The sequence below is a fragment of the Bicyclus anynana genome, chromosome 13, assembly GCF_947172395.1.
Source record: "Bicyclus anynana chromosome 13, ilBicAnyn1.1, whole genome shotgun sequence".
NCBI classification, from domain to species: domain Eukaryota; kingdom Metazoa; phylum Arthropoda; class Insecta; order Lepidoptera; family Nymphalidae; genus Bicyclus; species Bicyclus anynana.
The window spans coordinates 13,149,748-13,554,720 of NC_069095.1; the positions used below are offsets into that span (position 1 = coordinate 13,149,748).

The 404,973-nt window shown below is 37.2% G+C and overlaps 15 protein-coding genes across 24 annotated transcripts; 8 read left to right on the top strand and 7 right to left on the bottom strand.

Moving 5' to 3' along the window:
• Positions 1-48,906: 48,906 nt before the first annotated feature.
• On the bottom strand, positions 48,907-71,844 carry LOC112044521 (WD and tetratricopeptide repeats protein 1). Its single transcript, XM_024080401.2, has 13 exons — positions 71,383-71,844; positions 70,736-70,847; positions 68,608-68,786; positions 67,816-68,017; positions 66,574-66,703; positions 65,565-65,674; positions 65,079-65,276; positions 64,095-64,222; positions 62,998-63,242; positions 62,408-62,561; positions 61,372-61,540; positions 59,390-59,547; positions 48,907-58,264 (listed from the first exon to the last, which is right to left on the bottom strand). The coding sequence occupies exons 1-13, from the start codon at positions 71,577-71,579 to the stop codon at positions 58,261-58,263; spliced, it is 1,986 nt and encodes a 661-aa protein (XP_023936169.1). The 5' UTR covers positions 71,580-71,844; the 3' UTR covers positions 48,907-58,260.
• Positions 71,845-72,085: 241 nt separating this feature from the next.
• Positions 72,086-74,784, top strand: LOC112044515 (coiled-coil domain-containing protein 130 homolog). Its single transcript, XM_024080391.2, has 4 exons — positions 72,086-72,263; positions 72,384-72,713; positions 72,921-73,181; positions 74,056-74,784. The coding sequence occupies exons 2-4, from the start codon at positions 72,402-72,404 to the stop codon at positions 74,683-74,685; spliced, it is 1,203 nt and encodes a 400-aa protein (XP_023936159.1). The 5' UTR covers positions 72,086-72,263; positions 72,384-72,401; the 3' UTR covers positions 74,686-74,784.
• Positions 74,785-75,552: 768 nt separating this feature from the next.
• LOC112044523 (intermembrane lipid transfer protein VPS13A-like) lies at positions 75,553-118,127 on the bottom strand. The gene is made up of 54 exons (XM_024080403.2): positions 117,835-118,127; positions 114,985-115,150; positions 114,131-114,531; positions 113,219-113,430; positions 112,271-112,445; positions 111,671-111,944; positions 111,004-111,247; positions 110,516-110,646; positions 110,122-110,322; positions 109,535-109,743; positions 109,241-109,385; positions 108,764-108,900; positions 108,293-108,562; positions 107,905-108,083; positions 107,323-107,552; positions 106,999-107,141; positions 106,395-106,529; positions 106,110-106,281; positions 105,777-105,923; positions 105,309-105,434; positions 104,917-104,983; positions 104,647-104,804; positions 103,592-103,799; positions 103,338-103,449; positions 102,694-102,912; positions 102,021-102,214; positions 101,488-101,616; positions 100,663-101,025; positions 100,262-100,536; positions 99,931-100,104; positions 99,507-99,835; positions 99,187-99,364; positions 98,875-99,088; positions 98,628-98,738; positions 98,347-98,434; positions 97,581-97,725; positions 96,969-97,103; positions 95,106-95,308; positions 94,680-94,816; positions 93,413-93,655; positions 92,307-92,470; positions 91,030-91,239; positions 90,141-90,413; positions 86,745-86,876; positions 86,121-86,263; positions 84,502-85,725; positions 84,015-84,207; positions 83,123-83,267; positions 82,504-82,617; positions 82,004-82,027; positions 81,599-81,744; positions 81,094-81,239; positions 80,327-80,450; positions 75,553-79,967 (listed from the first exon to the last, which is right to left on the bottom strand). The coding sequence occupies exons 2-54, from the start codon at positions 115,123-115,125 to the stop codon at positions 79,830-79,832; spliced, it is 10,530 nt and encodes a 3,509-aa protein (XP_023936171.1). The 5' UTR covers positions 115,126-115,150; positions 117,835-118,127; the 3' UTR covers positions 75,553-79,829.
• LOC128198637 (uncharacterized) lies at positions 87,665-89,514 on the top strand. Its single transcript, XM_052884966.1, has 2 exons — positions 87,665-88,569; positions 89,082-89,514. Exons 1-2 carry the CDS (start codon positions 87,706-87,708, stop codon positions 89,358-89,360), a joined length of 1,143 nt encoding a protein of 380 aa, XP_052740926.1. The 5' UTR covers positions 87,665-87,705; the 3' UTR covers positions 89,361-89,514.
• A 1,222-nt stretch (positions 118,128-119,349) lies between the features above and the next one.
• On the top strand, positions 119,350-126,696 carry LOC112044527 (uncharacterized). Of its 2 annotated transcripts, none has more exons than XM_024080405.2 (5): positions 119,350-119,576; positions 120,482-120,547; positions 120,917-120,991; positions 125,564-125,797; positions 126,507-126,696. In XM_024080405.2, the coding sequence occupies exons 1-5, from the start codon at positions 119,538-119,540 to the stop codon at positions 126,657-126,659; spliced, it is 567 nt and encodes a 188-aa protein (XP_023936173.1). In that variant the 5' UTR covers positions 119,350-119,537; the 3' UTR covers positions 126,660-126,696. The 2 variants fall into 2 exon arrangements, with proteins under 2 accessions (XP_023936173.1, XP_052740927.1); XM_052884967.1 differs by lacking the exon at positions 119,350-119,576 and adding an exon at positions 119,795-119,966.
• A 349-nt stretch (positions 126,697-127,045) lies between these two features.
• Positions 127,046-129,510, bottom strand: LOC112044474 (transmembrane protein 183). The gene is made up of 4 exons (XM_024080340.2): positions 129,210-129,510; positions 128,330-128,808; positions 127,735-127,947; positions 127,046-127,394 (listed from the first exon to the last, which is right to left on the bottom strand). The coding sequence occupies exons 1-4, from the start codon at positions 129,247-129,249 to the stop codon at positions 127,095-127,097; spliced, it is 1,032 nt and encodes a 343-aa protein (XP_023936108.1). The 5' UTR covers positions 129,250-129,510; the 3' UTR covers positions 127,046-127,094.
• A 4,265-nt stretch (positions 129,511-133,775) lies between these two features.
• LOC112044486 (liprin-alpha-1) lies at positions 133,776-312,555 on the top strand. 6 transcript variants are annotated; one of them, XM_052885083.1, is made up of 25 exons: positions 133,776-134,335; positions 279,394-279,495; positions 281,778-281,942; positions 282,167-282,241; positions 282,772-282,879; positions 284,289-284,360; positions 286,332-286,499; positions 286,932-287,051; positions 287,524-287,649; positions 288,755-288,924; positions 289,590-289,746; positions 290,260-290,397; positions 291,393-291,494; positions 292,296-292,457; positions 292,970-293,068; positions 293,823-293,897; positions 295,489-295,646; positions 297,138-297,339; positions 297,829-297,971; positions 298,354-298,556; positions 299,252-299,410; positions 300,154-300,268; positions 300,501-300,657; positions 301,187-301,303; positions 301,686-312,555. In XM_052885083.1, the coding sequence occupies exons 1-25, from the start codon at positions 134,087-134,089 to the stop codon at positions 301,779-301,781; spliced, it is 3,438 nt and encodes a 1,145-aa protein (XP_052741043.1). In that variant the 5' UTR covers positions 133,776-134,086; the 3' UTR covers positions 301,782-312,555. The 6 variants fall into 6 exon arrangements, with proteins under 6 accessions (XP_052741043.1, XP_052741044.1, XP_052741045.1 ...); XM_052885084.1 differs by having other exon boundaries at positions 292,296-292,448; XM_052885085.1 differs by having other exon boundaries at positions 291,411-291,494.
• Positions 137,666-140,039, top strand: LOC128198673 (uncharacterized). Its single transcript, XM_052885090.1, has 2 exons — positions 137,666-138,156; positions 139,221-140,039. The coding sequence occupies exons 1-2, from the start codon at positions 137,982-137,984 to the stop codon at positions 139,862-139,864; spliced, it is 819 nt and encodes a 272-aa protein (XP_052741050.1). The 5' UTR covers positions 137,666-137,981; the 3' UTR covers positions 139,865-140,039.
• On the bottom strand, positions 138,162-140,307 carry LOC128198672 (uncharacterized). Its single transcript, XM_052885089.1, has 2 exons — positions 140,033-140,307; positions 138,162-139,181 (listed from the first exon to the last, which is right to left on the bottom strand). The coding sequence occupies exons 1-2, from the start codon at positions 140,305-140,307 to the stop codon at positions 138,296-138,298; spliced, it is 1,161 nt and encodes a 386-aa protein (XP_052741049.1). The 3' UTR covers positions 138,162-138,295.
• A 1,027-nt stretch (positions 312,556-313,582) lies between the features above and the next one.
• LOC112044487 (ribosome biogenesis protein BMS1 homolog) lies at positions 313,583-318,292 on the bottom strand. Its single transcript, XM_024080356.2, has 2 exons — positions 317,291-318,292; positions 313,583-316,141 (listed from the first exon to the last, which is right to left on the bottom strand). Exons 1-2 carry the CDS (start codon positions 318,192-318,194, stop codon positions 313,626-313,628), a joined length of 3,420 nt encoding a protein of 1,139 aa, XP_023936124.1. The 5' UTR covers positions 318,195-318,292; the 3' UTR covers positions 313,583-313,625.
• A 373-nt stretch (positions 318,293-318,665) lies between these two features.
• On the top strand, positions 318,666-355,876 carry LOC112044520 (protein Aster-B). Its single transcript, XM_024080400.2, has 17 exons — positions 318,666-318,882; positions 320,031-320,150; positions 335,245-335,317; positions 335,483-335,581; positions 336,902-337,052; positions 338,381-338,538; positions 339,006-339,158; positions 341,222-341,338; positions 344,654-344,750; positions 345,713-345,824; positions 346,638-346,797; positions 347,165-347,272; positions 348,105-348,294; positions 348,843-348,971; positions 349,547-349,754; positions 350,795-350,924; positions 351,685-355,876. Exons 1-17 carry the CDS (start codon positions 318,839-318,841, stop codon positions 351,772-351,774), a joined length of 2,139 nt encoding a protein of 712 aa, XP_023936168.1. The 5' UTR covers positions 318,666-318,838; the 3' UTR covers positions 351,775-355,876.
• Positions 355,877-358,548: 2,672 nt separating this feature from the next.
• On the bottom strand, positions 358,549-363,961 carry LOC112044489 (ubiquitin-40S ribosomal protein S27a). Its single transcript, XM_024080358.2, has 4 exons — positions 363,822-363,961; positions 362,019-362,151; positions 361,130-361,325; positions 358,549-358,771 (listed from the first exon to the last, which is right to left on the bottom strand). The coding sequence occupies exons 2-4, from the start codon at positions 362,141-362,143 to the stop codon at positions 358,625-358,627; spliced, it is 468 nt and encodes a 155-aa protein (XP_023936126.1). The 5' UTR covers positions 362,144-362,151; positions 363,822-363,961; the 3' UTR covers positions 358,549-358,624.
• Positions 362,586-363,961, bottom strand: LOC112044488 (ribosome biogenesis protein NSA2 homolog). Its single transcript, XM_024080357.2, has 2 exons — positions 363,822-363,961; positions 362,586-363,439 (listed from the first exon to the last, which is right to left on the bottom strand). Exon 2 carries the CDS (start codon positions 363,417-363,419, stop codon positions 362,640-362,642), a length of 780 nt encoding a protein of 259 aa, XP_023936125.1. The 5' UTR covers positions 363,420-363,439; positions 363,822-363,961; the 3' UTR covers positions 362,586-362,639.
• Positions 363,962-364,298: 337 nt separating this feature from the next.
• Positions 364,299-376,155, top strand: LOC112044490 (E3 ubiquitin-protein ligase Mdm2). Of its 2 annotated transcripts, none has more exons than XM_024080361.2 (5): positions 364,299-364,489; positions 366,152-366,223; positions 370,620-370,747; positions 371,019-371,207; positions 371,974-376,155. In XM_024080361.2, exons 1-5 carry the CDS (start codon positions 364,459-364,461, stop codon positions 372,715-372,717), a joined length of 1,164 nt encoding a protein of 387 aa, XP_023936129.1. In that variant the 5' UTR covers positions 364,299-364,458; the 3' UTR covers positions 372,718-376,155. The 2 variants fall into 2 exon arrangements, with proteins under 2 accessions (XP_023936129.1, XP_023936128.1); XM_024080360.2 differs by lacking the exon at positions 364,299-364,489 and adding an exon at positions 364,514-364,656.
• Positions 376,156-378,042: 1,887 nt separating this feature from the next.
• Positions 378,043-403,688, top strand: LOC112044491 (thymosin beta). Of its 3 annotated transcripts, none has more exons than XM_024080364.2 (5): positions 378,043-378,193; positions 399,334-399,491; positions 400,866-400,979; positions 401,628-401,741; positions 402,713-403,688. In XM_024080364.2, the coding sequence occupies exons 2-5, from the start codon at positions 399,347-399,349 to the stop codon at positions 402,850-402,852; spliced, it is 513 nt and encodes a 170-aa protein (XP_023936132.1). In that variant the 5' UTR covers positions 378,043-378,193; positions 399,334-399,346; the 3' UTR covers positions 402,853-403,688. The 3 variants fall into 3 exon arrangements, with proteins under 3 accessions (XP_023936132.1, XP_052741052.1, XP_023936133.1); XM_024080365.2 differs by having other exon boundaries at positions 378,046-378,196; positions 399,336-399,491; XM_052885092.1 differs by lacking the exon at positions 401,628-401,741 and having other exon boundaries at positions 378,045-378,196; positions 399,336-399,491.
• The last annotated feature ends 1,285 nt before the right edge of the window (positions 403,689-404,973 follow it).

A 404,973-nucleotide genomic window follows, 5' to 3' on the forward strand; every position in this document is an offset into this window, starting at 1 on the left:
ACAAAAACATACATTTTTAGCTTCCTTACATTCATTGTGTCATTTTCATAAGCATAAACGCACAAATAACAAAAATATATATGAAGAGTCATGAAGGGAAAATTTTAAAGAAATAAAATCAATGACTATGCGTAGTCAGATATATTTGAAAATTTAGTGTATGTACATTAAATGAATATTGACTATAGTGGATATGACCTCCGCCTCCGATGGAGAGTGTAGGTGTAGGTTCGAATCCGGTCCGGGGCATGCATCTCCTTTCATTTGATATCCATATCATGGGGTTGGATGTCAAACAGCCAGTCCCTACCTTAGTAGTTTCAGTATCAAACCGAAAAGCTTTTATTTAGCTTCGAATCGAAGGTCGATACTACAAAATAAGGTGCGGTATTTTAATTTTTTTTATATATTAATTTTTTTATGTAAGTAGATACATAATATTTTTTTAAATGTTTTAAAATGTACCTAAAGAATCTACAAAAGTTTTAGAAGAAAGAAAAAAATGAAGACTTTATTGTCTTCACAATAATTATAGAACCACCTCGAGAGCAGAAATAACCTTAAAACAAAAAAAAATCTAAATTTATACCTACTCAGTTGTCCTGATTACGAATCTGTCTTGAGTTGAATATGTTGAAAAAACATAGGTACTGAAAAAGTCGGTAAGTAGGTGTATTTAAAAAAAAAGCGAAACCGTAATAAAACGATTTATCATGACAAACATTTGGCCAAGAAACGCTCAATAGCTTCATAGCGTCTATTTTACAAAAAATAATTTTAATAGCACTTCAAAATTATAATTATTGGATAATTATAATTTAGAAGTACCATTAACACATTTAAGTCATTATTTCGTATCCATTACGAAGCAAAAATGTTCTGCCATAAATGAAGTGGTGCTTCAATGGGATTTTCACACGATTCGTTGCAACCGGTCGGGCGGCGTGCAAATAGAAAAATGGCCGACCACAAGTTCTTTAACCTAATAAGAATTCTAATCTATCTGCGACTGCAGGGTTCTGCTTAGCTACCTACCTATGTACTTACTTAGCTACGTACCTACTATTTAAAATGTACGTTAAATGTTAACACACTTTTGCGTTATTTAATTAGATGCCTAATTAACGCGAAAGTGTGTTTTGTTTTACAATGGCATAACTACGAGTATTCAAACGTCAGCGGTACAGAATGAAATAATTAAATCTTTTCCTGATGAGAAAGAATACAATAAGCAACTTAAGCTAACTTATCCTAATAACTATACAAATCATGCCCACGTGGAATGGTGGCAAGAATACTGGCTGCATTTCCGCGCTGGACAGCCAGGCTGATCCTTTATGCAAAAAATGAGCCAGCCCTTCTGTCACCAGTCGAGGTAACTAAATAATAATAATAATAATAATAAAATAATAAAGCCTTTATTTCCAATAATATACAAGTAATTTCAAAAACATTATTCATCGATATAAATCTAATATTATTCTTTTAAACAAACATGTCAATTCTAAATAAATTTTTTATAGATGTTTTATGTCAGAAAAATTCTTCGTCATTGTTAGTAAGTATTTATTTAGTCCAATTTAGTCAAAGAAAATTAGTTCTATAAGTTTACGTCACTGCTTGCAACTAGCCGCTGTGAAATGATTCGGTAAAATTTTTTGGCTCTACGACATGGTTCGGGTCTCCACAGCAAAAGGTACAAATATGTAACTCTCTGTCATACTTGAAACTTGAGACTTTTCTGATGAATTTTAAAAACAAAGCCTTTAAGTGTAAATCGAATGGCAGCGGTAACCCATTCTACTTAACGCTTTTTTAACCCCCGACGCAAAAAGATGGGTGTTATAAGTTTGACGTGTCTGTCTGTCTGTGGCTCCATAGCTCCCGGGCGGATAGTGCAATTCCAATTAAGTTTTCTTAGTATGAAAGGTGACTTACGGGCGATTGTTCTTAGATATGTTTGATGAAAATCGGTTGAGCCGTTTAAAAGTTGTGGGAGTTGAAAGTGAACCGAAGAAGAATAACCGAATGTCTGCAAATATACTCGAGTGGGGTCTCAAATGACGGCGCACTGAAAAAGAATATTGATGACTTGTTCGAAAGTGTAATTAATAATTTCATGATCATCGGTGGTTTTGAAAAATTTCAATTTTTATGATTATTTAAAGCTTTACCGCGCGCATTGGTGGAATTAAAGTGAGCAACCTCTGCTATGCTGATGATACTACGATTCTGGCTGCAGATGAAGCTGTGCATTACTGGAGAGAATGGAGCGAATCATTGGAACTATCTATTAACAAACAGAAGACCAAAATTATGATAATAGATAGAACAAATTCGTTACAGCTCCCTGGCGCACTCAATCTACAGCTAGTTCAAGAATTTGTTTACCTAAGTTCCACAGTCACAAATAACGGCCTGTGAACCGGATGTATAATTTTAGGCTTAGGTTGGAATTTTTTTTATAGACATCATACTCGTAGATTCAATAAAATCTCTTTTAAAAATAGTTGAACCGACTTCAAAATCACATACGTAAACTAAAAAGCGAAAAATAACATACTGAAATAGAAAAACCAAGTTACCTAATGTCTATACGTAAATCTTTCTTATTAAGCCTGACTGGTTTTATTTAGTTTAAATTCTAAATATAAAAATAAACAACTATGTTATTCATCGTAGAGTTAAACCAATTAGGGCTTTTTATAATACTTTATCTGTTCGAGTATGCACCTATTAATCAATTAAACGTAGTTTTTATGAATAGCCATTTATAGCAGGGATCTCTAGAAACTAGCTGAGTATGCGACAGGAACATAAGATGAGAAACAAGATGTGCAGAAATACTGCATCTATAAAGACAGTGATCCGCATACAGCGGAGATTTCAACGAACAAGGTCTATAGGTACATTATTACTAATATTATGAAGAGGTAATGTTTGTGTCCGTATTCTTAAAGACTACTGAACGGATCTTCATGCGGTTTTCTCCAATAGATGGAGTGATATAGGAAACAAGTTTTGCAACAGTTTATACAAGTTGATTAAACTTAGTTCAGTTCAATGCAACCAAAACGCAGGCATGTCTATTGACGACAAAACGGAATCCTTTTTTATTTACACCTACATTCAGAAATGTATCCTTGCCTATCACTGACCACATCGATCTCCTGGGTGTCGATATTTCAGCTAACATCAACTTCGGACGGTCCATAGAATCTAAAGCCAAAACCGCGGCCAACAACTTGGAATACTTCGTAAAGTTAAGCAGTACTTTTCTCACAGTAATTACTTACTCTATATCAGGCCCAAGTCCGGTCATGCATGGAGTACTGCAGCCATCTTTTTGTCGGCTCAGTTTTTTTTTAAATTCTCTCAGATAGTTCATAATAGTTGCACTACATTGAAAAATTGTATTTTAGGGCTCCACTTGGTCGTGGACCCTGAGCACGGGTCCCATACGCTCTATCCCTATAGTTTTATAGCTTAGCTAACGTTGTAGCATATTTCATAGTGTGCGCAATCCCATGTATGGATGCCATCGATGTTTACAAATAAGGCGTCGTCTAGGTTTACTGAACTCATATTTCTTTTTGGTCTTTTAACTCTTTCCCCCCCAACCCCCCTCTGATCCGCTGTCGTCACCATAAACTGATACAATACGTCGATTAGTTTAATAAAATACATTATTCTGCCAATCGTTTCTTTATGCGACAATAATTTTAAACAAAAATAGACTTTAATAAGGTTACATAAGGTCAAAAATTCCATCATATTCGTATATTCTAAAATGTAGATAGATTCTGGAATGCAGTGGAGGTTCTTTTGGTAGAGACATAGGTATAAACCATTAATAATGATGCTCTAAAGGGTAGCTAGATATTATAATAATGCAATTATTTATATCTTGCCGATAGCCATAGACGGAGATAATAAATGAAAAAGCCAGCTAATTAAGTGCTTCGTTATTTCGTTGTTGCTGCGAAGTTAACGCACGTTGAACCTAAGTTCGAATCCTGGGTCAGACTAAGAAAATATTAGGATTTTCTTCAGGTAGGTGAAGTGCCGGATTAAGGTAACTTGATGCCCTAAGCATTAAGCAATCTTCCTCCCTATCCATTAGTGAACTACAAAGAATTATTACAAAACATGTTAAAACTTACTACCCACTGAACGTTAGTTAATTAAAATTTTGAAATTGCTCAACTTTTGTGTGCTCGTTTTTTTTCTCGGTTGTCTCTGGTATGACTGTAACCTTAACAGTATGTCCCAAGCAATTACTTAAATAGTATAAACTACAAAGATACAAAATTCTACATTCTAATGGGTATCAAACTTCGGATCCCTTTGTGATAACCACAGCATTAAAAATTGCGCCTGTAGAGTAGTAAGAAAGCTCATAGAAGCACTTGGCTTCGCTAAGCTTTGACGAATACTGCTACTTTGGCTTCAGCCAGAGAGGTACTAAATACTCGAATTATTATTATAGGAACTTACTAAAAATAAGCTGTTATAGCCCCGTGGATATGACCTCTGCCTACAATACGTAGAGCGTAGAAATTTATAACAAATGTAATGTGGATGAAGATTTAAAAAGTTGTTGTATTGTTAGTCAATAACAATTTTTTCTGTTGTTGTAGAAGTCGCCAATCAGTCAATGCCTATTAAATATGCATACTAAGTTAAAAAAACGTTAGAATTTTTTCACAATATTAGCATTATTCCGTGTTTACCAACGTATTCTATGGATCGTAAAGTTCAAGCATCAATTAATCGAATTAGACACTAAATGTCAGCGTTCCAGCCTTCCCTGACCCTCCCTGACCTTTGCCATGGCGTGCATGGCTACACTGCAAAGAGCAAGCCACAAAAAATACCTACTTTACACCGCGACAGCCGGGCAGATGGTATCGGCTGGGTTAGGTCTTTCTAAATAGTTAATTCTTGTTCACTTTTATCGCAAACAACACAACTTTGTAATTGCTAATTCAAAGTAAAGAGGTAATCTGAAATGTTATTAGAATTAAAAAAATATATAACATAATGTTATCTATATTTTTTTATTTGCCTACATAATAAAATATGTCATATATTGTTTGTTTCACTTAATGATGAATTATTATAAAATGTCGTTGGTTTTACTCTATATTTTGAAAATATAAACATCGATGTTTTTATAACAATGTTGCATCCCTAATCAAGGAACATTGTGATTTCCTCGATGCTAAAACACAATCCAGCTTTGACTGTATAGTTATTATCTTTCCGTTTGTCTGTAATCTCTGAAATGTCTGAACGGATTTAAATGAGACCTTAACTGAAATATAGAGGTTATTATGCAACATAGTAGACGCTACTTTCACAAGAAAAATCCATGGCTCCACATTTGAGAAAAACTGAATTTCACGCAGACGAAGTCGCGGGCATCTGCTAGTACTAAACTTACTTGAAATAAACGAAATCAAATTCAGATTGGATATATTTTTTAATCGTATTCAAGAGATACGATTAAGTTAAGTAGGTAGTTGATAATTCGGTAGTTCGGTAGTTTATTTACATGAAGCTCCTGAAGTTTAGAGCTCAGTTAAATGATAATTACAGCAATGCACTGAGTTCGAGCTAATTCTCGTAGCATGAGCTTTAAGACCGATGTCAATGTAACCCGTTTGGTTTATCGCGCACCCAAGCTTTTTGCTAAACTAACGTTTAAAAATATACACGCAAAACCCTTTTTAACGCCCCACACGTTTAAGTTCATTTCTAACAGTGGTAGGTACTAATGTGAACCGAAGATAAGGGAAAATTAATAGAGGGGCTGATTTATGTTTTTTTTTTATGAAAGCTCGATCAATGCGCTCTGATCTCTGTTCTGATTTCTTCCACGTATGAATTTGTATCCTAATTCTGATTGAATTGTCTGATTGAGTTTCGTGATTTGTTGATTTATGTAACTTCGGTGCATTTATTAAGAACCAAAGCACAGAATACATGTAGAACAAGATATCATCTTCATGTATTCTGTTATTCCAGTTAGTTGTCGTGAATGTTGGCTTTTATTGTGATAGTCCGCAATTAAACACGATCCTCCTCTCTCACTCGTAATTGTTGGCTTTTGTGATAGTTCACAATTATTTATTTATTTTACGCTCTTCCATCTTCCTTGTCCAGCCATATTAAGGTTGTCGGGTAATCGAAATAGGGAGTATTTTTTACTGCCCAACTTAAACTTAGAATTTCTTTTTGTAGATAATGTCACTGAGAGAATATAAGTGGCTGTTCGTATTAACGACAAAAAATATCAGCTGACACTTTTTTCTATTCCGCTAAGCATTCCGTGTGTGAAGTCTGCCAATCCGCCAGCGTGGTGGACTATTTGACCTCCAATTCTGAGAGGAGATTCGAGGTCAGCAGTGAGCCGAATATGGGTTGATAACGATCTCTCTCTTTGAAATGTCCCGTTTCATCAAATTCTGAAAAACGAAGAAAAAATTTAAAATCATAACGCCAATCAGTCAAATAATGGCAAACGACTTGTTTTGCTATAATGAATAAATGTTTCGTCTATCTTTTTCACTTATGACTGTGTATTTAACTGGTAAGAGTAGAAACGGGTTGAGTAAGCGCGCGTTAGCTTCAAGTTGCTTAGGTTATCCTATGGGATGTGAGGGGAAACGTGTAGCGAAACGCTGTCTATAAACGCACAGACTGTTGTTGGTACCATCCAACAAGAGGTAGCATCTAACTTTTAAAAGTTGTTGTAATGTACATTTTTAAATAAAAGTATTGAACTCAAGAGATCGTAGTTGTAATATATTTTCTCTGAACTTATCCATCTGTGTGATTTGGTTATCAAAACTACGTCGTTCCTCTAAATGCAATTTGTGAAACCAACTTCCTGATGCGATGTTGTAATGATACAGTATCTTATCTGGCTTACTTGCTTTTAATACGAGTGGCTTTTTTAATTTATGTAAGATATGCTTTTAAACTTCTTTTAATTTTATATTAATTAATTTAAATATAATGGTAAAAATCAAACTAAATACCTACACCTTTAAAATGAAGCCGTGATAGCCCAGTGGATGTGACTTCTGCCTCCGATTCCGGAGTTCGGGTTCAAATTCGGTTCGGGTCATGCACGTGTCTCAAACGGTGCGGTGAAGGAAAAACATCGTGAGGAAACCTGCATACCAGAGAACTTTCTTAAAATCAAAAAATCATTTATTTCAAGTAGGCTCAGTTTACAAGCACTTTTGACACGTCAGTTGACTATTGGAACCAACTGGAAGCTGATCCAACGGCCTCCAAGCATCTTTATCATTAAGGAACTCATCAATGTTGTAGTACCCTCGACTAAGTAAATGTTTTTTAACACATTGCTTAAAGCTATGCATTGGCAGGTCCATCACAGTCTTGGGGATCTTATTATAGAAGAGTACACCCAAACCTACAAAAGATTTTTTTACTCTTTGGAGACGATATGCAGAAATAACTAACACGGGCATACCATGTCTAGTAAGACGTGGGTTTAGATCTCCTTTTCGTTTGTACAAATTAATATTTTGTCTTACATATACTATACTGTTATATATATATTGACAGGCTACTGTTAGTATACCTATTTCTTTAAACTTTTGACGAAGGGACTCGCGTGATTTTAATTGATATATTGCTCGAATATAATTAATTCTCTGCGTATGTAAAGTCTGCCAATACGCATTGGGCCAGCGTGGTGGTCTATTGGCCTAACCTTTCTTATCTTGAGAGGAGACTCGAGCTCAGCAGTGAGCCGAATATGGATTGATAATGATGATGATGAAATACACTTTTACCATACCACATTTTTTAGGTATATATATTAAGTCAGCGTCTTGAAGCAAATCATCCGACATGAACCCGAGCTGACGGGATCGGGTGGTGTGTGGCGCGCGTGAGCGTGGCAAGGAGTTGTGGAGTGCAACGTCCCGTCCACGGTGCACGGAACCGGTTTCTAATCGTCGTATTTCTGCCTCCGATCGACCGGAGAAAAACTTAGAATAAGTGCATTGCGAGTAGGCTAGCTCCGACTAGTTTTATCATAAAATTCCAAAACAAGTAAATAAACACGTACCCGCACATAGGACGAAGCAAACAACATGAATTACTTATTAGCTCTTTTTTTTTTATTCTTTACAAGTTAGCCCTTGACTACAATCTCACCTGATGGTAAGTGATGATGCAGTCTAAGATGGAAGCGGGCTAACTTGTTAGGAGGAGGGTGAAAATCCACACCCCTTTCGGTTTCTACACGGCATCGTACCGGAACGCTAAATCGCTTGGCGGTACGTCTTTGCCGGTAGGGTGATAACTAGCCACGGCCGAAACCTCCCACCAGCCAGACCTGGACAAATTAAGAAAATCTCAATTTGCCCAGCCGGGGATCGAACCCAGGACCTCCGTCTTGTAAATCCACCGCGCATACCACTGCGCCACGGAGGCCGTCAAAAGGCTCTTGTTGAAAAGTGAACCAGATAGGGTTGCGATAGCCTATAGGTACCTCATTTTATGAAGGCTTAAGTCAGTCAGCTCAACCAACTCCATCAAGCTACATGTACATAACTCAAGCATAGCATCGAATTACTTCCCCTGCTCAATACATAGAGATAACCAAAATAATAGGGTACTTGGCTCATATCATGTCAATGATAAGCGGTAATTATTGAAGTAGAATTATCAAGATTTTTTTAGATATAAGTAAGTTGTCGGGCGGTAAAGGTAGGCCTGGGCTATGATCATTGACTATAAAGCTGTTAAAAATAATACAGTTTATTTCGCCGCTTTGGTACACCGGCAAACATTTTTCCTTAGAAGAGTGATGAAAATTTTTCTTCAACAAACATACTTTCTGTTTTAGAACGTCACTATAACAAATCCCTTACAAACGGAGCGTTTGACAAAACTATTAGTTAACAAATAGTTTTACATTTAGTAACATCGTGACGTCACAAAATGGATACACAGCTTTTCTTACGTTTGGATAATTTGAAAAACACATGATTTTTAAATTAAGTTTTTTAAGAAGACTTTTACTAATATCGATATATTTCGGACCCTTATTCCATGTACCTAATATGCGAAATTAATATTGTTCAAATCAAATCATATGACCAATATTCCCGTTCCCCCTGGAAACCACCGGGCGGGGATCGAACCCGGTACCTCTTGGCGTGAGTCCGGTCATTTACCGTGGAGCTATTGAGCCTTCAACATGAGAACTAATGTCCTCAATCACTAGTCACTTAGCTTCGCGGCATCCCTTCAAAAAACGCAACGCGGTTTCATCCACTTAATTTCCATTCTTGGGTAAAATCGGCAATAAATGTTATGACTCTCACAAATATTGGCTTTCTATTGGTAAAACAATTTTGAAAATCGGTTCAGTAGATACAGAGATAACCCCTAAAACCTCACAAACGTCTTTATAATATTAGTCATAGGCGTATATAGCGGGTTCTATCTATATTTGAAATGCTGTGATGAACGCCGAAATACCAATAATTTTACAGAAAATATCATTTAAAATATCAAATAATAACAATTACAACATACCTATAATAAAGAAAAACCTATAAGTAATAAATATTATGAAAAATATATTAAGACCTTTTCTGATACCTACCATAGATACAAAAAAAAAATAAGTCGAGCCGTTTCAGAGGTCTGCGTCCACAAATATCGCTATTAAATTAGTTACTCTAATTAATGTAAGATTATTATTATCTAACTCTCCGCCAAGTATAAATGAAGAGGTACAATACAATAATCCTGATCTCTCGCTACTCGTACGTGGGAGGCTGAGACGGCAGTGCGCTGGTCAGTTGAGCACTTTCGCCGAATGCGACGCGCCGGCATTTCTCCTCAAGGCCAGGCAAACCTGTCCGCCATTTGACGCGCCGCCCTTTCACGATGCTCGCTCCTTCACTAGTAGTGACAATTCATTTGTTAAATACTAGAATCGTTTTCATAGAATCCGACTTATCAACAAATCATTTCATCATTATTATCAACCCTTATTCAACTCACTGCTGAGCTTGAGTTTACTCTCAGAATGAGAGGAGTTAGGCCAATAGTCCACCACGCTGGCCTAATGCGGATTGGCAGACTTCACGCAGAGATTTAAGAAAATTCTCTGGTATGCAGGTTTCCTCACGATGTTTTTCCTTTACCGTTTGAGACATAATTTTATTTTATTACTAGCCTCTTTTTCGTAAAACTCGTCTTTAATTTTTAGTGACAAAACATTTATTAAATACTAGAATCGTTTTCATAGAAATCGTCTTACGTTTATAGTGTCCAATCATTTGTTAAATACTAGAATCGTTTTCATAGAACCCGTCTTACGTTTATAGTGTCCAATCATTTGTTAATTTGTTAAATACTAGAATCGTTTTCATAGACCTCGTCTTCCGTTCATAGAAACAAATCATTTGTTAAATACATTAATCGTTTTCATAAAACTCGTCTTACGGTTATAGTGTCCAATCATTTGTTAAATACTAGAATCGTTTTCATAGAAATCGTCTTATGTCATGATAGCATGATAAGCTACAAATTCCCTATTATGTAAGAAGAGTGGTCTTTCCTGTCTTCCGGCCTGTTGCTGAATTTCTTGGAATGATAAATTACCCAATATTTTAATCTGTCTGTCACTTTGTCATTGTTTACGCTTTTACAGGTTGTATCAAAATTAACCGTTTTAAAGTCTTAATAACCCCAAAATAAGCCGAAGTAAAACACAAGAGGTCTAAGGTTCGATCCTCAACCCTTGAATTACTAACTCCTACTTGAGGGAATTATTACATACCCAACCAATTATATACTTTCCAACCATATCCTTGTACTGGTACCGAATCGTAAATCTGTGATATCCTTTATGTTAAAAAACGGTTAATTGTAAAAAATAAAAACAGTATTTTTAACGCTGCTCCCAAATTTTCTTTTTTTTTACCTGGTAAGCAGACAAAAATCAAATCGGTAAGCCGTGGTGAATCACAGACACCAGTTTTCACCATGCTCGAGAAAAGTATGCTCGTGAAAAGTTTTTGAGCATAGGTACAGGCACTTTTCAGTATAGGTACTACCTTTGAGCATGAGTGTACAAATGTATTCTTTATATTAATTAGATACATTCAAATCAAAAGTTTCTTGAACTTCTTGCATTATTTTGAATACTAAAGTTGGATACAGACCTAAACTTTATTACAGCGGAGGAGATATAATATCTAAATTGCGCGGCCCATCAATAATAACAGTATCAATATCAATTGCTATAATTTCATTTCCACCGAGCGGCGCCTATTGCCCACAATCATGAACCGATGTGACATTTTCATAGAGCAAGTGTCGCGAATAAATCAAAAGCTGTCCGCATAAAGCCTACAATCACAATCTACCTGAACCTACCTGTTTCAGACTCACTAAGAACCTTTGCCGTCAATGTACCAAACAGAAACCTTTTAGTGGAATAACGTCATAACTCCGCAACCTTTGAACGGAAAACTGCACTTAATATCATTAAGAATAAAGTTAGTATTGCAATGAATGTGGATTTAGATTTATGTCGTTGTTATTTTATGTAGTGGACTGGTCAATAACAGTGGTGTAGGAGCAAAAACGTTCGCAGACAGGGACGGCATTCTTCCAGCTTCGTTTCCCCGGGGAACATTAGAGACTGCTCCTAAACGGATGGTTAGAATTACTCCGGGTTTTGCGCTGTGCTGTATGGAGGGGGGACTTTTTGCTGACATTGCACTTGTTTGTATTTTATTGTATTAGTGTATCTTGGAAAAGCTCAAAACTGAAATCTTAATGGATTCTTGATGCCAAAATGTATTTTCAGAATCAATACTTCTTCTAATCTTCTAATTTTATATGAAAAACATTTACATTTTGATTTGATTTTGTGTCTTTTTCTTAGTATTTTAGGAGGTATGTGTTAGTGCCAGACCAGACAGACTGGAAAATAGGTATTGTCTTTCTACTTACGGACGAGAATGTGCGTACATGTAATAGTAAAGACAGTACTTTTTTCTTGTGAGTGGGAGTGTTAAATCCTCCTTAGACCCACCAAGCTCCTCCAATGCGGGTTGGTGGACTTAGGGTAGTAATGTTTATTTTAACGACCAGTATCAAATGTTAACCGGGACCCATGGCTTAACGTGCTCTTCGAGGCACGGGCACCATTGACTTCCCGACTCTGGCCTGAGAATACTGAATTTCCTAGAAGAAAAAAAGTATTTCATTACCCGACTCAGGACTCGAACCCAGGACCTACGAGGTCTACCTACTGGACCAACGAGTTCAAAATTATTTTTCTCCCGATTAATCGCTAAACTTGCTAGAATACAATGCGTAGTGTTATCTAAGCATTGCTTCCTGCAGCAATTTATTCCACGCTTACAAGTAACTAGCTCCCGAGGAAGCCGGACTGCGATAAAGCATCAGTTTAATAAATGCGTTTACTTCTACCGACGATACGATACTACATAGTAGTTTGTTACGGATTAATCTTTAACGCGATTCTTTGATCTATTTAAAGGCCTTAATATAAAAAACCCTGCCCACTTTGCACTGCACACAAAAGCCCCATTTCCACAGAAAATATTTGTGTGATGAAAATGGATGTTTTCCAGCATCTGAGTGGTGAGTGTTATAAGTTCTCATGTATAACTGGAAGTCGCCCGCGACTTCGTCCACGTGAAATAAAACTTTTCACAAATCCTGCGGGAACCATGGAATTTTTCGGGATAAAAAGTAGTCTATATGTTGCTCCAATACTCCTCTAGGTTCTAGTGAACGTTCCGTTATTATCGGTTCAGCAGTTCCAAAGATTAATCCGGACACAAAGACAGACAATAAATTTAAAAGAGCCTGTCTGGTGTCATGTAAATAAATATTAGCGCTTGAGAAAACTTTTCAGTTATGTGCATTTTAAGAAATTAAATATCACGTGAGAGCCGTGATAGCCCAGTAGATATGACCTCTGCCTTCGATTCCGGAGGGTGTGGGTGCGAATCCGGTCCGGGCATGCACCTCCAACTTTTCAGTTGTGTGCATTTTAAGAAATTAAATATCACGTGTCTCAAACGGTGAAGGAAAAACGTCGTGAGGAAACCTGCGTACCTGAGAATTTTCTTAATTCTCTGCGTGTGTGAAGTCTGCCAATCCACATTGGGCCAGCGTGGTGGACTATTGGCCTAACACAGCTCATTCTGACAGGAGACTCGAACTCAGCAGTGAGTTGAATATGGGTTGATACCGATACATTTACTAGCCATCGCCTCGCGTCGTCCCCGTGAAAATACGGAGATAAAATATAGCCTATGACACTCAAAAATAACACTTTCTAGAGGTTAAAGAATTTTCAAAATTGTTTCAGTAGATCCAGAGATTACCCCTACAATACCACAAATTTTACCTCTATAATATTAGTATAGATTATTTCATTTTTATTTATCAAAGTTAATAGTAATTCAAGTATCAGTTGTTTCCCACCACAAGAGCGAGTAGGCGGAGTGTATAGGTCCATCGCATTTCAATGCATCCTATAAATTGACAAGCGCCTTATAAGGACCTCTCCTTAAGTGTCCATTCCACCCTCAGTTTACATCCTGCGATGGGCTGAAGCGAATTGTCGAGGACTTCCATCATAGTTCTAATCACAGATTCTACTTAGCTACATCTACAGCTCGTGCGGATTAACTTGACACCTGGCCCGAATGATGTTTGTACTGTGTGTATTTGTATGGCTGTGTTTAATAGCCAGTTATCCACCATTACCAGGTGAGATTGTAGTCCTTGACTACAATCTCACCTGGTAAGTGATGATGCAATCTAAGATGAAATCAGGATAACTTTGTAGTAGGTGGATGAAAATCCACACGCCTTTCGGTTTCTACACGACATCATACCGGAACGCCAAATGCAAAGCAACCAAAGTCCTAAAGTCTTTGCAATGACTTACAAACGCATCGGTCTTGCGCTTCCCAACAGCTCCTTGCGTCACTTTTTATGTCGTCAGTCCACTTAGTGGGGGGTCGACCACCATTGCTCTTTTCAGTGCCGGTCGCCATCCCAGCACTGCCCCAGAGCAGATAATTCGCCCATTATCACTTTAGCTTTGCGAATCGCTTCATTAAGTATATGTATGTATAACTTTGGCCTTTTTACGGTCCTCCTCATTTTTTATTCAATCACCTACTCATAGCATAGTTTTCTTCAGCATCTCCCGCTGAGTGATGATTTTTCTTAGGAGATCTGCGATGTCAGTAACAAATTGTAACTAGTGTTCGGTTTTATGTTGCACAACAAGACCATAATTTGCATAGAACTTTTTGCGATGCACTCAATTCTTGCTGCGAGTTGCATGCATTATCGATAATCTAGCGATGCCACTTACATTGTATCGACACTGGAAGTAATAAACGCTGCGTTTAAGCCGCCGGTCTGGCGATCGACGCTTACGCTATCTAGCTAAAATACAACACTAGAGAATAACGGCGTATCTGTAAGTTTGGTGTTATTAGAGCTTTAGAAAAGCCTTGACGCCCGTAACCTTAGGTCGGAGGCTCATAGTTAATGATCCCGTGTGGTTTCGTTAGAAACGCAATAAAAAAACTACAGAAATTACGAATGGACGCCCGTGATTTCGTCCGAACGGCATTTATGATTATAGAACCTATTTTTTTCAATATGTCTGATTTGCTTCAAGCTTACTTTCTTGCTACGAGTATGTTACTAACTGTAAGTTTTTCTTACTACTGTAATTTGGTCACCTTCACAGCAATAAAGAGAATTCTACATCGTCACAGTAGCGTTCGCAGTCAAGGGTTCAAGTCATTATCATATATATGTATGCAAGTGAACTGTTGGACATGGCTTTCCGAGAGCGTGTCGCACATCCAACGCTATGATCCTTCGCCTCAACCAGCACCTTCCCTTTTATAAGGTCATCGGACTATCAAACTGGAGGGCCCTTCAGTGCTTTTGCTGGTACGTGTTCTCCAGAACACATCTCTCCAGCGGCTATCAGTTTTCCGACAAATATGGCCCAATGAAACGTAATAGCCTAGTGGATATGACATATGCCTCCGATATCGAAGGGTGTGGGTTTAAATCCGGCCCTAGGCATGCCCCTCCAACTTTTCAGATATGTGCATTTTAAGAAATTACATATCTCGTGTCTTAAATGGTGAAGGAAAAACATCGTGAGGAAACCTGCACACCAGAGAACTTTTTTAATTCTCTGCGTGCGTGAAGTCTGCTAATCCGCATTAGGCCAGCGTGGTAGACTATTGGCCTAACCTCTGTCATTCTGAGAGGAGACTCGAGTTCAGCAGTGAGCCGAATCGGCTGATAATGAGGATGATGATGATGGCCCGATCACTGCCACTTCTGACTGCTAACTTGACATTGAACAAAAATAAATAAATGAAAGTTTATAAAACGCGTAGTTTTCGTTTGGAGTTTTTCTCTCCCAGTGCAAGTCGCAGACACGGCGGTTGGCATTTGTAAGTATGCGAGGGGTCCGGTTATGTGCAGCTCTCGTTAGAAGTTATTACTGGCCACTTTTTGCTCGCGCTGCAGATTGCGAGTTTAATTACCGCTGAACGTGAGAAACTACCCCGGGGTGACGGGTTATATGTTAGATGAGTGTACCTACATATGATTATTATTCTGCTAACCATACATACCCATGCATGCCCACACTAGAATGGATCTATGCCCGCCATAGGATTCTGGGTTCATCATTTTGAACCCATATTCAACTCACTGCTGAGCTCAAATCTCCTCCTCAGGTTAGGCCAATAGTCCACCACGCTGGCCCAATGCGTATCGGCAGACTTCACACACGCAGAGAATCAAGAAAGTTCGGGTATTCACGTTTCAAAAAAAGCCTTTATCTTTAAGGATGAGTTTAAGATAAAGGCTTTTTTTCAATGGTGTAGTAACCTCGACTAAGTAAATGTTTTAACATATTGCTTAAAGTTATGCATTGGCAGGTCCATCACAGTCTTGGGAATCTTGTTATAGAAAGCTTGAAAACATATACATATAATCATGGCGTCACTTCCCCGGAAGAACTCTGAAAACTAAAAAAAAACTGTGTTTTCTTATAGTTATTTACACGATACTAAAACACAAGTCTTTCTCTCTGTTTGTTCAGGCTTATCTTTTGAACGGCAAGACCTCGTATCTTCTACCACTACTATTAGGCTATTAAGCAACAAGCTACTTTATATCCCGGAAAATTCATGGTTCCCGCGGGATTTGTGAAACAGAATTTCAAAGGAAAAGACGAAGTTGCTTGCGTTCGCTAGTACTAAATACAAATGAAGAATGTTTCAAGCCGTCAGTGTCTATGCGCGCATACATAAACACTGCGGGTACATAATTTTACAGATTTTATTTCACTGTCGCGTAATTATGGCGAGCTATTTACATAGAACAGAGCTCGGATGAACTTGGCTCGGCGGTCGGCCGGCGCTCACACCGAAATGTAACTAATAAATAAATAAATAAGCCATATTCCATATTTACATTTACATTTCTAAATTACATTTTAAAAGTTGTTAGTAGTTTGTTAGCAAGTTTTCTTAAATTATGTTAGTAATATTAGTTAGTATGTTCTTATTAAATATGGACCCCTGAAAGGGTAAAGGCCTCCTACTAATTCATATTAAATCCATAGACCGAGAGCATGTGATAACCAGATATTTTATGAAGGCTGAAAGTTTGTAAGCCCATGTACTTATGAAGTTTGGGCCGTGGTGGCTTTGGAAATTAACCAGTTTCAGAGGTGCTAACATTCGACCAGTCAAGATGAATATAGACAAAATCCCGTCGGTTCTATATGTTGTCAATGATCATAACTATTAACTTGGTAAATTATATAGATGATAAGTTATCAGATTGATCAGCCTATTTTAACAGCTCACAGTCAAGTCTCCCTCCATAAAGGAGAAAGGATATGGAGCTTAGACCCACTGCCATTACCAGTGACGTGCACTAGGATTTTAACTGTAGAAGGCACTATATGTATACAAATTGTATAAAATAGTAAAATCCTTCTTCAATATAAGTTTATAATGAGCCCACATGGTGGACAGTGTATGTTTGCATCTATGGAGTGCAAATTCTATAACGAAACAAATTCTTTTTCAAAATAATATTTGCCATATCTTTTAATTCCGTAATTAACCGTTCTCTTCCAAGTAGTCGGAAGAGACTGTAGTGGTATAGGACTGTGTACAATAATAGACCAGTGGGCGGGGATCTAACCGGGTGATGAGTCCGGCCCCTTTAACATTGAGCTATCGAGGCTAATAACTATTAAGGTGCTGATAGACTTGAGCATTCACTCATAATGAGCATTCGTGCAAATTCGTTACATCACTGATAATTACGAGAACATATTAGCGAGCATTCTATCGAGCGTTCTGGCGAGCATTCTAGCGAACTGATTTGCTTGGAGCTTTTTGCTGACATCTTCATGAAGAATATCTTTGACGAGCATCGAATAGAACGTTCGCTAAAATACTCATGATATTCGTAGCAATATTTGGCTCTATGCTAAGCTCCGCTCGGCAGTTCGACAAATATAAAAACGGCGAATGCTTGATGTTCTGTTACAAGTGAATGCTCAAGTCTATCAGCAATTTTAAATGTTAATGATAACGCTGATACGTTAACTTTGAGCTAAATGTTATTTAATGAATTTTAATTTATGTTACAAACATGAATCGAAGGATCGTTCGTCGCGGTGGTTACAGCAGCCGCTTCCCCAGTGCATTCAGGGCTGCCACGCCTACAGTATCCGGACTGCTCCCATGGTCCAGTGGTTAGCGTATGTGGCTTCGGCTTATGAAGTATTGGGTTCAAGTCCTGGGTTGGGCTATGAAATATGTAGGCTTTGTTACTTTCAAGAAAAGTTTTCCAGTAAATATTCAAAGCCCAAAGAAGTTGATGGTGTTACACCCCCCTGCATAGGAGAGCATGTTAAGCCGTCGGTTCTCATCATTATCAGCAGATTGTGATCATTAGAGTCACTAAGGCCAACAACTCGCATTGGAGTAGCGTAATGGGTCTAACTTCCATATCCCCTCTTTTATAATTAGGGTAGCTTGGCACTGTATTGTTACAATAGTCTAATCGGGATTATAATTATCTATATCTATATTATTATAGATTAAGGGTTTTAAATCAATATATTTTTGCGTCATGTATTATTGGAGTTAAAGTAAAGGAAAACCTTGAAACATTTTTGATGAAACCTAAGCAAACAAATACGCCACAGCAAGCTCTTACGAAAATACGATGATATCGAATAGTTTTTGGCGGTTTCTCATAAGTTTTTTTAATCTCTCTATTTAACAGTTCAAGCCGTTATAGAAATCAAACATGACCAACTAAGAGCAATTCATTGTATATACCCATCTTAAGCATAAAGCAATTCCTATGAAATTGTTTAATTTGTTTTCTGGGTTTCTTTCAGCTATACTTTTACTAGAGCAAACGAATTGCAAAATTAATGAGTGAGAAAGTTTTTGACTTTAAACGAGACTTACGAACAGAAAATATTATTTCTATATAATTCCTTTCTGAAAGGTGGCAGCCCTGCTCGTGGCGCGTACGCAGCCGCACACAGGCGCGCGGTTACGTGAGCACACATAACGCGCACGCACACACGCGCGGCCGGCCAACGTCCCTAACGCGGCGCGCCCGATGTTATGTTTTATTTATACTTTCTTAGCGCTCGGGATGCGGGGTGAACGTTGCTACTGATAATTTCTACTACTACTTTTTATCCAACTGCTTATGTTATAGTAATAATTGACGCTTTTATTTCTACTAGCTACTACTTTTTATCCAACTGCTACTTACTCGTACTTATGTTATAGTAATAATTGATGCCTTTATGCTATGAAGTGGAAAATCATCGCCCTTAAACAGAGCTAAATTTCGCTGCGTGCCGGATGTATTGTATTGTTGTGAAGAGACAAATAATTAGTCGATCTATTGATTGAATGCGACATTTAGTCAATCAATAGTGCGGCATTGAAAATATCGCTCTCTAATTTTGTTCCATAGCAATGAACGAAAGAACAATAATTTTCAATGTTGACGCAGTCCACGATTTGTGTTTTTCTCTTTACGAGATAGGTATGTCGCTAACGCGTAATAGGCAAACTGGAAATGCAAGTAACACTTCCTACAAGTACTCCCGTTGGTTTAAGTTTCGTGTGCCTTTAATCACACTGGCCACCATTCGCTGCAGACCAAGAATAAATAAGGAGATCTGCAGAAGAATCAAAGAAATCGGCATAGCTCAACAAGTCACGAAACTAAGTGACAATGAGCACATACTTGGAAGAGCCGATAGACGTTGGGGTCCTAAGGTACTGGAATGGTTACCCCGCACCGGAAACCGCACTGTGTTTGACCTCCTACTGTATCGATGACATCAAGCGAGTCGTACAAGATAAGTTACAAGAGGATTATGTCCAGCAGTGGACATCCATGATGAAGAAGATAGTGAATTTTTTTATAACAAGAAAAGAAGTTGGTATAACTATTTATATTTTTTTTACGAATTTTATTGTATTATCAAGACCCAGTTCCAGCTGTTACCTATTGTCTTTATCGATTATTATTCCTGTCGGAATTTCGCACCTGTGTAATTCCAACTAGAAAGCATTCGTGGAATAAGATACTCATATCGAAAACTCATGTACAATATTCTCCCTCCAACCTACCACTGCATTAGGAGCGTGTCTGTGTCACGTCGCAGCGCGCCTGTGTGCGCGGCTGTACGTGTGTGCGGGCGCAGGTAACAGGGATCGTCTGCGGACGGCGGGAAAGGCGGCATCCATTTTGAATTATGAAAAATGTATTAGAAATTTTTGCTCTAAGAAGATTCTTAGTGGACAAAAGTTCACTTATTAAAAAAATACTTTTATTGCAAGTCGAAGTCTGGATTGTTTGTTGTGATTAAAATATTGTTTACTAATTTAGAACTATATTATTTTGGATGAACATGGATTGATCGTGAACAGAGAATACAATGACATTTATACTCTCTGTTTTAATCAACAAATCAATCTGATACATAATAGTTTGAATAAATGTTCCAATTACAATGAAATTTTGTTTAGGACTAAGTATTTTGCAAGTTTTCAAAAAAAACATGCTAACAAACAATGCGCACATTATTAATGCTCACGACGTTGGTCGCGAGGAATGCTTTCACGTAAAAACATAGCCAAAAATCTCGCAGTAAGAATTTAATTACGGGAAAAAAAAGAAAGGGGTGCGCGCGCGGCGGCTTGCTGACGTAATTTCTCTGGCGATCGCCGCGCGCCTGCGCAGTGGAGCCCGAGACCTCGCGCGTCCCGCACGCCGCGCTCAACCCTTCCTCACCCATTTGTCACCCCTACTTACACAACCTTTGCCTACAAAACTACATTTATAAAAAAAACATTCACATACTATATATATACATATACTATACTCTGAGATTTGATGGCTGCACAAAAAAAATTAAATTTGAAAATCGAATACGATTTTTTCGCTCCAGAGACAATGCAGAACTTTTTAGTAAAGCCCATCCCACATTACAGTGTGCATCACATTAACATCGGCGGTGCACGTGTGGTGACGTCACGGACGACCTACCCGGAGGCTATTCGTAAGTTTTTTTTTAATAATATTTTTAATTAATTAATTAGCTGTTTTAAAAAAGTTTCAATTAGGTGTTTAATTATTTTTTTTTTGGTTAATTTTTCTAACATTTCACATTATGTTTATATATTATACTTAGTACTTATCAATGTATAACGTTTTCTTTTTTACAAATACCATAGTCATTTTACACAGGTTTTAGACCTATTTTTTGCATGGGAACCGCGTGTCGAATGGTTAGTCCATTGAACGTCTGGTCTAATTTGTAAATGTATTCTAAGCTACGTCATCTGCAAATGTATTATTCTTTTTTTAATAAGGAAAACTAAAAACTATATATTATTATATCTATAGGTAGTAAAAATTAGGTATTTTATATTTACATTTTTCAAAATTTTTAGTGACTACTGACTGATTGATTCATTCGTTCATTCATAGCTAAATGTTTTATTTTATTTCTATAATTTTTTTCACTTTTCTGGTGCCAATAGCTTACGTTTTTATAATTAACGGAACGTAACACGAAACACGATTTAAATTGCTTCGATTGATCTTAATTTGAAAAGTTACACGACCCAGTTTGTATGAATGGCCAATTGGAGAGCAAATTATTTTGGTACAGCAAGAATCACATATATTTTCTAAAGACTAAAAACATACAACATGATAACGTAATTCTCATTAAAACTTAATTAATTGAATAAACATGCATCTAACTACAAAGACTAACCCGTCAATCCGCATTGGAGCAGGGTGGTGGGTGGAACTACATATCCCCTCTCCTGTAAGGAGGGAGGCCTGGGACTTTAGTGTGCAGTTAAAATAGGCTGACAATGCAGTATCCACTACCACCACGCTTATTTCTAAATATAAGCACTATTACTGTGTTTTTCTTGGAGGGGTGAAAATGCTGCTAAAATTACAACCGCATGAGGTTTAACCTTTCAGGAGCAGGGTAAAGTGTAGGACGTAGGAAATAATCTTAGCGAAAGATTTCAGATCAAATGATTTTCCATATTATCCATTTTCTTGACTCAGTGACCAAATCCGTATCAGTAATAAAAATAGAATAAAATATTCACAATCATGATAATTATTAAAAATATTTTTTAGTTTAATGAATGGGCGATACAATAAAGAAAATAATATCGGTATTGGCTATAATAAATATCTGTTTTCAAAAATAACGCTCATTTATTTCAAACATCACCAACATCAGTGCACTGCAAACTGAAATTTCGAAAAAAGAATCCTAAGACAGGCTGGCGTTCTAAATATAAAAAACTTCAACGCGCTCGATTGACACTAAACATCTTTCCACGCGGCCTCGATGTTTCCAATTTCGAAATTTGTTTTTTTTCTCTGGGTTCTAGTCCTTTCGAACTGGACAGTTGTATTTTTGTTTTGTAAAAATTATGGATGTAATACAGGTAGATAGCGCCTTTTCTAAAATTACGTTGTTATGAAAAATTTATTACAAGTATGACTCAATTCACCTACATCTTAAGTTGATGGATGGATTATATCTATAGAGGCGGCTCGTTGTATAGATAGGATGTATTCCTTACGGGTCAGCCAAGTGTTGCTTTGCCTTTCCTCTTGCCACCCAGTGGACCATCAGCTTTATCCGTTAGTTAATACTGTAAAAATATTAATTATCTCGTTATGACACTAACCTAAGTTAATAGACCCATAGTATTGATAATTGATATAATAATAATCGATAAGTGTCATCGATATTTTTATATCTTTTCAATCTTACTTGAAGATTTACTTGAGATTGCTCGTTTCAAATGTTTGTAATTCAGTTTTGTTTAATTGGTGTCACTCTATACTATGTCCTAGCGACAGAGTGAGTTATCTTTTTATTCTTATTTTCGCCATTTTTTAATATTTTTTCTGCTATTACTAAGTAGCAGTTATAGTCGTAGATGAAAAAAATGCCATACTTAGATATTTATCGATATATTTTACTGCGCATCTCTAAGCTACAGTAAAGTTAATATATGCAACCTCCTTTCTAACAGTTGAAGCGTTCTATTTAAAAATCCCGCCAATTCGCTCGCCATTGCCATTGGCCACGTCACCAACCTAACCTAGGCCAACATAGACGCGTCGGAAACACAGGTCAATACACTCGGTCACGGCCGCGCACTTTCACGGAGAAATATTCTTGTTTAGACTGCAGCGGCGGCGGCGCCGTTGGAATTTTAACCTATGTATTCTCAAACTTGATTTGTGGAGAAATGGTCATTCAGTTTTAGTGTTTCTATAAAACAAAATAGTATTTCTCCGATGGATTCTCAAACCTAACTTGTAGAGTAGTTCATCTTGTTTCTGACGGAGTTTTCGGACCTAATCTATTCTCGAACTTGATGTGTAGAGAAAAATGGTCATTCAGTCATTGGTATTTCGTGATTACAATTAAAATAGTATTTTTAATACTTACATTGATTTCTTGGTAAGATTGATTGATAGACAAGTGATAACGTAGATTAAAATGACACCTTTAAATCTGTAAAAATTTAAATAATATTTTTACAGTGGTTTAAATTGCATTAATGTTGCATACCTATTTATATTCCTTTGCGTAGGTACAAAGACTGAGTAAAAGTCGTGTTTTCAAAAGGAATACAACGTACAAAATAACAAATACAAGCACCATTTTTACTCTGATAAACTCAAGTCTAAAACTATAAATTTTATTTTACTAAGAAAATAGACAGACATACATTGCACGATACTGAAGTACATAACGTTGCTCGTTTTGGTACAAAATACAACTGATAATAATAAATGCCTACCTACGTCTGATAAACAACGTATTCGAAACAAAATTTATAAATAGCCTCTGAATCCTGAACACGAGCGTATCGGTTTACCATTTCTCAAGTCGTACCAGTTTTTAACTTGTTTAGTTTCTTACTGTATATTTAAATTTATGACACTATAAAATTGTAGACTTATTTCATCTTCTAACTCACTGACACACAGATTTACTTTGGTAAATTTCTTCAATCACATTATACTACACTAGACTTACGTACTGCTATGTTCATTCCATTGAATGAGCATTTTTCTACTGCGCCTTTAGGTTTCTGCAAAGCTTTCTGGGAAACGGATAATTTTCTGGTCCAGTGGCTAAGTGTAACATTTTGTGTGATTTGTAGAGCAATAGCAATGATTTAACACCAAAAAAACTGACTTTCGGGCGCATTGTAAAAAATAAATGATCATGATTTTTAGTTTACATTTTTAGTAAAATTAGTAATATTTATTGAACGAGCATAACAAAAGTTATTTTTTGACTCAAAAGAAAAGCTTCTATATAAAAATATTTTAGTTTTTGCAAGATATTTATTAGGGCTTTAATAGTAACACTTTGAAATAGTGAATACACGCATAGAGAAGCTTTAAAACCTGCGTCTAAGACTGGTGGATAGGTCAAGCATTGAAGCATAAGTTCCTAGCAAGTTTGTCCTGAAGGGCGATTGATGATCTGATATATTATACACGTAACTGCTTATTCTGTCAACTAGCACTATTTATAAAGTCGCTTTCCCTACATAGAAAATTCACAAGACTAAATTGTAAGTCATTATAATAAACTACAGCATCAACCGACCTGCCTATATAAATGTTACCCACTATTAAATCTACTGCGAAAACTCAGTAAAAGCCATTAGCAACGATGCAATTAATGTTATAACTCATTATAGTTGCACCGTGTTACCGTGGGTCACTGATCGCGTCAAGTTTTCCCGACAACCTCCGACCAGAAACGACGCCATCCGAACGTCACAACTTTATCTACGTGTGTACACGTCAAATAGACAATAGAAATTTAGACTCTATTATTTTGTTGTTAGAGTTCGAAATTTGAAATTTTAGTTGAAGTAGAACAAGTAAATTTTCCATAGAAATTGTTTTGTGGCTAAAATGAACCTTTTTCTCTTGTGATAGAGCTTACAAACTGCAACAAATTTTACGTTAGTAACGATGACTAACTTCCATTCATTATTTTGTAGGTATGTTTCCACGTTTTGGTTAGGGCTGCCATCGTCTTATATACTGCATAAACACTATTATGTTATAAACACTATTATGTTGTTAACCTACGATTCAATTGATTTTTATTATTTAACCAACTCGCTATTTAGATTTTTGGTATTTTTTATTTCAAAATTCAAAATTCATTTATTTCAAGCAGGCTCAGCACTTTTCAATAGTCAGTTGACTATTTGTAAATATTCTACCACCGCTTTGGAAGGCGGATTCTGCTGAGAAGAACCGGCAAGAAACAGTTGCTCTTTTAAAAAAAATCTTACAGTATTATAATTTACAATAACGACAACATTACATTTTTTTATAGTTTTACTTCCTGTGTGAAGGTGGAAGCTGATCCAATGACCTCTAACTCCATTTATTTCTCTGCCATAGTTTTTTAACAACACCAGCTTTTACCAGTTTTAGTGTAGATTTTTTGTTTGATTGCTTCTTTTTTGTTCCTCTGACAACGTGATTATTTGTGTTGCACCCCTAAAGACAATTTCTAAACTTTCATTTAAATTTTTATCAAACTATGTGAATGTTTATTTACACACTCATTTATAATATATTTGGAGTCTATTTTTCAGGCTGCCTACATCACTTCTCATCTCAATAAACTATATTTTTTTGGGTCCTCTACTGCACTTTAAGAATCTGAACAACCACAGCTACAAAGATCCGTCATTTCCCAAGTGGTTAACCACGAGTTAAAGTTAAATTGAATTTAATGGTTCTCTAAAGTAGGAAGCGACGTCTGTGGTAGCAACCCTAGTTTTGTTTATTACGCGGTAGGTATATGAGCGTAAATCAAACTTTCATGTTTATAGCGCACCAACGTCTACGTTGAGGCAGGTTATGACCGAATACAGTTATATCTTCGTATCTGAACATTTGTAGGGTCTCTATTTTTTAAATTATTGTCATTTGTTTTGCTTTATCGTAGCCTACCTATGAGTTTATAGCTATCTGTTTGTATATAGTGTCAAAGATGAAAAGTAAGTTGCTATAATTTCCATTTGAGTCTGTCTAACTATCAACTACACAACACGCTATGTAGTGTGTTGTGTAGTTATAATAAGGACACGTCCTGCAATGCGCTGCACCCGTAAAGCAGAGGCAAATGTGTAAAGACTCATTTGCTTTTAATTACACTAGCAACCATACCATAGAGACAACATAATGCTACTTGGTGGCTGAAATAAGCAAAACCGTATTTCCACAAACTATGTCCCAAAAAACTACCGCTGTTAGGTAGGTACAACAACAAAATCATGAAATAACTTTAATACCTACCTTTTAATCTCATGAGAAAATAATTTCATTTAACAATCATGTAATAGTGCACTTAAATCAATTACACGTTGACTCCGTCTATGCTTTTCTCAAGTCTTTGATAATTTTGTGTTTTTTTTTAACTTTGTCTATGCTATCACTTGGACTCTAGGAAAAAAATATTCACATCTATCTCGATTAAAAACAAAAGTTTAACAAAAGTGAAACCGAATTTCAATAATGAATAATAGCCAAAAGCATCAGCCGTAGAACAAAAAAGTGCCCTTAGAAAGGGCGCGCTGGGTTACAGGGCAATTTGTAGCGAGGGATCTACCTGAGGTCAACTCTACTGACCGACAGACAGGTTTTTGTACGAGTTAGGGGTTACATCAGCTGTTACGGTTTTCGATAATAATAATTTATCACACGAGCTTTTTTATTAACACACGACGGTATTTGTTATATGTGTATATTTATTTAGCTGATGTCTGCAACTATTCAGGACTTTATTTATCAACTAGCGCACAGAATATGGCCTATAGTACTTGGCGATAGCGTAGCTTCCTATCAGTAAAAGAATTTTTCTAATCGGTCCAATAGTTTTAGAGCCTATTCAGAACATACAAAGAAATAGTAAAATGTTTCCTCTTTTTAATATTAGTACTTATAGAAAGAGAAAAACTACAAAAAAAATGTTTTTTAGTTTTTCTTAATATGTAACATAACCGATGTCTTATTACAGATATCTATCTCTATATCATTTTTCATCCAACTCCTTTCAATAGTGTTTGCGTGCGTTTTAGCTATCAGGCGACGAGTAGTGGGGTTTTAGTTGGTTTTAGTCCAACATAACCTTCTTGCCTCCCTGTGGCGAGAAGGTATCCATGACGATTTCCTCACGTAAATGAAATAACATAAAATTGAAAATTTTGAAATCTCCGAATGTCATGAAATTATTAATTACACTCTCGATCAAGTCTCTTTTTCAGTGCGCTTTCATTTGAGACCCCACTCGAGTATATTTGCAGACATTCGGTTATTCTTCCCCACTTTCACCCCCACAACTTTCAAACGGGTCATCCGATTTTCATCAAACATGTCTAAAAACACTCGCCCATAAGTCACCTTTCTTAAAAAAAAACTAAATTGAAATCGCTTCATCCGTTCGGAAGCTATGGTGCCACAGACAGACTGACAGACACAGAGACAGATAGACAGACACGTCAAACTTATAACACCCCTTTGCGTCGGGGGTTAAAAAAGGTACATCTCTGTTCGAAGTGTATCTATTTTGTAGTAGGTCAAATAAAAAAGTTGTTTTGGACAATTAAAGTTAAACCGACCACCGCAGTACATCCGCCATGTGCGAGCGCCCACAACCCCTAAAACATCGTGTTTATGGGTTTTTTTACCGCCCGGGGTGTAAACGACATATAGGGCGTCCATCTTCTGACGTCAAAACTTTGTTCTCAACGGTTAGATTCTTTCTTTTTGATATGAAACCGTGTTATCCCTATATGGCTAATACTAATCCATTCAAATATGATGTTATTAATGATGAGTTATGTGCTTTTCATATAAAAGGCATACAATTATCCACTTTAAATTGCCCAAATAGGTTCGACATTAGTCGGGCATAATCCAACAAATTCATATTAATTATTATTATCTATACCTATATTTTATTACTAGCGGACGCCAGTGACTTCGACTTTCGTACGCCTAAAAGTCGGTAGCAACAAAAATGAAGGATTTTCATACAAGCTTACGAGAGCTGTTAAACCTCCTTAATCAAACATTAGCTGGTAACTCTCTCTGCTAAATTTTGTAGCATAAAAAATTAAGGATGTTGTTCAAACTCGCGAGAGCCTTTAAGCCTCCTTAATCCGGCCCGGTAAAATTGGTTTGTAACGAACATTTTCTAACTCCACCTCGATGCAAAATTTCAATACTATTTATGAAATGAAGGACTTTCATACAAAATTGCGAGAACCTTTAGACTTCTTTAGTCCGGCCCTATCGCAAAATCCGTTTTAGTAGGTAGGTACTTATTAACTATAAACTACCTCCCTGCTTAATTTCATCTTTGTATATCTAGCGGTTTTCAAGAATTCGTGATGAATGAGAATACATTTATACGAGTATATGAAAAACACTCACTTTAATTTGAATTATGTGCACTTGACCTTTATCGCTACTATTATACATCACAACTAATAATGTCATAAAGGCCCTCATAGCGCGTCGCGGCTATTCTAGTGCACAAGCTTATCGTTGCTATGTTCACATTAACTAAAATAATGAGATGGAAAAACACATAGCAACGTAGAGTATCCTTTACGATAAACATTCCACACAAGTTGCAGTTTTTCTGTTTTTCTTTTTCGTCTTTAATAAAAAGCTCATTAACGGGACTCATATTTGTAATGTCACTGTGTAGAAATTATACCGTTTGGTTTCGTATGAAATAAATATCAATGCGCTTTTTTATTACCATTTTAATTGAATGTTATTATTATTGTTTATTTTTTTTTAATTATTATTCATAAGAAAGCCGTTGACTACTATCTCGCCTGATGGTAAATGAGTTTGGCTGTTCTTTTAGCTGGGCACGTTATCAATGAATGTGTTGTTTATTACAAATGTGTGTAAATTTCTCACGACATATCCCTTGATAGCCAGAAGTTAGAAATTCCTAGCGAAAAAATAATTATAGGTCTATTTGTAGTAAATACATTTCGATAGTCAACGTATAGATTAGATTTAAAAATAATTAGCTATTTAATTAGCTAATGTAATATAAATTTTTAAATACCAATCAATTAGGTGCCTATGGCATGAACAGAACTGTATGCTAGGTATACTGTGACATCTATACAGTTTACGGGCGCAAAGGCCATATTAGTTTTATTATTGGAACGTCTATTTTTAGAGCGAGATATAACGAGTAGAGCGGGACAAAAAATAAAAATAAATAAACGAAACTGGTCCGATAGGGGTCGTAGAGACGTGACTGCGTCTGGGGTGGTTTTTACTGCACGATACGACGGCAAGGATCCACGACACGACACGATTGTTAAATATCTGAAAGATGTGATAAACCTTAACTTTAGTAGTTGCAAGGTGCTTAATGATACTGTCTGTCTGACTATGTTTCAGTTTGAAGCAATAAAATTCATACTCAAGTAAAAGTAAATGTCATACTAGCTGAAGCCGCGCGGTTTCACCCGTGTGGTGTTTCCCCTTCTCGTAGGAATACGGTGATAATATATAGGTAAAGCCTATAGCCTTCCTCGATAAATGGGCTGTCTAACACTGAAATAATTTTTCAAATCGGACCAGTAGTTCTTGAGATTAGCGCGTTTAAGCAAACAAACATACTCTTTAGCTTTATAATGTTAGTATAGATGAGGCTTACTACCAATCAGACTTACGGTTGAATGGGACAGTGTTTATACGACGAATTTTCAAGCAAGTGCAAGCAAGCATAATATATAACCTTGCGAGATTTTATAATACTGATTTCAGTTTTCCACAGATAAGTAGCGATGATTCTGTAACGACGTTATTGTAACTTGAAAGTGTACGTTTCTATATCTCTAGATAGATAGAGAGAAAACGGAGGCCACAAATAAAAAGATTAACAGGAAGAACTAAAAAAGATCTGTGAAAGAAGACTTGTAAAGAATGGGAAAATTAGCTTTGTGAGAAAAAACGTGAAGAAAATAAACGGAGAAAAGTGGTTAAGGCCAAAACCCACAAAGATTTGTAGTGAAGCGCCGAAGGAAGTAACTTCCTTGTAGAAAAAGATGTAGAAACGAATTTAAAACTCACACCTTTCAGTGATAGTGTTAGTTTTTCTGTCACTCGACAGAATGAGAGTAACTCTATTTTTTATAAGAAAGCTACTGTTGCGCCTATTTGTTGTGTGAATTTGAAGTATTCCTCGTCTTCATAAAGGGGTAATCGTGTCGTACCCGTCACGTGTTTAAAGCTAAATATGACTGCGCGTAAGTCATTGTTTCTGTCTCTCATTGTACTCGCCTTTTTTAAACTTTGTTTTTTTCTTTTGTAACTATTTTAAAAATTGTAGCGACGGATACTTGGTGTTGTGTTCGGTGCACTGAGGATATTTTTTTTAAATTGTTCCACGCCTGGGGCATTGTGTTCTGTGTTGTAATTGCTTACGGAGAATCGATACTTTGAAATACTTAAATAGTACAACTTCTCTTAACCTTCTTTTTATTCAATAACTAGCGGATGCCCGCGACTTCGTTCGCGTGAAACTCGATGTAAACTTTCAAATACCTCTACCCTACCCTACCCCTACCCTACCCTACCCCCACCCTACCCCTACCCTACCCTACCCTACCCTACCCTAACCTAACCTACCCTACCCCTACCCTACCTCTACCCTCACCTACCCTACCCCTACCCTACCCCTACCCTACCCCTACCCTACCCGTACCCTACCCTACCTCTACCTTACGTTGAAATTTTTCCTGAATTTTCTTTGCTATAAACCTCACGGAGCCTGAGACCTTTCCAACGAATGCAAAACCGTGGAAATCGGTTCGTGCGTTCTGAAGTTATAGCGTCAGGAAGGAAAACCCGACTTATTTTTATATAGTAGATTAGGTAGGATGCTTTTAAATGGTCTAAGGTAGGATGTGGATTCCAACCACGGTCATGAGGTCTCAGGGTTGATTCCATATAAATAATAATCCTCATCAATGTCAACGGTTCTAGCCCAGATTTGAGTCTCAGAGAGATGTTTCGTCTTCTACATTCTTCTAGTCTTCGAACTCGACTCTAGAGCTTTTTTAAATAAAGAATATTTGCAATATGTTTTAAGCATGCCTAATATTGTCATTCCCCTCCAACTAGTCAGGAAAGACTGTACTAGGAGTGGGTACGACAATAGACCAGCGATCGGGGATCGAACCACCAACCCACAGTGATAAGTTCGACCGCTCTTACCGTTGAGCTATTGAGGCTTTTTTGCACTAATGACTGGTGCAAAACAGCTAGTGGGAGGCTTTGGCCGTGGCTAGTTACCACCCTACCGACAAAAACGTATCGCCAAGCGATTTAGCGTTCCGGTACGATGTCGTGTAGAAACCGAAAGGGGGTGTGGATTTTCAAGTTACCCCGCTGCCATCTTATGCATCATCACTTACCATCAGGTGAGAATGTTGTCAAGGGCTAACTTGTAAACAATAAAAAAATGAAACTTTCTGTGACCGAGCCGGGGAAGTATTCTTCTTTTTTTTAATCTATAAGTTCTCTAATCTGTCGTGGGATGCTGACGGATCAAGATTGTGGGGTTCGGATGTCCTCACCAAAAGCCGATGTCCAGCAGTGGACGTCAGTGGCGTGCACAGGGTTTTTAACTCGGGTATGCAGTAATGGTGTAAATTGTACAATATGGCAAATTCCTTCTCCAATAGGTACAGGTACGTAATGAATCCTCGGGGTATGCATTGCGTTTATGCATCTATGAAGTGCACGCCACTGGTGGATATCAATGATAATGTCGGGCACAGCTGGCCTATTCACTAAGTTTAAGTTACCATAGTGGATTTACACGAAAACGAATAGCATTCCAAGACATTTTAGCGTGTATCGATATGAGATTAGGGGTAAAAACGAATGTCGTTTACTGGCTACTGACAAACCAGCGCATATTGTTTACTATGGGCTATATGGAATACAAAAATGTGTTATTGATATAGGATAGCGCAAAGGATCAGCCTGTCCAGCGCGGAAATTTTCCAGTCAAGCCAGGCCTGGCCAAGGAAGCCAGATTTTGCCACCATTCCCTGTGGTCATGATTAAAGTCAAAGTCAAAATCCATTTATTTCAAATAGGCTTAGTTTAGCTTTAGCTCTTTCGAAACGTCAGGTAATAATATTAAACTTAAGATAATGGTGATAATAATTATTCGAAAATATAAAATTAAAGTTACGAGGGTTCCAAAGGCGCCTTGGTCCGAGAAGAGCCCACAACAAACTCAGCCAGGTTTATCCTTTTTTAGCTTATCACCATTTAACAATAGGTATATAAGTAGCCTGTCATTTACGTAATCATTGACACTATACGACTTTTCTATAAGCTTACGTTTAATATTTGTATTATTATATTGATGTGTAGAGTTATTATGATAAGTTCCTTATTCTTTCTCGAAGGTTATAAAAATGATTTCAGGTGTTTCTCTGTCAACTTATTATCAAAAACATATTTTGTGTACAGTAAAAGGCCCGCATATGAGTCGACCAGCGCTGGCCCAATTAACGCGTTGGTGTCAAATTCCTCGGGGTGCGGGGCGGGCGGTGAAGGGCTCGCGTCTACTTCCTTTCCTTTCCCTTAATTAGTAGGGTCGTGTACTTACATAAAAAGGTATTAAACTGCCGATCTGCTGAGGCTTGAAGCCCGTGTAGTGTTTATATATCTGGCGCAGTTGGTAGAGCTAGTTCTCAATTCGGTCCTGGATTCCAATCCCAGCTCGGCTCAGTTTAGGATTTATTGTTTTTGAAATTGTCTCTAATCTGATCTGGTGACATCGGCCGAGGTTAGTTACCACCCTAAAAGACGTACCGCCAAACAATTTCGCGTTCCGGTACGATGCCGCGTAGGTACGGCGTAAAAACCGCCAATGAATCTTTATGTACCTTAGAGAATTTACATTAATTTACAGAGAAACTAAATAAAAATAAATCTTATTACCTACTTATTTTAACAATCAGCTCGAAGCGAATATTTTTTTCGTTCTACCTACATTACGATGTTCAGTCACATATAAGTATGTCGGCGAGTGAGTTGTTGTGGTTTACATGTCGTGAAGGGGCCCCTCAATCCAACTGCCATCAGTTGCAAGTCTGAGATCCGCTCGTGCTTGACTAGCTGCCCTATGATAGATAACCCTGGTTTACATGTGATAGTATCAGCGTTGTATTTGATCAACATTGTAGTTAGAGGGTAGAACTGTAGTAAGTTAAATGATAGATTTGGTGATGATTGATAGTGTTACTTTGTGTATCTGCCATCCTTGACACGAAGCTTAGAACCTGGTCTTAGACTACGGCTTCTCCGTTATCGAAGTACCATTTAGTCTGCTCTGTCGACAAGTACATAATATTATGTACAGGTATACGAAATCGTTACCACAGTGTAAGTGTTGCTGGTAATACCACTGAATATTTTTTTTTTCGTATAAATATGTTTTCAATTTTCGATTTGGCATTCTCTTAGGTATTCTAAGTAAATCCTCTTCCATCTAAGTCTCATCGTTACTTATCATCAGGTGAAAGATTAAAACTTTGCTATGAAATAAAAAATAGAATTTGATTTGGTAAAATCTCACTTAAGTTCTGTCATCGAATAAAAGAGATTATTAACCCGACTGTTAACACAACAGGCGACTAACTAGTGAAGCAGTTTAATCAGTTTCATCACGCTTTGTCGGATGCCCTCGCCGCCTTCATTACCATAGAATGAGCTTTCACCATACTTTCCCAGGCATTCGAAATAGTACCTACCGTCTCGAGGCGCCATCTTCCCGCTATCTCGGGTATTTGCCTCACGTTCGGTCTAGTCGAGCTTTTCACCGACAAAGCTTTTTCTAGCATCTGTGTTGAAAAATTTGGGGAATATAAAATACCCCTAAAATCCAACTTAGTTCATGCATCAATAACAACTCATAATCAGCTCACTGTGAGGCCGTTGTGTCAGCTTCCAGGTGGAAGCTGACCCAACGGCCAATTTCTTATAGTTTTACTTCCTGTGTGAAGGTTCACACAGGAAGTAAAACTTTAAGAAATTGTAATTGTTATCAATTGTAAATTATAATACTGTATGACTTTTTCATTTCAAAAGAGCAACTGTTGAGTTTCTTGCCGGTATCTTCTCAACAGAACCTGCCTTCCGAACCGGTGGTAGAATCTTTACAAATGGTCAACTGACGTGTCAAAAGTGCTTGTAAACTGAGCCTACTTGAAATAAATGATTTTTGATTGTAATTTTTTTGATTCTGTTGAGAACTAGTCTCCTCTCGGAATGAGAGGCTTTATGAGGATTGGCAGATTTAACACATGTAGAAATAAGAAAATTCTCTGGTATGCAGGTTTCCTCACGATGTTTTTCCTTCACCGTTTGAGACACGTAGTATTTAATTTCTTAAAATGTACATAACTGGAAAGTTGGAGGTGCATGCCCCGGACCAGATTCAAACTTTCGAATCGAAGGCAGTGTTCATATCCACTAGACTATCACGTCTCTCATTAATGTTTTTAAAATAAATAAATATTTGATCTCATTAAATATTATGTCTATGTATGTCTATTATATCTAGGGCACTGCTAAGTGCTAACCGTGGGAGCAATGCGGTAGGTAACGTACAGCTATGCAGTCGTACCATGACTTGATACGTGCTTACTAAGCTGAAAATGGACAAGTCGACATGTATACATATTATATTTTGCGAATTCAAAGTTAAAACATTATACATACCATAGGCCAACGAAAAAATACGCGTTATTTGAATTTTCTAGCGGATTACATAATAATAATAAGTAATGCACATCTATACTAATATTATGAAGCTGAAGAGTTTGTTTGTTTGTTTGATTGGACGCGCTAATCTCAGGAACTACTGGTCAGATTTGAAAAATTCTTTCAGTGTTAGATAGCTCATTTATCGAGAAAGGCTATAGGCTATATATTATTCTTGTATTCCCACGGGAACAGGAACCACGCGGATGAAACCGCGCGGCGTCAGCTAATCAGTTTATATGATGACTGAACTGCATTGAGTGAGTAATAGCAAAAAATATGTTTGCGAAGTATCTAACATAAGTTAAATTATGTTCTCATGTTAGTGGTTAAGCCATTATATGAGAATAAATATCATCTAAACATAAACCTTTTCTTATAAAAAGAATCTTAATACTCGTAGCAGCCTGAATTTGGGAAGTTGTAGGTACACCGGAGCACGTAAAGTCGAGTATTCTCCCGTGCCTCGGAGAGCACGTAAAGGTGGTTCTGCGCCTGATCTCTCACCGGTCGTGCCGTCCCATCGGACTATCAGAGTGAAGGAACTGCACGTGTGCTTGTGCACACACTTGTGTACTAAGCTTATGCATCAAGCTGATCAAACGCAGGTTGGCGGACGAAAGGACCTCGTGATCGGAAGCCACATCTGCTAACTTAAGCATAAGTTAGTTATTTCTGCATATCGTCTCCAAAGAGTAAAAAAATCTTTTGTAGGTTTGGGTGTACTCTTCTATAATAAGATCCCCAAGACTGTGATGGACCTGCCAATGCATAGCTTTAAGCAATGTGTTAAAAAACATTTACTTAGTCCAAAGTACTACAACATTGATGAGTTCCTTAATGATAAAGATGCTTGGAGGCCGTTGGATCAGCTTCCACCTTCACACAGGAAGTAAAACTATAAGAAATGTAAACAGTAATTGTTATCAATTGTAAATTATAATACTGTATGACTTTTTCAAAAGAGCAACTGTTGAGTTTCTTGCCGGTATCTTCTCAGCAGAACCTGCCTTCCGAACCGGTGGTAGAATCTTTACAAATAGTCAACTGACGTGTCAAAAGTGCTTGTAAACTGAGCCTACTTGAAATAAATGATTTTTGATTTGATTTGATTTAAGGCGAGATCTTGCCATATTATATCCCAACTATAAATTGAATAGTTTTATAAGTATAAGTACATTTAAGTATTAATTTAGTACAAAGTTTTCTTATTATATCGCTGGCCAGTAAAATTAACAAATAAAATAATTAGTCTCTCGGAATGTTTTAATCGGCGCTTAGATGCCAGCAAAGCTGCTCTCCTCAATCAAACGACAAAGGTTTAAACGAAAACTAACCTCCGCGCGCGGGCGACACTTTGAAAATGCCGCCGACAAAAACCGGCATACCGAACCGAACCAACAATATTTGTCCCGAAGAATCCGAGCACTTGTCAAAAAACAAACATCCCCGTACAAAGACGTTGGAGAGGAGACAAAATAGAAAAACAAAAGGTCTGGAGCGAGTTCGGAATAAGAATGAGAGCCGAGTGACGTTACGAAGATAATATACGAGTAAATGTATTAGACACTATTTAACAGAGAGTACAAGGGTTGAATTTAATGATAACCCTTGTTTAGTTATTCAACCATTATATAGAAGACTGTCTTTGGTAGGTAGGTTTTTAGCCTATCCGTTGCCACTTAATAAACCAAAGGCTTTAACTTTCATCAACTTCTTTACTTTAGTTTCAAAATAACCTATTGAGATTTACCCTGAGATACCCTGTGCCTCTAAATCAGGCAGTCAATGCATGAAAAGCTAATACGTAATGAGTAAATTACGACGAGACAGGCCCGATATGAGGAAAAGCAAGATTAGCTCAAAGAATTTAATATATCTACCTACTTGAAATGTCGATTTATTTTGTTCTTCTATCATGTCTGCTGTAATTTAATACTACGAGTATGTACAGTGCTTTATTAAAAAAATATTTTGGATTCTAGTTTTTGATAGGAATATGGTTTGCCTAGTGAGAGCCTAGTGGATATGACCTCTGCCTTCGTTTCGGAGGCCGTAGGTTCGAATCCGATATGAGGCATGCACCTCCAACTTTTCAGTTATGTTTATTTTAAGAAAAAGTCTTGGGAAAACCTGCATACCAGAGAATTTTCTTAATTCTCTGCATGTGTGAAGCCTGCCAATCCGCATTTGGCCAGCATGGTGGACTAAAGTCTGACCTAACGGAAAGCCAAACCTCTCTCATTCTGAGACAAGACTTGTGTTCAACATTGAACCGAATGATGATGTTGATGATGATTTGCCTGAATAAGTAATCTCATCTCGTAGTTATTTCAGGGCAGATTCCAACTGTCGCAAAATTTAAATGAGTGTTTAATTTGTATATTTTGTAGGTAGGGTATAACGGGTATGAAAAATACTTATTAAGTAGGTAGGTACCTACCTAATAAGTATTTTTTGACATTGAAATTTTGTTTAGTTTGTGTCGTAAACTTGTGTAGAGCAGGAAGTGATGCGGCATTGAAAGAGACATCTTTGGCCCATTGATAGTCATAGACACAATGTAAGAATATGAATGTGATGATACCATAGCCTTTACAGTTTACCATAGTCAGTGGCGGATTAATGTACCTTGATGCCTAAGCAATGTTCCCCTGTGGGCTAAATAAACTGCACAGAATAAATTAAAAAATGTTAAAAGAAAGTGTGGGTAAAATAAGTATAAATCAAAGTCAATTTAAAAAGCGTAGATTGTGTGCTCGTTTTTTTCCTCGGTCATCTCAAGTGCCATACGCAAATTGATTAAATAGCTTTTAGGCTAATACATGACTGACCATAGATAGTCACACTAAAATGGGTCATCGTTGAAAGGACAATAATCGGGACAACCTAATTTTAAGCAGAAAACCATAGCTTTATTACAGACCAACATTTGCTCTATTATGCCTATTTACACTTGAGGCATAGGTCTCAAACCTCATGTTAAACAATATATGTTATGTAAATACCGCCCTGCACCCAACTAAACGCATTGCCTTTATGTGTCTGTAATTTTACCAGCAGCCATAACCTTTATACCAGAACACAACCCACAACTTCAACGCAACCTATTTTGATAGATTCAAGAGGATAGCTTATACGTATACTTTAATAAATATTGTTGTATAGGCTCTCACACAGACGACGTCGCAGACGTATAGTAGTTAAAATTGCCCACCGACTGATCGCGTGGGCTTTATAGACAACCCTATCGATCCAGTTGAGCAAACGCAGCGATCGACGCGCGCCGCTGCGTCCGCGCCTGCCATTGGCGCGCGGAGCGGCGGCGCGGGAGCGAGACAGCCGCACTTTCCCCGCACGCCGGAGCGAGACGCACATGCTGCAGGCGGCGGATGCGAGGGATCCGAGCGTTGACTCCTTCCAAGGCCACGGCAAGTAACTTTTTTGTAGTGTCATCGTAATATGTGAAGTGAAATGACCTTGGCCACTTTCTTTCGAGGTCAGCGTTTCGGTCAGCGTGAATTCGGGGACTTGACTCACTTACGCAATGCGCGGTTTCATTACGAACGTCGATAAAGTAAGGTTTAATACTTATTTATCTATCAATTATAAAATTGCTTAGATTGTAACTCTAGGTACCAACACAGAAGATTAATCAATCCGAATTCTTATTAAAAATATTTCAACCCTTATCTTTTAGGACATATTTTTACAACTGTTCTGTTGTAAAAATCTGTCCTTTTTCATTAATGTTTTTGTGATCAACAAAAAGGTTTTCTAATTTTCTGGATGATGTCACAAAAATTGCTCATATTCTCAATACGTGCCTTAAATTTTATTTCAAGATAAGTAATTGTTATCAATTTGTGTAACTTTAGTAACTATGATTTGATCAATCTAACTATTCTCAAAAGTACACCCTTATTGTTAGGTTTCGGGTACCCTTAGGTTTCTCTAATTTTCATTGTGTATGACTCGGCTTTCCTTTGGTACGTCAAAATACCAATTACGAGTAAATACATCAAAATATTAAGAAATACCAAATTATGAATAAGAAATAACCTGCCTACCAACACGCACTGTATTACTAACGACTAAAAACAAAAAAAAGCAATTACATCTGATGTAAGTTAACAAAAACACATAAGTCTTTCAAAAAGGCGTTTATTAACATAGTTTGTGTCAATATTAGCCCTTTATTATTAAAAAAAAAAACTCTACATTACGTTCCTAATAAACAAAAACTGTTAAATGTTTACATAACATTGTCGTAGCGTCTAACTGACATTTTCCATATATGGAAGTGGGTCAGGAAGCTCAACAACAACAAAAGGTGAAAGAATCCACCCCTATTTAATACCTACATGAATAATAAATGTTTTCTTTAGAGGGCAGGTGACACCCTTTACCTAATAAAAAACACAGGTGTTAATGCATTTTAATTACCTTGTACAGGGGTAAATTACATTAATGCATTTGTTTTTCATTTCATTTATCGACATTATACAATGTCACTGAAAAAGAAGTCATAAATTTTTAAATAAACGCCTACACAAAAAATATCTCTAATAATAAAGCCTAGGCCACTTTAGGCCACATCTACTTACCATTAGGGGAGACAACGATTGAGCGTCAATATAATTTTATATTTTTATCTTTACCATATAGGTAGTGTTGCTAGGTGTTCGGATAAAGCCGGACATAGTTTGGCTTTTCTATTCCTTGTCCGGCCGAAATAAACGGTGTCCGGCTTGTCCGGTAGTACACTATAATCTACGAGTGCATTTCTTAGTTAGTACTTTTTGGCTGGTGGAAGGCTTCGACCGTGGCTAGTTACCACATGACGTACCGCCAAGCGATTTAGCGTTCCGGTACGATGTCGTGTAGAATCCGAAAGGGGTGAGGACTTTTATCTTCCTCCTAACAAGTTATCACGCTTTCATCTTAGTTTGCATCATCACTTATAATCAGGTGAAATTGTAGTCAAGGGCCAACATGTAAAAAATTAAAAAAAAACCTTAACTTACTAACGATATGAGCATAAATCACCAGCTAAACATGAATAACTACTGAAAGATAGAGTGTGTATACCAAAATCGCCTTAAAGCCTACCCCAATACCAAACCTATCCATAGATAACAAAATTAAAGTAACCCTCAAAAAAAAAAGATAACACTCAAATATTATCACTAGATGATGCACGTAGCCTCGCCTTAGCACGGGATCAATGACTTTTTATCTTTCCATTTTATTCCTTGAAACTTAATTTGATAATTTATTTTTGGGTTCCGACTGATTAAAAGGTTTTTAGCCGCGCGTTTATGGGCATTTAATTTTATTTATTTAAATGAATTTCGGAGGTTTTGATTTTGAATACATTTGATTCAGTTTCATTGGGGCACAAAATAATATTTGTGACTTAATATCACAGAAATTACCAGGCTAGTGGTCTTATCTTGTATATGCCGTTGGAATATCTGGATAAATTAGGTTAGTGCTACTTTAGACAACAATCTATCTTAGTGCCCACAAAGATTTATTTTGTTTATAACCTTTCCCACTGCCACTGGCAGAGATTTATTATACAGGGTGTGGCGTAAATAATGGATAACCCTGTACCTGCCGAAGAGACTCCTAATGGGCTATAGGAATATAGATTTTTTTTTATTTATTGAAGTTTCGTTTTGAGAAAAATGGCTTAAGTCATGTTTTTATAAAAATGGGTACTTTCACTTACTAATTTTGCTACAGTAATCTCAAATTTTGGAATTTTCTTTTTCTGTTTTTTTTATAATATAGCTTAAGAGTTGTGCTACTGTTATTGATAAGGAATTTCTAATTCGTTACTCTAGTTTTGGCAAAAATTAACATGAAAGTTCAAAAAAGCCTTATTGATTATTCAGTTTGTTAATTTTGTACATCATATGGTTTAAAAAATCTCTATTAGAGCTGATTTGCCCATTATCTTAAAAACATGCTTGCTTAATGCAGATTCCGAAACGGTATAATACTTATTACATATCGCGATATTTACGAAAAAAATTGGCAATAGTCAAGAACATGTCCTTGTTTTATTTTTATTAAGTAAATTATTAAGCTATCACAAACAAATTATCTATTGCAATTTAAGTTGACTAGGTTTACCAGTGGGTGTGTGGGTTGTTTTAAAAAATAAATAAAAAACATAAAACGATTTTTTTTTATTGAAAAAGCTAAAACACAAAAGTTTACATTTTAAACTAAATGTTCAAAATGGCCGCCATTTGCGGCAATGCAGGCCCTGCAACGACGGATGAATGACCTTTTCAGGCGTCGTACAAAGCCAGATCTCTTTATTTCGTCAGCAGCTTGAAAAATCCGGACCTTTAATTGTTCCAGGGATGTTATCTCCGTCTTGTAGACCTTTTCTTTTAAACATCCCCAGTAAAAAAAGTCGAGAGGATTCAGATCAGGAGATCTTGGCGGCCACAAAAACCACTGCCAGATAACCACTGGTTACAAAATGATGGTTGCCCTGCTCACTACGCACGCATTGTCCGGGATCACCTGAATGATGAATACAATGAGAGATGGATTGGTCGTTTAGGACCCATTTTGTGGCCGCCAAGATCTCCTGATCTGAATCCTCTCGACTTTTTTTACTGGGGATGTTTAAAAGAAAAGGTCTACAAGACGGAGATAACATCCCTGGAACAATTAAAGGTCCGGATTTTTCAAGCTGCTGACGAAATAAAGAGATCTGGCTTTGTACGACGCCTGAAAAGGTCATTCATCCGTCGTTGCAGGGCCTGCATTGCCGCAAATGGCGGCCATTTTGAACATTTAGTTTAAAATGTAAACTTTTGTGTTTTAGCTTTTTCAATAAAAAAAAATCGTTTTATGTTTTTTATTTATTTTTTAAAACAACCCACACACCCACTGGTAAACCTAGTCAACTTAAATTGCAATAGATAATTTGTTTGTGATAGCTTAATAATTTACTTAATAAAAATAAAACAAGGACATGTTCTTGACTATTGCCAATTTTTTTCGTAAATATCGCGATATGTAATAAGTATTATACCGTTTCGGAATCTGCATTAAGCAAGCATGTTTTTAAGATAATGGGCAAATCAGCTCTAATAGAGATTTTTTAAACCATATGATGTACAAAATTAACAAACTGAATAATCAATAAGGCTTTTTTGAACTTTCATGTTAATTTTTGCCAAAACTAGAGTAACGAATTAGAAATTCCTTATCAATAACAGTAGCACAACTCTTAAGCTATATTATAAAAAAAACAGAAAAAGAAAATTCCAAAATTTGAGATTACTGTAGCAAAATTAGTAAGTGAAAGTACCCATTTTTATAAAAACATGACTTAAGCCATTTTTCTCAAAACGAAACTTCAATAAATAAAAAAAAATCTATATTCGAATAGCCCATTTGGAGGCTCTTCGGCAGGTACAGGGTTATCCATTATTTACGCCACACCCTGTATATACTGAGATGTGTGAGAGTGGATATAACCTCTGCCTCCGATTCCAGAGGGTGTGGGTTCGAATCCAGTCCGGGGCATACACTCCAACTTTTCAGTTGTGCGCATTTTAAGAAATTAAATATCACGTGTCTCAAACGGTGAAGGAAAAACATCGTGAGGAAACCTGCACACCAGAGAATTTTCTTAATTCTCTGCGTGTGTGAAGTCTGCCAATCCGCATTGGGCTTGCGTGGTGGACTATTGGCCTAACCACTCTCATTCTGTGAGGAGACTCGAGCTCAGCAGTGAGCCGAATATGGGTTGATAATGATGAGTGTTTCCTTATACTAAAGCTACTAAATAAAAATGAAAAAAATTCAACAGTCGTCGCCGCCTGGGGTCACGAATTTGTTAATTACGCTCTCGATCAAGTCATCAATATTCTCTTTCAGTACGCTTTCATTTGAGACCCCACTCAAGTATATTTGCAGACATTCATCCCCACTTTTAAACCTCTTTTAAATGGCTCAACCGATTTTCATTAAACATGTCTAAGAACAATCGCACATAATTCATATTTTATACAAAAAAAATCATCCATCAATCATCATCAATCATCATCAATCAGCTTCATCCGTCCGGGAGCTATGGTGCCACAGACAAACTGACAGACAGATAGACACGTCAAACTAATAGCACCTTTCTTTTTGCGTAGGTGGTTAAAATGGAAAATTATTCCAACACAGGTACGAATTCGTACATTTTGCTTCTATGGAGTGCACACCAGTGATGTTCCTCATAAAGCTACTCGTAGATACTCTAACAAATACCTATTACAATTTCAAGGAAATATATGATATGAGTAAGTCAACGGAATGCGGACAATAGCTGTAACGGCTGTTTTATAAATATCAGGAGTCGCAGTACATAATATAGGATGTCACTTGCATATTTATTTAAAATCGTGGATGTTTTCCATAATATTGAAATAGAAAAATGTATTATGACTAAGGACCCAATATGGATCAGAAACTAGTTGGATATATTCCGACAGTAATCAGTTTAGCAGTTTTTGCTTCGGTTTTTTTATTTTCATTTTCGCGTCAAAAAGTATCATCAATTATTGCAATCGCTATTAAGAATTTCTTAAATAAGTAGAAGAAAAACTGCATATTTGCGTAGCTCAATTTTAGATTTGAACCCAGGACTCCAAGATCTTACCCGAGGATTACTTAGTCTACTCCAGTGAACCGAGACAGTTACTAGTTAATTGTTAATGTTTTCGACCGTTAATTCCAACAATAAATTAAAGTACCCTACTTTAAAGTGAAGCACAAAGTAGGGCGAACCGGCATCGGCCCGCATCCCGACCCCACAGGTGTCCCGGGTTCGATTATCGGCCGGAAGTCGGGATACCATACTGTTACGTTCGATTCCACTAAAACCGGGCTTCGTTTTCAAGAACCAAATATATAACTTCAGTAGCTCAACAGAGGGTAAGGAAAAAGCCCATGGATATAATTTAAATGGAATATAATCTGGAAATTCGATTTTCAAATTTTAAGTTATCTTAAAGTTTTGAGGTTTTTAAACATTCTGAGAGGAATTGCAATTGCAACTATAATAATTTAAAGCCTTCATAATAATCAGTTGGACTTCACCACATTGTGCTTTCTGTAAATTTACGCGAGTTACATATTTGTTTTTTATTCTTTACTTACCTTGACTACAATCTCACCTGATGGTAAGTGATGATGCAATCGAAGATGGAAGCGGGCTAACTAGTTAGAAGGATGATGAAAATCCACACTCATTTCGGTTTCTATTGTCATTATTGGTGTTACTACGATGTCGTATCGGACGCTAAGCGATTTAGCGTCGATACGACATCGTATCGGACGCTAAATCGCTTGGCGTCGCTAAATCGGGATATAGAACTTTGACCCACCGCGCAGCTTTGTATATATTAAACTTATGTGACATCTCGACAAAGGTTTTCATCATTTTCCTACTTATACGTAGGGCTGCCACTGAAAATTTGTGAAACAGTTTTTCATCTCACAACCCATAGCTATGATAATTACAAATATGTATACATCGATGTATAATTTGTACCTTAGTTAATTATGTCAGTTATGTATGTATGAATTAAAATTTATATTTATTGACGTCAACCGTGACAACAGTCAAGCCTCAAAACATGACGTCACAAAACTCTGTAACAGGGGTGGCATTTAAAAATTTGAATCTACTTACCATAATAATATAAACGCGCAAAGAAACGGGCGGTGCCTAGCTTATAATGCTGACGGTACAAAATAAGTTACTCATAATGAATCGACAGAATAACATGTGGGTGCGCCTACGCAGCTTGCATATCACTGTATTTTGAACTTTATTACTCTGACAATAGAGTCTACATTCATCATTTGAACGGTCATAACTTATTTGATGGATATTGTTTTTTTATTGTAATCTGATAGGATTGTAACGTTCATAATAAGATAGTAATGGGAACGTAAGTCGATACTGACTAAAGAATAAGCTGAAACGTTAATGTGGTTACTACCTGAGGTTTCAATGAGAAATACCTAGATATTTTATACCTGTATGTATTATCTCGTTTATTTTACCTGGCATCTCACAATACATTCACATAGATATCTATTGCATGTCTTATTAATTTATTATCACAGAATAGAGAATGTTACAGAATGAGTCTTTACAAGTTGCGCGGTGAATCCATAAAGAAACAACTGTCATCCGCATATACAAACTCTTTTCATAATTTGTATTTCAAGATTTAACACTAACTACAATTATGTAAATTAATAACATAATAGACTAAAAATAATTTAAATGTAAAAACATAAGACGCCATTATTCTTGAATATTATTGAAAATTACTGATGCGAGTATTTGTGTCATACTGACTGTTTTGAGTTTGTATTTGGAACGGCTGCATCACTGCCGTGTTCCGTGGGCTCTTTCTGCCTATTATTCTTTAATCTGTTTTTATTATAAAACACGGCTAAAACTCACGTGATGACGTACAAGTTTGGATCGTGCCGCGTTGCAAGCACACGATTAAGGACCCCATAGGGGTTCGAAACTTGTCGGGCATACTCCAACATTGTATCATTTGAGTTTTAGCCGTGTTTTAGTTAAAATTACATGTTTTGTCTAAGAATTAACAGAAAATGTTTCTTTTTCTGGCATTTTTGCGTGCGACACTTCAGAATCACATAGATGTCAGGTAAAAATACCTAATTTAGGTAAGTACCTAATTTAATAATTTATCAGAACCGATGGTAGTTGCTAGTTGCTCTGTTATCTATGGGCTCGGGCAAGGGACTGCTGATCTAAGTCTAGAATGTCTATGTTAACCGGGTTCGCCAAAAATCATTCATTCATTATCTTTATCAGAAGTCCTTGGCTTCTTGTAATGACTTCCAATTAATACCACGAGGACCATTTGGACCAATGGGTTCACCTATGAGAGATCGACCAACACTGGGTTTTCCGGTGCGGGGTCACCGTTTTAGTACCTTAGGACCCCAATGGCTCTTTATGTGCAGCAGTTGACATTTCAGCTTTGCAGCTCGAACTGTGGTTACAATGTTAACCATTCTATTGCGGATCTCTTTTCTGATTCGATCACGCAGAGGTACCGAGCATATCTCGCTCGATCGACCTCCGAGTGTCTCTGAGCCTTTAGTACAGGCTCATAGTAACAACCAATAACGTAATATGTAGCGACCAATTAGGTAGGTCGTAATATAGGTACCTACGTAATTTTAGGACTCCATTTCCTATTGGAAACCAGAAACAACGTATAGACTCGTAAATGAAGCCAAGACTAATAGCATGGTATCATAAAATCTAAAGTATGGGGATCCATACTTGCTTAACTAATTTTTAATTAAGGCACTAATTAAAAACAACTTAATAACCGGCGCTTTTAGATTAAATTAGCGGGAATGTTAAAATCTGTACTATACAAAAACCATCTAACTTTTATTGAAATATCAACCTTATAATGTATGTCATAGTGTTGAAATTAATTTGTACAACAGTTTCAAAGATGGCGTCGTTTCAGTCAACCGTTGTTTATTTTTCAAATACTGGCCGTCGTGCAGCGGCGCGGCTTTGGGGTTGAATCGGGATAAATAAAAAGGGACGAAACCTTTACGCATTCCATTTTGAAATAAAAACGAAGAGCACGTTTCTTTGAGAGCTCTAAATATAGGTACATACACCAGCTAAATATATAAGTTATATAAGTAATCACTTACATACATTTCAACTTTGCGCAGATAGCGTTATTAGACGATTTTATTTACTTAAAGACGATGCTATCGACTTTCTTTGCCTCTAGAGCTTTCACAAGTAGTAGGTAAATGCGTTTGGTAAGTCCTCAGACCAATTATAGAAGGACCTGTATCACACTCATAGTCACGAACAAAATTGTCTGTAATTTTCTGAGGAAAACGAGCTAAGATTTTGTATATGTCTTATACTAAACTAGATGTTTATGCCGGTTTTTTACACAATTCAAGTACACAAAAAGGTATTTTTACGGAGCTCTTTAACCGACGAACATGATTACAACTATTTAACATCGATTCTATAGAGACAGTTTTATAATCGCATTAGATCGTTGATCATATACTTTAACAGAAAAGTAATGTCTAGCGAGGCAGGTCCTATACAATAATTGGTCTGAGGGTAAGTCCGACAATTACCAATTATACTCGTAAATTATGCTACCGCGGACTTTCATCTCTTTGTCGCCACAAGTGCAATGTGATGTCATGGCCAGACCTTCGCTATTTAATAAAAGCTGTAACTTTGTCACCCCATCATGTTCTAATGTAGATTGGCGATGTTTAATTTGGTAACGGTTATCTACTATGACATAACAGATGGTAATGATCATGTCCGAGGCATGGGGTAGGTATAATAGCAACTTTCCAACTTCGGGCAGCCATTGAAAATTTCTTGGTAGAAAATCTCAATATTTCATAGCAGACCCGAGAACTCGAGCCCAAAAGCTGTATAACTGAATGCAATTCAACACACAACTTTTCTGTTTTCAGATAGGTACCACAAGCTGTTACATCATCAAGAACTGAAAATGTACACAAGTAATAAGAATAGGAAAGAAGATCTTCACCCAGCGAAACTTTGAATATAACGAGCGAGAGACGACACGGCGATCTCCGGAACGTATCTGGGCCTGGTAACTCCACCACCGTTGGCGTTACTTTGCCAACGGGGGCAGAGTTCCCGCTCCTAGACGCGATGTTCTCCTGGTACCAGATACTACGCTTGAAGACAAAATGGCGGACTTGTTTACTATTACATACTTGATTTTATTTGTAACACATTGGCTCGTAAAGTAACGCTTATTTCACCAATTTCAATATCGTAATGTATCTCATTACGCACGCATGTATGTCGTAATGTAAAGTAAAATGCACATGTGCCGTAATTACATATGTTTTCTGTACCGTAATGTAATATAAAACCTTTATCATCCGTCTAAAATCGAACGGTAGTTACTTTTTTAAATCTTGGCAGAATTTTTATGTCAGAAAAGTGCTCAACATTTTATGAATAAAATGAAGTTTGTGAGATAAAATGTAATAAATAATCTAAATAATTTTGATAATAAATGAATAAATGTCAACTATTTATTTGTATCAGAAACACAAAAATGTTAATTTACCTTATTAGTAGGTAATACTGCATTTGTTGCATTTGTCTAAAAAAAAAACGCTGGTCTGCGCACCAGAAAGAAGTGAAGTGTGTTTCCTCGTAAATGTGTTACAAAACGTCGTATGACGTGCGCTTTGATAATTACAGCCTCTGCTTCCTTACTGTAGCTCTCGCCTTCGGCTCGAGCTGCAATATCGCCTCGGATGTATTTTTCAACTTAGCGCACTTATATCATAATGTACTATTAATAAATACCTAGCTATTAATTTCACGTCCCCCCCCTCTATATGACCTGGTAGATCATAAAGTCCTGGCTTCGATTCCTCGAGAGAGATCCTCCTCCGATTTAGGTTATGCTATCAACACCTATGTTCTAAGTAATTTGTTCATGATTTGTACGAATTTCATATGCCCATTATTTTAAAGCAAAACTTTTGTTACTTTTTTATTACTTTCCTTTTTGTGTACCAAATACATAGTATGTAAACAAATGAAATAAAACACAAAATATACTAACAAATCTTTAATTTAACAACATCTATGAGTTAAAAAAAATATCCAAGAACTCCTTTATACATCATGGGAATATTAGCAAAGCGCTTACACACCCCGTCCTACCGAGTCATTGCACACGACGTAGCAGCTTACTGTGAGCCAGCCTTACGCCAGCTACACACAATCAAGTAAAACGTCCACTTAGCTCGCTTACTGAAAAAATATTCAAGCTATTGATACCAAGTACCTAAAGGCATACTTTACAAGCCATATTGCCCACGTCCCGGCGCTGCTACAGGGGTGATGGCAAACTTGACTTGGCTGGTTTTACTGTGCACGGTATATGGCCAACCCTCCAACCCACCACGCTTTACTAAAGCGGATTAGCGGGCTAAAGAGATACTTGTAAACTCGTTGACAATAAGCTAGCACTACAGTGTGCAGCTATTAACATTAGCAAGTCATAGTGACGTAGTTTTACCGACGACGCAAAGAAATGTTAATAACAAATTAACAAGTCATAGATATGGTAGTTTCTGATGGATAGATAAGCGTCGAGTGCTAAAACATAAGGTAAAAACTCTGTGATTGTCAGAGATTCGTTGTTACAAAAGCCGATTTTTTTTAAGTCAACCCATACTCGTTAGATCATGCTCGTATAGTTTTTGACAGAGGGCCTCTAGCGAGGCAGGTCCTATAGAAGGTAATTGATCTGAGCTTAAAGCTTATCGTCAAGTGTTTTTCAAAGGGTTGCCACAAAACAGAGAGAGTGGCGAGTAGCTTCCGAGGACAACGCCATGTTATGCCGAAGATATATAAAAAAAACTCGTAAGTTTTATATTAGGACCGTTGGGGGGCTGGACTCTCCGTGGCGCAGCGTTGTGCGCAATTTCGCCCTTGACTACAATCTCACCTGAAGGTAAGTGATGATGCAATCTAGGACTGAAGCGGGCTAACTTGTTAGTAGGATTGAAAATTCACACCCCTTTCGGTTTCTACACGGCATCGTTCCAGAACGCTAAATCGCTTGGAGATACGTCTTTGCCGGTAACTAGCCACGGCGGAAGCCTCCCACCAACCAGAACTGGACCAATTAAGAAAACCTCAATCGGCCCAGCTGGGGATCGAGCCAAGGACCTCCGTGTAAATCCACCGACCACTGCGTCAAGGAGGCCGTCAAAACCTCAACGAAATCAGAAATTGTAGCTGATTTTTGCCTTCATTGTCTTGATATGAATGACAACTTCAATACGTGTAGAAAACTAAAAAGCGAATACCGGCTCACAGTCAGCGGCTGACTTTACGGCAGATGTGAATGCACCCTTAAGCCGGATTTACATTTGTCTGACGTGTCGTGTCGTGACGCATCAGAACAGAATCGGTATCATACATTTTATATGCCAACGTTTTAAATATGACATGTCCTGGTAGCTTCTGAGGGCCTAGTAATTTCTAAGGAATTGAAACAGCGCCATCTAGTGGCACTACTGCACATCTGTTTCAAGTCCATATAAATACGCGTTTACGTTAACGCGGTAGTAACAGTATGGAAAACATTGAAAACTCCCACTAGGCACACTGATATGCCGCATACAAAGTGTATGAAACCGATTCTGTTCTAATCAACACAACACGACACGTCAGACAAATGTAAATCCGGCTTTACCTATCCTAACGTACAGTACAGCCGAGCGCACAAGGTCATATATCACAAAAACAATATTATTTATAATTGTTCTCACTAAAAGTGGTAGATACACACATCATTGTCATCAATAACAGTCTATCTTCAATACTCCACTAAAGGCCATTCCTCTATATGATAGGATTTTATATTTAACAGAGGATTTTTTTTTATTCATCATCCTCATCATCACATCATCATGGTCGAACACTGCGCTTTCTAGTGCGGGGTCGCACTTTTGGACCCTAATCCATCGGCGCTTCGAATTATATGCCCCGCCCATTGCCACTTCAGATTTGCAACTCGTTGAGCACTTTTTTTTATTAAAAAAGAATATTTGCCATATTTTCTAAATATGACAATCTGGAAAGACTGTACCAAGAATGGGTACGACAATAGACCCACGGGGCGGGGATCGAACCACCACCCCTCCGTTGATGAGTTCGAACGCTATTACCGTTGAGCTATTGAGGATTCGAAGCTTTGAGCTTACCCTTGCTTAACCAAAGCATTTAGAGAAAGAGACAATGTTCCCGACCGAAGGTTTTTGACCACAGTGGCTAATTTCATGTACGCAGGAGACATTATAGTGTACAAGCGTGTGCGCAAGCACAGGTGCACTCTCTATTCCCTCACTCTCATAGTCATGGGTAGCAGACCGACATGACCAGTGAGAGTTCAGGCGCAGTACTCTACGGCTCTACGTGCTTGTTGACTATCATTTTTAGCACTCTGTAACTCATAACTGAATGAACCAAACGAAAACAGCAAAATAATAATTGTCACTTTGACAAAGAGCTGAAAATCTTTGAATTTATTAATCAATACTTTACAAGATGTCGATCGTCTATCGAAAAGAAATAGATTTTTTTTACTCCAACCCAAAAACATATAACGAACACTGTTATTATTTTACTACTTATAATGGAAATATTAATGGTTTTTACTTACAACGATTTCGGTAGTAAATAAAGCTGTCACGGTTAAAGAGCATTTTGGCACCGAAAACTCTATTTCTCTCTTCTTCTAAGAAAAAATACATGATATTTTTTCTTATTAACTATATACTAAAATGTGACATGACATGTACTGTATGAGGCACATTCCTTATTTTTACTTCATCACATACACAACACACTATATTCAATATTCCTCAATGTCATTTTAAGGAACTGTAGAATTTAAATTACAGGAATAACTATACGCAAACGCAAATACGTGACGAAGCAATCCAAGTATTAATGACATAAATAAACTGACAGAGACAAAAACTAAATGTCAGAATGTAACAACATCCAATAAAAAAGGCACAACTCATGTAAATGAAAAAAAAGAGAAACCAAATGTAATAATTTCTATACATAAATCGTACCACCAGACAGAATAACAGTTACCCGTTTTTGGTTTGTTAATTACGATTTAATTTGTAATATACATATTTAATTTTCTTCGTCAAGTCCGCCATATTGTTTTTCTCATGACGTCTTTGACAAGCGAAATCATGTTTATAATCTTACGCCCATACTTAGGACCAAAAAATGCATTTAACTATAATCTATACCACACGTTGCTGTACAAATTAAGCGCTCGGCCGTACGTTTTCATAATATAAAATATACGCATACATCTACATATAATGACGTAATATGTTTTACTATCATAGCAGTTTAAATGGTTTACAAGCTAAGATTTTTATTATCATATCGTTATGATTAGTTTTTTTTTGTATTTATTTTATATCCATTTATTTAAGGTCTCAGACTCAATTCTGCACTCACTTAAAATGACCTAAAACAATGTATAAGACTAAAGGATAAAAAGTTTACTTAGATCTCTTTCAAACCTGCCAATGATCGAATAACTGTAAATTTTGTTTTAGGTCACTTTAATTCTAAACGTGCCAACTATACGCTATACAATATATTAAAATACCTATTTTACTTTCTCACTTGTTTTATTTTAATTTTAATTTAATTCTGTTAACATTAATATGGTTTTTGTTTGGTGAATAAATAAATTTCTACTTTGACTGTACTAACTGCAGGTTTTAAAAGTCCCTTTACACTAGCGCTGGCTTTACTGTATAAGTCGCGTAATTTTTTCTCAAACCGGCATTCTGTAAAGTTACAGCGATGTGACATCGCTCATTTCCATGGCGTTCTTAAAGACATTTTTATATTTGCCATCCCATAGAAATAAAATTCAAATTCTACTAAAACTCGTTATAAGCGAATATTACATCGACGAGTATAAAGTAGCTTAACTACACTCCTGTGTTTGTGGTTTTGCTAATTTGTACACAGTCGATAAAAAAAAACATACAGCGAACGTTTTTACCAATGTACCGCGAGTGCAGAGACTTTAAAAACTTCGAATATTGGATTGTAAATAATTAAAAGGAGATGGTTGCATGCATCCGTCCTAGTGAAGGGTAGATATGGTGTGAAATGAAAGCTAACATTGTTAATGACCATTTGTAACAGTGGCTGATTTGGTATTTATTAACAACCTATTAAAATAAACAACAAATCAACTCAGAAATGTCATCTACCTACTGTATGATTAATATATATATATAGCCTCAATAGCTCAACGGTAAGAGCGGTCTGACTCATCACCGAAGGGTGGTGGTTCGTTCCTCGCTCCGTTGGTCTATTGTCGTACCCACTCCTAGCAGTCTTTCCCGACTAGTTGGAGGGCAATGGGAATATTGGTCATATTATAAAAGATATGACAAATATTCTTTTTAAAAAAAAAAAAAAAAATATCACCCTTCGTGGATATCATAATGATATACAGATGACATTTGTTACATAAAATCTCAATGTCGTAAACGTCAAAGTTAGTGAATTAGCCTGCAGGCCTAGATGCGCATCACGTCGATTATGTCGAGACGATATAAAGACAACTGTCCACTACTAAAGCTCACTTCGATGGGATGAAAGAGAGAGCGATATTTTAAATTGGCCGCTATTGGTCGGTTTTTCCCTCTTCTCGAAATACGAGTGTCTTGATGCGCATCTTAAGCTTGTCTGACGGTCTCGGCAAGCATTGGTAACCAATACTGTACTACGAGCTTTGGCAAACAAGAAAAGGATAAATAAACTATAGCAAAACATAACACAGCCTGTCTCAACTCAACTCAAGACGAAAAAACACAAAATTCCACACAGGCAATTTGGAAGACTGCATTAAACAATCTCCTTTTAAATATATTGCTGCAAGAATTATCAACGGGAAAACGTTACTTTTTTTAATATAATAATTATTATTTGTCTATTAATATTACAAAAATGTTCCATTAATGTACTTTTAGGGTCAACTTAGACCGAGTCACTCCTCCACGCAGTGTTGACCCTAAGAGCCGGTGCATATTTGACAAAGCGCAGTAAACTTTTAATAACATCCGTGACGACTAAATGACATATTGTCGACCAATAGCGCTAAACTGAAAATATCGTTTTCTTCTTTTGCGATGGGACGAAAGAGAGAGCGATATTTAAGGTTTAGCCGCTATTGATCGACTATTTCTATTTCACTTCAAGATAAGTCGTGGCACATATTGTAAGCCTACAGAAGTTGAAATATTAAACAAATATTATTACAACTAATTTCGCCTGAAGAGACATGAGCATAGTTGATAATTAATTTTCGACTTTATTTCAACGCAAGCAATGTTAATAATGATTTGATAGTAGCAGTAACAAAACCTCGTCAAATATACGCCGGCATTAATATACTAATTACCATATAATAATATTTACATTTATAAAACATTTAAAAGAAACTAAACAAAAACAAACATCTGACAATAAGAATATTAAGACTGCCAGTACTATTGCATAACAACTAAAATATATTATATATTTATATTATAGCCAAACTGCTTAACTCATCAGTCCTCGTCCGGCAAGGAGCACCGTACAGGGACGCGGGGTATGTTCTATGACGTCAGAGAGGAGGGGGAGCCACCGGCGACATCATCAATGAGTAAATTATTGGCAAAACTCATCTATCGCTTCCGACACTGATCCACATCATACGTATCGGACGCACCGCATAAAACGGATTTCAGTATTCTTTGTATTGAAATTCATACAAGTACGTCCATGGATCCGCATCGTACGGATCGCATCGAACGGATTTTGTCTACCGTAAAATTAATTAAAAATCCGTATGATACGATGCGTCCTTACGTCACTTCGAGTCCGAGAGCTGGTAGACATTTTTGGGTAAGTATTTGAGTCAACTTAGAATTTGTGGAGTCCACAAACTTCAAGTCGTTCAGCGTGCTATGAAGAGAGCTATGAGGGTTCTATGTTTGTCTTTTTGTGTGATCCGGAACGGTCAGTACGGAACGGTAGAGCGGTCTGGCGCAACTTAAAGGCCTATGTCCAGCAGTGGATGCCTAATAGCCGATGATGATTTGAGTCAAGTTGAGAACTTGTCTTGTACCTCTCCTACTATGCTACTGTAACACGGAACTGGCGACCCAGTAGGATTTTTTTGCAAATATCCCATTACTCCCCAGACAGGTAGATTAGACGGTTTAGTGAGTTTAAAGCCTTAATCGTGCGTCTGCCGCCCGCTCCTCTGTCGCTCCTCTCTGTCGTCATATCCGCTGTAGGTACCGCGCAGACAAGGACAGCTATAGCTTGGCAACTTCGTTCGTAACACTCCCGATGGACCGCGCGGGCCGGGGGGCGTGTAGCCATGAATGAGCCCACGACTGATACACGTCATTTCCCCGCACGCACGATTTCACACCCACGCTGTCTTTGCCCCCGTCACCCGCATATCATGCGAGTGTCATCAACGAACTTGCCAGACTATACTCATATGAAGTTTGTTTATAAACACTTCGTTTATTTAAACACCCTATTGTCTTAAGTAATAAAAAAACACATTAAAATAAAAATGTTAAAAACAGCTTAGAGTCTATTCAGACATATCACAGTCAGGGTGTCCATGTGAAATTTGTCAGGGATGTGCTGTGACGTTAAGTTTTTCACACTGGTAAGCATTATGCAGTAACAAATTGTTGATCCAACTTTCTACTGCTTTTTTCCCAAACAGTTTTAGAGTTTGCATAATGAATGACTGAAATCGCCCGGAAAATTAAAAAATATATATTCATCAACAAAGTACATAGTGGGTTTCACCCCTGACGTCTGAATAGATTTTAAAACTAGGAATCATGCTGTACTATGTCTGGCTTATATAAACCTAACGTGGGCTGTTAGACAACAAAAAAGTATATTCATTCTATTGATGAAAAGAGATTATAATCGATTTACAATGTTTTCGTTAAATTTAAACAGAAAAGATCCCGCCACATATATTGTAATGAAGGTGTACTTATTTGTATGTGTAAAGATCTTTCATGTTGCCCAGACATGGTATAGCATGAATCCACCTTTACATGACCCTAAATAGCTATTAGTACAGTATCAAACTACCTTTATCTCAAGTTTATCTAAATGAGCATGAGCAATATAAATCGACCCATAACTTTTATAGACAAACTTAATAACAGAGTCCTCGACTGCGCGATACAGAGACGTCAGAAGGAAGCGAGAGGTGCAAGCGATAACACGCATGAATGTTAGGCTTGCTAAAGTTATAAAAAAAATCGTCATTCAAATTGTAATTTTTTTTATTAAAAATCTAATAGTATTTTTTTGCAGAAAATGTAAATTATGATATTTAAAATCAACTTGTAGCATTGTCAGTCAATTTTCAGGGGGTATATTGTTATACTCATAGGATGTGCCCAAGGGGCTTGGAAGGAAAGGGCCCCATAGGCCCCATATTCATAGATACATAGACTCGCTATGCGTTTATGTCATATCCACAAAGTTTGTACTGTATGCACAAAGTAGTACAGTGGTCATTACTCTTGTTCCTGTGTCCAAGGACTATTACCTGTTTAATTATTGAATAAGTTAAACAACTTAATAATGTATTATAGAAAAACTCGCAAATATAGAGAATGCCCATTAACCATTTAGACCAAACAAAACATAGACAAAATAGAAAAAAATATACAGGGTGCTCGAGAGTATTTCCCATAATTTCAAGGTGTTCAAACCAAAAAATAAAAACTTTATGTTTTCATACAAAGTAATTCAAATAATTCCGACTATCCATGTAACACACTCCTTTATCAATACTTGCATTTTACAATACGTCAAACTTGGATACGTCATAATTATAAGGATGCGTCTAAGGGATACATTTTAAGATCTATTTACAAAAGAAATATTATTTACCCCGAAAATATTAATTTTAGAATAGAAGAAAATATTAATTTTTGAACATTTCTAATTAACGCTCAACGGTAAGAGCGGTTGGATTCATCGCCGAGGGGTGGTGGTTCAATCCTCACCCCGTTGGTCTATTGTCGTACCCACTCCTGGCACAGTCTTTCCCGACTAGTTGGAGGGGAATGGAAATATTGGTCATATTATAATAAAATATGAAAAATATTCTTAAAAAAAAAAACTAAAATTCGCTAAAGAATATAACCCCAGAAATATGGGAAATACTCCCGAGCACCCTGTATAGGTAAATTAATTATTATCATTATTTAAAGTACTTGGCTTTAGAAGTAGCCTTAATTAATTAACTTTCCGGTCCTCTCTCAGTCCCCGCACAATCGAGGACTCAGTTTTATAGTATCCCTATAACATACAATTCAGTACTAAAGAAACACAAATAACAAGTGAAACATCTTCGGGACTATATTCATATTTTCGTAAATAATAATAAATATATGTCTCAATAATATATTAATGAGATATGGAGGGAAGACACGTAAAAAGAAATAATCAACTTGGCACCATATTTCAAAATATTCTACCTGTATTCGTAAATATTGCAAAGTATAAGTAAATATACTTACAACGTAGGTTCCACCAATCAAATTCAAAATTCATTTATTTTAAGCATTCATATATATTCGCACGAGCGTTTTTTTAACGGGCGTTAAAAAAGCGTTCAACTATAGTATGAAGTTTATTGAAGGTCTAATTTCAACGCACAAAATTGCAAGTGCAACACAGCTCAGAAAAAAAGCGTCGCGTTTTTAAAACGCTGTCGTGTGAACATATACTTGGGAATCATCGATCTCCTATTAAAAAGTGGATGCACAATCAGCGACCAAAAAACGTCCCCACTCAATGAGTGCCAAACACAACTTCATGGCACTCAAGTCAAGTAGTCGCATTTACAAATTCAACCTTAAACTCAATCCTTATGGTCGAATTTGCTCTGATTTTAGGATTTTATTGAATATTGGACTATATTTAAAGGCCTATAGGTATTTTTTTTACAAATAATTCTAAAACTGTCAAAGCAAAATTGACCAGTTTTCAAGTGAAATTTTCTACATTTGTTGATTATGTGTCCTTTTGTTATAAGTCGTCAATGTTGGGAATGCATTTGTTCTATTTGAACGCTTTTTTTAACGTCCGTTAAATAAGCGCCCGTACGAATGGTGACTTAGTTTATAAGCACTTTTAAAACTTTATGTTGTTATAAGTAAAGGTGAAAACTTTAGCTTTAATTGTATTTTAAATAGTGCTTCGATTGTATTCAGCACGGTACATGTTTGTATAAAACTCAAGGAGCGTTACCAAAGCAGAAACATGTTTATAAATGAATCCGTCTGTGAGTGGTTGGTTGCTAAGCAACGGCTTTTTGGTAACTGGTTTTTAAGACACACGCATCCCATAACTAAATAATTAAAAAAAATTAAAAATGTTTCTATTTTGCTGACACTCTTTTAGTTAACACTTAACACATACAATGTACGCGAATGTCTGTCACCTTATCCAAATCAAAACTGTCTTTCAAAAAGAAAGAAAAGTTCAGTTTTAAAACCCGACCAAGGACTGAACTCAGCAATTCGTGATCCGAGCCCACATAGTCCAAAAAATGGTTCAAGGAGTCAGTTTCTTCTAAGATACCATCATCATCCTTAACGACCCATATTCGGCTCACTGTTGAGCACGAGTCTCCTCTCAGAATGAGAGTAATAGTCCACCACGCTGGCCCAATACGTAGACTTCACAAACGTAGAAAATTAAGAAAATTCCCAGGTAATTCTTTTAAGATAATATACTATTGTATTTACAAATACAGATTAAAATTAACCATAAATATTAATATACAAGTTGAACGAAAATCACGCGCGACACAGACGGCGAAACAACCAATAATAACCGTAATGATATCGCTCGATAGGATATTTATTATATTTACAAATGACTTAATGGAAATCCGTATAGAGATCTGCAGCCAGAGTTTACCTGAAACATTCACAAAAGAAGTTCAGTTGACGTGAGATATGACGAGAAGAACATATCGTCGACCAATAGCGGCCAAATTCAAAATATCGCTCAGTTATTATATACACTTTTTATAAGTATAATACATAGGTACTCATAGCTTAATTTAACTTTTCTTTTCGTAATATTTCTAAACCCTATTCCAATGGAAAAACACTAGGAAGTCCTACTTGATCTGGTATATGCACAGGCAATCAACTACTAAGTTCGTAGTTATTTATTTATATATTTTATTAATTTCTTTTACACTTTTTTTTATTAATTTCTTTTAAATTTTTTTTTCTTACGTCCCATCTAAAAAAAAAAACGGTCACAAGTCCGGGAATCCAAGGTCAATCTTTGCCACTCGAGGGTTTATTGGCAACATTCTTAGTGGGAATTGTTAGACCTGACAAACTTTTAAATAATCATGTTTTGCTCTTTAAATCTGCTTCTGATGTCAACTCGTTTGGAACATATCACACTAATATTATAAAGGCGAGAGTTTGAGTGTAAGTGTGTTTGTTCCTCTTTTACACTGTGGCTACTGAAGCGATTTGGCTGAAATTTGGAATGGAGATAGATTTTAATCTGGATTAAAACATAGGCTACTTTTCATCTCGGAAAAATCCATGGTTCCCGCGGGATTTGTGAAAAACTGAATTCCACGCGGACGAAGTCAATTGGTAGAATCAGAAGTGGATTACAAAAAAAAAATAAGAAAACCAATGTCGAACAAAGTTTATGATTCACAACATTTGTCAGGAGAACTTAATTAACAAATGGCAGAGAATGACCTTGAGTGGAGTCACGCACTTGTGAACGTTGTGTGTAGGGTTAAAGGATCCTTTTGGCTGTAAAAACACTCCCCTTTTCCACTCAAGTCACTCTCCCCACCTATCCCAAGTAACCCATAAAGAATTACACAACAAGAAATGTGGACGGCTCGAACGCCACGATCATACTGAAGGCGACCGTAAGGCGAGCGCCTTATATCACAAGTCTTTCCCGCCCGATCGATACCCCTCTCTAACTCCCTACTCCTTACGAAAACAGGTCTACTATTTCCAACAATATAGTATACGCATATATAAAAGGCAATCTCACGTGGCTCGACAGGCGGGCGAGTGCAGCTCGCGGTCGCCGCTGCCGGCGAAACTGATGTTGAGCAGCATCGCCTCGAACGGGTCGCTGCGCATGCGCTGCTGGTTGGCCGCCGCCGCCGCGCCCGCCTCCTGCACCACGCGGGACTCGCTGCCGCCGTCCTGCGGACCGCACCGACCTCAGCGTGAGCCAGGGCATGAGCCACGTCACCAAGAACCGCATGAGCATGAGCAACGTTCACGCGCGAACATGAGTCACGCGAGCATAAGCTACGTGAACATGTCCCACGTGAACATTTATTTATTATCTAACAAGGTACAACCCAATTCGCTAGCTTAGCACTATATTGTGATAATTTTAAAAATTAATTATATTTACAAACTAATACTACTACCAACTAATATTATACTAAAAACTAGTACTACTTGCTATAGCAAATAAATCACTCAGCAATCCGAAAATATGTCTATTTTCTCAGCTATTAACCTAACCTATCCATCCGGCTGTTTACTTATATCGAAAAAAGTTCGCTACAAGGTTTTACGACATTTCTAATTATGCTAATTCATCTTTTTTTTTAACCTCATGTGGAGCCCAGATGGCAGAGTTAGTTTCTAACTGACATTGGGCACGTGAACAAGAATTGCATGAGCACTAACTGGCCACAAACAAACTATTTTATAAGGATAAAGAAATGTGCCAAGTGGCAATGTACCACGGGACTGAACCACGTGACCATGATTAAGGAGATTTTGAGTCACGGAACCATGAGTAAACAAGCTATTAAAAAAACAATTATTCAGTGCCACCGTGTTTTTCTGTACACTGGAAATTATTAGAACCACACCAGAAAGTATGAACCACGTGATCATGGGTCAATGTGATCATGAACCACCTGAACATAGCTTGCTAAATTCAATTTATACAATAAAACAAATTCAGTTTTACACACAAATATGTTTGTCTGTACACTACATACAAAGCCAAACAGACTTCCAAAAGTCTTCCAAAATAAATTATAACAGAACATGAGACACATTTACAATTGGGCTGACTGGGACAATAATAAATAATGTAACATTACAAGCCTTTACTGCTACACCCATATGCCCAACATCTTGACGAGCGATTGAGAGCGGTGCAAAGAAATAAACATAATTTAACACAAATATTAAAAAAATAAACTAATTAAAAAGCATTTGATGTGTGTATAAAGTTACTTAATAAATACAAAACTATTTGTACTCGTAACATTATTGGTCCATATAAAATTAATGAAAAACCCTAATTTAATATTTTTGTAGGCAAAATATAAGGCACAAGCTGCTGGCGCGCGGTATCACCCGCGTGGTGCTTCCCGTTCCCGATATTCCCCAAGAATATGGGGATAATATATAGCCTATAGCCTTCCTTGATAAATGGGCTATCTAACACTGAAATATTTTTTCTAATCAGACCAGTAGTTCCTGAGATTACCGCGTTCAACCAAACAAACAAACAAACTCTACAGCTTTATAATATTAGTATAGATAAAGGTTAAATACACATATTTTAAAAACATGCATTACTTGCCACTATTTAAACATTGAATCAAATCGACTTCCAAAGGGGAATGCCCATCCCCAGCCCAGGCTTACCCTAACCGCCTGGCAGTTTACTTATGTCTAAAAAAATCTTGATAATTCTACTTTAAATAATGAAATACAGGGGTACACCTGGGTTCCCTGGGCCGACGTAGTATGGGCCGGTGGGCATTCCCCTTCGCTGCTGAGAAATGAAGAAATGAAAACCCAATATTTAACTACCTATAAGCTGCAACTGTTACTCTTGACCTCGCCCTATTATACTCGTGGTTTTAAAATGAGTGTGACGTATTTAGATGACATAACTGTATGAGGTAGTTTACGACAGAGGCTGTGTGGCGGAGTCTTAACCAACTTGGCTCTAAAGACTCACGGCGCCAGGCACCTGATGATGTCCCTCACCTCGGGCCTGGGGCTCCAGAGACGCACGACGGCCTCGATGCCGCTAGTGGCCAGCAGGAACATGGTGGGGTGCAGCTGCACGCAGTTGACGATGGACTCGTCGCCGCGCAGGCACCTGATGATGTTGCCAGACTTCCGGCACCAGATGAACAGGCTTCCGTCATCAGAACTGCAGTACACATCAATCAATGAAATACATAAAATCTTTTTAAGTCCTTCCAACATAGCAATAATTAGATCTTAGTTGTACTATTCTGTAACGATGTGTTGTATAACTCACAAGTCCGAGTTTCGAATTCACCTCTTTCTTTCTCATTCCATAGTATCGACAGAGAAAGATAGAGGTGAATTGGAAACTCGCACAAGTGAGTTGTAAAAACGGTTACAGAATAGCCTTACAGGTTCTAATTAAGGTATGCTTTTTGTTTTAGTCTATTTTAAAACTTGCTGGAATGGGTTTCTTATAATTGGGAATTTTGCCCACTTAGGAAAAGTGGGATTATTGAACTTGACTCTTAATTTGCACAGTTCCTCTTTAAAAAGGAGACGGTCCTTTTCTGGTCCACTCTAGTACCCCTTATTATTAAAATTTAAAAATACAAGAATTTTATTAAAGTCTAGATAAGTGAATAAATCTAACTAAATAAAAAGAAATAAATAAAATTAAAACCCAACTTTTTGAGTTATATCAAGATGGCGCCCTTAAAGTAACTACGGTATGACAATTGATAGCAAACGTCAAATCGACTACTGCATTGAAAACGTCATCAATCCGCCATTATTACCCATATTAGTGTTGCATTTCGTGGGAGAGAATGAATATTATTTTGAAAGAATTAAAGTAAATTCGTAGATTTGTATAATCAAAGATAGTTTTAAAAAATATTTTCTTTTATTTCCGCCAGGGTACAATGATTGTTCATGGGCTCCATACAATTTTGGACCATTAATATTTTATGAGGGACCGATCTTTGCTCGTCGATAATTGGCGATACTTGCGAGGTAATGTCTGACACTTAACACCACAAAGGCTCACCCGGCGGCCACGTAGTTGGCGTCGGGCCCGAGGAAGCTGGCCTCCTTGATGTCGGTGGTGGTGTTGCAGTGGCCCAGGAAGCGGTGGCTGTAGTCCAGCGCCGTGACGCGCGCCTGCCGCTCCAGCGCGCTGCCCGACTGCCCGTCGTCGTCAACTGGAATACAGATCATTCCATTCTATTATATACCCGTTTCTTCCAAAGGTTTTAAAAAAATCCGCTAGGGGCAGCACCGAAGGGAGGTACAAATCGACAAATGGACTGTCAAATTATATACCAAGTACCAAATCAGTTTTACTAATGATATCAATTTGTGCGGAGTGGGAAGTTAAAATGGCTTGATACCAACTGCTTAGTCTATGAATTTAATAGAAAAATTAATCAATTTTCTGTTTATTTTAGGGAAAATTGATTAGTGTTTCTATTAATTTTTTTTTTAAAAAAAAGGTGGTATAAAATAAGCCCACAAAAATTTCAAAATATTTTTCCGAAAACTTTCAAGTAGCAAATTTTTGTCAACCAAGGTTTTTGTCACTGTCCCTGTATCTTGACAACTTATTGCACCAATGTTACAAACTGTTACAAAGTTCACCTTCGTCAGGTTGTGTCTCCATAGTCTCCAAGGCCACGTTGATGTCCTTCTGCAGTAGGAACACGGCGTGACTCTCCGCGTGTTTGGGGAACTTGTCCTTGAAGTACAGCAGGCACTCGTGCGCCTCGCGCGCCCTCTTCAGGTCCATCAGACCCTTGGCCAGCCTGAAGTGGGACTTGACGTGGCCTGCGTCCAGTTTTATTGCCTTGTAACAGTCCTTAATGGCTGCGTACGTATCGCCCGCCCTACAAAAAAAACTTATATTGCGACAAAAAAGGGTAGAAGTTAATAAAAATAGAACTAATAAACTTGCTGTATGCACAATACCATATTTACTGTCATTACAGAGGAACCAATTATTATTGATAGTTTTATCAGATTATCAGACTCATAGTAATATCTAGCCCACCCAGTCTGAGCCCACCATGGACGCCGCGGACGGATCCGAAAGGAGGACGAAGGCGAAACGCGTGCCGCCACAGCTAACACCTCAGCTGGCTAGCTAATCTTCGGACCCCTGGATAACCACCATCCGTCATGAGCCCAGCCAGGTGCTATTTAAGACCCAGTCCCACTGAAGAGCCCCCGCTATATTCTCTGACGCCCGCAAGGGCCTGGGGGAAGCACTGCAATATCTTTTGCACGCTGCAAGTCTTTGGAGAGCTTCCTGATAGCGGCTATTTTTGGGGTTTTCTTTATATTTTGTGAAGTCTTCGTTGGTATTTATTGAGGTCATTAGCTTGGTATTCCATGGATTTCCATATCCCGTGGTAGGTGCTTCCTGTCCGGTAGATGTCCCATCCCATATGTGGGAATGTTGCGCCGTTTCCGTCCGGGCACAGACTCTGATCGCCTGGCTGTGTGTTGTGTGTGGCTGAAGTGCCTTCCCGAGATCTGCTCTAAACAGCAACTCTCCCCACTACCAGAAATGACTTCATCCTCACCGCTGGCTGATGGACGCTCGCCGAAACCTCCGACGGGTTCGACCTCGCTAAGCGGTGCAGTAGGAACCACTAGTGAGGGGTGCCGAGAACGTCGCCAGAGAGAAAAGGACTCCGCTTGGAGACACCGTACAAGACATATATCTAATTACTCACCAACTTCGCCGCATGAGCGCCGCGGCCCTGTTGGAGTACAAGATGGCGGCGTGCGGGCACTCCGCGATGGCGCTGTTGTACAGCTCCACGGCCGACGAGTAGTTGCTGTTGTTCACCAGCTCGTTGGCCTGCACATTTCTTTTCTTAATTTTTTTTCATTTCATCATCGCGATGGACATCTACTGCTGGACTCTAGCGAAGGGTTATCACGAAGCCAGGAATTTAGTAACTTAGGACATAATTTATTTTATTAAAATGAAATAAATCATAATAAAGTTACTCTTTGTACGTGGGCAACTGAGCGTTTACCCGTTATCTCCCAAAGCCACCACAGTACAATATCCGTAGTTGCCTACCGTACTTACGTATGATAGGAACATGTGCTTTCTTCTCAGACCAAGGACTAGTGTCGCACCCAAATTCACAATCAAAATTGTCTGCTATTTTTTGAAGAAAACAGGCTTAGATCAGGTATATATTTTATACTAAACTAGAACTTATTTTTAACGGAGCTCATTAACAATTTGAGAGAAAAGCAAGACAGGGCGGCGATTCTCTAACAATGTTTGGCACAAATTCGAGTTTCTAAATCATATCTATATATCTCTGTTTAACACGATATTATAGAAAGAGAAAGATAGAAGTGCATTTGAAGCTCACACTAGCGAAATATACAAATCATCGTTTCAGAATAGCTCTCCTGGTCCGTATGTAATTAGTCTCGAGGCGTTCTTGCATGAAACTTTTAGCTTATGATGCGTGCTACGTCACGCTCAGACAACATATTTTTAATTATTTAAAATTTCGCTACTATTGTATAATAATATGTCTTTTTCTCTTTACGAGATAATGTCGTTGACGCATGTTAGGCTGGGGAATTTTAAGGCTTACCCTGAGGAATTTTTCAGGCTCATTCTTTAGGGCTATTCTTTTGTGAAAGATGAATACATGCACAGATAATACGATCCAGTCGCCTTTACTCACCATGTCCTTGATATGCCTCACTCTATCGGGCAGCGGCGGCTGTTGGTCGACGGTGCCGTTTGAGCCGGAACAGCCCGCTGTGGTGCCGTTCTTGGGGGAATGTTTGGTTTCCCCCTCGCGGTAGCCGTGGTTGTGTTGGATTATGAAGCTCTCGACTAGCACCGGCCGCCTGGCGTTGTTTATGTCGAACAAATACACCTACGAGAAATTGTATTGCATCGCCAATTTTTTTTAATACTAAACGGTTTTCAAATTATCTCTGGATTAAGGAAGTATCCAGGACGATAGGTGTTACTTAAATATCAACCTCTTAATATTCTATTGCACATAAATATTGAGACTATATGTTGCGAGTTCCTCGATTACAGGTGGTATTATTTTGAGGTAGAGGAAACACACACACAAAATCACTAACGCGACTGGCAGCGTGACGGTGTCCACACCTGTTTTCAAATTATACTATTTTAACCAAATATAAAATTGTACCTGTTCAGAGCCCAAATTGACTAGTAACTCGTTCCCGTCGTGGCTGAACGCTACGTAAGTGGTTGCTTTCTTTGGGAAGGTGTGCTCGTTTGGTTCCATGGACAAGTGACCTAAAAATATTTCATTATATTTTTTTCCAAGCTTCTTCAGACAAAGCAACAAACTCAGACAAAGAAAAACAGATTATGCTAAAAGGCACGTAAGTTATCAATTCTAACTTCTAATTACATCACAGTTAGGGTCTCAAGCTCCGAAAAGCACAGAGTTGGTTTGAAAGACCAACAGGGTTATTACGTAACTCGGTGTACCATTCAAATAATAAGTCACTATATGGTTTTTCATTGTATTTTCGTACGTAGTTATTTCACGAAATGATCTTGACTACGTCATTTTACATCAAATGACAGTGATCGTTTTGTTTTACGATCATATAACATAATTATTTCAACAAAAACATGTAAATAACGGTTTTTTGTTGAAATATTCTTACTACTTGCAACTGCCACTTCTATATTACTGCCAAGATACTTATGTCATTTCGTTGAAAATATAATATTAAACTAAAGCCATATTCGAGGAGTACTGTTTACTAACAAAAAAATTAGAAATGAGGGTAGAAAATGCATGTAATTTCATAACTTTTTTATTTTAATTTATGTATTGTTTTTTATAAAATATTATTCAAAATATGTTAACTATATCTAATAGTTTTAAGCTTATTAATCAAATTTATTTTCATTAATTTAAGAACAACTTAATTATAATTATTATTAGGTGAGAAATTACTAGCGATTTATACCCTCATTTTTAATTTGTTTGTTGGTAAACAGTACTTTTGGAGTATGGCTTTAGTATAGATTATTGCATAAACGAAAATGTGATGAAAAACGATGTAGTGACTCATTATTTCAATGGTACACTGATATACATAATAACCCTGATGTGCACGTCCATCGACTTATGATGATGATAAGTTTAAAATACGACGAACTGACGGTTGTGCACTCACCGGGCGCGTAGTACTGCACGGCCGCGCGCGGGATGTTGTTGTCGCGGTCGCCGTGGCCGGCGCGCGAGCAGCGCAGGTTCTGGCGCTCCCACAGCAGCCGCGACGTGGGCGTCGTCAGCTGCATCTCTTCCTGGGAATACGACACTGATGATACTACACAGCTATGGTTGTTAACCAACAATTAAAGCATAGATCATCTACTAGCCTTACAGAAAGCAGAATGTTCATTGTCTTTCTACTAGATTGAAAAAAATAATCATATTTTTACGAGATAATACATAACAATTTTAATTTTTATATATTTACTAAAATGTTGTTAGTCATGATAGTTTATATTTTATGGTTTCATGACGTCACATAAACGATAAACCTTATCCAAACAGTGTTTGTCATAATTATAAGTTATCAATTAGTTTGACGTTTATTTCTTCAGTACATCAAGTAATATTGTGACATCATAAAAAGGACGACAGCATATTTTAAATAAAATTTTCTATGATAAGAAATACTTGGCTTTTCCTTGGCTAGTCCTTGTACTGTACGAAATTAATATTGTTTACATTAAATTTGATATAAGTAAACTACCCTATCCTATTGTTAACATTTATATTATTTTCAAAGGTCAATCAGTTCCAAGAGGATGGTTTATTTCAGGAGTTTTCCCAGTTGACCTGGACCAACCCATAAATGTATACTATATTGTATATACAGTGTAAGCTTCATATAACGTCCCTTAAGCGTCGACATCACATGGCTTTTGTTGGTTTAGCTTACTTTCCATACAATTATATCTATATAGCGTTACACCCACTCTCTATCACGTCAACAATTTAAAAAAAAAATACCTTTTTTTGTTAGTTGTTGCCAAAATTGGTGTCCATCTATAGACGTTCTTTTGTAGTTTTATATCCTACCCCGTAAAATACTAATAAACTCGACTGTCGGCAATATGCAATAAAAAAACATTTCTAAGAAATTAGTTTTGTTGTTTACAAATTGGAATTGCATGTGTACACTGTTGTTGACCATGACTAATAAGTAGAAGTCATGGACTTAATACATTATCATATTATTAGTTGCTCACAAACTTTCAAATAGTAAACATCATCAGTAAAAGAAAATCACTGTGTATTGACGAAAAAGATTTACTCCTACATTTTTCTTCTTTCCATATACCACTCTCTATAAAACGTACAGTCGCTTTAGTGTCGTTATATAGCGTTTACACTGTATATAGTATACCTGTAGCTTAGCCAGTTTGATCATCCTGGTGTCGTACAGTCGCACGTAGAAGTCGTTGGCGCCGACGGCCAGCTGGTAGGGGCGGCGAGGGTTGACGGCCAGACACTTAGCCTCCGCGTAGCGCCCCATGTGGTTGAGCAGGTTCACCAGCACGTTGGACGAGTCCGAGTTGCAGTGGTGCGGTGCGCGCAGGTCGTGCTGCCTGTGGACAATGTTCATTTGTAACCCCCCACGCAAAAATGTGTTATAAGTTTGACATGTCTGCCTGTCTGTCTGTGGAACCGTAGCTGCAGAATGGTGAAGCAATTACAATTTTTTTTTTTTGGTATTAAAGGTAAGTGTTTTTGGGCGTCATTGATGAAAACCTGTTGAGTCCTTCTGTGAAATCTCAACTGTTTCGTTCCAACACAATGTTTTTTTTTTTTATTTTTGACAAGTTAGCCCTTGACTACAATCTCACCTGATGGTAAGTGATGATGCAGTCGAAGATGGAAGCGGGCTAACTTGTTAGGAGGAGGATGAAAATCCACACTCCTTTGGTTTCTACACGACATCGTACTGGAACGCTAAATCGCTTGGCGGTACGTCTTTGCCGGTAGGGTGGTAACTAGCCACGGCCGAAGCCTCCCACCCACTTATTAAGAAAATCTCAATCTGCCCAGCTGGATCGAACCCAGGACCTCCTTTTTGTAAATTCACTGTGCATACCACTGCGCCACGGAGGCCGTCATGTCGTTGCATCAGACAAGAGTCGACGATAGTCTCTCTCACATTACCTACTGCAATACTTACAGAACGAGTCCGTCTTCGCCCGCCGACCACACCAGATGCGGCTTGTCGGGCGCGACGGCGAGCCGCTTGACGCGGCCGCAGTGGCACGAGCACTCCAGCAAGGACGCGCCGCCCGTCACGGCGCTCGCACGCACCGACCCGTCCGCCGCGCACGTCGCCACCAGGTCGTCTGACAGGAACTGCCACAATTTTTCAATGACAAAACAATCTGATGGACAACCTGATTTTTAATGGAATACTGCCTACATTAACAAAGCATCACCTTTCATGGGCACTCAATGACAAATTCTACAGCCCTGTCCACTACTGTACAGGCCTACCATGTAACAACAACATATCTTGTGAAGAAAAATCACTTTTTCTCATCTTAAGCTATGATGTGGTGCATATCTTAGGCTTACTGGGCCCTGAAGAAAACATGCTAAGAATAAAATTCAAAGTCAACTTATAGCACAAGTATAAAGTAAAGTTCTTGAAAATACAGTGCAACCTCGATATAACAAATCGGAGGGGAACAAGAAAATATTCGTAATATCAAGTAATTCGTTGAACTGAGGTTTGTTATGTTGAGGTTAGATTGGTCTAAAATTCGTTATAAAGAGGTAAAAGAATAGTTTTATTCACCTCAATATTACGTACTTATCTTGTTATAGCGAACAACATCTACTAATAAATGATAACACATTTTTATCAAATTACTATAATGTATTTGCTATGTATTTAAAAACAATAATAATTTTTTTTTCTTACATTAATAATCAAAAAGAATTAACAAGTGGTTATACATAGTAGCTTAATCTAAATTTTTTTCATTTATTAGAAAAAAAGTCATTGATAGTTGTCTGTTTACCACCGGTATGAGTTATGACATCCAAAGCGCAATCTAATTTCGTGATGGATTTCACTACATCGTCACTCAAACCTCCCTTTTTGAGAAATACAGATTTTATTGTATTCAAAGCATTATAAGCATCTTTTATTGTGAAGTTATGCTCATCAATTTCACCCTCTTCTTCCTCGTCTTCATCCGCTTCTGCATCAGTAACTGGCAACACAGATGTGACGATGTCAGCAACTTTACAAGTTACTTTACAAACAAAAGCGTTTCGAAACATGTCGAGACATGAATCACATTATAAGATTAAGAGTTATATTATTGGTAGAAACTTTATATAAAGGTTTTGGGTTGGCAAAATTCGTTAATTAGAGGTATGAATACTTTTTCTTGATAGTTGAAAATTCGTTATAAAGAGGTTGTACACAAAGAATGTTCGCAATGTAAAGGTATATTTTATATTGACTCTTATGGGCAATTCAAGGGGATTACGAAAAATTTGTTAAATCGAGGAAGTCGTTATATTGAGGTACGTTATATTAAGGTTGCACTGTATTAAGTGATTTTAATAAATTAATAAAGTCACCTTCATACATCAAGGGTTATAAAATAAATCTAATAAAATAAATGTCAGGCACATTTGTTTACATTTATATAATCATAAATATTGATAATAATTAATTGATGAGTCAGCAAAAGATAATAATGCTTATCATTGTTTGCTGACTCATCAATTTGCTTGGTAAGTTCGTTTGTAACACTTCCAATGGTCCACACGGGGCGGGAGGGGGCTTGACATTATACCCTCCTTCCCTCTGCCCCACGCTCACGACTTCACACCCGCACAGTCCTTTCTCCCTGTCACCGGCATATCATAAGAGTGTAATCAATGAACCTGCACTATAAAGCTGGGTACAGATTGGTGCAATGCAACATGTAATGTAACATTCTGCCTCACATTGCATGTTCCCTGCTGCCTTAGCGAGAAACGCATTACATTACTACAAATCATTTGAGAACATCTGTTCCTGCATTTCATTAACAATCACTAGCCCTTGTCACAAGTGTTCTTGTCTTTGCCACCATCACTCTAATTTGACATTACATTTTGAGGGTTCTATAAAACTTCTCTTATTCTGTATTCCTCTATCAATAAAAGTTTCATCATCACTCCAATCTAATTATAGCACAAATTAAAATAAGGCAACAAAAGATTGTTTTTTTTCATCAGTTGAATATCTTCAACTGTAGTGGCTCTGAACTACTGAGTCTCAGTTTGTCAAGATATCTTACCTTAACCGAGAATATGTTTCCAGTATGGCCTGTAGTCATGTTATAAAGTTGTCTGTGTTTATAGGGGTCCCACAGTATGACATGGAGATCGTCAGATGCTGATGCTAAAATGCTGAATAGAAAATCATTGATTATTTGACTTATAATATGATTACTTGAGACTTATGACTTGATTACTTGAGAGTTTTAAAAGCAAGGGTCCCACAAGACTATCGTCATTTACACTCATTCCTAGCAGTTTTTACCAAAAATTTTGTGGCAAATAGTAATTGGTCAGGAATAACAATATGAGAAATGTGTTTGTTTGTTTGTCTGTCAGACTAGCCAATGCCCCACTGTTTCACCCACATAGTTCTTGTTCCTATAAAATATGTACTTGTACTGAAAAATAATTTTCAAACCTTTTTCTACTTTGTTTTGGTTTCTCATTTGTGCAATAAACAAACAACAAAATATTATGAATATATTCAGTTATAATATCCGACCAGAGGGACTAGTATGTACTGTACCGTTAATGGAACAACACGTTCCAACAAAACCTGGACATGAAATACTACAACAACTGAATATTTATGACAGTTGTTTTATAAAATAGAAGATAGCCCATGGGCAACTCGTAGTTTTAAAAAAAATGTGCGTTTACTTACGATCCGTTGCGATTCCATTCTAAGCAATTAACACAGCCCATATGTCCATGCAACTCTTTTTCTAAACCTAATCTATCGATCATACTCCTCGTCACAGTTAGACGATTTTGAAACTTCCTATTGATGCCTCCACGCTCCCTGGCCGCGGTCAGGCCCACGGTTCCCAGCGACCAGGCAGCTTCCTCTCTCCTACCCATGTTTAATAAATATCCTACAATATGTCTGATACCCCAAGTAAATCAGACAAAATCGCGAACTATGCACCTCGATCTATTTATAGTGAACAACATTTCACAGCACATCACAGTTACATATAACACTACGGTGTTAACAATAACAATATTTTCAATGGATTTTGTCAAGTATTATGATTACAGCAAACAAAAGTAATGAGATCGAATCGAAAATTTTCTTTCGAAAAATTATGCGAAGCTGTCAAATCGTCAAATAAACTTCGGTCAGTGTTGCTAGATTTAATTTGTATTGTTCCTAAAACAACCAAAACTTTACAATAAACCATTGCTTTTTTAATATTAAATTAAATGTAATGCTACTCATACACCTAAAATAAAAATATCAAATGGTAAGGAAATTTAAGAGTCATTTCATGTCGTTTAATTTCAAAAATCTTTTTGTTTTTGATCAAAAATTATTTCTCCAAAGTCCAAAGTCTTGATCATAGCCAAAAATTATGACATTGACAATTGACATTTGCCTGATGACATTTCGTAAATTTGTAATTTCGTGTATGTTTTGGTTAATATTATTAATTTAAATACGATTTGAGGTCCATAGATTATATATTTTATGGTCCGGAGGAACTACTTTTTATAGGAAACGATTATAATTAGTTTATTTGTGTTTGTGTTCTACTTTACAAGGTACCTAATATAATGTACTTTAATTCTCTTTTTAGGTTACAGCTCTGAAATGTATCATATAACAACCCTTTTTTTTTATGAAAAATGAGTTATTTGCTTAAATATCCTTTTGTTTTTCAGTACCACAAGGTTGTAATCATGGGTGAAAGAAAGGGGCAAAATCTTTACTACCCCCCTGACTACGACCCTACAGTTGGGGGGTTGAACAAGTTTCGCGGTACTCACGCCCTAAGAGAACGAGCTAGGAAGCTCCACATGGGGATCCTCATCATAAGATTTGAAATGCCATACAATATCTGGTGTGACGGTTGCAAGAATCATATTGGAATGGGCGTGAGGTACAATGCTGAGAAAACTAAAATTGGGATGTACTACACTACCCCAGTGTACCAGTTCAGAATGAAATGTCACTTGTGTGATAACCACTTTGAAATCAAGACTGATCCAGCTGTAAGTAGTTTTTTATTCAACAACAAGTTAGCTCTTGACTGCAAATCTCACCTGATCCTATGTGACAATGCAGTCCAAGATTTCCTATATAAGAGAGAATATTATTTTGTAATTTTGAAAATGAGTTGTATCAATCATTACAATTGCACTAACTTTATAAAATCCTAACTCTACCTAATAATTCATTTACTGTTCACAATTTTTCAGAACCTAGATTATGTCATAGTGTCTGGTGCAAGACGTCAAGAGAACAGATGGGACCCGACAGAGAATGGCCAGATTGTTCCGGAAACCAAAGAAACACAGAAACGTCTATTTGACGATGCTATGTTCAAATTGGAGCACAAGGCAGGGGATGAGGATAGCAGTAAAAAGGACAAGCCACGGATCAACAAACTGGTTGTCCGGAATGAGACAGTGTGGAAAGATGACTATGAGGCAAACTGTCACTTGAGAAGGACTTTTAGAGTAAGTTCAATTGCACTTTACTACTAAAGAATAGTGTCTTTCAGTGTGTGGGCTTGCAACCCCTGGAGAGATTGTAAAGCCTTACCTTCAACCATTATTGATGCTGAGTGCTCGTCGGCTATATAATGTAAAAAAAAAAACAAATTTACTGAGAAGGATGGCCTTTTGTTAAATTTCAAAACTACCTGTTTGACATAGGGGTTGCCAGAACTTTTAACCTGTAATGGGGTTACAAAATCAATAAGATTGAAGATCTCTGCTATAGAGAGTAGTAGTAACTTTTAACATGAATAAAATTACCATAAAAATGAATTGCATTGTTAAATAAAGTGCAGTAAAACATAAATTCATCCAAACTGAGTCTGGAACTACTCGAGGAATTATCATGCACTTTCCACAAGTAGCTTATGTGAACAATCAATCTAATTGATAAAAACAATTATGTAATGTAAGTTTTGTTTCATATTTTTTTTATTGGTACTAAAATAAGATAATAAGACTTCAAAGATATAGCGAAATGTTAAATGTAATGTTGTTCACTTTATATACCTGCAAAGACATACAGCCAAGTGATTTAGAGTTACGGTACCATGCCAAGTAGAAACCAACAGGAGTGTGGAATTTTCATCCTCCTAACAAGTTAGCCTGCTTCCATCGTAGACTGCATCATCACTTAACATCAGGTGAGATTGTAGTCAAAGACTAACTTGTAGAGAATAAAAAAAATATCACTGCACTTTTTACACTATTAGTTAAAAAAAATCACAAATATTATTTTTAGGTTGTTTGCTCTTAAGACTTTCATATTCAGTGTGTTGGTACATTTGTAGTGTTTTACAATAATGCACATTAAATAGTGTATTTTTTTTTACAGAAAAGAAGAAAAGAGCTTGAACAATCTGCAGTCAATGATGGTTTGCTTCTGGCAAAATCTTCTCTTGACATTCATCTCTTGCCTGAAACAGAGGAGGACAGAAATATGGCTTCTCTTCTCTCCCTAAGACCATCACAGAGTATAGAAGAGTCACAGACCATCACCAGAAACAAAATACTTAACACACCAGCTTTGCCAAGTTCCAGTGGACTACTAACCAGCTTTGGGGGGCTGAAAAAAGAGGAATCACTAAGTAAAAGTTTACCTTTAACAAGAAATGCTTTAGGAATTATGGTTAAAAAGAATAAAGTTCAAAATGTAAATATAGAACAGGAAACAGGTCATGTATCAATAAAGGCAGCAGATAAAGTGAAAAATGGTTTAGAAATCAAACACTGTGTAAGTGAAAATAAAAATGAAAGTAATTATAAGAAACAGAATGAATGTACAAATGTGATTGAAGAGAAAGAAGATAATCAAAATGAAGATAAAATTGAAGTGAATGATAGAGAAGTGATTGAAAATAATAAAAGTGAAGAAGTGTTTGGAGAAACTAAAACAGACATTGAACAATGTAATAAAGTTTCTTTAGTTGGCGACTATAGTTCTAGTGGGGAAAATTCTGATTAAGAACATTTTATTATTGTAAATATTTATTACCCTGTATTAATTAAAAATACTATATTGTTAATTTATAAATTTAATAAAACTGTTTATTCTGTTGAAAAAGTGTTTTTTGTGGTATTGTAAAAGATTAGTGGAAATAAATCCAAAACTATAGTATTTAAATAAAAGCATGATATATTTGGATAGATATCTTTGGATAAGAAAATATTAAAGAATCCTGATAACCTTACCAGCTAAGAAGCTTGTGTGCTGCTTAAGTAACTGGAGGTCCAAGGTTCGATTTCCAGCTTGAATAAAATTTGCTGCTAATGCAGATTCGAATCTGCATTAATAATTCTATATTGGGATAAGCTTTTCTTTTTTACATAAAATTATAATGGCTACTTGTCTATATGTAATGTAGATTTATAAAAAAAACTCTTCTCTAGAAATCTCTAAAATTGAAGTAGCTAACCCAACAAACATTGTTTTGCCTTATAAAAATTGGGTGGACCACCCTTATAATTTAGGGTTTATTATTTATGAAAAAACAAAAATGCACACAAAGTTTCTTAAATATCAGTCTATCCGTTTCAGAGGATTTTGGTAACAAACAGCATGACAAGAGAATTCTATTAGATTTGTAATGGTTTAATATAAAAATAAGTCGGGTTTTCCTTCCTGACGCTATAACTCCAGAAAGCACGAACCGATTTCCACGGTTTTGCATTCGTTGGAAAGGTCTCGGGCTCCGTAAGGTTTATAGCAAAGAAAATTCAGGAAAAATTTCAACGTAGGGTAGGGGTAAGATAGAGGTAGTTGAAAGTTTACATCGAGTTTCACGCGAACGAAGTCGCGGGCGTCCGCTAGTGGTTTAAATAAAACAAATAGTACGAGAATGAAACATTATAATTGCACTGTTTCAAACAATATAATATAATACAATAACATTTATTAATATTCAATAATAATATTTATATGATTCATAGTAATTTTAGCGACATCATTGAAATGCAAATAATTTATAAAATATCATATATTACTATAAATTCCTTGATACAGATTCGCTGGCATATTTTTGTGTATAGTTCTGACTGTTAAGTATATGAATAATAGGCTTTGCTTGGCATGATATGATCCTGCTTCCTGCATGAAACGATTTTAATAAGTATACCTTAGTAGGTACCTAGGTAGCATATAAGCATGTTAGTTACGACCCAAATTATTAAGTTCGCTCGCTAGCAAATGGTCTTAATTATACGACTAGTGTGGTGTAAATACCAAACTACGATCATTTTATGAGTTGGGAAACTCGAGGTACTTTTTAAATAGCAACCACAAGTAATGTGGTTGGTAGTGGCGTAACTACTTTCTGTGGCCTGTGACATTCATTGGATGGGCCTCAGAAAAATCGTTACATTGCATTTTTTGATATTAGATCCACAAACTCTCGGACCGAGGGCCTGTGACATTTGGCAGCCCTGTTTTTCTGTAGTTACGCCACTGGTGTTTGGTAACAAAAATATACTCGTGAAGTTATGAAAATATGCTCTATGTGACTACAATCTAAAGCGCTGCCTAACTGTGATCATTCGCGTTGTGTTTACTGTTTTTGTTGTGTGTAAAAGGAAACCAAACTAACAGGATTAAAAGCAGTGTTGGTTATTTTTTTATGTAGAAATTTAATATGTGAATTTAGTGTAAATCACCTATAACCATTGATGTAAGTTGACATCAATAACAATAACCAATTTGATAACAGTGTGTCCACATTTATGCAATGGCGTAACTATACGGTGGTGGGTCAGGCAAAGGGCCTCCCAGCTCTAAAAAAAAGCCGAGGCCGTTAGCTGACAAAGTCATCAATGGGGCACCTATGTATGGGGCCGGTTTAAAAGGGGAATGCCGTATGCCATATGCGCAGTAGTTTAGTGTGTAAATACACTTCTGCGCGTAACTCCTCAATTTGCGAGTCGTCATTTGATCGACAAAACGTGGCCGACGTTACAAAGTCCGTTGAGGTGTTACAAATGTGGACGAAAATTAAGAATGTTGTTTTATAATCTAACTGAGAACAAATTTTTGTACGTTGAAAATCCAATAGGTGTGTGATTATCTTACAAGTAACAGACTAAATGTATAATGTATTTTTTTTTAAATTTTTGCAAATTTTGTCGCATTTATAAAAATGGAAAAGTATTTTATATAATAGGTAACATGCGAATTACATATAAAATAGAATATTATGAGATGTAGGCCAAATAAATTTATAAAATGCGTATTTCTAGTACATATTATTTAGTAAATAAAATGTAGGTACGTGTATATTATATTACTGCTAACTCGGTTGCGCACCATTGGAACATTTTCAAAATTGTATTGCACATCTGTCAATTTACCTTAGAGACTGTTAACAGTCGAATAAGCGTTAGAAGGGGCTTGTTACCGCTAGTAGTAGTAGGTATATATTTTATAAATTAAAGTAATTACTATAGCTAGGCGATGGTAATAACATTCATAATGTAAATAGAATTTTGTTTTACATTTACTAAACTAATCGTCTAGAAAAATCGGAATAAATTTAAATTTCAATGTAACTTAGGTACATTTTTAAGAAATTTCATCTTCATGATTTTTTACTAGGGACCGGTAAGAGTAAGCGAATCGCCTTTTGCAATTTTGACTATTATTATCACACATTAAACAATTATGTTATGAAGTTGGATTATAGAACATAAGCTAAAAACCAAAATCTACCACTGTGTGTTGGAATGATAAAATTAAGAGGTAAAAATTTGTAAAACACATTAAAATAACAAGAGAACACAATGTGACATAGCGACATTTTAACTTAAATGGAATGACTAGAAAAAATAGGAATACCCACAAATTCACACATATAATTAGTGTTTTTTTCCACAGTGGGACAGAACGTACACCATTTTCAACGTTATAAATGATATTTTTTTTGTTTGTATTTCATATGCCTGCCTGCCCTTCTGTGAAAAAGAACACAATATAGTATTATATACCTAGTTGGTGTCACGCGGAAAAATGAACTGAATTTCAAATTGCGCAAATGAAAAATAAATGCGACTAAGTCGCATGTTAAACAGTAATTAGAAGAACCGTCAGCGATCTTTTCCCGTGACACGACTTATATCTAATATCAATTAATAATACCCACGTAGCAGATTTTCGCGTTCTCTCCTAACATCATTATCAACCGATAGTCGGCTCACTGCTGAGTTCGAGTCTCCTCTCAGAATGAGAGAGGTTGGGTCAATAGTCCACCAATTGCTGGTCCAATGCGGATTGGCAGACTTCACAGACGCAGAGAATTAAGAATCGTAGGTTCTAAGTACCTACTAGTAGGTATTAATTTTAGTAATTAGTGTATTCTAATTTATAAGTACCTACAGAAGGTTTCAGTTACAGAAGGTTCTTTTGATAGTTGTCTAAATACGTAGTTGGTTCTAAATCTGGAAACTGAAATTGCGAATTTCTGCTACTTGGATATGTATTATAGATAATAATTATATGTATTCATAGACACGAATTAACTTTTAATTACAACAATAAGTACACAAACATGTAGATCTGTCTCAAGTTCATCAATTACATATATTTATTTCACAAATTAAAGTAATTGTAACAATTGAATCAAGTGGCGTAACTACATTACTAAAATAATACTTCGCAGATACGACAATTCTACCGACCCCCTAAATAGAAATCGCATTAATATGACTCAAGGTATTATATTTATGCACGGATTACCTATGTTTATATGTGCCGGTTGCATAAAGAACATTACCTACGTGCGTATATACGCGGTATTATTACAATTGTTGTTTACGCCACTGATTGCATCTTTATGATTAATTCAACAAAATAAACGAAACATCGCGCTTTGAATGTTACACGGTGAACAATAACTCCGGGCTGAGAATATTTTACTGAAAATTTCTTTGAATAAAGAAAAGCTCAGTACTTCAGAGCTCGACTTGGGACTCGAACCCAGGACCTCGTGATCCGAAGCCACAGCCTAACCACTGCATCAACGAGGCATTTAAGCTCACTTGAACTAGCGGACGCCCGCGACTTCGTCCGCGTCAAACTCGGTGTGAGGAAACCCTTCACCTTCATATAACAAGTAGTCCACTAATAATAATAAAACTCAAAATATGATCATTTTTATATTTTTAAAAAACTTTAGGAATAGAATTTTGAAAAATCTTGAATCACAATATTTTTTTTTTGGTAGTACAAAAATTAATGACTTTAATACGAACTTTCAACCCCTGTTTCACCCCCTTCTGATTTTATTTTCGCGACAAAAACCTTCAACTTTTTAGTAGTCTCAAACTCGTTCCAAGTTTCATTTGAATTGTTTCAGTAGTTTCAGCGTGATGCCCGTTCACCAAAATGCGCGCAAATGTTAAACAATCTATAATTTTCTTGTGCTTTGTTTTCGGGATATCTTTTAATACTGAATTACTGATATAGATATATAAATATAGTGATGAAAATACTGGCGTATATTTTTTTTAGTGCAATGACTATTTTTATAATATAAAATGTAAAGTAAAAGAGATGTGCAGTAGGTAGATATAGGTAACGAATTTAAGCCATGAACACATCGGAAACGAAAATACTTATTTACCTATTCACATAAATTAATTAACATTATAACTTATAAAAATCAATTAAAAAAGACGATGATCAAAATGGAGGGGAGGTGAAAAGATTAAACTCCGCTTGGATGGTCCCCGGCCTTCAAAATAGGACATATATGGGGACAACCCTACTCGTGGACGTATAACATGTGGAAAGTATGTTTTGGTTAGATGACCACTTGGTCTGTTAATTAAAAAAAAAGAATATTTGGCATTTTTTTTAAATATGACCAATATTCCCATTCCTCTCCAACAAGAGGGAAAGTCGGGAAAGGCTGTATTAGGAGTGGGTACGACAATAGACCAACGGGTCGGAGATCGATCCAGCAACCCTCGGTTTAGAGTCCGACCGCATTACCGTTGAGCTATTGAGGCTCTAAATTAATTACCTGTTCAAGTGCGTAATCAGCTCAGAAGGAAATAAAGATCTTAATTAATATAACTTGCCAGTATTTCCACCACCAAAATACTTCGATACCCTCATTTACTCTACTTGTCGACACATCGCTTGTCCTCCATGGCGTGGATGAGCGCGCACTGTATCTTGCCCTGCAGCCACGTCAGCACTTCTGGCTCGGGCACTTCTATCACCTTCTCGTCCGTCGAGAAGTAGCTCACCATTTCATCCTAGGAATATTTCATCATCATCATCTTCAATACATCAAGTACGATAGTCTCTTCAAGCTGGTCTATGACCACTGTTGGTCATAGACCAGCTTTTGTATCTTTTGTAGAGTCTATTAAAACACAACGGTCTTAAGCCGTCTATGACCACATCCCTAACCGTCCACAAATAATCAAAACTAATCTAAATTTTTTAAGAAATTAAATATCACGTTTCTCAAACGGTGAAGGAAAAACATCGTGAGAAAATCTGCTTGCCAGAGAATTTTTTTAATTCCCCAAAACCCCATGAGCTATTAAGCTACAAGTACAAGATGCTTACCCAATTAACAGGCTGATGAAGACAAGTTCATCTTTATTACCTGTTTTATACTCAACACGAGTTTTCCGTCCCTGGCCACCGGCTCTCCGAGCAAGTCATCCAGCTTCACCGCCCACTCGATGTGCCAGCCCTTGGTGCCGCCCGCCCGCACCAGGAATATGTGTCTGTAATAACAATACGAAATTTTGTCAATAGATTCTGCCTCAGGAGAGGTAGTAGACCACCTCTGCTCCTCTCGTCTCACAGATCTACCAAGACCTGAGTAGATAAACGGAAAGATTCTCTAAGGGCGGGTCGTCTGAGACTCGGACCTCGGTTTAGAGGTCAATTTTGGAAGGGTATGTTAAGCGCATAGTACGTAGGTACCATTAGAGAAAAGAGATTTGTTGCTGTTGTTGGTGTAAGTTCAAAAAAAACACGCAACGCCTTTTTCTCACAGCCGACGGTCGTCCACTGCCTGTCGTAGTCCTTATCCAGAATAACCTTGTACCCAAGCTACCCTACAGGGAAAAGAAGGACATTTAAGCATAGGTCCTTCCAAACCACGGTCTTATGCAGCCCCTGCTCTCTGCAACTTGCTTATAATGACAATTAGTAATGAACTGGTGAGTCAACTTTCTTTCTTACTCACGATCACATTCTTTTAAGAATATTTGCCATATATTTTTAAATATGACCAATTCCTCTCCACTAGTTGGAAAAGACTGTGTTAGACTGTTAGGAGTGAGTAGATCGAACCACCGTCTCTCGGCGGTGAGTCCAGTCCAGACCTCTGAGCTATTGAGACTGAAGCAAGTAGTGACTCACTGCGTGGACACCAGCAGCGTGGCGAGCGAGGCGCGGGCGAGGTGCGCGTGCGCCACGTAGCCGTCCCCGTCGGCGTAGTGGCCGCGCGCCAGCTGGCCCAGCAGCGCCGCGCCGCGCGCCGCCGCCGCGCTGTACGGCCGCAGGCCCTGCAATACCAGCACGCGGTTAAGCCTTCGCGACGCAGTGGATTTACAAGACGGACGTCCTGGGTTAGATCCCCGGCTGGGCCGATTGATGTTTTTTTCTTAATTGGTCTGGCTGGTGGGAGGCTTCGACTGTGGCTAGTTACCAGTCCGGTAAAGACGTACCGCCAAGCGATGACGCGTTCCGGTCGTGTAGAAACCGAAATGGGTGTGGATTTTCATCCAACTTAAGTTAGCCCGCTTCCATCTTAGATTGCATCATTACTTATCATCAGGTGAGATTGTAGTCAAGGGCTTGTAGGTACACTAAGTACCTCCACAGGCCCGCAGCGCCCGCAGCACACTAGCAACACGCCAAGTACCTCCACAGCCGAGCAGTGCCGGGGCAGCCGCCGCCGCGCCACCAGGCGGCCGCCGGAGCGCTGCACGCAGGCCCGCAGCGCGGCCTCGGCGCCGTCCACGCCCACCTGCCGGCACAGCGCCGCGCGCGCCGCCTCGCGACACACATCTGCGTGCACACACACGTTCACAAACCCTTCAGTAAGTAATAACTGATTTATTTTGATGTGCTACAAAAAATAAAATGAATGAAAATGATTGCAAAAAGTAAGCTGACATCGTAATGCGATTGACTAATAACCATGCTCTATGTATATCTAAAGATATCGACGGTACCACTAAAAACACTGTGATATAGATAGGTGTGCCACCAAATCAATAGTTTAATAAGTAAATAGAAAATAAAAAATCATGCTCAAAACACTTACATTTCACGACAACAAAGTCTTCATCTACGTATCCACACGTGCAGACGGAGAGAAATGAGAAAAGATTTGTGTGAAAATGAGATATTGTGAGAATCACATGCTGATACGGTTACACAAACTAAGTAAACCAAAAATCTTTTAAATATCGTGTGTGCTAAAATCTTGAGAAAACTAACTTCACAAAACTTTACTGAATACCATAAAATAAATTAATAAAAATAAATCGTTTTGAATTTAAATTACCTATCTGCATGCATTCAACTGAAGATAGGAACTTCAGAGAAACAAAATACAGTTACACACAGAATTACTAATAAATAACTATTTCTATCACATTCATTATGTGCATATTTTGAATAACAGAAAACCCATGCTTACAAACAAATTATCACAAACGGAGTATGTCAAAAATGATAGCCTAGAAAGAATTGTGATTCGCATTGTCACTCTTCTTGTGTAACTTAGCCGTAGGCAAGTTAAAGGTACGCAGAATTACTTACCAAAAGTAGGCCTAGCTATAAGACCGGTGACTGCTAGAGACACACTCGCCGGGTTGTTTCTATTAGCATCTATGATTGCTTCCGGTAAATCGTCCACGATTTTTCCTTCATCACCTAAACATTAAAAAAAAGACAAATCAAAACAGACCAAATTATAAAATGTATTAAACATTGGAGTACCTATATCGAACTTTCTATCAATATTAATGTCTCAAAATAGTTCAATTCTTAAAAATACATTGTGAATGCCTTAGAAGCTTCTGCTTAGTAAATATAGGTTCCTTTAACAAGAAGGATTAAAATGGTAACTCGTATCATAAGAAATATTAACTATCTAAAAATGTACTATCATTTCCAGGATGACTTTCTGACGTCGCACACTAAGTATTTATTTATTTGAATGTTGTAAAGAACAATAATTCTTGCAAATAAATTATTATTATATTATTAGCCTCGACAAAATGAACACTTATTATGGACAGAGACAACTTTGCAAAACCAATTTGGTATATTCAGTGCAAAACAATAGTTTCCATAGGTATACATTTTCGTACGCAACAACCTTTAATGCTAACTGGTACTAGAATACCAAAAGAGGTTTTAGAAATGGGCTACTTACCAGATCGTCGCTTGGGCGGACGTAGTTTAGGCGCATCTTCAAACACATTGGGTGCGGTGTAATCGCTCGTGCACCCCAACAGCTTGGCTGCGCCGTTGAATAGTGCTAAGGCTGCATCCGAGACTCGGCGCGAACATGCCGTTGCCTGTTCCAGATAGTTCAATGATCTAATCAATAAGAATTATAAGCCAACGGATAATCTATAGTAATATACAAAGTTGAACTGAATATAAGGAACTATACTAGTTTCCGATTAGAGCCGTGATAGCCCAATGGATATGACCTCTGCCTCCGATTCCGGAGGGTGTGGGTTCGAATCCGGTCCGGGCATGCACCTCCAACTTTTCAGTTGTGTGCATTTTAAGAAATTAAATATCACGTGTCTCAATCATTGAAGGAAAACATCGTGAGGAAACCTGCATACCAGAGAATTATCTTAATTCTCTGCGTGTGTGAAGTCTGCCAATCCGCATTGGGCCAGTGTGGTGGATTAATGGCCTTGCCCCTCTCATTCTGAGAGGACACTCGAGCTCAGCAGTGAGCCGAATATGGGTTGATGATGATACTAGTTTCAATAGAAAAAATATTTCGTTGTTGGATAGCCCTTCAATTGAGGAACATCACATTACACCAAATAGGAGAGGCATCAATGAAAAATGTTGCTTAAACGGGGATTATTCCTTTTGAAATCTTCCATTGCGAGGTCTACGTGTACAATCAAAATTCAATAATCATGTGTGACGGAATAGTTACAGGTTAGACCCTTCTAAAATTTTCTTAAGAATAAAGTTAAACGCCAATGACACGTTCTTTATAATCTTCTGTCGCTTTGATGAAGATAAAGTTGCGCGAATTCAGTAAGAAAGAAGATCTTAAACACCGATTCACTCACCGAACACGGCTCATAATAATCCTTCAGCTCTTTAGAGAAATCCCCGATGTAGCTGTACGGGTTGCCGAGAATGTTCAGCCCGAGGACGAACACGTAAAACTGTTGCACCAACTGCAGTCGATAATGCCGACTTGCCACATCTAGTAGACTCGACATGGTTATAGGGGCATTTCTGAGCTCTAGGTAGCTCATTCTGAAATTAAATATGTCTATTCACACTCTTCTAATAACATTGTATACAAGAAACGCAGTGAACTTAATTTCAATAAAACAATGAAGAGTGCATCAAAAATCAATAAAAGTTTCATTATGATTGTTACATAAGGCTACACTAATGTAATGCCCGTTTCTAATATGTAAGTACTTGACAATATCATTTTTAAATTACCTACAGTTAAATTTAGTCTAATAATTAACCAAAAACCATGCTAAACATTATTAAGTAAAACTCAACAAAACAGATACTAAATATAAACTATGAACGTACCTGATAACAACATCTTTCATATCGCAAAGCGAAGATCCCCACGAATTGAACAAATACTCCAACAGATCACTGTTAAAAAGCTTCGGTCGATTCTCTTTCACATTTTCATACCGCATCTTAGTCGGGCTATCAATGTTCTCGTTAGAGTACCCTCGTGATGACAAACTCAGTAGGAGCTTGATTGGAGATAGGTGAACGAACTCAAAAACAACATCTCTTTGTGCGCAGGTTTGGTTTCTCATCGCTATTACTGGTAAGGGCATGTGGACTAAAGCCAAATCCGCTCGCAACCTAACCGCGGGTTTCTCTTCAACCTTCCAATGATTCAATATATCAAAAACGTGATTTACAAAACCTCTATCTAAATTCACACAATACTCTTGTATCAAAACCTTGAGGTATTTATAAACGTCTTGGTTTAAATTAGGTCTATACTGTTTTAATAAAACTATTTCAATACAAGGTTTAGGATCTCTAGACTTCAAATGAGGTGGCAAGGGAGCTGGGTAGAGAACACTCGGGAACACAGCTTCGTGTAATTGATTGTCTATTTGCATTCTCTGTAATTTCAAATGGCAGTACGTAAAGGTGTCGGATTTTCGGAACTGTAACCACACGCCTGGATTATACGACCTTCGCAGTTCCGAGAAAAATGGTTTCGTCATTTGCATTTTTTCCAAGTCTATATGCAAGTACTCTTTCAACTGACACTTCTTCTGATCCGTCTGGTATTTGTCTTCTATCCACGCTGTCACGTCTGTAGCTAATTGTTTCCATTTATTACCAACATTGACCTCCCATTTTGGGAGAGAATCAGTTACACTTATGTATGACAATTCTTTGACTCCATTTCCAGTTTGCACGCAAACTGATAATCCAACACTAGCGAGAGACATGTAGATTTCATAATTGCTTCGTTCAGAGTTTATTCTCATTTTGTATTGATAGGCTATTCGTTCATCTTGAGCTAACGCAAACACTCTTTGGTACCCATCCATAAACGATATCCAGTATACTATGACTTTGTCTTTTCTCATCTTTTTACTTTTGAGGGGAGTTTCCGGCAATTCCGCACTATCTGATTCGTCACTGCTCGACGTAGTCGGCTCGGGAGACTTCGGAGTGAGACGCTTGAGGGTGGAGGAAAGTTTTGAGGTTACGCTGTTGGTCGCTATTAGAGTTGAATGCTTTACGGAATGGAAACTAACTTTTTCTTCACCAAATCTAAAACAGAAAATAAACCATCACCTTCGAACTATTTCCACTTAGGCACTTTACATTGCATTGTACTGTGTGACCAAGTTTAGGCTGATTTTACTGCAGTGAATACAGTAGTAGGTACCTATAGATAGAACTTTTTGTGACAGAGAAAAGTAGGTCCTATTGCTATGCTTATTTCTGCTGCCAAGTATCATGTCTATATTCCGGTCTGAAGAGGATGATAATTAACAGACAAAATATCCAAAGAATGAGTCAGCACTGCGTAGAACTTGTTCCTTGCATGCTGTTACTTGTTACTATTTAAAAGCAATGGTTTTCCACTTACAGTCAGTTGTATCGTCTGCTTGAGTCGTATATTTTCAAGTGAAAATTAAAATTAAATGAAAGAAAATACTCACCCATCTTGTGAAAAGTCAGCAAGGAATCCTTTGCCCTTGTTATTGTAAAGGTTCCACAGTAATTTCCTCTCCTTCACAGGATCATCCCACGTGTATAGCATGGACTGGTAGGGACTGAGCAGCGCCACTTGACCCGAATCTGACTGGAGTTTGTTTACATAATCACGCCATTTAGGATTAAGTTACAATAGAGAAAACATAATGCTTCTGGGAAATATTGTGGAAAAAATAAAAGGCACTGTTAATCAGTGTTCAGAATTTAACAATGTCTTTTAGCATTTTATCTTTAGAATATGCCTAAAAACAACAATATGTAAAGCGTATGTATGTATTGATACACACGTGTGTTGTGTGTATGTATTACACATCATCTAGCCCCAAAGTAGCTTGTGACAAGGCCTATGCGTGTTAAAACAACACGCATAGGCCTTGTCACAGGGGGGGGGAGGGGTTTTTTATGCGTCACAACATTACTTAACTAACAGACTGTCTAACTTTGCGGCGCCGCAAAGCTCTCCATATGCATATGCATATCTCTTCAACGACACGAGGGTGTCACTGTCACTGAGAGTATTGTGAGAAAGTACATCCTCGATACTTCACAGTATAGTTGTTTAGTTGTACCTGATGTAACTTGAGGAAGAGGTCGTCGCACAGGTTGTCGATGCGAAGGGGCGCGTCCCCGGGCGCGTACGGCTTGAAGGTGATGGTGAAGGGGCGGTCCGTGCCTCCGGTGACGTCCACGCAGATCGCTGACTGGGAACAACATGACAATAGGATTAATAGTTTCACCTTTATTTAATTACACTTTATGTTATACTGGCGGACGCCCGCGACTTCGTTCGCCCTAAAACATTCTTAATCCGGCCCTCTCGCAAAATCCTTTCTTAGCGGACCTCTACCATTTATAAACTATCTTCCTGCCAAATTTCATCTTTGTACGTCAAGCGGCTTTATCTCATATAAATGCAACCTTTTGCATTTATATGAGATAAAGCATCATTAAAACAAACAATCAAACTGAAGTTTGAGTCGATACATAATACAAAAACTATCGCTAATCAGACGACACGATCTTACAAGGCCTCAACCTTCAACCCAAAAAAGAAAAGAATATAAATTCTGATAATGTAATATCTATTTACCTATTTATATTTTGCCATATATTGTAAATGACAAAACTATTAAATATAAACGTTAGTTACATATTTCCTAATTAACGTTATGTTTTATTTTATATTTTTATATAACCAGTAATTTTTTTGGTAAATTAAAGCAGTTAACCTACTTGGCCAATGTAAACAGTTTATACCTTAAGTAAGTATTTCAATGTAAACTCAACTAATTATAACAAAATATGCAAACATATTCATATTTTAAAAGTTATCAAACAAAACATTACAGATGAAAGTAAACCTAATGTAATGTATTACGAACGGGTTTACGTAATGTTTGCTGACGTCCGTTTCAGGCTCTAACTTAATTCACGCCGCTTTCCTTTCCAACTGAACTTATAAAGTGTTAAATTTTCACTTCCCCTCAGTTTATGTACAACTTCCGTCATATCACCTAGTACCAAACCACAATGTGGCGAAATTTCAGTTTAGTTTTAGTTCTATGTGCAGTGATTGAAATAAGTTGTTGGAGCGACAACTGCAATGGATGCAGAGCTGACTATACGAGAAATAAACGAGCGAAATATTACTCCTTTCCATCTTATAAATACAGTCGACCGACCTACTATAACAGAGGACCTCTGTATAGTTACACATCAAATGATATTGGACCAGCAGCTAAACCAAGACCGTACAAGGTTAGTAAACGACCTATTAACGAAGGTTTGGGAGATGAAGACTTCGATAACTTAATTAATTACCTATCCAATAAAGATTTAGACAAAATTATTAAATTCGCTGCTGAAAAAGAAGTGTACGCGGATAGATATAGAGATTCAGATAATTATGAATATAACGATGATTCCGCAAATAGTGGTTATGAAGAAGTTTATCCTAAAATGTATGTAAATGGTCCCAATGTACAGTTTGATAGTAATAGGTATAACAGTTTTGCATATAGCAATCCTGATGCAAACAACATACATTGGCAAGTTGATATGAATAATATAAAAGTCCATGCACCTGTAAATACTGAAGAATCGGAAGAAACTGAGCAACTTTCGTTATTGGATGAATATATCAAAAAAGAAATCAATGTAATGAGTAATCAAAATAATGTATTCACTGACAGTAGTACAGTAAAAGAAGAAGAATTACCAAAGCCATTAAACTTACGGGAAGACGATTACGACGTGTCGTTTACGAATAATGTACCTTCAATCGCTAAACCAGAGAGTGCGTATATTTTGGAAAACTTCGGCGATTTACCCTTAATGGAATATGAAAACTCGAAATTGGAAAAAGTAAATTCATACAGCGTGCCACATTACTCAGTAAGTACAAGACATCTTGCTAGATTTCACTCCCAAACCTTCACATACATAATTTGCACTTAAGTATTTATATATGAAATCAATATTATAAACACTAAACCTATTACCGGCTCGATGAAATCTTTCGCAGGTGAAAGTATTTCATTACATATTAGAATTTGTTTGACCCATTAGATTTTATATTGTTTTTACATTTTTAAGATAAATCTGTATAAGAAGTCTGGTTAAATACATAACAGCTTTATCAGCCAGTTACTGAACTCTAAACGATAATGAAACTGTTAATCTTATAAGTAATATAAAAAAAGAAATCGCTTCACACCTACTTTCTTACTTCACACTTACTATTTAACTTGTAATCTTTACATGATTTAGAAGGCATGAATTCCATTTGATACCCTGTACTATATGAAATTTAAAATATCTTTTACTCGAAGAATTCCAATATCTACGGTACAGTTAATATTACGCTAAATAAAACAATAACCCTCTACTAACTTCTATCTCCGCAGGTAATATCTCCAAGCGATCATCGACCGCGATTCCCATCATCATCACCTTCCCTGCCATCATCACAATCATCACCATTCTCATCATCAGTCCTATCACTCATAAACGCCCCTGAAGTGGAGCCAGCGCCTCCGGTGTCAGCGGCGAAGGAGCAAAGCGATGCTCATCTCAAAGCTATCAAGATCTGGACGCACAAATCAAAAGGAACCGCCTACACCCTACACGACGATGGCACTCTATCGCTTGAAATACCAGCAAGGCCTAGACATAAATACTCGTAAAGGAATATAGTCTTAGAGCGAAAACTGACTAGTACAGGCTTTAAAAAAATGTTCGTCTTACGCTCAGCAGATATTATTTATTTTTAGTTTAATAAATTAATTTACGCAATGTAATTATACTTATTATATAAACCTTATAATTAATGTACTTTCTTTTTTTTCTTTCTCGACGAATAAAAACCGTGACGCCACTTTCCTCCACTCCTATAGTATCTGTTACCCTGGTATAATTATTACAGCTTTTGTTAGGTACAATGATGATATCAGTTCACTGTTCTTTAATGTCAGCCACTGACGATCAAGTAATCTCATGCCTGCAGTGCTGACGGCTACACAACCGATAAAACTGATCGTGTATTGCAGGCAGGGCCGGCCCGTCCATACGGCGAGCGGATCAGTCGCTCCAGGCGCCAAATCCTAGAGAGCGCCGAAATGATAATCCTTCTCAACCTTAGACGGTACTGCGCCTGATATTCAATTGGTCACCCCAGTGTATGGTCGAGATCTTCGCGTTCCTTACTTTACACTCATAATTTGGTATAGGTATCTACATATTATTCGGAACAAACAGGAGAGGCGCCATAATTGGATTTCGCTCCATTTTACAATTTACTTCGGGCCAGCGCTGATTGCAGGCATGTGAGTGATCATCAGTGGCTGACATTTGCCGCTTATAAGTACTTTGTTCCAAAAATCGATAGGTTAGATAACTACATTTTGGTACGCGAAGGAAAGAAACATTGCCTGTGTTAGCTCATACTCAATAGACAGTAGACTTACCCCTTTATCCATCCTCAACACAGTGAAATGGTTCCTAGTGATGCTGAAGTGCTGCGACACGACAGTCGAGTCGCGGTACTTGCAGTGCATGGCCATAGAGTCGGTCTGCGGCCAGAAGGGCGTGCACTGCTGCGGCGCCAGGTCTATCCACAGGTCTGCTGCCTCGTTCTCCTCCATGAACCGCAGGTGGTTCTTCGTGTCGTTGTAGATGATGAAGTACGGCAGTAGGGTCACTATTTTGGTCAGTTGTGGGCACAGCTCGGACAGAGTCACCTGTACATTATGTGCTTGTCAATATATAGAACTCCCTCTCTGGTTTGAAGACGTCTTTGGCACGTCTCTGGGCCTGGGTAATACCTAACTCGGGACAGTTTACGATTTTAGAATTTCTAAATTGGCTCAGCTCTCGTCTGGGTGGTAGCTATTGGCCGTAGTTACCGCCCTACCGGCAAAAATAGAGGACTTATTGGTTGGTGAGTGGCTAGTATTAAGAGAACCCTTATTATCTTTTGCTGATATTTTACCTAATACCTAAAGTTTCGGAGTATATCGTCACTTTGCTTTAATTTATTGATGTCTCGAAAATGACCATATTGCAGGAGGCTATATTTTTTAACTTTCAAAAAAGTTTTCGTACTTAGATGTTTTTCAAGTATTATTATTCATCTTAAATTTACTTATCTTTAACTAACGGACGCCCGCGACTATGTCCATCCTTACAGCTAATTTTAGAATGAATCCGGCCCTATCGCAAAATTCGTTCTTAGTGGATACCTACTAACTATAAACTACCTCCCTGCCAAATTTTAGCTTTGTACATCAAGCGGTTTTCGAGATTTCGTGCTGAATGACCTTTCGCATTTATATATTAAGATATAGTCTCACATACATGCAACAGCATCCGATAGTTGAGTCGGCGCTCAGTGTGCGCGCACACTAGCAAGCCCGGCGCGTGCGCGTGCAGGCGTGCGGCGCGCGACCAGCCCGACTGGTGTGCGCGCACCCTAACTCGCTCGCCGCCGCCCGCGCCCGCGCCCGCGCCCCGCTCGCACCACAGCAGGGGCTCGTCTGTCAGCTCGTAGCAGGTATCCGACCGGCCCTGGCGAGGAAAAAATCAAATAGCTTACACCTTCCATTTATATAATTATAAGTATTTTCTAGGCATTCTAGCACTATAACTTGGCAAATTCGTTCGTAACACTCCCGATGCTCAACGCGCACGACTTCATACCCGCACGGTCCATCCCTCTGTCCCGCGCGCACGACTCAGACCCGCGCATTTTCCGGGATGAAAAGTAGCCTGTGTTAATTCACATTAAAATATATCTCTGTTCAGTAGCCGACAAACATTCATACCATCAAAATAAATAAGGTTTTCGCAAATCTCGGGAATCCATGTATTTTTCGTGATAAAACGTAGCCTATGTGTTAATCCAGAGTAAAATCTATTTCCATTCCAAATTTCAGCCAAATACTTCAGTAGTAGCACCGTTAAAGAGTAACAAACATCCAAACAAACATACATCCGTACAAACTTTCGCGTTTATAATATTAGTAGAATAAAAAATAGCCTTTGTGTTAATCCAGACTAAAATTTATCTCTACTCCAATTTTCAGGTGATTCGGTTCAGTAGCCGAGGCGTGAAAAGTAACAAACATTCATACCATCAGAATCATCACGTTTTCGCAAATCTCGGGATCCATGGATTTTTTCGGGATACAAAGGCTGTGTTAATCCAGAGTAAAATCTAGTTCCTCAGCCAAATAGCGGCGTTAAGCAGTAACAAACATCCAAACAAACATCCAAACAAAACATCCAAACAAACATACATCCATACAAACTTTCGCGTTTATAATATTAGTAGGATAAAAAGTAATCCAGACTATAATCTATCTCCACTTCAAATTTCAGGTGATTCGGTTTAGTAGCCGAGGCACGCCGAGGCTTGATAGTGTAACAAACATTCATATACCATCAAAATCATCACGTTTTCGCAAATCTCGGAACTCCGTAGATTTTTTCGTGATAAAAAGTAGCCTATGTGTTAATCCAGAGTAAAATCTATTTCTACTAGAAATTTCAACCAAATCGCTTGAGCAGTAGCGGCGTTAAACAGTAACAAACATCCATACAAACTTTCACGTTTATAATATTAGTGAGATTACTTTAATCTGCAGCGGCAGGCCCGTCTTGTTGATGAGCCAGCAGGGCGCGTACAGCAGCAGCTTCAGGCTGGGCCCGCGCTGCAGCCGCGCGCGCACCACCAGCCGCTTGTTGCCGCCTTCCGTCTCGCACTCCGTCGACATGCTTATCGTCTTTTCTGTCATATCTGCAAACAAAATATCAATAACATAAAATTTAAACTATTGAAAAACCCCCGAATGTCATGAAATCATTAATTCTAGATTAAGTCATCAATATTCTCTTTCAGTGCGCTTTGATTTGAGACCGCACTCGAATATATTTGCAGACATTCGGTTTCGGTCACATAACTTTTAAACGGCTCAACCGATTTTCATCAAACATGTCTAAGAACACTCGCCCGTAAGTCACCTTTCATACAAAAAGAACTAAATTGAAATCGCTTCATCCGTTCGGGAGCTATGGTGCCACAGACAGACTGACAGACTTATACCACCCCTCTTTTTTCGTCGGGGATTAATAAATCGCAGAGTAATGCTTGTTGGAACTTGTCAATCAGCTAATGCAATTACTTAATGCAACACATTCAGTCAATTGTTGAGCACGAGACTTCTCCCAGAATGAGAAGGGTAAGGCTAATAGTCTACCACGCTAGCCCAATATGGACTGGCAGACACTCGTGGAGAATTAAGAAAATTCTCATGTATGCAGGCAGGTTTCCTTGCAATCGTCCTTACCCATTTGAGGCTCGTGATATTTAATTACTTTTCTTTCGTATATTTAATTTAATTTCGTTTCTTTTACATAACTGAAAAGTTGGAAGTGCCTCGGACCGGGTTCGAACCTACGGCTCTCTGAATCAAAGTCCTAATATGTAGTTATCTCCATGGTAAGAGCCCCGAATCCTACTCTGACCGACAGTTACTTATTGTTCTTTTTGTCATGATTAATTTTGGGCCATGGAGATGCAATGCTAAATTTTTGTTTCCAAATTATTTCACCACACAAAACATGCAAAGGAAGAGATAAGAAAATATTCCTGTAAATTCCTGTAAAAATTTGGCAATAAAACCTAACAAAAAGTTCAAGACCACTAAAGGGTAAATTAAATTACACAATTTAAACTTACCTGGAGAGTAAGTAAACGTTCCCGTCCACGGCAATCCCAGGTAGTATATCTCTAGAGTGAGTTTGTGCGATTGATTCGGCCGCAGGATGTACACGTGCGCCCTCTCCCCTGCCTCCACTCTCACTTTGACGTGACCCCCGGACAGCTGGAGCGCGTGCGGGAGACGGTTGTGGACCCCCAGCGGAGGCAAGATCCGTAGAAGTAGGTTTGGTATAGAACGGGACACTTTCAGGGATTGGCAACCTGGAATTAAATTAGACCCGTAAGCCATCTAGCGATGTGTCCAAGACTTGGTCAATAACTATTGGCTTCATAAGCTCAAAGTCACTCAGCGCGCGTCGGAGCGAGTTAAGCTCAAAGTATTTCTGCCTAATCGAATCAAAAATTAAGAGATCCGCAGAAGAATCAAAGCTGAAATGGACCTCTGGGTGAGTCCTAAGGTGCTGGAATGCTGAGCCCGCACTGGAAAGCGCATTGTTGGTCGAGCTCCTAGACTAGACGGACCGTCGAAGATAAGGAAGAAAAATTTATAAAGCTATTTTTCTTCCTTAATAGAGATCTAAGTTCATCAGTGCACGTTCATCAGCTGATAATGACGATGATGAAGATGATGTCTTCAGACCTTAAATCTGTACGGAAGCGTGATATTTTACCATTCGTGAGAACGCAGGATTCAATTATATTACTGAGACGGGCAGCGTGACGTCAGGAATGTGTATTCAGCAATGAAAATCTTCGTATAGTCCCAACAAAGTGTATTATCACCAACAAAGATCGCGCTCGACTGACCACCAGACGACAAAATAATTACCGACTATGACTCGAACAGTTTTACAATTCAAAATGGTTTCTGTATCTTACAACTACTTTTTAATTAAACAGTTTTACGGCTTAGTCTAACATTATGAAATTAATATCATTATAATATTTAAATTAATTATAAAATGTAAATAGTTTACTTTAATCTGAGTTTAAATAATAAAGCTAAAGATAGAATCTTTAGGTTTAGTCAAATCAGTATCCTATAAACGAAAAACTGTAATCATGACATTGAAGAATTATTATCAGCAAATAACAGACAATGTTTATAATAACATATAGATAGTTTAGTATATTTATAGTTTGTTAGATGGAACTCGTAGGCCCTCGTAACACTTACACGCGTTAGATTATTAAAATTTGTCTTCTGAACCAAGCCTTTTGGCACTGTTTGTGAAGTAAGATAAAAAAAATGGTCAGGTTCTGTCTCGCAATCTTTCTCACTTACCTTCTACGGGAACTACTCTCATGGCGAAGACTCTGGGGTCATCGTCAGCCACGGCGGGGCACACGACGTCGCGAGCGCTGCCAACCTCATTGACGAGCTCCATCCACCAGATACCCTCAGTCGCTGTTTGATAGCTTCTAAAATAGAAGTAATTTATTAAAAACCAGGAGTATGATAACTGTGTAACGATCCTAGGGTATTTAGAAAGTTTATTTTTTGAAGATCTGCATGATTTGTTACATGGTTAGCTGGTTTGGCGACTGATAATGATGTTCTAAGATTTAGTACTTGGTTAGGGCAAAATTTATATTACCAGATATTTTATTTTACAAAAAATCTCGCCTGGAAGTTGGGGAAATTTTTAAAAGTTGATTGGAATCGTGCAGATTATTGGCAACAAACGATAATTTAAGAATCAATATTTACTCAAAGTTAGTAGGAAGTAAGTAAAGCTTGCAATGGTAGGCGACGTAAAGCGGAACATTGTAGGTGTCGTGCGGGGCCAGCACAGCCAGCCGCAGCAGTCCACAGAACGGGTTCCGCACAGCACCCACGGGCTCTTCTCCGGCTGCTTCCAGATCCGACTGGCGATACAGCAGCTCTAGGGCGTAGGATGTTTCGTTGCGGACCTGGTAAATGTTAATAAAAATCTCCATTTTTCACCAAGTTAACGAAATAACAACCAAGAGAATTAACCATGTATAATGCATAACAGGAATGACCGATTTTCGATGAAAGATTTTCCCTACCAAGACCTGACACACGACGACATATCTCAATATTAATTATAATTTCGACCAACAGCGGCACTACCGGATTTTTGCTCTCTTTTTCATTGCGTTAGGACGAAAAAGATAGGACAGGGGCAACTCTGTCGCTACGGTCGATATTTGTTTATGTTAAACTAGCGGACGCCCGCGACTTCGTCCGCGTAAATTTCGATGTCAACTTTACTACTACCCCTACCCTACCCTACCCCTACCTTACCCTACCCCTACCCTACCACTACCCCAACCCTACCCTACCCAACCCCTACATCTACCCTACCCTACCCAACCCCTACCCCCCACCCTACCCCTACCGTACCCCTACCTTACCTACACCCTACACCCATCCTACCCCTACCCTCCCCGTACCCTATCCCTTTCCTACCCCTATCCCACCCGTACCCCTATCTCACGCCTATCCTACCCCTACCCTACCACTTCCTTATCCTACCCGTACCTCTACCCTACCACTACCCTACATCTACCCCTACCCTACCACTACCCTAAACCCGGCCCTAAACCTACAATACCCCTACACTACCCCTACGCTTCCCTACCCGTACCCTACCCTACTCTGTAACTTCTCTATCTTACTCCTACCCTTAGCAAAATCGGTCCAGTCCTTCGAGAGTGGTGGTATGACCAAGAGAAATAGAGACTTCTATGCTAATAATATAAAGAGGTAAAGTTCGTGTGGTTGTAGGAGGTAATCTCTGGATCTACTGGACCGATTTGGAAAATTGTTTTACCAATAGAAAGCTACGCTATTTGCGAGTGTCATAGGCTATGTTTGATCCCCATATTCACACGGGAACGGGAACTACGTCAATGAAAGCGCCGGGCGTCATATAGCGGAATTTCTGCGTCTTTTAGAAATTTTGTATTATCTCCGAAACTATTTAAGTAATTAACATACTGTAAAGGGCAAATCTTATCTCCATAATATCCTTGTGATTATTAAATAATTTATTTTAATAAGGATTAAAGTTTAGTTGTATAAATAATGACGTAAACCTAAGTATATAAAATTAATAATTTTTAAAACACAAAAGGTACTATATCTGCTAATATATATAAGATAGATATATGGTGTCGTGGACTTTTTTGTAGAACTTTTAAAGATACATAAAGTCTCCATACATTAATTTCAATTTTACACAATAGTTAAGGCAGCGCATGCGAATAAGTCTGTTTAAGAGGATTTTCGGTCCGACCTGTATGACAAAAACTGTGATAACTCGGCTAATATATATAATACCAATATAAAATATAGCCTATAGCACTTCCCGATAATGTAGCATACTACTGGTGAAAGAATTTTTAAAATCGGAGCAGTAGTTCCGAAGATTACCCCATTTAAAAAATGTGACAAACTTACAAACTTACAAACTTTACCTCTTTATAATATTAGTATAGATAAACGGCCAGTCTGAATGTTTCTTCATTAAATCACCATCACGTTCTCTGCCGCCAACTTATTTAATAAATGGAATTTATCAATAATATGAGGATAATACTATACCTGTAAAGGGGACCTGACGGTAATTTTCTTGTTGTTATATTTGGAGGTCCTCTCCACCACGAGGTAGTAGCGCGTCCCATTCTTACTCGGATGCAAGACGTGTAGCTTGGACACTGATCTTTGAGGACACAGGATCTAATAACATAACAATAAATATATCAGTCGCTAACTGGGCTCGAGTCCCACAGTGCGCGGGGTTTCTCTGCGTAATCAAACCAGAAACCAAGACCGAAGTCACCGAGCCGATAGACGTTGGGGTACCAAGGTGTTGGAATGGCGCAACGGAAAACCCAGTATACTTAACTACCGGAATAGATAGACTGGCTACATCAAGCGAGTCCCAGGGAGTCGCTGGATGTAGACGACTCAGGTTAATGGTGTTTTGAAGTCCGTTCAAAAACACCCTTGTCCTGCAGTGGACGTCCATCGGCTGATGTGATGACGATGATGAATGATGAATCAATTAGATATCTAGAGCTTCACTAACAGACTTGACTTTTTAATAGTGCTAGTATAAAACCCCACTACAAATAAAATTAATTTTGATTTAAATCAATTTTATTTAAGTATCAAATGTTTTATGATCATAACATGGAAAGAAAAATGCCTTACGTTAAGTTGATCGAAATCATGCAGTCGGATGGACAAAGTCTGATCCGTCAATCGTCTTAGCAATTCAGTAGCAGCGGGGGGAGCTCCTGGAGACTCTCTCTCCGCTCCTGTGGGGGCGGCGCTCGCAGGGAATCCGCCCTCGAAACTAGAAAAACAAAAGCAAAAATCAGATCAAATATCCTGTTATGATGAAGTTTGGTTTGTTATGTCAGGAGGTTGACAGGACGAATGCGTTTGTGTGTGTAAACTGAAGGAGGTTCAGTCAAACAGAATTGCATTTTTTAAATTATAAGGCTAATTTTGAGGCGAGAGGAGTATGACTTCGGAACCTGGTAAAAAAACCGTTGCTAAGCAACCAATTATGAGGGAAATTATTTCAATATTATAAATATTTCTGTTTTGCTAATGTTCCTTCAGATTCACGTAATATTTTGCTATTACAAACAGAGATAAACCAACATGAAATAAAATATCTATTTCAAATTATTTCTAAACTAATAGTAGGTAATTAATAAATAAAACCATAATAATTATTTTCCTCTAATAATATTAAACAGCAATAACACTGGCATTTTCCTAGGTTGTGTAATTGTCTATAATAACTACAAGTCCACATCACTTTTGAAAAAAAAAACAGCTCCTGTCTTTTATTCTAGCTTTATTAGGTATTATTATTACCTTCAATACCTATTTCTATAGTATGGTTATGCACTGGTTAATGCACTGTAATTCTGAATAAATAATAATGTACCTAAATAATACTAACCAATCCCATTCGTCACTAATATCAGTCATCTCATGTTTAGATTCCTTTTCAATGTCATCTAGAAGATCAGCTCCTGAAGTATCGCAACCTATGAATTCAAAACCATGTCTTAAAACAGACTATAAATTATGAGTTCCAAATTTTGTGATATTTTATTACTTCAAAGTTCTCTGATGTTTATTTAAAAATAACAGCAAAGCTTTTAATGCTATTTGTGATTTTTAAAATACTAATGAAGATTGTGCTATGTAATATGTGGATATATGGACATAAAGATTTACCAGGTGTACTTGGTCGGCTGGAATGATCATAATCAGCAACGGCTAAAACACGATCATTGCCTGCCAGATCAGTTTCAGCACGAGTCCGCAGATGAACCGTCGATCCTGGACCTAATAACAATTTAATTACCTTATTATTTTTATAACAATTAAATTATATGACCGAGGTTATATCAAAAACATTAACCTTCATTTTATTTTACAAATAATGTCATCTAAATTAAGAATTACCATAATTTGTACATACCTATATCATTAATCAATTGCAATTCACTTTCAGCAGCAACTAAAGCAGTAACTGCGGCAGTTCGATCTAATATTGCATTTGAAAGCGCTTGCAACGCTCGTACTGCGGCTGGAGCTAATGTGATGTTTAACGGTGAACGAGCTTCAAGCGCTATATAGGTGCATAGTCGTGTTTCTTCAATCGAGGAATCAACACTGTCTTCTCTAACTGGTTCCTAAAAGAAATATCAAAACCCATTATTTAATAATAAACTGTTTTGAACGGCTGTAGTTTCTTTAAACTCATTATGTAGTTAGACGTTATTATATTTACCTGCACAGTAACAGTTTTACTATCAACTTTCTTTTTTTCTTCGCCATCGACATATGTTATAGCTTTCTCATCATCCTCATCTTCATTTTCTTCTTCTCGGTCACTCGCTTCTGCCTCACTTTGCTCTGGTGCTGAAGAGTCTTCATCGTTACTCAGATCATCGATACTTGAGTCGCTACTGAATTTTACAAAAACTTTTTTATAAACACTTAGTCATTGACTATTAAGTTATAATTTAAGTATAATAGGTAAAGATGAGTGATTCTTTAATTATAATATAAATATAATAGTTAAGTAAGCTAGAGTAACTTGAAACTTACTCGGTAAATAAATGTCCTAGTGCATTAGATAATTTGTCCTTTCCATTTTCATTATCTGAGTCAGAGTCCTCAACATCTAGTCCCTTTAGAAACGACATACTACATGCATTGAAGTCAACTTTATAACCCTTATTATCTTTACTGTTGGGGTTCTTTATGAAAACCATTTCGTTGTCAGTATCTGCTTCATCAGCTGATGTTTCAGATTCGAATTCGTTTTTCTTTTTAGTTTTCCGTGTTGGTTCTGATGGGACAGTATCACACATTGTATTCTGTTCTGAATTGTGGTTTTTAGTATCTAATTGTGATGACATTGGATATGCTTTTGCCTGAAAAGAAATTTGCAGATGTTAATAAACTAATTAGGCTTTTCTAATACAGACGTAAGGTTTATCTGGTCACTCACACATGTATTTATGCATACCTGAAACAGAGTAGCAGTGATTTCCCAAGGTCGTTGCATGTTGTCCTGTAATACTGGTTCCAGCAACGGTTCCCACGCGTCTAATCGTTCATTGTAGGCTCTTGCCTGCACACTGAGGGACCCACCTCCGTGAAGTTGCCGGGACCAGTCGTGTAGAGATATTTCAGTTGATAGCTGTAAAACATCAAGTCAAAGTTCAACGTCTACATTTTATGAGCAATTAATATCAGTTTTTTTTTCAAGAGGTTAGTTTTTTCTTTGCTGTCGATTTATTAGACCTTGTAGATCAAAATTTAAATATCTCACTTTAAAGTTCAGAAAATAAACTTACCTTAAGTATTAACACTGGTATTCTAACAGTATGTTCTATTTCGAAGGTTATGCGAACAACTGGTACAGTCACCACAAATGTCTCAGTTGGTTTAGTAATAGGATATTTCGGCTGAATATAGCTATCCTCAGCATGGAAGCCCATATACGGAGACAATTTCTTAGGCAACCAAAGATCTTCGTCTTGTTTCTCAGGTCGAGGGTTATAAGTTGCAAAATTGAACAAGTCTTTCTCGTCGGGAATTGTCAACTCAGTTGTAATTTCTTCTACGATATCTGAAATATACAAAAATTGATTATTAAAGAAAAACGTAGATGATTGGATTGTTCAATATTATCAAATAAAAGTTATTACAAAAGAAAAGTTTACATTACTAGTTGTAGTGCTATAACTTCACTCACCCATCACAGTGTGTACAGTAGTAGCAGCGATATGGACATCGATCTCCGAAACTGACAGACGAACCATAATACCTTCTTCTAAATTCTTGAAACTTTTAGAAAACTCTAAGTCACATGGCTTCAGAACTAATTGAGGGGGAAGATTTTTCAATTTCGACTGTAATTTAGACATTACTTGAAGCCCAGCTAAAGATATTACGAGGTTTTCTGTGTTCGAATGACTGGAGTAGTCAATGAGAAGTTCTGTACGAAGCAGTAACGCGTGACCTTCAGTTTTCATCAAATCAGTGAAGAACATGACTTCTGGCTGTCGACATTGCACCGATATTGAGAAGCTTGGCATGTCTTCTGATACTGAGGTTGCTGAAATGGAAGAACAACGTCTTAAAGGACAACAGGGATAACCAGGCACAATTTGTGAAAAATCGCATACAATAACCAAACAAAATTATTACGATAAATAAGTAAATTATTTTTACTGTGGAAGCAAAATTTACTATTCATTAAAAAAGCCGATTCTAATGCAAGAAATCGTAACAAAACATAATTTTATTAATGGAATCATTACGGCAACTATTATTTGATGACCAAGTAGAGCAGTGGTGACCATGCCTTTTGCTTTTGAGGTCATGGGTTCTATTGCCAATTAGGGAAAATATGACAAGACCCACAATAAAACCAGAGACCTTATTATTCTTGTCTATTTGTAAGACCTGTTAATAGTTTTCATACTTTGGAGACTGTTGTCTTTTAGGTAGCTGTGAAAGGAAAGGTGATCAATGTTTTTAATTTCAATCGATTACTTATACTTATAAGTAGGAATACCTGTAGAATAGTAGCCACTGGTCGAGTCACTGGAGCTAGGGAAACGTGCGGCTCTGTTATTATTGGAGCGTGATGGTCCATCGCCCACATATCCATGATTTATCACACCACCTTCTAATGTCTTCTCCCCTGTAGGTACGTAAAATGTCCACAAATTAAATCTCTAGCAAAAGATTTTTTTATCATCAACGACTCTTTTCTTATTTTAACTTGTTTATTATTAAGTCACTAGCGATACTGAAGATAGAGAAGTAAGAAGCAATCTATATCAAATGTGAGCAATCTGAGATACGAAAACTGAAAAGAATTCAAAATTTTCTACTGTTAGAAGTTAGGATCAAATTATTGAAACGGTAAAGAAAAGTAAAAGTATTGAAATTGACAGCAACAAATCAAGAAAATTATGTCAATAAAAATTATGGTACTTTGTTGCAAACAATTCCCGTGATAATTTGTAAACTTTTAATACTCTAATGACGAAGTGCAAAGTCCGGCTAAGGTATAATTTGATAATAAATTAAATATTCCGTCACCTGGCATTGCATCTAGCAAACTTTTAGCAAGACGCAGTAAAAAAGGTAAAGACAGGTTAAGTCTTGTCCTTTCCACTCTCACATCAAGAGTCACAGCGCGTGCGGACCGACGTAGAGAAGCTTCTAGAAGAGCTGGTCGGACTACAGAGAAGCCACCAGCTGCACGGCTGCCTCCGCCTTGTGATTCGAAAATTCTAGAATAAGAAGAAGAACAGATATAAGTAGGTACATAAATCTACAATCAACTTTAGTAGGTACCCAGTTAGGAAGTTAAAAATCCAAGTGGGTTTCGTCAGACTGGAGTAATAGTATCAACTGAAGTTTTAATTTTGAAGAATAATATTTTTGAATGTATCTTTTGAACTCCGAAGATAAATATTTTCACAGATCCAAAGGGATTGCAGACCTGAGAATTTTATATCAATTTCTACTTGATACCTTCAAGTATTCCTGAGATAATGGTCTTGGTAGACAGGGAAAAAGACGGACGACCAAGTAATTCTAAAAGGTTTTGATTTTTTTGTAGTAAGGGGAGTGTTAATCGATATTATAGGAGCTCATTAACCGTACACATAATGTTCGGATTTTTAATCGCTTCCATGCGGTACCCCACCCGCACGGTGAATCCATAGAATTATAGAATAATAGTCTCTCTAAAATTAATAAAAAATACCTTCTAATGACAATAGTAGTGTCAGGTCGTATGTCCTCAATCAGAAGACTCTGCAAGCTTGCCTTCACTTCAATACTGCTATCGGAGTAATAGTCGAAGTGAACGTTAGCTTCGCCTGCCGTCACTTTGGCGAGCCCGTGGTTCAAGTCTCGCACCGGTGAGCTCAACACTTCATCCATGTCTGAGAATAGTTTCAATTCAACTCCTTCTAGAGAGAACCTGGCAGAAAGATGGAAAAAATAAGTTAGCAAAATTTATAATCATTTCTTAAATCAATACTATAAATTTTAATTTCTTTTGGATAATATGATGAATTTTTTTTTTCTTATGCCAATTTTCTTTTTTTGATATATCTACTATTACGGTTCACTCTAATTAGTCTGAAAGATCAAATGAAGATGCTATGAGTTAATGAATACGACAATTAAGTGCGTGGTGTTCAAACTTAATCTCTTAACCGTAAATCTATTGAGGCATGGGAATTTATGTGATTTCATTAGCATGCATTGTAAGATTTTAGTGTTTTGTATAGTATGTATATTGCTGTTAATTGTTATTTAATTTTTACTTTTATTGCTGTTAATTGTTATTTAATTTTTATTTTTACTTCACTACGAAACAATAATTTAGTTCTACCCATTTACCTAAGAACAGATTCTTTTTTTACAGGTTCCCCTTGAGCAAAAAATGCTTGCAGTTTCTTTACTGTTGCCTCAGATGGTGCAATTTCTACTGGTGATCCGGGGGTGATGTTACCTGTAATTAGGAGTTCTAGTATCAAGCATCTACATATGTAAATTATTAATATCAGTTCGCTCAAAATAAATATTCACCACCACTTTTACATGCATACTCCATATTATGCAAATGTTACAACGTACGATCTCCGAATACTCACTAATGTAATGCCCTTCACTAAGGTTATCACTCCACACTGCCAGAACCGTGGCCAAGTCCTTCTGGCCAAGGTTCAAGGACACGGTGTCCATCACTATGTCCGCCTCACAGAGCAGCAAGTCTCGGTAAGCGCTCGTGTTTGCTACTTGTGTGTAACTAACGGCTCTTTTTAAGTCGCAATTCACCGAAATCGGCTCCAAGATTGGCTCCTGAAATTAATATTATATGTTATCATGTTTCATTAAAAAAACCGTAAATTCGTAATGTATTTTTTTGTATCTTAGGAAAATTGGCTTTACGTGTACCTAATAGTACGGTAACAGAACAACTGTTAAGGTAAACGTCATCAGCATAGCAGAAATTCATTGTTAAAATTTTTACTGATACAGCGGATGGCGCATCGGAACCCAACAAATCGTTGTTTGGCAACCATTCACAGGCAGATTATTTTTAAACATATTTCTTATTTACTGTCGCTTCTTAAGCTTCTCACACAAACCTTGCTAAAATAAAATAAAATATACATAACACCCTGCGGTCTTACCCGTAGTAATCCACCTACCCACGGCGTAGTCCCCATGGAATGCGGGGATTAAATATAGCCTATGACACTCTTAAATAACGTGACAAATCGAGTCATTAGACCCAGAGGTAGTGGTGTAGCGTGCCTTGGAGGGGTCCTGTATCAAAATTAGTTCGGAGGCCCAATAGATGAGTGGCAAATCCCGAAAAGTCTCTTGAGTTTTTGATTTACCGCCAACTCTTTCACCACAAAATAAAATTGGTACCAAAATGTTTAGTAGTAACATACTACTAAGATATAAATAATATTTTTATTAGATATTAGTAATATTTTATTGGGTTCTAGTGTGGGAACATTGAAATATTGTGGATTACATTGTACTAATTTTTGCTTTCACACGTAAAGGACACCTGTAGATCGGGAGCCCCCTAACATTGATAGATACGGCTGATACGGCGGTAGCTACACCCCTGTTCAGAGGTTAAAGCTCATAAACTCTCATTAGTATAGATTAGCCTAATGTTGATCATCACCTGAACTTCCAGGGTGCCAGCCAAGGTCATCACAGCGCGTGAGAGCGTAATGTTGACGTGCTTGATCAGCACATTGTCGATCACTGGGCTGAGCACCGGCGCGGTCGCCTCTATGCTGGCGTTGACAGTCTTGAAAAAGTTTTCAATCAACAAATCCCCTGTAAAACATAAATAGTTACAGATCATTTTATCCAGTTTAATAGAAACGAAAAACATTACTTAAAATGATTATTTCTAAACTCAGACAACAGAAGGAAATGAATATCTCACCCATGTTTAAAACTAATAAGTTTGGTGACGACGGTTTTTGAGGCAACAAGAAAACTGGAGCATGGACCTAAAAAAAATATTAAATTAACATTTTGTTTCAGGCGATGAGGTTATACAAATTCCAATTGCATGGGTCGTGGTTTTATTCACTGCCGCAAAATGCAAAAGTGACGAAATCAAGGTAAAACCAACGTACCTTATCTTCTTTTTCGTAAGGTAAGGTAACCTATGACATCTTAACGTTTTTTTTTTGCTTTAATTTTTTAAACCTACTATTTTTCGAATTAAATTAATCAAATCGGGAAGATAGCGAATGCGTCGCTATCTTCCCGATTTGATTGATTTAATTCAATGGGTTCACGAAATATAAAAACAAAAGAAATAAACAATACCTCGATAGCAAGATTAACTTTCAAAGGCGCGGTTCTAATAGAGGCAGCTCGCTCCTGCGCCGCGCGCTCTGCTGCCGCCGCCGCCTCCGTGGCCGCAGCACTCGGCACTAGTGGCTCTAGAAATTGCTGACAAGAAAGACAACAAATTAATATTGACTAGACAACCTATTGATCATCATTTGCCATCTTGTATAACAGAAGTTTGGCGATCAATACGCAGACTTTCCATATGGTAGCCGCTTCTTTAAGCTGCGGATAACCTAGCCCAGTCCACTCCCTATATCGTCCAACCATTGTCTTTGGTGTCCAGGTGCTTTTGAAAGTGGAAACTAAACTTCTTTAGGCACTTGAAGAGCACTCTCTTAAAACGTCCAAAGAATCCAAGCTTACTTTGCATTATGGTGAATCTGCCTTGTCCTACAAAATACAAAAAAGGCATTGTGCTTATAATATTAGTGCGATTATTACCTGCAGATGATAGAGAAGAGAACAGAAGAGCACGACATGTAGTCTGCCCACACAGATGCGCAGTTCCGCGTCCGAGCGCGTGCGAGCGCCGGTCGCCGAGCGAACGTACTTTATCTCTATCACTTTGTCTTCATCTGGCCACACCAACTGAAAAACATTTATCTTTAGATCATAGCTTCTCAACTTCATTATGTCGAGGGGGCACCCTCTAAGAATATTTCACATTATCATCCAATTTAATGTCAACAACTACAGAAATACTGTTGTTAAAAAAAAAACGTCTATGTAAACTTTGGGGCAAAAGACGATAATACAGTGTGTTCCTTTATTTACCTTGGGATACAAAGTGGCTTCAGCGAGATCGTCAACATGCAGCGATCCGAGGAACAGCTTGAAGATGAGGCGGTCGTTGGCTCGGAATACACAGTCGCTCTCCAGTGACGTCACTCGCACTTCCACAAACGGGTTTTCGACCTGGCAGAGACGAGCTGTCACTGAGGACAACCTGCAAAGAGCCGCCACTTTAGCAACTCACATTTCAATTTATCATCTCACGATCTCACAATTTCTGACTCTTACAAGGCTTCTTTACGAACCTACCATGTAATAAATCATTACCTGACAGAGTAGCTGAACTTGGTAGCGCCAGGGGGAACAGGGGGGTCTGCTTCAGGTCTCATCAAATACTCCCAAAGAGTTCGAGTCTTTGGAAGAACTATGTTGTTAATGTTGAGAGAGTGACGTTTCTGGATTCTATAAAGTAAAATATTAAATAAGATAAACGTTGTCTGTCCGAAAATAAAGAACATTGTAACAACAATGTCATTATTTGAGACAATGTCCGAATATCAGTATAAAGTAAAGTTAATTAGTCAGCTATAATTTTGTCTACTTTAGGAAGTCTGTTTGGCTTTGAATGTGTTGGTGAGATATATATAGACGCGTTTGACAGTAGTAATTTGATAGACAAATTCGGTGGAAAATTAAAGGAACGTTTTTTAACAAAATGAACCATCAGTTTATACACACAAACTCGAAAAATGGTTCATTTAAAATATACATCCAAAAAAGAAAGCCAAAAGAAATCCTCGGACAATACATGATAATAAAAATTATCTCCAGAAAATAAAGATTGATTAATTTAAGAGAGCCTCGGGCCTCCGCAAGATTGCTGGATAGACTTAGTTACATTAGAAGTGCTTAAACATTTGCAGCAACTTACTTGCGTTTGATATAATAGAGATACTTGAAGAGCGTGGTGAGTGCAGTTGCGTGGACCAGCAACGCCAGCGGCCCAACGTCAGCCACGAGGGCTTGCTCCACGTTGTGGAAGTGGGAACGGAATTCAGGACAATTCGCTCGTACCTAAAAGTCATCAATCAATCAATCGTCACCATCACAATCATTCACCGATTATTGCAGCTGTGAATGACAATGCTATGTTCATACAGTAAGCCTATGCTTATGCCTCTGATTCTGAGGTTGAGACGTTGGTGTAACAACTCCGTAAACATAATGCCTTTGCCATAGTGTATTCATTACTTACCTTTCTGTACAGTAAATTGAACAGTTCTCCTGAACTTGTAAGAAGTTCTAAATACTGTCCAGTGCTGCTGTGATGCTGTTTATCAGTCAGCAGCGCTTGCCCAATGGACAACTGGATGGCGGGCCCGAACTGCATCAGCGCTACGTCCAAGCACACCTTGCTGACGCTCATCATTACATAAGGCTTATCTATTTGTTCGCATGATCGGCTCAAATTTATCACTATTTCACCTGTTATCAAAATTATATAAAAAACATGAACATTTTTTAAGACCTCGTAAATATCTTATGAAGCAAATATCTCTTCTGAGAGATTCTTAGAAGCTACGCGCATTTTGAAATTGGTGACATTACATGTGCCTCGAAAAATCACATTATGCAATGGCATAATTCACGGTCATTATCAATAGCCTCTGACAGTGATTATTATGGAGGTATTCGGATAGAGTCATTACGAATTCAAACATTTCCATAAGCTATACTGCATTAGGGAAACGAGGTCCGTACTTATTTTCTCTCCCGTAATAAATGAGGCACAACCCTTTAGTGGGTCATTAAAATAAACTAATGATACTTGTCTCACCAATAATAAATCTCATAAGGGTCCCAATAGTGTTACTGGGCGAAACGTTGTCATCAAAGCCAGGAAGGTCCACAGATCGTGCATATTCCTCAACATCCTCATCGCTGAAGTCTGCGGCAGGCAATGATTCTTCAGCTGGTGATTTTGTACTCTCACCATCCATCATGGTTACTGCGGCTCTAAAATTTTCAATGGATAAATTGTTTATTTCATACTTTATTGATACTATAATAACCTAACCTATATTTAGTTGCCAGACAATAGGCTGATAGTGCCGATGTTTTTTAAAAAAATGAAAAACATAAAATACCGCGCAAGTAGGTAAAGAAATGCTGAAATTATTCCCAGGTACAGGTAAAATTTAACTAATTAATCTTTTTAAAAATACCTGTGTCTACTGAAGTACGCCGACACAATCTTCTGTCTCAATTTCACCAACTCCTTGTACCCTGGATCTGCTGTCACCTTGTCTAACTCGAAGGCTTCCAGCAGTTCGGGGTCCACCATCTCCTCGACGTAATCTCCAGAATCCATGAAAGACACGGGAACTGTATTGGGCGTCGGAACAGGCAGGTTGTCGAAAAAGTCGAGAAGATAGCCAATAATGCGATCCGAGAGATTAAATTTTAGACTTGATAGTGAAATGTTGAGCTTGTACCTAAATATAAAGAAAGAATATCCAATGTTACTTTGCAGAATTCTTGGCAACCAGATTGAAAAGCAAAACTTTTTGAAAAATCAAGAAGCATTAGCTAGATACTACAGATCAGCAAATTTTACAGTAGGTGCCAAGTTTGCAACCAGATTAACTTTTAGCATAATACATAAAGAAGACTTAATATATGAAACTGTGATTGACCTGGGAAGCAGTTTATAATCTTTCTTAATGCTTGTAGAGAATACGAGCTGAGTCTTCAATCGCGGAACTAAGTGCATCTCCGAGTCTCCGTGCTTTCTTGCTTCCCGCCATGTGTCACTCCACTCACAGAAGAGTACCTGTATTAAAACGACATTTTAGCATCTTAGTACCAACTACCTACTATAATCTTAACAAAGGGATCCTTTGATAATTGACATTAACATTTTTATAGGACTACCATTCTACAGATTTCAGCATAGCATTGATAAAATTTTTTACTTAAATTGCCACGAATATCGTGCGTAGTGCCACGGCGATCCTTCTGGCAATTTAGGTTACAGCTCACAGCACAATAAACCCTAAATAATAACAGAATGCATTTGTTGACTAATCAGGCGGTTGTTTCAATTAGGCTGTTTTGCCACACACGTTTCTCCCTGTTACTGAACTAAATTAGGCATTTTATATAAAACTCACTTGTATGGAACATTCAGCGTGGAATCTGTCGTAGAGTCTTTCTTCCAACTCCATACAAGTAGCATCTTCGAGGGTAAGGTTGGAAGGTTGCAGATCGGATTTAATTACTATTCTATTAATATCCAGTATCATCACACGACCGGGCCTAAAATATTTAAAAAAAAAATATTTAATTTACTTTCAGCGCAACAAATAAGGTTGTCATTATCATCCGATTATGTTTCTACAATCAACATAATTAATTTAGATATTAGGCCCTAAATATCAGCCTAAGGAAACTTATAATGTACGTACTTGTGAACACAACCGTGTTCGGGCAGAATGATGGCAGGTCCTTTCAGATCTACATTCAAATGGAATATCTTTCGACGGCTGATCGCGTGGGCCAACACCGACTTGCTCATGGCAGTGATATGGTCGGCTGCTATTGAGACTTCTTCTGCTAGCTCCTCTGCCGTCATTGAATGAGTTTGGAAAAAGTTTATTAGTTCTGTGAACGCATGCTGTAAATAAATTAAGTCTTCTCAGAAAAACACAATAAGTTAAGACTTATTAAATTACTTTAATATTTTACAAAAGCGTTAGGCAGGGTTGTGTTCTGTCTCCTATTCTGTTAAATATCTATGAAATGAGACGATCCATCAAAGATTGGAATGTTAGCATCAGCATTGGTGGAACAAAGTTAACCAATTTACGTTATGCTAATGATACAACTCTCTTAGCAGCATCGGAGGCAGAGATGATCTTTATTGGATAGAATGGCGTAAGTGGGTGACCACTCTACATACAGATCCAAAACAAAATTTAGTCGATCGCACTAGTTAAAAAATGCAGTTTCCCACAAATTAAAATATTTGAAGACAACTTTTTCACAAACTTACCTCCACGTAAACCATTTCAACAGGTTCGACATGGCACGTAACGCCCAAATCAGCATGACTGTTTGCCGGGTTCTTCTCAACATCTAACGCCAATACAGTGTTGCTGCCGACTGTTGAACCTTGAGCAGCTATTAGTAAAGGTACTAACTCCCCATCTGATGACATGCCTTCGACCACTATATTTTCTGTTCGTGCTGACACCTGGTTAAAAACATGGCCACAGATGTTGAGCATTAAGGGATGACTTTTGCTGATGAATCTACATCTGAATGTCATATATAATACCTAAGATATACAACGGAACACTGATATGTATTGTAGTGTTTAATGAAATAAAAGTATCAATGGTTTTTTTAATACGACTTTAAGTTAATTACGACTTTTACATAAGTACCTTGTAAGCTTTTGCTGATGGTCTCGTTTCAATCGACGCAAGAAACTGTGTTAGGCTTATCACCAACACTTCTTTACTCCTGTTCATCATAGTTAACGTGCAGTTTGCTAAAGTCAAATTGAGTTTGTGCTCTGTAAACAAAACTCAAATTAGAGCCAATTTTCCAAATCAACCTTAAAACATTTTTTCTTGTGAATCTGCAAAGCATAACCAACATATTTAACCCAATCAAGAACTATTCGTACGTTTGCCTTTGAGAACCCGAAGTTCATTTGCTCTTTGAACTTTTTACTCAGCCTATTGCCACATCTGCTTTGTGACTCGTTGCGCTTTCGGTAACTTCGGTTCATGTGGACTTTTACAGATCTCCTAATTTCAAATTCGATCACGAAAGATACTCTAAGCATATCTCGCTCCATCGCCTTTTCTAAGCCTTCTTAGAAGCAATAATTAATATATCAATTATTATTGTAAAAAATGCTACTTACCAATATATTGTTTCGATTTGTCCTGTCTAGGTGCACCTTCAGCATACCCAATGAGTTCGCAAACTTTTTTCTTCTCAGGACTTGATAGATGACTCCATAGACTCTTGCATCTCTCGCTCTTCACACAGAGCTCTACGCGAGACTTTGACTCATTGTCGGAATCGTGTTCTGAATCAGAAGTTGGCTTCCACCAGTCGAATTCCGTTTCCGCTACATCTATTCTCTCTGGCTCTTGTGCAAGGAGCTGCAATAATGAATATGATTTGGTGGGTGTCAGATCTAAACTAATAATGCTCACATGTTATTCCTTTTAATGTTTTAAAGCAACCTCATGAATAATTTGAAATATTTTTAAAAGTGACATCCTTATAAGAAAACGGCTGCGTTTGGTCCACTGGCTAGCCTCTGTGGTTTCGGAAGGAAAGGTCTTAGGTTCTTGTATTATGATGATGATGATGATGATGATCATGATGATGAGAAGTTCTCAGTAACAGTCGGAGAGTTGGTAATGTTATATCTCTATGCATCGGAGAGCACGTTAAGTCACCGGACCTGGTCATTATCATTCACATGTGATAGTCATAATTACCGTATAAAACATTAAGTCCTGCGAGTATGCCGGCTAACCTGCGTTGGTACAGTAAGCTAAAGCCCCCTCTAAACTTACTTCGAATTTCGCCTGCTCCCTCGCTATAACGACAGATATAATAGGAAGGCTGTCTTCGCATTTTTGTAGATCCAGCTTCAGTTCGATATCGTTCGGACTCCTCAACGTGCTTTTGTAAGTTTTCTTGTAAATGTTGTAGTTCTCCCGATGCTTCTGTATAGCCGCCCAGTTGTAAGGGCGCACGCGTTGCTCTATCACCACGTTGTACGCGTAGAGCCACCACTTCTTCACGTCTTTCGAAAGTGGAACTCCTGGATGAAGATGCCGATACTTTCTGGAAATCAATAAGTAACAAAACTCGGACTCGCGCAATATTTACCAGGCAATATTCCCAGAAAAAACTTCCGCGGTCTTGTACTCAAGTTGAAAAGGTACGTCGCAGCATTTTTCTCAAACTTTTTTTAATGTGGAACTAGTGGCGTAGTTTTTAAGTAGAGTAGACATTGTACATTAATATACTCATACAATGAGTACAATTTCCTAACGATTCATTTTTTTTTTAAGTTGGTACGACAATGATTAGTATGTATAACAATGATTCTAATGATCTAAAGTTAAATTGATAAAACCAGAATTGGTAAATGAAGCAGATCAATGTACCTATTGAGAGTAATCCTCTGAAAGGAAGTGAGTAGGTTGTCAATGGAGAGGTACTGTCTCCGCGACAGCTGCAGCGCACTGTCTTGCAGCACAGCGTCCAGCAGTAGCCGCGGCACTCGCGCCTCGCCCGACCGATTAATTATCACCTTCACTTTGCATGTAACAGGCTTCAGCACTGAAAGAAACAAGAAATTTAAATATTAATAAGTTCAGTTAGGCATTGAGGCATTGTTTCCGTAGGGTAGGACCGCCCAAAAGGAGATCAGCAAACGCCTGAGGGAGGAAACAGGCGACCCTCGGGCAGGCAGCTTTCTCGCGCAAATTGCATATCAGCGCAAGAATGCTGCCTGAGCTACCTAGGATGCCGTATTTAGTTTAAGTCCGGGAGATAAAGTATACCAGACTTAATTAAGTATTGAATAGAAACAAACTACTTTGTTTGAAACAAACTACAAGTTACTTTGCAGAAGTTCATTTATTGTTATCCGCGAAAAATCAGCGAATCCAAGCGAGATCCGACAGAAAATCCTATACGTACATTTCATTTTAAAACTCAGTAGTGTCGACTCCTTTTATTTTTTTTTGCCGTATAAAGTATTTCTAAATCAAGTACCCTTCAGAATTATTCCTTGATTTACCAGTATAGCCCTCGAGGAAGGCTGCTGCACTCACCCTTATCTGTCGGGTGAGGATGCGCAATGAGGAAATACGTAAGAAATCTACATAAATATAACAAACTCAGTCTTTAATCAATCTATTCCGGTAAGTCGCCTTTAGTGATATAGTAGTGAAATGACAGACTAAGACTGTATAAACTGAAGGTTCGTTTCGTTATAGAACGATCCATCATCCGTCATCAACAACTGACTACAATCAAAAGCTTCTCTGTATACCTTAACACAAAATCTAAAGCCTTACAAGTAAGTATATTAGATAATAATTACTTACAGAATTCGAAATCTTCGTGGTGCATAGAGAACTTGTCCAAGCCAGTCAGCATATAGTGCTTCCAATTGTAATATTGCATAGGTGTAATGTTAGCTATCTCCACATCGTCCAGTGCTGTGGCGGTGGGGTTCCAGTACAGAGACAGAGACTCGACGCGCATCATCTGATACACTGTTGAGGCGTTTGCAGGGGTCACTGACGCTTTCCATTTGCTAGAAAACATCACAAATCATGTGTTATGACAAACAATTGCGTATTCAATTTCCTAAATATAGCTTGGCAACTTCGTTCGTAACACTCCCAAATTCGCGAGTGTCGGTGGGCGTGTAGCGTTGAATGAAAAACCCTTGACTGATGCACCTCACTTCCCCGCACGCACGAATTCACACCCGCGCAGTCTTTCCCCCGTCGCCCGCATATCATGGGAGTGTCATCAACGAACTTGCTAGACTATAGTAAAGCAATCTTAAGTGGGAGATTCCTAATTAAAACAATTTTAATTTTAAGCCTTAAGGACAAGGAGATGATGAAGATGATGATGGTTCTTGACCCCGGTGCTGTTGCTTGGGGCGATGAAGTGGGCAACTGTGAGCAATGTCTGTCCGTATAACCAGCTTAAGGTTGCACATTTGGTTTTGTTTTTTAAACGACTTCAAAAAAAGAAGGAGGTTTTCAATTCGAGTGTAAGTTTTTTTGTATATGAAATAATTGGTGGTGTTTCAACTCCGCGCATCAAAGAGCATGTTAATACCTTTGTCCAGAATCTTTATCATAATATTATCCGATAGCTAGGTCATATAACCTAAGCTGGCAAACCCGCTTTGTTTCATCCAATCTTTTATAATAAAGAAGTATAGTAAAGTGAGCCGTTGTTGGCTAATTAAATTAATTCATTAACATAGTCATATTTACCTATTAGTAGTCTCTATAGACAAACTCTGCAAACATAAGCCACAAGCAAGCGGCCCGTCCTTAGAACTGATGGAGTCTTCGTATCTCACGTGAACATTCCTCACGTAGATCTGGAGATTGTTCACAATGGCCGTGAATAAGTTCCCAAAGAAATTTTGTGGTCCCTTCAGAACTTCACTCTCGGCCTCTAAATCCTGGAGGATTTTCCTCTTGGCCGCTCTGGTTAACCTTCTTTCCCTCTCTGGATCAAAGTTGCTGTTGGAGATAGCTGGTCCGACCAGTATGAGGACATCCTCAATGTGTACGATCACTGGCTGTGTGTAAAGACCCGACCAAGGAATTTGCAAATTGATTTTACCAATAGTTCCAATTTTCACATCGATGGGTAGGTCTAGCTCGTACTGAAAATTTTTAATAATTAGCTTACATTGTAAATGATAATCGATGATGAAATTCTTCAATTGCTCAACTAAAAGTCGTTAAGTTAATTTATTGTTAAAGTTTCACTATTGTGGCTACTCCTATAGGCTATAGCCTCCTTAAATTAGGATTCAGTTACTACACACATACAAACATCGTCTTTAGTGAAAAAGGAAATCTGATATTTATAAAAAAAATAATACAGAACAACTAGCTGATGCTGATCTACCCGCAAATGTTGATCTACATCTCTTCAAACAAAAATACTAGAATCACTATTAGAATATCGGGATAGTTATCGGGTAAAAAATACTTTTCGACCTATTTTCATATCCTACCTACGATCCTATGATCGATATGACACGTAACTTCGTACTGCTAGAAAAAGTTTCTAAAATAATGAACGATTGATATAGTTATTATTGGAAACTCACCAGAGCTTCAGGCTTTAGCTTAAGGTCAGCAAGGTTGACGTTCCCGGAGAAGATCCCCACGTTAAGGTTCTCCGTGTCCAAGTCCTGGACGTACTTCCCGAGCAGCCTGTTGAGGATCCCTGCCACTGCGCCTTCAAACATGGTGACGGTGACGCTTGCTTGAGACCTGATGACAATTTAACATCAACTTAAAGAAATAAAGAGCCGTAGAAAACACGGATTACTAGAAAATTATGGATTTCCTTAATGAATGGCAGCACCTCAATTTCAATATTTTATTTTTATTTAATTATCGAATCAGAAATGAGGAGATCCGCAGAAGAACCAAAGTCACCGACTTAGCTCAACGAAGCTGAAGAGGAAATGGACGGGGCACATAGTTCGAAGAACCGATGGACGTTGGAGCGAGTCGCAGGGATTCGCTCGATGAAGGCTGCTCAAGATCGTGATGTTAGGAAGTCCCTACAAAAAGCTTTATGTCCTGCAATCCATCAGCTGATATGATAATGATGATTATTATTTTTATTTAATAATAAAACCTATCATCTAGATTTAAAACTGAAAATAAAAAATAAGTACATTGTTTGGTAGGTTAGTGTATTGTTATGAAAATTCCGTAGGAAATAGTATAATAGGTAACAGCCACTTTTAGTTTGAATCTCTGAATGTTACGAATTCACTGGCCGCCGCCCGCGACTTCGTTGAAATCCACAAATCCCCTGAAAATAATAGTCTAAATGTGCTTAATATCTCTCAGTGTAACTGCCACTAAAATCGGTTCAGCCTTTAATTATACAAAAAACGTTATGTAACTTTGTAATATTATCTTATTTTTTTAGAAAGAAGAAAGCCGTAGAAAGAGTGCCTAAGTTTTATCTGTTTTTCTTTGTTTTTGAGGAGAAATTGATAGATATTTTAGTAATAAAAATACTTTACCTACCTAATTCCCAACCTATATAATATAACTTCTTCTCAAAAAATGTTTTCGTAAATTGTGTTTACGCAAATATTTATGAAACACCACAACATCAAACATGTCCGATATAAACAAAGTGTGGTGTGGTGTTGTTTCCTTTATTAAACGATTATCGCTCGCTATCGGCCAAGATAAAATGATTTATCTATCTACTCGTATGTTTACAAACCACGCAAGTACCTAGTAAGATAGATAGGTACATAACTATTTAATCAATGGGTACGCCTCGCATAAAGAGATCTTGACGTGTATAGAATGAAAAAACGTGATTGTGTCGCATCTCAAATTTGAAAAAAAGAAAATTATTAATAAAAAAATCTTTATTAAAACATTAAGAGCAAAGTTAAAAACAAAAAAAAACAAAAAGAGATTGAGATTTGGTCGCTAACTGTTGCTCTCGTAAGAAGGCTCAAAGTCACTCCGCGGGCTATGAGGAGGAATTGGGAGATCCGCAGAAGAACCAAAATCACTGACATAGCTCAGCGATTCGCGAAGCTATTACCACTTCAGCTTCGCGAATCGCTGAGCTATGTCAGTGATTTTGGGCAGAGCACACATTTCGAAGAGCCGATGGACCGAAGTCCCGAAGCACTGGAGTGGCGACTCCGCACCGGAAAGCGCAGTGTTGGTCTGTGAACTGATGACATCGAGCGGGGAGCCGCTAGGTGTTGGGTTCGAGACCGGTTCGTTTGGATGTCTATGCAAGTGGCCTACCATTAGTGGACGGTCATTGGCTGTTAATCTAAATAGGTATAAATATAACTCAAATGTGACTGACTGGCTGACATAGTGATCTATCAACGCACAGCCCAAACCACTGGACGGACCGACAGCTACCCCCAAGGGGATAAAATAGGGGATGAAAGTTTGTATGAAACTTTGTCAATTTTAAACCGATTTGGCTGAAATTTGGAATGGAAATAGATTTTACTTTGGATTAACACATAGGTACTTTTTATTCCGGAAAGATCCATGGTTCCCGAGCGATTTGTGAAAAACTAAATTTCACGCGTACAAAGTCGCGGGCATCCGCTGGTCTATACTATAATATTATAAAGAGGAAAGATTTGATTGTTTGTCTGCTCTGAAATTACAGAACCGATTTCAAAAATTCTTTCACTGTTGGGAAGCTACACTTTCCCCGGGTGCTGAAGGCTATATTTATCCCCGTATTTCTATGGGAACGGGAACTACGCGGGTGAAACCGCGTGTAGTTGATAATGATAAATGATGAAACACACGCAATCTTTTAACGCGTGATGCGAGAAGCCTTCGTTAAGTCGTAGATAAAAATATATAAAATTGTACAGACGATAAACTCATTACGCTGTCGTTATCCATTATACTTACCTCATTAAGTATCAAGAGCGGAAAATTAAAAAGTATTAAATATCCTGCAATTAAGATGAAAGGTCACAACGCAGGCGCAAAGTCAGTAATTGATGTTTCCATCACAAAGCGGCTAAAAATAGATCGACGATTGACGTTTCAAACGATTTGTTCGATTATTCATACTTTTTTTTTTCACAACTACCTTCTAAAGTGCTAATGCGGATAGAGTGAAATCATAAAAAAAGTTAACTTAAAATCGGAAAAGGCGAATTTAATAGACTTTTGTTATTCAGATTTCTAAGTAAATTGTTTATGCTTATTAAACGTAATCACAAGTGAGATAACACTTGTTGTTTACTTACTTAGTTAAAATATGTCTTCAAAAATAAATGTTTTTTTTTTCAAGTTATAACACATTTAGATAACAGTTAACTGTGATTGTTTTTCCACGTACGAATAAAAACACATAGGTAAATGTAGGTATTTAACACATCCATTTTTTATACAATTACAAGAATAATAAGTATAAAGGCAATGTTTACCTGAGTTACATGATTCCTTGGTATCGACGTGTGCACAATTTTCCCGAGTTTTCCCCAGTGACGTCAAAGGACACGCAGCGGGCTGGCTTTGACAGCTGACAGTGAGCGCGCATGGGCGGGAAATGCGCATGCGTAGTCGTGGAGGAAAAGCGATTACGACATTAGGGAAATATGTACATACTTGCGTGTAGACGAGTCAAGGATTTAATATACTAATGTAGGTAAAATGCCAAGTCGATAAGAAAACCGTTATGATGAAAGAAATATGTATAATCAGATCTAAACGTCTTAATACTATTATGATGTATTTACATGTATCTTAATTCTTAAAAAAAGAAATTCAACCCGCTACAGGCCATTTGACATTTGAGTGCCCAAGCAACCGGTGGTCAGGGTTCCAGAATGAGGAACGTCCTCACAATACGCGCCGCCGCCGTCTCAAGAATCACTGCCTTCTGTGTCCGACCCCTGATCCAGTCCTAGTTCACTAATTTTATTTTTCGACGCTTAAAACCTACATTGTTTCGACTACGGTGTTCAATAATGGGGGTTAATGGCAGGCGTACACAGATCCGCATCGCAATTAAGGAATTTAAATAGTCTTTGTATATTATAATGTCATACAAGTGCGTCCACTGCGCGATCTGTACGATGCGGACCGCATCGTACAGATCGCATTGCATGGATTTTATCTAGGTTCAGTAAAATTAAAAATCAGTTTGATGCGATGCGTCCGATACGTATGATGCGGATCTGTGTACGCCTACAGCTATTAACCCACATTATTGAACACGGAAGTCAAAACGATGAAGATTAGTATTAAGCGTCGAAAAATAATGTTAGTGATCTAGGACTGGATCGGCGGTCTGGAGGGGTCGGCGGACACAGAAGGCAGTGATTCTTGAGACGGCGCGTATTGTGAGGAGGTTCCTCATTCTGGAACCCTGACCACTGGTTGCTTGGGCACTCAAATGTCCTGTAGCGGGTTGAATTTCTTTTTTAAGAATTAAGATAAATACAGGTAAATGCATCTTATTTGTATTAAGACGTTTAGACCTGACTATACTATACATATTTCTTTCGTCGTAACAGTTTTCTTATAGATATGCGATGTGATCAGGAAATGTAAAAACTATATGTATATGTATACATAAAAAAAATGGAATTAAAGACTAAATTGTGCATGTTTGCTTTTTTTTGTAGCCTAATATTCGGATCACTTTTTGCGGTGATTTTGTAGGGACATAACCGATCTATAGTATAAAATTATCATTGACACACCAGATAAAATAACCATCATCATTATAAACCATCATGCATCCACTGCTGGACATAAGTATCTTTTAAGCAACGAAACCCCTCTCTATTTTTGGCTTTTGACATCCAATCGATGACAGCCACCTTCCGGAGGTCGTCGCTCCACGTAGTGGGGAGGCGACTCACACTTCCCCACAATGTTAACAAAATAACAAAATATGAATGTTGCTATGCAATTCATCAACAGATTATATACAGAGGCTGTTGGATACGACATTACGACAATCAACGAATACTGAACCCACGACCTTTGTTTTGCGATAGGCGAATATCATCATTAAATCATTTCATACAACGGCGACTAAAATTACGTAGACTCTATAAATAAAGAGGCGCTTACTATCTACTTGAAGAGTTACTTCACCAGTGTGTTTTAATCTTCAAAGATGGTGGGACTTGTTTTTGTGGCTTTGTCACTATTGGCGGTAAGTGACAACAGTTATAGTTGATTTTCTACTTTTGGAAGTAAGGTATGTAAATGTGTATAAATGTGTTGTGTGTTGGAAACGTCAACACAGCAGACACACATTGTTAAATTATTTAAAGTCATTCAAAGGGAGGCGTGTGACATCGAAACCAGTTTACCAAAAACCATTGCTCAGTAAGCAGTAACCGCTCACTGATAAACTATAGGTTATAAACATGCTTTCTTGCTCCATCAATTTTATATACAAACGGTGTTCCAAAATAGAATATCACGACTCTTACTTATTTTTGACATTTTTATTTTGTGATCTTTTTATAGACTTTAAGTTACCTGTGAAAACTGCATGAAAATCAGTTGAGTTATTCCAGCGATTAGTCCCACCGCACAGGTAAAAAGACAGGAATTGCAAATAATGATTTTGTGTTGGTTACTTTTCTTCTATTCGCCCAATTTCACTTTTCATTGTTATTACTAATTTTATAACTAGGCACAGCTATACAAAATTCATTAAATTCTTTACATCCGATCTTGATGAAACAAAATAGTCGTTTTTCCTCGTTTACCGACAATTTAGGAGTTTGCAGTTTGCTCATAACCAACTAGTGGGCACCCCCGACTTCCCTTTGACCTCCTTAATCCTAACCAGCGAGTCCTACATACCTACCCTCGGAAAAGACTCCGCGATACCTTCAGGAGGCATGCGTATATGCATTTTCAGCAAGAAAAAATATATATCCGTTCTTAGCGGATCTATCGCACTGCCAAATATCTTACAACGTTAGCGGTTTTCAAGATTTCGCTAATGAGTGAGCTTTCGCTTTTCTATCTATAATCTAAGTAGATTTAGATAGGTAAGCAACCTTTTTGTGTTATTAATTGTATGCAGCAATAAATCTTCCGCAGGTTAGCCAAGCCGATGTCGCTGTACCACCGCCACCGCCGGTGCTCTGTGGCGCTATGCCCATGTCAGTGAGTATAGTTTCAATTAACGGATGCCCCTTGTTACCGTTCCCGTGGGAATACGGGAATAAAATATAACCTACGGTACGGAAGCTGGGATTCCATTCGCGATGTCGGGAGTTCGACTTCGCACATACTTACCACGTGCTAAAGAATAAGAAGTTGTAAAAAACCCATCTTTATGTACTTAGCTTTGTGTTTAGAAAGCCATCGAGTAACTGAATAATCAAATGAACTTATTAATTGTAGCCTGAGAATGCGATACTTTTTACCCGTTTGTTCTTAATTTGGTATATTTCTCCGCAACCTGGCGAGGTGTTATATATATTTCGTAAGTTTATCATAAGTTGTATTTAAAGACAATGTTTATTCTGACAGGTATACCAGTGTCTCGGAACACCAAGGGTCGTGAAGCCAGGAGTCTCTGCCAAATGTGATAAGAATCTCGGCGAGGTAAACTTTTCAGATTGTTTTAACAAAATTTAGGTACCATAGTGTACCTATATCTTGTTAGTTGTTAACTGCTAAGGTAGCGGCCATAATACCTATGTATTCTATTACCTATTATATAAGATAAACTATGCGCAGTATGTAGCTGTTTCAAAATGCCTCATATAAATATAAGAGCATAAAACATACACTTTATCAAGTGTTAATCTTCCAAAGGTTAAAATATTTTAATTGGCATGTGATCGTCTATTGATTAGAACCCAGTAATCAACGTTATGTCCATAATAACACAAATACTTTTAAAGTCTCAGAGGTAACAGTTCTCGTATCACGGATTCCCTAAAATATAATTGATACACGAACACTTCGTGGTATATCAATACACGAACTCTTCGTGGTATATCGATACACGAACTCTTCGTGGTTTATCAAAACACAAACGCTGAGTACGTAGATAAGGTCGTTTTAATAATTACGCCTTCGTGAATCATATAAGACCACATTGACAGCGAGTGGCAACACAACATTCAGGTTTACCCTGGACGTCAGTATTACAGCTCCTCATTGCTGTTTCTGTAGTTCTAACAAACTCACAGAAGGTAATATAGTGCTTTGGGTGAGCGAGTGAGTCTGGGTGAGCAAGTGAGATTAGGTTGGCATCTTTTTTATAAAAGATGGTCATTGGCTCCAACTCCCGCACAACGACGGTGGTCCTCTCCCTGAATTTGGTGAGATTAGGTTTATTTAAGAACCAGGACCCACCCCTTTTCGTGAGGGTATAAGTTTATTGGTATATAAGCGTGAATGGGTGAGTTCCACATAGTGGAAAGATAACTGATTGTCAGACGACAAGTAGAGCAAAGCACACTGTAAACACCGTATAAATACAGGCCTAGCTTCCACTATCATCTTTATGTCAAGCAGAACAAGGCATCACTGTATAACTAGTGTAACAGGCCTAGCCTCTAGCTAGCAGTCTTAACTTTCAGAGTATCCATTACTCTCAAGAGAGTGTAATGCGTTCGAAAGAAATCTAAAAGATTTCACACCATAGGCCGCTCGGCCCTGTGTATAATTAATAAGCCATCAGAAGGTAATTAGTATGTAAAGTTTCACATATATGCTCTTAAGCATTAAGGAGTTCCTTCATGCGAAGACACTCCTGGTTGCATCATCATTTTGACTCATAAGTCAAATTTCACACCATAGGCCGCTCGGCCCTGTGTATAAATAATATGCCATTAGAACTCAATAACTATGTAAAGGTTCACATATATGCTCTTAAGCATCAAGGAGTTCCCTCATGAGAAGACACTCCTGGCAGCATCACCATTTTGCCATAAAAGTCCCTACTGGTCGCCCAAACAACCGACTTCGTACTATGCTTCCATCATACGATGGAAAAGCACGAGTAGAATACATCAAGCATTCAGCCAGCTGCTCTAGCTATTCATACTGAAAGCGTCACAGGCGTCAGCCCGCATGCTCCCAGTAAAGTAGTAAACACGCTCTCGGCGTCATCTGCTAAAAATAATTTAATGTTTCCAAATAATATTTTTCCCAGTGATTTATCATTAATCTCATGTGCTGAGCTTATTTTGATAAAAATCTTTTTTTTTTTTTTTTCATAAGTATGCATAATTTGTATTATACCTATATAGTATGTAAGTATGTAAGACTTAGAGTCGTCACAATCAACCCCCTAAATTCTATGAAGTCCTGCGGAATAGAATTTACTGCAGGAATTTTTATAAGTGATTATATTTATTATATAAAATTTTATTGTGCCTATTAATTATTTATATCTTAAATGTATTGAAAGGATTCCACAACCCCCTGACATTTAAATAGTTATTTTATTGATCACCGAAGAAATTCTATACCTTCGGAAAAATTTATTAAATCCGTCCACGGACGAATCACCTGGTTTGGAACTCCATCGGCAGACTCTACCGAACATAATTCCTCCAGGTACGTAAGTTGTCTATAGACTACTGCGAGCCCCGACATCGAACTGAATAAAAATTGGAACTTTGACTTCGGGATGCTCTAGCACCTTTCGTCACATTCCAAATGCTTGACGCCGCACCTTACGAATAAAGTGCAACTAGTAAAGTCACATTGATTTAGAGCCTTTCGACTCTCGAGGCTCTACGTTGAGATACATGATAAGTTGCTTTTTGGCGTTAGAGCCGTTTGATCGAATTCTAAAGATTTCACACCATCGGCCACTCGACCTAGTGTATCATATAAAAGCCATCAGTAGGGTAGCCTAATCTGCCTCACGGGGTATAGTACCACCTTTATTTATAATTCAAAATCATTTTATTATACTTCAGGTTCACATTACAACCCCCAGACCTCAAGGGTTTCTGACTTTAATCCGTTCCATAAACTAATTTGTTAAGAACTTTTTTACCTCTTCCGACTTTTCCATTTTCACGGACAACAATTGTAGGCTTACGCCAATTTAATAGCCGTTTTGACCTATCCTGGTCACGGCACCAATTGTAGCTGTTTCAAAATGCCTCATATAAATATAAGAGCATAAAACATACACTTTATCAAGTGTTAATCTTCCAAAGGTTAAAATATTTTAATTGGCATGTGATCGTCTATTGATTAGAACCCAGTAATCAACGTTATGTCCATAATAACACAAATACTTTTAAAGTCTCAGAGGTAACAGTTCTCGTATCACGGATTCCCTAAAATATAATTGATACACGAACTCTTCGTGGTATATCAATACACGAACTCTTCGTGGTATATCGATACACGAACTCTTCGTGGTTTATCAAAACACAAACGCTGAGTACGTAGATAAGGTCGTTTTAATAGTTACGCCTTCGTGAATCATATAAGACCACATTGACAGCGAGTGGCAACACAACATTCAGGTTTACCCTGGACGTCAGTATTACAGCTCCTCATTGCTGTTTCTGTAGTTCTAACAAACTCACAGAAGGTAATATAGTGCTTTGGGTGAGCGAGTGAGTCTGGGTGAGCAAGTGAGATTAGGTTGGCATCTTTTTTATAAAAGATGGTCATTGGCTCCAACTCCCGCACAACGACGGTGGTCCTCTCCCTGAATTTGGTGAGATTAGGTTTATTTAAGAACCAGGACCCACCCCTTTTCGTGAGGGTATAAGTTTATTGGTATATAAGCGTGAATGGGTGAGTTCCACATAGTGGAAAGATAACTGATTGTCAGACGACAAGTAGAGCAAAGCACACTGTAAACACCGTATAAATACAGGCCTAGCTTCCACTATCATCTTTATGTCAAGCAGAACAAGGCATCACTGTATAACTAGTGTAACAGGCCTAGCCTCTAGCTGGCAGTCTTAACTTTCAGAGTATCCATTACTCTCAAGAGAGTGTAATGCGTTCGAAAGAAATCTAAAAGATTTCACACCATAGGCCGCTCGGCCCTGTGTATAATTAATAAGCCATCAGAAGGTAATTAGTATGTAAAGTTTCACATATATGCTCTTAAGCATTAAGGAGTTCCTTCATGCGAAGACACTCCTGGTTGCATCATCATTTTGACTCATAAGTCAAATTTCACACCATAGGCCGCTCGGCCCTGTGTATAAATAATATGCCATTAGAACTCAATAACTATGTAAAGGTTCACATATATGCTCTTAAGCATCAAGGAGTTCCCTCATGAGAAGACACTCCTGGCAGCATCACCATTTTGCCATAAAAGTCCCTACTGGTCGCCCAAACAACCGACTTCGTACTATGCTTCCATCATACGATGGAAAAGCACGAGTAGAATACATCAAGCATTCAGCCAGCTGCTCTAGCTATTCATACTGAAAGCGTCACAGGCGTCAGCCCGCATGCTCCCAGTAAAGTAGTAAACACGCTCTCGGCGTCATCTGCTAAAAATAATTTAATGTTTCCAAATAATATTTTTCCCAGTGATTTATCATTAATCTCATGTGCTGAGCTTATTTTGATAAAAATCTTTTTTTTTTTTTTTTCATAAGTATGCATAATTTGTATTATACCTATATAGTATGTAAGTATGTAAGACTTAGAGTCGTCACAAGTACTTAACATATTTTCGGATGTTAGCGAAGGTAAGAGGTGCCACTAGTAACCATAGTACATAGGACATTGAAGCCGGTCTCGTTCACTAGGTCTTCTAGGTCGAGACTTATCCAGTTATCCTTAGTGTACATACTTGTACATATGTTTTCTGTGGTGTAAGTACACAAGGTTATCAAACAGGTCTAGTATGCGCCAAAATTCTAGTCCGTTCTGAAGTTGCAACGCGCCGAACTGCCCAGATATTAGGTTTACCTAACCACAGGATACATAATAGTACAAGGTACTTATAATAACGTTGGGATGTTTCTGTACGTATACTTTGTGCAACTACGAGTATAAGTACTTAGCCTCGTGTTCTGCGCCCAGCGGACTCGAAGTTTGGTGCATAAATACTTTCTATAACAATTATTACTTACAGTACTCGTATAGGTACCTACTATTTTATTCTAGGTCTGCATAGACTGATTTATGAGATGCGACTCCTACTAATTGAAACTAATTATTTTCTAGTGTGAAAAAATCACATGCATATTCAGAAACTCCGGTTGGATGGATGGCGACCAAGTAGACAAGCAGAAGTTGACGGCTTACTTCGAGCAGTTCGCAGCAGACAACCCTGACTGGCAGCCAGCTGTGGAGTACCTGAAGACGGCGTGCCTGCAGGGCGAGCTGCCCGCCCAGGGCATCCACCTCAACTGTCCAGCTTATGACGCTATGCAGTGCACCTTCGCCAGTTTTATAAAAGTGAGTTTCATTCAAAATTCTTCAGTGCCTGAAGACGAAAGTCTTCGAACAGTGCGTGTTGCTAGTGATGACATACGGATCTAAGACTTGGTCGCTAACTATTGGCCTTATTAGAAGACTCAAAGTCACTCAGCGGGCGATGGAGCGAGCTATGAGTTGATGCTTTGAGTTTTTCGTTTTTTTTTTAGTATTGCGATATGGGTATCAAATAGGCTACTCGCCTGCTGTACAGAACTAAGATTCTTTGCCTATAAGCAGTTTAGATGACTAGAAACTATAATCACTTTCTCATTTGTGTAATTAATCTCGTAATTGTAATATTTTTATAAAATAAAATTATATTGTTACCGCAAACGCCAATCATAACGCCAATCGTGACGTCATTCACTACAAGGCTTCGGTTTGTGATTGGCGCTTGCGGTGACGTGATGTATCACATCATTGCAAACGCCGATCACGCTGTTATCTCTATGAATGACGTCACTTGCTAATGTGCTGTGTTTCGGCGGCAAAAATTTTACGTAGATATTTTTTCATTTATATTAAATTTTTTACTGGTTATTATTGACGGGACAGAATAAAATACAGCTTATAATACTTATCCATATTCAGTTTAAACACTGTTTAGAAAAGAGGCAAGTAGCCTATTCAAGGGCTCACCAAGAGGATTTCAATATGGTATATTTTTTTATTATCGTTATTATTTCAGTACGCACAACCGTCTCAGTGGAACTCGTCGGCCCGGTGTGCAGGCGCGCGCCAGTTCGCGACTGCCTGCCCAGTGTGCCCGACTGACTGCTTCTCTCCTCAAATTCCCGTCGGCGCCTGTAACGCCTGTCTGGCTTTGCCCAGGTCACCCTAACTTCCTCTATGGTAATTAATAAAGAAGTTTTTTCTCATTAGTGGTCTTATTTATCATCTCTCTGACTCTCATACCCGTTGTTATTACTTGGTCTTAGCGAAGTTCACACTCCCTTGGGAATCTGGAGTTTCTTTGTTTGTTTGTTTGCTTGAACGCGCTAATCTCAGGAATTACTGGCACTAAATAAACGATTTGAAAAATTCTGTCAGTGTTAGATAACCTATATATTTAGGAAGGCTAAGGCTATTCTACTAATATTATACCTAAACGCGAAAGTTTGTATGAATGTTTGTTACTCATTAACGTCGCAACTAATTCTTCGTCTTCGTCGATTAACACCAACAAATATAAATATTGAATGTGTAAATAAAATAAAACAACAAAAGTAAATAAAAAATTATACTTGTAAGTGTAACGTTTATTCACGACATCTATTTACAAAGAAAAGAAATCCTTCTTCAAAACGGGCACAGATTCCTCTTCACGCATATAAGTCGGCAGTTTGATCTCGAAATGCGGGTACTTCGGGTCCCACCAGTCATAGACAAGCATGCTGACTATAGAGTTGATGCACACAGAGCACTCGGGCTGGCGCTCTATGTACACGTTGTTGTGGCTGCGGTTGAAGCCGAGGTACAGGCGGCGGTGGCGGCACGTCTGCGACAGCGTCACGCGCACGGACGTCAGCGTCAGGCCCAGCAGGGGGGGCACTTCGGAGTAGTTGAGGCACATCACCTGTGACACGTGATATTTAATTTCTGAGAGTTGCATGTTCCGGACCAGTTTAAAACCTACGTCTTCCGAATCGAAGTCAGACGCCATATCCACTGGGCTATCACGGCTAAATAGGAGAGGCAATATAGAGCTTAGCTATGGGTTAAATATTTTTAGTGTATTAGCTGGCTATTCTCAGAAGAACCTGCCTTCCGAACTAGATGGAGTCTTAGAAATAGTCAAACTTGATGTTTCAAAAGTGCTTTATGGTTAAGTCTACTTAATTTAAACAAAGACTTTAACTTTTGAAAACTATTTTGATTTTTCCAACATATGAAGACTATGAAAATATTCAAAATACCTCTAATATTTTGGAGCCCTCCTCCGGATTGGCGTCTATCCGGCCCAACTCTTTGATGAAATCGTCACATTGAACGCGCGCGGGGCTCAGTTTTTTCAGCTTGAAGTATAGCGAGCAGTAGTCCTTGCTGTACCACACGTTCACACACCTGCGGCCAACCAGGTCATATGGCCGACTACAACCATTTAACAGGTCGCCTGTCTCTCGTAACACCTACACAGGAAAAGATAATAATAAAATAAATTTATTGAGATTTAAAATGTTCCAAAAAGTTCACCAGTGTACCAAAGCGTTACATTTGAAGCTGTATTATTATTTTCTGTTATGAACAAGCAACAAACAAGAAAATGAAGAGACAAACCAATCATAAGTCTAAAAAATAATGTAGTAAAACTCAGACTGTATGGTCAACAATCTTTGCTTGTCTTCTTTGGGGACAAATAAAAAAGATGAAAATAAAAAGGTTTTCATCCTCCTTCAAACAAGTTAGTCAGCTTCCATCTCAGATTGCATGATCACTTACTATCGGGTGTGATTGTAGTCAAGGGCTAACTTGGAGAGAGTTAATAAAAAAACAATGCATAACATGAATTACCTTTTGAATAAACACATCATAAGTGTGGTACAAAGCTCTTATAACCCTCAGCTGCAAGCCATACAACTTGTAATCATTGTCAATTCTAAACTTTTCAGGCAACAGCTTGGGTTTGTTTTGACAGTATCTCTTGTACAGTGCCCGCCAGAAACTCTCTCTTTTAGTTATGGAGTAGGTAGCTCGGTTGATACCGGCAAAGTTACCTATTTCTTCTGGTTTGATATATGGAGATATTAAATACCACACTATCTCAGGGTACTCTATACCCGGCCGATCAGTAACATCTACCTCACATTTGGAATGATTTCTCTTTTTTTTATATTCTTTCACTCCCTCAGGATTTGGCTTTTGTATGATGGCTTCCAAGTCATCATCCTGAAGGTCTTCCCACGACTTCTCAGGTAATGGTTCAGCAACTGCTGATTTTTTTACACGGCCCACAGGTTTCGGGGCATTTGCACAATCATTTATTGTGAAATCTGTAACAAAAATAAACTGATGTTTATCAACTAATGACAATTTAGCAAAAATTTCATCACCATCACAGTAATGTAAACAAATTGTCTATAAATATATATATATATATACCAAAAAAAGGTATTTACTTTAATGCCATGATTGCCTATTTTACATTAGCACATTGTATTTAATGTACCTATTTGATTGTTGTTTAAAGCCAATTATTTGAGTATGTACTTCTGAATGTAAGTCTAATACCTACCTATACCGTAACAAATGGGAAAGTACACTTTTGATTGAGTTATAGCTACAATATCTATTACAAACAGGTATTGATCAGAGTAATGGCAGCTAACACATTTCGTAGGAATCAGTATGTTGACAAAGCATTGATGAGGTTAATATAAAATATAACTCTTACCTGAGTGAGTTCCCTGTTTTTTACTTTTTTTCTTCGGCATTTATCTACTTTGCTTATAGCAAACAAAACCAAATGCTCGGCAGGGAGCCGCATCAAATAAAGGTCTGTTTAATAATTTGAACGCTTAATCATTATAGCCTACAATTTTTAATTTTTCACATAACTATGGAAATCTATAATTGTGGAGAAAAAGGAAAATGTATAAATATTTCCAACAATAATTAATAGGTAGGTACAAGTACTTATTTTATTATTTTAACCAAAATTCCCAAATCAAATCAAAAATCAAAACTGTCAGATTACGTACGATGAGTGATGACACTTGACGTTGACAGACAACGCAGACGACAGACTGCTCACTGCACAAACCACAGATTGAGAAATACATAGATAATACACTAATGGGTAAATACTTGGCTGGCTGTCTATTCCATTTAGTTAATTACAGCACAGGAACAGAAATAGTTATTGGATGGCTGTTTTCGTTTGTTAAACACGGATACGATTTAGATACTACATCGAATACCTAGTTTGGCGAATAATTCGCCGAGCACCTTGCACCCGTAGGTATAAACTCGTGATTACTCGTATCGTCAGTATTGTCAACTCCATGGGGGTGAAACTTCCGCACAGTTGGCTTACGTAAAATATTTTGTATGAAGTGCTGTCTTCCAGCGCTCACGGTACAAAAACTTAAGCGAAGTTTTCTCAGGCACAATATAGATGGCACGCATGAAGCACATTATTTGATTAAAATCACTCCTGTTCAGTCTATGATAGTTTAAAAAAATATAGTTTCAAATATGACAGTTTAGCTGTCTTTGAATTTTTTCTGTTGTTGCTACAGTGATGTTTATGTTATGTCAATAAAAAGTCAGCACACAATCGGGATCAGAGTTTAATTTAAAACATGGTGACAGTGGTGAACGAAAAATATTAAAATAAGATGTAATCGGTACAAATAAGTGTTTATAATGGGTATTTCTTGTGGATTTGGTGTGCATAATTAACCATGGAACATGCTCGACCACCATCGGAATTATGCTCAAAAGGCGGCCCGGTGTGTCGCGAAACGGCGTAGCGAAAATGTCGCCAGCAATTTTACGAATTCTTAAAGGTGATCAGTGGTTATTTATAATCATAAACGTCAATATTCATAGTTGGTGCACTAATGTTATCAGGCTGCTGAAGTGCATTAAGATATTTTCATAATCACAAAAGAAAAAATAAATCGTTGAATAATAAGAATCTTCTTTTCTTTCTTTGATTAAAAATCCTTGAATATTTGAAGGATTATTGCAATTTGTTTTCCTTATTTCTATATATTTATAAAATTTGGCTATTTTAAATATTTGGGTACATTAGTATTATATACTGAAATAGGTGATTTTGTAAATATTATGTTTATGTTAATTTTTTTTCATTAATAATTCTTATATAAGAATTAAGGAAAACAAACAGCAATAGTCATACAACTAAAATATAGATTGTACTCGTAGAGAGAACGCCATCTATAGGTAGCCAATAAATCTAATTAGAATGCGCCATCTAGTGATCACGGTACATAACTTTTTTTAACCGAAATGAGAGTTGCGTATCTATCTCAATATATAATGTATCATCTATGGTCAACTCAGTGGAATTTCCACCAGATTTTCTTCTTCTTTAATATATGTAATGGCTTTCGGCTATACCAAGACAGCACGTTAAACTTTGGCTTGTCTTTGGTGGTTTGGACTTACCTTTTAGGAAAAAAAAAATTCAGTGACTAGTAGAGGTGAGTCGTACTCGCTAAAACGCGTACTGAGTATTACGAGTACGAGTACGCCGAGAGACGCGCTCCAAAGACTAGCTCCACGAGTATTTAGAAGTACGAGCCATTAGGACCTATAGAATAGATACGTACTCCTAAATACTCAGTAGCCAGCGATTTTACATCATATTATCTGATAGTAAGCGTACATTAATTTCAACCGAGTTTTACATAGTCATATGGACTAGTGGTATATACGCAAGTTACGATAAACTAAGAATCCTGAGTTCGATCCCGGGTAACAGAATGTCATTTTTGTCTTTTTATTTTGTTTTTCTCAATTGGTTTCTTCAACTATTTTTGGTTTTTGTAATCCACAAAAAAAAAATTGCAAAAAAAAATATTTCAGTCATTAATTTCAAAATTTCAATTTAATTTTATTATTTAGTTATTTCTTTTAATATTACCTCATGATACTGTCGGGTTACATTAACTTGTTACTTTAGCGGATAAATAATCATACTAAAACAATAAATGATCACATTATGTTTTTAAAATAAGGATTAAAATCAGGGACTCACTCACGCATACTTCAGTACGATGTTTGGAGTATTAAGTGTATAATGCGTTAATAATTCGGTCTTATGTTTGATAAGGTAAAGAAAATTTTTCATCGGCAATGGGACGTCACTCACACATTCTTAAACGAATGCGTCCGGGAACGCGTCTCGCGATGTTTTGACTGTTGGAGTATGAAGTGTTTATTGCGTTGAAAAACCGGTCTTACGTCTAGACAACAAAGTTTATTTTCTTTCGGCATTGATAGAGGTCTCTCACTCACACATTACTAATCGAACGCGTCTCTGAACACGTCCCGCATTGGTTGGACCGTTAGAGTATTTGCGAGTATTGGACTCGCACTCTGTTGACGTCTTGCGCTCCTCGGTACTCGGTACTTCTAAATACGCTTAATACGTGTTTATGTCCCTGCTCCGTACTCGTACGCCATACGTCTTCCAACAAACCTAGTGTTAATACCTGCTCCAGTATATACGCCTCACCTCTAGTGACTAGTGGAATTTTTACTGGCTATAATTTCATCAGGTACTGGTAAGATACTTAATTAAGTCACCACGATTTTATGGAGTTGAATGTATAATATTAATTAGCAAGCGCAGATTTTCTTTCATTGTTGCCACAGTAGGTACATACTGCTTAAAATTTTAAAAATGCAAAGGAAATTGCTGCAATAACTTTAAAATTAATAATACCACCGTAGTATGAAAAATTGGAACGAGGGAATTTATTCAGCAAAACAGAAATCGTAACGAAGCCGATTTTTACGAGAACAAAGGAATGCTTGAGAAAGTATTGTTTAATTTTCATATAATTACGTATTTATTTTCCGTACTGTCTGGGGGTATATTCGTCTGTATTCGGCGCACAGAACACTAATACTCGGCGAGTATTTAAATCAGCGTACCACAGATTAAATATATAAAAAGAATGAAAAAATAAATGTCATTTTAAATAAATAGACGTAGATATTAAAAATTATCAAACCTACATGATCAGTCAATCTAAATAACAAAATAACTTAGATATTTAAATACTGTGAATTTATATTAATTATAAAATTAATAATTTGTGAAACTATCTTACATGAAGTAAAGAAATACAATGCCCAGGAATTTCATTCATAATGAGTAGTAGTGACCTCTGGTGTAGTTTAGTACTATTAATGGCAAAGAGTTTATGTAAAAATATAGACAGGACTACATAATAATCTAATCCTCTGAAACTAGTTTTTTATTGGGAAAAACTTGCATTATGTGTAAAAATATTTGTTGTTGTTTATGTATGTCTTATTGTTTTCCTAAATAAAGTTTATCAAATTAGAAATGTCTCAAATTCCAAAAAATTGCAGTAGGATTTTTTTATCCATAGTACATTTTCTCATACATATAAAGTTCCTATGTAAATGGTATACGGTAGGTAAATATTATATAAAAAATCGAACATCCAAGGCTGAGCTAAGTGGGCCAGTTTATATCGGAAAAATCTCATCAAGCGAAAAAGCTTTGCAGAAGTAAGAAACAACGTTTCATATTATGTATCAATTTTTGTTACAAAACCGAATAATAAATTAGAGTTAGTGTAAGTAAAAGTCTTCACAAGTTTTAACTCTACAATGATTGAAAATTCTATAAACATTAAAATTCACTACCAATCAATGATATTTTATACTACTTAGGGGGCACTAACGCATCAAAACTGAGGCGGACAAATGTGGATAATTGACTTAATTTCATTTAGTCGCTTATTAAACAACGAACGTTATTTAAACAAATAATACCTATTATATCGTCGAGGTGTGTGTTCGAGAAGTGTAAAAACTTAATATCTATAATATTATTGTCAAAGGTAAAAACTATATTATAGATATAATGGGACGAAAGACAAAATTGTGCATGTGTGCGCTCAGTGGAGTCGATAATTCGGAGATTTGGATTAGTTTTTGCGGTGGTTTTGTAGGGACGTAATCTATCTATAGTACCTATAGAATTATCATTGCCACCAATTCGTATTTATTTTATTCGATTTCCAATTCCTATTTAGATTTTTATAGTTAATACTTATTAATTTGGAAATTTTTAGTTTTGATTTATTTATTCTTTTTTTCCGCAATTTTATCTTCCATACATTCTATTCTAATACTAAGTGAGATTTTTTGTAAAATTGATTTATTGTTATAATATTTCTGAGGTAAGTGTGTTAAGTCGGTTGTTTCTTCTACACCATACTCTTTGGGAATGTGACTGACGTTCAAAATTTCAAATCCAAGATGGCAGACATGCCGCTTGTACCGTGATAGTATGAAATCGTAGGAGTTTAAGTTTTAGGTGTGTCTTTCTTATTATCGAACTATAATGTCTCGCGTAATTTTGACTACAATCTCGTTCGAATATATCGACAATGTGAAGCGACGTCCTTACGTTCTGTGCGCTAGATTTAGGTAACGTTTGTGCCGAAACATATGTAAAACGGTGTGAAAAAAAAAATCATTTTGTGTTATTCGGTGTATCGTAATACGATAAGTATTCTGGTTTGGTGTTGAATTAAAATGTGGAATATGATGTGCGACGTAATGCCTACGATAGCCGAAGACAGTATAAGTCAACGGAGTTCGCAGTTTTCCGGGGAGGATGCGAATTTCGAGCAACTCATGGTGTCTATGTTGGACGAGCGAGACAAGCTGGTAGAGAGTCTGCGAGAGAACCAGGAGCGTCTCGGGGACACGGAGCAGCGCCTCAAGGAGGTGGAGAAGGAGCGCGACTCGCTGCACCGTCAGATCGCTGCCAACTTGCCTCAGGTCAGTGACATTTGTCTTCAGACATAGAGATACAACCAAATTCTTCATATAGTCCACTTCCTAAACCGGTAAGTGTAGACAAACGCACAAACGCACGTTGCGAACTTTAATTTAAATCAACATTTAGTCTCTTTTTGACTAAATTATCAAAAATAAGGTAGACTAAACTCAAGTTTGCAGTGTAACATTCCAAAACTGTAATAGGCCTAGCAAGATAACACTATCATTGTTAATTTACCGATTAAGATGACACTGAATGTTAAACAAGCATTTTTCTTATCAAGAAAAAGTGAAGGTTATTGCAGTGCAATTATATATAAGCTTAAGTTCTATGATCTTACTGTACAGCTTGGAATATGGATAAATTATGTGAACAGTGTAATGAACAGGTTTGATTGCTAATTAAACTGAATACTGAAAATATATTTATGGTTAAGGTAAAAGGTTTAAAGCACTGGGGCCATTTTTCTAGAAAAAAACAACTTACTTATATCCAAAATGTGGATAATATGTTCACATACATAAATCAGAAAGTTATATAGAAAGAGTGATGCTGTTATAGCATATTATATTACATATGCTCGGGTCTACTCTAGGAAAGTGATCTTTTTGTCTGGTGACACTGTAGTCACAAAATACACACACACACACACACAAAGTTACACAAATATAGTATTAATTGAAGAAAATGTTAGTATACCTTTCAGACCAAGGTAAAAGGTATATGATATAATGGAATACTGAAATAGGTAAATGGGGTTAAATCAAGTGTCTATGTTTTTAGGTATGGGTATGCTGAGAATTGTGTTTACACCTTGTTCCATGAACAAGTGCACAGTTAGGAACCCTGGATTTATTTAAGGTATACTCATACTCTAGGAAATTGTTTGAATAAACTTTCTTGTTCTGTAAGCTTAAGGCGCACACAACAAGATATCTTTAAAATAAATAATATTGATAAAATGACATTTGGTCAACCAATAGCATTGCATTAATAGTATCCCTCGCTCTTTTGTCCTATTGCAGAGAAAGAGAGTGTGTTAAATGTGTTTTTCTCTTTATAAGATAAATTGTCGACATATCTTAGGCCTACTGAATATTTTCTATATTAAACATTGTCCTAGAGCCAAAACACTACACTAAGCATGTTGGTGGGCTTATGATAATCATTTTTAGACTCTGTAACAAGAAAATGTCTGAGATCTACAGCGCAATATACTCTCTGAGGTATGGGGATATAATACCACCAATTTCCCAACTTGCGGAAGAAAGAACAAATATTTTAGGTCCTTACAGTGGTATGCACTTTATTGGTGTAAAATGAATGAATAGCACTGCTTTCCCAGAGGATTCATTGCTAACCTGGACCTGAAGTCATATGGCACGTCAGTTTTCTCTCTACAAACCATAATCGGCCCAGCTGGGTATCAAACTCAGGACCTCTGTCTTGTAAATCTACCGCACATACTTCTGCGCCACAGAGGCCATCCATTTACATTCATAATTCAGTAAAGCCATAAAGCAGAAAGCTGTTCTATTTTCACAATTAAAGATAGTTGTTACTAATTGTGCAATTTTGTAATTACTTTGTTCAACAAATTCTTAATATAGCCTACTTAGTTAAATGTTGTTTGAAAACAAAAAGGTAATTAAACAATATCTCAGAGACTAGGTCAAGGGAGCACTAAACCAACTGCTCATTCATTGGAACAGATGCATTGTATTAAGAATTAATAAAGTTACTCTCTCACTTATTCATTTTGTAAACTTGTGAAAAAAATTGTTGGCTATTCAATAATTAAAATGTTTAGCTTTGCAATTCAGTCTGTATATTATAGAGTTAAGATTAATATTTTGTTTGTTTTTTATGATTTTATGAGTAACATATGCTTATAGATGTATTCTATTGTAATCTCAGTATTCCCAAAGCACGGGTGAAACCACAGGGCAAGTTTTTAAGTATTGGTTCTATTATCAATACTGATAGTACAGAGAAGTATTTGACAGTAGAAAGTTGATAGCATGATTTGTGTATAAACTGAAGAAATATTCTTAAACTAGCAGTCACTAAGAATTTTCAGCTGCATAGTTCTAGTTCCTGTGGTAATACAGGGATAAAACGTAGTCTATGACAATTGTGAATAATGTGACTTTCATTGCTCTTACACTTGAGCCTCAATAGCTCAACGGTAAGAGTGGTCGGATTCATCACCGAGGGGTGCTGCTTCGATCCCAGGCCCCGTTGGTCTATTGTCGTACCCACGCCTAATATAGTTGGAGTTGGAGGGGAATGGGAATATTGGTCATATTAAAAAATACTTGAAACTACTTGAAATAAATGATTTTTGATTTGATTTTGATTTTGAAAAGATATTTTGTAATAAAAAAATCTGAATTGGTTCAGTAGATCCAGAGATTACCTCCTACAAAATTTACCAAATTTACCACAAAATTTAGCTCTTTATAATATAAGTATTGATGAAACATCATCACATCAAATCATCTTACCACTATATTACAGAGGCAAATTAAAAGAAAAGGATTTCCCAGAATAGATTGACTATAACATGGTGTAGATAAATGCCCCTATTCAGTTCTATCTTAACTGTAGCTTTGGCAGTATTGTACACAGTATAGGGATGTTTAGTGTTTATGAGGGCGAAAAAAGATTAATCCATAGTGTTTTTTTGCTCCACAAACACTTAAATGCAATAAAAAAAATATTTTTAGTTACAATTGTTTGTTAGCTGTTTGTAACAATGTTATGCTATAGCTGTTTTTTTTATAAAATACTGCCCATAGTATATTGATGTCTGGCATAATAGAACTATAATAAAAATAAAATCCTGAGATGAAACATTGAGAGAGAGAGAGAGACTGCAACATAAACTCATAAAATATCTGACTGATTTATGTATTTAAAAAATTGCTATTTTAGTGTGTATGCAAACATTAAGTTTGATGACACAAATGTAAATATTGTTAATACCAATGTGTTAAAACTTAACCAATACTTTCTGTTGGTTAAGTTTCAACACATTGACTTGCATGGTTGAATAACATTTACTACTAGCTCATAGCATTTCAGCTTTAAAAACAATGACATGAAAATTCAGGGGTTACAACACATCTAACTTCTCAATAAATTCATCAATTTTGGCCTGACGTAGGACTCAAACTCACAGGTCTGAATCCACATAATCACACATAGCCACTGGACTAATGAGGCGATAAAATAGAAAATTATTTCTACTAGAGAAAAAATATTTGCTATGCTGCGTGACCATTCAGCCTTAGGCTGTGTCCCCAGTAAGCAAACTGTCAGCGGCCAACTGAGTTAGCGGCGTATCGGTTTAGTACGCCCTTCCATATATTTCAAATGGCGTGTTCACAGTTTGCTAGTTTTGCGCTCACTGTACGCAGTTTGCAGCGTTACGCGCGCCGACTATCTTAGTGAGCGGCCGACTCCCACCAAAACCGGTTCCAGTCGGCGGCGGCGATTGGTTGTTCGCCGGGCGTAGTGACTCAGTTTGCCGCAAACTGATTATTCGGATAGTTGGAAAAAAGCTATCATCGTGTTAGGACGTGTTTTTTTGCATCGCACCTAACTAATCTCAACGCACACACACATCACTGAAAATCCAAGATGTCCTTTGATACGGAAAGGTTCATTAGTGAAATACAGAATAGACCATGCATATGGAACATGTCGAGTGAAGAATACAGCAACAGAGTATTAAAGCAGAGCAATTGGAATGAAGTCGCTGAAATTATATACGATGATTGGCAAAACTTAGAAGAAAACACTAAACAAAAAAGAAGTAAGTTCCATTCTAATGAATTTATTATTTATTCAACAATATACTTGTATCACTCACTACATAAAACAAAGTATCATAATTTACATAGTATTTACGGCTTTACACACTCCGTTACACTATTTCTTCCTGTAGCTACAACTTACAAATATTTCTCTTGCCAGGATAGCTTTCCTTCGTTAAGAAAATAGTTTTTAAAGTTTTCTCTTGTTGTTTTTCCAGAATTTGATACAGTAATAATTTGGCTCCTTGAACTTGTAAGAGTTGTTGAGGTACGTCGCGAAATATGTGCATATTGTGCTTGTTCTCTTGCTATGACAAAATTATGTAAAATACAAACGGCTTTTACGATAGCGATGGTTGTATTCACATTAGTAGCGATCGGTGTATGCAGAACTCTCCATTTGCTTGTTAGGATGCCGAATGCACATTCCACGCATCTCCTAGCTCGACTATGACGATAATTGTAAATTCCCTCTTCCTTATTTAAACTTTTATTAGGAAAAGGCCTCAAGATATGCTTTTGTAATCCAAATGCCTCATCTCCAAGAAACACGAAAGGTTGGGGCAATCCATTTGAATTAGGCAATTTAGTTGAGTTAGGAATCTTCAGAGACCCACACGCCAATTTTTTGCCAAAACCACTTTCTTTAAATATATTACTGTCAGCATTTCGTCCGCAAGCACCTACATCAATAGCTATAAAAGAACAGTTTGCATCTGCTACGGCTAACAGAACAATTGAGAAGAACTTCTTATAATTAAAATAGTTAGACCCACTTTTTGGTGGTTTTCTAATACGGATATGCTTGCCATCGATAGATCCTATACAATTAGGATAGTTGGTTTTTTTATAATATCGTTTTGCTATTTCTAGCCACAATTCTTCAGAAGGTTCCGGCATTTCCTGTGGCTGTAAAATATCCCATATAATGCATGCAGTTTCACTTATTATTTTCGATACCGTCGATTTTCCAACAAGAAACTCTTGTGCAATTTTTCTGTAACTTAGTCCACTTGACAAGAATCTGGAAAGAATATTGAACTACCGATTATTTCTGTTTCAGTAAAAGACCTACAAAAAAAATGGAAGGGTTTGCGCGACTATCACACCAGAGAAAAAAATAAGGATTCCTCAGTCAAAAGCGGAAGTGGCGCAACAAAAAAACGCAAGACACCATACTTGGACATGTTACAGTTTTTAAATGTTTCTAGAGCTAGCAACCAGACATCTGGCAATATTAGCGCCGAGACGTCTAGCGACAGTAGCGCTATTTTAGATGAAAATGATCACTGTGTTTCAAGAAGACCAAAAAAGATGACTGTGTTTCAAGAAGCCCTAATTAACTCGATGGAAAAAAAAAGAGAAAACGATCCAGATATGAACTTTCTACTAAATATTTTACCGGAAATGAAGACAATGTCCCCAACACAGAATTTTGAATTTCGGTTCGAAGTGATGAAAATTATTAAAAATATAAAATATAGTGTACATAATAATTATGACGGTGGTATGATGCTAACTGGATGGACGAATGCCTACCAGTACCCACATCAGTATCGCTATGCGAGTGGAAGCAGCAGTACACCAAATGTGCAAAACTACCCTCGAAACAGTCCATCACATAGCTCTACAGGTTCTTCAGCGGAAATAGAAGACATAGAAGCAATATTGCGAGGCGATTCAAACCACACTGAAGATGAGGAATGACAGGTTACCAACTTAATGTTACCATATATGTTCTTAATTCAATTTAAATAATACAGTAACTTTGAAAAGTGATTGTTAAATTAAAAACTATAAATGCGAAAGTGACTTTGTATTACAATAAAAATAACATATTTTTTTAAAATCCTAAAGCGTTAATTATTTACTTACCTCAAAGTTATAGTAAGCCGTTCTTCGGGACATAATGTATCTCTTGTGATATTATTTTTAGCTATGTACTGGGTTATAGATTTAAGCAATTCATCAAATGTATGAGAAGTCATATTGAAATAGTCGTAAAATTTTTCTGGATGTTTCCTTAGTTCTGGATAAAGAGTGTGAAATTGTCCAATGCTCAACCTTTTCTTGTATAATGGGTGAACCCAGTGCTTCCTTTTATCCTCTTTCAGCGCTTCTAAGATACCAATTACTTCAAAAATATCCATCGTGACCAACACAACCACTCCCTTCGTACAACAAAAGTAAAGTGATAATTAAGTCGGTCGGCTAAATAAGCGGCTAACTCTCTCAAGTTTGCTTGCGACGCACGAAAATTGATTTGAGTCTGCAGCTAACTCAAATTTCAGTTCGCTGCAAATTTGCGGCTCACTCAGTCGGCCGCTGACAGTTTGCTTACTGGGGACACAGCCTTAAATGCCTAAAGACAGTAACTTTCTAGGCAACATTCTTAGTGGATGTAAGGTTTGGGCCTTTGTTAATTGTTATGTGTCATAGTCAAAGACCAAATTCATTTATTAAATTAAGCTTATTTTACAAGCTCTTTTGAAATGTCAGGTTTTAAATTAAAGTTACGAGGGTTAAACTCCATATTTACCCATTATGCTTACCTATGTTTGGCAGTGGCGTGCACAAGGTTTTTGTAACAGGGTAGGCACTATATCATATATACATATTATATAAATAAACGTTCTGTCTGCTTTTTAGGTTTGTATTGACTAACCAGATCAGGCAGTGCATTTTTGGACTGATTATTATAAAATGACGAAGGTCTAGCCAATGTGAGATCTTTATTATATTAATTTTAAAATCGCTTTAATTAATAGATGCTACGTATCTATTGGATTTTTTTTTCCATCCATAAGGTCAGACATAAAATGATCAGAGAAAGAACCAGAGTCACAGATGCCTTAAAACATGCCTTGAAACAAAAATGGCAATGGGCAGGACATGTATCGCGGTTGAAAGACGACAGGTGGACACTTACCGTCACTGAATGGCAGGGTCCACTAGGCAAAAGGAGAGTTGGCAGACCTCAGAAGCGCTGGACAGATGACATTGCTCAAGTGGCTGGTAGGGATTGGATGAGGTCAGGACGGGACAGAGGAAAGTGGAAACTGCTGGAGGAGGCCTATACCCAAAACAATGGGATTCATGCAAACGTAATATAAAAAGAAAAAAGAAAAAAAAAATGTATTAAAAAAATTGTATTACTAATTTGTATGAAATAAATAAAGACTTTATTATTATTATTTATTACGTATCTATTGCATTCGGGAAACTCTCCTCGTGTAACTTGGCTTTAAGACGACCGTCTCTGAATGTCAGGAAACTTCTAAACATTGGTTTGACATTGCGGTGCCCATTCCCCACTGGCGAGTCGCCAATATCCGATACCTATTTTGTGTGCATTTTATCGCGAAGCTGAGATTTGTGGACCTTATGGTCGGCACTCGGCGCACACTGGCGGGCGACGCGGGTAAGCATAGAGGAGGTATGACAAGAAAATCCTCTGCAATATGGCGAATTTCCGCCGCACTATCGGAGCATCTGCCAGTATGCCGCCGCCTGCCCCCAGAGATTTAGAAGTGCCTCATTGGCCCAGTGGTTAACAGGTTGATAAGGTCCAGGTTACAAGCCAAGAGGTACTAAGCAAATATCGCTCTCTTTCGTCCCATCCCAATGAAAGTGAAGAAGAAGAAGAAACACTTTGTTGCATACAATATAAAATAAATAAAAAAATAAAAAAGAATAATGAAATCTAAAAAATAGCGTGCATAGGCGGCTTTATTGCTATATAAGCAATATCTAAACAGGCAACCCCTGATGACAGGACTTGCGGAGAAAGAGCTTGAGGGTGCAATATAAATAAATAAACATATTATGTACTGTAGAGAGATCAATTCTGTACATTGAATGGATGGTTTTAAAAAACCACAAAATATAATTTTGGAGTTGCGATCGTCCGCTAGTATGTTTTAGTAACGGATGATAGCAACTTCGTCCCCGTGAAAGTCTGTTTTTTTCACAAATCCTGCGGAAAACATGTATTTTTCGGGATAAAAAGTAGCCTATATGTTAGTCCATAACCTCCTCTATTTTCCATAGAGATTAGCCCGAACAAACATATAGACAGAAACAGACAAAAACCTTGATTATGTTTTAGTATCGTGTAAATAGCTATAAACACTTGAATAAACAGTTATTTTGAAATCACAGACAAACAATTCAAATTTATGTTTTTTTTTTACATTAATAAGATATGAAAACTCTGTTTAGTGAAGCTATGTACCCATTACCCGAAACCGCAGCGTGGCGTGGGTTACTAACTTACAACACCATCGGAAACCATTAAATATGAATTAGATGTAGGCCCCACGCGATAAATCAATGTTTTAGAGCCAATGCCGAATTTATGCCTCCAATAACTTCACGGTCGAGGCACGAACTCAAATCCGAGAGATCTTGGATTTGATTCCAGTTTGAACTATTGATATTTTTTTTTTTTGTGTAAGAACCGTTAGCTCCTTGAGGGGACCTCAGCGTCACGAGGGGTATTGGGTGAGCGCAGAGCATCGCGTGATGAGGCCCCGAAATGCAGAAGCAGTAGTCGTTATCAACCCATATTATTTCACTGCTGAGCTCGAGTCTCCTCTCAGAATGAGAGGGGTTAGGCCAATTATAGTCCACCACGCTGGCCCAATGCGGATTGGCAGACTTCACACACGCAGAAAACTAAGAAAATTCTCTAGTATGAAGGTTTCCTCACGATGTTTTCCTTCACCGTTTGAGACACGTGATATTTAATTTCTTAAAATTTACACAACTGAAAAGTCGGAGGTGCATGCCTCGGACCGAATTCGAACCCACCATCCTCCGGAATCGGAGGCAGAGGTCATATCCACTGGGCTATCACGTATCTCAGAAGCAGTATCGGAACGAATTTCTAAAGACGTCTCCTCTGAGACTCGGACTTTGGCTTAGAGAGCCGTTCTTGAAGGGTATTTTGGCCTAGGTGTATTTATACTATTGGCGTATCCACATTTACTCAAGTTATTCGTTTAGTTCGAGGGCAAAGATATGTTTAGATGCCAAAAAAGAATTTACCGACATCCCGTAAGTAATTTATCCATTGGCAAGTCTAAAATTGATTTGGAGATCTGTTTATAAAATAGTAGTAGCATTTATCCACTTTTTGAAATTGATATGATGATATTATAAGATTGAAAGGTTACTTACTCATCACGAAGTATCGAAAACCGCTTGACAACAATGAAAATTTAGCAGGGAGATAGTTTATAGTTAGTACACGTCTGTTAAGAAGGGATTTTGCGACTTGGGCCGGAATAAAGCGGTTTAAGGGCGGACGAAGTCGCGGGCGTCTGCTAGTTATATATAAGACAAGACAGGCAGATCTTACTGAAAAGAACTAACCAAAACCTCAGCTGTTGCTTTAAAAAATTCATTACTTATTATTTTTAGTAACACAGAATAGGAACACTAAATGGTCACGTACCAACTGTAGTACCCTAGTTAGCTGCGCAGTGCCGGATTTGGATATTTCCTCTCCGCTCTCGAGTCCTTGCTCGACGCGGGCTGACGACTTAGCACCGCCAGTTATGTTATAACTTGCAGAAGCCCGTGACTTCACTCGCGTCGTTCGAGCCTCAATTCAGATCCTCAGTTTCAGTTATAGTCCAAAGTTGTAATAATAATAATAATAGCCTTTATTCAGAAGTAGGTACATATTTTACAAATTATTTAATCAAAAGTGACACCAACAACTTTGTCTGTTAGCCCAACTTTGGCAAAGGCCTCCTCAATGTCCTAACGTTCCAAATAACGTTAAGTACTACTTGCTAATACTATTATTATTATACTAATACTATTATTACCAATTTACGTAAAATTACGATACTTAATTATGAATATTCATGAACAAAAATGCGATAAAAACGATATAGTGTTTCATCATGGACTAGTATACTCAATACTAATTTAAACTTCCAAAGCCAAGTCCAAGTCCAAACATCATAATTAGCTACCGTGCTCATCTATAGGTAATTAGGTAGGTAAGAGCAAACTGACTAACAAACTTTCAGCCTTCATAAACTAAGTTCTGGTCATCGTAGGCAGTGGTAAGCACTTCAAAGATTTGCATCTTTGAAGTGCTTACCTCTGCCTACGCATGCATACATGCACTCGCATTCATACACCTCGTAAAAAACACACGATTTGAAGAAGGAATTTTCTGTTTTGTAAAATATACACGTGTAATTTGCCTAGTCCAGCCGCTCAGAGATTGCGTCGCTGACAGGTCGTGGCCGAATGGGCGATGTAACATGAGAGAGAGACGAAAAACGAGGCAATTGTAATTTGACATATTTGTTCCATTTGCACGACCTGTCAGAAAACGCAATCTCTGAGCGGCCGGACTTTAATAACCTTGTGCAAGTTACTGATTGCAAACTCTCTGTTACTTATAAGATATAAAAAATGTTTACTAATATTTTATGTTACTTTAGAAATACTCAGTACAGAATTACAATGACGTCCTGGCCCTTAAACCAGTCCAGCCCGTGTCTTAAGGTCTAGTGGCTTCTCTTAGCTACATATTCATAGGTACAATGACATAAATGATGAATTAACATAAAATATACAACAAATTTTAAAAGTAGATTACAAATAGCCAATCAATAATAATAAAAAAAAAAACATTTTTTTGGATTAAATGTAATGTTAGTAACTTTGTGTGCATGCGTTAGTGTGTGTGTACCTACATGCAAGCGTGTAAGTGCGGGTGTGTGTAAGCGTGCGTGTCTGTGTGTGTGTGCGTTTGCGTGCGTGCGTGTTTGTGTGTAAGTGAGTGTGTATTTCGCGTGTGAGTGTGGGTCATAACTATGTCCTTACCTTTATTGTTAAAATGTATATACTCACTCGTGCTAGTTTTTCTTGTTATACAAGTTATCACTGTTGCCGCGGCTGCCTCTAATGGCCTAGTATGTCGTATCTTAGCTGTTCAAGTTCGCCTGTTAACTTTAACTTGGAGTTAGTTTCTGACGGCTTACATTATTGTAACACCCTTCCTAGCGCACACCCTTGAAGGGGTTGTTTTCTAAATTACTACTGTGTACCTACTTCTCATTCGGTTCATATTCACACACGATTATCACTTAATGATAAAGGAATGACGACTCTTAAAAACATGGGGGTAATATCACCAACTTCCCAATGTTTGCTTCTGAGAATATCTTATAAGTAAGACTGTACTTCATAACCCGACGACAATAGACCTAAGATACGAGATGAGAGATATCGACATGAGTCATGAGAGATAGCGACAAATACCGACCAATAGCGGCGCATCAGAGATATCACTCTCTTTCGTTGCGTTAGGAAGAAAGAAAAAGCGATATTTCAACCCCGGCTAAAACAAAAATAATAGCGGCTATTATTTTTGTATTTTATTTGTTTGTATTGCTATTGTAATTTTCTCCTCAACAAGACATGTCTGTGACGCTTGCTAGGGCTAAAGAACTCCATCCTTAGACCTCATATCCGAAGTTACTAACCTTAGTGAACTAACCATTAGTTAACCGAGGCAGTTATAATACATAATACGAGTACAAATGTACGACGAGGAAACTTACATTTCGCTCCAAAAAAAATTACCCTCCTTTCGAAGTTGGACAATCTAAATATATATAGCTCAAAGGTGACTGACTGACATAGTGATCTACCAATGCACAGCCCAAACCACTTGACGGATCGGGCTGAAAATTGGCAAGCAGGTAAATGTTATGATGTAGGCATCCGCTAAGAAAGGATTTTGATCAATTGTACCCTCAAGGGGATTGATTAAATAGGGGATACAAAATTTCATACAAACTTGTATGAAATTTTGTCAATTTTAAACCGATCGGGCTGAGACTTTGCATGCATGAAGCTACTATGACGTAGGCATCCCCTAAGAAAGGATTTTGATAAATTCCACCCCTAAGGCGATAATAATGAAAGTTGTATGGAAAGTCCTCCATTATTAGAGTTAACAGTTTTAAAAATTTGTTCTTAAATCTTAAAAAATACGAAATATAATGTGATTCAAGGATTTTTAAAATTCAACCCCTAAAGCGATGAAATAGGGGTGGAATGTTTACATTGATTTCCACTCGACCAAAGTCGCGAGCGTCCGCTAGTAATATTATAAAACGCACAGTCTGTGGCATAATGGAGCCGCCTGTATAACGCGCCCATTATCACTTTGTAGCTGAATCTATAATGCGAAACGAGATCCAGACGACCTTTCTTGCTTTGTAAATAAACAATTTGTATTTTCCTACATTTTCTCAAGCCTTTTACTTAAAGGTCTCGGTCTCTTGCCGTCAAAGCCTTTGGCGAGATTAATAGCTTCTGCTGATGTACGACTGTACTAATATAAACCCATTATGTACTAGCTTTTCCCTGTGGTTTCACCCGTGTAGATTGTGTTCCTATGGGAATACTCGTGTTATATCAAATTCAAAAAGTCTAGGTGTCTAATTTCTGATCGATTACTATAGAACGAAAGCAACCTCTTTTTATAATGACTGAAAGCTTAAAATAGAAGTTAAAACTAAGTACGTTTTAAAGTAACAAAGTTAAGGGTCTGGACCCAAGAAACCTTCCTTCACAGTCCAAACTCCATAATTTGCTACCGTACATGGCTGGTTTCCCCGATCCCCGCCCCGTTGGTCCATTGTCGTAGCACAGTCTTTCGCGAGTAGTTTGAGAGGAATAGGCATATTGGTCATTTTATAAAAATATGGCAAATATTCTTGTAAACGAAAAAAAAACAAATATTTTCGACTATCTATGAAACGCACGCCTCTAAAACTATCCATGCATTTTGAAATACGTAAAACTTGTCTACGTCATAATTATAAGGATGCGTATAAGGGACATATTTTAAGATCTATTTACAAAAGAAATATTATTTACCTCGAAAATATTAATTTTAGAACACATGTTCCTTGAACATTTTTAATTGATTGTCGTTAAAGAATATAACCCCAGAGTTATGAGAAATACTCCCCAGCACCCTGTATAGCTCTCTCTTCCTATCGCAACTAAAGAGTGCGATATCAGTTTGGTACTATTGGTCGACAATATGATATTTTATCTTGATAAAAAGTGGTCGTATGTTATGCCTTTAGGTGGTCACCAATCTTCAGTATGAAGATGGAACCCAATTATGATGATTGCTCAATCGCATACCGACCTCTACACGCGAGGAAAATGTTTTACAATATTTGTAATACTGCTCGCAAAGCGGTGTGCGTTGCGTAAATGTGTTTACTGTTTAGATATCGCAATGCGTTGTTGAATTTTAACTTAGGAATAAATAATTTAACTTTCGAGGTAATACGTAACTAATAGAGTTGAGTTAACAGAGTTGCATAGATAAAATGCATTCTTTTATTCTTATAGTTAAATTTATATATTCCAACGAACTAAAATGTGGTTAGTTTATATATTTAGTAGAAGTTGGTGCGAGAGGAAAACTAGCAATCATATTTAAAAGATATGGCGAATATTCTTTATAAAAGAGTAAATCGAGTAAATTTGTGTTTTTTTTACAGGTAAACCAATGATTGCAATGCTGCCGATCTTCTGAAAATGTAAGATATTCTGACGTTAAAATGACGTCAATTTACTCCTAGATGACTTATTAGGTACCTACTTATTAGTTAAAAAGTACAACAGTACTATGAAAGGCTTGGGTGATGAAACGTACTCAAAACCAGCTTTTGTTTTCATTTAATTATTAATAAAAATAATCCATTGTTAGTACCCATAATAATAAGATTGGACTTTAAGGATGATATAAATGATGTACTCAATGAATATTCCACTATATTAGTACCTACTCCATATTATATTTTGCTTATTTATTGATTTACTTTTCTTCTAAAATACTTTGTCAAACGAACAAATCAGACGTTTCGAAAGTTATTGTAAACTAATCCTATCTACTTAAAGTTAATAAATTTAAGTTAGGAGAAAAGAGGTTTGATGATGATTATTACGAATTTGCAAGATATTTTTTTAGAATTAAGAAAACTGAGTTAAATATGAAAAGGCAATAACAAGACATAAACTGAGACCTCCTGAGTCAGTTAAGTAAATCTTATTCGTAAGTTATCCGAGACTCCGTCTGTGAATCAATTAAACGGGTCACAGAGCGAGCTGCAGGCGCTGCTCAGATAAGTTTATACTCGTAATACCTAAGCCTATTTCATAACTGGGCCCAGAATAAAGCCGAGAACGTTGTAGGTAACCTAGGTAGTATAATACACGTTTTCGCTGTGTAAAGTCGTCTCAAACACGTGTAAAAATCAATTTAAATATATTCAGGAATTATTAATTTTATTTAGCTTTTGGCGGCTACACACTCCATCCGATTCGAATCCTTGAGAATACGCGGACGAAAGTAACAACATGTTACTCGCTGATAACGTAGCTTTCCGCCCGTAAAAGAGTTTTTTAAAATCAATTCAGTAGTTTCGTAGCCTATTCGTATCTTTTAAAATATACTTCGGGTAAGGGATACGTATCCAAACCGACGCAAGTCCGTCACTTTGATTTAAAATCGTTATTATTCACAGCCGGTGAGATTGCATGCGGGCTTTATTGGAGTTTGGCGGGCGTCTAAAAATAGTTGACGTGTCAAACGGCGGGGTCATCGGCAGGAGCGGGATAAAATCGCCCGGACGGCAATTAATCCCGGCGCGATCAGCAATCAATCAGCCGTCCGTACTGTATCTACTGCAGGCGTAACCGCCCATTATCACTTCACTACAGCTAGCATGCGACCAACGACATTTAGGTACATATATCGTGAAGAGAAATGCGCATTGGATTTACAAGAAGGAGGTACTGGATCACCGGCTGGGCGGATTGAGTTTTCTTAATTGATCCAGGTCTAGCTGAGTGGGATGCTTCGGCCGTGGCTAGTTGGCAAAGACGTACCGCCAAGCGATTTAGCGTTCCATAACCCAAAAAGGGGATGTCCATTTTCATTCTACTTCTTACAAGAAGCTCGCTTCCATCTTAGATTGCATCTTCACTTACAATCCTATATATAAGCCTCAATAGCTCAACGGTAAGAGCGGTCGGACTCACCACCGAGGGGTGGTGGCTCGATCCCCGCCCCGTTAGTCTATTGTCGTCTCTACTCCTACCACAGTCTTTCCCGACTAGTTGGAGGAAACGGGAATATTGGTCATATTATAAAAAATATGGCAAATATTCTTTAAAAAAAAAAAACAAAAACAAATCACGTGAGATATTAGTCAAGGGCTAACTTGTGAAGAATAAAAAAAAGGGAGTAGTACCTACCAGTCCCATCTCTTTCGTCTCAACGTAAATAAAGAGCGCGATATTTCGGGTTGTGTTGCTATTGGTTTACATTTGTCCGCCGTGAGCATAATTTCGACAGCGGGCATGCTTCCCGGCGGCTTTGTGCCGCCCGCCATTGTTCCGCCACAATACGAGGAAGCGCCATTGTCGGACCGCGATGGCGATGCTTATTTTTGTTGTATGTAAACACCGCAGATTAGCTACCGTATCGTTAAGCTTTGGAACTTAGTCACAGTAATAACACAAATGTAAGATAGTTAATTTCGTAAGTAAGTAATATTGTTAGTAATTTAAGAAAAGACAAAGTAATACGTTACAATGCGTGGGAACCTATCACTAATAGCAGGGTGCGGGGCAGTGCACTGCAAGACGTGTTCAGTAGCATGCAGTGCTGAGGTGTTTTTCTGTTGTAGGGTTCCCGGTCAGTGTTATAAACATCTGATAATGAGTTACATATGATAATATAGTCGTTAAATACACACACACACACACATACACGATAGATATATTCGTTGACTTGAAACTAAACTTAACTTATAATACTTATAGGTAAAGCACAGAGGTACAGGCGACCACTCGCGGTCATTGCAATAAATTAATGAATAAGTAGGTTGCCGCTCGCTTATTCATTCATTGAAATCGCTTCTTTAATCCCCACACCCCTGTGGAATCAATTCTGCTGTATACCGTGGAAGCAATCTGTACGATAGTTGTACTGTGTAACGATGAGCTGCTGAGCTCCGTACAAAAGGGCCGTTTACACAAAACCTGTAGCCCTGAAATATTCATAACCGCCGAGCGCGCCCCGCTGACGCTAATTTTATGTTTATTCGAATTAATGGGCTTGTCTAAGGGATGATGGAAGACGAACAGGTATCGACGTTTCGTATCGGCCGATCGCATTCGGGCGGTGTCTTCCAACGCAACTGATAAGGGTATGAGCGTTTAATATAGTCGCGGTTTTACAGTTCCATGCATTTCACATACTGTTGACTAAGTTTTACTGTAGGTAGTCTTGTAGCAGTCCTGTTTACTTGTTCGACTCCAGGGTCGGGCCATGAGCTTTGCATTCTTCATTGAAATTCCGAAAGTGGGTGAAGAAGTTTGTTGTGTCACACCCCATGGCTCTGAGAGGCCTTGATTATTATTTAATATCTGAATGAGTAAGTCGAACGAGCCTGCCAACTGGTATTAGAGCAGTGTGGCAGGCCAAAGTGATTATATAAGTCTCTGAATTTCCCTGAGAACTGGCGCTAAATTGCTGCCATATTCAGTGTTCCGGAAATCCAAATATACGACGTGGACTTCCGAGCGGCTGAGTTAAAAGGCTCAAGGAGAAATGGTAAGCGATCCCATTAACATTCCGCGACCTTCGACCGGCGCGGCACTCAAACACAACACCCGCCTTAGGGCCGGGCCACACGGCGCGGGCGGCAGCGGTTAACACGCCGATATACAGTCCCCCGCACGCACACAATCGTTGCCTGAAGTCGTGTCTAAGCGTAAATCGTACCCTGACAATATTATAGTATTATTTCTTTAAGAGGTTTAGAGCGTACGTTTAATTTTAAAATGGGCCGTTACGGGTTGAATAAGAAAAATAAAACGGCACTTTTTATCACATGTGCACGCTACGCGCAAAATCTGATACGCGTTATACATATACGATTTCGAATTTAGAATTCTAGCGAAACTTGTTTTCTTTTGTTAAAATTTTTATTGTAATGAATTAAAGCCAAAGGTCAGCATGAAGCAACTTGGTTTAAAAATTCTCGTGTCTTTATTAATACACTCTACTTTTAAAACCCCATATTGCGAAACTGTTTAAATTTGTTTTAATTTTTTAAGTGCGCTTGTTAGATTTTATGAAAAGCGCGTGTAAGCACGTAAGATGAAACGACAGTCTAATCTGAAACCGCACTTACCGCGACGCGTTGTGTGTAGCTACCCTGTTGCCGTTGTTGGCTTCCGGTGACGCTCGAAGGGCGACTCACAGAAACATCAAACGACGCTTGATTGGGAGCGGCCCATTCCGACAGAGATTGGGCACGCTTTGGCGTACTCATGAAATTAGATAAAAAAAAAATCTGATTGAGTATTTTGCTTTAGGCGCTACAATAGGTGCAACTTTACTGTCGTTTTTTTTTGTTCTTTTTCAATTTAGAGGAACGATGGGCGTAGAACCGGTCAAATGTCCAAGATCAGGCAAAGTGGGCGAGATTATGCCGGAAAGCGGACCCCACATAGTGGGGCCACGCTAGGATGAAGAAGATGGGCGTCAGTGATGGAAGGATGGAACACCCTCACATCTCGTCTACGAGTAATTCGTTCATTCCCATTACTTTGCTGCAGATTTTGCGCGAACAATTTAGATAATTAACCGACTTCAAAAAGGAGGAGGTTCTCAATTCGGTCGGTATTTTTTTTTATTTTTTTTTTTTTTTCAGCACAAATGACAAAAATTTATAGGAACAAAGTTGTAAACCAATTTCCTACAAAAATGTCCTTTTATTTATTTCACAGTTGTATGTTTTGCCCATTTAACTGAAAAAAACGACTAATGCTTAGGGGTCAGCAGGGTCATTATGTAACTCGGTACATAACCATTCAAATAATAAGTCACTACATCGTATTTTCGTAATTATGATCTTGGCTACGTCATTTTACATGAAATGGTAGTGATTTCTTCGTTTTACTATGATTTAACATAACATTTAACATAGTTCAATGAAATTACGTAAATATCGGTTTTTCGTTGAAATAATCTTACTTTTTGCTACTACCACTTCTATATTACTGCCACTTCACGTAAAATGGAGATACTTATGTTATTTCGTTGAAAATACAATGTTAGATGATTGCAAAACCGAAAATACAATGAAAAACGATGTAGTGATTGATTGTTTGAATGGTACACCGAGTTACATAATAACCCTGCAGGATCCCGAAAACTTGGCTTTAAGCTCTCCTAGGCTTCCCCGAGATGAAACAAAAAAATCTGCTATATAGTTTTCCGATGTTCGGCTAAAAAAAGGCAAGATTTCAATATACTATTTATATATTTTTGAAGTGAAGTAAGTATTTTCAATCTGTCTACGTCAGTGGTGGCAAGACAAACGCCGCAATGGGCAATATCCTGCAGTGTTCCTGGCGCTAAGAGAGCTCGTCTGGGAGCGTATCGACCGCTCTAAATATACGCGCCGCCACCTACACGAACCGCGCCGGCTCAGCGATGAGGAGGGAGGTCCTGGGTTCTGTCATTGGCTAGTTATAACCGACGGCATTGCTCGCATGTGAAATTTATTGTAGTCGTTTTGAGAATCAAAATAATTTAACTAACAAATTGCCGACTAGTCTGGTGTATTTAAAATTGCCTTGCCTTATAACAGAGAAGTGCTAGGATCCTTTGCTCGATCAAAATGACTTTTTCAGGTCATAAACAGTTACCATTTTAATATGATTGGCTACTTTTAAACAGAGATTCGTGGATTTCTGAACTAGCGCAACTTGATTAAATTACCACAATAATTATATCACTATTATTATTATATCACCATGGCTATTTAGCTAAGTTAATTGACGTCTTCTGTTAAACATATCCCCTTAGTAGAAACTTCCAAACATCAGGGTTTCGAGAAACCTGCATTCAACGCCTTGATATCGTCAGTCCACCTATTGGGAGGTAAATTAGTAATACTAAAAACATAAATAACATACTAATGACTATAAATTGTGTGTTAGATATTTATGTTTATACCAATTGTCTGAGCACGTGGAGGAGGTGGATGGGTTACCACCCACCTGATGTTAAGTGGGGCACCATATTCATCAAGTTGTGTACTCATCGTTACTAGCTCTTAATAACGGCGTATAAAGTAAACAGATAGGCGCGTAAGATCAAACGCGGCGCAGGCTCGAGCGGGCGCTCTGAATACGTTAGCATGATATTACGTGTCACACACATCCAGCCCGCCGCAAAAGGCTAAACGCTCATTGCCTTGTAGACTAAAGCCTGCGATGGCCAGATATACCAGACGACAACGACATTTTATGATGCCTCAAAGCCGATTTCGGGTACAGCGACGCTTCTGACTCCTCAAGTCTGGATAAGGAACTCTGATGGATAGTTCTCTGGTGTGCTTTCCAGTGACTAATGTACCCTATTGGTCTTAAAAGTACGACTACATAGGGTACAAGTTAGCACACCATCACAGTAAATGTGCGGGATTGCGACAGGTAGACGAAGCTTAAGATCATTTCGCTTCCGATCTAAGTCGAGTCGACGATGTTGTTCAAACTCCTTTGTCTTGTCTTTCATCATTTTTCTCCACTGTTAGTATCCATAAAACACTATATTAGGCCTAAGTATTAATGTGTGTATTGTGTAAGTATATTTATTTATTTATTTTATTCATACCTCTTTTTCTGAAGCTATGTGTCAGCCTATGTTCGAACCATAAGTGTGTTAGCCAAATATGCGGCTTTGGAAGGTAGCAGATTTCAAGGGTCCAGATACTCATTTGTTCTAATCTTTTGATATTATTATCCGCGGAATATTATGAAGAGTCCCTGTCTCCAGTCACCTGACTTTCAGCCTTCATAGAATAAGGTAGTTCTGACTATTGCAGGCACACTTTTTTTCCACAAACATAGTGATGCACCGTCCGACCATACAGACATTCGTAGATACTAGTTAGATGCAATTTGCACCTAATAGATTTTTAATGACTGCCTCCTAGTCCAGCGGAACAAGCCTATATGGCTTTTGGTCACGAGATCCGAGGTTCTGGTTCGTATCCTAAGTCGCGCTAGCCGCTGTGAATTACTAAGCTTTTCGTTCTTTGAAGGAATAATCAGTAGATTCAAATTTTTAGTCCGGAGTTGGGAAGTTGGCAGTGCCTCAGAGAGTACGTAGAGCCGACTCTCCCGGTTATTATCATTAACTTCTGATTGTGATCGTTAAAGAGTAACATTATCACACTAAGCTCGCCAATTCGCATTGAATCACCATGGTGGAGCTCTTTTGACGGCCCCTATGGCGCAGTGGTGTGCGCGGTGGATTTACAAGACAGAAGTCCTGGGTTTGATCTTCGGCCGGGCCGATTGAGGTTTTCTTAATTGTTCCAGGTTTGGCTGGCGGGAGGTTTCGACGGTGGATAGTAACCACCCTACCGGCAAAAACGTACCGCCAAGCGATTTAACGTTTCGATATGATGTGTAGAAACGAAAGGGGTGTAGATTATCGTTCTACTCCTAACAAGTTAGCCCGTTTCCATCTTAAGAATAGATTGCATCATCACTTGCCATCAGGTGACATTGTAGTGAAGGGCTAACTTAACCCTCCACTACAATCTCACCTGAAAGAATAAAAAATCTCACTTAAAAGAAGGCCTGGAGGTCTAATCTGTAACGATGTCTTGTATAACTCGCAAGTGCTAGTTTCGAATTCTCCTCTATTTTTCTCTTTCTATAGTATCGTGTTAGATAAAAAGAGATAACTCGCACTTGCGAGTTATGCAAAACATCTTACAGAATAGTCCTCCAGGTCTTAAATGCGCCGATAATGATGACTAGTCATTAATGGCCCTAAATGCCATGTGTAACATAGACACGAGTAAGATCAATGAAGCCCCCGCAGTTTGCCTGCGAGTGCTTTGAATACATTAACATGATATTACGTCATGAGCACGGCGCGAACTGCGAAAGGCTAAATGCTCATTGCCATAGACAAACATTGTGCTCTGGCTGTAGACAAACTATTAGCAGAATACATTGAGGGAGAACTTGAGTAATATGAATGTTAACTATCATACATGTGTTTTTTAAATTGAAATGAAAGAGAGGTTGACTCTGACTTGATTTTGTCTTTATCATCTCCATATCCATCTCATCCAATGTGACTGTTAAGTTGTATAACTATTAATTAAGCAACAGTAAAAAAAAGCTGGTTAGTAACAACTTTAATAACCTCGTTATTGATACAAGCTTGGGAGGAGGGTAGAGTAACAAAAGTTGTTACTAACCAGATATTTTTTCGTCCCCGCTTTCCTCATAAAATGAAGGATTCCGAATTCCTTTTGTGTTCCAGAGAGACCACTCTCTGACACGGTTTCTTCACGTTCTAAAAGATGTTTAATTTAATTTAATTTAGGGCTAATCTTTTGATCTACTCGTATTAAACCGATTTTGAAAGTTCTATAACTAATAGAATGCCATGTTATTTACGAGTGTGTTTTATCCCCGTATTCTCACGGAAACGGGAACTACAGTGGTGAAACTATTAGTTACTACTATTTATGAAATAACTGGACGTAATAACGTATACCACTGCGCCACGGAGATCGTCTTAATACCCTTGTGCTGTATTGAGCAGAACAGTATATGTATACGTGTATACATATACTGTTCTGCTAGACATATAGACTGTGAAGGTATTTGTGTAAATCTAATACATAGGTACCAGCTTGATCTTGATTCTTGAAGTTTGGTCAAAAGGAAAAATACTAAAGTCACAGTTAGTATACTCACCGCAAGTACATTTTTGTCAATGTATAGAGAAAATAGTTTACCAACGTCGATATCTAATTATTTTCCATAAATACTATTGAGAAGTTTAGTGTAGTCAGGCATTAGGGTGCTTTTCCACCAAAGGTGTGCTACGCTACGTTGCTATGGAAGCGTTTGATATCCACCAATCATATTCATTGGTGCACATAGCTTAGCACTGGTGGAAACGGATTCTACTAAGATATGTTTTTTATATAGAAGGACTAGCTGACGCTGGCTGGTTCCCGTTCTCGTAGGAAAACGGGGATAATATATAGCCTTTAGCCTTCCACGATAAATGGGCTATCTAATACTGAAAGAATTTTTCAAATCGGACCAGTAGTTCCTGAGCGCGTTCAATTTAACAAACAAACAAACTCTTCAGCTTTATAATTAGTAATGCTATGGATGCCTGCGATTGGCCGTCGCGAGTGGGTAGCTATCGCATCATCGCATCTTACTCGCGCAGCTACATTGTGGCGGCGCAGATTCACAGCTACATAGCTTAGTACTGGTGGAAACGGTCACATATTTTCGTAGCGTAGATTTCAGAATTACGCATAGCGGCATAGCACATCTCTGGTGGAAAAGCACCCTTAGTATTAGCGGTCGTGCGGTAGGTATGTCGTCCCAGCAGGTTGTTTGAACTCGCTCGCCTTGACAAGGTCGGGCTCCGACCGGTTCCCACCACGCCGCGCCACTCGCGCCTCGCGAGCGTCCATTTGATTCATTCATCGACTTTGTGTGGAGTTGACGGCGTGCGAACATTTTTTACGTAGTGGTGTATGATGTTGTGACGCGTTTAATCGGTCCCGGCTTCGCTTGCGAAGAACGTGAGAGTTAATGATTTTTAGGAAAACCCTTGTTTGTCTATCTTTCTTTGTCACTATTACTAAACATTTTTGAAACACCTCGACAGTCAACTTTAGCTCGAGGTAGAATGATCTGACTATAATGTATAGGTACTAATTACTAGCGGAAGCTCGCGACTTGGTCTACGTGGAAGTCGATGTAAACTTTATCAAACCCTATTTAATTTTCATTCCCTTCTATTTATATTTCGCTTGTTTTATATAAAATAAATAGTCCATTAAACATTTTACAAAAACATAAGTAAAAACATGAACGATTTAATTAAAAACTTTTTAACCCTTTAGGGGTAGAATTTAGAAAAATCTTGAATGACACTATTTTTAGTATTTTTCTGGTAGTACACACATACCAATTATTACAAATGTAACTTGAATAATGAAGGACCATACAAACTTTCGATCCGATATTTTCGCGGTAAAAAATATCCTATAACTTTCTTCATATTATGGTCTGAAATCGTGCCAAGTTTCATTTGAATTCATTCAGTAGTTACCGCGTGAATCCCGGTCAACAAAAATGCCTTCCAACTAAAATTTATAAAATGTCGTATGTACACAATTAGACCTGTTACTATTTTATATGTATTATGCATATTCGTATATGTATTTGGATCAATTAGGGTTCTTCACGCGTTGATCGATAATGTTATCCTATATAGTATATAAAATAAGGAAAAGTAACTTTAAAAAACCGTATTCCACGTAGACAAAGTCGCGGAGCGTCTACTAAGAATAAATAGATCTTAATCCACAATCACCATACAATTGAAATGCAAGGTAATATTACAAATGCGAAAGTTTGTATGGATGTTTGTTACTCTTTAACGCCGCTATTACTGAAGCGATTTAGCTGAAATTTGGGATGGAAATAGATTTTACTCTGGATTAACACATAGGCTAGATACTTTTTATTCTGGAAAAATCCACGATTCCCGCGGATTTGTAAAAAACTGAATTCCACGCGGACGAAGTCGCGGGCGTCCGCTAGTAAATTATAAATTACATCCTACATTTTCAGTTTATTTTGCAATCAATAGCCGACCTTTGATGAATCAAAAGGGCTTATTAAAGTATATTTGAATAGAGTTTTGAACACAATTCAAGTACTTTGCTACATAAATCTCTCCTTTTACCTAACCCGGCACCCGGACGGTATCTTTTACCATTGAGAGCACAATCTCTTCAATCTTAATATTTATTGAACCCGGTAAAGGTTCAACGAGTCACGGGCTTACCTTTATTTTCAAACTAGTAGACGCCGCGCGGATTCACCCGAGTGGTTCCCATTGCCGTAGGAATGCGGGGATAAAATATAGCCTGTTGCACTCGGGAATAATGCTCTTACGATTTTTGAAAGGCCCATCGGTTTCTCAAAGATCCCATCACCAGACCCTGACATGAAAAAAATGGGACGACCTCGAGAGTATACCCTTGCAAACAAAAAAAAAATATTGACTCGAATTGAGAACCTCCTCCTTTTTAACCGACTTCAAAAAGGAGGAGGTTCTCAATTCGGTCGGTATTTTTTTTTATGTACATACATACATCACCGGCTTAGCACCGCCTTCATACTGATAGCAGGTAGAACATATTATGATGTTGTTTTTCGCTTTTTAGTTTAGTGGGTACGTTTTTAAGTTTTGAAATCGGTTGTATTTTTTTTATAATTTTTTTTTTATTCGGTTCATAATATATAATAGTATATGTATATATACTTAAATTTATAATGTAAGCAAACACAAAACTGCATGTGTGCACTCAGTGGAGAAGCTAAACTCGGATCACTTTTTGCGGTAATTTTGTAAGCACGTAACACATCTATAGTATAAAATATGGTTGATGGCTGTAGTACTTTCCCAGAGGAATGCCAGCACGAAGCCGGGTCTAATCGCTAGTAAATACCAATCACATTCCCTTTGTCATGGACAGTTACTCGCAGTTACCTGGCACACCGTCAACTGCGAAACCTATCACAATATCCGATTTGTGGGCACAGTTATTGTTTGCATTAATTCAGCGTAGTTATTTCCGGGCCGAAATGCCCGGCGGGATGTTTGCGGTTTTCAGGGGGTCGGAAAACATTTTTCGTTTCTCATACTCGGAAAATAGTGTTGTTTTGATCTGATTATTGGGTGGAAAATGCTGTTTCCCTCCATAGAGAGGGAACTCATATAAATTATTTCCCACCTAACCGCTTTTTAGAGGTTAGGGATGTTCCTTTTTGTATTTTCTTATTTATTTTACATCGTTACACTCAAATATTTTTGGAAAGAGGGACTTGAGATGAATGCTTCCAAAACAAAAATAATGACAAATAGCCAAAAAATTCCTATAAACATATATGGCAACTACATAGAATATGTGGATAAATATATATACCTGGGTAAACAAGTATCTTTCAGCACAACAAATAACGAAGAAGAAGTGGAAAGAAGGTGTAAAATAACCTGGAACAAATTCTGGTCCTTGAAGGAAATTTTAAAAGGTAATTATACTACAGATATGAAAAAAATTGTAATTGACACTTGTCTTTTGCCCAGCTTATTGTATGGATGGATGGATATTATCAGACATGGGCTTTCACGCATACAGTGAAAACTAAGCTAAGAACAACACAGAGGTCGATTGAAAGAAGTATACTAAAACTAAGGAAAATTCAAAAAATAAGGGCAGAAATTATCCGACAAAAAACAAAAATCACTGACGCTGTGACACAGGCTCTAAAATTGAAATGGCAATGGGCTGGGCATATATCAAGAATTAAAGACAGTAGATGGACCATAAAAGTCACAAACTGGAAAGGTCCACCTGGAAAGAGAAGCGTCGGCAGACCAACTAAAAGGTGGGCTGATGACATCATTATCAAAACAGGGCGAGAATGGATGTCTCTCGCAAAAGATAGAGATTACTGGAAGAAGAAAGAGGAGGCCTTCACCCAAACGGGATCCACATCACAAGAAGATAACTAACCATACTAACATTAGAATTAATATATAGATATAATTATAATTTAAACTAACACACCTAACAAACGTTTGAAATGTAAATTGATGTGGAAATAAAAGGCTTTATTATTATTATTATTATTACACTCAAATACATTGAATTAACAAGGTAACTGTTTAGGATTACCGAATCCAGTAACGCATTCATAGTAAAATATCATTGGTAACTTGAGTTACGAAAATTCAATGACAGTTCATTAAAAATGAAGAGAATTCTTAATATAAGATGATCTCGGCGGATGGAAGAGCTCTCACAGTCAGTAAATACGTCGTATAGTAGGTACGAGTATTATCTCCCTCGTTCAATTGTCATTCAATTCTACGCAATTCTTTGCTTTTGATGTCGCCCTGGTATTTTGTGGATCAAGATCCTGCGTAGCCAGATACTCCTCATTTTATGAAACCTAAAATTTTGCTAGCCTAGAGGTATTATCATCATGTCTGCCGATGGACCTCCACTGCAGGACATAGGCCTTTTGTAGGGACTTCCAAACATCACGTTACTGAGCCGCCTGCATCCAGCGAATACGAACGACGAAAATACTGATATCGCGTTTATAAAATGGTGGGAATACTCAACTTACTGTATTAGATACTAGTCGACGCCACGCGATTAAAAAAAGTGACACTCACAAATAACGTGGTTTTCTAGTGGTAAAAGAATTTTCAAAAGCGGTACAGTAAATCCAGAGATTACCCCCTTTACACCACAAATTTTACCTCTGTATTATATTACGAAGTAGTATAGATTCATTGACGGTGGAATTTAGTTTATTCTGTTTCAAATTTTACGTTCTCCGTATATAGTCCGTATAACGTGTGCTGTTCATTTTCTTAGGGCCTTTCCTTTTCCCTTTTCGCGTATTATCCAAAGCGTTATATTTTCCTACAACGTACGGCTTCTTTGTCAAGGTTCGCGGGAGCGCCGTTGCCACGTTTTCCTCTCATTATCATAAAAGGCATTAGCCCGTCGATCCGAGGGAATTATTCAAACTTCCCCGCCCTTTCATGTGGTCTTCGAAAACGTGAGAGCGGGGCGAAAGGGCCACTTTGCGCTTCGACTTGCGAGATCGGATGAAGGTGTATTTTCAATCGGCTTACGTTTTGTAGAATACCATAATTACTATTGGTTGCTTTAAAGTTGTTTTGTGTTGTTTGTTGTTTAAGGAATGTTAACTTCGTTTATCGGCTTGTTTTTAAATATTTATGTTATAGCCTTACTAGCGGCTTCGTCCGCGTGGAATTCAGTTTTTCACAAATCCCGCTGGAACCATGGACCATGGAGAGTAAAATCTATTTCCATTCCAAATGTCAGCCAAATAGCTTCAATAGCGGCGTTAAAATTTATATTATTATTAAGAAGTCGGATGGCAGTTAGTACCACTTCTATCTTTTTTGATGTTGTCAAAGTTAATAAGATAAATATATTACTTACGGCTAGGTTCTGAAATTCCTTTCTGATGTCTGTGTTTACTGATTTTATTTGGCTATGATAAAATATAAAAAAAAAACATACCAATAAAATTGAGAACCTCCTGCTTTTTGAAGTCGGTCTCAAATTTAATTGACATTCCTCGTGTTCCACCTTAAACAATATCTACACTTGCTATCGTGGTCAAGCGCGAGCCTATTTTATGGGAAAAAAACCAATAAACAACACAAATATATCAATTTGTTTTGTTTATTGTTTTGAACGCATATACCTACAATAAATGTTATTAAATTGTGAATTAGCCCATCAACCCACAGTGTAACAGCGTTGTGGACTTACAAATTCCTCGATTGTATAGGAAAGAGCCGTATATTTAAAGATACCACCTTCGTATAAAGACAAGACATTTAAACGGCTCAACCGATTTTCATCAAACATATCTAAGAACACTCGCACATAAGTCACCTTTCACAAAAAAAAACTAATTTGAAATCGCTTCATCCGTTTGGGAGCTATGGTGCTACAGACAGACAGACACGTCAAACTTATAACATCCCTCTATTTGCGTCGGGGGCTAATTATAACTAAATGACAGGGTCGTAATAAGTTATAATTTTCCTGATTTTATTTTGGAAATAAATCTATTATTTTAAGCTTTTTCTTACCTAATTTGCCATCTTCCTATTCTACCACTCACATACACTGCAATCAATAAAGCGCCCCCAGCGGAAAATCTGGGAAACTCGTGGAAAGCCTTCCACTGAACGTTTCTCAATGTTACAATGTTCACGTAGTTTTAGCACCCTCCGCTAGATGGCGTTACTAGTCCCTAGAGCAGCAAACAGGAAACAGCTGCGTTTCTGTCATCTCGGCCTCTTGAAAAGTATCAAATTGTGCTTGTAACCTATAGATGAATATAGCGATAGTGTCCACCACTTTTAGGTAAGGAATTCGGGAGATATAAGACTGTCCTAACCTAAGATCATCATCAACCCATATTCGGCTCACTGCTGAAATCGAGTCTCCTCTCAGAATGAGAGGGTTTAGGCCAATAGTCCACCACGCTGGCCCAATGCGGATTGGCAGACTTCACACACGCAGAGAATTGAGAAAATTCTCTGGTATGCAGGTTTCCTCACGATGGTTTTCTTCACCGTACTAAACAATACTAAAATATAAATAGACTAAACTCTCGTATTTATTTATTATTTCGGAGTGTGCCTGACAATAATTCATTATTATAGTTTCGAACATACAGGGCCCTTTGTTATGAACTTGTTCATGCAACGGGGAATTAACCAAATTAACGATAATAATGACTCACGATAATTCAAATTCAAAATATTGTCAACATCTTTAAAGTGAAAGAAATTGACTGACACAAAACTTATCAACTGACTTGGACTATTAACTATATTTATTTTTTTTTAAATTCAGTAATAGTAATTTAAAATAGTTAAATTTGACTTAGCAACGTTTTAGTTCGCGTACCGTACCGTCGCCATAAAATGTGTATAATCAAACAGAAATAGTTCACATTAAACCAACCAGATCGCCTGGCGGCCGCGGCGGGCTATTTTTATGTGCGTACACGCATTTAGAGTTCATTCAGTTTGTTTCCGTTTAAATTTAGAAGCGTCTGTTCATTTAAATGCGGGCCGTGGGCGGGTGCGGACGTGCGACTCGTGGGGCTACGGCTATGTATTGTAAGCTGCGGCGTCAGCGGCGCGGCAGGCGTCAAGTACAAATGTATAGAAACCCCTTGACGCTTTACATATTGTGTATTTGCTGTAGTCTCAGTAACGATATAGCTGCAACTACTGACAACAAGAAGAATACTACAGCGTTACCGGGTGGTTTTAGCGATCGCAGAAGCTCAGCCAGAATTTAATGAATATCGTGAACTATCTAAAAGCATCTCCTGTAAGACAGAACTTAAAGTCCTGGTGGGTCCGACGTGCTTGTGAACTTAGTGATTGTGATATGTCAATCAGGACGCCGCCGTGGCCATAGTTGGAAACGTCTATTTGCGTTATAAATCGTGAACACGAAGTGGGAAACAATGGTAATAAAGTTTTACGAGAATAATTACCATTGTTTGGGTTGCTTATCAGTTTATTAAAGCGAATAGCAAATCTTTAAAATATCTTTTTTCTCTGTAACGTATGTACTACTTTTCAATGCGCGTAATTTCGCTGCCGCTTATGCTCTTACTGCTGTGGCCCGGCGGCACCAATTGATCTAGGCCTAAATAATTGTCGGAATTGCTATTATCTGATCTTTCCGTTATTGAAATTGATAGTAATTGGGCCGTTGTAATATACTCGTTGTAATTTATGGCTTGCAATAGACCGACTGCGGTGAGCAGACGTCCTAAATGTATGTAGAATCTTGTTTATAGTGATATAACTGTAATTTAACGTTTAAGTTGACTTTCATTTCTTCAGAATCTAGTCTAGCCGTGGTAATTATTTGTAATAACGAACATGATATTGCAGTGTCAATGGTACCTGTAGATACTTTGTTCGGAGAGCTGGTCTACATTGTTGGGTAGTATTTGAGGTTAGCTGAAAACCTTTTCTGTACCTCTTCTACCCTTGTACCTATCCAACACTAAGCTGGAGACCTGGCTAGAGTAGAGAGGCTTCTTCTTGGGAAAAAATATCTAGGTACTTCTAGTCATATGACGTGAAAACAGTATCTAATGTTTTATATTACTACACTATACGCAGAAATTGTACTAAATGGAATATTCCGTCTCCAATGCGGATTCATGACGAGTATAGGTTGTAGGCAGCACTGGCGAAGAATGGAATTTAGATGAAAGTAAGCCGTCCCAAAGAAAAAGAAATTCATATAGTATGTTATAAACTCCGTTTATCTCATACATCAAGATACAGTACAACAATGAGTATGCATGGATTTTTATGTGTAATGAATGACCTCTTCGCCGCTGGTAGGCAGTGCATTTTACATCTATAAAGTGCACGCCACTGTGTGAAAACAAATAATGAACTGTCCACCAGTCTAGTACTAGTACACGAGTGTGTAGTGGAAGTAAGTGCGCGGTTCCACGCTTAATATTGAATTTAGCGCTGAGCGGTAATTGGTTTAAGCGCTTTACTGGCGACCATTATCGTAAATTTGGTCGAGCAACACTAAGATGGTCCGAACGACCGCAATGCCGGATCAAAACTGGGTTTAAACACCCATTACTAGTGCTACCTAAACGTTTCTACCTATGTAATGTATTGAGATCATTGTTTGGTGTTTAAAAATGTATTTGGGATTCACAGATTTTGGGCTTACACTCTTGTTAATATAGAAAAATGCTGGCTCTTTTCAGTTGGTTACTGGAACTGGTGGAAAAGTCACTACTTACAGACTTGACTTTTCAAAAATGCATCTATAAAAGCCTTTTTGAAATAAATAATTAGGTTAAAAGAGTAAAAATAATTATTTGAATTGTAAAATTGTAGAATTGTGTAAAAGCTTGGTCTAATACCACTTGTGACATTATTCTAATGTTTAATTATTATTTATACAGTCTTTGACTGCGGCCTACAAAATAACATAAAAGTACCTAATATCTACATTTAATTAATATTAAAAAAATAATTTTACGTTAATCCTAGATATTGTTGTAATGTGATGTCAATGTAATTTGACATACACTGACAATACCATCATAATATATTGTCGTTTGAAAATGGTACAAAATTAAGGTCACGCCCGACCTACACCGCATCCGGCTAATGATTGTGTCAGTGTGGGCGCGGGCTTGTGCGAGGCGAAATCACAATAAATGATCAGAGGTATTGGTTTACTGAGAATGTTGTAAACCATGTCATATTATTGATATTTAAGTAATTCCCAATTAGAGTTAATCTTCGCTAAAACAATTTGGTACCTACCAAATATTTTACACAATAATTTAAAAAAAAATCGGTATTCTGTACTCTGTAAAGTCTGTTTACTGACGATAGTTGAACGTGACAACGTCGAAGTAAATAAATAAAATACTGTTCGTTTTTCTAAAATACTTTTTAACAATCTTCATATACCAGAATATAGGTACTTTATTTCTTGTAAAAAAAGTTGGCAACCCTAGAGTGAGGGAACGACGCATGACGTCATCTTTTTTCGAGTTTGCAGCCGGCTTCATCGAATTACAAGACGTCACGACAAAATACATATAAACTATCAATACTTTTTCAAATAAAATCGTTTCGAATTTAAAATTGTAAAACCTTTAAAAATATGCAATTAGAAACAGAACACCCAATCATCAAGATGCGCGCTAAAATATAACTATACTATACTACATAATGCTCTCATTCATTGCAACGATACAAAGAACATTTATAATATAACTTTCGCTGCGATGGCAAAAAAGAGAGAATGAAATGAGGTCTTAGCATCTGGAGCTGCTCAATCAGTTCAGGTCAGTGATAAGAGTTTCCACTACTTTAGTATTATTGTGTAACAACCACTCAAACCCACAAACATTTAGTAGGTTTATGTCGGAGGCGCTCACAGCGCTTGCACTGCGCCGTGTCTACTAATCCCCATTTATCGGCGCGCTCGTACAACAAGCATTTATTTGTAGCAAAGCTGCAGTGCAATAAATCCGCTCACTCATTTCAATATGTCGCCAGCGCGGCCGATTGCGTCGATAAATCAATTTGTTCGCGGCCGGGTTTTGGGTTTTATTGACTCGTTTGCTACACTATCACCCATCTAACGTCTAACTGCACCTGCCGCTTGGGATGTACGCCTAATACTGGGTTACTCATCTATTTTAACTATAGATGAAAATATAAGAGCAGAATTCGATTGTAAGTGCCTCGTTGGTCCAGTGCTTAGCCTATGTGAAAGCTTCGCATCACGACGTCCTCAGAAATATCAGTAAATATTCTCAGCCTGGGATTGGGTTCGGTGGTGTTATGCCCCCCAGTTTAGCACGTTATCGATTCCAGTCATTATCATTAACATAGTAATCCTGCAGGCCTATTGTGTATCTTGGTGTACCATTCAAATAATGAGTCATTGTTTCATTGTTTTTTTTTTTGAGGAATGTATCCTTATCATATTGGAGCAGCGTAGTGTCCTGTAGTGTCCTATAGAGTCCTATTGAAATATGCTGAATGATGATGGTTAATAAATTGATTACATTATATACTAGATTTGTCACTGCAAAGACTCCAAGAGAACAACCGTATATTATTTGTTATTGCAAAAGAAGACTTCGATAGAACAACGTTTATCATTATATGAAGGTAATGGAGTATGCCATCATACGGTCAGTGTATCGGACTAATGCTCGCAACTAATGGAGGTCGCGAAATGTGACGATTAATAGCACGCCGCGCTATCATTGGCGTATATTATGTGTCGCCCGCTAACGGCCCAGTGCGTGCACTAAATATCATATTAGTTGGGTTATGTCCAAATTATTGGGCCCATTTGTGGATCTCCAGCTACTGTCAAAGTGTTAACATTTATTTACGACATGGTTACTATCACTATCATCATCATCATCATCATATCAGCCGATGGACGTCCACTGCAGGACATAGGCCTTTTGTAGGGACTTCCAAACATCAGGATACTGCCGCCCGCATCCAGCGAATCCCTGCGACTAGCTTGATGTCGTCAGTCTACCTAGTGGGGGTCGACCAACTCTGTTCTTTCCGGTGCGAGGTCGCTATCCAGCACCTTGGGACCCAAACGTCCATCGGCTCTTCGATCTATCAGCCCCGCCCATTGCCACTTCAGCTTCGTGAGTCACTGAGCTTTAGAACTGAGGGCTGTCATAATTATGATCAGTATATTTAAATGTACTGAACCTCAAGTCTCATGTATGAGACGGGACTTTTGGACGTTACTGTCAGTGGCACTTTTACGTGGTGGATATTCAGACAACTCGTGCTAAAAGTTGTGCATCCACGTTTTTAATTCGCACAGAAAAAGTGTACATGGCCTTGCCAAAATCTGTGTTTTCTGCCACCAGCAATTTGAAAACCTTTAAGGCAAAGTGAATTAGCATCTTCTAGGCAAGTGCGCTCCAACTTAGGGCATCACTATTTTCCATAACGCGTCATTGTAACTACTCGCTATCTCTATTCTCTACCCTACTACTACTCTACTATCCATAACAAGTATTTTGCTACGTAAGCATGCTAGTATCTACCACAACACTACGCAACTAGTAGATCAAAAAGAATACTTTCTTCAAGAAAAAATGTGATTTTATACTCCTAAATCAACAAACGCTGGGTCCACAATGGTCGACGTTAACTGCATGAAGACTTATTAGGTTTATACCTACACTATATGGCTGGAGAGGTCGTCAATTGTCATAAAGTGTGCAGGTTGCGGAGTTTGCTTTACGGGACGTTTGTTTCGTTCCGGCCAACAACTTAGCCTAATTTATTACAGCTTCCGCCGTGGCGCCCGAGTTAGAGTTATCTAAGTGGAGTTTTTACTTAGTTTGGCAGGATGACGTCACAGAGATCAAGATTTTCTTTTATTTGCATTACAAAAAGTCCTGAACTTTAAGGAACGAATGGTAGACTACGTGACTTGTTTGGTTTTGCTTGATTCGGTAGTGAAACTATCGTGTCCCCAGATAACAGAAAAGTCTTAAAATCCGGAATGTTTTCTTGACTTGAACTCTAACGCCCGAAATTAATAATGTATCTCCAATCTAATATTTAAATCAATCCAGATTGTTGCCAATCGCCCGACCGATCTAATCTTCGTGCCAATATTAAAACTCTGCAATCGATCTGCAATCTAAATATTTTTTTCTGACGGATCGCAAGCGATCTTTTCCCTCCTTGTCGTTCCGTTCTTAGCACAGTGCTTAATTCAATAGTACTTTTTATTCAACGTTTTACAAAAAGTAACAAATCTTCAAATTAAAAACGGAGTACCTACTTGAGTTATGTTTTAAGCTAAATATGACTTTACTTTTCAAAACACGTAAAAAATTCATTTTATTATCAAATACGTACAAACACACTACACGAAGAACGCACTACTGAAAATGGAACGGAACGTTTTTGACAACTTGAACTGACGTTTTTTGTAGTTTGAGTACAGAAGTTCGTTTTGTTATTGTGCCAATTATTTTTAACCGACTTCAAAAAGGAGGAGGTTCTCAATTCAGTCGGTTGAATTAATACATCACCGGCTAAGCACCGCCTTCATACTGATCAGCAGGTAGAACATATTATGATGTTATTTTTCGCTTTTTAGTTTAGTACATGTTACTACATGTAATTTAAGTTAGAGCATGAAAAAAATAGGTCTAACATATAATTGAAAATTTTGAAAACCCCCGAAGGTAATGAAATTATTAATTACACTCTCGATCAAGTCATCAATATTCTCTTTCAGTGTTCTTCCATTTGAGACCCCACTCGAGTTTGCAGACATTCGGTTATTTTTCCCCACTTTCACCCCCATAACTTTTAAACGGCTCAACCGATTTTCATCAAACATGTCTAAGAACACTCGCCCATAAGTACTCGCCATACTATCAAAATTGAATTTGTTTCATTCGTTCGGGAGCTATGTTGCCACAGACAGACAAACAGACACGTCAAATCACGTCACTATCAATGAATAATGTAATGACCATTTAAATTTTATAAACTTTTTTTCAAAAATAATGCAACAATCCGAACAATTTCTCAGATTGCAATTTAAGATTGTTTACACCGATCTATGGATATGTCAAAATGGCCGGATAGGTTATTGACACGCAAAAATTTACATTTTCATACAGAGGCCATCTCTAATCTGTGATCCGTCCTCCCAATTAAGATTGCAAACTCTTTCCGAGGATAGCTTATTGGCATGCTTTATATAAGAAATGGATTGATATATCAATCTTAGACGGGAAAAAACGGATTAGGATTGATTATTAATTTCGGGCGTTAATCGATTGAAAGGCTGATAGGCCGAAGGCAGACTAAGCTAGGTTAGAATTCTTTCCTGAATTCCTTTAGAACATTCTTGAATTGAACGACAATAAATTTTAACCCTCAAAGAAAATGGTTCTGAGAATGAGACTACTTTTTTTTAAATAAGGTTTTTCAGAATTCAACTTTCGCAACCCCCTAAAGACTATGTGTCAAACGTCAATTTAGCACACTCGCCAAAGGCTTACAAATACGGGTCGTCCATAATCGAGTAGTCGACAGCTGAGGCTGGCCTCTGAGAGACCTTTTAGCACTCAGTTCGGAAAATCTAATTTAGTCGCAAGAGTCTATCTTAGACGCTTTAGATGGAATTGTAAAGCCACATCTAAACCCACAATTTCAGAAGTGGCATTTATAGTAATAAAATGAACACAAATCTACATAACATATTTTATAATTTTTTGTCATAAAAACGTAAACTTTTTTATAATTAAGATTATTCATGACTATTTGTGGGGACGCGTTGAAAACCCTTACCCTTCGAACTTTAAAGAATAGATGTTTTATAAAGTTTCTCCTTCTGTCCCCTCTCCTCTTCCCGGTTTAAAGTATGCCTCTGCCACTCCTCATGACTCTTGACTATCAAATTACACGAATAACGTTAACATTCTGAATAGTGTTTAGTGTATTACAGAGATTAGCGCTTTTAAGTAAACAAACACTAACTATTCCGGTTTATAATATTAGATGAATAGGCGTTTGTAACAAGCCGATGTGTCAGGGTAAATGGCGTTTGAAACAGCTTCATCCATATAAAAGATGATTGATGCTGATGGCCGAGGAAAGCCCTTCCGGAGCCGCTGCGAGACTCGGCTTTCCACCGCGTGCGCTTACACCACGCCTCCTAAAACTTAATAATGATTGATTGAAAACTGTGAAGCTCTCTGTGAAAGATTTTACGTGTGATATGAAATGTATAGCCTATTTGAATGTGCTACCGGACACTGGCTTCGCCTCATACTGTAGATGGTATTTGGAGGTTAGATGCTGCTACGATGTGGGTTGATGGGGGTTAGTTTGAATCCGTGACGAGCACTATCAGATGGTTATGATTATGACCGTGACAGACAGCTTAACGTGCTCCCTATAGCTTGTCAAGTTCGTTGATTACAGTCCCGTGATATGCAGGCGACGGGACTGCGCGGGTATGTAGATGTGCGCGCGGGGCATCGCTACCCCGTCCTGGCGCCCGCGGATCATCGGGAGTGTTGCGACCGAATATGCCAAGCTATAAGACACGGGGTTGTAACACCACGACTTCCAACTCCTGGCTGCTACTGTGAAGTTATTGCAACAAAGAGAAACTCAATATTTCATAAACCAGGGCACAAAATCAGTACTTAACGATCCGAAGTTAGGCTTACTAACTTCGGATTACAACATACAACAATTCTAATTATTACCAAAATATTTTTTAGAATAAAGACCCTAAGACTAATGTACCTACCACATGGAAAAACAAACATACAGTCAAATATAGCATCTATTCTTTTTTGGATGTCAGTTAAATATATCAACTTGGTAAAAGTTAAACACTCTCGAGGTGCCAAAAGCCTCGAGTTCTAAAATAAATATACAAATAATAAATTTTTCACTTTTGTTGCGAGTTGTGCCTTGAAAATCAAATCAATTGTAGCAAAACAATATAGTTTACTTGGTAATACATCTTGGTAAGCGTTTCATATAATGAGATCAAGTCAGGAGAGCCATTCCCCTCAATGGCATCATAAGGCCGGTGCGATCTCGACATTTGTCTCCCTTCGACGGTACGGCGCGTAGAGAAACTCATTACAAGCAGCATACTGAAGATGGCTACAGTATTTTACTTCGTCCGTCCAGTTGTTATCAAATCAGATTCATTTATCTGAAGTAGACTTCTAGTAATGCATTTTTATGGGGAAGATATTATAATATAAAAATTTTAATAAAAAAAATTCAACCGACTTCCAACTAAATAATTAACCTAAACTAAAAAGCAAAAAATAACATCTTACCTATGTGCTACCTTCTGATCAGTTTGAAGGCGGTGCCAAGCCAGTGATGTTTTAATTTAAGCCGTTTAAATTACAAAATTTCTGTGGTTCTTTCAGAAACGGCTTTAATTAAAACATGACACTGGATTGGCACCGCCTTCAAACTGACCTGAAGGTAGCACATAGGTAAGATGTTATTTTTTGCTTTTTAGTTTAGGTTAATTATTTAGTTGGAAGTCGGTTGAATTTTTTTTATTAAAATTTTTATTTTTTAATTTTTAGTGTTAGCACACCTACTGAGTGTGAACAAAAATTAATAAGCAATTAGTTGAAACGTTATTTTCTTTTGATAAGTATCTAAGTCCTACAATCCCAATTTTAAAAATACTACCCTAACTCATATACAAAATTTCACTCCCCCTTTATCCACACGTAATATGAATATTCAGAAAATCGTGAAAGGTGACTGTCCTCCGTCTTCATCACCAGACCCCCTATGCAGTCACATTCTCATCAATATAAAATTTATCAAGTCCAAACACAAGGTAGCTACTGTGAACCGTCGAGGAGTTCCCTTAACTCTCCTTCATCTTCGTCACCAGACCTCTCATACAGTCACAACCTATCCAGGTGGAAATTTCTCATCAATACAAAATTATCAAGTCAAAACACAAGGTAGCTACTGTAAACCGTTGAGGAGTTCCCTTAACTATCCTTCGTCTTCATCACTAGACCCCTAATACAGTCACAACCCATCTAGGTGGAAAGTTCTCATCAATACAAATTTATCAAGTCCAAACACAAGGTAGCCACTGTGAACCGTTGAGGAGTTCTCTTAACTGTCATTCGTCTTCATCATCAGACCCTTAATACAGTCACAACCCATCTAGGTGGAAAGTTCTCATCAATACAAATAAATGAAGCCCAAACAAAAGGTACCTGCTGTAAATCGTTGACGAGTTCCATCGTCTGTGTTTCGGCTCCATCATCAGACCAACTCCAGACCTTCATAAAAGTGTAGTGGTTTAAAATACCTTATGGAAACACTAACAAACGCACTAGCCGTCCCTACAATTTTCGAAAGTTCCCCTCGATTTCTCCAGGATGCCATCATTAGATCCTGACATGAAAAAAATGGGACCACCCTGGAATGAAACCCTTCAAAACAAAAAAAGAATTTTCAAAATCGGTCCACAAATGACGGAATTATCGCTGGACATACATAAAAAAAAAAAAAAAAAAAAAAAAACATACATACAGCCGAACGTAGAACCTCCTCCTTTTTTGAAGTCGGTTAAAAATATGTTTTATACTGGGACGATTGAGTGTCTGGACCTTAGAAACCGGCTACCTCCCAAATCCATCCCTTCCATCCATCCAAATTTCATAATTGCCGTTACTATAGTAGGGACGTAAACTGACTGAAATGTCAGCTTTTTTTAGAACTAAAAAGGTCTGGTTTAATTGTGGTCTAACGGAATGCCTAGCACTTACGTATTAATAAACATGGATTAAGAGTTAAACCATGATTTTCTTCAAAGTAAAGTAGATCTAATCACTGATGTCTAAAGATTTTTACTTTGAAGAATTTTGAACTTCAAATCATAATCCATGTTTATAAATGAAGCCGTTAGACTATAATTATAAAGACCTGTACGCCCTGACAGAGTTCCATGTATAAATATTATCATGTAGAGTAAGAAAAAATACATTATTACAGTTTGGAAAGTAAATGAAAAGATTTTACCATGTACTAAGTAAAAAACCAGCAAATAGTTTTTTTTTCTTTAAAGAATATTTGCCATATTTTTTATAATATGACTAATATTCCCATTCCCCCCCAACTAGTCAGGAAAGACTGTGCTAGGAGTGGGCACGACGGTGGTGGTTCGGTGGACGTTGGTAATAGACCAACGGGATGAGGATCGAACCACCACCCCTCGGTGATGAGTCCAACCGCTTTTACCGTTGAGCTATTGAGGCTTCAGTGAATAATGGTGAATAATCGCAGTTATATGTACAAGTATGTTTGTAAGTACATAATGTTCAGAGGGTCGGCCAAATTACGGCCTATTGATACAAAACATAACGTTCGCACGTAAAATTGAGTGTTGCGTGAATTGGGGTGAATCGTTACATCCACTTGTTTGGCCCATATAGTGTTAGTAGTTTGATGATTAGGCGCGGCAGGCTGTTATACTTATACATGACGTGAATGCTCCTGGCAGTAACCGCTAGATTATACATAGTTAAGTTTCGATTAAAAAATTTTGAGTTCTAAACTCAATTCAAATTCAAATTATTTATTTGCAATGTAATGAATAGATGTATATTTTATCTTTAAGTATTCATATTAAACTGCTTTTGAATTTTTGACGTGACAACGTCGTCGATGAAGCCGGCTGTACACTCGAAAAAAGATGACGTCATGCGTCGTTCCTCGCTCAAGATTTGCCAATTTTTTTTACAAGAAATAATGTATATTCTGGTCTATGAAGATTATTAAACAGTATTTTAGAAAAACGAACGAATTTTCTTTTGAAAAATGCAACCATTTTATCAGTATTTTCTTATGACGTTGTCACGTTCAACTATCGTCAGTAAACCGACTTTACAGACAACCGATTTTTAATTGTTATTTAACAAAGATTTGTAATGAATTTCTTTCTAAATTAATTTTCTTTGGTAAAGCGGATTATGTTAAAAAATGCAGCTTATTATTATATCTGTTATTCATCTTTTTGTGATTACAATGTTCTAACAGCTTGGCACAAGTGTCCTCTTTTCCTATAAGACAGGTAATCATCGTTTGCAAGCAAGCAATTTGACGGCCTCCGTGGCGCAGTGGTATGCGCGGTGGACTTACAAAACAGAGGTCCCCGCCTGGGCAGATTGAGATTTTTTTAATTGGTCTAGGTCTGGCTGTTGGGAGGTTTCGGCTGTGGCTAGTTACCTCCCTACCGGCAAAGACGTACCGCCAAGCGATTAAGCGTTCCGGTACGATGTTGTGTAGAAACCGAAAGGTGTGTGGATTTTCATCCTCCTCCTTATAAATTAGTCCGCTACCATCTTGGACTGCATCATCACCTACCACCAGGTGAGATTGTAGTCAAGGGCTAACTTGTAAAGAATAAAAATAAAATCAAATTTTAGAATCATTGGAGTAGCACACTGAGCCACCAAGTTATAAACCCTTCTTCTGTAACAGGTCCGGCCCTCGATCACACAGAAATACTCCGAGCATAGCTCGCTCCATCTTATGTTGAGTGAATCTGAGGCTTCTTATGAGGTCCATATTTAGCGACCTATTTTATATGTACTCGTATATCTTTAAAATTGTAAGTTCGGCCAATTCGAAGTCGACATACGCCTCGGATGTTGACAAACGCTTGTATAAAACACAAAAAGGTGTGTTTTGTAATTGAGGGAGTATGCATGCTACATTCAGCCGTTTGACGGCCGCTGTTTTATTGGTTTTTAGACGTACGATGTTAAGGCATCGCTGTCCTTACCACTTTTGCAATACAAGTAACAGTTTTTTTACATTTTAAACTCGATCTTATTTTTGACTATTAACATGTTTACATAATTCGTAATAGTAGAGTTTTTTTGAAAGAGCTTTATTTCAGTTGCCCGATTTAGTAGATATATTACTTACATGAAAGGGAGTTTTCGTTTTATTTCGTTCATTAATTAGCTTGTGCCGTACTAGTATTATACCTAATGTCTTTTTATGAAAGTCAGGTACATCAGAAATATCATACGTTATAAATTAAAAATATAAAATTTGCATATTTACATAGCACATAACATCTTATAGATGATATCCAGTAATATCATTTGATCAAACCGAATCAACCCGATTTCGGTCAAATCAAATGCCGCGATTAGACAAACTGACCGGCGCAGCCTTAACAGTTTCGCATCGTAAAATATAGGCCGTAAATTTCACGTCAGAATGGTAAAGAGAAAAAAATATGCGTCTTATTACCGTTTTATATTCCCCTATTGGCCTTCTTGATGATTATTGAAAACGTTTCGCTGAAAGATGGACTGATAAAACGCAGTGTCAGATGATTGAACGTATTGAGTTACGTGAAATCGTTTTCAATTCGTACTAATAAGAAGAACAATATTTTATATTAACATCTTCATCATAAACGTTGTTTAAAATATTATAAAACAAAATCTCTTCCAGCCTAGATCTTTATACTACGCAATCGATTTTAACGCGGTTTTCATCATTAATTAAAGGTGCTAGAGAAAATACCTATAACAGCGGTCGCCAGCGACTGCGTCCGCCCTTAGAACTCCTTTTATCTCTATCTCTTCTATCTGGTCTTTTCGCAAAATCCATTCTTAGCTAATGTTACTATAAACTACTCCCTGCTAAATTTCAACGATTCGATTTTCGAGATTTCGTGCTGACTTTCCCTTTTATAATTAAGATTATGATTTAACTTTGTTTTTGTGCGTACCAAGTCGTGTTATTCGCTGGTTACACAAAAAAAACAAGTTTTATTCCATCTTATTTAATTAACTCTGTTATGCGATACTAATCTTTATTTCTTTTAATTACATGCCTGGACCTACAAGGTTTCCACCTTCTATAATATTCATTATCGTAGAAGGTGGAGACTTCCTTGTAAGTTCAATGTAGTTTGACGAACTTTCAGCCTTCCTTAAATGTGGTATGTCTGGCTATCGCAGACTCTAGAGTTGTTTTGATCTAGATCTAGAACAAAACAACGTCAGTCCGATCATTTAATAAATCACACTAATATTACGAGTATAAAGGCGAAAGTTTGTGTGTGTGTGTGTGTGTTTGTGTGTGTGTGTGTGTGTGTGTATGTTTATTTCTCCTTTGCGCTGCGGCTACTGAAGCAATTTGGCTTAAATTTGGATTATAGGATTAACACTTGGGCTACTTTTCATCCAGGAAAAATCCATGGTTCCCGCGAGATTTGTGAAAAACAGACTTCAAGTCGTCGAAGTCGTGGGCTTCCGCTAGTAATCATAAATATACATATAGAGATAAAATTTCACTGCAATTAATATCACTCAAGCATGTTTAAACTCTAAGCTCCATATGAGCGGGGCACATTACCATGTTTCCGGCTGCAAAAGGAAAACCCCGCAAGCACTGAGAGTAGAATTTATGAGTTAGAAACGTCGACGATACTAAAGTTTAATTATGTATGCGGATATTTAAATGTAGCCCACTGTACTGGATTTCAAGAAAAATATAACTGGACCAGTCGAGAAGAAATCTTGCCAAATTGGCTGCGCCGGCCAAAACGCGCTGATTCAATACTGGAGGGTTCCGGCAAAATTGGTCGGAATTTAAACCGATAGAAAAAAGAAACACCTTATTTTACGGGTGACAGTGTATTTTATATACCAATGGTGTATTTCTGTTGCTGACTTTAAGGCGGAATTATATTTGTCTGACGTGTCGTGTCGTGACGCATCAGAACACAATCGGTATCATACATTTTGTGTGCGACACATCAGACGCCATCACGAAATGTCACACATACACATAAGTGTAAACGTTGCCATACACAATGTATGGTACCGATTTTGTTCTGATGCGTCACGACACGACACGTCAGACAAATGTAATTCCGCCTTTATTATATGACAAGTTAGCCCTTGATTGCAAAGTCACCTGATGTTAAGTGATGATGCAGTCTATGATTGAAGAGGGCTTACTTGGAAGAAGCACAAAATTATTCTACCCGTGCCTCCTACGGTTTCTACGCGACGTCGTACCGGAACGCTTGGTACGTCTTTGCCGGTAGGGTGGTAACTAGCCACGGCATAATGCCCAAGTGACAGTCGTAAGTTTGAAGCGGGTTTACTTTAAACAGGTACAATTTATTCTATCTTTACTGACGGTTTCTACGCGACATCGAACCGGAACGATTTCTTAGCGAGACGTCTTTGCCGGTAGGGTGGTAACTAGCCACGCCTACCATCAGACTAAGCCTGAGCCAATTTGGAAAATATATAAGTCTTAACTGATTCCCGTGCTTGGAATCGAACTCAGGATCTTTTGAGAACAAAGTACGCTAAGGATCTCAACAGCAGAAAGTGAGCCAGAGAGGTTTTCAAAGTAGCGAAGCATAGCCGGCAGTGACACGCGTCCATTAGTTGGTCATTTGGCCGACTCATCGTCTTGCTGGATAGGCGACACTCGGACTAAGTGCGAGTGGATGGAGCTGTCAAGTTGTACTTTCAATTAAGTTATCCACATTCTCTTTGCTTAACGAAGTTTACTTTGCGTGCGTTTTATTTCTATTGCATTAAATGCGTCGTTTCAATAATGTACTTTAACACTTTAAGTATCTTAGTTCATTCATTTAACTGTAAGCCGTTATTTTCTTTTGTAAAATATATATAAATGATGAAATGTGCCGTTTTAGAAATGATGGCAGTTACAAAGTGTAAAGTCGATGTAAAGTTACCTAAAGAAATTATGACATACTCATAGTATCATCAAATTTCTCCTTTTTCACGACAATGTTGTTTTGTTGTTGTTTGTTCAGTATCTGAATTGTTTTTTTAATTGAGGTATATAAATAAACTAATAGCATAACAGTAATTTATATAGATGCTGTGAAAGAATTCCTTTTTTGTTTCTCCTATAAAGGGTGCTATTTCCAAAATGTACAGTTGATTTCTCCAATTCGATTGGGCGCGCGAAACGTCCGGTTGTTTCGCCCGAGCAAATCATCCGTTCAACTAGATGTACGTAACCGGGTCGGGTCGGGTGGGCGGCCAATCAGAGCGATTGCCCGGGCGGCTATTCAATTATAAATGCGGGCGATCTTACGCGCCTTTGCCGGGGCGCAAGAAATTGACGCCCGTGTACATGAGTTATTAATAATATTGGCTTGTTGAGTCGTGAAAGATTAATAGGTTTCGCAAGCCTTCCGTTGGCGCTAACCAGCCCGAGTGCTACGGGCTTTCAGCCGCTCAATGCAAATCATCTACGTTAAGTACAGGGAGTGTATTTTTCATCGCTCTAATAGCCGACAAACGACTTTTTTTTTCTGATTTTGTTATGCTCCTTAAGAGATCTCAGCGGCGTCACCAGGGGGTTTGGGCGAGCGCAGAAGCATCGCCTGATGGGGCCCGAAGGCAGAAGCACAGTATATGGGCGGAACGACTCTCTAAGGACGTCTCCTCTGAGACTTGGACCTCGACAAAGGAAGGAGCCTGCAGTCATCTAATGTTGAGTGTTTGAAGCCTGTACTTTCGCCATCAAATTAATCCGTCCGACTGAAACATAAAGAATCACGGTGGTAATACTTCCCTGGTCGAACTTTGTCATGAAGAGCTACACCGATTAGAACGGGCATCTGCTGGGCTATTCTGTAACGATATTCTTATAACTCGCAAGTGCGAGTTTCGAATTCACCTCTATCTGTCTCTGTTTAACACGATACTATAGAATGATAAAGATAGCGGTGATTTCGAAATTCGCACTTGCGAGTTATAGAAAACATAGTTAGAGAATGGCCGTGCTGATACTAGATAAGAAGCCAGTGAACTCAAGTATCCAGACGTCCAATGTCTTGAATGGATTCACGATCTAGGACGTAACATATTGTATTCAGTCGGTGAAAGCCACGAAACAGCGCTGCAAATTGAAGCATAATTGTGGGTGTGAATATTACCAAACGGATGGTGAAAACTGTTTGAACCACTCGAACGTGTAAATTCGTTATGCGATGCACATGGTTCTATTAAGAGAGACTTAATTTGTGCGATATTATTATAGGACTTGTAAAAGCCAGACCATCCTCATTTTAAAAAAAGCTGAATGTTTGTACCCCCATGATATTGCCATAGTTGAGTACGGTATATAACTATGGAGTTTGTACCGTGTTGGTTTTAAAAATTAGCAAGTTTCAGGGGTTTAGGGACTCGCTGTCCAATTATAAAAGATTTTTTTTTAATTTTCTACAACACTTCCAAGAGTCGCCAGATAAACTATGCTAGTGACCCTCAGTTTGATATTTTAATGTTTTTCGAAGATTAACGGAAAACATTGTAGCATTAAGGTAGTCTTATAAAACCAATTAGTACTCGTAGATTGTATAAAATGTCTAGTATTTCAATTTATTCAATTATTTTGAATATATTCAGACTTACTGTGAGTTCACTCAGAGTAACACAATAATGAATTGTAATGATAAAAAAAATTGCATTGTCGCTTAATATTAGGTGATATTGCAAGTCAATTGCTATTATGTATTGTTGTTTTTGTAATCGTATGTTTCGAATTCGTTTCTATCTGTCTGTCTAACAAAATACTGTAGATACCAAGAGATACGAAGTTATATAAAAATTTTCCGTTGTAGAGGTTTAATTACAACGATTAGGCTATGTAATAGACTAATTAGCAAATTCACTTTCGGCCATATTTATAAACATTGATTAAAATTTAAACATCCAAACTACTTCCAAGTAAAGTTAACTTCAAATAGTAGTGGTCACAAGTATGTCAACTTTAGCTTGTTTGTTTGTTATCTATTATCACTATGACAGTTCGTCAGTACTGTCTCCCTGCTGTGCCGCAGATAAAAAAAAAAGTTGCCGAAATTCTAAAATAGAATTGTTTTAAATTTGAATTTTCACAAGATAACTCCGTCGTCCGTAACGTAATCCCTTGATCATTTCTTTTGTTTTAAAAACGTCCAGATTGCGAGCGAGCGGCCCTGTTCGTAGATCGTTAGAGGGAGAGCGCGGATTGCGAATGGGTTTTGTTTGTTCTGTCCTCGCATTGGGGTCGCGATGTAATTAGGAGTATCTCTTGAGATCGCGGATCGGGCCACACTCGGCTGAATGGGAACAAAGCGGACGTGATGTAATGTGCGACTGGCCTTTTGTTTTCTTTCCTATTCGCTACGACGGCTATATCGCATAGTGTTATTAGAAATCGGAGAGCAATCAGGGGAGCTAAATATTACTTAGTAAATTTGAGGAACCATTTTACATAAATTCAGATAGAAATTGAGGTTTTCATCCGAAGCGTATGTTTGTTTTTTATGTTTGTTACATCAAAATTTTGTCATTAATTAACCAATTTTGAAAAGTATATTTTTGTTTCAAAGAGTATATTTCCAGATTGGTCCTATTAAATATTCACGAAATCGGTTCAGTAATTTTGTGTTAAAATCAAAATAGGTGAATGAAATTGCCCATACTGTGGCATTTACGATCTTTACAAAACTGCCAATGAACTACATTCTGGTTTCCTAATCATCAGATGACAAAGCAGGAAACGATATGGTAATAAGTTCAAAGCTTTTATTTAGTTTCACTTCTCAGTTGTATCACGGAAAATTAAAATTTTTTTTTAACAAAAAAATTCAACAGACTTTAAAGATGAACTACCATTACCATAATTCCATTTTTAAAACTTCAACTATATATATATATCTGAAATAGGAGTTCAATATACGCATACGTCTAGCTAACTTAACAATAACTTTAACTTAATTGGTTACGTTAAGTGCTACACCTAGAGGCTATAGAAGTCTCACTTTGGTAATTTCTTTGAACTCCCCAGGAACTACACGAATGTAACTGCAGTGTCTCCTCCTAAGAGTAATTATGTACTTACCTAAGTGACTTTGCCAACAATTTACTAAGTAAAGACCTAAGTTGGATCGAATTCGCGATAGATCTCAATAGTTACAGAACAATCGTTTGTCTCTGAGAATACTCACCTTACCGTAGCTGACTGTACTTCGATGTATTTTTAATTATTTTATGTATTTATTTATTTTTAACCCCCGACGCAAAAAGAGGGGTGCTATAAGTTTAATGTGTTTGTCTGCGCCATAGCTTCTGAAAAAATGAAGCGATTTCAATTAATTTTCATTAAAGATGACTTATGTGCTAGTGTTCTTAGACATGTTTGATGAAAATCGGTTGGGCAGTTGTGAGGGGAAAGTGGGGAAGAACAACCGAACGTCTGCAAATATACTGGAGTTTTGGAGATGTTTTTTTTTAATTAAAGACTATTAGAAGTTGTTACGATAATAGTCCAGCGAGCGGAGATCGAAACCAGGACCTTTGGGTGTCGAGCCTGACACCTTTACCGTAGAGCGATTAAGGCTAATATACATATTGTATTAATTTAAATTACACTACAAAAGAGCAAAATCGACAAATATACCTATAGTTTGGCAACTTCGTTCGTAACATTCCCGAAGGTACCCGCGGGCCGGAGGGCGTGTAGCGATGAATGCAAAACCCATGACTGATGCACCTCACTTCCCTGCGCGTACGATTTCACACCCGCACATTCATTCCCCCCGTCGCCCGCATATCACGGGAGTGTCATCAACGAACTTGCCAGACTATAAAACAATTATACCCCGGAAATATGACAGTATTATTTCCATAGGGCAAACTTACTCTGTAAATATTTAAACACAATTTTTGACTGTGTGGATTGTTAGTATTATAACCATTTCAAAAGTTACTAAAATTGGATGTCGATCCGCCGTTTATCGTAATGATCGTTAAACTTCAGTGTCCAGTCATAACTTTTTATTGGGTGGACCAATTTCCAACATCCTTTTTTATTATAAGGTTGGCCTTCAAGCTGGATTATCTCGTATTTGCTAACAAAAATTAAAAAGTATTGCACATAATTGTTCATGCCACTTCGAGTTATTTATTTTGTGTTTGAACTACCAAACTTTGGCGAACATCCAATTATATATAGTAATTCTGCATTTTGCATAGCAATGAGCAATGGCTAAAGTCACTAAAAGAAAAGTTCTGTTCCTCTTCGGCTTTTTATTCATAAGTTTTCCAAAGTTTCAGTAATATTTTGTAAAAAGTTGAACAACTTCGCGCGAATCTTTTAACTTAACTACGCTATTGTATTATGTAACATAATTTGCTTATTGTTTAAATCATATTCTACAAAATATTCTTTTATAAAATTAAAAAGTAAAAAACGACACAAAAATATTATGTACTCGTAGTTAAGTACATAACACGAATTGTATATTATATAACACATAGATATTCATAAAATACATAAGTCACTACATAATACATGTAGTTAATATAATAGTACAGCTACATGACATACATATGACTATGTGCATGTCACATTAACATTATTGAATATTTAATTCGCTTCCAACAAAATATCCCTTCGGTGACGTCACACAGTCGGTCCTAACTTTGCGATCGGTGCGCTCCGCTTCGTACTCGTAGCTAGTGTCTACGGGCGAGCCGACAGCGATGGCTGCGCTACGACGCGCTACGCGAAAGCTACGCATTATCGTAGCAGTGTTCGTAGCTTCGTAACTTCGTAGCTAATTAAATGGCAAGCGCGAAATGCCCTGTTATTTATCACTTTCAGTTGTTTTAAATGATTAATTGTTCTTGTATATTTATAGTAAAGCGTCCGTAAACCTAAGTGTACGATATTGTGGAGCGTTGTTGTTGTTTATATACCTAGGGAAGTCACAGGTGTTTAGTGCATAATGTATACAATTGATAATGTTGACTTGACTATTGATTCTTTGAAACTTACACAGTGATTATAATGTCTGATTACGTAAGTTTTTGAAGTTAAAACCTTCGATTGAGTAGTCTGTATTTAATGTATATATATTTTTTAATTTAATAATAATTAAATAATTAAATCACACAGTTTAAAAGTCCTTACGAGTATATCGTCAAATTGCACTCGTATATACTCGTTATTAACTACAATTACGTTTAAACTACAATTAAAGTCAATGTGTGATTACTTATAGACATACTTAATTGTTAACTGTATTTTATATTATTAAATCTATCCACGTAACGCTTGCTGCGGTCTCATCTACTTCTAAATGAAGACGCACTTTTGAGACGGCACCACACTGCTGCTAGTTGCAAGAAAGTTATATATTAATATTTAAAAAAAAACAATGAACCATGAGGATGAGCATAAAATAAAAAGTGGATCTGAATTTTGTGTGGAGGATAAAACATGCTTATTGCATGGGTATAATATGAAATAGTGAACTATTTTCATCACTATCAAATGAAACTGAATCCGAATCTTGGCGTATACAATGAAACAGTGCAGCAAAAACATGCTAATAAAATAAAACAATAAATCATGAGAATGTCTATAAAATGGAATAAAAGAAATAATGAATTCGAATCTTGTGTGTACACTAAAACAGTGAATGCGAATCCTGCGTGTACTATGAAACAGTGAAGCCGAATCTTGCGTGTACAATGAAACAGTAAATCCGAATCTTGCGTGTACTGTGAAACAGTGCGTCAGAATCTTGCTTGTAGTCGTAAATGAAACAGTAAATCCGAATCTTTCGTGTACAATGAAACAGTAAATCCGAATATTGCGTGTACTGTGAAACAGTGAGTCAGAATCTTGCTTGTAGTCGTAAACGAAACAGTAAATCCGAATCTTTCGTGTACAATGAAACAGTGAATCTGAATCTTGCGTGTACTGTGAAACAGTGAATCAGAATCTTGCTTGTAGTTGTAAATGAAACAGTAAATTCAAATCTTGCGTGTACAATGAAACAGTGTAGCTATATCTGGTGTGTACTGTGAAATAGTAAATCCGAATCTCGCGTGTACAATGAAACAATGAATCCAAATCGTGCGTGTTCAATGAAACATTGAATGATGATTGTATGCATAAAATGACAATGGGCGAAGGCAGTGCCCCGGGGGTGTTCTTTGCTGCCAGCTCCAACGGCAACGGCTACCGTCTGTCGGCGCGCGGCGTGCACACGCTGCAGACGTTCCTGCGCGAGCATGGCGCTGACTGCATGCGTCAGTTTATGCAGGTCGGTGTAGCTCGTTACCATGTACCATGTCATCATCACGAGTCTCCTCTCAGAATGAGAGGGGTTAGGCTAATAGTCCACCACGCTGGTCCAATGCGTACTGGCAGACTTCACACATGTTGAGGCAGGTATGCAGGTTTCCTCACGATGTTTTTTCTTCACCGTTTGAAACACGTGATAATTTAATTTCTTAAAATGCTCATAACTGTAAAGGAGGTGCATGCCCCGGACCGGATTCGAACCTACGCCCTCCGAATATAAGGTAAAGGTCCTTATGGCTATTACGGCTGTACTGTACCCTTAATTCATGTAGCGTGTACGATGAAACATAATCGTTTCTCCTTTACTGAAAGTCTGGTTGTCACAGGCTCTCGCTCGAATGTCAAAAATATCTTGAATTTTGAAGATGGTTTATTGGTAAACTAGGGGACGCCCGCGACTTCGTCCGCGTGGAATTCAGTTTTTCACAAATCCCGCGGGAACCATTGATTTTTCCGGGATAAAAAGTAGACTATGTGTTATTCTAGAGTAAAATCTATTTCCATTCCAAATTTCAGCCTAATCGCTTCAGTAGCCGCAGCGTAAAAGAGGAACATACAAACTTACACACAAACTTTATAATATTAGTATTATAGGCCCGAGGAAGGAAAGTAGTACGGCAACATTGTAACGCAACAGCGGGACTTGGCGACGGATCGGGAGTCAAGTGCAAGGGTTGAGCGCTAAAAGGTGGTCGAGCACCGCTGTACTCGACTGTACATACATTTGTAATCGTTGCCCAACTTCGGAACCTAAATAGCTGAGTGGCGGAAACAGCTGGGCCCCGAAACGCTCCAGATCCGGCGCTTTGACTATTGTTGTACTCGTATGTACTCACGACGTAAGTCTTGCTTCCTTGGTCAGGAAACACAACGTTTACTTTATACCTAAGTGTTTTGAATTTAGAAACATATACCGGTACTTAGGGAAAGTTTGTTGTTCAAGCTTTCATATTACTCGCTTTATTAGTGTGACTGTGTGTTTTTGTTTCGGTATTTGAAGTTCCTTTCTAACCGACTTTCAAAACGGGGTAGAAGCTGTATAGTTTTTGTGATGTACATTTGTACTCCAAAGACATCCAGATGAAAAATTCAAAAAACCTATTTTAGGGTTAATACTCGTATTATTTGTGTGATTACCACTTAATTATAAAGAAGTTTTATATATTTTATGTTTATATTATTATTTTATGTCTTATAGCCATAAATATATACGGCTTTCATGTAGTTCCTGTAAAATTATTGGGATAAAATATGAAGATATGCTTATGGCGGCACTTACATATAATGTAAGTTTCTATTGGTAAAATAATTTACAAAATCGGTTATGTAGATAGAGAGATTACCCCATACAACCTGACAAACGCACCTCTTCATAATATTAACATAGATAATAATCATGAATACATAAAAAAAAATCATCAATCTTCTTAACATTTTTTCTCTTGATTTAGATGAAGTTATTTAATTTTGAATAAGTTCTTCCAGTACCAGTAGTTGACGTCCATTGGCTATTAATGGTGATGATAATGACTTCCAGTACCTACTTATTCTAACCTACGAGGTTAATACTTGCTACTTACTTACCTTACGGAGTTAAAATTAGTTAAAATTCATTGCGCAGGTAAAGTTGTTAGTCAAAGCGACCTTGACTTGATTGCATGCTCAGTCAAGGGCGAGGGGATCAAGGACTCGCAGAGATTCGGGTGCGGAAATTTTGAACCCCTTTGTTATACGAGACTTTGAAGAACCGGATGAGAAGGTTCTCTTGGAGCCTCTCGAGGGAAGGGACAAAGGCTGCTTTACAAAAAATAGCAATTTAATTACTCGTATCGCTATACTGTGTTGATTATTTTTATGTTCTTTAATTAATACGCAATTTCACCCGCATATACAGGAATAATGATGATTATACGAAAATCTAAGTGCAGAAGATTAAGAACTGAAAGAAAGAAAATCTTCACCTTAATTAGTTCTTTTCTAACCGTAATGAGGTAGGTAAAAGAGAATTATTCTAAAAAAGTTTCAAAAATTATTTAGTTCCTACTTATTAGGTTAATAAAAACTGTAAAAAGTTTTTCTGAGATGAATTGATGAATGATGAAAGCCTTTTTATGTATATTTGATAATGATAAATGGTTCAAAGAAACCCTCGGTTCTCTTAGAAACGTCCCCAGCTACAGCAAGCATAGTGAAGTTTATGTCGAAATGCTGAAACAAGCCCTCTTCCCACCCGCCGCACGTAACCGATGAATGGAGACCGCGGACCAAATCAAGCGACATTCACTCCTTTACCGCGCGGCCACGGCTCCGTCTCACAGGCGATAAAGCGGTATCTTACACGCTTGCCACACGAACATGTATTATTTAATAATCTCCGGAACAGGTGAGATCTAAGGTCACCTGAACTTTAAAATTTGGATAGAATTCTAACATTTATTAAGCAAAGACTAACGAACAGCAATTATTTTTCGTATAATAGATGTGCTGACCTAGTGGACATCTGTTCCATCTAAAATTGTCGAAGTAACGATTCCCTTAACAAATTACCAATTTTTAAATGATTTTACAAGGACGTTCTCGGGTTTTCCGAATTTTAAATTACTATTAGAAATATTCTAGATGTTATAATACATCTAGTTAAATTGAATTTAACTTTTATGAAGAGCTGATAAGTATCTACGGAGTTATGTACAAAGTTTTCAAAGAACAACAACAGCTAATCTTTCGCAGTCAGTGTACGGAAGTTTACTTTATTAATTTCAATGAGCACAAAGGATTGAAAGTGCATCCTCGTAAACAGATGGTTAATAAAGTTATTAATTAAATTGGTAGCATAATATACCAGATACCTGCTATGGAAAACCATTAAATGTCAAATAGATTGTGTGGCTGTCATTTTCTGAAAATGAATAGTTAGTGAATAAAAGTGTTGACCTGTGACCTCAAAATCATTGCGCAAAACGTGTTAATTAATTAGTGTACAAATATGTGTCTCAGCGACACTGCCGTGGCTCCACCGGCAGGATAACACAATTTTCCTATAGCGTCTGTTGTAACTTAATTTTGTACTTACTTAACTTTTTCTATTGCGGACCGTTTCTAAGAAAAATCTTCTATGTAAAATTATTGACCGGTTAAGTGCCAATTTCGGTGACCTCTCTGGCAAAGTTGGTTGGTTGGTAATTTGATTGCCAGTCATCATCATCATCATCATCATCATCATCATCATCATCATCAACAACATATCAACCGATAGGTATTCCAGGACATAGGGCTCTTGTAGGGACTTCCAAACATCACTATCCTGAGCCGCTTGCATCCAATGTATCCCTGCGACTCGCTTGTTGTCGTCAGTCCACCTTTTTTTTATTCTTTACAAGTTGGCCCTTGACTACAATCTCATCTGATGGTAAGTGATAATACAATCTAAGATGGAAGCGGGCTAACATGTTAGGGGGAGGATGAAAAACCACAGCCCTCTCAGTTTCTACACGACATCGTACCGGAACGCTATATCGCTTGGCGGTACATCTTTGCCGGTAGGACTATCCACGGTTGAAACCTCCCACCAGACCCAGACCAATTAAGAAAACCTCGATCGAACCCAGGACCTCCTTCTTGTAAATCCACTGCGCATAACACTGCGCTGCAGAGGCCGTCATCTGGTCGGAGGTCAACCAACACTGCGCTAACTAGTGCGCAGTTTCTTGATTGCCAGTAGCCAAATCATATTTATAACTCTGCGACTACAGACGAAACCTGTATCACAAAGAGATCTCATCATCATCATCATCATATCAGCCGATGGACGTCCACTGCAGGACATAGGCCTTTTGTAGGGACTTCCAAACATCACGATACTGAGCCAACTGCATCCAGCGAATCCCTGCGACTCGCTTGATGTCGTCAGTCCACCTGGTGGGGGGTCGGCCAACACTGCGCTTACATCTACTTCTAAAGAGATCTACTTGTAAGTAATCTTACTATGTAGTTATGTTTGTCAGTATAGAGGCGCGGTGTTTATCTTCACACGCGACAAGTATACGAGCATGTAGAGTGTGACGCGAGCACGGCGCATCAGCTGCGGTATACATAAGGATTAGACACTTGCTATGCTAAACGTTGAATAAATTTAGCACTGGCTTATTTGGTGAACGTATTCGCTAAGATACAATTTAGAGTCGTATCATTGGTGAATAATGTTATTGTCACATCTCTACATGTCTCCAAATGTGTAGGTAGTGACATAAGTTTAATTATCAAAACGGGGTAGAAGCTGTATAGTTTTTGTGATGTACATTTGTACTCCAAAGACATCCAGATGAAAAATTCAAAACACCTATTTTAGGGTTAATACTCGTATTATTTGTGTGATTACCACTTAATTATAAAGAAGTTTTAATTATTTTATGTTTATATTATTTTAAGTTTATAAATTTAGCAGCACTGGCTTATTTGGAGAACGTATTCGCTTAGATACAATTTAGAGTTACGTAGATCTCTACATGTCCCCAAATGTGTAGAGTGAGTTAATTATTACCATAGCATTACGACATAAATTTATTGACTATTTAAACTGATGTTTTAACATACAATTTATAGTTTAACATCTAGAATTACGATGGATATTAGTGCCTCGTTACTTTTATCAACGTCAGGTTATTTTGGATAATCCACTACAGGTAATTTAGAATTTAAATCTATTACCCTTGACTTCGCATCTATACTAATAAAGCTGAAGAGTTTGTTTGTTTGTTTGCTGGAATGCGCTAATCTGAGGAACTACTTTTCCAATTTGAAGTTTTATATATCCTATTTATCGAGAAAGGCTATAGGCTGTGTATTTTCCTCATATTCCTACGGGAAAGGGTTTTACGCGGGTGAAACCGCGCTGCGTCAGCTGGTTTATAATTAATTAGTGTTGGGGTCAGCGCCTTGTGTCTTCGGGTGAGAAGGAGATCTGACCGTGGTATGTTGTTGATAATAATTTAAACCAGCGTAAACTGTATTAATATCAAGTTTATTTAATATAAGATTGTACAAGTAAAACGCGACAATTTGATCGGTCGTTCAATGCCCTATGTCCTCTTCCAGTTGAAGATACTTCAACGGGGGGAGTATGTTCACGACAATTACTGGCTGCGCCTGCGCATACGGGCGAGCGGAGCGCGGGGCGCGGGACGAGGAACCAAGACCTGCGCGACGCACGACAGGGCACTGCGCATTGAACGACCGATCAAATTGTCGCGTTTTACTTGTACAATCTTATATTAAATAAACTTGATATTAATACAGTTTACGCTGGTTTAAATTATTATCAACAACATACCACGGTCAGATCTCCTTCTCACCCGAAGACACAAGGCGCTGACCCCAACATATGGTCCATCGAGCTAACAAAGGAACCCTTGCTTGGAACGGTCTGGAAGATTGTGTACACAAAGTGAAATCTGGTGATGAGAAATTGGCGATTCAGTGCAACGGACACATACGTGAGATTGTTCCATCCTTCTTCATCCATTTATCACTAGTCTATTATTGCTTTTTCATTTTACATTTACGTCATTCATTTTATTTAACAAGTATCATCTCTGCGCAGTCATATAGGTCTAAATATATATATATTTTTTAAAGCTTGCATAGATACTACTTATATATTCGTTCATGCATTACCGACGCTAATTTTATAGTTCAATTTACTCATAATAGATAGTTAAATAGGCATATCTTTACCGCGTCACGTAAAACAAAGTAGGTAGTTACGAGTATCGATGCAGTTCTTACATATTTTCTTAGCATGTTGCAAGTAGTCCCATACTATCTTTTTATTATTAATCTTATATACATAATACTTTATTTTCACAGTGCATTTTTAGCGTAATAATTAATTTGTTGTAGCTCATCACATGAAGTAAAGTATTAATGTAGTTATTATAACGTTTATAATCTTTCTATGAAGTTACTACCTATTTAATTATACTCATACGTTATACTTTATTTTCATAGTGTTCCTAGCGTAATAATAAATTTATTATAGCTCACCACGTGAAATAAAGTATTAATGCAGTTATTTTAATGTTTAATTAACTATATTTTATTTTCATAGTACATTTTGCGTAATAAATAATAATAGAATACTATTACAGCTGTTTGTGTTCTGTTTGTGTAGTTATTATTATTTTTCCTTATTTAATGGGATTTAAACATTATGCCGATTTCATAGCACATTTAAGCGTAATAATTATATTCTTACAGCTTTTACGTGAAATAAAGCATTAATGTAGGTAGTTATCATTATTTCTTCCTTATTTATTAGTATTCATACATCATACCTATTTTCATAGTACATTTAAGCGTAATAATATAATATTATTTCAGCTGTTTACGTGAAATGAAGTATTGTAACTAATACTTATTGATTTTTTTCTAAGGCATTTTTGCTTATAACCTAGGTAGGTACTTTATTTTCATAGTGCAATTTAAAGCGTAATTTAAATATTACATTATTACAGCTTATCACGTGAAGTAATGTGCTTATGTACCTAATTATTTATATATATTTTTTTAAGCATATTTGCATACCTATTGCTGTTCATTATTTTCATACATTAAATACTTACTTCACTGTGTAATTTAGACATAATAATTTATCACGGCTTTTTACATGAAGTAAGGTAATCCTTCGCGATAGACATTCACTATTCCATTCCGCTGACTTCACCGCTGCGCGGTGCGAGGTGCGCCAGACATTCTTTTTAAAGAGTAGCTATTTCATTTTCACTTGTCGCGAGGCTTAACGGCCCGCAATCCATATATGCACTGAATCACTGCTTATTTCTTATTTTCCGCAATCGGCATTAATAAATATTGAATATTGTTTTTTATACTGCTCAGTGCGCTTAGTGATTATCGAATATTTGTTGAAGGATTATATTAAAATTTTAACTTTATTAAAACAGGCATTTTTTTTTACAAAATTGCTATTGCTTTTTTCTTACGTTTAATTAAAATTATTTTACAGTACAATACAAGATGACCGATAGGCAACTGAAAAATTTAATTAAAAGGCGAGCCACCATAAAAGGAAAGGTTACGAATTTTGGAAACTTTTTAAATTCTTTAAAAGAAAATGAAAACGCCGGTTTAATTCAAAATGAAATTGAAATTCAGTTGCGATTAGATAGAATTGAGAAATTATATGATGACTTTGACAATTTTCAGAGTGAATTAGAAGAACTTTCCGAATCGCCCGAAGACGAGTACCAAGAACGTCAAACATTTGAGACGTTATACTATTCGCTTGTGGCTGCGGGAAGGGCTTTATTAACAAGTCATCGTAAGGAACCACTCGAATCATCGGCGATGGTACATTCTGATGCTTCAGATCCACACAAACGTAAGGTTGTAAAACTTCCTAAAATAGATTTACCATACTTTAATGGCGAATATCAATACTGGCTCGGCTTTAGAGATACTTTTAGTTCGTTAATCCATAATGATGATACTATTGAACCAATTAGTAAATTTCATTACTTACGTGCATCACTTAAAGGCAACGCTGCGTCATCGATTTCAGGGTTGGATTTTTGCGGTGATAATTACCAATCAGCATGGAAAATTCTATGCGATCGATATGACAATAAACGCCTTCTTGAAAATCATCATTTAAATGCGCTTTTTAAATTGGATTCTATTCAAAAGGAATCGAGTGTGGGTTTGCGTAATTTAGTTGACACTATTAATAAAAACTTAAGAGCTTTAGCGAATTTAGGTCATGCTGTTCAACATTGGGACATTTTAATAATTCACATAACAACCGGAAATTTAGATAGTGTGACTAAAAGAGAATGGGAGACACATAGGAATAAATTAAAAGATTCTCCTACTTTGGAAACATTTTTAAAATTCCTTTCAAATAGAGCTAATGTTTTAGAAACCTTAGATGCTACAAAGCAAGATAATAGTAAACATTCATTAAACAGTAATAAACCTAAAAGTTTTATTGTAGCATCAACTAGTAAACCTAGATCATGTCCTTTTTGCAAAAAAGATCACTATTTGTATAATTGTGAATCCTTTCGGGCACTGCCAGTTGAAACTCGTATTCAAAAGGTTAAAGACTTAAAGGTCTGCAAAGTTTGCCTACGCACAACTGGTCATCCAGAATTTAAATGTAGATTTCCAAAATGCAATTATTGCGCCAAAAGGCACAATACATTATTACATTCGCATGAAACTAATAATCCTGCTAACATAGAAAATGTAGCTTTATCAGCGAAAAAATTAAATGTACCACTTTTTACTCCTTCAACTGTTTTACTTTCTACAGCTTTAGTAATGGTCCTTGATAACAATGGTCATCCTCATGCTGCTAGAATTTTACTAGATAATGGAAGTACTTCTCATTTTATAACAAAAGAATTTTGTGCAAAGTTGAAACTTAATACACGCCTTGTCGATTCGAAGGTTACAGGCATAAATAGTCAAGCTTTAAACAGTTCACAGTCTTGCTCATTAGCGTTTGAGTCCTATGTTGGTAATTATAAAAAATGCATTGATTGTATAGTACTGCCAACTATCACTACTTTACAACCATCAGCTTATATCAATCTTCAAGATTTAGAAATACCCTCAGGAATTTGCTTAGCCGATCCGTCATTTCATATTCCATCTGCAATAGATATCTTGGTAGGAGCAGATGTATTTTGGAGCGTTATCGGAACAAATCGCATTTCTTTAGGCAAACATAAACCCACTCTGTTCGAAACTCAGCTAGGGTGGCTTGTTTCAGGTGCTATTAATGCACATAATAAAAATAACGTTTGCATGCTCAATAGAAATTTAGACTTTGATCTCTCGCGATTCTGGGAGTTAGATTCTATTTCTCCAAAACACCATTTGTCTCAAGAAGAAAGAGAATGCGAGGAACATTTCGTACAAACTACAAAACGTAAAGCTGATGGACGCTTCATAGTTTCCTTACCACTGAAAGATTCACCCGATGTATTAGGGGATTCCTATCAAATGGCAAAGATTAGGTTTCTTTCTTTAGAGCGTAGGCTTGACGCAAATCCAAACATGAGACAACTTTATGTAAATTTCATGGAAGAGTATCTCACTCTTGGGCACATGTCAGAACTAGAATCACATTCTTCAAAATCTGCATGTTATTTACCTCACCATGGTGTGTTAAGGGAATCGACTACTACTAAATTACGCGTGGTGTATGATGCGTCAGCTGTAACGACATCAGGGAAATCTCTTAATGATATCTTAAAGGTAGGGCCTACAATACAAGATGATTTGTTGTCAATATTGTTGCGTTTCCGACAGCATAAATATGTAGTAACGGCAGACATTGAGAAAATGTACCGTCAAACAGAAATCTCTAAGGAACATCGTAAGCTTCAACAAATTTTATGGAGGTTTGATTCATCTCAGCCTCTCAAAAGCTATCAGCTTAACACTGTTACCTATGGTACAGCTTCAGCGCCATATTTGGCTACTAGGTGTTTACTTCAGTTAAGTCATGAGGCGACAGATACAAATGTCAAGCGAGCTATTCGTCACGATTTTTATGTTGACGATTTTTTATCCGGACACACAACTATTCATGATACAATATCTTTATGTCGTGGAGTAATAAGTGCATTGTCATCAGCTCAATTAAATTTGCGTAAATGGTATTCCAATAATAAAGACATCTTGCTAGCTATTTCAGGTGACCACAAGGCAGAGGGATCTGTTGATCTTAGTGGCGATAATTTTTCTAAAACATTAGGTTTAATTTGGAATTTCAATCCTGACACACTTCTTTTTTCTATAAATATAACTTCACATAATGTCGTTAATAAACGTCAAATTTTATCCACAATTGCTCAAGTATTTGATCCACTAGGTCTGGTATCACCATGCATAGTGGAAGCAAAAATACTAATGCAGCAATTGTGGATACACAAATGTGATTGGGACGAACCAGTTCCATCACATATCAGAAAAGCATGGCTTAATTTCGCTGAATCACTTCCTTATTTAAATACCTTAAATATACCTAGATGCGTTACTTCAGACTCACCTACAGATGTACAACTACATATTTTTACAGATGCATCTGAAAAGGCTTATGCTACATGTGTATATGTAAGATGTTTAGACAGTAATGGTACAATAAGTACTCGTCTCTTAGCATCCAAAAGTAAGGTAGCTCCGTTAAAGACTACCTCAATTCCTCGATTAGAACTGCTAAGTGCTCTTCTTGGAGCTAGATTAGGTTTAAAAATATTAGGTGCTTTGACGCTTCGATTTAGTAAATGTATTTTGTGGTCAGATTCCACTATTGTTTTAAGTTGGCTTAACTCTTCTCCCAGTCAATTGAAACCATTTGTTCGTCATCGTGTTTCCGAGATACAGGAAGGTTTTTCTGATTACGAATGTCGGTACGTTCCAACTAAGGAAAACCCGGCTGATATAGCGTCACGAGGTGCGAAGGCTGAGGTATTAGGCAATTCTTCATTGTGGTGGTCGGGGCCATCATTTTTGCAGTCCGACATAGTTCATTGGCCAGTAAAGCCCAAAGCCGAGACGTCTGAATTACCGGAAACAATTATAGTAAAATCTTTTCACATTACTGATGAGCAAAACATCTTATCCGATTTAGTTAAAAAGATTTCTTCATTTCCAAAGTTACAGCGTATTGTTGCTTTTGCATTTAGATTTATAAATAACTGTCGTAAATTAACCAAAAGGATCAGCGGCAGTATGACCTTGAACGAACTTGATAAAGCCAACGAACTTCTATTAAGGGTCGCTCAAGAAGAGTCATTTTCAGAGGAAAGAAAGTTACGTATTTCTAATAAAACTCTGCCATATAAAAATAAACTTCTACCTCTTTCACCATTCATAGATGAAAATAAACTGATTCGCGTAGGTGGTAGACTCGCCAACACGAAATATGATTTTAACACAAAACATCCGATTCTTCTAAGCGGCAAACATCCTTTATGTAGACTTATTTTCGAAAGTACACATAAAAAATATTTACATGCAGGTCCACGACTTCTCTTAGCAACAGTTCGGCATAAATATTGGCCTTTAGGAGGCACAAATTTGGCGAAGCTTATAGTTCGCTCTTGCGTTAAATGTTCTAGATTCCAAGGAAATATCATTCAGCCCATCATGGGTAACTTACCAAAACAACGAGCGGAACTAGAACATCCTTTCATAGAAAGTGGCGTGGATTATGCCGGGCCAGTAATGATAGCCAATCGCAAAGGTCGAGGAAGCAAACTTATCAAATCTTACATTTGTGTGTTTATCTGCTTAGCCACAAAAGCCGTGCATTTAGAGCTTGTTTCTGACATGACAAAGGAGGCTTATTTGGCTTCTCTAAATAGATTTTGCTCGCGTAAAGGAAAGCCTAGAACTCTGTATTCAGATCGGGGAACTACGTTTGTTGGAACATTTAATGAGCTTTCTAAGGTCTTAAGTCAAATTTCTCCCATAGACATGGTTGAAGAAGGTATAAAATTTTCATTTATTCCGGCATACACTCCTCATTTTGGTGGCTTGTGGGAGTCTGCGGTCAAATCTGTTAAATATCATCTACGACGCGTTCTAGGTTTGACACATTTAGACTACGAAGAGATGAATACATTGTTAATCCAAATAGAAGCAATTTTAAACTCTCGTCCAATTACTCCCTTATCCGATGATCCGTCCGATCTCTGTCCACTCACTCCAGCTCATTTTCTCATTGGGCGACCTCTTACGTTCGTACCACAAACACCAATCACTTGCAGCAGAATATCGTCCCTTGCCAGATTTGAACGCATTCAACTACTGAAGCAGCATTTCTGGAATAGGTTTTCCCACGAGTACATTACAATACTTCAACAAAAAACGAAGTGGGCAAAATCACAAGGAGAATTAAAAGAAGGAGCACTGGTGGTGATAAAAGACAAAGGCTGCCCACCTCTCCTGTGGCTGCTTGGGAGAGTACTGCGTGTATTTCCCGGACGAGACGGCGTAGCAAGGGTGGCCGAAATCAAGACAAAAAAGGGCATTATGAAACGAGCGTTCAACACCCTATGTCCTCTTCCAGTTGAAGATACTTCAACGGGGGGAGTATGTTCACGACAATTACTGGCTGCGCCTGCGCATACGGGCGAGCGGAGCGCGGGGCGCGGGACGAGGAACCAAGACCTGCGCGACGCACGACAGGGCACTGCGCATTGAACGACCGATCAAATTGTCGCGTTTTACTTGTACAATCTTATATTAAATAAACTTGATATTAATACAGTTTACGCTGGTTTAAATTATTATCAACAACATACCACGGTCAGATCTCCTTCTCACCCGAAGACACAAGGCGCTGACCCCAACATATGGTCCATCGAGCTAACAAAGGAACCCTTGCTTGGAACGGTCTGGAAGATTGTGTACACAAAGTGAAATCTGGTGATGAGAAATTGGCGATTCAGTGCAACGGACACATACGTGAGATTGTTCCATCCTTCTTCATCCATTTATCACTAGTCTATTATTGCTTTTTCATTTTACATTTACGTCATTCATTTTATTTAACAAGTATCATCTCTGCGCAGTCATATAGGTCTAAATATATATATATTTTTTAAAGCTTGCATAGATACTACTTATATATTCGTTCATGCATTACCGACGCTAATTTTATAGTTCAATTTACTCATAATAGATAGTTAAATAGGCATATCTTTACCGCGTCACGCAAAACAAAGTAGGTAGTTACGAGTATCGATGCAGTTCTTACATATTTTCTTAGCATGTTGCAAGTAGTCCCATACTATCTTTTTATTATTAATCTTATATACATAATACTTTATTTTCACAGTGCATTTTTAGCGTAATAATTAATTTGTTGTAGCTCATCACATGAAGTAAAGTATTAATGTAGTTATTATAACGTTTATAATCTTTCTATGAAGTTACTACCTATTTAATTATACTCATACGTTATACTTTATTTTCATAGTGTTCCTAGCGTAATAATAAATTTATTATAGCTCACCACGTGAAATAAAGTATTAATGCAGTTATTTTAATGTTTAATTAACTATATTTTATTTTCATAGTACATTTTGCGTAATAAATAATAATAGAATACTATTACAGCTGTTTGTGTTCTGTTTGTGTAGTTATTATTATTTTTCCTTATTTAATGGGATTTAAACATTATGCCGATTTCATAGCACATTTAAGCGTAATAATTATATTCTTACAGCTTTTACGTGAAATAAAGCATTAATGTAGGTAGTTATCATTATTTCTTCCTTATTTATTAGTATTCATACATCATACCTATTTTCATAGTACATTTAAGCGTAATAATATAATATTATTTCAGCTGTTTACGTGAAATGAAGTATTGTAACTAATACTTATTGATTTTTTTCTAAGGCATTTTTGCTTATAACCTAGGTAGGTACTTTATTTTCATAGTGCAATTTAAAGCGTAATTTAAATATTACATTATTACAGCTTATCACGTGAAGTAATGTGCTTATGTACCTAATTATTTATATATATTTTTTTAAGCATATTTGCATACCTATTGCTGTTCATTATTTTCATACATTAAATACTTACTTCACTGTGTAATTTAGACATAATAATTTATCACGGCTTTTTACATGAAGTAAGGTAATCCTTCGCGATAGACATTCACTATTCCATTCCGCTGACTTCACCGCTGCGCGGTGCGAGGTGCGCCAGACATTCTTTTTAAAGAGTAGCTATTTCATTTTCACTTGTCGCGAGGCTTAACGGCCCGCAATCCATATATGCACTGAATCACTGCTTATTTCTTATTTTCCGCAATCGGCATTAATAAATATTGAATATTGTTTTTTATACTGCTCAGTGCGCTTAGTGATTATCGAATATTTGTTGAAGGATTATATTAAAATTTTAACTTTATTAAAACAGGCATTTTTTTTTTACAAAATTGCTATTGCTTTTTTCTTACGTTTAATTAAAATTATTTTACAGTACAATACAAGATGACCGATAGGCAACTGAAAAATTTAATTAAAAGGCGAGCCACCATAAAAGGAAAGGTTACGAATTTTGGAAACTTTTTAAATTCTTTAAAAGAAAATGAAAACGCCGATTTAATTCAAAATGAAATTGAAATTCAGTTGCGATTAGATAGAATTGAGAAATTATATGATGACTTTGACAATTTTCAGAGTGAATTAGAAGAACTTTCCGAATCGCCCGAAGACGAGTACCAAGAACGTCAAACATTTGAGACGTTATACTATTCGCTTGTGGCTGCGGGAAGGGCTTTATTAACAAGTCATCGTAAGGAACCACTCGAATCATCGGCGATGGTACATTCTGATGCTTCAGATCCACACAAACGTAAGGTTGTAAAACTTCCTAAAATAGATTTACCATACTTTAATGGCGAATATCAATACTGGCTCGGCTTTAGAGATACTTTTAGTTCGTTAATCCATAATGATGATACTATTGAACCAATTAGTAAATTTCATTACTTACGTGCATCACTTAAAGGCAACGCTGCGTCATCGATTTCAGGGTTGGATTTTTGCGGTGATAATTACAAGCTTTAAATTATTATCAACAACATACCACGGTCAGATCTCCTTCTCACCCGAAGACACAAGGCGCTGACCCCAACAATTAGAAATTAAATGATGCAATTATTAAAATGCGCATTTTTTTGTAGCCGCAAATAGTACAGTAAAAGTTATTTACAGTATTGTCCCAGTAAGCTGGTAATTAGCGGTGAATGAAGGGCGATTGAGCGTTGCTAATGAGGATTCTGCGCGCGGCTCTGTTGCTTGCATTTAGCTGCACGCTGTATCATCGTCACCCTATTTTAACTTCTCTCTTCTTACAGGAGGGCCAGTCGGCGTATTATACGACTAAATGATATCGTGTAATGAAATAGACAAATGTCAACCAATAGCGGCGCAACATGGAAATATCGCTCTCTTTTGTTGCGTTGGGACAAAAGATATGAGACTGGGACTACGCCGCCATTGGTCGACATTTTTTCTAGTTCTCTTCACGAGATAGGTTGTTGGTTGTATGCTAGGCCTACAGAACTAAGACTCTCCGCGCTGTTTTAATGCGGGTTGGCGGATTTCGAAAATTATTTGTAATAGTTACAAAAAAATCATTGATTTTGTAACTATTACAATCAGATTTTAATGATGATGCCCAGCCTGGCCTATTCATTATTTTGGTCTTTATTATCAACCTATTAAAATAAACATCAAATCAATTGACAAAATGTCATTTACCTACTGTGTGATATCCACCAGTAAGCACCGGATGACATTTTTACATAGAATCTCAATTACATATATGCCAACAAGAATACGTCCAAGATAATGAATAAGCCTGCTGGACCAAGACCTCATTCGCACGAGAACTTTTTAACGGACAGCATTTTTAAAACATGATATTTTTAACGTCCGTTAAAAAAGCTCTCGTGCGAATGAGGGCTAACGTATTTTCCGAGACACCAAAGCCATAACACACCCAACAATTTAACTCCGGGCTACTACTAAGAATTTCTTGATTAAAAAAAAAGCTTAATATTCCAATATTCCTTAAGCCTGACCTCAGGATCCGAAACCACATAGGCTGACGTTTCGAAACTAAACGCTAAGCCTATTTAAAATTATCGAATTCGAATTGAAGTACAACGAGGAAGTCTGGCGTATATAAAATTTTAACCCGTTATCTTATTAAAAGTTAATTTCATTTATGGTAAAATTATCCGACGCTTGGCTCTATTCTGCCTCATTAACGATTGTTCTTTTTTGTTGCAGGTAACTTACAACTTGCCGTGGGATATCGACTTCGGAAAAAGTCTCATAATTAGGTACTTACTACCTACGTCTTTTTATGGATTGGTTAAGACGGCAATTTAGTTTATTTTTTTATATTTGTAAGTTACGCTTCTTGTATTTATACTTATGTTTAGGTTTTCTTTCGGAAAGCCTTAAAAGATAGCAAGTTTCATAGGCTTTCAAGACTTTTAATCGTCCAATTATAAAGCATATGTTCTTCAACATAACAAGAATGATTATGTCCCTATCGCCAGACATTGAAAAAGCCGACCCCACACCAGAACATTAGCAATGCTGGTCGTTCTCTCCCGATACGGTGGTGGTGGACCGACGATATCAACTGGGTTTCAGCCTACAGGAAGCAACCAGATGCTGGCAGCTTGAGATCGTGGTAATTGGTGATTGGAGGTCTATGTCCAGCAGTGCTAGGTGCACATTGCCTGATAATGATGATGATGAATGCCAGGCACTAAGTCGATGCAATCCTACCGGAACACCGGTCCACAGCAACAACATTTTGTGAACCTGCCTTCTAGTGAATAAAATAAGTATAAGAATAATTAAATACAGCGTGGACTGATAAACTTTAGCATTTACAACATGTCAAAGGTCAGGCTATGACAAGCTCTTAGATGTCTTTAATAAACCGCCGTACGAAAGCTTTTTATAATTTATAATACGCAAGTCCCCCCCCCCCCCCCCAATCTCTCTCCCGTGTCAGCCTCCCGAAATAATTTCGCGGACAGATCATATCAGCGCTCCAGAAATACGGAATATAATTTACGGTACCGTTACGTAATCGTTTTACGCTCCGCGGACATGTCGCATTGACGGGCTTGTCGTAAGGCCCGCTTGATATATTGGGTTATTATAAAATTCCCAGGCCGGTGCCCCTTGGTCAGCGGTATTCAGATGCCCTCAGGCCCTGGGAAACGAGTCTTTATCCCCCTCAACCTTTGTACGTCCTTGGCGAGAGCGCTCATTACGCACGGGTGATTTTGAATCGATATCCCGCTTACGTCACATTCGATATGACTACTGTAAGTTCAATATGTGATTTACATAAAAACTGTATGGTACATCAATACCTCACATTTCTGCTACATTACGCAAGCATTTTCTTTACGACGTACCCACGCACTTTGACAACTGTAGTTTTAACTGTGGGTACAGTTTTTTCAGCAGTGATAGCCCAGTGGATAGAGCAGTGATAGCCCAGTGGATATGACCTCTGCCTTCGATTCCGGAGGGTGTAGGTTCAAATCCGGTCCGGGGCATGCACCTCCAACTTTTCAGTTGTGCGCATTTTAAAAATTAAATATCACGTGTCTCAAACGGTGAAGGAAAACATCGTAAGGAAACCTGCATACCAGAGAATTTTCTTAATTCTCTGCGTGTGTGAAGTCTGCCAATCCGCATTGGGCCAGCGTGGTGGAGTAAGGCCTAACCCCTCTCATTCTTAGAGGAGACTCGAGCTCAGCAGTGAGCCGAATATGGGTTGATAACGACGATGTTTGTGTGTGTTTTTTGTTTCGTATTATAAGTACTTGAGAAAACACACAGTTATTTTTAAATCACAGACACTTTAATTCTAATTATATGTGTTAATTTCATTTGAACAAACAAATAAATTGAAATGGAAACTATTATTTGTTATAATAAAATCTTGAGGAATGTCCCATATCTCATCCCTTTCGCAATCCTATGGGAATGAATCCATATTCCAATTACGTCCCATCTGTGATCGCACGATCGAATACTACATTTTATTACTTTGATAGAGTAATGTTAGAGTAATAATGAAATAATTCCAGTTTCAGAATCAAAGTTCTAGTTGTGACAATATGGTATTATTTTGTTGCACGTGCAACTTTTGCTTCAAGTCCGTTTTAGGTTTTTAGTGTTATGCACCGTAAAAGAAAACACTTAAAGAAGCACTTCGCCCGTCTGTCTGTCAAGACCTTTCTACTTAGCTTGATGCTTGAATAAAATACATATATCCAAGCGTCCCTAAGGGATGTAGGTAACAGTAGAATACGAAATACTAATGTCCGCAATCCCTTGGAGCTGCGAACGACACAATCTATAGATATAAGGTCTGGCTGGTGGGAGGCTTCGGCCGTGGCCAGTTACCAGCAAAATCGTACCGCCAAGCAATGCAGCGTTCCGGTACGATGTTGTGTAGAAACCGAAAGGGGTGTGGATTTTCATCCTCTTCCTAACAAATTAGCACGCTTCCATCTTAGATTACAACATCACATACCAACAGGTGAGGTTGTAGTCAAGGGCTATCTTGTAAATAATAAAAAAAAATCCGCTAATTCGAAAGTTTCAAAAACATAACGCTTGCAAGCCTTATTGCATATATGACTGACTCAAAAGCTGTAATGAGTTCATCCTATACTTATCAAAAAGCCATGTCTGTTGAGCAATGTATAACATACGAGCTATTTACCGCGTCTTCGTTGTAAAAGTGATTCGCTTAGTAAAAAAATACACTTTATAGTAAGACGGTTAAGGGTATAAGTAAAAGATGCTACCTCCCAAAGTAGTCACGGTCCAAATTCCATAATTTTTATTTTCCATTGTGGTAGTACAATATGTTTCTTATTGGGACCTCAGCGGCGTCAACGGAGGGGGGGGGGGCTGGGGGAGGCACAGAAGCATCGCTTGATGGAGCCCGAAGGCAGAAGCAGAGTGGATGGGCAGATCGACTCTAACGCGTCTCCTCTGAGACTCGGACCTCGGGTTAGAGGGCAGTTCGGGAAGGGTGTTTTGGCCTGTGTATCAGTGCAGGCGCCCTCGAGATAGTGGGTCAAAAAGCCCACGTCCAGATGACGTCAGATATAAATAATTGTTTACCGTACCTACTTATGGTTGGAGCATAGACGACAAATTTTCAGCTTTTTTTTTATAAAATGACGAATGTTTGGCTGTTACTGGCTCTCAGTCCCTTAGGAATAGGAAATAAATTCCTGGATGTAATGTACCTTTTGTTCTTTTCTGTACCCCTAAAAACTTGACAACGTGTACGCAAAATGTTGTTATTTGTTTATGGTAGGCGTCCACAGATCCGCATCGTACTTATCGTGCGAATCTATCGTAAAATTAAAAAGCTGTGTAATGCGTAAAAGCTATGCGTCCGATACGTACAATGCTGATTTGTGGTGAACTGCCTCTAGTATATAGTTAAAACGTGGAAGCTTCACAAACAAATAAACAAGTAGGTACCTTTGCTTTTGCATTATATTATTAATATGTCGGTTGGCATACTGACCGCGAGCAACGACAGAGTTGAGCATTTGAAGTGAGTTAAACTAAATCAGACACCTATCTGTTACAAGGAAGACTTTTCAAGTAATCCATTAGCGCGATTGTTTAGACTTTAGCTGCAGGATGTAGAACACTGGAGCGAGCAAACTGTGTTAAGCAGCGGGCGGCCAGAGAGGGATGCCCTGTCCCCCGCCCCTTTCCGTCGTTAGTCCTTTCTCGAAGCCGTCGCAACTCGAGTGTGGACTTAGTTGTTTCACTCGCACTTTCGTATTCCTTTTTTGAATACTTTGTGACTTCCGGCGCAATGGCAGCGTTGTGAGTTTAGAAATGGAGAACTAATCCAGGATTCGACCCACGATTATTATTTAATACTGGCGGACGCTCGCGACTTCGCCCGAGGCATAGATTTTAACTGTACTGAGTGCCTAATAGCAGTTTTAAATTTTTTTCATACTGTGACGATCGCGTAACCGTAAACGCAAATTTCTAAGAAATTGAAACAGCGCCATCTAATGGCACAACTGCACAACTGTTTCAATTCCTTACAAATTCGCGTTTACGGTTACGCGATAGTCATAACGTACTTATTATATTTCCGTTTGAAACGAGACGAACCTTATTACGACGACATCTAGACCCAAACAGACCTCGCGGAATAGATTGACTATACCAGAACAAGTATTGATGGGGAGTCATTAATAAATACCTACATCATTTTACCGAATTAGGGTTGCGCAAACTCGCTGCTCCGAATAATAAATAAAGTCGAAATGGCTCGTTGAAAGGTGATTGATCGTGTAATTGAGACACGCTCCCCGGATTTGTTTTGCCGCCGATCGCGTTACACGCCGCGTAATGTGTGGCGAGGGTTGTCGACAGCGGGACAGCAAGTAGGGTTTAAGTACCTACTAATCAGCATTCACAATACAAGTAGGCTTTATATGTACACCGCGATATACGAGTATCACTAGATGAGAGAAAGACAAACGACGGCGGCAGAATCGAAATCGGCGAAAATATCGCTGTCTCTTTGCGTTTGTACGAAAGAGAGCGATATTTTGAAGTCCGCCGCTATTGGTCGCCATGATATCTTCACGATTTATGTCGTTAACGCATGCTAGGTATACAGGACATGTCCCACGAGTTATATGTGAGTCTGTAAATTGTTTGGAGGTTCAGGGGCTTGATAATAACTGAATAGTTAGCAGATAGGTGACCTGATGGTTAATGAAAATTCATAGCCTATAGCAGAGCTCCGCTACAGTCGTAGTAATCGATAGTTCAATTCCGATGTACCTACTCGGTGTTAATTTCGATCTATTGAAGCTAATTTTAATGTTTGCCAACCCTGCGTTAATAGTACCGTACTGATGAATACCTTCTAAAGTTGTTCGTTCTATGCGCTTAGACGCATTAAAGGATAATACGAGCAGAGGCGCCTTTCGTGGCCTGTCTATTGCGTCATAAACTAGTTGTGTACTGCGACTTACTTCCTTTAGGCTAACTTACACGAGTAGAGTTTGTCGATAGCGAGACAGTTTATTAGGCAACCATCGTGTACAATAAGAGTGGTAAGAGTCATCATTGTGAGCCTATTTGAATGGCTTAGATAGAGTTAGGCCTTCTTCCTGATAGGAAACGATTTAAAGCTTAGACCAAGCACGCTGCTCTAATCCGTGTTGGCGTGCTGAGGGTGATAATGTTTTGACTGTCTATTACCATCTATGATAATTAACAGTCAGACGTCTTAACACGATCTATGTCTAAAAACTGTCATTGTGTAACTTAGGCCTAATAAGTGTTGAGTAGTCTATAAGGGCCCCTCCCATATTGTTGCTCATTATGTAACTCTCAATATTTTTTTTTAATTTCTTGTGTGTGTGTTTGTGTGTGTGTGGAAGGCAGATTATACTATGAATGGACTTCAGAAATTCAGCAGTTGCTTTAAAATCTCAACCCACAAGGACTTTGTACAGTATGGAAGTAAACTGTTATAGAATTGAAATAAATGCAAAAAAATATTAACAAGGGAACTAATTCCCGATTAATGACAGTTTGTCAACTGATTTTCGACTTTATTCAAACGCAGGCAATGTCAGTATTCGTTTGACAGTAATAAACGTCGCGCTTCAGGTGAACTCCGGTCCTTAAGGTATACGAGTAGTACATTCTCGATATCGGTCGTGTTAATCCATTCGCAAGGCTCCATGCTCCAGCGGAGGAGATGATGGCAGACGCCGGATTTGGGTAATCGATTAACGGAACCGATTAAAATATAGACCTACGAGTGTTTATGGTACTGAAAAAAATTTATGGAGAATTCAGAACTCATGCCTATTTATTCATGGTCAAATAAACACTTAAATATAATCTGTAAAGTAGTGATGGCACAAACAAACAAACAAACTTAGTGTGGCAGGAAAATCCTATTTTTATATACAAAGATTTTATGATGAATGATGTAAACAGTGAAGGAATAACTTTGTGAGGAATCCTGCATACCAGAGAATTTCCTTATTTCTCTGCGTGTGTGAAATCTGCCAATCGGCATTGGGCCAGCGTGGTGGACTATTGGCCAAACCCCTCTCATTCTGAGAGGAGACTCGAGCTCGGCAGTGAGCCGGATTGGGTTGATAATGATGATGATGATGTTTCATTATAATTATGTGACCCTAATGCGACAGTGTTTATTTATGTTATTCCATCTTATACCTACTTCAACATGATTAATGAATGTCATTTGCTACCATATAAATTATACCAAGAATTAGGTATACTGCATAATCTATGATTTAAGACTACCACACCCATTCTCACTTCTTCGATATATTGTAACGTAATAATCACTTACCACGATAAAATACATAAATCATTTTAACCTGGCACGCTTTACATTCATCAACACTTTCACACACTATTGTGATATATGAAATGCCTATTTGTAGTGTTCCTACCTTTTTCCTCCGTCATGGCGGTGGAAGACTGTTATATTGTTTGATGTCTATGAAGTACAAGTCGCTAAACATGATCAATGTGTCAATCATGTAAGATCGCTTACTCGTAATCCGATAAAAAGGCACGAATCTACAGATCCATCATAATATAAAATTGCTTGCGTAAGTCTTTGTAGCGAAACCTTCGAATTCAATTACCAAGATTAAAGTCAAAGCCTCATTCCAGATCAATTTGATTAAGATGATTTCGTAAGAGAGAAATACGTTTCAATTACGTTTTTCGTCCAAAGTTGCAACTCTACGAAAAGGCACGAGAAAGAGAAAAGAATTTTCCAGAAAAATGTTATAAAACTTTACTGGATTGTCGACAATTCTAATCCGTATACTCGGCATAGAGAAAAACAATAGACGGAACAATAGAATAGTACTTTTTTGTGTCTGGCTATTTTTTAAAAATTAAGATCGCCGATGAGCTATACGAGTAGCTCAACGATGTAATTGCCGTAATAATGTATTATTGCCGTACTAACATCAGCTAATTTCTTAATTTGAAAGGAAAAGTGAAAATACTACTAGGCTACTGAAATGTTCTTTTAGAATGAAGCCATGAAAGAACGTAAGTATAGTTTAAAATATGATGTCGGTGTTGTAAAAATTTTTTTAAACCCTTACGAGCAGTTGTGGGACTGAGCTATCCATTTAAAGAATATTTTTCTAAGATATAATATAAGAAATAAGAAGAGTTTTCAACCAACATTTGAATTGGAAGTTTTGATTTCTGATTTTCCTAAATACCAGTGGATGTGATCCGTTATTCAAATAAGAAAGAAAGTAAGAAAAGATAATCTTTTATGGAATATATTTTAAGACGATTCGTAATTTCCAGAAAAAAAAGGGCAAAAATATTCGTCTATTCGCTTTCAATGATCTGTGATCGAAGAATAAAATCCTAGTAGGCGAGATAAAAGTAAGTGAATATGGGTCGACCTTGCCGAATCAGCTCTGTGAGGTAACTGGCACGCCGGACACACGGACACTTTGAAGTGTTTTTATAACTCAATGTGGAATATTTGCAATTTAAAAAATATTAAAAACCATTTAAGTCAATGAAGTGTTTTTTAAACATCTTCCCAAAAAGGAACAGATTATATTTTCAGCTGAATGTACATTTTTAAGTTGCGGAATTGCTTCACACTCCATTTTATTATTATTATTTTAAATAGAGGTTTAATATATGTGTTCAGATTATTTCATACGTGTGCATAAAATAAAAACCTTCCGCAATGAATCACCGCCAGGATAATGAGAACAACGGCACGTGGGCGTACAATTTACCGAATGGGAAATCTTCTGAAACCCGGAAAATTCCGCAGATATAAGTCTGCCAAATACTTTGATATGAAAACACCATAGACGCACAGTTGGATCGAAATAAATCTTTATAAAAAGAAAAAAAAAACATTTTAGTAGTAGTAGAGATTTACGATGGCAAGCAGCATTGCTGTGTTCTTATCTGAAGTGAATAGCTGCCCATGAAATTAAACATAAAATAAATAAAGAAGAAAAATAAATGAATAAAAATAATAAAAAAAATAAGAATAGCAAAATATATGTAAAGAATCAATTAAAAATACCCAGGATTCGAATCTAGGACGTCGTGATCCGAATCCACATAGTCTAATCACTGAACCAACGACGCAAGCAGACAATAGTGTATGTGGGCGGGAATTGAAGCTTTTAATGGCTATATCTATTTTTAGTAATATCTATGATGATCAGAGCTTGATCATCGCTTCAGAAGGTCCGCGGTATATCTACCGAGTTATTAAAATGTACGTGTGCGTGTTGACATTTTCGTTGACATGGGCCAAAGGATTTTATTTGGTTAGTAGAATTATAATTTACTAACGGACGCCCGCGACTTCGCGTGGAATTTCGTTTTTCACAAATCCTGCGGGTGCCATGGATTTTTCCGGGATGAAAAGTAGCCTATGTATTAATCCAGAGTAAAATCTATTTTCATTCCAAATTTCAGCCAAATCTTTCTCCCCTATTTTATCCCCTTGTGGGTAGAATTGATCAAAATCCTTTCTTAGCAGATGCCTATGTCATAACATCTACCTGCATGCCAAATTTCAGCCCAGTTCGGCCAGTGGTTTGGACGGTGCATTCATAGATCACTATGTCAGTCAATCAATCACCTTTGAGTTTTATATATTCAGATTGCAAACATTGACCTCTTATAATAAAAGGACACAATCATGTAGAAAATTTTAATCAAAAATTGACACTTTTAGAATGATTGGTAAAGAAAATTATGCCTAAAGGCCTTTATATGTATATAGTCCAATATCCAATAAAATCCCAAATTCAGAGCAACATCAACCCTAACGATTGAGTTTAAGGTCGAATTTGCAAATGTGACTACTTGAATTGAGTGCCAAGAAGTTGTGTTTGGCACTTATTTAGTGGGGACGTTTTTTGGACGCTGATTGTGCATCCACTTTTTTTTTAATATTAGATCGATTATTGTAAATTATGAAATGGTTGCATATCAGGGATTTTAGTGTTGTATGTTTTTTTTAATGAAAATAGATGAAGACTATATTGTGTCTTTAAGAGATATTTAAGAGGATTTTTGCCTAACAGGACAACTTTAAACAATATAACTTACTTTTTAACAAAACACGCCTCAAACCCGCATTGCAGCAGGATCGTAAGTCTTACAGCTTTCTCTTATATAAGAGCAATCAAGGCCAAAGCACCACAATACGCGGCATTTCAAAGACTAGGTACCTACTGCTTTCTGTGTCCGACTCTTGATGCAAAATGTATGCGAAATATAGGATTAATAACCTTTCAGAGCTATGCAGGGGGTGACGGCGTAAGATTAAACACCTACAAACACAAACTTCACACACAAACATGTAAACAATACGTAACGTACCGCACGTAACGTACGTACACGTAACCTTATGATTTTATTTAATAGAGAGCTAAATTTAGTCAAAAATAATTGACAAACCAATCTGGCCTACTTTATGGTAAACCGAAGTTCACCATAATGAACATGATTTTACCTATAAACAAAATATATTAAACTAGGATCTTGAAAGTTAGTTAAAAGGGGGAAAAAGTTAAAAAGGGGTTGAAATTTTCAATTTATGTTTACAATAATAGGTACAATGACTATTGTTAGAAAATAAAATGTAATGGGGATGAAAGCTTACCCTAATTTTTAGACAGACAAAAAATTCGTGACACAAAAGTGTAGCTGATATTGATTGAGGTTTGACATTTTAACTTGGAGCCTTATCTAGATTGATGTAGTTAAAACGATGCGATCGATGTTACATAATGACGGTTCTTTGTGAAGGCTTGCAGGCGAGCACGGAACCGTGTGATTTGGCACGCAAACTAAAAATGAAAAATAAATATTCAATTAATTGGACTTCACCGTATACACTACGCTACTGCGCGACGCAGTCACTGAACTCTCCTGCATAAAGATTTTAGGAGACAGTAAAAATAACAATAATATAGGGTAGGATAAAGGCACTTCTTCCAAGTAAGTCTGCTTCCATCTTATACTGCATCGTCACATAACATTAGATGAATGCACTGCACACTGAACATGCACTTTACTAACTTCATCATTATCAACCCATCGATTCTCTCAAGTCTCCTCTCAGAATGAAAGGGGTTAGGCCAATAGTCCACCACGCTGGCCCAATGCGGATTGGCAGACTTCACACACGCAGACAATTATGAAAATTCTCTGGTATGCAGGTTTCCTCACGATGTTTTTCCTGATGGTTGTGATATTTTGAGACACGTGATATTTAATTTCTGAAAATGCACACAACTGAAAAAGTTAGAGGTGCATGACCCGGACCGGTTCGAATCCACACCCTCCGGAATCGGATGCAGAGGTCATATCCACTTGGCTATCACGGGTTAACTAACTAACTTATCATGGATTTAAAAAAAAGTTTGATTATTAAATGATCGAAAAAACTAAAATACGATGAAAAAAGGTGTAGTGTCTTATGTTTTCAATCGTACAAAGATATACGAGTTAATAATTGACAGGCAGAACGGACTCTACGTTTGGGGTTTACTATAACAAAACTAATGTTGATTAAACAGTGTGTAATAGTAATAATGAATGTCAATAATAAGTCACTCGTTAATCGCATTTCCACATAAATAATGCACTATAATTACTTAAAGTCAATAAAGTATTAAACAGCAAATAGTTGTAATCTGTAATTAGCATAATGGTCTCGATAAACTGATAAGCTGACCCGGTTTTTAATGCGACGTTTGATGTACGTCATTTATGTAGATCACCTGGCGCGATTGCTTGAACTGTTAACTGGGACCAACATGCTAGTTCTTTCACAGATGACCAGGGTTCCAGGAATCTCAAAAAAATATAACTTTAAGTTTGTTATTACAACAAACTCAATAATAAAAACTACTTCAAAAGTTACTTCAGTTAGAAAGTTACCATTAGTAAAGGCTACTTGAAATTTGTATTGTGGTTTGAGAAAACTTGACATTTTCCTAAACCGCATCTTAGATCACAATAAATTTGTTCTAATAATGACGACTTTTATGTCCAAAATTGTGGTTGGGTTTTCTTATTTGATCTTCATGGTACACAGCTTAGAACATTCTGGATAAAACCACCTTCACCCGTTTCATCCCTCGGTTCGCCCGTTCGGGAGTTACGATGCCACACACCGACGGAGATAAGCACTATTAACCTAATAAAACATCCCTCTTTAGTGTCGAGGTTTAAAAATTTGATTTTGGAAATGGAAAATCACGATATCAAATATACTTCTCAACAAAATCATCGAGGCAGTCCGCCTGAACAGTACTTGCGGACTGATTCAATATTTTTTGATGAAAAGTATATATTATAACCTTCACGAACCAAACCAGACCCCATTTTTGGGACCACATGGCACCACTTCGTATATTGGACATTTGTGCTATGGACGTGTACACTGTATTGAAATCTAGAAAGTCGTATATTCAATTGTAAGACGTTTCATTTGACAAAGTTACCGCACATACATACTCCTCAAAGTTTTCGACTCGTAGTTGTACATGAATGAAAGAAGACCAAGCGCGTTTGTGTGTAAAAATGAACTGAAGATTCGTTAGGTACGTTAATCTAGGCGTCCAAATATGCGCATCGTACGTGTCGAATCCATCGCATCAAACGGAATTTTAGTTTTGCGGTAGATAAAATCCATTCGATGCGATCCGTACGGTACACTTGTATGACTTTCTATACAAAAATACTACAATCCGTTTGATGCGATGTGTCCGACACGTACGATGCGGATCTGTGAATGCCTACCATTAAACGTTATTTTTTTCACACAATCTATCTGTCTGTCAACTGTCTACTGTCTAACGTTTGTGTACACCCCGTAGACAGAAAAAGTCATAGATATCACTATACGAGACGCCTTCATGGCATGCGTCGTATTCTTCCAAAAAAGAGAACAACTCATGGACGAGACAAGGCGTATCGATATTCGGTGCTACGACGCGTTGCAGACTTTGAGCTCGTCTAACAAGTTGTCAAATAGTTGAGCATACAAGCAGCAATGCAATAGCAAGCAGCACACTTGCTGTGATCGGCTGTTATGTGAAAATCACACCAAAACCAATGTCAAGAATATCTTTTGATGGACTATGGCACGCTAATCAGTGGTCCATTTCACACTTTATCAGCGGCACACCCACTGCATTCAAAGCCAAAGAAACTTTCAAAGGTAGACTTTCAACTTTCAAAGAGTGGACCAACTATACCAACATATTTTATCATACCAGTTCCAATACAGCAATCAAACGCAGTCGCCAAAACACAATAGCATCGGTGCAACCGCAAAATCGCTTACCGAAAGCGTGTAAACCTTGAAAATATATTTTTTTTATATAAAACACTAAACCGGCGTGCGGTCTAGGCGTGAGCCATGTTAGCACGCCCGTGGAAAAATCTAGAACTCTGCTGTAAAAATATTACGCTTTTAGTTAAAACAACTCCGGAACTGGCGCATTAAGTCCAGGATTTTTGAATGTTCTGCGTTTTAGTCGAGCGCTGCGGGTAAAATTATTATTTCATGTAAAGATTATTGTGGCGGTGAAAGAAATGAGTGAGGTTGAGGGCCGTTTTAATGTTTTGAACCTTCTTCTTCACTTCAAGGAATACTGTTGACCGGCTAAATGTGAGCATCGGGTTCTTTATATAATTATGTGGATTCCTGTCCTGCAAAGTCCTGGGTTCGAGCCCTGGGTTGGTGAATGAAATGCTGAGCTTTTCTTGTAAGATATTTAAGCCAGTTGTTGGAAAGTTGGTGTCGTTACGACCCCGTACCTCGGAGGGGACTTGCTAAACCCATTAACTTGTATTGGAGCAGCATGGTCCATGGTGGGTGTCCATATCACTTCACCTATGAAAAGGGAAGTCTGTCCGTTTAGTTAAAAACGGCTGATAGTGATGATAAAATTATAAAAGAATTGACATTTTAAAAGAAAAATAACTTTATATTAATTGATTGTGAAACACGGCTAAAACTTACGTGATATTAGGTTGGAGTATGTCCAAGTAGTTTCGAACCCATATGGGGCCCTTAGTCATGAGCTGGTTCTTGCAACGCAGCACGATCCAAGATAATAAAAGCAGGTTTTTTATGATGTAGACAAGATATACTTAGTCAAATCAGAAATAAACCTCAATTACAAATCGAACTTAGGACAGTACCAGTTACAAAATAACGCACAAATACACCAGATAGATAGCTCGTCAAAACATGTGCCATAACATAAGTGATAACAGCGAAAGCCGCGGGTTTCAATTAGCAGTAATTAATGACATACGGCGGGCAGCGCGCCAGCAGCGGCCACTGCTGCCGGCTGCCGATGCTCCACATAATATGCTAATAGCTAGAGTTTGGCTTTTTGCTCACGACGATGTCTGCTTTCACTATTGCCAGCATGTCCAAAACAAAATATTTCCAACAAAACCTTCACTTGAGATTGAAAAATCATCTATCATTATCATCATCATCTTCATATAGGAGACGAAAGGAGCTTAGAACCACCACGCTGCTTAAATTATGGTTTTTATGACGGGCTTTGGGCATGTTTCACTCTGTAAAGATAACTTTGGGTATGTTTCCCTCTGTAAGGATAACTTTGGGTATGTTTCACTCTGTAAAGATAATTTTGGGTATGTTTCACTCTGTAAGGATAACTTTGGGTATGTTTCACTCTGTAAAGATAACTTTGGGTATGTTTCACTCTGTGAGGATAACTTTCGGTATGTTTTAATCTTTATGGATAACTTTGGGTATGTTTCACTCTGTAAGGAGAACTATCAGATGTTTATGACAATGACTGGCACCGATGGATTAACACGTCCTCTCCAAGGCTTAATATTTCGCATCCAGACCCAAGATTCGAAATCAAGACCTCATAGTGCCAAGCTACGCATCGTACGTATCGGATGAATCGCATCAAACGAATTTTTAGTTCAGTCGACGCACCGGAATGACTTTCTATACAAAGAATAGTAAAATCCGTTTGATGTGATGCGTACGGTACGGATCTGTGGACGCCAACCAATATTGAACCACTTGATTAATCCGTTAACTATATTGAAGCGCTAAATTGTCGAACAACAAAATCCTCAAGGTGGTAAGATTTGCTCAAGCAGACTGAGTAGGCGATCAATCGACAGCGAAGCACTTTGTGTGCTTCCGAAGCCTGTCTGATTCTAACATTCATTGATTACAATTTGCTGTTCGCTCTGAGAGAAGATTTGTATTCAATTTCTTTTGTTAGATACATTACCACAGATTAAATGTATAAGATTTGTACAATAAAAATTCTTTTTCTTTATTTCATGGAACTAGTTGTTGTGTCCAGCGGCTTAACACGCAAAATTATTACGTATGTACACTGAAATAATTTTTCAATTTGAATTACATAGTAAGTAGTAGTTTCTGAGATAAGAATCAACTAAACACACTCTTCAGCTTTATAATATTAAGTATAGATTACAGTAATGAATACAGTATACAGTATTGATAGGTGTATAAAAGACGCCTATGAATAGTCCACGTGACCTTTTCGTCTTGGAAGTTTCTAAGTACCTTGGGAACTTCTAGGACGAAAGTTTCACCTCTCATTTCGTGATCAATATTTCAAAAAAACCTAAAATAGTGTTGATTATGAAAAGAGCTTGGCAAATTCATATTTTTTTTGAATAAGCAAGCGCAATCACGCCTGTAAGCGATGATGCAGCCTATGGTGTATCGCGCTTGCCTAGAAGATGCCTATTCACTCTTTGCCTTTCTGCGATGCTCTAACCTTGAAATAAAATGGGGCAAGAAACAACGTGGCCTGGGTCAGTTACTACATAATTATATGTTTGGAAGTTAGTTATCTTCTTGTAAATATAACTTAGTATACTTGTATCTAAAGCGCAACAGTCCGGTAACTGTTATAACGGTGTACAGTAACTTAGTTTCGCTTAGTAGTTCGCAACAGTTCGTAATTTAATCCCGTCTTAATTATCGCAAGGCGGGCAGGGCAACCCTAGCCGCTTTAGAAATGTTATCCCATTGTCCCAATTTCTCATTACATTTCATTCGCACTGGACTTTTTCGTTCCCTGACCCCGAGTGATATTAAATCTTAACAAAAGATCCTCGAGGATTGTAAAAAAAATATATAAAAAATTGTGAAAAAAAATCCGCCATTGGATTCAGCATCGCCACTTCGGTGTTCCCGTGGCCTAGATGCCACGTCCGGTCTGCTTCCATGCTGCGTCCAGGGGTGCGATTCCGGTATTTTACACTCGTCGACGAACTTGTCGCCTTATAACACTGCTTATTCGAATTTGAACTTTATGCCTATAGGACGCCAAAATTAAAATGTCACTAACAACGATGTTGCCATGGAAACGATGTCACAACATTGTAACTTAACAGAATTCACGTGCAGTTGCAACCACTAAATCCATTTTAAAATTTCTTTTACGAATCGAATGCTCCATTATCAGCGAATAACATAGACTATATTTTATTCCTGTACTCCCACTGGAACTACGCGGGTGAAATAGCAGGGGGTCCGCTGGTTAAATAAAGTATAAAGTACGCTGACATAACTCGGAAATTATGACACTGTATGTAAGTAGTGTCGACTGTAACACAATAACGAGTTGTCTGCGACAGACTGGCAGTCGTGCCGAGAGTGCGGCATTGTGGCTGACGTCACAGCCAGCTGTCAGCAGCCCACCGTGCCCCTACAGCGGTTGATAGGCGCCTCGCACACGGGGACGCTGTGTAGCCTGCACGTGACACCAGCGAATAAAGCAAACGGTCCTGAAACATCATCTTATACAAATATAGTTTGTTTAGTTGGTTGGTTGAACGCGCTAATCTCAGAAACTACTGCTCCGAAATGACAAATTTAGGAACAAAATATCTATTCTCACAAAAACTATTTACCATACTGCTCAAACTTTACGTAGGTGATTCATGGCGAGTCAGACAATAGTATCAACGTAGCGAACCTTCTTGGTTGGTCGTTTTACTACTAAGCCATCTTCTACGAGTAGACTGGTGCGTCCGTTTACAGCCACCCCCTGATAATTGTTCGACAACAAAACCTTGTCGAACAATTATCCGGGGGTGGCTGTATCACTTGATTTTAAATTTTAAATGATAAATCTATTCTGCAAAAAGCGGCTCTTTAAATTTTCTTAATTGTATTCGTAATGACTAAAATCTAATTTGGTTCAGATATGTTAATAGTGTCATTAAAATTTAATTAGTGTAACAGAAGGTGGGAGAAGTAAAATAATAGTTTCACTGTACACAAATTTATTCGATAACAATTTCAGCATAGCTTCCGCTATAATGTTAATATTACACGCTGACGGTAGTATATGAATGAATCTGCTAAACAACCCTCTATTTTATAATATTTGCAAAGTTAGTGTCTACTGTTGGTAGCACGAATATGTTAACAATACAAGTACGTTTTAATAATAGTTCCGGAGTATTATTATACAAACCAAACGTTATAATTCTATTCAAAACACATTAATAATTAAAGGATATTTATAACGATCGTAAAATAATATTAAATAAAATATCGAAACACAAAATTGAGAAATTAAATACAAAATAAATCATAACGTGACGTCACAGTTGTTAAGAGTAAAATAACCAATGATGAATTTATATCATGTAAAATAAACAATTATATTTATATAAATAATTAATAATACCTCTACACTGTTTGGATTGATAATCATTGTTACTTAATTAAATTTAACTATAATAACCGGAAGTCATAATAAAAAAAATTCAACCGACTTCCAACTCAAAAAATAACTTTAACTAAAAAGCAAAAAATAACATCCTACCTATGTGCTACCTTCTGATCAGTTTGAAGGCGGCGCAAGCCAGTGATGTTTTAATTAAATTTCTGTGGTTATTCCAGAAACAGCTTTAATTAAAACACGACACTGGCTTGGCACCGCCTTCAAACTGATCAGAAGGTAGCACATAGGTAGGATGTTATTTTTTGCTTTTTAGTTAAAGTTATTTTTTGAGTTGGAAGTCGGTTGAATTTTTTTTATTAAAATTTTTATTTTTTTATTTTTAGTGTTAGCATACCCACTGCGTGTGTACAGTCACAACCTATCTAAGTGGAAAGTTCTTATCAATACAAAATTATCAAGTCCAAACACAAGGTAGCTACTGTGAGCCGTCGAGGAGTTCTCTTCACTGTGCTTCGTCTTCATCACCAGACCCTTAATACAGTCGCAATCCATCTAGTTGGAAAGTTCTCATCAATACAAATTTATCAAGTCCAAACACAAGGTAGTTACTGTGAACCGTCGAGGAGTTCTCTTCACTGTCCCTCGTCTTCATCATCAGACCCTTAATACAGTCGCAATCCATCTAGGTGGAAAGTTCTCATCAATACAAATTTATCAAGTCCAAACACAAGGTAGCTACTGTGAACCGTCGAGGAGTTCTCTTTACTGTCCCTCGTCTTCATCATCAGACCCTTAATACAGTCACAATCCATCTAGGTGGTAAGTTCTTATCAATACAAATTTATCAAGTCCAAACACAAGGTAGCTACTGTGAACCGTCGAGGAGTTCTCTTCACTTTCCCTCGTCTTCATCACCAGACCCTTAATACAGTCACAACCCATATAGGTGGAAAGTACTCATCAATACAAATTAATCAAGCCCAAACAAAAGGTGACTGCTGTAAATCCTTGACGAGTTCCATCGTCTGTGTTTCGGCTCCATCATCAGACCAACTCCAAACCTTCATATAGTTGCAGTGGTTTAAAATACCTTATGGAAACACTAACAAACGTACTAGCCGTCTCTACAACTTTCAAAAGTTCCCCTCAATTTCTCCAGGATGCCATCATCAAATCCTGACATGAAAAAAATGGGACCACCCTGGAAGTAAACCCTACAAAACAAAAAAAGAATTTTCAAAATCGGTCCATAATTGACGGAATTATCGCTGGACATACATAAAAAAAAAAAAAAAAAAAAAAAACATACATACAGCCGAACGTAGAACCTCCTCCTTTTTGGAAGTCGGTTAATAAAAGTATGAAATGAAATGACGCTACTATACGCTAGGCGGCGACACTTATTTATACTACTTATCTATACGAAATAGGCGGGAAGCAAGTAATATTTGTAACATTAGTTTTGCGTAAAACAGTTACAAACACACAACTATCTCTTATAACCACATCTATCTTTTTGTTTACTTAATTCAAAAATGCCACCCCAGTATCTACGTTTGTAGTGTGCCTTACAGTCGATAGTCCTCATGTCCTATTGTGCCACTAGATCAGTCACTGTTGTACTGTAGTGTGCCACTGGATCATTCCCTGTTACATGTTCAAGGGTATGTACACTGTACAGTATGTAAAACAATCATAATTAGAACATGTAGTCTAAGAGTTAATGGCAAGGTATACATAACGAAATATGCCTCATTTTCAAGACAGGTTGAGCCTTAATAGGTTCACGGTTGAAAGGTTATCATCAAATCGGAGAGGTTGCGGTTCTAATCCGATCCTTGTCAGACTTGCACAGGCTTTGTTGATAAAATGTATTGTTATTTTGAATTAATAATTTTTAAAGAAGTTAGTAATTTCTTTAAAATTGGAAGTTCTGTTTATTTCAGTTTTATTTTGGATTTAATTATTATCTATTTACTTGAAATTATATAAATTGTAATTTCTTAAAACAATTAATAATAACTAATCCTTTATTTTCATTTTACAGGTAATAACATTATGAAGTAAACTTCGCAACGTCTAATTGAAGGTAAATAAAATAGTACGAAGTAACAGTAAGTATGTACTCATAAAACCTGTTAGTTTTTTGCAACAAAGGGAGACAGTATCTTTAAAATTGAATTTTTGTGGTAAGTAAAACTGATTAAAAAACAACATTTGATATAAAAAAGTCACATGAAATGCATTCATTTAATATTTCTACCTTATTGTAAAATTACATTTCATCGGGTGTCTGATTTATATACTTAAGTTATGAACTCAACTAAATTGAAGATTTTTATTAAACTTAAATTTTTAGGAAGATTTTCTAATAAAAAAATATTATTGTTTACTGTCTATCCATATTTTTTTGCACATCACGTTCGAGCAAACGCACAGTGTAAATATTCAGTAATCTAATTGTAAGAAAGAAAGATATTTCAGACGCCTTCGGGGTGTCGTAAAAACGAGTCACAATTTTGTACATTTTTCACTACGAATGTACCTGCCTGCCCCCGGCGCGCGACTGTAAACTGTGACAAATGTAAGCCGTTACACACAAGCGGTATAACGTTACTTTGATCCTTATAGAAAACTTTGCAGCAGATTCACCTTATCAGTCGGTTCCTACGATTGCATTGAAACATCTGTAGTGCTAACATGCGACCAAGTGAAGAGAAATAGACAAAATGTTGTCCAATAGCGGCGGAATTGTCCCAGTCCCATATCTTTTTGCCAACGTAGTGAAAGATATAGCGGTATTTCCGATTGCATCGCCATTGGTTGAAATTTGTCTTGTTCAAAAGATAATCCCATTGGTCGCAAGTAAGCACTACTGGTATCACAAATTATGTTACCAGTACGCCTAGCATGCGACCGAAGACATATCTCGTGATAAAAAAAGACAAAATTTCGACCAATGACAGCCGAGTAGTATCAGTCCTATCTGTTTCGCCCCAACGCAATGAAAGAGATAGAGATATTTCCCGTTGCGCAGCTATTGGTTTACATTTGTCTATTTCTCTTCACATAGATATTTTACGTTACGCAGCTATTGGCTTACATTGACGTCTGGCGCATTTGGTAGATAATGGTGTCGTTTATATTTTTTTAATTGGCCTAAAAAAATAGTCTGTTTGTAGGTATCGGCCGTGCATAATTACCACACTACCACAATGCCGCGTAAAAACGGACAATGGTACTGGTAAAATAGACTTTTACTTCATACAAGTTAGCCCGCTTCCATCTTAGTGGTCATTTAGATGAGCGACAGCTGCTACCGACGACTGCAGTCAGCGACGTCTCGGCGGCAGCCAACGACAGTCGACTGCAGTTGCCGACGGCGGTCGCCGACTGCAAGTGCGGTCGTCGGTAGCAGTTGCCACTCGTGTAAATGGACCCTTACACTGAATCGACACTCTACATCAAGGGAGATAGCAGTGAAGGGCTAACTTGTCATTTAATAAAAAAAACCTCAGTGTGCCTAGTGAACGCGAACTTATATGGAATTGAAACAGTTGTGCAGTTATGCCACTAGATGGCGCTGTATCAATTCCTTAGAAATTCGCGTTTAACGTTAACGCGTCACAGTATCAAACTGCAACTAGGCCCTCTGATAGCCGTTACGCTGCAAACTCCATATTCGCCGTACTTACCTGTGTGACATGTGTGATGGTCTGACGAACTATATTTTATACAATGACGAATGTCTGGCCGTCTCAGTCTCAACCTATTATTGTAAATTGTTTTATCATGAAGTTATTAATGATTCAAGGTTCAATTTAATTAGCACCGCGGTGTCGCAGGTTGACTCATTTCCCGGATAAATAAAAAGATTTTATTACAGAGCGCGGAGCAGCCGCCCCCGATCGCTATAAAGGTGCAATATTGGAGATTCATTTCATTATTAACGCGGGCCCGTTTCACACTTGCGCTCTTGTTTTGCGTATTTACATCTCGGGACCGTGATAATAAAATTCGGGACCCTCTTTTTTTTTTAAACGTCTTTGTAAAATGTAAATAGGCTTGACTTTGTAGATGTGTAATTGATAATTTTTGTGATATCTAATATCATTTTGAACACGAGTTTCCTCTCAGAATTAGAGCGGTTAGGCTATAGTTAACCACGCTGGCCCAATGCTAATTGATAAACTTCACACACCTACCTATATAATTAAGAAAATTCTCAGGTAAGCAGGTTTCCTCCGGTCCGGGGCATGCACCTCTAACTTTTCAATTATGTGCATTTTATTTTATATTCCAATAAATTTTGGATTTTTTTTGATTTTACTTATAAAATGTTTGTAAATATTATTTTGTTTGTAAGTATTTTGTTATAACTTTCAAATAGTTGTTATAATTAAGTATAGTTAAATGATAAGGTGGAGTTTGCGTTTTATTTATTCATTATATCGTAAAACCTATTCTGTAACCCGGTCTGGGTTACAGAATAGTCCTTAAAGTATTTTAGGTAACTCGCTAAAAGTAACCTTTACTAAATGAGTGTACCATTTGGTATCCCTGACATACATAAATGATCGGTTTAGTATTTAAACCGTGATAGCGTGGTAAACACTCGTTCGTTTTATATTGTTGGTTAGAATTTGAGTGGCTATTAGACGAAGCTAATTTAGGCTACACCAATTTCGGTGCTACGAAATACTTTTATGGCACTAATTTAGGGCCCTAAAGGGTCTAGTGCGTCTATGGTATTACGTATAGTTAACTGCCTGATTGAAATTACAATTCACTGATAAAGGTTTCGTAACTGAGTTAATGTCGAATTTATCGTGTAGTTGGATCGACCCTTTACTTTACTGTGGTTATATTACTATTAGCCTATTTCAACAACTACTACAGAGCCAGGCCACCCTCTATTATATGAGAAAAGGGATGTGGAGCATAAACTCATCACGCTGTTTCAATACGGTTTGGCGGGCTTAGTGTGATAAAGTTAAACTCTTTGACGACCATTAACAGATGTATAGTAATGTTGTGTATATAAGCAGTTGCAATTTGCGAGGAAAGAAAAGAAATAGTGAATAATTAATAAGAATTTTCCACAGACACGTTCCGCTTCTGCCGTGAAGACTGCGAAAGACCGGCGCTCCCGTCAGAACGGCGGGAACCGCTCGCCGGCCGCCCGCCTCGCGCCGCGTCGCGAACGTTCAAAAATCGAACGAAACCGAACAAACCGCGCTCCTTTATCAGTGGCCAGTGATGTGTGTTATTATTCGAATTTGGAACGTTATTCAAAATATACAAATGATATTCGTAATATTCAATATCTGTAATTGATATCGACAATCGTTTTGGTGTGTTCGAGTGGCGGGACGATTATTGTTTGAATATTTAAAAAAAATACTCTTAAATTGTGTTTACGTGTGAATGGAATGTGCCAGTGCCAAAAACGGATTTTATTTTTGTAGCTTGTAAGGAAAATAGAGTATGTAGTTTTGATTTGTTGGCGGTACGAGTCTGTCGATGCAGAGACTGCGAGTAGCAACAGGCGACCGGCATTCGATTCTATTTTGTGATTTTGTCGTTATTTATTTTGTAGGATGTCTGAGTTGTAATTTAAATATTCAAACGTTCTTTAATACATAGCGCCAAACTTCAACTGTTTGTCAAATTTAACTTTAATGAATTACTTTATATTAAAAAGTATCGAAATATCTTTGCGATCTATTAAAAAAAAATGATTTTGCGGCAGCGCAGGTTGGTGGGGTTAATGTGTGATTGGTGATAATAGCTCGAAACCGATCACTATCAGATATTAATCATGATGAATATAATCAACTGTTTAATGTGCTCTACGAGACACCTGAATGTACAACTCCGTTCTTGGGAATCTAATATTCTATGACCACACGTGATAACCATTTGACCAATACAAATTATGGATTGAAAAATATATTTAAGCTACCGTGGCGCAGTGTTATGCACGATGGATTCACAAGGCGGATGTCCTGGGTTCGATGCCCAGCTGGACCGATTGAGGTTTTCTTAATTGATTTGGCTGGTGGGAGAAAGACGTACCGCCAAGCGATTTAGCGTACCGGTACGATGTCGTGTAGAACCCGAAAGGGGTGTAGTTTTTCATCCACCTCCCAACAAATTAGCCCGCTTCCATCTTGGATTGTACCATCACTTGCCATCAGGTGAGATTGTAGTCAAGGGCTAACTTGTATAAAAAAGCTACGAATCGAACCTAACACCCAGTTACCAAGCAAAAGCAGTGCATTGCTCAACAGCTAGAGACTGTAGATCTGTAGCAACTCGTCGCGCAAGGATTAGCGATCAAGCCAGGCTGAGGTTGTGTAGGACTAGGGAGGCTTGCCGCCAAAGTTATGGCCCGGCTTTGCTCTACTTGTGTCGGTGCCCGGTACGATTTAGATGGACTTTGTGCTATCAGCGGAAATTAACTTTGTTTCTATTGATAACAACTAACACTTCACTTCACTTCACTAATATGATTTATTTTGTTTTAGTATATTTACCATATCTTTTAAATATGACCAGTATTCCCATACTCTTCCAACTGGTCGGAAAAAACGGTGTTAGGAGTGGGTACGGGGCGGGAATCGAACCTCAACTTTTTGGCGATGAGTCTGGCCCCTTTACCGTTAAGCTATTGACAATAAAGAAAAGTTCAGTATTTCATAGCCCGATATAGGGTTTGAATCCGAGACTTCTTGATCCGAAACCGCAAAGCTAATCACTGGATTAACGGGGTAGATTTTTTTTTATTGATTTATAAGTTAGCCCTTGAACTACAATCTTATCTGATGGTAAGTGAAGATGCAATCTAAGATGGAAGCGGTCTAACTTGTTTGGACGAGGATGAAAATCCACACCCCTTTCGGTTTCTACACGTCATCGTACTGGAACGTATTTGCTGGTAGGGTGGTCTAGCTAACCACAGCCGAAACCTCCCACCAGCCAGACCTGGACCAATTAAGTAAACCTCAATCCCATCCGGGAATCAAACCCAGGCACTCCGTCTTGTAAATCCACTATACCGCACTGCGCCACTGAAGCCGTCAAACATTCTTTAGATAAAAAAAAGACTAAAACTTGTCAAATGATATAGCATAGTGTCTCAAATGGTTACGAGCTTAGACATGTCAGGTTTCAGTCCAGTCGAAGCACAATACAACGGTCCCAGCTTCCGGCGAGTCAATTTAGCAGATCTGAATGTAATTTAGCGGTGGAGGTTGTCCTGTAGGCGTCGATTTAGTCCCCCATTAGGTGCAGCCCGGCGGCGAATAGATTTCTGTTAAAGCGGACTCTGTCGCTACCTATTAGTCTCTCTAGCTGACACACGGAACGTAGGTACTGTCGGATGATGGAGCTAGTAGCACTCATGAACCATGTCTCTCTGTATGTCATCATTATCAACCCATATTCGGCTCACTGCTGAGCTCGAGACTCCTCTCAGAATGAGAGGGGTTAGGCCAATAGTCCACCACGCTGGCCCAATGCGGATTGGCAGACTTCACACACGCAAAGACATAAGAAAATTCTCTGGTAGGTATGCAGGTTTCCTCACGATGATTTTCCTTCACCGTTTGAGACACGTGATATTTAATTTCTTGAAATGCACACAACTGAAAAGTTGGAGGTGCATGCCCCGGACCGGATTCGAATTCACGCCCTCCGGAATCGGAGGCAGAGGTCATATCCACTGGGCTATCACGGCTCTCTGTATGTGTGTATGTGTCTCATGTATCTCATGTATCTCATGTTTATAGTTTTAATAAATGCAAACTTATCTGTAAGTACAAATTATGAAACAAACTCCCGCGCTTTTGTCTGTCTGTCTGTTTACGATAAACTTGAAGCTACTGAATGGATTTTCATGAGGTTCTCGGCAATAGATTGAGTGATTCCTGAATTATCCGGAGGGTTTAGATATAATTTATCAAAGCTATGTGGTATTTGGTTAAAATATGACGATTGTTGTTCGTGATAGCCCAATGGATAAGGCCTCTGCTTCCGATTCCGAAGGGTGTGAGTTCGAATTCAGTCCGGGGCATGCGCCTCCAACTTTTCAGTTGTGTGCATTTTAAGAAATTAAATATCACGTGTCTCAAACGCTGAAGGAAAAAATATCGTGAGAAACTTGCGTAACTAAAAATTTTCTTAATTCTGTACGTGTGTGAAGTCTGCTAACCCACATTGGACTCTCATTTTGAGAGGAGACTCGTGCTCAACAGTGAGCCGAATATGGGTTGTTAATGATGGTACCCTTTATTTACGATTTCCACTAACGAGAAATAAACCGGTAGCTATATAATTATTAAGGGAACCCTCACTAAAGCGAGCAAAACCGCGGGCAATAGGCAACAGTGAAGTAAATCCATTATTCATTGGACAAAAAAATAGTTTTATTTAAAAGTGTATTAGATAAAGGTCGGTGAATGGGTTTCGGATACGGCGCCTTCATCAATGACCATTCGTCAGTTTGATGCGGGTCGCCACTGTCCGGCGCGCCGACCTGCCAGATATATTACGTGCCGCTATTATCATAGTGTAATAACAACACTCGGGGAGATATTACCTCCATAATCAAATGAAATTATATGTGTAATCAAAATCTATGTGAAGAGTTCGTTTGTTTGATTGAACACGCTAATCTCAGGAATTACTGGTCCAATTTAAAAAAAAATTTAGTGTTAGATAGCCCATTTATCGAGGAAGACTATAGGCTATTTATTATCCCCGTACTCCTACGGGAACCAGAACCACACGGGTGAAAACGCGCGGCATCGGCTAGTAAATAATATGGTGCTTTTTTTTAAACTAGTGGACAACTTCGCTTAAAATTCAGTTTTCACACATCCCGCGGGTACCATAGATTTTTACAGGATAAAAAGTAAATTGCTAGCCCTCATTCGCACAAGAGTTTTTTAACGGTCGTTAACAAATCGTTCATATACAACAAATGAATTTTTAAATATATTATGTTGACACGACAGCGTTTTTAAAACACGACGCTTTTATATCGAGCAGTGTTGCATTTTCAATTTTGGGCGTTGGAAATAGACCTTCATTCAACTTCATACTATACGCTACGCCCGCCAACGCTGGGTTTTAACGCATCGCTTTTTTAATTCTCGTGCGAATGTGGCCTGAATTAACACTACTTTAAACAGAGTATATAATCTATCAAATTCAAATTTCGGCCACTCGTAAGTCGTAAATTCATCTTCACAAACTTTCGCGTCTTATAATATTATAGGCTCGTGCTTTTGACCACGATCTCCCACATGATGGTAAGTGTGGATGTGGCCTAAGGTGGATCCCTTTCCACTCTTGTGTTATGACACATGAACAAGTTTACAACAAAATTATGTCATCAGTCTATTTGAATGGCACACTACAGACCTTTCTACCTGTAGGAGCGGGTTCATTTACATGAGCAGCACGTTGAAAATGGCAGCTGGCAACTGCTACCGACGACTGCCGTTGACTGCCGTCGACTGCCGCCGAGACGTCGCCGACTGCAGTCGTCGGAAGCAGTTGCTGCTCGTGTAAATGAACCCTTATATTACGCCACGCTGCTCAAATGGGGGTTGACGGGCTTAGATTCCGTTACGATCACTGATGGTAATGAGCTTGAAAAACAACTTTAACGTATTTGGTTTGTAAATTCGTGGTATTTGTGCGTATTGCGAAGATTAAATCCTTTTTATGTCACTTTGGACTAAACAAGATCTGTGTACAGTGTTTTTAATTAAAATATTACTTTCAAGTGGCCATAGACACGAGATGGCCTGCATTCAGTTTATCTTTATGAGCGGATAACGAATTCTGAATGGAAGGTACGTACGTACGCAGTTGGCTGAGCGCATGTCTTCTAACTTTTTAATTCGTTCACAGGTTATCATACTGTGGGAGATGGTGTTTTTTTTTCTTTTTGTATCAATTTCCAATTTTATTGACTGTTTGTTATGAAGACAAGCAATAGCCCGAGACTTGTCCGTGTTTAAAATCCTGAAAATATCAATATACAAACTGAAAATGAACTTTTCCTTTACATATCCTGATCTTAAATTTAAAATTTACAAAAAAATCTTCATTCAAAAGCATGTTCACGTCGTATAGGCTAGGCGTTGATATGTCTTATCAGTCAAATATCCTTTTGTATAATCAAATCGATTGTTTGACTGTGTGTAAAACTTGCTCAAATAAACAAACTTGGTTTGATTTCTTTGATTCTAGTGAAGAGCCAGCAAAACTCAATTCTCATTTTAACAATCACCATTTACTGACAATTTATATGTATAGTGCGTGGTCCATGCAAGTGTATCAATGGTCCGCTGGCTCTTCGCCTACAATACACTCCGCGGTGGCCAACGTCGGGTTTTAATTTGCACGGGTTTGTATACCCCCCGCGCCGCGCGCCCCCGCCCGGATGAATATCCGATAAAACTGTTTCCGCTTCATTTGCACTCATTTATTTAACTCACTCGAGTGTGCGCGACGGTGCGGAAACTCTCTTTCTTCTCTTCTCTCTGCCTCTCTACGAATGTGACTTTAATTCCCTACTGTTTTGTTCTTACGTAAGCGAATCATATTAGCCCAGTGGTTAGCCTGGCTTCTTCCAGTCATGAGGTTCTGTTATCGAATTCTGGGTCGCACTATGTCTGTATTTTGAACTTTTTAATTATTCTTAATCTTGTGACTTAAAATAAAAAAAACTCATTTAACAACCATGTGTTGCAAAATGAAACGATGTAAAAATGTTAAAATGCTCGTATTACGTGTAAAAACAATAGTCTGGATATCTGTAAAGAATTTTTTGTTTGCCAGGGATTACCGTTTCAAAATATCATCACTGAGATTTTGTTTTTCTCCTCTCTGGATCCAAATAAAAAACCGCGCAGAAAATGACGCGGGCGTCCGCTAACTAATTCAAAGAGGATTCTCTGAAAAATATCCCTCAGGATAAAATTTATGGTTTAGTAGTTTTTTGACTAGTTAGCAGCACCGTCGTAAATTACATTATGCGATGTACCAGGATATCATGAAACCCGTACAAGTTGGCCAGCGCTGGCAATTATGAAGTCTTCCGTCCGCTTCAAATTCTTCGTCCGCGTATAATTCTATTAAGAGACAACCGAGTGATAAGTCTCTTAACTAACACGGAAACTTTATTCCCGTAAATAAGATGCTTTAATTAATATTTTAAGGGTTTCAGGACGCTTTGTGACAGAGTTGGTCTGGGAAAATACTATTACTAAACGTAGTCATGTTGAACCTATTTTGCAGCGATGTTTTTATTACTCGATAGTGTGAGTTTTTAATTCGTGTATTTGTCTGTTTATAATATCGTGTAAATAAAATAGAAAGAGATGGAGATGGGGATGAATTCAAGTTACACTACAAATTTAAAACTAAACCCGTGTTTCGGAGAGCACGTAAAGCCGTCGGTCCTGCGCCTGATCTTTCACCGGTCGTGTCCCATCGGACATGAGAGTGAAAGAAAAGAGAGTGCACCTATGCTTGCGTATACACTTGTGCACTATCATCTTCTGCGTACATGGTCAATCTCTCCATGAGATTAACCATGTACGCAGAAGATTGACCGTGTACGCAGATTGCATTATTATTATTATAGTCGAAAGTATTGTGGGAAGAAGTTTTGGCAGATAATAGCACTTGTGTTTGTATGCACTGGAGGTTCGTTTAGCAAGTTCCTTGTCACCAACGCGTTGTCGGTTAGTTACAGGCAGCAGTCTATTGTTAAATGCGTGTCTATACTTTACCACGACATCCGAAGACAAACAGTTGCAAGTCACTTGGCTTTGTGGCAACACTTCGCTAGATATTTCGGGTTCGGATTTTAAGTGTTGCCAGGAAGTCAAATTACTGGCGTCTGGGGACATGATCATTACATCCCTTAGAAAATATGATAAAACTACGTATTGTACTTGGACTACTGAGGGTCTGGACCTGTGTAACCTGCTACTGCCGTATCCTCGCTGCCACGGGCCGATTAGGAAATATTAAAAAAATGTAAAAAAATATTTTTTATTTTACGAGCATTTTAAAGTTTGATCAATTGGAAATAAAAGGTGCATTGAATTGTAAATGTTTTGTCTCTCTTTACTTTTTCGCATCGAAAATATCTGGAACATTGCATGTTTTCCTACGAGATCAAAGATCAAAGTGAAAGACTTTTACTATTCTATATCTTTGATGTCATCAGTTACATCAGGCGTGATTGAATTTATCTCAGACACTAGTATAATAAAAATACTTTATTATAATATTACGGGCATTAATTTGTGAACAATCCGGCTTATTGGGAAGGAATCCATAAATGTCAAGAGGTCGACTCGAGAGGTCGAGTGTAGACGCTGCAAAATGCATCAAAAGCATTTGAATACTCACACGACTAATTGGTAAAGGCGTCTTCTATAGCCTTGGGATTGATTTTAAATATTTGTTTTTAAATTTAATTGACTGTAAAATATTGTGAAATATCAATTAACGTTTACACGCGGTTGTGGTTGAAGTCTCGTGAAAAAGCAAATACTTGTATGTTATAGGATGAACTAATTAGGCAAATAAGTAAATTAGATCGTATATTGAGTGCCTTATCAATAATTGAGAAAAATAAGTAAGTACCACTATTTCTGGTCAATAACATAATAATTAATATCAGCTTACCTATTTTGAGTAATGAGTCGTGATAGCCCAGTGGATATGACGTCTGCCTCCGATTCCGAAGGGTGTGGGTTCGAATCCGGTCCGGGGCATGCACCTCCAACTTTTCAGTTGTGTGCATTTTATGAAATTAAATATCACGTGTCTCAAACGGTGAAGGAAAACATCGCGAGGAAACCTGCATACCAGAGAATTTTCCTAGTTCTCTGCGTGTATGAAGTCCGCCAATCCGCATTGGGCCAGCGTGGTGGACTATTGGCCTAACTCCTCTCATTCTGAGAGGAGACTCGAGCTCAGCAGTGAGCCGTATATGGGTTGATAACGTACGTACCTATTTTGAAGTTTTTATTTAAAATTGTAAATTGCTATTGATCTTTGGTTTTTTATTTCCAACTAAAGGGCTCCATACTAGTGTCTCGTCCCTACATTTATTGGATCCTGGTAGTTAGCTAAACTCTATAAACTGTAACCCAGTTTGCACGGGTCATCGCTTTTCACACGGAGCGACTGGCACATTTGCTCAGTATTCAGTAGAATCAACATTAAAATTTAGGATATTGTAGAATGAGTAATTTTATCTTCTGTCATATATTCAATTAGTAAAAAAAAAACTTTTAAATTACAGACATATTGAATCTGTAAATCAAAGTTCATTTAAATCACTTCAATGGGCCGTGTAAAGGTCGGACAGAAAAGACTAATTTCGCATTTATAAATTAAATATCGATTATTTACTCTTTTTGAAAAGAGCTGGAATCATGCTTTCTCCTAAAACTACCATCGCCTAAACTCTAGATGCATACCGTAGTTATTTATCTACGGTAAGAGCATTGGGCAGACAAACATTCACCTTTTAGAAAATGATGCAGGTCTGGTCACCACAGGCTGTCGCTCTAAAATGCTTGTTAGCAGTCAGGAGCTAGACTCCTATGCCTCCGTGCAATTAGTTGAGCCACTGTTGACCCTATTTCGAATTATTCAAACAATGCCTTTAACTAGAGGGTCCAAAGGTTCCAGGTGCGTCTTATAAGAACTTCACGGTATTTATGTCAACCTGGTACTTTTAGATAACTTGCTGTAAACTGCCTACGTACAATGTACTTGGTAACTATTGTTTTTTTTTTTCATCTCTAATCTATAAGTAATCTTAGATCTCTTTTTCTTATCAGATGTGCATTTAAATTTAAATTTTAAAACAGATTTCTGTCAGAATGTGCTGCAAAATATTTCTTGATAAAAGAAAATTGGCATCTTTGAACAATTCTTTAGACTAGATATTATATTCGTATTATAATATAAATATTATATCAAAGAAAATATTGCTATAATATTTGAATATCTGTAGAAATGCATATTTCATATCAAAAGATGGCAGGCGAAGATTCGCAAACAAAGCTTTAACTATAGGAGCGCCGTTTCGTTCAGATGATTCGAGACAGCTCTTCCGAATTCTTGACAGTCTTATAGAGTTAAGCTTTTAGGTGACCTAAGCTTTTAGATATATGCTTTTGCGCTTTATATATTGCTACTAATGTTTATACACTCCTGGTACGCCCCGGATTTGTGCGAATAGGACTTTAATAGGTCTATAAACTACAGCCTTGAACATGCCTAGATAACAGCATTTTATTTTAATGAAAAACTTATGAAACACGCGACACTTAAAATTAATATAATCGTGAAATATTTCGTTTCAATACATTCCAAAGGAAGAATCTTTAACGAAAACAAAGCTCAATTTTTCCAATAGAAACCTTTTTAGACATTTTCCTTTTAGGAATCGAGTTTCACGACATACTTTTACTGCTTTGAACCTTTTACAGTAGGTATCCACTTCGTCTCCCAATCAGCCAATCGGCACAGCCCAAACCACTTTGGCTTTTAACTGGGACAGATTTTAAATTGTAGCTAGAAGTATTTTCTTTTTAAATATTTTTTTATTATATACCTTGCCGCATAAGTATGCAGCTTAACTCGGAAAATTAATAAGTAGTGAATACCACGTCGCCGTTGCGTCTGTGCTCCCGTACACTTTCGTGTGTATTTTATATGAATTGATATTTCCAAACACCTCGGCGCCTGCATCCACTTCCTACGACCTGATTGACGTCTTCTGTTCACGTGGGGGTCGAGACACACTGCGCTTTCCGGTGCGTGGCTGCCATTAAAACTCTTTAAGCCCCATTCGTTTATCGGCTCTTAGAATTATAAGCCCCACAAATTGCCACTTCAGCTTGGTCACTCGCGGAGCTATTTCGGTGAAGTTGGAGTCCCTATAAAAGGCTCATGAATGACCCCTCACCATCCACCATCACCATGGGTGTTGATGATGATGATGATATTTCCAAAAATTGTCTCGTCTCGTCCAACATAAAACACCGTACGTATGCAGTGAGCTTTAACCTAAATGCACCATCGAAATATGAAATGGTACCTGCTGCCTAATGTAATATTCCGAACTAACGACTGCCTGCGCCCGCCAGGGACTATGGCACAGCTGCAGAGTGGCCGCGGCGCCCGTTCGAGTCCTCTCTTCATTAACAATACAGACCATCTCTATGCGACAACCTCTGCTAACCCAGTTCACTAAAATTACCATGTAACTGTAACTTCTTAGCGTATTCGATAGTGACGTGCTTTCTGTATCTGTATTTTTCAACATCTGATAGTTATCAAAGTTGGTAAGCCCACCAACCCGCATTGGAGCGGCGTGGCGAGTCTAAGCTCCGTATCCCCTATGTATCCTATCCATATCTCCTATAAGAAGTAAGGTCTGATCGGGTAATGGATCATAAAAATAGGTTGATCATGATGATTTATTTCATAACCTTTACAAAGTACATACATTACAAAAGAATATAGTACATAATGCAATCAACGAAAGTTACTCTTCAGTTCCAAACTCCTCACAACCGAGTTAGAGATCGGAAATGAAGTGAAAGAAGTATAAGAACATAATTGAAACTTATAAGTAAGTATAAAACTCAGCGATCCCGAGTTGTCAAGTTAGAAGTCATTAGCAACATCTCGGGCGCAGACGAATTCTTGTAAGAATCTATAAAGCAATTACAGACACACCGACATCGCTTGCTCATAATTATAAAGGACCGACACAAGTTAGATCAATTGAAGACCTACATAAAATCTTGAAGGTATAATAATAGTGAAAACAAAATACACTTTCTATTGGCTCTTTATTTGTTGTGGGCTCTTCTCAGACCAAGGAAGCGTTTGGAACCCTCGTAACTTTAATTTTTCGACTATAACCACCATTAACTTAAATTATGTCATAAATTGACGTTTCAAGAGTGCCATTAAACTAAGCCTAATTGAAATAAATGAATTTTGAATTTCTTTTAATTTTTTTTTTGTAGTCATGGATTTTTCAAATGGGAAGACTCCTATGTTACAAACATGTATAGTGGATGTCCATCACGAAAAACCAGGCGAAAGAGACAGAATTTTAATTTAAAACTAAATTAAAAATGTTATATGAGTTGCTTCATCTTATTATTTACTTGCCAAAATATATCGTAGAGAAAGATCTGTATTCTAAGCTAAAATGAGTATTGTGTACATTAAATTAGATTAAAGTCAGTCGAATTAAGAAGTTGGAGCGTCTGTAGACGTTAAAACTCGAGGATCCATTAGCGATACGACCTCCGATCCGGATCCTGCTCAAAAAAGTCTCGCATGTTAATATGTCAAAAGTTTACCAATTTATTTTTTAATGTGAAAAGTAATTCCTGGAAAAGTTGACGATGGGTACGATTGATATAAATTCATAATATTATATGTATTTTTTTATGTAATTTTATGTTGAATCTGTACCTACGATATTTTTATCACAAGGGGGTGAGCTAGGGGTTGAAAGGTTGTATGGAAAATTAGTATTTTAAATTACATTTGAAAAGTACCAGAAAAATATTTAAAATGTCATTCAAGATTTTTCAAAAGCATATCCCTAAAGGATTAAAAGGGGTTGAAGTTTTTTTAATATAAATCGTTCATGTTTTAGTTATATTTTTGTAAAATTACAATATTATGATATACTATTTATGATACATAAAACACGCGAAAATATAAATAGAAGGGGTGAGATTGGGGTTGAAAGTTTACATCGATTTTCACGCGGACGAAGTCGCGGACGTCCGCTAGTTATATTATATAGGGCCATTAAAATAGGCTGATGGTGATAAAATATTCTATATTCCGCCGACGGTTCGAGTTTGTATAGTAATAGTAAGGTGTACAACTGTACAGACAGACGCGTTTGGGTGTGAAGCTGAAATAATGTTTATTAAATTATTATCTTTGTGTGAGTATTAGTTAAGCAATTGTTTGAGAAACGGGTTTCGATGACACACACATACCCCTATATCACTAAAACCTTTATAACTACTAAAATAACATGTTCGCTTTTTAAATTTACCATAGTTTCAGATTTAATTGTGATGATTTTTACGGATTTATCTAGACTGAATAATTCCTAAAAGGGAAATAAACAATTGTATATCTTAGGCGCTTTAAAGTCAGGTTTACGCAGCACCAGCGTCCCCCGCGGGCGCGACAAAGTCGGGAACAATGAGTCCCGGAAAGCAGACGCTTTGTGCCCTAGGGACGCATTGTTGCTCTTGCGGCTTTGCGTCTCCGAAGCCCCACTGTCGTAGAACTTATAAAAATCACTAGTAGAGTAGAATAGACCAGACCAAGGAAGAGTTTAATGACCTTTTGATGCAGTTTTATAAGCTCCTTTTAGCAGACTCAGAAGTGGATTAAAAAAGTAAGAAAACCAATGTCGAACAAAGGTTATGATTCAGAATATTTGTCAGGATAACTAAGTTAAATCAAAATGTAACCAAAACAAAATAGAATTCACTACTTAGGAGATTCTTCGTGCAATTCAGAATAATAACTCCACGAGATGCGTTGGCGAATAGACCGTCACCAGAACAGTTCGCCACCGAACGTATGTCGTCGAGCGATGCACTCACCAGTCGCCTCCGTCCAACTACTTCCACTTCGGAAACAACCAGCGCCACCTAGCGTCGGGAGGAGCCAACACGAGATAGTCGAGTAACGTCATATCCTGCTCAGACTACTTATTTCTAACACAACATTAAGATCAGGATTTCCTAGGTTCAATTACCAACTCTTACTTAGGTTAAACATATTCTACATTTTTTTTTATTCTTTACAAGTTAGCCCTTGACTACAATCTTACCTGATGGTAAATGATGATGCAGTCCAAGATGAAAGTGGGCTTGTTAGGAGGAGGATGAAACTCCACACTCCTTTCGGTTTCTACACGAAATCGTACCGGAACGCTAAATCGCTTGGCGGTACGTCTTTGTCGGTAGGGTGGTAACTAGCCACGGCCGAAGCTTCCCAGCAGCCATACCTGGACCAACTAAGAAAACCTCAATCGGCCCAGCCGGGGATCGAACCCAGGACCTCCGTCTTGTAAATCCACCGCGAATACCACTACGCCACGGAGGCCGTCAAAACATCATCTTTTTTTTTAAATGGCTTTGCAAAAGGTTGTGAAAGTTCAGTACGATAGACTTCATAACATACTCGTAATATTTAATGATGAAAAAATCCGGTAGGAAATACTTTATTTCAAAATATTGCTCATAGAGTTTTTATATAATCTCAAATAGCCTTCCCCGACTCTCAAAGCCAGACTATAGATAATGAATTTTGCTCGTCGTCAAAGGATCCGCCGCGGTAGGTATTAATCAAAGTGCAACTTGCCCATAAAAGTTGCAACTACCCGCAAATTAGTTTAACGTGTAGGTTTTAGCACTATGTTAGAAAATTGCAACTATTATAAATTTTAATTGAATCGAGTGAAAAGAGTTCTTTTATTCTTATTTGGGACTATCAACTAGCGATGTTTGTGTTTTTTTTCTAAAATATGGCACAGGTAGCTAATACGAGTACCTATTTACATTAAAGGTGAAAAAATTACTTAGGTTCTTTATTACAAAAGTTTTTTAATTATTACTTGTTTCAAATATAAAGCGAAGTCTTATGAAATCTGCTAAAGTAGTAGGTACTCGTAATCTTGTTCTCAGTCAGTTTGAGGAGCTCTGACGTAAACTTTATACTAGTAGCAGTGGAGTATCTGCCTGACCATGATGAACGAATAATGTTCAAGGAATCTATATCTATACTAATCTTACTAATATTATAAATGCAAAAGTTAGTCTGTCTATCTGACTGTCTGGCTGTCTGTCTGACTGTCTGTTACCTTTTCACGGCTAAACGGCTGAACCGATCAAGATAAATTTTGGTATAATGGAAAATGAGACTTAAAATATGAAACTAGAAGGAGGTGAAATAGGGGTTGAAAGTTTGTGTGGAAAGTTCTATATTTTTAGAGTTACAGTTTTAAAAATCAAAAAAAAAAAAATACGAAATAAAATGTGATTTAAGAATTTTTAAAATTCAACCCCTAAAGTGGTGAAATAGGGGTTGAAAGTTTACATTCATTTCCACGTGGACGAAGTCGCAGGCGGCCGCTAGTACAATTATATGCCACTTTTACACGTTTGTGTCGTAAAGGCCGACTTTCTTTAATGTATACAATGTAATGCCGCCGCTGTTCCAACAAAAGGATCTTAATTAATCTTAGTAACGAGTTGTTTTTGTGCCCGGCGCGAAGGAAAACGTTTACACTAAACATGCCATTTGAATAGATTACGTTGAATATCTCTAATTGTAGTGTAATGGCTCCTCTACACTATCGGCCATGAGCTACGACCACAAAATGGACCCGATTGCCAATTTAATTGTAAGCTGCCTGCTTAACCTTGCATCTTACAATACTCCGTTCACGCATCCTACTAACTAAGACTGCTCGACGGAGGCTAACGGCCGTGGCGCAGTGGTATGCGCGGTGGATTTACAAAACGGAGGTCCTGGGATCGATCCCCGGCTGGACAGATTGAGATTTTCTTAATTGGTCTAGGTCTGGCTGGTCAGAGGGTTCGGCCGTTGCTAGCTGCGATTTAGCGTTCCGGTGCGATGTCGTGTAGAAACCGAAAGGTGTGTGGATTTTCATCCTCCTAACAAGTTAGCCCGCTTCCATCTTAGTCTACGTCATCACTTACCACCAGATGAAATTGAAGTCAAGGTCTAACTTGTAAAAAATAAAAAAGTTTTAAGTTGACAATGCCAACTGTTAATGTGACGTCCCACATAAGTTTTGACATTTATACTGGCTCTGTGTCCTTTTAAATGTGAAACTGTTGTTAAGATAATTTTACATTTATTATTTACATAAAGCACATGAGCACATTTACATAATACATGAGCTGTGATAGCCCAGTGGATATAACCTCTGCCTCCGATTCCGGAGGGCGTGGGTTCGAATCCGGTCCGGGGCATGCACCTCCAACTTTTCAGTTGTGTGCATTTTAAGAAATTGAATATCACGTGTCTCAATCGGTGAAGGAAACATCGTGAGGAAACCTGCATACCAGAGAATTATCTTAATTCTCTGTGTGTGTGAAGTCTGCCAATCCGCATTGGGCCAGCGTGGTGGACTATTGGCCTAACCCCTCTCATTGTGAGAGGAGACTCGAGCTCAGCAGTGAGCCGAATATGGGTTGATGACGACGATTTACATAAAATATCTTTTGAAAGTTTAGAGTGTGTGAAAGAAGATAATACCTATGTGTGTAAAACAAATATATGAGTACTTGACGAATGATAGAAGCGAATGGAAGAGGTATAAGACATACACGCTTAAGTGGAATCAGGAAATGTAGATGATGATGATTCTTAGAATGGAAGGAAAATTATGAACAATAAATAGCTCATTAGACGGGGGAATGAATCTGATTTGTAATTCTCTTAAAATTAGTTTCAATTCTTTAATTTTATTACATATGATTAAATATGTTAAATCTGATTTTTTTAATAAAATCTTTTGGCACACACGCACAACTAAGTAGGGATGAGTATTTTGTGTATGATCACGATCACGTAGGTTAGCGATTTCATCTGAAGCCAGCCGAGCAGACGTTGGGTAAATATCGTCGTTATATGAAACATATTTGCCTGCGGCGCGGCGCTGTAGCAGCGGCTTATGTATAGACTATGTAAACGATCAATCATGGATTCCTATTTTAAAGACTCCGCAAACTCTACTACAACTTTATTGCCCTGCGGCTTTTATACGAGTACTAGCTAACGCCGCGCGGTTTCACCCGCGTGGTTCTCTTTCCCGTGGGAATACGGGGATAATATATAGCCTATAGCCTTCCTCGATAAATAGGCTATCTAACATTGAAAGAATTTTTTAAATCGAACCAGTCAGTAGTTCCTGAGATTGGCGCGTTCCAACTCTTCAACTTTATAATATTAGTATAGATTTCGTAAAATTCCTGTATTAATGGGTTATCTAATACTGAAAGAACTTTTCAATTCGAACCACTGAAATAGGAGGTTAGACCAAACAAATACATTTATACTACCTAATGTTTCCACAAAACCCACGGTAACCGTGCAAGCCTTGTAGTTTGTGCCGGTTTTTGTGAAACGATTTGGATGAAATTTCTAGTGCGTCACCAGCCAAACATACAGCTTGTAGACCAGAATCTCAAATGTTACCACCGAGATTCTGGCTTTCGGATCTATACCCGTAGGAGGATGCGGGGTTAAGTAAACAAAAAAAACACTTTTACAGTAATCACCGGTATTTGGCTTCTATATTTTTAGATGAACCTTTTTTTTTTTACAATATAAAAGTAATGCTAAACCCTTGAGAAACCCTAAAAGGACAAAATATTAATGGGTTAAATTACATAACAAAAAACCAGGTTTCCTAAATGTTAAGTTACTTTGTACATACTTTGTAAATAAACAGTGGTTATCTCAAATATTTGTTTTATTATACCAATCCTTGGGGATTAGATGGTGTCGATATAGCGTTTGGATTTTTGTTGACCAAACCACTGCCACGGCTAGGTATTTAAAGTGGGTCCGTCGAACAACGCACTAGAAGTTATGAATTCACATCGCTACCAGCCAAATCCACAAGGATGATTCCATTTAAGTTCGCTTAGCAATTACACACGTTTATACTAAAGGGACAACAAACACGTTGCATTTTAAACACTCACGAAAGAGGTCTAGTTATCTCTAAATCTTATTGTAATCTGAACGGTATATCCGAATCACCACCAACAATTAATGTAACGCATCCTTTAAAAAAAACAATATATAAAAATAGAAGTTTTAGCATGATTCCATTTAACAAAAGAAAGAATAGGTACGACCTGACGTTTATGATGGAAGCTGACACCACGCGGTCGCTGACCTTGCTGTTGCATTCATCCGTCCGTCATTTTGTCTGGCGGCCAGCGAACCTCCAAGATTTACGCCGCTAACAGCATGCTACTCGACGCGTGCAAATGATTAAATGTAATAGTCAACTCAGGTTCCATAAAAATGTTCCAAGAATGACCAAAGGTTTCAGAACCGGCGTTTCAAATGTCTACAACCAATCTACGTTTCTACATAATAACGTGGTTGTATTAAGAAGAAGTGTGATTACATTAGGTCACGTATATAGGTTAGGTTAAGTTCAGAATATATTACATTCCCATCCTGTAACAAAATACGGAGGTTAGCACATGTCACTAAAGTTTGACCTACGCCGGACAAAGAAAAAAACAATTTCAACCGAGTACCTTAAAAGGATATCCCGCCCTAGTTCCCAGTAGGTAGCCATCTTAACATCTCACGGGAAATTTTTATGGTTGACCGGAACTGCAAGAATTTGTCTCTTTAGCACAACAAAATTCGATAATCACGAATGCTAACCAAATATAAATTCGAGTCTTACCAAGTATCTTACATCACTGCCTCTAAGTAAATTTAATGTTTTGGAAAGTCAACTACATGTCTCCAAATTTCAGCCAGCCAAAAGAAAAAACTCGAACGTGCCCGAGTATATAACGAGAAGATAACGGGACTTTCTTCATAAAAAACCTCACCAATAGCAAAGCTATAAAGTTACCGATTCATCTTTCTTACAGAGTACAATCAACAAATTGCACAGATAATATGTGACATTTGTTTTTAAAGTCGGTTTCGGATTCCATACCTTTCGTTACTTGTGGAATACCTCTAACCATATATTAAGTCTATATACAGATTATAAAGCTCCAACTACTTGTCCATATTTATTTGTCTGAGCACTTTAATATAAGCGCCATCTAGCAGCGAACCTCGTAATCTCTACGACATTCATCGATGTCGCTGCCTTTCGAAACAAACCTAGAGATTCCAAATTTGACCACCCAAAATTAAAATCCACGACGTTACAATACCCCCCAAAATAGTAGAAGTTTTTTGCTACCAAAAAACTTTCGCTGCCCTCAGCGCTCTAAGAAGCAATCATCTGTAACGACGTTATAAAAAAAAAAAAAAAAACACTCTATGCTAACACTGATAATGGAATAAAACACTCATCTAAACTACATAAAGAAAATATAAGTAAAAGAAAAAAAATATATATACCTAAATACCGATGATACCTAAAATTAAACTATAACTAACGTTGATGTAGATACTTGTTTTTACTTAAGCGAAATAAAATATTATCTTTAACCATATAATTTGGAAAGTGTGTAGGTTTAGAAACACAATTATTTTTTATCCTCTCATACCATTCATCTTTCATACCTGAGGTAGGTGTATCAGACGTTGCATGGATTGCCTCAACTTTCATGAGTCGCGATAGAGCATCAGGAACTACATTGTCTGTGCCTTTTCTATGTTCTATCTCAAAATCGAATTGAGACAGTCGGCAACCCCATCGAGCTAACCTACCAGAAGGATTTTCCAAATTCAAAAACCACTTTAAAGACGAATGGTCTGTAACTATCGTGAACTTCCTACTTCCTAAGTACGCTTGGAACTTTTCGACTGCAAATATGACTGCTAGGGCCTCCCGTTCCGTAGCACTGTAGTTCCTTTCATTCTTATTTAAAGATCTACTAACATAAGCTATCGGATGATCGTGACCCTCGATCATCTGTGACAACATTCCCCCCAAACCGTACGACGAAGCATCACAATGGACAGTAAAAGGCTTACTAAAATCAGGAACTGCTAATACTGGAGCTGACACCAATGCATTTTTTAGCAACGAGAAGGCCTTGTCAGCTGCCTCGTTCCACTGGAACCTCGGCGCGTTCCTCCCTTTGCTGGTCAGCTTGTTCAGCGGTGCTGCAATTGTTGAAAAGTTACGAATAAATCGCCTGTACCAAGAGCAAGTTCCTAAAAATACTTTTACTTCCCGGGCTGTGGTTGGGGTCGGAAAATTTAAAATTGAAGAGATCTTATCAGGATCCGTATGTAACCCAAACTCATCAACTACATAACCTAAATACTTGATTGACTCCCTAAAGAATTTGCATTTGTCAAAAGACACTGTCAAGTTAGCTGACTTTAATTTATCCAGGACTCTATTTAGCAACAACAAGTGAGTAGAGAAATCCGATGAACATATCACAATGTCATCTATATAACAAAAAACATAACCATTGTCTACGTCACTACAAAAGTTTTGATTTATTAATTTATCCATTAATCTTTGTTGCCGCGCCGGAGCATTACAAAGTCCAAAGGCCACAACTTTGAATTTAAATAATCCTGCCCCTTCAATTTGGAAACTCACTTTTTCCTGTGAACGTTCTGATAGAGGTATCTGCCAAAATGAAGATGACAGATCTATAGTCGACAGGAATTTGGCCTCCTTCAAACTATCAAGTATTTGAGGAATGTATGGTATAGCATACGAGTCCTTCTTTGTCACTGCGTTTAGCTTCCTGCAGTCCAAGCAGAACCTCCAATCACCATTTGCCTTTTTGACTAAAATAACTGGGTTGTTCCACGGACTTTCACTGGGAGTAACGACGTCTAATGCCAACATCTTTTTTAACTCTTCCTGCAACGCCACCTTCTTTTCCGGCGATAGCGGATATTGTTTTACCCTAATGGGTAGAGCATCACCTGTGTCGATGTCGTGCTCTATTAAGGACGTCCTACCAAGACCTTTTAATTCAAAAGAGATGTCATGGAATTTCCCTATAATGGCATTTGCTAGTTCTTTCTGCTCGGTTGACAGATTTTCCAAAGACTGAATAGTGTTTACCCTATTCGTACTCAAAGTCTCGCAGAAGCTCGCTGGTTGATACTTATAGTCAATGCAGTCTAGTATCTCTGGGGCGATATTGAATGCCCTCCAAAAATCTATACCTAATATTATATCCGATATTATTGTAGGTATAACAAAAAATTTAATGGCACAGGTAGTGTCATGACATGTTATTGGTAGGTACATGTAACCTATACTTTCCAGCTTAACACCATTTGCCACGGTGCAGGAGATATTACTAAATTTTTCTAGCTTGAAACCAATTTTGATGAAGTTTTCGTGAGAGTTGTTACCTAGTATTTAGATGCATGCTCCTGAATCAAGTAGACCACAAATTTTAAGGTTGACTACTTTAAATTTAAGATAAGGCCTAATATCATTCTTTTTTTGGTTGAAATCGAACAGATGCCAAAGTGCCGAAACTTTTTAATTTTTTAAATTTTTTATTTATGCTGGCATCGTTCGAGCAGACTAGTTTTTTGGACTAGTAGCCGCTTTGTTACATTTTGGACACGTAAACTTCGTGTACCCAGGGGTTTTACAACCGTAACAGTGTACGTTATGCCTCACTAACCGCTGGTTTCTATATTTGTTACCAGTGTGTGACGGCCCTGCCCTGGTTTGGTCATTATCATTAACCCGTCCTTTGTTGTGAGGGTTACCATGTTCATATTTACCCTGGCTGTTATAAAACCGATTTTGATGCAACTTGCTATGTTGTTTATAACGACCCTGGTCATTATGAACCTGATTTGAATGAAAATTTTGTTCGTTGTCCAAATATGCCACATTTTTATTTTTATTTTTATAAGTAAATTCAGGAGTTAAAATAGAATTCGAACGGCCGGGCTCAGCAAATTGTGTGGCCCTTTGACTGGCCGCTTCGAGTTTCCTGCATGCATCTTTCAGCTGCGATATGGATGAAATGGTTGTCAACGCGAGCTGCTGCGAAAACTTTGGGCGTACATTGTGTAATAGAATTTCTAATTTTTCGACCTCGGACATCGAAGTCCTCAGCCGAGCAAACAAGCAAGCCATTATAGAAAAATATATATGCACGGGCTCTTCAGCCCCCTGCGTCCTAGATCTTATCTCTCCTCGCAACCTATAGTCATAATCGACGGGGTCAAATTCCTCTAATAAAAGATTTTTAAGGTCAGACCAAGAGCGTACCTGATCTCTGATACCTCTGTACCAGAGTAGTGCCTGATCTTCAAACAGCTGAACCGCCGACCTGAAGAGTTTAGCCTCAGAGACACCGTAGCAAAGCTGAAGCTCCTCCACTCGTTCGACGAAGGAGCGCGGATCGGTGGAGCCATTAAATTTTAGGTTCCACTTCGCCAGGTTTTTGTCCCCGGAGCACTCTATTTCCGAAGCCTCCACTGAAGGTGACGGCTTAGAAGATGTAGACAATTGTTCTGAAACATTTTTTCCAGGCGCTTCAATGATTGCAATAAATTTTCCTAATCTCAGTCTGGCCTCCCCGACCTTGGCTGAAACCTTAGCTGATTCGTCGACCTTCAATCTGTTTACTCTATGAAACAGGTGATAGGCTAGGGCCTCTGCCCTTGCTATAGATCCCCTATCACCTGATTTTCCCCATCCTTCAATAATTGTGGCTAGTTCATTTTACTTATCATTAATTATTACTAATTCGGTGTTGCTGTCTATATTTGTTTCTAATATGGCAGTCGAGGGGCACTCAATCATGAGGCCTCGCATCTGCCTCCTAAGCTCATCTACAGTACTACCCGGAGTCTCGGATCTGATCGAGACCTCGTATACCAGCTCATCCTTCCTCAAAGAGTGAAACTGTATTTCCTTATGACCTGACATTATTTATTGGTGATGGTACAACTATTTTTTAAAACATTAAATTAATATTGAGTTACTTAAAATAACAATAATAACTAAAAATTCAGTAATTAAATTTCTCTATAAACATAACTAACTATGCCAAATACACCATCACAAAAAAAATGATCATGGGTTATTTTATATTAAGCTTATGCTGAAACAAAATCTTATAGTAATAGAAATTGGAACAGAAAACAAAAAAAAATATTGTTAGAGTGGTGTTCGGATGATTCTATTATTCCCTTTTCTCTCCCACGTTGTACAGATCCTTTAGGATTAATAAAAAAATCCCCAGGCGCCACTGCAAGCCTTTTAGTTTGTGCCGGTTTTTGTGAAACGATTTGGATGAAATTTCTAGTGCGTCACCAGCCAAACATACAGCTTGTAGACCAGAATCTCAAATGTTACCACCGAGATTCTGGCTTTCGGATCTATACCCGTAGGAGGATGCGGGGTTAAGTAAACAAAAAAAACACTTTTACAGTAATCACCGGTATTTGGCTTCTATATTTTTAGATGAACCTTTTTTTTTTTACAATATAAAAGTAATGCTAAACCCTTGAGAAACCCTAAAAGGACAAAATATTAATGGGTTAAATTACATAACAAAAAACCAGGTTTCCTAAATGTTAAGTTACTTTGTACATACTTTGTAAATAAACAGTGGTTATCTCAAATATTTGTTTTATTATACCAATCCTTGGGGATTAGATGGTGTCGATATAGCGTTTGGATTTTTGTTGACCAAACCACTGCCACGGCTAGGTATTTAAAGTGGGTCCGTCGAACAACGCACTAGAAGTTATGAATTCACATCGCTACCAGCCAAATCCACAAGGATGATTCCATTTAAGTTCGCTTAGCAATTACACACGTTTATACTAAAGGGACAACAAACACGTTGCATTTTAAACACTCACGAAAGAGGTCTAGTTATCTCTAAATCTTATTGTAATCTGAACGGTATATCCGAATCACCACCAACAATTAATGTAACGCATCCTTTAAAAAAAACAATATATAAAAATAGAAGTTTTAGCATGATTCCATTTAACAAAAGAAAGAATAGGTACGACCTGACGTTTATGATGGAAGCTGACACCACGCGGTCGCTGACCTTGCTGTTGCATTCATCCGTCCGTCATTTTGTCTGGCGGCCAGCGAACCTCCAAGATTTACGCCGCTAACAGCATGCTACTCGACGCGTGCAAATGATTAAATGTAATAGTCAACTCAGGTTCCATAAAAATGTTCCAAGAATGACCAAAGGTTTCAGAACCGGCGTTTCAAATGTCTACAACCAATCTACGTTTCTACATAATAACGTGGTTGTATTAAGAAGAAGTGTGATTACATTAGGTCACGTATATAGGTTAGGTTAAGTTCAGAATATATTACATTCCCATCCTGTAACAAAATACGGAGGTTAGCACATGTCACTAAAGTTTGACCTACGCCGGACAAAGAAAAAAACAATTTCAACCGAGTACCTTAAAAGGATATCCCGCCCTAGTTCCCAGTAGGTAGCCATCTTAACATCTCACGGGAAATTTTTATGGTTGACCGGAACTGCAAGAATTTGTCTCTTTAGCACAACAAAATTCGATAATCACGAATGCTAACCAAATATAAATTCGAGTCTTACCAAGTATCTTACATCACTGCCTCTAAGTAAATTTAATGTTTTGGAAAGTCAACTACATGTCTCCAAATTTCAGCCAGCCAAAAGAAAAAACTCGAACGTGCCCGAGTATATAACGAGAAGATAACGGGACTTTCTTCATAAAAAACCTCACCAATAGCAAAGCTATAAAGTTACCGATTCATCTTTCTTACAGAGTACAATCAACAAATTGCACAGATAATATGTGACATTTGTTTTTAAAGTCGGTTTCGGATTCCATACCTTTCGTTACTTGTGGAATACCTCTAACCATATATTAAGTCTATATACAGATTATAAAGCTCCAACTACTTGTCCATATTTATTTGTCTGAGCACTTTAATATAAGCGCCATCTAGCAGCGAACCTCGTAATCTCTACGACATTCATCGATGTCGCTGCCTTTCGAAACAAACCTAGAGATTCCAAATTTGACCACCCAAAATTAAAATCCACGACGTTACAACCGGTCGGATAAAAAGTAGCCTTTAAAATAATTTTCTCTATGTACCATCCTGTTATCATCGGTTCAGTCGCTCTAGAAATTCCCGGACATCAGACAGATAGACAAAAATTTAAAAAAGATAGATTTTGCTTTAATGTTGTGTAAAAAAGTATAAGCACTTGATACATATTTGAAATCACAAACAGACTTAAATTTTATTTAAAATATGTAAAATACGAAAGTAAATGTTATATTTTCATGGCTAAACTGCTGAACCGATTTTAATGAATTTTGGTATAAGTAGTGATAAATTAAACCTCCGAGCATAAAAAAAGTCCATGATTCCGGCGGGATTTGTGAAAAATTTCACGCAAACGGACAGGAACGTTCGTCCGTTAGTATCAGAATAGATAATATTCGTATGTACGAAGTTTACGGAGCCGTAAATTAGTTTATTTCCGCCAACGGCAATAATGTTCTATTTACATGCAAAATCCGATAGAGGCAGCGCAAGTTGTCGCATGGCTGTACATAGTAATACCGTCAAAGGCGACTCTGTCGGCTGCAATATATCGACAAGTGTACCAAAGTGTGTCCCGTATTTATTAATATCGTATATGAAGACTCTTTGATAATTCCTGAACAAAACGTTTAATAGTTTCATCATCATCATTATCAATCCATTTTTAGCTCACTGCTGAGCTCGAGTCTCCTCTCAGAATGAGAGGGGTTAGGCCAAATAGTACACCATGCTGGCCCAAAGCGGATTGGCAGACATCACACATGCAGAGAATTAAGAAAATTCTCAGGTACCTATGCAGGTTTCCTTACGATTTTTTCCTTTACCATTTGAGACACGTGATATTTAATTTCTTAAAATGCACAGCTGAAAAGTTGGAGGTGCATGCCCCGGACCGGATTTAAACCTACACCCACCGGAGTCGGAAGCAGAGGTCATATCCACTGGATTTAGTAGGTTGCTGTCAGTGAATTGAAGGACGTGATTCTTGCTGGAATTAAATGGTTTTCCATTTAACATTGAGCCAATAAGAAGGTTTATATTAATAACCCAGTTTGTGGCAGACCTGCTTATTAGCAAGGCACGACCGAAGCCTACTACTGGACCTTTTGACTATCGGCTTAAATCCTTCCTACTTTCATGGCTACTACTGTAACACAATTGCAACGTAGATTCGTAACAAAATTACACACAAGATCACGTGTATCACATTTCTCAACTAAGATTATATGCCCTGTATGATATGACACAGCGTACTGTGTCAGTACTTTCTACTCAGTGCGCGAGCAGAGGCTTGCGGTAAACTAATTTGCGGTTAGTCGCTACTTGTCAAAGTGACAAACGGTTTCAGCAGCCGGGAGCTAGAGAGCGGGCGCACAGAACTTTTTAATCTGTATAACATAGTCGATTTAATTACACTATTTATAAGTTTATAACTCAAGAACAAATCAGCCGTCTTTTATAATCTTTGGTATGCTAAGTATTCCCCGCCTCAAATTACTGAATACGAAACAACTGAGAAGAATAAGCAATATAAAGTAGAATAAAAAAATATATTGAATACGTGGTATTAAAATATGTTTGACAGGCTAATTTTGTTACCGCATTACAGCAAAATATAATTTTAGATTTTATATGATTTTCAGTAATATAAATAATAATTAGTGAAAATTAGATCAATTTTCATTCCATCCAAGTAGGATAGTAATTAAAAATATAACGCGGTCAAAATGTAGTTGCGAAAATCATCTAACAAAATTTCCGCCACCTCCCATACTACTAGTTGTGAATATGTAAATTTTTTGACATTAATATCGTGGTCGCGCTTTGAGCCCGCCGCTCAAAGCGTCACCGCGGCGCATCCAGGGTTGATAAACGTATCGGAATAAAGCTGGACATACGAGTAGTTTGGCTTTTTGGATACTTGTCTGGTCAAATATTAGACAGTGTCCGTTCTGTCCGGCTGTTGTTAGTCATTTTACATTTAAGCTTCTAAGAGCAACTTTCCTAAAAAATATTTTGATCAAAAATAATTATTTAAAGCTTATAACAGCACTACTGTGCTACTAAGACAGAAACTACCCAGCTGAAACTCAGTCCATAAAACTGATTTTGTTCTCTTGATTTTACATCTATGCGCTAAGGATATTTATTTCGAAAACGCCCTATTACGCCCTTAGTAAGTGTCAGTGGATGGGAAATCCAGATTTAGGTGCCCGGCCTGTTTATCTAAACGTCTGGCTGATCTTTCTGACTCGTGCAATCACAAAATACTTGGAGGCAATCAGATCACTCAACATAATTCACACAGAAAATACAAAAAATGAAAATGATACATAGTCATGCATCATAATGATGCATGTTTTTTTTATAAAGTTCATATGTTTAGTTTCATGTCTTAGAGACAAGGAGATTACCTTAGGTTTTAAAGAACCGGTGTTTTAGATAGATATTACAGACAAACTTGATGTTTTAAGAAGCTAAACTAAGCCTACTTGATACATGAAGGATATTTTTATTTAGTTGATGTTAAAGCTGGCAACCCTGTGCAATATGATCCAATAAGGCGCCTAGGTCACGCGGCGTGTCCACGAGTGGGGCAACACTGCGCGATGCGCCGCTTGTACCAATTTCCACTACAGCTGGCTGTAAGTGCTTTCATGTAAACCAGTTTTTTTGCGCACGGTTAATTTGGAACGCTTTTCACCTAAACTTTATGTGATAAAATATTTAAATTGAAATGTAATGATAGACCGTGTCTTGGTTTGCGTGGAATTCAATATTTTTATAGGATGCATTTACGTGATAGTATCTATTTAGCCCAGTGGATATGACCTCTGCCTCCGATTGATGAGGGTGTGGGATCGACTTCGGTCTGAGGCATGCACCTATAGTGTGTGCATTTTAAGAAATTAAATTTCACTTGTCTCGAACGGTGAAGGAAAAACATCGTGAGGAAACCTGCATATCAGTGAATTTTTTTAATTCTTTGCGTGTGTGAAGTCTGCCAATCCGCATTGGTGGTGGCGGCGTTGGGCTATTGGCCTAACCCCCCTCATTCTGAGATGAGAGAGATGATGATGATCTACTCGTATCTACCTCTAAAATTTACGAGATCGCGTTAGTGTATATATTTCGTGTGTATCAGTGTCTTCTTTTCCTTTTTCTTGCATTTCTGATATATGATAACTATCGACAAATCCAAAAAGCAAAATTGTGTAAAAAACTGGTTTCCAAGATCGCGATATATAGAGACAACAATGTAGATACATATTGCAGTATGTAGGTATTATATTTTTTAATAAACAACATATTCAACTTTATCACGTACAACGTAATACAGCCGCTACACGTATTGCAATAAGCACCAGAACTGCGTGAGGATGCGTGCCCATTTGTTCGTAGGTATCTAGAGGTCGATCTTCATGCACGAACACACTCACTCCTGGGATATATTGCAAATAGAGTCGACACACGAGTCATTTGCTGGCAGAGATTTCCACCAGAGGCGGTAGATAAAGCTGCCTTCCCATCGTAGATTGTCCACAGTACATAGATACATAATTTGTATTTTTAACCGGTTTCAAAACTGAGGTATGTGTTTGACCCACTTGGGTCAACTTTTTTAAATGCTGTTGACAGAAGACCTGAATTTTATGCGCAGAGGATCAGCCTGGCTGTCCAATGCGGAAATTGTGCCCGTATTCTTTTAGTTTAACTTTCTCATAAATAAATAAAATAAATACATGTTTTCAGGTGATTTCTGATGCCTTTGCCACTTGGGCCACTTTACTTGCCAAGTAGTAGAAGAACCACCCAAGTTATGTAACCTGTAAAAAGTTACCAACTCAGCAAACTTAAAAGCATAGAGCGCTTATTTTGAGCACCTTGAACCAGATAAAGGCACTTAAGGAAAAGATCTAACTACAAATTCAAAGAATGGACAGTTTCATACTTTCTATGGAAATTGGGATTTCAAAAATCTCCATCTCGTCATTAATTGGATAAATCTTGAAGATAAGAAAAGTTACAAACTGCATTTTTTTAATATTTCATAGAATGAATACAATTTAACCCGCTTTATGTTGAAGTTTGCGGACAGAATAGTAATCCGTTCTGCGGCTTAAGCGGCGAGTGCTCGCGAGTCACCCCCGAAGGTTCAATTCAATGTAAATAAATGGGAAAAAAATCATTTTCTCTCAACTGATCGAAGTTATTTCGTTCTTTGTTAGTTTTGTGCCCCGCGCCACAAGTTTAACCTGCTTCCGTAGTTTTTGTTTTTATTTCTCTCCACTGTTTTCCAATGAATTTCTTTTTTGTTGTATTAAACATTTTTTTCTCTCATGCGGGGATGGTTGAGACTCAACTTTAAATATGATCTAAATAATATTTTATTTATGAGTATTTTTAGAATGATAATATCGTATATTTTATAAAATGATTACGCGTATATTTAAAATATATTTTATAAAAAAATCTTTTGTGTAAATTCTCACAAATAGGTAAATATAGGTAGGTATAGACAGACAAAACAAATCAGACAAGCCCAAACACATGTCTGTTATCTTTAGAGCCGGAATATCGTGTAGAACCAGAATATTTGCAAAGACAATACAAATGACGTAAACTCATAACTTTAACTTCATTATTTAATAAGATTATGACCCACATAAACGCAAGTTAAATAAAAAGTTGTTGAATAATAGTAGAAATAATTATTTAAAGAAATTGATCAACCTATGGCTTTCCAATCCTCAAATAAACACTCATGCATGCAATCTTATACAACCGTGCCGTTGCTACATGGCATGAAGGCAAAATCTAAAAAATTTCAGAACACATTTCCGACACCATATCTTGTTTATCAAAATTTTTAACCGACTTCAAAAAGGAGGAGGTTCTCTTTGGTTAATTGGTATATTTTGTCTGCTTGTTTTGTGACCTTGAGCAAGGTAACTAGCCGCACCGCAGTAGCTGTAGCGCCCGCCTGTGAATCGGCTCCGTTGCACAATGTTTCCGCGCAATTTAACCCGACCCTTGTATGCGGAGCTTAACTTGAACTCGCCACTTTCGTTGTTAGTTTTTTTTACTGCCTCGTTGGTCCAGTAGTTAACTTGTTCTTAGGTCCTGAGGAAGCTATCAAAGTTTAGACCCACCACCACGTTTTATAGTTATAATAACTGACGAACCGGCGTCTCCTGACTCGTACAATTTGAGCAAGAGTGAATAGGCATCTTCTCAGCACACGCCCTACATCTTAGACCACATCATTACTTGACATGATTGTAATTCAAATTCAAATCTAACGCCCATAAACAGAGCAACACTTTGCAGGACTAGGACAGGCGTGATGCTATGCGTCCGATAAGTGCGGATCAGTGGACGCGTACGTCAAAGCGCCGCTCTTTGCTCATGAAACCGTAGGCGCAGATGTTAAACCTCAGGTGCATGTAATTACACCGGAAAACACGCACTTTAGACCGGAACACAGAAATGCTGCTCAGTAATAGTTCTGTCATACTCTTCTTCTGTTATACATACATTACTGTTCCACGAGGGCTGACTTATGGTGATAACCTCTGTTTGATTGCCTCTGTCGCGATAACTGTCAAATGGTATTGATGATGAATGGAACCCACAGTTTAATCGGCTCTCCGAGAAAGGAGGGTGTCACACCACTGAGTTCCCAAATTGTTGACAATCTATTGAAAGAAAGAGAAATTATTTCATAACCTAGTTGGGTTATGAAATAATTTGAACCACCTATTGAATTGTTCATGTAGACAACAACAATTGCATATCAAAAATAATGAATTAAAATAAATTAATTGTATTGTAATTTGATAGTTATCAGGGTTGATTCTAACGCTGACTCGTGCGGGCTCCGAGTGGAAGATTGATATTCAGCGCAACAACAATGCCGGAGCGTACTGTCGTAGTATGAAAATACAATTAAAATCTCAAAATGACTTTACTTGCAGTCGCACAACAAAAGGACGCACTTTTATTATAATGGAATAATGCCCCGTTGTTGTATTATTTTCTCGACGTAAAAACTTTTCAAATGGAGTTATACATGCGATGGTCAGACGCGCCACATTTTGTGAATGCCGAAAGTCTGTAAGCCCATGCCCCTGCCATTGTTAATTAAGGTAGCTAATTGTGGACTGTGGTGAATTTGGAAGATAGTACAGTCACTAAATTGAAACAGAATCAGGATCCAGTTCCTGATCCTGAGGAATCCAAACCAAAAGAATCCAAACAACGGTCCAAACTCCATAATTACTAACCTATGGTAGGATCATAGACTGACAAACTTTCAGCTTTCATACTGGTAAAATAAAGTAAGTAATAAAGGAGATCATTCACGCAAAAAAAATTAAGGATAAAACAATTCATCGAACATGTATAACTTAACTCAGAGCAATCCTACAACGTTTGTGCCGAACTAACTTTTACTCGAAATGACGTGTTCTAACGATACGTATGATACGTATCGTTAGAACAATTTCGTTAAAATTCAATAATATACGAGTACCTACTTATGGATTTGACGAATCATCGAAACTGTATAACTTGTTTCAAGGCTGTACCTGCTACAACGTTTATGCCATGGTAACTATTTTTGTAAATGGTTAGTTATAACGATACGTATCATTTACTTTGTTGGTGGGCACTTAAAAAACTCAATCAAATGAATAGAAATGACGAGACATCGTACTTGTAAAACTAGATTCACAGCAATCCTACAACATTTGTGTCATACTAACTATTTCTCCAAATGGTCACTTCTAACGATTCTAGCCATTTTTTATTGTTTGCCGGCACTTTCAAAAAGGGCCCAAAATGAATCATCTTTCTATTTCTTTCTTTCTTCTTTTTTCATAAAATGAGGTATGTCTGGTTATCGCAGGCTGCCGTTCTAAAACATTCGCATGGCGGGTTACCTGCCTGCCGTGTGCAATCATTGTTCACCACGTGAACCCAATTTACATTCCGCGTTTCGGTTTGATTAATTTAAAGCTCAACTCCAGTTTTGCGATACATAGGTACACGAGTATGTAAATTTGACGAGTCAATATCTCTTCTTAATTTTGTTGATCGGTTTGTTTTTTAGTCGCATATCGTCAGATTCCCATTCTCGTCAGACTTTGTGCTCGGTATTACACATTCGTTGGTTAATATACATTCTTCTCTCTAGTATATCAACCCATATTCACTGCTCACTGCTGAGCTAGAGTCTCCTCTCAGAATGAGAGGGGTTAGGCCAAATAATCCACCACGCTAGCCCAATGCGGATTGACAGACACATGAATAAAGAAAATTCTCAGGTATCGCTTCACAGTTTGAGACACGTGATATTTAATTTCTTAAAATGCACATAACTGAAAAGTTGGAGGTGCATGCCCCGGACCGGATTCGAACCTACACCCACCGGTATCGGAGGCAGAGGTCATATCCACTGGATTTAATAGGATGCTGTCAGTGAATTCATTTAAAATGCACATATGGGTAAATGAACACTAACTGAAATGTTGGATTTCATTACTCTCGATTGGACGATTATTATCGTCAAGTGTCCAGTGTGGATACCATATTTACAATTATTGTTGGTATCATACTTAATTACTTACATTAATATATACCTAGCGTACGGTCTATGTAGGAAGGAGTATTTGCATTGTACAAGTATTTATGTCTCATTCTTTGGAAAACTCTACAGCCTAAATTATAATTTATAGAATCTGTACTCTATACTAATATATAAAGCTGAAGAGTTAGTTTGTTTGTTTGATTGAACGCGCTAATCTCAGCTCAGGTCCGATTCGAAAAATCTTTCAGTGTCAGATAGCCCATTTATCGAGCAAGGCTATAGGCTATATATTATCCCCGTACTCCTACGGGAACGGAAACCACGCGGGTGAAACCCCGCGGCGTCAGCTAGTATTATAATATAATGGAATCTTATAAATGTGACTAATGTCCACTTAAATTATTCGTTAAGGCTGTGTGAAAAGGAAATTACTAATTGCAAAGCACAATCAGCCCGATTGTGCTTTGCAATTAGTAATTTCCTTTACTAATTTTTTACGTAACTTATTTTGTTCTTTGATATTCTGCATTTTCGTCGGCAAATTGCTTTCACAGTCTTAAACAACAACGCCGGAGCGCGCCAGTGGCACTGCATCTGATTGTCGCTAAATTTTATATGTTAATAGTGCCAAAAAGCGTCGGCGAGCATTGCCACAGTGGCGCACTGCGGGCACGTGGGCACAGCGGCGCTCGACACGATCGGCAGGCCTATTCACTAACACTGATTAACTTAGCTTTAGTGGATGTACACGAAATTAACCAACTAGCAAAAGTCACGTGATTTCTTATTCACTATTAAATTATTTCTAACTGATCATTATTACTAACTAGTGTCTAATGGAAGCCATACTCTTATTTAATTGTTTATAAGGCGACACGTATAATTGCTAGGTGAATAGCGTTTTTAGTGTATTATTATATTGATATCAAATTTTACGTAAAAATGTCATCCGGTGGCGACTGACAACTGTTTGTGGATATAATAGAGTAGGTAGTGGATATTGCCCATTTCACATTGTAATTTTCGTAAGCAATGAGCTTTATGGAATACGAAAAAAGGTAGTTGTTTTGGATTTGATGTTAATTATATTATGTGGATATTATACGCCAAAGTTAGAGAATAGGGCGACTGGAGCTAAGTTAAAACACACAGCAAGTTGCGAGTCTCGTTCGTTACCTAACCGACGATGTTTGCGGGAGACGCTGCAGTTCCCAACTCTTGCGGGAATTTGTGGGTCTTAGGGAACTCACCGACTTAAATTAACTAGTTACTGTCCATGACTACATAATTATAGTCATCATAGATAATTATTTACTTGTCCATGGACACTATCGGAGTTTTGAGCAAACGCGTAGGCAAAGTTAATAGCAAAGTAGTAGTAGTTCTATTTAATAAAGATAGTCTGGTGAAGTACCACTGCCATGCCACTGCCGCGTATCCGCATCTTACGTATCGTATACGATGCGATCCGTACGATGTGGATCAGTGGACACACTTGTATGACTTTCTATACAAAAAATACTAAAATCCGATCCGATGCAATGCGTCCGATACGTACGATGTGGATCTGTGGACGCCTACGTTTAAGTGTCGTAGTAATTACAGGCGCACGCGGATTAACATCCATGCCTCTCAGGTTCTGAGTTTTTAAATGTTGTAAACAACAACAACAACATAAAAATCAATAGTGTTAAGTGTCAACATAAAAATGGACAGAAGAAAATCCTGTTCTTTATTTGACGAAGAATAACTTGGGTTAGATAATACGAATGTAAAGAAATCCTAGACCAAAGCCCTAAGGAATTAATGTATATTAGGTTATAGGACTAGGAGAACAAATAGTAGGAATGCGATATATAGCTTTGGTCCACGAATATTTCCGCTCTAAGTCCTATATCTCCAGTTCCATTAAATTGAATGAGGTGAAACGTGACTTACATTTAAAGTAGCACTTTACTATCAAACTGCGTAGATTCTAAAATTCGTCCCGCGGTTTTAGTCTGATGAAAAAACAAACAAAATGTCTAGCAAGAAATAAAAGAAAATAAACGAGACTGCCTCGTTAACAAGGTTGGCAGACATTGTTAAAACATCACAAACTATATACAAAAATCCAACTAAAAATGATAAACTAACATTTCTTGGGAAAAATATCCTACTTGAATTACTTATAAAGTACCAACTTTACATATTAACGACAAATAGACAATTTGTCTTTTAGTATATTTTTTCTAAAACATGTTTATTTTAATATTTTCAGCCTATCTATTTCCGAATCTAAATTAATCATATCGTCAAAATAAAAATTGAGATCTAACTAGGTACTACTTTAATGCAAATGTTTTCTATATTATTTAATATATAAAAAAAGTTTTTTTGATACTAGATATGGTAAAAGTACACAAAGGTTTTCATTCATTGGAATAGATGAAGAGCACTTGAGGGGATACCTTTTACCGGCACTCCTCTCTGGCTCTGGTTACGTTTAAAAGCATCCTACCTACTCGAGGATACGTTGGAACAGGGCCGGACTCAGACGTTTCAGGCTTCTGGGTCAGTAGAGGATTTAATCTGCCATCATCTGCATGTATCTGCAAATAAATGAATTGATTGATTGATTGATTGATTACATATGTTGCACTACATACACAGCACAAGCCTTTTATTATTTGTTATGAGAAAATGAATATCAAGCTTAGACCCACCAAACTGACCTAATAATATTGAAGGGGATTAAAATGAACCTCTTGTGTACTCATCATTGTGTTTCATTTTCAGAAATGATTTTAAAAAAAATTCTTCTTTAATCAGTAATAGTTATCCTGGTTTGTAAAATATTTTTAAACTTTTTTTTTTTTCAAAAACCTCTATGGCATTTTTGTCTATAGTTTCCTATGCTATGTTATGACCATAGAAATAATCTTAATTTCGTTGGCGCATAACCATTTGGACGAAGATTTTATGTGATAAAATAATTAATATTTTTGTAAAGCTATATTCATATTTTAAGTCATGTAAATAAAATTCTACTATATTTTACTACTTTAAAACCAACACGCAATTATTCTGCACAAAAGACAATGCAACATCCACTTTTTAAATACGGCCCTGCGCGTTCCATACTTCCTCCTCGACCCGCAGATGCCAGTTCACGGCTCATACGCTCGCGGTGAGATGACGCGAGTGCATCAGCGTCACTTACATCTACGCGCAGTGTGTACGAGGCTTTACCATTTTTATTATTGCATTTTTTTCTTAATTATAAACTCATGCGTGAAACGTATAATTTTTTTGTACACATAGTGTAATTGCTTTTTTGATTGTGCTAAGTGGTTAAGTAATTTTATTTTTGATATTACTATTTGTGAAATAAAAATTGTTTGATTTTAATATAATGTTTTGAAAAACTAGTCTCTATGTGCCTTTCTCCCCAAAGTGAGAAAATAGGTAGGTAGGTAGGTAGGTAGCAGGAAAACGGTGTACAATCATATATCTATACTAATATTATAAATGCGAAAGTAACTCTGTCTGTCTGTTGTTACCTTTTCACGGCTAAACGGCTGAACCGATCAAGATGAATTTTAGTATGATCGTAAATGGGACCTTGGAGCAAAACATAGGTTACTTTTTGACCCTAAAATAAAAATAGAAGGGGGTGAAATAGGGGTTGAAAGTTTTTATGGAAAATCCTTCATTTTTAGAGTTACATTTTTAAAAATTTGTTAATAAAAGAGATACGAAATATAATGTGATTCCAGAATTTTTAAAATTCAACTCCTAAAGAGGTGAAATAGGGGTTGAAAGTTTACATTGATTTCCACGCGGACGAAGTCGCGGGTGTCAACTAGTTAATTATAACTTAATAGAGAATAAAAGTAGGTTATTAATCCTAATGAATTAAAGCCTTTATACCACTATCAAGCTTTAAGCCTCATCCAAAGAGATCACGAAACTTTTGCGCTAGCTCCTAATGATAACGGAACATTGTTATAGCTCGCGTACAAAGAACTAATTAACTTTTTATAATCGCAATGTCTTGAATCTGGCTAAAATGTAGCAACCTAATTAAGGTAGGTTGGCAGGAACTTCCCATAAGGACTATGTTTTTAATTACTTGCTTTAAAAGTTACAGATTTTTTATTCATTTTTGTAGTCCGTCGAAAAGTTAACTAACTTTGTTAATAATAATAAAATATCATATTATCATACCATAAAATTTTTACTTGTTAATTATGTAATTTGCTTTAGAATAAAAATTCCTATTTGTAATTCATCGATAAGTTAGCTTACTGTTTTCATACGTTAGGTGTAGCGACATTGTTATTATCAAAAAATACTTACCATAGAATGATTTGTTTTGTTTTTATTTACTTTTAACAAAATGAGCAATTCTTGAGATTTTTGTCAACTCTTGTGGATGGAATCCACCTCCAAACTGGCACAGTCACTGCTAACAGATACACTTGAGTATTGAAAAGTGCTTGTATTGTGCTCATTTTAAATGATTGAATCTTTAATTGGACATCAGTGTTTCATAGATGACAAATTATTGAAATCAACGCATTTGGTTTGAACCAAATGCGTTGATTTCAATAATGATGAAAGACACCTCTTAAAACGATCCACTTGTCTCAAAAGTGTCACCCATATTGCAAATAGAAACTTTATTCAAACTACATAGCGGCTACAGAGTTGAGTTTCTTTTTATCAGGAAGTATGATTTTGAAAGGGAAGCCGCATCAAACTTTCAGTTGTATCTGTACATCGGACTTAGCTCCCCCTCGGCGCAGCCCTCTGGATTTATCTGTAATCGATTGAATCAATTTCTTGTTGCGGGCACCTGCTCTATTTTTATTGCGGCCTTTTTTTATTTCTGTTGCAGTATTCCTATACAATTTAATCAATGTCGGCTTCGGTACTCTTGAGTATTTTTTACAAATACCCACTTTTTTAAATTGATTTTTTACGGCTTGTTTGAAAAGTGTAGCCTAAACATTTTTTTTTTATTTTCTTTACAAGTTAGCCATTATTTATCAATCTCACCTGATGGTAAGTGATGATGCAATCTAAGATGGAATGGCTAATTTGTTAGGAGTTGGATGAATAATCACACCCCTTTTGGTTTCCAACGCTAAATCATATGATGATATGATGGCTGCATATCTTTGCTGGTAGTGTGGTAACTAGCCACACGGCAGACGCCTACCACCAGCCAGACCTAAACCAATTAAGACAACCTTAATCGGCCCAGCTGGGGATCGCCTGCGTATTGTAAATCCACTGCGCCACGCCAGGCCGTCAAAAACTTACACGTACTTACTATAACTGCGGGTTTCATATAATCTTTCTCTACCTTTACAAAATCATTTGCTCCTTTTTGTAGCAAATGATTTTGGTAGACATAAAGTGACGATAACATAGCATTGTACAAATCGAATATGCACCGGTACTGGTGTCAGGTGAAACATTTGTGTGCCGGTTGAATTGTTGATGATACCTTGTGTTGTGGTCTCAACGCTGTATCAATTCTGTATGAAGACGTTTTATTGATTCTGTAAACTAGGAACAGCGTAGGTAGAGGCTCTCGATATGTTTATGTCAGTTATAGGAAATTTATGAATTTTATGATTGGTGATTTCTTTTTAGGAAAACGAAGCGAACGAATGTGGCTAATTGTTTTAATTTAATTAAATCGCATAGTAAACAACGAAAATTATTTAAACAAATAATATCTAAATATTGTCTACAATGCCGAGTTGTGTCCGGGAAGTGTATAAACTATATATACATAAATATATAATGTAAGTAAACACAAAATTGTGCATGTGTGCGCTCAGTGGAGTAACTAAATTCAGATCACTTTTTTGCGGTGATTTTGTGCCTACAAAATCACCGTCCATATCTAATAGAATAAAACCGTTTAAGTTACTGCTTGGCGGCAAAAATAAGCATGCATACAAGAGCTCTGTCACAATGACTTGCACTAAAACTTCCCACTAACGATACAGATAGAGCATTAAAATAATTACAATGTGTGTCTAAACACAGGAGCACATTAATCCGACCAGATGCAGCCGCAGCGCGACAGACAGACAGACAGACGTTGAATAATGAAGTCGGAACTTGGCCGTAACAAGTGAACAATTCCTGTTGCAATTTGTTCCGTCCCATCGCATCTTTTGTTGGGAAATGAGAAATTATTAGCAGACAACACTCAGCGGGGTATTCGCTCTACATCACCTAAATACTGCGGCGCATGTACCGCACTTTACCGTTTGACAGTTGAATTGAAATTATCAAATGTAATATTAATGCTGTACAGAACCACTCAACGCTTGATGCTGTGTTTCAAATTTACCAAAAATTTAAATGGGACGACAAGACGAAGAATAACAGAGCACACAATGATAATTTTAAATTACAGATCGGTTACGTCCTTATAAAATCACCGCAAAAAGTATTCCGAATAACAGGCTACAACACTACGCGCAAATACAATTTTGGCTAATTCCGTTATATATTTATGTATAAATATAGTTTTTACACTTCCTGAACACACAACTCGACATTGTAGACGATATTTAGGTATTATTTGTTTAAATAACGTTCGTTGTTGACTAAAACTAACATTGAGTTGACTAGGAATTTCCTCTTTTGAGCGCCTCATTTTTCATGCGCTAGTAACACATCTAACAGTATTTAATATCATTGAGAGCACACAATTTTCAAAAGATTCAGGTACCTTATTAAATTTTAGCATTGGCTGTGTTAGTCTCACAATAAAAGTATATTTTCAGTACAAAAGGAATTCTTACAAAAACGTGATTAAATTGAACGCTTACAAAGTATTCCATTACCAAAACCACTGTCTGTATTCACATTAAGAACCATCCGTAACTTAATGAAAAAATACTTTCCAAGGGCTAACAAGCATTTTCTTTCGTGTGGATAATAATAAATCGTTAAATATTTCCCAAAGAAATATTAAAGCTAAGATCGTAACTGAAAGGTTTGCTGAGACCTGCCTGGCGGCCGGCTCGTTAAAGCGGTGCTGCTTGTACTTAGTTTATATTCTCAGGGTAGGTATTAACCTCTTTTTACTCGACGCCTGTTGATGCCTCTAAACGTAGTTTATCGCGAACTATTTTCTTTTCCCAACCATTAACGTTTAATTATGTTTAAAGGTGTTAATACATTGAAGCTTGGGTGTTTTTGTAAAGTTCAAATTTCTTCTTAGGTCACTTGTATGCTGTCTGTCTTCATTCATATATCTGGAATATGATAACTGAAAGTCAACTCTTACACATTGTGATTTTGTAGTATTTTTGTAAATTAATGTAAGCATTGTCATATAAATGTGTACTCGAATTATTCTGCACTAAAAGCTAATAAATACATTCTATACTCAACTATTTTCCGACGAAACCACGCGGCGTCACCAACCAGATCCCCTGGAGACGTTGACTGGACTATATGTTTAAATACAAAATAATATTTTGATATTCAGACACTGGATAAACAACCTAGTTCAAAAATAACCTTGAAAAATATGCATAATGTAGAATAACCCAGTCATTACTAAACTATATATTATATAACATATGTAATAACATATGTATTGCACCTTCCCGCTCTTTCTTCGCAAGTCCTCTCGACAGGGGTTGCCTGGTAGAGATTACTTATAGTAATAAGGCCGTCTTTGCATGCTATGTCAAGTTTAGATTATTAATTGTTTTAATGTTTTTATTTATTACTATATTTTTGTGTGCAATAAAGTATTTCTTCTATTTCTTCTTCTTCTTCTATACTCGTATGGGTCTCTTGCCTATCAGAAACACTGGTGAATAAATCTTTACACTTTTTACCCTACTATCTGTCAAAAGTTAAATAAACATTTTCTCTCAAAGGAATGAAATTATTAATGAAAAATATTTCCGTGTGTCAACTTAACCGGAAAGTCTATGTTGAATTGTTAACCATCAACTACCTAAGCTCTCCTCTTTATAGGTAGTAGTGGCAATATATCCGAGGCTTCTTGTGGTAGTGTAATGGAAACCTCTCGCGCCCTCCCCGGGGAGGGTCGGCGCGTAATTGGCGCGGTTTACGAGCCCGTCCTACGCCGCCCTCGAGATATCGCGAGATGAGGCTGATCGCTAATGTGATGGCGGATGCGTGCTACCAATTACTGAGGCTTAGTGTCTTGTATTCTATGGACATGTAATGCGGATGGGTATCGCATACTAGGCGTCCTAGGCGTAATACTTGATTACCAGGACGCTTAGTATGCGATCAAGTGAAGAGAAATGGACAAATTTCAATAAATGGCGGTGCAACCGTTCATATCTCTTTCATTGCGTTGGGACGAAGGAGATGGGACTGGAAGTACTACGCTACCGTTAGTTGAAATTTTGTCTGTTTCACTACACGAGTTATGTCTTTGGTCGCATGTTGGCACCACAGGGAGCCTAGCATTCGATCGAGTGAAGAGAAACAGACAGAATATCGCCCAATGACGGCGGAGTGGGCCCAGTCACATCTCTTTCGTCCCAAAGCAATGAAAGAGATTACATACAGCGGTATTAATGGTTGCGTCGGTTGGTTGAATTTTGTCTATATATCTATTCGCGAGATGTCACAATACCAAAGAGAATGTCCAAATTTAAAGTGACACAAGAGGAAAGGAAGACCAAAGAAGAGATGGTTGCAGTGTGTGAAAGAGTATATGTTTGTAAATGGAGTAGAATGACGAATGATAAAAGCGAACGGAAGAGATTGACTTATTGTCCCAACTTAAGTGGAATAAGGTAAAGAAGATGAAGATCATCTTGTATTATAAAGGCCTGTGATATATTTTTTATAGCAGACAATAATTCACGGACCGAGAGTATAACCCCCATAAACAGAGCAACAATTCAAGGCAAGGCAAGGCAAGGCAAACAAGGCTTGCAAGGAAACCGGCCCTACAAAGTGCCTTTGTTCATCAAACTGAGGCGTAGGTGTTAATCCTCGTTCAGTTGTGATTACGCCGGCAATCAGACCAACACAAACAAATCAATGCTGCTGGGCTGCTTCAATAGGCATGGCTGTAGTACTTCCTCGGATAAGCTCTGTCAACCTAGCCTAAACGAGTGATTAGTGAATTTAGGCCAAGGGATCAATTTTTACTCGTCATATCTACTTTTATCACCGCTTTTCTTTTAGTTGGAAAATATTAGCCATGTCCATAAAATGTAGCAAATATTTCGTAAAAAGAACCTCCCAAAAACGTCTACATGTAATATTTTTTACCGTTTCCCTTATCAGAGTCTCATAAGTTTCGCTTAACGTAGGCCTTATCTTCGGACAGGATCTCTCTGGTGCCTCGACACGGGTGAAGTTATCGCACTTGTCATGTTAATGTCTTCTAATGTTCCAATCGGTAAGACATTCTAAAAGTTAAGAACGCTTTTTAACGTCCGTTAAAAAAACTCTCGTGCGGATGAGGTCTAACTTGCAATACAAAGTTGTGTTTGAAATATTCTATAACTATAACATTAAATTATAAAACGTTATATCGTAGATGAACTTAGGAAATGCAAAATAAAATAAACATTGGAGATAAAATTGGCACCACTCGGGCACCAAGACGATAAAATAGCGGGACAATCGGGACTTATGTAAAAATGAAAAGGTTAAAGAAAGTGTATTCTGTGTTACACATTTTCAAAGTGACTAACAAAAGTCCAAGATGCGAAGGACTATAAGGACTATAAAGTGCGCGAGTGCAGTGGTAGTGTGTCCAAGATGGAGCAACGTGCGCTGGGATGAGCGTGGGACATGCATCGCGGCGTCGTCGGCGCATGCTCGCTGCTGGGCGCACCGTGCTCGCGCAAGAACGGCGCCGTGTGCTCCTGCCGCATCCACACGGCTCTGCTGCAGGTAGTGTCGTAGCTCTGTAGAGTGAAGTAGTCAAAGACATAGTTGCGTACTCTGGGATGAACGGGGGTCATCCAGTGCGGCGTCGTCGGCGCAGCTGGGCGCGCCGTGCTCGCGCAAGAACGGCGCCGTGTGCTCCTGCCGCATCCACACGGCTCTGCTGCAGGTACTATCGTAGCTCTGTAGAGTAAAGTAGTCAAAGACATAGTTGCGTACTCTGGGATGAACGGGGGTCATCCAGTGCGGCGTCGTCGGCGCAGCTGGGCGCGCCGTGCTCGCGCAAGAACGGCGCCGTGTGCTCCTGCCGCATCCACACGGCTCTGCTGCAGGTACTATCGTAGCTCTGTAGAGTAAAGTAGTCAAAGACATAGTTGCGTACTCTGGGATGAACGGGGGTCATCCAGTGCGGCGTCGTCGGCGCAGCTGGGCGCGCCGTGCTCGCGCAAGAACGGCGCCGTGTGCTCCTGCCGCATCCACACGGCTCTGCTGCAGGTACTGTCGTAGCTCTGTAGAGTGAAATAGTCAAAGACATAGTTGCGAGCTCTAGGATGAGCGGGGGTCATCGAGCGCGGCGTTGTCGATGCATTCTCGCTCCTGCCGCATCCACACGGCCCTGCTGCAGGTACTGTCGTAGCTATACAACGTAGAGTAGGTGTGTAGTCTAAGGCTAAAATGGACCAAAGTAATCTAAGCTGAAAACGAAGTCAGTAGTGTGATGTCATCGGTGCATGCTCGCTGCTGGGCACACAGTGTTCTTGCATAAACTGCGCTGTGTCCTCCTACCTGCATTCACACAGTTCTGCTGCAGGTACCAACCACCAATATGGAGCAGTTTGCTTTGATATAAACTGAGGGGCATCCAGCGCTACGTCGCTATCTGCTCTTGTCGCATGCCGCATTCATACGGCTTTATAGCTGGTACTGAACCAGCTCTACAGGGTCTTTACCCTGCGCCGTGTAAGTCTGAGAGTCTACTACTCAGTAACATTTTCGAAGAAAGTCAATTAAGTTCCCGTGGCGTTACGAACGTGCTAGCCAGCTAACCCACATTTAATTAGCATTAGGTATTGATTTAAATGCTGTAGTAGAAAAAGAACGCATTAAACTGTCTGCTATGCGCTTTATTGCTTTCCTGAATTCATTATCTTCTAATTAGACGACTACCTGCGAACAACGCTTTCCTTTAAGTGTTCAACTGTTGCATTTTTCCAGCGCGTAAATCTATTGTGTTGTTGAATAATTCACCTTATTCACATCGCGATAAAGATGAAAATTATTTGAATGTGATCGGTATTAATTAATTACTGATAGACAAATACATAGGTACTCGAACATATGTAAATGTCTAAACCAAACCATCTTTTCTGTAAACGTATCAGAGCGGTATTCAAATTATCGAATCATGCGTTCCGAACCAGTGATAGATTCACTACAACCGCTGGTAGTCCTGGGTGCAAAAAATCTGTAATGCTATTTGGTAATTTCACTCCATATAAAATGTTCACACTGGGCGACATAATTATGGAGGTTTTCCTTTCCTTTGTAGACAGAACACAATTTGGAGACTTGCTTTAAATAGTGCAAGCAGATACAGATAGCAGTGTTTCAATTCAAATTAAAGGTAACGACAACTCCATAAGCCGAATCGATTTCAACGAGTCGCCGAAAAATTCCATTTCACGTTTTCCATTTGAATTGTGGGGACGGGTTATACGCGGAAAATCCACTGGAAACTTTGATAGCGTTGACTTTGTGTGTGATTCAGTTTCGTAAACACATTCAGTCTTCTAGCAAACTAATGTAGGTGAAGGGTATTATTATTTTCTTTTTATCAATACCTTCGGGTAATGATGACATGTCTTTTCATCCGACTGCGACTGCTTTTCGTTTTTTTTTTAATATTTTACACCATCTGCATTTGTTTTCCTAATGCGTTATTTCGATTTGGTATTCCGTGAGACTACCGCAGACTTTACGTTTTTTTTTTCTGTACAAAAGCTATTGAAGTGACGATATTTTTTTTTTGTTTTTGCTATTCTTATAAATGAATCCGTTTGTTGAGACTCGGGTCATGGTGATGCATAAAAAATACTGTAGCAATTTGAATGCAAAACAACGTCAATTACGAGTAAATAATCATGACCAATAGACCATACTTACGAATCGTAAGTAATCTGAAACTTCTTTGACTTCAAACCTAAATAAATGTCATTGCAAATGAAAAAAACTTGTAAAATATGCAGTATCAGTAGAATACTGAAGTGCATTTGAAATAAATTTAATTCCACATATGAATAGTTTGGTTTCGTGTGTGAATAAGAGAAAAACCTTGCGAAGGTTTCTAAAAGTGTACTGCGGTTGACCCCGCCTTGACTTTGGTGGAGTGTCTGTGCCGCGGGCGTCAGTTACAGCTCACGCGGGTCACACTCTGACGTGACGCGACCGATGTTGACTTGACCCCGCCGCCGGCGTCTGACGCCTTACAAATTATTGTTTGGCCTATACAAATGAGCCGCGATTTACCCAAGGTTCTAACTGAATGAGGTGCTCTCGGACACATTTCCAGCAACGTTTACTCGTATTTTGAAGCTTAAACCAACTTCTCTTTACTTTGATAATAGTAGTATTTGTACGTGCTTTCACTGTTTATTTACCAAAACGAAACGGATTCCATTTCTTTCAGTATTTTCGCTATGCAATGACCTTTGTGAAAAGATTTTTGTTACTACAGAATGTTTACGCTCCGCAAGTATCTTTATATCTATGGATTTTTTCCTATTGTTACTTACAGAAACCATTGAAATTTCACCGACAGAAAACAATACTACGCGTACTTGTTTTATATAATGAGTTTATGAAAAGAAATCCGTCTTTCATCCAGATGATATAATTTAAATTATTTACGGATATAATTATTAACGTTTTCAAAATTATTAATACAATGGACTTCATAAAATAAGTTCAGGTAACGAATAATCATATTTCGTAATTAAGTATTATACTTATCTTGAGTCTATCGTTTTAGTCGATACAGTTAAAGCTAAATCCTATTAAATATTGTAACCAATTAAGAAGCTTTCGATCAAGGGTGGGGCAACGAAGGTATTCTTTGAGACGGCGCGTATTGTGAGGAGGTTCCTCACTCTGGAGTCCTGATCACCGGTTGTTTGGGTTGGCTTGCAATCAACTTCTAAAAACGAACAAAATCGCATAGATAGCTAGTTCTACATAAACAGAATAGAATAGTAGGTACCTACCTACTCCCTGTAATAAATTGTTTGTATTCAAAATGCTAATTTATTGAATGAGAACAATCTTACAAATGATATTTTATTATTGAAGATCGAAAACCAATTCAGCTTCTTTTTGTCATCAATAAAATCGCGGTGAATTAGCAATTTTGTCTGCGGGCGTCAGCCTGAGCATTCCGCTTTGTCTTGGTTTTCGATATTTCTTCTATAGTTTGTGAAATAAATATAATTTGATCGGTGCGGTTTTATTTGAAACAGTTTTGTAGTGCAAAAATACTGTTAACTTTTTACCACTTTGTAGCTTAGATTTAGCCTGAAGTGAAGAAACTTGCATATAATTACGTACATTCAGATTTATTGTATTCGTCAATGTCATACGCCTCATAATATTGCCAGAACACAGGGAATCATGCTAAGACTAAGGAAAGGAATCGTGCATAAATATTTCACATAAATTGCTTAATCAAATTTTATTTTTTATTTTTTCTTATTGCGGCCGGATGACATCTTTCGCAATATGGTTGTACCGAGCGACGTCAGATTACGCGTCGGCTTGTATCTCGTATGCGGAGTATAACGACGCTCACATTGTTTTTATTAAAAGACATGAAATAATTGTTTTTATATTTTTTGCTCAATTTTGTGTTCTGCCAGAAATTAGGATTTCATTTTTAAACAAACTTTAGTTCTCTTTACTAAAATTTCTTAGCTTAGTTCATTCTTCATCGTAATACTTTTATCATCATATACTTAAAATTAAACCTTAAATTAGGTAATAAGTATAAATACGAGCAAGTACCGATGTTAGTTAATATAGTAGTTACATAGGTACGAGCGGTTATAGATTTGTGTACACTCCTTAGCTCATGCTTTACGTTCTGTTGAGGTGTAAAGTGGGTTATATTTGTTTTATAGTATGGAGCAAAAAATATAATTGTCGAATCCACAATTAATTGCTTAGACTATTTTTGAGCCTCTACAAAGTCACAAAATTATTAGCTTGGCTCAACGTCGCGTGGTCAGGGCATTGCATCAAAATAAAATTTGTCTTCTGTAGTAAAAATATTCGTACAGCAACACTATACTTCAGCCATGCTCAATATGTATTGTTTACCAACAAACAAATTAAAAATGAGGGTATAAATCGCTAGTCATTTCACACCTAATAACAATTATAATTAAGTTGTTCTTAAATTAATGAAAATAAATTAGATTTTTTTTTGAATAATATTTTATAAACAAACAATACATTATTTAAAATAAATAAGTTATTAAATGACATGCGTGTCCTACCTTCATTTTATTTGTTTGTGAGTAAACAGTACACATCGAGTAAGGCTGTAGTGTAGTTTTGAGTCTAAGAAATTCTCCTAGCTATTAAGACCTTGCAGTAAACTATAAGGCCTTTTTAATTTTATAGCTGTCTCCGGGGAGTCTGCAGGACGGCAGCGAGACTGGGCTGCTTATAATAAACTGTATTGACATGTTACTCGTGCTAAGCTCGTAGTTTACACGTTTGAGAGGATCAGTCCAACAAAATGTTTGTTGCAGGCCCGTGCGATCAAATTATCAGCATATTATCATCACAGTCGCTATTTGCCTCGACTGAACACAAAAGGGTTGGCACATTTTTTTGCGCAAAAGATATCAGCCTGGCTGACTAACGCGGAAATGCAGCCAGTATTCTTAATACCAAATTGTCACGACTGACTTCAAGAACACTGGGTCATTTTTTGCGCAAAAGATATTGCGCCTTGCTGACAAACGCAGCCAGTATTCGTGCTACCATTCGATGTTGGCACGATGTTTATAGCTCTTGGGATAAGTTAGCTCAATTGCCTTTTCACCACAAGTACAACTCTTTATTTCTCCTATGATTATAAGTCGTTATCAACCCATATTCGGCTCACTGCTGAGCTCGAGTCTTCTCTTAGACTGATGAGGGGTTAGGCCAATAGTCCACCACGCTGGCCCAATGCAGATTGTCAGACTTCACACACGCAGAGAATTAAGAAAACTCTCTGGTATGCAGGTTTCCTCACGATGTCCGATTCCCTTCACCGTTTGAGACACGAGATATTTAATTTCTCACGATTTCCTTCACCGTGTGAGACACATGATATTTAATTTCTTAAAATGCATACAACTGAAAAGTTAGAGGTGCATGCCCCGGACCGGATTCGAACTCACACCCTCCGGAATCGGAAGCGGAGGTCATATCCACTGGGCTATCACGGCTCTTATGAGTATAAGAGAGGGGGAAATTAAACCCATCATGCAGCTCCCACGCGGAATGGCGGTTTTAAGGTGACAATATATAATACTCTGACGTCATCATCATGTCATAATATTTAGATTATGGTTTTGTCTATAAAATATACCTAAGTACATTCTATACACAAAACCATAACATATTTTATTTATATCCAGAATTGTGTACATAGAAAGTAGGTTGTATTTTCGATATAATGAAGCGGAACTCGACGTTTCGCTGTTTGTCCAATAAACAATGACATGATGGTCATAATGTTGTCAATAAAGCTTATTTAGTGAGGCGGGACACCACCTGGCTCGCTTCAACCCCCGTCTCCCCTTCTCAGCGGAAATCCACTGGGAAAATTTATACCTTATTGTTTACAGGGGGTAAATAATTTGTAACAGGCATAGGACGATCGCAGAGATGAGTAGGATTAAAAAGACGTGCAATAGTACCTACCTACCTAAGAATATCACGTTTATCTATCTTTAATTTTTTTGGAGACATTTTTTCTTGTTTTTGGAATGTAAATACATTAAGCGGTCATTTATAACACACACACAGTATTTACTTATTCAGTTATTGCCGCTATTTATATTTTAAAATACTATTTGTAACACGAGAAAAATATGAAGTATTTTTAATTTTCATTTGTAAAAAGTAAAGCTAGTTCGTTAACTTCTATTATAAAAGCGAAAATAATTTTACTTTGTTCGTCACGATATCTGGAAGACAGCTTGACGAACAAAGTAAAATTTTTGCCGCGAGCTAGATTATGATTAGTAGACTTCCGCTGATTTTGCGAGAGGGCCAGATTAAGGAGGTCTAAAGACGGACGAAGTCGCGGGCGTTTCTAATCTGGGAAAGGATTGGATTTTTTGTTACACGTGTTTTAACAGAAGCTTCAAAAGTGGATTTAAAAAAATAAGAAAACCAATGTTGAACAAGGGTTATGATTCACAATATTTGTCAGAACAACTAAAATAAAAATTTTAATTAAAAATTTTAATAAAAAAAATTCAACCGACTTCCAACTCTAAAATTATAAAAAGCAAAAAATAACATCTTACCTATGTGCTTTCTGATCAGTTTAAGGCGGTGCCAAGCCAGTGATGTTTTAATTCAAGCCGTTTAAATTACAACATTTCTGTAGTTCTTTCAGAAACGGCTTTAACGGCTACACTGCGAATCGTTGAGGAGTTCTCTTAACAGTCCCTCGTCTTCACCACCAGACCCTTAATACAGTTGAGTTCTCATCAATACAAATTAATCAAGCCCAAACATACATACAGCCGAACGTAGAACCTCCTCCTTTTTGGAAGTCGGTTAAAAACTGTAACTAAAACAAACCCTAGAACGGAAAAGAATACGTTGAGCAGTTCCAGAGGCTTGTGACTCCGGATGCAGGTTTAACGGATCCCTTCCGAGTAACCAACACTCGCCATTCAATGCTCAAGCCATTCTCCCCGCCTATCCCAAGTAACCCATACAGGATTACACAACAAGAGTTGTGGACAGTTCGAACGCCACGAGAATACTGAAGCCGACCGTACAGCGAGCGTCTTATATCGCCAGTCGTTCCCGCCCGATCGCTACCCCTCTCTAACTCCCTGCCCTTTACAAAAACAACTAGTGCCCTCTAGTGTCGGGACGAGCCAACACGTGATAGTCCAGTGACGTCGTATCGTTCTCAGATTACGTATTTCCTACACGTGTGTAAATATGAAATGATACAAATAAGTACAATTATTTAACAATTTACTGCTTATTATCGCGAGAGTTAGCGCAGGGTGTGTGGGCGCCAGGCGGCGGGACTAGTAAGGCTCATCTATATTGAATAGCTTTATATTTTACCGTTCCGAGGCTACGTCTGCAGCCGCTCCACAGATCACGCGGAAGTGGCTAGCGGGGTGTTACCCGTAGAGTTTTGTGTCATATATTTTTCTTAATGTAAATATAAGCACTCTTAGTTTATTGTCATCTCTTATTCTATGTAACAAAAGATGAGAGTTGTAAGAATAAAATAGTTACAAACAGTTACTTATTATATTATATTAAAATTGTTTTGATATTATAAATATATCTAATACAATAGGGTAGTTGACTTATAAAATTTAATCTAAAGTATATTAATTTCGTGCAAGAAATGGAATAAGGGTCCGAAATATATCGATATCAATAATTAATAAAAGTTAAGGATTTCTTATAAAACTTAATTTAAATATCATGTATTTTTTCAAATTTTCAAATGTCATAACGCTGTTGTCAATTTTTTGACGTTACTATCACCCTTGTACTAAACGTCAAATTAATTGTTAACTAATATTTTTGTCAAACGCTCCGATTGTAAGGGATTTGTTGTAGTGACGTCATGAAACAACTGAAATATAGACCGTCATGGCCGACAGGCGTTTTGGCTCGTATTTTCAAAACACATTTACAAACAAAAATTTTCATGTAATCAAGTCTAGTAAAAATAAGAAAAAAAATTTAAATCTAGTAGAGTTCTACTAGATTGAATTGTTTTTAATGAACTATTTAAGAACATTTAAAAAAGTGTCAACTAACTATTGTAAAGCACCTGTCGCTTTGGATAGGTAATCTCAGTTTATTGGTATATGTTAAACAATAATAATTTGTAAAGGCCACGCCAACGGCTAGGCAAGTCAACATTCGGTAGAGTCACATCAAAGTTTGACCGACAGAGAGAGCGATATTTCCGATTTGGCCGCTATTGGTCGACCATGTCTTTTTCTTTTCTCGAGATTTGTCGTGGTGCCCATCACCTACTAAGCCATTTCCGCACTTAGCCACCATGTCAAACGTGCATAATTAATAATTAACCTGTACCTTAAAGCTGGTGTTTTCTGTCTACATCACTTCACTTCACTGTTCTACACACTTCACAAAGATGGCGGTAAGTAATGTTTGGGCGCCCGCGGCTAAAGTCAAGGCGGTGTCAACCGCAGAATGCTTACCTTTGCAGTGGCTAGTGCAAGGTTTTGTATTATCTGTTATGATGCATGCCTATTCGTAAGCGTAACACATGAAAGCTTCATTAAAAATGAATCAAGGTTGAGTATGTGTTTCTTCGCCAAAAGAAGGTTATACGCTTTGTTTCATGATTGATCGAGGCAGCACTCGAACTAATGTATACGGAACTTATCTATACTAATATTATAAAGCTGAAGAGTTTGTTTGTTTGATCGCGCTAATCTTAGGAACTACTGGGCCGATTTGAAAAATTCTTTCAGTGTTAGATAGCCCATTTATCGAGGAAGGATAAAATCAAAATCAAAATCAAAAATCATTTATTTCAAGTAGGCTCAGTTTACAAGCACTTTTGACACGTCAGTTGACTATTTGTAAAGATTCTACCACCGGTTCGGAAGGCAGGTTCTGCTCAGAAGATACCGGCAAGAAACTCGAACAGTTGCTCTTTTGAAAAAGTCATACAGTATTATAATTTACAATTGATAACAATTACAATTTCATATAGATTTATTTCCTGTGTGAAGGTGGAAGCTGATCCAATGGCCTCCAAGCGCTTTTATATTTTGATATATTATTCCCGTATTCTTACGGGAACGGGAACCACGCGGGTGAAACCGCGCGGCATTAGTTAGTATTATAAATAAAATTGGCTTTCGTTTAGGTTTTTAATCATAAAAAGAATTCCGGTAAGTATACGTTACGAAGATGTTACGAGTTAGAGATAAAAGTTTTCTTTGTAATTTCGTTACGGTAAATTGGGCGACGTTATTTATATTTCAACAGGCAAATATTTTACCATACCTACCTACTTACTTACTAAGAGTATTATAAATGTGATTGAAAGTTTGTTTGTTTTTGTTTCCACGCGTAAACGAACCAATGAAAAGGAGCTTAAATAGGAAATGGAAGTCATTAAAATACTTCATAATCCAAAACAGACATTGCATTTTGATATCACACTTTTTGTAATTGGATCATTTCAAATGCAAACAGTCACAGTTTTGATCACAGTAATATCTGCTCTATTGTATGTCAATAAAGTCTATAATTGGATAACACGTTGAATAGAAATAGTCGGGGCAATTTCAATTAGCAGTATGCGGGAACACTACACCATCGATGAACGCCATGATGGCGGTACAAGCCAACTCAATTTCCGGTCCGCGCCAAAAAGTATCAATATATTGGCCAATCTGGTCGTTGTGGGCAACGCTTGTAGTTGTAATCGGTTGTTGAAGTCATATAATAAATAAATTAATTAAACAAATAAAAAAAACCCGACTGCATAAAGTATAAAAAAAACTGAAAAGAAAAACAACAAGCAAAGCAATTAGAAAACAGACGGGACCTATTAAATAATGTAGAAGAAAATCATTCTATCCAATATCTAAGGTCCCGACTGTTTTCTAATTGCTTTCTATACTTCTGGACTGAGCTTGTTGTTTTTCTTTTCAGTTTTTTTTTATACTTTATGCAGTCGGGTTTTTTTATTTGTTTAATTAATTTATTTATTTCACACTTTTTAGTTACGATAGATGGTTAATTTCGGATTTATTTATTACGTTTATTACAAAGTACGATAATTTATACGTCCAACCCAGGTTAAGCAAATATTAAAAAAAATCTACGGAACGCTCGGTGGGCGAATCTGACTCGCGTCGATTTTTATAATCAATATATTTAATTTAGTCTATTTTGTAACTTCACTTCACAAACCTACTCGCACCTATGGTCATCCGCCTCGCGTATTTTGTATACCCATATTGCGATATTAGAATTTTTTTTTTTTCACCTCGAGTCTATAGCGTCTCACAGTCGTCTTGTTATTTTTTAGTTTCACCTATCTCAGAACACTTGGATTATTGAGACAAATCTAACGATATCCTAATTACGTAAATCCGTTCAGTGGTTTGGAAGATATGAGGTAGGTAATAAAGAATATTACATACATACATGCATACATGCATACATACATACATACATACATACATACATACATACATACATACATACATACAAGATACGCGCGAAAAACATAACCCTTCTTGCAGTCGGGTAAAAAGGTAGCATGGCGAATTATTGAATATATATATATTATTGAATATGATCACACAATTTAGCAATGTTAGCCCAGTATAAAGACTACTTCGAAGTTCCTTCTAGAGTAAGGCAAAATATTCAAATTATAAGTATAAAAAATAGTAAAATCTATCAAGTTGTTTTCGAAGTAAGAAACTAGCCGACCTTTTGCTTTTATATATTAAGATTACTTTACCTAGCTATTTTATGTTTGAACCTTCTTTTAACTTTGATTTTAAATACATAGTTATCTCTCAATTAAAGTCGAGTAAGCATACTTAGCACCCTTTCCATTACAACCGGTAAACGGCAGATCAAAAGACGCAGTTTCCATTTAACGCAATAATACCAGCGCCGCACTAAATAGAGGGTGAAATGAGCTCAATAAATTGTATGAAGCCTATAATGTTATCAATACGACCTATTTAGATCTCCACGGGACGCTGTGTCGAGACCCCCGCGGGAGGCGGGGGATTAAAGTAAATACACGTTTCTGTTCACTAGGTATAGGTAGATATTAGAGTTGCGAGCCGAAATATAATTCCTACAATATCCGTTTGTAGGAATAGGAACTGTAATATTAGAAATCTTTATTATATGCAGCTTAAATGTCTATTTGTCACCGATAGGTTGCTTGCGTAACTGTGCCTACTAGCCAATGGGGTGAAGTTGCCACGGCTTTCTAATAATATATACTAATATTATAAAGCTGAAAAGTTCGTTTGCTTGTTTGATTGAACACGCTAATCTCAGGAACTACTGGTCCGATTTGAAAAATTCTTCCAGTATTAGATAGCCCATTTATCGAGGAATGTCTATATATTATCCCCGTACTCCTACGGGCACGGGAACCACGCGGGTGAATCCGCGCGGCGTTAGCTAGTAATATTATAACCGCGTGGATACATTAAGATGTTTGTTACTTGCTGAGGCTCGCTGGCGCAAATACTTATTATTTACTATTTAATATAACTAGCGACTCCATTCATTCCCGAGAAAATCCGTTCCAGTTTATTTTTACTTATTATTATTAGTATTAGTTATTAGTTAAAAATAGTTGAGTAGCGAGCAGATTGTCCACCAGATGTTAAGTGGAAAACTGTAGCCAATAATAGAGCTGGATACGCTACGAATGCGACAAATGCACTAAATGAAAAATGATGGTATAAGGTTCATGTGTACCTATAATTTTGCCGGTAACCATATGCCTCACAGTAACACAGACACAGAAATAAACATGGATGTATAGTTTCGCTACTGAAACTAGAGACATCTTTTTATAGTATCTACTTACATTTGCCAAACTTTAGTGTTTGTCAGACAAACTGTCACAAACAGACACTGTCTAAAATATTTTTATAAGCCGGGAAAATAAAAAAGGCAGCTGTTCCACGTTTGCATGTAATACAATATTATTGACGCTATCATTTTCCGGTTAGTCCTCACCCTCTATGTTTTTAGTGTTATTGTTTATTATTACACGCACTTGATTCTCTAATGCGTTTGCCCCTAAATTGAATAGTTCTACGTTTGTTGTTAGTATTTTAGGAAGTTATAATTGGATTTATCGTCAGTTTTTGCGACATGCATACGAGTACTTAAGACAGGCAAGAGCATATCTGACGCTTAGGTGTTTCTTCATATGCCCATCACATTAGATTTTTTACTCCTAACTCCCAATTACCAACACAATGGAAGTGTTTTGGCATGAGGTCATATTTACAACTGTACATCATCATATCAGCCGATGGACATCCACTGCAGGACATAGGCCTTTTGTAGGGACTTCCAAACATCACGATACTGAGCCACCTGCATCCAGCGAATCCCTGCGACTCGCTTGATGTCGTCAGTCCACCTGGGGTCGACCAACATTGCGTTTTCTAGTGCGGGGCTGCCATTCCAGCACTTTGGGACCCCAACGTCCATCGGCTCGAACTATGTGCCCCGCTTATTGTCACTTCAGCTTCGCAACTCGTAAATTTATAATTTATAAACATCGAAAAATAATGAAATAACGTTATTTTTACCGATGTTTTATAATTTATTGAAATCGAGGAATTGCTCAATGAATGTAAAATTTTTGTTACTTACAACTCAACTTGTCATTGAGAGACCAAACTTAGAACTTATTCGTATCTATTTATTCAATGTTTACTGTCAAAGATATAATAATACACACACCTCCAAAACATGATCCGATATAACCAATTTTACGATTGTATTCTACTGACTGCACCCGGAGTCCGGAGATGTCAGGCCCGGTAAGTATTGAGAGTTAAGTAATAATCTCTCATCGGTCATAACGCCGGAGGGTCGCAGCTGTGGCCGGCGCTGAGAGATATCAAGTGAGTAATCGGCGCGCTCAATTAATGGGAGGTGTCATTAATCGGCAGTTCATGCCCTGGTTTACGATTGATTTCACAACAGTGTCTACTTCATATGAAGACCTTAACAGCTCGTTTAACCACCTTCAGATAAGTTCCCTTCCTTCTTATAGCTTATTCATAAGTTTTGTCTTTGTCATTTGACAGTAAAAACGTATCAAAACTTACGATTAGCATATATTTATCAGAAGGTGTACTTGACTAAATGAAGTATTGATATAATGTACACAGTGGCGTGCACTTTATCTTTATACTTGCACATATTATATGTATTACATTTATAAAAGAAAGTCGTGTTAGTTACATTATTTATAAGTCAGAAAGGCTGGACTGTTTTGGCGGAAAATTGGTGGAGAGGTAGCTTAGAAGCAGGAGACGGACATACAATACCGGGTAGGGGTGGTAGGGGTAGGGTTTCACGCGGGCGAAGTCGCGGGCTTCCGCTAGTAGTGCATATCCGGTTAGGCACCTGGAGGACTCATTATTGTGAAGTTGTATTGGAGAAGACATATAATTTTTTTTTACACTTAGTAACTATAATGCCTCATCATCATTAACACCCATATTCGGAGTTACTGTTGAGCACAAGTCTCCACTCAGAATGAGATACCTATAGTTAATGGGTCACCACGACTCTGGCCCAATAAGGCTGGCCACTATGGCCTAAATTACGAAATCGTTTTTAAAATTTATAAATGTTTTAATTTAAAAAGTAAATTATAATTTTATTTGTCCAAATGGTGCTGAAGAAAAGTAACTACATATTTCAGATTAAAAACCCATATCAATAGAGATGTAACGAATCCCAAAACTACGGCAGGAAAGACAATAGTTTTATCCAAATTCTTATCAGGAAGAGCCGACAAAGTAAATGATCCATTCCACACACGTACAAACTTCCGATGGAAATGAAAGTTTGGAGAGAAATAGTTAACTTTTTCCCCGAAAACGAAATTGTTTGGGCGATCGTTTGACGCCGCCCGCGTATCTAATATTTATATAGGAATTATTTTACAGGGATTACTTTTCCATTTGAAAACTCTGAAGGTAAATGAATTTTTGATTAATATTATATTTTTAGGAACGAAGCTAGCCTTGAAGATATTTGGAAATTATTAAAACGATTTATGTTTTTTTTTTTTTTTGCAAAATACACTGATAAAAATAATTGATATTCCGGGAACTCAAAGAAAGCGTTTTGCGGTCTTTATAACAAGATGAAATAGCCATGTTCTAAGCAAGCACCTTCCACATCATCACTTACTATCAGGTGGCCTGTGTCATAGTGGTCAAGCGCGAGCTTTGTCAAAAAATGCAAACTTTACATTTATTAATACTTGTCCATTATTAATTGATTCAAAGTATAATTTTGTAATTGTTTGGTTTTGTTCAACTGTTCAAATTCTCAGTCGGAAGTATCGTTAATAGTTTTTGTATTTGAGGTTAAAAAATAACACGGTTAAAATTTATAATCCGGTCAGTCGGCCAAGTGTTGGCTGCGGATCACCCTCATATGTAAGTCTCCGTCGGGCACTTGGTCCAAATGTCGACTGTATTCTAAAAATACCTATTTCTTTAAATTCCTCACTTGTAAAATTAAAAAAACTTTCTGAACTTCAAATGTCAACAGTATATTTCATGTTCAGAATAAAAGTACTTAATATAATGTCATGTGAAGTATGAGATTTTCATTTCTGCGTTGAATTTTTTAATTTTGTTTTCGTTACTTGTGTTTTACTGTCTTGGTGAAGGTGAATATAAGTAAAATCGTTGATTTACTATTTTACTTAGTGTAAAACAGACACGATCATGAAAATAGACAACATAGCATTCTAGGGCCTTCAATATGTCAAGACTTGATGAAAGCTTGATATTCGAAAAACGGGGTAGGTAAATCAATATCCTACTTAAGTTGAAAAAATAGCTGTAAGTTTTAATGGGTAAGCTAATTAGTATACAGCATACAGAATCAAACAAAAAAGAATCACTATAACTGGATTCCTTATTATCGGTGTATATTTCAATCAATATCAATGAGTAAAATAGGTTGAATTATTGAAAGCTACTTCACATTTCTGTAAGTACAGCGATCCATATCATTGTATATTTGGATCACATCACAATTCGCGTGTGCGTGGATAGTAAACCTGGCTGCGACATCGCTGATATTGTTGCCCCGGTTCGCCGGGAGCTCTTTTATTGCACGTATATCGCAATGTTTGCTACACTTTTTGTACACTAAATGTCATCCTTCGACATCAATGCGTCACTTTTACTCGTACGTGGATTTTTTTGGTATTTGCTTTTTGTTTTGGTATACCAGGTTCAGAATGATGAAACTATCGGAAGACTTAAATGGAAAAGACCATCTGTGTTAGTGTACCTATTGTGATAAAAGAATTTTTATTTCAATTAAAACAAAATCTAGATATTATAACAATGTAGCGTATCAGAAAAAGCGTATTAGCGAAAGATTAAGGTACCCAATGGACTTGGGGATCCAAAGGTGTTGGAGCGGTGATCCCGCACCGGAAAGCTTAGTATTGGTCGACCCACCACGTAGACTGATGATCAAACGACACGCAGAGAGTCGCTGGATGCAGACAGCCTAGAATTGGGGTGTTTAGAAAAGTCTATGTCCTTTAGTGGACGTCTATCGGCTGATGTGATGTTGATGACGTTGATTATGTAATCCTTGGGCTAAGTTATCGGGATAGCACACACTCCACAAAAGAAAAAGACTCAAAAATTGATTCTGATAGCATCTGGAACAAAAAAGTAATACTTGAATTTATTTTTGTAGAAGTGTGGTCCAATTCTACAAAAATAAATTCAAGTATTACTTAAGTACTTGGTACCATCTTTACAGTTCCGTAAATCAAAGCCTAATGGCACACTTAGCATTCTGAAACATTCGCCGATTTCTCTTGAGTTTTCAGTTGGCTTTGATATCTGTTCGTCTGGGTTAAGTTGAGAAGCTCTTGAAAATCGTTTATTGATTTAAACGCCAATATTAGCTTGGGCCGAGGACGGCTAATTTGGTCTTTAGATTCTTTTGTTCAATCTTCTTGAAGACTAGTACATATACATAGAAACTCGTGTACTTCTTCAAATGTCTAGTATAGATTTAGATTTTACGATCGTTTGAGTTATATTTGAGGTACTCGTATATACCTAATGTTATTATACATTTATTCTGCTTTTTTCAGATCAGATGAAAGATCAGCCGTGAATGAATACAATTCACAATTTGCTACCATATACTGGATTATTCAAGAGTTGTTTATTACATATTTTTAGAAAACAATACCATTATGCTAGCTTAGAAATGAGAATGAATATTAATCAAATTTAATTAAGCAATGTGTGTTTATAATATATAAATAATCAAGTTTCTGTTTTATTGTCACCAGGAATTCGCGACACTCACAAAGGAGCTCAACCAGGCGCGAGAGCAGCTATTAGAAAGAGAAGAGGAGATATCAGAACTCAAAGCAGAAAGAAACAATACGAGAGTAAGTCTTTCAAATAAATATTTTCTTTCTAATGAAAGCAGTTGTGCAATATACCAGATAATTTTGCCTATGATTATTGAAAGTCTTTTCTTTATTGTTCTAGTATTCTTGCTTGATATAAACGAAACACGTTTAAAGATTCTACAATTCTGATAAGATTCTAATTTTCTGTATTAGTTATGTTTAGTTGTATTAGTTATGACAACACAAGTCATGAAATATATACGCACGGAATGTATCTTAAATGTTTTACTACTAAACTAGTGCTTGATGATATCTTTAACCTTTCAGCGTTTCATTTTAGCTAACAATCCTGAATGAAATCCTTAATCCATTAGCTATGTTTAAATATAATATGTCACAAGGTAGTCCATTGGAGCCAAGCATATTCATACGTGTTGACAAAAAATTCAAAATGATTAAGATACAAAATGTGATAAATACTCGTACGAGTATATGAGTTGATGCCAAAAGATTTTACAAAATTCTCCGTACCTTGCTAAATGATTCAAGAACCATTTACCTAGATTCGAAAAGTTTCAGAGTTCCTTTCAAGCTTGATGATTTGTTTCTTGAATTCTTCATGTCTACGTATCGGTGACGTTTTATTCCAAGTGTATTGATCGTGTTCTTTGTATTTGTTGTTGCGATAGTCTGGTTGTATTTCTATTTATCAGGTGAGTAATTTTTGTATAATGTCAAGCCGTATTCGCTGCTGATAGATCTCAAACTAGTGACGAAACTTCGAATGCAATAAATTTTGTAGACATCCTAACTATTATATTTTATTGATCCATCATAACTTTAGAGCTGTAGAGCTGTGTGTATAATATTGAACCGAAAATTAACCTTGGTGTACCCAAGGGCACACCAGCTGACATCTTGTAACGATGGGTCTCATTGTTTTAAATAATACGTTCCTCATCATTTATGAACCATAAAAATTTATGAGCCCGATACCGATACAGCGTCACCGCTCCCTTTATTCTTTCCCAATACGAGTGGTATGCCGTAATTCCCAATTCCAGTTCCGCAATAAACGCCCGCAAATGTCACAAAGAGCGTCACCGGGGGATCATTTGTTCATATCCGCTGGCAACCGCCGCACAATTCACCGTCTCGCGGATAATTGCGGAGATTACGCTATCACAAGTTTTTGGCACTTTTCGGGTACATTAATAATAATTTAAGGCAACATCTACCTTCGTCGAGATTTGTAAATTTAGAGTACTTTTTTAATGATTGGATTCATAAATCACATTACGTAGACCATTTTTTGTTTGTTTGTTTTTGATTGGTCGTGTATGAACATTTTCACAGTCTCTACTTATTATAGTACTATAATTTATTTCACGTTCGTATTTAATCCATGGTTCACGGGAACCATGGATTTTCCCAAAGTCCTAATTATCTGTATATCAAATTTTATCCAAATCGGTTGAGTAATTAAGTCGTGAAAAGGTAACAGACAGACAGACCTACTTTCGCATTAAGTGTGGATGTGTATCAGTTGTTGACAAAGACATAGGTGTCAGATATTGGTACAACATATTCTATTCTGTTTAATTATACTGGATAAGTATGTTTTTCTGTACACTTCTCGAATAATGATTTGAGTATCAAGATTCGTTTATTTCCTTTTAATGATCCGGTTCAGGGGCTCGTTAGTTTTCCCACCGGGGAACAAAAATGCTTGCGTACGATTTTAATGAACTCGTTAACACGTATCAAAAGCTTCCGGACCTTCGGTAATCCTGGCCGACGTATGTTGTGATCTTTTTTGAACCGGTGTTATTGACACCACTTGTACAACTTCGAAATAAATTTGATTTTCCTGATGTGACGACCTCTCTGGCCCTGTTGGTAGTCCTGTGGCGTTCAACAGAGAGATCCTGGGATTAGTATGTTTTAGTCTAGTCCGATGGTAGTCATCGGCCGTGGCTACTTACCACCCTATCGGCGAAGAGTTACCACCAAGCGATTTAACGTTCCGGTACAATACCGCGTAAAAACCGTCAGTAAGTAAGAGGTCTTACTTACTGACAGTTTTTAAGCTCCAAATAAGCCCGCTTAAGGTGTAGATCTAAACCCCTTAGGCTTAAACACTTCCTCAGTAATGGAGTAATTTGGATTTGGATGGAGGATTTGATAACCGCAAAATCATTAAATGCTTTCAATAATCGTCCACATAAACATATTTAACAGCAAATACAGGCGCATCAGCGAAAGCTGCTTAGTCTATAACATATTAATAATAATATGCATTGCTTTTCAAATTCCAGTTACTTCTAGAACACTTAGAATGCCTAGTGTCGAGGCACGAGCGCTCGCTGCGCATGACGGTGGTGAAGCGGCAGGCGGCAGCGCAGTCCGGCGTCTCCTCGGAGGTGGAAGTGCTGAAGGCGCTCAAGAGCCTCTTCGAACACCACAAAGCTCTCGACGAGAAGGTGTGTCTACTGAATTTTCAATTTATACATACGTATCTTCACGCCTCATTCCCGTACTACTATATCCTTTCATATCTCCCTTGTTTCTTGCACATGAAAATGTGTAGTTTTTAGTGTTTACTCGTATCATCATCTGTTATGAACTACACACTGTCTCTACTTCTTATAAGAAAATTAATTCATTATCTACGTTGAAATTAATACAAATACTTGTTGTATTTCAGGTTCGAGAAAGATTACGAGTTGCGTTAGAAAGAAATACAGCTTTAGAAGAAGAATTAACCTTAACCAAAGAAGAAGTAAGTTTAAATATCTTACGATTGTAGCACCATCTATGTCTTTATGATTTAGAACTATTGCATTGGGATCACTGCATCTATAAGATAATAACATCGTGTTCCTTATGTAATAAAGTAAGCGATGTAGATAGGATAATATGAAATTAAATTGAGCTTTTTGCTACTCAGTTCTACATAGCTTAGGAATTTATATTTTCTTAATTGACTCAAGTCTGGTCAAGTGATTTAGCGCTTCAATACTATCACATAGACTCTATCGCCCCATAACTGCGCTAGCATTTGAAATGGCGTTCGTAACTTAAATTCGTGCCAAATAAATCTCTGAGTTATTTTACCGCGGTTTGTTACCTCGACTGGTGTCAGATGTGCTGGCTCATTTTTTGCGCAAAAGACCAGCCTGACTGTCTTGGGCGAGAATGCAGCCAGTGTTCTTATTGGTATAGATATTAGGATAAGTTGCGTAAGATTCCTATTCCTTCAGGAGAAATCGAATTAAAACAATAAAATGCTTTTTTTTTAATTTCCATAAGTTACAACAATACAAAGCGTCTGGTACGCAAGAATCAGAAAAGCCGAAGGAGAACGGCGCCGTATCAACCGGCTCGCCCGAACAGAACGGCGAACAGTTGCAGACTAAGGTACGTGTGGAACTTACTGAAGCGTTCGATTTGGTTTACTTGAACTTTCAATACACTTTCAATATACTTATACACTAATAAACGAATAAAATAAATATGAAAATAGACTGTTAGCAATAATACGAGTAAAATCACCGTGGTGAATTTATACCGAATACTAGTTCAAATAAAATTCAATAATGTAGCAGAAATTCTACATTGTTTAGTTAACTAATGTAGACATTATTATATTTATTCTATTACTAACAGATGAAGCCCGATTCTACCCGCGTGGTTCTCGTTAACATACGAATACGAGGATAAAAAATAGCCTATAGCACTCGAGGATGGTTTAGCTTCCCAACAGTGAAATTTTTCAAATCGCTTAAGTCTCAGTAAATCGAAGTAGTTTATGAGCCTATTCTACGCAAATAAACAAACAGACAATCAAATATTTTCTCTATCATATTAGTACATAATGAGGCTCAAAGCGATTTACTATAAGCTTTTAATAAATCTAAATATTGAGCAGAATATCGTTAAATGCTAGAGAAACACTTATTTATGAGTGAATGTTGCGTATAATAAAATATTGTTTTTGTATTAAAAGTTTAATATAATAATTTTAAGATAAATGCACTAATAATAAAAAAATAATAAATATTTTTATGTAATCACACTAAAAACACTTTTCTCAGCAATACAAAAAACTGTCTTCTTTTACTTATTTACATTTAAAACTTTTTAAATGCTTCGTGAATGATTGTGTAGAAAATATTATGTGATGTTTTAGTTTCTACAGTGCTGTTTTACTCAATTCTCAAAGCTATTTTATTTATATAGAGATTAATTATGTACGTACTATCATAATTAATGCGACTTTTTCCGAGTCCTAAAAAGACGGATTGGGTAAAACAAAAGAGGCTATTAGAAAGTTTTGCCTAGCGAAACGATAACTAATTTAGTTGGCATGATAATTTTGGGCGTCTTCTCGCACAACAGGAATTAATTACTTGTCCTTCTATTTTCTTCAAGGAATTGTCTTTTGAAGTTCTAATTAAATTCTTGTTATTCCTGAAAATGAAACTGGATTGCTTGACTTGTTTTTGAGTTGTATATTCTTTATCTTATTAGGTCTTAAATTACTTGTTAACTTATTTTTATTTATTTTTTCATGAAGTAATTATAATTTGTAATGAGAATTAATTCTGAAAAAAATAATTTTTTAGTGATTTTATTTCTTCAAACAAAAGGTTTTAAGGTTACAGTAAAAAGTTTGAAGATATCTGAGGGTAAGAAATTTTGGGTGTGGAAATGTTTAGCTCGTCGATATTAGTTATTATTTTCGATAAATATTTTGGAAAAAAGCAATCCTGAATGCGAGAGAACGTTTACAATTATAATTTATATTATTTTGGTCGTCGTCGCAGGAACAAAGTAGTGTTAACGGCGAATCGGAGACCAAGAAACTCACTGAGCTCCAAAACACGATCGCTAAACAGGTCAGCGCCATATTGGATACAGATTATACTCGTATGACATTTGAGCCGCTGACAGTTTTGATACTTGTAGAGGTTAAGGCATACTGGGATACGATCTGTCGAGTCGCTGTATACTCATGTTTTGAATTAATTAATATTTTAAAGGCCTGCTTCTATCTTAGGTTCTATCTTAGTCAGAAGCTAATTTTGATTAAAGTTCGACTCTGCGATGGAATATTTACTGTAGATTCAACATATCTTGAAATGTTCCGGAGAGTTTGAGGAGAATAGGGAATTAAATTATTTATTCATTGTTCAGAATAAATTAAAGTTAATATACCTATATTTTGATATGATAGTTTATTGTTTGCATATAGGATTAAAGAAATCATTTCTTTTCGGCATATTAAAAAAGGTAAAATACTTATTGTGTAAAGCAAATTAATGCTTTCATTCCGGGATCTCCTCCGTAGGGAGAATAGAATTCCTACAAAAAAATATTTGTATGAAAACTGCTTACAAATTGACCCTCATTCTAATGAAATTAATTTTGAATTGAATATTTAAACTAGAATTTAAACAGCTCTATTATTTATGGTATGTACAAAATTAAATTACCAATTTCGGTCACGATAAATATTAATAACTATAATAGTTTAGAATATGATATTATACACAATGTGAACGGCATATCCGAAATGTATTTTATAATTATCTTAAATAAATAATCAACGTTCAAGCCGTCGTCAAATTCCACATTTTCCCTTATATTATTTTTCTTTTGAACCTCTCTGATTACATTTTGTAAGGTTCTGCACGTTTTTGTTCTAAACTTTCACTTAGTGATCTGTAACTGCAATAATAAAACGTAATGACCGGCGACTTGAGATTTTCTAATCACAGTGTGCCCTTTCTCTAGCAACAATCAATACAACGCTTTCAATACGATACCCATGATTCATGATAATGTTAATTGGCAACACGTTTCTACATTTTAGTTTAATTGGTCATCATTGCACTAACAAGAATTTTGTAACACCCAAACCACGAATTATTCCAAATTTTATTTATAGGCAAAGTACATGACTAAGTCCTCGCCTGCGCGGTGCAGGGGTGCGGGGTATATTGACAGAGGGGTCGAGAGAGAAACAAGCACATTCTTCTTTATATTGCTGAAGCCACACATGCTACTCGCCGCCAATAATCGCTGCGCCTCTTACCATGCTTTGACTCGCGCCCAAGACCGATAAAATAGGGAGATGTGTGCAGGATAAGTAATGTGGCGTTTCTGCTGACATCCCACATAACCAGGCGCGCGTGTTGCCATCCGCATCCCTTTCGCTCCCTTCTGTCGTCAAACCCGCCACCGCTGTACCACGCATACCAAGACTCAGCTATGAAATCAACTATAGTCTATACTTTTAACAACGTCGTGCAGAAAGCCGTTGTTGATAATGTTTGTAACGCATTCACTAAACACTAACACATCGCCTGTGGAACTAATGTGCCTGTCTGTTTTTTGTTAGGTATTTAAAAATGTAGCTTTTATTTTTAATATTTGTTTCTATTTCATACATAGAGCATTGTTTGGCATTTTTAGATTGCCGTGCATGAAATGATCATAATTTAGAATGAACTTAAATTTCATTTTACGTTTTGTTCTTGTCTTTATCTTCGTTTAGTTTTGTTTTACCTTTGTGCATGTTTATAAATCTTGTTAGTGTTACTTATTAAATACACACACATTGTATGAATTTAAACGTAATCAATCACTACATATGAATACATTACAAAAAGTAGTTCCCACAAAAATGATCAACATCATATGTAATAATTATGTCATTCAGTATAGTTAGAACAATTACATTGAATTCATAGTTAACATACCGAAGTACACATGATTGTTCTATAGTTAGATCTCTCGAGCCACATTTCTTTTTTTTAATTGTCTTGCAATATCAAGTTTAAACATTTCCGACATTGACTCCTCAGTCAGCAGAGTTAAGTTCATGGCAGCGACGCGTTGCGGAACTGAACAACAAAGTGACAGAGCTAGAAGAGAGACTTAACAAAGGAGAAAAGGAACTTGTCAAGAAACAAGAAGAGTGCGCCAAGCTACAGAGAGACCTGAGGGAGAACGTAGCGCAGAAGGAAGATCAGGTTAACATTTCATTCCTTTTTTGGCAGAGTATATAATTTAATTAACACCCACTGAATATACCTCTGCCTTTGATTCGCAGAGCGTATGTTCGAATCCGGCCTGGGGCATACACCTCCTTCCTTCTAATTTTTCAGTTGTGTGCATTTTAAGGAAAACAATAAATGTTATGTGTCTCAAACGGTGAAGGAAACACATCGTGAGTAAATCTACATACCTGAGAATTTTCTTATTTCCTGAGCCCAAACTGTTACTGTTTCTTACAAGAAACAAAAGCTAAATACTTCATAACCCGACCCGGGACTGAAACCCAGAATCTTGTGACCATAAGCCACATAGGATAACCAAGAGATCAACGCAGGCAGATAAATAATTACTACAAATGTTATAAGTACGTTTTGAGCACTAAATAACGCTTCTTGTTTCCGTACCAGGAGGAAAGGATAACAACCCTCGAGAAGAGGTACCTCAACGCGCAGAGGGAGTCCACGTCACTGCACGACCTCAACGAGAAGCTGGAACAGGAGCTGCAGCACAAACAGGCACAACTCAAGGTGAGCACACACAGACACACGGACCTCATGTGCTTAGAGAGGAGAGACTTAAGTAGAATGTCAGCTTATAGTTTCCGTTCAATAGGACTTCTACTTTTGCCGCATTGAGGAATCATCGTTTTCATAGAGAGACATTTCCTACCTCTTATGTTTCACAGACATTTTTTTTTGTAGTAGGTATGACTAATACCAATTTGTGGAAATGTGTTTTAAATTCCTGCTCACACACTAATACAGTTAAAAATATATTGCAATGAGACAATTCACAAATGATAGATAATTGGACGCCAGAGTTTTTGCTCCGAGGTTAAACTTAGTATTATTCATCGAACGGAATCGGAACACGGAATTACATTTCTTTAATCACGCAATCATTTAGTAAATAACAGTTGTAAGGTAGAGTAACAGTAAACTAGTCGCAGCCCATTGCGCGTACCACGTGACCCATCACACCGTCATCTCCACGTTGCAGCTCCAGGAAGAGAAGATAGCCGCCATCGAGGAGAAGCTGGAACTGTCGACGCAGAAGCTGGCGCAGATGTCCTCGCTGCCGGAGATGGAGGAACAGCTCAAAGCCAGGATGGAAGCCCTCAATCAGGTGAGGAACTCGCTTTTCGCGTCACGAAAGTGGAACCTTAAGCCTTTCACAATAATCTTTCGCAAGATTTTCAACTATTCCGGCTGATATAAATGCGAAAGTTTGTGATGGTGGATGGTGTGGAAGTTTGTTACTCTTTGACACAAAAACTACTATACGGCTTTTGATGAAATCTGGCACAGATAGATTGTAGTCTGGAATTGCACATAGGCTACTTTTTATCCTGGAATATTAAGAGTTTCCGTGGGATGCTACAAATCTGAAATTCACGCTGACTAATACTTGATGCATTATTTTTGAACCCAATTTATTTAAATATTTTAAATATAACTGCAAAAACTTAATATTGTCCTAAAAGGTTAATATCCTAGGAGGCGAATAAAAATTACTTTCGTGACGTGAATAGTAGACTCTGATGATGCTGACAAACTGCCAACAATATTAAAATACAGCTTTTGAATATTTGTTGTTGAAAGTCAGAGTGTAAACAGGTTGTATCAGACTCACGTCCATTTGTCATGCGCTTTGATGTAGTTACGTGTAGGTACGGTGACGTAGTTAGATATATCGTTAATACGATATCCGTAGAATAATCAAGTAGCTACAGTTAAAACTCTACCTTTAATTATAATATTCATACGAAAGAGAAAAATATGCAAGTTGATTTAATCTGGGAAAGCTTTTGAGAAATCTTTAAGCCAATCAACCACTAAAAGTTATATATACTTCATAGTCATAGTAATGGTATCGGAGCTTTATAGGAAAGAAATTCTGAAAGGTTGATGAAGTTTAACGGCGTTGACACTAGAGGGTCAATTACAAGATAAATTCTAAATATTTCAAGGTCACAGATTTCATTTTGGTCATGTTTCTGATTGTCAAAGTAAATCATTATCACAAGATGTTGTGAAGGTCTAGTTAAACGCTGTTATGAACTCTTCTTTCTTCTATAGTTTTCTTATTACTGAATAGCGCTGCAATAAATCTCACAAAATAATGTTCCTCCATTCAAAAAGCTGCCAAAAGCTGTTTCTAGCAAATAGTGGGGGACTAAAAATAACAAACTGCAAATGCCATTTCATACTATACGTTTCCATGTTTGCAGGCGCAAGAGCGGCACGGCTCAGCGGAGGACCGCATCCAGCGGCTGGAGGCGAGCGTGGAGGAGAAGAACGCCGAGCTCATGCGGCTCAACCAGCGCCTGCGCATGAACGAGGAGCACAACACCAGGCTGTCGGCCACCGTCGACAAGCTGCTGTCCGAGTCCAACGACAGGTGGGCTTGTGTTGACTGACCACTTGTTCAGGCGCGTTGGGTGACTGGATCCAGCGGCTTCACTTATATTGCAAATGTTTTCTTACCTTAATCAAACACTTAATATTCGTCAGAAGAAATTCTTTAAAATGATTGTATCTAAATCCATCGTATTAAGTTAAATAGGACCAATTGTTACAAGTTCCTTGATTATTGGTGGTATTAACATTCATCATTTATGTTATTGTGAGGGGCGGTACCAATGTTGGAATAAACAAAAGGCTATTTGATGACTTAAGCTCAGTTGTTTGCTAGGCAGCGTGGACACCGTCACGCCGTTAATCGCGTTATTGATTTTGTGCAATAATGTTTGTTTTTAAAAATTAACTATTAATAATGTTTTGTGCTGTAATTATTGGTAATACTTTATGTTGTAATTATAGATCATAAATTGTTTAGTGTGGGCATGGAGAACGAGTCGGGCAAGGAAAGTGAGTGTTTATGTATTCTAAAGAGGTCACAAGTCCTGGGATCTGCTCGAGGTGTTTCCTCTACCACAAAATAGTGGCCAATCACTGTCGCTGCTACCTGTCAAGTCACGCAGTATTAAAATTGTCTTTGTGTTAATATTATTTACAAGATTCATGGATTATAAAATATTATAAATGTGCATTTCTCCATTACAGGTTACAAGTACACCTCAAGGAAAGAATGCACTCGCTGGACGAGAAGAACGCGCTGACGCAGGAGTTGGAGAAGACGAGGAAGTACGCCGACGAGCTGCTGTCGGAGAAGGCGGAGATACTGAAGGAGCTGGCCAAGTGGAGAATGGAAACTGAACAGGTGCGTGGGTTAATATTTTGTTAGTGACTCAATTAATTTTGTTGACAGCCAAATTAACTTCGTAACCACTTACATTAGTTATATAAGTGGCTCAGTTGTTCTTATGTTACTTAAATAAAAAACGGTGTTTGCCTAAGGTGTGTCAAAATACATCTCTTGAAGACAAAAAAAAAAGTTATCTCATGGCGATTTTTTTCACTACTTTATTACGGCACTATTTTTTCGACATTTATTTTTAATCATATTTAACACTATAACAAAGCCGTACATTAATAATTAGTCGTAATTCATCATTTGTACCTGAAAAATTTCATTCACTCGCGTACTCACCTGTACCGCTCAGAAGTGACGGCATAGTGATCAGAGGTATATTCTGATATAGTAACAGCCTTCTAAGCGTTATTCACGTTGGTTCACTTCACAGGTAAATTTTTTTCAAGGGCTTTGTAGTCTATAGATTTGAATGACAACTAACTACTAATCTCAATAGTAACGAGTGCAATGTTGTGGCAGCTCAAGCGTCAGATGCTGCAGGCCGAGATCGCGTTCAACATCCAGCAGACGGACGCACTGACGCGCTCGCTGTCGCCCGCCGGCCCGCAGCCGCCGCACGCGCCGCACCCGCCGCCCGGCGCGCTCTTCCAACCTAAAGTAAGTCGTCGTCGTCATTCTCTAGTATGCAGGTTTCCTCACGATGTTTTCCTTCACCAATTGAGACACGTGATATTTAATTTCTTAAAATGCACACAATTGAAAAGTTGGAGGTGCATGCCCCGGCCCGGATTCGAACCCACACCCTCCGGAATCGGAGGCAGAGGTCATAACCACTGGGCTATCACGGCTCAAGTAAGAACTAGCACAGAATGACTAGCTCCATCTTTCGATTTATGAAGTAAAACATACATACATAGTTGACATTGCGGATTTAAAAAGCAAAATACGATTATTCAAAACAAACCTATCCGGTCTTAACAATTCCCACTAAGAATGTTACCAATGAACCCTCGAGTGGCAAAGAATGACCTTGAAGTGAAGTCCCGGACTTGTGACCGTCGTATGTAGGGTTAAAGACGTCTTTTAAAACTAGTTAACACTCCCCTTCTTCACTTAAGTCATTCTGCCCGCCTATCCTAAAATAATTACCTAATAAAAGCTTTGCACGTATCGAACGTGAATAAGAACGAACTAGTCGCCTAAATAGCCCGCACTCAACTTCCCACTATTCCCCACCTAACTCACGGAACACTTCGTACTAACTCGACTCGTGACGACACAAGTCGACCGTTCTAATGACTCACTCGCTCCTACGTGTTACATGAAAGCTACACTAGTGAATGCGTTACGAAAAGTGTAATAGGGTGAGACGAACTGACGTTGACAGGGAGAGCTTGTATTTCAGTCGTGTGGTCTAAAGCACGCTTGTTTGACTACTGACATCACTGGACTCAGCAGACGAGAGCAGAAATATCTCGTCACGAGATAGACATTATCAAACAATAGCGGCTAAATTGAAAATATTATTGTCGCTTTCCTTGCGATGAAACAAAAGAGGGAGCGATATTTTTTTATTCCGCTACTATTGGTCAGCATTTGTTTCTTTCGTCACGTGATAGGTCGGATTGCTAACTGTCAAATATGTGAACAAGGATACATTAATGTTTCAGCTGGACGGTTCGTGGGAGAAGTTGCCGCAGGCGCACGTGCTTGCGAACGTACAACAAGCGTACGACGTCGCCAGCGACGCGGAAGTTAGTACACTTTTATAATTGACGTAACTTTTAGCTCGTACGTAATGTTAACTTAAATATAATATAGCGAATTGGAATTCCTGAATGGACTGCCACTTATTACTTCGAACTAGTGTTATGATGGCGACTTACCAAAAAGCGCAGCAATCTTTGACTTTCTTTCTTTGAACTGTCATTATGAAGACTGATAATATGAAACGGGTCTCATGTCATATGTCCATATCCTAATGTAAATATTAAAATAATGAAGATTTTAATCGAAGATAAGTAACTTGAGCTAGAGCAAGTTATTTGGGCCACTCGGTTAGAAAACAACACTTTAAACATAGTACAAGTGGCCAAGTGCGGAAACGGCCCAGAAAGAAGAAGAAGAAGTCATAGTACAAGGTCACAGCGTTGTTGGATTAGGACTGTTAGTTGGTGAAATGCCTACAGACGGTCCATGTTAAGATAACGATGGCTTTAACCTCAGCTGGTTATCTAAATCAGGTTCTCCTGGTTATATACGTTATTTCCGATAAGAAATATTAGCCAGAATAAGACCCAAGGATGGTCTATGTCCACCTGTAGACGTCTATAGGCTGTTGTTAAGATAATGATGAATGAAACCTGAGTTATAGGCTCAACATGTGACCCACGACGACTTGTGACGAAAAAAGACAGTCGACCAACTTCGACAGTCGACTTTTTCTCTTCACGAGATCTATGTTGTAAGGCGCACGTTAGCTCTGCTGATTATCTAAGCCAGGTCCACCCGATTATAAAGCACACATGAGGCATGAAGCTTTTGTTTGTGATCAGAACGACGAGTCGGAGGGCGCGGAGGGCCACACCGACGCGGCGGCGCTGGCGCTGATGCTGCAGGAGCAACTGGACGCCATCAACACGGAGATACGGCTCATCCAGGAGGAGAAGCAGAGCACCGAGGCGCGCGCCGAGGAGCTGGAGTCCAGAGTGAGTGTTGTGAGTCTTCGCCAACTGCTGTCTCTTACCCTTGTCTCATAATCTAGAGCTTGTTAGGACAATAGGTCAATGTCTCATAACTTATTCATAATATGCATACAGGGGTGTGGGCTATACCGACAAATGCATTCTTCATTAATTACCCTCAGACAATTTCGCGTTGTCGCCAGCACCTCATTAGTCGTCAAACGGACTTTACAACTTCTAGAATTGAGCCATTGCTGTTTACCTTTTCTATTTTTAATTTTTATGCTGGTTTTAAAATGGGAATTCCTTTTCACAATGGTTGTTGATTGTTGAAGTTTGTTATTGTTGAAGGTTGATGATTGTTGTTGTTCATACCCCACATCCTTGTCCAACCACAGATGATGTTTCAATTATTCGATATATTTGACCTTCATAGCGACCACATTCTTACTTCTAAATAAACTGGATTATATATTTGTCATTGACAAATGCTTCTAATAATGTATGTACAAACAAGAATTTGCAACTGTATGCTGTGTACACAGGTGGGCAGCTACGAGCATATGAACGTGGTATCACGACGCGGCGAGTCTCCACCGCCCGCCGCCTCGCCGTCGCGACCCAACCATCACAAGTACCATACGGTGAGTAGTTTGAGCCCACTATCATGTAGGAAACATTTATAAGATCTACATACTAGATCTTAATTAAATGAGGAAATTTAAAAAAATGGTATGAAAACTGGTAAAGGGTTACGCTTTGCATATATACATCAATAAAATCTTATTATATACTTAAAGTAGAGAGGCTAGTAATGTAATGCCAAAATACTTGCACTTCTTTACTTTACTTCTCACCTAAAACTATGATAGAACAATTATGAAAATATAACTAATAATTGTAAAACTGTACAGCAAACTGAGATGTTTTTATTAAATAGGCTATTTAATTATATTGACTATGAACTGGATATATTGTGTCAATAAAAAGGATTTTTTTCTCTAATAAGTAAGACGTTTGAAACCCTCCTAACTTTAATTTTAAGTTTTAGACCTAGCTTTATAACCGGACGTTTTAAAACTGCTTTGTAAAAGCTAACCCTGAAATGAACGAGAGTTATAATTAGATAGCGGACGCGCGCGACTTCGTCCGCGTGAAACCCTACCCCTCCCCTACCTTACTCAACTCCCACCCTACACCTACCCTACAATGCGTCACTCTGCCCTACCCCTACCCTACCCTTACGCTACCTCTCCACGAATTGTCGGCCAAATCCTGCAAAAAAATTTCAGGTCCAGCCATTCTTGAATTATAAATAGCGTACACGACTTTTTTTTAATATATAAGATAAATAGTATGATTAGTGATGTGTATTGTAAAATGTGTCGATGGGCGCAGGCGCCGGCGTCGATGTCGCCCGCGCACGCGCACTACCGCGCCGCGCCCGCCTCCGAGAGCCTGCCCTCCAGCCAGGTCGGTCTGCCCGGCTTACCCCGGCCTACCCCGGCCTCCCCTGCCTGCACAGACCTATTTATTTGCCGCCTGTACCCCAATCTACCCTATATCGTGCGCATCACTGCACCGTGCCTGCTTTTCTGAGCATCAGGCTTACTCGACCTGCCCGGCTTAACCCGCCTGCACTGATACAATTTTTTGCAGCCTGTATCTCACATCGTGGGCACGAATGCGCCGAAGCTTTTATGAACATATCAGGTTTACTTTACCTCCGAACTGCCCTGCCTGCATAGATCAAATTGTTTCCAGCCCTCACCCCAAATTATCCTATAAGCAAATTACATCGCCTTGTCCGCGTTTGAGAGTTTACTGTGTGTGTTCGACTTGTTGTCTGGAATCTGGACGGACCTGTATCCTATATCGTGTGTATCACTACACCGTGCCAGCTTTTCTAAGCGTCAGGCTTAGTCGACCTGCCCTGCTTATCCTCGCCTATACAGAACTATATGTAGCCTGCCCCAAATTACCCTATGTGCAAATTACTACGTCTCATTCGCGTTTAAGAATTTACTAGGTTTATTCGATTTGCCTTAGTTTGTTTGGATAGATCAAATTGTAAGCCTGTGCCCCAATCTGAGCTACATCTTTGACATAACCAGGTTTACTTCTCTTGCCTGACTTACCCCGTCTGCGCAGGTCAAATTGTTTGCAACTTGTTCCTCAGTTTAAGCTTTATCTTATGCATTACTGACCACCCATCCTCTTTTGAAAGTTTATCCTACCAACCATGTCTGTAGTCTTTATTGTCTCTTATTACAGCCATCGGGCTTATTTGACCCGCCTAGCTTATATATTACAGAAAACCTTTTTGAGCCTAGAACACGATTTACTGTGCGTTATTCGCAATACTTCACTACTCTGCTTCGAAGAGTTTACCTCACCCGTTTATATGTTTGTTTTTCTCTGCTTGCTGGGTTTAGCTCATTAATTTGAAGCCAGCAGTACTACATTAACCCTTTGTTAATATTATATCGTCTAATCCTATTCTGTGTACATTTTTGTCACGTTTCTCACAATCCTGCCCATAATTGTGACTCACCACATGCTTTTGCAGCGTCAGCTTCTATCAATTTGTAGTCTTGGTAGATAATATCGAAATTATGAATTTCCTAAACTATACAGTAAAATAAGGTAGCATTTTAGGATAAAATGAAGTTTTTTTGTCATTATTTTTAGTATGGATTTAATTTATTTTATAATTAGGCCTATATCTATGTTTTGATTTGTAGGAATGACATAGTCTTACATTGGGATGCCTAAAAATATATTTTATTTTATTTAAGTCACATAGACTTATTTAGTAGCTAATGCTTGGAAAGAAAACCAGAATAGATAGATATTTATTGTTTCAATAACTTGCTGTGTATACTAAAAAAATCGTATTATTTAGATAGTGTCGTAAGCTTAACTTAAGCTTAGTGTCGTAAACACGCTTACTACACGCGTACACTGAAGTACTATCAACAGACACCACGCGTATTTATCATTATCTTATGAAGTACCAAATTGGCACTTTACAAAAGAAAAAAAATGTGTCTGTCTGTTTCAGCTGCAGCTGTGTGAGGAGCTGCCCGGCGTGGTGGGCGAGGGCGCGGAGTCCCCGGTGGGCGTGGGCGGAGCGCGCGCGCTGCGGCTGGAGCGGGCGGCGCGCGCGCTGCACGCCGAGCGCGACCGCCTGCGCTCGCACTACCCCTCGCCTTACGACTCGTGAGTTGGTTTATAACCCACCACTTGACCGGGTTTTCACTTTCTTCTTTCAAAGAAAAACTAGTGTTTATCAGACGACTGAAGTAAAACTTCTTTCAAAAATAAAATAATACATGAAAGAGAAACTTAAAATTCGTTGCGGTTAACAGCGCCATCTGTCGTGTCGGACTTGCTTTACTTCACCAGCTCCTACTACTTAGTTCATAATTATTATGCTGTTAAAAGACTGAACCGATTTGATGCTCGGCTTACTTGTGCTGTGTCATAGTAGGTGGCGCTTTTAAAACTCAATGGTATGTCGTTTTAAACTGTTAAATATGGCCAATATTCCCATTCCTTTACTTAGTTGGAAAAACGGTGTAGTGAATGGATACGATAATAGTCCAGACTGTGATCGATCTCAGAACCTCTCAGTGTTGGATGAGACCCCAGAATTACCGTCACGTTGCATTTTTTAAAATGTTAAATTATTTCTAAGGTCACGGCCTCGTACGGGGTCCCTTCAAGCCATGGATGGCCCAGTGGTAGTCTTTCCACCTTATAATTACGCCACTGGCGATGTACCGAACATTAATAATACAGCGCATAAATAATGCAATATTTAACTTTTAGTCAAAATGTATTATGGGAAAACATGGAATATGCAATAGCATAATATGTAATGTGTAATAGCATCATTCAGTCTCTAGATAATAACATTTATGCTAACCATTTCTTCCACGCTGCCCAGGACGTCGATAATGTCTGGAAGCCTCGCTCGGATCCCAATACACAGGTGTTCGTCCGTTCCTAACTTCACACACTACGCTACACTCGGCTCACATTCAACAAAATCCAGCCACCGCCCGCCCGCGACTTCGTCCGCGTGAAACTCGATGTAAACTTTCAACAACTACCTCTACCCTACCCTACCCCTACCCCTATCCTACCCCTACCCTTACCCTACCCCTACAAAAAAAAAAGTATCCTATGTCCTTCTCCTGGCTCTAAACTACCTCCCTGCCAATTTTCAGCTAAATCGGTACAGCCGTTCTTGAGTTATAAGTGGAGTAACTAACACGACTTTCTTTTATATATATAGAGACAAATAATTTGCAATAAAATAATATTGTGACTATAAATTGAGTAAGCTATCCTATCTTTCAAGTTGGATCAAAATGCACACGGAATGCAAATCAAATTTAAAATCGGTTTAGTAGTTTAGGAGTCCATCGCGGACAAACACGTGATACGAAATTTTTATATATATAAAGATTATGAGATATATATTACTATAGACTTTTATGTTTGTACCTGTCACTTATGCACACACAATACGTACATCGTACGCGTATTTTATTTCAAATACTTTTTAGTTGGCGTTGGTAGTATGGCGTTTTTAACGTTTATGTAAATTTTTGGCCTTTGGGCATTGATGCAAGTTTCCTTAAATTTCCGCTTACTTGACTATACTTAGCCATGTTTGTAATTAACATAGCTTAACTATAACAGTTCGAGTCAAGAATCGCTGGGCGGTGTGGCCAGTAACACGGGCCCCAGCGCGGCGTGGGGCGGCGCCTCCCCGGGCCTGCCTCGGGGGGTTGCGGCCGCGGCTTCGGCCGTGTCTATTGCCTCCATGCACCAGCAGAAGAAACGCGGCATCAAAAGCTCTTTAGGAAGATTCTTTAGCAAAAAGGAGAAGGCTGGTATGCCGGTAAGTTGGATGGTTTTTTAATAGTAATTTTTGACGAACTAAGATAGAAGGACGTCTTCAGGATTATAGCGGGACTCGTTCTGCAAAAGATAGAAGAGAATGGTAATCTTTGGAGGATACATTTTTAGGAAGACTAGCTGAACCAGAATACCTACCCTTTACCGATTTTAAATATATACCGGGTGTTAAAGTGCTATTCAGATCGAAACGCAGAACTTCTGCTTGTCGACAAAAATATGCATATGGTTTCCCATCTACATATGTCTCCGTACAGTTCTCTCTTTCGTCCCATTGCAATGAAAGACAGCTATATTTACGCTATCGTTTCTGTGTAATATCATATGGTTACAGACAAACATGATAGTCTACTGTGTTGTGATATTTGTCTTTTACTAACCCTTTAGTTATTCTTTACGCCTTTGCTTCCCACCGCCCGTATTGGTTTATGTGGAAACTGTACATGCTCATGTTAGTTAATTTGTGTTTCAGCTCCAACAAGGTCAAAGTCCAAGGTCTCTGGCGTCAGCATCGTCCTTAGGTCTCTCGTCACTGGCGGACGAGTCGTCGGACGGCCTCTCGTCACACATGCCCGCTCCCTTACAGCACCAGGATTACGCGAGAACTAAGACCAAGTAAGTATACGACGAGAAAGAGATTCTACTTTTTAGTTAAGCGCAGGCACCTCAGAAATAATTAAAAGTTTAAAAATTCTTGTTTTCTATTCCTGTAATTTTCAGATAATCTCTGCAGACACGCAAACATTTTTTTTCTGATTGTATAAGTGCCGTAAGCTCCTTAGGGAACCTCAGCGGCGTCCCCGGGGGAGTTTGAGCGAGCGCAAAAGCATCGCCTGATAGGGGGATTAAAGTCGTATTAAAGTGGACATAGCGCGCGAGTGCGCAAACTCCGCGGGCGACATTCTACTCCACATTTGATAAAACATACTTGAATTCCAAATGCGCGTTATTGCGCGAAGTCCACGGACGTCGCCTCAGAGCGGTGCGTTTGTTGCAGGGAGCGCGACTACCGGCACGAGCTGCTGGGCGAGGCGATGCGCGCCGGCACGCCCTTCGCGCTGTGGAACGGGCCCACGGTGGTGGCGTGGCTGGAGCTGTGGGTGGGCATGCCGGCGTGGTACGTGGCCGCCTGCCGCGCCAACGTCAAGTCGGGCGCCATCATGAGCGCGCTCTCCGACCAGGAGATACAGCGGGAGATCGGTGAGTGCACACGCAGCGCCGCAGCTGTGGCACGGGCCTGAAGTTGTCTGTAGATAGGACCACTGCCATCTCAGACCAATTACAGAAGGACCTGTATCGTACTCATAGTCATGAACAAAATTGTCTGTCATTTTCTGAAGAAAACGAGTTTAGATTTAGTATATATCTTATACTAAACTAGAAGTTTTTGCCCGTTTTTTACACCATTCAATTACACAAAAAGGTATTTTTACGGGGCTCTTTAACCGACGAACACGATTACAACTATTTAACATGGATACTATAGAGACAGTTTTTATAATCGCATTAGATCGTTGATCATATTCTTTGACAGAAAAGTAACGTCTAGCGAGACAGGTCCTATACAATAATTGGACTGAGACTGCGATTTCGCACGATTTCAGACGATTGATTCGTACGGCCAAGATTCAAAACCAGTCCGGAGCATGTACCTCCTACTTTTGAGTTATGTGCATTTTAAGAAATTAAACACGTCTCAAATAAGTAAAGCAAAAAAACCGTGAGGAAACCTTCATTCCTTTGAATTTTGGGCCAGCATGGTGGAGTATTATTCTAATCCTTCTCATTCTGAAAAAAACACTTTCAAGACAAAGAATTCAACAGTGATTAGTTGTTAGCAATGCTGAAATAAATTAATGATGATGATGCTCATAGTACTGTTATTTACTTTGCAGGCATCAGCAACCCGCTGCACCGGCTAAAGCTCCGGCTGGCGATCCAGGAGATGGTGTCGCTGACGTCACCGTCCGCGCCGCGCGGCACCGCGTGCGCCGCGCTCGCCTTCGGGGACATGAACCACGAGTGGATCGGCAACGTGTGGCTGCCCTCCTTAGGTCACTGGGATAATTGTAGTTGAAATAGTCTATTTTCTTTATTAATGGCCGACCGAGCGACATCTTGACGACGATACGACACGATGACTTTTTTCCACCTTTTTTCCGTTTACAGAATGATAAAATATGTTATCATTCTGTAAACGGGAATATACTGATAGATATATGGGCCATCTTTTAGTTATTAAAATATGACTTTTTATAATGTTTTAGGTAAGTATATTTTTCATCACCTACAGGTTTTTGTTAGTTAGTCCATTGGGGAGAAGGCGCCCGGTCGCCGCTTGGCGCGCACGGACAAGTCACCGTGACGTAACTCCGCGCCCGGGCGCCAACCGGTATTCAAGGAGTTGTCTTTTACCATAATATATTAAATAGGAACATTCTCATAACAATATGAATGATAACATTGCGAACTTCCTTACTGCTACTGAAAAATTCTTGGAATAAAGATGAACTCAATATTTCATAGCCCAACTCTACAACGTGCAATTGCACGTTGTAGAGTCAACATCTCCTGAGGATGCTCCGGTTTCGGGGTGAAACGTACGTAGAGAGTATTTTGTCGGACCTGGGTGACGTTGTCGCATGGGTTCGCCGAATTTTCGCGGATGATAGCAAAATAAATAAATCATTATATAATTAAATGCTAGAGTCACCAACAATGCATAGTCCAACTGGTACATTAATATCTCCAATATATTTTTGTATGTGCCTCTTGTAACAATCGTTTGTTGTGGCAGGTCTGCCGCAGTACCGGACGACGTTCATGGAGTGTCTGGTCGACGCGCGCATGCTGGAGCACCTCACCAAGAGAGACCTGCGCACGCAGCTAAAGATGGTCGACAGTTTTCACAGGTGACACTTTATCCTTTCTACGGCTTCATGAAGATTGACTTCAATAGCCGTAAATTATACTGTGATAAGACTGCTATAACAACTCCATTTGGACTATTTTGATATTTGCTGATGACACAAGTAAACCGCCAGTCTTTTTCACAACATGGTAACTAATGTTATGTGACAATTATGGCATTGTTTACAACTGTCACAATAACTTCTTTTTCACATTGTTTTTGTTTGTGACCAGAACGTCGCTACATTTCGGCGTGGCGTGTCTGAAGCGGGTGGGGTACTCGGTGCGCGCGCTGGAGGAGCGGCGCCGCGCGGCCGAGCTGTGCGTGCGCGACGTGCTCGTGTGGACCAACGAGCGGCTGCAGCGGTGGCTCATCGCCATCAACCTCAAGGTGAGCTCGACAGAGGGCGCCACACGTCGGCGGCGTGTCTGAAGCGGGTGGGGTACTCGGTGCGCGCGCTGGAGGAGCGGCGCCGCGCGGCCGAGCTGTGCGTGCGCGACGTGCTCGTGTGGACCAACGAGCGGCTGCAGCAGTGGCTCATCGCCATCAACCTCAAGGTGAGCTCGACAGAGGGCGCCACACGTCGGCGGCGTGTCTGATTCAATTATTTTTACCTATACGGTTTTGAACTAAAACTTCTGTACGCACGCTTGACTTGGGGAGTTTTTTAAGATGCATGCTGCCATCTATAGGCATAGTGAAACTGTTTGTTATTTTAAACTACCAATAGATGGCGTTCTAAGAGAACTTTGAAACAATAATTTTTTTCATACTTCAAGATCCTTTAGCGCTGTAGTTATGCCTGAGAATCAGAGATGGCACTTTGTTTTTATTTTTTACAGAAGTTTTATTCTGTTGTGTGGTCTAAAGAACCTCGTTTTTTTGCATACTGACAATTTTAGTGCCTGTCTGTCTGCAGGAGTACGCGAACAACCTGTCGGAGAGCGGCGTGCACGGCGCGCTCATCGCGCTGGACGACAACTTCGACGCCAACAGCATGGCGCTGGCGCTGCAGATACCCACGCAGAACACGCAGGTTCGACCACATTTACTTATTTTATTAAAATTAGCAGACACCTCTACCCCGTCCACCAGAAATTCTGTGTTTACCCCCTTAGGGTGCATTTTTCGCACAATATGAATTGGATCATTGATGTCACCGCGGTTACTTCCTAATAAATAGATAGATTATTGATTTGTATTTTTTATAAAACTAACACAGAAAGTAATCCTAGCGCCGAATCTGAAAAGAGATGGCGGTACTGTCCGCTACTAAATTTGAAATTTCTCTTTCATGTATTATTATATTTTTTAAAGAAGTTTTACTAAAACAAACTCCTTTTTTTCTTTTCTATGTGGTATGCGAGTAGAGTATAAATAAGTAAAGAAATAACTGATTGTGGATTTCTATCGGCCAGGCGCGACAAATCCTCGAAGTGGAGTACAACAACCTGCTAGTATCGGGCACGGAGCGGACGGCGCGCGCGCCGCACGACCACGCGCCGCCCTCCTGACACCACACCATTAATTAGGCGGCCCTAGTCGCGCCATAACCGTGCCCCTAGCCGCGCCACAGCGTGCCCGAGCCGCGTCACAGCGTGCCCGAGCCGCGACGTAGCGTGCCCGAGTGGCGGCAAAGCGTGCCCGAGGTACGCTGCAGGGTGCCCGAGCCGTGACTTAGCGTTCCTGAGCCGCCGGGCTCCACGCGTTACAGACTATTAGTATTATGTGTTGGACATTACGTTTTGTATTATAGAACTACCAGTTTATTTATTGTGTACCGTTCTGATATCAGAAGTGCCGTGTAGCGATGCGATTCGTATTGTAGTGCCAATTGCGTTTGATGTTATACTGAAATCCATTTTCGAGGCTGTTTTTGATGCCATCCGATGAGTTTTTTTTGACTTATAACAATGTTGCAAGCGACTCATAGATATGGATAGATACATTATTGCAAATGGCTGCTAGATGCATTCTTTAGCAGGAATGTAATGTGTCAGTATTAGAAAATGGTAATTAACCTTGAGAAAATACCCTTTAAAACTCGTTGCTCAAACATAATTTGTTGAATGAGTTTGGTTAACATAACTTAAAGAGTTACATAGTCTTAGTACGTCAATTCCTTAACATTAACTTACATGGGTGTATGTGATAATCTTATCCAATGTAGTATTTCGGTATAAAAAGACTCGGTGCCAAATTTCGCCAAAATTGGTTTAGTTAGCAAACATTAGTTAAGTTAATATGTACCACAAATTGGTTCGTTTTATTTTTAACTGTAGATCGTAATAGACATTCATATAAGTCTGGTAGTTTTTAAGATCAAGTTGTACAAAGATACAAATTTTTCAACTTTATACACTAGATTGGTACTGCAGTTTGAATCGGTTGGTACCTTGATGTCTGATCGATTGAATATTTTCTCATTCATAGACAAAAGAGTTTTTAATGCTTGCATATATATTTTAATGTATTTGGTTAAAGACCAAAGTTTTCAACCAGATTTTTAAAAACATCATGGAATTTATTTTTTTGTTTTAAAAGTTTTCTAATCTTTCGACCTGAACGTAACAAACAATTTCAATTAATTTAAAAAATATGGACATTGACGACTCACGTCTTATGCAATTGTAAATAATTGGTTTTTATTTATTTAAATGTAATTTATTTAGAAAAGTGTATCAACAAAATAGGAAAAAGTGTACTGCTAAATAGTTCTCCTAGTGTATGGGAATTTTACTATGGTCTATGGTCTGATAGTCTTTTTATAATATGGCAACATTCTTAGAGCTGCGCATATACAATTAGGACACTGTTTCTCTATGATATTGAAATCGTAATTGTGACGTCATTTGTGATTTTCCATAGAAGTGTTTCACTCGTTACCATGCTGTGATGTTTAATTATGAAGTCCTCAGATTACTAGATTATTGCTTGTGTTAACTTGGAAAGGTATAAATTCAATTAAAGCCAAAGTTGCTTGGTACAAAATAATTTTTAAATAATAATTGAATTCAAAATTTTAGGATAGTGTGCTATTATAGTCATCAACACCTTTGACAGAATCCATTGGCAGTTCCCATTAGGTAATTTCATTATTATTGTACTATGAATGTGTTATGAATTAAATCTGATCAGTTTGACGTCATTACAGTTATCATTTTGAAACCATAGAAGGCAGTTATTTTTACGGTCTTTTGTATTCAAAGACAATAAAAAGCATGTTACAAATGTAAAGAAATATTTTTTTCTAGTCAAATTCAGCGGATACGTCGAAACTAAGTGTGTTGCTACATTTTTTTGAAAGGGAAAATAAAAGTGTTGTTATTATTACGATAATAAATAAAAGTCTCATCTGTGTATAATAATTGAATAAAATCGTTGTAGCGTAACGCTTTATATTAATATAATATAATAATAATGTATTTAAATAACTAATGGAAGTGCTCCGAGGGTAGTTTTACAAAATGTACTTAAACGTGTATTCCATGTATTTATTAATTAATTATTATTAATAATATTGAAGAATTGAATTGAAAGGCTCTGGGGTGTGTCGTGCTCGTAGTAATTGTCGTTAGACTGGTTGTCCACTAACGCTGTGCTGGGATACGTAGCGATGTATGTACACTGTACAGTACCCAAACCCAATTATGTGCTTGCAAACAGTTTAAAAATTTAAACTGTTTAACACAAAAAGTTGGTTATATTAACCAAAACAAATTACTCGATGTAAACATTTAATAACTCATAAAGGATATGTCTTAATTTTGTATGGAGGCTGGACTTTTATTCAGAGTTTAAAGTAAGCAGAATAAATTATTTTTATCTTAAAAGAACATAAAATATAGGGTATAAAACCTAAAATAATTTCTTTTTTGGAACCCGCATTTTTTTTAACTAATTAAATTAAATGTAATTTTTTTAGCATTAGCTGACAACATTAATTTAAGAATTTTTATCATGGTAACATGCTCGTAACTCACACCCTGACAGATTGTCAGTGATCTTCTCGTAGCCGCTTTCGTTCAAGACAAGTTTGTAAGGTAATTTAAAGATTTTTTTTGTTTCATACTTCTCTGTCTTACATGACATTGACAGCTTACAGCGGATATGAATTAAATTCCAGTTATTTTTATTGGTTGTTTTGAACAATTTTACTGTATTGTCTATGACCTATGTTTAATTTGTAGACAAGGGAGCGAAATAAAAAATATTTCTCTAATTAATGCGTGTTTCAAAAATTCTGAAAAATATTTTCTAAACAGCAATTTGTATCTTCTATCCGTATAAAATACTATCGACCTGCTTATAAATTATAAAGTCCCATTTTTTGGACATGTCCTTTATCTGACAAGCCTGCCGGTCCTGTAGGAACCAAGTCCGTAGTCTGGACACCAATTATGCCAATATCCAGAAAGACTGTTTCATTTCAAGACACATGTGATGTTTTATTTTGACATTTTAATCAGCCAATTTGTGACTCAGGTGTGTTGTATCTGTATATGCAACAGTGAATAGACGTAATATTTTTTTTTATTATTTACAAGTTAGCCCTTGACTACAATCTTACTTGATGGTTAGTGATAATACTGTCTTTTCTAAAAGTTGAATAATCATAACTAGGATTTTTCTCCATCATACCTGAGCTATACAGATGAAGATTAGTCGACTTTATGTATATACTATATCTACGCACCTTATCAACTCAAGTCTTACTCTGGGTTTATACAGATTTGTTTTTAAACATCTACAATAAAAGGCCAAACTGAAACATAAATTAACCCTTCGATATTGTGACTTTTAGTAAAAGCAACTCTATTTCTAATGGAGTAAGGATGGTGTTAGTGAAAAGAATTTGAGCCTGAACGGTGATTGCTTTGCCTTGTAATATTAATTTTCGTTTTACCTACAAACACTATAGTATGTATACATTTTATAAAGTATTTATTTGTCATCGGGCGATACTTAAAACATAAAAATAAATACACATCAACCGAGTATTGCTAAGCTTTTGTATGAAGAATATTATGAAACACTGCATTCCATATGTACAATACAGAAGTAATTGACCATGATTAAAGCTGTAGACAAGTACAGTCAAACATTGTATTAATTCTCAACTTGGTCTCGGGTGACGTGTTACGTGTATTTCTCGATCATCATGCAATTGTGGCTTGTTTTCTTTTTGAAAAATTGGGTAATAAATTCGACGAACGCCCCACAGTCTTACACTAATATCACACTACAGACTTGTCGCTCGACAATTTATTTTGCTTTCAACAGGAAGAGTATTCGTAATGTCGTCGTCATCCGGTTATTTGCATGTCCATAAAGCACAAAGCTTCGTCTCGGGAGAGTGTGCTTATCTACCCTACTACTGTGTGACCCGTCAGTGTTAGATGTTAATGGCATTGGCCGGAACGGACAGCTTAAGGTGCTGAATGTCATTTTATGTGAGCACGTTATAATGCAACATATGCAAAATTTTGGAGGTATACAAAAGTATGCAGATATTTTTCCTTCACCGTTTGAGATACGTGATATTTAATTTCTTAAAATACACAACTGAAAAGTTGTGAAGAATCGGAGGCAGGGGTCATATCCACTAGGATATCCCGGCTTTATTATTATCGCGAGGAAACCTGCATACCAGTGATTTTTTTTTTAATATCTCTGTGTGTGTGAAGTCTGCCAATCTGCATTGAATCAGCATGGTGGACTATTGGCTTAACCCCTCTCATTCTGAAAGGAGACTCGAGCTCAGCAGTGAGCCGAATATTGGTTGATAATGATGATGATACAAAAGTATACATATGGAGGATATATGCCTTGCTGAATGCTTAGTACCACCCCTAAAAAAGAAAAAACTCCATTTTAATACTTGGCTCTACACAGAAATTGAGAAATTGACGTTTATTTTAATCTCACATTTAAATGAATTGAAGTGTTGTTAGCTTTACATGTTGACAAAAAGTCGTTAGTGTGATATTACACTAAGACGTGAGCACACACTAAACTAGTCTCGTGTACAGTGTTACTGCATCGTTTGTAATCTTCTTTTTTTATCTATGCTCTACTTCAGTTGGACACAAAACTAAAATCAACCTAAACTCGTGATCATCAAAAAACTATTGAAAAATAAGAATGGCTTTTTTAAATAAAGGATTTGACGGGAATATGGATGAAACATTGCCAAAAAAAAAACACTTACGGGTCGAACTAATTAAAACCTCTTTAGAGTTTAAAATTTCACAAAATAGTTTAGTATTACTTCTGTGTGCAACCGAATTAGCAAATACCGTGTAGCGATTGGTAGTTGTGCTATATTTTGTTAAGCATTTACAAGATTGTAGTGCGCCTGTACTGTCCAGTTGGGGAGTGTAACTTGATTTTATTATTTTGAGGGTAGTCTCAACATTTTTAAATATGCGGGTACTCCACTAACATTTTATTGTTGACCTATCTCCATGTGAGCTATGAATTGATGGAAAACTGACGTGGAATTGCTTAAAAAAAATTGCAATTACTTCAATGAATTCAATAGCATACAGATCAGGCTTCGAGAACATTAATGACTGAAGTCATTTGGAATTATAAATAAAATGTTCTTTTTACCCGACTGACAGAAGTGTTATTTTATTTTAATTGTACAAATCTTAAATAAATATTGAATCACACATGTATATAGATTCATAAGGACTTTGAATGGTTATACTCTCTCACTGGACTTTAAACTCAGTAGCTAATGGAATAAAGTATATAATTGTATAGCTAACCGATTTTTAATTTAAACTGAATCTTTATTATTATTAGCTAATAACTATTATGGTGTAAATATGGTTTTCTATAGCGTTTATATCGAGGTAGGTAAGCAATGTAGCAATATAGTAGCTAGGATGTGTTCAAACGAAAACGTTTATATTAAAAGTTATATTATTTTATATTAATTTTATGCTTAACTATTTATTAACTAAAAATAGGACATGTGTTATATGGAGAAAGAGATAGATATGTTTATGTAATATGGGAGATGTTGTTGCATATCAATCTACTCCGGGCAGACGTGGTGAAACGGCAGACCAAGCACGTGTTGTATTAACAACCTTTTGTGTTCTTTTATTTATCGTTAAATTGTCTGTCTCTTTCTCCTTAAAACATTATTGTGATAGGGTATTTAAGTTTTACTGACTGGCAACACTCGACGAAGCTACATATTTCTTTTTCTAACTAGTACCTCATACACTGGCTGCCCAAAAGTATTGGTTGGCTCACGCAAAGAGGCTCGGTTGAGCAGCGCTTGTAAGGGCTCATCCACACTAATAGACATGTTGCGAGATTTTCAAGACCGATTCAGGCTATCTACATAAACAAGTCTATATTATGGTAGTTGAAAAAAAATAACTATTGCAGTAGGCCTAGTATGCGACAAAGACATATCTGATGAGACATTGAGGAACAATAGCGGCGGAGTAGTCCCAATATCAGCTCTTTCGTGTCAACGCAATGAAAGAAAGAATTTTGGTTGACAATGTCTGTCCTTTGGTTCCCAGATATGTTGTGTTACATAATCTTGGGCTTATAGGCATATATTTACCAAAACGGAACGGAAGACCGAATGCAAGGTTGGACTTTTTACGTAACATTTTGTCTTGTCTTCATCAGTTATCGATAAGCGTTATATTAAAAAAATATATAACTTAGCTAGAAATTTTTACAACTGATAAAGATCACGATGAGTCATATTCCACACAAAGTATTAGCCTCGGTAGTACCTAGAGCTAGTTAGAAATTTACATCTACAAGGCCTTTAGCACGCATCTCGATACTGATGCAAATGGTCTTAATTCTCACAACATGGTCTACTAATGTAGACTAGGCTTTACTGTCCAACTATAGGCCATCCACTTAATTTTTCGCGGGCGGCAGGCGCTTTTTTATTTAATCATTGACAAACGCGTGTTACTCCCCGCTCTCCTCTTGTTACACTTCTGACCCCCTGCGCTGGAGGACTCGATTCTCCCGTTTGTCTATCTGACACCAATTAGTGTCGACGCTTGTCACCGATGAAATGAATGAAAAAATTACATATTAGTCAAAAAAAAATACATATCTTATAGCTTGGCAAGTTCGTTAATGACACTCCCATGATATGCGGGGGGGAAGAACTGCAAGTGTATAAAGTCGTGCGCGTAGGGCATCGCTACCCCCCGACCCGCGCGGACCATCGGGAATGTTACGAACGAATTTGCCAAGCTATAGTTGTGATCAGCAGTATCTATAATAGTTGGACAGTTAAAAATCACAATTATTATTAAGTTTTTACTATCGTGAAGGTTTAGGGTCGCTCCGCACTTTGACCGGGGGTAAAATGTATATATATATATTTGTGGCAGTATTTATAATATTATTAAATTAGGGCCTGTTCACATTATACGAGCGCCGCGCCGTACAAATTATTGACACAGTAACATAAAATTATTATACAAACCTCGCAAGCGAATATTGTACTACAGTATGGCAAAGTAAAATAGATTATTTTTGTTGCCCTAAAATTGAAGTACTACTAGTACCAAGATAGCATGAACTTAATGAAGTGAAAAACTGAACGATTGCTATTTCATTAACTCAGTATACAAATAAATCTCTTTATAATCAACAATCATATTTTATCATGTTTGTAATTTTTGGGTTCATTTTCATTTAAATATTATAGTTTGCATAAGGCCTTAGTCGACTCAGCAGCAATAAATTGTGTGAAGCCTTTTCTACTTTCTATCAAGAATAAAATAAAATCGGTACCATTTTAACCTATTGTGGGTTTCTAATTGGTCATGTTTGTTTGAGCAATCAGTTAAATAAATAAGTACTATAATATTATAAAGAGGTTTATGGGTAATCTCTAAATCTACTGAACCGATTGTTTTTTTTTTATCAATAGAGCACCAAGTCATTTGTAAATGTCATGGATTGTATTTTGTCCCTGTATTACAGTTAAAACTACGAGACGAATGCTAGTATTAGATTATTTAAAAAAATGTAGCTCTATGTTATATTACATATTACCCTGGCGCGTTTACAGAATATGTTAGCAGATTGTCTTTGAATTAGCACAAGACGTGCAAATCGTATTGTATTAGCGATTTTAAAACTTAAGAGCAGGTAACAAATACATTACCTGCTCGATATAAATTTTCTGAAATAAATAAATAACAAATTCTCAGGTACAATAGCTTCCAATTTTCCAAATAGAGTTTACAACACAAGCGATACACAATACAGATTATACAGGGTGTTCGGGAGTATTTTCCATAACTTCACACACCTTGTGTTGACGAGTCCACTTATAGGAGCCTAATATTTTTTTTACATAAAAATAAAACCATTTTATGTTTTCATACAAATTAATTCAAATAATTCTGGCTATCCATGTAACACACGCCTTCATCAATCCTTGCATTTTGAAATTTTATAGTTTGACTACGTCATAATTATAAGGATGCGTCTAAGAGACACATTTTAAGATCTATTTTCAAAAGAAATATTATTTACTCCGAAAACGTTAATTTTAGAACACATGTTCATTGAACATTTTTAATTAATTGTCGCTAAAGAATATAACCCCAGAGTTATGGGAAATACTCCCCAGCACCCTGTATCACATGGTTTACTATATCAAACTATTTATAACGTGAAACACGCGATACAGACTTGTTTCTTTAAATACCCACTAAAAAAAATATCGTTATTTTTTTTTTGTGTAAAACAACAATAATAATAACTTTTTTTTAAATTTTATATCAATACTCTTATCTTTCGTGCTCTACTGGAAAGCCACTGCATATGAAACGCATATTATCGTGAAGTGAGAGTTTGTATGCGCAATCGATCGCGTAAAAGTAAACCTTACTTAATTGAATTTGCAATTCCGAAAAATATCTAATAACATATTTAGATTAAATTTAAATAATTATAGTAATTTTCGAAGACTAATTAACATCAAAATGTAACACAATACTTACTGAAATTATACACTGGTTTGGAAAGTAATTAGTTTTTTTAATTCCTGGACAAGGACATTTAAAATTTTCAGACATGTGCCCTTTTTGGTGCTGTTTCAATTATAATTAAATTAAAGTTTCTTTACGCGACTCAGATTCGTTTGATTTACGCGATCGTTTAGATAAAATCGTATAGAAACACGCACGCATCACATCTCAATGTAGAACCACCCTGCGGTGTGGAATAGCGTTCCGTTTAGCTGATAGCTTTGTACCGGTGCTCCCATTCGCTCTAAACGTAATACTGTATGTAACTTCATTTTACGAGTATGTTGTCAATCTTGTTCTATAACTGTCACTTTAGATATCATAAAATGTATTCCGTGTTTATAAATTGTATACCTAACCTATGGCAAAAGTTACATAATATCACTTGTTGCAATTTGTTTACATCAATCTCTCGCCAACAAATGTTGTCATTGTTCTCGTGAAATTTTCGGTTTTTGCATATCATATGTCTAGTTTGTTGTAACTTGCCACGTCAGACATTTTCACACTGCTGTGCAGATGTCAAGTTAGAATAATCTAGATACAATGTAACATGGCTTTTAATTTTTTTGTAAGCTGTAACTTTATATAATGGCAGTGTGGTAGCACTTTATCTAAAACTCCTCAAGTGCCAACCCTGAAATGAACGAATGCGAACGCTGGCTCGCGCCGGACGCGAACGTTGGCGAACGTTGGCGTTCATTGGCTCGCGTCCAGCGTAACATTAGCAAAACATTCCACACGTGTATCCGAGCACTCAAGTCACAGCGGCTCGCGCAACCAAAGAGTTAAAAGTTACCTTCACATTAAGGAATTTATTACTCTATGAATCATTGTCGTAATAGAAATTTCCGAATATATAAAAATAAACACGACCACAGAGCCAATAAAGAAATATTTTTGAACGGTTCCTGTCGACATATTGTATGTAAAAATCCTAAAGTTAAATGTAGCTTTAAGCTGTTCGCGCATCTATGCGTTTGCACCGACCGCACTGAACTCGATTGGATGACGTAGACATGCATGTCGCTTGCACCTTAAATATATGGCGCGTACTGATGACGTCATTTGAATTTCTTCAGCGTGTTCGGTGCTTCATTGCGTGTATTTGAGTTATAATTCTAAACGATCTTCCGTATAATGTAAAAGTCAGATGTCTCGTGTACATAAGTTGATAGCGATATATTCTTGTCAGTGTACATTTATATAATTGGAAATTTCTATATGATATAGAGTGTTTATGTATTATAGAATCTAGTGAAAAATTGGCGAATTGTATATAATTTTTGCATATGTGTTATATAGTTAGCTTCGTATAGTGAAGTGAAAAGTATTTACTTGTTTGTGCCGCCGGCGCTCCTATGTATGTCCGGTGACACGCGGCCGGCGGGCAATTCCAGGCTTTCGTGTAACGGTTATCGCTTTCGGCCTCGCCTAGATACCTGTACGCTCACTGTATCGACCGATCCAGAATTAATATATAACGCGTCATACAAAAAAATATTTATAACATTTACGTAAAAATATTAGACAAAATAATGTGTATTCGTACGTTTTAAATATGTGGATAATTATATTTTGTTTCATATTTTAACATAATGTTAAAACGGTATTGTTTTTAGATGAAAACTGTATTAATTATATACCTACAATTTATATGTAAGAATTGGACAAAATGTTAATTTGACTACCCTAGATAAACTGGCGCTCATTTAATTTATTTTTTTTATAATTAAGTCGTGTAAAACGTAACCAGTAACTTAGATCATTATGAAACATATGTCTATAAAACAATAGCTATAGCTTGGCAAATTCGTTGATGACACACCTATGATATGCGGGCGACGGGAGGGGAATGACTGCGCGGGTGTGAAATCCTGCGCGCGGGGCATTGCTTAGCCCCGGCCCCCGCGGACCATCGGGAGTGTTACGGACGAATTTGCCAAGCTATAGAATCAATGGCCTTATAAAATAATGATAGGAATCGAGGTAATTTTTTTTATCTACCTCTTTTGTGTTGCGGTTCGATAAAGTGGGCGTACACGAGTTGTTACAAGTGTAACACTACACACTGCGCAGCCGTTCGTCGTATCGTCGGCTGCTGTGTGTGTGTCGTTGGCAGCGATTATTTTGACCAATGTAATCTGAACGTTTGTAAAAACATTTAACTGAGCGCGCGACGACGCCAGACGGCATACGTTATACATAATGGTAAGAGGTAAATACAATTTACACGATACTACTCCACTATGTTTTATTTAACCCTATCCTGCGCTGACTTAGCACGGCGACGGTTTATTAATGCTCGGCGAAAGTGGAAGGGATACTCGTATAAGGCTGACAGTCCACCAAAACGGAGCGAGGCAGCGGAACCGAGAAACGGAGAAAAACCCATGGGATTGCACAAAATCTCCGCTCCTCTTCAGTGGACAGGGACTTGCGAGCTAGTTCAAAAATTCATATAAATACAGTAAGCGGAGCGGGAAAACATGGTTTCGCATTACTATCTAATTTCGCTTCGCATTAGTCCGTTTCTCAGCTCCGCTGCCTCGCTCCGCTTTGGTGGACAGGCAACCTTAGTAGACATCCAAGTCCTTTTTTATTCAATGACAAATTAGCCATTGACTGCGATCTGACCTGCTGTTGAGTGCCAATGCAGACTATGATGGAAGCATGCTAACTAGGAAGAGAGTTTATTCTACCCATACCTCTGACGGTTTCTACGCGGTAACTAGCTGAAGCTGAAGCCAGACCAGACCTTAACCAATTTAGAAAATATAACTACCCTGTGCTGGAAATCGAACCAACGACCTCTCGAATTCTACAACGACAGCAACTGCGTCAGACAGACATTATAAATAAATAAATAAAATCACTTAAACAATACACATATCATTATCTAGCCCCAAAATTCAGCTTGACCTATGTAATAGGTACTAAAATAGCAAATTTTTAACCGACCTCCAAAAAGGAGGAGGTTCTACGTTCGGCTGTATGTACGTTTTTATAATATACATTTAAATAATATAGTATAGCTGTTTTAGAAGAGTAATAGTGAAACGACGTCATCATGGAAGCGTGTGATATTTATTAAAAGTAAGTAACGAGTTCGAATTCTTTGATTTTTGATTTTGTTAAGTAAATAAATGGTTTACTTCAAAAAGTAGAAAGCAGGGTCACTGCGTCATACCGCCGTCGTAATATTGGTATAAATCAATATCAAGTCTCCCTAATGAAATGCTATGAATGTAAAGTAAAAAAACAACGTCAATACTTAAATTATTATATTTTTTAATGAACAATTAACAAAACTTACATTTGCTTTTGTTTCTTACTTGACATCTTACTCAACTGTCTACAGATTTTCTTTTTTAATTCTTTTTGACGCTTAATTTTTTGCCATTCTTCTGCCTCCTGTTGTTTCTTATGTTTCTTAATTCTCTCTTTCATTGTAGCCTTCTGAACTTTGACTTTCCTTTCAAAGTTAGTTTTCAACATTTTCATAACATTGGAAATCTTTTGCTCATGCGGGCTTTTAATTACTGCTACTTTGTTTGCTAATATTGATGGCTTTCTATTATTTTTAGTTAATGTTGTAGTTTTCACTTTAGGTTTTAGTTTGTAAGGTAAACCCTTTTGTAACTCTTTGGGGATTACTAAGGGCTTGAATACTTTAGGTTCTCTTACAATTTCTGTATACATTGAATCTTTGTTCGCGTCGTTCATAATATTTCGTTCCCGTTTCAGCTGACCTTTAGTTTTCATACCTTCCCATGCATTCTTATTACCAACTGGCAGCAACAAGTTAACAACTGGAGCATAAAATTTAGTGACATCTACTTTGAACCAAGTTCTACAAAAAACTATATCACTCATTAAAATTTTGTCTTCAAATGTCGCTCGGAATGCTCCCTCAGGCTTATTAAGAGCTTTCTTAATCTGACCTCGTATACCTGATACAGTTTTAACTCTAGCACCTTCAAACTTAGCTACCTCCAGAGTACTCGTAAACATGTCTTTGATAAAAGCAGTTTTCTTGTAAATTTTTAATGGAGTACCAACTAGTTTTAATTTTTTCATTATCTGCGTTGATTTATTGATTTCATTTACGCTACCTGTTGCTGCTATCCTAAAACCTAATTTATTTATTTCGTTTGAGTTGTTGCTAACAGTCTGTAAGGCTAAGAAACCTGTGTTTTGAGGTGTTATTGGACCATAAAAATGCATGTTACATGTGACATGTTGTGGGGTATATTTTAAATATCTACATTTCAGATCATCTTCTATTTTAGAATAAATGGGTAAAGTTTGAAACCGACGCCATCCTAATGATATTATCAATGGGTCATTTGTTTTTAGAATCTTCTTGTACCACCTATGCTTTTTTACTTTACATGACACAAAACCAATGTTCTGTTCTGCCATATTCAGAGCACCAATCAGCAGGGGATAACTAGAATCAAAATTGGTCACAAATTCTGAAGGCATATTTTTAAATAACATTCTGACATATAATCCTGGCCTGAACCCTTCCACTTCAATTCTTAAACCATCATCCAAGTTTTCAAAAACAGATTTATTCAGTTCAGACTGTTTCAAAGCCTCTGCTTTTAGATTCTCGTAATAAGAATGGTCACCTTTAATTCTATGATCATCTGGATTGTCATATTCTGCATCAAATTTAGCTTTTAATTTTAATTTCTTGTTGAGAATTTCAGATTTTGTTGGCTCTGCTTTCCTTTTAGAACTTATTTCTTTATTTTCCTCAGTTTTTTGTTCACCTTCATGTTTTTCACCTGTTTCTAAATCTTCAAAGTCGCCATACATTTCATCATCACCATCACTAGCGTCATCCAACTTCAACAGCTCTGCTGCATCTTCATCAGCAGATCTCTTACCAGTAACAAAACTATTTGCAATCAATTGTTTATTTGCTTCATTTAGCCAGTCTCTTAACTTAGGTTTATCTAGTGAATAGAAAAATGAACATTCATCAAGATCTAACTGTTCTTTTTCCTTATGCTTTTTCTTTTGAGTGCTAGTAACCTTTTTGAATAGTCCACCTATCTCTTCCTCGTCACTTTGACCTTCACTTTCCTCTGGTTCTTTTGTTTTATTTCCTATTTCAAATTCACCATAAACAAGTTTCATTATATTTCTCGATGTTCTCTGTCTTTCAAAGTATGCCATAGTGGCTTTTTCAGATAGTTTTTCTTTCCATTTTATATTAAAATCTTCTTCTTCTTCATCATCATCAGAACTGTGTACATCATCTATTTTAGATGCATTTTTAGGAAGTTTTTCATCTGTGTCCATGTCCTCATCATTATCATCGTCTTCAGATTCAAAATTGTTATTCCATGGTAACTTTACATCTGTATCTTTTTCACTTTGATCAATACCACTATCATTGTCAGAGTCACTCTCAGTTTCTGAAGTTGACTCATCCAAACTTTTATTTTTTTCATTATTTGTATTGTGATTCAAGTATTCATCATCCTTCAACATATCTGGGTAGATAACAGCACCACCGCTAAATAGTTTGAAGCCAGTGTCTTGCATTTGTTCATCAAGTGTTTCCTTCGTTTCAACAACATTTTTGAGCAAAGCTTTTTTCTCATTTGTCTCTTCATCTTCAATTTTGTGGGAATGCGATCCTTTAAGTTCAATGTACACAGCATCCTTGTCATAAACAATGCCTCCAACACCAGAGAAAGGTGCATATATTTGTCTTTCTCTCTCCATTAAGTGTCGTTTTTTCTCACTGTTAGGTAAAGGGCAAGGGTCTGGTAAGTATGATAACTCACTTATCTTCATATCACCAACACCTGCAAATTTAATAAAAATATCAAATGAAAATGCATGTAAATTTCATTTTGATTTGGAAAGTTATATTATGTGAAATAAATTATTTCTTCTTCTTCATTTTATTTTATGTTTCAAATTACCACAACTATATCATCTATAGTATAGTTTGTCTACTTTTGGAAATGTGTTTGACTTTGCATGAAGTGGTAAGTTATAAAGACAGTTACATTTTTTTACTATGTAATTGTTAAATTTTTAGGTATAAACATATACATAAATGCAACAAATAATAAATGAAAATTACAAAATATCTACTTAAAAATATTCTCCAGCTCTCACACCATACTATTTTATTTTACATTTGGACTAAAAATATTAATTGCTAAGCTTTTTATAACCTCACTAGCATAGTTGCCTTAGACAGCATACCCACAATTATTAACTGTGGCTCTCAATTGTTTCCATTATCTTTACAATCTGTTTTTATAGTAAAACAAAACTGCTGTAAAATAATCTGGTGTGATGCATTATGTAAATCAGACAGATTTAACACTGTACCTTTTCTAATTAAGGTATTTTTGAATAGGTACCTAAAAGACTAGGTTGACTTTTAAATAGAAAGCCATAACCTGCAACATACATACTTCACAAAACATACTGGAAAAATGTTCTACTAATCTCATTAACCCATGGTGTACACATTAAGCCTCATATGCTTGTAATTACACTAATTACAGGCAGAAATAAGCACACCAGTAGTCTTTAACAAACTTGGTCATAAAGATCTGTACTATACTACAACTCTGCTTGATGTACTTTACCAACAAACAAATTAAAAATTAAGCTATATATTGCTAGTCATTTCACACCTATAATAATTGTAATTAACTTAAATGTTGAATAATATTGTTCTTAAATTAATGAAAATATTGATTAATAAGTTTAGAACAATTAGGTATAGTAAATATATATTGAATAACATTTTATAGACAAACAATGCATAATTTAAAACAAATAAGCTATGAAATGACATGCTATTCTTTTCTAATTTATTTGTTGGTAAACAGTACACATGAGTATGGTTGCAGTACAGTGCTATCACTTTAATATTAATTTCTTACTTATACTAACACAATTTTGTCTTTCAATAAAAATAAATTGCATCTCACCTGCTATATGTACAGCAGAATCTTTCATCAGAGGCACTCCTCTGACATAACCATACAACACTACATCCCTACTGGTCTTGGGATCCTTCCTTATGCTCTCCTGATTGGTGATGTCCTCCAACCTGTCCGCTAGTAGGTAAGCGTGAGTCAACCGCCAACTCAACGGCCTAAACTTCATCACTGAAATGAATCTAGACAGATTCTTTATTTCATTCCTTAAATACTCGCCATGAATGATGCCCGAGAGGTAAAATAGTTTTGCGCCGGAGTATACCTCCGTCCAGAACCTGTGTTTCAATGTCTTTTTGGTCATTTTTAATTTCTTTGCATTTTTTATCATATCTAAATGTGTCAGCACGCCCATAATTTTAGGCATACCGTGCACTTGGCAGATATTTAAGAACTCGAATATCTCCATTTCAAAGCCAAAACTAGCGTCGCAGAGCAACAAGACAAGATCAGCACACTTTGCTATGTCAATCATTGAATTTATGTCATTGTTACACTCGATTAATGTCATACGACGTTTTTTCGAAGTTACGATCGTGATAGGCCCGTTGGTGCTTGTTACGTTCGTTTTAATAAAGCTTTTTATGAGGTTATTTATTAAAGTCGTTTTACCGACCCTCGGGGGGCCGACCACCGCTACTATGATAGGGGGAGGTTCTAACGGGGTTTTGTCTACTTGAGGGATGTGTTGCTTCTTTGCGATAACATCTTCTCGTCTTCTAAATTGCCTTTCAGCTCTCACTGCAGACTGTATAGCGAAAGCTTTGGGATTTCTCTGCCGCGCACTTAGGTTAGATTGATCCACTTGATTTTTCTTTTTCTTCTTTTCCGCTTTTCTGCCGGCAAGTTTGGCTCGGTGAGCCTTTTTCTTATCAAATACAGCATCATCGGCCATCTATCACAAAATATATAGTTTAATTAAAATGTTCAATTCAAAATAATTTCACGTGTTTTTCTTAGATGACAGATGACAAGTTGACATGACATTGGTCATTGACAAGACAAGACATGACAAATGACAATTGATATTGACATTTGACATTGACAAATAACACTTTTAGTCGTTTCGTTTGACGTTTCTTTTTTTTTTTGACTCTTTGACTTGTCAATATTTTTTGGTAGAATCAATTTTTTTTTTTTGTTTTTTTCATTTATTTTTATTTTTATATCATTGGTCTACTGCTGTTTGAACTAAGATTCGTTATTTCTTCGTAATCAAAACTAAAAGAAAGAGCTTTTTAAGCAAATACTTGACGAACCTATATATTATACAAAACGAACTTAAAAGAGATAAATTATATGGTAGAGAATGGCAATTATCTTCGGTGTTTCGGCCCGCGGCCGGTGGTAGCAACAGCCAACACTGAACTTTCACTGTCAGTCAGTTGTCATCTGCGAAGCACCGCGAATCGATGTTGAATTGATTGTTTTTTGTGAAAAGCCTCGTATTTGGATGATGAAAGCAAAAAGCGCAGCCCTTAATGACTGCACGCGAACGGGCGATACAATAGTGAATTAAAAACATTGCATTTACCTACTATGACTACCCCGGAGGTGGAAAGTCGGAACGTCGCTATATCGATGTTAGTATTTTTAATGGTTTATTTATTATTTCCACATTCACGTAGCGCCAGGCCAGTCCGATATTTACATTGCGGTAGTTCATCGTACAGTGCCGTTAAATGACTATTTATTAAGTCTGTCAGCCTCTGTGTCTGATACAATAGAAAAGGTCCAAAAATACTCTTGAGTACAAGAATACTTTGATCTATTGTACAAAGTCGCATTAACTACCACCAATTAAATTGTCATTGTCCGTCTACCTTGTGATAAAGAATATAATATTAAACTGAAGTACAAAATTTTTATTCTAACTTAAAATCAATAATCAATAATATGTATATATTTTAAAACTGGTTGATGTGTTTCTGAAATATTACATTTTATAATAATTTCCTTTTTAATTGAATATGCTTTATTATTATATTTTATGTAAATTTTAAACAAAAATAGGAAAACAAAATCAATTATAAAACTGGGTTTAAAACCATTAGCGATTGTGATGAGGCCTGTTTTGCTATAATTATTTGCAACTTGGCTCTTTATTTATTTACTTGAGCTTTCTGGAGTTGTTGATATTAAAGTTAGACAGAATCCCACTTTTTGTTATGTCACTACTTCTAAAATAAACATTTTTACTTAGAGATATAAAGAGGGACAAGAGGATATTCAATCGATTAGGGGTAGTCTGTTGACTGGATAATATAACAAAAAAAATTGCCAAATACTTATAATGATAAAATAATTTAGTTCATGAATAAAGGACGTTTTATTCATGAACTACATCATTACATTAAAGCTCATCACTACAAACTTCAAGGCCAGGCCTCCCTCGGTCCCTCCTCATAATAAAAGTACAAACCTACCATATTGCTATAGTGCAGAGTTAATATGTGTCCTAACACACATTGTTAGGACAAGTATTGGAAACATTTATGATGCAACAAGTATGTATGCCTCATATGTTACTTGATAATGTTCTGATAATACTAATAGCAGCAAGGGACCCTGTATTCGGTGGAAACCCATGGTACCCATAATACTAAGTGCCCATCTTATTGATAAAAATGTGGGTATGTCTCAGGATATTTTTGCAGCGGACAAGGGTCTTACCCCACTTCATAAAGAGAACTGTTGCAAGCCTTAGTAATGATTTTTTAATTGCTTGAAGGCGCAAATCAGTGGAGAACCTAGTGATGTCCTCTCAAGATGCCATAGGGCAGAGCATCAGCCACGCACTCACCTTCTCGGGGGTCATCACGCAGCCCAACCAGGTCATACAGGAGAACAAGTGAGTTTACCATTTCTTTATTTGCATTTTGTCTCTGGATTAAATGACAATGTAGTCTACGGGTTGCATTAATGGCAGGCGTCCACATATCCACATCATATATATCAGGCTGGGTGGCTTTAATGAGTTATAACTTTAAAACAGGAAGCTATATTATTCTGATAGTCGGTATTAGATTTTTTACATTAAAGTAAAGGTAAGGTAAGAAGTACAAAGGTATTACCTTATTAGTAAAGTCGTAAACTTTTTATTTTTCTTGTATAGCCAATCTGCAATCAGTCCTAAGACTGTAAACAAATGTGTTGTGAAGTCATAAACTTGAAATTAAAAATAAAACTGTAGCTAAAACACTAACCCTTATAGGTGTTCAATTAATTTTAGAACCTTTATAATTTCAACTTGGACCAAGTTACAATTATCAGTTAGTTAATACTTATATGTACCATAATATTATTCAGTTATGAAGAGAATCATTTGTTTTTCAACTTGGATAACAATAGAAAATGTTAGCCATGTCACTAGTTGAATGAATTTTAAAATGGTCACCATTCATTTTAAGTACCTACAAGATTGAATGTTGTATGAAATATGAATCACATAATGATATAGCTATTTCAATTATATGTAATGAATTTTTTGGCTCTAGTATTTGGCTATTATGACATCACAAAAACTTTTCTTTGTTCTGTATGTTTTTGCCTGTCTGTAATATCCACAAAAGTTGAACTATTTACCTCAAGCCATCCTATCAGAGGCCCATGTTATAAATTCTAGTGAGATTATCTATTAAAACTGATTCTGAACAAGTTTTTGCTCTGAAGAAGTAATATAACTTGACATAGTATAAGGGATTTCTCCTTATGAGAGGATATTCCATATGGAGCTTAAATCCACCTCCCTGCACCGGTGTGGGTTGGCGGGCAAAGGCTAGTAGGTATAATAAGAACATAAGCCACAATTGCGAATGAATGAGCCCTCTTTTTGTAGGTACATATCATTTAGTTAATAGCTGATTGATTAGATAACTATAATTTGCGTAAGTACTAAAGATCTGCAATAAAACGCGTCATAATAGCTAAGTCAGTCTACACTGATCTAAACACACATCAAAAGATATTAAATTGATTACAATCAACTGAAAATGTACTGTACTTTATGTGCAATAAGTGCTAAATTATCATAATATTTTATTGTATAGATTATTTATACCATCAACTTAAAATCCACCTTAGGGTAGTGCTTGTAAGTGCGAGAATGCCATGATTTGTTGTAAATATATGAATATTTACTGTTGAAATTACAGTCCTAAAGTGTACAACATAAGTGCTATTTTATCACAGATAACTGATGTTTATTTATTCTGTGCTCTCACTCGTATATTCTGTCTATGTTATAAAATCTGAATCCTGGAACTTTTAAATAAAGTAATGACCAAATACAAAGTAACAAATGATTTCTTAAGTATACATAAATGTAATGAAGGTATTTACATACATAGTTTCGGTGGAATATGCGTAGAACGTGTCATTTTCCCTACACAGTGTTGCTGTTACAATTTTCACTTAACATTAAATATGAATATGTCTGTTCCCTACCAATTAGTCGGAAATACTGTGTTAGGAGTGGATATGACTTTTAGCCCTTGACAACAATCTCACCTGATGATAAGTGATGAATCTAAGATGGAAGCGAGCTAACTGTTGGAGGGGGATGAAAATCCACACTCCCTTCGACCCACCCACGTTTCTACACGACATCGTACCTGTACGCTAAATAGCTTGGCGGTACGTCTTTGTTGAAGCCTTCCACCAGCCAGACTTGATTTGATTAATAAAGAAAACCTCAATCGGCCCAGCTGGGGATCGAACCCAGAACCTAGTATACCCCCCGCGCATACACTGCGCCACGGAGACCGTCAAAACTTGTGACTTTAGTTGAACAGGAGAGAATCGGTATAGAGTCCGGCCTCTACCTTGGAGCTATTAATGCTTCGACATTGAATGTTCCATCTATTTAATGCGTCGAACATTTTTATTAGAAACTAGGAGACGCCCTGCGGTTTTACTCGCGTAGTTCCCGTTCCCGTAGGAATACGGGGTAAAATATAGCCTGGTACTTTAATCATCGAAGAATTTTCGAAATCGGTCTATAGCTATTGAGTGTAACAAACAAATGAAAAATAAAATCTCACTTCTTTATATTAGCTAGTTTAGTTTTAACGTGAATAAATTTATTATATTAGAATCGATTCTTTATTATTCTATTCACAAGCATAGAATTTTCGAAAACCAAATCTCACAATAGAGAATTTTTAACGAAGTTATCTTTCGCCCCAGAGCATTAAGTAAGTAAAGACCTCATGGTTAGTTTCCATCAGGTTTTCATCGTACAATCTAAGAGTAACATTGATAACAAATGTTTTTAATTACTTCCTTTGGCCTTTGATTCGCGTGATAACCAAACATACCGACATATTATACGTTTTTATATTTTTATACGATACTAGCGGACCCGTTCAAGCTTCGCTTTGACTTATTAATTTATTTATTTGCACTTCTTCCCTATCCCTACCTTATACTACCCTACTCCTACCCCTACCCTTACCCTACCCCTACCCTTCCTCTACTCTACCCCTACACTACCCTACCCTACCGGTACCCTACCCCTATACAGTTACAGTTTTAAAAATTGTTCGTAAATCATGACAAAAATACGAAATATAATGTAATTCGAATTTTTTTAAAATTCTACCCTTAAAGTGGTGAAATAGGGCTTGAAAGTTTACATTGATTTCCACGCGGACGAAGTCGCGGGCGTCCGCTAGTTTCGAATAAAAGCAGAAATCACTTTGTGGAAGTTTATTACAAAATTACAAACAGTGTATTATTGATTTATTTGACCATAAATATCAAACAACAACGCCAAAAAACATTGTTTCACTCTGCAGCCGGTTATCCACAGAGACTGTGGGTATGTGAAAGCTCTATTGACGAGATCTTCATCATTACAGCTTAAAGTCTGGTCATGCTTCTATAAATCGTAGGTGTGCAACTATGGTGTGATCATGGTGGCTTTTTAACTTCTTAATTATTTAATATCTTCAATTGATGGTCTGAACCTTTGAGACCTGTTACCTCCCAAAAGCTATGATTCAAAAATTCATTATCGTGCTTATCTTTGGTAAAAGCAAAACAAAATTTTGTAAAATTACAAATGTCATATAAACTTATTTACTCTACATCACTTATACTTAAACTACATAAAAGTTATCTAACCGTAACGGATATTGATTTAAAACACTGGATTATCACTGACCAACAGAACAAAGGGAACAAAGGTTTAAAATAAACAAATAGACATGAATTACATAATATTAGGTCGAGTAAAGTCTCGCGCACACTAACGCTCTGTTGCACTATGCGTGCTACTAACTTTACTATGTTCTATAAACATGAGTGTACTTACAAGGTAGTTAAATTATTTTAACCTGGCGCAGACACATTGTCCGCAAAATGCAATTTTTAATCACTTTTCTGTGCAACGTCCATTGCTTCAGAGACATAAATATAACGGATTTTACAGTCTTATAATATTAAGTGCCCTAAATAGTTCGTGTAAATATACACAGGCTGAAGTTCGCTCGAATTTCGCTATTACTCTGCCGCATATCCGATTCGGATAGATTGCAAATGATAATTCAAGACGCGCTTTGTAGATTCACGCACCAGTCCAGTATCTGAAATACTCTTCCTGATTTTTACAACATATATATTTAAAACATGATCGAATAGGCATACAGAAGTGCGTCTCATCTTTAAAAAAACATCTACATACTGTTAGGTGAGATCGTAATCAAGTACGAATCAGTCTTGCATAAAAAAGCCTTGCGACTGGTAGCACGCATGACGCAACCTTGAACGCAACCAAGAACGCATCCGTGTGCGCGAGGCCTAATTTTCAGTCAGTCAGTTTTTGTTAACGCACGAAACCTGCGAACTGATTTATGAATAAACATAGAGTGGCCGCGAGACGGAACGAATCAAAGTCAAGTTTAGTTGCAGTTAAATTTAACCGCGTGGATATTATTTTATTTGAGTTTTATTTATCAAAGGTCGACCCTTTTCACTTTCTAAATGAAATCGCTATTGAAAAAGAGCCTGTCAGGATACTATCGATCTGTATTAATTTTTATATCTCAATTTAAAAGTGTTTTTGGTCCTTTTTTATTTTGCTTTGCATGTAGTGATAAAACTATTTAGTTAGACTAAAACTCATCAATTCAATTATTACAACTCGTCACATTCAAAGCCCCGACAACTTTGTGATTATATAGACTTAATCTTCCATGTTACAACAAGAGGAAGCCGTTGTACTTTTAATCATTAACTAGGTTGACAATAATATAATTAATTATTTCACAATACAATATCATTTGCACTATACAGAATAGTTTTATCGCGAACACTTGTTATCTTTTATATCCATCTCTTATCGTATATCGACTTGTGTGAAATTAGTCCTTGCTTATCATTATACTGCAAACGTTGTCGACCATATTCGTTTTTGTCAGTTTTAATGAACTGTAGTGAGTTTTCATATTGAAAGCATGGTTGTTAATTAAATAAATAAATAAAAATAAAATAATAAATTCAATACATTCTTTATTTTCTAAAAGTCGTATCTTTAAACCGTGTAATTCTATGGTGGACCTATAGTTTAAGTTCAGAAATTGTTGTACAAATACAGTTACTTAAAGTAACCGCAAAAGTGCCAACAAATAAATTCAAAGTGCAGTGTTATTTATTATTTATCTTTAGTTTTATCTATATCTATGATTTTGGTTATTTCTTTATACTGAAACTTTTTGTCGGCCCCGCATTTTCCTATCATACATATGGATAGATTCTTTTAATAACATAATACCCATTTAACCTGATAATCTCTATGGTTTTCCATAGAATATTCTACGATTTTTACTATCACTGAAATGAAGATTTTATGTAAAACGCAACGTCAAACAGGTTATATTATATTGATTTTTTCCCTCTAACTCTAAAGACATCACGACCAAACATCCAGCAGGTTTTATTCAATTAATCATTCTCTTTGAAAGGTGTTCGAAAATACCTATAACTAAAGCCAACAAAAAAATTGAAAATGAGAGTAAAAATCGCTAGTCATTTGTAACCTTATAATGATTTTATTTAACTTGTTCACAAAAATTAGATCAAAATATAGTCAATAGATTTTGAAAATCATTTTATTAAAACAATATATAATTTAAATTACATGCGTTTTCTACTTTCATTTCTAACTAGCTAACGCTAGCGATCCGCTTCCGCGTGAAATTCAGTTTTCCACAAATCCCGCGGGAACCATGGATTTTCCGGGATTAAAAGTAGCCTATGTTAATCCAAAAAAAATCTATTTCCATTTCAAATTTTGGCCAAATCAGGTTCAGTAGCAAAGGCGGAACAAACATAAACACAAACTTTCGCCTTATTCGCCAATAATATTAGTATGATTTGTTTGTTGGTAAACAGTGCACATCGAGTATGGCCTTAGAAATAGGTATTTTCGTACATCTGTCAAAGATCAAGTGTGTCAAGGTAAAAGAAAAGATTGATCTGTATCAACTCTTCTCTTCACTTATCTCCGCGTCATCGTTATCGATTCAGGGGGTACACAGAATTACTGAAAAACTATTTTCTAACATTCTTTGTTAGACAATTTTCGTATCTTATCATATTGATTTTCGTCAAATGTTAAAGTTAAAATGTACAAGAAATATTATTTTACTATCGGATCACAACTTCGATATTCAGAAACAGGGTGTACAGGTGAAAACGCGGGGCTCGGCTATTAAAAACAGAGTACCCAGCGGATAAAGTTTGGTGCGTTTTCATAACAATGTCAGTTAGTTAAAGTGCAGTTAATGTGCCGCGATGACGCACATGTGCATTCGGTACGCCAAGGACAGCGTGAGCCTCATGCTGCAGGAGAACCAGCGCGTGGAGAGCTACGGCTATGAGGCCTACCTGCAGATGTTGGACGCCATGGCGAAGGCAAAGGCCAAGGCTGCCAGGTAATCATTTATCCTGTTTAATCATCATCAGTATCAGCCTATTTTAACGGTCCACTCATCCAGGCCTCCCGCGTGATAAAAGGGTCTATGGAGCTTAGACCTATCGATGCACAAAACTGCATTGGAGCTTCTCCAATTCAGTTTGGTAGGTTTTTTTTCTTTACAAGTTAGCCCTTGACTACAATCTCACCTGATGGTAAGTGATGATGCAATCTAGGGTGGAAAAGTGCTAACTTGAAAAACCACACCCCTTTCGGTTTCTACACGACATCGTATCGAAATACTAAATCGCTTGTCGGTACGTCTTTGCTTGTAGTGTGGTAACTAGCCACGGTGGAAAGCCTCTCACCAGCCATACCTGGACTAATTAAAAAACCCAGGATGTGCGCCTTGTGAATTTACAAGGCGCAGGTCCTGGGATTTAACCCAGCACCTGCGCCTTGTAAATCCACTCCGCATATCACTGCGCCACGGAGGCGCCTCTTAGGCTAATCAAGCGACCAACAAGGAAGTGTCATCTAGATACGACGATATATAATTAACTGGGACTACTACGCCGCCATTGGTCGACATTTTGTCTACTTCTCCTCACGAGATTTATCGTTGTTTGCATGGTAGACGTACTACTAGGCTCTCACAAAGATATACAAACTAGCGGACCCGGTCAAGCTTCGCTTTGACTGATGTGCACTTCTTCCCTACTCTTCCCTGCCCCTACCCTACCCCTATCCTACCCCTATCCTACCCCTACCCTAAACTTGCACATTTATTAGTTTTTGGATTGGATTACGAATAGGTTTGCGCGTGTTTACCTACATTTGAACGTAGTAAAGAGCGTAGCCCTTTGTTGTGATGACATCCACTTGTGTTTGGGCTCGGTAATTAACACCAATTACGCTAATTCCGTGACACGTACAACATAATAAAGTTAATTGAACAGGCCTAAAAATAAAGCTACAATTTTGCGGATATAAATTAGTTTTGATAATGTGTACACATGCAAGATCGACGTCAAAGGGTGACTTAGATATCAACTTATAAAATGACTTACAATTTGATTGTGTAGATAGAGAAACTTAGTTAATTCATATTTTTTCTTCATTATAACAACTTTCTATTTTTAATTGAGTCAGTATATACACTTCACGAAAACACGGAAAGGGTAAGTTCGACTAGTTATTAATCGTATTTGTTCAATAATTTTATACCTTAGGTTGTCATTGTAGGACTTTAATAAATAATAACATGAATATAGATTTTGATGAGTTTAGATGTAACTGTTTACATTATATTAAATGTTATATTACGTTATACTTAGTAAAGCTCCCTTTCATGAAAAAGAAAATTAGCTAGCACTATAGCTAAACTAGCAGTTCTGCGTGGTTCCCGATCCCGTACTAATAGGGGATAAAATATAGCCTATAGCACTCGGGGATACTGTAGCTTCCCAACAGTGAAAGCATTTTTCAAATCGGCTTCAGTAGTTTCAGAGACTATACAATGCAAAAAACAAACAATTAAATCTTTCCGCTTTATAATATTAGTAGGTATAGATTAAAAACAATAATATTTCCCACTCCATATTATCTGCGTAAGAAATGAGTACAAGGTACGAAAACAGTGCAACAGGTAAAGGATTGAATCTAATACTGAAACTTCTCGGTTTTCACAGCTATTGAGGTTACAACAACAGCCTTAAGGCTTTTGTGAAGAGCAGTGAAGTAGGCCGCAACTCCGCGAGCAAGTGTTCAATTAATTCCAAGTCCCAGCGCTGCGAACAAAAGCAGCGCGCATCTGAGTCAAGGTCCAAACTAATTGTCTAGTAGGCTAACTGAGAGTGGAACTGAGTTGCCGTGCCCCTCAATCTTGGGCACTGTAGTCTTTGACTTGTATGACGGCCTCCGTGGCGCAGTGGTATGCGCGGTGGATTTACAAGACGGAGGTCCTGGGTTCGATCCCTGGCTGGGCCGATTGAGATTTTCTTAATTGGTCCAGGTGGTGGGAAGCTTTGGCCGTTTCTAGTTACCACCCTACCGGCAAAGACGGTACGATGCCGTATAGAAACTGCAAGGTGTGTGAATTTTCATCCTCCTCCTAACAAGTTAGCCCGCTTCCATCTTTGATTGCATCATCACTTACCATCAAATGAGATTGTAGTCAAGGGTTAACTTGTAAAAAAAAAATGTAACCCTTCGTACTTAACGTTTGGGGATTCGCAGACCCCAGAAACTAACAGCGTAACTTTTTTATCAATAGTTGATAACTGTTTCTTGGCAAAATTCTTGCTCAAAAAGTTCGTCGATATACCAAAGCGGCGAAGTAACATTTGAAGCTGTATTATTTTTTCTGTTACGAACAAGCTAAACAAACACGAAAACGACCAAACAAACCAATCATATGTCTTCACAAACAAACCAATCATTTATGTCATAAGACTCAGGCCAGCAGGCTGTATGATCAACGATCATTGGTTATCCCCGTTGGACAAATTGAAGATGAATTAAAAAGTCGTAAAACGTTGTAGCAAACTTTCTTTTCTTTCTTTGATAAAGTATGTTCTCATTATTAAAGTAGAATTCATCATCATTATCAACCCATATTCGGCTCACTACTGAGCTCGTGTCTCCTCTCAGAATGAGAGGGGTTAGGCCAATAGTCCACCAATGAATCCAATGCGGACACGGGCACTTAATTAATATAGTTAATTTCTTAAAATGCACACAACTGTTAAGTTGGAGGTGCATGCCCCGGACTGGATTCGAACCCACACCCTCCGGTAATCGGAGGCAGAGGTCATCCACTGGGCTATCACGGCAAATCAAATCAAAGTAGAATTATCAAGATTTTTATATCCTATATCTAATAGGTAAATTGCCGGGTGATTAGGGTAGGTCAGGGTCGGAGGTGATCATTCCCTATTGGATGTAGTGGTACCTCTCCGTCAAAGTCAATCACTAAGAGCTGTACTACTGAGATATGGGTCCATTAAACGCACTAAGTATGTGTGTACTCAATAAACAGTATCGACGTGACAGCTAGTTTACAAAAGCGTTAACAGAATCGTAAACGTGTTGCGGCAATTACCTACTCCGCTCAAATAAAATCGATACCGCCACCAATGCATCGATACCGCCACCAATGCATCGATAAATAATTATATATCAGACTCCCTAAAAGCCCTTTTACACCAGGCTCGGTCATCGGTGAGAATAATGAACCGCACGTAATTCAGTCGTGCGTCTAGATAACCATACATTTTACATGGTTTTCTTTTACACATGCAAAGCACATCACGCTATTATTGTTTCATAGAGATCGCCAGTATATCCAATGAGATTGACAATTTTACAACGATACATTTGCGCTAGTTGACTGAACAAACCAACGATTTGTTATTGCTAAGTTCAGATGGCCAAGACCAAGAACTAATCGTTCTTTATCGTTGAAGGCCCAATCTCTTAATATGATCCTGACTTGGATTCCAATAATGCGATGGGGAATGGAATATGTGGCCTGAGTGAGGTCCAAACGTCCCTCGAAGTCGAGGTCCGGTCATAGGAGACGGCCTTAGAAAGAGAGTTTCATCTTGCCACGTTCTTCTAGCCCTTCGACGCTACACTGTCAAAGCTTTTGCACTAGATCCAAAACCGCCAGGTCCAGCAGTGGTGGTGGCAGCAGGTGATTAAGAAGCCTACTCCAAAAACATTCAGAAGAAAAGTAACGTAGAAACACTTGTATGAATGGTCACTTGTTACTTGCCATTAAGGTAGAACCACTCCAATAGGTTGCAAACACAAAAAAAAAACAAAGAGCAATAACAAAAACTGTCCAATCACAGCGGACCACATTCACCCGTGAAATGTTTTCAGCTGATATCGGTTGTTGCGTGTCCATTCCTAGTCATGCCTCATAATGCATGCTTTAACTGTTTGGTCTCGGAAATATTTTCTTCTTTTTCTTACTTTACTTATATAATTTAACATTTTTACTAAAAAAATACAGACTTCAAAATGTATGTAAAAGTTCTCTTGATTTCTCCTGGATCCCATAATCATATTTTCGTCTGCCTAAACTCCAGTTTTTCATAAATCTTGCGAGAGCCATGGATTTCTTTTGGATAAAAGTAGCGTATGTGTTAATCCAGGGTACAATTTATGTCCATTCCAAATTTCATCCAAATTCATTCATGTATTGTAGAAAGTACCTCTTTCAGGCTACAATACTGAATGAAAATGGCTTTTTGTTTGTCACAAACGTCTATCGATCTATCAATAAAAACTGTGGTGTTTTCAATATTTTTTGATGAGGAAGGCGGAGGATCGTGTGTGGCGCGCTCTCAGAAAGGCCTATGTCCAGCAGTAGACGAATATATTCTGTTAATGTTATAATATTGGAAACCATTAACATCCAAGTCATCCAACTAACCTTTAGAGCTCTGCCTCATTAAGACGCCATGGCGACGTCGCCGGCTACGTATCCAAGCAGTTAATATTGAAATGTATGGTACCTGGGTCTCGTATCATTATTATTAGCTTGCTTTGAAAAGCCCACAGCACAGGGCACTTGAAAGGCGCAGATCTTCTCTTTACTACGAGTATTAGACAGGCTATTTAGGAAAGGAACTTCACGTACCCGGCATCAATTTGCGGTCAAAGGATGAATGATGATGTACGAGACCGATGCCAAAGGGAACACAAATCGAACCCAAGACTGCCATACGCCGAACAGGTCACTGGACCAACGAGCTAATTGCGACTTTGCATCGCTCGTTCGAAATTATCTCGAATTCACCGTCACGGTCGGTCGGTCGGAGGCGCAAAAACTCGATCGCTGACTCACTGATAACTGACGCGAATCTCTTGCGAAAATGACGCTGATTGCGGCTGTACTTTGGACATTCTCTCGCCTGACATCGAGGAAATCATTTCTGCTCATTATATTACGTACAGTTCTTGCCACACATAATCGTCTTTGAACGAGAGATGTCTTTTTATTCTTTACAAGTAAGCCCTCGAGTACAATCTCACCTGATCGAAAGTGTTGATGCAATCTAAGATGGAAGCGGGTTAACTTGTTAGGAGGAGGAAGAAAATCCACAGCCTTTAGATTTCTACACGGCATCGTATCGGAACATCCCAATGGGGTTATTATAACTGCGCAGTTCAGCGTGTTGCGACTTCAAAAACGAGTATTTATGACGCGAACTTTGATTACAAAAAGTAAACCTGAGTTTTAAAGAGGGCTTTCTAATATTAGCACGCTTATGAAACTCTCATACTCATAAATATAATTTTAAGTTTACGACTAACTTATCACCATCACTGTATTTTGTTAATTACTAGCGGACGCCCGCGACTTCGTCTGCATGGATTTTCCCGGGACGACGACGAAAAGCCTATGTATTAATCCAAAGTGAAATCTAGTTCCATTCCAAATTTCAGCCAAATCGTTTCAGTAATCGCAGCGTAAAGGATGTTTTTATATACAACGTTCACAGTTTTTCTGTAGTGTATTTAGTATTAGCATTGCACCCGTGCGAAGCCGGCGCAGATTGCTTGTTAAACATATAAACCTTCCTCTTCATATACATAGGGACATCCCACAGGGACAGAGAAAGCGACTTTGTTTTATACTATGTAATGATGTAGAAAATACTAACAATTTTTTGTCATTGAAGATTTAGAATCTCATTGAGTGCATGAGTGCATTTGAGAAACATTTAAAAATTCTTTTAAAAAATTTCTTTATTGGGTTTTTCAGTATTAGATTAGTCTGAATCTGACGATAGTAACTTAAGAATGCTATGCGTGTGTTTAGGCAATGCCTATTCACTCTTGTTTAAAAAATACGCACTATACATATATTGTTTTAAAACATAGACATCTAATGTAGTAATTGCAGTGTTGAAATAATATTATGCATATAATCTGTCTTTGTTATATGTAGATGTGATTATTTGAGCCATTGTATTCTTTATTACTCTTTGTATTTTCTATTTGTATGCTACGAAATATTAACTTTTAATCTAGTGTGAAATTCTGTTGATCAAACTCCTTTTGAAACTTGTATTTTTCTGGGATAACTACTTTCAAGTTAATCCAGAATTCCAAAGGAGATGGTCCATTTCAGATCCACTCTTGTATTAAATTTAAAAAATACAAGGATTTTATTAAAATTTATTAAAGTGAATAAACCTAAGTAAATAAAAAGAAAGAAATAAAATTAACACCCAAGTTTTTGAGTTAAATCAAGATGGCGTGACAATTGACAGCAAACGTCAAATCGATTACTATATTGAAAACGTCATAAATCCGCCATTATTACCCATAATAGTGTTGCATTTCTTGGGAGATAATGACTCGAAAGAATTAAAGTAAATTCGTAGATTTATGTAATCAAAAATATTTAAAAAATAATATCTACTTTTATTTCCGCTAGGGTACGATGACTGATCCTGGGGTCCATACAATTATGGGTCATCTCCTTTCTACCAAATCGGTTCAGTAGTCAGCGTAAAGGAGTAACAAATATACACACAAACTTTCGCCTTTATAATATTAGCGTGACCACGGATATACGCAAGCTTAACGACTTTATGTTATGTTAGTTTGATAGCCTTATTTATTTACAAATTATAACCCAAATGACAGATTGTAGTAAGTGCATTGAGATATTTTGTATACATTTATTATGTTTGGATTTCGGTCGACCGATAACAACCATTGCATAGGTAAACAATATTATAATTGAAACGGGTCAATTATCAATTTATACACAATTTGAACAATGATAATAATTAGGTCGACTCGTACCGACGCCGACACTTTGTTTTGCCTTATATTACGAAAACAAACTTACATTGTATAATTATATAAACAATAAACTTAACTTGTTGCATTTTTATTGAAACTATAAAGATTTATTTACATTTTGCATGCTATAAACGTAGATAATTAAATTTAATAAAAACTTCAAAAAAAGAAGTAAAACTCCTAATAAGATGTAAGCAGTTTTATCTAATTATACGAGTTTTTGTCAACAGTTTAGTAGTATAATTAAAGTGCGTTTAGCTTTCCTTTTAAATAATATATTTTTTTATAATTTTTAATAATATAATATTTGTCGTATTATAACCAAATATTATATTCAAATCCCTTCAAATGAGTCGGAAAAATTATAATATGAGTAAGTCCAGCGAGTGGGCATCGAACCCATGACCACGGTGTCCAGGCCAGCCGTAATTGTGTTTTTTGTCTTTGTCTGTAAGTTGTGTTAAATCAATTTTCTTATATAATAGCGAACGTTCCGGTTTCACGCGGTTCCGTATAGGAATACGGGGATAATATAGAGCCTATAGCCTTCCTTGATAACTTTTTCCTGAAAGAATTTTTCAAATCGGTAGTTCCTGAGATAAGCGCGTTCAAACAAACTCTTCACCTTTATAATATTAGTATAGATTGGGAATGTTAACATGAATAGACGCAAGATCAACTTTACCCACGGTATAGAGGTCTTTCTCTCACTCTCTCAACTCACGCCTGAAGGTAATGGGTTCGAACCCCGCCTGGTACAATTGTCATACTCACTCCTAACACAGTATTTGATTTATTGGGGGAAACGAAAATATTCTTGTTTAAAAGATAAATATATGCCAAATAGTCTTTAAAAAATATAAAAACTACAAACTGCAATAACACAGAAACTATATCTAAACGGAAATGACACGGAAACTATCGGCTATCATCATTCCAAGATTATCTGGTCCTTCACTGAGTTTTCATAATAATCTATTGGTATTTTATCTTATCTTATGTTTGCTCTAATTCTTTTTAATTTCTTTACAATACTGTCGTGCAATTAAAGCAATAATTTCGTTCAACAAATGTATACGTCATCATCATCTTCATCATCATCATCATCTTATCAGCCAATGGACGTCTACTGCAGGACATAGACCATTTGTACTTCCAAACATCACGCCCTTACATCCCGTATAATTGGAGGCTAGTAGCAGTTAGTCTCCGCAACTGCTAACCTCACCTGCTTGTGCTCCCTGCAGATGGACCGACGGATGGAGGCTCTGGCAACCGACGGCGGTATATCCATTCCCACAGGCTAAATTATGAAATGCCTCAGGCCGGTGTCGGGCACCAACGACACCGGCGTGAGTCATCTAGCTCTTCGTCGACCAAGCCGCATGCCCAGCGTGGTCAATACTGGGCAAAACTTTGTGATGGACCCCAAAATGTATACGTACTATACGCTAATCTGTTACTGATACCAACTGTCTCTACGCTACAGGTGGAAAACAACACGATAAACTAAACGATTTTAATCAATGATCGTTTGGTTTAATATTTTGATGATAACATTTAATATCTAGATGTATAAATTGGCGATTGCAATTTCCAGAAGCGTTATGTATTACGAGTACTAGTGCACTCATAGTACTTAGGTACGCTCTAGATATGCTATGTGGCATTATAGGTAATCTTACTTAATTGTAAAATAAATAAAGCAAAATAAAAAGGATGAATTATTAAAATGAAAAATAATAATGACAGTTGTGAAATAGGTTTTGTCTTCCTCACCAATGTTAATGCGACATAAATGGCTATATCTTTTCACTGCGTTGATATTGTTTAATGACCAATCCCCTTCCAAATAGTCGCGTGTACTGTGTCAGGACTCTTGACTGAGTTGGTCAGACAATAGTCCGTTGGGTGGAGATTGAATCCATGACGTATCGATATTGCGTCCAGCCTCTTAACCTAAGTATTTATATGTAGTATATAAATATATATAATCAAAAAGCTATATTAGCACTCTTAATCTTAACACTAGATAAGGCTTAAGGCTAGATAGAGTGAGGTGTATTAATTTGATAGAGGTCCGTAAAATGTATCTAGCTTATATTAAGAATTTGTAGACCGAGCATTTGGTATTAATTTTAACTTGTAACTCAACGTTTTCCTGACGCACTAACGTGGTATTTGTATTCCCTTTCAGAAGTTCCTCCCGATCGCCCTCCCCGTCGCTCAGGCACACGGAGGGAGCGTTGGACATCACAGACAATGATAAAGTGAGTTGACACTTGAAATTTTGATATCACAGACACACAGTAATAGTTGACACAACATGCCGACAGGCTTCATAGGCCTAGCATTATACGAGTGCTATTATGGGGATGATTTTCACTTACATTATGGTGGTATTGTTTGTAAAGACGTTGTTACATCTCTTGCAGAGGAGCGACAAAAGCGACTCATCGTTGCAAGGTTCGTCGTTGCCGGAGGTCCCGATCGGCATCGACGTAGTTAACTTCCAAAGCAAAGATGGCTATAAAGTAAGTTATACTTTATCTATAGTTTTACACGAAGAACAAGTTTGTACTCTGAAGGGGCGTTATCCAAGCAGAAAGGGATTTTAAAAATTGTGTTTTTTTTATCTAAACTTTACTCATATTAGACGTAAAATTTTTCGTTTGTAACGAAAAAAAAATAGAAAAAATTCTTTCACTATTGGAAATCTACATTATCAGAGAGAGTAACATATATTTCATCCTCGTTTTTCTATAAGAATGGGAACTACGCGGTTGAAACCGTGGGAAGACTGAAGACTCGGTCAGGAGCAGTCTCCCAGCGGTTTCAATGGATTTATTTACAAAATTGTTATATTCGCAATGATCGATTTATAAAAAAAAAACGTGTCCGTCCCGGGAAGCAGCCCCTTTGCGTGGGAAAAACCAGACGGAGTGGCGCCGTAACGCGTTACGTTTCCAAGCGGTGTACCCTCCCATATGAAGTTATCACTTCAAAAATACGTTCCACAAAGTAGTGTGAAGAGGTTTTTAGGAAATAAAAACGTAGAATCGTTGCCAAAATTTTAGTAAAATCTTTAAAGCAAATAGAGTTTCATAAATGTATTGTCTCTCGCATATCGAGGTTGCAGTTGGCAGGGATCGTGTCCTACTTTTCTTGCATGGGTGAGAATTTATGGCTAAGAGTGCCAGCGAAGAATTAAAATTTGCCAAAACCATACATTTTGAAAATCTAGGTCGGGATGATGTTTGCATGTAAAATTGCATGTGAGTAGTTGTTAAGTTCTAAAGTATGAAACAAGGTTTGGTTTTTGTTATAGGTTATACATATACATATAATAGTGAGGTGGACAAGGACATGCACGTTTAAATGTGAATCTGAAGGAATGTTAACACAGCAGAACAATCTCTCACTCAAAAGCATTGGTTTTTGGTAGACATGTTTCGACGTCAGCCTCTCTTCATGTCACTCTAAAAACATAAGACGCTTCTGTTTTGTTGATGTTAATTTTACAATCTAGTTACTACTACATTCAGAGCCAAACCAGAAATAGAATAATTATACAAAGAGAGTCTCCTACTACTAAAACAGTGGCGTATGAATACATAGATGGAAACATGCACTGCCCGAGGTCTCATTGACATGAGACAGGAGTTGTTAATGAATTAAATATCATCAGCCTCAGCGCACCGACCCGCATTGGAGGGAGGCCTGGCGTTGGAGACGGCCGATTAAATAGACTACTAATAATGATGATGATTGGAGAAGGGATCTTCCTTTTTATCATTTTTTTTTCAAACAGTGTCAACCTTAGTTACGCCACTAATACTGCTGTTTGCCGGCAGATGGCAGCGCCGAGCGCGGCGCGGGGCGGCGAGGCGGCGCGCGTGAAGAAGAAGAGCTGGTACAACTCGCTGTACCCCACGTACAAGAGCAAGTGCGAGGACTTCCGCCGCCTCTTCAAGGACCTGCCCGACGACGAGCGCCTCATAGTCGGTAGGTGCGGGACTTGTTATACCGCTTATTTAAACTAGCTAGATATTGACGTTTCAAGGAATTGAAAAACGCTCCTTAATTCTTTAATAGGGACTTCAGCGACGTCTACGGGCGTATTGTCGTGTTTTGTTCGTATGTCGCGTTGAATAATCGTTTTTTTTTTTCAAACTTCCCTTAACAATAGGTGAGAATGCAATCAAGCGTCCAACTACCTTTTTAATTAAAAAAATCTTAAATAATATGCTCCTTAAAATAAATATATTTGTAAATGTATTCAAATCACTAACAGAAATGTTTTTTTACATGAATGTAATCGCTGGTATTCAGATTATAGAAGGGAAACCATACAAACGACTTGTTAGTAATACAGAGCGACCATAAGCTGGCATACCTACTTAACTATCAGTCACACCGTACATTTCGTAGCGGTGCAGTGCATTCACTGTTTTTTTTATTCAAAAAGTGCGTTTCCAAAAAAAATCAATAGACCTAGTTTAATTGTGCTGACTTTTTCAAAAATTACAGAATTTGAGCGAAAACTAAAATTAACAGAAAGATTTGTGATGTGATGTTCAATTTAATTTTTAGTAAAAATAAAATTGTTTTACTGCCAACTGCTAACTCAACTAAATGGACATAATATAAGTTTGATCTCTATGCAATGACATGTAAAGAGAATCCTTTGTACCCTTTGTAAACACTTTACATTGAAGGAATGTGTTTTTAAGATTAGAAGAAGCAGTGCAGAAATCTTAAATGTGTAAATACAAATTACGTCATCAACCCATATTCGGCTCACTACTGAGCTCGAGTCTCCTCTCAGAATGAGAGGGGTTAGGCCAATAGTCCACCACGCTGGCCCAATGCGGATTGGCAGACTTCACACACGCAGAGAATGAAGATAATTCTCTGGTATGCAGGTTTCCTCACGATGTTTTCCTTCACCGATTGAGACACGTGATATTTAATTTCTTAAAATGCACACAACTGAAAAGTTGGAGGTGCATGCCCCGAACCGGATTCGAACCCACACCCTCCGGAATCGGAGGCAGAGGTCATATCCACTGGGCTATCACTGCTCTTAAAATAAATACAAATACGTAACATAAATTAAATAATCGTGGTCCTGAACCGCCTATAACCAGCGAATTCCTACGCCTTTCGACAGTCCACATAGTGGTTGGATGAACACTGTGCTTCCTGGTGTAGAATCCCCATTCCGCGTCTTAGTATACAAACGGCATTAAGTTTCCAAACTATGACCATAACCAATAAATGAGTGTTTGAAGGAAAATGTTCACAAAAATGGAAGTGTTGGGCATGTGCAGACTATTCCTGCGCGCTGCAGCGGGACATCCTGGCGCACGGGCGTCTGTACGTGTCGCAGAACTACCTGTGCTTCTACGCCAACATCTTCGGCTGGGAGACCAGCCTCATGCTGCAGTGGAAGGACGTCACCGCCATCACTAAGGAGAAGACTGCGTTGGTGAGCCCTTTTGACGGAAACAGTGTCATAGTGTCACAAACTTTTCTGACCCGGTGACTAAATTGATATTAACGTCGCGGTGGTCGCCATTTTGCAAAACAATATACTAAAAGCGCGAAAACAGTTACACCCTCACTAGGTCAGATAAGTTTGTGGTACTATACTTCTTTTTGGCAGAACAAGACAGAAGGGATTTCATTCTGAGCTTTATTGATATAACCTCTTCTTCTAAAATATTTAGGTTTACCATATATATGACTTAGAAGCTGATGATTGAATTCAGAACTTAAGCAGGACCATAAGGACCTTTTAAAATTGATATTATGTATGTATGATGATGGAAACAGAAATCTGAGTAGCATCAGAAAAATTATATTAAGTGATGTAAAAGCTCAGTTTTGTATTGTCTCAAATTTTTGGATCTTGTATAAAATGTTGCTTTATCTGAATGTCACTTTTGGTGGCAGGTGATCCCGAACGCGATCCTCGTGTGCACTTTGAGCGAGAAGAACTTCCTCACGTCGTTCTCGGGCCGCGACAAGGCCTACCTGATGCTGTTCCGCATCTGGCAGAACGCGCTCATGGACCAGCCCATGTCCAGCCAGGAGATCTGGCAGTGGGTATGTAGCAGATATACGTACCATAAACCTATATAAGTGCTTTTAGTATTTACATGGGTCATGTTCTTAAGAACGCACCACATCTGTTGTCCCCAAAATTTGTTGCAGCGCCTGCAATGAGATTGTGTTGTCACATTTAAAACTAGAAGTGCATTATTGGTAAGAGCCGAATATATAGCTAGTTATGAGTTACGATACCGCATAAAAACCAGTCATACATGTAAGATGAAACTTCCAACCCTTTCCAGCTAAGTTCTCCAATGCTCATCATAAAGTGATATCGCTGTACACTAAACAGTCGTTTATTAAAACAGCCCGTAACACACCTCCCTACAATGTATTCAGTATACATTGTTGGGAGCTACAAGTTATGCGCATAAGTTCCCGCGACCGAGTGAAACTGAAGCATTAGAAATTCAAAATCAGCCAAATCACTTGCGACATTGAGCTACGAAAAGACCTATTTCAACACCGACTTACTGGGAGATTCTTAAATGGAGGGCCTCTCTTATACTTCTTTTAGTTAGATTAGATTAAAATAAAAATATAAGACATAATTAGTAGGTATACTGACACTTATGATTATGTCTGTAAGATATTTCCTTTATAAATACAGGACGCGCTTGTTTAGAATATGTCTAATTATTGTTGCCTTAGAAGATCTTAAATCTCACGTGACAGAAAATACTAATTCTACGCCTTATAGCTGTTAACTTTAGGAAGTAAGTTATTAACACTGACAGTAGCTGTTAACAAAAGGTCTGGAGAATAATGCAGACGTGGGGCATGTCTGTGGCACTGAATACAAAAGGAAATGCCCAAACCTACCCTAATCACCTGGCATTTTACTTATATCTAAAAAATACTTGATAATTCTACTTTAATAATAAGATTTATTCCACCTCAGAACCTGCCTTCCGAACCGGTTTTGAATTTTGAATTTCTTTGAATTTTTTGAGATCATTACTTTATCAAAAAAAGGCTTGCTACAACAGTTTACGGTATTTTTATTCCCCTTTGAGGAGCGATTAAAAGTCCATCTATCTTCGATGCTAAAATTCAATGTCATGTCATTAGTAACCCATATTCGGCTCACTGTTGAACTCGAGTCTCTTCTCAGACTGAGAGGGGTTAAGCCAATAATCCACCACGTAAAATTATTAAAATTAAGATGAGAAAATTCGGTGTACATTCACAATATTTGAAAATTTCATGATTTCGCTATTTGGGTGATCGCAAAATTGATCAAGTTTCATAACTTCATGTAGGCCGTGAATTAACGAGATGGATTTAGGACCGCGAGTGTCGCGCATTGGATCAGTGTGTGACCAACTCTCATACGGAATATTAGCGCCATTTTTTCCTTCAAGTCTTTGTAAGTCGCACATTCCTGGCAAGTAAAGATTACATATAGCCATAAACGTTTTTAAGTGGTACTTTAAGACGAAGCTTTTTATTTTTGTGAAGAAAGTTACAAGGAATATAATTTGAATCTATAAAACGTTCGAATACTAGTAGGTCGTACTTATTTCTTTATATTTTGCGATGTACTTAACTTGGTAACTGTGTTACATTTACATTTAATAAAGCAGTAAATCGTACTAGATTTAAAGGTTCCACTTTTTTTTTGATATAGTACAGGTTATTCAATAAAATCTGTATAACAATTTAGTGAACAATATTTCTTTTTTTAACCTACTTCAAGAAGGAAGAGATTCTCAGGTTGATCGATATGTTTTTTTATAATTATTTTCCTGCGGTATTCGTTAGAAGGGATGGAATATTATAGACGATAACTTATTTGACGCGGAATAAAATTCTGAGTAAGGCCTCTAAAACAGTCACCTGACCGCTAGGAAGGTTACGAATCAGATATTAATTTTTTGAATATAAAATTAAAAAAACATTATGGTAGAACAATCTTTCATTGAATTTTCCAAAGCACCAATTGATTACTTGGTCAATGGTCCATGATGTGTGATGGGTTAAGTACTGGGTGTATTGTTTACTTGGTCAATGGACCATGATGTATGATGGGGTATGTACAGGGTGTGTGTCGGCAGGTTCACACGTGCTACGGCGAGGAGCTGGGCTTCGACTCTGACGAGGAGAGCGGCGCGCCCGACGGAGCGCCCGACTCGCTGCCCATCGACGGGGCTTCGCTGCAGGACGGCTCGGAGGTTGGTGCTAAATTTACACAAACAACAATAAAGTCTAATTTCTTGTCAACAGTAAAGTTCTAACTACTTGTTTGAAAGCTTTGTGCGGCGTAGAGGTTTATAAAAATTATGCTTCTGGTTTTGGTTTACATACATTTATTACAAGAAATTACCTCTTTGCATAGGTATAGTTCTGGAGAAATTAACGGGACTCTGCACCGGAAAGCGCAGTGTTGGTCGACCCCCCACTATGTGGACCGAGGACATCAAGCGGGTTGTAGTCAGCCATTCTCAACTCATTGGTCATACGATCGCGACAGAATAAAAATACTATAGCTTGGCAACTTCGTTCGTAACACTCCGGATGTTGCGCGCGGGCCGGGGGGCGTGTAGCGATAAATGAAAATCCCACGACTGATGCAAATTGTCAAGTATAATATTTTGCCTCGAGGTTGAAATTTTTACAGAAAAAAGGCCTTAAAATTATGATTTTTATTGAAAAAGTGACAAAGCTGTTTTCCCAAAACAAATTTCACACAGAGGAAGCTGCTCACATTTGCTTTTAAATATCTTGTTTCCCTTTAGCTAATTATTTTTTTAATTAACTATTAAAAAAAAAATAGCTATAGGGAAACAAAATATTTAAACTTTTATTCAACTTTGCTGAAACAAAATGGAATATGGAAAAGTCAATTATTAATAGGCTAGTTGACACATATTTTTAAATGGTCTTAAATTGATCATTATCATTCTAATAGATTGAAAAAAATGATTACATTTTCACAATACTAGCTTTCGCTGTCGGCCATGATGATATTTTAACTGTTTCAAACGGAGCGTTTGACAAAAATATTATTTAATAGTAATAAAATTGTAAATAACGAAATTAATATTGTTAAAATTAAATTTAATGTAAGTCAATTACCCTATTATAATCACAACTTACATATCAACTTTGTCAGGCACATTTTGTAGAGACTTAGCTCTACAAAACCGTAGCAAAAACAATAAACGATTAGATGTAATTAAAAGGCAATAAATAAAATATTGTTCGAAGTCCACAAACTTTATAAAATCAAACAAGAGAATATTATCTTTAACAAATTGGCAAACACACACAAATGCAACACAATGTAAAACAACATTTGATTAGCGACAGATAACAGATAAAGTGACAGATAAAAATACTCAGACTATTATTTTCGATAAATGAATGCTACAAATAATTCACGGCCGCAGCGCACGGTGCCTGTTCGATATGGTGAAGTTACGAATATTAAGAAAGGTAGGCGTTTTGTTAAAAGAATAAATGTTTCTTTATCCACTCACGGATTTTTAGTGTGATAATAATTTGTTAGTTAATTTATCTTTTTCTGTGAGTGTTATTATTTTTAAGACCAACTGGACTTTAGTCAAGAAACTTTGTTCCTCCTTTCCTTTATTGTACAGATTTTTTACCCTGATACTAATATAATAAAGTCAGTGACTATATTTTGTTCTGTGTTATTTGAACAGACCAGAGTTTAGTTTACAAACTTTATTTCTCTTATGGCAGACGTAATAAAAGTGATTGTTAATGATTTTATCGCTTTACTAGCTCTTGCGAATTTCATCATACCAGCCGATGGCCGTCCACTGCAGGACAGGTCTTTTGTAGGGACTTCCAAACATCACGCTCCTGAGCCGCCTGCATCCAGCGAATCCCTGCGACTCGCTTGTTGTCGTCAGCCCACCTGGTGAAGAACACGCACTGTTCGAAAACTTTAGGCACTGAAGAATTTTGGACAAAAATTGCGAAATTATGCGAGCCCAAACGCTAATCTTTTTGGCTATTTATTTTAACTCAGCGTGTAAAACAATACTTATGGCTGATGTTCTAGGAATGTAAGTTTTTCAAGCGATTCCTAGGTATAATATGAGTTTTAAAGCTTGGTGGTTTTATTGTATCTTTGGGTATAAACAAACTGAATTAGTGAGTGTCTAGTCTAATGTATTATATATTTGGAAAACATGGCTTTGGTTGTAGTGTATTTAATACAGACAGCCACGTCAAAAAGAGCATCAGCAAAGTAAAATATATGTCAGTAAGCTGCCAACAAGTTTGGAAGTCATATGCTTCCTATAACTGTATAACTCTAAATATTTTAACAAAACGTACTATGCTTTCTTTCTTTCTTAGTACTTACTACATTCGAAGCTAAACCACTCTTCGTACATATAGCCTACTCCTTTCGCGGACTTTTTTAACAAGACAACAATTTATAATTAAACAAAATCACTAATAAATTTTGTTAATACTTACGTTCATCACAATATGTAACAAAATTTACATATTGTGATGAACGTAAGACAGACAGTGACATACAGGCTACTCAGATAAACAAAAATCATCTTAAATCTGTAAATCGAACCTGTACGTTTTGTTTATAAAAGATAGAATATTTATAAATACATATTTAACTTTATATACAAGCAGCTTGTTGTTACACGCGCGGTATACTCATAATTACTGTATGAACGCTAATTAGTTGGTCTGTATGTAGCTCATCGCTGCATTTCATATGTGCAATCAGGAAACTTGTAGTCAAAAATAAAAAGGTTGTGTCGTCTGTTTCGTTTATATATCTGAGGTTAATATTTGAACAAGATCTGATTGAATGTCTTCATTGTTCGTGTATCGAGCATCCGACGTTGTAGAGCCGCTACTTGTAAGTTTCCTACACATTAGTCCATACGTTATTAGTGGCTATACGCTGATATATGTGTATGAAGTAATATGATAGGACTTTTATCAACTGTTAAATTTTACTGTGTATCTGTATATCAGGTATATCTGAGAATTCGTGTAATTGGTAATAATTGATTGACCAAGCAGATGAACGACCTACATAAGATTCATGTATGTAATCTTCTTTTTTAACCGACTTCAAAAAGGAGGAGGTTCTCAATTCGGTCGGTATTTTTTGTGTAGGAAGTATGTGGCAAAATGCTTAGGGCCTTTTTCTAGATTATGCCATATATTGCAAGGCATTCTTCTTTTATTGCTCCACTTTTTGCATGAACAATTAAGCTATGAAATAATTTAGAATTTAAGATTGCAATATGTGGCATTACTTAAAAATAAAGATCTTTAAATGCCAAAAAGCACGAACTTGAGTCGCATGCATCCAACTGTCTTGACCGCTTGATGTGGATACCTTGATGAGGACTCGCCATTCCAACACCTTGAGACCCCGACGTCAATAAGCTCTGCTGTTACTAAAATCGGATATTGATCATTTTAGCAACAGCAGAGCTTGTGTTGGATGTTTTAAAAAGGTTGGCGAAATGTTTCAGGAGGCCGTGGACTCTTCGTCTATGGAGGCCGGCGGGGGCGGCGGCGGGGGAGGGGAGTATCGCTCGGCCAGCCGCAACAACACCACGCCGCCGCTCAGTAAGTCACTCGTTCATATCACCTCGCTGCCGATTATACAGATCCGGATCGCGACGGAATATGAAACGTCGCAGATCATAATCGGGCACGGATCCAGAGGCGTAGCTACCGCCGTATCAATGATATACGCTACTACGTGTAAAATTAAAATGTAATCCACAATCACAAAAAACAATTATAAAAAAACTGCCTATAGAGTTTCACTTCAAAAATGACAAAAGTAAAAAAAAATCAACCTCTTTTTGTATACTTCTTACAACGTGTTGTGTGGGCAGTCACCAGTGGAAAGGTAAAGAAAAAAAAGGCGCTAAAAGCACGATGTTTCGGTGTTCAACCTCTTGAAATAGTGATTAAACACTATGTACGTGCCGCCGCACGCTTTGCACGTTGTGAGAGGAGCTGAGGGGTAGGGAGTAATTGCAAGAACCAAGTCATGAATGAGGGTATGAATACCAAACTAGTTGGGCGTACTCAGAAGTTATGCCATGTGACTTACAGCCGTGTTTTTTATTTAACTAGCTGGCTTGTCAAACGTTGTTTTGCCCTCGGGTGACCAAGTTATATTTTTTTCTCGGATTTTTCAAATTTTTCTGTCTTGAATCAGTTTTTTCAATGCCGTAGCTGTTGTAATTACTTTTATTAATTTAATTAATAAAAGTATTTAATTAGTTTTAGTAATTTAATTAATAAAAGTAGGTAATTAGGTTGTGTCTACTTTTTGTAGTTACAAAGTTGCTGGTAAAAGTGTAAGTGAGGTGCCGAATTTTCAATACAAGAATAAGGCTTTAAAGTGTGCAAATTTCAACTTTTTTCTTCAAAATGTATGTAATATCTGCTTAATGACAAGCTGTCTATTAGATTAATTCTTACAATTTTCCCGCCAAAAGTCCCGATTGTTCCTATCCACGCCAGAGATTCGCTCAAGTGAAGTAGTTGCTCAGAGTCGTGTGTCGTGTCGGCAGTCACCAACGGCGAGGCGGCAGCGGCGAGCCGCGCGCGCGCCGACGAGGCGGCCGACGCGCTGCCCACCGACATGTCCGACACCAGCGAGAGCGAGCCCGACAAGCACCACAAGTAACTGCCTTCGTTGTTCATCTATTGGTTCACTAGTGACTGTTACAGTTTTCACATAAACAATCTAAAAAATACCATCACAAGGCTCTGTACAATCCTATTAGAGCAGACACTGCATGCTTATTTCCGTAATATTTGAATCAGTTTAAAGTTTAAATTACTGTTAACAAAAACAAAAAAAAAAAGAACAGTTTGCAAATTGCTATTTGAGTAAAACTAACTTGCGATATGACCTTGGTGAACCTATGTTGATATCTATGATCAATTCATATTCAGGCGTAGAGAGGTAATTAACGATGATGCATCTGAGATGTGGTGCTGAAGGCGACTACCGTATGCCGTATACGGTACACCGTTGACCGCCAATGTATCCAATATATCAATTCTTTCACCGTTTCAAATTAAAACACGTCTTTCAACCATTTGTCTACAGCGTATCCTTAGTTATTTTGGGCATATCACACGTTGTGGTAACAATAATTTTATAGAAAATAATTGTCGTGAGAAATATAGAACGCAAATGGCCACGGGTTAAATCTCCAACCCGATGGTCGGATTTACTCGAAGGACACGACTTGGAGGTAGGATCTTGTACACGACTGTATACGATAGGGGAGCATTGTAAATCAAAAGATTAGTCGCCAAGGGGGTGGTCGCGCCCCTTAGTTATGAGGGGACAACTTGAGAGAGAGCAGAACTTAAGACTTGTAATATGAAATACTGAAATAACCAAAAATGCAATATTTATTGTTATTTCTGAACTCCCTTCGATTGTTTGCACTAATTGTAAAATTTCCATTGTTCGTCTTACAGCGCGCCGGTGGATGAGAAGTGCGCGGCGCCGCACGAGGGCAAGCTGTTTCTCAGCCAGGAGTACCCCTTCAACATCGACCAGCTGTTCACCATGATCTTCACCAACTCTAAGTTCAACCTGGAGCTGCTGGCGGCGCGCGGCACCACCGACTACGTGCAGGTTGTTACAGCGTTAGCTTAACATCGACCAGCTGTTCACAGCGTCAGCTTGACATCGATCAGCTGTCCACGGCGTCAGCTCAACATTACCAGCTGTTCACAGCGTCAGCTTAACATCGCTCAGCTGTCCACGGCGTCAGCTCAACATCGACTAGCTGTTCACAGCGTCAGCTTAACATTGACCGGTTGTCCATTGATCGATTTTGCATAATTTACAGAAAAGTCTACAATTTTTTAAATGTTTGTCTGCTACATTTTTTAAATTAAGTATGAACAAAGCAATTTATTGGTTATTTAGTTTATTTGATTGTGTTTTTAAAAAAAGAACAATGTAAAATATATTTAAAAATAAAGTGTTTGTGTACCAGGCGCCGTGGCAGCCGCAGAACGGGCTCAAGTGCCGGCAAGTGAGCTACACGCTGGGCCTCACGTCGGGGCCCATGGGCCCTAAGGAGGTGCACGTCACTGAGACGCAGGTATGCCGAAATTTTCTACCTAGTTAGTGCCCTAGGTGGGCACATATCAGGACACACTCATAAGCAATTAATGAAAGGGGTAGGTGGAACAAAATGGTAGAATTCGTGCGCATACTTTCTATTGTGTGTCTTGTTTATTAAAAACAAGCAATTGGCAAAGCATTGCGTCAATGCTGCAATGTTTGCTATTTTGTCTACGTCATCGATTTTTCGCAATCTACCGAAGCCATTTCATGTATCGGCGCTAGTGAGTCATTAGATCGGTCTGTTGTATCATGAGCCGAGATAGTACGAAGTGTTCCGTGAGTTAGGTGGGGAGTAGTGGGAGGCCGAGTGCTGGCTATATATTTGAACTCAGTTGTTTGATAGGCAGCGTGTACACCGTCACGCTGCTAGTCGCGTTAGTGATTTTGTGCAATAATGTTGTGTTGTAATTATTTATAATGTTTTGTGTTGTAGTTATTGATAATGTTTTAATGTTGTTATTATTGATCATAAATTGTTTAATGTAGGCATGGAGAACTTATCGGGCAGGGGAGGTTAGTGTCAATGCATTCTAAAGGGATCTCTTAAACCTACTCCCAAGATCACAAGTCTGGTGACTTTCTCGAGGCGTTTCCTCTAAGGGTCACAAGTCCGGGACTTCACTCAAGTTTATTCTTTGCCACTCGAGGGTTTATTGATAACATTCTTAGTGAGAATTGTTAGACCCGATAGTTTTCCATTCAATTATCGTGTTTTTCTCTTTGAATCCTCTTCTGATGTCAACCCGACTCCGACACATGCATGTAGCAGTTATTATAGGTGTATAGGACATGAAACCTGTCGGCAGGTGATGAACAAGTGCAGCAAGGCGGGCGCGCTGTACTCCATCGACTGCACCAGCGAGAACGCCGGCATCCCGTACGCGGACTACTTCAGCGTGCAGGCGCACTACTGCCTGGCGCGCCGCGGCGAGCGCACCGTTCTGGCGCTCTACGGACACGTCAAGTACAAGAAGACCATGTGGCCGCTCGTCAAAGGTACTCCACACTGCACCTGCACCTGCACCTGCACCTGCACCAGTGAGAACATCCCCTACGCGGACTACTTCAGCGTGCAGGCGCACTACTGCCTGATGAGAGTGATTCCAGTACCCTGTGCACACCCTCATTCCATTGGCCACTAGAATTTCTTCCTTTATTTAGCCTTCTTTCTCTCTAAATCTTTCCACCTGCACCAGTGAGAACATCCCCTATCCCTGATGAGAATGATTCCAGTACCCAGTGTACACCGTCATTCCGTTGGTCACTAGAACCTCTTACTCTAGCTAGCAGGGAGCATCACTGCAAGGGTCGCCTTTTCCATTATTTTCGTGCAGGTGAAGTTTACTGACTTATAGTAAGGAACTCAAGCATGAAGGCAAGTATTTGTTTTCTACACTACTCCTCATATCAATATTATAATAGTCACTCTTTATCTATTGTTTCGTTAACCTGCGAAGTAAGGTCACATTTATTTCATTCTTTCACGTTTCAAACGACTGCTCCAAGTGATTATGTCAGTATCTCAGAGTACTTGTCGTCCTCAGCGTTCCTAGAGAAGAGTGCGATGGGCGGCATGGAGGAGTTCGCGCGGCTGCTGGACGCGCGCCTGCGAGCCGCCGCGCGCCCCGCGCCGCCGCCAGCCGCGCGCCCGCGCCGCCGCCGCCGCAGAGATGGTAACACCTTAACCCTAACGTACACCTTTAACACTTTCAGATATACTCAAACCTTTAGTGTTACGAGATCCTCGGGTGGTATTAACATTCGTCATTATTAGAGAAAGGAGGTATTTGTACGAAGTTGTTGCAACAGTGATGGTATAAATAAGAAGGTATTTGATGACTTGAGTTCAGTTCTTTGTTAGACAGCGTGAACACCGTCACGCTGCTGGTCACGTGATTTTGTGCAATAATATTTTGTGTTGTAATTATTGATAATGTTTTGTTAACGTTTGTTTATTGAGAAAAACGGACGACAATGTCGATTGTGATGCGCTAATTAGTGCAATAAACGAGAACCTAGAATAACCATCTGTTCGAACAGTTTTAGCTATGGACTCTGACTACAACTACAAGAGTGGTTCATGTATTTTGATGTATGGCTAACTGCTCGAGCTGCCTCTATGTAGTCTGTGCCCTGCAATGATTCATTGATGATTAAGATGATGAGTTATGTTGCCGACTGACTGTAGTGTACTGATGCGCTTCGGCTATTTTGGGGCTTTTGTATAAGATATATGGAATATGCGCAGTATCGCCGCTGGGAGGCGTAGCAGCCGCATCGGCCGTGCTGCCGACGACCACGGTGCTGGCGCCGCGGCTGCCGGCGCCGCCGCCCAGCCGCTCCACGGCGTGGCTGGCGCTGGCGCTGCTGCTGCTGCTGGCGCTCAACGCGCTGCTGTACTGGCGGCTGTACCGCGCCGAGAGCGCGCGCCTGGACCTGGACAACCTGCACAACAGGTGAGACACGACACCCGCCACTACTGCATTTACTATAGAACAATCATCATCATCATCATCCATCATCATCATCATTTATTTATTTATTTATTTATTTATTATTTGGACCACCAACAAAATTATATGTATACAGAATTAAAAAACTTAATAACTACACATATAACTTTACTTAAAGGTAGTCACATCATGCATAAAGTGTAGGTCGTACTAACAATTAAAAAGTAAGTGTTAAAAAAGTAATTAACATAAATTTACACAAATAAAAAACAGAGAAAGAACAAAAAAAACAACAATATACACTAGGAATTAGTTAAAAAATAAAAAGAAACTGTTAATTTCACAACTAAACTCAAAGGTTATTAATTTTAGTAAGTAACTTAAAGCAAAAGTAAATCATCCATCATCATCATCATCATCATTCATCGCATCTTTTTGAGGTACTTGTGTCCATCGTACCAGTAAAAACTCTTGTTTTCCCCATTTTCTTATACGCAGCAGAGACATGGACTTTGCGACAAGTCGAGAAAAAAAAAGATAGATGCTCTGGAGATGTGGTGTTGGAGACGAATGCTGGGAATCTCCTGGACTGAGTTCCGCACTAACGTCTCTATACTCCAAGAACTCGACATAAAACAACGTCTCTCGACAATAGTACACAGTCGCATTCTTCAGTTTTCTGGACATGTCTCCCGGCGAGGGAATGATTGTATCGAACGCCTTGTTGTGCAAGGGAAGGTGGAGGGAACTAGGCCAGCCGGAAGGTCACCCATGCGATGGACCGACCAGATTAAATCTGCTGTAGGCGGTTCCTTGCATGAATGTACGCGACTCACTACACAAAGGGAGAAGTGGCGAATGCTCGTGAGGCGTATTACATCTGCCTCCAACACGTCCTAAAGACCACGACCGCTCTGTCGAGAGCGCAGCGACAAGGAAGAAGTGTCCATCGACTACCTGCAACCCGTTTAACCAACGTTTAACGTTCGGCCACCTAGGGGGAGTCACTTGCATGTACATTTCACGCATGTCGTCGTCCGCAGGATGAGCACGCTGAGCGAGGCGCAGGCGGCAGAGTGGGCGCGCGCGCTGGAGCGCCACTCGCACCGCCAGCGCGGCCAGCTGCTGGCGTGGCGGGACGCGCTCGACCGCACCGTGACCCACCTCGTGCAGGTACCTCCACCTCTATATCTAACACTAGATGACGCCGTGCAGTTTCACCCGCGTGGTTCCCGCTCCCGTATGAGTATAGGGATAATATATAGCCTATAGCCTTCCTCGATAAATGGGCTATCTAACACTGAAACAATTTTTCAAATCGGACCATTATTTCCTGAGATTAGCGCGGTCAACCAAACAAATAAACAAACTCTTCAGCTTTATAATCTAATATATAAAATTCTCGTGTCACAGTTATCGTTGCCATACTCCTCCGAAACAACTTGACCGATTTTGATGAAATGTTTTGTGCTTATCCGGTATCTATGAGAATAGGCCAACATCTATTTTTTATACCCCTAAGAGTAGGGTAGGGGTAGGGTAGAGGTAGTTGAAAGTTTACATCGAGTTTCACGCGGACGAAGTCGCGGGCGTCCGCTAGTCTAAATATAAAATAAAACTCAAAGGTGACTGACTGACATAGTGATCTATCAACGCACAGCCCAAACCACTGAACGATTTGGCATGCAGGTAGATGTTATGACGTAATCCGCTAAGAAAGGATTTTGATCAATTCTACCCTCAAGGGGTTAGAAGAGGGTAAAATTGATCAAATAGATAGAGATAGGGGTATAGATAGAGATAGGGGTAGAATTGATCAAATAGATAGAGGAGATATAGATAGGGAATGTTGTGAATCTTTGTTCCACATTGATTTTCTTATTTTCGTATTTTGAGTCTGCTAAAAATAATGTATCAATTTTGAATATTCCAGACTGAGCAGGCACTGACGAAGCTTCTAGAAACAATAAAGCCGGCGCTAGAGAAGGCGGAGCAAGAAGCGGAGCCGAGGGACGACCTCTGAAGTGTGACATCGGCCCACGCGTGGGCCATGTTCCTGTGATTTGTGGGCACTAACAACGTACTCTATTGGCTATGTAACTTAATTTAAGGAGGCCACGTGACGGGCCGCACATTTACTTTAACGTTTTCAACTGTCAACTGTTTGAAATTGAACAAGACAAGTTAAATCAATTGTAAAGGCTTCTGAAGCAACTGTATTCGAAGTGGGATTTTTCAGATAATTAGTTCTGTCGCTTTCAGAAAACCACTGTAAGAGTTTGATAGGTAATGAGGTTTTCCATAGAAGATTATACCGCAGAGTACTTTTTGTAATTCTTGCAGTGTAAAACATGCTAATATCTAAAAGGCTTTGCCGACTATAAATTCAGAAAGACACCAAGTTACTAAATAACCCAAAAGGCTGTAATGCAAGCTTGAGTACTTATTGAATAGTTAGTCATTGCCAGGAAGTGACCCTAATGAAATATATATATTGCTATATCTACAACACTGTGATGTTGTTATGTGTTATAAAAAAAACAAATATATATACGACATTACATTTGCACACATAATATGAACAGAAATAACCATTGAATAATTTGTAATAACCAATTTGGTTATGTGTACAAATATCAGATACATGTTTACATTCCTAATGATTTGGTAACAAATCCAAAAGTACTTAAGTACTATATTTTTAAGGATTTTTGTTAAATAAATAAACAATCCCGGCTTTTAACCTAAATAAGCTGCACTATAGATAAATAAGACCGTTTATAACTGAAAGTTCTGTCTTTAAAATGTATTTTGTAGGGCTGAGAAATTATTAAAAATGTCAGGTAAACGCATTAGCAGTGGACACATCTGATGAGTGATCTTTAGTTGTAAAATTGTAGAAATCAAAGCATTTAATAAGTTAAAGTGATAAAATCAGTAGATAAACATATAATAGATGCAATTGCTTGAATATATTAGGTGTCTAAAGCATTTGTAGTAGTTTTGGTGTACCCTTTGTTATTTATCAACTAAACATCAAAATTACGTCATCATCACATGTCCGATATATGCCTGTCTTTTGAAAAAAATAGTAGAGAAGCAGTTTATGCAATCATTTACCTATAAACTCTACATAGATACCTTCTTAATATAATCAAAATATGTGCACATTTTTTTTATAACAAAGACCTCAAAACGCTTTATTTCAAAAACCAATGAACCAATTTACGAGCTAAAACCAATGATGTTAAATACTGTTAGATATGTTACTAGATCTACTAGGAGCTCAAAAGAGGAAATTTCCACATCTAGTAGTTGTAGTCAACAACGAACGTTATATAAACAATAATACCTATATATCGTCTACAATGTCGAGTTGTGTGTTCTGGAAGTATAAAAACTATATATAAATAAATTAATAAATAATGGAATTTAAGACAAAATTGTGCATGTATGCGCTAAGTTTTGAAGCCAATTATTCGGATCACTTTTTGCGGTGATTTTGTAGAGACGTAACCGATCTATAGTATAAAATTATCATTAGCTAAATCATCATATTATATATCTACTACTTTAACGTGATTCACATTTTCAGTAAAGGGCAAATTATTTTATAATCCGTTGCAGTTATATTGGCGATATGTACTTACATTAGTAAGCATTGAGATGTTATTACATTACACCGCCCTGCAAGAGTTTCTGAATGGTGTACGTTAGATTATTCTAACTAATCTAGTTATAATTATTATTGATTGATATTGCTTCTACTGTAGTGTAAAAAGGATTTTGATCTGTTGTTTGACACATAATATCTCTAAAAGCGATAACATCTCAATGGGTATCCGAATAAATATTATTTCTGTAAAAAATACTACTTTAAAGAAGTACCTGTATGAGGCTCGATGAGTAAAGATGTGTTGGTGTCCATTTTGAATATACGTAAATGGAAACGCATTTATAAATTAATTTGTATTATACCTATAGGCAGGTCCTGAAACAGTTGTGAGCGAAAAAAATAAGTGTAATAATTTGTCTATGGTTAGTAATTTTTTTCAATCAATGCTTGGCTATGATCTCGTATTAAATACAGCCAAATCAAAGCTTCGGTTGTAAGAGATTGTTAACTTTTATTTCTATAACTATGAAGGGAATTTATGTGATGAAGAATAATAGCCAACTTGGGCTCGTTTCTTTTACATACAATTTTGTATTTATATTTAAATTATTTTTTCATTCATCATTATTGAATTGATGAAAGTCATTAATCGGCTCCTCAAATATTAAGTATCCATTAATTACCCTTATAAATGTTTTCCTTTAGACGTAAGTAATTCAATTATGGATTAACTTGATGAATTTATTGCACTAGATAATGAATTATGAAATGTTAAATCGAATTGTAATTTAAAAAAATATTGAGTGTTAAATAAATGTTATCAGAAGAAAAAAATAAATTATATTTGAAAAATATTAACTATAAGATTTAAATAATTAAGTTCGTTTAGATTTATTTTTTTGAAGTATAAAATATTGGTGCTGTTTATTTAAAAGTAAAATCTAATTTCAGTTTTTTGAAAACTCGTGCGTTTGTATCATAAGTATTAGTTATTTATTAGTTTTTGTACAAAGTTTGGTTAGTTATACTGTGAAATAACTATTTAATTATAATGTAAATTTAAAATGATTTATTATTCTTTTGTAAATATTTTTAAGTAATTATTATGTATTTGATTCATTCCTTAAGTAGGTAAGAAATATAGTATTTTTATCATTGGTGGATCAGATGTTCCGACATATACAAGTACGCTAACTAGCCTACCTAGTTAGTCAGAGTTTTTTAGAATGTCAGTTTGAATCTGTCCATGGCAAGTGTTTTTGGTAAACAGGTTTCGATGTCACACGCCTCTCCCTTTGTCACTTAAAATAATTTAACAGTCCGATTCTGTTGTGCCAACGTTACTTTAGATATTATGTACCTAATCCTTCTACTACACCCAAAGCCTAGACGTTTTTCGAAATACAAAGAATTATACCTACCTATATACTTAGGTAGTTACAAAAAATATACATACTTCAGTTGGAATTGTGTGTGAAATAAAAATTTTGTAAATGAAGAAAAAAAAAGATCTTTTTTAATGTGAGTGAATACTAATTGTATGCAAATATGTACATATTTTTAACATCTGATCCGGTAATGAGAAAAAGCTATTTTGGGTGTTTGGAAATTATAATTGTACTCGGATTAAAGGAAAAAGATGGACGACGTACTGCTAAAATCTTTGTGAAAATACTACTACTATATTTTATTTATCCATGCTGTTATAAAATATCTATAGGCATTCCACACTAATATTATAAATGCAAAAATTCATCTGTCTATTACCATTGCAGGGTTATGACGTGCATGCTGAACCGATTTTGATGAATTTCGATTGAAATAAATTTAACCGCCGAACATAGGCTACTATTCTCCAGAAAAAAATACGATTCTCGTGAGATTTGTGAAGTTTATAGTTACCCACCTCATATAACACTTGTCTGTGTTCGTGAAGTCCCACGCCTAATCTCCCTCCGGTCATGTCTGTCTTTCTCAACGAATTGCTGTGATTTTTTTAAGTGGAGATAGTTGAATGGATGGAGAGTGACATAGTCTACTTTTTGTCTTCCTAACCCCCTCACTTCCCTAAAATGGAGGGTGGAAGTTTGTATTTTGCAGGGTAGGGGTAGGAATAAGCGCACATAAATCAAAGCGAAATTTGACCGGGTCCGCTAATAAAACTATAACGCAACGAGTCGAACTTAAGATCTCTTTGTTAATTATAGTTTACCACCTTACCAGGCCAATGTAAATGTAGCTAACTTACGTCAAGTTAGTGAAAGAGTCTTGAAGACACTTGTGTCACTAAGTTGTAGCTTTTTGTGATTCGTCTCATCTTATTCCTTTAGTCTGAAATTCCTATTAGTTTAGTGCGCGTGTGGATCGAGTGAGATCTTGCCAAAGTGTGTGATGCTGGTGGCAGAGGGACAGTAGTGCACAAACCCTGTTAGACAATTCAACCGAGATATTATACCTAAGTTAGACAATTCTATTTCTCAGTATTGAATAAATATTTTAATGTATAAAAGCTGTTTTATTGTCACCTTTGAATTCAAGTCGTCCACACGTTTTACGCGAGAAAGATATTTCAAGAGAGCGCCCTTAAGTGTTACGCTTACGCCTCGTGTCTGTAATTGCAGACGATAATGTCCTTCAGACCAGGAACAAAGCGAGGCATTTTGGCGCTAGTGCTTCTCCGGAATAGCTGTCACTAAACTACTAGGTTAACGGTTACGGTTAACATCAACTTCGGGCGGTCCATACAGTCTATAGCCAAAAAACTTGGCTATGTATTACTCAGTAATAAGAAGCAGTACCAGTTAGGTACTTCGCCTCACACCAAAAAGGTACTTACTCTGTATAAGGTCCACCATCCAAGTCTAGCCATGCATGGAGTAGATACTGTAGCCATCTTTTTGACGGCTCTGCAAAATACTCTGCAAATGACTGCTTTCGATGCCGGGTCGCCGAGCCAGGAGACTCGAGAGGCCGTATAGACTACTTTAGTATTTTAGTCAAGTACGAACAAGTTTTGGATTTACCGCCCAAAAATCGTTCGTACTCGACTAAATACTAAAGTAGCGAAACTCCAAAGCCTTGAACATCGGCGGAAAGCTTTCCAGTTTGTCAGCGTTATATCAGATATATTTTGGAGTGTGCTCAGCACTCAGCAGTCCTGGAATCAACTTATATTCGGCGCACTGCCGAGCTCTCTCGGAATGAGAGGGGTTAGGCCAATAGTCCACCAAGTGGGCCCCATGCGGATTGGTAGACTTTACACACGCAAAGAATTACGAAAATTCTCTGGTATGCAGGTTTCCTCACGTTTTTCCTTCACCGTTTACACGTGATATTCAATTCACACAACTGAAAAGTTGGAGGTGCATGCCCCGGACCGAATTCCGACCCACACCCTCCGAAATCGGAGACAGAGATCATATCCACTGGGCTATCACGGCTGGCGCCTGGAATGCCCTTCCCAAATCTGTGTTTACGTGCCTCATCTTAGACTGTAAATCTGTGTTTACGTGCCTCATCTTAGACTGTATCTACACTTACCATTAGAATTTTATATGCGTAAGATTGTGCATTACCTTCATAGGTATCTATTGGGGTGTGTTATTACATTAACTAGGCAAATAATCATATTAATATTTGATAGAAGAAATAATATTATATTATATTGTTTGTGTGTGTGTGTTTGTTACTCCTTCAGAGCGCAACTGCTGAACCGATTTTGCTGAAATTTAAAATGAAAATAGATGGCTAGTTTACCTAACCTGGCTATATTTCTATTTTTAAAAATATGGTTTCGGAATATTTGAAACGAACGGAGTTGCTGATCCACTAGTAAATACTTTCCACTTCCAAGCTTGGCAGGTAGTGTAAAATAAAACGATTATATTGTAGATAATTTATTTATTGAAAAATAGAAATTCTGTAAAAGTAGGCAGGTTCTGCATTCCTGTTGCATGTTAGATGTACATTGTCTTCTTCTTTACCTACCTTAGTTAGTGAGTTGTTAAGCGAGCACTCTAAATGCGCCAACATAAAAAAGTTATACCTAAGTACATATACAGTCAAACAGAGAAACCTCTTTATTTAAGTCAGTTAAAAAGGGAATGTTACTGAACACTCTTTAAAAGTTTTGTATCGAAATGCTCGCTTGATGGTTATGGGTGAGGTATATCTGCTTATTGTAACAATTTGGATAACTTCCTATGGCAAATTTGAAATTACTTACCTGACATGAAATCGAACTGAACCCACTCTCAGTAAGAAAGTAATACTACGTACGTTTTCGTTCAACTATAAAAACTTTCAATCATCGGCCCACTACAGGTGCAAGCCTATTTTTGTCTTGGAGGAAGTTGAGCCTAGACTCACCACTATGATGCAACGGAGGTTGGCGGACTTGGATAATGTTAAAATATTATTAAACGACCATATCGAATGTTTAAGATAACTATTGTTCCAAAACTTTCTTGAGATCGCGACCCATAAGAGGCTTCCTAAGCTTATCGATGAAAAAAAAAAACATTGTATTCAATGTTTGTTTGTAATCTACACTTATAATAAATCTGTAGAGAGGTCAATTCTGTACATGAAATATATTTCCAAAATAACTATCAGGGGGTGATTAGTGATCGGTACTAATGTAAAATTTTTGCCTGACTGTATGTTCGTTAAAGAAACAAAAACTACTCGATGGATTTTAACGAAATTTGGTAGAATTATTCTTCATACTCCTGGGCAGGTATACTTTTCATCACGTTACGACCAATAGGAGCAGAGCAATGAAGGGAAATGTTGGGAAAGAAGTTACTCCATTTTTACAGCGATACTATTGTAAGGGCTGGGTTAAAAAGGTCTATGGGCGGACTAAGTCGCGGGCGTCAGCTAATTTTAAATAAAAGCTTTTCATTAAACAAACGAAACGAAAGTATCGCACGTGTTTCAAGAAATAAAATATTTTTTTAATTTTTTGTCTGATTGGTCTAATCTGGGTAATCTCTAAAATAGCTGGACTGATTTTTACAAGAACTTCATTGACAGACAGGCAATATTATACTTTGGTTACTAACGAAATTTGTAAATCTACACAAGTAAAACTGCAGAGCAAAGCAAAGCGTGTCATCAAAATAATTACTCACCAATACTGCTGTAAAAAAGAAATAAAGGAAAAACAAAACAACCAAGTGGTAACTCTGACACTGTGTCAAGATTTATTCAAAAATCCATCATACACAGCGGCCGAGTCAAGTTAACCCTAAGCTCATTTGTCGTCGTCCTTGAAGACCATGGTGGAGTGGCACTTGCCGCAGTAGTGCCGGTCCTCCATCACCGCCATGAACACGCCGGCGCCGCACTGCTCGCCGGTGCACTCGCGCCGCAGCCGGTGGATCTTGCCGTTCTCGTCCACCTGCCACCAAACATTTCAACTATTAGATATGTCACTAACAAACAGTGTTGCCAACTCTCCAAAATATTTATCCCTAAAGTTTGTGTCAAAAATCGCCTTAATTATTGAGGTTGTCCCCCTAAAAAATATAAATTCATAATAATTTAGAAATAATATGCTGTAATTTGTTTCAAAAGTCTATATTTAATACAGACAAAATATTACGTCTTTATCTGAAGATTCAGATTTTTGAAATCATACATGTTGACATTGAATAAATTTAACAATTTTTTTTTATTCGATAAAATTTGCCGTCAGTTGCCTCAGAGTGGTTGTAGAATAACGTCTTAACGTAACGCAGCGACTTAACGTAACGTGTCGTTTTATGTCGCTAGGCCCAGAAAGAAATATTAGGATTATCATCAATTTAAAAATATTAAAGAGTCAAAAAATCCCTGAAAATACCCCTAAAAATTTCACTTATTTGCCCCCTAAATCTGGGGGGAAAACCTCTAAGTTGGGAACCCTGCTAACACAAAGCCGAGCCACATGGCGCGACATCGTGAAGAAGCAAGCTTGTGATGGGGTCACGATCCTCAGTAATGAGGAATATGACGCAAGGAGGAGATATGTCACTAGCGCGTCGACACTGCAGTTAACAAAGGTGTGGCTGTATGTCTTTATTTCATTTAGTCGCATAGTAAACAACGAAAGTTATATTGTCTACAATGTCGAGGTGTGTGTTCATGAATTGTAAAAACCATATAATACACATTAAAATATAATGAAATTAAACATCAAATTATGCATATGTGCGCTGTGTGGAGTAGCTAAATTCCAATCACTTTTTATGGTGATTTTGTAGGCACGTATCATATCTAGTATTCGTAACAGACAGGATAATCGTCCCCATACTGTCAAATTGTTGACTTTGTTATTGACTAAGTTATAAGAAAGTAATTGACTATACTTTATCTGCACAAAAGATAATATTAACTTAAACTGCTGAATTTCTTTCTGGTTCTTCTAAGCATCTGCTTTCAAAAACAGTGGTTGAGTCACTACTCAGAAATCACTGTCAGTCTTTCCTATACCTTGTACACTTAATTTAATAATTTTTTGATCAATCCAAAATTTTCAAAAAAAATGTCTAAACAAAGTTGAGTAAGCACCATATTCTTTTAAAACAAATGACTAGTGAAGTCCATAAAGACAAGTACTTACATACACAATCAAAACCAAAAAAACCTAAACAAGTTCTGGCATGCTAAATAAAGGTACAAGTCCTTCCTGTAGACATAAGGAAAATAGTGCAATACAAGGCACCGTCGGCTCGCGGAATGCAGTCGGTATTCACATTTCACAAACAAAAGCAATAACTAAACGCGTCTTTAGGACTGTGGACATGTTAGAACATGCTCGTTTAAGTTCAGGAGGGCAACCACTGTTCATAGAAACCATCTATTGAAACATTTAGATGTCTCATGTCATTGATGACGTCATCGTTACGCATGGCGCGACATGATGCCAAATGATTAGAAGCAATTTGTTTTTATTTGGAAGTACTAGTAGGTACACAACAGATAGTTACAATAATAAAGTTGTTACTACTTGTACTCTTGTAAAATTCAATTGACTCATTTATTTATGACTTTAGAAGCCTCAATACCAGTAAAAGGGGTCAGACAAACAGTATGGATTTGAATTATTTTAAAAAAATATATGGCAGTACAAAAACTTTAAAATATCCATTTGCATATTAAAATATACTTTCTAACAAACTATAATCTTATGCTCATTTGTTTTTTTTTAATGGGTTTCACCAGCTTCATTTATCATTCTCTGTTATGTGGTTCCAACAAGAACTTTCATAATAATCACTACTAAGCACATAATAAAGATGATCCAGAATGAGTCTTTACAAGCAGCATGGTGAAGCCGGTTACTCATAAAACACACATCTGCATAAACAAACTTTTTTCATAAATTGCATTTTGAAAATTAACAACAATTATGTAATTTAATATAATAGTCAATAATTACCAATAAAAAAAATACTCCATCATATTTCTTTAGTTTTTTTGTGAACAGTTTTTAAAATATTTAAAAACATAAAACACCATTTATCTTTAATAATATTGAAAATAACTGAGACGACGCTTCATATAGTACTGACTCGAGAATGTATTCATTTTTGAATTTTGTATTTGGAGCAGCTACAACACCATCATGCTCTGTGCACTCTATCTGCCTGTTATTGTTTAATCTGTGCTACTAAATACATAAGATACATGGTTATTGGTTAGTACAAGATCATAACTTTGTGCACAGACCACATTGTGCCAGCTAAATAATCAGTTATCAGTATGCCATGCTCACCTTGTAAAACCTAAGCACAGCAAGCTTGACCTTCTTCTTCTTGTGCTTGATCTTCTTGGGTGTGGAGTAATTCTTCTTCTTGCGCTTCTTGGCACCACCACGCAACCTCAGCACCAGGTGGAGTGTCGACTCTTTCTGGATGTTGTAGTCTGAGAGGGTCCGGCCATCTTCTAACTGTTTGCCAGCGAAGATCAATCTGTTGAGTTACAATAAGTGACATTGTTGGTTACATCTGATTCACAGATAGTTCAAGATGATTTATTCATCAGAATTTATTATATCAATACACACATGCAGGCTGTTTGTGTTAAAACATTCCTGATATTTTTATTTATTTTTCTTTATTTAAAGAGATTTATTTAGCATATTTTTTAAATATTTCCATTTTCCCTAGTCTAGTCTAATCGGGAATGACTGTATTAGGGGTGAAGTGGGTAAGACATAATGCTGCAGGCAGGGATTGAACCACCACCCCTCGGTGATGAGTCCAACCTCTTTACTGTTGAGCTATTGACTCTAATTTATTTAAATGTCAGGATAAAAACATTGAGAGGATAACAAAAATCCTGGGTCTTGGATCAGGGCATACTGAGCACTTCTTTATTCCTAGTTGGTGCAATTCTCAACCCAGAGTTGAAAACTAGGCTTGTGAGCATGTTAAGCCATTTCTTCAAGTAATTTTGATAAACTGGCAGTATCAGCTGAAAAAACTTAATTATCTCCCTAAGCACACCTGCAATCAAGCAGTGTAGTAAGTCTAAACTCCACATACACTTATAAAAGGAGAAAGGCCTGGGCCTGTGATGGGCCATTTAAATAGGCTGATAATGATGCATAGATAAATGTCAAATAGTCAAAACTTGAATACCTTTATGACCTAAATCCTTACCTCTGCTGGTCTGGGGGGATTCCCTCTTTGTCCTGAATCTTGGCTTTCACATTTTCGATGGTATCCGAGGGCTCTACCTCGAGGGTGATGGTCTTGCCCGTGAGGGTCTTCACGAAGATCTGCATCTTGGTTCCTGTTGGATATTATTCATGGGTAAACGGAAGGCATTCTTTTTTAATTCTTATTTTTTATATAAGAACTTGACTGCACTCCTGCTGGTAAGCAATGAGTCAGTCTATGATGCAACTAGAAGCTTCAAAATATTTATCAAAAATCTAAGAATTTCACTTAGTCATAATGACCTCATAAAGTTGAACTTTTAGAATAAGTCTGTTTAAATTTACTGATTTTATTGTAATTGGTGAAACAGAAATGGCTGCTCATTAAGACTTAACAGTAATTTAAGTTTGAAATTATGAAAAGTATTTAAAACAACTCCAAATAGCATAAGTAACATTTTTACCAAGTCACAAAGTTGGCAAAAATTGAGCTTGAAATATTTGAATAAAATGAATAATAAACATAAATGAGTTTTTGTATAAAATGCCGAAAAAATAAAACAATATAAATATTAAATTCTTTTATTGTGGCAAAAATCATACATCAATATCAACACAAGAATTATACCAATAGTATAGCATTGATCACACCATCGTTCTCTGGGTTGTTTGTCACCTGAGCATACTTGCCCCAAACCACTTTACCAGCTTGCGTCACTAGACCAAGCTCGGAGATGTTCACTTCAATGACTGTACCCTTAGTTATGACTCCCAAACTGGTGTACATTTGTGAACTGGGGTTCTTCTTGACTCCTATAATGGGCAGGCAGAATGTGGCTTTCAACTCTGGATGTGTTACATGCGCTTTGTTGAACCTCAGAGCCATAGGTCTGATGAAGCGTTCAAATTTTGGAGGTTTGCGAGTGAAATTCTCTCCTACAAATGTGACTTTAGTGACCATCCGTTTCCAAGCTTTCCTTTTTGATTTTCCAGACTTTAATACTTTGAAGACTTCAGCGTCGGCCTGTGCTCGGACTTTTGGTATTGGGACATCCCATTTACCGGCTTTCTCTTTACGCTTCTGTTTGATCATGTTTGACAATACTTTGGCTCGCGACTGCACATCTCTGTCGAGTAGGTACACAGGGACGGCTCCCTCTGCAACTTTCTCAGTATTTTGTCGCACATTTTTCTCCTCGTGAGCCTTAATTTTCTTTTTCATCTGAATCTTTTCATTCCGCCGCTCTTTGTTGTAGATCTTAGCTTTGATGCCTCTCAACTTGCGAGCCTTCTCGGCCCTCTTGTGAGGTTCGCGCGCTTCCCGCTTTCTCTTGCGCTCCTCATAGTCGAGCCTCCTACCGTAAAGCTTTTGATGACGTTCAATGTATTCGTTCTGCGGCATTTTGGTTGCTTTAACGGCAACTACAACAAAATTACAACCTTATTGAGTTGCAAGGGTGTTTTGACGTGTTTGGAACATAACCTCTTTACATGAATTTCGTGCTTCTTTCTACACCTAGTGAAACTGTTAGATATCCAATTTAATCTGTTGCAGCGAATTTAATGAAAAGCACGAGTAAAAAAGTAGCGTTTACGTGAAAACGCGCTAAAATTCTTCGCTATAGGTACATGACAATGCACAGTATAACCTCCACGTGCTATGAAACTGAAAATTTTAACGCCTTTATTCCGCGATTATGATTGTAAAACTCTTACTTACGTTATTTTTTAAATAATAATAATTAATATTTCACAATAATACGCAAATAAATAAAAATTATTTTCACAAAATTGATAAACTCACCTCAAGCCGTCACCATGCCACACGGAAAAGGAAGTTTATTTTGTCTTGTCTTTGACAGTGACAGAATAGAAAATGAAAATGAAATCTAAATTAAATCAAAAGCATAGACAAAATTTCATTTAAATTAAAATGGATATAAGTAAATATTCTTTAAAATATTAGGCTATACTGAGTTTTAAAAGTATACTTTATTACTTTTTATAAAACTAGTCAACAGGAAAATAATAGGGAAAATGCTACTAAAGAGCTTTTTTGATTATGGTAATAATTTGCACTATTTAACTTGTATTTACTTTTTAATGGCAGCACATATTGTCTATGATGAGATTTCAGGACTATTTTTATTGGTTGTTGGATTACTGCACAACGTTTATTGGCTGACGTCAAAACTTTTTATTTACGATGACCAATGGCGTCGTCCAATCACAGAAAATTAACAACTTTAAATGTCACGTTTGACGAATCATAAAACACCCTGAAGATTGTTGAAGATCGAACACTCAACAATTTCGAACGAGTACAAACTAGTTCTAAAAATAATATTAATAATTATCAATAATCATTACAGTTTACAACGAAACGATAATTATCGGAACTTGAGTGTGCTCGACGTTTATCTACCGTGGATTGACGTATTATGAATCAATTGCATTCGTCGTTTTCTTCAGGTTAGTTAATAAATTATATCTTCACCAGTGAGCGTTGTTTATTGTCATTGCAAATGCAAAGTTTTAGACGAGGAGGAAGAAAAGTGGCGTGTACGACTACGGTGTACCATCGCGCGCTTGGTCAAGCCACAGTATGGATTTAATGATTTCCAATATTTATTGTAAAGGTAATAGCGGTCATATTAATTTTAAGCAAAAGCCAATTCAATCCAATGAGGTAAGTACATACCACGTAGATACGTGCATTTCTGAAATACGCAATAAACTATTTGAACGTAACAATTAGTTCAAAAATAATAAATAGAATATTCGTCAAATAATTAAATTGTTAATAATTAATATTTACTTTTTGGCGGGTAGAGAAAGTCAGCTGATTTTTTTGTATTGTAAATATTGCAATGATTATAATACTTATGTATATTAGAACAGAGTTCAATTTACAATTGCAAGTTTTGCCATTCACAGTATTGAATTATAGTAAATTTGTGTTAGCATAGGTTGTAGTGTGTGATGTTTTGTCCTTATTGCTTTAGTGTGGAACCAGTTATTTAGTCAAAGGAATCTCCGAATGTGCCTACAGTCTATATTACAAGTTACTACGTGTTAAGTTTGCAGATTGTACTGTCAAATCTTGTCACATAGATAATAGATATAGCAAATATCTACAAATTATAATTTAGAGAGCTAAGAAGTGATTTTTTGTTTGTTTGTTAAGTTGAAAAGTTACATTATCAGCGAGTAACATAAGCTATATTTATTTTTGTTTATGTAGCAGTGCCAATTAAAAACTGTTCCATAAATATGTATACAAGTATATGGAAGTGATAATAATTTTGTATGAAATATAAAGATCCGGTTCAATAATTGACTTAAAAGTATTCTTCTTAAAAACATTTTTTTATCAATCTTCTTGCTTAAAACTTCGCTAGTGTATAAAAGCAGCAAAGTAACATTTGAAAATTCATTATTCTTTTTGTATTGTTTTTTCTGAAACAAGAAAATAAACAAACAAACCAATTGTAAGTCATGATTATATAATGATTCAATTGAATGCGATGCAATTCAATTGAATGCGATGCAAGATAAATCGCTTATATTATGAGTATCTTGGCAACGCCCACCTCTTGCCCCACCTACTTTTTGGTCTATAAAAGACGAAGCAAAGGTCGAAAACGACACTTTGCAATTGCACGTTGTAGAGTCAACATCTCCTGAGGATGCTCCGGTTTCGGGGTGAAACGTACGTAGAGAGTATTTTGTCGGACCTGGGTGACGTTGTCGCATGGGTTCGCCGAATTTTCGCGGATGATAGCAAAATAAATAAATCATTATATAATCATGATGAACTTCCGCAAAGTAACGCCTGCTTCTATCCAATATCTATCCAACAATTGTAAGTCGTCTAAAAATGTTGTAAAACTCGGGCTGTATGGTTAACAATCTTTGCTTGTCCCTGTCGGGGACAAATTAAAGATGAATTAACAATGTTGTAAAACATTGTAGGAAACTTTTTTGATAAAGTATTAAAATAGAATTATCAAGATTTTTTTAGATATAAGTAAATTGAGGGGTGGCTAGAGTAGCCCAGGGGATGGGCGTTCCCTTTTATTACTTAAAGAATACAATTTTGGTAATCAGATAACATTTATTTTTAAATTCTAGAACCTGAGAACCTGCATCGTCACCGGCGCTGTTCTACGGAGACCATCTTCAGCATTCAAGGACAAGAGACTGGTATGATCTCTTTTTATACATTATAGTTACACTATTATTCCTTTTTGCATACTCTTTAAGTAACTATTGCCTTTTTGTCCATATTAATGCTGCGCTATTTAACGATTTTGTTTGAAGTCACAGACCTTCATACATTATGTAAAATGAGAATTACTGTTTGTGATACTAAAGTGAATAATTATGTGAATTATTATGTTCCTTTTTCTTGTTTAATGTGAATAATTAATTTTGCTGTTTATCTAGTTTGGGTAAAATTTGATTATAAATGTCACATAGAGCACTGGCTGTCTTATTATTGCACATTAGATTTATTATTAATAATATACTTATAATATAATAATTATATACTATATTACTTATTACACAAAATTTTGGTATTCTAATTTATACTGATTTTATATATTCTTTTCGTAAAATACTAACAAATCAAACAGGCAAGCTCTCCTGAGGATTCTTGTTTCTAGTGAAATCTAAAATTGTCTAGGGTGTTGCTACTTGAATTCAGAGAATAGCAAATTAAAATGATGACTCATGATAATGAACACTTCCTTAATTTACAATGTATGTAATGTAGCCTGCTTCTATTAATTTCTGATCAGTTTGAAGGTGGTGCCAAGCTGGTGATGCAATCATTCAAGCCATCATATCATAAAGATTTAGTTTCCTCAGCCAGATCTTTTTGTGGTTCTTTTAGTAACTTAACTCGCCACCGGCTTGGAACTGCCTTTAAAATGATCAATAGGTAGCACATACAATGTTATTTTTATCTCTTTATTTTAGTGTTTTTAAGTTAATAGTTTTTTTATATTTATTATATGCATAAATTATTATTTATATAGTTATATAAATCCAAATCTTGACTAAATTTAATTTAATCTAAATCTCCATGTTCATAAATTAGATCTTATTGTGAGGTTTAGTCTAAAAATATAGTCTTTACTAATACGTTTTTTTTCTATTTTTACTGTCACTAAATAGGTATTTACTTTTTGTTTTAGCAAGTATCCTTATTTTGTTTTACTTATGATTAACTGCATTTTGGTGATGGAAGATTTTATTACTAACTTTTTTTTGTTATTTTTTCGATCTTTAATCCGTTCCAGTAGATAAGAGTAGATTAAAGTAAGAAGGATTGGAGCAGACATTAGACGTTTTGTTTGTTCAAGACTCTTTAATAATTTAATTTGACTCAGGTGAGCAGTAAAAAATGAAACTTGAAAAAAAGATACAGCCTAAAGCCTAGCTCACTAGTGTGCCGAATATAGGTTGATGATGATACCTATCATCATCATCATCATCTCAGAATGTGAGGACCACACTGGCCCAATGCGGATTGGTAGACTTCACAGACACTTTAGAGATTTAAGAAAATTTTCGGGTATGCAGGTTTCCTCACGATGTTTTTCCTTCACAGTTTGAGACACGTGATATTTAATTTCTTAAAATGAAAAGTTTAATAATAATAAAACTGAAAAGTTGGAGGTGCATACCCCGGATTCGAATCCACACCCTTCGGAATCGGAGGCAGAGGTCATATCCACTGGGCTATCACAAAACGTAGGTATACCTACTTTAATTTAAAAATAAAAATATGATTTAATTTGTCATCAAGTATCTACTAATTTCCATGGAACCCTCATTGGGCGCGTCAAACTAGCACTTGACCGCTTTTTTTTATTGAAATCGTACGTGAACAGCAAATCCTCAATTAACCAAGCGCAACCCTTGTTTTTACGAGTTGCGACGTACTTTGATGTGTCGTGTGCTTAGTACCCCGTGAGTCAGCTAAACAGAACCAGACCATACCAGAGCCCGACTTGTTGGGACATGTTCGCTTGTAAAATTGCACGCTGCACGCTTTTGGCTCCCATTCGCACGAGAGGTTCAATAACGGACGTTAAAAAAGCTTTTAAATACAACAAATGCATTCCCAAGAACGTAGTATAGGGATGATGACAGTTTATTAATTAAAAGTACGCTAATAGTAACGCAATTTTGTAAAAGGAACAGGGTATCTGCGATCATTACTTTCGGAGCTACAGGGATTTAAAGGGTCAGTTTTTCGGCGCTGCAACGGATCCCTGAAGAACGCCCCATACAAAATGACTCGAACTAATGACGTCATAGGCAATATCTTTGTTATTTGTGCGTTTATGTTTATAGTTCATATATTAAAAAATGACATATTTAATGTAAGGAAGCTAAAACTGTATTAATTTTCATCTAATTACGATATAAATTAGCTAACATTGACCTTTACCCCCCATTATGTTCACACGACAGCGTTTTTAAAATACGACGGTTTTTTTCGATCGGTGTTGCATTTTCAATTTTCGGCGTTGGAAATAGACCTTCATTTAACTTCATACTATATTTGAACGCTTTTTTAACGTCCGTTAAAAAGCCTCTCGTGCGAATGAGGGCTTACATGTTAGCTGTCATTGACCGGTGAATACAACTACACACGAGTTCGCATAACATGCTGCATAGCAGTTAGTAGCTATAGGTACATCTTTATAAGACACTAGCGGACGCCTGCGACTTCGTACACGTAAGAACGTATTTTTTTCATGATTTATAGACAATTTTTTAACTCTAAAAATAAGGGACTTTCCATACAAACTTTCAACCCCTATTTCACCCCTCTTTTTAATTTATTTTCGCAATAAAAAGTATCCTATAACCACAGATGAGAATAATAGGCAGATAGAGCGCGCGGAAAAATATAAAAAACCCGAAAAAAAACTATAACTTGGATTTTTGGCAAACTGTTCAAATTAGTTTTAGATAATTAGGTGGTGTATCTACCATTAGCGTTTTATCTATTAATTACGGGACACACTGTATATATAGCATATGCTATAACCATACATAAAAGCCAGGTATTAGTACAGTTCAATAAGCTTCGAGGCAGTTCAATTCACATGCGGTGTTCACACTTTCAAGACTTGGACAAATCTTCTTCTTCTTAAGGTGCCTCTCCGACTAGCGAAGGTTGGCAGTCAGTTTCTAGTGCTCGTCTCGAAATAATTGTGCGGCGCTCGCGATCCCGGTCCACTCTCTGATGTTTCTCAGCCAAGACTTCTTCCTGCGACCAACGCCTCTTCTACCAGCAACCTTTCCCATCAAGATGAGCTGTAGAAGCTCGTATCTCTCGTGTCGTAGCACGTGCCCTAGATACGCGACTTTTCTCAAACAAATCATAAATATACAAATAATAAAATACATAATTATTATGTACAAATCTGTCCAACATATCAGAACAGCCATATTAGGAAGCACATTATTTAAACCTATTAATAAGAGGATATTCTCACTGAGGAATACACTCGAAAAGCGAAGATGTAGAACAAATCTGAACATAGTTATTTTACTGATCGCAAATAAACCCAGAAGAAAAAAAAAACTATTGAACGCTTTATTTCTCGAAAATTTGACAGTCTACAAATACATTACAAAAAAATACTATTATGATATTAGCAAATAATTCAGTATTCGTCCATAGATCAATAATAATACTACCTAATACTTAATTAGTTTGTAATTTTTTGTGGAGTGATTTGGTGTGGATTAATTGTTTGGAATATCATTAACCTAGTGTGGTAATATTGTCAGATGTGATTGTTGGATGCCCTGCGGTCTGCTGCAGCCAGGGTGTGGCTGAATCGAGCCTGAAGATTGGAATGATCACGAAACAAATGTGCTTCACTTAATCATTAATCATGCTTCATTTTATATTCAATTTTCCTTCACGGAAAAAAGGTGTTGAGGAAAATTCGATATAATTTGTTTTTTCTGCTTGTCATTTTAACTTAAGTTTGGAATAATATTTTTTTTGTATAATCAGAAACTAACTAGTGTACCTAAAATTAATTGTTTGTTCCTTAATTGTACTTATATTATTGTAAGATTTTGTTAGATAGATTGTTGTATTGCATTATTTTACTTGTGCTGTCTAAATTGATAATGCACGTAGCTTAGATTAGATTTTGTAGTGTATTTTGTTTAGATAAAAAAAAAATTAAAAAAGTATTTCAGTAAAAAAAAAAGTAGAAAGTAAAAGATATTGCATGAGTGAAAAAAAATAAGAATATCATGCGAAAATTTATTTAAAAATATTAATAATCTGAAATTGAAAAAAAAAAACTAAAAAAAGGTTTATATGAATTCGTTATAGTATTTATATTATATTATTCAAAAAAGAAAAAAGAAATGCAAAAAAAATTGCGGAATCTGATGCAAAAAAAACTTGAGAGAAAAAAATTACAATAGCTAGTATTAAAGTTCAACGGGTCCTCACTAAGAAACCTGCTGCTGGTCAAGATGTCGGGAACAAAGGAAACATTGGCAGGCAGTGTGCGACTTGACATGTTGTTGAAAGTTGTGGTGTTTGTAGATTTTGTCTGCGACACGAGCGACACAGAGTGGTTGGGCAGCGATGGCGACGCGGGCGTGGAGTACGAGCCGGCCTCGGCGCCCGACGACGACGGGCCGCTCACGGGGGACTCGTCCGGCCACAGCGACGTGAGTCTTGTCCTACTGTAATATGCTTGTGATGTGAAATTACAGGTTAACACCCATGCCTAACGTGCGTCCTCTGTTGTATAGATGTAGTTTGTAGACGAAAGTAGGACTGTTGGTGCAGGTTAAAGCTACTCTTACTAACCTTCACCGCTCAAGTTATTCTCTCTGCCTATCCCAAAATAATCCATGAAGAACTACACTGTTTTCTGCACCTTGAGACAATAATATAACATTTTTGTGTTATGTAATAGTCCCATTATTTCGTTTCCAGAACGATATTATAGCGACGAAAGTGATTGAAGTCTCCGTGGGCGATGATGGGGAGCTCCAGCTGGCGGACTCGGAGCTCACGAACTCCAGCAGCGACAGTGAGATGGACCTGCACGACTACTGGCTGTGTGCCCACTGCAGGGCCCAGAACAACAACCCGATGTACCGGTACTGCGAGAAGTGCTTCCAGGTGAGTCGTCGACCATTTGGGGTATATGATGAGGGATAACTAATAACTGACTACGGAGAGTCCAGAGATGGACTACTGTGTGCCCACTGCAGGGCCCAGAACAGCAACTTGATGTACCAATACTGCAAGAAGTGCTTCCAGGTGAGTCGCCAACCATTTGTGTTACTTATACTTGTATGAGGAATTACTACCAACCGACTACGGAGAATGAAGAGATGGACTACTGTGAGCCAACTTCAGGGCAAAATCAACATACCCCATGTACCGGTACTGCGAAAAGTGGTTCCAGGTGAGTTGCTGACTATTTGGATTATATGAGGAATTATACCAACCGACTATGGAGAATGAAGAGACGGACTACTGTGTGCCCACTGCAGGGCCCAGAACAATAACCCCATGTACCGGTACTGCACTGCGAGAAGTGCTTCCAAGTGAGACGCCGTCACCGAATGGTTTAAACAAAGAGTTAATAATGCCTGTCTGTGAGAAAAAAGATTATCCTGAAATCCCTTCAGATTCATTATTATTTCATATTATTTTTTAAATATTATTAGATCGTCTACGTTAACACGTTGTGTTCTTTTACTGAATATTATAACAGGTTTAGTGCTTGGCTAAAATAAATTGGAAATGAACATAGCACAGTAACATTCATATTTTTAATTTAATTTGACCAGTCTATTTATGTATTATAATTGTATGTTTTACTAAAACTTAAAACTGTTTAATATATCAAATTCTTAAATGTACAACTAATGCATTCTAGGAACGTAAAAACTTCTTCCCACCGAGACCGAAGCGAAAGCGTAAACGCAAACGCAGCACGAGAATCGAACCGGAGCTCCTTCCGCGTACCCTCTCGCAGGACTCCGGGGTCGGCTCCGTGGCCAACAGCCAAGAGATGAGCCAGAACGATGCGGGACACTGCTCCCAAACCTCTTCAGAAACTCTTGTATCCCAAACAGGTATTGCCGTTGTCAGACGCCAATTGAAACGGTGTGCCTCATCTGTAGAAGAATCTGCTAAACGCATTAAGATGAGTTATTCCGATTCAGGAAGCGATACTGATTCGGATTCCGATGACACGTCTAAAGATATAAACATCGACAATAATTCAGTTACTAAAACATCTGTTTTGAATGATAATGTAGAAATTTCACCTGTACGAACATTTAGCGATTCGGAAGCTAATATCGATAGGACAGTTAAATCTGTTAACGACGACGTTCAAGTCACCCCTATCGTAAAAATGGTTAGCGATCCCGCACTAACTGTCGTGAAAACGGATGTTAACCATATAATAGACACAATGAATGAGAAGTTAGATATTGGTTCTAAGGATTTGTGCATAATGTGTTTGGTTGAACCGAAATCGGGTGTTTTCGTCCACGGTCGGATTGCACACATCTGTTGCTGTTATAAGTGTGCGGTCAAGGTGTGGTCGAAGGCCAAACGGTGTCCGCTGTGTAACAGTAAAGTTAGCAACGTTTTGAAAGCGGTGGTCATGTAAAAGAACATACAAACATACCACAATTAGTTGCTGTTTATTAGGTTTGACGTGTTAAAGTTATAGTGGTATAGGCAAACCACATAATTGGGTTTTCGCCTGCGTGGGTCACGGGTGCGGGGTACGGCGACAGAGGAGCGGAGCGGGGGCAGGGCTTGCTCCATTCGCTAACACGTGTTTTGTGCCCTCGTGTTTCTCACTCCCTGGCACTAACTTCAAATAAACTTAGTTTACAAACACAATCGTCTCCAAGCATCTTTGTCATTAATAAATTTTTTAATTGATTGAATTGTAATACATGTATTTTTACACTTTTTTTTAAATTCATGGAAAGGTCCAGGCGTGTAATTATTGGTGAGGGCTGGCAAAATGTCACGACCATGGCTCGTATGGGCTTGGGAACCCATGGGAGGCTTACGAGGCCTCTAAACTCTAATTTAATCTATTGTCTGGGGCCCCATGTTTATAAATTCATCTCAGACTTCAGGGGGTATAGTTACCCAACTAGGCAAGTCCAAAACTTCGCGTCATTACCCCATGTACCACGCAAGCGAGGCTTGAGTTATGCGGATTGCCTTTTTTGAGGTTTAGAACCGGGTTTAAAAAAAAGTTAAAAAATATTTTGGGTTTTACAGTCAATCTCTAAAAAGTTTTACGACTTTGAATATTTAAACTGTAACATAGACTTCGTGCAACAAATTAGCTATATCGTTCGTGTGTAGAGATCAGGAAAGTGTGTGACGTCGTAACTCACACACAGCGGCTAATAAGTCAACAAGTGCTTTTTTGGACAACTTTTTTCAGCAGATACGGAAATATAATACCAAGGTGTCGGTAGATTTGGAACAATGTGTAGATTATTTTTGGAATAAAAATGAAATTTCGCTCTCAGAAATATTGCTATTATAGTCATGTTTGATTGTTTGATGAAAATCAGCTCAAGTATAATAGCCGTCACAAAATGGCGGATTAAATAATTATTTTTAATCCACTTCAAAAAAAAGAGTAGGTTATCAATTTGTTGGAATCTTCTTTTTCTAACAACTCTCTCAATATGGGTATCAAATTAAAGGTTGCAAAACTAGCAGAATAATATATCAAATAGCAATCCAAGATCGCTGCCGCCACAGAATAGCCACTAATATAACTTTAACGGTATTTCTTAGTAAACCTTGATATTTAAAAAAATATTCAATTTGTTCCAAACCTAATTGACGCCCTGATTATATTTTTAGTGACTGCTAAAAATGTAATTGGCGAAAAAAACACTTTTAAACTATGCTATAACGACGAGTTCAACAGTTGAAAATATCTCAATTAATCCAAACTATTTTTCAATACGGCTACAAATTTATTTTATTTGAAAGTCTGTGATCTTAATCAGTTAGATAGGTTTAGTGTGAAATAAAATATATATTATATCTCTTATAATATAGGATAAGTTTAAATATTTTCCCGTTCAGGATTCCAATTTGTGTTCAGACTGATAATCTCATAGTTTTTCGCTTACAACTTCCCCATTTTACTTTTTATGCAATTGTAAAAAAAAATTAAACCATATTCGTCAAATGTTTAAGATTTCTTAGAGTTAATATTTTATATAGAGTTGTATATATAAATGAGTGGATCAGACATTATAGGTCCTTTAATGGTTCGCTTTGTAAATATGATTATCCACCGAGAAAAAAAAGAGTTAATATATTTTGTTTAAATGTAACCAAGAAGTCGAGGCCTTTGTTAAAATAGAAGATGAACAAGATTTCGTTTGTATGGCCTTTGTATATAGATATTTAAAATAAATTTTGGGGCTGAAATTACTTTAATATCGATTCGAAATAAAACGTGAGTAGTCGATATTAGTATATAAATATAGATTTTGTAATGGCAGGAAAATATGACCCGCCATAGACAAAATAGAGTAGGTGTTTAACATGAAAAAACTTTTTTTATAAATATATCTTACGCCCCTTGTTATTAATAGAATATCCAATGCACATTTCATGGATATTTTCTTTAATTAAAGAAAAAAAAACTTATTTTTATTTATATTTAGGCTGACCAGGAATATGAATTAGAATAATATTAAATAAGCATAAACTTATTATTTACCTCTTATTATAACTGTCACACCTTGAACATATTTTTGTATTAATAATCTGTTTTTGTTTTTTTTTTTCAAATTTAATAGTGTTATAAAATGGTTTAATTACCATACACATTATAATACAATTATTTTATTGCAGACAAATACAAATCATTCGACGGATGTAACTTAAAAAATTTGTCCGTATTCAAAATTATTAAAAAAAACACACTTCAATTATTATCAGTACAGTATAATGTATTTTAATTATTTATTATAATATAGAAGTAATTTCATAGAACTTTGTAATAATGTATTCCTGGTCATTTTTCTTCATGACGCTTGCTTCTGCAATCTATGGAAGCTCATTTTGCTTTGAATCACTGAAATCGAGCCCACCATGCCTCTGCCATTCAGAGTATAATTATCTTCATATTATTTTGTTGGTGTTATTTGAGATTTATGATTTTTCCTAAATATTATAATTATTAAGAATTATATTTTTTTGTTCGCATGTCCTTTCACATTCATGACTTGGCCGCGCGTTTTAGTTGTACGCTAGTTAAAAGATTTTAATTAGCAGTAATAAAAGGGATGAAAGCACTGTCAAAGTCAAAAGTTATCCCTTGCAAACTATACCTTGAATTAATTTAAACATTCGTACTATGGACTAAGTTTCTGTTATGTTAAATGATAATGTTTATTTCTATTACTTTAGAAATTAATTTCTAAACATGCCTGTATTATTATATTTCTGCAATTATTATGTATGGGTAATACTTTTTATGATTATTACGTAGTTTTCTCTAATTTTGTCAAATAAAAGAATTTAAATAGTTTACAAATAGTCATTTATGTAATTTTTGTTTCCATACATACTGTAACTACTTGTTTATTATTTATATACTTAATTACTTTGCGCATTTATTTAACATTAGTTACATTAATAGTAAAGTTCTCGGTAATATTAATTATACACAAATAGTTTACAAATAGTCATTTTTGTTTACATTCATACTGAAATTACTTGTTTATTATTTATATACCTAATTACTTTGTATATTTTAACATTATTATTAATAGTAAAGTTCTCGGTAATATTATTTATACACCTGCCTCAAAGATTCCCTTACTTTTCTAAAGTTTCAGGTTTATAGCATATGGATTTATTAGAAACGCTAACCGCACGGCCAATTCGTCAATCTGAAAGCACCCTTAGTGTCTTAATTAACTAAAGCCGGGTTTTAATATAATGTAGTTATAATGTACAAACTATTTGTAAAGCAAACATTTTACTTGAAAAAAAAAGAATTATTAACACCAAGAAAAAGCATTAAACTTCCTTTTCAGAAAAAAAATGTTTTATTTGCTTTGCCCTTCACCACCCTAATGTAAAAGTTTATAGGTCCACTACAGGACCAAGCCTCCCTCTGTGTAGAGGGGATATGGAGTTTTAGACCCACAACGCTGCTTCAATGCGGTTTGGCGGGTTTAGTGCTGGTTCACTACTATCAGATGTTATAGGCTAGTTGATACTTTTTTAAAATTGAAAATGGAAATAGGATTCTCTGGATTAACACATAGGCTACTTTCATCCCGATGGTTCCCGTGCGATTTTTGAAATACTGAATACCACGCGGACGAAGTCGCGGGCGTCCGCTAGTTAATGATATGAGTCAACTACCCTATTATAATGATCGGAACCGACAGAGTAAACATGTTTTCCGAGGTACGGGGCAGTTATAGACTGCCAACACGGACCAATTTAATTCTCAGCCCGGATTTAGTAAGTTGGTACTTGGTTCCTAACTCCGGGCTGAGAATTCAAAACGAAAATATACTTAGTACCGATATTATACTGCATTCTTTCCACTATCCTGACCCAGGATTTCAAAATCCGATTTTGGAGTCCAACGAGGCAGATATAAACCTAGATTGGTTTGAAAAAATCATTGGGTATTAATAATCTGCAGTTTTGCATAGGTAGGCATGTGGGATTTTAAACCGATTTTTTAATTCGTTTACCAAAAGAAAGTACGTCATTTGTGTTGCATTTTATCCCAGTATTTATAGTTTTCCACGGGAAACCGCAGGACGTCGGCAAGTGCCATATATATGTACAATATGATTTAGATTATTAGCTGAACGTAGCTTTACAGCGGCACTGCGGCAGGACATTACATCGAACTGGAACATGGAAGGCGCCTTGCAGAATAAGTACAGCAATAACATAGGACTTCGCGATACTGATTTGAAAAAACTAAATATTCGTAATAAAGCCTAATTCGGAGTAGGTATAAACCGCTGCGTTGGCCGGGGTATGTTGGTTTGATGGTTTAACTGACGTGGTTCTCACACCCAATTACATTTGGACTTGTATAATACTCAAATTCACCAACAAAACTGTATGTCGTTTTGAGGGGGACGAGGTAGTCGGTCTATGGGGCTTCATACATAAGATATTCCAAGATTTAACTAACTTTGTTTCTTCATAACGAAAAAGTGAAACTAGTTCCGATCGGACAGTATTAATTTATAGATATATAAATAGAATAGAATCCTGGCTACGTCCACGCTACGCGCATAAGGATTTTATGGAAGGCCATGGATGCCCACTAGGTAAGTCTTCATCATTAACGACTCGTATTCGGCTCACTGTTGAGCAGGGGTGTTCTCAGAATGAGAGGGGGTTAGGTTAACTGTCTACCACACTGGCACAAATAGCGAATTATCAGACTTGATAGGTACAGAGAATTAAGAAAATTCTCAGGTATGTAGGTTTCCTCACCACGTTTTTCCTTCACCGTTTGAGACATCTGATATTTTTGGTGCATGCTCCAGACCGGATTCGAATCGAAGGCAGATCAGAGGTCTAGTGTGCCGTGACAGTCCAATGGATATGATATGACTTAGTATAATAGTAATATGACAGGTTTATGTTGCCTTATGATTATGTTTTATAAGTTAGACCTACTTCAGTCGTACCTAGGTAGTAGGTATCTGTCTACATACAATAATAATAATATCATTATCGGCTCTAGTAATAGCGTTTTGTTTTTCAATACAATCGTTACGGATTATTATGAATGAATCATCGAGGACGCGTACGACATCGACACAAAGATCGCTATGCGTACAGCCTATCGCTAATTTGTTGTAACGCGCGAATATCACCCTTAAATATACTGAGTTAAGGGCTATTGTTATGTGTTGTGTTAAATCCGTTGTGTGTACATACGGCGCGCCGCCACCCCCGACTTTATCGGTCGCACTCGCACACAACTTCTGTCTATTGAACCTTCACTACGTTCGCCGACGACACCCACACAGCAGTTGCATTTTGCCGGTCGAGCACTGTGAACGTGTTTTATAAAACCCCACGACACCAAATAATTTAAGGTGAGTGATTAATTTTTTATTATTCAAATCATCCTGTTTGAACATTTTCAAAACCTACAAAATTTTCAATCAAAAAAATTTTTTTTAAACTGTTTCAAATATTTGAATATCGAATTTATAACAAAAGTACTGTTCAATAAAATTGAACAGAAATACAAAAATATGGTTATTTTAGTGAAATAATACGAAAGTTTTCGTATAAATCGTTTTGAATTGATTGTTTTACGCCATAACGGCACTTTGCCGGTGCGGGTGGGAGCGGTTGCATGATTTCATCTACGTATACGGCTTTACACCATCTGCCGCGTACAATAAGCGAAAAATTCTTTTTGTTTCTACGTGTCCGTACTTCGTATGCGGTATCGATAAACATATCGATGCATTCTTTGATGTATGAGTAAGAATATAATCGGCCGTGGCTCCATTACTTGAAGGCAAAGCAGGTTTTATATGCGTAAGGATGTCATATTACCCACAATTAATTATTTTTTTTACTCGTGTATCATTGTGTCCTCAATATATCCTATATTACATAACGAAGTCTACAAGATAAATGATTCGTATTTGTCATGAGGGATTGTAAGGGGTTGATACATGAGGGTTGGGGAGTTTTTTAGTATCCGCGTTCACAAAAAGTTACACCCGCATTTTCGGTAATCAAAATAGTGAATGAAGTCATTTTTCCTGCGTGCGAAGAAAGACCTAATGGAAAAAAATGCCTACATATAACAGTGTCTTCATGGTTCGTTTGCCATCGAGCGAATTTATGCTAATAAATACAATTACTGCAAGTCGCTAACGCGGTCGTTCAACTTAAAAGCTCTCTGAATTAATAAATAGATTATTTTAACAAGATTTGCCAAACTTGAATTGTTGTTATTGTTATTTTTGACTGTGATATTTTACTTTTGAGATGACATCTTCAGTCGAGTCATTTTTTAAATAGGGATTTATAATTTTTCGGGTATTTGAAGTTCAAATGTAGTAAGTACTTAGGTAGGTACATAAAATTCATATTCAAGGACCCTCCTATACAAGGACATGCCAATGTTAACGAACCCAATCACTGACGCTATAAATAGAATTCTGACTCGAACCACATGGTTGACACATCCAATAGCCGTTAAACGTTAATGTTTAACAAAATAATTTAGATTTTATAATAATATTATAATGTTTTAGAGCTTTTTTACTTATCTGTACTTACATTCTTACTTATCTTACTTTCGGGAGTTTAGTTACGTATGACCATTCTTGTTTTTGACTTTTTTCGATTGTAACCAGATAGGTAGGTAGGTACGTTACGAGTGTGTGTTTAAAAAGAAAATCTAAAATCTATAAACCTCATCTGATCACTGGAATACGAAATTGTTTATCGTATCTACCTGGGTAGATAAGTAGGTATGTACCTACTCTCAGATTAATTGAATTGAAATGTACATGATCCGATCTTCATAGCTAAGTAATTATCCCTATAACAAACTATATATTTTAAAAAATTGTCATGTATTGTATTGTCATGAGCCTAGCTATTATATTGACTTACAAAATATATTAAAAAGTATACCTACAATAGAGCAAGTGAGTATGAGTAACAGTAACAATTACAAAAGAGTTAAACCGGTTAGGATGTCATGTCTACTTTCGCCGGCTTTCGCGTCACAGCTTATCGCCAATCGTTCACGAAATCTATAATTGGTAATTGCCTCCATTACTGTTGCGGTGGCGTTGCGTTGTACCAATAAGACACATCGTTTAAAATGTCTGAATATCCACAAGTTTGTCGTTCATCACTGATTTTTGACATTAAATGTCAAATTCATCATCATCAGCCATCCATCATCATCACCATTGTACTTATTCGGCTATTTTGACTATTCTAATTCTCCCTCCTTAGAGAGGAGATCATTTGCCAAACTATCATGCTGCTCCAATGTGGGTAGGCGGTAATATTTTTGACAGTAACGGTCACTATCACATTTATTGACGGGTTATCGTGCTCTATGACGTACGGGGATGGTTTCCGACTCCAATTTTTGGGAGTAAGAAAATTTCAATAGGTATTCGTAGCCTGACGTGGCCTGGCCTGGTGTCGGACTCGGATCCTCATTATCTGAGGCCGCATTGACTAACAACAGGATCAACGGCATAATCGGCACATACACTTTAAGTCAGGATTTTCGTTGTGGCAACATGCTTGTAACTTTATTTATTTTTTAGTCTCAATAAAACTAATGATGTTTTAACCAATTTCACCACTTGATATACAATAAATAAAACCAGAATTGATTGATTTACAATAATTAATATAGTTTTTTAGTAGGTCTTGTAAACCAATTAATTCTGGTAATAGGCACAAAAATAAATGACAACTTTAAAATTAAATTAAATCTATCTTCAAATATTGTGTCATTGTTAATTAAAAAAAAATATAGCACAAAGAAAGTAGTCCACAAATTGATTGCGTCATTCCAGGAAAATCAGCATTGAGTGCGTCATTGCAGACTTCTAAATCTCTAAAAATTATTTTTAAAAATTTTTAGTCCTTGAAATAGATGTATAACGAGTGTATTTTTTAAGTCTTTATAAACCTAGTTTCTTTAGTTCAACATACCTTCTAGATTCCTGAATACATATGGATGTATCTATCCTACGATATTTTATGAATCTTTGAATTTTTAAATGATATGAAAAAAGAGATTGTTCATGTTCGGCTGCTGGTGTCGAAAAACTGCAATGAATTCATGGAACAGAAGTATTTTTTAAAATAAACTTTATTATTTATTTTAATAAAACTGTTTTACTTCATTAGTTAATAATAACGATATTAATGTCTACAAACAGTGAATGGAATATTTTCCTTGTATACTTGTAAAGTAGGTAAGTATTATTTGTTTTTCCAATTTAAGGGAATAAGTGGAATGACGAGCTAACCAGAAAATGAATCATAATTAATGATAAACTCAGGAAGTTAGGTAGGTTGTTAGAGGTTTTACAAACTATGTCCAATACGATAATAACACACGAATCTAAACAGTTAGTACTGATTTAATTATATCTAATGCAATATTTACAAAACATCTATAACCCTCTTGCAGTCGGGTAAAATATTTGAAATAGAACAAGAGCCTACCGTACCTTCTTAACTACTAAAGGAGCATAGGTTGACCAACATAAAGCTTTTATAAAATGATAAAGACTCGTTTCGAACGGGTTCTTAGACCAAAAAATATCAAAAAATTTAATAAATACATTTAATTAAATATTTATTTTATTTTAATAACTTTATTGCATACCTATATAAATAAAGCCTAAAACTCATTTACGTTTAAGGTGCCTGTAGTTACTTACAAGCACCCTAAACGTAAATGATCAAAATCATTTTCTGCTGCATCAATTCAGATTGTCTGATTCAATTGACATTCATATGATAGATGTTAATTTGTCATTTTTTTAATAAAATTATTTCTTTAGACTGTATTTACTATATAGCAATTCGAGTACATGGTGCGTACCAATATCAACGGTAGGAGTTAGGACATGAATGATAATGACATTTACTCAGACGGACACTAACGTACTGCGAGGGAGGCAAACGTATTATTTCATTAGTGCGAAAGAGAGGCAGCTAGCCGAATACAAGAATCGATTGGGACCAAACAACCCCCAATACCTAAAGGGTATCCACTTGTCTGCAGGGAATTTATTCGTATTATCACGTGATTGTAAATGGAAAGCTATTGTGAAGCCAGTTTACTTTAAAATTTTACGTTTCAAACCCTTTCAATACTGTGTAACAGGAAAATTTATTATTATTCACACATATTATTAATCGTTGTTTTAATAAACATTAGGATAAAAACAGTAAATCAATTACATATACGATTACTAATGATGAAAGCTTAACTTCAAATTTTGCTGTTAGGTAAAGCTTATTTCCTAAATTATTAAACCTTGTTTAATGATAAGGCGATTATTTTAAGTCGCATCATATATTGAATTGAAGCTTAGTTTAATTTAAAACTTAATAATTATTTAGTTTATTAGGTAAGATAATGTGAATACAGTATTTTTTTTGTTTTACCTTTTTTATCGAGACATAATACTCTATAAGCTAACTTATCATAATAATAAATCGTAACCATGCAAATAATTGAAGTTGCTTTAATTCTGGAATGTGAAAACGTTTGATGTAATTTGAAAATACAAAAAACCTTTGCAAAGTATACATATAATTTAGACGACATCTCAGTCGTTTTAAAAAAGAGCGATTTCAAAAGAAAAATATAAAGATACTGTATTGCAGATATAATAAATTATCTCAAAGCCAACCCGACGTCGTCCTAGGTACCCTACGTCTGTTCTGCCGATCAATAGCGAGGGATAAACCGCCATGTTTAGAAGTTGAAATAATAATAAGGGTGAACTTTATAGCCCTCGGTCGTAACTCGTAACGTTAAATGACGGAAATATTGGATTTAAATAATTTAGTTAGTGCCATTTTAAGACCTAATAGTAAAGGTAATATTGCACAGAAATTACCAGTTATCTTAATATATGAATGCGAAGGGTCATCACAAAATCTATCAAAAGTAGTTTTAGCTACTTGACGTACAAAGATGAAATTTGGCAGGGAAGTTGTTTACAGTTAGTAAATGTCCGCTAAGAACGGATTTTGCAAGAGGGCCGGTTTAGATAGGAGGAGAACTAAGGGCGGACGAAGTCGCGGGCGTCCGCTAGTTTTATATAAAAAATTGAATGGCAAACAAGTTTTATCGAGGTAAATATTATAAAAGATGAATTTTGTAATCTACCTAAATTAAATCTAACCACAAAGATTATAATTAAAATTACGGCAAGGCTTGGCGCTGTATTAGGCCGTTCAAATAATGATTTTGTTGCATTCTACTATTTTAATAATTGTAAAATACAAATTAATCGAACTATGGATTATCCATAGCACAGGAAACATAATAGTAGGTACAAAATACTAAATATCCTTATTAAGAATTTAGTTTCAAGAGTCAAGAACCTTATTAAAAATACTAAAATTTAATTGGCCACATAAATTATCTTTTCGGCAACTAAACAAAGAACAATAGATTCACTGAAACATTTCGAGATCCAAATGTAATTTATGCTGTAACGTTATTTTTACTGTTCTTACACTTTTTATTATCGCTTCTTAATTTAATTAAGTCTTATTAAGTTTTGGAATACTAGAAAAAATATGAGAAACGCAGCGTCGGCCATCCGTGGTGCTTATGCTCTTGAAATCTCTCTAATTGCCTCCATCTTGACGCTCCATAAAATTTGATACGTAAGTTTTGGTGTTAGTGCTTGCGTCGGCGGAGGTCGATGACCCGTTGACGTTTATGTTTTTTAAATTGTGTGCCGTCATCGATTTTAAAGACGACTCCTGACTTATGTGTGTTCGAACGCATAAATTGGCACTCGACAGACTTTCTGATTAGTTTTATGAGCTCATAAAATATTAATTACATTTCTTCCGTTGAAATTATATTGATGAAACTACTCGTTTATAGGCTAACCTATATATTGAACAAATATATCTTAAATCCTATTTTGTAATTAATAATTGATTGACTTTAACTTTTATATTGTTTAAAATGACAATCAAAATTAATAATATTTTCAGTTTGTAAAAGGCTCTTCTCGGATCAAGGTTTTATAACATTAATTTTAAGTTTAACGACTTTACTTACCACCATTAAATTAAATCATGACATAACTTGACGTTTCAAAAGGGCTTGTAAACTAAGCCTAATTGGAATAAATGAATTTTGAATTTATTATTTTTCATAAACTTTTAATTTTTAACTTTTACCATTTTTTACCTTCGATCTCCTTAATGTATCTATCAATCAATCATTTGTTTCTGCATAAACATCTAAAACAATGTCACAGAAAACATTATGTACAAGACAATGTCTTATTCCGTGAAATAGGTATCCTCTCTTTTTAGTGTACTTATCCCTGAAAACGTTGAAACGATAATTATGATGGTCGATTGAGTAGTGTGAAAGTTTACCACAAACAAAAACAAAGTTAAAAAATAGTATAAAACGTTTCATTAAAAAATGGTTAATCAGTTGACTTCGTATAAATCTGTTAATGAACCAATGTAGATTGCATGAATGAATGTATGATCCTTGAATCAATGAATGAAAATTTATAAAAATCTAGGTTGGTACAAAAAAAAATGAGCTTATACCCCTATATCTCAGAATATAAAAAAAACCCTGTATTGTACATTTAACATTACTGTTGAATGAATGTAATTATCGATGTTATATACAAATCAAATAAAAATCTGCATGAAAATTGTCTGACATTTGCAGCGCGAGCCTGTGGCACACAGTATACTAGTGTAGTGGGTACATAATACGCGCCGCGGCACCTAGACAATCGCTGGCATTGTCTTCATGCGCCATTGTCCGATTACACGCCAGATAGACTATCCTGTCTGCGTTAACTGCCTACACGTACTGTGCACTGTGTACTACAAATTGCCAATTATATCCATTTAGTACATACTAGACTACTTTTTGTAATGTCTTACTGTAGGACTAACGCACTATTATCATGACGTCCTGGATTTGAATTTCGAACTGGGATGAACTATGAAAATATTGAGATCTTCTATTTCAAAGATTGCAAACTCTGTCACTTTCAGACATATTTTCATGATCAATAATAACATAATATAATGATCGTTATTTACTTAAACTTGAGTACCTGCAATTCGCATCGACAAAAACACGCTAACTCTCATTGGAGCGTCATGCTTCAAACCTCCCTTATTCCTCTCTTTTATAAGAGAAGGCTTAATGCCTGCAGTAGCAACCTATTAAACGATAGGCTAATGGCTGATGATGTCTTGATTTGCACAAGTATTTTTTTTTCTGTGCCTGATGTAGTAACGGGAGCTGGCCTTGCTATGACTATGACCGGACATATATTGTCTATGCTAGACTAGATAAAGTCGCCTACACGATACAGGGCAGCCAACCGCGCAATAGTGCACTTCCAGCAACGGAAGTCATTTAGCGTCTTATATTTTTATGACTTCCTTTACGGTTTAATGTGAAAACGAAACGATTTGTAAATGTCTTTTCAATATGTATTAACATTATCATTACCTGCGTCTGGAAATGTTACTTACGAGTGTTTACTACGTGGTGCGATATGACTATTGTCTAATATTATTCTAGAAGAAGTTTTTGCGTATTAAGTGGTGACTTATTGGTATTTTACTTCATTCTTCACTTGTTAGTTCCAATTTCAAATTTCAGATAACTTTATAGTGTGTACACGATAGATACTAGGTAATTAATTAATAACTATCCTTAAATTGGAATCGGATTGGATATTACAACTTTAAAATTTTTCCTCGTGTATTATTTCTCAATAAAAAAGAGAAATGTGGTAAAAAAAACTTTAAACATCAAAACCCAAAGTTTCCGAATTTTAAGGCAATAAGTATATCTATACTAATATTATAAAGAGGTAAAGTTTGTAAGTTTGTAAGTTTGTAAGTTTGTAAGTTTGTAACAATTTTTTGAAATGGGGTAATCTTCGGAACTACTGGACCGATTTTAAAAATTCTTTCACCAGTAGAATGCTACGTTATCGGGGAGTGCTATAGGCTATATTTTATATTTCTATCATATATAACTACTGAGTTATCGCGGGTTTTCTCTTACAGGTCGGACCGAAAAACTTACTTATTCGCATGCGCTGCCTCAACCATTGCGTATAACTGAAATAAATGTATGGAGGCTTTTTGAACCTTTAAAAGTTCTACAAAAAAGTCCGCGACACCATATATCTATCTTTTATATTTTAGCAGATATAGTACCTTTAGTACTTTAATAAATTATTTAAATTTTAAACTAAGGTTTACGTCATTATTTACACAACTAAACTTAAATCCTTATCAAAATAAATTATTTAATAATCACAAGGATATTATAGAGATAAGATTTGCCCTTTACAGTATGTTAATTAGTTATATAGTTTCGGAGATAATACAAAATTTCTGAAAGTCGCAGAAATGCCGCTATATGACGCCCCGCGGTTTCAATTACGTGGTTCCCGTTCCCGTATGAATATGAGGACCAAACATAGCCTATGACACTTGCAAATAATGTAGCTTTCTATTGGTAAAAGAATTTTCCAAATCGGTCCAGTAGATCCAGAGATTACCCCCGACAACCACACAATCTTTACCTCTTTATAGTATTAGCATAGAAGTCGCTTGGGAAATTATAGTCTTTTGGTCATTGCACCACGCACAAAAGGCTGGACCAATTTTGCTGAGGGTAGGGATAGGATAGAGGTAGGGAAAGGGTAGGATAGAGGTAGGGTAGGGGTGATTTAGGGAAAGTGTAGGGTAGGGTAGGGTACGGATAAGGTAGGGGTAGTGTAGGGTAGGGGTAGTGTAGGGTAGGGGCAAGGTAGAGGTAGGGGAAGGATATGGAACGTATAGGGTAGGGGAGGAGTAGGGTAGGGGAGGAGTAGGATAGGGGTAGGGTAGGGTGCGGGTAAGGTAGGGTTAGGGTAGGGATAAGGTAGGGGTAGGGAAGGGTTAGGGTTAGCGGTAGGGTAGGAGTAAGGAAGGGGTAGGGTAGGGATAGATTAGGGGTAGGGTAGGATAGGGTATGGATAGGTTTCGGGTAGGGTTAGGGTAGGGTAAGGTGGGGGAGGGAAGGGTTAGCGTTAGCGGTAGGGTAGGGTAAAATAGGGGTAGGGTAGGATAGGGTAGGGTTGGGTAGGTTTACGAGCAGGGTAAGGTAGAGGTAGAGAAGTTTACATCAATTTTTACGCGGACGAAGTCGCGGGCGTCCGCTAGTACTTAATATCACAGATAATATTTCAATTTAATAAAACATTAATAAAGGGCCGGACCTCCTTAGAAGATAGTAAAATCAATAATTTAAAATACTTTATTTATAAATCGCAATAACTAAACATCAAACATTGTTAAAAACGCAAGCGCTAAATCCGTGTACACGCAAAAAGGCGTGAATTCCTAAACACAGTGTTCAAATGTCAAACAGTCCATCTGTCTGTTCCTCAGTATTTATAGTCCCTGGCGCGAGTGCATGGCGGAAAATAGCCCGCCTCGTCATGGAACTGCTAAATCTGCGAGACCACATGCTCTGGAGAATCGTACTTACTGCGATTTACATTAAATCTACTTGTTCCTTACTATGTATACGTACACAGTTGATATGGGTTACCTGATGTTGTGCAAAACTGTCCATATTACCATAATTGTTTTATATTATAAAGTCCGTCTATCTGTTACCGTTTAACGTCGTTTTGGTATACCAATTTATCTACACTAATATTATAATGTATCGAAAAAACTACTTGACCGATTTGAAAATTTCTTAAACCAAGTTACATTATCAGGGAGTAACATTATCGCCGTATTGCCACGGAATGGGAACTACGCGGATCACGCGGTTTCACTATTCACTGATAAATGGAACATTGGTTCTACTTTTTTACCGGTGTATGTACATATCAAAATTCATCTAAAGCGGTTTAACAGCGTAATCCTGAAAATGTAAAACAGACAGACTTACTTTATAATATTGATATCATCATCATCATTATCAACCCATATTCGGCTCACTACTGAGCTCGAGTCAGAATGAGAGGGGTTAGAGTATGGATACCATAGAATATATTTTTAATAGTTTTATGTAGATATTTAATGTACGAATTTAAGCATTACATGTCAAAATGTTGCAGTCACTTGCAGTTTATACTGCAACAAAGGTACATAAATTGTTATAGACTAAATACGTATGATTTACGAAATTCCGTTTATCGATACGCCTTCAACCTCAGCCTTTATGTTGGTTTAATAAACATAACACTTGAAACTATTGTGTTGGCAGTGTTAGTCACGTGGTGGACTGACAACACACGTTTCATTTAAAGTGAAGTCAACAAAATTAGGATGTTTGTGAAAGGTTCATTATCTTTAAGCCGACAATAGGACTGTCGCAATCGGTCATATTGTTATCGCCCGCATAAAATACCTCTGATTCGTTATATTATCTTTTGATTTTCTTAGAACAAACATGCACGTGAATTAATAACTATTTATTATGAAAATGAAAAGTTCAAAACTTTTTTAGGATTCCCAATAAAGTGTAGGTCGAACACGATGGTACAAATAATATTGACCCCTTTAATTCAGAATATAAAAATAATTCTGAGCCCTGTATTACATTATTGGTGAATGAGTGTAATTTTCCATTTTAAATATGTACATCTAGCGGACGCCCGAAACTTCGTCCGCATTTAGACCTCTTTAATCCGGCCCTTTTGAAAAATCCGTTCTTAACGTACATCTACAAATTATAAACTACCTACCTAACTACATACCAAATTTCATCTTTGTACGTCCAGCGATTTTCGTGATTTCGTTATGAATGGCCTTTCGTGTTTATACTATTTATTAAGATAAGATATAATGAAAATGAGCTAATTGCATAAAAATCGCCTAAAAAGCAGCGCGAGCCAGAGCCTTACAGTTATTATTTGTATATGGTCAGATTTGTTTCTTTTTTAATCACAATTTTTCAAAACGATGAATTGACATTAAATATTTTTTAATTAATTGTTAATTATTAATTGTTCCGGATATCCGCCTCATTTTATGTATAGTCCCTCTGTGTAATTCGATACTTCCGGAGTTCCTAGAATGTTGCCAGAGTAATTTAATTAGTAGCATAAGCTCCCCAGTCCCGTCTTACGGAGAGTCTTATGGAGAATTTCTTTGCAAGCGAGGATTCCTTGGTTTTTTAATCAAATAATAATGTTTTATGTTTCAGCATTAAGAAATTTGTTTTGGATATTAAAGTAATCCTATTTTGTAGATTCGTTTCTTTTTTGATATTTAATGATTATTTTATTTACTTTGAATATTTATTTTACGTTAGTACACTCTTAGATATAAATGGATTTAAAATAACTAATTAATATAAAAGTTATTGAAATTCATTTTGTTAAAATATGTATTGACAGGCTCTTAAAGAGTTTATTGATTCAGCAAATTAAACAATCGTACGAGTAAATGTAAAAACCCGTCCTATTGATTGACAAACATACAGAAATGCTAATCTCATCTAAACGCGACATGCATCGAAGGTCGCGTACAGATGGCATACAAAGCGACCTACTTCTCGCTGTGCAGCCATTTATGGTGAAAAGGCGTGCTTCATTTGTGTACTACCTTTATACATCCCGGCACAAGGTTGTTTTAAAAGTATCCATACAGATGTGCGGACTAGCCTGAATTGATTTTTAATTCTTAGAAACAACATGAGGCAGTAGTTCAAGATGGAAGTCACGTGTTATGTGGTACGCCTTGGCGATGAAAGCCCTTCGTTCATTACTAATACAGAATAAGAGCAACATACTCTTATACTCGTATACTCGTAGTACACAATTTCAGCACTGCAGACATTTAAAATGTTAAATTGTTTAGCTGACTAAGTTATTTACACATACATTTTTCATATACATACATTCTATCCAAGAAATAAAAAACTCATTTCTTCGTTGTAGTGTCTGATTTACACGTGTAAGATAGAAATGGAATAAATTAAATTAAATGGTCTATTTGAAGCATTCTTACATTTCTTCTTCGTTTACATATTTTTCTTTATCATAGTAACTAGTAAGGTCTAAAGAGTAATGATACTGGATACACACATGTCAAGTGCTCGTCAAGTAAAATTTTAACTAGGTTCGATCGTGTTAGCTGATTTGTTGGTACGTCTGTCGACGCATAATATTCCAGTGCAAGGCTGTTTTGTGTCTCGTATGTCACGATTCACATTCACGATCTTCTGGAATGCACCGTATTTATAGATGGCAAGGTCGGCCGTGATTCTGCGTACATCTTCTTGAATTGGCGGAGTCTTGTTATGGATTTATTGTGTACCAGCTTTAGCTCTCGGTTTCGACTACGTAAATATTCATACTCTGTGTCGGTCCAAGGTAGAATTGACATCGTACGCTTCTTCAATTACGGATCACACTTTATCAACATGTCTCCTGTTCTGTTACTGGAATTGACGATTAGTTTATATTTTTGCTTTCCTTACGTGGAGTGGTTAGTGGTCGTCGGTTATCAATTAATACACCATTTCAATTTTTCAATAATATATTATAGATAGATAGATTTCTAAAACATAAAGTAATTAATAATAAATGAGTGTATAAGCCTCAATAATTTTATGTTTTAAAAAAAATATCCAAAATCGAAGATCTGTCTTCGAAGATTTGCCCAAACAAAAAGAAACAATTTTTACGATATAATACTTACCTGTGTTAGTAAATAATGTTGCTACTTACTAAATAAATAAGTGGCACTTATTTGAAAATCACTACGTTATCTTTATTATTAAGTCAAGTATGCCCAATTGCTATGTATATCTATTCTAGTATAATAATGATTTCGTGAAGTAAATTTAGGTAGGTATATAAACATCGTTATTTGCGAAATGGTTTTGGTAATTTACTGAATGCGTAGTTTTCGGTTCTAGAAATATATCCCTAAATATTTCCAGTAATTTATCACCTATTTGCGTACTAACTCATTTATTTCTAGGTCGTTATTCCCCTGTTTGCGCTAAAATTGGCCTTCGAATAAATCTTTACGACCTTTTATAAAATTTATGGCGGGTGTTTGTCACATTAAATAGAATAAGACTATTTTAGCCAAGCGTACAGAAATTTTAGTTTAGTCTACCTTTTCGTCGGTATTAACACTATTTTACCATTGTATTTGATGATACGTGATAATGTTATACACTTTAACTTTGAACTCTTTATTCTATAAATATTAATGATCCCAATTTCAAAACTATATCAACTTTATGCTGGAAACAAAGTCTGCACCTTAGGTAATCTAATTCAGTTACAGCGATTTTGTTGAATTCGAAAACCATCTAATTGTCTTAAAGTAATACATGGTGATATGAACATTGAACAATCATGGCGAAAATTTGGTGCTTACGTTGTTTAATTATGTTAATCAACGCAATCGAGTGATTAGCTGCAAGATCATCGTATGAATCGTCGAACAATGTTACTGGGTATATGAAAGTCGCAAGATATCGAGAGAAATTTGAAAGTATGTCTTATAAACATTATGTTGCATACTTGAACAGCTGATGTGGATGGATTGGTGTTTAATCTCGACCCGAAGATAATAAAAATATGATGACTCTTTAAACATCTGTGTTTTACTGTTTCTCACAAAAAGTGTGGTCTTTCTGCCATTTTTGGTAATATGTTACAAGCGAAGACAAGTTCGAGTAAATCCGGTATCAAGTTTGCTTAGAATTATTCTTAGGACATACATTACATGCAGTATGCTTTTCTAACAATATTCTTCTTTCTTCACCTTTTTACCATAAAGGTAACTGTCAGATATTATCGCAGCCACTTGTACCGTTATGTAGCCGCTATCCCTTGGAAGTACGACACGGCTTGAATTTTCATTTCTGATACGAACTGCAAAACTCTAAAATCCCCTTCCAGTATCCGTTTTACTGTTTTTACTGTTTTAAATTGGTATTTTTTAATCTATCAATTTTAAGTAAATATACAAAGAGGGCCAGTTTAGGCTGAAAAGCGTTCCCCACTCGACTTTTAGGCAAGCACGTTCCTTCGTAAGTAGCGTCTTCCCTTACTATTAGGCATATTTGCTGCCAAACTCCGTTATAATAAGCAAATACATAAACATTTAATTAGAGCTATAAAACAAGATGCTGTTCGAAAGCGGTTATTTTGTCTTATTTTTAGTTCGAAGTGGAATTTTACTATTCACTACGAGAAGCATTTGAGACTCTTAATGAGTAGGTGTTGTAAATGCTTAGAACGGCTTACGGTACATACTCGTACGTATAAGCGCCAAGCGGCGGCTGCGGAATGGCCGACGATACGCTTACGGTGAAATTTTAATAACTTTAACTTTCTACAGTCTGTCTCTCCTTCAGACTTGTGTTAGGGACGCAGACTTCAGTATATGGCTATAGTTACAAATGGATTGTTATTAAAGTTACGGACGTTGACTGCTAATGGATAAATATAAAAATACTTTGATATTGATTTTTATACGTACATATTTTGGTAAATTAAATAGCAAACCAAAAATATATTCGTATGTAGGTATACCTAACTTATTGAAAGAATTGTAATTTATTATATTTAGAGCAGAAGCGTAGCAAAATCACTCTTTCCAGAAATGAGGAAAAATGATATAAAAAATCAACAATCCCATTAAATAAGGAACTTGTTATGTTAGTAAAAATGTACAGAGCTAAATGTACTTATTACCTCGACGGATAAAAAGGCTGAAATTTTGCCTTCTAGTCGTAGCATTAAGCCAAGATGAAATAAAGGAGTTAAGTACCTCCTTATAAGCCCTAAAAAGGCGACGCTAGCCGAAAATAAAATGAAAAAAAAACCGTATTATCCTCCACACATAGGGGGAGTAATTTTATACGCTAGCAACCCTACTCCCGCCTGAGTCACATGACACGTCATGCGGCGGTTCACTGCACGGTCCCCTCTCAGACGGGACGTAATTTCGCTACTATCGATCACAAGTTTTATTTTTTATTTATTTGACCCTCGATTCACGAATTTGTTGTAATTGTACCTACAGCTGCAATGCCGAATTTTAGCTTGCTATAGATACTCGTAAAGTACAGTTTAAAAATTATTATACTCTTATAAGTACAACATATTTCAACAAAAAAAGAAAGTACCTACCCTCTCAATATTAGTTCTTACGCAGTTGTCTTTTGATTTTTTAATGAGTTTATTTTAATTTCACAGTTCCCATTTTGGAATATAAATCAAGACAAATTTTAGTAGCACGCCTATTTTTCAATAAAAACGAGTATATAAAACCAATGCAGAGTTAGATATTGTTTGAGTCACATAAATGTTAGTCAGGTTTTCGTAGAAAATAACGAAATATTGTTTTCCCTGTGGTTTGATTTTATACGTGACTGTAAATTGATATTTTCATAATTATTATAAGTAATGAAACATACACGATAGATAAAATTAAAACGCGAATACTTGTAGATATTTTTTACTTTTTCACGCAAAAACTTTTTTTTTTTTTTTATTCTTTACAAGTTAGCCCTTGACTACAATCTCGCCTGATGGTAAGTGATGATGCAATCTAAGATGGAAGCGGGCTAATTAGTTAGGAGGAGGATGAAAATCAAACACCCCTTTCGGTTTCTACACGGCATCGTACCGGAACGCTAAATCACTTGGCGGTACGTCTTTGCCGGTAGGGTGGTAACTAGCCACGGCAGAAGCCTCCCAGCCAAAAAACTACTAATGATATGGAGATAGATTCCGTGGATTTACAGCTTTATCCCGAAAAAATCTATAGCACAAAAAAACTAAATTTCAGACGAACTAAATCGCAAACGGTGTAGTCAAATCTAAACGAATATTATTATGAAGCAAGATTTAGTTTTTGTTTTTTTATGATATACTTAAAAAAAAGAATCGGTTGATTTTAAAAATCATTTCATAATTTCAGCGAGTAATTCATCCGTATTCCCATTGGAACGTGAAATACGCGGGTGAAACCGCCGGGTGTATGCTAGTTCTTTGTAACATTGTTATCGAACTTGCAGGCCTATAAGTATACATATAGAAGCAAAGTAAAAAAACACATCGAAGATTACACCACAATCTCCACTGGACATGCGTATCGGCACAGGCACGGCTAATGACTCATGAGGCATTAAAACTGAGTCAACTACAAGCACTCTTTGTTTGACTTATCAAAGCAACGTCTTACACAAGCAAAAAAGTATAACACACGTACAGATGCGCCGACATATCGGCTGCGTACCTACTCATTTAAATCTAATTAAAATAAATAATAATTTAATTTAACTTAGATCGCTAAGTCAAACCAATTACTGGCCACGAGCGTAAAATACCTGAATTTGTCAGAACATGATTGACTATTTTCGAACAATTCCCGGGTTTCTAATTATGTACTTAATCATGCAACGCGAGGTAAACCGAATGACATATGTGCAAGCTGTTGTGTATTATATATCAGTATTAAAATACTAAAGATACTTTAAATGATAAAATGCTTTTTAGGTCGATGATGAGGTACCAAAAAAGGTCTATTTGACCTCTTTTGATACTGAACCGTACTTATAACTCTAAAATGTTCTTCAGTAAGTTTGATTGACTGCCGATTTAAGTTGTACTTGAAGTTGGATGGTCTGTAGATGTAATATTCCAAGCCCACCATATGGTTGGCGAAGGCGTGCGTGTTGTGATATGTTTTTTATCGTAATATTTTTAAAGCCGGTCGTTCTTGCCCTTCTCGTTCGTATCGCTACCGTAAATGGTCGTGGAAAGGAGCCATGACACGACACAAACCGTTAAAAACAAGTAAATTACACGACAATAGCTCGCTTGATTTTATTTGGGCAAGGATCAAACAGATGGCTAAGGCCATACAGATCTAACTAAACGATTGTTTGTTACAATGTTCATAGTTAAGAGTCAAAGATATGCTTTAAAGTTGTTGAATAAGGTCACTTATGTTTCATAGTTTTTGGTATGCCCTGGTAATAAGATAAAACGACAAAAAGCAGTGTTATCTTTGAGAGCAAAGGAATTTATGGCCACATTGACTAAGCGTTTGACTGAAATCTGTCGTGAAGATTGTTAAGTTTACTAATATTATAATAATCTAAGTGCCCTTGGAGATAAGTTAGGAAGTTGTGGCAGATTGTTACTTACATACCGACATGAATAGCGTTGTTTTTGCTATAAATCACTAGAAAAAGCTGGTAAATTTTAAAATTTGAAAAAGGGAAAAAATATAAAATCTTCCCTCCATCCATCCAAAAATCTGTCCCTATAATTTAAACCAATAATAAGCTATCGGAAGAGGAAAACAAATAACATTAACTATTGTACTTATTGTCGTGTATTTGTACATACTGGTATTATGAAAATTGAAAAAAAATTTTGTGCTGTGCGACTCAAAAGAGTAGAAAATAAATGAGGGTGCTAATGTCGCTATTATGGTAACACTGACTGTAACCGAAACTATATTGGATGGATACTCAAAAGAAATTACCTGGATACTTGATATATGTGTGTTCACTATCTGTGTAATTATGTACTTATTTTATGTAAACCTATCTCCTGAAAAATTACTCATTACAATGTGAATGAATTAGTATTTAGAGAAATTACTCACTACTACATGACAATGACAGCACAGTGTTGCCACACCGCGATTTCATTAGTTCCATTTTTATTAACTTCTACTCTTTTAAGTCGCATTATCTATACTAATATTATAAAGCTGAAGAGTTTGTTTGTTTGATTGAACGGGCTAATTTCAGGAATTGCTGGTCCGATTTGAAAAATTCTTTCAGTGTTAGATAGCCTATTCATCGAAGAAGGCTATAGGCTATATATTATCCCCATATTCCTAAGAAAACGGGAACCACGCGGGTGAAATCGCGTGGCGTCAGCTAGTAATTACTATAAAAGGATAAAATGATTCCAGTAGTGACTCGTTACGCAAGTTCCATCTTGTCGCATACCGCGGCGGTGGCGACGCCCGGCGGTCACCGGTATATTATCGTTTCATAACAACTGCTCAACATTTTACTTGTGCGAATTTTTATCATTTCGCAAACAACCTTTTTGGCGCCGCAGTTTAAGTAAAATGGCCGATTGTCGCGCTATACCCAATGATATTACAAAAGGTAGATAAGTTATGCTCGCCAGAAATGAGGTGGAGTCGAATACGATTCAATTAGCCCGTCTGGCCACCACTGCGTGTATAGTTGGATGGATCGCTTTCTTCGGTGTTTTTAGAGTCATAAACCTATACAATAACGTATATTTATGAAATATTCTCGTTCCCGTAAGAATACACAGATAAAATATAGTCTATACATACTATAGTCTATAACACTCTACAATACTACAATAGTGTAGCTTCCCAATAGTGAAGAATGTTTCAAATCGATTCAGTAGTTCCAGAGCCTATACAAAACATACAAACAAACAATCAAATCTTTCCTCTTGATAATATTAGTATAGATCATTAGTACTACTTGTAGTACCTATTATATATCTATTTCATTTAACATAACTTAAGAGCGAAGTTTCTACCGAAATCTAGTCTCGTCTCGAACCTATTTATGAAACCAATTTTGTAAACAAGAGTGTAGATCGGCTAAAAAAACACCCAAGCAATTACCTATGCAGTCTTCCTGTATCCATAGTTAGCTAATAGATGCGAAATTAAGCCTGTCTGTTATATTATCGCGGCTAAGCCACTGAACATATTTGAATGAAATGTAGTATAGAGGAAATTTGGACTGGGAATTGCACCTTGAAGCAGAACATAGGCTACTTTTTATCCCGAAAAAATCCATGGTTTGCACGGGATTTGTAAAAAAAGGAGTCGCGGGCGTCGGCTAGTTGAATATAAAAATGTTTATCAATAATTATCAATTTTAATATATTTTATACAAAGTTTGTTGTTATTTTAATGTCAATCAACCATTATCTGCCGCATCTCCATGTTGTGGTGATATATTCTGAGCGGACGTATTCAGTGCAGCTTGTCAATTTTAATTACATTTTGTGATTTACGCGACACTAAATAATGTTCCTGTTGCACATGAATGATAATTTTATGCTCTTTGAAAGACACTTATTTTTTTTATAATATTTTATTTATAATATAAAAGGAACTTTACTTCTTTAGGCCTTTTTTTTTACATCTCGATTGCTTCCACTGCAAAAAAAGGTTAGTCATCTTTTCCGTAAGACACTCGCTATCAGTACGAGTAACAAATTTAATTGCAAACGAAAGCTTTTGTGAAAATCTGTATAGTTACTCAACACTACTTCGACAAATAAAAACAAAATAATCTAGAAAAGGTTTTAATGGGCAGCAGTTTTTCAAAAAGCTTTATGGTTAAAACAGAAACTCGAATGCTCATTTCAGTTTTTACATTGTTCAACGTTATGGCAAGGCTTAGGGATGCTCACTACTTTGCACTAAATTAAAAAAATATAACTGACTTGGCTTTATACAATTTTATCTACCTAAAACATGTTATGGTAAGATGTGTATGACATTTATATTTCCCCTTTAAAACTTGAGTATTAAAAAAAGACCAAGATTGTTGCTTTTCATTAATGAAATACGAAACCACAAATACGATCTTAAAAAAATATATCAAGTAGTAAAAATAACTAAAATTACATTCGAATGATTTTGTTAAGTACATCGTCATGGCTTTAGGCTGGCAACCCTAGACGTAGGTATGAATAAAACGTTGAATAGACGATTATTTAGTAAAACCCACCCCGCCGAGACTTCCTCCCCGGACAAAAGGTTGTTTCCCCGCCAACCGGATGTATACTCATTTGGTATACACTACAGTGCATCGGCGGCAACAATGACCGACGAAATCTGTATTCCAGTCGTCTCTTCTCACTAACACGGTCTACCAGATTACATTATTTTGATCAAAAAAAGATATCTATTTTGACTAACTGGTCTTTATGCGAAACTACATTTCTAGACTACTTATATAATTTGTACATTGACAATGTTTAAACCTGAAAGTTATGTTTTTTAATCTAGGTTTTGTTACATGTAAAATTACAATCGTGTCAAATGAACCGTATCACCATTTGTAAAGCATTTTGTTCGAAAGCAAATAACACTGGAGACTTGGCTGTACAGTTTATTGATTTTGTCTTTTTCCTACGGGAAAGGTGGAAAGAACAAAGTTAAAAAAATGAAAACATAAAATATTTGAGGATTATAGTAGCACTTCGCACACGTCACGTACCATAGACAAATTACGTTAGTATTTATAAGGATGATTACACATCGACTTTTTTTACTAAAATAATGCTGTTCGTTGGCACGTTTAGTTCTGCAAAGCAAACATAATCGTGCCAAACCGGTACACGAACGCGAAGCATATTTTTGCCGGTCACGTAATGTATTTGTTAAATAAGTATGGAAAGAGGTTTGTTATGTAGGTAGGTAAGTATGACTCAGGTAACGCCCGTCTACAGTACACTAATCGGTATACAGTTAGCTAAAAACCATCTTCCGCTTTAGCGGTATATAATTCTACTACCGGAATAAGTGTTTAGTCAAGAATTAACAGTAAAATCAAGCTTACAATACTTACACATTGTTGTTGTTTATAAAGACGGCTCGTCTCCAGCGTTATGCCTGTTAAGAGCTAATTTGCATAAAAGCATAAGACTAATATGTGACCAATTTCATTCATACGTAATAATAACAAGGTAAAACTTTGCAAAAACTTGATCACTAATAAAAAATGTGTATAGTGCAATGCTCTGTAAGTTCTAATCGAAAGCAATTATTCTGACGCTGATAAATTTTTCTCGAACGTAAATATTTCAACGATGCCTTGAGTCACTTATGTTAATGTATTTACGGGTATTAGTCAGATAACATTCGACCGACGCCGACGCCTAATAACTTGATGACTAAACCAATTTCTTTATGTGGAAGTGCTTGGAAGTAAAACAAAATGACCGTTTAACTTTCAACTACACAGAGTGTGTCATATTCATTGATAGTTTTTATGACGTTGTTTATAAAAACTATATAAATATTAATGTAAAACAATGTCTTAAAATACACCATATACCATAAGGGTTCGCTGTGTACACGACTAGTATTTGCACCTTACCGTGCCATACCCAAAGAACAATTTGAGCACTGTTGTAAAGGGTTTCTATGCCAGAGAAATTACAGGCGTATGAGAGATAATTCATACCTCATAACGGTCACGATAACAGCGCATTGTGAAATGTATATCCAAGATGCCCTGTGAAGAATAAAAGGTTAAATGAAAAACTGTACGATCCCATGCAGGTTGCATGGGATCGTACAGTTTTTCATTTAACCTTTTATTCTTTACCCAAAACCAAAGCCTCAAAGGACCAACCAACTTCCTTCCTTCAACTACTAAAAAAATCTTTTATTTGTCTACAGATCTCTAAACAATGGCCTGCTCAGTGAGTGACTCTCCCTCCCTCAAGGACCTGCCCAAGGTCGCTACAGACCTCAAGAGCCAGCTCGAGGCCTTCAATCCCAGCTGTCTTCGTGACGTCGATACTAACGAGAAGATCGTTCTTCCTTCTGCGGAAGGTAAAATCTATTTGAAATTAATTGCATATTTTTTGTTAATAGGCTAAGTTAATTATTTTATCTTTAGCTTTAAGTTCAGATGCAAAATATTTCGAAAAGGGATGACTTTTCGGACAGTATCCCGTCTATTCAAGATTTGTGTACGACTAATAAAATTCTAAGTTACTTTGTGTTCCTATTGTGTCCACGGTTGAAACTTGTAGAACCGTTAGGCACACAAACAAAAGCCAAGATACTGTATTTTTGATTCTGTACACACAATTACAAATAATAATATATTGCTATTATTTATATCTACCGATAAGATCTGGTATGAAACCCACGGGCATGAAATGGAAAAAAAAAATAATATTATCGCTCGATAAGATTATAGTAATCTTTAATCAGATACACGTCTACACCTACACAAACAAACTTATAAAAAAGAACAAACAAATACCTCACTCGTAGTTATAACTGTAACCGATTTCGTATTAGGAACCTTAGTTTTGGAAATTATGGATAATCTTAACATTCACTGAAATTTTTCCATACTGGCTGATAACCAGGACTCTGATGCCGATATACCCAGTCCCGATTTTCAAAACAGTGGCAGAAGATTTATGAAATCTTTCTTTAGTGATTTTAAAATAACTGTTACAATATTTATATTTATACTCCAAGGTTACCATTGCTTTTTTTTTCTTACCAATTAGCTAAAATATTGTGTGTTTAAAAATAAACTAAAAAAATGAATCATAATACAGGAAAGCTATTTTAACGTACTCGTATGACCAATTAAAATTAGGTGTCACCATAAAAAAAAAATTTTAATTAAATTAAATAAGGTGTCAGAAATTTTGCGTCTCTTTTAATTGTTTTAATCCTGGGGCTGGAGCTATCTTCTATTTAAGTCATTAACGTTAATTGGTTTTTAATTGAAATCATGGTTAAACAATTAACCGTTTCAACAGATGTAGCACAAGAAAAGCAACACACAGCACTTCTACAGGATGTCGAACAATTTCAGGCATCGTCGCTTAGAAAAACTGAAACCGTGGAAAAAATTGTCCTACCTAACGCACTAGGTATTCAACCTGGGTGGAAATTGCGCTGCTATAAATACAACGGCTTTCGTCCCGTTTCGCCTAATTTAACAAAGATTTTAGAGTTTTTGATTAATAAAATTAATCTATAATAAAGATTTTCAATTTTTGTAGGTACTAAGTTTTCATTTAACTTGTACATAGCATGTGTGTAGAACATCATTTCTTCTTGTTTTTCATTCATATTTTTATGAATTCATCATACTTTGACATATAAGTATATCCATGTGTAGTGTGTACTTTGCCTTTTATTGGTTATAAAAAATAAAGCGTTGTCTATGGTTTGCAGATGTAGCCACTGAAAAAACTCAAAAGTCCCTGTTTGACGGGATCGAAAAGTTCGACGCCGGCAGTCTTAAGCACACGGAAACACAAGAAAAGAACCCGCTTCCTGACAAAGATGGTAAAATATTTAAATATATTTGTTTGATTTAATATGTAAGCATGATGAGTGCTTTTAATTAAAAATTCAGCGCCCCCGCAAATATTTCAATCGAAAAACGAATATGCTTAAGTAAAATTTCTTTATTTGTTCTCAACGTTCGTTCGCCTCACCCGATTACACTTTTCGTAATGCATTCACCAGCTTACTCCCCAAGTCAAGCATGCGTAAAGAAGTTTTTCTTTATCAAAAAATGTTTTCTTTGGGCTGTTATAAGATTTTTTTTACCGACTTCGACAAACATCGAATGTATCATAATAAAAAAACAATTAAAAAGGCTTTTTAAAATACAATTTAAAAGTATAACTTTAAAAGTAGTCTGTACTTTATATATCAATATTAAATACAATTTGAGCAAGTTATATTAAGTCCAATTATTACCAAATTCTTGTAACACAACATGTAATAATAAAGTAATAAAGGATATTTAAACTACTTATCAATATGTTATTAGCTTACGACACGCTTTTCCTTATTTAGATCATTGTGTTAATTTTAAACTATAAAGCATGTAATATATTTGTTTATATGCTTCTATAATAATTATTTTGTTCACCTAATGCTTCATTACTTATGTTTGCCGTGCACGATTTTTTTGCTTCATACCAGTTGTGGCAGCGGAAAAGGCGCATCAGAACCTTCTAGATGGAGTTGAACATTACGACAAGACACAAATGAAGCACACGGAGACTGAAGAAAAAAATCCCTTGCCGCCCATTGAAGGTTTTTCTTTACCGCTTTTTATGCTTGCATGTATATAAACCCTTTAGGACTGCGTTTTGTACATGGTATATCATGGTATATTCGTATAATTAGATATGAACATCATGATATCCCATATTACGAATCCATTGAACATATACACAAAGGATTTGTAATTGCATCGGGTTCTGTAATTAATACGTTTATTACAAGTAGAAGAAGTTTAATAGTATCTTTTACTATTTATAGTCGATGTTTATAATTGTTTTCTAAAATGGATGCCTGTCGCAGGAAGTATGTCATAATAGGTATCATTATGACCAATGTGAATTCACAGATTATCTTGGCTCAAAAATTCACTGGCATTTACGCCCGTACTTTGTTCATGTGGAAGTAGTGTTTTCTCTAGTTACTTATTTTTACAAAACATGGACATGCCTGCGGTAATCCTTTAAAAATAGTATTTAAGGGAATCAGACTAAGTGATAAAACTTAAAATTTATTTCTATTGTTCCTTAACTCTTCTTTTATCGTCTGTCAACGACCCACTACAAGGCCAGGCCTACCACCTTATAGGTGAAGGGATCTAGCGCTTAGACCCACTACACTGCTCCATCGCCGGTTGGTGGGCTTAAGGTGATAATGTTAATAAATTCATTACCGACCTCCATCAGATGTTAATTATTATTATGACTAGGACGGATAACTTAATGTGCTATCTGCGGGATCGGTGTGTAATAACACCAACTTCCTGAGAATTTTAACTGAGACTTCTTATAAGAAATAAAAACTCAGTGTCCTATAGCCCAACCCAGGCTTCGAACGCAGGACCTTATGATCCAAAATCATACAGGCTAATCACTGGACCTACAATACAGTCGTTTTCCCTTAGCTATATACAATGTATACACTCAGTTTATTTAAAAAATAAATAAAAAAATAGAAATAGTATAATGTAAAGCATATTACTAATCGGTTTGTTTTTCCAACAGCTATTGAAGCGGAAAAGGAGAAGAACAAGTTCTTGAACGGAATTGAAAACTTCGACCCCACCAAGCTGAAGCACACCGAGACGTGCGAGAAGAACCCGCTGCCCACCAAGGACATCATCGAGCAGGAGAAGACGGCCTGAACTACCTTCCATTATTTATCGCAACTATATATCGCTAGTATCGCCGTATTTTAGACTCTATGTAAGATGTAATAAGGCCAGTTTACGATGCTCGTTTGTGACAACACCGATTGTCCTCTACAACCCAATAGGGCTAAAGAGCCGTTATCAAAAATATATTATATATATATCCCCTAAAATACTCCGAAATAAACGAACTCCGTTAACTGGTCGTTATCATTAGATTGTAGGAACCAAATTTTCTATGTCACTTTTAATGGTATATATATCTAATAAGTGTATTTTATGAACATTTTATTTATTTTTAATGAAGAGTTAAATTTTAAGGTTGAGTACTGATTTTATTTTAAGTTGGGAACACACTGCACTCCGTATTCGAAAATTTTCACTGTTCAGATGTCGCTTTGTGCTTGTGTTCTCTATATTATAAATTAGAAATTATAAGTATTTTTACATGAGATTCCACGCGTCGTGCGACGTCTCTGGTCATTTTTATTTTATTAGGAGTGTAGTTACCAAGTCTTTCATTAATTTCAAATTTGGCAAATTTTAAGATTTTTTAACCCGGACGTAAGCTAAACCGTAAAATGTAGGTTTAATATTAAATGCTCAACTGCGTATATTAAAGCTAAGATTGTCTAATTTGTTTAAGCTATTGATTTCCTTGTGATGAAGATGAACAATAAATTTTTATACTGTCGTATTACATGTATCCGTAAATGATTCTTTTAAAAAATTTTATAAGACGCCAGCGATGCCAATAAGAAGAATTTTTTATCGAAATTTTGTATGTTTTACAGACGGTGCTTTTTTCTAAAATATAGAACAAAAATTTAGTTGCATTTTATTTCATACCTTTCTTCATCATTTTTAGGGTTCCGAAGCTCACAAGGACTCCCTTACATATAAAGTGGGAATTATTTTTTTTGTACTCGTTTATTTCATAGTGTGGGGTATCGTTGCATAACTAGATTGAAAGATAGTGAGGGGTCTTCTACCAATATTTTTCGATTTAGGGATCTGTATGTAAAATATTAAACTTTTAAGAGCTATTTTTTGTTGGAATCAAGTGTTCATACCCTCTACCGGCTAAACGGTCGTTCATAGATACGTGATAAAATTCACGAGAATTTATACCTACTAATATTTAATTTATTATAAAGCTGAAGAGTTTGTTTGTTTGGTTAAACGCACTAATCTCAGGAACTACTTGTATTATTTCTATGTTAGATCGCCCATTTATCGAGGGAGAGAGAAATATATTCCTGCGGGAACGGGAACCACGCGGGTGAAACCGCGCGACGTCAGCTAGTATGATTAAAATAAAATACTTAAATAATAAAAAAAAATGATATTACGAGGAGAACGAGAAAGGAGAGAAAAATTGCGTACTAATTCTGTTAAAAAGATCATAGTTGCCAGTAAGATAACTCAGTCTCTTATAACTAAATCTATGGGTGGCTATATTAACTACGGTGATAAAGTGGTATAAAGGTAATATGAAAAACAATAAAAAAATTGGTGTTTCTTCTCTACATGCAAGTTGAGGATGAATTTTGTATCGTATAACCCATGGCGTGTGTGTCGTTATCGGTATTTATCACCATATGGGATTAAATTGCTAACTTAATCTACGCAACCCTAATCTGCGCGTGGCCCGTCACGCACATGGTTGGTTTTTCTTATACTTGTTAAAAATATATTTTGTAATGCCGTGTTTTAAATTAATGCTAAGTCATCGCCACATGAAAGACTAACTATTATATTGATTTTACAAATTATAATAATGACTGGGAGGTCATTTATGTACCCTACATTTTGGGAAGAATGGTTAATTTCTGTGTGTAACACCAGCGTACTAACGTGAGTAGAGTGTTACTATAGTATGCGCATTATCATCTGAGTCGTCCGGTCATAAAAGTCAAAAAAGATAGGAATGTGCAGCGCGCCTACCTGCGCACCCTAATTATCGATAAACGGCTACCTGCGCACGTGCTAATGATGAGTCAATAATGATTTGGACGATTCTGATTGGTCGGTTTCTAATGTAATTGCATTGCGTATTTTTTTTGCTATAAATGTGTTTACTGCAATTAAATAAATACATTCATGTGTTACTCG

Excerpts from the sequence above, each read along its gene's own strand:
- LOC112044523 (XM_024080403.2), bottom strand. The coding sequence starts at position 115,125 with ATGTTTGAAGGCGCAGTGGCAGGGATCCTCAACAGGCTGCTCGGGAAG. Across the intron at positions 99,365-99,506 it reads CTAGGACATTTATTTACCGA|TAGCGACTCAAGTATCGATG; the intron begins GTAAGTTTCAAG and ends TGTAAAATTCAG. Across the intron at positions 86,264-86,744 it reads TCTTCCTCAAGTTACATCAG|TCAGATTCGGGTCAAGTGGC; the intron begins GTACAACTAAAC and ends AACAAACTCCAG.
- LOC112044527 (XM_024080405.2), top strand. The coding sequence starts at position 119,538 with ATGGTGGGACTTGTTTTTGTGGCTTTGTCACTATTGGCG. Across the intron at positions 120,548-120,916 it reads GTGGCGCTATGCCCATGTCA|GTATACCAGTGTCTCGGAAC; the intron begins GTGAGTATAGTT and ends TTATTCTGACAG. Across the intron at positions 125,798-126,506 it reads CCTTCGCCAGTTTTATAAAA|TACGCACAACCGTCTCAGTG; the intron begins GTGAGTTTCATT and ends TTATTATTTCAG.
- LOC112044486 (XM_052885083.1), top strand. The coding sequence starts at position 134,087 with ATGTGGAATATGATGTGCGACGTAATGCCTACGATAGCCGAAGACAGT. Across the intron at positions 297,340-297,828 it reads AGGAGAAGGCTGGTATGCCG|CTCCAACAAGGTCAAAGTCC; the intron begins GTAAGTTGGATG and ends TTTGTGTTTCAG. Across the intron at positions 298,557-299,251 it reads GGAGATACAGCGGGAGATCG|GCATCAGCAACCCGCTGCAC; the intron begins GTGAGTGCACAC and ends TTTACTTTGCAG.
- LOC112044521 (XM_024080401.2), bottom strand. The coding sequence starts at position 71,579 with ATGGGTAGGAGAGAGGAAGCTGCCTGGTCGCTGGGAACCGTGGGCCTG. Across the intron at positions 68,787-70,735 it reads GAAACATATTCTCGGTTAAG|TTCCTGTCAGACGACCTGGT; the intron begins GTAAGATATCTT and ends AAATTGTGGCAG. Across the intron at positions 61,541-62,407 it reads GCCAACTACGTGGCCGCCGG|TTCTGATGACGGAAGCCTGT; the intron begins GTGAGCCTTTGT and ends TGTGTACTGCAG.
- LOC128198673 (XM_052885090.1), top strand. The coding sequence starts at position 137,982 with ATGTCCTTTGATACGGAAAGGTTCATTAGTGAAATACAGAATAGACCA. Across the intron at positions 138,157-139,220 it reads AAACACTAAACAAAAAAGAA|TAAAAGACCTACAAAAAAAA; the intron begins GTAAGTTCCATT and ends TTTCTGTTTCAG.
- LOC112044520 (XM_024080400.2), top strand. The coding sequence starts at position 318,839 with ATGACTACCCCGGAGGTGGAAAGTCGGAACGTCGCTATATCGAT. Across the intron at positions 347,273-348,104 it reads TGCACGTCACTGAGACGCAG|GTGATGAACAAGTGCAGCAA; the intron begins GTATGCCGAAAT and ends ACCTGTCGGCAG. Across the intron at positions 348,295-348,842 it reads CATGTGGCCGCTCGTCAAAG|CGTTCCTAGAGAAGAGTGCG; the intron begins GTACTCCACACT and ends TGTCGTCCTCAG.
- LOC112044515 (XM_024080391.2), top strand. The coding sequence starts at position 72,402 with ATGGGTGAAAGAAAGGGGCAAAATCTTTACTACCCCCCTGACTACGAC. Across the intron at positions 72,714-72,920 it reads AAATCAAGACTGATCCAGCT|AACCTAGATTATGTCATAGT; the intron begins GTAAGTAGTTTT and ends ACAATTTTTCAG. Across the intron at positions 73,182-74,055 it reads ACTTGAGAAGGACTTTTAGA|AAAAGAAGAAAAGAGCTTGA; the intron begins GTAAGTTCAATT and ends TTTTTTTTACAG.
- LOC112044489 (XM_024080358.2), bottom strand. The coding sequence starts at position 362,143 with ATGCAGATCTTCGTGAAGACCCTCACGGGCAAGACCATCACCCTCGAG. Across the intron at positions 361,326-362,018 it reads ATCCCCCCAGACCAGCAGAG|ATTGATCTTCGCTGGCAAAC; the intron begins GTAAGGATTTAG and ends GTAACTCAACAG. Across the intron at positions 358,772-361,129 it reads CTGTGCTTAGGTTTTACAAG|GTGGACGAGAACGGCAAGAT; the intron begins GTGAGCATGGCA and ends GTTTGGTGGCAG.
- LOC112044488 (XM_024080357.2), bottom strand. The coding sequence starts at position 363,419 with ATGCCGCAGAACGAATACATTGAACGTCATCAAAAGCTTTACGGTAGG.
- LOC112044490 (XM_024080360.2), top strand. The coding sequence starts at position 364,623 with ATGGATTTAATGATTTCCAATATTTATTGTAAAG. Across the intron at positions 366,224-370,619 it reads CATTCAAGGACAAGAGACTG|ATTTTGTCTGCGACACGAGC; the intron begins GTATGATCTCTT and ends TGGTGTTTGTAG. Across the intron at positions 371,208-371,973 it reads ACTGCGAGAAGTGCTTCCAG|GAACGTAAAAACTTCTTCCC; the intron begins GTGAGTCGTCGA and ends AATGCATTCTAG.
- LOC112044474 (XM_024080340.2), bottom strand. The coding sequence starts at position 129,249 with ATGCCGAAGAAAAAAAGTAAAAAACAGGGAACTCACTCAG. Across the intron at positions 128,809-129,209 it reads AAAACAGGGAACTCACTCAG|ATTTCACAATAAATGATTGT; the intron begins GTAAGAGTTATA and ends TTTTTGTTACAG. Across the intron at positions 127,948-128,329 it reads ATGATGTGTTTATTCAAAAG|GTGTTACGAGAGACAGGCGA; the intron begins GTAATTCATGTT and ends TTTCCTGTGTAG.
- LOC112044487 (XM_024080356.2), bottom strand. The coding sequence starts at position 318,194 with ATGGCCGATGATGCTGTATTTGATAAGAAAAAGGCTCACCGAGCCAAA. Across the intron at positions 316,142-317,290 it reads TTCTGCTGTACATATAGCAG|GTGTTGGTGATATGAAGATA; the intron begins GTGAGATGCAAT and ends TTAAATTTGCAG.
- LOC128198672 (XM_052885089.1), bottom strand. The coding sequence starts at position 140,307 with ATGGATATTTTTGAAGTAATTGGTATCTTAGAAGCGCTGAAAGAGGAT. Across the intron at positions 139,182-140,032 it reads CGGCTTACTATAACTTTGAG|ATTCTTGTCAAGTGGACTAA; the intron begins GTAAGTAAATAA and ends TATTCTTTCCAG.
- LOC128198637 (XM_052884966.1), top strand. The coding sequence starts at position 87,706 with ATGTGGCGAAATTTCAGTTTAGTTTTAGTTCTATGTGCAGTGATTGAA. Across the intron at positions 88,570-89,081 it reads ACAGCGTGCCACATTACTCA|GTAATATCTCCAAGCGATCA; the intron begins GTAAGTACAAGA and ends CTATCTCCGCAG.
- LOC112044491 (XM_024080364.2), top strand. The coding sequence starts at position 399,347 with ATGGCCTGCTCAGTGAGTGACTCTCCCTCCCTCAAGGACCTGCCCAAG. Across the intron at positions 400,980-401,627 it reads CCCGCTTCCTGACAAAGATG|TTGTGGCAGCGGAAAAGGCG; the intron begins GTAAAATATTTA and ends GCTTCATACCAG. Across the intron at positions 401,742-402,712 it reads TCCCTTGCCGCCCATTGAAG|CTATTGAAGCGGAAAAGGAG; the intron begins GTTTTTCTTTAC and ends TTTTTCCAACAG.